The sequence below is a fragment of the Phasianus colchicus genome, chromosome 10, assembly GCF_987193195.1.
Source record: "Phasianus colchicus chromosome 10, bPhaCol1.hap1.1, whole genome shotgun sequence".
In the NCBI taxonomy this organism is placed as follows: Eukaryota; Metazoa; Chordata; class Aves; order Galliformes; family Phasianidae; genus Phasianus; species Phasianus colchicus.
In genome coordinates this window covers 1,919,432-2,494,232 of record NC_143445.1, presented here as the reverse complement: position 1 = coordinate 2,494,232, position 574,801 = coordinate 1,919,432, and the positions used below count along the sequence as shown (strand labels likewise).

General features: G+C 45.4%; 12 protein-coding genes and 3 long non-coding RNA genes across 32 annotated transcripts; 5 read left to right on the top strand and 10 right to left on the bottom strand.

Annotated features, from left to right (window-relative positions):
* Positions 1 to 3,165: 3,165 nt before the first annotated feature.
* On the bottom strand, positions 3,166 to 205,450 carry ARHGEF4 (Rho guanine nucleotide exchange factor 4). 2 transcript variants are annotated; one of them, XM_090146959.1, is made up of 15 exons: positions 205,010 to 205,450; positions 191,685 to 191,720; positions 108,061 to 112,449; positions 104,058 to 104,384; positions 98,981 to 99,110; positions 38,994 to 39,133; positions 15,487 to 15,666; positions 12,996 to 13,190; positions 11,834 to 12,013; positions 10,951 to 11,183; positions 9,598 to 9,727; positions 8,254 to 8,385; positions 7,115 to 7,358; positions 5,918 to 5,995; positions 3,166 to 4,790 (listed from the first exon to the last, which is right to left on the bottom strand). In XM_090146959.1, exons 1-15 carry the CDS (start codon positions 205,217 to 205,219, stop codon positions 4,633 to 4,635), a joined length of 6,762 nt encoding a protein of 2,253 aa, XP_090003085.1. In that variant the 5' UTR covers positions 205,220 to 205,450; the 3' UTR covers positions 3,166 to 4,632. The 2 variants fall into 2 exon arrangements, with proteins under 2 accessions (XP_090003085.1, XP_090003086.1); XM_090146960.1 differs by lacking the exons at positions 38,994 to 39,133; positions 98,981 to 99,110; positions 104,058 to 104,384; ... (1 more) ...; positions 191,685 to 191,720; positions 205,010 to 205,450 and adding an exon at positions 28,246 to 28,385.
* Positions 205,451 to 206,890: 1,440 nt separating this feature from the next.
* LOC149916516 (uncharacterized) lies at positions 206,891 to 208,235 on the bottom strand. The gene is made up of 3 exons (XR_016469527.1): positions 208,198 to 208,235; positions 208,023 to 208,119; positions 206,891 to 207,137 (listed from the first exon to the last, which is right to left on the bottom strand). It is a non-coding gene; the product is annotated as an uncharacterized LOC149916516 (long non-coding RNA).
* A 7,735-nt stretch (positions 208,236 to 215,970) lies between these two features.
* On the bottom strand, positions 215,971 to 250,464 carry AMER3 (APC membrane recruitment protein 3). Of its 2 annotated transcripts, none has more exons than XM_090146970.1 (3): positions 244,687 to 244,781; positions 241,617 to 244,603; positions 215,971 to 217,312 (listed from the first exon to the last, which is right to left on the bottom strand). In XM_090146970.1, the coding sequence occupies exon 2, from the start codon at positions 244,577 to 244,579 to the stop codon at positions 241,634 to 241,636; it is 2,946 nt and encodes a 981-aa protein (XP_090003096.1). In that variant the 5' UTR covers positions 244,580 to 244,603; positions 244,687 to 244,781; the 3' UTR covers positions 215,971 to 217,312; positions 241,617 to 241,633. The 2 variants fall into 2 exon arrangements, with proteins under 2 accessions (XP_090003096.1, XP_090003094.1); XM_090146968.1 differs by lacking the exon at positions 244,687 to 244,781 and adding an exon at positions 250,333 to 250,464 and having other exon boundaries at positions 215,972 to 217,312.
* Positions 250,465 to 267,761: 17,297 nt separating this feature from the next.
* On the top strand, positions 267,762 to 268,802 carry GPR148 (G protein-coupled receptor 148). The gene has a single exon (XM_031604960.2). The coding sequence runs from the start codon at positions 267,762 to 267,764 to the stop codon at positions 268,800 to 268,802; it is 1,041 nt and encodes a 346-aa protein (XP_031460820.2).
* Positions 268,803 to 272,896: 4,094 nt separating this feature from the next.
* KLHL6 (kelch like family member 6) lies at positions 272,897 to 291,812 on the bottom strand. The gene is made up of 7 exons (XM_031605012.2): positions 291,437 to 291,812; positions 287,393 to 287,558; positions 283,365 to 283,814; positions 280,949 to 281,186; positions 276,851 to 277,053; positions 275,774 to 275,987; positions 272,897 to 273,869 (listed from the first exon to the last, which is right to left on the bottom strand). The coding sequence occupies exons 1-7, from the start codon at positions 291,694 to 291,696 to the stop codon at positions 273,568 to 273,570; spliced, it is 1,833 nt and encodes a 610-aa protein (XP_031460872.1). The 5' UTR covers positions 291,697 to 291,812; the 3' UTR covers positions 272,897 to 273,567.
* Positions 291,813 to 297,981: 6,169 nt separating this feature from the next.
* Positions 297,982 to 320,587, top strand: KLHL24 (kelch like family member 24). Of its 3 annotated transcripts, none has more exons than XM_090146971.1 (7): positions 297,982 to 298,487; positions 306,891 to 307,878; positions 311,742 to 311,926; positions 312,510 to 312,628; positions 313,666 to 313,854; positions 314,256 to 314,444; positions 315,568 to 320,587. In XM_090146971.1, the coding sequence occupies exons 2-7, from the start codon at positions 306,959 to 306,961 to the stop codon at positions 315,766 to 315,768; spliced, it is 1,803 nt and encodes a 600-aa protein (XP_090003097.1). In that variant the 5' UTR covers positions 297,982 to 298,487; positions 306,891 to 306,958; the 3' UTR covers positions 315,769 to 320,587. The 3 variants fall into 3 exon arrangements, with proteins under 3 accessions (XP_090003097.1, XP_031460873.1, XP_031460874.1); XM_031605013.2 differs by lacking the exon at positions 297,982 to 298,487 and adding an exon at positions 301,955 to 302,133; XM_031605014.2 differs by lacking the exon at positions 297,982 to 298,487 and adding an exon at positions 302,776 to 303,044.
* Positions 320,588 to 320,764: 177 nt separating this feature from the next.
* Positions 320,765 to 364,937, top strand: YEATS2 (YEATS domain containing 2). 9 transcript variants are annotated; one of them, XM_090146964.1, is made up of 31 exons: positions 321,435 to 321,873; positions 321,977 to 322,029; positions 322,744 to 322,841; positions 322,942 to 323,034; positions 325,340 to 325,582; positions 327,272 to 327,387; positions 328,514 to 328,675; positions 330,334 to 330,445; positions 331,448 to 331,492; positions 332,471 to 332,657; positions 334,237 to 334,476; positions 336,290 to 336,448; positions 338,685 to 338,788; positions 341,015 to 341,122; positions 342,228 to 342,401; positions 343,550 to 343,808; positions 344,590 to 344,751; positions 346,258 to 346,370; positions 347,539 to 347,694; positions 348,345 to 348,518; positions 350,254 to 350,452; positions 352,732 to 352,863; positions 353,082 to 353,180; positions 354,162 to 354,273; positions 355,218 to 355,291; positions 356,047 to 356,126; positions 357,020 to 357,221; positions 358,361 to 358,587; positions 359,736 to 359,810; positions 361,209 to 361,282; positions 362,074 to 364,937. In XM_090146964.1, the coding sequence occupies exons 1-31, from the start codon at positions 321,824 to 321,826 to the stop codon at positions 362,180 to 362,182; spliced, it is 4,191 nt and encodes a 1,396-aa protein (XP_090003090.1). In that variant the 5' UTR covers positions 321,435 to 321,823; the 3' UTR covers positions 362,183 to 364,937. The 9 variants fall into 9 exon arrangements, 8 of the variants coding, with proteins under 8 accessions (XP_031460875.1, XP_090003089.1, XP_090003088.1 ...); XM_031605015.2 differs by lacking the exons at positions 321,435 to 321,873; positions 321,977 to 322,029 and adding an exon at positions 320,765 to 321,083; XM_090146963.1 differs by having other exon boundaries at positions 321,434 to 322,029; positions 342,243 to 342,401.
* Positions 364,938 to 367,455: 2,518 nt separating this feature from the next.
* On the bottom strand, positions 367,456 to 373,011 carry MAP6D1 (MAP6 domain containing 1). Of its 2 annotated transcripts, none has more exons than XM_031605019.2 (3): positions 372,542 to 373,011; positions 370,125 to 370,242; positions 367,456 to 368,360 (listed from the first exon to the last, which is right to left on the bottom strand). In XM_031605019.2, exons 1-3 carry the CDS (start codon positions 372,967 to 372,969, stop codon positions 368,280 to 368,282), a joined length of 627 nt encoding a protein of 208 aa, XP_031460879.2. In that variant the 5' UTR covers positions 372,970 to 373,011; the 3' UTR covers positions 367,456 to 368,279. The 2 variants fall into 2 exon arrangements, with proteins under 2 accessions (XP_031460879.2, XP_090003102.1); XM_090146976.1 differs by having other exon boundaries at positions 367,456 to 368,357.
* Positions 373,012 to 374,725: 1,714 nt separating this feature from the next.
* PARL (presenilin associated rhomboid like) lies at positions 374,726 to 385,729 on the bottom strand. Its single transcript, XM_031605020.2, has 10 exons — positions 385,639 to 385,729; positions 385,371 to 385,569; positions 385,170 to 385,310; positions 383,500 to 383,548; positions 381,759 to 381,854; positions 380,438 to 380,587; positions 379,948 to 380,018; positions 378,696 to 378,797; positions 377,129 to 377,226; positions 374,726 to 375,119 (listed from the first exon to the last, which is right to left on the bottom strand). Exons 1-10 carry the CDS (start codon positions 385,683 to 385,685, stop codon positions 375,005 to 375,007), a joined length of 1,068 nt encoding a protein of 355 aa, XP_031460880.1. The 5' UTR covers positions 385,686 to 385,729; the 3' UTR covers positions 374,726 to 375,004.
* Positions 385,730 to 385,781: 52 nt separating this feature from the next.
* Positions 385,782 to 403,962, top strand: LOC116236398 (claudin-15-like). Of its 3 annotated transcripts, XM_090146974.1 has the most exons (7): positions 385,782 to 386,131; positions 386,264 to 387,146; positions 387,544 to 387,819; positions 397,153 to 397,317; positions 397,460 to 397,541; positions 401,084 to 401,194; positions 402,493 to 403,962. In XM_090146974.1, exons 3-7 carry the CDS (start codon positions 387,600 to 387,602, stop codon positions 402,584 to 402,586), a joined length of 672 nt encoding a protein of 223 aa, XP_090003100.1. In that variant the 5' UTR covers positions 385,782 to 386,131; positions 386,264 to 387,146; positions 387,544 to 387,599; the 3' UTR covers positions 402,587 to 403,962. The 3 variants fall into 3 exon arrangements, with proteins under 3 accessions (XP_090003100.1, XP_090003099.1, XP_090003101.1); XM_090146973.1 differs by having other exon boundaries at positions 385,782 to 387,146; XM_090146975.1 differs by lacking the exons at positions 385,782 to 386,131; positions 386,264 to 387,146; positions 387,544 to 387,819 and adding an exon at positions 393,754 to 394,522.
* Positions 403,963 to 404,937: 975 nt separating this feature from the next.
* On the bottom strand, positions 404,938 to 406,748 carry DUSP28 (dual specificity phosphatase 28). Its single transcript, XM_031605025.2, has 2 exons — positions 406,138 to 406,748; positions 404,938 to 405,077 (listed from the first exon to the last, which is right to left on the bottom strand). The coding sequence occupies exons 1-2, from the start codon at positions 406,546 to 406,548 to the stop codon at positions 404,949 to 404,951; spliced, it is 540 nt and encodes a 179-aa protein (XP_031460885.1). The 5' UTR covers positions 406,549 to 406,748; the 3' UTR covers positions 404,938 to 404,948.
* Positions 406,749 to 407,368: 620 nt separating this feature from the next.
* On the bottom strand, positions 407,369 to 410,236 carry LOC116236400 (coiled-coil domain-containing protein 81-like). Its single transcript, XM_031605024.2, has 8 exons — positions 409,957 to 410,236; positions 409,660 to 409,721; positions 409,249 to 409,402; positions 408,621 to 408,877; positions 408,296 to 408,381; positions 407,896 to 407,987; positions 407,663 to 407,781; positions 407,369 to 407,548 (listed from the first exon to the last, which is right to left on the bottom strand). The coding sequence occupies exons 1-8, from the start codon at positions 410,120 to 410,122 to the stop codon at positions 407,468 to 407,470; spliced, it is 1,017 nt and encodes a 338-aa protein (XP_031460884.1). The 5' UTR covers positions 410,123 to 410,236; the 3' UTR covers positions 407,369 to 407,467.
* LOC116236403 (uncharacterized) lies at positions 410,198 to 411,846 on the top strand. Of its 3 annotated transcripts, XR_016469526.1 has the most exons (4): positions 410,198 to 410,306; positions 411,072 to 411,256; positions 411,542 to 411,591; positions 411,758 to 411,828. It is a non-coding gene; the product is annotated as an uncharacterized LOC116236403 (long non-coding RNA). The 3 variants fall into 3 exon arrangements; XR_016469525.1 differs by lacking the exon at positions 411,542 to 411,591 and having other exon boundaries at positions 410,211 to 410,306; positions 411,758 to 411,846; XR_004168540.2 differs by lacking the exon at positions 411,542 to 411,591 and having other exon boundaries at positions 410,223 to 410,306; positions 411,107 to 411,256; positions 411,758 to 411,846.
* On the bottom strand, positions 411,603 to 574,510 carry GPC1 (glypican 1). Its single transcript, XM_031605023.2, has 9 exons — positions 574,019 to 574,510; positions 493,407 to 493,565; positions 433,292 to 433,683; positions 422,379 to 422,544; positions 418,470 to 418,600; positions 416,116 to 416,235; positions 415,441 to 415,574; positions 414,558 to 414,733; positions 411,603 to 414,097 (listed from the first exon to the last, which is right to left on the bottom strand). Exons 1-9 carry the CDS (start codon positions 574,173 to 574,175, stop codon positions 413,880 to 413,882), a joined length of 1,653 nt encoding a protein of 550 aa, XP_031460883.1. The 5' UTR covers positions 574,176 to 574,510; the 3' UTR covers positions 411,603 to 413,879.
* LOC149916515 (uncharacterized) lies at positions 524,947 to 549,046 on the bottom strand. The gene is made up of 4 exons (XR_016469523.1): positions 548,976 to 549,046; positions 541,049 to 543,684; positions 537,931 to 538,057; positions 524,947 to 526,489 (listed from the first exon to the last, which is right to left on the bottom strand). It is a non-coding gene; the product is annotated as an uncharacterized LOC149916515 (long non-coding RNA).
* Positions 574,511 to 574,801: the final 291 nt, after the last annotated feature.

Here is a 574,801-nt window from a genome sequence, read left to right as displayed (position 1 = left end):
TTTTTTTTGCATGAAAATGTATTTTTCTGGTCACGTAGAGGGTTCATCTCCAAAGGAGGGGAGGTGAGTATTGCAGTTTTGTCTCTCTGCTTGGTCATGCTTCAGGTGGACTTCTCTGGTGAACCTGAGACGGTTCTATCTGGTATGCTCAGAAAGCTTGACAGAAGCTGTACTTAACCTGGTGCTCGTATGTCAGTAAAAACCCCTTTATGATGAGTATGGGAAGGTCCACAAGGTCATCACCTAACGTTCACACGCAGAAAGCTTGTAAAGCTTGTGTCCTTTGCATGCATTCTCTCTGACAAATCTACTTGACAGTACAGTGCTGAACGCCTCCGTTGAAAATCCGGATGAAAGATGAGGAGGGCAATGCAGTATCAGTTACTCTGTATAGCACATCTTTATAGCACGTGTACACTTTACCATTTATTCAGCAAGAATTTAGGAGGTGAGATGGCTTGAGTGCATGATCATTTGAAATCAGTGGAGGTAACACGAGATTGGACACACGGTTCAGGAAATAAGAGGTTTTGTGGTGGTGAAGTTGGTACTGGGTAGGAAATAAGGATGTCATTTCTTGATGAAATCCCGTGCAGATGCACAAATGGATGGACAGATGTGGGGGTGTGGTTAAGCTGAGCAAAGCCAGTTGGATTCTTACCTGTTAATTAGTGCTGTAACTCCACCTGCTATGTTACAAGGTTGCCACTCCTTCCGTGTGCTCAACTTTTATACCTGATTTCAGTCTTGCATAGGGAATCAGATCCTCTCTCCAATTGTTCCTTACAAGAGCAGGATCCCAACTGAAGCCACTTTATTAAGAATGTTACTGATAGGCAGTCTCAGGGAGAACGTATTTCTCTCTGCTGTAAATAAACAACTTTTCTTTCACCAGGATGATGTTTGGCTAGAGAAGTCAGTTTTGGCACTTACAAATATTTCTATATTTCTATAAAGTCTCTTTATATAAATTTTGTGTGCACTGATGAGATATGAAACAAGTTCTGGAAAAGATGGCAAGTCTGGCAACTTCAGTGGCTTGATGCATGTGTACTGTTGTAAGTATTGCTAAAAGATGCTAGTAGCCAGCTCTTAGCTGTGTGTTGGTGTGGGGATGTCTTTTAGTGCACCGAGAACCTGCAGAGCATTGGGTGCTGTGTAGTTTCTGTGCCGTTCTCACCCCATTTCATTCAGTAGAACAGATGGGAATTCGTACTGGAGTGACTTCAGTGTAGATTTAAAAGTGTCGTGTAGTACAAAATACACATAAAAAACAGGTATCAGAAGGTGCAAACAGGCCCTCACATGGGTTGCAGTAACTTTTTTCAGAATATGGCTGGTCCTTTGCTCAAGGACCCAGAGTTTCTGGAGAACCTTCATCCTTGAGCACGCTGGCAGCAGCCTGACAAGACTGTGAGCAATGTGCCTCTGAGGCTTATTCCAGGACGTGGTGTTGGGATTGCACCACATCAACTCCCAAAGCCCCTTCTGGCCTGGGTCAGGCTGCTTTAATCCAGCATTCCTTCCCCTCCCTCAGAGCTCCTAACCTCGGAAAATGGATCAATCCCATGCCAATGCATTTTTCTTCCTGGCCAATCAAAACAGACATGGAAGAGGAAAGGAGAGGTGCAGACATTCAGGATAAACACAAAAGTTAACGATTGCCTTCTGTTATTTCTGCATGCTTTCTGCAAAGCTGACCCTGTTGTGGTGGGTGCAGTGCACTGAGGGTAACAGCATTCTGGGTGCTGTGAAGTCCAACAGGAATATTTCTGTGCTCAGCACTTCAGAGGATGAAACTGTCTCATGCAAGCTCAGTAGTAGTGGCCTGTTCCCCAGAAAAACAAGTGTGCACGTGCGAAGAATGAATGTGAAATGGCACTGTGCTCACACTGGGCAATGGTGTATCTGCAGCCTGGGGTTGTAGGTCACGTCCCCATGGCTGGGAGCACGGTTCTGGAAGGCCTCAGCCCAACTGGGTGGGCAGCAGCATTACAGGCCCACGCTGTGGACAGGCCTGTCAGCCCAGGAGGCAGCTCAGGGCATGGGAGGTGGCACTTTGAATTTTGCTATTTGTTGAGGAGGAAATAGTGGGGCTTTACTGCAGTGCCTTCTTACGGAGTCAGATTTCTCCCACCACGCACCCCCAAAGTCCTGAAACCTCTTTCCTTCTGGTGATCAAGACTTTTGTTTCTTATTTCAGGCAGCACAGCCCAACTGCTGCTTCTGTGCTGGCTGCTGTCAGCTCTGACTGCACGGTGCTCCAGGCCATGGGGAGCACAGAGAGGGGACAGAGAAGGTGTGTGGGCTGAAGGAGCAGGAGGTGCTGAGCACCGTGAGGTTAGCAGTGCAGATTTTCCTGTTTTTTCCCTGTCTGTGTTTACTGAACTTGGTTATGCAGTGTTTAAAGGCCGTCCCTGTAAATGCCCCAGTGCCTTGTTTTCCTGACTGCTGTGTGCCACCACAGATGCATTTTTGGCAATGCCAGAACAGATCTGCAAATGATTATGCTGGTTCAAGTTACTGCGAGGCAGGCAGAAAGCAGCTCAAGAATGTGTCCTGCTTGGTAAGCCCTGTTTTCCTGTTGCTTGGAGAAATGTGGAGGGGGAGGGAGAGCGCTGCACCTTTACGAGGCAGGCAGCTTTGAGAGTGGAAGGGTTTTCTCATGTGGTTTCTTATCACCATCCTCTGGAGGACTACATCAAGTGGTGATGCTGTATCTGGTTCTGCCTTGGAGAAGAGCATGGAGTTATGCGTTCTCCTGGAAACAGTGACAGCAGGCTGCAGGTGGGCAGGGCCCATAAGGAACAGCTGTGTTCTTTTCCAAGCTTCAGCTTGCTGATCCTCTCTAATTCCCCATTACTCAGAGTGAACTTGCTTATCCCCCACAGTTTTATTGATGTTTCCTCATCATTTTTAACTAGCAGGAGGCTGGGAGTTAGATGCTGCTGACTTGCTAACCTTAGTCTGTGTTCTGAGTGATGGGTGGGTGCATCTCTTGTACCACATCTCACTTCTTCCACCTGCCTGCCCTCTGTGGTTGGCTTCACTGAGGCCTTCTAGCACGGTTCTGCTGCTGAGCAGCACATTCTTGGTTATGAGAGGAACAATGATTTTGAAAAGAAACAATTTTACATGGATAAGACACGTCAGACACAAACAGAGTCACTTTTAGAGGTTTCTTTATGAAATTAAATGTAGCCCCTGGTCTGGGGAGAAGATATAGTGCAAGAATGACTTTGTACATGCTACTAAGTTCAGATGTCCCTGGATGACCAAACTTCAGTCAGCTACAACATCAAACACCAGACCTGGGAGCTCAGCAGGCAGTTAGTGCTCATTTACAATAGCATCACGTTGGAACAAAGGAGTGCCTACTTTCTGCTGTCACAAGGTGTCTCTAAGCTAGGGAATTAGGTCAGTATGGCTTCTAACTCTCACTAAGGTAAGGCAAATCTTTCCTTTTGCTAACCAAGGTACAGATGAGTTTCTCTTGGCCACCATTTGAAACTTGGGTACCTAAAGTGAGGCTTTTAGTGCCAAAACTTGGCCAGCTGCAAGCAGCTTTAGGATGTCTGTTTGTAAAGGTATCAAAACCCTCTAATAATTTGAGTCTGTAGAAGTTTGCATAACGATTGTGGTTTCAGTCTTTCTTTCACCATTGAACTGCAGACTCTGACTTCTGGGAGCAGTTTGCAAATATTGATCTTTTGTTATTTAAAAAATAAAAATAAAACAGACAAAACAGGCATTGAGTTAACAACTGACAAGAACAATTACAGACTTACAAAATACACAGTTCTGGTTTATACCATAAATAAACACATTACGAACAATGAGCATTTTCATTGGCCAGGAAATATGGCAGAACAATAGAAGAGAATCTAAGGAATTGAGTACAGTATTAATTTAGGCACATTTTTCTCTAACTTATGTAACGAACCCAACTAGAGCAATTCCTGAATGTTACTCATGCTGCAGGTTGGTTGGCACCGTATAACAAACTATGTTGTTCATCAGTGTTGTTGAATTAAAGGGAAGAAAAGGGTCACAGTGCAATACTCACTGTTGTCTCGTCTGAGTGCCAGCAGGGGCTAACTGAGTTAGTTAGAAGGGTGTAGGAGGGTCGTGTCCTTGAGGTGAAAGGTGGGGAACGGGGTGGGCAGGGAACACAAGGGTTTGCTCCTCCCTGCAAAACGTACGATGTCAGCAACACTGAGCTGTTGTTCTGAGCATGTCAGTGTGGGACAGAGCTGGTAGGCTGAGCAGCTGCCAGACAGCAGCGGTGTTCACAGCAGAATGGAATGATTCAAAGTACAGCTGACAGGCAAAACCTTTTCAGATGAAACAGATCAGGCTCCATTCTCATCTCTTCCTGGAAGTTCGTCTCTTGAGTGCTGTGCAAGGCTGGCTCACTGGGACCCTGCACAGATGCACACGTGTGCAAGCACGCATGCAGCGTCTCACCTCAGAGCCAGGGGGTCAGTTGGTCTGCAAGATAAATAGAGAAGGCAGGAGCACACGTGCCATCCTCTGTAAACAAAGGATTGGAAGAACCTGGGCTCCACCTCCTAGGACTGGTGGATAAAGTGCTTTCTCAGAAGGGGTTCAGGCACAAACGCGGGGCTGTCCTTATTTCCGGAAGGGTGTCAGCCTGCTGATGTTCTGCCAGAAGTTCGAGGGTTTGCGCTTGGGCTCTGCCAGCATGAAGACCTGCTGCTGTGGGAGCGTGGTAGGCAGGGTGGGATGCTTCTGTCGCATCAGGAAGTCATAGTAGGGCCTGGTGACAGCTGTGACAGCAAGGAGACAGCAAAGCACGTGAGCTGAGCACACAAACCCTCCCCATACCCATTAAAGCTGCAGGACAGTGAATTTGATTTGCCTCAGCATTACTCTTAATTTCATCAATGCCCTTCAGTGCTGGTATTATGGAAGTCCCAGAAATGCCAAGCATAACTGACAGATGTTCTGTCAACAATAAGATGCAGCTGAACAGCTGTAGCTCATTGCTAGTGACAAACTGATGAGCTGATACTCATGTGCCTTTATTTGTTTATGACATCCTGCACTGGTAAAAGCATAGGGAATCCACAGCAGTGGAGTTTTAGCAAGCAGAATTGCTCTACTGAACCTGAAGAGCCATGTCTGAGCATCATCCATACAGTTCAAAAAAAACCAAAAAACAGACTTTTTCTGGGTACTGGATGAAGTGCTTCTTTCTGATGCTGGTCCCCAGGTAATGCTATGAATTCTTAGTTTGAACGCAGTAGAAGAGAGCTGTAGCAGCCACAGCAAGAGAGGTAACCAACTGAATCTAATCGAGGCTCATGGCTACCAGGCGTTGGTAGAGACAGGACTGTGGAGTCCTGTCTGGAGACAATATTCCTTTGAAGACAGCTGAAGGGACAGTGCTGGTATAAATGATGGAATGTTTGGAACTTACTAGACAGAGCAAGAGTGATTTGCAATACAGAAAATTAAATGGCAGGATGATTCTGAAAACAACTGTGGAGAGATTTCAGAGTGATCTGATCATATATCATGCAGTTCTCAGATACTTAATATTCATCAGTGCATGGCCTTCACTCTCCTTGATGGATTGTGCTGGTAAATGTAAGATGCCTTGTTTACAGTTCTTCATTCTTAGATGAGAATGATTTTAGTTTTTCTATCGATCTGCAAGCTGAGAGTGACTGCTTCAATTCTTCCCTACCTGTTTCACAACTCTGTGACCATGAGAACCCAAACTCAAGCACTGTAACACAGCAGCTTGAGTCACTACCTTAAGTCTTTAAAATATATATTAAAAAAAAAAAAGCAAAGCCCTCAAAGGATATAGATTAAACAGCAGCAGTGTAAAACAGAAATGCCACCACCACCAGAGCTTGCAGCATTTCTGTGTTCAGGACTGACTCACCCTTTGGCTTCCCAGTGTGGTGCTGCTTACTGGCATTTAGCATTGCTTGCTTCTTCTGCATCTCTGTGATTGAAAAACCTTGAAGATAAAAAGAGGGGCTGTCAGCAGCAGCTCATCATGTTGTACCTCATGGGAGCATGCTTTCATAGGCAGTAAGAAAAATAGGTTGGAATGTGCCTGAGGTGGGAGGTCATTAGTCAAAATTCCTCCCAGAAGTGCACAGCTCCCCTTACCTGTGCTGCAAGGCTCCCTGCCTGCCTGCACCCCTCCCTGCTGGCTGACAGAACCAGGCCAGAGCAGTTGCAGCTCAGATCTCATTGGAGTCCATGTCTGAACTAAGCACTATTTGGACAAAAACTTGAAAATCCCCTTGCACCATTGAATGTATTCTGCACAGATGCTGCTATATCAAGCTGTTTCACTTTCAGCTGGGATAGAACTGGTCTTCTTCATCATACCAGTGCCTGGTATGATGCTGCTTTGGCTCTATGAGGGAAACAGCACTAATAACACACCAATGTTTACAGCTGCTGCTAAGCAGTGTTGTACAGAGCCAAGCCTGTTCTCAACAAAGGGTCCAAGGAGCTGGGAGGGAACAGAGTGAGGGCAGCTGACTTAACCTGGCCAAAGGTTGAGTAACACATGGCAACATGTGGAAGGGATTTTGAATGGGGTTCATCTCTCTCTCTCTCTCTCTTCCACTGGTTGGGAACAATTGCTTGTGCATCACTTGTTACGTACATTCATATTATATACACACACATATAGCCATAACAACTATCCTCCTCCTTTTCTCTTTCTTAGAACAGTTTTATTTCAACCCAAGAGCTAATTTTTTTCTCCCCCGTTCTCCATGCCCCCCACCCTTCTGGGAAGGGGATCAGTGTGCAAAGGGCTGCGTGGTGCTGAGCTGCCTGCTGGGTGAAACCACAACACAAGCTCACGTTATACCACAAAATAATCGAGGTTTTGTTTGACTGCATTGAGTATTTTGCCAGTCCTGCCTGAACTCATTAGACATTGAGCTCCGTGAGCACTGTGGTTTGTACCTTATTCAACTGCATAAATTCATTCAGCATGTTACAGTCAGCAGTCCAGAGCATGAATTACACCTCCGTGGCCCCAGAACTCCTGTGTGCTGGTCAGTATTCAAAAAAACACATCGAACCCACTGAATCACAGCACTGCTTTTTGTACCTGTCTCCTGGTCGAGCTGAACCTGTCTCCTTTCATTCTCAAAGGCCTTCAGCCAGCGCTGTTTCTGCTCGGGCTTTTTTGCACAGAATAAGTGGACCTCCTCAGTGTCACGGCAGTGTAATTTAAATGCATTTTTCACACTGATACTGAAGTCCTTGTCCTTTCCATCTTCTATATCCAGGATTTCCATATCATCCATGTTGATTCGACTTTTATAATACAAGATGTCCCGGCGCAGAAGGTCCTGTAAGAGATCACACAATTACACAGATTTGTGTTTCGTGTCCTCTCTGTGCCATAAGCATTCATTTTCTTCTTTGAGATGCTGGAGTGCTTAATCTTTTTGTTGGGCACTATAATGCTGTAAGAAAAGATGATGCTGGATTTGAATCTCTGGAACTGCGGAGTGCTAAGCTCCTATTGTTAGCATTGACTGGAATCATTTGGTTTCTTCTATTGGTGGGGTCAGGATAACAGGCTGGCATCTCCTTTTTTGGGACGCCATCAGCTACATTGAAGCACTCTGGATGTGATCTCAAATCCCCATAAAGCTGCTGTTAGAAAGTAGTATTTGCATGCTGCTTTCCATGTCAGCAAAAAAGAAATCCTAATTAGTTTTTATTTTTCACGTTGTCAATTAAATGTGTTTAGAGCATGAAAATTGTCAACAGCAGTGATAAAATGGTTCCTGAGTTACCAGGAGCTACCAGCTTGCCATAGATTATGGAAAAAAATGGCGTGTTCAGTTCTGAAATTCCAATGGAAGATGGATTACTCAATACTTCCAATCCAACTTCCAAAGGAAGATACCTTGCTCAACCAAAGAATATTTCTTTTGTTGTTTAAATAGGTGCACACATACACGCACCTGCACTGTGCGTGTGAACAACAGCAATGTGGTGCTTCTGTCTCCTGCTATAAGGACTTGGCCAGCAGTTAGTGTATTGTTCTGCTCAGGTGCACCTGGCTCTGGGGCACCAGAGGAAAGACAACACTGAATGCACATCAATCTGTGCAAGAAGCACATAAGCAGAATTAAGTATTATGGATTTAGATAGAGAACAACTGGAAATGAACAGTGGAAGTGGACTCAAATATTCAGCATTGTAATAGTGTTTGTATTTGACCATCCAAGTTACCTTCTTGCAGCAGACAAGCTGGTGATCAAAGAGGAAGAACATCCTCTGTTGGCTCTTGGCTTGAGGGTGGGAGACTTTGGTTAGTTCTCCAGAATAGATGAGTTCTGAGCTTCTAACGAGAACATCTTCACCCTGAGAGCAGCACAAAGAAGAGCCTGGTGACTGGTCTGTGCCATCCCAGAACAATGGAGAAGACATAAGCCCATAATCTCACAAGGCAATGTCAGTGTGGTTACGCAGCCTAACTACAGGTTATACACCCTGCTAGTGAAAAGCTGTTCCGGGAGTGAGAAGGGGCCACTGTGCTGGAGAAAAGGCCTTGTTATGTCAAGACAGTTGCTGTACTCTCGATACCCAGTGAATGGAAACTGAATTTGACTTGCTTTCTGGCACAACCTGCTCTAGGGAAGCTGTTTTAGCAGAGCGTTGGACTTGAGGGATCTCCAGAGGTCCCCTCCAACCCCTAAGGATCTGTGATGCTGTTGATTAGAGCAATATGTTAAATGAAAACTCTCCTTTTCAACAGAAAAGCCCTAAGCAGCTGATCCATCGCTGGCATTAAAGAAACCACATAAGAAGATAGCTGATAATTTAGCCTGATATTTTGGATAGAGAAGGGATAGTTTTATTGAATTTAGACTTCAAAAAAAATGAGAAGACTGGGGTCTCTTGGGGCTGGGAAGTTTTTCTACACAGAGGCTGATGAGGCAGTGGAACAGGTTGCCCAAGGAGGTTGTGGATGCCCCATCCTTGGAGGGATTCAGGGCCAGGCTGGATGTGGCTCTGGGCAGCCTGGTCTGCTGGTTGGCAATCCCACACACAGTAGGGGGTTGAAACTAGATGATCATTGTGGTCCTTTTTAACCCAGGCCACTCTATGATTCTATGATTTTTTTTTCCTTTAAATCATTTTTATGTTGAGACTACAGGAATTTTATTCTTCCCTTGGAGCTATGTTGGAGCTTGCCTATTCTGAAGAATAATGTGCCTTATTAAGCACTAAGGGGTGATTCTGTCCACACTGACCATTTTGACCTCAGTAAAATGGGAGAGAAAAAGAGAAAAATATGATTTCATCAGACCACCCTCCGATTTTATTTCAGAAGGAAAATGGGGTAACAAAGAATCCCAAGGATCAGGGAGAAGGTGGCTGGTCTAGATGGGGTATGTGATAGACCTTTTCGTTTGCACTGAAAGATGACACCTTTGAAACAATAAAACATCAGAAAAGCAATTCTCAGAGTAGCAGAACTGAGCGAAATCCTCACAGAGCTCTTACAGCAGGCAGCTGAGAGGGAAATAAACACAATGCATTCAGTTCCTAGGAAAAGTAAGTCTGCCTTACCTCCCAGTCTTCTATGGAGCTTTGCCACTGAGCAATTTTGTCGATGTTCTCCAGTCTCCGCTTTCTCTCGTTGATGAGCCGAGCAACGTTCTTCATGGCATTTAAGGCAGCTTCAACATCTTTAAAATCCCTAGATTTTAAACAGAGTGTGTGTGTGAGGGATGCGTTGCTGCAGGCAGTTTTCAGAAGCATGCTGCTTTGGACACGCAGATTTATATATCTGTTACAAATTCAGGAGCAGTGTGTGGAAGGGAAGGATGCGAGTAACAGCATTCAGCTGCAGAGGTGTAAGTACTGATGGCTGAATCAATCTCCAAGGCTTTGCTTCTTACCCATCATGGTACAACAGAGTCATAACACCACTCCTTTCGTACAAGGACTGGTTCTGTCACATACAGTGACAGATAAGACAGCTCAGATTTGGCTTGATTTCAAATGTGAGCTGTTGGTGTTTGTGGGAGGGTAGGGCAGAAGCCAATCCACTCCCCATACACCACCCCCAGCCACCAGCTACTGCTTGAACTGGAGCAGCTGGGAAGGAGCTGTTCTGCACAACACAGCTTAATGCGATTTTCAGACATCCAGGTGCTGCATTAAGGAGTTGTCTCTTATGAGATCAACATCAGAACAGGATGTTTATAGATTTAATAACTTACACATAAAGCAGTTCTAAGAAATAGCAGTGCTGTAAATCAGGTGTTAAAATTAAGTAAGTTGTCACAGTGAGCCATTAGCAACACTCTCCTTAATACAGTTTTTCATGCTTTATTTCTGTGGCTCATTACTTTTCTTACACAATTAATTGAGCCAAAAGCAATGCCTTCACCCTGAAATGGAGCTCTGGGTTTGCGGGCTTCTGAGCTAGGGCAAGAATTCACTGAGTGCACCTGGCCTGATGTTGTAAGGCCATGATTTCCCTCAGGGAAAGCACCAAAAAAAATTCGTGACTGCCTCTCAGCCTTTACATGCTGTACACGTGTGGGTACATGGATGTTCTGGGCTATAATAACCAGTGCTTTTGGAGACAAAGCTGTCAATAATATCACCCCAGGAACCAACTCCAAAGTCTGTATGTGCTGGTATCTCAGATATGTGGACCAAGGAAACCAGAAAAGCACCACAATGAAAGGAACTTAGTAACATCAGGTCTCTAACAGACAGAGAAGCCCAGTGCTACTGTAATTGAAAGTTATGTATTTGATTGAAAATACTTTTTTTTCCTGGTTCCTACAAGATAACAGCAGAATCACAGCACTGGCTGCACTCAGCAAGCTGCCCTCAGCATGCAATTCTGCGTCAGCCTGTTTCCATGAGACAGGTGTTGCCATTCTGCTTCCCACCACGCTGACCTACCTGTGCTGAGGGTTGGTGTATTTGAGCAGTTCAGCCAGCTGCAGCGGGTACTTGCAGATTTTCTGCACTGGTGTCAGCAGAAACCCATCCAGAGAGATGTCAATCATCTTTTGCAGCAAGCGGCAGGCTTCGAAGAAGTAGACATACTTGTTAACTTTGGTGAGGCGGGACAGCTCCATGCAGGCGTTGGGGTGGTTGTTGCAGTACTCAGAGTATATCTGAAACTCCGTTTGCTGTGAAAAATCAGAGTCACAGAATGTCCTGGGTTGAAAAGGCCCACAGTGCTCATCCAGTTCCAACCCCCTGCTATGTGCAGGTCACCAACCAGCAGCCCAGGCTGCCCAGAGCCACATCCAGCCTGGCCTTGAATGCCTGCAGGGATGGGGCATCCACAGCCTCCTTGGGCAACCTGTTCCAGTGCCTCACCACCCTCTGGGTGGAAAACTTCCTCCTAATATCAACCTAAACCTCCCCAGTCTCACTTTAAAACCATTCCCCCTTGTCCTATCACCATCCACCCTCATAAACAGCCATTTCCCCTCCTGTTCATACGCTCCCTTTGAGTATTGGAAGGAAATGAGATTTACTGTCCATGTTTCTCTGAGTGATGACCTGGCTCTGAATCTCTCGCAGCAGGCTGTGGGATAAACGGTGCGCTCCCCTGGCATTCTGAAGCTGTGAGACGTGAGGTTGGTGGTTAGCAGTGTGCTTGTGCATCTTACCTGAGAGAGGGCTCAACCTGCAGCCAGGAGAACGAGGGGATACTTGGCTGGGGGGGAGGTTCGACTTACATAATTATTTTTAATTTAAACAGAACCTGTCAGATCAATTTCCTCTGTCCTAATCCCTCAGCTACCCCTTTCCATAAGTCAAATTTACTTACATATTCCAAGAAACAGGAGCCAACCTCACTTAAATGTGGGTGGTCTTTGTTGAATTTCTTCTCCAGCGCTTTAACAAATTTCTTCTGGCATCTGTAGATGTCTTCAATATTCCCAAAGATTGTCTTCAGCTGTTCTTCTGTAAACATGTCGGCTCTTTTGCGGCACTGCTTAATGTAACCCTAAGAGGAAACCAAAGCTCAGAGGTGCTTGGATATCAGGAGAAAACCCCAGTATTGCAGTCAGCTGTGCATCAGGTACCCCTTCCTCATAGTGCATCCATGCCTTAAGCTATTATTTCTTCCAATGCCACCCAAAATATGGTAGAAATAGAAATCAGCCCACAGTCATATCACTGCCTGAAACGATGCTGTAACCCACACTTGAAGGATCCCAGAGCTGCTTTCTCTCCTGTGGAAAACATCTTTGTCTGCAGGCTATGGGGCTGTGCTGGCCACTGCACTGACAACTAAATCCAGCTGAGGATCTGGTTTGGATGCTTACGTTTGCAAAGGCCTGGCTGATTCAAGGGAGAAAGAGGTGACAAAGGACACGAGGGAATTCTGGACTCACCAGGAGGAAAGGGGTTTGGTGTGTGCTGCTTTTCCCCAGCTGGCTCTCCTGGAGGGCACAGTTTGGTGTCACTGTAGTGAAAAATCTATGTTCCTTCAAACTCCTTTCTCAATTACCATAATTTGCCCCAGTGTATCTGACAGCGTGTCACTTCTGGAGGAGGTGTCAGAATACTCAGCATATTTGAAAGTGAAAGATCTTATTGGCTGAATGTCCCCCAGTTGTTTCGATCTGAGCATAACTTGCCCAAAGGCTGGAGTTGCTGACTGGATTACCTCAGAACATGTATTAAGGAGGACAGCAGTGCTAGACATTTACTTTTCTCTGTCTTGGGAAATGCAATTAATTCTGCTTAATCAGAGCCCAACTGGATGCTCCCAATAAGAGGCAGTTGGGATATTGCTGTAATGAATCGGCTTCTGTTTTCTGAGCATGCAGTGTGATTTAGCAGAGCAGACACTGATGGAAATACCATTATGTATTCAGAGGAGGAAAGTTACCTATTAGGAACCCTCCACCTGGGCACAAACAGAACAGCCTATAGTTTCCTTTACAGAAGTCCTTACATTCACTTTCCCCTTATTCCTTTACCTCACAAATGTCCTTCAGATGTTTGATGTAGTCTCTTTCTGTGCTTATGATCTCATTGATAACATTGGTCCTCATCTGGTCTTTGGTGGTCTGCCCCATCCCAAAGCGCCGGGTACCACTGCTGGAGTCGTCGTCTTTGCCACCCTCCACCTTTACAGGGTAATCTTCCATGGGTTCATCCTGGTTCACTCGGAGCTGGACGGGACACACAACACGTTTGCTATTCACACTGCTAAATACAGCTCATCCAAAGAAAGGAGAGCTGACTGAATGGTGGACAAGGATTGAGCTGGGATAGGGAGTGAAGGGGAATGCTGTGTAATACTGAGGTAATATTACCTATAAACATATTTTCCCATGATAAGCAATATGTAAACGTATTTCCCCAGAATGTAAGGCCAGACAGATGAAGTTCTGTTTACACTACATACAAAATCAGGACAGGAAATGGCTTATCAAGAGAAATCTGCTTGGGTACTCATGAGGGGGCTCTTAGGGAACAAGTAAATATTTGCTTTTTTTTGGAACAGTTTTATTGTTATTCCCATACTATAAATAACAGAGGCCCTCTCAGTACCTGCTTCCCCAAGATTATTTACAGATAACTTGTTTTTAATTTTAAAACAAATACAGATGCCAGTGAGCATACAGTGCAGTGCAGAATGGCATTACATTACAGAGCTGTGTGTGTAACTCGTGGTTCCTTCACATTGCCCATGAGATGGCAGCACAGTGTGAGCAGAGCCAAACACCAGCAATTTGTAGACCTGCTGCTCTGCAGAATCTGTTTTGTTAGCAGAACCAAAGTACCTTAAATTAATAGTGAGAAATTTATTTGTGCATTCCACTTGCAAGCTTCATTTCCATAGAAGCATTGCTGCTGCATATTCAGTAGCTCTCAGATCGCCCATGGGAATATTTTGTACACAAATCATCAATCTCAGCACAAAGAACAAATGAAAAACTCTGAGGCAGCAACATGTGTAAATAAAAGCAGTTTTGGTACAGTAACAGATCTGCTTTAAGCTTTTAATGTAGCTTCTTCTAGGATTATTTACCTCTCTGTGTACACATATCTCTATAAAAGATGCATGCCCATCCCTCGCCAACACAGGCATAGATTGCATTGACCCACTGCTTACAGTGGGTGAAACCCTCCAGATGTGCAGTCCGGCCTTTCTTTCACTGTGAGTGGAACAACATTGGCTGGTCGCAAGCTCAGACTTCAGCCTAAAACTTGTTTGGAGTAACTGAGAGCCCTGCAGGTTTACCCAAGCCCCAAAATACACTGCCCAGCAGTAAGCTTGAGACCTGATGATAATTAGCAGGAAATCTTCAGTTGGTTGCTAGAGTAAGTGGTGTAATTGCTCTGCTAAAATAACTAGTTATTCTGCATCCCTACAGGCTAGCACCACTCTGATTTCCCCTGGAATACTGCTAGAGGTTTTCACCAGCCAGGACAACAGCTTGTCAGTAACATGAAAATAAAAAAGGAGCGTGTTTTGACTGTGAAAAAGCAGTTGTGTCCCCACTACTGCTGAGAATTTGGTCCTAGCAATCTTACTTGCAAAACTATGCACTGTTTGTAACAGTTATCCAGCTGAGGCAGTTTCTCAGAAGCTATACCAAGTGTTTCACAGCTTCTAGAGCACAACCTGCTCTGCTTCTCCAAGTACCTTTGCTACAGACACCAGATTACTTCCTTTCATGCTTCACCTGATTTTGGGTCACTTATGATCTAAAGTGACCCAGATTAGAAGCTGAGCTGCTAAGAATCTCTCTGCCCTTAGGCACCTAATCGCCTGTGCAGCGCTCACACCCTCACACAGTGAATGCATTCAGACATCCTCACCACCAGGCAAAGCCTGAACAAAGTACAATAGTCTTTCTCCTTGCAGAAGGAAAGGCGTGCCCAGGCTCTAATTTTACCTCCCAAACTTGTACAGAGAATTCAGACATATTTCAGAATGCCCTGCTGGAAATGGATCCAGCCTCTGCTCTATGTAAGCTGAGGCTGTCTGGATTGCTCTATACAGCTGTCTCTATATAGGCACCTTCTGTACTGTCTGAAGTGATCCCTAGAGCAAAGACCTGTCAGCTGTGTGTGGGACTCCTCTAAGAGCATTTGTTGCTTGCTCCTAAAGGTGATGCTGGGTGCTTAGATGCAAACCAGCCAAGTTTACACCCTGGGTAAGGAGCCCAGGGTGTCAAACCACCATGCTGGGCAGCTCCTCAGCTGGCACAGCTCAGCTTAGCTCCAGAGCCTACAACTAAACTGCCTTTGCTCTGATTTACTGCAAAGAGGGAATTCTCCACACTGATGGCAGCTCATCTGGGCGGGCTAAATGTAGCACTGCACAGAGGAACAGTGACAAACACATGTTGAACAACTACCCCAGAAGTCACAGTGCTCAGCACTCAACTCATAATCTGGGGAAAAAGAACACCCAGTGGTAATGAAGAGGTATGGAAAAAACCATCAAACTCTTACCCGTACAAAGCTGGCTGGAAACCAGCCTTCGCTGTCCAGAATCCTTCCCCACCACCACTCCTTGTTGGTAGCATCCATTACTTCAATGACGTCACCAGCCTTGAACCCCAGCTCTTGGTCGTCCATCGTGACATGGTCCCAGAGGGCTTCTGCATACACCACACTGCCATCACTGATGAGCTGTGGACAGAGCAGGTGAGGCTGTTAGCTCCCCAACAACAGCAGTGCAATCAGAGCGGCCGCAGCTCTGGCACAATCACTGCTGAGCCAGACCAGATGAGCACTGCCTTCTGCTCGCTCGCCATGACACATGTGAGAAAGAGCTGGTGCCAGTCTGGCACGTGCCTTGGCTGACCTTTCTGTCAATAGATTCGTTCCCAATCCCTCAGACGCAAGTGTAAATTTGATATTCTGGAATTAGTGCCTCCATGAGCAAACAGGGCTCTGCAGTAGCACATTGCCAGTGGAGGATGCCCTTGTGCTGCTAGCACAGCCCTGCTATGAAAAGCCTTGAAATAAAAGCTTGAGTGTCAATATTTTTAGAGACGTACTTCAGAGCAGAAAGTATTCTGAGGCCTCAGAGCTGGCCTAGGACAGAGAGAGCTTTAAATCTTTAGATTGGTTAAACATAGCACTTAAGCTGCTTAAAGTAAGTCTCCTGGAGAGTTCAAGTAATTATGCTGAGGTCCAGTGGTTATTTACAACACATCTCATAGAGGGCCTATTCTAGAAAAAAGGAATCCTCAGCAATTAAATACATAATCCAAACCAAAGTGTCGACATGACTGGGAGGGAGCTCTTGAATGCAGTGATGACAGGTATGTGATGCCATTCCCAGCCATCTATCTTAGCTGTGTGCAGTTGGTTGTAATCTGGTGCTGCTGCTCTGAGACAGACCTGCCCAGTACCCACGGTTTACCATGTGAGAGCCTCTGCTGAACTGCAACTACAGGGCACACACCGACCTCAGAGCCTGGGCAAAATGAGGCTCCAAACACCAACGTTTGCCCCAAAAAGCAGCACGTACCACTAGAAAAGGGACTTGGTTGTTCTGCAGTGGCTGCAAAGTGCTGTGTTTCTAAGAAAAAATAAATGGTACACTGATAAATTCTGGGAAGATAATGGAAAGAGAAGTGTAGGAGGCATTAGGAAGAGAAAAACCACTGTTTGTGACTATATACCACATTGCAGCGGTGTCACCCCTGCTACGTATTGCAGGCATAATCCATGATGTGCATCTTAGGTTAGCTCCCTCATAGTTACCTGCTGCTGTAGGTTACTGTTCCTCTCAGCTATGAAAATATGCATGTTATAAAAGAATGTCAGGACAATCACGGTACAGCGAATCAGGAGACAGTTAACTGGAGGCATATGGGGAAAAAAAAAATCAAATACAGCCTGCCTTTGGATAGCAAATGCCCCTTCACTGAACCAGAAGCAGCTTAATGCAGTGCATCCATTTTCACAAAAATAACATCAGGGTGATGGGGAAGGGGAGGGTGGGTGGTTCCAGCTGCCCACACTGCCCACTTTCTGCTGCCTGTAGGACAAGCAGTCACTGAGGTGTGGTCCCTCCAGCAAGGAAAGCAGAGCTGTGCTCCTACAACCCAGCCAGCAACACAGCAGGACCAAACTGCATGCCTTGAAGCAACCTAAGCTGCAATGGCAGAGGATAGCCCTGGCAAACCAAACAGCTGCAGGTGGGCATAAATGTAGCTTCTGTCACAGGAACAGCGGCTGAGCTGCAGAGTGGACAACAGGGGAGCAGAAGCTCAGCAAAGGCTGTGCTCCCATGGGCAGGGGCTGTGGGTCTGTGAGCGCCCACACCAGTGCATAAATCCCTGCAGAGAACAGTGTTAGCAAGCTCTGCAACACACAAACCCTGACCAGTGCAGAAAGAATACGTCTCTTTCCAAGATAAAGTACCTTTGCTGCGCACTGCGTAAGCGTGGGGCAGCAGCTGGCACATGTGCCATACCTGTGGCCAGAGGGAGATCAAACAGAAGTCCTCTGCAGCGCTGTGATGATCGCACAGCAGAGCATCAGTGGTGGGATGATATCAATACCTGTGGTACCAGCCTGCTGGGACTCAGCACCTCAGTGAGAGGAGGAGCCCAAGGCTGCTCCTGTCCTATATTTTTTGTGTTCAAGAACATACTGTGAATATGTTTGCCAAATACAGAAAGGCAGGACTGACCTACCATCACCTGGCCAAATACTACAGGCAAGCAGATCAGATGAGCAGCTCTCATCCAAAGGAAAGTCTGAAACAACACCCGAGAGGCAGGGTAGGGGCTAACAGACAGCAAACGCTGTGTTTGTAGGGAGGAATGATCAATAGAGAGTAAAGCAAGAAATAAAGAAAAAACGTTGTATATACTTTGGATTATCTTACTGAGTTTATCCAAATAGCACTTCAAACAGACATGCCTGCAGGCTGTCTCCTCCCTCTATTGCTCCATCTGGGGTCACACACCGGGGTGCTGGAGCAGCAGAGCAGGCACAGGAGCAATGTAAAGCATTTAATGATCACCACAGTCACTGCTTGTTTTACTATTAGCCCTCAGCCTGTACAAATCTGTGTCTCACACTATTTCTTGCAGCTGTACCCAAGTGCAGTTCCTGGGCTCGTACAGAAACACCAGACACACTCAATGTGACTGTCCCTTTCCCAGAGTGATTACTGTGGGGCAGCCCTGGGCATCCATGTCACTGTGCAGCACTGCAAGCAGCTGCAGCATCCCCAGTGAGGAGCATCCTGTTAATGGGGAAAAAAGGTCTGCAGCTCTTATTCCCTATCCCTGGATTACATATGCCATCAGAAAAAAGATTTTCTGCAAGATGTGTTAGAGCACAGCACAATCATCTGGCTATATTTGAAGAGCTGTTCATCTTCCAGAGGAGCATGTGTTAAAGGGAACATTCCTCATTTCTAGGCACAGCAGCTCCTAGGCCCAAGATGGCTCATCTTACCACTGGTTTTGATCTTTGCAATTAAAGCAAGGTTTGAAAAACAACTATTCTGTCCGTATAAAATAACATCTATGTGTTGGCTCTGTAATACCAAGAACAATTCAGTGCACATTCTTGAAGAGCCACCATCTCCTGCCCCGAACCAGACCCTAGAAGAGAAGTATTAGAATATGAAAAACAGAAACCCAGCCACCTTCAGCTGCTGGAACTACTACAGCTGGCAGCACAACAAACAGACAAGTTTCCCTTTGTTTATGGCAAGTTTGCAGGCAGCACTGTTTGCAACCCAGAGGCAGTGCTAATGCAGATGTTCTGAAAATCAACTAGAGCTCTAACACTGCATTAGCACTGCTGTGCATCTACAGCTGCTTTCTTTACAGCCCATGCAGCTGCAGCCTTGCTGCTCATTTGCAGACAACTGATGCTAAGGGCAGGCACCAGGAAAGTGCTGTGCAGGTAACTCCAGCTAGCATGGCAAGAGGGTGTGAGGTGGAGGAATTGCTGTACTGCTACTCCAAGCCATGCCAAAGAGGAGATGCACTTGGGGCTGTTGCAAATAGCCGTAAATGAAGTCCAGGACATGAAATGGAGCTGGCACTCCACGGCCCTTGTCTTCTTGTGTGTTCAATGCCAGCTGCTCAGCCTCTTTGTCTCAGGCTGAACACCTCAATGCAATTCCCTGTTCTGACAGGAGCTCCAGGCAATCCATGCAGAGATAAAAGATCTAGACAGCTTACAGAAGGAGGGATGGAGACCGCTTTAAGAAGCATGCATCTTTGAGCTACTTGGCTCTATTTGAATAAAATTTGAATAGCTTTCTTTTGATGTTAATTACACTGTACTACACAGAGCAAAAAAAGGAGTGCAAGTCCACATCAGAAGGGAGTAGGAGCAGGATAGCTCAGGAGCAGGGTGCCAATGAAATGGAATGTTCTGTGACACCAAACCAGGCTCCTTTCATGATGAGCAGAGTGCTGCTGGAGTGCTTCCTGGGGAGCTGAATGGGTACCAAGAGGGCTGCATTCCCCAAGGAATGGCTAAGCCAAGTCAGCACACACAGCTCTGCCACCTGCAGCAGCCCTGGCCCTGCAGTACAGACCCCAACACTGCTGCTCTGCTCCCAGAGTCCCTTTCCCACATACTCTCATGCAAAGTGCAGCAGAGGAGTCAGAAAAAAAAAATTCTTCTTTCCTCTTGTCTCATGGTAGAGCTTCATGCACACAGATGGCTGCTTTTCTGAGCATGTAGAGAAGTCAGCCAGCCTCGCCCTTGAGCCAAACCCAATGGGATAGTCCTCAAATCACCCTGACAGCTCACTCTTGTCTCCTCTCAAAACCTGTAGGTTTGTTGTTTAATGGTGGACAAGGGCTATTTATCTCACAGGCCCTTGTAGGCCTACGGTGGGCGTTGAGTTACCATGTCAGCGTGTGCAGAGAACCATTTATTTGGTAAGAACAGCTTTCCACAAAGCCATTCAGACTAGAACCAAGTATATTGTTCCCTTCTGTTTATACCATCTGAGGGCAGGCTCCCGCTCAGAAGTGCTTTAAGCAGATGAGGAGAGGTGAAGGTCCCCACACAGTGGCCAGGAGAAGCCTCAGACCATTGCAGGAGGGCAGCAGCCTGGCAGAAGACCAGAGACAGTGCTGTGCTCCAGGCATTGAGGGCACAGCACGGGGGCTCCCAGCTGTGAACCAAGGCACATATGGTTTTTCAAGGACCAAAGCGATGCAAGAAGTTCCCAATTCCTCACCTAAGGTACAGCAGCTGATTATTTTAATGCAAAGCAAATAGACAGGAATTGCTTTAGATCATTTTACTTTCAGCTGAAATAGGCTAGGAAGCCTCCAATGAAAGCATGGGTCAGTCACCTGCAGCCAGGGATGCTGTTTGCTCAGCTTGGTCCTTTGGTGCTCCCGGTACCCTGAGCATCACTTTCCCATGACCTGTACATTAAAAGCCTACTAATCTGTGGAACTAACATCCTTAAGCTTTGGCACTGAGGAAACAAGAGCTGAGTCCTTATCAAACTTGATAGCACTCTGCAAAAGGTTATCTTCACATCACATCTAGTGGTTAAATGTTCATTACTTTCAGCAGTTGCTGGTAGTGTTTAGAGTAAATAAAGCTGTTAAACAGCTTCCATTTAAATCTTTCATGCACATTTCTAAAGGATGGTTATTTAAACTTAAGATGCTTATTTTCTGGAATACGAAAGTCTGTTTCACTTATACTTTTCAAACAAACAGATACAATGCTGACTGAGTTGAGTGATAAAATAGCAAATGAAATTCTGTGCTGACAAATGTAGCACAAGCTGCATCTGACACAGACGACTGATTCTAAATGAGCTGCTCCTCAGGAATGTCTCTGCAGACAGATTTAGGAAACCATCAGCCTGGAGCATCAGGGTCAGAGAGTCTGAATGTCAGGGATGACTCAAAAGAAAGAGGCAGAGAACTATAAAAGGCACAAAGAGCAACATTAATCCAAAGACTGGAAGGGCTTCCGGGCCAGCACAAGCTCAGCAGACTTTGAAGCTGCAACAGAGTAAGGTTAGCAGAGGCTGAGCACAAGATGAAGGTTTGTGAAAGGAGGGGCCAGCTCCTAATGCAAGGCCTGTGGTGCCCAGTGACATCACCAGGCAAGAAGTTCAATATAAAAGTAGCACTTCTTCCTGTGGTGCATGATGAAGCTGTACAGGATGCCATACAGCCAAATACAGATAGCTTGACACAGAGATTAAGCAAGGCCACTTTGTCTCTGGATACAACCTCTAGCACATCCAGGATCTTAAACACAAGGGAAGGAAACAAGCCATACTTAGGCGTTTTCCTGAGCAGTTACCCCAGATTATAACTGAAAGTGTTCCTGACCAGCCCTACAGAACAGATCTTATAGAATTAAGTTAGTAACAAACACTGAAGAAAGCCAACATATTATCTTTCATTTTGACTATTTGTATTACCCGCTTCTTGAAAAGGTGAGTCCTAAAAGTTAATTTGACACAGACAGATAAGTTCCCTGGGGTACAGAAACACTCTCGTTCAGCTGGAAAATTAGCAATTGCTAACACAGTAATTACAAGGACATTAAGATGTCCTCTGGGCAGGGCTGCCATCTTCCTGCCACGGCTTCTTAGGCAGAAGTGAGCTTAGCACTTGCAGTGCTATAATGGGATGGAAAGTACCACAGTGATAGCAGGGTAGCAAAGTTTTGGCTACAGCAAATGAGCAGCCACAGATACAGACGCGAAAGAAGAGAGCTGCTCACCTTCAGAAGGCCTCAGGTAGGCAGGGATTTCCAGCAAGAGATGTCCTTATTCTGAAATGAGGTCTGGGAAGGGGTGGATCCTGGTTCCAGCCCTTCCAGTCACTCAGGTACAATGCATATACCTGAGCTCCCCTGGGTTGGCCCTGCCTTCCCACCAGGTGCTCAAACACTGCTGCAGGCCTTGATTTAGCACTACAGCACTCCATGCAGCTCAGAGCAGATCCCACACAGCGCCGCTCGCCAGGCACACAAAGCAAGGCCACATCTTGCTCCTTGACCAGTCACTGGTCTTCAACCCCTGGCTGCTTTTTTTCCTGCCCAAATGAGAAAAAGTGGAGGGAAATAAAGGTGGACCGAAGTGTAGCCAAGGATCTACATCCTGGGATGCACTCAGAGAGCAGTCCCTGAGCACAGGCTACAGGAGTGGGCAGGTGCTGCATCCCCACTGAGGGGTGCTCAAGAAGGCCTCTACAATTAAGAGCCTGAAGGACCTAAAAACCTCCTTTAGCTCACAAAAGGAACTTAAGTCATTCTAAAGCTCTAAATCAGCTTAAACAGCTTAAACTCATCTAAGGCCTTAAAGTGTTTTAAGCATTTTAAACCCATCTAAAGCCTTTAAATGGCTTAAGGAGCTTTAAACGCTCTAAGGCTTAAAAGTGATTTAAGTATCTCCAACTTCGGGCTAACCCACTTCTCACACCTCTCCCACACACAGCACCTGTGGCTCCAGGTTCAGGCCATCCCACGTACCCAATGCACAGCTATGGCAGCACCTCTCTTCCTAGTCCCACTGATAGGTGCTTTGGGGAATGCTGCAACCCCTCTGCAGCTGCTCACCTGATAGCAGCAGGGCCAGGCAGGAAATTGGCCACGCTTTCCTCCCTTATTTTCTTTGGTTTCAAAAACGGGGAAGGAGTGAGGCTGGGACTGAGTGCTCAGATTTGAACAGGACCCATTCTGGGGCACGCACAGAACTACGAGGTGTCAATTCCAGTCTGACTGTAGGTGAGGACAGCAGACCTACTGACTCCCTCTTAAACTCATCAGCAGTTCTGAAGTCTGCATTCACTGCGGGATAGGAACCAAATACCCAGTCAGCACAATTCCTACATTTTCTGATGCCTTAATTTTAACGAGGATTGGAAACAGAAACTTTTTTATTTAGAAAAGATGACAGGATATTAACATGACTTTGTCACTTAAGTGACAAACTTTCCCCATTCTCCTCTCCCCACTATCTGTAGGATTACCATCCCATTGTGTGCTCCCACTCACTTTCCCATCACTTTCCCTCTACAGGACAGCTCCCACTTGCACCGTGTCTCCCATGACTGTGACTTAAAGCCAAGATTCTTGGCCTTCTGCTTCTTTTCCCTGCTGTCCCTATGACAGGGGCCTTTGAACACCACCACCGGGCCCAGTGCATCCAATCCGGGGTTCAGCAAGCACAAGTGTGGCACCCCACTCTTTGCAGAAGGCAAGGAGAGGGAACCATGCAGGGCCCAGAGCCTCACGCCCTCTGATGATTGCTGCTACATGATCAGTTATAGCTTGAAGAGAAATTAATCTAAATTTGCTTTACAAATAAGGTTAAAGAAAACATTTTAAAGCTGATACAAACTGCATTGCTAGCAAACTGCTCTGAATTATCAAAAGCTCAGCGTCGCTTTGAGCTCACAGCAGGCAGTAAGCCAGACACTCAGGGCACGGCTCTGCTCTCTGTGTGCATGCACCATTTAATTTTAATGGAACACGCAGCAAAGAACAGGATAAAATGACTTTTATTGCTGCTGTGTCCTGTGAAAATATCTTTGGATTAACAGTGTTGTGCCAAAGTCTGCCTAACACCAGTAGGTGCTGGCAGACACCAAGGCCAACTGAGATCACTTAGCAGTTTCCAGACCTGGCTCTCAGTAATGTTCGCCCTGCCCTAAAAGAACCATGCAGAATTAATTGTCTGTTTCCTTTCCTCACCTTTCCCAGGTGAAAAGCCTCACAGGCTTTTGGTGACCCAAAACTTGAGGTTTTTTTATTTTGTCTTTTCCCAGCCATCTCCTTCCCAATGCAAAGTGTTTTAGATCTTTTCTTCACTAAACCAAGGACCACTGTCCGTACTTTGCTTTGAAAACAGCACAGAGAAAAATCTGAACATCAGCAGCACTGATACAGAAGGCAAAGAACAAAAATCTTTGATGTTTTGTGACTGCTGGGCAAAGGAAGCTGCCCAGCATTTGTTTCTGGTTGATATCTGTGAACATAAAAATTAGTCATTTCTTTTGTAGTTCTGCAGATGGTTCTTCAAGCTAATTACGCTCTCAGAACACCAAACCACCAAATATCCCATGTTAAGTAAAGAAGACCCATTCAAGCAGCAGCAGATTTCTGGGATCTTCTGAAATGCCAGTACTACTTTTGAGCATTTCCATTTTCTTCACTTTTCTCAAGATCTGGATGAAGAGAGCTAATGGCTTCAGCAGAGCCAGAGCCTCAAGCCAGAGCCATGCTCCCATTTCCAAGCCCACGCTACAAAATAAGCCCCTCTCTACGGGAGAATGCAGCAGATGCAGTTCCTCCTACAGAACATGGCACCTTCCCATTGGTGCCTAGTGCAAATTTCCTCACTACCCAACTAAAATATCAGGTCACAACTCATCAGCCCAGCATTTCTTAGTCTCCTGGTGTAGCTATCTTGCTTGATGAGGTGAGGAAACCTATGTGAAGTTGCTGACGAGAGCATGTGGTACAGCTCTTCAGGTTCACATGTGATCCCTACTGATGGTATTTGTATTTCCATACAATTTTTCCCCAGCTCTGCAGACACCCAGTTAGCAGCAGTCAAACCCAGCTCTGCTGTGCTGCTCTCAGCTGCCTTAGCATCAAGGCTATAGAAACTGAGCCTGTAACATTCACATATCCCCTGAAGGATGCTCGCTACAACTGCCAGGTAAGAGACACCATGCTGGTTCTATTCTTGTATCGATATGCTGGATGGATGCAAAACTGAACAAGCACAAGATCTCTAAGCGCAGACACCATGCTGGCTTGCTCCCTGCCACTTGCCTGGCCCAGCAGCTGGAGGCAGCTCCATCCCCCAGACTTGCTGGCTCTGCCACTGTTCCTACAGCAGGGATCTAGGTGCCTGATGAGAGTTGGTAATCTCTGAAGGGAAAGTGTGCTGGGTGGGATGAGCTGGGGTCAGAGGCCCTCGGGCAGACAGTTTCCCTCTGGCACTGCCAGCACATCAGAGCCGCCTTGCACTGCGTGCCACAACACAGAACCCTGCAGCAGTGCAATGGGACAGAGAGCATCACACTGGGCCACCAGCAGCTGCACGTCCCAGTTCAACCAGCCTGGGAGCACTGTGAGCCTCAGCCATGTCTGCCGTGGCCATCCCAGACAGAGAGCAGGTCCAGGGACACAAGGACAGCATCATTTTATTATACAGTTCCCAGCACATTCTGCAGTTAACCAGCCCAATATATATGTATAAACCAGCCCAATATATATGTATAAACAAGCACTCCCTCTTTTTAAAACATGTTTTTAAGCTGTGTAATGGAACTTTTTTTTTTTCCTAGTCAAAACACTGGAAGCATTAATTAAAAATAATTGTTGATGGTATCATTCTAAATGCTTACTGTGTTTCTTATCTGACCAACTCATGCCTTAGATTCCACGAATAAATCACAAAGACAACAGATATCACATATCACCACAGAAATGAGCTTAGCCTGAGAGAACAAATTAAGGGGAAAGATAGAATCTAAAGCCCCCAGCTCCCTCTGGAAACGAGGTGCTGCTCACACTCCTGTTCAGAGGCTGCCGTTTCCAGGCCTGGCTTTCAGTGATGCTCTCCTTGTCCTAAAAGAGCCATGCAAAATTTGCTATCTGGTGATCAGGTGTATGTGTCTGCCATGAGGTCAAGGAGGGAGGTAAACAAGGGGCTCACCATAACCGTATGCACACAGTATGTCAGAATTAATTATCCAGTACCCAGCTAGGCGGTGGGAAGAGAAAATGAGAAGTAATCTAACATGAAATGTTAGGAGGAAGATCATTCTCGTGCCCTTAGCAACCAAAAAGTATTGCCACCTGCGGCAGGCAGCACTGTAACATACATTCCAATCAGTACTCTGTGATCTTGCAGTTTGCCTCACCATTTTTAAATGCAAGAATGCTTCTACCTTTTTTTAGTTTCTCTCAGGGTATTTGGGTGCCCATAATCTGGTGAAATTGCCCCATATGAGGAAGGGGAAGGTACTTTCGCTGGGGCTGCACTTTAAGGGATGTGTTTTAGTGGGAAAATATTGGTGGTGGGCTGACAGCTGGACTGGATGAGCTCAGAGATCTCTTCCAACCTTGTGATTCTGTGATTCTTCCAGGTAGTCCCTGCTTCCAGCCCTTGCAGACAACAGGGCCAATCTGGGACGCTGAGCAGTGGCTGACAGTACACCCCTCCATGGCTTCCACAAGAGCTTTGCTGTGTCAAAGAAGCAAAGGGAAGCAGCTGGGCAGAGCACAGGTGGATTTTTGGAAATGAGGACACTGCCCCAGGTACAGCGAGAGCTGTTAGAGTGGGCTAGAAAGAGAGGAGGGAGCAGGTCGACCTGTGCCTGCTCACAGCTTGTGATTCCCAGCAGCACGGGGTTATTTTCCTCATTGTGCAACATCAACCTCAGCTGCCTCAGTTCTGTGCCAGGATGAAGGAGGAATTCCTGCAGAGCCTCTCTGCAGCACCCCACCTCCAGGCACAGCACAGCAGGCAGCAATAGCCCTGTTTGGCATCAAAAGCCACCTGAGGAGCAGCGCAGCAACGTGATGCTTGGCTAGCATGGATTGCTGTGCATCCCAGCTCAGCTCTTGGTCAGAATGCTGTGCTCAGCTCCCCAGCTTCCCGCACCACCCTGTGTGAGCCAAACACTGGGGCTGTGAGCAGAACTGACCTACCTAGCACTCCAGAGCTGCGTGTGTGTGTGCAGACCCCGTGCACTCCTGCAGTTCTCACCCAGTTCATCTTTGAGCTGTTCAAGCTTCAGAGCAGTAACTGGCAGTTCTAACACTCAGGGGCTGCGAGGAGCTGAGACCTCTCGCTTCTCCTGACAGCAAAATGCTGCTGGAATGCTGCAATGTTCTGAGCCTGCTCCAGCCCTGCCTGCAGCTCTGCCTTTGCAGCTGCTCCCCAAAGTGTTCTCCATCCCCGAGCCCAGTGGCACACCTGGGGTCTGCCATGTGAGGACTGAGCTGCGCTTTCATACTGACACAGAACTTGTCCTCTCCATTAAGCGCTCTTATTTTTTTTTACCTCATGCCTGTGCCATGCCCACCACCTTCCTGGGCAGAGCCTAGCTAGAATTAATAGAATTAACATTTAGAATTAATAGTCAAGTCAGATATCTTTAATAATTCCAAGTCTCCCTGTACACGAGGGATTCCCAGCAAGGTGAGGAGCCAAGGCTGGTGCTGCCCATGCCCAGCACCACGCTGCCCTCCACACAGCCCACGCTCTGGTGGAGCAGAACAGCACTTAGCCCATACACACTGCATTTCTTCGTGCTAAGCCAACGTGGCCGCTCGACGTTAGCGCATGACACACAGTCACACAGAGAGGTGGTACAGAGAACATCGCCACGAGACAACAGACAGCATCACCACCCCCTGGAGCCGTCAGCACTCGGCTCTGTGCACTGAGCCTGCAGTGACCCCGGCCATCGGTACAGGAACGCGCTGCCCTGGTGAAGGCTGAGCTCCAGCTGAGCTTTGCCCAGTGGGTGGGATGGAGGATGCTGATTTCAGCTCCCAGCACCAACATGAGCAGCACGCAGTGGTTTTCTCAGGCCGCCCTCCTGCAGGCCCCATTCCTGTTGGTGATGTCTGGCAGTGCGGGCCCTGTGCCCGGCCCAGCAGAGCTGTCAGACTGCAGGCAGGCAGTCAGCGAGATGGGGGGCTCTCCCTCCCACAGCTCCACAGGAGCACTCCTTGCATCACTCCCTCCAGGTACAAACGCTGCCGGCCTGGAGAAGGCAGTCTGCAGCTCCGTGCACGTACACACAGCACTAAGCTCTGAGGTATAACAAAGGGAAGAGGATAAACACCAGTGCAATGCTTCTTCCACGCTGCTGCAGCGTTTGCTGGCCCCGGCTCACCGTGCACGCCGACCATCGATCACTTCTGCTAATGGAGCACCACTCGCAGGGCCGGGAGCACTGCAGGCTCAGCTTCTGCAGTGGTGCATGGGCTGTGGGTGCAGGGCTCCGTGCGGGACGGCCATCTCTCGTCAGACGGGCAGCAGCACGCAGGGAACAACCCGGCCGGTGAGGCAGCGGGCAACCCTGTGCTGTCATCGGGGGGCTGAGGCCGCTGGCTTGGCACAGCCCCGGGCTGTCCCCTCTCCGGCTCAGAGCGCAAGGCACAGGCGGTGACGGGAGGGGAGCGGGGAGGGAGCGAGGGCTCACGAGACAGGGATGCTCCGAGACACAGGGTGACAGCAGACGGGGCACAGAGCCACATGCTGACCTGCTGGGGGGCCCCGCGCCCGCAGCCGGCGGCCGGCAGCCCTCAATGGAACGCCAGGAGGAACATGAGCACCACGTTGACGACGATGAGGAAAAGCAGGATGACAAAGACCACCACCCGCTGGGTCTCCGGGTTCATGTTGCAGCGGAGGAAGGTGTGAAGCGCGCTCCACTTGTGCCTGCTGCGCTCGGGGACCTTTGCCATGGCTTCAGCCCAGGGACAAAATTAAAATAAAAATAAAAATAGAAAAATAATAATAATAAAAAAGCGCCCTTCTCAGAGGAGCGCTGGGGCAGAGCGCTGCGAGCAGCGGCGCAGCTCTCAGGGGCTCGGCCCGGCCATGGCACCCGCGGGCGGGACCCCGCAGCACCCCGCCTGCCGCGGCCCCGGAGCGGTGCGGATCCCTCCCGCGAGGAGCGGCGCTGCGTTCCGGCCGCGGCGATTTGCTGCGCCGTCTCCAAGATACGCGCGGGCCTTGGCAACGCGGCGCGGGGAGCGGCACGAGCGGGCGGCGGAGCCCTCGGCACCGCGCCGCGCCGGAGGAGCGGCCGGAGGAGCGCGGCGCGGGGACGGACGGATCTCGGAGCCGGGGGGCGCGGCTGCCTCCGCCGGCCCCGACCCTCCGCAGCCGGGAGCCTCCCGCAGGCAGCTGTGCGGAGCTGAACGGCGCGCTGCCGGGCGGGGAAGTCGGCCGGGCGGCGAAGCGCTGGGGGCAGACCCGCGGGCAACGGCGGCAGCGCGGCGCCCGAGCGGCACCCACAGGCGCTGCCGAGAGCGGCGGAACCGCGGGCGGGGCCACGCCGGGCGCGATGAGGGGCGGCCGGCGCCGGGGAATTGCCGCGGCCGCACCTGCGCGCTCCAGGAGCTCGGCGGCCCTCGGCGGGACCTCGACGGGTGCACGGTACGAAGAGGATGACTCGGCACTTCAACCCATCCTTCGGCCGTGCGCAAAGCGATTTGGGCGTCGGTTTGGGCAGCTGCCCCTCGGGCGGGGTGCTGAGCACAGCCACCCAAAGCGGGGCAGGGCAGCAGGCGCGAGCAGAGCCCTCTCCCTGTGTGACCGCCCGCAGAAGCGGCGCAGCGCTCTCAGGTGTTGGCACCAAGGCCTGCAGCACCACTGCGTGTATCCTGGTGCACGGCAGCTGAGAGATCCAGAAGGATACAGGCTTCAGTTACAGCCTAGCTGGCTGCTTCCTTTCGTTTCAGTTTCTCCCAGACTGTACCAGTTTCAGCTGAGGTTATGCAGAAAGTGCAAAACCAACAATGTCACCCTGTGCTTATGGAACAATTAAAATGTGATCATAAGGTGTCATAAAACAAAAACCAAGCCCACGCAGTAGACTTAGGCTAGATATGAAGAAAAAGTCTTTCACAGTGAGGGTGGTGAGGCACTGGCACAGGTTGCCCAGAGATGTGGTGGATGCCCCATCCATGGAGACTTTCAAGGCCAGGCTGATCAGGCCCTGGGCAACCTGATCCAGCTGTGGTGTCCCTGTGCAGTGCAGGGCAGTTGGACCACGTGGCCTTTAAAGATCCCTTCCAGCTCTAAGGATTCTATGATCCTATGATCAGTGTGCCGTTTTCTGAGCTTAAAGATCCTGCACATCCTATCTCTAGCCTACTTATAGAACAAAGGACACCAGGCAGGATGAAGCTGTGCTCCCGTTGTGGCCCAGGCCCTGCACCTTCCACACCGAGCGCATGGACCTGCAGGCTGCCTGAGCTCCTGGGCATTCCTGAGCTTTTTCCCTGCGTTTCCTTAAGAGCTTTGAAAAAACAGCTCCCTCCCATACGTTCTACAGGCCAATGCTGGCTCCCTGAGCTTGTGGGCTTCCACTTAATGAAAGTTCTTCAAGGTTAGAGTTGATTCATGGTATTGTTCAGCTCTTGGGCATTCTGTAAGTCTTGTCTGTCTGACAGCAGACAGAATTTGGGCATAAGCCACTGAGCAGTGTTTTGGGGATGGGGGCTTTAGGAGAAGGCACTCCAAGTGAACAGGAAGCATGGCCACATATGCTGTGCTTAAAGCAGCAGCTTGCATCTCCTCCAGCCTCTTGGTGCTGCTGATCAGAAGCAGAACCTAGCAACTCACCAAGACACACAGCAGAGGGGTAGGCTGGCCGCTACCCTGCTGGTGCCACACAATTTTGGGCCACTTGTGAAATCCACTTCTGATAATGCGGTCATTCTGCAGTCACCTGCTGAAGTCCTGGCAGCTCATGAACACATTTAAGTATTTGAAGGCAAAAGCACAGGAAGTTTGACTGAACACCTGAGAAGCTATCTGAGAGGAGAAAGTAGGTTCCTTCTTGGGTGCTACATTCAGACCTCTTGGAAGGAGCCAGCTGCAACCTGGCTTCTGTCACCAATCCCATGCACTGAATTCCCCTTGCAGTGTTTGTGCATGAGGGTATTCCCATGATAATGCACAGTGTCACAAAGCACAACTCCTGCCACGTGCTGCGGAATGCCATGCAGCACTCTCCCCTACACAAATAAAGTCTCAATCCTCCTCCTCACTGATCAGACATCCTTCTGTAATAGGTGGCCATAAGATGAGGAAGGTTTTATCTCGTAGTTTGTTGGAAAGTAGGATTTAGTTTGTATAATGATTGCACAGTCTTCACTGGAATCTGATTTGCAATCATGTACTTCCAAGCCTTCCTCTAAGAGCTCTCCTCAGTCAGATAAGAACAGAAGCACTCTGAGGGAATGATGCTGTCACTCAAACAGTGCCAGTGGCGAAGGCAGAGCAGCTTGAGGCCCAACAGCGCACACAGCCCACAGCAGCTGGAGTCTAATATAAGTACAGAAGCATCCTTTCCTTTACTATTCACCAAAATAGCAGCAGTTATTTGTCCAGCCCCGAGCTGCCACCTTGCTTGCAAGTGGAACAAACAAGGCTTAGGCTGTCTGAGTTTTTGGCTTTACAAGGCCAGGAGCATTTGGACAATCCTGCCTGTCTGATGAATGGAGTGTGCTAATACTGTCACAGCTGAGATGGGAACTGAAAGTTTTATGTACAAAAATGTGAAAAATTAATAACTGTAATAAACAGAGCAGGTACTTCAGCAGAATACCAGTAAGTAACAGCAGATATGAGCAGGGAAGTGCTATCTACACCCTGGCTCCCCTATCTCACAGTGGGCCTGCACAGCACGACTGCATAGCACAGCTCTGTGTGGTGCATCAGCTGCCATGGACTTCAATGCATCTTGCAAATAAAAGAAATCAAGCTTTGGTTGCATGTTCAATGGATGGATCTCTATCATAGTTCAGCAAAAGAAAACAAGGACTGTGAATGGAATGGAGGAGGAGAAAGCGTTGCTACCTGAAAAACACATCTGCCCAAAGAATTTATGTAACCTCAAAATATCCCACTACTACACTTTGCCAGCATCCAAACAAAGTAACTATCCATTTCTGCATTGAATTAACCCTTGGCAACAACTGCAGCTCCCAACTGAATGGAAACCACTGCTGAGCCACCACCTAAAAGCATCAGAACAAGTACAGCTTCTTAAACTGCATGTGACCATTCTAAAATGGAAAACCAACTGTCAAAGGTCCACAATTTGCTCGGAATTTCAAAATGTGTAATGCTATAAGTCCTCTGTGTTACTACGAGCATGGTTACTGCCACTCCGCATCCCCAGACAGCACGTCCCTGTGCTCTGTGCTCATGTCATGCTGCCCAAGGCAGCAGAACAACAGGCCCTGTAGAACAGCTCTCAATGGGCTGTTCTCCGGGAGCTGCCCCATCAGCAGGGAAGTAAATACAGTCTAACAGTGGCTTTCAAAATGATCAACAAAGTGAAAATGCAAAATGGATTGCCCCAGCACTGTCCTTCAGTGCTAACGCACAAGGCGCTCTCTGCTCTCCTCACTGAGCATCTGCTAGAGAAACGAGCATGAGGAGATGGGCTGTTCAGTCTGTTGTTCGAGCAGACTGCTCTTCTCTTCGACAAAGCCTGCTAACATGAAGACCCGCCAGCAGCAAGATGTCCAGACATCCTCCCACAGATGATGAAGCATTAAAAAAGAGCTCCCATCAAGATCTTCTTGGGTTGCTCCTCTCTTCAATCACACCTGCCCTCAGCCCAAAAGCTCAGAGAACCTGCATGTGGCATCCAACAGCTGTGAAGCAGCACAACCTTACAGCTGTCACAAGGCCCTGAGCGCTCCCCACGGCGCTGTGCAGGCCCTGCTGGCAGGCACATGCTGTGCAGGGATCACCAGCCTGCCCCATGCAGCTGGAGACAAGGGCTGCTGTGTTTGCCATCAGTGGGTCATGTGTGCTGTGTGTGGGAGCAGTGGGGTTACTGCCAGTGACATTTCCTTGCTCTGTCAGGAGCAGGCATAGAACCAACCCAAATGGGACACGCCGAGGGCACTGAGTGTCCCAGGGGATGGAACATTTCCCAAGAGAAGCAGGGCTGGCATGCCCGGTTCTCACAGACATTTCTTCTTCCAACAGCTCCCACAGTTCTGCAGCTATTATCAAAGCAGGAAAACGCAGCTGCAAACATGCTCCTTCTTTAAAACATGGCTGAATTTGCTGCTCGCTCTGCTCCCTCCCCAGCCGGGGTAGGACCAGGGCCCTCGGTCAGCAGACAGGGTTGAAGCTGAAGAAAGGATCTTTGGAGGGATTAGCAGTGCTTCCTGAAGGGCCAGAAGAGTCAGGAGGGACTTTATTTTTCCACCACAGGATTCAAATGCATTCTGGAGATTAGGGGGAAAAAGGAGAGCTTGCAGAGAGGAGCTGCTCTAAGTCAGGATTTGGAGAGAGGAGAACAAATACAAGAAGTTTTTAATGTCAAAAGGCATGCTGAGAGGAACCTGAGGCATGGTATAAAACCAGTTCGTTCCAGATACGCTCACCCCTCTCTCTGCAAGCACTTAAACCTGGAATAACCTCTACACTAAGCTTTACCCAGCATTCCTGCTCCATCACATTCCTCCTTTATCCCCTTCTCTCAGCAGACCTTTGTACTCTGACATCCACTTTGTTATTGTACAGTTATCTGATGCAAGCGTTTCTTGAACTGGCAAACTGAGTGCAGACATCCCTAACTATTTTAAAAATAAAGACATTGGCTGGCGGAGTGAATTGTAAGAGCAAGATTTTGCACAACAGGCTTGCTCTACTTGCTCTTCACACCATCATGCTACAATTTCTAGAGTTTATAAACTGCAGTTTAACTTACACTCCAAATGCAAATATCACTGTGCTGCTAACACACGTCCTGTCATGGGACAGGGAGTGAGGTGCCACCACAGACCCTGAAAATCAAGAAGCAAGTTCCCAAAGTTCCCAAAGTAGGTGAGTGACACAGAGAGCAGGGCAAGTCTTGCACTGTATCAGGCAGGGCACAACTGAAAGCCAGGCCTCACTTATGAATGGTGCCATCCCTCTCCTTCACTCACTTTCAGGTCAGCACTGGCTGTCCTTGTGCAGAGCCGACTGAGCATCAGCACTCTAGGAAGCACTGCTGGAAGCACATGGATCACAGAGCCTGTCATAGTTGCAGTTGAGAGCCCTGTGCAGGTAGCACCGCCAGGCCTGCCTGCCACACCACCTCCAGTGCTGCACAGCAAGGACTGATGATCCCTGGGCACTGAGGTGGATGGCCTTGTGTGCAGAGAGCAGCTGGGATGGAGCCACGGCCTCCTCCCAATGTAACCCTTAGCCATAGGGAGCACTGTGCCACCAGAGCTTTTTGTAAGGCGCTGCCAAAACACTTGAAGATGGTTGGAGCCTTCACCATAAAGAGACAACTTGTTACTAGCATCAGCAGTCATGCTGTGTTTTCTGTAAGTGGTGAGGAGAATCGGGCAGAGTGCTAGCAACCTATGGATATGCTGAAAAAAACACAGGCAGGCTTGGAGACGGTCTGGCAGAAGTAACTTCAGGAGCTAAATGTTGGATCATGTCTTCTTCAAAAGGAAAGCTGTTTGTGGAGCCAGGCCTGACTCCACAGGCCGGTAACTAGGAGTACATTTAATGATGTCTGCTGTTTGCTGGCATTACAAGTCCCCAGTACACACAGCATCATTAACAAGTGTGAACAGAGCAGAAGCTGTTAGTCTTTGCAATTAAACAGCTGGCAGGGCTGACGTAAGAACTCCAAAGCCATCACGCAGCCTCCAGTTATTACCTTTGAGTGACATATTTAGGTCTGTTTTACAGCCACAGAGAAAAGTCTGGGCAGTGCCACCCCCTCTTTCAGCATGTCTGTCCATGTTGGAGCGCACACAGCACAGAGAGGCAAGACACAGCGGCTCCCTTCTCAGTTCTGCTCATAGAAGGCAGCGGCTGTCCCCTCAAAGCAGGCATTTCCTTGTGCATGAGCAAAGCCCCTTCTGTAACACTTCAGCATTTTCCCAGAAGGGTGACAGATCCCCTGAGTGCTATTCTTGCCCCAAGAATTTTCTGTTGTTTTGTTTCTATTAAGTGTCTATTAAGTAGGGCTATTTCAGAGAAAGTCTGGTGTAGTCCAGCAAAAAAAAATTATGTGTTGTAGAAAGACTTCTGTGTGTATTTAACGTGTGTTGGCAGCCTCTATACATACTCCTGCCTCAGCGATGTCCTGATGGTAGGGAAGGGGAAAGCAGCTCAGGACAGCTGCAGCTGCTCATAGCAAAAAGGGAATGTGATTCTAGTGACCCCCAGCAGCACTTAGCTCCTGATCCTGGCCTTTGGGGAGACAACAATTGCTATACAGTGCTTGGATATACCGATTTCATCCAATTTCATTGCTTAAAGCCCTCTGCAATGACATCAGAAGTTTCAGATCTGAGGACTGTAAAAACTAAACTCACAAGGTATCAAAAACTGCTGCCAATTCTGCCCTGAACACTCTCATACACAAAGAATGGAAGCTCATAAGACCAGAAACTCAGATCTTATAAAGATTCACGTCCATCAGGGAAAAGATTAATTCTTGTTCTCGACAGCAAGGTGCTGACTACAATGCTCCTCAAATAAATCATAATTGCTGCTTCTGAACCACAGTTGTCAACCTTGGTTGCAGAAGTATGCAAGACACAAAAGTAGGAATGAAGGATGCAGAAGAATAAAAAGGGGAAGGGTATTTGTTAACTCATTTCTATTTACCATTTAGTACCAGCTGGGAGAACAATACACATTAAGACAGAAAAGTGATAACAAGTCCCCTCTCCCAGATTACGCTGGAATGCTCATTGGAAGATCAATAATTCTGCTTTCTGCCTGGAAATTATTAGGAGAATTTGTCATCCAAAACAGCACAAGAAGTTTTAATGAATACAGATAGATAATGTCCAAACTGCCATGAAGGAGGTTTTTTGTATTTGACGAAGTTGAAACGCTTTGTTCTGATCTGCATGAACGTGTCTTTGGTATTTTAAAACTGCATTTATTTATTAAATATTATTTTCAGTGGATCCCCTTACAGTTTACGTATCTTACTTGTTACACTTGGGTGTGCCTGGGTGAGCTCTGGGTTATTCCAGAAGGATAAATTCTCAGTGAGATGAGAATTTAGCACAAGAAAAATGCTGTATAGCCTCGTCAGCCACAGTTGCATGTTGCTTGGCAAGACAAGATAGGATTGTTAGAACATTTGCTGCCTTTGGTAAATGGGAGATTATTTTTGTTTGCGCCATTTCCTGAACATTTTTCTATATGCATTACTTTGTTAAATCAGGAATATGTACATTAGACTAATCAGCTTAATTGCATCCTGTCAACAAGCACTGGTAAAAAACACGAACATATGTAACATATTGCAATGCTCTCATTTTAAAACATAAGGCAACAATGTTATACCTCTTAGATAAAATCATAAAACCCTGAACTGCTGATTCCAGTGGGTCCCTGCATTTCCTCAGGAACAAGACTTCACATACCAAATTCCAAGCTTATCAAAAGTAGAGCCAGAAGAGATAAGGAAAATAGAGGGAGTCTCGCTACTGTTTTCCAAACATTTATTGCTTTGCTTTCATAAGATGGAGATAATACTACTCACCTAGGGCTGAAAGAAGGCAAATACTCCACCTCTGTGCTGAATTGCAACAGCATTTTTCCCAAAGCCCATAGCTGCAAGGAACCCCTTGCACAGCACCAGGGTCAAACAGACTCTTGGTGCCTATCAGAAACGTCCGAGCAAACACGCCTAAGACCATTTGCAAAGGCCAACTATTTGATAAACAGCATTTTTCCTCATTATCTCTGGCATCACTTGAGAGCTCAGCAGGCAGGCTTTTACATGCTTAATTCATCAACTCCTCCGCTTCAGCCTACAGGTACCATATTTCATGCTGCCTTACACTGTGCCTACCCTGTGCATAGTATTCCGTACTGCAAAGTCAGAACCACAATGCATTTAGAACACAGACTTTCTCTTGCCACATTTTACCAACTTATGGTGCAGAAGAAAAGGATAGAGCTTTACCTAAAGCAACCACTAAGTAAACTCCACCGAGGACAATCAAAAAACAAAAGTCTCTTTTCATGAAGATCTACACCTGAAAGAGCATCAGACAGACTTCTCCAGAAAATTGCTTCCCTTGCCTCTTTTCCCATCCCAAACCCTTTTTATTACTTTTTGACTGATTTTTCTTGGCTCCTACACTGACTCATGCTGATCTTCCTAGGTGGGCTCTGTACAACCTTCCCAGCTCTTTTATTCCTCTTGTCTTCCTGCCAACAAATTACTTGAGTTTTATGAAAGGCTTCTTTTTTATTCCATAACCATTTTCTCTTGATCCAAAATGAACTTAAACTCAGTGGTTGCTTTATTTTTTTTTAAATGCAACATTTGTACTGCCAAATGCCTTAAAAATGTATTTTAGCCTTCTCTGTTTATCTGAAAGCTGTTCCTTCTGAGAGGTTTGAGAATAATGTGGTTACCATAGTTTCCTTATCCACGACCAATAAAATACAATTTGGAATACAATGCTACTGCTCAGCAGACTTGACTAAACAACTGGCCATCAGTGTCTTCACTCAAGATCGCTCCTAGTGTTAGTACTGGAAGTAGTTAGGATTAATCTATACCCAGATTCTGGTCTAGCAGTCAAACTGAAGGCTCCTGCTTTTCTGATTCTTAACTATTGGAGATAGTTGCAGCACTTAAGATTTCTCTTCATGTAAAATCCATACCTCACAAATTTAGTATTTCAACTCAGAGATTTTATGTCACTGCACTCTTTTGTTCCAGGAAGTAATTGCATAAGGAAGCACTGTGCTAAGGCTCAGCAAAGGTAAGTGATGGATTCATTACCCCTAGAAATCTGTTGACAAAGTAAATCATGTACTGCCTGTTCTTACAGCTTTGTTGGCCCCCGAACAGGCAAGCTTCTAGGAAATGTGCCAGAGATAAACTAGTCTCTTCCAGTCAACCAGCCAACAAACCCACACATACTTCAAAGAGGATACAAATGATACCTGCTTTGGACACATCCACTTGTTTTCCTTATTAGGAGCTATATGATGGGATTTTACTCCAGTAAAATGAACTAATAAAAAAAGAAAACCAGATGTCCTCAATAACAGAGAACGATGAAGAGAAAAGCACAACGTATATGATGGCTATAGAGATATACTGCCAAGTTAAATAATTTTTCTGATTTTAAAGAGCTGTGAAGATTTCCTTTAAAAATAAAGTGCAAATAAAAGGAAAGAAGTAAAATATTTTGCATTCTCCTTTAAAAAAAAAAAAAAAAGTCCACAGGATGCTCATGTTTCATGAGCCACAACGAAGAGAGTTGCCAAGTCGAAAACCTGAATGGCAGGAAAGCCAAATTCTCCCTGACAATTTCAGCACACAGTATGGGATTGTATTCTGTGGTGCCTGGGCCTCTCTCAAGAACATATCAGGTTAATGGGAGAGAATGCAACTCAACAAAGGTAAGTTGCATTTCCTTTAAGTGTAACACACTGGGTGCAGGAAATGAAGAAAAATTAAAAAATTACTGAAGTTAAACTTCTGTTTAGAGCAAAACCAGTCAAAACTCTTGAGGTTTAACCTTTAAGCAAAAGCTCTGGCCATGGTTTGACAATCGCTGCATGTAAACAACACAGGAAGAAAATACAGCAAGTCTATTCCTTACCCCAACTCCCAGGGCTGTAGTCATGAATTCTGAGCACAAGCAGCAGGAAAACTGCTCAAAGAACATTTGCTGTTGTTTTGAAGAAAAGCTGTTATCCTCACTATGCAGTTCACTGGTAGCTTTTAGAGACCTCAGGCCATGACCACTGTGTACATCTGACATACAGGCACTGAGCTTCAGTCAACATCATCTCAGTTATAGCTCAGCCACAAGAAAACGTAACAAATATCTTATCCCTGCCTTGTCATTCAGTGAGGGTCATGTAAAGGTACCAATGTATGGGGAAAAGGAGAACGTCTGTGTATGCATGAGCATAAGACACATGCTTCACTCTTCCAGCAGAAAAGCTTATTAATTCACCCCACTGAAAAAGCACTCTGTGTTAACAGGATGCCAGTTCTATTAGACAATACCATTATACTTTTGCAGAAAAAAAAAAATCCTAAATCCTATTATTATGTTGCTCATTGTCCTCCACTCCTAGGGAGAGTGCCTTTAAGGAAAGCTCAGACCCCACCATTAACCAGCTGTAAGTGACATTTGAAAACTCATCCTCTTTGCCAGGACCAGTATGGTCCTGATCCATCTTACAGTTCAGACCAAGGACTGGCATCGTTCCTCCCCCTGCCCACCAGAAGCTGCCAGCACAGTACCTCGTTGATGGCGAGCTGCTCTCCGCCTCCCCCAGGGTGGCCATAGCGGTGGTTGGAGCTGCGGAAGTCCTCATACAGATCCTCCTCGCTTCCCACATCGTCTGTCAGAGCTGTCTTGTCCAGGGCCCCATCAGCAATCACTGCAACAGCAAAAAGAACTCATTGGTTACACACCACAAGGTCTTCAGGAGTGCTGCACCAATAATATGAGCTTGGTAGGGTAAGGGAGGCAATAACAGCGTAGAGAAGAGACAAGGAAACTAGACATGCCCATGACAAAGAACACAAATGTGATTTTACAGAAAAAATGGCAAGGTAAAAGGCTTGTGTCTGCCAATTCAGGCCAAGGAAACTCTGAGCCTTTGGAAAACGTTCACCTTCCTCCTTGTCCACCCGTTCAGTTTGAGAACCCCCTTTGTTCCCTAAAAGAGTGCTTGCTATATTAGTATCCTCTAGCACCACCAGCACAGAAGGGCACATGAAGTAATATGGAATAAGCTGCAGGTAGCTGAGGCTCAGCAGTCTGCAGAGAGCACCTGCACTGAAGTCTCAAGACACAAACATGACACTGAAAAAATGATATCCACACTTGTTGCATGGAAGAAAATGGCAATTCCTCTCTTTCACGGGCAGGAACCTTTTTCTAAGCTCTCCTCAAGATCTTAGAAAAAGAAAGAAATACAAAAGAGAGCAAATACACTTCAGAGCAAGTCGATGATTCATCCCATACCTGCCTAGGCAAGAGTTCTCGAAATCTGTGAAAAATGCTAATGATTAAAGAAAACATTTGAAGTCATATTCTACTGGAATAGCAACTGCTAGAAAAATGGTTTCCATGACAAAGAGGTGGGCTTCACAGAAAATTCCTATGCATGAAATAAGCAGTAACAGAAAGACACACATGATGCAGAGGACAGCAGCTGATGTAAATAATAATTTGAGTTTAACAGATTTAACATGGCTTCTCTACGGGGACTGAGCGAAGTGAAAATACAGACACTGCTATCATTACTCCTGTCAAAGTTATGCTTCATGTCATACTTAAAACTTTTGCAGAACAAGTGAAATAAAAGCATTTAACTTGATCTTGTACAGCTTGGAGAGGGAAAGCATTGGTTGGACTGGTTTTTGAGCTCTCACTTCATTCCATGTGTAGCAAGACCTGCAAACATCATCCTTCCCACTGCCTTCATTACATGTGAAGTTGTTCATTATACATTAAGGCTGCATCAGAAATATGCCTAATAGGAGCCAGGTGTAAATTCACTCTAGCATCGGTCAGTACAGTGCAGTTACTTAACTTCTATATGACTAGTTTAAGAGCTGCTTTTGAACTAAATATTTATTGGGTTCAAAATATAAACAAATAAATACAGCACAGCAAAGATACTCATCACCTAAACCTAGAAACTCATCCAAGACTAATGGAAGCTCAGGACACAGAGGTGAACAAGAGCTTATAGTGAAAGCAGAGCTTTCCAGGTCAGATAGAAAAGAAGCAAGAATGATACAAAAGTTTTTGAAGACAAGTTAGGAAGAAAATACTGCAGAGAAAGAGGAAGAACAGAGAAAGCATGAACCACTTCTCCTTCACTCAGAATAATCATCTTTCTTAGTCTAGGAAAACATTTTAGCTTCTCTCAAGTTAGAAAATGATGTCCTTAACCCTTTGTTCTCAACAAGGAACTTAATGCTACCTAGCTTGTGGCTTTGATCAGATAGCATTCTTTTCAATTCTTGCTGAGCCATGATCTCACAGCTCATAACACAGTTCCAGTCTCTATGCCTTGATTTGGCCTGCCTCTCAGAAAAGAGTCAAGTTCCTTTTTCTACTCCTCTTAAAAAAAAAGTCCACATGGACATACTCCACCAAAAAATGAAGTCCGTAATCACTCAGAAGTTCTCAGTCCTTTAAGACAGAATGGTCCAAGATAGTCATTAGACTTCCCTGTGTTCCAGGGAAGAACTGAAAAAAGACCAGAATTTGCTCTGAAGCAGCTTACATGGGAGAAAAGATGACAAACAAATAAATAAAACTACAGTCTGAAACGGTGACCCATTGCACTAGAAATCCATCAGGGAAGTGGGAGAACGAAGACTTTCAATGTAGGTAATGACTCAACATGCACAGTATAAACTAGGTCAAGTAGAAAAGAAGCAAGAACTGTACAAAAGTCTTGGAAGACAAGTTAGCTGAAATGGCTAAAACAGTCTATCAGCTTCTCAGCTGCACAGTACCAGTAGGACAGACAAGGATTTTACTGTGCAGGAGTTGGTCTGGATGCCCTGCTTCCCCTCCCCACCAAATGCTCATCTCCGTGTCACACTGCAATCCACTGATGCGGCCACAGCTGGCTTCTGTGTCCTCCCGAAGCCATGGATCTGACCTGGCACTGGCAATCAGACAGCAGAGAGTAACACTTTGTTAAAAATAACACTGAGATCCAAGTTACATCCAATTAACTCAAGCAGATTTCTCCACATTTCATATGGCTGTCATGCTAGATTCTGTTAAATATGGCAACAAATCCCATACAGAGGAACATAGGGAGGGGGTGTCACAAACAGTAGTATGACATTCTTCTCTGCAAGCATTACAACTCCGTATTCTCCTGTTGTTAATCCAAGAGTAAGCTCAGAATTCATGTTACAGGAGCACAAAAGCTGATGGATAACGCTTCCAATATCAACTGAAAAGAGTGTGCACAAACCCTTTTCTTTGTATTTGAACAGAGAGTAAGGTGTCTGCACAAGGAATAACCTTAAGGACACAGAGCAGCGAGAGCATCCTGGAGAAGAGCGTGGGGAAAGCTTGATCAAAATGGAGGAATGAGGTACATGAATGAATCACACTGCTCCACATGCCCTGCAGCTTGGGGCTTCCCTCAAAAGGACACTGCTCACAATGGGATGGGTTCCTCCTGCGTGGCCCTGCCAGCCCAGCCTGCTGGCTGCACCCTGCCTGTAGGGTCACTGCCTGCCCCTGGGCCATGGGGAATGGCATGCTTGCTGTCCACAGGGACCTGCCTGCAAGTAGGGTGCTTGCTTGCTCCTGGGAGTCATCAGCTGACTTGAGCCTGGAGAGCAACTGAGCCTAACGGAGAGTGGTGAGGAGGAAAAGAGGAGTGGGGCCTTGTGATGTTCATCTTACAGATGGGCAGCCAGAAGTTGCTGGCTGATATCTGCTGAAGGGCTGAATGGCACTGAGTGATGAGAAAGAGCAAACATATTCCAGAGACTCAACGAGAGATGAATTTGTTCACCATGTCCTAGCTCCTCTCCAAAAGCAAGGACCTGCTTTACACATTCTAGGTGCAAAGAATTAGTGAACACATGACTAGTCATGAGACATGAATAGGTAGATAGCCCAAAAACCCAAAAACCTAGCACCACCAAAACAGATTCCCACCCTCCCTGGAGAAAACAGGATATATCTCCAGCACAGCTTCTGCAGAGCAGCTGGGCCCCAGGCACAGCCCACCTCATACCAGAGAGCTCTGTGCCTCCAGAGTTACAGCTCAGCAGGACTGAACCCTATGGCTGCCTGCTGGCTGGGAGCTCCTGCCATGGTCTGGCTCAGAGCCCTGAGCAGTAACCCAGAACTGATGGAAAATAGGTCACAGGCAGCTCCCCCCAAAGCCAGCCAGCCTGCAGCTTTCGGGGTGAGGACAGGGCAGGAAACAAGGGATGGCTGCAGCCAGCTTTGGAAGCCAACAGCATCCACAGTTTATTAAAAGTACATATTAATGACAAACTGTGTACTGGAAATACCTCTCTTCAAGTATGTTCTTCCAGCATCGCATCCACACATTTGTCTCTACGTGGCATTTAAAATAATTCACTGGAATAACAGTAGGAGCCTGATTTACACTCACAGAGCAAATTAATTCAGAGCTAACAACATCATTCCCACCGCCTCACTGAGCAGAGAAGGCTGCAGTTATGTGCACCCGCGGGGAGCTGCAGCTGGAGGAGGGGAGCTCAGGAGATACAACACACCAAGCAGACAGAAGGGGTGTGTGAGGTGGGAAACAAACCTGGGAGCCCCTGCACAGGTGAAGACAGCCCTCCACCTTCCTCTCTTTGCCACAGCTGCCACTGCTGTGCTGCATCACCCACCCATCCCACTCTGAATGGCGTGCATCATTTATCAGCTGCTTGATCTACACAGGTCCCTGTGCAGCTGCCACAGTGAAATCCATCAGTGATGTCATCCCACTTCTGCCCCAGCGGTGCCATTCTGCAGCTCTTTGCTGTGCTGAGGGATCCTCAGCATCGTTGTGCTTATGGCTGTGGGCTGGCTTAACAGGAAGAGGGAAGGACAGGGGGGATTTAGCAAAAAGCTGACAATGAACCATTAGTATGAACTTCATAATGGGAAAGAAACCAACAAAAAGCAACACCACAAACCATGCAGATGGGCCTGCAAAGCCAAGCCTTACAGAACTAAGACCTTTGTGATTACAGGTAATGAAAGTGAATCTGCAGGGGGGAAAGAAAAGTAAAAAGAGAGCATAAGGAAGAGAGGCAGAAAATATTTAAGAGGAGAAAGTAAGCGTCATCTTCCCGTAATAAAGAAAAATTAATAAAGGAAAGTGCTCAGCATATCAAAACAAAATCAGCAGTTTGGTACAATGCCGCTAATGGAATTCCTGTTGTGAATGAAACCAGTTCCCAATTAGCCAAAGCAATGAATGAGTCCACAACTGAAACCAAAAGGAGACAGCTCTTCAACTCTGCAGGTCACCCATGGTAACTCTCACCACCAATAATGTGCTAAGTCACCCACCCGGGGTTTTTCAATCCCACTTAGGAACTAAATGACTTGCAGTGAGGATTAAGGAAGAGCTCTCGGCTCTCTTGGTCAGCAGAGATAACTATGTGGAAGAGGGATGGCTCTACAGCTCTGCCTCCCATGGTACCCCTTACTCCGTGCCCACCATGCCCATGTGCAGCACACCTCGCTCACTGAGCTACATTACAGGTGGGAGGGATGGGGGGAGCGGTGTAATGGTGAAATTGTGAAAATGATGGGAAAATCAGATAGGAGATAACATAAACCCATGGTCCTGACACAAAGCCTGCTCCTTTGTTGGAAAGCACCTCTGCTGAACAAACAGCTAATTCACTGGCTGTGCTCCAGTCACAGCCACTGATGTGGAAAGAAGCGGGCATGTCCTCCTACTCTATTTGTTGTTTATTTGCTCAGGTCTGATTACTCATCCATACAGTCCTGTTTGCATTCATTTTTTTCAGACAGGTGTCTTTGGAAATGCTATTTACTTTACATCTGGACAGTGCTGAATGTGGTGGGAGCCAACTCCAGTTTAGTCCCTTAAAGCTTAGCACAATCTAAGCATGAAATCAACTGCAGCCATCAAAACTCGCAGTCAAATCCATTCTAGAATCCAGGCACGTTCATCACTGTATCCTCAGTAGGAGGTAATGGTTGGGAAGTCTGGTACGTCATTTACTGTTCATGCTGCTGTCCTCAAATATATTTGAGGCTGCATAGTATAGTAAAGTCAACTCAGATTAGCAGTAACCTCAAGCAAGCTTTCAATTCAACTGCAGAGATGAAACTACCATGTTCATCTCTCTACACCTATGTATTCTTATCCAGATGTGTCACAACCAAGGAAATTTGAACAAACAAACCAGGAAATGAGTACAATAGTTATTTATTGTGGACAACATCTAACTTAGCAAATCTAGAAGGCACAAGCAACATCAAAGAGTGTTAGTGCAGCTGACAGGCCTAACAGATGTGAATCTGAAAGGTCTTTTCGATAAGACTTCATCTGTTTGTATTTGCTTTTAGGAGTGCATCTGCTCTCGCTGTTCAACACAGACATCCGTAGTTAGCACTGTTTAGACATAGCCAGTGATCGGAAAATCACCATCAGTTCTCAAACGAGAACCTTGAATTGAAAAAATTCCTCCCATGCCCTCTCAGAAAGTGTTATTCCTCCCACTTCTGCAGCTACTCTCCAGGCACTTGGAGTTTCTTAATGCAGGTGCTGATGTTAGCTCCCAAGTCTCACGCTGCCCTTGTCTGCTTTAATTAAATTGATCCAGCTGTGACATTGGCTTCACCTCTAAAACAACTACCTAAGAAAATTCACAGTACTGTATCAGAAAACCAAGCTATCACAGGCTCCTACACTGCTTTTGAAGAAAGGAAAGAATGTAAACATGCTCTAAGAACCTCCAGTTGATTTACATTCCCAAAATCTCAGTGCTTTTACATCTCTGTATCTCAGTACACCCCTCAGAAGACTGAGAGCTTGGAAGCGAAGCTGCCAAAAAGCACGGAGCTTTCTTCCAGTCACAGTCTGGAAAAAAAGAAAATTGCACCATGCACCAAACTTTCCCTACCAGCCTGGGAAAGACCACTTTGTAAAGAGCAGCTACAGTCATCTTCATGAAGAATACTCAATAGGAAGTAAAATAATTCACATCAGAGATGACTTCCAAATGCTGCACCCACTCAGGCCAACTTCCTTACAGTACTTTCACAACAGTCAAACTTGCAGCAGAAAGAAAGAGGCATGGGAGCTCCTTATGATGGACTAATTTATGTTATAAATTTAATGACAAAGAATGAACAATTATTTTGATAATGGTTTAAATGCAGGCACCTTCAGTTAAGATAAAACTATTTGAGAATAGAACTTGAAACAAGGCCCACCTCCTACAGCTATGGCTTCTCAATGCAATGCACACAGGCTCACTGGGCACACACCACTGCCAGCAAAGCCAGCACAAAGAGCCTCTGCCTGGCACTTCTGAAAAGCAGGTTGCTTATATAAGTGTCTGAAGACAGATTTAACAGGCTAACTTTGAAGACTTACATTTGAAAAATGTGACCTTTCTTTCTTTCCCAGAATTCTGCATAATGCTATAAATCTAGTCTTTATCTTTCTGAAGCTATCCAGGCTGACGAGTGGCTTATATCTATGACCTTGTACCACAGAAGTAATTAAAAATGAATGCCATGAGAAGGCTTTCAATTGCTCTGGTGCATTTATCAAGGGTAAGTCTCAAGAGGCAGTAAGATTGTTTCGTTGACATTATTTCGAATGACCAGCCTTCATGCAACATGCAACAGATCTGGTTTCATACCAGGGCTACAGTCTTCTCATTAACAATACTGGCAAAAATGTTTCACCTTTCAGAAATCCCTCTGCCCCTATTTTACTTTAATCTCAGTTCTAAGAAAATCCCTGAGATCAAGCTAGCAAATATTTCCAAAGGGAGAACAGGAAATCAAGGATTTACGTTATTTAACTGCAATTGCCATGACAGCTTGGGGATCAAGCTTTTTGTAGTGCACATCTTTGGGTCATACAACGCTGCGCAAACAAAGGAGGCAGAACTCAGCACTGAGTGGTCATGGTGATCCCTCCTTCGTGTTAATTAGAACAGATCTGAGAGAGCAGCTCCAAACAAACTACAGGAGAGATGCCTGACGTGGCCAAGCGTAATTCCATCTTTCTGTTCTGAGTGAACAAAGGCATGAGAGCATCTCCACTGGTAGACAGGAGCAGGATAGCCACAGTAATTCAGTTTAGAGGGACCTTATGGAGGGAAATAGGATGGAAAATGTAAAATTCACTAAGATATTGGATATTTACATTTCTGGGAGTGCAGACATCACTGTAATAGTCCAAGACCGATTGGTTTTGCTAATACTGATAGTCACACGTATAGAAGACCAGCTCTACAAACAGATGAGTGAAGAAAGCTGGAGCATAGAGACCCAGAGGAGAAGACTGTACCTCCTGGTACGGCTGGATTGTGTTCCCTCCAGCCACAGCCACAGTCCCTGCATGGTCAGCCTACACTACCTGTTATATGTGAAAATGCAAGAGACTGCACCAAAATTTCAAACTGTAGGTGGACAGCAATATTCTTAGGAAATATATTTAAGAAGTCAAGGACAAGTCTAACAGCCTTACGCAATCAATACTGTTCATGCTGTAGTAGGAAGAGAGCTGCCTGTCATCAGCTACCTGCTCCCTGGGAATCCCATGATGCAGAATAAATTACTGCAGGCAATTAGAATTAACCTTAGATGCTGAACTTGTTGATTGATGTATCTCAACAAGTTTTCAAATATCATGAAAGAAACAGACTTCCCATTCAACAGTTTTAAGTTTCCCAGAAAACTGGTGTAAGGTACATTATTAGAAGAGACCTCATAACATTCAGCTTCAGGTCTGAATTAGAGCTGAACACGTCAGATGTAACCTTATGCTACAGCAAGAAAACTCTTCCAAGGGAAACAGTAGTCCTCTTGGAATAATTCCTTCCGAAGCCATAATTAATCATCTCCTTTAAAAGAAGAAAGCATTCTGGCAAGGTCACGTTGGTCAGTGCTCCTCTAATCATTAAATTAATTACTTAAAATGTTTACTGGAAGCTGCAACACAGAAATAAGAACAGCAAAATTGGTAAGATCAGCAGTTCAGCAAAATCACAAGTTTGAGATGCTGTGTGCGTTCTGAACTGTGAATTCAAAATGACACGTTAGCACCTGCAAATCACTGGACAGAAATAATCTTTTGGATACTCTGGAGATGTACATAAAAGCTAACCTCAACTGAAGATGGCAAAATTAAGAGACAGGTGAATATTAACACAGGCAGCAACATAATCTCAATAGTCTCAATTATAAGAAGAAAATCACTGCTGATTAGCAGCAACTAAACTGAGCAAGATCCCTTAAAAAGGTAAGAGAGGGGTAAAGCAGGTGAAGCTGTTCCCACCCTTACATGATGTACAGCCAAACACAGCTCTACCTAAGGCACATGTCAGAAAAGGGACATTCTTCTGGAAGGAGATGGGTGAAGCAGTCAAAACAATATCTGGAAACTTGACATGAATGTGCAGCTTTGCAAACCCAAAGCTGATACAAGGACAGTGCCTTCCAGAGCAAGTCAGATCGCATGTCCCAGTGTTCAGCTGGTCAATAAACCTGAAGTTCTTTATCAATTGTTTGAGCTTACAAAACAAACGTAATAAGGCAAAGATGACAAATCTGACCTTTCCTGTGATTACCCCCCAAAATAAAACATTTAATTCTGCAGTGCTGTTGTTCTTGTTTCCATTTAAGAAATGATTCTTATTTAAGTTCTATATGCCAATATAATGAGAAGAGGAAAATGCTTTGTTTCTGTTATTAAATGAAATTGCAAAATTCAGAATGAAAACAAAACTGATGGAAAGCTGGGCTAACAAACCAAAGTCAGCACACCAATCACCCATGCTGAAGAAGCAGTTGATTAAAAGCAGTTTTTGCCCTTTGGTAAATTCACATGTCTTTAATCTACTGCACAGAATTGGATGTTTATGAGTTTCCAAACCTTAGCCTTTCCAAAGCAGACAGAGGAGTTGTCTCGTCCAGAAAGGATTAAAAAAACAAAACCAAAACAAAGACTCCAATCCAGGCTCACAATTCCAGAAATACGTCAGGATGGAGATCAGTGATGAGTGGTGTCCCCCCGGGGTCAGTGCTGGGACTGATACTCTTGAATATCAATGCCATTGACAGTGAGATTAAGTGCACCCTCATCAGTTTGCAGATGACACCAAGCTGTGGGGTGTGGTCAACATGCCTGAGGGATGAGATGCCATCCAGACAGATTTAGACAGGCTGAGCAGTGGGTCCAGGTGAACCTCATGAGGTTCAGCAAATCCTACTGCAAGGTCTGCTCCCTAGATCATGGTTAGCCCCACTACCAGCTTGAAGACAAAAATATAGAACACAGCCCTGACAAAAAGGACCTGGGGGTACTGGTGGATGGCAGCTGGACATGAGTCAGCACTGTGCCCTTGCAGCCCAGAAAGCCAACCGCATCCTGGGCTGCATCAAAAGAAGAGCAAGCAGCAGGTCAGGGAGATGGTCCTGCCCCTCTACTCTGTGCTGAGGCCTCACCTGGAGCACTGCATCCAGATGTGGAGTCCTCAGCACAGGAGAGACATGGAGCTGTTGGAGCACGTCCAGAGGAGGGCCACAAAAAGATCCCAGGGATGGAACACCTCTCCTACAGGACAGGCTGAGAGCTGGGGCTGTGCAGATGGAGAAGAGAAGGCTGCGGGGAGAGCTGAGGGCAGCTGTCAGTATCTAAAGGGGAGTGACAGGAAAGAAGGGGACAGACTCTTTAGCAGGGCCTGTGGTGACAGGACAAGAGGAAATGGTTTCAAAACTAAAAGAAGGGAGACTTAGGTTGGGTCTAAGGAAAAAGTCTTTCACAGTGAGGATGGTGAGGCACTGGCACAGGTTGCCCAGAGATGTGGAGAATGCCCCATCCCTGCACACACCCAAGGTCAGGCAGGATGGGGCTCTGAGCAGTAATGGAGCTGTAGGTGTCCCTGTTCATTGCAGTGGAGTTGGACCAGATGTTTTTGTAAGAGTCCCTTCCAACTCTAAGGATTCCATGATTCTATGTTCTGGCTTTCCAACTTCTCTCCAGCCACACTGGTCATCTGCCTGACAGATGGAGGAAGAAGAAACAAAAAACCCCACACCACCTACAAAAGGTACTCAACATATAAAATATACCTCTATCCTCAGATATACTCTGTGATTTATTACTTACACAATGATTTGCTCCTTCAGTGCCTAAAGTCACTTTTTCAGAACTAAAGTAAATGGCAAAGGATTTCTTCCAGGAGCATCATGCCAAGTGAAATTAAATTTAAATTAACCTTGTTTTCCAAAAGTCTTAAACATGACGCATGTTCATGTAGAATGATAAATTTAAGTGTTCAGTTTCTTCTGTTCAGCTTCTCCTGTGTTTAGTTACAGCAGAGCAGACACTGCTGGAAGCACTATACCCTGTGCCTGTTCTTACAAATTTCCCTTAGAAGTCTGCTCCTGCTGGTAATGCTGAATTTTAAAATGCCTTTCTGAATGTCAGTGCTTAAAGTTACATATCAGCATCACCCACATTGCATATTCCTCCAAGGCTGCTCTGTGTGCACTCTGAGCATGGATGAGGCAGTACATACTGTATTCCCAGCACCCATGGCCAGGAAGTAGTTTCTGAGATGGGAACAGCAACTTTGCTGAACTTCAGCTGTACCACTGACACCAAATATTGCCACGTGCCAATAGATGGCACTTTTACCATAAAATACAACCTATGTTCTGGACTTTGTGAGTGCACATGGAAGTCTTATACAATTAATGCTGGGGTTTGCTTTCCTTATTTCATACTACAGACTGTCAGCTAAGCATTTGAGGTAGATTCAGCTTTTTATATACTCATGAAGGTTATACTAGTATTATTTGTATTTGTTTTTAAACAGAGCAGAATAATGAACCCCCCCGACAAGTGGGGACACTGTTTTACAAGTACTGCATTTTACAAAATGAGATCTCACTGCTGCACAGCTAACTACAGTAACTCTATGTGCTTTTCCATACACTTCCCTTAGTGATAAAAACCACAGCTGCATACCAAAACCAACTCTTTGGCAAGCCAAACAAGCCTCTCAAATACACCTTGTACTCCCAAGGTCTGAATCTCAGATGGGACAAAAGCACAAGCAACGTGCCTCTCGCATAGGCTACCAGCAAGGAAGAAAACAATTGCTATTTAGTTGTGAAGAATAGAGAACAAAAGTTCCAAGTTTGAAAATGAGAAAAACAATGGTGAATGCACCTACACAAGACCAGTAGGGAAAGAACTTGAACATGTGTAGAAGGGGCCTGACCTCTTTTCATTCCCCACCTTCCCATACCAGAGATCTCAACAGCTAAGCAGAGCCTCCTGCTGCTGGATGAATCCAAACCGGTATATCTTGTATGGAAGCATCTGTTGCTATAATGTGCAGATGATATGCAGAGAGTCATTGTTCAATTTTTCTTTGCTAGAAACTTTTTCTTTTGTATGATCCTTCTGAGTTCCTTCCTGACACTGCATGTGAGACAGAGTGCAGTGCTAACAGGTCGGAGGAAGATGCTGGCAGCAGAGCTTCAGTTGAAATACAGATTTGAAAAGAACAGTGAGGTGTAGAGAACTGGAGCCAAAAGTTTAATTTCCATATAATACAATGCAAGAACTCAAGTCAGCTAAATGTTAACATTCAAAAATCTTAGATGATCATAGAGGCAGACAGAGCTTGAAGATCTGCCACGACACCTTGGACAGACCCATAGCATTTGGCATAGCTATTCCTCAAAATATGCTAGATTTATCTTTTAAGGATACTGAATCAAATCATAAAAGTGCAGCTTTACTCTCAGATATCAAAATCTTTTGAGAAAAGCAACAGACTCTCCTGGCTCAAATCCTATGGGCTGATAATCTTAGTATTCTAATTGCATATTTCAAAATGAGGTGCCAAGGGAAACAAAACCAATCCCCCTTATTCTCAAACAAATTTTCTTCTGAAAGAAAGCTGCTACAAAAGCAGGATACAGTTCAGGCATATTTAAAAAAATTATGCAACAACAGGAATACTTGTAAGTATCTGTGTATTTTAAGTTGGCTGATGACATAACCTGGATGAAGTGTAAACACAAAATCCGTCCGTTCAGATTGTATTTCCGTGAAATCAAGCTGCTGCCTTGTTTTCATATTCAACTGAATGGTTCTGTGCAGTCGCATCTTCCTCTAAATGAAGGCATAGCTGTTGTCCCTGTCTTGTAGATTTAATACATGGCATTCCTCTACACCAGAAGCCCAACTTCATTTCTGCGTGACAGACCATGCAATGCGGGGTTATTAACTCAAAGGACAACGCTGAGGTATCAATAAAGGAAAGAGTCCCTCAGGAGATTACTGTCAAAAGAAATAAATTCCTTCCTCCAATAGGAAAAACAATCCCTAAAACAAATCCCCAGAAGGTGTCCGTCCCGCCCGGAAAGCCATTTATCCCAGCTGTGGCACTGACCAATGCTCTCAGCATCTCAAACATTTGTTTTATTTGACACGTACAGAGTATGTAAAGAGAGACAAGAGGAGGAAGAGAAGCAGCAAGGCTGGGCATGTCCTGCTTGCAGCACTGCTGTGCACACCAAGCCAGCTCTGCAGCAGCTCTCCTTAATTCCTGCAGATTTTCCCCAGAAGAGGGGATGGGAGATTCTGGCCTACTGATATATATAATTTTTTTTAACAAAACCCAGAACTTAGGGACATAAGAGAATAGTTAGAGTATTGCTGCTGTATTCTAAAGGAGCTTTAGCCGAGGATTATTCTAGTGATTAAAGCAGTGAGTGAGGCATGTAGTGGGGATCATGGAGGTTTATCGTGCTGTAAAATGCATGAAAAAAAAAATCAGGATACATTTTAAGTCCACAAAGCTGTGTGAATGCAGCACACATATACTTGATATTTGACATGCTGCATTCACAGCATGCAGTTAAATCAGCACATATTATCAGCCTGACTTAGGTGGCAGTGCTACAGCCTAGAAAAGCAAAATGATTAACAGACCTCAGCCCTTGGACTTGATGGAAACAGACATCCCTGCCAGCAATGCTTTTCAGGGCAACGGCACACACGCAAAGAAAAGACACCTCAGGCCATTCAGTTTGTGCTTTCTACTGACAAAATATCCCAAGGTGCACTGGAAAACCTTTACAAATCACCAATTTGTTGAGATAAACAAACGGTGCTGAACTCTGCTATCCCCCTCCTTCTCCAGATTCCGCAGTGCTCACAATAAGACCTGACGATGAGAACAGAGACCAGCATCACACCAAGCTGCATCCTCCCGATCTTCACTGCCTCAGTTTTGCTGAGCTCCAGACTACAGACAGTCATGGAGGCTGTCACACAGCTGAGTTTGAGCCATTAGACAAGCAAATGATGCATATGAATCCCTTTACAATCCTGTTTCCTCCCACCTTGATTAATTACATTTCTGTCTGCCTCCTTTCCTTTCAAGCCCGAATGCAAGGCACAAACTCTGAAAGTGGGACGCTTTTCCTCTCTGAACACAGCAGGTGCAGCTCTACAGAAGGCAGGAAACCCTACCATTCCTAGACTATGTTCCTGGCGCCTGCTTATCTTTCCTGCTGAAAACCTAACGGATGTCAAAGTGTATCAGAACTTACACAATCCCCTTGACTTCAGTGTCCTTTGCTTGTGAATGCAGTCTGAGCTTGTTTGAACTGGAAATTGTTCTTGGGAGTAATTGCTCTGTACACAGCACTGTCTCAAATTGATTCCAGGACATTTTTCAAGCCGTTTGAGTTTTCACTGCTAACCTCACAGCAATCTTAAAAAAATTGAACCAGTTCTCATCACCAAATTGCACAGATCCTTGGTTGTGTAATTTCACAATTGTGTAATGTCAATGGCAAGGCCAATTGAAGCAAGCACAACTGTGCTCGCCTGGGTTCAGCACAGCATGGCATTTCCAGTCTCATACAGGTCAGAAATTCCTTTCAGGGATGAAGGAAAAGTGCTCTCCCTGTACACATCTCTTAGTGGTGAACAGATTGAAGTTAGGTGGGAAGGATGAAGACAGATACACAACTAGACAAGGTATTAGCAGAGAAATCATGAAAAACAGCCTGACACACAAATGCATACACTATGATCATCAGTACTCCCACTCCAAGAACACATTACAGCCTCCCCTGAGGTTAGCCTTCCTGTTTTTCACCTGAGGTGACAGCAATGTTATAGGCAAAATACGTGAGTTTTTCCTTGTACTCGTCATTGTTCATCACATTCTGCAGTGGCTGGGATCACCAGAGGTACAATTTGTCATTCAGGCTTGTATGCAGACACCTGGAATCCAGCAATGTTTGGCACTCAGATGCTAAGGTCCCAAGGAATCCCAATTCCAAAGACTCCACCACTCAATCTACAACTTCATTGTTGAAACAACTCTGTTTCAATCCAGCCTTTAGGAAGCAGAGGAGTTTATTATCAGTATGTTATCCCCAGCAATGTGTTTTCAGACTGGTAGAAGAGATTGAGGAAGAAGTCAGTACATTTTTTCCAGCTCCAAAATTATGTCAGCTGAAGGATTAGCCTGGAAATTACAAGAAGGCTTCTATGCTCCCCAGTGGCAATTCTGTAGCAGAGCTATTGCACAAAACACTGGATATTCCGGGCTGTCACACACCTGCTCATTCCCCAGCAATTGCTAGAACATGTGAAAAGCTGATCAACAAAATCACAGTCCCAAGTGATGGTCTGCATGAAGTAGCTTCTATTGCTATTATTATTTTCGCATTCCTCTGGGTGAATAGAAATAGTAAGAACTCCACCTTACTGTAATTGATGCTGTTTGCTCAATTGAGCATCTATCTTCTTCCTTACAATAATAACAATTAGATCTGTCTTTTGAAAGCAGATTGAAATACAACTGCAGGAAGATAGAGTTGCTGTAGGATTTCACGCTTGTATCTAAGTCAGCTTTCTGTCAGTATTTTCCTAGGCACAAAAAGCTGCATCTTTGGCACTGTGACAGTCAGAATTAATTATCTAGAAATAGGAGTTTTAGGCAGAACAAAGTCCTTGTGTTAAAATCTCTGCTATCTCCTCGATCCAGAAAACAATGAAAGCCCAGATGATATGGTGTGCATAGAGATTCCAAAGCAGACACTATCCCTAAGCCACCACTGAGGCAAAATGCCACCAGGAGTCAGTAGCAAGATAAGCAAGCATGTAGAACTGCTTGGCAGACTCACAGATGACCTCTTTTTCTTCTACTCGAAAACAGACAGCAACAACTTTATGTAATATTAAAAAGTAAAGGGGAGCATGCCCCAAAAGGGCCCACAGCATAAAACATCCCCTTCCCACCCCCTCAATTATTCATTTTCAGTGAGAGAAGCTGTTACCATACTCAAGTAAATTCTTGCTTTCCTCAGTGGGATGTGGAAAAAAGCAAAGTAAGGCCAAACATACTGTTGAACAGTAGAAGAGGCAGAGTACAAAGCATCACACTACTGTGTTACTCCAAGTGACATCATTGTCTTCTCTTTTACTAAAGCACATCTACAAACAGAAAATTATTTTCTGCTTTTAAGAAAGAGACTAAAAATTTGTACTCAGCCTAAATCCCCTTCCGTCCATCTCCATAATACCTCCATAAGTCAGAGTGGTCTCTTTCTGTGATGAGGCAGGATCCACATCCTCCAGATACCGGGTTGGGGGAGCAGAGTATTTTCTAACACATCCCAGCACACTGCAGTGACAGAGTAGGCCTACCACAGTATGCCTCTCTTTGTTCTTCTACTACTTTAATTCATTTTTCTAAGAAAAAAAAAATGTAAGAATCGTTCCCTAAACCTACAAATGCTATGGTATCTGAACTTAAGAGACTCTACAATTCCTCCTTATCCAGCATCTTTCCTCCTAGGGATTAATGGGTAAGGGACTGATGCAGCGAAGAGAGGCTCTTTGACCAAATCAGCACACTCCCTACCCCTGTCTCAGACACAGGCTTTTGCAAACTGATGCCAGCAAGATGTTCTGTTTGTTTTCCTACTCCTATCCCAGGAAAGGAGCACGGCTCCCCACTCACACCCACAGCATGCTGTAGATGGGGCAGCTTCCCTCCTGCTGCTACCTAGCTGAATATAATCCCCAGCAATCTTCACTGTAGTGCAAGTATTTGATTCGAGCCTTGTAAGCAAGACATGAAGCCATATAAATAGGTTTCAGAAACCAGTATGAAACAACTCAAGAACTGGAACAAGCCCCTTTACTCTCTGACCAATGGATGGCATTTATCCAGTGGTGAGAAGCATATAAACTCTGACTTGAGAGTCCAACTTTAAAATCCTGTTCCTAGGCCCTGTGATCTAGTGGTCCCAGTGGGAAGGATGCTGACAGCTGGCTTCAGTTTTCTGTTGGTCCAGAGATCAATTTTCATTTCCTTCCATCTTTCCTAGTTATCTCCCTGTTGCAAGATGACCAAGTCTGCAGCTGTATGCAGGGACTTAGAAATACACAATACATGGAAACAGCCTCTGAAGCTTCAGAGGAGAATCTGGAACCCCCATACCCCCTGGGCACACAATACCACTTTTAGTGGCCGTTGACCTGTGTTAGAGGAAGAACGGGATCAGGAAGGCAAGAAAACACAGACACAGCACAGCGCTGCTGGAAGACAAGCCACCAAAATCTGCATGTCCCATTAACCACTAAGCAGCACCCTGCTGCTGAAACATTCCCTGATAGCACTTGGCATCTGGATTCTGTATCACACACTACAAATTGATGATGTCAGTAAAAAGATTAAATGCTGTTATATCTAAATTAGTCATGAGCGATGCGTTTTGTTACTTTATGGAACAGTAGGAAGGCTCTCCACAGATAAGTTCCCCAAGACTGAGTATTAAATCTCCTAGAACCCCACACAATTTAGGACTTGCTCCCTGCATGACTCACATAGTTTGAATATCTGTGAGACCATCCAGAAAACCAACTGAGTTCTCCACTAGTCACAAATCAAACATCTACAAATGTCACTGGATGTGGAAAGGAAAGAGGCTGTAAAGTCATCTTTAACATTTAGAAATACATAAAATATCTTTAAATATATAAGAAACGAGCGGAAATAGCTTTAAGCCATAGCAATTGTCTCCTAACTCTGCAGAAAGGATTTTATAGACGTTTTTCTAGACTAAAGAACTTCGGAATGCAACTAAAGTTATCTACTGTAAAGTAATAAAGCAAAAAGATCAATTTAGTAAATTCCTTAACTGTATCTAAAAGTTCATTCTGACCTTGCCTACAAGAGCCAGGGCTGAAATGAAACCTCAGTGTCTTCTTGCCCTTTAGTTTATTACAAAGCTCTATCAACTGCCATAGTAATTTTTGGGAAAGATTTATCCAACCTCCAGAGAGACCTCATGGTGGCCTTCTAACATTTGAAGGGAGCTTATAAACAGGAGGGGGAACAACTGTTTACGAGGGTGGATAGTGATAGGATAAGGGGGAATGGTTTTATACTGAGACAGGGAGGTTTTAGGTTGGATATTAGGAGGAAGTTTTTCACTCAGAAGGTGGTGACACACTGGAACAGGTTGCCCAAGGAGACAACCTGTTGCCCCATCCCTGCAGGCATTCAACGCCAAGCTGGATGTGGCTCTGGGCAGCCTGGTCTGCTGGTTGGTGACCTGCACATAGCAGGGGGTTGGAACGAGATGAGCATTGCGGTCCTTTTCAACCCAGGCCATCCTGTAATTCTATGAACCTATTTCTCAAGACCTTCACCAAGAATTCATCATCTGTCCAGTATTTTTTCAGTGGTAATCCTAATGTCCAATCTGTGCTTTCTTCACTACAGATTTCCCTGCCTCTTTCACTCCTCCTACCCCTCCTTCCTTTGCAATGCTTTTTTTTGGTTAGTTTGGTGTTTTTTTGTGGGGGGAGGTGGAAGGGGGTATTTCAAGATTCACATCTTTCCCCATTTTCCTCTACTGCACTCTTAAATCATCCAAATATCTCCCATAGATCAAATTCCTCAGATTACTCTCATTACTTACTACTGGAACCTCTCCAGTTCATTCCACAGCATTTTTAACTGTGGTACTAAAAGATAAGCACTACATATCCTTTAAACAATGACGCATACGCTGAACAAATCAGCCCACACACTATTTCATACCTAGTCACTGTATTTCATGCTTCAAGCTATGTATATTCAAATGGTAACGCTATGAGTTCATGCTCGCATTATTTAAAATGATAGAGAAGATTATGTAGTGCATTTTAGACTAGCCTCGTCAACAAGAATATGCTCACCATGAACTCAGCCAAATTCACTTAAATTAAGGGCACTGTATTTTGGGCACCAGTAGGCATTGCTCACTTCATGGAAAGTCAGCACAATTCACTTGGAAAGGCGCCTGACACCTGCTCAAAGCCCAGCACAGCGTGTTCAACAATCCTGCTCTCTGCTTTGGAAGTGCTCTTACTGCACCTCCCTCCATATCTGCACTCAGAACACCACGTGCAGTGGTGGCATGCACTGGGGCCCGATCTTCCCATGCACTCAGAGCTCTGCTGAACCCAGTGTCTCCCATCATCCCTTACTGACTGTGGCTCGCACGGGCCCTGGAAAGAGCCCTGTCAGTTCTTGTTGCATGCAGCTCAGTACCCTTCAGGAGGCACTCTTACTGATGAGCTTTCCTGTCGCTTTTTTAGAATCAAAGATCAGAGTAAAAAGGCACAGCACAAAGTTCCCTGCCTTGCAGGGAGTCCCACAGCTTGATGATCTGCTTGCCCTAATGCAAAAGGGCAGACAGCATTCCTTTCCCTTTTTCCTACCCAGTTAGCTTGACTATAAATACAGTAACTCCGATAAACATCCACAGCAAGAGATCGTTTGCCCAAGCTAATTAACTGCCGCCACCAACTCACCATGTCACATTTTCACTAGAGAAGTGCGGCCAGCACCGCTGTGTGACATTTTGCTTTTAATTACACCCAGTCACCGGCAAAAAAGCATTCAGATGCTATTACTGGTGTGTCGGTTCAAGCATCCCCCAGATACAACACCTGCCCCCAGATATCCACCATGGGGGCACTGGCAGGCCGTGCTGAAGAGCTGCTGCTTGCCCCCTGCAAAGCCCAGGCCACGCAGCTCTTCCCAGTGGAGTCCAGGCCATGGAGGCCTCAAGCAGACCATGCTCACCCCCAGGCTGCTCCGGCCCCCAGAGGGAAGCAGCCATGGGAAGCAGGATGAGCACAGCCTGGTGCTGCACAGCAGGTCAAGCAGCCAGCGGGGCACAGCGGGGAGGGAGGGAGGAATGCTCATGAGGCCCAGCTTCGCCTGCAGCCACGGGGAGCAGCTGCTGGAGGGAGCCGAGCAGCGCCCACACAGCGCTCAGCCCTCATCAGGTTTGGCCAGCAAGGTCTGTGCTGTGCTGTTTGCCTGTGTGAGCTGTGATGGAACAGCTGTGCTTGGTAATGCCGCCCTGTTCCAGTTAGCCCAGAGCTGCGCACGACGCCGCTGCCCTGAGAACAGCGGTCTGCAGTTGGAGCACTCCTAGCCTCGTTCCAAGCACCATTAAGAAATGGCTCTGGCCAAGCTGCAGCTCGCATTTTTTTCTCTCTCAGTAAATACGCAGAGATTTTGCTTACATGTGGGATCGTGCCTGTGCTGCAGGGAACGGAGAACACGAGGGCTTGAAGCCACTGCACAACAAAAGGCACCTGGCTGATGCTGAGAGCTGATAGATCTTGGAGCCAGCCAACAATTCATTCAGACTCTCATCTACATTTTTCCAAGCCCAAGGACGGGCAGCAAACACCACAGCTTTGCCAGATGTATTGCACCTGATACCTTGCGGTCAACCAGCACGGCTGTGCCAGGGTCAGGAATGAGGCTGTTAGTTTAAGGCAGCGCCTCAGCTTACAGTCACAGCATTCTGGAAGCATAAATTGATTTTAAAGTTTTTAAATTAAAACTGGAAGGAGCAATACTCAAGCCAGCCCACAGTGACCTTGCTCCTGGACCATAGATCCAGCAATTCACTGTTTCAGACAGGTTAATTAGCCAGGTTGTTAATCACTGCCCCTGGCACAACCCAGCTACTAAGATCTAACTCACAGAGACATATCTGCTCATGCAGAACTACCTTGGAAGTCTTCAACAGTGCTCTGCTTTGACAGGTGGAAGCTAACTTTCAAGACTTCTATCCACAGATCTTTCCAGGAAGGAAATACTGATTTCCATGTGAATTTCCAGAGAAATACAGCCTACAACAACCGCAAATTTAGCATCCAAGGCTAAACTGTGGGCTCTATGCTCACATTGCTACCTCAACGCTGTCTGCAGTTGCATTTCACTCAGCAGACCGATACGTGTGCTGTGCTGTCTGAGGCAGCACCCAGCTCTGGGTGCTGAAAACCTGACCTCAGCTGTCCTCTTCAGCTGTTATCCTGTTCTCAAATTGAGGTGCACAGCACTGCTCCTGTACTTGATGCAGCCTTGCAGTCATACCTAGCCAGAGGGGACCATGAGCCCAGAAGACCTTGTAGCTTACAGTTTTCTGATCTTGCTTAAGCAACCCATGTTTTGAAAGCAACATTCTTTCCCTTGTTTGGATGATACAGGCCATACCTGCAGCCAAGTACTCTTCCATTTAGCCCTCAGTGAAGAGACAAGTGATCAACAGCACGAGAACTCAGATGCTTCCTGAAATTGCTGGGGTTTAATGCAGACACATAAAATCCAGGCACCACAGAGCTTTTTGCAATATAATCCCAAAGCTGCTTACAGGCCAACTAGGAATAAAATTGTTATTGTGCCTCTCTGGTTACAGTGAATGCACAATAACCTCTCAGACGCCAGTGCCAATGCAGATGAATTTGCTTCAATTTATAAAATGCATTTTACACACAGCAACACACTGTCATTAAACAAAGCTCTGCAGAAGTCACTTCTTAGTCATGGTCTATAATGTCCCTGTGGAAACCAATCTGCTGCCCATTGACTCCAAGCATACAATTAGCCTTTCCAGCACAAGGAGTGTGCTCAGGCAGCCTATTCCAGAACCATAACAGGAATTCTTTTCCAAAAAGCTTTGAAGAGCTCCTTGTACTACTCCAAAGAAACTTCAGAGTGTATCCCAACACACTCTCCAGGGCAATTTAAGGACTGCAAGGTGGGAGTACAGAAGAGAATAAGCTGTGATATGACACCGACAGTAAAAGCAGATGAAGCAATTTGCTCCTAACAGTGGTGAAACTGAAGCAAGATCTCATCACTCTTACTTCTCTAAGTTTTGCTGTGCCATCATCTCATGCATGTCAGTACCTGCAACCATGCCCACAGACAGAACTAGGAGTAATTTCTGCCCGCTGCCCCACTGCACCCCCCAGTCAATCAAACCCTGGAGCTCTTAGCACTGAGAGAGACTCACCAAGTCAGGGCTCTTGTAAACAGGCCTGAAAGCAGACTTGTTTTTGTCTTATCCAATGGCGATCAGCCATGACAGCATCTTTTCAGATCATAATGTCCTGTGACATGCAGACAGAAAAGACTCGCCTAAGGTTACTCTTCTAGCACATGTAAAAATATTAATAAAAGTACCTAAGTAAGTACTTGATGTTATTGGTAGAGGTTAAACAAAAAGGCTACTTTTCAAGAAGTCTGGCCAGCGGGATTCCAGTTTTATTGACCCAGTTATTGCCTGATCAGGTCAGCAGCAGGACTCTTTTGTACTGCACTGGAAAACCACCCTCCCTAGAACAGCCTCATCCCCAAGGGCTGCTTGTACCATGGAGACTGGAATGAGGCTGCAACTTGGAGGGGACTTCTCTGCTACTGCACTGCAATGTTTTCAGTAGACTAAAACTTGCTAATTTGTCTGCACAAGGTGGAAGAATGGTCACACATCTAGTCTGCCCAAAGGAAAAAGTGCAGCAAGTACCCAATTGTTGGTTTGCAATATGGGAAGCCAAAGCTGAGGCTTGTAGCATTTATTGGTTCTGCCACTGCTATGCATGCCTCAACCTTGCTTTCTCTTTCAGTAGAAGCAAACACCCAGGATGCCTCCCTGCTTCCTTGCAAAAAGGTATGACATCAAAGCTAGCAAGCTGCGTCACACACCTAGAAGTAATGACAGTATATAAAAAAAAAAAAAAAAAAAAAACAGTAGGGAAGAGAACAACATCCAGAACCAGTGGTGTGATGCCAGAACCATACACTTTTGGGTTTCAAAACACCCACGGAATCAGCTCTCTGCAATTCAGCCGGCACATTATCCCTTTGGTCTATACTCAAGCCAGGATATTCCTGCGACTTTGCTTGGGAATACAAGTGCCTTGCCAGCAGTCACGTTCGGGATGTGCATCACAAGCTTCCTAATGCACACATGCATGCTGTTTCACTAGCAGCAGGCCAGGATGTTATTGTTCTCATGGACTCATGCTGGCATGAAATCTCCCAATACTCCCAAACTCACAAAGGACTCTAAGTTAAAAGCTCTTACTTCCCAGTGTTCAAAAATGCCTCTATCCCAAACACATCACAGATGCTGAACGAGTATCAGACGTACACAAATTACCACACAGCACTCTGTGGCCTGGTGGTCCTCTGCTTAGCTACAGCTTGGGTTGGAATTCAAAAGGCTTTCAGCAGCCTTAGAAAGGCACAAGGAGCCTTTATCACAAAAAACCCCACAAAAGACAGAGGTGGAGAGGAAATAGGTAGGAAATAACCCAGTACTAACAGCCTAACTTGGTAAAGATGATTCTCAGCCAGTGTTTTCTATTTTTCTGATGTTGCTTCACATTTTTTGTACCTTATCTATGTGAACGTTCCTCCTTGAGTGGCTGGGAAGTGAGAATAGAGACACAGATTTCCTTCAACAGCATACATACAATTAAGGAAATTCAAAGAAAGGGAGCTCAAGTTCTATACATTTATGGAGTCTACAACACTTATATCACAGGTAATAAATACAGATGTAAAAGACCTTTAACTTTCAGTTGTACATTAAATATAGCTAAAATCCAAAGCTGATTATTAAACAGAAAGTCACAGTTTGTCTCAGTCTGAGAGAAATCCCTCTACATTACCCTGTAAATAGCTGGATACAAATGCAAATCCATCAGCCAATCATTAGTCCAACCTCTCATTCTTCCAGATGTTGATATCTTGCTTTTAAGGAAGATAAACAAATGATTTTTTATGATATCAAAGCAAAGATTATATTCAAGTGTCTAAGAAAATCACCTAAACACGATGGCTGATAGAACAGCAATATCTTGAAAACAGAGTGAGAATTACTTGTTTAGACTGATGAGGAAAAGCCCTATGTGATTCTCTAGAAAGGAAGAAAGCAAGAAAGCAAGAAAGCAATATAGAAGTATATAGAAAAAAAAATATAGAAGTATATAGAAAGAATGATATAAATGAAAGAAAGAAAGAAAGGAAGGAAGAAAGGAAGAAAGAAGTATAAGCCAACCAAATACACACCAGGAAGGCTGGAGTTCACTTTTCCCCCAGGCTGGAGTTCACTTTTCCCCCACACAGCTTAAATTAACATATCATCTTCTCCATCAACATAAGCAAATCTCGAGGAACACAAAGAATTCAACAGGGCCATTAATGCAGAGCCTAGGAGGTCCAAATCTTTAACTCAGCATTAGCTCTAACTGTCAGAGAAGCATGCAAGATAGAAGCTGCCAGAAGCAACAACCCAAACATCTTATTTGTTCACAGTGTTTCTGGAAGAAATTTATATTTATTATGCAAATGCAATGGTAAGAGTCTCTTCAGTGCAGAAGGACCATTAACTGATGGCAGTTAATTACTGCTCAACTGCGACACCCACAAATCCCCAGCACTCTAACCTCTTCTGCTCAGAAACATCTGGCTTGTGGGTTACCTGAGGATTCTCTTTGAGACCATGAAAACTAATAGGAGTATGAAGATGGGGATTTTTATTTAAGGACCTGTTCTGTGAGGAGAGTCACAGTCCATCAGTCAGAGGAAGTTGAGGTTCTTTTCAACCGTTGGCATAAAATTCCTAAATCACAGAAATGCCCTTGTTTGAGGAAACAATCCTTAAGCACAAAGCCCAGTTCTCCTGGCATGAACAATGCCCCATGATCAGCAGAGTAACAGGGGCTTCTTGGAAGAGGAATGCCCATGTAACTCTGAGGTGACAAAAGAAGCTACTTAACTGTAAGAACTACCGGGCACAAGGACAATCATGCAAGGGAATTTAAGACTGTGAAGACATTTTGATTGCAGAAGGTTTATACTTCTGAGCAGAAAGGTCACGGAACAACCTTCTAAACAGCAGCCATGAGGACAGGACAACCTACTGGGCTTTGAGATATCGCTGAAAAGTAAGTTATGGAGGCAGCCTAGATCAGTTTGCTACAACAGAAAAAGGTTACTTTAGATTATTTAATAAGCCCCTGGCTGACTTGAGACTTATTGGTAAGACCCTGATGGTCCTGTATTTTCTTCTATGCAAACTGGAGATGACAAATACTGGACCAGTCACCACTGGGAAAAAAACACATGAAGCAACCCAAGTCAGATGCTTGTGCCTGACACTACTGCCTGTAAGGAGGTGGGTTCTGCTCTGCTGCATTTCACGAACATTACAAATACCTGCCAAGATGTCAGCTTCACATCTACAGTAAAAAGCACAGGGAGCCAAATATACAGGCAGGAGTGCTCTAACAGGCACCCTGTGCTCAGCTGTAATTTGGGCCATCCTTCTGAACTGTCTGAAGACATTCAAATCCCTGCGTTGGCACCTCAGAGAGCATGCACATAATATCCCTTCACAATCAAGTTTGATAGGATGCTGTACAGGAAAAGTTCATGAGATTAAGGGAATGTGGATGCTTTAACATACTAGGGTCGGGCTCCCATTTCTTTCAAACTAGTAGTTCTAACTACTTTGCATACAATGTTAAAACAATAAAATGCTATGATGACATACATGCCCTAAAGAAACGTGCATTAGGATTTAATACAGCTGAAAGAAATAAGATCCTATCATCGTTTTATGACTCCAGACTAAATTGAATTGATCATATTTTCTTTCTGTGGATCTCTTCAAGCCCTTATGGATGAGTTACAGGAAGGGATATTACTCTTCCTTGTACAACTCTGTCCTTTACAATTCTCAGGGTGCAGTATTTCTGGCTGACTGAAGTCTTTTTCAGAGTTCTATGCAGGTCTGTGAAACACTGCTTGTGCTACAAAATTTGCCCTGGATGGTTTTACCACAGCCATTTCCTGGTTTGATTCAAACCTAGAAGTTCTTTCTTGCTTCCTTCAAAGATCAGTTCCATCACTCTTCCACCTCACGAAGGATGAAGGCAGAAGGGGAAAGAGCTGCAATCTTCCATGCATCTCTGTCCCATTTCCATTGCCTTGTTCCTAGTGCTAGGCTTTCCCAGCTTTACCATGAACACTTCTGGTTGAGGTGTCTTCTTTTTGACAGATAGTCTTTAGCTGTAAGGCTCCTGACTGAAGGTCAGAGCCTATCCTTGTGCACAGAACGGAAGGCAGAAAAACAGACTTTCCCCAGGCCACATAGCAGGGATTGTTTGCTGCCTTGCCACATCTCCAGGCTCTGGGCAGGAGGCACTGGCTAACAGAAGCATGTGTGGGCTGCTGCAGGACTCCATTTCTGGGCTGAAGCAATGCTGTGCAGGCGAAGAAACAAATGAGATCTGATGACTGCAGCCATGCAACTGAAACAAGGACTCAAGTTTGAAAGCGTGACTGATAAGCAGCTAGATAACAGACTGATGAACAAACCATCTGTAGTCTGTCAAAGAGCTAGCCAAGCCTGAACCAAATACACCCGATGCTGTATGTGCTGGTTAAAGCCTGTCCAAATATGGTATGGGGAATGTACAGCACAAACAGAACAGTTACAGCTGGAGCTTCACATATCCACAAAGTAAGCCATTCACAAGTGCAAAACAGAAGGGAGAAACACAAACATTAGGTAGGGAGCTGATAATATAGAGAAACAAAGCTTAGATTTGGTCTACTGTGTTATGCAGTCTGACCTGTTTGGCCTGACCTTTCTATCCACCATGCTGTCTTGTGCAAGATACTGTGTTATGCTGAGTTCTGGAGCTGCACATAGCTGAACAAACCATGGACCCCAGGCTTGGAAGTGGCCAGCTGCAGCCAGCAGGCAACAGTCAGCACTCCTGCCACTCCAGCAACAAGCAGTAATGTAAAGAGGTTCTTGAGGCAAGAATTCTTTCTGTAGTCCAGAGCAAAAATGACAATTTCCCAGTAAAAACCACATTGGAAATACCCATTTTTTCAATGGATCTGAGCCTTCTCTGTTTGAAGAGCCCCCACTGAGTTCTCCACAGGAGTTAGAAGAAACCAAAACAAAATTTTGCCCTAAAAAACACCTTGAAACCTGTTTGAAATTAACTACATGCTACTTCCTTTAGGTATATTATAAAGTCCTGATTAATTGGTGCTTTTATTTGCAGTGGGTCTTTTTGTTCAAAATCTGCACTCAAGTTCAGGGTTTTTTAGGTTGGGAATTCTGTATTTATTGAATGAAGAATCTCCTTCAGCCAGCTCACTCTTTGTTTCTATGTGCACATGGTTGACCTTGGGATCTCAGCATAGCATACTCACTGAAAGTATACATTTTCCTAAATGCAAGTGCGTCATCCTCTTGTGCTAAATGTTTTAAGACCATTTAGTTTAACACAGTATTTTTAATCCAAACTAACATCTAGTTTTGGTGGGACATCGTAGGTGTTTTCCTATCACAGTAACTCTTCTAACAGAAACACTTGAATTAGAGTGTTGTGACCATTGCCTTATCCTATGAAGATGTCAAAGTAAAGAGCTGTGCAACAGGATGCAAGTCACAGCTTGGTATGCATTAGCTGGCTTCCTTCATCGAGATGACACAAAAAATACACTTTTGCTACTATTGTCTCCTTCAGCATCCTTTCATCATCAGGAAATCACAGAGTGAAGATAGAGAACGCTCAGCTTCCATCATTGAGCTACTTGAGCTACGAGAGGAAAACAAATCCCATGATACAACGAAGAAAGAAATACCTTTTCCCAGCGAGGTCGGAGAAATTAGGCACAGTCTGACCAGAGCAAAGCACTGTGAAGCACTCAGAGCTTAAGGGAGTCTCACAAGAGAAGATGGTCGGAGTTCAGAGTTCAACACATTTATAGAACTGGGACAGTATTTACAATTACAGAGGAGTTACTAGTGGCAACTTCTTGTCCTTGCCTTGAGTTTCTACAGCCAACACCACCTTCAGAACAGAATGAATCACAGAGTTGACTGCTTGAAAGCCCTTAAACCAAGTCAAAAAGGCACTGTCAAGCTGAACTCTCGCCTCGAAAAAAGATTAGATAAACAATTCTAAAATTACAGAAAAGAAGGGAGAAAAATCACAGTAACAGACAAGCAGTCAAATGAAGTGTGACATGGCATCCCTAGAGGAAGGGAAACTGGCAAACTGGTTGGCTTTTCCTTGTGACATCCCCAGGATATGAGACTATGTCGGCAGAGAATACAAAGAGGTACAATACTTGTCTGTATCAGTGCAGCCCAATTTAATTAGCAGTCTGCTAAAGAGCTAAATTTCATAATTAATAGTGATGCAAGGAGGCCAGCAGCACAACAGAACAGAATTGTTAGTGTTTTTCCAGAGCTAGCTGACTAATCCACTTTGGGGATTGTTTTAATGAACATTTCCAATGAACATTTTTGGCTTCCAATCAGTTTTCAAAAATAAGGGTGGCAGCAAGAAAATTATTTCATATTCATTCCCACTTGCTGACCAACCTGCTCTTTCAGTTTGTGTACTTGCTATCAGATCAGGCATTTTATTTGCACAAAATGCTCGTATCAATTACAGATGAATTACCAAATTGTTCCCTCTGGACATTTTAGATACCACTATCTAGAAGAAGATGAAATAAAATTGATTCAACAAATGATTCATAGTGATAAGCATTTATCTCTACGCTAACAATTGCGCTGTTATTAACCTATAGGAGATGCTCTTGTAGGGCTTTATCCTACCCTTGCTGAAGTTAACACGTTGCAAATTGATTTGTAATTCAGGAAGCAAAGGCATGAGAAAAGAAGGCTGCAGGGTGACCTCATTGCAGCCTTTCAGTACCTAAAGGGAGCCTACAAACAGGAGGAGAATCAACTCTTTGAAAGGGTAGATAACAGCAGGACAAGGGGAAATGGTTTGAAGTTGAAGGAGGGAAGATTCAGTTTGGATGTCAGAGGGAAATTCTTTACTGTGAGAGTGGTGAGGTGCTGGAACAGCTGCCCAGAGAGGCTGTGGATGCCCCGTCCATCCCTGGAGGTGTTCAAGGTCAAGTTGGCTGGGGCCCTGGTCTAGTATTAAATGTGGAGGTTGGTGGCCCTGCATTGGCAGGGGGTTGGAGATTCATGATCTTTGAGGTCCCTTCCAACCCTGGCCATTCTGTCATTCTGTGATGTCATTATTAGACAGCAAAGCAAAGCCTGGCTTGCTTGTACAGCATAGAAATTCTTGATTAGTTTAAGAAGAAATAGAATCCAGCTGTCAAATTCAGATCATGTCTAGGGAGCTTTTCAGAGGATGAATTCCAGGGCAAGGAAAAGGAGTTGTTGACAGTATTAAGACTGAATTCAGTGCCTGCCATTCACATTCACATGATGGTGGTTATCTTCACATTATGGTCTGCTCCTCTTGACCACTATCTACTTGTATCTTTTTCAAACAAATAAAACCTAACCAACCACTTTTGTTTGGTTTAAAAGTTCAGGCAGATAGAGGGAAAAGCTCTTAAGAGTCATCATAGCTGTTCTCACGAGACAAGAATGTGCATTGTTTTGATGAGTTCAATATCTCTTATTTTAATGTCTTTAAAATATAAAATATGGTTTTAAAAAGATAACAGGTTACTAGCAAATGCTAGTAACGAGTTTTCAGATTCAGAGAACTAGCAAAGTTTCTGACATAAAATAAAACAATCAACACATGGGTATTTTCAAACAGGAGAGAACTAGTTTCTCCCCTTCCTCTGTTCTGCAGCCTTTTCAAGAGATTCTGGGTCATACACTGCAGGAGTATCACAAAGAAACGCCACAAAGCCAGCAAAGGCAATGATGCAGAACTCCTAACAGTGAGTTTTTCATACTCATGCATCACCTGGCAAAAGAGATCATCCTGGAGTAGCATTTCTCACTCCAAGTGAACAGTCACCAATTACTGAAGAGGCCTGTTGGTGTGCTGCAGGGAAAGGCATGGGAGAGCTGCCAGAAGGAAACTTACTTGAAGCTTGAGCTAACTTTTAACCTCAGTGGCAGGCCAAAACTGCCTCCAAGACACAGCAGGACCATAGACTCAGGACTGATGTGTGGGAATGAGCTGTGTGAGTTGGTCTGTTCTCTAGGGGAGAGAGAACATTCTGACTTCTGACCTTCCCCATCTTTTGGCCCGCATAGACAGAACAACATTTTCCATCCCCACTTGTTAACATGTGGTAGAGGCTCAGATACTGCGTTCAACAGATTGGATTTTTCAGCACAGAGCACAGGCATCACCGCTAACAGTGTCACTGCAGCCATTTGCACAAGCAGCGTTTCTCTTTACAAATACTACTAAACAATGGAAAAGATGGTCTTTACCAAGTGAAGAAAACAACACGCCAGCCTACTTCTAAAGTCTCCTTCTGAACGGTTCCCCATAGACTTCCCTTTTCTGCGGTGCTAATTAGCACTCTCAGCCTGAAGGTCTGTCCCAAAGGAAGCTCATACTCCACAAATTCCCTGTAGCATCCGACAGGCAAACAAGGGACGTGCAGTCAGCTATCTGGAACCACATCATTAGTGATGTGTGCAGGAAAAGCACTTGACATACTGGCTTACAATGGTTCTGCTGGGAACAGAGAGGGCTATATATATACACATACTTTACTAAAAAGCATCACTAAATCTGCCCGTTCAGAATTCAGACTCCGAGAGGAACTGCAACCAGCATTTGAGACAACGGTGAGTGAAAATGCTCACACCACTAGAAGGATGACCTTGCTGAGAGATGGATAACAGACCCCAGCTTGGTTCTGCAGAATAGGTCCTCTGGAAAACTGTGTGCTGTTTCAACAGAGACTAAAATATCAAGCACTCAAATTTCACAAACACCTGGAGAGATCTGAAGGTGAGTTCTGGTCTTCCCAGTTCAAAAAAGACAGGGCTCTCCTAGAAGAGTCCAACAGAGGGCCACAGAGATGATTAGGGGCCTGAAGCATCTCCCAGATTAGGAAAGGCTGAGAGTCCTGGGACTCCTGAGTTGGAGAAGAAGAGGTGGAGAGGGAGTCTCACAATTGTTTATATATCTGTAAAGCGTAGGAGTCAGCTTGATGGGGCTGGATTCTTACCAGTGGCAAGAAACATGTAAAATAAGGGGCAATGGGCAGAAATTGGAGCACGGAGTTCCATACTGACACAAGGAAAAACTTCTTTCCTGTCGCAGTGACAGAGCACTGGCACGGGCTGCACGGAGAGGTTGTGGAGTCTCTTTTTCCAGAGATATTCAAGACCCATCTGGGAGCTTTCTTGTGTGACCTACAGGAGGGTTTAGCAGGAGGGCTGGACTTGATGATCTCTTGAGGTCCCTTCTAACCCTTAAGATTCTGTGTGATTCTGTGAAATCACACCCACATCATTTACCACTGAAAACCTAATGTGTGCTTCAATCTCTCTTTCTGTCTAGGAAGGGAGAATTTGCAAGGGTTGCTCTTGCTTTACCGGAGGCTATGACATTAGTGGCTATTTCACCAAGACTTGGTGATTAAGTGGTGTGAAACCAGTTTCAATTACTCAAAAACTTCACTCTGATCAACAGCCTAATCAATGTGACTAGGTCTGCAGATAGACTTACACAGTAGTTCTGACTAAATACAGTAAGAGCTATTGAAATGATGCATCATTTTAATAGACCTTAATCTAGCAAAAGTCAGCAATGCCATTTAATAAAGAGGTCTGCCATCACAACAGAAACAAACCATTAGAAAACTATAGCAGAGACTCCAAAATTACTCCTCCATTTGTTTTAAATTCAAATGTAAGGCACACTAGAAGTTTATACTTAAGATGACACAGACCTCCACCAATCTTTACTACTGTTTTTGCTCAAGACAAAGACACCAGAATCACATAAGATATTTCTGTGCATCCTTCTAGACGGTGCTATGTGGAACGGAGCTGTCATCCCTGCATTTTATAGCACTTGGCAGCAGACCCACATTCCTTGTGCATCACAGACTTCCCCTGAGGCCATCCAGTCTGTTGGATAGGAGCAGCACTGGGTAAAGTCTTCCAATTATAAACTTAGACCTACTCATGCTTTCAGGGGATGAGATGCAGATTCCATGATGGCATGTATACTAAATGTATACAGGATGTATAAGCTCCACATACATTAAGTATCAGGAGACCCTTGGTGTTTCAGTAAGAACTTTGACCCACTTTTCCCTGTGAAATTATGACCTACATTCTACAAGCAGTTTTCATGGAGTAATAAAAATACCCCAACAACCTTGATATCAGTCTTTACGAGACAAACTTTCATACGTTGCAGAGTCACCCCGTGGTAAATCCAAAGGAAAGCATTCTAAGCAGCAACACAAATTTGCATGGTATTTGCTGACCATCTTGGAGCAGAAGGCAAAGAAGCTGCATTGCTGAACCTGAGTTCAAATGCATTTCTCTCAGGAAACTCTCTAGAACTCCCACCTGTCACCTCAAACAGAATGAAGAGCGTTCTGCCTGCAGATCAACACTGGATGCAGGTTGCAGTAGTGCAAGAAAAGAGCCCAAAGCATGTATTAAATAATGAGTGACTCAGGAGAAGTTATAATCTCACAGAAAACACTACAGTAAAAGGCTGCTCCCCAAGCTTAATGGCACTGCTAAATAACACGCTTACTAAGCAAGAACAGGTCACATAAGGTAATTTTCTTCAGTGCGTCTTAAATGTGTTAATGAATTGGTCTTGGCAATTGGGCTCAAACACGATCAGCTAACTACTGTTCCTTGGGGGGAAAAAAACAGCAAAAAGCAAACTGTTGTTCTGATGGTACAAAACAGCCTAATTCAGCATTTACAGAATGCTTATAAAATAAGATATGGCTCTAAATACTGTATTTTTATTCCTCCCTGTTTTTTGCTTCTCCGGATTTAAAGAGTGGAGTAAAGGTTGCAGGTAAGGGATCCCAACATAGCTCTAACATTTTTCTCTTCTCCTTTATTTAAAGAAATCAGGTGTAATTCCCAAAGGCAGTGCAGGAGGTTAGCACAGGAATCAGAATCCAGACCACCAGGTCTTTTGTTCAAGACACAAATTCTAGCACAGTTATGAATATTTAAAAAACAAACAAAAAAGAACATCCAGAAAAAGAGGAATTCTGCAGCTATGGTGCACAGACATACAGAGCTATGGGAGATTTCATGGCTCCCAATTCTATCCCAGAATTGCAGTAAAACAGCCATAAATTTGAGAATATCCTGGTTATCCATTACTTCTGCCCTCTAAGTATTACTGCATACCAAAGGACTTCGGTATTGTCAGACATTTATACCTCATCTTCCAGCTCTAGTCAACCTGACATCTGTTTGACATGTACTCTCTTACCCTAAAGTTCCCCAGATGTCTTTTTCCCAGCACTAATCCAGAAATAGCAAGTATTTGCTAGGTGGCCAGAGAATGAAAGGGACAAAGAACTGTAGGAATTTCAGATAGCACTTGTCTCTGGCTATTAGACAGTGAAAGAAGCTGAGAAGCCAAAAAGAGGTCAGCTAAAAAAAGAGGTATTCCTCACTCCATTGTGCAAACTGAATTTATTCAAGTAGAAAAATCTCTGAAAAAATACTTTGCTAGCAGGGCTGCTGCTGTTGTCTAAAAGCAACTCCTCTGGCTCTGATCTCTGACCACTGGGAATTTCATTCTGCTTCGCAGTAAAGCCACAAATAGTTTGTGTCACTGAATAGCCTGTTCTCCTTCAGCAAACATTCATGCTACGAAATACTTCACTTTATCTTCTTTTGTAAAAGGATGGTCATGCCTACCTCTTTCATCAGAAACTCTTTTTCTTCCCTTTCAGAAATCAAAACCTAAATATCTAAAAATAAGAGCCAGTGAATCCAGATGAAAGAGAAAAAAGATGAGATGGAAAGAAAAGCCAACAATCTTCTGCCTAGCTGTGGACAGAGGAAGGCATGGAGAACACTTAGAAGTAAAAGGAATTCATTCATTTTCTTGTTGTGATCATTTCAAGGTTAGCAAGGGCACGTCTCCAGGCAGTACCTTCAGCTCTGATGGGAAGTAAGCACTTGAGAAAAATGAGTATAGTGCCAAACCACTTAACATGTTCATCATCTGTGTGCAGAGCAGGTGGAGCAGAGGCCGTCTGAGCTGCGTGCAGGAGCTCACAGATCCTCAGTCCTATTTAGGAACGAACCTACTGGGATGATGTGATGAATTAATGCCTGCTTCAGTGCACGACAAGAAATGTCCGTTTCCATTTACCATGATTGTTTAGTCTGGAGAAGAGGAGGCTCAAGGGAGGCCTCACTGCTCTCTACAGCTCCCTGAAAGGAGGTTGTGGTCAGCGTCTCCTGTCTTACTAGCAATAGGACGAGAGGGGATGGCCTCAACTTGCACCAGGGGAGGTCCGGGTTTGATGTCAGGAAAATTTTCTCCTCCTAAAGAGTGGTCAAGTACTGGAACAGGCTGCCCAGGGAGGTGGTTGTGTCACCATCCCTGGAGGTGTTCAAGAAACCTTTAGGTGTTGTACTGAGGGACGTGGTTTAGTGAGGAAATATTGGTGGCAGGTGAACACAGTTGGACTGGATGATGGAGGTCTTTTCCAACTTTGATGATTCTGTGATTCTATGTGGATACTTGTTCCTGGGGATAGGGCTATTTTGTACAGCACAGCTAAATGAAGTTCTCATCTACCTATGTTACAATCAGAAAGGTCCACACAGTAGAGGGGCGATACAGGAGCATAACAGCAAAGGAACTAGCATAACTGGAATAGTGTTACAAAGGAAAAGGAAAGTGCTCACCTGCCTCTGAACATCTAGATTTGCAGGGAAAAAGAGTGGAAAGATGATCTTAAAGTAGGAATCCTTATCGAAAGGTGTGGTGAGCACATTTGATAAGACCTATCTATTTTAATTAAAAGATGATATTCTCCTTTCCTTGTTAGTTTTACAGACCTAACACAGCCATAAGAATGTGGTATTTTGCTGACTCATGCCTATTACATATGGACAAATCTACTATTCTCTTTTTCAACCAATGATCATGTTCCAAGTCTTTACTGAAACCTCAAATTTTGGCACTGCCTTTTTTAATCATAGAATGGCTTGGGTTGGGAGGGACCCCAAATACAGGCTGCCAGCTGCTAGATAAAGCACTAGATCTGATTTCCCAGGGCACCATCCAGTCTGGCCCTAATTACCCTCAGGGATGGGGCATCCTCAGCCTCTCTGGGCAGCCTGTGCCAGGACCTCACCACTCTCAGTAAAGACCTTCCCCCTAATGTGTAACCTGAATCTCCTTTCATTTAGTCTAAAGCCATTCCCCCATGTCCTATCACTGTCTACCCAGTTGATTTCCCTCATCAAGCTTTGAAATCTTTCCTTGAAACCAGTTACAAACACTGAATTCTTACAATCTTAATTTAGGTCAAGTTTCTGCTAATTTTGGTCACTTGTAATGTTGAAGAATCTGACCTATCAGATGTTTTACAGTTATGCTCTTCAACTGTATAAATGCAATCAACTTGTCTTCGTGCATTCACCTATAATCAGCTATAATACTTTCTTTTCCTCCCAGGTGTTTGTTGATCCTGACAACGACAGCTAGTTGATGACTGACTCAAGACAGAGATATTGTCTTCCATCCTGAAACCACTAGAAGGTATCTGAAATGTGGAGGCAGAGACTATAATGTAAAATAGACATATAATGTAAAACAGAAGAATCTTATCTTTTCTGGAAATATATTTCATTTTTGAACTCAATCTTCACCTCATTCTTATGATGTGTTCAGCATAACTGGGACAGAAATGCACGTTTTACAGCTGCCAGTGAAGCCAACCAGAGCCAAGAACATTCAGAAGCAGGACAGAGTTCTGAACAAATTTTGTGCAATCCAAGCAATCCTACCAAATAACCAAGAATGCAGGAGAAGTTTACACAGCTTGTCCAGTTTCTAAATTTAAAGCAACTCCTTCTGTAATGTAAAAACTGGGTCTTCAAATTCTCATGTTCTTGTTCCCTTGCTCTTCACAGGTCACAGTACAATAACAAAGAAAAAGTTGTGCTTTTATAGCAGATTTTCTTTAGAAAAGTGCAGGAAACAGAAATGGTATTTGCCACCTTGGCCTATGTAGCTTTTGTATACAGTAGTGAACATTTGTTCAAAGGAAGAGCCTTGGATTGATAGCCCACCTCCTGAAGTCTTAGAACAATTTATTTGATCTGCAGCATTTTTCATTTAGGGCTCGCTCATTATTTTTCACTTCATTACAGTTATTTCCTCCCAGATATGCTTTGCATAAAGATTCCCAGGCTTCTCATTTTTTCAGAGCCAAATAGTAAATTAGCTTCCCAGGTTCCAAAGTGATTAACTCTGTTTTGTGCAGTAGTCGCAGCCAAAGTCTGGAGTTCTGTCTGCCATCATATCTGGGCAAAAAGAATCTCATAGTTTCCTTATGTAACTGAAAACCAGAATGATGACATTTCTCACTGTGTTTCCTCCTTCCATAAATTATGACCGTTTCCAGATCAACCTCCTGGATTTTTCCTTCACTGTTAGTACAACCAAATTCCATAGCACTAAGGAAAACATCACGGGTGAGCTCAGAACATAAATTAGTCTCAGAAAGTGAATAAACTTGAGCAAGTACATCTTAGTTTCTAAAGACAACAGTAATAAAATAAAAAACAATAATGTGCTGTCACACTGGCTCCAGAGGCTAACACTTTTGGTTCTTCTGTCTCTGCTGTGGATGATAGCCCTATCATGTATTCCATTTTTGGTGTCAAGCTAAGATTTCAGAGATGCTCTCAACTCAGTTCCTCAGGTAATAAGGATATAATTAAAAACTCTATTGCTCTGCAAGAGAAACTGCACAGAATCATTCAAGAGTTCAACTAGCAGCTAAAAAAACACATCGGCAACAACAACAAAACCAAAATGCAACAGAGGTTCTGGTGCCCATTCAGTAATGACAAGCTGCAGGGTGTTTCCAGCTCTCCTTCTCTCATCCCACAGCCAAGCCTGAGCGATCCATCGGATCAAACAGGAAGTGTGACCACAGGCAGGTGATCCTTTGTCTCCCAGAAAACATATCCATCTATGGTGAGTATCATTCAGATGGCAAAGCATCGCATCTATTCTTAGTCAAAGAAGAAACAGACTTTACTCCAAACTGTCTCCGCTAAGCAATTACAGTCCTGCTTCTGTTCATGGTGCTACAAGGAAGGCAACATGTCCCACCAACCCAGGGATTTGACTAAATCCAACCAGATCCACCAGCATCTCAGGGAAAAGAGATCCTTTTGGTTGTAGCTGTCCTGGCAGCACAGAACTTCTGAAAGTCAATGCAGAAAATATACATTCCAGTGCCTCCAATTTTTCAGCTTTAGCACCCAAGAGCTCCGCCTTAGCATGCAGACTAACCAGTACCACAAAACCCCAGTGAGAACGGAGAGGGAAATGGGGATTAGTGCTCAGATTCATACAACTTCACTCTTCTCAAGCTCCTGTGCTTCAGGTGCCTGCACTAGCTGCCTCAGGGCCTTGACAAAGAGCCAGCTGCCTGTAAAGACCAGAGGATGTTCCATGGTGAATGGTGCTTCGTGATCCAGTTGAAGCACATGTGAGACATCCATTCACTGGCCCACGGCTCTGAGGGCTGGAAGATATTCTTCCTCTGGCAGGCGCTCACATATAACAACCTACTTCCTTGATTTATAAAGGCAGATTGGAAACACTGGGGAAATGACATTAAACCTGAGGTTAAAAGCTTTCGTTGTGCAGCCAAAGAAAAGTCCCAGCACAAAAATCAGTATTTCTTACTACCTCACAGTCTGCTCCTGCTAGAGAGAGAATGCACAGAATTCAGAAGTCCAGCACAGAAACATGTGGGTAGAACTGAGTTCCCGAGATACCAATCTCTTTCCTGCCATCACTTCAACAGTCCCATCCAGTAATAGGTGCTTCATTTTAGAAATGAGTTACAATCTTCATCTGAGATAGAAATAAAAAAGCATCAATAGAAATAACATAAACCGTTCCTCATTAACTTAGAGCACTGTATGCTAGCTTCTGTATTTACTGCCACCTCAAGTGTGAAAGTGTATCTGAGATGGATACTGACCACTCCTTGAATTCCTTTCCACTTGAGCGATGCCAGAGGTTAAATGCTTCTGACTGCAGTCTGCAGGAAGGGCTGCAGCCAGCTATGCCAGCCTGACAGTAAGCTTATCAACTCCAAACCAGAGGCACGAGATATGCACCAGAAAGGCTGGAATACTTCTCTATCAGTGGACCTTACTCATAAAACCTGCACTGTACCGCACAAATCTCATGCTTTCCTTGTGTTGTCCTTATTTAATCCAGTCTCCCAAGCAACATCTGACACAAAGCAGAGAAATGATTGTTCTAAATCATAAATTAGCATTAAGTGCAAATAACCTGACTGGCCATCGTGTCTATTTATTACAGAAATCTGCAGTGCATGCAGACCAGAACTATGCTTAAGGCACAGTCTAATTAGTAGTGTACTTTTCTCTCTAGTACTGAGTGCTCTACTTGAAACGTTCCATCTGCATGTCTGCCTCTTTTTTATGTCTCAATTAAGAGCTTCCCCCACAGTAACCACTTAATTCATGCCTATTGCCATTATAATAATGGTGAGAAGCTGCCCACTGTAAGCCATTGATATTTTCTGTTGATATCACAGAAAGTCTCCACTTCCATGTGCTCAGTGCAGCTAATTCATTTCTCTGACACAAAGTGCTAATTGCTTTTTCACTGCTCGAGTCACCAATTTCAAATTCATTCCCCTGAAGGCCCATTATATGAGACCCCTACATCAGACAGTTGAGTGGGTTTTTACTTTATGTGGTTACTTCAGTCCACGCAGCTCTTTGTAAGGGCAAAGCCATTAAAATTAGATTCAAAGCACACAGTTTCATGCAAAATTCTCCTGCATGGCGAAGAAAGTGAAGACGGGCAGAAGACACTCGTAAGTTATGTCTTATGTATTACATTTGCTGCATATCTACAACTGCATTCAGCTGTTGAAGAAGGTGATGTGATTTAATCAATTAATCACAAAATTACTTTCCAGAGCACAAGGATGTCAGAATGGGAATGAGAACCTAATGGGAAAAAAAATCTCTATTTTGGATTTTGATTTTAAGTGTTAAACTGAGCAAGATTTAGTGAGTCAGAGCTAACTTCTCAGGCAAGTTAGCTCTTAGTTTTCCTTGTCACCTTACACCATGCAATTGTTTTGGAAACTTTCTCTTTCCATAAGATAGCATCTTCTCACATGCATCAGCACATCTACTATTCTTTCCTGCAGAAGCTGACTTCAGTTCATAGCAATAGAAGCAATATAAGACCTATTGAAAAGCGTAATTGTAATTCCAGGCACACTTCCAAGATTCGCTTTTGGAAAAATAAAAGCCAGCTAAAGTCAGCTAGCAATATGCTTACAGGCTACCCCGAGCATTGTAAAACACAGGATCCACTTGAGCACCCAGCACTCCTGAGCTTAGAAAGCTCTAGTGCTTTCCAGCTAGCAAAATCTCAGTTGTGCCCTCTTTATAGTTTATCTGGACTTGAAACTGAAGGAAGCTTGGCACATGTAACAGCAGAGGGGACAGGCTAGCACTGCTTACAGCAGAGGCCAGCAGCACACAGTGAGACGAGTCCAACTCCTGCAACAAAGCCACAGCTTTATTGCAAGACGAGCAGCCATGAGATGAAGGTGCCTCCAATAGAGGAATGCAGTTATGCCATAGGGATAGGTCTCCAAGGCTGCAGGGAACAGAGTTTTCGTGAAGCCCAAGTAAAATCGAAGGGTCTTTTCCTATTTACTCTTACCTAATCACATCCAAATGACAGGTTGTATAGAAGTGAGATCGGCGTTCTGCAGTGGGAAAGTGATGATGGAGGAAGTTCGGGAGGGAAAGAGAGGGGAGAGAAGTTGGCCCTAGAGGGACGACAGGAATTGGAAATCAGCATGTCTGAGGAGAAAATGACAGCAGTCACAGCACCCACTCAGGGCAGCTGGGGGCAAATGAAACAAGCCACTTCACAGGTTCACCCATAAGTAGTCGCCTATGTGAATCTGACCACAAAGTTTAACCTTGCTCCTCCTGATAAGGCCTCCCAGCCCTTAAAATCTGGCTGATTCAAGTGTTTCTGAGCTCCTCAAAGACAACATCTACCACGCTTGCAGCCACCACTACACACAGACTGGATCCACCAAGGAACAGAAGGAGAAAGCACTGCTTGTTTGAAACTGGGGAGAACTGCAATGCCTAACTGAACAAGTTTTGGCCAGGTTAACTTACTTGTGCATCAAGTGCTCCACACTGTAAAGTAATGGAGCTGGACTTTCTGCATTGGCCAACTTGGCATCCTGCAGCATGAATGAGGGCATTTTTGCATTTGGTATTTTCTGCTTCTGCGCCCTGTAAGAATTTCCACTGCAGCATCAGGAGAGATTTCTATCTGCTCCTGCTGAAAGAAGACAGTAAAGGACAGCAGTTCCACACCTTTTCTACGTGTTTAAAATGGTTAGTTTGCAAAATGTCTTCTTTTACCACCAAGGTCAACATACAGCTCATCAGGATGCATAAGTTCCTGAGGTTTCTTCCAGCTTTTCCACCAGGCTATGTAAACAGCACAGTTAATATTCATTTGGCATTTGCCTCAAAGGTAGTCACATAAATATATGTATAGATATAGGTTCTACATTGCCATTGCAAGATAGAAAAGAAAAAGTTCCCCAGATAAGTGAACTGAAAGCAGCCAACTGGCCATGCTTTCCTAAGGGATGGGATTTCTTTAATTTGATCTGGAAAGATTACTTCACAGGTTAGAAGACCCTTTGCTCCAAGAAACTGGAAAAGATATAAGGAAGTCACTTTTTTAGGGAAAACATTTCATCTCAATGTCTTCCCTGTTTCTAACATGAAAAACAAGCTGCCTGGGGACTTTTTCCAATTAGATTTCCTTTTCTATTTTGTTCATTCTGTTTTTCAGCTATAACCATATCCTGCAGACAGAAGCAATCCAAAGCTCTTGCCCAGGGCAGCCATACAGATATGCTGCCTCTGCCGCTGATAGAAAACTATCTTACTAGAAATACGAAGGAGAAATTAATCTGCACTTTATCCTTGGATTATGAAGCCAAAGCAATGACCATCTTTCATTTCATTTGCCGTGACAAGGGTCAGGTTTACAGAATATTTTTCAGTGTTAGGTTTTACCAAAGATAAACAAGTTCCAGGTTGTGTTGATGTTCCTTGGTCGAACACAAGCAATATAATGGGTTCTATAACCTTAATCTGTCCATGTTTACAGAATGGCCAGCTCACAATAGGCCCACAGAAACCCAAAGGAAGCAGAAACTTCCTAAGACAGAGCAGCTGTCATAGATAGAAGTAACTACAAAATTGCAGTGTTTCCCTTAACCTTGCAAATTTCTACACAAACGTAAAATCCAGTCTAGTTCCCTTTATGCACAGAGGAGAATGAAATCACCAGGAAAGAGGCTGTCTGCATTAAAACCTTCAGCAAAACATCAAAGATCTTTTTTTTTTTTTTTCCTTCTTTTCTACATCAAATATGTACTTTCCATTCAGAAATGGGTGCAGCACAGTCTTTGAACACTTAAGTTTTGAGGAATTGAAGCACAACTACCTTTTACCCATCTGATTACTACAGATAATTCATGAGAGTCCAAGAATTCCAATTCCTGGGAATTCAGGTAACAAACATTCCTGCAACTGGAAAGGATGGAAGCCGCTAAAGCACTTGGAAGTGGTTGGGAGCATGGCAGGATTAGGGTCTAGCTTCTTACGGCTGCCCATGCCACGCTGTCATACAGGGCTAGGAATTACCTTTACTTGCATTCTATCAAATCAGCTGGGTCGTTATGAAAAATGAAGATTTTTGACATGGAACCAGAAAAGGGCATTCTTATCTACAGCGTGGATGTAATGATTTGTGGGCTCTGGCACACCTGCGGAGTATCTGGGTTACAACAAATAGACACCCAACTGCAAGAGAAACAGCACGGCTTTTACTAAGCATGTACCAGCCTCTATTTGTGTGCTTAACAGAAAATAATAATAATGCAACGGAACTCTCCCCACAGATCCAGGCACTGAAGAACAGCCCCCTGCAGAGCCCAGTCCTGAAACACAGGATGCAGCTTCTCTCGCTGCTTCTGAAGTTTCCTATCTCCCAATTCTCCTTGGCATGAAGCTCCCAGTAGCAACAGGTTGTGAAAATACTCTGACACGTGGCAAATCCATTCAATGTCCATTCTTCAATTCCTTCCCCTTTTCACTATTGACCTTCTGTCCTATAGGAAGCACGGGGTGACCTGGCAGCTGCAGGAAGCGCATTAGGCATGAAATCTGGCTGCCAAAAGTCCTGTAAGTTTACCTTCACTTATGACTCTTTTCCATTTGCTAAGGGAGAAAAATCTGATATTCCCTGAAGTTTCCAGTTACAATATTTAAGTGAGGAGCACAGAGAATGAGATAAAAGGGGACTGCCAGGAGCATTCTCTCATTGTAAGAGCATGCAATATCTCATCAAAGCTAAAATACAAGGTAAAAGGACTAAGTAGGGATGTTGCTGTGCTGCAGTGGCGTGAACACGAGTTAGGAGGAAGTAGCTGCTGTAACTGGGGTTGAGTATATCGAGTATAATGTTCAGTAATGCTCTACAGAATTCTTTCAGTATTGGCTCAAACCTAATCTAGCAGCCACATGCTTCCTTCCAATTGGAGCTAAGAAGCTGAAGAACAGACATCACAAACGCTAAGATGTTTAGAGCAGGCCTCTTCCTTTCTCACCCATCATCCTTCTGATCCTTTTGTACCCAGCAGATCTGCTCTGCTATGGATGTGTCAATACAACCATTTCCATGACAACAGTCTGGGATGTGCCAAATATAGATATTTGCCTTCAACAAACAGAGAAGGAAGAGACATGACTAGAGGGTGTTCTGCTGCATTTAAACTCAATTCCTTCCTTATGGCCAAAGAAGAGAAGAATCAGTGACGGCCCTTTGAGATACTGATGCTCTGTGGTTGTCCATCACCACATTTCTGCCACCCATCAGTCACACACTGTCCTGCTGCAGGAAGGAAGGAAACACCGCTGAGCTTCACCTCACTTCTCCAATACACGGCCAAAGAAGCATAAACTGCTGATGAAAGGTTTAACTTGTTTCCCATTCTCATTAGGTAGAAAACGAGCAGAAGCTAAGAACTGACATCTTCAGATCCAACAGCAGGGTTTGCCAGAGCTTTCCTCCTCCTCCTCCTCGCAGCTGAGCAAGGTTCACCACGACTGGGTACACACAGATAGTGTTTGACAGCCCACTAGGATGCTCCCAGACACGTGGCTCTGAGCTCCTGCTTCGGTGCTGCGTGCAGAGCCAGCAAATTCCAACCTGCATCAGAGTCAGAGCTCTGCGATGGCCCTAGTAGGGCACTTGTAGCAATGTTTTTGGTCTGTGGCCCAGCTCTGTTTTCCTTCTGATTATCTTACAGACAGTGCCTAGCAACCCACACCAGCCTGTCCCTTATTTGTAGGCATCCTAGGAGAGGAAAAGAGCACGAATGAAGATAACATGCCTGCTTGCCATGGGTGGAGCACTCAAAGCCAGCAATTACCAACCCCCTTTTCCTCCAGCATTCTTTTTTACTTCCCAAACCTTTCCTCAGAGCCTCCTAAAATCCTAAGACAAGGAGCAAACAGTCTGGATCAGTGCTTACAGGAGAGTCCTATTTAATTGTTCCTTTAGCAATACTTTTAATCATGTCAGAGCCATTGCTAGGTCACCTGTGTACTTGCCACGGGCTGGGCAACAAGGGATGACATTCACAGGCAAGGGATGCTGTGTTTAAACTGGGTTATTCATGGTGCTTACTCATAAATGCTCATTCTAACAAGCACACTAACCTCTAACATAGGTTTCTGGGATTAATAATTAGAACACTGCAGCAGTGAAACAATATGCTGTTGTGTCCAGCGTGCTAAGTCCCTTCTGTGCAATGACTTGTTACTTCTTGAGTGCTATAAATGGAGAGGCTGAATGAGTCTCAGTGTATATAGCACAGAAACCACATGCAAGACGTGATGGAAGAGCACATTGCCTCAGTGCTTTCTGGAGACACTTCACACACGTCCTCACCTCTGCATAAACTGTTTGTGCAGACAGATCCTTTTCACAGGCACCCCATGCCTGAGTCTGTGATACAGCAAGTACCCTGCATTACTCCAAAAAAGCAGGAGCAGCCCTGGCCAGCTGGTAGCTCTCAGTTTACATCGGCATGCTTAGCAAGTGCAGAACTGTGCAGTAAGAAGCCACAAAAAACAAGCAAACAGAAACAACAACAACAAAAAATCCACCCCCAGCATGCAAATCACAGACTACAGAACCAAAGGCTGTTTTATCGAAGCTTTAGGCACCAAACACTGTCTGTACAGGCACATGTCACCAACGAGCCATCAGCTACAAGGTCTGCTGCAACTAAACAACTCCATCTTGACTTCACAAAGCTTCTTCTCTGCTACGTCCTCATCTGATAAAATAGGATGCAAGTTGGGAGGCCTTCAGTGGCAGCAGATCAGCAAACTCTGATCCTCAGGACTGTGACAGAAAAGATTTGCTTCTGCTTTGTTTTCAGAAAATTCAATCTACCTCCCCTCTCTGCCAAAGAAAGCACTTACCAGATAAAGCCTCAGATGTGGTACCAGTTGCTCTGCTACCCACAAGGAGATAAATGATCATTAAGGTGGCCAGGACACAAAAAAAGAGCATATTAAACTCAGCCAGGAGTCAGCTGACAACCGATGCCAATGGGACTGCAAGGAAAATAGGAACGCACTGGAGTGGATCCAGCAAATGGTCACAGGGATGATTACGGCACTTGACATACAAGGAGAGGCTGAGTGAACTAAGACTGCTCAGCTTAGAAAAGAGAAGGCTCAGGCAGATGTTAATTTGTATAAATATCTGCTAGGAGTGAGGGCAAAGAAGGCAAAACCAGGCTGCTTGGTGGTGGCAACAACTTACTGAAATACATTACATTCTATTTAAACATAAAACTTTACAGTAATGGTGGTGACAGCCTGAAACAAGTTGCCCAGAGAAAACTATGGAGTTTCTATGGATATTCAAAGCACAGCTGGCTACACCTGAGCAGCACACTGTATGTGATCCCACTCGGAGCAGGGCACCTGGCCCAGCTGGTCTCCAGAGATGCCCTAAACCATTCAGAGATTTGAGGTGGGGAAAGACCTGCTTTAAAAGCCCATGAGCAAAACTGGAACACACTGTGGGAGGTAATGGAGCAGCTGAAGCAGAAGATGCTTCAGTTCTCCAAGAGCAAGAGTACGACTAAAGAAAGTTAGTACCCATCAGATCAAGCCAACCAGCTAACCTCACCAAGTACAACAGGAAGGAGGTGGGAGAAGCTTCCATCTCCCCACTGCTGCCTGGTCAGGAAAAAGGATCAATACTTCACCCAACACAGTGAACCACACAAGTGAAAAGCCTAGGGCATATGTAAAGGCTGGAAATTAACCAGATGAAACTGCTTCTGCCCTCATCTGCACACAACTTGCTCCTAGCCAGGACGCACTGAGAAACTCATGAACTGACCCTTCTTTGCTTGGTATGGAAGAGGAACTGGGTCACATCCAGTCACAAGGGTAAAGCACTGGTGGTACTGCCCATCAGTGAATGCCCTAACAGAAGTGTAAAGCATAACAATAGCTGACAAGCCCTCTGACAAGTGGAAGAAGGGCTCTCCTCTTCCCTGCATTGGCTGTATATCCCCATAAAAATCAAACATATAAATAAAGTTACCCTCAACTTTTATTTTTATTACAGCTGGAAAACATTTGGATTCAGGATGCCTTTCTCAAAAACAAGAACTGAGAAAAGGAAAGGCAGAGCCTGGGAGGAAAGCAGAGTACCAGGCCACAGTCCCCATCTTTAATTGCAAAACACTCTTTATGTGGCCAAGCAGAGTCTCAGGAGCTGACCCAGCAGTGCTCAACTCATCTGTGTTTGTGATTCCAGAGCTATCAGGAATAATTAACTCAAAACTAACAACTAACAACTGCCGCTACTAATTCAGTGGCTTTTTAAATAATTCTGTTCTAGGGTCAAGTCTCAAGTCTTTTTTTTCCCTTGGAAGCATATTGTTTTACTGGGAAGGCTAAGCTGTCCAGAGAGAGCAGTTATCTACAGCTGACCATCAGAGGTGAGAGCCTTCAGGATGCCTAAGTTGTCCTGCATAGAGTAACTTTGAAGAACTCCAACGCCCATGAGATGATGGACAAGGAGAATTTGGGGGCCAAGTGGAAGTCTCAGCTGTCCTGTGTGCATGCTTTCATGCAAGCCAGGAAAGGCAGCATGAACACAGGTGAGCATTATACCAACAGCGTTGGCTATCGGTGCATAGGAGAATGCCTGACCAACTCCCTGAATTCTATGGAATTCACCAACGTTAAACCATCATGGCAGAACTGGAATTAGATAAAGGCCTCCCTAAAAATTATTTTACTCTCTGCAAAGAGAGCAGATCCAGCCAGCAAACTTCAATACAGATGGTTTCTGCATATTTTTAAGTTATTCATGCTTTTAAGGCTAACTGTTAACATATTTCAAAACCACTGTTTTTGGTATATTACTAACTCTGTTCATAATAAACTCTCTTAAAAGGTTTACTGCCAAAGCTTCTTTCAGTCCAGTGAGGGCACTCACTGCATGCATTCTTCCTTTGCTTTTTTGAAGCAGTTCATGAACTGCATTTTCTAAATGCCAAGTGTGTCTTTCTGTGTGTGCATCACAGCAGTGACCTTGGTTCATACTTAGCTGAGCGCTTTTAATACCTGGCATGGAAAGATTTCATTGGCAGGGGAAGAGCATAAACAGCTTAATTCTACCCATTTAAACTGATCACTTGGTGTTAATACATCATTATCACATCACATCAACATACTCCTATCACATCACCTTTTGCCTACCTCTACAAGGAGGCACTTCAATAAAAGAGAGGCTAATGCAGAACTATCTCACAGAAACTATTTCTATGAGCCAAAAGGGAAACTCCTGCTATTTCACTCCCACCTAGAAACACATCTCTACCAGCTGTTAGGAAAACACAGGCAGCCTTATCTTCATTTATTCTCACCACAATGCATTACTGTGATAATATCAAGGGTTTGCATCTTTCTAGTTCAACTGAAAAAAGTCTTCTTTAAGTTATTTAACAAACACTTACACATAAGCTTACCTTCCAATACAAGAGGGTGATACCAAACACATTAATAGAAATCTGCTCCCATACAGGGCTGATGCACTGGAGCTTCCACACACACAGAAGCTGGTTGCTTGGGATACACATGAGTTCAGGAGCACTGCGTTACTCTTGCAAAATTGCAGACTGTCTGTACTCCCTGGCAAACAATGTTGTGCTGTTTTGGGCCAGTCTTTCAGTCCAGGGAATCTCCTGCTCCTGGATTAGAGGGAATTGAAGCTGCTCTATACCTGCTATACCCCATGGTATATTTGTACTGACAGCTGACAACACTTGTGTGTTCACACAACACGATCAAAGGCAGCTCACCGGGAGAAAGCCATGGCCACATCAGCTAATGTCTTGCTTTCATGTACATATACACCACCTTTACCTGGGCTCTGTGGCCAGCCACCTAAGGCATTCAGCATTCCCCCTTACAAAGACAGCTGTGAGTTTGCTCAGAAGAACCCCATGCACTTCAGCACACCCAACTCATCACTAATGCTTTTAGGCAAACGACTGAACTAGTTGGTTGGCTTAAACAAACCTCAGACTACAAAGGATTCTGAGAGAAGGCAAGATTTTAATTAAAGCAGAAATCTTCACAGGTGAGTACTGACCTTCAGAAGAGGGCTGTGTTTCTCTGATCCTTCAAAAGTATTTATTGTGTCTCAAATGAATTGGAGAACAAAACCTTACTGGGGAAGAACCTTACTTACAGACATGTTTGAAGAGTTGAAGGGTATATCCCCATGGCAAAGTAAAGAAACGATTCTCTATAACATTTATTCTAATTGCTAAGCCACAGTAGTGAATGTTCATCATTTATAGGCAATTACATACATTCTTCATGGCATTTCAGTGTATATGCTATTTGCAAGCACTGCTTTTTTACTGCTTTTGTTACCAGCATGATGCAGGTGCAGATGAAGCAGCACTTGCAGCAGTTCCTCCAAGCTTCTGCCCATCAGGTAGGCTTCACACCTCACTCCCCTTTCCATTTACTCTCTTGGACCAAGTGAGTTTCCTGCTTCAAGAGCTGAGATGCTGGCAGTCCCCAAATTGAGTGACTTACAGCCATCTTAAAATATAAGAGCAACAGAAGCATGGATGACCCTGAAAGGAAGTGCTGATCTCAGTGGCTGCTTTAAATGAATCTCTGAGGAATCTTTGAGGAAATACGGATGTAGAGGATGTTGTATTCCTCAGAAAAACGAATTTTACTCACCATCCCAACGTTCTTCATGGGAGTTGTTTTGAGAGCAGATAAAGGAATGGAAAAACGAACATAAGAAGATCAAGGTGATGTGCTCCCATGGAAGCTTCACACAGTTTGTCAGAGGTTTACCATCACGCATTAGCAAAATGGGGACATCTATATCCCTGTTAGGCACAGGTTGCAATCTGCACCTCACTGGGATGCAGTGAGAATAAGCATTTGCTCCTTTAAAACAAAGCAAAAAATCTCAAGGGAAAGTCAACTGAAAAAAGAAACCACTCAGTATATTAAAGCATAATTAGAACAACGAAATAATGGCACTGACATAAGGCAGTTCTGTTGCACACAGAGGAACAGAAATGTGATTTTCTTCCCGCATTAACACTATCTGAATAAGTTTATTTTCTATCTTGAAGCTGGAAAGTATTTTGCTCTGAAAAATATACTTCTGTAAGTGTACTGAATGTGTTAGGTAGCCATGTTTACAGACAGCATTTACTGAGTTTGCATCCACTGGACTAAACTCAAGCACTATGATGGTGGTTAGATGCCCTCATATTTGACCAGTCACAGCCTGGCAATACAACACGTCATTTGAAAGCAGCATTTTTCAAATAAGAAAATTCTACTTAATCCTTAGGTTGGCTCAATAGTTCAGCCAAGGAACTTTAATATTGCAATTCTTCCTCTAAATAATCACAGAATCATGGAATCACAGAATGGCCTGGGTTGGAAGGGATCTCAAGGACCATGAATCTCCAACTCCCCTGCCACAGGCAGGGCCACCAACCTCCACATTTAATACTAGATCAGGCTGCCCATTCACCATCTACCTGAGGTTTACCTAACTGCATTAGTTGCCATTAGAAATGAATCACCATACTTTAAAAAAAAAAAAAAAATCACTGATGAATTGTTCAGAAGATGAGTGGAAATTGTTTGTGCAGGTGATAGCAGAAATATATTGGGTGGGGTGGAACACATTGGTCATGCTAAAACAATCCATGAACCCAGCTGTACCTCCGAGGTGAAATACAACATCACCGTGCTACAGTGCATTCTTTCAGCTCCTGCTGTCTAGGTGACTTTGGAGAAAAACAAGGCAGTGAATTATGCACCACAGCCCATGGACACAGCTGCAGGCATCAGTGCCCGAATGCAGGGCTAGGGGAAGGACAAGGGGAAAAAAAGCGAGCTCAAAAGAAAAACTCTTTCCAAATAATGAGAAACTTGCAAACCATTTGCCACAGCTCTGTTGCTGACTCCCTCATAAGCAATAATAATGAAATGTATGCCTTAAAAACACTTATTTGCAGGAGACTTATGTTTGGTTATGTTTAGGTTCCATATGAAAACATGACTCCCTGCCCATACTTTGTTTTCTTGTGGTTTAAAGGCCGTATTCCCAAGAGCAGCAGATGAGCACATCCGCCTTTAGGGAGATAAAACGGAGCAGAGGAGCACTGAAGCACAGTCCATACAACTGCTGCATATGCACAAAGACACGGAAACGTCAGCCACCACCAGCTTACCAGTTGTGATCCCCCTCTGTCCCCACCTTTCTATGCTCTTCCAGTTCTTCTCAGCTTGGACAAGCAAAATAATAAACAGACTATTAATGATGTTGGAATTGGACTAGGAACAAAGGAGCTGGAAAAACAGAGATGTTCTCACAAGCTTGATTCTGGAAATAGTCTAAAGGAAACCAAGTTTTCAGCAGGACTGTACAACAGGACTGAGTGGGATGTGTGCAGCGTGAGCCTGGGATACCAAGTGTGCACTGGGATTTGGTGTCTGGCCTTGGAAACAGAGTCGAGTGCCCAGAGTGGCACTGAATCACTTGCTGGAGCACTGTCACCACTGACCTTTGATCCGGGTGACTCTTTGGAACTGCTGAGCAACCAGAGCTCCCACTCATTTTCTCACTGGAGCACTGCGTGGGCTGAGCACTGGGAAACTGCCCACAAGTATTTAAAGGCAGGTATTTAAACAGCAAGGCTACTATCCCAAGTGATAAATGATCCATACCTCTTCTACTCTAAATCAAACTCCAGAAGCCTCTTGGGCCTTATGTAAGGGTTATTAACTTTGATGAAGTCCTCTGGCATCCTCAAATGGAGAGTTCAGGAGAACTGCAAAGCGTCCCCTCTTTTCATGATTATATTTAGCTGCAGGGAGAAGGACTCTCCCATGTAATGTAACATACATTGACATTTAGACCAAAAATGCCACTGACTGGCATTAAAAAGAAAAGGACTCACTTCATACAAGAGTCTTTTTTTTTTTTTGCTCTTTTTTTTTCTTCCAAATGGCATTTGAGTTACATCAACAGATCTTTCTTTCTCATTTCTTTGTCACATATAACTCACTTTCTTGATCAATGTGTTACAAAAAAGTCCATTTCAAAGCAAAAGAAATTGTACTCCATTACTGACTGCAGAGGAAGACTGAACAAAAACTGCATTTTCACCCCTTGTGAATTTGGGAGAACACTACTCATCTTTTCTGTGCAGGAGATGCCAGCTCGTATTTCTAAGGACTTACATTCTCAAATACATTTCTGTGTAAACACACATATTCTGTCTTTTCACTCTTGAAATGTAAATTATGCAAAAGAAACTCAGACTCCTGTGTTCCAGTTGTACTGAAGACCTCCTCCCTCCCTTTCACCTCCGCGTTCCAACTGCTCAGTTTCTTCCTCTGAAGCATCAGAGAAGAATAATCTCAGTATGAAGATCCCTCTAGACAAGTTTGTGTTCACACTGGGGGAGAAATCACCACCAAGCACCCTGCCAGCCTCAGGGCACTCCTGAAAATGCAGAACCTGTTAGAAATAAATTGAAAAAAGGGACCGACTCATCTCACAGCTTTATAAAAGACAGCACTGGGCAATGTGTGATGTCTGCAGACGCTTCAGACCTTCTCCCTGAATTCCTGATGCCACACGTACTGGGAGGCTGAAGACTCCTGTGCTTCCCTGGTTCAGGTGAGGAGACATCTTGGAGAGTGCCACGCATTTTGGCTACTGCTGTCAGTTCTTCTGGGAGATGCACTGCTCTTAAGGTTTAACCCTAATTCTGACACAAATATTATCCATACCTAAAGACAACCCACATCATTCACATGTGAGAAGATGCTCACAGCCGTAGTATTTTTGAGGTAGCAAGGAGTCTGTAGTAATTTTTTTAATGTATTGATTTATCAATGTTGTTACTATGAAACTTGATTTGGTTTCTCCCTGCCTTCAGCCTGTTTTCATATCCTTCCCTATTCTATCTCCTCTTATCTCTACATTACGTGCTAAATGCATGCAGCATCACAACATGACTCCGTGCCCCACATCTTTGGGAACAAGAAGGCTGTAGAAACAGGAGGTCTTTTAGAAAAAGCAGCTCAGCTGCAAAGTTTGCTTTTGTTATCAGCCTCACATCATTTTTATCACTGTACATCATTTATAGCAACTGACCTGATTAAGCCCAAAAGTGCATCCGTGGAGGACAGCTGGCAGCAAATCCTCTAAGACAGAGGTAACTGAAGCTAAAGCTATTGCCCTATATGCAATTCTCAAACACTTTTAAAAGGCTCCAGCGCCATGGCTACTTTATGCCAATGTCAGAACTATGCTGGGAGTTATTTACATTCCCAGGTACAGGAGAAAATGAGCCAGCAGATGCTGCCAAGACTCAGAGATGCATCATTTGCATTCCCAGAACAGATCTTTCCCCAAAACACAGAGCCAATGGTCTGATCTCACCCTGCTGACCTTTTTTTCCTGGCCTTGGTTTCTCAGGACAACACCACAGGTGTTTGGAGTTTCTTGAGCACCTGGAAGCTCTGGTGTGGGGTTAGGAAGTCAGGCCAGCTGCCCTGCTGCAGTTACTTGCACTTCAGCTGAGGACTCCAAAGCAGCAATGGAATTTGTATTAAACAGTCTAAATGTGCAGTAGTAGGTGCAGCTATAACAGCTTTCATTAATTAGAAGAATGTGCAGCTATGGTGGATTACACTGAACTACACCTAAAACCCTTACTAAGCCTTGCCTCTAGCTGGAAGCATCCAGTATTTATATGAAGGAAGTGGCACACACTGGTGGCCTTGAAGGCACTCGTCTGAATTTATCTGAGAGAGAAACTAATTTATCACAGATCAGCTTAAGTTGGAGGGGACCTTGTACCCCTCCAACCCTCTGCCATGGGCAGGCTTGCCAACCCCTAAATCAGGCTGCCCATAATTCCATCCAGCCTGACCCCGTGCACCACCAGGGATGGGGCACCCACAGCTCCGGACAGCAGTGCCAGGACCTCATCCTCTCTGAGTAAAAAAATTTCTCCTAACATCTAACCTAAATCTTCCCTCTTTCAGTGTAGAGCCATTCCCTGTTGTCCTATCACAATCAGACCACGTATTTATTTAATTTAATGCAGCTCTGCTAAAAATCTCTCTGAACTGCAATGAGCAAGCAACAAACTGAACAGCTCAGTGATCGCTGGCCACTAAATCATTGCCAGGCTCCTCTGCCAGTGTCAGCTGGGAATGAGAAAGCTTCTTTCCCATGCTTGGGGTTCTAGCACCCACACCCTAAGAATGCACATCAGTTACTAAGAACTTGGATGTTGGGTGCAGACAACATTCGCGGGCTGTGTGGACGTACCTCCAAAATCCCTGGTGCAAAAATGATTTAAACCAAGGACAGGAAAATACAAACAGAACTAGAACAGCTGGCTCAGGGAACCTCCTTTGCTTCCCTCTGCACGCAGCAGTGCAAATGCCCTCAGCCCTCCTGTGCTGCACAGCACCTCGCTTGGACACGTTCTGAAGGCAGCAATACTCTCTGCTAGCACTCACACAGAAGTGCCAGCTCTGATGCCAGGCTCTATAATTTTAAGCTGAAATATGAAATGCTGCTAAAGCTTTTATCAGGTAGAAGCCTAAACACTATTTCCAAAGCCACGAAGAAAATGTTTCTTGCCTTCTGACCTAAGAAGTATTTCAGTGTTGCTGTGCTTCAGTTGTAAGTCTGCAGGGGGGTCAGCTAGCAAACAACTTTATTTTTTTAATTTCTCATGACTCAGAGACTGCATTTCCCAATGCTCTTTTCCAGAAGGCTTCATTTGGTTTCTCAAGGTCAGTGCAATAGCATTAAAAGCAAAAAAAGGAAGCAGTTCTTACCTGTGGCAGAGTGAAGACTCTCCAAGCTCCAATACCTGGACAGGACACCTCTCATCCCACCACCACCGCACACCACCCCACTGCTGTCCGAATCCGAACCTGGAGAGAGCCCAGAGCTTCCACTGCTGCTGCAGTTTTCTCCACTGTGTGCCCCGCTGGACTCACTGGGGCACTGCTGGGTCCTCATGCAGGCAGGTAGCAGGGAGAGCCGGGGGCTCTGCTGTGCTGGGAGGAAACGGGCTGAGCGCTCTGTAGCTGCTGGCAGGGCAGTGGTACCTGGTAGCGCTGTCTGAGGACTGAGCTGGATTCCTATCCTCCTCTCCGCTCATCTCGATGCATCCTGACATCATAGGGGTCCACTAAGGAGGCTCCGGCTGTGGCAGCTCAGCTGCTCTCAGCTGCAGCTTCCAGCAGATGATTTTTATTAAAGCCGATTTCAAGACGTGAAAAAAGGCGAGGGTGGGACAGAAATCTTTGTTCTTAACTTAGTGGGATTGTCAGATTAAAAATAAATAAGTGGGAATTGTAGAATTTCATGCATTTAAAAAAAAAGCCCAAGTGAGAGAGACCTTGTGTTGTCTGCTTCCCCTGAGAACTCAGAAAGGACTTAACATATAAACTAATCATGTTTAGAGCTGGCTGTGGCTGCTGCTGCTATTAAAAAACTATTTTTATAAGTCCTCAGAAAAAGAATTCAAAATGAAATCAAAGCCGGAAAAACACAAATTGAGATCTGGGGAGGCTGCAGCTGCAAGCTTTGAACGATTCAATACCCACTCCTGAACTGTAGCCTTGGGATGGGCTCTGTTTCAGCATGCAATCTTTGTCAGAGCTCAGCATCAAGTACAGAGGCAGCATCACTGGTTGTGATGCTGATTCAGTTCAGAGGTCTGATGTCCTCACTGATGTCCTCATGTGATGAAACATGTCCCTATAAAATGAAGCCTGAAAGAATACAGAAGCACCTGCCCTGTGCCTGCGGTAGGTAATTCTCTCTGAAGAAAGCCAGAATGTGGCCATCACAGCCTGCTCCATCAGAGACCCCCACCATTCTGTGCGATAGCAGGGAGTACTTTAGGTCATTATGTTTCTTATTAAATACTTAATGAAAGAAATGTCCTTTGCTCGCCATCACTGAGAGCATCCAAACACACCGAGACAACTTCTGAGTCCTTAGCATTCTAACTGTTCCTTACAAGAAACACATCTGCAGTAACAGGAAAAAAGCACAACATCTCTCCAGTAGCCTGTTAACAAAAAATTCCTCCAATGGTCTTCTGAATGTCGCTGCTTGGACCAAAATACCTTCCCCTAATGACTCCCAGCACAGAAAAGGAAATTTGGTGTCCGGTGCCTGCAATAGAACCACACCTCTCTATTGATCTGAACCTTTCAGGTCCTCATAGAACTGTCTGCACTAAGGTACAAATTGAAAAGAACACTGCTTGACCATAGGAAGGTAAGTTAAAACCACAGAGCTGAGCACAGCTGTCTGCTGGACTTGGAGCACAGTGCACCAAGAAGGGGAAGGGATGGGGCAGCTCTTGAAGACAAGAGAAGCAATAAGAGGCTACAATTCAGCCCCAGCTGCACTTCTCGCTCCTTCAAATCCATGCTTGGGTCACACGAAGGAAGAAAACTCAAAGTGCCTTCATCAGTTTTTGCTTGTGGTACCGAACCAGACAGCACTCAGAGGCCCCGCAGCTCTGCACTCTCCATGCAGATCTCTGCCCCCAGCCTGCTCAGGACACTCCATCTGTTCTTCCACTACCCCTCCCACGCTCTGGCCTAAATGCTCTTGGCAAACACCAAAAGATATTTATTCAGTGGCAGCGCTGTAATCCTAGCCGAAGGTGCTGCTGCAGCACGCACAGCGTGTGTGTGCACTGCAAAGGCCTGCTGGAGTGCAATGGGAAGGCAGGGAAAATGCTTCAAAGCTAGACTTTGGAAATCAGTGGAAACCACGATCTTAGAGTTTAACAACTGCTGTCACAGAGGTGTTCCACCTTCACACAGACCTCGTGGCTTATTTTTTCTCAGTGCACATTGATGTTCTGTGACATTTGATAGAGATGAGAGGTACTGTTAAGTTGCCAAAGCAGCAGCTGTCTCCAGTTACAGCTTAGGGCTGGCACCGTGCAGCATGGTCAAGCTAGGGGAGCCAGCCTGGGCAGCTGAGCTGGGATACCTGCTTCAGTCTCCGGTGGATTCTGCTGGAGTTCCCATACCTTTAACCAGCAGAATCACTCGGGGTTTGATAGGATCTTCTTTTCTACACTTCACCCCCACAGAAAGTTTTTATGGACATACTGAGTCTTTTACCCCAATAGCTGATGTACACAATCCCACCCAACCAGCTACAACAAAACGTTCAGGAGCTCAGCCATGACTTGGCCCAGCTTTTAATGCTGGATGAAAATCTGAGCAAACACACGCCGTCAGAGACTGCACAGAGCTGGGATCAAACAAGGCCTGATAATCCTTGCTGTGATGCACAGGTAGAGTGAAAATACAGTAGGTAATGAGACTACTTCTTAGCCACTTGAATTCGACAGTACTTCCATGCGTTGATCAGAATGGAATTGACATTTCTTGCTATAGCTACAGTGATGCACTACTGAGGATTTGCACATCGCTTTTTTTCTGTGTCCCTTCAAGAACTAAATTGACGAGAATGGGAATAAATAGCTCTGCTATTCTGCTGAACTACAGAACTGCTAAATATTTATAGGACATAACAAAGTCTTGTTACTAAAGCTAATATTTTCCCTCTTGAATAGATTCTCCAGTGGCTGTCAAACATCTTCGCATTAACTGTTGCCAAGTGTGAGCTTAACAGCCCATCTATAGCTGGGAAAAGAAGATGAAAGTTGGCCACATGATGTTGAGTAAACAAACAGTCTCTGCTTCTGATAAAAACTTTCCATTATACCAATGAGGACAGAAGATAACTCAGAATTATTAAGTGGTCACTGTTTTCCATGCTCTCCACTAAAGACTCAGATGTTGAGAATTTGGTTTGCTTACCCTCATTGCTCATGCAGGATTTCCGAGGCCCCCCAGTACATTCACCATCAGAACAGATCTGCCAGAACGACCTCGTGCTTTTTTGGCTGGTATAACCAACATCAGCACAGCCATAGATACCAGGGCATCTCCTGTAGACAGCACAGCAGGAAAGCTAAAGATCTGTGGCTATTTAAATCTGACAAGACATGGGGAAAATCGCTGGGAAGATCCTGCATCTAAATGATTATTTTTGATAATACAGGTTTTGGTTCTGGTTTAGCACAGTGATATGAGATGAACCAGATCTTGCAACACGCTAGTTTCTCTCTTTACGGGGAGATGACAGACCTCAAAAGTTTAAGGTCATATATATTTTACCCTACCTAAAAATTCCACAGATTCTCTGCAAAACAGCATGGGTGAAACATCTGTGAGAAGATACCAAAGTCAGGTAAGAAACCAGAAAATTCTCTAGCTGTAAAGTACAGAGAGCAGTGAGAGAATGGACTTCTAGGAAACACACATCCAACTCTCACACAGTTGCCCACGTCTGTCATTGGGTCACCTTGTGTCTGCCTCCTGTTGGTGGGTCCCTGTGGAGAAGTTCACAGATGGCAGCACCTCTCTGCTCAAGACCTGTGGGCTGGAAGCTTCCAAGCTCAGAACTGCCCATTCCCTAACCAGGGCTCAGGCTCAGCTACATCCTCACAGATGCATTCACCATCCATCAAACAGCTTCCCAGCAATGCAACCCAACTGTAGGCATTATCTTCAGTTGCAAATAAGAAGGTACTGGGCTGAGCAGAGAGATGGGGAATGCAAATGAACAGGTATCATGCTCAGCACAGAGACACGGAAGAAAAGCATACATAAAAGAGGCAGAAGAAAATGCTGGTCCATTGCTTTAAAACCCAAAGCCCTGTTATCTTATCATTGCTCTCTCCTTAAGTTTTGGGCCCCCTCTGTCAGCTATTTTCTCTTCCTAAGATTTTAGAAGCTGCCCAGAAGCAAGAAAAGCATTCCTGTATCTACACTGGGAAGTGGTTTGTGTCCCAGACCAATATTTCACCGTAGCTCAGCTTATTCAAGCAGTGTGGTAAGCCAGGCAATAAAGGACAGATCTCTACCACAAGATGCAAACTGAAGACACGGGTACAACAATACAACTGCAGGGTCTGAAAGACTTGATATTCATCGGTAGTGCCTGCTGAAGCATATGATAAAGCCAAGTCGGTCCTTCCAAATTATTTAAACATTCCTGACCGAGCAGAGTCAACTTTTTGGCTAACCTTGGGGCCAGGGGCTGCTAACCTCTATACTTCTCTAGAAGAGTATCAAGACTCAGTCATCTTCACTGAGTAGAGATTAGCACCACCTCAGCTGCTCTTTATTTCACAGATGTTAGAGCCATCTACTGGCTTGTTAAAGTTTTCTCAAATGGCTGCTCTGTACAGAAAAGGTGACAGAAGGCAGTATGCAAAACTTGATCAAAGCTCCACAGTATGGCTGAATCCAAGCCTTGGAATATGATAAGTTTGAGTTTGTCTCATTTGTCCCGGTTTGACATATAGACAGAGAGAACAATGTCTCAATGCTCTAAGGCCAGTATCTGGTCATAAGCAGCTAGTAAGCACAACAGATAACAGAAACATCAAGCCCTTCTCCCAGCAGTCATGATATAGTTGGGAACAGGTCTAAAACAGGTGAGTCTGCACCCAGCTGTGCTCTTGTCCTCACTTAAATAGCCAAATGCATGACAAGTTCCATAGCAGTGCATGCTACCTTTCTGGCTGGGATACTGTCAAAATAAAACTAGAAAAACTAAAGAAGACTCCGTACCCAATAGCCACTGCAGCATTCCCTTAAAAAGCTGACCAACTGAATAAGCAAATCTGGGGAAAGAGTATTTTGCTCGTATTTTCAACACGGAAGTATATATAACAGCTTTATACTTCATAGCACTTTTATATCCAGTGTCTTTTATGGTTAAAGAACATGCTGGGATCATTAATGCAAGTAGTTGCAACTTCAGAGTTAAGAACCTTAAAATTAGATTAAATGTACTAGTTAATCACTTCATTTTACCTCTGCTTGACATTATTCACAAGCTTATGAAAAGCAACATTTATCACAACAAAGCTGTGCAAGAATCACGTACAGCATGTTTTGGTGCACTGACACTAAATTATTGAAGTCACAATGTGAAACTCACTTGTTTCTTGAGAATACTGTATGAACTGTAGGTGATTCAGGTTTTGTGTTTCATTTCTAGATGGCTTATAAACAACTAGAAGACTACCAATGGATCTATCTACATTTACATTTTCCCTTCTTCCTCCCCATATATGTATGAATTTGGGTGCCTCAGATTTAGTTCCCAACTGGGACCTAAGGGAGTTATCATTAAATTTCTATCAGCTGTGACTCACAATTTACTTCTATGGCAGTGGCACTTAGGGATTCTAGCTTAAGTCAGATCCACTGACATCTTGACAGTGGCAGGTTTCCACCTGGGATTTCCAAGAGCTGAAGCTGAATTCAGCCAGGGAGCTGGTCATAAGTGTTGGGGCAATGCCAGATGCGTGTGACAGCCAATGATCAAAGCCCTCAGTGCTGAGAGCAGAGACTGGGCTCCTGACACCACAATAACAAGCAGTCTGTTTACTTACTTCCAGGTGGAACTTTGTGATTCTGTGCACAAGTCTTACAAAACGTTGGAAAGCAAAATAGTTTGACTAGACAGGATATTCTGTCCATTCAGTTCTGATGTAATTAGACAGAGGTATGGACCCTTAATTTAAGCCTAGTAGTGTTTAATCAGTGGTACAAAGAGACTTTCTGAGGCAGAAATGGCAGGTTGGCATCCAACTGAACTTCCTACCTACCAAACAACTCTTCTGCAACGTTTCTCTTACCCCACCCCAAAGTTCTATGACAAAGATTGCTGCAGTGTTTGGGTCAGCACCGCCCAATGGAGAATTTAAAAACCTAGCAAAAATGCATCTTACTGTTTAACAATCTGTGACTTACATTAAAAACAGCCTGTGACTGAAAATGAAGCAGGCAGCAAATCTCACATACAGTTCTTGTGAAAATACGGTATGCTTGTTAAGATTATTTGTTTTAAGTACAGGAAATTCTACCTCCAGAGGCTCGTTCAGTTACTTTAGTTCCTAATTAGCAACTTGAGAAGAGCCTCACCATACCTACCGTAAGCACTCTCCAGCAGATGTACAGCAGGGAGTCTGTAGAAACCTAATTCAAGAGAGTGATACGGATGACATCATCCCAAGTAAGATGCGGTTCTTAGAGACGACAGAAGTGTTTCTGCATCAAGCACACTATCAGTGCCATCAGTGACCTTTCCTTTACTATAAACGGTTGAATTTAAGCAGACTTCTACTCAGACGCGGATGGAACGTTCAGCAAAAATAAGTTAGAGCGCTTACGATTGAGTTGCCATACTCACTAAAGCAGAGTTTACTCCTCCAACAGTTCACACTGAAGTGAGACACAGTGTACACACCTGGGAAGGTGAGGCGTCGTTTCCAGCCCATGCAGTCCAGGCCTGTCGGAGTACTCTGGGAAAACGGATGCAGTTTCAGTGGTAGGATGTCAAGAGCAATGGTAGATGTGATGGATGGACTTCTTCCAGCCTTCAACAAGAAAGGGAAAACAAAACCAATGTATATGACACAGATACGCCTTGCTGAACAAAACACAGCATTGCTCACAGAGCACCTCTTTTCCCCTCTCATGCCTTGTCGTGCAAGTAGTCTGTTAGTAGACACATGGGTGGCTGGAGAAGACAGAAAACAGTGAGAAGGCAAAGAAAGCTGCAAGGTAATAACAGGAGAAGAGGATAACCAGGTACTGGATTTACAGTTAGCACAGTACCATGCATGTCTGCACTCACGGAAAGTTACACTCTTTCCTTTGAAGTCCATAGTGTGGGAGAAGGAAGCATACCACAAGAAGTCATCCTCTCACCTACAGAACTAAGTCTTCTTTCCTATAACTTCGTGGCATAATTTCTGTTCTGGCATTTAAGGAGTAAATAAGATCTGTTAGGAACAGTACCTAGGCATACAGGACACATCTAACACTACATCCTTCCTTTCAGTTATAAATAGGATCCCCTCTGCCTGGTTGGTTAGTTTTTATAAAACTTTGAGAACTTTATGAAAATCGAAAACGCTAAACCATTGACTTATCTCGCTGAATTTGTAACTTTATAACTTCTGCTGCTTTGAGAGGGAAACAACATGGGTAGACAGCATGCATACAGACAGCTCAATTTATCTACTGCTAAAGTAGGTCAGGCTTAATATAAACAAAAATGAGACGCTTTTTTTTGTATGTTTGTTTTAAAGAAATCATACAAACCACTGCCATTAAGCCACCCAGACTAACCTACTTTCTCATCAGATATCCAAAATTGAGCAAGACCCTACAACATCACAGAACATCTGACAATCACAGACCCATAGAACTGGTTGAGATGGAAGGGACCTTTAAAGGCCATCTGGTCCAACCCCCTGCAATGGACAGGGACAGCAGCAGGTAGATGAGGGTGCTCACGGCCTGGTCAGGACAAGTGATGCAGATTGTAATGAAAGTCACTGAAACCTGCAGTCCTTAATGCATGATGCAGATCTGCTTGTATGAACATATTCTTTCCTCTATTTTCTCCATCTCGTGCCCATCACGGCTGGCACACACAGAAAATATCAGTGACCACAGGTGACTGGGAGACCACCTGGAAGGCAGCAGGTCAGTAAGCACTGTCCCCATGGGCACAGCCATCTTGCAGCTCTGCGTGCCTACAGCCCTGTCCTTCTGCTGCAGTGACCCACTGCTCTCTGCTCAGTTTAACTCTTCCTGGAGTTTCTGTACTAAAACAAATAGGATACCATCAGAGGAGAAGCAAGAGCTCTGCTCAATTAACCTCAGCTGTACCTGTCTAGAAAAGCACACCAGAGCCCCTGTGGGAACACCTGCCATTCCAGAGACAGCAACATCAACAAAGACAGACAACATACTGAGCTATAGCTCAGTACATATATATGTGTGTGTTTGTCTATCCTGCCTCCTAGTTTTAAGCAGAACAATGTTTTCTATCACATACAGTATATCAAAGCCTAGATTATTTATGTTAAATGTAATAGGAAGCATTACTGTACTGCACCAGGGCTATTGCAGCAACAAAAGCAGGGTTTATGCTTACTGCCTCCCAGGACATCAGAGCAGGTCTCAGGTACAGGCAGTGTTTCCTTTGTGCAGCAGAGGCAGGTTTGTACGGCCCAAAGCCAGGAAGGGAAGTGCTTGCAGGGATGTTAGTAAAAGCAGGCAGGGTTCTCCCCACCCTACAGGGGAGGGGAAAGGAGGGACAGGAACTGAGTAAAGATCCTCTCTTCTACATTCTCTGCTTTGGATTAAGACCGTGCTCTTTTGCACAGTCTGGGTGAGGCATTTACCTCTGTTGTGTGCCCATACCTTGTCAATGGGAAGACATCTCCTTCATGAGTCCCCTCTCCAAAAGGGGATTCATTGCCCCCTTGAAGTGTATCTGAGGTGCCCACAGAGCTCACAGTTATGGCAGTGCATGGCAAAGCTTTGTTTCCTTATTTCAGATGGGGTAAAGAATTAGGTTTTCAGGTGCCCTATTCAGGGCAATAAGCTAAAAAGCTCTTTTTAAATGCTTCTCATTTGTCCGTTGAAATAAAAGATAGAGCTTCTACTGCACTATACCCCAATGGCTTTTTAGGAATGTCCCCAATGAGCCTTTTAGGAATCTCTCTAATTTGGCAGTGCAGAAACTGTGCTTTAAAAAATGCGACCACATCTCTGCTTCTATTGCTGTGTGCTAGAGAAGCATCAGGCTTAAACAGTCAGGTTCCACCATTTTATTACAACAGGAAGGAAAAGGACGGGAGCAGACGAGCAGGCAGCTGGAAGATACCACTAAAACAACTCTTGCAAAAATAAATCTCAAAACAGAGTCTGTCACCATTACATACAGCAGTGTTTTGGGGCACTGTGTGTGTTCCAGCCAGAGAATTCATACTGCATTAAAAAAAGTTCCTCTTGTTCCACCTTGGAGAAACTACCTTCAAAGGTTTGCCACAACCAGCTAAATGCTAACATCTTGAGGTAAAAGATCAGAAGCTGCTCAGCTTGTTAGTGCTAGTATTTTCTTATAAGGGACAGCTGGGTCAAGCTTTGAGTTTGGCTCTAGGGATTTCCACAGGCTGTTCCCACCTGAGGCAGATCAGCAACCTCCTGGGCCTCAGCAGAACAAAGCCTGGCACACAGAACTGTTTCCAACTGGCATTTCTTATCTAAAAACTACTCTCTTGTTCCCCTCCCTCTGAATCCCAATCGCCAGCTTTCAGAATAGCTTTGTGTAGCCACTGCACTCATTTGTCTGTACTCATCTCAATGATATACTGTAAGAAATCACCGTTCAGGTTAAGAATTCGTCTTTTGTTCCTCCCTCTCCTGCTCTGTTCTGTTGTTTCCCCAATATTGCAGCATTACATCACCTTGTACGCTGACCTGAGCTTGACTTGGCACAGTGTGACTTATCATAGCTGAAGCCACGCGTCCCCAAGCAGCCATGTGGCAGGAAACATCAGACTTGCATTTTCAGATCTCCAAAGCTCCTTGTATTTGCCTTGTTTCAATTGCAAAAGCACAGCAATGAAAAACCTTACAAAGCTTCTTTTGTGGTAGTTTATTTCGTTCTCCTTATTAGAAGGATTTTTGGCATCCTTCTAAAGCTGCACCCAAACACTGCAGCTTGTGACAGCACTCCCACTACATCTGAGGGCATGGATAAGCTGGCACTATTACATGAATAGAGCACTGCACAAAACAGAACACAACAGGAAGAATAAACTACACAAGGACTGCTATGAATAAAAAGTACAGACCAAGGAATGCATTCATATTGGCAGACTGGAAAGAGCCCTCAAATCTCCACACTTGTTCTGATGAAATTTGGCCTGCTCACAAAGATAAAAAGGATCAATAACACTAAAATCAAGAGAAACAGTAAAAAACAAAACCAAACCAATTTAACTACACACTGCTAGGCATCTTCTCCTCTGAAGCTCGCTCTGTTTTTACTCACCTCTGCTACCCAAAGGAGAATAAACCAGAAAAGCCACTCAGCCCTCCAGGCATGTGTTGTTAAGTGAGGGGAGCTCAATGGGAGCAGGGCAGCGCTGCCCATTACACAGCTCATCACCACTGAGAGCTAAGCTTGCACCAGGAAAGGAGGCTGGAAATGCTTAAGGAAGAGGCTGTTTTCTGGCAGTATCAAAATGTGTGGTCAATCAGCATAGCAGGCAGCTTGCAAGCTGCATAATCTGATGGCTCCAGGGATGCTATTGAGGTAACTGCTTGTTCCTCTCAGAGGCTCTTATGGTCTCTGTGCTGGTGAGCATGCCCTGCAGCATGGGCTGTATTTCCATCACTATCCATGCTCGTTGAGCAATTGTAAGGAATATTTTTAGCTTATTCTACTGGCTTCTGTTCACTAGTGAGCCTAACTAGCCCAGCGATGCATCTTCCCGTCAGCACAGAGCTTGGAAGTCTGAGCAAGGCAGAAAAGTAACTAAATTTCTATTTTTAAGAAATCAGAATATATGCTTTTGCCTCAGGAGCATTATTCTTTATCTTCAGCACATAGGCATGAAAGCACCCTCACTGAACAGAGCAGACAAACATTCCAGAACGTACCTGGCACTCACCCAAGCCTCAACTGACAACATTTTCTTTTGAAGAACCCTATAAGCACAGAGTAGCACAGACTCAGGCCCTTGTCTTGAGGAGAAGACTACCAGCCAATGTCTGGCGTTCTCAGAAGCTTTTTCAATATTATCAGCAGAAGCTGCATGAGGTGTCCCTCTGATCTCATTTTTTTTCCCCATAAATTCTAAATTTGGCTCCTGGGTACAGAATCCTGGCTCTCCCCAAAGGGAACAGACCTTAGCTCTGGATCCAAGAGTAACAGATGTCATCAGTGTGAGTCATAACAGCCACAAAGTTTGTCATGAGAAATCATAATGCTGACCTAGAAGTGTTCCCCAGTGGACAGGAGATTACCCATTGCTAAAACTCCAAGCACAGTACTGTCTCAGGCACTTCATAGTGGGAACTTGCCCCAGTAAGATGTGTGGAGTTGGCCTCCAAGGGAAATCTGATTTTAAAGCCTCTTTTTGAAGTTATTCAGCACTACCACAGGGCACTGAAAGAGATTTCAAGTTTTATTTACACCGATTTAAGGCAACTGTGATGTTGGCCCTGTTCTCCCTATCTTGCAGCCCACAGGATAATCCCGTTGTCCAACAGGGCTCAGGGCAGGAGCTGCTCGCTTGCAGTGACTACAAAACCCACCTCCTCCAGAGATGGGAAAGTTCAGTGTTTAAATAACCACTCTCCACCCATAGCTGCCAGACCCAAAGAGAAGCAGCGAGAACTGGTACCAGACAAAGCAGAAGGACATGAACATGATTAATGGTAGAAAACAGCCAGAGCAGAGAGAGGAAGACAGTGCCAGGGGAGGAGGAGGAGGAGGACAGTGTGTGGGTTCTTACTTTTAACTGGTCCTCTGGGAAGTGTTGCAATTGAGTCCCTCTCTCTGGCTGTGTCTCCTTCTCTAGCTTCCTTTTTTGGTTCCTCTGCATCCAAATATCATCGAAGCTGAAGCACTTATAGAGGGATTTAGGTCTCTTCCTCCTCCTCTCCGGAATCTCCTTGGCTTTTTCATGTGGAGCAAGGAAGGAAAGCCTCCAGGCTTTGTTCTCAAGGGTGGAGAAAGGGCGTGGGGATGTTGGAACCTGGGGGGACCTCCTTTTGCGATGGGGAATCCCTTTTTCATTTGGCCTCTTTTCAGGTGGTGTTGGACATTGCTGTTTAGAATCCTGTTTTACAAACAGCAGTGAAAACACACAGTTTGTTCACAGGAAATTCTGTCCGCTTCAAGTCAGGTTGAACAGAAGAAGGCAACACTCAGTTGTGTAGCCCCAGAAGCATTCAGAGGAAAATGCTTCCCCAGAAGTATGGCTGAAACCACCCTCAGCATCCTCCATAGGCTCAGGGGTACCCACCCTGAAACAGCAGCTCTGCTGCCCTTTGAGACAGCTAACACACCCTCCCTCTGCACAGCACAATGCCCTTCTCACCCTCATTCTAGATGGCACGTTACAATAACATTACTGGGATTTAGGTCACTCTGCATATTATTTACACAGACAGCATCTCTGAAAATATCATAAGGCCCAGACCTGTTGTTCATCTGTGCTTTTCCCACTTCAGTTATACAAAGTGAAAACGCTTCCCTGATGCCTGCAGGTCTGATATATTAATCCCTGTGCTTTCTGATGGTGCTCTTTTACCATCCCTTATATTTACTTGATGTTGGCCCGAGATAAGGGAATTGCACAGTTTCCTCTTTCATTCCCATTTGCTTTTATTGCATGCTTGCACAAAACTACAGCTTTTATACTGGAACTGGTGGGAGATAAGAGTATTAGGGAATGAGTGGAGTCTCCTTTTCTGCCAAGAAAATGCTGTATCCTGACAACATTGCTAGTTTCTCACAGTTTATTTGAAGAACCCAAACAATGAGGCTCCTAAACCACTGCAGACACTTCCCTTTTCAATCAGTCAACAATCCCAGATCAATTTTTTATTGCCACTGGCAAGAGATGCCATAGTCTAGGAAGGCTTTTTATCTATTAGATGCTATGCAGAAATGAAAGTGTATCCTGCTGGCTTTCTGTGCCTAGAAAAGCAAGAAGACCTTGCACAGACTCCAAACATCAAACATAACACAACAGTTTGCTCTTGCCTCCTGAGTGAAATCACGTTGCAAACATGAACTTAAGGCCCTGCCATGTGGGCAAATGGTAATTCTGTAGAGTTCTTCTGTCCTAAAGTTTCCAGCACAAAATCTTTGTCCTGGTTACAGCATGAACAATGCTAACCACCATTAGTATGTAATGACAGAGGGGATGTCCTGTGCTCCATCAGGCTGAGAAGGGTTACTTACCAGTGTGTTAGGTCTCAGGAGGGAGCTGAGCTATTGCAGTCTGATACAGTACTGTAACACAGATAAAGCCTCAAGAACGTTCACACCTGCTCCCTCATCTAGCAATAACGCCTTTACTGATGTGGAACAGAAAGGGATTTCTCTAATTTCACCATTAAACTTAATTTTATGACTTTTTCACTTATCCACATACATAAGAAAGACCATCAGGATGCAGTTTTACTTCTTTTCACAGTGTCATGAAAATAGAAACAAGCAAAAGCAAAATACACTCACAGATGAGATGATGTGTCCTGAAAGCTGGGACATTTGCTTTAATTCAAGGTGCTATCTACATTTATCCAGCCTGAGATCCCTTTCTGCAGCCTCCAGAAGTATCAGTACAATTAAACTGGTTTTATATGAGTTAGACACCATGTACATTTTTTGCAGTTCTAATTATTTCATCTGACAATCCATTTAACTGATTATTTATTTGCTTCTAATGGTCACATCCCAGAATCATAGAATGGTTTGGGTTGGGCTTGTAGTTGGGCTTGCCTTTTGAAATCTTGATACACGCCTCATCCTTCTACTCTTTTCTAAATGTTCTTTTTGGTTATAACTTACAGGTCAATTATTTATTCATCTTCTGATTATTCATTATATTATTCATCTTCTGACAGGCCTCATCTGTTGGCAATATTTTAAGAGTACTTTCCACAGGCTGAGTACCTTGCATTTCCCTAGGCTGCTGTAACACTGCAGGTGTCTTGCTCAGAAGGTGGTATTAAGTTTGTAAGTTAAGTTGATGCCCATGAAAACAAAAGATTTTCAAGCAGATTCTCTTCCCCTTCTGCCCACAGCAATTCCAGAAGTACGGCCCTCACTGCCCTTACTGCCACCCACAGGCTTCTTTGGATTCCAGACAGCATTAAACACACACACACAAAAAAAGAAAAAAAAAGAAAAAAAAAGAAAAAAAAAGAAAAAAAAAGAAAAACAAAAAACACCACACAAACAATCAAAAACTATTCACTGGAAATATATGAGGAGAAATTGAGGGAACTGGGTTTATTCAAGGTGAAAAAAATAGCACTAAGGGCAATGTGAGAGCAGTCCAAAAGAAATTTGTAGTTATATGGATGATGAACCTGAATTCTTTTATGATGCCAGACTGTAGCCAGAAGTAACCAGGAACTGTAGTTTGGAAAGTCCTGGTTGGGCACTAGGAAAAGAATTTCTTCAGGAACGTTTCCCAGAGAGATGGTGAAATCTCAAGCATGAGAGGTTTTCAAGACTTGATTAAACAAGTCATGGGTTTGTCTGCCCTGTGTTGCCACTAGTCCTACCAGAAGAAGTACATGGAATTAGGTGACCTCCCATGGTCTGTTCCAACCAATCAATTCTCTTTATTCTTCCTTTTTTTTTTTTTAAAGGTAATATACCAGCAGGGGTAAGCATAGGCTATGATCATTTTGAAGGGTTAAATTTCTAATACAGCCTGGGATGTGACAAACGAAAGGCAGCACCAACTGTAAAAGCTGTGCAGGAGCACACGCGAGCTGCGCACAACCAGCCCTCGGCTGCAGAACTGATCGAGCAGCTCCAGCTTCATGAAGAAGCGCCTGGTTGGGGAGAGGCAACCGGCAGAGAATCCCAAATGACGTTTTTGAAAATTTGCTCAACAAAATACTGCTGCCAACTTGATAGTGTCAAAAGGCATCGGCAGCAATACTAGAAAAGCCAGGTCCTGGGATCTCAGTCACTCTGGTGGGTTGTGTTTAGCCACTGAAAGAGGTTCCTAAGCTCATGGCCACTTATGATTTGGGAAGTTGTCTCTGGGATTAAAAGCCTCCAGAAATAGGAAGTCTCTGCTTTTAAAGGGCTCAACCAGTTGAGAGACCCCTACTAAAGATATATTCTTTTCATTGAGATCTGAGCTATCAAGGGGAAATTAATTTGTGACCAGGATTAGAATGTAATGCAGTAACACAAGGAGAGCCAGAGAGAGTCCATGTTTTTTTTTTCCCATTTGCTGCAGAAAAGGCAGAACACAATTCCTAATGGCACCCCAAGGATAGTTATGGTGACTTCAGAAGACTGGTGGTACTTTGAAAAACAGCTGCTTGCTGTCTAAAGAAATGAAGGTTTTTCTTTATAATAAGTAACTGCAAGAATTGATTTCTGTATTATTTTTCACTTTGAGAAACTTATTTAGTATATAACAGTTACAGTGCTCGATTCCTCCTTTCCTTTCCATCAATAGCCTGGGGTCACAGGCTGATTTCTATGTAGCCTGTCAGAGGTGTACCCTGCATTAGCAGTGCTGTGATGAAATCATTTAGATAACTGTGGTAAGCCCTCCCTTAAATAAAACATCAGCCCCTATAGTCTTTAACAGACTAAGTAGGGCCACCTACTATAGACAAAGAGGAATATTTATGCACCAATCTAACCATTGTGTTCACTTAGCCATTAAAGAATTTAACTGGAATTCATAAACCACATTGAAACAAAAGATTCTGCAAACAAAAGCACCACCTTATCATTTGCAGACAACTCACCTCATCTCTGAGCACGTCACTAACGGAAGAAGCTGTGTTTAAGCTGATCTGGGATTGACTGCTTATCCCACTGTCATCCCTCTGGTATTCGTTGTCCAACGAGTGTACAGAAAGCAAGAGACTACCTCTGGGTTTCAGTGTCTTTGGTCTCTCGGGAGCCTCCAAACCACAGTCAACTGCAGAGCTGTTCCCAAGAGAGATCATCGACGTGGCACATATTCTTCCAGGATAACGGAAGCTCTTGCGTTGGGATGCAGATCTTGGACTCTGTGGTTTGGGACTCATGGGCCTGCAAGGCATATCTTTACCTTCAGAATTTGAAAGCTGGGGACACGATGGACTCGACTGATTAAACGGTAACTGCACATCAGAGGGGCTAAATGGAGATTTCATCCAGCATTCCTCTAGAGAAGCATTAAAACTGCTGCCCAGAGCTTCTTGCATTTCATCACAGTCTGAACTCTGTGAGTATCTGATGCCCAAGTCATGGGACAACAATCGTTTTCTCCACATACCTGCAGGTGAAGAGACATCCACAGGCTCCACGGAGCTGTCAAAATAGTTGCTGTCTAGTGAAGAACCGTTCGCCGTTTCTGTTTTCAAAACCGCATGTGCATCAGAACCATCCTGTTGCTCTGCTGAGGCTGTTCTCATCAGATGGCCTCTAGTTGTGCTGATGCTCTCCTGCGTTGGTGACAAATTTGCCAAGATAGGTCTTTTTAGTCCATCTGTCTCTTTGCTCTTTAGAAAAGCTTTCCAGGTGCTCTGGCGAAGTTTGGCTTTCTCCTTTTCATTTTTCAGTGATGTTTTCGAGCTTTGCTCAGTGTTTTCCTTGTCTGGAGACTTGGATTCAAATAAACTTGAGAGGGATTTGTGTGCCAAGGCCAACCTTGTTCTGAACTTCTTGCCCTCGGGGTTTTTATTTCTTTTATATTCATTTTCAGGAAAGGATTTTCTAATCCCAGTGTATTCCACAGGTTCACTGCTTTCAGATGAACCTGGAATGAGTCCGTCTGCATATCTGACAGCGGGCAGTATGGGAGAAATTGAATTTGTGTCTGTATCTTCCATCAGTATTCGACCAGAGCCAGAAGCCTTCCTCAGGCTCATTCTACTGAATAATCCTGCAGGCCTCTCATAGAATAAATCATCGTCGTCTGAATACTCAGAGGCATAGCTTTCCTTCCTGTGGAAAGCAGAACCAGACGAACAACTTTTGAAAGACTGTAAACTTTCAGTGTCTTCATCTTCTTTTCCTCCTTCCAGTTCTTCTGTCTTAGCCCCGCTGCCAAAGATGCTGCTGCTTCCCTGATTTTCAGCTGTGACAGGCTTAGTTTTCCTGAAAGATGTCATTTTTGAGAAAACGAAAAACCTGGAAGCTTTCCCACTATTCCCATTCTTTGTTGGCTTTTGCACAGCTTTATGGAGGCTGCTGTTACTTCCCAGGACGTGGAATGCATTCTCATCCATTTCCTCACTGTTAGTGCTGCAGGTGCTTATGTTATCCAGGCCCATACAGCAAGCACTGTGGGCCTCCCTTTTCACGGAATAGTTGAAGACATCACACACGTCTAGATTCCATGCACTGTCTTTTCTAGAGCTAGCTGTGTTTTCTGCAGGAGAGGCCTCCATTCCTCCCCTAGGAGGAGGTTCTTCACAAAAACCTCTTGGTTCATTTGAACCACTGCAGCCTTCATCTCCTACCACTTGTTCAGAGGTGCTGCTGGGCCCCTGAAGGTCCTCATAAGCACCATCTCCCTCATTCAGACTGCTTACACTGCATGTTTCCAGCACTACCGCTCTCGTTACACATCCATCTTCCTCTCTGCCTTGATGTGCTTGGAATTCCTCTTCCTTAGTCACCTGGTCATCCTTTGTTTCAGCCCATGGCTTTCTGAACTGTTCTGTCTCTAATTCCAAATCAGTCTTTGCTCCGTGTGGCTCTGTCTCAAGGATCATAACACCGCTTCTGCTGCCAGATTTTAGCAGCACTTCCTCACACTTATCTGCAGGATTTTCTGCAATAAGCGCGTCGTTGCTCAATGGAGCAGTGACACTGCTGAATTCTACCTTTCCACTTGTTATCGTGGAATTACTAGAGGTGAGTGCAAAGGAGGAAACTGCTTTCTTGCTCTGCTCTTGTGAAATGTCTGTTTTTCCTTCAGCTGTATCCCCATCATGGAGTGGTTCTGCATTACCAGTAGAGGTGGCCAAGACTGATTCCTCACAGCTACAGAACTCACTCAGAACTCTCTCTGGCTCAAGATGAGCTTTGCTGACAATATGAGGATCCACCAAATCCTTTCTCACTACATTTCTCAATGTTCCAGATACCGTTTCAGTACAAGGGTCATCATTCAGTGTCTTGGACTGTAATCCTTTCTGTTCCACAGATATTATAATCAGGGCAGGCTTTAACTCTGATAGATTCATTAAGTGCCTTCCCTGGTTCACACTATCTAATGTGGGAGTCATTTCCACAGCAAAGACACTGTCTCCATCTTTTCCTGGATGAGTAGGATATTCATTTGCTACTGGTTCAGAGGGAGTCCTTAAGGCACCAGTCTGGCAACTTGTATTTTGCTGTGTTGTATCTGTGTTCTCTCTCTCAGTGTTACTGACACCTGGTTGCAATGTGGTTTCCAGGACTTTCCAACAGAAGTCAAGATTAGAAGGATCATCTGCCTTTTTTCCCCCTATCATGACCTTGATTTGTGACAGTTCTGATTCCAGAACATTTTCCTTTGAACATTTCTGCTGTGTTCTACCAGTGCCAACACAGTTTACAGCCCAATTACAATCTCCATTTTCCACAACAGCAGGAAAACCTACATGACAAGTTGCTATGTTCTCCGTGTCATCAGTGCCAAATTCAACATTAATTTCACAAGGGAATCTGTCTGCTTTCAGATCTCTTTCAACTTGATTATTTTTTGAAAGTTCTTGAGCATTTATAATCACTGGTTCACAGCCCAGGGTAGATGAAGTCTCCTTTTGTTTCTGGTTACATTCACACTCATCGGTCTGGGTGGATGAGGATCTACCTGTACACGTATCTGCTTCTTCTGGACTAAGGCCACTACCCTCTTGTTCAGAGTGCAAATAAAGATCAGGGCACTGGAAGGTGCCTGATGGTTGAGAAAGCTGGTCCTCATTTGAGTCTATGTTAGTTTCAAGAAGGAATCTTTCAATGCCCAATTTGCCCTCTACTCTGACTGCCTTTTCAGAGCTGACAGAGCTGACCCTTCCTAAGTTTTTCCAAGTGTATTCAAAATCGAGTCCTTGAAGATGTACTCTGGAACAAGACCATCTAAATTTATCTTTCGGATGAGGACAGTTCACCAAATATTCTGCCTCGCTTTGAGTGCTGATATTTTCAGGTACACTGTGCCATGTTTTACTTCCTATAATCTCTGAACTCTTGTCTTCACAAGTTGAAGGTTTTGATTTGAAGTGGTGCTGGTAAAAAAACGAACGTGACGACAGCATGGCCTCTGTACTGCCATGTCTTATCCTCTCACTTGTAGTTTCCTCACTGTCAGCGGAGCTCCTCCTGTTGCAATTTACACTAGACATGGACTCTAGTTCACATTTATAGTTGGATGTCTCAGTGGAACCTTTATGGTAAGGTCCATTTGTTTCAAAATGGAGATTAGGCAAACTACAGCTTGATGCTACATCTGATCGGGAGGAAAGTTGCTGTACCTCAGGTAAAATCAAACAACTTTCTGAGTTAGTTCTGAAAAAAGCAATGCTTAATACTGCAGGACAATCCTTCTGTCTTGTAACAGCATCTTTGGTAGATACTGAACTGGTACAGGACTGTGTTTTACTGATGTCAAACTCCGTTTTATTTTGCAACCCTACTATGAACTTCCTATCTGTCTGTGATATAACGCACTCTTCACCCACTTGGTTCTCTGTGTTGGAAGTACTGCTGGTTAATGCTAGATCTTCAACACCCGCTTCGCATTCTGACTTTGCAGTGTGTGTGCAAAAGTCATTCTTGCTTGGTGCTGCTTTTATTTTGGAAGACAAGTCTAACTGCACCTGCTGGCTGAGTTCTGCTTGTCTTGAGCACTTAAGTTCACACAGGGCTGTAGGAACACTACAGGACACATTTGTTTTTTCTGCAAAAAGGCAGTTTGAATCCAAGCAAGTCTCTCCTGTTACATCACTGGCAACAGATTCTGTCTCTGATGCACTCTCATAAAGCTCAGTTTTTACATCTGACAAAGATCCACTCTGATGGGACAGGGTCTCAAAATAGTCTTCATCGGTGTCTTGGCTGGATCCACGTATCTCCAGCTCTATTGTACTTGGAGCAGAAGAACTCAGATCATCTTCTAACTCTCCTTCACTGACATAGTTGTCAGCTGGCTCTGGGCTCTATGAATAAACAGCAAAGAATTATTTATCAGTGATTTATAGAAAGGAGACTTAGAAAAAAAAACAATAAATAAAAAGACTTCAGGACTATCAATAAGCAAAATGTCAAGTATAACCTTCAAAGGTATCAGCGTGTATTAAATCCACTGTGTACATTTCTTAACGTTTCTTAATTCAAAAAAGCCAAATGGAAACCATCCCTTGCATGAAGATCTAAAAATCCATCTTCATATCTGAGGAGGCAGTTTCTGCCATAAACCAGAGCAGCTGTTACTGTCCAGATGACACAGATGTACATACATATATATACACACCCAGGTGCAAAGCTCTTCTAACTGGATACCACCCGTACCAAAGCCTGAACCAAAGCTGAAAGAAATCTTTGATTTCATTTACCAGAAGGCTTAAGCATTACATCGCACATACAAATCATTTACTGAGAGCAAAAAGATGAAAACCACACTGTCAACATCAGGAAACGTCTTTGTCCCATCCTGAGGGAGCGTTGACCTTCTGTTCTTTAACCATCAGAAAGAAGCCTGAGTATTGCTTACGTTTAAAGTAGACAATGAAATCACAGCATTTCCTCAGGTAAAAGTAGCATTTGCTGTCTGTCAGCTTTAGGCACAGCTCTTGTGGAAGCTCAACAGATGGACCACACTAAGATACTGAGCTGACTCTAGCCACAGTCCAGAAATAAGCAGAATGAGAAGTTATATTATCAGTAGCCTTTGAACCCTAATGCTGGAGGCCTCTTTCACCAGTTTGTGATTCTAGTCATCACTAGAATGGTCAGCGTGTTTCAAAATCCATAAATAGATGAAATAATGAGCAGTGACAGATATTTAAAAACAAACAAACAAACAACAACACAGAAAGAAAGAAAACAAAAGAAAACAACCCATCAAGAACAAGACACAAATAAGCAGCAGCCGTAAGTTAGAACACGAGGTCCCTTGGCCTCGGTTGCATGTCACCTCCATCAGGATGCTTCATCCCAGAGATCTGAGTCCTCACACTTACAGGAAGTCAAATTACAAATCATACCAGAGGATATATCACAGAATTTATGATTTTAGACTCCAAAACGGAGACGGTAAATTGGAAAAGGGAATGCACTAGGAAAATAGGGTTACCTCCAAAGGGAGTTGTGATAAGCTGAGGAAACAGAATAGGTTTGAAACAGATAAAAAGCTGGAGAGAGAAAGGAGGTCTCTGACAGCACTGAGAGCCTTTCATGAGAGTGCTTTTACCCTTTTTCTCTCTTGCAGTTCTGAACATTCAAGGCATCTCTGTCAAGACTCAATGAAAAGACTGGTATTTTCTCTTTACAAACAAAGAAAAATATGAACTGAATGGAGGAGGGAGAGGAGGATTCAGTGCTTCACAGATAAACTTGGCCAAAATGCAGTATAACTGCAGCCTGAGTCACGTCGTCAGTAGAGCAAGGTGTCCTTTACTGCATGCTATCAGCAATCCGTGTAGCTGAGGTCCTTCAAGAACGTCAAATCCCACTGCCATCAGGGAACCAGCATCAAGGCAGCAAAGAGCAGCGTTTCCCATGATGAGTGAGCAGCACAAACTGTGAGCAGTTGGCTCACCCAGCAGTGAGCACCGCAGCAGCTGTTCCACGGTGACAGCACTGCCTCTCCAACAGCGTTCTGTGCACAGATTTACAGATGGCGGTGAACTAAGATAAAAACTGTTCAGGCAAGCAGGAACAAAGTAATGAAGACGTCCAACTGTCCCCAAGGATAATTATGAATTAAATTATAAAAAAAAAAAATAAATAAGGCAGAGATCTCTTGCAGTCTAGCTATCATTCCAAACTGAGCTATGCTGGGATATTCAGGCTGTGACCACCCCGACATCAAATTCATTATTTGTTTTTTTTTTTTATGGGTATTTTGAAAATTTATGTAATCAAAAGGGAGAGGAGAAATCTAGTTCTAGCTATGAAGGACAGCAGTTAATAACATCAGCCATCATCCCTGAGACAGACCAGCCCTGAACATGGGCCATCCTGACTTTCATCTATTGTCTCTCACTTCTCAGTGCCTCTTGGAGGACAGACCTTTGCTCCAACCAGCTGTCATACAGTTTGTTCTTCTCCTGACTGGCAATGTGTGTACACTGATAGGATTTGTGGAATGGAGACAGCTCCTCTGATGTAGCCCTGTCCTCTCCTTACAATCATAGGCCTGAGATATGAGTAGACATGTGGTAGTGATTCTCTGCTACGACGCTGATCAGCCTTTAATTTGCATGAAGTTGCAATTAGAAAGCCAGAAGCTTCAAAATATCCACCAAGTATCCACACAAAGTCTGCTATGTGTAAGGATGGCATTGATTCCCTGGATGGGTGTGCAGGTACACAGTAAGAATATCTCAGATTGCTACAGTTCACCTACAAACAGTATGTACAACTGAGCCAGGCAAGGGAAATCCTCTTCAAACTGAAAAAAAAGGACTGTTCGCCAGGTTTGACAAGTCAAAAGCAGAGCTACAGAAGTGATTTAAAGGTCTGCACCTCCAATGTACATGTTGAATCCTGGAACACCAATCACAGTCTTGGCAGCGCTCTCCATCAAAGCCAGATCAGAATTGCTAATTCAGTTCTGAGTTGCAACAGGTCTTTTAATTGCATTCGTTCTCCCTGAAACTTTGTTCTGATTTGAGCAAGCTGATCTACAGGAAGTGACTTTTATATAACACAAGGTTTTTCCACTTTACAATGACAAGCCAAAGCAAACTGAGGGCTGGCAATGCTGCCATGTGACATTTGCTCCCATTGGAGCAGCAGGAAGTGTTTTATTTGGTGGGGAAGTCTTGTGTCATTGTTTATTGAGACCAGATTCTGTATTTGCATTATTTGCATCTTTTGCTGCAGGACATTTCATTCATAAGCCATTGCACGTTTATATATGGACCATACATATATAGAGCCAATACAACAACGTATCTCACTCTTTTGCAAGAGACAGGTGACCTTGCTGCTGTTCCCAAACAGTACTGTTGCTTTTTGCTGAACCAGAAGATCTCAAAGCCAGTTCTGTTGATCTGTGAGAGCCTGCACTACACCAGCAGCTACTGGCAGGAGGAAACAACACACACATGTCCTCTGTGTGTTGTGCTCTAGCTGTACTTTGTGCCTTCACCGGAAATCCTCCCAGTGGGTAAGCAATTCCAAAATTAGCAGCAATATGCCAGGAATTGCACAAGGCTGTGGCAGCTACTCGAGATGGTAGTGCCAATGAAGGCAAGAGAGAGAAGGGGTTGCAACCAAAGGTGAAAAGAAACAGAATCACAGAATGGCCAGGATTGAAAGGGACCTCAAGGATCATGAATCTCCAACCCCGCTGCCATATGCAGGGCCACCAACCTCCTCCTTTAATGCTAGACCAGGCTGCCTATTCACATTATTTCGCCATCTCATCAACAAACAATGTCTACGTGAAGAATAAAAATGAACTCCTCCTCTCTGTGAATCTAAAGCAAGACTGAAAATGTCAAATTTCAAGGCTACACTTTCTCTCTATCACAATTCTGAATGCAGCAATAGATTTCCAATCACCTTAACTCCCAGTAAGGACTGTGTGAATCCGGATTTTGCTCTGCTTTGTCATACCTTCCTCCTCTACACGGACACCAACAGCCCTACGTGGGGAGAAGGATATTTCTAAACAGGAGTTTGGCTGCCAGAATCCGACCTTGGGTGTTTGGCTAGAAAGTAACCCATCTGGGAACGTCTTGGACATACAGTAAGCTTGGAAGATAATTTCTTAGAGCAGGTTGTAATAGTCACAGCTTACCCTGTGATATTTATCTACATCTAAACACCACTTGAACATTTCCCAGCCTCACCAATTTTTGTATTAAGAGAAGCCACCTGGATTTTATTTATTTGTTTTTTTTACTCTCCTTGGAAATCAAGAGACATATAACTGCCACATACACGTGTAAGAAACGTGCAGAATCAGTGAAGTACCTGAGTACTGCGAGAGCAGCTGAGAAAAACACAGCGCACGCTGCCTTCTCATCAGCTCGAGTGGCAGCACGGCATTTCTGCCCAGTGGGTGCTTCTGCATTACAGCCAGGCTGCCGGCCCCGGAGGTAAACCTGCCCCACGCAGTGCTGCCTCCCTGACCTCGGATCGCGCAGGACTCGGTCAGCAGAGCACTGCCACAGGCAGGTGGGCTGCTGCACTTCACACTGCTGCTGCTCTGATTTCTTTCAGCAAGCCAATCCAACACGAAAACATTGCTCTAGCTCAGAGCCAAAGCCATTACCTCCCTCTTTTGACATTAACACTTCCACGCGGACAGCTTAGCAGGAATTCTGGCCAAGATCAAACACGCTGGCCAACACGTTGTGTCTTTGTAGGCTGGCTGCCATCTAGAGGCCGGCCGATCAGACTCAGCATGCACAGAGAAGCACATAACTCCCTTCAATAAATGCAAACCGCGTTCCAGTCTCTCACTGCGCTGCAGGTCTGAGCTCAACAAGAAATTAGCTTTAGCTTCAGCCACAGGAGGACTGCCCAGCAGACGAAGAGATGAGGCACTGAAGAGGGCTAAAGATTCACTGTGTTAAGTAGAGGAGAAAAACGCAAGCAGTGCTGTTTGCAGAGCAGTACGTGTTTATCAGTGCAGCAATATCAGATGTATCACACCACATTACATCACAGCAGTGTTGTGGCAGTCTTTGTAGATTTATTCTCACAACCAAAACCGACAGCATGAAAACAAATCCTGGATTTCAGCAAAAGCACAAACAGCATTGGCTCGTTCTCAAAATGTAAAATACTAAACCGCATCAATTATTAATACTGTAACGGTTCTAAAATATAAAACTATAATTTCTTCATTTAAAAAAACAACAACAACAACAATATACGATGGTGAATAAAATCTGGAACCCGAATAACGAAAAATAAAGACTCAAGCATCTTCATCGCACTTTGAAACTCTGCTTTTGTTGCATGGCAATACTCCCTCTGCTGGCCGATTTGAAGCGGAGCACATTGCTGTGCTGTACTGGCATCGACACACGCAAGGACTGTGTTGCTGGATTTTATTTCCTTTTCATGAAAATAGGAATATTTTTTGCTTGCCTTACAAGTTAATATTCTACCACCCTCGCTGCATTTCAAACAGATAACAGCTTGGAAGTACTTCAGAAGAAAAAGGTGTCCCTCAGAAGTTGCTATCATCACATTATATCACAGTGATACATGATCACAGTATATAGTGAGAAGAGATGGGTAGCTCCCAGGAAACAGGAAAATAAGCCTCACTGAAAACAATTTCTGCCAACACAGAAATGCAACAGTTACAGAAGCAAATGTACATTTGCTTTTCTATAATTTTATTCTTCATTCTCTAAGGTAGACACACTTATGTGAGGCTTAAGCTCTCTGCCAGAAGCAAGTCAGCTCTGTACAGACCAAAGATCCTGCACAAGGACTCTGTGAATCCTTCTGGAAAGACAGGGCGCACACTGAACTCTTGAGCTATGCTGATACACAGCTAGAAGTACTGACAGCCTTCTACCAAAGGAAATGATATTGGTCCTGCTCGATGAACGCAACACGGTTACTTTTATATCAGGAGTATCTAAGGACATGCACGGGTAATTTGCTGAGTGGGAACCTGTAAGATTGTTGCTAGAAGTGGAAAGCTCTGGTGCAGCAGAACATGCCATGTATCAAGTATTTCTTAACTTCTGTCTTTCCATAAACTTGCTGCAATCCTTTTTTTTTTTTTTTTAAGTACACTTTAGCACAAACGTATTTACTTTATTTAAATCTACTGAGAAATTATACTAGGGATGCTGAATTTGAGGAGCAGGAAGGCAGTAAATACTCTACAGACAGGACAATTTCATCTGAAGAAGAAAGCTGCTGAATAAAAAACTTCATTAAAGATAAGAAGATTTCCTGTGTGCAACCATAGCCACAAGAAATGAGCTGATGCTCCCCCAGTGCCCAGCTATTCAGTGTCCAAGCAGTGAAGTTGGAGGTCAGGTGAAAAGGGTTGAGATACATGGCTTGTTTGTTCTATACAGTAATCCAGTCACTCACTCAGTTTTGAGAGCCATAAGTTTTCTTTGTTTAATCAAGAAGATCAGTCCGTAGATACTTTAACTCAGACTTAATTAAAAGAGCACTTTGACGGAAAGGGTCTCGGTGAAGCCTGGGAGACACAAGGCTGTGTCTGATAGTGCATTTCTTGATCTCCTCATGTGTCTTGACCTTGGAAGCACCATCACACATTGCCCATTATGCTCAGCCACGACATCTCCCTCTCGATTAAGCTGTTTGTTTTTGAACTATTATCTCTGTGGTCATGCCACTCCTTTAGATCAGGCCAGTCGCAATATAATAACCCCAAACACTCTTTTGCTGACACATTTTGCTGCTGGGTTCCTGGATGCTATGAAGCCTATGACCTAATTGTGCTCGATAAACATGGCGAGAGCCTTTGCCCCAAAGTGTTTACAATGTAAGATAAAGGGAGGGGAATAGGGAGAGGGAGGAAGTAATCCCTTCATTTTACATATTCATAAATGACTCTCGCAAGACATACAAGGGCATCTGCAGCTGAGCCCATTTCAGCTCGTTATTTTTGTCCCTTCATTTCTCAGTTGAATCTAATGTCTCTCCGAGGGCTGAGGCCTCCTCACACAGATTGCTATGTAAACACAGAAAAAACTTCAAGGGCAGCAAGGAAAGAGACATAACTGAAAGGTATGTATGTATGTATGTCAGCCAGGGACTCACAGGGGTGAAGAAAAGAAATGCACCTGTTTCTTAACTGCATTCTAAGAAAGAATGGGCCCAAAAAAGCAGATAAGAGATGGGCATCAATTGGAATAAAGTATATAGACCGAAAGAGAATATTACACTTTTTCTCCACATTTGTCATTTTGTTATCAGTTGGGATGAGTTCAGTGAGACTCGGTGGGATGCTGTACAACCCGTACCCTGTCACGAGTTGTCAGCATTGTTCTTTCATATGTCTCAGTCTGACTTACCATCACTAATTGCATGTTCCTGATAGCTTTATGTAATAGCTTGCTAATAAGGTCAGCTTGCCTTTTGACAGTCAGATGAAGTTTTTCCTTCCTTTTCTTGTCACTGCCCTTCACCTTCAGGTTAACTCCTGGTCCACATATGCATAAAACTCCTGAGGACTTCTCCTCATCATCCTCCCTGATGACCTTTAGTAGCTGCCACTTACATGCTTGCCCTGAAGAGTATAATCTGTCTTCTGGGCTCTTGTTAATACTGCATGCACAGAAATTGAGTTTACAGGCTTTGCAGCCAGAGACAGCTCTTACAGACAGACTGCATCACATCTGGTGTCAGCAGACCATGGGAAGGATGAGTTTCTGACGTGAGACTAAAGTTCTCTTCCTCCTGAGTCCAGGAAGTGACTCGAATCCAGCACAACTTTGCATCCTCACACCTTATTTGAGCTTAGCCTAGTGTGAGATCTTCCAGGGCCTACAGTGTGCTTGCTCCCTTCTTCCTCTCTACACAGTGGCTGAGAAAAATCTCCTCAAGTTCTCAAAGGCAGAACAGACCAAGTAATGTGCTGGTTTGCACAGGGTCACAACCTTCAACAAAAACTTAGCTTGCAAGGCTGTTGCAAGACACAGACTCAGCTGCATGAAGTTGTTCCAACTGAAAAAAGTTCTTTTGCTCACTGTTTTCACTGCTCTTCCCACGTGACAGGAAGAAGAAGGGCTATTTACAGGTATTTTAAACTCCATCACTGGAGGCAAGAGAACTGCATCAGCTCTAGGCCTGATCTGTGGCTGAAACGTAATCAGGCAGCACTGCTGTTACTCAGGCTCAAACTCTTTCAGTGTTTATGTGGCACACTGTGAGGATCAAAGCAAGCCTTTGCTACTGAATGCTTGCCAGGGCTTCAGATCTGGACTGAAGATGAGGGGTACTGCACACTGTGACCTGTGGGCACAAGTCCTTTAGCTCCTGGGGCTTAGAAAATGATTCCATTATCTTTTTTGGAATAGTTGCTCAGTATGCAACAGAATGCTTTGCTTCTGCTCTGAGTATCTGATTTCACCTGTATAAAAAATGGTACCCTGCCTCAGAGCTATGCTGTAAATACAAGTTTAAGTGACTGGGCAGAGGAGAATGAAATCCTGACTCCTGAAATCATGACTCCTGACTCATGAGATGAATCGAGGCCCTGCCTTACACTTCAAGACGCACAAGGGATGTGATTCTGCATGACCAAAAAGCCGTTCCCACAAAATCCTGTGGGATTCTGCCTATCCTTAGGAACTTTTTATCCCATCGATGAATTCATTTGATGATGTCACACAATTTGACTTGAATCATTTATACTCACTCACTATGGAGGTGAATTAGTGTAACTACCAGACGAGCTTTTCCCACGAGACTCCTGCCTCATTCGTGTCAGTGGCTCCAAAGGATTTTCTGACATTCCCAACTGCACACACATGGCTTAAACAACAGATATAGGAGTGACAGTGGCATGAGAAACTTGCACTGGGCAAGGCCTCAGCTGGAATTGTTCAAGGAAGCTTGATATGTAACCTACATCAGGGTACAAGAAGCAACTGACAATACCCAAAAGAACAAGAATGAACCAAGGTGAATAAACTGTGGCAAAGAACAGTGGTAATCTAGAGAGAGAAATCAATGTGAAAAGACTTTAACTGCTGCTACACAGTTGTGGTCTCTTTGAATGGATAACACAAGAAGGGTAAATAAAGAACCTAAAATTGAAGTGGATTATTGCTAGATAAAAGTTAGAACAAGACAAAATATGGGGATGGATTGTCTAGGGGCTATTATGGAGAAGCCAGCACTTTCAGTCTTTAAGCACAGATGAGCCTACAAACAGGAGGGGAATCAACTCTTTGAAAGGGTTGATAACTGCAGAATGAGGGGAAATGGTTTTAAGTTGAGGGAGGGGAGATTTAGGTTGGATGTCAGGAGGAAGTTCTTTGCTATGAGAGTGGTGAGGTGCTGGAACAGCTGCCCAGAGAGGCTGTGGATGCCCCGTCCATCCCTGGAGGTGTTCAAGTACAGGTTGGATGGGGCCCTGGGCAGCCTGGGCTGGTATTAAATGGGGAGGTTGGTGGCCCTGCCTATGGCAGGGGGGTTGGAGATTCATGATCCTTGAGGTCCCTTCCAACCCTGGCCATTCTGTGATTCTGTGATTAGATACCCATCTGATAGGAATGACATTGGTAGAGCTGACCTCCAGTGGAAAGATGGATGAGAAGGCTCCTTCTGGCTCCTTGTAGCCCTCTAATTCAATAATTATTAACTTGCAGATGATTATTCGCTTGCTTTACTGTGGAACTCAGGCCCAGAGGAATATGTCATTGTAACACAGAGGTGACAAGGAAGAACAATCATTAGCAAAGAACTCCTTCAGCAGTTCAGATCTACGAGTAACCTGGGCTGCCCTGCAAATGTAGGTAACCATGTATTAGTAGCAGAGCTCAGAAAGAGCCCAAGAATATCTGAAAAGACAGGTATAGAAAGAATAACATATGAAGAAAGACTGAAAGAACCACTCCACTTCTTAGTCCAGAAAGGATCTCACTGTAAAATAGCAGTGTTTATTTTGGTTTCCCTAAATTTTACCAAACAAAGTACTAGTTTTTGAGTGGTTTGGTTGGTTGGTTGGTTGGTTGATTCTTACAGATAGAATAAAAACTGAATAGAAATTGCTGCCCCTGAAAGGTGTTGTCCTGATGACCACCTCACTCATTAGCTCAGTGGCAAGGAATTTGGTGTTTAGTATTGTAAGGCTGGGGATGGGATGGGAGGAGGTGAGACAAACTGCAGTAACTCATCCCACTCAACTTCTCCAACTTGACAATGTGTAGAAAAGAGGAAAAGGTCTTTCAGAAGAAAATCCAGTGCAATAGATCTGCGAGCAAAAGGCAGGGCTGGGAGCAGTCACACCAAGGTATTTGTTCTTCACCTCTTCTTAGGCTCACAGATGCCCTGCATATCTACCTGGGGATCAGCAAACAGCCATTCCAAGAGCTAGGGAACACACAGCCAGAGGCGATTGAGTTCCAGCCACTCAATCCATTCCACAGTGCCTCACTTCAGCTAACCTGAACACATAGAAAGACTTGGAAGCTTACCAGTTCAACCTTGGAGATGTGCTGTGTATGCCCAAAGCCTGCTTTCAGCCCTGAAGAATCACAAATACAGCAGTGACAGCCTCCCACCAGGTGATTTTACTTAGCACAGCACTAATTCCAAATCATCACCTGGCCAAAAGAATGCCATGCAGAAGTTGTGTCTCATCTGATACCATTTTCAAGGCCATTTCAAGAAAAATGGCACACAGACCTCATCCAAAAAGCTGTGAGCTTCACTTAACAAAGCAGACCTCAACATTGGTCTTAACCACAAAGTTCAACCGACATTTGAAAGGAAACAAAAAGATGCAAATCACACATGTTGAAGTCTTTGAATATCCCGGCTGGCGTTGCTCTGGGTCAGAGCACTCCTCAGTGCAGCTCATTTCTCTGCAGTCAGCCTTTTTGCTTCTTTCACTGCTGACTATGCAATGTACATCAGTCATTTTAAACCTCAGTATTTTTTTCCTTACCTGTCTGGAACAATAGGCATTATTATATCATGGTCATGTTAGAGGTACAGTATTGTTCAAGCCAGTCTAAACATTTAATTGCAATATGGTAGCTTCTCACAGATAATTGCCCTGGGGAAGACAGGGCAGCTGCAAGGAGATGCAGCTTGCCTGTTTGGCTCACAGCATGGAATTCAGTAATAACAAAGGAAGCAGTGCAGTGACATACCTCTTAAAACCACACAGAAACCCTATTTCCTCTTAGGATATTAGAGAGAGAACACTTCAGGTTGCTTCTGTGCAGCCCACTGATGATCACTTTGTTTAAAAAGTGCCCAATTCCACACAGACTGTGCTTTGGCCTCTCTTCTTTTATTTTCACTTCTACAAACAACTGTTCTATTCTGAGATCTGGGTCCATAAAGTTTCCTTTAGAAGTATTATCACTTTCTTCCCAACTCTTTGATTTTATTACACAAATGGCTATTTCTACTTAGCTGACAGAGAGAAACCAAGCAAAGAGTGGTTGTTAGAATCACATCATTTTTAATTAAAAAAAAGTTTAAAAAGAGAGGCAGAAGGAGGAACTGATGCTCCTGTCTTCTGCTAAAAGTAGAGAAGAATACTGTGAACAGATATACACTGCAGCAGAACTTCTATGACTAGAATAAGTGCAAGGTCTTGCTCCTGGGTTGTGGCACCTCCCACTATCAGTACACGCTGGAGGATGTAAGGATAGAGAGCAGCCCTGCTGAAAAAGACCTGGGGGTACTGGTGGATGGCAGCTGGACGTGAGCCAGCACTGTGCTCTCACACTCCACAAATCCAACCATATCCTGGGCTGCACCAAAAGAAGCATGGCCAGCAGGTCAGGGCGGTGATCCTGCCCTTCTGCTCTGGGCTGTGAGGCCTCACCTGGAGCACTGTGTCCAGGTGTGGATGAAGGAGAGACATGGAGCTGTTGGAGCACGTCCAGAGGAGGGCCACAAAAATGATCCCAGGGATGGAACACCTCTCCTACAGGACAGGCTGAGAGCTGGGGCTGTGCAGATGGAGAAGAGAAGGCTGCGGGGAGAGCTGAGGGCAGCTGTCAGTATCTAAAGGGGAGTGACAGGAAAGAAGGGGACAGACTCTTTAGCAGGGCCTGTGGTGATGGAACAAGGGGAAATCATTTCAGATTAAAAGAGGGAAGATTCAGATTGGATATAAGGAAAAAGTTTTTTACAATAAGGGCAGTGAGACATTGGCACAGGTTGTCCAGAGATGTGGTGGATGCCCCATCTTTGGAGGCATTCAAGCTCAGGCTGGATGGGGCTCTGAGCTCCTGATCCAGCTGCAGATATCCCTGTTCATTCCACGGGAGTTGGACTAGATGACATTAAGGGTCCCTTCCAACTCAAACAATTCTATGATTCCAAGATTCTATGATCTTATTTCACAGGTACCTCAGTTAGATACAAACTCAAATCTGTGATGTTCATTGACCTGTCCCTTCCTTATATGTTATTAATTATGCTCTTCATTTACAAATATCTGTATAAATCTGATGCTTCATCACACAGCCATTATATTCCAAAGCACACTGGCCATAAAGTGATGGAGGTTTCTACAAATCTTAGCTCTTATAGAAGTGAATTCTGTTCCTACAGGCTACAAATATTTTCCAAAGACAGCAGACAGCTTTGGCTAGTATAAATCCAACACTCCATGAATAGCAATATTTCTCTGACAGCTTCTTGTAGAAGCCTCCAGCCAATGCAGCAGTGCACCACAAGTGCAGACACTGCTTTCACAATTGTCGAGACCTCACCTAAAGCCTTTACACAAAGTTTAACTCTTACAAATGACAAAAAGCAAAAGCATGGAATGTAATGTCACACAGATAATAACCTAATTCTAGAGAGGAAAGGTTTTCATGCAAGTGTTCAAGTAGTTGAGTATAAGCTAGGACTATAACATGGTCTAGAGTCGGTGTTGTATAAAAGCATCAGACCCACAGTTTCCACTGTCCGGTCCCACGTGCCCTCGTCCTGTTTTCTATCACTCCTTTCCAGTCCCTCTGCAACCACCTGCCTACCTTGCAGTTCCCAGCTCCCCTGTGTGTTGTATTTGAAGAGGCAGGACTCAGTTGGCGGCCCAAGTGCTGCATCCCCATAACTGCTGCAGATGCCACTGGGCTGTGATAAGACGGGATGAATTGGCTTTGCTTCTCTTGGTGATGCTTTGTTGTGAGGGCTGGGAATCTTTTCTGTTCCCAGCAGTACGACAGTTTACAGCAATGACCAGGTCTTATCTTCCAGATTTTACTCCTGTCACTCCAGTCCTCCCACTGCTTTGTCAGTGCAGAAATAAGCCTTGGGTAGGTTTTCTGCAACATTCTCTCCATTTGTGATCCCAGCTCCACTGCCCGGGCCAGAGTCAAGCTGTCAAGTTCCATCAAGAGCTTCTCCCGAATTCGCCAGTCTGCTGCTTTGTCAATTAGCTGCTCCAGGATCAGCTCCTCCTGCCAACAGCCGAAAGCACAGGCTGATGCCAATTCTTGCAATGCCAAAGCAAAGGTCATAAAAGTCTCACCTGGCTGTTGTGCCCGCTGCCTGAACTGAAACCTCTGCAACACCACGCTCTGTCTGGGCTTCACGTGTCCTGAAAACTTCTTCATTGTTTCTTCAAAGGAGGCAGCTGAAAGCAGGCTTGTAAAAATCTCTAACCTTTCATATCCGAAGGTGTGAGAATAGTTCTTAAGGAATCTTCAGTTTTCATTCATCATTTCCTGTATCAGCCAAAACTCCTGACACTGGGACCCAAGAGACCTTACAGTTCCAGCAACTCCTGCAACATAAACCAGCAGCAAGATGCAACTGGAGCTCCCCAGTCTTCACTGCCACCACCATACAGGTCCAAGGTGTTCCCACCACCACTGAGCAAGAACACAGAGGCACATCACATCACAACTGCCACAAGGAAGCTATTGCTTGTCATGTAAGACTCCTGACTCCCAGTGCAAGCTGTCTGGCCAGGCAGGAAATGCAGTGCTCCTCCCACACAGGCAGTCAGGGTGGGGGAAGGCGAGCACAAGAGGAGAAAATTCAAGAGGCATGGGAAGGAAAAAAGATGAAATGGAAAGGATCAGTTTTTGTTGCATTCCACAACATCCTATAGCAAAGCCTGTCAAAAGCTTACGGGGAATTGGACACAAAATCCATGTTTAATGGTACACAAAATATTGCTCGTGGCCACTGAGCACAACCTTCATCAGCAAAACAGCCCCACACACCACTGAGGTGTAGTGAGAAAGCGAGCAAGGCTGAAGTGGAAATGAGATTGCGCTTACAGTCAGGGCTGCCATATATTTGCCCACATAGATGCAGACTGATGCTTCTTTATGTTTTCATGTCTAAAAATAATGCTTAAGAAAGTCTTCTTCCTGGACAAAGCCAGCTAACCCAAGCAAGAGCAGCGCTGTTTCACAAGGCGTTTGCAGAGGCTGCAGTCTTACAGTCCCAGTGTCACATCAGAGTAGCAGAACTGCAGCAAGATCTCCATCCAGGCCTTTCCTCTTCCCAGAGCTGCAGTCAGTCGCTGCTCCCATTCCGAGTTTGTTCAGTGATCACATACAGGTACAACTGGAAACACAGCACCTCCAAAATGCATGTTGTAGAAAAGATAATGAGAAGGAAGGAAGGAGTCTTGCTTGCCCTGCACGTTTGTGAATGTGTTACTAAGAAGCACTCTGTAGATCTTATTTACATTTTGGTACGTGTCTGCTGTGTATCAGAGACCTGAGGGCTCTGCACTTCCCATCCCTGCATTCAAATAGCTCAGGGAGAGTTAAGATGTTCTCTCCAGCAAACCTCTATACAGGTTCTTCTCAATGAAATGCTGTAGTAGCCACTGCCATTTGTTCAGAATTGATCAACTGTTTTAATAAGATAAAACTGGTTTTTTGGTTTGGTTTTTTTTTTTGGCTAAACAAAAATCCTAAAGGAAACTGAAGAAGCTCAGCTGAAGAATTAACTTGGGTAGGATATGGGTGCCTTACATACTAGAATATGGGTTTCAATTATCCATCACCTCCCTGTGTTCTGATTTACTTCCTTACTTCTTAATGCATTGAGCACTAATTAAAAGGTGAATGCTATCAAATGCTAGCAAACAAAAAAGACATAAGAAGAGGTGGGGGTGGATTGTAATTAACATAATAAAAAAAGTGTTAGTCATCTCAATCAGTACACAGACAGACAAAAAAAAAGAATAAATGTGATTGCAATGCCTTTTGCCTAAATTTCTATCAGGTTAAAATTCTTAACAGTTCTTTATTTGAGCTGGAAAATATGTGAAATATGCCAATGTGAAATATGCCAATGATATCAGAAAACACTGAAAGATTGTGAAGTTTCAGCAGCATAAGTAACTTTTAGATCATGTATTTTGCTTAAGTGCAAGCTGCTATTCAGACACTTCTGGGTATATGAAGAATTATTTCCTTTCCTAAAAAATTAGATGAACTAGAACAATAATTGCAGAAAGAATGGAGGAAGGTGGACTCTGAATCTCAGTATTCCAAATTTAGGGGCTGCTTTGAGAGTAATGCTTCCTGCTTTATGATACTGGCCAATGATATCTGAAGCAGATGTTGGTGGGATGGCAGTAGAGCCTGAATCTTCCCACCAAGCAATGCTTTGGACACAATGGCAGCAATGTTGGAATATCACAAACCAGGTGGGTCACATGAATGGTCACACAGGAACAGAAGGAACGCTGTCTGCAAGTTTGTCAGGACAAATTAAAGCAATATGAGGCTGAAGGTGACAGTTTCCTGCATTGCATCATTACCAGTGACAGGATGTGGTGACACCACAATGAGCTGGAGAGAAAATGGCAATCCACAGCATGGTGAGATGTGAATTCCACACTGAAGAAAAAGTTGAAGACACAGCTATCAGAAAGTCAAGTGATGTGCGGGATAGGAAAGGAACGAGCCTTCTGAATTTCCTGGAACCTGAACAAACCATCAGCTCTGAATGCTACATCATGACACTGACTAAGCCAAAGAATCAGGCCAGAGAAGAAGATAACCTTTATTTTGCAAAACAGGAATACCAGACTGTCAGTCTTGGCTGGACTGTCCCACCATGCCCACCATGTAGTCTAGATTTGGTGCCTTCTGACTTTTATCTACTTAGGCCAATGAAAGATGGACTGCATGGGAATGTTTTCCTTGCAACGATGCCATCATAGCAGCAGTGGGTCACCTCCACTAGTGCCAATTTTTATGAGCACGACATGCAGGCCCTTGTTCATCGCTGGCAAAAATGCATTGTTGTTGCATCTATGTTGAAAAAGAGTTTTATAGCTGAGAATTTGCTCTATCAAATAGTGATATTGTGCTCCCTGTATCTGCTGTCATTTCGTGGAGACAGAGAAGGAAGTACTTTCTTAGTGACCTATGTATTTCTAGACCGAATGAGACATCCTTTAACATATGAACCCTTTCCACAGCACGCTTTGTGCCATCCCCTACTTGCCCTGCCACACAGAGAAAGGAGGCTTAGAGACGTTCTTAGTTTTGGTCTTGACAATAAATAAGACAAAGCTAGGAGAAGCAGTTCAGGCTTCAGTATCTCAGTCCCCTCAGTTCAGCAGCTCATTAAGCCTGTGTTCCCCCTGCAGCTCTACTTCTGAAAGCATTGTGCGAGCAGTCAAAAATTGTTGATAATATCTGTTGCAGCTCTTGATAATATCTGAACCTATTTAAAGACAGTCATATTTAAAGAGACTTCTCTGACTGAAGACCCTGAGCTACAAACTGTTGGCAGCTGACAGCACACTCTTCACTAGCTTCACTAAATGTTTGTAGTACTCTTAGAGCCATTCCTGGACATCTTTTGACTGCTGAGAGATGCAGGATGCTGGGCTAAACAGATCCACCTGGCCACTGTAGCAATTCTAATCCCCACTTTTCACAGAAAAGAAAATAAGTTCAAACAGGATGATTCCAAAAAAGTGACCCTCTTCATGGTATTGCAAGATGGATTTTTAAACAGAGATATGATTCTTGATGCCTCCCTTGGAAAATCTGCCTATAAAAATCAGTATTGAAAGCCTTTTGCTGTGTAGTGTGGAAAATTAAATAAAGTAATCAGATTGAGTTAAGCATAGATATGCTACAAAGTGGTTTTGTTGTGTTCAGGGCCATGCTGGATGGGGCAGCCTGATACATTGCCTGATTTAGTGGCTGACAACTCCACCTGTGGCAGAAATGTTGGAACTAGATAATCTTTGAGGTTCCTTCCAATCCAAGCCATTCTATGGTTCTATTACTTCAATGAAAGTTAAAACATCTTTCAAATGAAGAGGTCTTGACCTCTACAATGTAGTGTGTCAAACACACACCGTCTGACCTCAGTCTAATGTGACACAAATAACTGGACTTAGGGAGAGATGGCCAGAAAGACTATCCTGCACACAGAGCAAGTGGTGCTCATTAACCATGGCTGAGTTACCCTTCAAGAGATCCTGGTGAGGAATGAGTCATTTGACAACAATATTGACTTGGCCATCTCCATCTACTCTTTCTTCTGAGCTGGAGAAGCTGCTTTTGTGAAAGCAGTTTGCCATGCACGTTCCAGGAACCATCAGGTGAATCCCATTACAGGAGGGCCAGAAACCTGCCTGGGAACAGAATGGACAGCTGCTGTGACAAATGGGTCCCATATGAATGGACCTGGTGGGTTAGATACAGATTCCAGCTGTACTCAGACACCTAATTTAAACTTCTAGTGCTTTTTTGTTGCTACTGTTCCTTTGCCTTAATTATGAAACGTTCTCAAATGAAAGAATTTACCCTGATTAACTATAAGGTGTTCACAAATCCACCTAGTAGAACATTTCATTACTAGTTAGCTGTTCAGAAGTTTGCTCCTCTTGGAGGTGTTAATTATCTTCCTGAGAGTTCTGCATTCAAAGTCTGCAGGAATGTCAAGATAATTGCTGAGGAAAAGCTGAGTGCCTCACCTGCTATCTAACTCAAGAGAAACCAGATTTGCTGGTGTTTCTGTGTCTTCTTTAGAGACAGAAATTCAGCAAGGAGGAGCAGCTGACCAAGCAGGCAAAGGGGACGCTTCTGGGAGTTTCAAAGCAGTGTTTGCTCTGGAGATTTAAGATTTACAAGGGAAGAGAAGGTTAATCCAGCCACACTACAGAGAGCTCCTTCAGGGAATCATCTTTCCAAGAGTCCTGCCTGTACAGGATAGGCATAAAGGGCTGTCATAAGGCACAGACACACATGCACTTTCTGCTCCACATCACAGAGCACACGAGTGGCAGCAGGAAGGAAAGCTGTGCGTTCAGTGCCTAGTGTGTGGCAGGATGCCATCAACTCAAGAGGCAGCAGTCCTCACAGGTCACCCAGCCACATCACTGCCAGCAGCTCTGTCAGTGGCAGGAGCACTGCAGAACCTAAGCAATGGTGTGAGTGTTCAGGACACCGACAGAGACTCTGATCTTCAGCAGCGCAGCACTGACAAAAAGCTGTGTGCATCTTGAGCTTCCATTTACTTTGGCTTCACTGTTAAGACATGATTAAGCCACGTTGTGCCCTAGAAAGATAAGAACACCAGTGGGGCATAAATATGCAAATAAAATGTGCATAAGGTTTAAAACGATGCATAAATATAATTCTGAAGTATCACCTAAACCTTCTCGTCTACAAAGATTACAGCACAGGACAAACCAGAGAAGGAAGATTAGATGTTTCTGCTTTCTATCATACTTGAAACTGCTGACTTGGGAATATAAACAACTCGATTACACTATAAAGAAGAAGAACAACAGCTTCAGTGGAAAACATGATGTTTGAAACAAGTCCTTCCTTTTTGTAACTACTACTTTGCTCCACTTTAGTGTGACTGAACATCAGTTTTCAACAGTAATTACAGCTGCTTTGCATCAGAGGCATTTTCCCTGCCATTGCCCACCCACTGCTGTGCTGCTGTTCTGAGGAGTGATGCACACCTGTGCACGTATCAGTAGACATCATCCTGGAACTTGAAATACGAGAAACATGGAACGGTGCGCTACCCTGAATATTCGCTGTCACTGAATTAAATGAAGGGCACAGCTGTTTCTTTTGCATTCCTTGTAAATAAAGCATTCTGATTTTCTAAGTTTGTGATGGACAATTGAGGAACAAAACCTCTTCTTCGAAAAAGACATACTTCTATGGTATCTGGCCACCGAAAATAAGGCCCATGAGTACAACAGAACAGAAAAGGGCAAGCTATATAGATTGTCTCTGTAAGTCCTATTGGCTGAAAACCAATAGGTAAAACTAGCCTATATACCTACATGACTTTGTGGACAGCAAAATATTAAGATGATACATTTATCATTGCAAGCTTTGCTAATGAATCTACACATCTCTTTAGATCAGTGGAGTCTCCCATCATTCATCATTCTCTTTCTTTTCCTCATCTTTCCCATTTCAGCAGACTTGTTATCACAGATTGCACCCTCAGTACCTGTGTTTGTAATCTGCATGTTTCCATGGGCTGCAACCAGCATTTCTGCAGCCCCATCCCAGTGCTCCCAGGTGTGTGGTGCAGCCTTACCACTGTGGAAGCCAGTTCTTTGGGCAGTTTTCCTGTGAAGCATGCTCTTCTCCTTGATGGCTATGAAAGACCATTTGGAGCTCGATGACTTTGCAATACAACATTGAAAAAATCCTGAGCACATCTCTTGGCCTTCTGTTTTCTGCAGGATGGCACCAAGACACCAGAATTTCTGAGACAGAGCCCATTTTCGCCCACCACATTAACTACTCAGCAATTAGAGAAGCCCATGTATGGGTTTCACAGTGGCTGAACGTGTTTGAAAGAAATGTCTCTGCCCCTCTGCACTCAGCAGTGTGCAGCCTCACAGAAGATGGATTCAGTACCAAAAGACATTGCATCAAGCACTCATATGCTCACAAGCAATGGAGAACAAGGTGATGCTCTCCTGTCCAGGGCACAGAGCAAGAGTAGCATTTGCAAGCCCACTGCTTTTAGGCTCTATTTCCAATCTAAAACATTAATGTCATGCACCCCTGCTCTGAACAGGCACTTAGAAGATCTCCCTGTGAGCAGTGTCAGGATTTCACATTACTTAGAACAGCATCAGAGGTTTTTCAGTCAGAAAGTTTCACAACTAAAATTCTGGTTTGCTGCGAAGCCAAATTCCACTTCTATGGAACACCAGCTGTAAGAATTACCACTCTGCTGCTAATTGTGGCTTCCAGCCATCTTGCAGATGGTACAGAACTGTGCAGTCTATTGTTTCAGTTTATCCCAGGATCTACATTTAGACATTCCATCAGTGCAGCTTTGAGGTCAGTTATACTTCAGTAAGAACGAAACAAAGAGATCTGCACAGCCAGAAGGTTGTTTTTGCATTGACAGCTTTTATAGCCTGACAAAAATCTCCATTCTATTCATAGAATGCACAAAAACACAAGAGGCTTTTCTTAAATGCCATGCCAATATTACTACAAATAGTCCCCTGTTTCAGATTTAAGATTTAAGCCTTCTTTGCTGTTAAAGAACTATACAGTATGTACTATATACCAACTAATAGCAAGGTTTTCGTCATTTTGAAAAGCAAAAAAAGATCTCTGGATGCTCATGACATGACTAACAATGACTGCTTTTTCTGCTCACTGCTTGCCATGCTTTGAGAACACCACTTTTATCCAGTCCCATCAGGGTTAATGATGAGGTTACCCATCAGGGTTAATCATGGGCTACCTGTGCTGGTCAAGTCACAGACCTGCCCACGCTTCCCTAGGAAGGTTCGACCCCCAGTGGCTAGGAACCCTGAACCATCAGCATTACTGGAACATAAACAAGAGAAAACAACTACCTAAAGCCGAGGAAGCTCACATTACTCAGATGAAATGGACAAAACCAAAGGGGTTGTAAATGCAGATTCCTACGCCCCTTGTCCTGGAAGGAGAACTCCTCTCTTAGGGCATCTTCTGAGTCCAGAAACCTGCAATTGCTGCCAGGATAAATTCACTAAAAGCTTTTCTTTTAGAAACCACCATGGTTTTTCTAGCAACTCTTGGGCCCAGTAGTTTGTCTGCTAGTCGCTCTCACAGTCCATGCCACGCCACTGATTGTACCTCTATCTTTGCATTCCACTATTCTCCTCATTTCTCAACTGCACAAATGCAGTTATTCTCCTGTATTCTTCAACACAGTCTCCCCAACCCAAAAGGAAGAGCTCCTCTCCTCCTTCTCAGCCACCGACTTCTAATGGAAGAGAGGAGCACATATCAATACCATGCAACACCAAATTGACAAGCCAGGTGTCAGAGAGCCCTTCCCAGGGAAGGTTTTTGCAACCATGAGTTCACATGCTAACAGCACCTTGGTTGAAACTACTTGGAAATGGACACTGAAAAGCATGAAGTTAGTGCAACATGATGGCAAAAAGGTGTCTGGGCACAGAAAGGAGCTGCTGGAACACCTCAGCCACAGCACAGCTCTGCTCCTGCTGCAGCAGGGGCATGGCTGGACCCAGTGAGAAGGAGGGTAAGGGACAGAGGCAACAGCAGGATGAATTCTGACCTGATCTCCAGCGCTTGTCTCCCTCAATAAACAAATGCTGAGATTTTGAAGAAAGGAGGAGATGCCTGGATTAAACAGAAAGGAAGTTCATCTGGGCCCATGTGGAGCAGGAAGCAAGTATCCACAAGTATGCAGTAAATAAGAAACTTCTTCCCCTAGCAACAGATGTTTATCCTACTACACAACCTGGACTTTGCTTCACAGAGAGGGGTATGAAAAGACATTCTGACATAATTTCATTCAGAAGTTCATTCAAATGAATGTCACAAACACTGCAATGCAGCTTGATTTGCCCTCTGTGCATGCACCATGCATAAAGGTAAAGGAAAATGATACTGCAAACACCCTGTAGTACTGAGACAGGTCCTACAGGATGAGCTGACAGGGATTCATTTGTGATCAGAAACCTCATCAAGCATCAACAGCAGGAAATGCAGAAAAATTGCAAGGGGTATTTTCCCCAGCACAGGCAAACGTGCTATTAGAGCTTTTACTGCAGAACCACATCAACACTGGTGTGTAATAATGAGTTTAAAAATAAATTTAGGTTTGAATAAAATTAACAGGATCAGGATTGGTAGAAGGCTGGCATTAAATCTGGATCTTTGTATACAAAAGGAGATATGACAGCACTTTGCAAGCTCATGAAGTCCGACTTCCCAGTTGGCATTTCACAGATTCCTTGCACTGGTGATTACAGCTCACTAGGGGCAAAACACTACTGAAAGCAGTGGTGTTCAAAAAAGAAGTCAATGTCAGGACTGACAGCAATATACAGAGTGACTAACATATATAGTAGCACGTATATTTATATTTCCCAGTTAAAAGCATAGAGCATCCAAGGAAAGCTGTGAACCCCAGGGTTACATGACAAACAGGATGACTGCAATATTCAGTAAAGAAGCAATAACCCCAAGAATCATAGAATCACAGAATCACCAAGGTTGGAAAAAAACCTCCAAACCATCCAGTCCAACTGTCCATGTGCCACCAGTATTTCCCAACTAAACCATGTCCCTCAGTACCACATCCATATGTCTTTTGGATGCCTACAGGGACGGTGACTCCACCACCTCCCTGGGCAGTCTATTCCAGCACCTGACCACCCTCTTGGAGAATAAATTGTTCCTAACGCCCAACCTGAATATCCATTGGCACAACTTGAGGCACTCAAGATGCATTTCTTTGGTCCCAAAGAGCTTTTCATATCATATGACCTGAATCTCCTGGGAAAAACACCACTCTCCATACTGACAGCACAAAAGAAGGTCAATTCTGTTTTACTCCTGCATAACTGTGAATCCAGGGGCTCCTACATTACCTATAAGCTCAGTAGTCTGAGCTCAAAACCTGTACCAATTATTTTACAATTACGCAGATTCCATCAGCTTCAAGACTGTAAATCTGCGGTGCTGAACCCCACGAACATTATATTGCCATGAAGACCATATCTGTGAAGTGGTTCATCTACTTCATGGGTGTATGGCATCACTGCATCAAACGAAGGCAGCAGCAACAAGCTTGCACCAGGAGCACATCCCTTAGTGAGGATAAGGAATGAATGGGTCGGGCCCAAGGAGTGTGAGGGCTCGTGTCAGCAGCTGCAGCTCAGGAAGAGCTGTGTTAATTCCATTCCTACTTACCTCTGTAGGTAGAGATCATGGATCCAGTTCTTCAGTGGCTGCTGGACCCCGTGTGCCAAGTGATCATTCAACACCTCAGAGATGGACATGGCATGGCAGGCTCGATGCAAATGGCTGCCCCAGCAAAACATTACTCTTCACCAGCTGCATTTCACTGAACTATCACAACAAACATGCTGCTCCCCAGCACAGCTCTCTGATGAGGCAGACGGAGCGTGGCTCCAACAGCCTCGCCTAGAAGCTTTTAGACAATCCTTCATTACTCACCAGGCACTGCACTGGTTCTGAATGGTGACTTCCTACAAAAAGTGTGATTCAGCAGAACCAGGAATAGCTGAAAGACCTCCTGGGTTGGGTGAGAAGCCTCTTCTGTTACTACTTTACAGAGAAAAAGCAGAATTGTGAGGGGATTGCTTGGACTCAGTGAACCATGTCCAATTTTAAGGATATGTCAAATTTAAACACTTATGATGTCAGGAATCATAAGGACCACTTATCTTCAGCAGGGCAAACGTTCAGGTTTGTTGCTGTGCAGAAGAGCTCACACAAAGTTTGCAGCACTGGATTTGGTATAAGTGAAGACTTGCACTGCAAAATGCAGAGTGCCTGTTCCTGTGTCCTAACTGCCCCTTGCACCCCTGCCCTCTGGCTTCTTTCCAAGGTGGAATTCTTCATGTCTCGAGTGTGTCTACCAAACTGAGATAAATAGTGTTCTAACTTAATCCAGACAGTTTAAAGAAGTTAATTCAGTAGGGTTTTGCTGAACTTCCAGCATTGCCTTGGCTTGCTTCGTGTTGTGCCATAACGCTTCTGTCTGTAGCATGAACACAGTGAGAGTTTGAATCAGTGTAACAGCAGTTAAACTGCACAAGATGATGAGTTTCATATTCACATCAAGATTATCAAGATCAGCATCAAAATTAAAGCCCAGACCATAGCTGGTCTCTAACACAGGACCAATTCTGATACCTCTGTGATCAAGTATACCTGGAGCTCTCACTTGCAACTTAAGACATGCAGGATTTGCACTGTTAACTTTGTCTGCTGTAGTTTAAAACAAATATGGGGAAATAAGATAAAATATTTTTCATCAGATGTTGGACTTTGGAAGGAGGCTGGGCTCTCACTTTCTTCCTAGAGCTCCCAGAAGACGAGATGAGCAACATTTCTTTCCTGCAACGTTTCTTTCCAGAGCTCCTATCTCTGAAGCTTCACATAACTGAAATGTATTGTGGTTTTATTTGCTTTTCTCTTTCTTACATTTGAGGAAATAACTGTACATCAAGCCAACTAACTGACAGGCAACACATACTGCATGTAATGCACCCACTGTTGTTATTCCCAATGCAGCAGGGGTCAGAGGCCAAAGGTAACTGGCAGGCTTGCAGAAGGCTGATGAGCAGTGTGGGGATCTTCATCAGCAAAGTGATCCATGGATCAATACTTTCTTTTTCATCTTCATGAAAAATGGTCTCAGAGCCCCTGAGAACCAGGAATGTGAGAGCCTTCCCACCTCTGTGAGCAACCGCGTAACTACTCTTAGTTTATTCTCTCAGGAAAAAACAAAAGCATTACTCTATGCAGAGCGCCTGAAGCATGTGCTGACTTGGCGTTTAGCTGTGTCATCCACATTTTAAGCCACAACAATGCAAACACGGGAGAGGTTTGGATAATGTTCAGCAACAGCAGGGAGTACTGCCAAATCAATTAGTGCTCCCATAATGATTAATTGGGACAGCTCAGTGAGGGAAGCGGGTCTTATTTATAGAACACTTGGGTAATAATCCAACACGAATTACCACACTGAATCCACGAGACTAACTAAATACAACATGTATTTTATAAATCATGCTATAGATGTGCTTAAATCAACTTGAGAATGGGTTCACAGAACTATTGCTTTTTGGCACTGCACAATGCTCACCCATTCTCAAAAGTAATATATACCAAGCAGGGTGCTCACATGTAAACCCTCGTCTGAAAAGGAGACAGTTCTGAAGCATAAGGCGATGTTATGGCTCCCACTGGATTGTTCCTGAGTGAAGGTGTTACTCACCAGTCTGTGATTTGTGGAATACAGCTTCCCATTTTGATAGCATCACCAAACAATGAACACTGAATGCATTTTTTATATCTTCATTTCTGTTTTCCCAGAATAGCAGCCTACCCTTACTCCACCAGCTGCAACACACCTGCTTTTTGAGGACCTTCAGAGACAACATCAAGTTGTCACATAGAAATATGTTTCAAGAACAGCCAGCCAAAAATCCATTTCTTAGCACAAATGAGAAGGTGTGCACTGTGCCAGTTTGGGGAGCAATGCTACTCTCAGTTTCTCCCACATCCTTGCTGTCACTGCTTCAAATAAAGGCACATTAGAGCATACTTTTTGCTGCTTCAAATGAGCACAGCTTCTGTGAAACGCTAAAGGTCCAAAGCTGGGATGTGTCCTCATCACCTCTCAGTAGTTTTATTACATGGCATATGCAAACCCATCTGTTTAACACAAATGTGTGGCTTCTGCAACCCTTCTTCCAGCATCTCTGCCTCCAAACTACTGATGCAAGTAGACCTGAAGCACAGGAAGGGCCCTTCAGGAGTTTCAGCCTGCAATTTTCAATCAAAAATTTGGATTGGGGATTCACTGTAGGAGGGCTCATGGTTAATGGAAGATTTTATGCTAATAGAAAATCCTGCTTCATGTTTACATGCAAAGGGTTGCCCCACAGAGATCTTGAAGCTCCTACAAGATTTACTGGGTGTGGTTTTTCAGTGACAGCACTATGCAATCTGCACTGGAAAATTAAGGGAGTTTCTCACAAGGGAATCCTTCAGAGGACACAAGGAGGGAAGTGATACAAGCAGATACAGCATAGAAATCAGCAGAAATCAGCAGCTGGATAAGATTGGACAAGAACATGAGCAGATGCAGCTCAAGAGCAATCAGAAAGGAAAACAGACTGGAAGGAGCAGTCCTTGAGAGCAGCCCTGTGGAGAAGGACCTGGGGGTCTTGATAGAAGAAAAACTTAATATGAGCCAGCAGTGTGCCCTTGTGGCTCGGAAGGCAAATGGGATCCTGGGCTCCATCAGAAGAGGGGTGGCCAGCAGGGACAGGGAGGTGATTGTTCCCCTCTACTCTGCTCTTGTGAGGCCCCATCTGCAATACTGCATCCAGGTCTGGAGCCCCCAGTACAAGAAAGACAGGGAGCTGTTGGAGAGGGTCCAGAGGAGGGCCACAAAGATGATCAGGGGACTGGAGCACCTCCCCTATGAGGACAGGCTGAGGGAGCTGGGCTTGTTCAGCCTGGAGAAAAGAAGGCTGCGGGGTGACCTCATTGCAGCCTTTCAGTACCTAAAGGGAGCCTACAAACAGGAGGGGAATCAACTCTTTGAAAGGGTAGATAACTGTAGGACAAGCTGAGGGAGGGGAGATTTAGGTTGGATGTCAGGGGGAAGTTCTTTACAGAGAGAGTGGTGAGGTGCTGGAACAGCTGCCCAGAGAGGTTGTGGATGCTCCATCCCTGGAGGTGTTCAAAGCCAGGTTGGATGGGGCCCTGGGCAGCCTGGGCTGGTATGAAATGTGGAGGTTGGTGGCCCTGCATGTGGCAGGGGGTTGGAGATTCATGATCCTTGAGGTCCCTTCCAACCCGGGCCATTCTGTGATTCTGTGTTTCTGTGATATTTTGTACTCCTCAAATTGAGATTTTGCTGTGGAGGAATATCTCCATCCTGCACCAGAAAGCAGTGACAGATCAGAGGAAACTGCCCAGACACAGACTCATACTTGGCCCACGGCAGAGCTGACATGCTCTGAACTCACCTCTAATTTACAGCACAGGGCCCAGCAGCATGCACACACCCTTAGTAAATGCACATGGGATCTCCTCCTCCCTCAGAAACACAGCCTGTTCCTATTCCCTACCCTGGAGGACCTTACCCCCAGACTGGATTTACATCAGCCCAAAACAAGTAAGGCTAATATTCTTACATAGTTTGATTTAGCCATGCTTGATATGCATATCAGAAACAGAAGAGCCATCTACTTTGTTTAAATAATCAACTTCCATGGAAAGCTTGTCTTCTAACGGGGCTCAAGGTTAGCATAAAGTACAGCACCCTGCTGTCCATATGTAAGAGGACTACTCATGTTGTTATTGTTTTCTCTTGACCACCTTCATGTTTGGAACTGGAATCGTAGAATCATAGAATCACAGAATGGTTTGGGTTGGAAGGGACCTTTCAGATCACCTGGTTCCAACCCCCTGCTATAGGCAGGGACACTTTTCATAGCCCAGGTTGCTCACAGCCCCATCCAGCCTGGCCTGGAGTGCTTTCAGAGAGGGAGCATCCACAGCCTCACTGGGCAACCTGTTCCAGTGTCTCACCACCCTCACAAGAAAGAATTTCTTCCTAATATCTATTCTAAATCTACCCTCTTCCAGTTCAAAGCCATTTCCCCTCATTCTCTCGCTACCTGCCCTTATAAAAAGTCCCTTCCCAGCTTTCCTGTAGGTCCCCTGCTGTAAGGTCTGCTTGCAGTCTTCACTTCTCTGGACTGAAGAGCTCCAGCTCTCTCAGCCTGTCCTCGTGGTGAGGTGCTCCAGCCCTCTGATCAACTTCATGCCCTCCTCTGGAGCTGCTCCAACAGCTCCAACTCTTTCTTGAGTTGGGGGCCCCAGAACTGGATGCAGTGCTCCAGGTGGGGTCTCACAAGAGCAAAGCAGAGGGACAGAATCACCTCCTACAACCTGCTGGGCACACTTCTCATGATGCAACTCAGTATACATATACATAGAATAAAAGCCAAATGCAGGAGCCACCCTTCATCTCTCATTCTTACAGCCCCCCAGAGCTGTTCATCTCTCTCTGAGACAGCTGTGGCTTTACTCTGGGGCTGTGGTGATGCCCAGGTTGGTGCGTGCAGTCTGCACATCTCCCTTACTATTGGCACCAAGGAGTGCGGCTCTTCAGGGCTCTTCTCCGAAGCTGTTTTAGTTCTAATAATCAAGATGGTCACTTTGCTTTGAATGTGGGCAATTTCAGAGCCAGGTTGGGTTCCTCTAACCAAGCAATGACACACATATCAGGTAATGAACTAAAAGAAGCTCTGCCTCAGACTCATCAAATGAGCTATTGCTTCATATCTTCAAGATTTTGCATGGACTGCAAAAAAACAAAAAAACGAGTTTCAGGCTATTGCATTTCCTTTCCCCTACATCCAACAGAAGGGAGATCACACCTGATCAGACCACCCAGTCCAGTGCCTTATCTCCAGCAGTTGATAGAAGATTTCATAAAGAGGAGAAAAAGGACAGGACAAGCAGATGGCAACATTGCCTTACTGCTCTCTTTCAGACTCCATCCTTAAATACTGTGGTCAGCATTAAACCAATAGCAAAGGTGTTTCCTGTTGTGGTTTCTGCTTTTATTAAAGCATCATCTTTTGCCCTTACAACACACAAATGCATTCACAGTGGGGAAGGAATTGAATAATCTCGTTTTATTCTGGCTAGAAAAGAAAATCAGACTTTTTAATTTATTTTTTTTTTCCAAGCACATAATTTGACCCAGCAAAAAGTAATCATTTTCCTTACAAATTCCTTGTCCCATATCCTTACATCCTTACAAATTCTCCACCTTTTAAGAGCTTTGTGGTGATAGTTTTATGGCTTACATGTTGCCATCATGTGATGAAATGCAGAGCTTCCCATAGCCACAGAGAAATGACAGAAATGCTATGCCTCCTCTGTGACTCCTAACACAACCCCTCCATGCCTTTGTCATTCTGCTCGTGGGGTCCATCCTAGGTGCAGGCACAGGCACTTATCCCTTGGAGAGGATAACATTTAAAGGAAAAATTATTTAGGATCACAGCATGATGGTGCAAAGGTGCCAAAACCAGGTTGAATCAGAAATATCAGATTCGTGGCTGTCATATTTTGCTGCATGGTTCTGCAGCTCAAGCACTGACACAAATGGAAACACGTTCAGCAGTACACAGAGCCCAAGTCACTGCCAAGCCCTTCTGTTCTGCCTCAAAAGCTCTTGCTGTCCTAGGTAAGTCACTAGGTATAAGGTATGTACCCACAGGTGTTTGACTAGAGCTTTGGAAACTTCAAAAGCTTGAGATTACATGCCATAACCAGAATATGTTGTGATTTCTGCAATTAATTACTGCAGAGTTGTTGGTTACGTAACTTCTGTACGCAGAGCCAGATTTCTAAAAGTTAGGTTTCCTTAGGGGAAAAAATTACACTGGCAGCATCTCCAATTTCATAGAGCTTTACTGGTCAAAAGGACAAAAAGTAATCCCAGTCTGAACTACAGTCTGTTAAAAATAATAATCACAAATTGTCCATAGTTAGCTCTCAGGGAAGAACAACAACCTTGGTAAGCCACTTGGATTTGAAATACTTGATCAGATCGGGGAATATAAAATAAATGCTACTGATCAAAGCTGAGAAGTGGAAATGAATGTTGAGTGAAGCAGGAAAGAAAACTGATTTACTTTGTTGTGCAATTGTTTGATCAGCTGCACCGCCGCTCCCAGAGTCCTCGTGACACTTGGGAAGAGGGCAAGGGACAGGATTATCTGTCTCATACTTCAGAAAGCAGCAAAAATAAAAATGAGCTGGCCACAGAAAGTAGTAAGAGAACAAGATGATTAATGGCTTTTCATTATGCTTCTCAAATTCTAATTCTCAAAATTGGACTGTGCTATGGGGCTGGTACAAAAAACCAGGAAAAACAGACACTCATTCTTAAAGATCACAAGTCCCCATCATTGATGGACATGTCCTGCCTTCTCCCCTCTGCATTTCTTCTATTTACCCTGTTGCAGGGGTGGCTCCTGCTTGAAAACAATGAGGACACCGCACACTTCAGAGGTCAATGCATTAACTTCTCCTTTGTTAAGAGCTGGATTTGAAGCCCAAGTCTGCCTCAAGGAAAGTAAGTGTGGGCATTTCATCCTGTTCACCAGGAGCCATCAATAAAGTAACCCACATCTGCACTGAAGCAGAAATCCCTGTCCAAACAAGTCCTAAAACTGGAAAAGCAAGTGTGGGTGCGTGGAAAATATGTCAGCCCTGAGCAGCAAATGGGCAGCCCAGCCAGCACCTCCGATATGTACAGCACAGTCTGCTACTACTTGCTGTTCTGCTTATGATTAAAAGCAAAATGCAGTGCAGTAAGCACAACTGATAGAGGGAGGAGAAAATTGAACTGTGTAAGCTGCCGCTTTGTGGTCTGAAGCAGTGCTGAGTGTATCACACAGCTTGCTCAGCTTCCAGACACCCGCAGTCCAGCCTCAGTCATGGCTCTCTATTCTGAAATGCAAGAAAAACTGGTAACAAACTGAAGTGGAAACTTTATCACATGTGAAGAGGCACAAAGCCTGCACTGTAAAGTGAGCAGCAGATGCCAACTCACCGTGTTCCCTCAGAAAGCATTCAGCACAGCAGCACGAGAAACCACCAGCATTCACATCACCGCACAGGTGAGAGCCAAGAGAAATTTGCAACCTGGGGCAGGAAGGATACAATTTTCCTTTTGGGAAGTGCTGTAAGTTTTGCACAAGGGAGCAGACACGAGCTGTGGCAGCAGGGGGAGCCCGGCCACAGCGCTCTGCTCAGCGTGCCGGCTGCACCACGTCCTTCTTGGAGGAGTTTTCCTGACACAGAAAAGCTGTACTTAATTCTCCCAGAGCTGTGTAGTACAGGGGAAAAAAAACAAAAACAAAAACAAAAACAACAACAACAAAAAAAACCAACCATCTTGCTACCTCACCCTCAATTTTTCAAGCATCGATATTCGTAACCTTTTCAAAATTCCTTTCCTGGATATTCTGAGGAGAAGCAGAGAGATGAGCACTGAGCACACTGCTCACAGATCCTTGGCTCCCACGTTGATGCAGAGGTACACCAGAAACTCACTCCCATGTTCAGCCATTCTGCAAAGCCTCTGGCCCAGCAATGTACACCTGTGAGGCTCTGGTCGCTGAGCCACACAGTTCCCAGCATCAAGGTAGCCACTGGGAATCTGCAGAAGTAGAATTGAAGCCTTTGGCAAACCTGTCAGGTGTAGTGATACAGACAGGTTTAGCAGTAGGGATCAATATATTAGCTCAAGGACCAATATATTGTTTGGCAAAAGGAATTAATGTGTGCTCATTCTAAAACTTTCCAGTTTAGCGGTATAGTTTAGTACGTGAACAGCCCTGAATGATCCTTGCTCCCCAGAAGCACTGCAGTCACCACAGAATACCTTTGTCTTGGCATCCACCAGGTGCAAGGACTTTTTCTTGGGTTTCATATGTATTGGTATGAGTTACAGTGCACCAGGACAGAAAGTTGCTCATTATGGCACAACAAGTCATGGAAATTTAACATGCTGGGGGAGAAACAGCTAGAGGTTGGCAAAAGGGCATCGTGATGAAGAGGAAGATGAAATGAAGGGTAGGATGTAGATGGTCTACAATCACCATAGCCCCCTATCACACATGCTCAGAGGGACTTTAGCATATATTAGAGAGCTCTTGGAAAACAATGAATATGTATGCCCATGTATTACACATATATGTTTTAACTGTTCAAATTTAGAACCTGAACTCCAGGAGTACACACTTGGTCTGTCTAGTTGCCTAATACGTACTGTAAAAATGAAAAACCAGCTTTTTAACACCACACTGGGGTTACAGAGTTTTCTTCCTGCCTTTTTCTGATGATACTAGCACAATGCATCTTGCATTCTCCCCCAGACTGCACTCCTCATCCCTTCCTGAGCTTCACAGCACAAACTGCAACGCAGCAGTTAATGTGGAAAGTACTTCAGCTCAGACCTTGCCCAGCCCTTCTGCCACCTGCTGCTCCCTGCGAGCAGGCTGCACTGCTGACACGGGGGCACAGGGAGAGCTGGGCAGGAGGGAAACAGCATTGGAGCAGATCGGCACAAGTCACAAGTGCTCTGCCAGAATTCCACTTGCTCCAACATTCAACTTCAGGTGAAGTGCATCAAAATTGAAGTTCAACACTGGGTAATAATCCTCTAAAGTACAATGTAATCAGAACACGGCGTGTAAAAACGTGCAAGGTTATGCAACGGTACTCCAGAACACGCTTCCTCCATATCTCTGATGGTTCAGTTATTCAGTGGGTCTCTGCAGCTCTCCTGAATACTCTGTATAGCCCTTAGTCTCTAAACGTTTCTCTGCAGGAGGAGTACGGCTGTGTGTGGCAGGAATAAGTCATAAAGGAACAAAAACACTTCTTTGGGAATCCTGAGGGAGTCAAGAGCTCCAACACAAACTGTGTAGCCACAAGGGAGGTGGAACTCCTCTTTTATCCACCATTTTTCTTATTGCTGTCCCTTTTCTTGCACAGGTAATTAAAAGTTCAAACAAGTATCTGGTTTTACAATAGTTACCAAAGTAGAAAGGCAGTATCTGCTTGTCTTCTCAACTGGATATTTAAAAGAAAAGCCTAAACACTCCCATAGGATTACATATGGATTCTATAATACACGTCAGTAAACCTATACTCAGTTTTCCTACACATGCCTGCAAAACATTTTCATTGGGCATCTCCTCCTCCTGCAAGCAAAGACCATGATGTCTCAGATACTGCAGTCTGCAGACAACTCCAATACACCCTGGCACCTTCCCTCTTAGAGTCACTGTGCTGCTCTTTGGAGCAACACTAGCTCTCATTTCCCCATCCAATATTTACTGCTGTGCCAATACTGAAACTGATACATTTTGTTGTGACCAGTCATTTCACCACCAGCTAAATTCCCGTTATACTGAATCATGAGACCACTCTTCCATCCTCATGCCCCAGCCAGAATGGGAATCCAGAGCTGGCTGCAACAACACCTTGCTGTAAAGCTCCTACAGCTCTGATACCCTGTACTAAAAGACCTCCTGACAATGAGAACAGAGCAAGGAGGAGGGCTGCAAAGGATAAAGATAACAATTCTCTGCACACTTAATCAGCTGAGACCCTCAAACTTGCCTTCACCTCCTGCAGATTGTTTCCCTCTTGCAGCCAGGCTGCAACTGTCTTGTTTTTGACTGTAAAATCCAAACAGTTTAAGGAGTAATTGCAAAAATGGCAATTCAAACCTCACCTTATTCTACTGTTGTCTTCAAAGTGGAGGAAAGAGGGATTTCAGATGAGCTCTATTATGAGTGCTTCCTGTTAGTTTAAAGTCTTGGCACCAAGCACACAAGCTAGTTCATATCTATACGAACTATGGGTGGGAGCAGAAAGCTGTGCACAGTGCTATCTGTACGAGTCAGGACATACTAACTCAGATAGTTTTATGATATTGTGGCTGTGAAGATTCTCTGATGAATAAGGGCCACATGCCTCCAGCTCAGAGATCCAGAAAATTGGGCTCAAGGTTGTCTGTATAACTCTGAGAAGCACAATCAAGACATCCAAACTGGCATATCAAAGTCAGCGCATGCACACTGTAAGGTCCTATCTCTAAGTGAATTGGACTAGGAGCTGTTCATTTAATACACTGCTCTCGGAAGAACTAACAGAGGCTCAGAAAGTCAAAGGAGGAGCCCAACATTTATTTTCAAGAGAACAAAAGACACTGGCAGATATCAAAGCTTCTCACCTGGGGCAATTATCTAGACATAAAACAAGACAAGTGCCGCATTCTGAGAACCCTTTAGAAGCCCTACTGTGTTTTAGGCCAGGAGACTTCACGTAAATGAAGATGCATTACTAGCGTCTGCTTTGGGGAAATGGCTAAAAACAAGCAGCAGGCAAAATATGTGTTTGGTATAAATCTGTGTTTGGCCATGCAGAGAGAAGAGGAAGCAGTTCTAAAAACCATGCACCTGAAGATTATGGTCTGCTACTGAAACATGCAGTTTAGGAAACACCTGCTCTTAGAGTCTTATTCTCTGGAGACAACAGGTAGATTCAGTAACCCCTCAGAACGTGGCAGGCTAATTCAATTCACACCATTTTGGGCAGACTCACTGCAAGTTCTTTGTTGGCTGGAGAACATGCAGAGGCAGAATAGTTCTAGAGTGGCACGATGAGCTCTGGGTCATTGTCCTCACCCCTATGGCAGATTTCAAATTCCCCAGACACAGACTGGGAGTACCGTACTGCTGTGACAAGAAATTCTGAAAGATGATTTCCAGTCATGAATACTGAGTGGAATGAATACAAGTGTCCACCTGGATCTGTTGTTTGAGAACAGGGAAGGCCTTGTGGAGAGGTGATGGTAGGTGGCTGAACACAGTGAACATGGACTGGTCGAGTTCAAAACTGTTGGTGGAAGGAGAAAAAGGGTCAGCAGAGTTTGCTACCCTGGACATTGAGCTTCTCAGGGAGCTAGTTAGCAGTGTTCCATGGGAATCAGCGCTAGAAAGTCTTCCACAATATCTTCCACAATAGATGGAAGAACCACATGTTAAAAGTCCAGCAGCAGGCAATCCTACTGTGCCACAAGTAAAGCAAGCAGAGCAAAATACAGGCCTGGCTGAACTGTGAACTCCACCAGCAGAGTTCCCCGGGGCTCTGTTCTACGTCCAGTTCTGTTCAGTGTTTTTACCACTGATCTGGATGCAGGAGCAGAGTGCATCCTCAGCACATTTGCCAATGACACTAAATTGGGAGGTGCTGTTGGCTGGCTGTGCGAAACTGGGAGGAGCTGTTGACTGCTTGCAAGGATAAGAGGAATCCAGACACATCAGAGCACCGGACAACTGGCTGATAAGAGGGCAGGAAGGTGTGTGCTGTGAGGGGAAGCTAAGGGCACTTGGGCTATCCAGTCTGGATGAAAGGATACCGAGAGGTGACCTCACTGCTCCCTGCCACCTCAAGAAGCACAGAGGGAAGTGCTGTCTCTGCTCCTACGAACAGCCAGCAGGACACACAGGAGCAGCACAGAGTTCTTCAGGCTTCCTAGGGTGAAGCTTGGTGCCCCATGCATGTCAGTGTTCAAGAGGCATTTGGCTACTGCCCTCAACAGCTTAAACTATTGGTTATCCCTGATCTGGTCAGGCAGCTGGACTTGAAAAACTTTGACAGTCCCTTCCAACTGAACTATTCTGTTCTATTCTAGCTTGCTGTTTGTAAGGGCATTCCCAACATCTTTTCTCCCTTTGGAGTTACCAAGGAGACAGAGTTATTGAAAGAGAGCGAACTCATTCAGTTCATGTTTGCAAGCATAAACTGAAAACCCCAAAGGAGCAAAGTACCAACACCACCATTTGCTTTCTGTCTTGGGGCGACTTCTGCCTCTGGGGAAGACAGACACCAATAAACCAGACAACAAAGCAGTACAAGGTACACAACCCAGCACAAGGAAACATACTGTTCTGTCTAACGTTAAGCAGTTGCATGCAAATTTCACATTCTTCCCATAGATTATTACAGTTTTGAAGTTTTCTTTTCCAGGTCTGGGGCTTTGTTCACCAAGAGCATGGTAAAAAGAACACCCCTAGCATCAGCTTAAATTTACAATGTCCACATTGTACAACATGCAAGCTGTATAACAAGCCCTAAACATTTAGAAATAATTTTAAAATAATGTTATACCTCTATATCAAAGACTGAGAGTGACTAATAGCATGATCTGAAAAGGTTCACTTATCTCCAAGGCTGAATTCTTGCTTCAGTGGGGTTTCATAGTACCCTGCTCACAAGAATACAGCCTTGTGTTCTGTTCCACTTATTTGGGGGCAAAAAAGATCCCTATTGATACAGAAGTAAAAGTCTTATTTCTTCTCTCTTGAAAGCTTCATTTATGAGACTGGAATAGGATGAATGCTGTTCTCAGTGAGCAAAGGTTATTCCACTTCCACGATTAAAGGTTCCTTTCAGGAAAATACACTGAGACAGAGAATCTTTGTTGCCTATGGAAAACTTCCACAAATATTACCTATGAAAACCTGCAAAAATCAGATCAAGAAATCACATTTTTTGTTGTTTTTCTTTCTTTCTTTTTTTTTTTTTTTTTTTTTTTTTTAGCAGTGCTGTGTGTGCATGGATAATAAGAAGAGGATTATCTCTGAATAGCCTTACAGCCTTTTGCCCAGCAGTTCCTGCTCATCACCCCCTGTTCTCTGCCCCCACTCTGAGGCTGCTCACAGCACAGTACTGGCAAAGGCCTCCGCCCCTTGCTGCTCCCTGTCCTCAGGCAGGAGGTGTTACCTGAGGATTCTGGTGTCCTGAGGACTTGTTTTCAAGCACAAGTTATTCTGAAAGATGAGATGGTATCTGAGGTGCCAGATGTACGCAGCAATCATTCATGCTGATACAGAATGTTCAGCAGTTATTCGTTTTCCTATTGTGACACAGCTAATGCCGTAGTTTTTGAGTTGTAACTAATTTCTAGACTGTTCATAAATACAAGCTGAGAGTTAATCAAGCATAGAAATACAGACTGTTAACTGAACTCCCCGAGTTAACAACGTGGGGAAAGATTGTTCTTAAAACAGCATAGGTGTGTCAAAATGGAAGCAAGAGAACGAGAAGAGCCAGAGGATGGTCCCATGCAGCAAAAACAGACTTTGTATATTTTTGAGTGGCACCGTACAATGAGCCCAGTTCCAGTCCCAGAAACCCAGAACTGATGTGATTCATTGGCATAGACCCATATGCTGCTAATTGCAGCAGAATTCCACAAGCATGATTTCAGACAAATGAATTTAGTCCTCTCCAGGACGATTGTGTTCTATCTTGACATCTCATTCTTCTGGCAAGGCACGTGAACACTGAAGATTTTAGCATGCTAGATAGGGATGCTGGAGGTATTGCTCAGGCAACAAGAGCACGACAAGGACGAAACGAGCTTTGGAACACAATTCACCCAAGCTGCAGATGGTTACTCAAAGCGCCTGTCAGAATTTGGTAAAAGTCAGACCAGTGTATTACAGTGAACAACATGATTCCCCACAGACTTCTGACAGTCCAATTCATTACTGCCTTTCAGTTTCCACATTATTGCCCATTCTCACTTCTGCCCAATGCCTGCTGCCATGATGCTACATGCAGCATCAGTACGTTTTCAGGTTGCAAGTGCCTGATTCCTTCTGGCTGTGGGTGGTCTTGGCTTGTGTCACAGCTTTCAGGGGCTCAGTCATCATTTCCAGGGCACTTGGCACCATTCATGCAAGTGGAAGCAGCACTGAATGACTACAGAGAGACCTTGACAAAAATTGTTTTGTCAATCAAGCTCATTGCATGCAAGCTTAGCGAGAGAAGCTGCTGTACTAATGGAAAGATGAAAGAAATCTATTCAGGAGATATTTTTCAAGTTCTTCTGAAGACTACCTTTTTATAAGAAGGCCTGAGAGACCAAGTGGAGCTCAGTCAAGTGACAACACATCTAGCACCTGGTGGCTAGCTGAAGAACCACCAAAGCCTATTAAAAAAGTCAGCAGTAAGAAGGGCATCACTTGCAAAAATGCTTTGCACATCAAGAAGGAACAAAAGTCAAGGCAAAACAAAGCATTTTGCTAAAGTGTAATTCCAAAGCAGAAAATAGACTGCTACCACTCTTATGCAGCTCTAAACTGTTAGCACTGGGAGAATTTTCTCATAGCTTAAGATGGGACTGAGGTAACTTCAAGAACTGCCAGGCACTACATCACTGATTCAAAAGAGAAGGGCACAGATAGCAAGGGAGATCAGAAGCAAAACTTGAAACAGGCTGCCATGCTTATTTTTAATGCATTTTGATACTGAATGACAAGAAATGCATGGATGTAAGGCTTATATTCTCAGGCTGTAAAAAGCCACCACCTTTGATTTCATCTAAAAGCGCTTTCACTTAAAATCCATTGTTTTAGCAAACAAAATGAGTTCTAGGTTGGTCAGATATTTAAGTAAAATCAAACATAAACTGATTTTTCCTGGCTTACCCTTACATAAAAATAAATAGACTCTTGCTCATACAAGTGCCACCCAAGTGTGGCTGAAACATACAGCAGATGTTACCCAAGTACAGTTGATAGTAAAAGTTCACGAGAGAGTTTTCATGCTTGTGCCTTCCCTTTTTCCACAAATAGAAAATGACAGCACTGTTAGCCACTTCGCAGTTGAGAAAATGCTAATTATAAAAAAAGCAAATATTTGTTTCTTAGTGCAGACTATAATTCGGCAGGACCAGAGCCCAGTTTGTTTTAGAGGTTCCAGTGACACTTTTTTAATGCCTTTCACCTACATGTCTGTTTTAGCAAAACGTGGATGACTGAAGACCTAGTGTATGATCTGGCTAATTGTAATGGTAGCAAAAGTTGAGTGTGGTTTCCTTCTATGTGCTTCAAACCTAAAGGAGCTGAGAAACTGTTATGTACTAAGGTACACAGGTAAATGAGCAAGCGAGTGTTAGGACTGGGAAGAAAAAAGCTATCAGAAAGGCCCAATGGCCTCCCAAGTCTGGCTGTAAATCGGAACAGACTGCCTGTGACACCTGTCTGCACAGCCTCCAAAAACAGAGGAGAGATTATCTACATCACAAAACAAGATGTACTCCAGTCTTACGCTCCACAAGAAAAGTTAATCTTCATTAATTAGTTGCCATAGAAACTTCCAGCCTTGGGAAAGCTATGAATGGTACACCAAGATCAAATACAAATTACTTGGAGCAAATGCCCTCATCATGACTTGGAGAAACAAACAGAAAGGCTAAAGTTTTCCTATTCCATTAAGTTTTACGGAAGAACAAACGTCACAACGGTTCAAAATGGAAAAAAAAAAAAAAAATTAATTAGAAAAAAAACACATTGCAAATCACAGTTATAGCAATTCCTTCAGGCTTTCTGGCAAAGACCTGTGAGGTGGACACCTAATGATGAACAACCTGAACAGCAAACTAGCAGTAGCAGGAACGAAACAGCAGCCCAGGAAGCAGGTGTGAAGGCCGCGCTCTTACCGCCTGCTGCATGTGAGGCCAGGTGTGACGGCAGAACACCAGGGATCTGAGCACACTGCTAAATTATTTCGTCACACGGAGGAGAAGTTCTGGGAGTAATTATTCACGCTGACTTTGGCTTCTGTTCCTCCTTTCAGAACTGTCTGTGTAGCCTATGCTTTTCCAGGAGTTCAAACCTGTCTCCCCAGAGAAAAAACAGCCCACGAGCCTGCTTTCCGCCAGCACTGAGACGCGCCTGTCTCATCGGCACAGCGGGGCTGAACAAAACACTGACAGCGTCCTGCTGAACCTGCCGAGCCGGCAGAATGCGATGGGCAGAGCTGAGCAAGATGAAAACAGCTGAGGAAGCAGATCTGCTTTTGTTTCATGCGGGGCTGATTTGCCTATGTTCTGTTGTTTGGGAGAAGGAACGGAGAGAACGCAGAGCGGCACACGATTTTTAGGCTTCCAGCTGATACTTTGTGCAGGGTGCAGTCAGTTGTATTGCAGTAGGAGCATGCTCAGAAACCAGACGACCAGCTGTGGAGTGCACTGTGACCATAGCTGCATGCCTCTGCATAGCACTCCTCTGCTCTTGTACTGCTGCACACCTCTGGCTTTCCTACTCAAAGATATTATAGGGAACGTCCTCTGAACTCTCTTTTGCTGAAATGGTGGATTACAGCAATGTAAGATGTGTACTGTTTATATTATGCATATACACACTTGATTATATGTATATATAACATGCATATATATCATAGAATCATAGAATTATAGAACAGGTTAGATTGAAAAGGACCACAAAGATCACCCAGTTCCACCCCCTGCTATGTGCAGGGTCACCAACCAGCAGCCCAGGCTGCCCAGAGCCACATCCAGCCTGGCCCTGAATGCCTCCAGGGATGGGGCATCCACAACCTCCTTGGGCAACCTGTTCAGTGCCTCACCACCCTCTGAAATGGTGTATATACAGCAGTGTAAAATAGCTATCTTTGAGATGAATTTTGGAGGTAACAAGGTGTTACCACTAGGATCACTAAAATGTCCTGTTCCAGATCAGAAAAACATTTCATGTGTGACAGGTGATCAAAAAGCTTGATTCTTCCAAAGATGGCCAAAACCAGCGTAAGGTAGTATTCACGCTTTTCCTCAAGTAAATCAGCCAAGTTTTCCAGAAAAAACAACAACAACACATACACAAAATCAACAAAAAAAGAGAATACCCTTACACCTAACTTGGGATATGTGCCCTCTGTGTATGGCAGCAGTGGTTCTGTGCAAGCTCCAGATTTGCTTGTTTGCCCAGACATCCGAGCAGATTTTGCTGTGACATCAATCCCCTTATTGCCCCATATTATTTCACTGTCAGCACACAAGCTAGCTGGGGTGTTACAGCTTGGTCTGCAACTCCTGAATAGCCATTTCCTCTGATGAAAAATATTGCCTTCGTTGTAACTGTTGATAAATATCTAAATCTGTCTCGAAACAGTCTCTTGAAGCTGGGATGAGCCATTACCAGGGGATGTAATCTTAAGATTCAATCATCAGGGCTTCATGACCTGCTTAGCTGAAATATAGAATGAACAAAAATCTATCTGTGTTGACAGGGAGGCATTACGTGCTGTGTATGAAGGTTTATGAACCTGCATAGAAAGAGAGTTTTAAAGTTGCCTTCATGTCTTACTACCATCACCAGCCAGCTCAAGCACTAAAGTAACCACGTGTGCTCTAGAATAATCTTGTGCATGATGGAAGTACAGTATAAAAGTTAACTGTCCTACCTACCTGCTCAGGATTGCTTCTACCCATTGGTGCTTGCAAATGCATCCAGATTCTCACTGTTTGAAAGCTCTCTGTGTGCTGAATGTCAGCATTAGATCTAGCTACCCAGAGCAGACTGCTCTGAGCAGGATCCAGCAGTGTTCAAGCCCAGTGTCAGCAGAAGACAGAGGGGTCAGATTTAGTGAAGAGTGGCTTTCAAAAGATCTGATCTCTCTCACAGCTAATTCAAACTATCCCACAGCCACCTTCGCACCAATTCTTACCTTTTCTAGACTTTCCTCTCATGCATGTCAATTCTCATCAAAAAACAGAGTATATCTCGTATACCATGTAATGACATATGTATGTCATTTATATTTCAGTCACTAAACATCGGAACATATAAACTAGAATTTGAGATAGGCAATAATCTACTCCTTACGTAAAGTGTGTAATTGTATCTCAATTAATAAGGACACAGTATAAGCACAGTCTAAAGAAGATATTTTTCCCCTCCCAGAACTGCAGAAATACCAATTCTTAACCCAGTCTCACTTTGCTTATCTTGCTCAGCTGACAGTGTATGATTTTTTTTGTTGCTTTTCAAAAACTTCTGCTCCTTCATAGAGCTGGTTATTTGCATCTCAAATTATTACACTCAACCTCTTAAAAAACTCATGGAATACAAAGGGTTTGATGCTCACCTGCTGTCAACAGATTTGTTGAGGTATTTAAGACTGAATAGGTGAGACTGTAAACTTGCTCAGAGATGTCCATTCAAAATATTAAGCTCAGCCAATAGAGAGAGCCAGGCTCTACAAACAAGGCTTACCCAAGGCCCTGCATGACCACATTACTGTTTTGTCTTGTTTTAAAATTAGTAACAGAAGTAAAAATGTTTATGGAACTGCAGTGAAGTGGAAAAACACTTGTCTTGCTTTTTTTCAGAAAGGAGATATATATATGTATATATATATATCTGATATATATATATATATCTGATGAGGTAGCATTTCACTCGAACATGAATGCTGTCATCCATTTGTCAGTGTAGGTATGAATCAGTAGCAAGCCTACCATGGGTGATTTCCAAGAGTAACAGCTTGCTCATTACTTTCCACCTACTTAGCATCATTTTAGAAAATTGGCTCACAGGAGGGGAGTTGAGATGCAGAAGTATTACAATCAGGAGTCATCCGCTGCCAGAACAAGCATTGCGTGAACTCCTACCTGTCAATTTGGCAAGAGCCACCCACTGAAGACCACATCAACATTTCACCTTTATTTTTGTGTGATATGAAAGATGCCGTTTCAGCGAGATGTGTAAAAAGCCTCTACAGACTCCAGCCCCACATCACTGAAGTGCCTGGAACAAGGCAGTCCTGTGCCAGGAGTGCTTCTATGTTGCAAGAAAGTCTGAATTATTTTAATCTTCTTCTTACATATTAAACCACAACATTTTTGCCATTGACAATTAATCTCATGCAAACTTGTCTTGACTCCTAGGAGTTTTAATCAGGCAACAATTCTTGTGGGTTCAAAAGTTGAACCTAAGGCTATGTGTAGGTCTTGGTAATTTTTAACTGCGGTGTGGTTTAATCACACAGATTTTCATTCTTCATTTGTCTGTTGCATACCAGGTGAAACTCTTTTCTTAAGGAACATTGGTTAAGTGCTACAAGATCACAATCATATTAATTGAAATCTTACTTATCTGGGTAGTTAAATGCTCATCTGCATGACCTCAATAATGTTACTGAAAGTTTCTCAGCACCAAGAGCTATTCTTGCTGCACAAGATTCCATCTCTCAAAAGGAAACTGTGACTCCTAAGCAGCTTCACTGCTTTGCAGCACAGCCAACAAAGGGATGATTCTGGTGATATGACAGTCTGCTGATGAGCTACCAATGATCACTCTGCAGGAAATCTTGATCTCCATACAACATGAGCTCTGATTAAACAAAAACTAATTAAGACCTTTGAGAATTTCCCCCGTTTCTCATAAACACACCATTCCTCATCCTCGGATGTCACCCTTCCACATGCATTCTCCTAATTTGCCAAGTTTTCTTTTCTAAGACATAAATTACTGCTTTTATTGGAACTGCTTTAGCTACAAACAATTAATGTTGTTAGATATCATATACGGAAATGATATTTATCACACATGTCAATGATTTGAACACAGAATTTGCTTACACCCTCCATGACTGATAATAGCACTCTTGCACTGAAGACCACGATGACTGTTGCAGAAGTATTTCAGATGATGTATGCATTTCTATCATCCCTGCTAATCTATATACATACAGGCAGGTCAATCAGGAATTACCTGGCTGCCATTAGTTTCAGTTTCCATTACTGTCAAAGATTCACTAACTCTTCAGAGACTTTGTCTTCTAATTATTCAGATACTATGTATATTAAGCAGTTCTACCTTTCCCTTTATATCTCATTAAGACTCTTCCCAGCATATTGCACCCCCATCCTTCACTCAGAAATGGTGAGAGTTCATTTACCACGTTCCTTCCTTAGTGTATCTTCACTGACAAAACAGCTATTAATGACCCAAACCCCATTTCATTTTTCAGTTGATAGTGTTTTCAGGCTAATTCTTTAAACTGATCTGTGAACTAGCCCAGCTTAATCCCTGTAGTTGATTTGCTTCTGGTACAGGAAAGTATAGGCTGCATACTCTCAGCTGGTATCATGTCCCTGCATGGACAAAAAGCTCCACATAAGCCAGCAGTGTGCTCTTGCAGCCCAGAAGACCAAATGCACCCTGGGCTGCATTTGCCATACATTCTGTGGCTTAATGCACTATCAAGAAACAAATGATGGAAGCCATTGCAGAAATAAAATATATAAATTCCACCCTTCCTTAGTATCCAAGCTATTATTAAAAAATTTAATTCTGGCCATCATACGCATTGTTTCAGTGGAAAATGCCCTCCGACCAATGCATTTTACACCCAGTGGTTAAAATTAAGAGACTGTAGTTAACTCAAGTTGAAAAGCATTCATCTATTTGGTTCTGCTGAAAGAAGTATGTTCTCAGAGGCACTTAGTTTTGTTTTTAAAACCACTTAAAAACACAAGTCATTTATATATATTTTTTTCCAAAAAAAGCATTCACTAAGTATGATATTCATTCTACAGGTACGTATAACCCGCGGGTTCTTACAACCATACATGTAATCCTACAAATTTGTTGCTTTGCACATTAAATGAGACATCAGCAGCCCTCTTTGTAAGTTTGTAATGAAGAGATGCTTATACTGGTATTACCTGTAGAGTTACTCAAGCACTGTGAGTTGCCATAGATGTTCCTACAAGATCTAAGCTGACATTGTCATTCTAGCTCCAGCTTTATAGTGGCTTGGTTTAATTTATACTACAAGCAGTTCATTAGCTAAACAATGACAGTCTTCTTCAGCCTGTTTTACAAGAAGGCAGTTCTCACCCAATGCTGAGATGGAGTTTTTGACTGTTCTTTATAGTTTCAGTTGCTATTTAGGAAGCTGGAGCATTAGTGCACAGAAAACCCCGCATACAGGATCACATTAATATCTAGAAGATTAAAACCCAAGGTTGCACACACTCGCCGGATGCCAAATGTTAATACACCATTAGGATATCTACACCATATCTGCTTGCCTAACAGTTGAGCGTGCCCTAAGATCACAGCAGTGATCACCACACCATTTAGATTAGATGGTAAACAACTGATAAACATGTTTCTAAGACAGCTGCGTGTAAGAATCATTCCTTAGTTTTAGATATGGAAAAATCCAGAGTCATTTTTCAGCTAAATTTGGTACAGTCAAGACATGGCCTCATTTAACAGCCATGTTACAGCTGCCTACAGCTGAACCAGCACTTGTGTGGATGACAAGGTACATTTTCGTATTCTGACTTCTCCAAGGGAATGTCCACTCAGCAGGGTCTCTGCCTCTATGGAAATGTCTGGCACTGGCAGAGAAAAAGGGGCACCCTCAGAACACAATAGCCAGGCACTGTTTTAATGTCCATTTTGCAGGTATCATAGAGGTGCCAATGCTGAGGCTAGCAAAGGTATAGGATTGATGGGTATAGGCTACCCAGGTATAGGATTGATGGTCATAAAAAAAAAAAAAAAAAGAACTGAAACAAAAAGTTGAGGCAGAAAACTAACATTTAAAGAGGCTGTTTAATGAAATAGATGTGAGACCTAAAACTACTACACCTATGATGTGTTATTTCTTAAATCACGTATGTATTGTCCACGAATATTGTGGATAAATTCTTTAGTCTAACTAATGTAAATCTGATCTTTACATATTCTTCAAAGAGAGAACCAGCAAAGTTGGGTTCAGATCCAATGTCTAAGCTGGATAGACTGCAAAAACTAGCCAGGAAGAAGACACACAGATTTCTGAGCAGAATTAAAGATGTGGTCAATGAGAAGGAGAAATATTTGAACACTGAATCTGACTGAATTTGATTTGGGATGTTCTGCAGCTGTGCAAGACTGCTTCCTGGAGATCATCATGTGCTGTGTTCAGATACTCCAGTTCTAACTAAACAAGTTGTTTTAAAAGCAAACCTACTTCTGTACAGGTGGAACAGAGTTAGGTAATAGTTCAGAGAGATGCACAAGAGCTGCAATCTCAAACCGTGTTTACATTTCTCTGGTAAATGATCTTCTACTTAAGCATTGCTGCAACAGAACCTTGCTATCCTTTCCAAATAGACCAGCAAATCTTTTACTGCAATAACAGGGCTTCAAGGAACGAACAACAGCAAGGTGCTCCTCCGCCTGCTCCAATACAGCACTCTACAGTCTGATGAGGCACGTTCACACGCCATGGATCTCCACCAGCACCATCCCTATTCATCCCCAGGCCTGCCCAAAACGCACTACCTGAGAAAACAGCACGCTGCCACAACCTTGCCGTTGTCTCTGCACAGAGCAGAAATGCCAGAGCAGTGCTCTGATGGCTCTCAGGAGAGCAGCAGGGCTCCCTGCAGCCCTGCCCATGCCTGGCGAGGCAGCGATCACTGCTCAGGCAGACACAGGCCTTTCCAAGTGGCCAGGGATTGTTTAGCTGGTATTAGTGGCCTGGAGCTTTGCTCTACAGAGAACAATAGGCGTACTATTTTAGAGGCATTAAAGGTATTAGTGGCAGATCTGCATCCGTGCCTTGTTTACCGCTGTACGGGTGGTATTAGATGAGAATTGAAAATAACTGCAACAGGCTGCTTGTTTTGAAATGCTCCGTGCCATCTGTGAAAGCATGCTGATTATTATGACTGTCACAAAACACAGCAGTACTAATCAGCATCTTCTGGTTTTGCAGTTCAGGAAAACAATAATACACTTCTGCAAACTTTGCTGCTGCACCTCACAAAAACTGATCAAATACAGATCATCTGAGAGTTCTGAGTTTTCATTTAATTGGAAGTTACATTTTGATATTTTCTATGAAAATTTCGTATTTTCAAACCAAGGCAAGAGTACAGATATGCGGAATACTTTAATGGAAAGATTATTTAAATTAGCAGAAAAAAAACCAGCTGCTGAAGCCAATGCAGTTGTGTGTCTGTATCAATTTCAATATCTTTTTCCATTTCTCTTGGCAGAACCAAAAATAAACATATTAAGCCCTTAAATGGATTCTTATGGGAGATAAAAATCTTGATTGGCCAAGATAGACCAGCATGCCAGTGCCAACACAGTTCCAGAAGATCAGATGTGCGTGCAACTTTGTGTTTGCTCTGAGCAGGCAGTGAGAGAGCTGTGATGCTATCACAGCATGACCTGGTAAAATCCCATCCCTGTGAACCTATTGCAGGCCTGACAGAAACACAAGCACTGCGTGCTTTTAACATTGTGCTGGTGCCTGTGTATTTAAGGAACAATTCAGTTAACCTGGGATAGCAAACTTGGGGCAGAGCTGGATGGCCTGTAGCTCTGTTTGCACAGCTTCCCATGCCTTCCAGGCACAGCTTTAAGTATTTCTCCTCTAGAAAGGGCAGGAATGAAAAGTCAGGACTGGGTGTTAGGCTAACAGCTAATGGTGGTGTCACATCAGAGTTCGACCTTTTGCTGGTCCCCAGCTCCTCTGAAGAAGCCATGCCAGGAGGCTGCTCCAACAAGCAGATGAATACTCCGCAGTGCTTTAGAGCGTTAGCAAGGAAACCTCCCAGCTGAGCCCAGCAAGGGCAGCCTGGGGGGCAACCCCTCCTACAGCTGCAGCTGCAGGTTTGTGCTCTTCCCACCTCCTCCTGCTTCTTCTACCAGCAGCAGCACCTGATGCAGCCCAGACGAGGACCGGTGTCACCACAGTGAGCCTTCCTATTTATCCCAAAGCCAAGGCCAGGCTATTGGCTGTTTGGCCTAAGCTATTTTTTCCTTCCAGTCAGGAGGAGGTGGTACCTCTCGAGTTCCTGGCAATCTTAGGAATCTTAGGAGATTAAATCATATTAAGGAATATGGCAAAGACATCAAAACTGCATTTCAAGCTATTTGGGGGCATTTTAACAAATTACAGGAATGTCAGAGCGCAGTGTGGTGCACAGCACAAGTAGAACACAGCAATATATGTGTCTTGGTCAGCTTCAGTTACAGGTTCTCTATTCCATAAAAACTTCACAGAAAAAGTAGAAGAAGGAGAAGAAGAAGATGCAGGAGAAGAAGAAGAAGAAGGAGAAAAAACTGCAATTAAAATAGGCTTAATTTGACTTCCATTCTGGAAAAAGTCTTACAGACTTAGCTGGCACATTTAAGTCAATGAACACAAAATGAAACCTGTACATATACACTGACCTGTGTCAGTCTCAAACTGAAACCAACAGAGGCAGTACAAGGCTGTTGCTAAAAGATCATCTTCAGAATGGGTCCAGCAACCAACATAACAGAGATGACACTTACTCTGTGTTAGTCAGCCCTGTTTTTTAAAGCTCTAGTGTATCATCTATAGTCTCATCTATACGCAAATAAGTAAATAAATAACAACAAAGTCTCTTTCAAGTACTAACGTACAAAGAAGTATACACTCTCTCACCTTAAAGTCATTTACGTACACTTTAGCAGCAAGTTTTATGCTGAAGTTTTTCAAAGCCAAAGTGTGATAAAACAGCACTAGCAGTACGAGTCAATAGCTGCAGCCCAGTAATGGAGAAAAACTTGCCCATTGTATTTTTTTTGTCCCTCATTTCCGCCTCTCCAAGAATGCAGCACTTGGAATACCGAAGTAATTGAGGAAAAGCTAAGTGGATATTTCCAATGCAACCGTTACTTTCAATGCTATTTTCAATGCAATTTTGAAGATCAGCTCCTCACAGTCCCTTACTGAAGGCTGCCAAAAATACGGCCCACTATTTGGCTTAGAAGAGTCACTGTTTTTTTGTAATGAACCTGGTACAATTAGCAGGTGTTGACTGTAGCTTTTCTTACCAAAGGGCAATTGGTTTCCACAGAGAAACTCTGGGCTGAGGTTCCCTGCTGACTTTGCAGCAGTGGCTGCAGTCCTGCAGCATACTTTACCAAGAATTAGCTTAGCATGAAAATTTGTAAATGACAGCGTAATGGTAGGTGGGAAATTCAGCTGATTGTAATTATTCCATTCCTTAAGTATTTTCCCTCTAAGTCAGCACAATGTCTGCTGCACTTAAAATTCTAATATTGCAGATGGCAGAATAATCCAATATTTGCTAATCCAATTAAACTTTCAGCTCCTTTGATCCACACTTCTCCAGATCATCTGGGCATGTCATTCCCGGTGCACACTGCAGTGAGAGCTGCCACGCGCTCACAGCCCTGCTGAGCCATAATGGTGAGCGGGGCGGCAGCCACCGCCGTGCCCACAGCTCAGCCAACCACCTTGGACTGACAGCAGGCAGAGGCAGGTCCCTGAGCTGCAGAATTTATTGCATTCACAGGAAAGGAAACTGGCTCACGGAGTTGCACTGAAGCTGAGATTTTTGATCGGGATGTTTTAATGTGAAGCATGTATTTATAGTTCTCTGCAACGTCCTGTAATTTATTTTCTACCTTAAATGTTTGCAACGATAGTAGCATTCAATTGCTTGATTTGGCATGCTTAAAATACTACAAACGCTTCAGGAAAACATAATAAAAGTGAATCACAACATGCATCTGTTTCTACTAACAACTCCCTGCTTACTGATGTTGCTTACTCCCTACGTTTCATAGGTTTCATCATGCAACAATCTCCCAACATAAAGCCAGAACAAGGGTTTCCCTTTAATTCTAGCAGAAAGTAACCGCTTTCTACAAAACAGATGTGAACACAGCAGGCAAATGGCAAACCTGGTGAGTGCATTCTCTTAGTGGGCACCGGAAAGCTTTTCTCAGGAAAACTGCTTTCTACATTCCCATACAAAGACTTCGTATCTAAGTTTCTCTCCTGCCAAAACAAAACTAAGCCAAACAAACTCCCACACTTAGGAAAAGTTTGAAATTGCTTACCTTGAAGAAGCTCCGAAGAAAATACATAATGCTTAGCATTTTGGAAAGTTTAAAATGAGAAACTGTTCAATCTTTAGAACATTGAAGGCCTGGGTGAATTCCTACACTCCTGCTATGTCTTTAGTTACATGCTTTCTTGTTGCTATTTTGGACGGTCTTAGTACAAGAGAAGCATATGAGCCATGCCAGGAGCTTATGCTAAGGAGTTGCATAACAATTAGGGCTTATCTGTGCCGCGCCGTACAGTACAGCAATGCAAACAGGTTTGTTCACAGTTTACTAGCCCCAGAACACTTCTACTAGGCATGCCCAGAATGATGCCATTGTATTTGCTAAAGAAACTAAAGCTATTTGTGAGTGCTTCTAAAAGAACTGGAACTACAAAGGACAGCACATGTTCCCGTACATCCCCCCCAGCTTTTGATTTGCCAACTGCAAGTTCAGTCAGCGAGCATTATGCGTGCTGCAGCATTTAAAAGCAAAGGCTCCCACAGCATGAGCTTTCTGGGTTCTGTCTTTAAGGTGAGGGCAAACAGCACAGAACTCTTTTGAATAGTGGAAGAGTAAAGAAAATGCCCGTTTCTTCTTTCTCACTAAACATTAAAGTCCCTTAAAGATTAACATTTAGCAAGACAAAGATGCAATTTATGCCACGTAGCAAAGAACCTATCAATACCTGGCCAGGACAGAGGCTTACAGGTAGACTGCTCACAGAATTCAAGACAGCAACCCTGGAGTGCACACATCACCAGCAGTCAGGCACAGCCTGCAGTACTGCGGTACTGCAAACCTCCCTGCAGCTTCCAGCAGCCCTTCTTGCCAGCCCATTTCAAATGGAAATACTATTGTTTTGGTAGTATGTACAAATCAGACACCTATGCATAAATCAAACACTCCAGAGGAGGAAGTTGTATTTTAACACGCACAGACCTTTCTGCTGTTGTGGGAACAGCATCAGTTAGATATACACAGCCATGAGGAAGGGTACACCTGACTTGTTTTAAGCCAGGCCAATAATTCTTAAATTGCAACATAAGGCTGCAAATGCAATGTTGTCTGTGGTTTGATCTGCCCATCAGCAGTATTGCTTCGGTGAAATTCAGTCCTGCTGTTTTCACAGGATTTCATGGGTAAAAACATGTTAAATCCTTAAATCTACGTTTAAAAAAATATGTATATACATCAATATTACAGATATAAATACGTAATATATAGTCTATAAAATACTATACATATATTTATAATATTTTTATAAATGTTATATGAGGGGAATGGGCCTGGCTTGAGAGCTTGCAATGCTTTTATTTGTTAACTCTGAAGTTCAGGTTATTTTTAAGGATGACTGACTGCCATTACAGCCTTCCCTGCACATCGCACATCCCAAGCAGTCCTGCTGTCCTGCTCCCTGCTGCAGCAAGCACTGGGCAGGGTGGCCCTACCAGAGTCTGGCTGGGGCAGAGGGAAGTGCCACTGGGGTGGTCCAGCCCTGAACTGCTTTGGCATTTATTTTTTACAGAGGAAAATAAAGCCTATTCACATCTGAGAGAAGGCTTTTTAGTAAGAACCAACCTATGCATGTCAAAGGCCAGATTTGTATCTGCTGTCCTTCTGTTTCTGCAGAACTGCCTGTGTTGCAAACAGCACACTGGGAGCATATCATTCCCACTGCCCAGGGGGAGCCCCAAGAGCTTGAATCCTCTTTCAGTTTCTGAAATTATGGTTAAAACTGGAGACAAACGCTGCCCAGCTCTCATGCTGTCCTTCCACGCTTCACGTGTCTGTGGCTGGGAATAGGACATTTGACCTTTTCACCAGATTCCTGTAAATCAGCTCAGAGCTGTTTCTCAACACTGTTACATTTCTTGGACTGGTTTATTTCAACCTGCTTCACCAAGCAGGACATGCAAACTGTATGTATTCCTGTAATCCTGCAATGCTTTAACGACAACAGTACAATTACAGGGAGTCCCAGGCACAGAGACACTGCCTTCAGCAGAGCTGGCAATGTGGTGTGGCTGACCCTGACTGAAGTTAGGTACCAAAACCCTGCAGAGCACTGAGGCCAGGATTCTCTAAAGGCAGACAAACAGCACTGGAACACCACTGATGTACTATTAGAAGGTTTTCCTTCCCATGATCCCAACTTCCTTGACTGGTGCATGTACCATTCTCAATGGTTAGCTCAATATAACTGGGTATTATCATGTTGGCTTCCAAAACAACAAAATGTTAGAAAACTAGCTGATATCGTTCCAGCTTTATGGCTGCATTGCTCAGAGGTAAGAAGCCCCGTACGCATGGTCAGCATGAGATGGGGATGGGGACTGGGCCTGCCCTCCTGCCTTTTCTGCGAGCATCACATGGTTTTGTAAGGCTCCTCCAAGGAGCAACACTTTCAAGGAAGGGAATTGTGGTTCATTGTGTTGATTATTTATGCAATGACTTTTTTTTTGTCCTATGTTGTTACAAAGTTTAGAGATTTCATTGTTTTCATTCCAGAAAAGAGATAAATGTCCACTATTAAATGTGGCATTTAATATGGTTTAGTGAAATCATAGTTTATGGTTTAGTGAAATCATGTTCTGAAATGCTGCAATTGGAAACAACAAGCTCCATCAGTGCAGACTTCAAGCTGTCACCCTGAGGTGGGCAGTAAGGGACATGGTGCAGGCAGCCATCACTAACTTCCTGAACAAGATGGCTCATGTGACCAAACAGGTCTTCTGATTTCTGAATGATCATGTCAGACACTTTCATCTACTGTGTAATTGCTTATCTGCCCTTAGGCAGTTCATTTGATTGCCATTATTCTAAAAAGATACCTCTTGATTCATCCTAACATGTTGGTTCAAGTACTCTTTGAATCCTCTTGAATTTCCCTCTTGTGATGTGAGTATTCTGTCTTTATAGAAGGTTAAAGGTACTGGGTTTATAATGAGAAATCACACTTTTAGGAGCTGAAATGGTTGTTTCTGTGCTTTACTGCAGCCTTAGCTGTACTAAGCCAGAAACCTCCATGCACTAACACTGGCCACCATTGCCTGACACAATTCTATTTCTTACTCACCTTAGCACACAGCAACAAAGTTAGAATTTGTCAAGTCTGCTTTACACAATAGGGCAGTTCAAGAGGTTGCTTTAATTATGAGACTGTAAAGAAGCATCATAAAGTGTGAGCATTAAAAGCCATGATCTAACTACGAAGGGAAGTTACAAATGCTTAAAGGCACGCATGCTGATCTCTCTCACTCTACACTGGGAGCTGCTGGTGCTGTCATGGGCAGCAGGAAGGTCACTGCTGTCACCACGTGCTCAGTCCCATACCCATAGGCTGATCAAGATATTTTTGCTCAAGTTTGACACCTCGATCCAATGTGCCCAGACTGTGAGATACAGCATCCTAGCAAAGTTAATTCAGAGCTGGTTAAATCTCCAAGATACTCTTCTAAACTGGAGCCAGAAGTAATACGGAGTTAGATGGCTGGTAACTTAGTTCAGCAGAGAGCTATTGCTGTGGTTTAAAACATACCTCACTCATATTCACTTAAAAATCCTACAGAGCAAAGAACTAACAATCACTGGGAAGTAGTTACTTTTGACTGTAACAAAGCCTTGTGAGATTAATTCCAAACAGAATTTCTGGAAAAAAAAAAATCACTTGTTCCTGAGAAAGTCTGGAGCAAAGAAAGTACTGAAGCCCCAGAGTACAACTCCACGTTCAGATATGCTCAGTACAGCAGAAATAAATGGAAATTGCAGAGCAAAAGTAACTTTCTATGAATTTTTCCTTTGCCTTGAGAGAAGTCCTGCTGGTATTATGTAAGCTAGATTTGAGACTGACTTCTCCTATGATTCCCCGTAGTCTCCTGGACAGCTGGATGGCAAAGCGGAGGCATCACAGGCAGATGAGATCTGATAAGACAGAGGATAGGACAACACTTATTAACTGAGTGATGGATTCCAGTTAGGACAATGATACTACTTCAAAGGCTCATGACATTCGGATTTCTAATCCAGTACATCTATTGCAAGTGATAGAGGCAGGGTACTTTATGGAGAGGTGTGTCTGGAGCAAAAGCTCTCAGGAAACCATTCCAGGAATAAATAGTGCACACACAACAGAGAAGCTTCCACAAATTACTGTCTCTTTCTCTGATCCCACAGCTAATCAGTGGGGAGTGAGAAAGTCTAGAGCTTTCTTCCCAAGCAGGTAATGTCATGAGTTTGGTTATCTGAGATAGGATTTGTTCTTCATTCAAGAATAACATCAAAACTGATTAAAAAACAAAGTACTTGTACCCTTTGTACAATTACACCTTTGATTAACATCCAAATGTTATTCTTGATAACAGGAATGTTTTCAGCCAAGGTGTTGTTAGCACAGTACATTTTCACTTGTAGCAGAAACAATTAGATTGTATGTACATAGACAGTGGCAACATGATACACAATAGCTTGTGCAACCCCAAATTATGTCATTATTTCATATATTGCTGCACTTTACAGTGACAAATATTAAATCCAGGTCAACTCCTCAAATCTATAAGCACACAGGTAGAAGCACTGTATATACAGGCATAAGAAAGAACATTTCTGTGCATTTAAAATAAAAAAATCCTGACTAATTTGCTTTCCTTCTTACTTACTGTTGGTCTGACAGCATTCCTTCTCCCAGGAAATCATGGCATACATATTCTATACTATCTCAAACATCCATTCACTATGTCTGTCCTCCTGTATGTGTTTTTCCTGCAGTATTGTATCATGTCCATGATTTCCTTGTTTTTTGTTTTTACTTCTCCATGCTAGAGTTGGCTCTTTTGAGTAGGAACTCTTTCATAAATATCTTTGAACACTCAGAGAAACCTCCTTCTAATCATCAGTAAAAGGAAGAAGGACATAGAAAAGAAGAATATTGAAGGGAAGTGCAGTTCAGGAAAGAATGGGAAATGTTCAAATTGGGACAAAGTCAGTGCATCCCAATCTCTATGTGTATGCCCAACATTAGTAATCAGACTGAAAGACAGTTTGATCATCCGTGATTTCACAGTCTATCAGAGCAGGACATGAACCATTTTTCTGAGTCATTCAAGGTTAGCTACTAGTTTAACAGGTTACCAGATGCTCTCTTTGGTTCTCCACAAAATGTGTTCTTTCCTACATAGTATGATACACTGTAAAAAGGTTCTAGCAAAACACTCATGTGCTTGCTGAAAATCCCAAATCAGAAGACCATGGTTTGCTCAGGCTGTCAGCTGTTGGTGTACCAAACTGTGCTCGAAATTGCCCTCCCCTGACAGGACAGGCATTCCTTCTGCCCTTTCAGTCCTTGCAGTTTAATCACTGGGTTTCAAATCATATGCACTAAAGCTCAGGTGAGTCACCAACAAGAAAAACAAGATTAAGCCTGTCATATCCCATCTGCCCCGTGCACACAAAACTAGTTGCACAGCTCCAAGACAGTGAAACTCACAGACAGTCAGAAGAACCTCCCATTTGCCATACTTTCCATTTGCCATCATCTCTTCAGAGCAATGTTTATGTTCACAGTATTTTATTGCTTTTTTCCCTATGTGCTGTTTTTTGGGGGGAAAATCCCAACAAGCTCTTCTACGAGCAGAAGGTTACCTGAGTTTATTGTTCCTGAGACAATAGATACTTTAGGAAAGCAGCACGCCACTTCATGTATTGCCAATACTATCTCAATTCTTTAAGTTTGTTTCACTGAAGTAATTCTTTAAAATTCTTCTAACCAGCCATCATGCTGAACTACTGCACAGCAGAAAAGAAACGCTTTCATATAATTTGCCTTTCTCGTTCAGGAGTAAAAGAATTCTAAATGCATCCATTTCAAACTCAGAAATCTGATTCTGGTTTGAAAATTGATCAAGGTCACACAACCACCTACAAAAACAGCTGTGTTATCTAACTGTCATTAAATTAATTACCTTCCAATCATCTAATGCTAGGATATCTTCCTCAGCTAAGCAAATCCATTTTAGCTGTGGACAGCTTTTCCTTGTTCTAACTCTACTAACGGGTTTGAAAACTTCAAGCAATTGTATCTCCACCTAGATGGTATCCCCAGGTAACTCAGTACGCCTTTTCTCTAATGAAGGCAACACTAGAGCAGCAGGAAGGCTGTCTGTATTACACCTCTCTATACCACAACACAGCTTTCTCTAAGGCCTTTTGTTTTCCTACCATTAGTTCAAGCCACATAGAAGACTGATTTACCTTCATTTTAACTCTGTGCAAGCCTTCTCTCAAGCACGTGGACTTGCAGTTCTACTTCCAGGGATCCTATGTTCTGTAATTAATATCCACTTGAAAAACCATTGGGATAAGAGTATAGAAAAACAATCTCATTTCCTCCACATCCTCTTCTGTATCACATGAGCCTATGTGGAACATCTCATACTTAGCAGCAGCTATTGCTGAAGCCCATGCCTGCAGTTTCCTGCAAGTGAGTGAAAGGTATATCCAGATAACTTACATGGTTTCATATAAATTTCTCAGATAATAAGCATTACCTCAGTATAATTTTCTTGTTAGGGAGCTCTGCATATTAAAGAATAGCTTCCATATAACCCTTAACTTTGGTAAGCCATGGTAGGTTCAAATTAATACCTAATGTCTTCTTGCAAGAAGATGAATTTCTAGAGACATTTAAATATCAGAAAAAAATTTCAAATATGAATACTAAGAGGCCTATCATTTCAGCTTCATTTCACAGTTTGTTTATAGTATCCTATTTTTGAATTGGGGCCAGGATTCATAGAATGTTTAGAATTAAAATACGACATGCAGCTTTTAGCAGGAACACTACATCCTTTGGATATCAGAAGTATCATTTGATCTCAAGGGATTCTCAATACTGTTTGCAAGACCTGAACTTGCTTGTAAGTCAGGCACTGATCAGGTGAAGGAAGTGAGCTGCAGTTATTCACTGTTGGAAGCACTGTGGTCTACATCTTTCCAAATACTTGCTAGGCCTTTCCAATAGGAAAGAATCATTGGCTTCCATGATATAAGCAAGTAGAAAAGACTTAATTACATGAAAAATATCACACTTTAAGTGCTCCTCATAAGCAGGCAACTCATTTTCAGCTGTAAGTATTCTACAACAGGTTTCATGTACTGTTCGACTTGTTTTACTACTTAATTTTCTAGGGAGCAAGCACAGAGATTTAATATTCAGTATGTTTGATGAATGGTATTTTCTCAGAGAAGAACTCTATGAAACCAGTTTTACCATTCTGTCTGTTCAAAAGCAAACATGTACAGGGTGCTGTCTGATGTTCTTGTCAGGAGAACACAGAGAATGGGATATATTTATGCATTCACAGCACTAAATTACAGAGTTTTGCAGGGTATTTCACACATAATTAATCGCTACATGCTGTTTAAATTACACATAAATTAAGACACTGCATACCAATCACTTTATACTGGTACCTCCTAGGAGAGAACACAAGCTGCAGACAGGCCAATGATAGCCATGGCTAGCAAGCTTTCCTCTTAACCTTACTTGGAATTGAGCAAAGGAGTATATTTTTCATTTTTAACTGTGTTTGAAATGACTTCTTCTCAACTCATGCCTCCTCAAGACTGCCACATAGTACCCAACACAAGCACACAGAACGATTTGCCTCACATGGTGAGACTGTTTTAGTTATGGAAGAAAAATGTGCAACAAAATGAGGTGTAAATTCCTCCATGTACAGATAGCAGCAGGAAGGTAACTTAACAGAAAGAAGTTTCACTTAGCTAAGTGCTAAGTGCTTTCACAGTCACTTCCATTGCCAATCTTACTGCAATTTGGTTTGCTATAAATTTCACTTATTACAAATTAGAACAACAATATAATAGGATGTCCTTGCATGTTGTTTTATATCTAGGAAGTTTGGCTCGTATGGAACACTTTTGGCAGCAGGTAGACAAAAGTCAGGTGGAACTGAGGTGCTTCATGTCTTTGGAAAGAATGGAAATGTAGTAAAAAAGAAACAGAAGACACAAGACAGGAGACACCAGAATGCACTTCTGAGTTAGAAAGTGAAACGATTGAGCAGACACAAGCTGTGCTGCAGCTGTCCCAAGTCCATACAACCTCCACTCTCAGGGTGCTAACAACTGAAGAGTAATGTTCTACTTTGTTCTTTCTCACTTCAGTTGATCTGTTATTGCAATATGTAGAGCAGAAGAGTTTCAGTGGGACTGCAGAAGAATACTCCCACCACAAAATAATTCAACACATCACTGAGATATGAGGGGCAAGAGTATTCTTCCAAAGAGTTAGAAACACAGGTTTTAGCCCTCAGATGGAGGAAATAAATGAAAGGAAATAAATTCTTGAGTTGAATTCTTCAGCTCAAGAATCTGGTCATGTCTCTTCACCAGACTTTGATAAAACCTCTCTTACGAGGGATAAATGTCCTTTGCTTCTCCATCACGTCTTACTCATATCATCACTTTTTGGCAGCATGCACATCTGTCAAGCTGTCAAGGATGAAGTACAGGAAGAGTAAAATTTCATCTGAAATCTCTGAAGAGCTCAGTCAAAAATTTAATTACTGCCACTGAACCAGACCAATGTATTAGTTTCACAAAGTCAATCATGCCACTAGTTTTATGTTTTTGTTGCTCTTTTTTTTTAATGTTTTAATAAAAAGTATTAAAAATTTTAGTTTGGTTACTTATATACTATTTTGTATCTTTTACAAGGGCTGCTCTGAGAGTAATGCCTCCTTTTTGTTTTGGCCTGTGACATCGGAGGCAAATGGTGGTGGTGTGATAGTAGTGGTTGAACCTTCCCACCCATATCCTCTTACATTCTGTTGCCATGTGGCAGATGGCAGCAGAGGGACATTCTGACAGAACGGCAGCTGACATGGAACTGTGGATGGTGCAAAGGTAAGGAATTGAATTTTTCCATGCAGAAAAAATTGCACCCACTGACATCCACTGACACTTACTGAACAGTTTTTGGAGACCAACCAGTGGATGTCAGAAGAGTGAGGCAGTGTGCGTTGCATTTCAGCAGCGTTCACAGCTCACCTCTGCTGGTACAGGTTCTGACAAGCACGGCATGCAGGCTCTTGCTCATCACTGGCAAAAATGCAGAGCTAATGGTGATGCCTTTGTTGAAAATAGAGTTTTGTAGCTGAGAATTTTCTCTATCAAAGAGTGTTATTGTGTTCTTTGTATCTGTTACAGTTTCCAAGTAAATAAATAGGAGGCAGGAGCATTACTTTTGGAACACCCTATGTATATGTGGTCCAAGACAATTCCTCTTCACTCTGTGCAGCCCAGGCAAGACAGAAGGTTGGACACCCATGGACTTGGATGTTTATTCCTACCTCAGGCCTTCCTGGATACAGCATTTTATACTGTGCTCCCAATTCCTTAGGATAACTGTGCTTCCCTAAATTGCTACAATGGAACAACAAACAGAGAATGCATGGTACTCAAAGCCCTGACAGTGTGCAAACATGGGAGGGCTCTGAGAGCATTATTAACCTACAAAAAAACAGGTCTATGTTTTTTTTTAAAAAAAAGACAAATTACAGAAATAAAATAATAAAACTAGCATCAAGCAAGGCTCTAGCTAAAAGGTCTAAAATACTGAGTTTAATTTGAAAATGGATTCAGTTCTGGAAACTATAGTTTGACAGAATCAAACAATAATCAAATCTTCACAGCTCACAATTAAGCAAAAAAATTTGCTCTGTTATTTGAGCTCTTTAGCTGTAGTTTTTGTACATAAGTGAGCCATAATCAAAGACAAGGCTGAATACTGTTAGCTTGCAGTGTCTTCAAGTGAATCATTCAATTGTATTCTGTTATACAAATATAACAGAATATATATATCATATACATCATATATGATATTTAGTGTAGTGTCACAGAAATAAAAATTTATCACAATTTAATATTATAATGCATAAGAGGGACAAGTTAACTTAAAATTGTATACTTGTATTGTCTGAGCTTGGCAGAATGGTTATGCTACTAAAGTAGTTTTGCATTAAGAGATGTTCCTGAAATCTCTTTAAACAGTCATAAGAGCTACAAGACGGCACCTGCTATAGTGTTGAAATGGATGTTTTTTTCTGTCAGTGCTCAAAAAATTCCCCTTAAAGGAAGCTGTATTTTGTTTTAAACTGGTAGAACAGAGACTGCAGATTGTTACAGAGTCCCTCTGACTATACCGTGAGTGAAAGCATGTTTCCAGCTCAAATATACCAAATAAGCGTGCACCTGGTTATAGAGCTTCCTCCTCTCAGAAAGACTCTTCTGTTTCTCCAGCAGTTGTTCTTACAGCTCTCCCATGGTTCTATGCAGAGATATTGGGATAGAAAAAGTCAGCTGGCGTTTCACCTTTGGGGAACAAGGAGCTGTTACCACTACTGCTTTTCAATTCACTCGTCTGTGAGGAAAAAAAGCTTTCTCAAGTGAAAGGATGAAGGAGGGTTAAAGGAAGATTACCAGTTGCAAAACCAAACTTTCAAGCATTAAGAACCACCAGAATTAAGATTACCGGTGTGACTCTGAAGCAGTTCCCTTCAGTATTACAGTACAGTCTTTAATTATGCAACGTAAAGTGTTTTCCACAAGTTCCAATGTTCATTCAGCACAGGAATGAACAATATTCACTTAGTTCAGGCTTTACTTAGCTTTATTATCACTGTTCAGTGTACAAAGTAGGGGAAGAAGTAACAATGCTAGGCACCAAAGTGTCTCCATTGTGTTGCATGTTATAGAGAACTGCAGGCATGCTGGCAGGGAAAGAAAACACAGCCCTTGCTCTCATGTCAGCAGTCACCATTGCGTAAGTTGTGGCTTCATTATGATAGTATTGAGAGTTTCCAGAATTAGAAACGTTTCTGTTGTTTACAGCTCTGGTGACTGACAGGAACTCACTTTTGCACTAGTGCAGGAACTCTCCTGCATGCCTTAGAGGTTAACTGGTCATTCTCCTACCTTCTCATCCCCCATTCATCCCATATCCCATTCGTTCTCAGACTGTAGTCATTTAGAGATAATGGTGCTGTCCACTGTCTTCTGCAATTCTGCTGATGGCCTGACACTAGCCACACACAAAATGTGTGTAAGTGGCTCTATACCATTCATAAAGGGAGGAGATGGAGTGCTGAGCTATGTCAATAGCTGACAACTTTCTCTACCCTTCCCTCCTTAGACTGCAGAAAGTGTGCCAGATCTGCAAAGGATGGAGCTCAGGGACACGCTGACTGCACATTCATCTTTCTGATGCATTACTGGATGTTTAAAGCCTCATCTTCAATTAAGGATGAGGATGGATCTTGTGGGGAAATGGGAAAAAACACTGCCTTCACTTTCGTTGTGGGAAGTATTCCTTAAGCTTAATGCCATAGATGGTGGCTAAAGGGAGGAAATTATGAGCAGAAGAACAGGACCCAAATTCTTTGCTGTCTCACTTTGAGCCAGGCCAGCCCATCACACTCCTTTTGACAGATGCCCTCTGGTGGAAGGAGGTTCTGCAGATCAGCCCCATGCAGGGAATTGTACCGGGCAGAGGCCAAGTGAAGGCCACAGGCAACCTCCACATTTCTGCCTCACCTCACTTGTTTACAGATGGACCACTTGTGAGTAAGCCTGCAGGGAGTAAATGAGGAGGAACTAACCCTGAGTAGACATTGCCTACCAGGAGTAGGGGAGCTTTGCCAGGCTGAGATTGGGTGGCTGAGGACTTGAGGCTAAATGAGAACCACAGATTCTAATCCTGGAGCTGATTCTGACCAGGAGCTGCCCTTCCACTTATAGATGCCACACTTATACCACTTCTTTGTACAGGAAATGCAAGATATTAAATCTTCTCATTGCTTCCTGGTAGCAGAGGAAGTTATTTAATCCATGCAATACAACTTCAACTCCAGTTTGCCTGAAGAATCTATGTCAAAAATAATGACTCACTAGAGGAAATGAGAGATAACGTAAGTATTTAGGGACCTGAGTATTAGACAACATAATAATGATCAATACTGACTACGATGTCTGTGATTTTTTCCCATATCAGGACTGAGATAATAGAATTCAAAGGTATAAAAATTTAGATTTTTCAAATATACAAAAATTAAAATCCGAAAAGATTCAAGAGCAAGAAGTAGTCAGTTCTGTAGTCTAGACATGGGGGGAGATTCAAAGTTAAAATATTTAATTTTTCAACAGACTACAGCTCTTCCATTGAAGCATAGTTAGAAGTATGAAGAAACCTCAATATGATTTGAATTCCCTACTGAGAATACCTCTAACTACAACTGACAAAAAAGGAAGACAGTGAGAAAGAATAATTACTCCAGTAAGACATAGTAAGTTAGAGGCTACATGAGAATGTGCAAGAAGTTTGCCACAAAAAATGATCCAAAAGATGGAAGACGTTCCTGGTGAGGTCAGGCTGAGAGAGCTGGGATGCACAGCCTTGAGAAGAGAAGGTGAGACCTGAGAGCAGCCCGTCAGCAGGGTCTTTTAGCAACTCTTCAGCAGAATCTGCTGTGACAGGACAAGGGGAAATGGCTTCAAACTAAAAGAGGGGTGATTTAGATTGGATATAAGGAAGAAGTTTTAATAAGAGTGGTTAGACACTGGCACAGGTTGCCCAGAGTTGTGGTGGATGCCCCATCCTTGTGATATTCAAGCTCAGGCTGCACCAGGCATCTGATTGAGTTGCAGGCATCCCTGTTCAGTGCAGGGGAGTTGGACTAGATGACCATTGAGGGCCCCTTCCAACTCAAACAACTCTATGAAGTTACTGTGACAGATGAGGGAAAGATGAGAACTTTTATTACACAGGTAATAAAAACTGCAAAAGAAAAAGCTACTATTTTAATAAAAGGAAACTGGTTAAATTAGCAGCTGAGAAATGGCAAAGACTGAAAGTTTTGTTTCAACAATAGAAAGTAATCATTAATATGAAGTTAAGACAGCCTTATAAGTAGCTATTACAAAGAACTGGCATAGAAATTGAGAGGAAGTCATCTAAAGATTTGCTGGCTCAATTCCATTTATAGATGGATACTGCAAGTTAATAAGATAACTTCAGTGTAATCACAAGTATTTTTGAAAAGACATGGGAAATTACTAGATCATGGAGAGAGCCTATACAGTATTGAGTACATAAGCCTGACATTCATCTTAAGTAGAATAATGGAGTAAAGAAAGACAAGGGAAATGCCTAAACCATAAAACCACAAGCAAAGCACGTTTACAAAGAAGACTATAAAGATAATGAGTATATTCACATGATTGCAAAATTAACATATGAAAAGGAAAGGCATTTGTGATCACATTTATATGCTACTTACTGTATGACTTCATGAAACCCACCATTATTAACCAAAGATCCAATGCACAAATAGATGAGATCAAGACACAGCAAAATAAGGTTTGTAATACAGAACAAATAGATATCTTGAGAAGACTTCTACACTTGCATCAAAATTTCCTCTGTGTGTTCTAAAATTTAAATTATGATAATAGAATAAGACTCTAAAATATAAAAAAACAAAAACAACATCAATAAATGGGGAATAATTTTCAAAATCTTTTCTGCATGTATCATGATCATGATCATGATGAATCAGTATCGTGATCATGAATTCGGTTTAATGGTTAAGCCCTAATTATTGTCCTTAGGACTGAAGCTTTCCTTCACTGTTACCTTAGAAATTATACATCATTTTCAGATGTAAACAGGCTTTGGTTGAAAGAATGCCACTATATTTGATGAAATACCATATATCCTTCTAGTAGATACAAGGGGACAACTTGTCTAGCCACACTGCAAGCATTAGTTGTAAATACAGCTGTGTCTGCCTGGTTGGAAATGTTGTCAAAAAAGAAAAAATAAATTATTTCACATACACAGCAATTCAGGAATTTTCACACTGTTTTTACTCAATGAGATTAATGCTATCTACCAGCAGTTTCCACTTTGCTGTTTATTTATAGATGCAATAGAGGAATGCCATATAGTAGGTTAAGATCATAAGTATTTCATCCAGTATGATCAATGCAAAGCCAGAGGTCAAATTACTTGACACGAGAGGTCAAACACTCAACATTTGGAAACTGGTGTTTAGTTTGGCTGTGGAGTCTGAAAAGCAAGAGTGTAACCGCTCAGTACTCTGTGTTCCTGCCAGGGGTTAATAAGCAGTGTTATCACTAGATGACAAGGCTGTAATAACCACATTGAAGGGGCCTGTGCCTCCCACAGTGTTCACAAGTTTTGTTCAAATGTGGCAATTTAAAATGGAATTCAGGTTGCCATCAAACAAGGTACTGTGTATCTGGAGAAAGAAACTACATGATAGCAGTAAGACAGTGTGGGAAGAGGAACACTTAAACAGGCCAGTAGGAAAATGGGACTTCATACCGGCTTCCAGCAGGAAGATCTGGGCTTCTGACTTGAAGAGAGCTTGGAAAAAAGTTGTAGTAGCAGTGACAGCACAGCTATATCCACAGGTGGAAATATGGGAGGGATGTGAGGACAGGCAGTGACTTTACTGATTGATCAGAGAGCTTGGGGGAAAAAGGAAAATCTGGGAGTATGCAAACAGATTTTTGTTCCTTTCTTTTGCTTGCCTTTTAATCTTAAAGTTAAAAAAAGACTCTATTTGGAAGAATTACTCTCTGTTACATTATGTCATAACAAAGCTCTCATCTGATACCAGGAGGAGGTGTCAGCATATACTGCTTTATACAGATGATGTGATCACAATATGACCAGGATTTCCTCAGAAGATATGTGTCTGGTTTCAAACAAGAAAGCCTAGGTGGTTTGTGCCAGATTACTGGCTTGTGCCAGGAATCTAAAGAGAAGATTCTGATATGGCTCAGCATTGAAATACATGAACATTGCAGAAACGTTCCCACAAAACATCTTGGGGCACAGACTGTGCAGTCTAAATAAATACATCACACTCCCAGCAACTGCAACAATGCTTCTGTGCTTTCAGCAGTCACATTTAACTGGTGAATTAATATTCCTGTTAGTCCTATGTGCGGAAGGATGGCACTATCTATACCCATTGATGATGGAGGTGCTATGTCCGAGTACAGCTTGAAAGAGAAAGGCATTTTTTCCTTCAGTATTAGGAAAGTTTCCGTGCTACTGTTCTGTGTCCATAAGTTCATCTACAGCTGTACAGTAACAGTTCTCAGTCCTTTTGCAAGGTCCCTTATCACTGTACGTTGACTATGAGCCCAGGCCTGAGCCCAGGACCTGGCAGCAGGGGTAAGGTCTTTTGGCAGAGCTTTTCCCATGGCAGAGCAAGGAGCTGGGGGCTGGGGTAGAGAGCAAACTGCTGCCAACTATGACAAAAATTGTTCTCAGAGATGCTGAAAGCCTCAGAACTTCCCGTTTCCAAGGGAACACCATCACACTGAGAACCATTAGACAGCTACTATCTTATTTCAATTACAAATCAGACTCTGGCTGCTGCCTAAGCAGCACTGGTAAACCAGGAAAACACAACTGTTTATGTAAAGTGCTTGGAGCTCTTCGCAGATGAAGAATAAGTTATGAGGCTGAATAAGACTGTGTAGGGATCTGGAACTACAAAGCTGAAGATTAGCTGGCATCTTGTGCAGATTTCAGTGGGTATTAATGCTGGGCGTACAGTGAAAGACATCTCCACAGACTTTCCTGTAGCACAATACATTTGTTCCGAAAATCATTCATGAAAGGAAACACACTTCTGCAGTGCTACAAGCAACAGAGTACGTCATGGGGAACAGAGGCCTCTCATACATTTATACCAAGAGATAATTATTCTGCTTTTGCTTTTCCTAAATCAAAATCTTCTTTGGCCTGATAGTGTATTTGAGATTTCTAACACGGGATCTGATCAGAATTATGTTTCAGTTTTATTTTTGAAACTTTAGAATTAAGCAGGCTTTAACTCTAGATCAAGCATCTTATCTAGAACTAACTTCTTCTGGCCTGACTTTGTGTAAAAGATGGTCCTTAATAGATAGCAAAGGCCAATGGTAAGAGGGAAAACTCACATATGAAATAAAAATGTATTTACCAGGTAACATTTAAACACAGAAAGTTCAGCACAGATTTTAGGGAGTTGACATTACTGGGAGCATACAAATCCAAATTTGATGTTTTTCTGGTTTTAGCCACACATTTTTGAGCAAAATGTTATGTTACAAAAGGAGTACAACTAAATAATTAAAATGGTTTTCAGAGCCACTCATCTAAAATATCTTTGACAAGCAAAATTATATTTATGTGAAAGTTAACAAGATCTAAGATATTTCAATATGTACACACTGCATCCCTAGGCACCTCAGGAAAGCTGCAATATGAAAAAGAAAAACAGGGCAGCAGGGAGGTATGCTGGGCAAACACACTGCAGCCAACTATATTTGGTTGCCCATTGCTTTCCCGAAAGAAAACTGGTATGATGCATGGTACAAGACCAGGAAAGGTACCAAAGATGTGAGTTATCTGTACAGCAATTTGCCAGGGGGTGGAAGCAAACCTTCATGATGCCTGGCACTGCACAGGTCCTGAGTGGAGCTATGCCCAGCCCTGGGAGCCAGGTGCCCCAAGGCATCCCCTGGGCTGTCAGCAGTCCTACAGCACACCCAGAGTGAGCTGGCAGCCCCCACACAGCCCACCCAATGCAGTGCAATGCACCCCATGCAACCCAGAGGTAGGAACACACTTACTGTGACAATTACTATGAATGGCCAGTTCACACAGCTTCCATTATATGGCGTGGGAATGGATGTAAATCAGCTCTTTCATCCCAAACACTTCCATATTGACCTCAACATCCTCTGTTTCCCCACTAACGCAGAGGAAGGCTCGATTACATTCAGAAGTCCCTGTCTATGCTAGGAACCAGCTACAGAACAACACAGAGACCATCAGTCCCACGGGATCTCTGTCCATCACCTTTCAACTTAATAGCAACACAGTGACAGGAAAAACACATAAATCTGATGCCGATGCCTCTGCTAAATAGTCTCAGCAATGAGCACTGATTCATGTGCAGAGGCTTGCTGAACAGTTGTGTGTGTCCAGACTCCATAATTAGACATTCATACAGACACTTGCTCCTCTCAGACACTGCCTCTTCCCATACATCAAGCATGAATGACCACAGAACACAGCTGCAACGTAGGCACTCTGGCAGCAGACGTGCACGTGCACTGACTTACATTTTTGTCTGCATCAGTTCCTCTGGGTCATTGTGATCTGCTGCAGTTCCTTCACTAGGATTCAGAGGTGCTTTTTGGCTGACCATAGCCAGCCCTTTTTCTGCCCATTGTATCCCATCTGTGCTCTGATGTAGGGCAATCGTGATTCTGCCCGCGTCTATAAGAAAGCATTACGACAAGCAGTTGGATACATCCCAAGGTCACTGAGTTTGTGAAGCAATGAGCAAAACAAATCCACAAATGAGTAGGTTGTTTAACTGACTCAATATCTTCACGAGCTTTGAATATTTTGTATGTTTTGGTGGGTTGCTTTTTTTGTTTGTTTTATTTTGTTTTTCCCCCACAGGAAATAACCAAATAATCGAATCTTTTTACAGTGTTACAGCTTGGCACTGCAATTATTTTTCCCTTTGTATATAACTAATGGGTTGGGAGCATTAGTGAAAGAGATTTATTACTGAGACAAAAGAATCCTGCTTGACGTCACAGACTGATTTTCAACTCTATTTATTCATTATTTAAGATTTACTGAAATATTTTTCATAGAAAATGGGTTGTGTTCTAGCACATCGCTTTGATAAAAAAAAAACTAAAACAAAAACATCAGTAACCAAAGTTTAAATCTCTTGGGTTTTAAAACAAATATGGAACTCTATCATTGAAGAAATAAATCCTAAACTTGCCTGCCACATCTTCCACCTGACTGCAGGGTGAGACGAGGATGTCCATGCTTGGCTCCATCAAGAGCTGTACAGCTGCGTTATGAACTGAAGCTGGCACCCATGTTCTTTCAGTTCTTATGTTGCTATCAAAAGGAAATGTTTCAAATAAGCTGTTCCCAGTCCTCAGCACAACACTTTCTAAGCCTTCTTTCTAAGGCTCCTGTTGACATTCATTGGGCCTGTCGAGGCCCCTCTGGATAGCAGCCCTGCCCTCAAGCACATCAGCCAACTGTCACCTCTCCCAGTTCACTTTGTCATCTCCTCCATATTGGTGATAAAGTTGTTGAACAGGACCAGTGCTGGAGCAGATCTTAGTCTTGGTCTCCAGGCAGAGTGTTGCTAACTAATCACCGCTCTCTGAACCTGTCCAGTCAACTAATTTTTACCCCTGGATTGTTCAGTCATCCAGACCATTACGTATTCACTTGGATACAAAAATATTTTGAGAGATGGCATCGAAACCCTTGCTAATGTAAATGAGAAAATCATTTGTAGGGCTACAAATCCTTTCATTTTAATCACAAGAAGGCAATCAGATGAGCAGATATCATTTACCTATGGCAAACCCATGCTGACAGCTTCCTGTCATCATAAATGCACTTCCAGGAGAGTTGGTCCATGATTTTCACCCGAACGTGGAGAACACTGATGAGCTAGCAGATCTGTGAATTGGTGGAGGTTTTTTCTGGCTTCTTTATGCGTTCCACATTCCCTTTCTTCTAGTTGACAGGGCACTCCACTGATCCCAATGGACTGAGAGGTATGAAGAGAGGGGACTTGCAAGGACATGAGCACTTCTGGTACAGCCCAGTCCATGGACATGTATGGCTATGTCCTCTCAAGTAGCTTCTGGGTCATCTCAGGTTGGATACTGGGAAAAAATTCTTCTTAGAAAGAGTGGTCAAATATTGGCACAGACTGCTCAGGGAAGTGGTGGAATCACCGTCCCTAGAGGTGTCCAGGATACACGCAGATGTGGTACCAAAGGACAAGGTTTATTGGGCATGGTAGGGATGAGTCGATGGTTGATCTTAGTGGTCTTTTCCAACCTTACTGATTCTGCAATTCTGTAAAGTGTTTAGACCATAAACTCAGCAAGAATACTGAGAAAGGAATGCAAATTTTTAAAAAATGTTTTTGGCAGAGCCAAAGAGTGTGACTCAGTTTCCCTTCAGTCTTCTTGGGAGCTAACAAACCCTGGCTTGAAATCTGAGCAATAAAATGGACTCGAGTCCCACACTCACAGCACCACCACAAAGAGCCCTTCATTAGCCAGCGCTTCCGCAGACTATTAAAGGAGAGGAGGGTTTACCAAACAGCTAATCCTCAGTAATGAAAGGTTTCCAACAAAGCCCTCCTTCCAGGGAGTCTGGGCACTTTCACATTAGCACCAAGTGAATAGATGGAGTGGTTCAGGAAACCTGCCAAACAGTAGCTCATGCCCTGGAAACAAAGACCTGCAGTCTTTAGGGAGCTAAAGAAAAAACAGTAGTGTTTTGGGTTATTTCTTGTCATCATAGTTACTTTCTTCTTCACTTTCTTTCATGCTATTTCCTGAGCAGTCTTCCATCTATGAAATGTATGCATGTTTGTCCTTTAAATTTCATTCACACCTATAAATCAGTTTTTGCACTGCCTTATCCCATTATCCACATGAGACAGAGGTTTCCTCTCTGCCCAGGCTATGTTCCCCCTGGACATATGCCATGTTTATTACTATCAGCCCCCAAGGAACAGTGAGACCACTGACCACTACACATTCATTTCCCTGGGGCTTTGCTTTGCTTTGGTGTTTAACAGGCTGACAACTGGATCTTTTCCATTTGGGGTTTATTTTAAGAAGGCTTTGTTTAGTCAGAAACATTTAAGATCCAAGGGTTTTTTTTTGGTTTGTTTTGTTTTGGTTTGGTTTTTTTGTTTGTTTGTTTGTTTTTTGTTCTATTTTGTTGTGGTTTTTTTTTAAGGTTTGTAAAGGCAATACATGTTCTTCAGAACTGAGTAGAGAACGTCAGAATTAACATCAAAACATAGATGATCCTCGTGGAAGCTATGCTAAGACATGTGGAAGATAGGAAGACAATACGGGAGAACAGCATGGCTTCACCAAGGGCAAAGACCAACATAGTGGCCTCTGAATCAATGGACAAGAGAAGAGCCACTGATATCATCTGTCTCTGTCTCAACTTCAGTACAAGCTTTACCACAGTACCCCACAGCATCCTTCTCTCCAAACCGGAAAGATAAGGATTCGATGGGTGGACTGTTCAATGAATGAAGAACTGGCTGCAGGATTGAGTTCAGATGGTGGTGGTCAATGGCTCAGTGTCTGGACAGAGATCAGTGATGAGTGGTGCCCCCAGGGTGCTGGGACTGATACTCTTTAATATCTTCATCAGTGGCATTGACAGTGGGGTCAAGTGTACCCTCAACAAGTTTGCTGATGACACCAAGCTGCAGGGTGCATTTGACACACCAGAGGGATGGGACACCATCCAAAGGAACATAGACAAGCTGAGCAGTGGATCCAGGTGAACATCATGAGATTCAACAAATCCAAATGCACCTGGGTTGAGGCAACCCTCGCTACCAATAGAAGCTGAGGATTGAGCGCAGCCCTGCCAAAGACGACCTGAGTTGCACTGGTGGATGGAGGCTGGACGTAAGCCAGTAATGTGCCCTCACAGCCCAGAAAGCCAACTGTATTCTGGACTGCACCAAAAAAAGTGTGGCTAGCAGGTCAGGGAGATGGCCCTGCCCCTCTCTTCTGTACTGTGAGGCCTCACCTGGAGCACTGCATCCAGATGTGGAGTCCTCAGCACAGGAGAGACATGGAGCTGTTGGAGCACATCTAGAGGAGGGCCCCAGAAAATATCCCAGGGATGGAACACCTCTCCTACAGGACAGGCTGAGAGCTGGGGCTGTGCAGATGGAGAAGAGAAGGCTGCGGGGAGAGCTGAGGGCAGCTGTCAGTATCTAAAGGGGAGTGACAGGAAAGAAGGGGACAGACTCTTTAGCAGGGCCTGTGGTGACAGAACAAGGGAAATGGCTTCAAGCTCAAAGAGGGGAGATCTAGGTTGGGTATAGGGAAAAAGCCTTTCACACTGTGGGTGGTGAGGCACTGGCACAGGTTGCCCAGAGATGTGGTGGATGCCCCATCCATGGAGACTTTCAAGGCCAGGCTGATCTGGGCTCTGAGCACCTGATGGAGCTGTGGGTGTCCCTGATCATTGCAGAAGAGCTGGACTAGATGACCTTTAAATGCCTCTTCCAACTCTAAGGATCCTATGATCCTATAGCAAATAACGGTCCCAGCTCTCGGTCCTGTCTCTGGCAGGCAGATGAAGGCAGCCTGTGGGAGGACGACGGGCATAACGCAGTACGGATAGCAGAGCAAGGCTGACACCTGATGGCTCCAGCCTGCGAGGACGGCGCTCGCGTTGCTCTGCGGACAGAACCGCCGCCCGAGCCGCTGAGGGACGCGGCCGCCAGGAGGCAGCGCCCGCCGTTCCGTCCCGTGGCTCCGGGCGGGAGCGGGGCAGGGCGGGGCTGTTCCAGCGTACGGGTACCGTTGTCTGGGGGACAAAACGCGTGTCAAACCTCCTCCTTTGTCATAACTTCGCACTAAGGCACAGCGGCTTGCAGTTAAAGGGCAGCGATAAAATGTGCTCGAAACCCCGGGCCCTGAAGGCCTGTGAGCTCGCACGAGGCCCCGGGGGTTTCGTGCCCAGCCAGCGAGCGCAGAGCAGTGCTGGCACTGAGGAGGTCATGGCGGGAACCGCCGCCAGCCTGGGAGGACACCACTGGTGACAGCCTGCTTCTGTGGCAGTCTGTCGGCTCCTGGGCTGAACCTGACCCATCACCTTGTTGCACAGTGCCCACCGGTCAAGCTGGATGTTTGCTGCATCCCCTCCTTGGTTATTTCACAGAAGGATGGGGTCTGCTTGGTTGGAAAGGAGCTTCAGGATTCATCAAGCCCAACCGTGCCGCAACAACGTGTCTCTTACCACCTCCTGCAATGGGGATTCCACCACTCCCCTGGGCAGCCAGTTTCAATGCTTGAGACTTCTTGATTGTGCCTTAGCACAGGACGTTGCAGGGAGCAGCAAAGTGCTTCCCCTGCCCCCTCTCCTCCAGACTGAACCATCTGGTTCCCTCACCTTGCTCAGAAGCTTTCTGTTCTGGCCCTTTCACCAGCTGCGCTGCTTTTCTCCATACACACTCAAGCATTCTTGAAGTGAGCAGCCCAAAACTGAACACAGCATTCAGTACACAGTCTCAGCAGATTTCCCTCATCTGACTAAATCACGCAAATGTAAAAACCCCCAGAACAAACAGAAACCCGCACATTCCTAGCGTGCTCTGTTGCTGCCCTCTTCCCCACAAATGTGAAACAAGATGGCTCCACTGTGAAGTTGCTCCTGTCACAAAAAGTTACCCTCTAAGTAAAATTCAAGACTAGAGACTTCTGCCAGTCAAATTAGTGCATCTTAATCACAGAATCACAGAATTGCCAGGGTTGGAAGGGACCTCAAGGATCATGAATCTCCAACCCCCCTGCCACACACAGGGCCACCAACCATCCCACCTAATGCGACAGACTGACAAGTGTGGACAGTAAATCATCTTGTAAACCTGGAGAGTAAAACAAGAAAAAGGGAGCTTAGATTTACTTGCTGAGATTTCATAATTAGCCTCCAAAAATTGTCACAATAAACTAACTGAACCAAAGAAATGATATCATTTTCTCTTTTGGACTAAATGTACAGATAATCCTCCAATGAACAAATCCTGCACTTGGCAGGCTGGCACAGTGCATTCTCCAGTCTTGACAGATATTATAGATAACGGTCTCTTTTTTTTGCTCAGCTCCACTGTCGTAATATTGAAAGAGTCTTAACACTTTTATCTTTTAGTAGCAATATAAAGCTCAACTGTAACAGAGTCTTTGCATCAAAGAAGGATCTCTATCCTCTGCCAAATAACAGCCCTTTCCCCAAAAGCTAGAACTGATAATTTCCTACGGATATTTGTCCCTCAGTACACCCTCAAATTCACCACATTAGCCATGTTTTCCTCTACAGTACTGTAACACTGTAAAAAAAAAAAAAAAGCAGAGATAGTATTTGACTGCAAGCATTACATGAAATATATGTTTTAATGCTTCATCTTCCAAAGTTTCAGCTCAGTCTTTCATTATTATAATTTGAAGTATCTCAAATACTTTCACATATATGTTATGTTGAGTCCAAAGACTCACAGAACGTCCCCTCAAGAAAGTATGCTAAAGATAATGATCTAATAGCTATGTTTTTTCCTAAAAAAAAAAAAAACCAACAGATAATCGGCAGAACAAAAATCTTAATTATGATCATGAATCTGTGCTATGAGTCTACAGGGGAAATTGCAAATGAATATGAAAGCATTCATCAATTTCACCTGGGAGATTTCAAATATTCCATTTTTCACTGCTTCTATTTCTCTGAACATAAATAATATGCCAATTTTAGTTTTATTTTAAAGGGAGACTGAAGCTAATAATCTTGAGTCACTTGAGTAACAAGTAGATCAGCCTGGGTTTGAGTAGATACAAAAATCATAGGAAATAATGGTGTGGACTGCTTTCAGACTTCATTCATTCCTAAGTAAAGGAGGTTATCAGCATTCTGTGCCCTGCACCATCTCAGGCTTTCTAAATGACTGTAAGCAAATTATTTTCTGTATCCACCCCTCATTCTCCTTTTGCTATATCACGGATACACTGGAAGACTGAATCCATGGAGAAGGTACTCAAACACCCTGGTGACAACTCTGTACAAAGAATGGGAAAAGTCTGTACAAAAAAAAAAAAAAAAGGAAAGGATAACTAATTGTGTCCTGACTCTATGTAAACCATGTCTTCTCCTCACAGCTCTTCCTCTCTAAGCTCTTTTGGTTTCATTCTTTACCATTAAAAAAAAAAATCTTATTTTCCTTCTCTTTTCTTTCATTTCAAAGGACATAGTGATTATAAGTGCTTCCTTATGTTAACACAAGTTACCAGAAAGCTAATGATGAGAGCAAGTGTTTGGGAAGATTAATTATTGCATGGAACAGATTCAGCTGTCATGTACTAACAAACCTATCACAGTGTACTCTTCCTAAAACCACCTTGGAAGGTACCAGAATGCAAGCAAGTTCTAACTGCAGACAAATTAATCCAGATTCTGTCTGCTTTCAAAGCCTGCACTGACAGCAAACAGAATAGCCAGCATTCCACTTCATCTGCTCAGGGGAAAATACTTGGCACAGTTTCAGCATGGAAAGCAGCAGAGAACTGTAGCACGTTTATTGTCATAATTTAGGTATTAAACACACAAGGCAGATTACTTAGCAGGTCTTTTTACTTGCGTTTAATTGGACTGAAAAAACACTAGAATATGCTACTTAATTGCGCAGAGTAGGAGCTCACTTCTGTGTAATAAAGTCTGCTTTGTTTGCAGTGTGAAATGCTGATTTTTGCACAAAGAGCTCACGAGCCCTCTGCCTGGGGACAAGGATCACTGAAGGTATTTTCTGGACAGTTAATTTAATGGTAAGTACACAGCAGTGTCTGAACTTGTATACCTGATGCTGAAGTCTGCATAGCCTGCCATACAGTTCTGGATGCTGGAGTTTTATTTCTTCCAGACAATGTTATATTCTGATCATGGAGTTCCCTAATAAAGCACAGTCCACAAGTGTTCAGTGACCGCTGCCATCTCCTATTTGAACAGACTCACTAGTTCAGGCCAAAGTAGCCTGAGAAGTCTATAGATGTTATCGACATAAAGTAGTTCTAAGAATCTGCATAGCCCCCAAAATGGGCTGCTGCTTCTCATCTGTGTCACAGAATCACAGAATCGTAGGGGTTGGAAGGGACCTCCAGAGATCACCGAGTCCAACCCCCTGCCAAAGCAGGATCCCTACACCAGGTCGCACAGGTAGGCGTCCAGGCAGGTCTTGAATATCTCCAGAGAAGGAGACTCCACAACCTCCCTGGGCAGCCTGTTCCAGTGCTCCGTCACCTCACCTGAAGAAGTTCTTGTGTGCATTTGTGCGGAACTTCCTATGCTGCAGTTTCTGTCTGTTTCCCCTTGTCCTGTCTCCGCACACTGCTGAAAACAGTCTGGCCTCGCCACTTTGCCCCCCACACCTTAGATATTTATAGACCTGGATCAGGTGCCCTCTCAGTTTTCTCAAGGCTAAACACAGACCCAGCTCACCCAGCCTTTCCTCATAGGAGAGATGCTCCAGGCCCTTCACCATCTTTGTGGCTCTCCGCTGGACTCTTTCCAAGAGATCCCTGTCTTTTTTGTACCGGGGAGCCCAGAACTGGACACAGTACTCCAGATGAGGCCTTACCAGGGCAGAGTAGAGGGGGAGGATCACCTCCCTCGACCTGCTGGCCACGCTCTTTTTAATGCACCCCAGAATGCCATTGGCCTTTTTGGCCACAAGGGCACACTGCTGGCTCATGGCCAACCTGTCATCCACCAGGACACCCAGGTCCCTCTCCGCAGAGCTCCTCTCCAGCAGCTCATCCCCCAACCTGTACCGGTGCATGCAATTATTCCTCCCCAGATGCAAGACTCTACACTTGCTTTTGTTAAACCTCATCTGGTTTCTTTCTGCCCAGCTTTCCAGCCTGTCCAGGTCTCGCTGAATGGCAGCACAGCCTTCGGGTGTGTCAGCCAATCCTCCCAACTTCGTATCATCAGCAAACTTGCTGAGGGTGGCCACTACCCCCTCATCAAGGTCATTGATGGAGATGTTGAACAGGACCGGTCCCAGCACCGACCCCTGGGGAACACCGCTGGTTACAGGTCTCCAACCAGACTCTGCACCGCCAACAACGACCCTCTGTGCTCTGCCAGTCAGCCAGTTCTCAACCCACCTCACTGTCCACTCATCTATCCACACTTCCTCAGCTTTGTTACAACGATGTTGTGGGAGACAGTATCAAATGCCTTGCTGTCCCTTAAGGGATTTTTAAAGGTACAGGAATAAAACTCTCAACAAAAGCCTTGATCTTTTAAAACTTTATTCTACACTCATGAATTCCAAAGGACATTTCTTTTGCCATATTTGCACATATAAGAACATTGACATATCACTTGTGGAAATCAATCCACAATGGCTATTTTGACTGAATGACAACACCGACACATGATTTTACAAAAAAAGCCATTATACAGATTATTTCTGTAACCTCCTCTTCACATTTGCTGCCAAGCCAGGAACACGTAATCTTTCTCCACTAGAAAACATCCTCAAATTTGATGCAGACTCCTCATAATCAATATAACACACACTCAGAACATCTTTCAGTCTCACATGCATAAAGTTCAGTTTTTGGTTGGTTTTTTTTTTACACTTCTTTATTCAAATTCTATGTAGCTATTGACATGTCCAGAGCCCTGCCTTTTTCCTGTAACATAAAACATGGCAGTAGTTTAGTTTTACCTGAAGGAGACTATCTGGAGCATACTGAAGTAAGGTTAGCCAGCAATTTTAACTAGATAAGACTTAGGTTTACTAAGTATTAGTGAAAGTAAAGCTAGCTAAGTGAAATGCACTACTGACAGTTAGATGGTCTCTCTTTAAGAGAAACATAGCTTAAAATTCAGAGTTCTTCTTGCTAATTAGGTCTAATGAATGCACTTAATGTATGATGCAAATTCCATCACTAGATCATAAACAGAATCAATGGTGCTGAATACTTTGTTTCATTCACTGAACATTAGGACAGTCTACAGCTGAAACTGTGTGTTTGCCTTGTTCTATGAACTACAGTATATTTAATGTATTATTCATATGAAATCTTTCTTTTCGGTTACTTTAAATGTCATTTTGCAGCTAGAAGGCATAATCTGCATAATAAAAATCTCGATGGAAAAATGTCTACTCCGGTTAGATTTCACTTGCCAAACACACACGATGGCTTTGGAGGCATTTCACGTCTCTTAGGAGGTTTCTCGTACAGTATTTCACAAAGAGCTTGCTGCTTTTTAGCCCACTGGCTGTCACTGCACCCCTGAGAGCATCTGTATCCCTAACACCCAACCACATCCCAAAGCACGACACCCTGGCAGACTGCATCAGTTTGTCTGCATCAGATAGATTTGTTAGTAAATGATGTGAACTGTTGGGGTTCAGCATGTTAACTTCCTTTACTCCATGTGCTGCATTAGCAAGAAACATTCAATTCAGTGTTTCCCTCTAGGACTTTTCATTGATGTGATACAGGCTAATGTCAGTAAAAATGGGCCAGGAAGAATTCCACCTAATAGAGGAAAGGGAATGTTATGCTATTCATTAAGATATACTTAATACACTGGTAATGTTCTCTGGCCAAGGCATAATATCAGTCTTTCTCCTCATCCTCTGAATATATCTCAGGTATATTAAAGACAGCTGAAAGCCAAACTGGATATATAAGAAAGATCAGAATGATATCTGTTCCAACCTTATTACACAACTGTATCTCAGGGATACTGTCTCACAAATAGCAACACAGCCTCCTTGCTGAAAATAACCAGAAACATTAGTGCCCATGGGCTAACAACTGAAACCAGAAAGAAAACACTTCCTGACAAACAGGAAGGCATTTGGAGCCACTCTTCTGCCGTGCCAGGGACAGCTCCCTCTCCGTCAGAGGAGAAATCGACTCTCCATTGTCCACTTCTACTTTAACTCCTGATTTAGGCTTCACCACACTGCACTGGCAGTCAGATCACACATGCCTCTGTCAGGAAGGCAGGGAGCTGACAGGAAAGCTCCTCGAAACAAATCCCAGTTTGCGATTTTCCTGTCATCATCTCTCAGATATATGCTAATCACCGGACAAGATCAGATTGCTGGCAGTGGTCACAGAGCTGGCTTTCAACCAGTCCCTGGAGACCAGGGCTAAACCACCAGTACCTGACAAGGCACAGACCTCTCTGCGACACGTACCAAGGCACAGCAGTGCCAGGTGCTAACCAGGTCTGACCTATGTTTGTTCTAGAGTGAATGTTACCATCCTCCACAGGAGACATAAAATCATAGCATGGCTTGGGTTAGAAGGGATCTCAAAGGTCATCAAGCTCCAACCCCCCTGATGCATGCAGGGCCACCAACCTCCATACTTAATACTAGGTCACCCTGTCCCCACCCAGGGTCCCATCCAACCTGGCCTTGAACACCTCCAGGGACGGGGCATCCACAACCTCTCCAGGCAGCCCGTTCCAGCACCTCATCACTTTCTTGGAAAAGCCCCACAGCAAGAACATATTTCTGGCTTTCAGTTCCCTGGAACTTTTCTAGTTCCCTAGTGCTTTGCACAAAACTAGGCAGCAAGTCTGCTTGTCCTTGGAGATCCTCACCCAGTGGTAAGGGCAGTAGAAAAGGTATCCACTTTCAGTGCAGCAATTACTTCAGTTTCAAGCCAAGAGACAAGCAGGGTAAAGACTGGGAGCTACTGCCTTTCAGCTTCCTTATTACAGACAGAATGTTAGGTACTCAATTAGTACCAACCAAAACAGGCTCAGTTCTTCCACTGAAGGAGTCACTCCATACCTCTATTCACAGCACAGCATAGTTTCTACTCTTTGCAGAGGTACTACCTCAAACTGACTAGTTTAGTGGAGATGAGCATTGTGTGCTTTACCAACCACCTTTCTTTTACACACACCTCTTAGTTCCAGTTGTCTCTTCCACACTCGAGACTTAAATCTTGCATTTTTCACATGTAATCTGTGCTGTGATTGTTAATGCTGGATTTACAATGAAGTATGGAACTCAAACTAACCAAATCAGTTGTTCAAGTAGGTCTTTTGTATCCATCCACATATTGGGCGTCTATTCTACCACTGGGAATAAATGCATGTTTATCCAACAGTTCTCTGTTGACTTAGTACAGTACTGGTGACTTAGTATGCCCCTAAGTGCACTTTCGCATTTAAAAGCAGATAGGTGGTTAGCTATGATTTTTGCCAGACTGACTGCAGGGTGATGGGCAGGTATTGTTCCATGCAAACCAGCTCACTGGCCTGTATTAGAGAAAGGGAATTTACTGTGCAGTGCATGTGGGTATAATCTGAGTGTAGCGTGTCAGATGAGGGCTTGCACCATGTTTTCATTTCCCCATGAGCCTCCTGGTCCATTTGCATGTGAATGGCATGGAACATAAAGCCACAGCTCTCCTCTGCTGTGCCGGAGGTCAGAAAGGTCAGCTGCAGCTGTGTAAAAGATGTGGGTTTTCCCTCTTGCCACAGGAGACCAAATCTCAATGTAATTAATACAACCTGCTTAAGTCAACTACAACGAATACCATAAGGGCCACGATTTACAGTCATTAGGAAAGTCACTGAAATTAGAAGTACAACGTTGATACACACAATAACCTGGCAGTGGAGAAATAACCTACTTTCCAAGCACTTTTGACATCTGAAGACAAACTATTCACATTCTGAAATGGAACCTCATTTCCATCCCAGTACTCTCTCCTCATGGGAGCTTGGGGGAAGGGAACTAAAGGGAAAAGACTGAAAAATGACACTCACACAGGAAGAGCAACCTTCCAGAGATAATCAATGGCTCTGTAATGAGCAGAGGACTCTGCTGAATATTGATTAGCTGGTGCTGGCAAGACTCTGCTCTGGGGTGTCAACCCTTTGCCAGCTGCCTTGCATGAACACAAAGGAGGCCTCAGCAAAAGGCAAATTGTAAATGGCAGGTTTTATATGAGAGGCTCTATTCAGGCCCTCAGTAAAGGAAAAAAACAAGTATAGCCACAGCACTAGCAAGCACAAAGCATCAGCAGTCCTGGTAGCTTCTGCTATTAAAGCAGTTCTATGAGCTGCCATCCCAGGTATGCCTTAATAAACTTGTTTTAAAGATTTCCAGTTCCAAATATGGCTGATTCTATGAGTTGTCACCAGTTCCTCTTCTCTAAAGTTTCCAGAAAATAGGGTGTTTCACAGACATCCACACACAGCAGCCTTGTCTAAAGTTGCACCTCAGAACATACAGGGTATATTTACACATTTCAAGTAATACTGTATGCTGATGCCTAGGCCAGCTCTAAGCAGATTTCATACACCTAAAGCATTGCAGCTGTGTGTTAGTACATTGTCAGTGCTTTCCATTGTTCCTGACTCATCCATAAGTTAGATTTTAGGATTTCGGTATCTTTTTTTTTCCTGTAAGTGGTTAGATATTAAGTTTTTGATTACAGGCATCTGTAGAGAAGCACAGAACTGCTTACTGCTGAGGAAATTAGCCATTAGTGACTAAAAAGTTATCCTACCTTTTCGGAAGCAGAGAGTCTTTTCTCACAGGCTTTCTGTGGAAAGAGAAATTGTGATAGTCAGGGGAAAGAGGTCTGGCAACCAAATTCTTTAAAAAGAAGGAGAAAAAGAAGGAAAGAAAGAAGTTCCAGTTCCTGCCTGGTGTAACTCATCTGACTTCAACGGGGCTGTCCCAGGATAGACTCGTCCCTCTGTCTTTGCCAAAAAGAGAACAACAGGAGCCAGCCAAAGGCATCTGCTTTTGCATTTCCTCACTGAATCTGTTCATTATGCTCTCATGATAGAGAAGCTGTAAATAAAGGCGCTTCATGATGTTGCATTGTGCTATCCATAATTACACTGTATGCGCTTCATCAGTATACATGCTTCAGGGCACATTGCAAAAGCTTTTTATGTATTCAGGACTCTCTCTGGGAGGGTGGGTTAAAGAAGAGGGGGGAAAGCCAGCAGTTAGAAAAATGGAGTCTAGCAGTTACCTAGAAAGGAGCTCAGCATTAAGAGGGAGGGAGGAGAGGAGGCTTTGCAGATCACACTGCAAAAAGGCAACACTAGCAGCACCCTAGTTAGACTGCATGCTCAAATCCCTTCACTTACCCTTGCTCTTTAAGGTTACCAGCTCTCTAAAAGAATAATCATGTTTATATGGTTCTATCACATTGAAACTTCAATCTGGATATGGGAACCAAAGAACTTTTCTAACGCAAGACTTTCAGTTTGGAAGCTCTCTGAGGCTAACTTTATATAGCCATCAAGTCCACAGTTCTCCAGCAATTCATTCAGGAAGATCCCAGAATGTCCTGACTTGTGCCTTGACTTCAGAGTGATGCAAGTCAGGCATAACTCCCTTTCTTGGAATTAACATTAGAAAAAGCTAGGGTGAGATGAGAAGCAAATCCTGAATTCTGTAACGCTTAGAAGATAAACTTGCAGTGATTGGCAGAGTGTGGTGCAATTTGTTGTGCTTCCATGAAGAAATTCTGTTTATCCTGCAAACATTTATTGCTCCCAATAATACTCTCAGTTTGGATGTAATAAAGCCCTGTGGGAATATAGCCCTTCTGGTGAGAGCTTTGCTTTCACAGGTTCAGAACATGCCAACAGATTCACGTGTGTAACCTACATCTTGTAGAGATGTATTTGTGTTTGAAAAGAACATGGAACAAATCCCTAGGTGTGGGCTGGGGAAGGAAGCATTGGAGAGCTGAAAGAGGAAACTGGTCTGAGAAGAGAAGCACTGGCAGAAGCAGCAAACAAGGATGAAGACAGGAACTGGTGGGAAAAGAGGTTTGTGGCAAATTTTCCCCTCATATTAGCTGCATGCACACATAACTAACTCTGCTACAAAAATCACACACCTAGGTTGTCTGTTTTTTTATAAGAAGCAATTCTCAGGATTACACAGCCCAAGTAAAAGGACTATTCAAAGCGATTACATTATGTGATCTGTATCAAAATACACTAAAAAAAAGGCACTGACCAATATTAAATTGTTTGAAGTGTTAGATTTTGCTGTGGACTGCAGAAAAAGTGTGTGCATCAAGTCAGCATTCGGATAGTTTAACAGCATCTGGAAGATTTCTTATCTGTGCAATTGCACTTAAAATAATAATAACAAAAAATATCCACAAACCGAGTTGTCTCTTATTGTTACCATCTTTAGCAGAGAAGTATTGACAAGTGGAACAATTCAGACTGGTTTCATAGAAGTAGGTGCTGACAGGCTTGTGTTACTTGAGAAGTGTTTGCAGATCAGTCCTTACATGTGAACAGTGCTGCTCATTCCACTAAGAAAAACTGGATGTTTCCTAATTCACTGCCCAAATGACAATAGACATGAGATACTGGGGAGCAGTCAGTGGCAACAGTACTGAAGTGATAAGAAAAGGAACTTCTCCATTTCATACCAGAAAACCAGTGCTAAAAGCTGCCCTAACTGGGCCCCAGGGCTTAGCATCTAACACAGCATTTCTCAGGAATATCCAACCAGAAGCTGGCTGGGAAGAAAGCAATTACATGCCATCCCTTTAAGTTTTGAAGGGCAAAAGTGTACAGGAGGGCTGGATATTCTCCAAGAAGGAAATCTTCAGGATCTGGACTGCAATGAAGGTTGAAATATAAAGCTGCATGCAGATGAAAGTGCTGTGATTCAAGTGGCTTGGGATCAAACCCAACCCGATTTGCACCCAAAACCACATACCATTGTTTGAAACTTGGCCAACTGTTGCTGAAAGGTTCACAAACTTCACTGCACTTGCCCTGAACTTTGCATTGGAAATGAAAGAGTAAAATAAAACTCTAATGTTGAAAGCTTTGCCCTTTTTTTGGTATTTTGCCTACTCTGATGCCTTACAGAAAAATAACGGTACATTGCTCTGTCTGAGCAGTGATCCCAAACCCCTTTCCTTATGTGCATTCTCCCAGATATCTTTTCCTGGATGTCTGAGGACTTCCCTCACTCATCAGCCTCACAGAATCTATGATCTTTAAGATGAGGAAGATCTCCTGCTACAGAAACACTGTAGGTTATGTGCACTTTTTTCACTCACAGGAGGGAAATTCTCCTATTCCCAAAGCTTACTTAACTAATTAAAGATAATGTAGTCTTAAAATTCTTCTAAAAACAAATGAAAAATTTTATAAAAAAAAGTTATTATATAGAAGAACTTTGCATATTGATGATGGTCCTGTCAGTGGCACTATTCCCAAGATTGGATTCATGGATTCTACTGGGTGTATTTATTTATTGCTTTATATAGATACATATATATACACCCCTTTGCAATTCAGCATAAGTCATGACTTTGAATAACAAGTACCCACTGTTTTTCTGTAAGAATTCCTGTTCTTCCTGATGCAGTACCTCCCTTCCATTGTTAGAACTATTTTTGAAATAATCACTTAACACCTCTGTGTTCAAATTAACACTGCAGACCTGGGGAACTTTAAGACAAATTGTAAAGCATTTTGTTAAGAGTAGAAGAGAAGGAACCATTTGTCACCATATGCAACTCCTGAAACTCAAACTATTTAGCTAAACAGCATTCATTTTAAAGTAAAATCAATTTATCCTTGCCAGTGAAGCTTACTACTACTTCTAGAGTATCCTTCAACACTGTCCATTTTGATCCCTGCTCATTTTTCCCTGTTCTAATTGTGGGCTCTTTTTTGATATACCTCCCTATTTATTTATTTATTTTACAAAGATTACCATTTCTGTAGAGACAGAATTAAATCATCTCGAAGATCCATTTGTCATCCGAAATGCAGGAAGAAAACTCTTAGAAAGTTAGAAAGTGGCATTCCTTTATTCCTCACAATGCACACCAGGTAACTCGACAAGCAAGTGCGCGCTCTCAGAGTTCAGGTTCTACATTTATACAGGTAAGACATACACAGGCAGTACTTTGGCATAGATATTCACTCTTTTTCAGTGTCTCATAGATATGTGCTAATGGTCCTTTGGGCAGGCTCAGTGGTATTCAGGGTATCCAGTGCTTTCCTACTTTCCCTTTTTTCACCATCAGCTTCCTCACCGAACCCTTTGACTCACGCTCATTCACTTTTCCCCAGTTTGAAAGATCCCTATTGCTTGTTAGGCCATAATGAACCACTTTTTAAAAACAATGTATGTGGAACCTGAGGAAGATGTCCTTGCATGTTTTGAGGCAAAAAATAAAAGTATTCTACTGTGACTCCAGTACTTCTCATTAGGCAAAATCATTGAGGAAGAAGATAAAAGTATTCTATTATGTCCCCAGTGCAAAATTACTGAGGAAAAACAAGACTGAAATGGAAAGTTTTAGAACTATCACTTATGGACTCCTTTTGCTAAATTAATATATTGGTTCTTAAACTAATGTACTAATTAATCCCTATTGCTAAGCAAACCAACCTATATCACATTTACAGGGACCTCACTGATAGTGTGAAAATGAAAAAACATTAAAAGCCAAAGAGTTGTGAAAGCTTCTCAGCAATGAACTACCATTTTTCAGGTTTATTTTAGAACTGTAGAAAGTGTTCTTTAAATTTTCAGTGCTTTTTAACATACAAATTGTAGGTGTCATTCTGTTGTGGTTTGACCTGGCAGGCAGCTGCTCACCACACCCTTCTCCCAGTGGGATTGGGGAGAGAGTTGGGAAAAAACCCAACAAAGTAGAACTCATGGTGGGTTGAAATCAAAAACTATTTGCTGCAACTGGAAAGAAAGAGAGAAGGAGAACAGAAATGATAAAAACATATCTATAGTATTACAGCACCTACACACAAGCTGCTCAAAAGTAATGCCTCCTATTTATGATTCTGGCCCATGACATCAGAGGCAGATGTTGGTGGGATGACAGTAGAGGCTGAACCTTAACTCCAATATCCCATTATATTTTGTTGGTGTGTGACAGATGGCAGCAGAGGGGCAGTCTGACAGAATGGTGTCTGACCTGGAAACGCACATGGAGCAAAGGTGTGGGATTTGATTCCCACCAACATACAAAATGATTCCCAAGCAATTGCTCACCACTCACCAAATGTTGCCCTGCCAATCCCAGCAGTGGCAGCTTCCCAGTTTCATAGTTTTTCTACATGCCACCATACAGTATGGAATATCCCTGAGGTCAGCTTAGGGCAGCTGTCCCAGCTCTGTCCACCCCCAGCTCCTCACTGGCAGGGCAGCACATGAAGCTGAAAATCAAAGTGTCCTCAGCTCTGTGCAGCACTGCTCAGCACCAACTAAACATTGCTGTGTTACCCACATTGTTTTTCTCCTAAAGCTACAACATGGCATCATACCAGACATTATGAACTAAAAATCAACTTTGTCCCAGACTAAACCAGGACATATTCAAATTTCAGTCTTCCTTTCCCACTTCATCTTCTGTTTGTCCATTTTGCAGAGATAGCTAAAGGCTACCTCACAAATCAGAGGCTTGTTATACAGAGCACATAGACACATGCCTTCTCAACAAAGCTGTGTACTTCGTGGTGGGGATAGGCCAGTATTCCCTGTAAAATGAACAAAAGACACAGAGATGGAGAGTTTTTCCAAGGCCCTATAGGAAGCTTCAAGAAGAAACATGGGTGAACAAAGATCACCAGTGTTTTCACACAGAGCGGTGCAAATTTCTCAGTCTGGAAAGGATTAAATCTGCTGTATTGGAACTGTACACTGGTTTGAGCACATACAGTAAGACTGTGTGTGGACCAACAGTACAGAGCTCTGGAGAGCAGAGCTTGCATGAGCTCTAGCTCCAACCAGGCTTCTGTGTCCCAGCAGACCCAGGTCAGCAGTACCCTGACGGAAGCAAACAGCACTGCAAGCCGTGTGGCAGCCAAGTCAGAGGTGCTATCTTCCAGAGCCAACATATCCAAAAGAATGCAGAGTGAAATTGAGCACGTCTACAAAAACCAAGATGTACACAGAGCCTTAGTTCCAGCGTGTTTGGAATACCATGAGATCTCATCTTTATTGTTATCATCACTCTTAACTCTCTGATAAACTGATATTCAGACAAGGACATTTTCTGAAGTGCTGTGATGGGCTTCAAGGAAAAGTACCAATTTAATAGGCAATGTAATGGCTGTCCCCTCCCCAGGAGAGGGGTGGATCCAGGACTTCTAGAAGAAACGTCCCACACTGAAGTTTCCAGAATGCCTTTAGTGCAGGTTTGCTCTAGGAGCCTTTGTCTGTTTCCAGCAGCTTACATGCTATTTCATTTCTTTTTAGGAAGCCTTTTCATGCTTCCAACACATTTTGCTGATGTCAGTCCCCCTACACTCTCTGCTGGTTACCCTGGCTCATTATTAACGTGGGATGAGAAATGAAAGGCTGCACTTCCCAAATGAACACTGCTGTGGTTACACCATTTAGAATTTTGATCTGGACTAAGGAAAGCACGTAAGTCAGTAGCTGTTACAATCAGTACCCGACACAAACTGATCCGAGCTCTTAAGAAATGATTTGAAAACAATTGACAATTCCAGGTGTGAAATATTCATAGTTTAATACCTTTACATTGGAAACTATGATTTCAGATTCAACACCTGAAAGCTATCTTTGTTTTTAAGTGATGTCCTTGTTCAGTCATTTGCTTCCAGGAGCTGGGACTTGCAGAGGAAAAAAAATGTAATCTTTTATTGCCAACTTGATGAAATCTGTTTTCTCCTGAGCATCGACATTAATGTTTCTCTCACATTTTAGTTCATCTCCCCCACGCTTCTCACCACACCTTAAGGGCTGGGTCTCTTTTTAGGCAGGGAGAGACTAGCTACCAAGCTGCACTAGGGTTATCTGTTTTGCTAGTAGGATTACAGCAAATAATACCCCTCCAAAAACATTTATTCATATGGAAACAGCATTAATCCTTCCTGCTTGCCCCACCCCATAACTTTGTCTGAACACAAAAACTGTCTGCATTGGCAGCAAAAAAACTTTTTTGGATGTTTCTAAATACTAGGAGGTTTTTGTTGTTTTTTTTCTGCTTTTCAGTTGAGCTCTGCAGAAAAACACAGCCTTCGCTCTACTTTTTGTCTGTCACATTCTCTCCCAGGTAAGTAATACAGGGCATTTATATTATTCTCCAGAAATCAGTATTGTACATAATTTTGAGGAAAAGGTAAAGAAGTACAGAAGGATGCTGCTAGCTGTGTGTCTCAAATAAAGCCACCACAGAGCATGACTAGCCAACACAGAAGATTTTAATAACTAACGCCACAACACAACATACTGCCCCATTTTCCCAGATGAAGTCCCAGGGATAGATTTGTGTCACCTGTATAAAATAGAGGACATATGTACTACGGACTTGTTTCACTTGGAGGGTGTCACATCGACACAGAGTCAGCTGTAATGGTTAAAGTGAGCAGCAATGCTGAAAGCTGTGCTCCAGGGGCAGAGTCACATCTTCCTGTGGCAGCAGCAGTACCTCTGGCTGAGGGTCAGTAGGAGAATTTGGAGTGGCAAACCTAGGCAGGTACCCTGAAAATCTGCCCGGGTACCCATGCTGTACCCAGAGTTTGCACCTGAACCAAAGGAAATGTTTCTGTCCTAACTCCTCTGTTACCAAGAGGTTCTCTGAACACCAATGCTACAAGCTGGCATACTACATAAGGATAAGCTTTATCTCACCATTTTCTTCTATCTAGAATCAAAATGATGGTCCATATGTGATTATAATCAGAATTACACTACTTTCTCTAATCTATGAATAAATCCACCAGTGCCATCCAAAAACAAAGCTGAGACTTAATAAAGGAGAGAAAAACCTCCTTTCAACCAAGGAAAAAGTAGGATATATCTACTAAAATTAAAAGTAATAGGACAGCTTTTTTATTAAACATTATTTCATATCACTTTTACAGGAAATGGGATGGTATGGTTAAAGGTCAGATGGCTCCAAAAGATTAGTTTTTCCCACACGCTTCTGAGTGCAAACACCAGTTTCCAAACAAATTGGAGTTGTGTGTGGAAAGGATACATTTGCTGATATTTAGAAGTTCAAATTTGATTTTATTCCCTGTTCCAGAATGGCAGAGTGATGTAGCTAGCTTTTAATGCTGTCCTGCCCAAGCATTTTTGTGGCTTTCTGGATGCTGTGCTACCTGGCAACATATTATTGCTTTTATTATGCATCTGTCACACCTCAAATTCTGCAATATGTGCTAATTCTCATCCATTTTGTAAATAATCACGCTTGGAGCACTGTAATTTTTTTCTGTCCATCACCAGCTCCACTGTTATTCCAGCAGATAGAACCACGAACAGACAGAAAACAACACCTCCTTAGATGTTTGCAATCATGAGAAACTTTCTAGGAAGAATATCAAGTATTCCAGCACTCACAGGAAGAAATAATTTGTTCTCAGCCATCTATTTGCAGGTTCTCAGCCCACCCTGTTACTCTACTAGTCACATAGGATTTCAGACCATCAATTTTTTTTTTAAGCAATTATGAAGTAATAATTCAGCAAGAAAGCCTTCCCTTTGCATATGAGCTCCAGTGCTGCAGCAGTCTGCATGGGCAGGTTCATTTCAGGAACCAGGCTCAAAATAATCACATAAAGAAGATGATTCAGCTTTGATTGATAGCACAGTTTGATAACTACGATAACTGGGGAAAGACTGTCATACAGACAAGTAGCTCCCAAACACAGGCATACAAATGAAGATGTGATAATGCTAAAAGAATGAGCTGTAAAAGAGAGGCATGCTGGTTTTCCAGGGATCATTCCCCAGGTTTATTATAAAGGATGTTTCAGCATTGCTGTGCATACCAGCCTTTCACAGCATGCCCTCTCTGAACACACTGGGTGTCACTCAGAGCTGGATCCAGGAGATGGCCTGATGAGTACTAAACATATTGGAAAAATACTGCTCTTGGCTTATTTGGAGTGGGCAAAGGAGGAACATACACTGAATGATTTACACTACTCAAAAAGAGCCAAATCACTGCCCAGAATGAAGAACCAGTCTGAATGAAGCTCTGTCAGGTTCAATACTCTGCAGTTTTCCCATTTCATTGCCTTGTGACTATGGTTATCATATGGTGGTCCTACCCAGCACTCTAAATACCATGTCATGATAAGACAGGCTGCTTTCTTATTTCTAGTCCAAATGAATCCAGAAAATTTGGGCATAAATGAAAGAAAATGAATCAAATAGTCAGAAATATTTATCTTGAACAAAATAGGCCTCACAACTCCAAAAACATTGTGAGCAGATCTGAGTGTGTATCTAACCAGGCCATTCACCCTAACAGCTTGTGACCCCAAATTAAAGATCAGCAGTTTTGATGAAATAAGCAAAGGGAGATTGAATATCCTCACTGGTACAGATTCCAGCATTCCAAGGGGCAGAGAGAATGCTTAGGGCTTCCTGAAAGACATCCCTCTTAAGCTATCTCGAGTTGCACTTCTTAAAAATCTTGGCTTTCCCTCTGAGGTCTGAAGGCTAACAGTAAGCTTCAGTGGAGCTCCATTAACAGCCAAATAAAAAACACTTCACTGAGAAAACACGTATTTCTGCAAGCAGCTGAACCAACAGTCTTGGATCCATAGTCAACCAGACTTGGTTTCCTATGGATCTACAGTTCTCCAGAGTGGAGATGGAAATATTTGGCACTGCATATGATGTTTGATAATGGACAAATGTATGCAGAAGCATTTCCCTTGGGAAGGGCATGAGTTCAGTCCGTCTCCACTCCCTGACTTCTGCCTCCCTCATATGAACTCTGCAGCTTCTGCCTTTCTCAAGTTTTGCTGAAATTGGCAAGTGTTCAGAAGATAGAGGAGTTACAGACACAGCAAGATCATGTAAGCCTATGGAATAACTATAAAAACCATACTTTGGTTTCCAACCAACACTTATGTTAAGGCATTTGCAAAATAACTCTGAAGGGAGTCAGCCAGTTCCCACTGCAGTATTTTCATTTTCCAGCCTGCCACCTACCAGCACAGAATAAGCAGCACGGGCTAAGCTTGTCTCACACTGTAGATCAAGATTCTGCTCCTTGTTGTGCCAAATGCTTTTTGTGACCATAGTAAGTTAGGCTGGGACCAAATTAAAAAAGTAAAAGAGAAACAGAGAGTGGAACCTCAAAATGTGGGCTTCCTAACCGTAATGTTCTGCTGCTTAAAAAATATATAGGTAAAGCGTTCTCAGCAGAGTACACTGACAATGTTAAAAATAGGGTAACAGCAGGCAATAATTATACCAATACACAGTTGCTATAAAATAATGATACACCTAAGGCATCTTTCATCCCTTTAATAGACTGCTTTCTCAGAAGCTGCCATTTGGGATCCACAGAGGGATTGCTCTCCAGAAGAAATTGCCCTCATCTTTAACATCCAGCCTGCTGTGTATAGATGCTGGAATGAGAAATAAGGCATAGAATACAATAGTGGTAACTCCAAAAGGGGCTGTGCTTCCACTGAGGAAGTTTTAGAAGCCAGCAATAAGGAAAGACTGAAATTCGCCTATCAGCATCCTTTGTTCCTCAGTTGGGTGACATACAAAGCAATTATTTCCTCCACGCTTCCTTGTGGACAAAGCCAAATGCTTAGAGAATTCCTTCACAATATAGGAGAACCAGGCTGTGCACTCCCCTCAGAGGGGCTTTATCTACCTTTACCACTGCCACATACACTGAAATAATCCAGTCCTACAGTGTTCTGAAGTAGAAACCCGGCTAAAAAATATTAAAAATGGAGATGGTCCAGAAGAGGCTGTGTTAATTTAATCATTTGTTTCTAAAACTTGACTGATGTTTCTGGAGTTGTTTACTTCTTTGTGAAGTAGCAGCTCTGGACACAATACATTGAGCAGGCAACAACTGGAAAATTAAGGGATTATCTGTGATGGAAAGAGCCACTAACAGAATGCAGAGAGATTGGTGCCTCACCAACTAAGCACAATTGGTGTACACTTTTATGCAGTTTGACACAAGAAAATAGCTACAAAATAATAGAAGTCCAACTGCCTTCAACAGCAACACCCAAGTGTGAGACTGGGCGCTAGACTGGCTCCCACCAAGAACTTTTAGCTCAAGTGGAGAATCTCACCATTTCATAAGGCATCTGGATAGCAACTACTTCAGATTGGAGCTGGAAGACTAGAAAAGCTCCTCCGACTGACAAGCTGTACCATCTAGCCAAATGCATCTCTGCATAGATGCGCTCAAGGCCAGGCTGGATGTGGCTCTGGACAGCCTGGTCTGGTGGTTGGTGACCCTGCCCATAGCAGGGGGATTGAAACTAGGTGATCTTTGAGGTCCTTTTCAACCCAGGCCATTCTATAATTCTCTGCAAGAAGCTTTACCTGTCCACAGGCACCCATGAAAGAGAGACTAACCATTCTTTCTTTATAACTATCAAGTGTTCCTAAGTGGGGCTTGGAAAGGAGAACCAGCTGAAAGGATGAAAGGATTGTCTTTCTGCATGTGGAATATTTGGGAAGGTCCCAAGTCTCTTTTCTCCCCCACAAGTTGCAGTGATCCCTAAAACCTAGAGACTACTTTCAGACACATAACAGAGGTTTCCCAGAGGGCAGCCTGCAGAAGACCATGGGCTGTGTGCATCTCACTCCACCACTTGCACTCAAAGAAAGCCACTCAGCTCTATTCCCCTCTGGGCAGGGGTGATGAGGAGTCACAGGCAGCCTCTGACATTCCACAAGCACCCAAACTATGGTGAGGAACTGAACTGGTTTTGCCGCACAGGTTGCAAAAAAAAGGATGCCTGTGTTACACTGCAGCATCACTTCCAGCTGCTGGTTGTCCTGCTGGGCAGCCCCACCGATTCTGCCAGGACCTGAGGAAGAGAAACACTGTCCTGCTTTTTCATCTTGTGAGTCTGAAGGAGAATAAAAACAGTGCTCTTTCAATGGATTAGCACGTGGAAGAGGCTGAAATCATGGAAGAGAAATAAGAAAACCTAGTCTCAAATCTTAACAGTTTTTAAGAAAGCACAGCAAGAAAGCAGGATTAATAACTGGATGTCACTGCAATAAAAAAAAAAAAGTTTGGTTATCCTCTCAGCTTAGCCAGAACACTGTAAGATTCTCAGAGAGCTTTCTAAAGTCTGCAGGTTTAACAGAAGCTGTTCTATTTCTCCTTGTCCCTTCATTTCTCAGAGGTCTTGTATGCAATGTGCAAATATAGTGCTGTACACAAGCGGATACAGACAGGAGCGTCTCTCCTAACTTGTGTGTTTTAATAACACTGCCTGTTATTTACAAAACACTCTCCACTCAAAAATGGAGTGATCATAAATTACTCCAGTCACAAGCTATGCAAAGTACTGAATGATACTGTGTAATTTGCAGTTCAGTCCACATGGAGAACTTTGTATGGCAATGGACTTATGTGAGGAAGAGAGCTGAATGGATGCTGGGCCTCCTGTGTTCCACTCTGCCAGCTCCTGCTCCCCTGCATGGTAGTGACATCTCATGCTTTTCCTTCCATCAAGCACTACCTTCTTCCCAGCAGTCCAACCTTACACATTATTTGCCACTCGTCAGGTGCAGATACAACTGTTTGTTCTAAAATACAGCATGTGTGCACAAAAATACTGTGTGCCACTTAATGTTTCCTGCACTTGTCGTGTCCCAGAAATGTACGCATTGGCAACAAGTCCAAGATACTGAAACTGCTGGACAGTTTCACCCAGACTGACCACTGGATATCTGCCTCTGGCTTATCCTATAACAGAGGTATGGCTCTTAAAACCTATGAATTCGTGTTCAGTTGCAAACGAGTCAAACCACAGCAAGAACAACCAAATCAATTAGAAACTTTTCTGAAAAGGAGCAGCCAACACACATAGAGATGCTCGTAGGAGAGGGTTTTCTTGCTGCTGAGGCACCAGCTGGTCCCACATCCGTGGTCTGCACCACATCACTATGTATTTCCTACCTATCACATACTTCTGAAAAAAAAAAAAAAAACAAACACCCAGGAAATATTTCTTTGATGTTTGCTTTGGCCTATCTGGTGATTTACCCATCAGGTAAATACCTACAACAGCAGAGCTTGTATTGTTGCATTCAGAGACAGAGGAAGACATAGTACGGATTCCAGGTTTATTCCTACAGCAACATTATACGTAAAACATCGCTATTTTGAGCTCACGTCTCAGTCCTTCTCTGCTTCAACTTAAACCTTAAAATTATCACATGAGTAGGACTGAACGTTTCATTATTTAAGTCTGAAAATAAAAGCAGTTTTCTGCAAAGTGAAATTGAATGAAGACAGCATTTACAACTGGCCCAGTACCTTGCTTTTTCCGCTACAGAGTAACACAATAAGCAAAAGTATTTCCATTAGATGTGATCAGCTCACATTTAAGCCAAGTCCCACTGCAGCCTGTACACTGTTTCGCCACTATTGCTGACAATATATTCCAAAATCTCAATTTTATACTTTTGTTTACATTTTCCAAACTGAAATACATTCTGTTGTTCATCCAACACAAGAGACAAACGTAAGCCAATAAAAAGCACCGTAAGGAATTTCACTTAGAACAAAATCCAAAGTAATCACAAATATCTTGAAATGAAGTAATAGTGTATAAACTGGCTAGCAATTACTCGTGTAGTGCCCTGTATTCCACTCTAGCAGTAGCCCCTGTAAGTGTTCACCCGATGGATCACCTACATCTGGTACAGTGTCAGTGTCTGCAGTGCCCCTTTTACAGCAAATAGTAAAGACAATTGCCTGGTACATATTAATAAACTATCAAATACATCAGCAGGCACTGCTTAATTAGCCTTTTAAGTAATTTGCTTTTAGGCAGCTAACTAAAAATCTCACATATTTGCACTGAAATCTCTTACCTTGCAGAGTTCCAGCAATAACCAGCACATCAGGTACGCTGCCAAGGTGAATTTTGCTTTCACATATCTTTCAGGCAAAAAGGTAAGGTACATTTGTACCAAATCCAGTTCTTCGCTGCCAACGCTACTGCCAACATTACTGATATCATCTCTCCCACCCTCCCGTCTTCTTTCTTCATCTTCTGCACCCAAACATCTATTGAGCTCCATTTAAAAAAAAAAAAGCGTTTCCCCTTCTCCACAAAGCCCTGATCTTTCCAGTGACAACTGGGGAAAACTTTTATCTCATCTTGGTAAGGATATTCATCACTCCTCTGAAACTATGTAGCCTTGTCTTTAAGCCAGCCCAAACAGTCGGATTATGGGAGAACTTTCTTTAAAGTGCGTTGGCTCTTTGCCTTTCTCGTATTGAATGACCTCTTGCAACCGTGCATGGAGCTACAAGATAAATATAGCACCAGCTAGCCTTGTCACACAACACAAGAATACTCCTGCTGTTGCCAAGAGAAAGGAGAAAGATGCCATTTATTTAAAGAGCAAGCCCCAGCACCAGTACTCCCTCGTTTACTTGAGGAGGGAGCGGGGAAAGATGAAAATCTGTTTTCTTTGACTTTTTGTTTTGCCAACTGTGCTTCCCCAGAACAAATCCCAGTTCTGTAAAAATAAATAAAGAAATAAAGAAATTATGGTCTTGTGGAGGAGGGTTTTCTCATTCCAGAGACTTCTAGCCACAGTAATTCATTGTCTGGGATGTTGAAGATGCCAAGCTTCTGAAGGCTATGCATTTCTAAAGGATAAATGAAGTCTTGCAGATGAACTAGGGCCAAAATATTTTGAAATAACAAATAGCCCTTCCAAAGGCAAAAATATGAAGAAAATATGCAAGAGATCAGCTAAGCAATCAACTAAGCAATTTTTTAGCCAAACATTAAGCAGCTCATTTGTGCCTTGCGGCAGCTCAGATTTGCTACTTTTGGTTACAGAAAGCAAAGATCTAAAGGTTTCAGTTTAATGGTACCAATTCTGAGAGTTCAACAGCATCAACAACTAAATACTTCATTTTCATCAACAAAGTCAATTTTCCTGATGTAGCAAAGTTAGACTTTTTTTTTTTCTTTTCTTTTTTTTTTTTTTTTTTGGCACAGTGTTGAGATATTCAAGGAAAAAATCACTATGGCTTGCAGAAAAAAATTGATCACAAGCTCTGATACCTTGGAACAGCCCTTTCTAATATACAAAGGATCTTCTGATACCTAAAGCTTCCATCACCTCAAAACCCTTAAGGATCAGATACAGCAGTTATTAACAAGTGACATCTAATTATATAGACTTTAATCATGTTAAGTACCACCTCAATCTAATCTCAGTGATTTTTATAGGACTACTTGAGAGTTACATGTTGTCTTATAGTTAGAACGAGTGTTTCAGAAAATAAAAGGTAAACAAGTAAAAAAAGGGTTACTACACAACCCAGCACAGTCTGGCCATAACAAATGAAATGCAAAGAAATTCCCACATTTGTTTTATCTGACAAGGTATCCAGCTCACCTGGTTCCACTGATGGGTTCAGCTGCCACTCTCCTTTCATATTCTCACTAATCTGAGAAAGAGAAAATACAATGAAATACAGAGCCAAACCTTTCTGTGAGTGCTTGCTGCAATGATGAGGAGCAGCATTTCTACTCCTGCAAGCAAGCCCGAGTACAGATGTTGAACTCAAATTGTCTCTTGCAACTGCAGAGTGGTTGGATAGCATCCCAGTGTTCACTCCTCCTAGCCTTATCCCTATGCTGCCAACAACATGTGCCTTCAGTTCCCATATGATTCTCACTCAGAACACAACTTTTGAGTAATCAGCCCCTATCTTCTCCTACCTGCAGCTGTTTGATGCACTGCTTGTGGAGCCGTAAGTGTCAGCAGGCAACAACCTGCAGTAGTCTTTTCTGCACAGTAGCAAGCACTTCTCACTCTTGATTGCAAGAGCAAGCCACTTCATGAGCAAGAAAACTTCACAATTTTGCCTGCTTTCCTTTCCTGTCTAGAGAGGTGAGTCTTTGAAAGCAATCGTGGCCGTGCCAAAAGCCTGTATCAACGCTGCTGCTGTTTTTAAAATGTAGTTAAGGCAGACCTGACAGAAGATGACAAAAGGAGAAGTCAAACAAAAGAAATGTCAAGAAGGAAGTAGTTAAGCTGGCTTTAATTTCAGCTCTCTGTCAGCTGAGTTTGAAATTACAGTAATGGATGCAGGTGTAATGTGCTATCTGATATTGCTAAGGCACTTTCTCTTAGTTGGTTCCCAGAAGAACATGGCATTTTCATATACTGGCAAAGTCATTATTTCTGTCCTTCCATTCCTTCCTGATTCTTTTACCACTAAGTTTCCATATGAGATATTTTTACCCCTAATATGTCTTCTCTGATCCCTGCCATTCATGATATGAACAACTACATACAAACCAACAAAGAGAAGGCTGCCTAAGTTACTTTCTACCCCTGTAAATGCAAATGAAATAGCATTTAAAATACGTCCCCCTTGTACTCTTCTGATCATCAATATTCCCAACATTTCTATCCTGAACAAAAAACATGACAGAAAGTCTCACTAGTTTTAGGAAAGTAACTCAGACTTAAAGCCCTAAAGCTCCTTAATTTGGAGTTCTTATACTTTGCCATGGTTCATATAGTCATTTTCAATTCTTCCAGATAAGTGCATGGCTGCATTGAGATTTATATCAAAAGAATCAAGCCCTGCATTACTAAACTGTGTATGCTTAATCTTCAACTTCACACAAGTAGAAGTGTATTAGCATTTATCTTCAGCATAGGTCAGGTCTATAGAACAAGAAGTCATACACCACTGAACAACTGCCATTCCCCAGTTGACTTACTGTTTTTGTATTTTTCCCTACAAATCAGCACCTGAGTAATAACCCCCAAACTAAATCATAAACTTTAGTGATAGGAGGAATGCTGCTGTTTAAATTATAGTGTATAGTACTGCAACAAAACCCACCTTGACCACAAGGGTACACAAGCAGTTCACTGGAACAGTGTAATGCTATGATGTGATGGAAAGCACAGCAATGACAGCAGGGTAGCAACCTGCAAAGCTGCAGCAAGTGAGAATAAGCCCAAGTGCAGCAGTCATAGAAACTGGAGGAAAAGGGGAGGGGGGGGGAACTGCTGACCCTTGCTAACCCCAAAAAGGCAGAGATCTCCAGCAAGATACTCTTGCCCCCACTGCCACTTTATTGAGGTCTGGGAATGGGTGCATCCTGTCTCCACCCCTTCTAGTCACTCACTGCACTGTATGCATCTGAGCTCCTCTGGGTTGGTCCTGCACTTCCACCAGGTGCTCATGAAGCAATCATGAAGCAATGATTACTGCTTCAGGCTGTGACTGAGCATTTCCACTACAAACAGCTACATCCTCCTGCCTGTGGAGCAGGAGCCTTAAAGGTGCAGACAGCTCCAGATGACTTTAGGATACCCCAGGATGTAGAGAAACTAAAGGTTTTAGATTTATACCATGGAGATCACCCTGTAAAAATGAACCGTGGGCCTTCTGATTAGGAAGATAACTCCAGTGGATCATTCTATATGTTATTACAAAGTGTATCTTACTCCCAGGCTGAATTTGCCTCACTTTTACCTCCTGGACTCGTAATTTCTGTGCATATCTTTTCTTCCTTTTTCTTTTTTTTTTCCTTTTTTGACTGTTAGCAATGTCTTCTCCCTGAAATAACAACTTATGAAGTTATCAAACAGACTTCATTTGTCTTAAATGAATGAAATAAAGTTCATTTCGTTTCTCACTTGAGTACCTTTCTCAACTTTCAGATTCTTCCCTTCACATTTTCCTGAATCAGTCCCAGTTTTTCAGCATCCTTTGGGAAGTATAAAATTCCTTTACTCCTCAGAATTTCCTGTAATTTATAAAAATAATAATAATAAATAGTTATTTTTTGTTATAATTGGATGAAATCTACGCAACTGTGAAGAATTAATTTCAGTGCTCATGGTCCCTTCCAAACATGATAGGCAATTTTCTTTCCACAGCCTGCAGTTGCAAGTCCAACATTTGTGTTGTGTTGAATTGTTGATTCATATTTGCAGACAGCTTTTCTTGCCAGATAGGATTAGTGTGCACGCCTCCAGCTTCTTCAGCACAAAATGTACTGCAGAAGAATGGGTCCTTTTGTTTTGTTTTGTTTTTAAAGTTAAAAATGATTCATAGCAGAAACATGATGTTACAGAAGGTTACATGTAAGCTCCTGGTAGGCCATATCCAGCTCCCAGTTCCCTGCTCAGTTCTGCCCACACTGAAGAACAGCCGCTCACAAGAGCTTGGGATAGGAGCATGCTTCCTGATCCCAACATTTAATAACTAAAAGAATATTTTTATTTCACTTACCCTTGTCTCCACCTTATCATCCATGGGTTTCTAACCATATTGTAAGAAAGGTTTCTGTAAACTGTATTGAGAAAGTAACTGATAATCTTCAAGCCAGTGTTTTTGCTGGCATCCTTAGACAGCCCATCCCTGACCTATTAACACCATTAAGTATCTCTGAAGTATTTTAAGAAATCAATGATATTTGAATCATAGAATCATAGAATTATTAAAATTGGAAAGACCAATAAGACCATCCAGTCCAACCATCAACCCATGCCTACAACCACCCCAGACCATATCACTCGGTGACATCTACTCTTTTCTTGAAAATCTCTGGGCACGGTGACTCCATCACATCCCTGGGCAGCCTGTTACAATGCCTCACCAATGCCTCAGTGACAGAATAATTTTTTCCTAATATGCAACTTGAATCTCCCCTTGCACAGCATAAGGCCAGCAACTCTTGTCCTATTGCTAGTTACACGGGAGAAGAGGCCAACTGCCACCTTTCAGGGAGTTACCAAGGTCAATAAGGAAGGTCTCCGCTAAGCTTCCTCTTCTCCAAACTGAACAATCCCAGTTCCATCAGCCAATCCTCACGTGACTTGTGCTCCAGACCCCTCGCCAGCTTTGTTGCCCTTCTCTGGACATGCTCCAGGGCCTCAATGTCTTTTTTGTAGTAAGAAGCCCAAAACTGAACACAGTATTCAAGGTGCGGCCTCACCAAGCTGAGTACAGAGGACAATCACTTCCCTGCTCCTGCTGGCAACACTATTTCTGATACAAGCCAGGTTGCCATTGGCCTGCTTGGCCACCTGAGCACACTGCTACATTTGTATGGTTGTCCACTAGCACCCAAGATCCTTTTCCTCCATGCAGCTTGCTAGCTTTGCCCTGAGCCTGAAGCATCGCCTGGGGCTGTTGTGACCAAAATGCAGGACCCAGCACTTGGTCTTGGCTCATATAATTGGTCTTAGCCCATCAATCTAGACTGTCTTGATCCCTCTATAGGATCTTTCTAGCCCGGAGCAGATCAACATCTCCTCCCAACTTGTTGCCAGCAACAAAGGATGCACTCAATTCTCTCATCCAGTAGAGATACTGAACAGGATGGGTTCCAGTATCAGGCCTGGGGAACGCTACTCATGACTGGCCACCAGCTGGATTTAACTCCATTCACCACAACTCTCTGGGCCTGGCCCTCCTGCCATTTCTTTACCCAGCAAAGAGTGTACCAGTCCAAGCCAAAGACTGCTAGCTTCTCCAGGAGAATACTATGGGAGACAGCCTTTTTCTCATCCACCAGATGGTCACCTGGTCATAGAAGGAAGTCAAATTAGTAAAGCAGGACCCACCTTTCATGATCCCATGCTGTCTACGCCTTATCTCCCAGCCTTATCTCCCACACATGCTGTGATGTGCTCTCAAGACAGTCTGCTCCATGACCCTTCCCAACGCTGAGGTCAGGCTGACAGGCCTGTAGTTCCTTGAATCCTCCTTCTCCTCGTTCTTGTAGATGGACATCGCACTGACGAGTCTCCAGTCATCTGGCACCTCCCCATCTGACCAGGACTGTTGCTAAATGATGGAAAGCAGCTTGGCAATCACCTCCACCATCTCCCTCAGTATCCTCGGGTGGGTCCCATCAGCCCCACGGACTTGTGACAATCCGGGTGGAGTAGTGTGCTGTGAGCTTTTTCCTTCTGAATTTTGGGGGGTTTATTCTGCTTCCCATCCCCATATTCCAGCTCAGAGGGCTGTGTTCCCTGAAGATAACTGATCTGACCACCAAAGAAAGAAGCAAAGAAGGCATCAAATACCTCAGCCTTTTCCTCACCTTTGTCAGTAATGTTCCCCACAGCATTTAATAAAGGACAGAGATGCTCCTTGGCCCTTCTTCTGTTGTTAGTGTATTTATAAAAACATTTTTGTTGTATTTTACAGTGCTGGCCTGATTAAGTTTTAGCTGGACTTTCTAATTTTTTCTCTTTATATTCTAACAACATTCCTGTACTCTTCCCAGGTTGCCTGACCCTTCTTCCAAAGGTGGTAAACTCTCTTTTTTTCCCTGAGTTTCCCTCAGTTTCCCTGAGTCAGCTCTCTGCTAAGCCCCACCTCTCTTCTTCCCTGCAATCTCAATATTTGATACCAAACACTGTTGCAAATCTGTGCTCAAAAGTAACAAGAGGCTCTATAGAGAAGAGATTTCAGAAAAAAAGGAGTTTTATAGAGAGGAGTTAGCAGAGGACCTGACTACATGAGCCTTGATTAAGGTCCGTGCTGTAGCACATGTGCCTCTGACTTTGACCAGCCGTGAGCCTTGACAGAGTCAGAAGAAAGAGAGTTGCACGAGTGCAAAAGAAAGAAGTTGTGGTTAAGGCTGGATAAGAAGTTGCCTGTTGTCAACCAATCAGAGTGGGCTTGGGTGCATTGTCACTGCATGTTAACCAATCAGCTGCAGAAGTGTTACACGTGCTTTAGGCTGCAACCAATCAGAGGATGCTATGCACTATATCAGAGTTGTGCTTTATCCAACAGAGGGCCTCTGCTATCACTGTCATTAAGTGTCTGAGTCTGTTCAATTCTCCTGACAGAATTTGTGAAGGGCAAGCTGCTAAGGGTGATGACTTTGAAACATATGGTATCCATAATTTGAAGAGATGAGGTGTCAAGATGTAAAAATGCTGCAAAGTTGTTCCAGTTATGATGGACAGATCAGTAACGTGACTGCTATGATTTAAGTTAGGTGGAAGGATAAAGTAACCTCACACAATGAATGAACTGAGTTCATTTCAATCCCATCATGACTGGTTATTCCTTTTAGCACTTAGTTCTAGCAGTGACAATACTGAACAGATACTTGTATGCTGGCATTGATATCAGTGCTTTCTAGAATGTTTGCAAAAAATAGCTACTTAAATCATACTCTCTATCATTTCACGTTATTCCATCATAGCACAATGGTGATTTTTCTACTTTTTTTTTTTTTTTTTTTTTTTTTAGTTTATTCATTTTTAACTAGAAGAAGCTTAGGAGCTTTCACTTTAATTGTTACGATAGATAAAAAAAGACAGGAGTAAATCCTTCCAGGATGAGACAGCTCAGGGTCTGAAGCAGAATGCAAACATGTTTCCTTCTGAGGGAGATTTCACAATTGCTACTAACCACCAGAGTTTTCTGCTCTTTCCCATTTGGACCTAGTGACCAACTCTGAATACTTCCCCACTCCCCACCTACGATCAGAAGGGATTTTCTTGCATTAGAACAGAGTGTTGTTTGGAGATGTAGGATTTTTATCATGAGTGAGCAACACTGCTCCTTCACAATTCTTCCAGTATTTCTGCAGCTAAGGAGTAATATCCCATGACTCTTAAGAGGTTCTGAGGCCAGCCTCTTCCATTCTTGCCCTAACCCCCTCTACATTTTCATTACAGAAGCTTAACAAACTTAAAGAAGAAGGATGATGCTAACCTACTGGAAAGCTACTGTGTTCCTTGCCTCTGTCACTGTATCTTGCAAAATAGGTTGCTGTTTTGCTTTACTGCATTTGTCTTACCAAAAATTCTCATGATTCTAGCCCTACAAACAGCATCTTGGCTACCAGAGACTCTAGAAGGAGCAAACAGAATTCTTGACTGAGCAATCCCCCCCCAACAGAGTAGGCCATGTGATATTTGTGATTATTTTGAACCCGCTGGCAATCTTGCATTAGTGCTTAGAGATTTACCCAACACCTAAGAACACAGGAAAGCCTCCCTAATCTGCAGTGACCAAGGAATGCTCTGAAAGCAAACTGGAATTTGTTGGATTGTGTCCGTCTGGCTGGGCTATTTCCCAGCAGTTTGCTTTGAGCTTTGTAACACTTCATACTTATTCACAAATGCACAGCGGTATTTAGAGTATTTTTTTGCCCAAGTGAGTCACTGCTGGACTGCCTTCCATTAAAGCCTCCCCTAGGTTACATACAACACTCAGATATTTGCATTGAAGCTGAACATGTGACTACAGCACACGTAAACTCTCCCAAACTGGGTACTGGTTTCTGCACACGTTGTAAGAAAAACACAGAGGAGCTCTGGAATTTGTTTGGTAGCCAGAGTTCATGCAGTGAACTCAGTACCAGTGAAGGAAACACCAGGATGAGCAGATCTTCTGAGGAAGCGCAGCCCTTGTGATTGATAAAGCAGCATTGGATGACATGGAAAATACGAGGCTTTTCCAAATAAAGGCCTAGATTTGAAAGGATTCAGCGCTTTGGTTTAGCTAAATGTAGGAGTTTTTGGACCACAGGAGCCTCAGGAAAAGGAAAAAAAAGAAGGAAAAATCTTTTGTAGCAAAGTAATAATGTTTGAAGTGCACTCTGATGCTGCTTGCTGCTCGTGACAGGGTGAGCAGTGTCCTAGCAGTGGCACTCACTGTGCTGCAGTACATCTGGTTCTCAGCAAGCCTGAGAGGTGTGAAAATGAAAACGCTGTTTCCAAAGGAAGTTCAGCTCAGGTTTCAGCCAGAGGGTTGTGGTTTGGTCTCACAGCTCGCAGCAGGATGCAACCACCCTGCCTGCGTGTCACTCTTCAGGAGACCCCTGGCCACCTGCTCGAGCATCCATCTTTGCTCCCAGCTCGTTAGAAGCACCCTGGGATTTGCTGTGGAGGAGCAGCAGTCAATGCGTGCTTTGTTCTTTCTCTGTTCTTGAAATCTTCACAATATCCTAGGAGAAAGAGGGAAGGCATGCAGGTTTCCCCACACACCGCTGAGGCCCTGGCCAGATTTACCTCCCCTGGCCTGCACCTCACAGCACTCCCACCCCAGCCCTGGGCTCATGGGAGCAGGGCCCTGAGTTCTGCCCTTGGCAGCCCTCTTGGAACAGCCATGTCCTGCACACACTGCCCAGGCACCCGCTGCTCCGCTCTGCACAGGAGCACACCCTGGCCCTGGGCTTCGGTCTTCAGCCTGCTCTCCCTTATGCCAGATTTAACCCTCGTTGTTTCCCTTGTTTCATCACACAGTTACAAGTAATGAAGATGAAACACTTAAAGATGCGCCTGGAATTGAATACTTCCTTCAAGGAGCCGACTTGCTCATTTGGGAAGCACATCATACAAGGTAAGGGAGAGCTTTGGTCAAGAGCTAGGTCAGGATTGATGCCTCAGAGAGGCCAGAACTTCCCTTCCTCTTAACATGGCCCTTCTCAAAGCAGTGAGTGCCTACATTTAGAACTTAATCCACTTTCCAAATGGCATATGCTTGATAATCTACTAACTTCCTCAGGATAAAATTAGAGTACATAGCGTTCTGATCTCAGTATTCTGATTCTCCCAATGCTAATTGGCTGATGTACCAGGTTATTCTGTAGAGGAAAAGAATTAGGGGATAGTGCCTGTATAAGCTTCTGATGTAGGCTGGGGATTTAAAAAAAATACATAAGCTCTTCCTAAGCAGTAGATTTTTTCATTGAATGATAAATTTTCAGTGCTGGATAATAGTGATCCATTAGCATCTTATAAAACAATAAAATGATGTTGATTAGAGGCCAAACATAACATAGAATCCAAGTGACTTTAATACATAAGGTAACCAAATTACACATGGTAACTAAAATATAATACATAAAGCATATATACATCAAATATGATATATGAAAAATAGTTAACAAAATATGTTAAACATAGCATATGTATCATAATTACATATTCATATATGCATGGTAAATTCTATTAATCTGCTACTCAGATTTTTCTAAACAATACATACTTCCCATTTCTTCCCTATTCTTGACTTTGACAAGTATGTATGAACCCTCTTTTTAGGTGCATATACACAGGGTGTACACATGTATATTTTATCCTCCAAAAGTCCCACTGCTCTATACGCTTGCCATTATGTAAAAGTCAGAATATGTATCATTGTTCTCTCTTAAATATCCCTGTCACGCATCCTGTGCATTTCCTGCACACCATAAGGATTTACAATATCTTGCCACCAAGCACTCCAACCGACTTAAAACAATTCTACATTTTAAGTGAAACAAAAGAATTGCTGCAAACTTTTTGCTAAGTTCATGTCACTCATCTTTGTCTGGTGTACCCAAAGGAGTACCCAAACTCCATGTCATACTCTGCTTTGGAAGGAACAAAAGATCCTGGCGTGCACGTATGTGGGATATTTCTTCCTACATTTTTCCCAAACATTTTTGCTGGTATGAGATGATTTACACTCTGGTTCCTTAAAGCAGTAAGTGTTCTGTTCACTCGCAGGCAGTAAGTGGGGTTTCATTAAGAATAATACATTACCTGATACTTCACATCTGAAGTTTACATCTGAGTGCTGGGAGTTCCAAAAACCTCTGAAACTTGAGTGAACTCTGCATTGAAGAAGCAATGTCAAGGCTTTAGCAGAAAATTGCATTTTAAAAATAATCCTTCTCAGGACATTCTAGTACATTTCAGTAAACCACGAGAGGGAAAAACCCTCTTTTCCTCTTTCAAATTTGTCTTTAGTACATAGTTATTTTCTGTTTTTAATTGTTATTCTGATGTTACGTGTGGACATAACTGGTCACCGCTTCCGTTCTTGTAAAAACAGGACAGGAAATAGATAAGAAATTTCATAGAAACGGATCTGAAATTTTGTAGTTACAGATGTCTGTGTGATTTTTTTCATCGTTTATTTTAATTTTCTGTATTACTTTCTGTATTATCATCTGTAAGAAAGAAGAGAGTTGGTGAGCAAAGTTAATGACGGTACAGAAGTTAGCATTGTAATTCCAAAAGGAAAGGGGTCACCTGCGTAGGGACAGCGTTCTGTGCAGGCTACTTGTGCACTTATGTTCCAGGATAAGGCAGCCAAGATCAGATTAGACTTGGGGTATGAAAATAACTGTCCTATTAAACTGACTCCAACCACATCTTTACCAAAAAAAAAAAAAAGAAAATTGTGTTTATAATGTATCTTACCCAGTTCTTTCTGGTTTATCACTTGGAAAAAGAAGGCAGCTGTTTTCTGGGACGTAAACAGAGTTTTTTCTCTCCTTTAAAACAAAGTCAACTAAGTTCTGTTTTAATCCACCTATTTTTAGTATATTTACCATTTCTGCTACATGATAAATGCATGTGTCTGGACAGTATAGGACACACTGCAACAGGTTGCCCAAGGAGGCTGTGGATGCCCCATCCCTGCAGGCATTCAAGGCCAGGCTGGATGTGGCTCTGGGCAGCCTGGTCTGCTGGTTGGTGACCTGCACACAGCAGGGGGTTGGAACTAGATGGTCATTGTGGTCCTTTTCAACCCCTGCCATTCTGTGATTCTGTGACTCTATGATACCAAATTATGCTTACTGATATTTTGTTTGGGTATTTTCAGAATATCTTTTTCCAAGGAGTAATGTAAAGTACCATCTACAACCCTGTTGCTCTAAGGTGATTAAACTGTTGCCATAAAATATACAAAGCATTTCTGTAAAATTCAAGAAAAATTATGGCAATGAAAAATAATTATACTTCCTCAAAATGACTTCACAGGTGAATGATCATTCTGCATATATCTGTGTATTAAAATATAGTGATGTTTTCTGTTGTCATGTGGCAAAATATGACAAAAATACACTGTTTTTCTTAAACCTTCTAGTCATGGCACAACTTCCTCCAAAATCCTACTTTTTTTTTTTTTTTTTTAAAGAAGATGATTAGTTAACATCCATCTGCAAACATGGTTTCAAGGGCATGAAGTTGTCAGGAAGCACTGCTGAGACAGGCTGGCATCACCAACTGCTGTGACACCGCTGGTGGGATTTCTAGAGAAAAGTCCTGTTGAGTTTGATGTAGTTGCAACGTCCTTGTTACTTCGCCATGCAATATAATATGTAGAGGTGGGCTGCATCCATATCTACAAGTGGGTTCTTCAGCAATCACCTGCAATACAAGCAAAAACATCCTAAGTGTTTGCATATTTGTCATAGTATCGTAGAGTCATAGAATCCTTAGAGCTGGAAGGGACCTTTAAAGGCCACGTGGTCCAACTGCCCTGCACTTCACAGGGACACCACAGCTGGATCAGGTTGCCCAGGGCCTGATCAGCCTGGCCTTGAAAGTCTCCATGGATGGGGCATCCACCACATCTCTGGGCAACCTGTGCCAGTGCCTCACCACCCTCACTGTGAAAGACTTTTTCCCTATACCCAACCTAGATCTCCCCTCTTTGAGCTTGAAGCCATTTCCCCTTGTTCTATCAGGCCCTGCTAAAGAATCTGTCCCCTTCTTTCTCGTAGCTCCTCTTTGAATACTGACCAATTATTTCCGATATTTTATTTAACAACATACTGTTGAAAGAATGAAGAAGGGAAAATGAATGAAGATAAGATCAGATACTGGCTACCACTAGAGTGCTACTTTGTTGATTCAAAGTAGATAGTATTTCAGCAACATAAAACAGCAGAATTTAGTACAAAAACTCTTCCTGGACACAGGTAAATATTTTATTAGCATCGAGATACCAACTGCTGTAACATTCATTGAGAATTTTCTAACAGAGCAGAGTGCAGTGCTGTGAGGCATCCTGTTCCCTTCCTGTCACATGTGTGTCTGCTACCTGCTTTGACAGCAGTGATGTAGAAACAAAGCAAATAGGTATGGAGGGAATACATCTGTTCTTCTCTGGAGTCTGTAATGTGTGCTCTTCCAGGAATCTCTGCCCAGCAGAGTCCGTTGCAAGGGCTGCTCAGTGACTGCTTCACGGGTAGAAAGAAGCCCAGGGTTTGGTGTGGCAGGAGGGATTCAAGAGGGCCACTATAGCTGTACTCCAAATAACATCTAAAAAGCTCCTACGTTTCAGTATGCCAGAGGCAGCCATCATTGCTTATTTGTTATTTTTCAGAAGTATCTAAGACGGGTCCTTAGCAGGAATTGTCTGTGGGAGGAATAGGCTCATCCTTTCCTTAATTGCCTCATGCATAGAGTCCTCTGTGTGCCACCACCCTGCCAGCCCTCCTAGGCAGCAGCATAACCAGCTCCTGGAGTGATGGCACATCCCAGTGCCTGGGAGCAGCCACGGCCCTGCCTGCCTCAGGAACACTTCCCAACCTGGACAGACTCCTAATCCTCTGAGAATCTCAAACACATACATTGCAGCACTATTTGGCTGGCCAGCACAGCAATCCTTGATCTGATAGCTGATTTTCCATGGGTTAAAAGGATCACTGAACCCATTTCTTACCCAGCCCTGTTCAGTGAGCCTGGAAACAGCAGAAGCATTGCCAGCTATTGTCGTGGAGGTGCAGGATGCCACAAGACACAAAGAGCTGGCAGAACTCTGACACCAAGTGGCTGCTCGCTCAGCTTCCAGACCCTGCAGTGCAACCTCTGCACATCTCTGCTATAGAGGCCTCCAGCAGGGGGGCCTCATTGCATGATTTTTACATAATTGATATGTTTAAGTCACTGGGCTTCATGTGCCTAGAGTGATGAAGCCAGACCAGCTGAGGGTATCCCCTCAAGTTCTGTCACTCCTAAGATTTTTGCCAACAAGTACATTTTCTTTTCCATGCTCCTGTTATTCAGAATGCTTGTCAAGAATGAGAGTTTTGGCACCTGAAAATCCTCACATAACTGGAATTCTGCCATTCCCTGAAGAAACACGGATGCTTAGCATGTGTCGGGAAAAATGATCTGAAAGCTGCTAAGTGCAAAGGCATTCTCATCTGCTGGAATCGCTGTGATTTCTTTCCAAGTACTCTGCTTTGCTCCCAGTGTGTGTCCTGCCTTCAGGAAGGTATTTTTCTATCTACTCATAAAATAGAAAAGTTTGAAGATCTCTAAAGCATCATCTGCTCTGGAAAATCTCACCAGAGCCCTGTTGCTCTGGTGAAACAATCTCTTTACAGTGAGGTAAGTAAGATTCAGGGTGGTGATGTGCTTCTTCAAAATACTACAGGTCACCATCAGAGTTGCTAATGGGATAACGTGTGTGTGCTGCTTCTCAGAAGCCCAGAAGGAAAGGCCAGGAGGTCATGCAAAGTGTGAGAGATGTCCACCATGCAGGTTTTACCTGATGATATGAATTGCTCTGAAATCAATACTTCGCCAGTGATCACTGAAAAAATCTGACAACACCTGTGAATACCTTGACCTTCATGAGAATACAAAAAGGATTCTGAGAGTACAGCATTCCGATACACGCGTGTCCTTTTTCTAGCTGTATCATATGGGGTAGACTGGCTTTGCAGCATTACTGACTCAGTTGAAGCAGGAATGACTGCCCTGCACGGAGCAGTGCATTATCAGCCCGTGAGCACAAGGTGGCACAGCAGAGTAGGACTACAGATGGACGAGAAAGGAATTTGGAAGATGCGGTTTATGTTGCAGTTTTTGTCATATCTCAGCTGTCTCCGCAGATTGAAACTGTGGGATATTCTCAATGACATCCCAGCTCTCAGTCCTTCCTTTTACAACCACATTTGAAGATTTATCTTGTTTCTGTTCTGTTCGTTGCTGGAATTTCTAAGTCTCGCTGTACATCCTTGGAATTTCCTCATTTGTTTTACTTTTTGATTCATCTAGTTCTTCCAGAGGTTGCCTAAGAAACATAACACGATCTAATCTTTTGTTTGCTGCAGTGGAATACTGGCTCTTTAAGGCCATAAGGGATGTTTTGCAAGATCAGTTGCTCATCTGCCTAAGGGAATCTGTTTAAAACATTTGATGTAGTCTCTGCTAGAAAGAGGAGCGTCTTGGGAGCTATTAACCTCAGAGGCAAGCTAAAATGGAGGGCCACAGATCTCTTTAAGGGCATAGAGTGAAGAATCTTGTAGTGGGACAACAGAAGGTTTCTCTTTCTCTCATCTGAGACAAAAAATCATAGAATTGCCTGGGTTGAAAAGGACCACAGTGACCATGTAGTTTCAACTCCCCAGCTATGTGCAGGTCACCAACCAGCAGACCAGGCTGCCCAGAGCCACATCCAGCCTGGCCTTGAATGCCTGCAGGGAGGGGGAATCCATAACAAAGAACAGAGGTATGTTAGTGTTCTGAACCTCAGAACTCAGAGTGATGAGATGAGTGAAGAGTTAACCAGGTATGTGAAGGAGGACTGAGCTAATGTGTGCTCTGCAAGATAGGAGAAAAACCTGCTGATGCAGCTGAAGGGAAGCAGGGATTGACATTCGAAATCAAGGCAGTCAGTACTGGAAAGGGGAATCGAGGCAGGCTCTTTGCAGGCGATATTTCTACCATGTAGGAATGCTGTGAAGCATTCTTCATCTAGCCTGGGCATTTGGATTGCTGTAACCTTGATGTCAAGGTTATTTAATAGCTCTGCTACAGCATTATCACGCAGAGCTGATTGTTCTAGCTGGTTATGTAGACTGGAAGTTAGCTGGGAATTTTTTCTTGTAATGACTTGCAGATGGACAATAAACAGCTTTTCAAAACTTGTGAATGCTATGAGAATTCACTTTTACTGGAGCAAGAAAAAAAAAAGTATCCAGAAAAATAGGAAAAATGCATGGTTTCCTAGATTGCATCACTTGCCCATTAATAGTACAGAATTGATCAGAAGCATGAGGCACAAAATAGATAATCTATTTCAGCAGTCTGCCATGGAGTTATTCAGAAACTCCCATGAAAGAAAACATTTTTAAAATACCATCATCACTAATTGGCCCATTTTTAAAGCAGCAAAATATTTTGCAGGAAAGATTTTCATTTCCCAGTCAGCTCAGTTTCTCAGAGCACGTGTCATTTCTGAATGTGCCCTGAGCACACTACTGCCCGCTAACAAGGTAAGTGCTGTGACTGCTGTTTAGAAGCACGTTTTGTAGGAAGCTTCCCATAATACTGGCAGTACGAGGTTGGATTGCAGTCCTGCTGAAGACTGACCATCCAAAAAGAAAGTGTGCAGCTATGCTGGTGACCATGAGTTATGGGTAATTCTGCATAAGGTTCTAGGGCCCTTGATGGTGTAAATTAATCCTTTGTGTAATATTCTAACTATGAACACAGTGTGTTTTTGCTTGTAAGCCTCACGTTGAGTTGTAATGAGTTTTAAAACGGGAAATAAATGCAATGCCAACTCTACTCCTTGACTTTCTCCAGCCTTTGTATGCTACTCCAGAGATCTTAAACCAGTATTTTCTAAGCAGAAGAGAGAAACAGCCATAGCACAAAGGGTACGACTGTAGTACTGAATGTTCCATGACCCAGCTGGGCACTGATCACGCTGCGTTGTGACCTGACAGCGACGTTGCCAGAAGCCACCTGTGTAAGAAAGACAATCTGCCACTCTCAGGGAATCAAGAAGCTGTACTGTAAAAACATTTTCTGCTGTTATAAGCTACATCTGCCAGAGAACGCTGTGCCAGCGTAATATCCTGCGTATCGTAAAACATAATACCTGTGCTGACAAAGCACTGTCCCAGCCTAAGCTGCTAGCTCTTCCTTTCCTCTTGCTACACAATAGAAAAGGCACAGAAAGAAAGAAAAAAGACAGAGCCTCCTGAACTGCCTCTTTGCTGGAGAATCGCAGTCATGCAGCCATAATGGGGTCCCTGTTTGTACTGCTGGGAACCAGATCTGTTTTTATTTGTCCCCATAATTCATTGACAAATAACAAATGTTCCCTGCCTCTCTTAACTGCATCTCATATCGTTCACCTGAGACAAGTAGGTTTTTCTATCTTCATGACTGCATTCCTTCTCTAAATCTTTTCTTTCTGCAGACACATCCTAAAAAATTTCAGATCAGAAGGAGAGTTAGTAGAAGTATTTTATGAGCATGTAAGCAAATAGGATTATCACAATGTGATAATATAACTGATATATTAGATAGAATCTTCCCCTGCTCCATCCCAGCCCGTCTTTAACACCAACTCACTTGAACAACATCATTCCAATGTGTTTCTCCTGGAAGAAATAGTGTCTGAGCTTTGTTGTGCTTTCATAGGTACCCAGCTGTCGCTGTAAGTTACAACATCATCACATATTCAGTGCACATGATTACATGGGCAGGATCAGGCTGTCAGAATTTGTATCTGTAATCTCTGGTTCCAAATGAAGTTTGCTGTTTTGCTGTTTGCAGCTTGTTCCCACCCTCATTGTGCGCTTCACAGCTCACATTCATCCTCTGAGTCAAGGTCACAGACGGTCTGAAAATCAATTTCCCATGCCTCCGTTCTGCCATCCTCAACCTTAACTCTTATCTCTACGAAAGAGCTGCCAGCACAGACCTAATATCTGATGCACTGAAACAAGTTCACATATGCAAAATCTTTGCCAAATAGGAGGCCTGTAATTAAACAGTCTGTAAATAATCTCTTCTTCTAGCTATCACGAGCATTTCAGATTATTTTTATTGGATACTCATTCAAATCTTGCCAGTGCTGCATTTTGCTGATGTTGATTGAAATGGTAATGAAGGCAGTAAGGCCTCTCAAATTCTTCAGTTTGTCACAAAGATGCAATTTACAGGCAGTTAGCAGTGTCACAATTGCATCTGGCTCCTCAGCTGCGAAGGCCCAGCTCGTTGTGTCTGCAGGGCACGGCCGGCTTGGGTTGCAGCGAATGCTGCCTTATCCTTGTGTGGCACGTTTGCAGTATGTTTGTTGACTTGCTAAAGTTGGGGTCAGCAAAAAAGACCCTAATAATCATTTTAGCAGATAACAGATTTGTATAAGCACGTTTGCAATTATTTTTCCTAAGCTGGCTCTTTTTCTTTTGCTAAGCAAAGCCCAGTGTTCTGCCAGTCTCTGCAGTGCTCTTCCTTAACATTCTTTCAATATTTTCACATCCAGACCATGCCTGCATCTGGCTTGCTTTGTGCATAAAATCATTTTATCCACATGACTTATACTCTAATTCATGTTCTGTTCATTTTACTTCCAGATATCAAAACTGTCCTTTCCCCTGGCTTTGGAAAGCACAATATTGCCTGTTGTATCCACTCAGAATGTTGTCACAGAGCTAGTATTTTTCTCTCTATTATGCTAGCCCAAAAGTCTGTTGTTTTGCATGCATCCCTTGACCTCTTTTATTCTGTAACAACAGCATTTTGTGGTTAACCTCCCTTCCAAGGCTTCTGATGGCCAATCTCTGCCCTGTCAACTGTCTCCTAGTCTACCTAGATATTGATTCCCATTTATGATTAACCAACAGTACTACTCTTCATTTGCTCCTTGTTACTGTTCCAATGAAATGAGTAATATTTTGTCCTGTGCAGACTGCTCTGGTTGGAAATCCACCCTCCAAGTCAGACAGCACTAGCTGGCACTTCAGTTTCTGATGGTTGAACTGGTAGTGTCTCATTGTTCCCATGTACTCACACAACTTTCAGTGTCCATCCATGGATGTTTGCTATTATCCCTTCTAGACTCCATTTCTAGTTCTTTGGGACGGAGACCCCTAAACTGATGTTTGTTTTCCCCTTAGCACAGGGAGAGAAGAAGGGCAAGGGGAAAGAAAATCAGACATCCAGGTGTGGAATATGTGGGCACAGTGACAACAGAAACATTTACAAGATTATCACTCTCTGATTTTGCAAAACTAAAATTGAAATTGAGTCTTGCTGGAATATTGTCTATGGTCAACTAACCTCGATGTTGTAGCATACCAAGTCCTGCTCATTTTCACCTCCTTACTCTATTTGTTGTGATATTTCTTTGGCAGTAAAGAGGCCTGCTGTTAGATCTATAATGAAATGGGCTTTTAATAAATGTCATGAAGCAGTAATGTGACACACAGATAAAGCAGCATGGAACAATTTCAAATTTAAATAAAGTGAATGCTTACATTCTCAGGAACAAATGAATTTCATTCGCTCTTACTGAAGAAAGTCAGAAAGAAAGAGAGCTAGAAAGAAATTACCAGGTGTTGCATAAGATGTCAATGGTTCCATTTTGAGTGATGATGAAATAGGACAAATCCACCACTGCTTCTATCTGAAAAGTGTCAGGTCACCTAGTTTTCAAAGATGAGAATATAAAGTGGAATCTTTTCCAACTCAGAACTGAAGTGAAGTTGCAGAACATTCAGCAGAGGAATGAGACTTCTTGGGGCAGCCTCTTACACTGACAGAGGAAAGTTTTCTTCCAGGAACCCACGGAAAGGTCTTGCATACCAGAACCCTCCTGTCTCACAGAATGGTGAGGCATGCAAAAATAATAGCAGCTCCTCAATGCCAGGCTCATGTGTGCTGCTTCATGGCAGAGGTCTGAAAGCTCACTGATGTCTCTGATGTAAATTCAGGAGCTTTCTGCGCCACCCTCAGAAAGAGATAGTGCCTGTCTGAGCTCTAAAGCTGTGCAGCCCTTATGAAGAGATCTTAGGACACACTAATCTTTTTTACAGAAGATAAATGCTTTATCAGGGAAAATTACACCCTCAGAAGGGCTTATCAGCTGATGAAACTTCTTGTTTTGCTAACAGCTATCTGATTTGTGTGTTATAGAACACTTAGACTGAGGAATCCATCTGCATCTCTGAGGCTTTAAAAACTCTTGTGGTGTTTAAAGAGCAGTAGTCTAGAGATGCCCTAAAATCATAAAGCTGAAGAGACCAGGGAAGCTGCTGAGATGCTGAGATTCAGCCTGGGCAGTCCAGGTCTCAGGTCTTCTGATAGGTGTTCACATGACAGCAGCATCCAATCCAGTAAGAATGTGGTTGTTAGGGAAGCACTGCTCTTATCACTGTGTTCAGAGCTTCGCTGGGACTGCAGTTCCGCTTCTGTTACCAGCAGGGCTGTTGGGGCAGCTGGGGCAGCTGTGTGAGGATTCTCAGAACTTTGTGTCTTCAGGCACTGAGGATCCTACCATGTGGTTTTCCTTTCTGATCCTGCCAGCTAATTTGTTCCATTGGCAACAGGAATATTGTCTCTAGATGACCTTCCCGCACCTGGTGACTGTGTTTCTAATCATAATTCACACATTTGACCTTCTAACAAGCAGCTTAAGCATTAAAAATGTATGAGCCCTTGGTAAGGGGGGGACAGCTAAATGGCTGCAGTAACACTAAAGCTGTGGTGGACCTGAATTATTGATAGAAAGGGTGGTGTTCCTTTCCTTTTAGCTACTGAATAATACATTGAAAGCTGCACAATAAGATTATTTTCATTACTCACATAAATGACTTGTTCAGTATCAAAGAGTGAGGAGAACAAATGAAAAGTGCCCTGGAGTGGCAAACATATTACACTTCAAAAATTCAACTTCTAGTATATTTATTCACTTTGGATCTATTTTCCAACAAATGTTTTGTTTTAAAAGACATATTAGGGAACATTTCCCATAATTTAGGGACTGTGAAGTTAGTTTTGAATTCCTTGCATATAACTGATGCTGCCAATGAAGTTTATCAGTAGAGAAAAACTGATGTGTTCTTTATTATTGCTGCCCAGAGAGGCTGTGGATGCCCCATCCCTGGAGGTGTTCAAGGCCAGGTTGGATGGGGCCTGGGCAGCCTGGTCTGGTATTAAATGTGGAGGTTGGTGGCCCTGCATGTGGCAGGGGGTTGGAGATTTGTGATCCTTGAGGTCCCTTCCAACCCTGGCCATTCTGTGATTCTGTGTGATAATTAGTGGGTGCACATGCTAACCTAAATAAAAAATTGCATTTAGGAGTTAAAGTTACCAGGCAGATTGATTTCTTCATATCCTGTCCTTACAGTTGTTCTGTTTTTGAATCCCTCATTATTCCTCCATGCCGTACGCAGCACTGAGACGTCTCCATCTGCGTAGCATTATGGAGGTTTGAGTTTGTTCAATTTTGCTTTTCCTATTTAGCCTGATTGCGGTAAAAATAACCCTTACATAAGTGTTTGCAGGAATTAATAGTCTGTTTGGCTTTCGACGCTGCCTGGGGCTATTAGATCTCCTGGCTGGTTATTAATGTACCCAGCAAGAGTCCTGTTGCAGATTTGTGTTAATCAGCAGCATTCTTACTGCAGGCAATAGACCATGGCTGCCCTGAATGGTGAGTAGAGAGCTGCTTCTACGTTTCCCCTTGTGCTGCTCTGCCTCAGGGCTGTGTGTTGTTGCCTTTGAACTGGACGGCTCCTTTTCTACCAGCTTCCAACTTCAGCACAGACTCAGCAATATCTGTTAGGCTGCCTGGGCAGCTTTCTATTTATATCCCTTTTGAAAAGAGAAAGTTTCTTTAAACTGAAATTATTCAAATTCATTTGTTACAAGCACTGTGGAAAAGTGACACTTCCAAAATAGTGTGTTTCCTTTTTTCTGTTCATATTTTCCTAGTAAAAGAGCTAAGAATAGCACAGCTATGAGTATTGCCTCAGATAAGTATCATCAAATGCTATCTTTTAGTCATATATTGATTCAGAACCCACTCAAATGATCTCCATGGATTTTAGACAGTCTTTAGAATATCTGCTTTTGGGAGACTTTACATTTAATACTGCAAATTCCATAGAATCATAGAATGGCCTGGGTTGCACAGGCCCACAATGCTCATCTCGTTCCAACCCCCTGCTGTGTGCAGGGTCACCAACCAGCAGACCAGGCTGCCCAGAGCCACATCCAGCCTGGCCTTGAATGCCTGCAGGGATGGGGCATCCACAGCTCCTTGGGCAACCTGTTCAGTGCCTCACCACCCTCTGGGTGAAAAACTTCCTCCTAATATCCAACCTAAACCTCCCCTGTCTCACTTTAAAACCTTAGAACTTTTTAGCAGCCTCACAGACTGTTCCCTTACACACCTTCAGCTGATGCAAATTAAACAACATCAACGCACTTCTCAACACAACTTTCTGCACTGCTCAGCCTTCTAACTATCCAGCTTCAATCCCCGTGTGCGTTCAGATCACAAGTTCTCAGCAGGACTGTCAAGATTTGATAAATGCTGTGTTGCTGGAGTCTGTCTGGTGAGAGGAGCTGCTCTGAGCTCAGTGTAGTAGCCTGCAAAGTGACTATCCATGAGTAGAACAGAAACATGTACCACTGACCTACTTAGCATTGAAAGTCTCCATATTCCATTATTAATGAGCTGTTCTGCTTAAAGCCCTCCTTGTTGTGCACACTTAGTTCAGTGTCGGGGAGATTCCAGCAGTTCTTTCATTTCTAGACTAATGCAAATAGAATCTCTCTGCTTTATTGTCCGACATCTTCATCCAATGGGACACGTACAGATGAAGTATGTGGACTGAGTCAGAATTTGGTATTGACATTGCATGTTTCTTTCTTAAAGACAAGGCACTGCAATAGGGCATGCTTTTCTTCTCAGTCGACTCTGATGAGCTAAAAAGGCAGGAGAAGGAAGTCCTCCTGGGCTATGCTTAGCAGTGTCTGTGACATACAGACAGCAGTATGTCTGCACTGAGAGAAGTTATTTAAGTATTGCAATTTTGTTATTTAGGAACTGACTGCATGGCTGTACGGGTTTAACTTAATAGCAGTCTCTTAGAAAAACAGGAAGGCCAGACGGTGAGTCAGTCCAGGATACATCCTGGTAAACACTTCAGGGTAGGCAAAGGACAAATGCTTAAACTGTTCCTTTGAGCTTCGTAACGTCTAGGTTCCTGCCAAGGTGAATAGCTGGCATTGCCAGTGATGGGGTACAACAGGTCACCAGTGTTGTGAAGTACTAAGCAGATTTTATGCTGTGACATGAGGGAGATCTGTTGAAGGAAAATGACTGCCTGCTGCAGGCTCCAGCAGAGCACTAAGCTGAGCCATCCCTAGGTTTTCTGCTAGGTGAAAACCTCCACAATGAGTTAGATATTCTGCAAAAACTGCAGTGTTTTGTGTTTTTTTTTTTTCTTATGCTCAATATTAAACACACTACTCCTGAGTGAAGACTTTTTCTTAACAGTTATCACCATGAGCCTGGTATGCATCCAGGCAGATCTGCTCAGGCAGTGATGGCCATCAGGCCAGGCACTTCTTGTGCTGCTGGGCTACTCTAAAAGCAGCCACAACCCAGAGGTAAATGCACACACACAAACACAAATGCAGATGCATTGTGCATTGTATCCTACAGTAGCACATGAGCTGTACCCAGCACTGCACTGAATGGGAGAGAGAGGAGTTCTGTGACATTTTTTCTTCTGTTTCAGTCATCAGTGCAGGCTGCTGTAAGGCTTTCCTGTTTCAGATCTTACAGAGTTGCTCTGCCAACTGGAGATCAGCCAGCATCAATGTGCAACCCTGAAATGTTGCAGTTCTTTGATAATGCTGTTGCATGAATGTTTTTCTCAGCCTAGGAAAGGTACTCCCTTTTCACAAAGGCAGTTTTTGGAGAGACGATCCAGGATTTCCAGTCTTTAATCACACCTAAGAATCTGATCCACCGTCCTCTTGATCCCCATTACAGCTGCTCATCCACCACTTTTTCAAAGAATGTTGAGCTGCTGACCTGCTTTCATCCCATAACCACAGCGCAGATGTTCTGTTGCCCCTCCCCACAATTGTCCATAAATTAGGACACAGTCTATTGTAAACTTTCATGTCTTTTAAATGATATGAATATAGAATGGGTTGGACTATCCAGGAAATGAACTCCAAGGGTTCCCTACCACAATAAGACCAGCTGAATACATTTTTTTTTTTTTGCTCCTCCTGGGGAAGGGAAGCACTATTGATAAAAGTAGATGAGTAACAGTTAGCATTTGTTTGGTAAGCATTTGTATTCTTGCAGATGAATCAATTGAGAGGTCATTACATTTTAAAAGCATTATCTACAGAGTAAATGGGAATTCTGTTTTATTTAAAAAATGAAAAGTCACCACTTAGCAATCATAAATGAATGATCTTTTATGTTTTCAAGTTCTCATTTTCATCCCCTAAAGAAACTCACTTAGCAGATCAGCAGGGCACAGTAGGCAGGATTTTTTTTTTTAGTATTTTGTCACAATAAAACCACGTGAAAACAATCTATGAATGATGCACAAATGGTGAAAAGGGAACGATTTGTTATGTCATAAAACACAGGGCATAACAAGCTCCCAGACATTGATCAGGCAGTTGATGTAAAGTAGAATTCAATAGCACAAAATGTCACAGAGGTCAAAACTATGTATTGGTTCAAAATGAGATTAAATAGATAATGGAAAATATACCTGTTTCTTATGTCCAGTGGCATTGATATTACTTGCCTTTAGCTTAGATATCTTACTACCACTGAATGCCAAAGGATGAGAAACTCAAGAGTATTTGGTTTGTTTTTATTTGTCCCACTTCTATTTTCTTTCATAAGCATTCTGTCCTAGTCACTGCTGGGGAGTGAATGGGGCTTTCATCTGATCTGATATGGATGCTTTGCATATTCATAGAAATGCAGCTGTTCAGTGTGTCGAACTGTCACTGTGTCTTTTCTCTCATTCATAAGAACAGAATTCCTCAGAAATACACTTGTATTATGGAAGGTGTGAGTCCAGCTTTGTGAAAGGCAGCAAAGAAGTTTCCAAATATTACTGTGTGCAGTGCAGTGTTTTTTAACAAACTAACCTGAAGCCTTCATGCCTTACTCATCTGTAATAAATATTGAAGTGAACCTCACTGAAACCACAGTTGGGCTGAGCAGACTTTTTCCAGATTTGCCATTTTGGTAAAAGCACACAGATTTTTAAGAATTTTCAGTTATCTCCCAGGTCATAAAAGGCCCAGACTTCCAGAAACCAGTGAAAGATATCATTTATTGCACTTTGTGTTCTTAGGTATTCATGCCCACGGAAATACGATTATGAAACTGCACTAAGTTATAAGTTAATGGAGAGTTCAGAGTTGCATCTTTAAAAGGTATTTGGTGGTGGTGTACCAAAGAGAAGGACGTAATCCCTGCCAGTGATCCCTTCCCATCTTCAGAAGTTGTGTTGGAAAAAAAGTCTTCAGCCCTTCAAGCAAAATCAGCTCCATTGCTACCAAGCTGTGGTTGCTGGATATTCTTCCCTAACTTCTAAGCTATTTCCTACAAAATGTCAGGAATCTCCTGCCAGAAAGCATAGCAAAGAAAGGTGTTTAACATTAGCATCACTTTGATAGTAATCAGACCCTTAGTTGACATATAGATGGTCTTCCTGTATGCTAGAGAAATCTCCCTTTGTGATGGGATATGTTTTCCACTGCAAGAAGTTCTGTTCTGGGCTATTATTCATAGTTCTGTTGTGCCCACTTTAAATTGTTATGCCTTCATTTGATTCTAGTACTAAAGTGGTTTGCTGGCTGATATGATGAGAGATACGTGTTTTTAAATGAAGTTTATTGATTTATATTCTGCATATGATTGCCTTATTAGATGAAAACACTTTTACAGATTTCCTGGAATGATGACATTGAGTGACTACTGAAAAAACATCACATGCCCTTAGGTCACCTTGAGAGTGAGTTGCTCTCTCTGCTTTGGACAAAAAGAAGATCTGGAAGTCCCCTTCTGGAAGTCCTGCAGCTTTGTGTCCAAACGACATACAAGGAAATGCAAAGGAAGGTGGATAAGGAACTGCTCTCTCTGCAACCTCTTTCCTGAGGCTAGACATGAAGTTAATGCTGCTTCTAGTAATGTTATCTTCAGATCTGCATCTCTTCCCTTCCTGCAGAAGAGAATCAGTGCTAAGAAGGGTAAAAGAGGCAGAACAAACAGGGCAACAGTGGGGAACTCTGACGGGTTTGGGTCAGAAGATTAGAAATAAGGAAATTTCCCCATCCTAATGGAGAATGCTCAGGGTATACAATTGCCAAGGAGCAGTTTTCCTACAAAAGGATTGTTTTTGCTGAACTGTTCTGTTGTTGCTTTGTTGTTGTTGCTGTTGTTTGTTTGTTTGTTCGCAGACCAGTGGGAAAGCCATTCTAGAAGTTGATTAGGAATCCTGTCTATTCTCTGAACAATGAATAGCTTGGTGGACAGAACTGTAAACAAACTCATCTGTTCTAAATGCTCTCCCAATTTAAAATACAGCATTTAAAATATAGCATTTTTCAAAAGCTTCATGAATAATTAAAAATAAACTAATAAGAGAAGGTCAGTGGTAATTTATTAAGCCAGTAATTCTTGTAACTCAACATTAAGAGGTGGCAGTTCATTGCAAACAATGCTACTGTTGTCTGAGTCCTTCTAGGCAAAAAAACAGAAAACATTTCCAAGCTAATTGGAATCTGCGTGAAGCATTCATTGTTTCAACACATGCAGCATCCCATCAGAAATCAGTGACTAACAGTGCATTTATTGATAGAACCAGCCCAAAAGACTGAGAAGTCAGCTCTGCGGTTCTTGAGCCATGGTGCTCGTTCTGTCCCACATGTATGAAGAAACTTCACAATGTCTGGGCTGCGAAGGAGATTGTGAAAAGGGATGTGGAAGGATGGTATGTGACCTGTGCACTGGAGTGAGCAGTGATTTTTGGTAAATCTCTGCATGAAGTCGGGGCAGATTTGTGACCGCTGTCAGTGCTCCACGATCCCTGATGGGTGTTCACTCACACTGCTGATTAAGCAGGCTGTGCATGCAGGGCTGCCTTGTGGGGCAGCGCGTGGAACAGTGCTGTGCCTGGTGTGCTATCCCAGAATGTAGCTTCTTCTGGGTTTCTGAGCTCCTGCAGCACATCAGGCCAAATGGAAGCTGTTCCATGTGAAATAAACTTCGGTCCCACTGCAGTGCACTCCTGAGAGCCCATATTACCTATATTATTCCACTATCCAAGTCTTCCCAGCCCATTAAAAAGTCCAAAGAATGGAGAGCTGCAGCATCTGGAAGGAGCATATGCAGGGAAGAGGTACATGTCTTTAAAAGTAAAACCAAATGCCTATGGGATAGCTAAACTGTGCAGCTTAGGTTGCTTTTTTTTAAGACTATAGAGATTAAAACATCCCTTTGTCTTCCTCCCTCATTGCTGGCTCAGCTACACCAATGTTCACACAGTGAAAGTGGCCTGGACACCACTTCCATTTTGGAACTGTATCAGCAGCTTCCTGAGTTCCCAAAAAAGGCCATTGGGTTCACAGCATTCATCCTGCCCCAGCCACGTGGCACTGGTTTGCAGGTGTCTCTGTTACTGGTTTGCTTGGTGCAGGGGATGAGTAACCCAACTGTTCTGTCGTGGTCATCTGTTATTATTCTGTAAGTCTTTTCTGGGTGGTGATAGAAAAATAAGTGGCTCTATAGGGTGTTCCTCCAAGAAATTGGTTATACCTCTCAAGAAATTGTCTCTAGAGCTTAAAATACGTTACCAGGATACTTGTCATGATGTATTGTTTACTATTGACTTTCAGCATAAATATTTGAATGCTTGCCACGCGAAAAGTCCTAATTGTCTACATCCAGCCTGGTGAGTTCATTTGAAATGTTTTGTTTTCTGTTCCTTTTTGTAGAATGTAAGGTACAATACTAGCTGAAGAAATTGAGAAATTGTTTGTTTCTTCATTTGTTTTTGCCAGCACTGTCTCACAGAAATACAATCATCTGCCTACTCAAAGAGAAGCCAAAAAGGTCTGAGGTCCCACTGCTAGTCAGGACTGAGTCAGTAACTGTTACTATCCAATACTTATAATCTTTTTTTGTTATTTCCTTAGCTAGTAAAGGAAGATAGCATAATTCCTGACATACTACAATCCAGCTTAGGGAAGAATCCTGCCCTACTGAGCATACATGTGATGAGGATTGGTGACATTGATTTCTGAGGAAAATCCTCCAGGTCTTAGGAGTAGTTTCCTGTCAATTCACTGTTTGCTAGACTGGAAATGAACTACAGGACTTGGCCCCACAAAAATACAGCTTTCCTAACAAACAATTAAGGCACTGACAGAAAGAGCAGGAATGGGAAAGGTGTTAGGGTACAAAATAGTGGCTGATGAATACTAGAACTATTCTAGATGGAAGAAGGTAACAAGAAAGGTGGACATGCCCTTCTTTGGTTGTGACTTCTAGAGTTTTTGTAGGGCTCAGAAGAGAGCTCTTCAACTTGTGTTCTGGGGCTGCTACCAGTCCCTAAAATATTACAGCATCACTGGTAGAAGACCTGAGAAAATAAAGTAGAAAACATTTATTTTTCCAATGAAACAAACAAGAAGAAAGAAAATAGAAGTAATGAATGAACAGTCAATATTTAGAATAAATCCTATTGAGATAAATGAAAGTTGCCTGGTTTTAGGTCTTCTTTTAAAAGGCTGCTTCATCAATGGATTTTTTTAATATTCAGTGGCTATGTGGCCTTTTAATTAAGTAAGTTTGAGACATGCTGCAATAGACACTAGTTTTACTTGAGAAGCTCTAAGTTACTCAAGCATTTTATGTTCCTGTATAACCTGACGACTATTTGATTGAATTACTGTGGGTCACGGGCATTACAATTTCAACATACACTGATGAGAGCACTGTCTTTACCTTTTATAATGTAAAAATATAAGCTCCAGTGGTCAAGGGAGCAAAGGACAGAATGTGGGTTATAAAAAAGTGCAGTAGGCAGTGGGGTTGGCTATTAGATCCTTTCTCCTTCTTGTTACTTGATAAGAGCTGGCACTAATCCAGCCTTACCTGAATTTCTACCTTGATTTTAGACTTCAGTCCTACCAAAGAAGTACTATAGAAATAACTCCTAAGGGCACTAGGCTACATAAAATACTGTTAGGAATGTTAGAATACTTCTCATTTGACAGAGTTTTCAAAATGGGTTCATTTAATTGAGGATGCTTTATCACTGCTTCAAAGAGATTTGCCTAGAACTTTCTGGAGGGAGAAGGAAGAGCAAAGGAGTGCAGTGGGACACCTACATTCCTACAATTCCTTCTGAACTTCAAAATCACAGACCTAAAATCCAACACTGAGGTCTCTCTGTGGATGCATTTTAGCCTGGATTAAGTCAGAATGTGGAACCAACACTTTTTGAATGTAAATGCTGTATTTCAGAAGAAAGGTTATGTATCAGGATATTCATTTCATTCGTATGTTTTCTTTGTTTTTAAATGTCTGCACATATGCATATCTTTATAAAAATTCATAACATAAACCCCTCACATTTCTGTCATTCTCAGCATACAACTCTCAACCTGCAACAACTGTCATTTTTAAATGGATCTCATCCATGCTTAATTTGTGTTTCAAAGATACCACTCAACCGTACAGTCTAGCCACCAATCCCTTTTAATAAACCAAGGAAATCTAACCTACCTTTCCCTAACGGATGTTTTTTATTAGCTTTATTGTGTGTTTTTAAGTCAAACAGCTTTTGAACTGCGAAAAAATCTAAGGACATCTTTACATTTCTTAATATGATTCATCAGATGTTCCAAATTTTTACAAATTATAGTTGAAGAGCCCTCATGAGAGCTGAGATGATTCAAGCACTGTCTTGTTACTAATTGTAGCTTTAAGAAAGTAGCAAAAAAATATCCCTAAATTGCAAGCCTGCTGCTTCCTGCTTTTTGCTGAATTACTTAGCAAGCTACTTCCAGATCCTTAACCTCTCCTGCAAACTAACCTAACCAGACGAAACTCACTCTGAAAACGTTCGGGAAGATGTAAAATTTTGGGTTTGATGGTGGGTTTTTTTGCAAAATGTATTCTGTAGGTGGTTAGAACAGCATCTTAATTATAACCAGGTCTGAGGGAGTTGGTCGCTATAGCAACAGTCTATTTAGTGCGTTTTAAGAGGAAAACCCAACTCGCCTGAATGTTTGAGGGAAGACAGAATGAAAGAGGAAGGGAGGTTGAGCTTTTCTCTAAGTCACAAACTGCAGCATCCTCTGTTTAAAGCAGGCATGCGGGGGAGCAGCTTCCATTTCCTCAATGGTTCTCATGCTGCTGACAGGCTCCTTGGCTGTCTGTATAAAATACAACCTTCCTTGATTTCAGAAATGCAACTGCACCGGGGCTAATTAAGGATAACACCTCACTGAATATTTCCCAAATGTGCAGGTGGAAACAGGAGGCACGATCTCCCTAAAAAAGCTGGAGCTGAGAAAATGTGTGATGCAATGTCTGGTCCAGCATGTGTCCTGCTATACAGAAGGCTCCACTTCTGTCCTTACTGAAGTGAGAGGGAATTTGGTGTCAGCTGCTTCCTCTGCAAGCATCTCCTGGGTTGCGTATCTGCCTTTGATTCAATGGTATGGAATTGTTTTCTTCAGAGTGCCTGGTATGGTGCTCTGCTTTGGTGCTAGGAGAAAAACAATGTTGATAACACACTGATGTTTATAGCTGCTGCTAAGCAGTGTTGTACGGAACCAGGCTGCTCTCAGCAAAGGGCCCAAGGAGCTGGGAAGGAACAGTGAGGACAGCTGACTTACACTGGCCAAAGGGATATTCCATGGCATGTGACATCATGGAGTTTTGAAGGGGATGGGAGTTCACCTTGTGCTCTGCCACTGCTCTGGGTCTCGTTGGGCATCAGTCAGAGGGTGGTGATCAATTGTTTGTGCATCATTTGTTCTATACATACATATATATTTATATATACATATAGTCATAACTATTATCTTTTTCCTTTTCTCTATCATAGCAAATAGATTTATCTCAACTTAGGAGCTTTACTTCATTTTTTTTCCAGTTCTCTCTCCCATCCCACTGGGAAGGGAGGAGTAAGCGAACGACTGTGTGCTCCTGAGCCACCTGCTGGGTTAAACCACAACAGTATCACAGATCCAAAGCCACTGAGGTTTGTTTCCCCTCTCGTGGCTTAAGATGGAAAAATATACCAAGGGGACAAAAATCCTTACTCCTGCCAAATCTTAGGTTGTGATGCTTCCCTCCCCATCGCTGTCAGTGACTGCCCATACCTTGGGCAGTGTTACCTAAGCACTGACCCAAGGCTTAATTTTGAGGCTGCAGCTGGAGTAATCAGAGCTTTTGTGAGCATAGTACTGCGGGTGCTGTGCAAGCCTGCATGTTTTGACAGCATGCTGAACACTCGATTTTCATTTTGTGCATAATGATTTACAACTTGCTGGGATTCTGTAGGCTCAGCACATCTCCTTTGCAGAAGCAGAGAGGAAAGAGTTGCCCTGGCTTGTGCAGCCTTGCTGGAGCAAAGGGCCAGTTCTAAATCATGGCTTTGCTTCCACTGTGACACAGCTCTCCCCACTGTCCCCACCCCATTGAAACAGCCACTGAGGTGGGGATGCAGAGATCTTCTTTGCATGGGGAGGAGGGTTTGTCCCCTTGAGTGGGGTTTTGTGTTCCTGAGGATGCAGAGAATTGTTGGGGAGGAATAATGATGTTGAGGATGTGCCAACTCCGCAGGTGTGTTGGAAAGGGTTTTCGTGGTAGGTTGGCCCACCAGGAGGGAGCAATGGGAGGTACAGCATGTGGTGGGAAAGAGTTGAATCTGTGTGGAGCAGCTTGTGAGGAATTTTTTTGTGAAGGGAAAATGAGTAAATCTGGAGAGGAAGATAGCACAGTTAGTTGTGGTTCTGGAGAGGGTGCAGACCAATAAAATCTGCATTCTCATGCCTTGTGTTCTTTGTGAAAGGAGAATCAGTCAATCAGAGATAAGGATAAAGAGGGCCTTTCCTTTTCTTGGACTCCAGTAATCTCTGTTCCTTGACCCACTCTCTCAGGTTTTCCCCTTGGATGTCAGAATCACCTTGAAGGAAGAGGAGAACTTGCTGGCTGCAATCTCATGGTGTCATTTGTGCAATTGTCACCACTGCTGCCACTACTGCTAAGTGCCATGGGATCTTTTAAGCTTTACCTCAATGGGCCTCCCATGGAGCTTGAAGAGGGAGGGTTAGATTTGGTGGCATAGTCAGCAGGAAGAATCGAACACACAGCACTTCTTCAGTCCTCCCTCTGGTGAGCTGTGCTCCTGTCCAAGAACTGGGAACTACTTTCTCACCTCCAAATGTTGTAAATGAGATGCAGTGCCCCTGATTCTAATTCCATAAAAAAGTGCCACACCAGATGCACACAGCCTAGCATTCCTTGAAGAAATGAGGAGGAGAATGCTCAAACCAAAAGAGCCTTCCTCTGATGGGAAAAGCGCTCGTTTGGGGTACTTCCTGAAAAAAGTCTGGTCAGAGAAGTGTGGCTCCCTGTGCAGCTCCCTGTGCTACTTTTCCTTAGCACTATCCTACAACAGCAGAGCTTTACGCCTTTCACTGTGACAGCCAATATTTTGCTCTTTTCTGTACCCTTACTTCTTCCTGCACATTGCAGCAAAATGGAAGGGAAGCAAATTTTCTTCAGAATGACACAATTTGACTCATTCATTGAAACAAGTGGGATGATATTTGGCCAAATTTCAAGCAGATATTATAAGGTCAAAAACTACTGCAGCCAAAACCTGACTCACATTTTTGCAGTTGTGTCACTCCCCAAACAAGCAGTTATGTGTTTGCATTCTGCCTCGTCTTCTCCCCATTTCTCACACAGACATGCTGGCTGTTTCTTTCCTATGCCCCATCCCTCACCCATGTGCTCAAAGAAATGCTCTCCTTTTCTTTACCCTCCATCACCATCCCCCTCTCAATGTGAGGCTGAAGGAGACAGGGAGCCAAATTCTGCTCTCAGTGTTAAATCTGGGAATCATTCCCCTGGCTTCACATTTATGCTAATGCAAAAAAGATGAGAATTTAGCTTTCCGTACTGTTGTCAACAGGGGAAAAATAAAGTCCCTATAAGACTGTATCCATAGAAACCATCCTACTGCAATAGCAAGTAAAGCAGCAAATCAATCTCTTCAGTTTTAAAATGAAACCCATTTAACAACATTACAGTGCATCTGCTGTTAACGAGATCATCTGTGCTGATAACTCTGTTGAAAAACCCTTCTGTACCATATAAGCTGGCATGAATAATTCTTCAGCCTGATACAATTCAGATTTTGGGTAGAGTAAGCATTGATGAGAAAGACCCGTGAAGACAGGACAATGAGACAGAGCCAAGTCCAGCAGCAACAGTGTTTAATGAGAGAGAAAATTGTTCAATTTAGCATTTAGCCTAAGTATCTGGGCACATGGTGCCTAACACTCCAGTGTGTCAGCAGAGGCAATGACCTGTCCCCTCTGCCTCCCTGCTCTTTGGTTATGTGGGACCATATGTGACAAAGACTACATTTTTACTTTGCAATGCATCTGTCTGAATGGGAGTGCATATATATGTGTGTGTGTGTGTGGCTGGTGGACTGTCAGATGAGATTTCAATAGCTGCCTCACTGAAAGACAATCCAGGCAGACCACATTAGAAAGGTGTATGTTTCGGAGCCAGGGGCGCTGCCAACGCAGCGCATGTGCTTCCTGTCTCTGCATTTTATTGTTTTTACATTTCATTCTGTCAGACTCAGGAGAGGGCCTCTCTTCTGTGCCACGGAGAATGCACAGGAAGATATAGATGTACTACTCCAGGCTGTGGACGCGGTACTGTGCGCCGAGGGATCTCGCGTTCATTTTTTCTCCAATTGAAAAACCTCTGTGGACATTTTGAGAAATATTACTGTTGTTTATCAGACAATTGCCCATCCATAGATGAGGCACAGTTCTGCATTGCCTTTGCACTGAGCCTAATTCCTGCAGTCTCCGCCTTTCCTATGCTTTGCAGATAGAGGATATCTGTCTGGCAGAAATGCAGCCTTATTTTAGACAAAGGGGATAAAATTGAACAGGGGACAATTAAAAAGCATTACAGAAATTCCCTTGGCTGTGAGTAGCCCTTTTGTTGGTGAGGATCGGATACACATTCCTGTGTCACTTTGCAGTGTCGCTTCTGAATCTCAGTCCCTTGATAACAGCAATCACACACGCCGTCTCCTTTCATCTACAGCTGCCCTATATATTATGGCAATCCCTCTTTGATGGAAAGTTATCTATTCTTTTCTGACCTGAGGGCAAGGTTATTCCAATACACTCCATTTAGTGCTATCATTGAGACACATCCAAAAGCATCAACCAGTGCATAATGGTGCTGCTCAGCATCTGAATGAAATGAGAGCACATACCAAGTGGAGCACACGTGCTTTTTGCTGCTCTGCCATTTCTACCAGTGACTGGAGGATGCATTTCTCACCACCTTGTGTGGTAGAAATGGCCCTGTGTTCTGAAAGGCTGAGATTTTTACAGTCAGGAAAAGAGATCCCAACACACTGCTTTAGGACAGGGTTCCATTGTTGAGACAGAAGAGTTTCCTACTAGAAAGCAAACTATCTGAAAAGCACAGATTGCAACTTGGTTTCCATGGCCAATAATTGTACAAATCCAAGAATTCTACCCACATTCAGGGGAAAACCGCATTTATTTCCTAAGTCCCAGCCTTTCTATATTGAAGAATGATATTTCTGCCATTCATTGAACTTTTTACTGGTAATTTCCAATGTCTACTTAACCCTTTCCTATCCCCATATAACAATGCTATTTACCATCAGAGTTCAAATTCCTGGTCAGATCAAACACGACTCCTTTGCAAATTTCTGTCTAAAAAAAGAAGCAGAAGAAGAGCTCAGACTGGCACTTCTCATACTGTTGTTTGTCAAGGGGAGCAGCTCAGAGGACCAGGCATGGCTCAGGGAAACCCTGCACACCAGTTGGAGCAGAGAGAGTGGGTGTTTGTTCCTCTAGGTGCAAAAACATGTGGAGAGTGACAATACCCAGAGATTTGGATGGCTTTTGACATCAGCCTTTCCTCTATCTGTGATAGATGGCAAGAGAGTTGACCTTCCCTACCATGAGAGTCCATGGGAGGAGCGGTGCTGGAGCTGCTTATGCAGCATTTGCTCAGAGGGCCAAAGCAGGGTGCTGCTCTGGCTCTGCCTCTGCAAAGCAGTGAACCTCAGAGCATTTTTCATGCATAGGCTCCTGAGGTTTGCACAGTCATGTCCAGAGTAGGAGGCATCTTGATGATGCCTGTCTCCATGGATTCAGAGTTGATTCCATGTCTGCGTGCTGCCCGTTGTACACCACCACCCCCATGGATATGGCAAAGACCCTGAGTCACCTTCTGAAAATAAACAAGATTTCCAGCAGACCTGTAAGCCATCTGGTAGTGGAGGCAGGCGAGAAGACACTGGGCTGGAAAACTCAGTCATGTGGCAGTGTTTCTATCTGTCACCACAGCCATTTCTTTTGACAACGTTAAATGCCGTTTTAATTACTGTGTAAACACATTTTCTGTAAGAAATCTGTAACAAACAGCAGTAGTAAAATGTCTCCTTGGGATGAGACCTTTTCTCAAAGTCACTTTACAAATACACAAATCCCATCTATATTTAAAAATGCCATTCGTTTTACCACTGGAGAGACCTCTACCACAAACCAGCATACCTCTTTTGAGCAAAACAATTATCTTCTCTCCTGACTCTGGTGACAGCAGCCGAGCTGTGTGCCATTCCTGACACAGTGAGCTTTGTGCTTTCCATCCAGCTGCTGCCACGCTGCAGCACCCCATGCACTGATGCAACAGACTGCAGCTATTGGGCCTATATGCAGTACCAGCTGTGACCACCAGCTGCTGAACACGTAACTGGATTATGCCTCAGGGAAGGGTACTGAAGACTGACAATCTGCAGAGAGACTCCTAAAACCCTTCTCCCGTGTCTTGGGAGATCTGAGTGCTGAGGGGCAGTTTCATGAAGATGTATGAAGCAAAGTGTGTGGCTGTGTCCCTAGGTTTGAAACTGAAAGGCTGCTTTGGGCTCATGCAGAGAGAAACACTGTTCTTCTTGCTTTCTGCTGCTTGAGAAGCCTTTGGAGATGTCAGGGAGCAGTCACAGTGCTGGTGAGCCAGGGCCAGTGGTGTTCCCTAGGTCCTCCTCTGCTGTTTCTTACTGCTGCCCCAGCCCTCCCCAATCTCCACTTCCTCCAAAGGCACCTTTTCAGCATGCAGCTGGTTGGTCAGATTGGTCTCCATGCTATGGAAGTGTGGCCTGGTTTTTAAGTTACCATTAGGTAGCAATAGCACTTTGTGACTTGGTGGTGAGAGTTCACGCCGAGTGCTTTCTGCACTCTGTGGCCAGGCAACCACAACCCTGGTTTTGTTTAAACACAACAGATCCAGGAGAAGGAAAAGGATAAGTTTTCATTGCTTCAATTTGTTGTAAAGACTACTGCATCGGGCAGAATGTTGAGCTCCAGCTTTTGCATGGGATTCGTAAGGCTCAGTGAAGGTGATGCTGCTGTACAGGTTCCCTGGTTTGGGAACAGTGATGTTTACATTCTAAACACTCTTACCTGCCTCACTGAAGTGAAAGCTAAGAGCAACTGGAAAACTGTAAGAACCCCGAGCACACGTCAGACCATGCAGCCATAGGTGCCCCTCGGTAAGAAGAGGACAGATGCAACCTGCTGCTTCCCGACCCCCGTGAGCACTCACCTTCTCAGCACGGTGTGCTATGGGTGGCTGCTCCCCATCACAGCGCTGTCTGGGGCTGCTGCCTCCGGGCGGGGGCACAGGGCAGCCCCTCCTGCCATGCAGCCCCAGGGCCCCGGGCTGTGCTGCTCAGCCCCCCAGGGCTGCGGGGCGATGGGCAGGCTGTGCGTGGCTGGTGAGGCAGCGGGAGCACCGGGGAGAGGTAGGAATGTGGGCCTGCTGAGAGCTGTGGGAACTGGATCGCCCGCACTGAGCTCAAACGTGAAGTCTTTTAAATAGGAGAGTGCTTTGTTATTTAGCTGGGCATATTCGAAATTGATCTTGCCTCTAGTGACTTCATCTAGGATTTTTGCTCTGCTTTTCTGCTCTTCAGAGCAATTTTTTTCCCCGTTTTGCTTCAAATGATACAGACTGCTGGCTTGGAAGCCCGTTTCATAATTGTATTGATTTGTGCAGGGAATATTGCAATATTCTGGCTTTTGGTCGGTGCAGTTGCATTCATTTTGCAACAACAGCTTGTTTTTGTATTGAGACATCTTACAGATAATACTGTTCATGTCATTTCCAATACAGTTGTCTTCCAGGTGCTTGTTGTCGTAGCTGATTTTTAACGATGCCACTTGTGTCATGCAGTGCTCCAAGAGCTGCACTATGCCAGCACTGCTCTCCTGCGGTGTGGAGCTGATGTAGCCTTGGAAATGTCCGAGCCCAAGAGGCTGCAGCAGCTCATCGCAGATGGACAGGGAGTGGTACATCACTTCACTTCTGTCCTCCCTCTCCAGAGGGTCCGGGGGTGAGGTGGCAGCAGTCTTGTAGGAATAACAAGACTCTACGTCATGATTGTCATTTAGCAAAGGGTTTTCAGAGCTCTGTGAGACACTGTGTCTGCTCAAACTTTCTGTCAGCGGGTTTTCACCTCCTGATATCTGGCATCCCTCTGACATTGTCACCTTCTCATCCTCAGTTGAAGATGACTGTGTGTCATCCCCATTAGCCTGTGACTGTGGTGCACAGTTCGATGCTCCGGTGGTTTCTACAGTGCCAGGCACTGCAGGTGAGTCCTGGTGTTGGCTCCCTGTCCTTCCTTGGAAGGCCACATTGGCTGTGTGAGTGCAAGACTCTCTTTCAGCAACATTTTCTGAAGAGGTCTGGGTTGCAGCCTTGCCTTCATCCAAAAACACCCTTAGGTGAGATGATTTAGATTCCTCCTGGCTCTTTTCCTCCTGCTGAGCTTCTGTGCTAACTTTCTGCTCTGGACTGGGACTGCGAGTGATCAGTGAGCCATTACACTTTTCTGTCTGTGATCTGGGACTCTGCAGAGAGTCTGGGGAAGAAACAAGTCCCGCGTGTTTCCGCAGCCAGTTTATTATCCCCATTGTTAGTGAAAGCTCAGTATCACAGAGCTTTAGCAAGCATTCTTTGCCTTTCCAAGTGCTGTGGAAAAATCCTTGGCTGATAATGTCTATACCTGGCTGGGAAGCCATGTTTTCTTCAGCTCCAACATGAAAGCTGTAGATGGACAAGGGGATTTCAATGGCTTGTTCTGAAATGCTTTCGGATGTACACAAGTCATCATCCATGACCGGGTTTATTTTGACTTCGTTTGGGTCATAGAAGAGTTCATAAAGGGCATCTCCACTGTAGCTGTCTCTTGGAAACCTGCCTGGGACCCCAGGGGTCTGAGCTTCCTTCGCTTCGTCATCTTGTCCAGGAGAGAATGAATCATAGTAGCCTTCATCGCTTGTGGATATGGATTCCTGGTTGTCGCTTTTTGGTGTTCCAGTTTCTGTGGAGCTCTCTTTGGAATTGTCCCCATCTTTATCAGGCGGTGTCTGGGGGCTTGCGGCAGGTGCAGCAACCTGGCCTCCAGCTTTTCCCCTTTCAGAACCGGGAACCTTCAGTACCTTCTTATCAAACAGTGTGCTCTGATGCAGCCTCACTGATTTGTTAATGTTGTCCCAAAACTTTGCAAATTCAACGGCCTCGTTCTGGCCGGGGGAGGCCAGCTGCTCCACACCGCCCTGGAAGGAGCCCATGGCGGGGCTCTCCTTGTGCTTGCTCCGTCTCACCAGGACTTCTTTGCTGCTCTCCAGCTCCAGGTGAGCAGAGCTCTCGTCAGCAAAGATTTCCCCACAGCCGGTGAGGGAGTCAAAGCTCTTCAGCGATGCGACATCTTCACACAGAGCGTTGCAGCAGTCGTACGAAGAGTCAGACTGCAGCTCGTTGTCGGAGCAGTCTTGGGACAAGCAGTCTGCTGCAAATGTTTCTCCAGTTTTGAAAAAGGACTTTGTGAGATGCCCGGGCACCTCACCCTTGCAGCCTGGAGAGGACAGATTCTTGTCCTTCTCAACCAGGAACGTGAGGCTCTCTGGTTTACTTTTCTTTATGTGAAATATATCTCTGAGCCCCTTCTTCGATCTCTTGAGGGATATCCTCTTCCTGGGAATAGTTTTTGCAACAGCCGGTACAAAAGGCATCTGTGGCACAAAGTTCCTGTAATCAATCATCTGGCTGCTGCAGGCGGGCGGGCTGGAGTTGACCACACACTCTTTCTTACTGGTGGAACTGGACACCCCCGAAAAGCTGACGCTATTGACGAGCCTCCCCTTGCCCTTTGCAGCAAATCCTTCCTCACAAGCCCTGCTGCTGGGGCCGCACCGCTCGCTTCTGTCAGCCTCACTAACGCAGTCGTGGGTTTTACTCTTCCTCACGAGTTTGTAGGAGGTCCCAGAAGGCTTCTCCAGGCTGTTCTCACCAGCCCCGCTCCTTGCTGCTCTGCTGGAGAATCTGTAGTTCTTGTGCGTGGCCAAACACGCCAGCTGGACTTGGGCTACGCTTTGATTTCCCTCCAGAGCCCTTTTGTCCTTGCCCACATCATCTCTGTTTGTAGGAGCGGTGTGTGCTGGTGGCACTTTCTCGTGTTGCACACTGCATTTTATGAAGGTCTTTCCTCTCTTGAGCTCCATGCTGCTGCTTCCTCACATCTGTTTCTGTAAAGAAAGCAGCAGAACACAGCTACTGTTAGAGGAGGGCTGGCGGCGAGCAGTCAGCTAATGTTCTCCAAAGAGCCCACCTGGAGCAGGAGCTCAGCTGCTCCAACCTGCAGCCCCAGCAGCGCTTGTAAACCACAAGAAACTGCAGCTGGGAGCAACATCAGAGCACGGTGTGACTTGCTTTGTTTGTCACCTGTGATTTCCATTATTGAGTCACAGCACTGCACGAGAAGCAGATTAGTGAAACAGAAGGTGTGTGTATGAAGGTGGCAGACCCAGGCACAGTGTTGGTAACTGAGGCTCTGAGAACATTCTGTTAGTAAGAATGGAGCGGTGCTTGGGTTAAGTATGAGGACTGTGAGCACACTGAATCTGCACTGCATGTTGCTTAGCTATTTCTAAACGCACTCTGATACCTGTATCGATGTCAACTTTGGTCTATGCCTATATGTTCAGGATTGAACTGGTTTATGTTTTCATATATATAATTACTTATTATGTCGGCTGTGCTCCTTTCAGTTTTCCAGCAGTTATTTCGTAGACACATCTGACTCTTCCCTGCCTTATGTCAACTTGAATTGTAAGTCAATGGAATTGTATAAAGACAGGTCAGGGAAGAAGGAGGCACTTCCTGAAAGCTGTCAGAGAAACCATTCTTTTAGCTGATAGAAAGCAGAACAAAAACTCTTAAGTCCTGCTGTTGACAGAGCATGCTTTCCTTAATGAAATCTCATTAAATATTTGTCTTGTTTTGAGTTGTTTATACATAACTAAAACCACTTACAGCCATGGAACTCTGGAAAGCATACAAACAATGCAGTGCTGTATCTAGCTCTCCTTGACAAACCACATCTAGCAGCTCTGATGAAATGAAAATTACTCATCCTAATACTCCCTAGAGAGCGATGTCAGATCAGATCCCTGGATCAGACCAGTAGCCAGTACAAAGTCAGCAAGGGTGACTTGAAATGCAGCACCAGGATAAGCCTTTGCATCTGCCTGGAGTCACAGTCAGAGCAGAGCTTCCTTGCACCACGACAGCTGTCTGCAGCCCGCTGAGCCAACCAGTTGCCAGGGCTGGAACAGCAGTACTTAGCAGCATCTCATAAGGCACAGATCAGCTGCCCCAGCAGGTAGATCAGGACAGCTCATTGCCCAAAGAAGCTGCAAACTGGCAGTTGGCTGGCAGAATTTACAACTAAATGTAGGTCAGAGACAACGGGTAGAAAACATAAGGGGACAGCATGAGCATTCTGCACCAGGAGAATGGATGCAGTGGAAAACGTGGCAGGTGGTGATAGGTGGGGGTCTGGCAGTACGATTGTGATGGCGGCATGTTTATTTGCATTGGGGGCTGCACGTGTGTAGTGCAGAGCATCCTTAATGAAAGCTAGTAAACATTTTACTACACTGTCAGATAGCTGCATTTCACTGATGCTGCAGAAAGCCTGTTTTGCATATTTAGAAATAGGTCACTGGGACACGACTGCACTCCTCTGCTGAAAAGCAAGGTGTGATTGAGAAGAAATTCGGTGCTCAGGACTCCAACAGAGTTGTGAAACCAACCATAAACAGCTGATGCTAGGCTGGGTACTGATGTCCCACAAATGTTGTGTCTGACATCCCAGTCCCTGACAGCACATGTAGGTGCTGTGTCCCAGTGGCAGCCCTGCTGCTGGGAAGCTCCACAGGGCTCTGTGCCCTCTCAGATTTTAGCAGGTGAGCAATGCTGTGCTTAATGCTGGGGCTGCTTCTACCCCTTCTGAGTGTTAAACAAGGGTTATTTTGGTAGGAAACGGCGTATTTCAGAAGGAATACATTTCTGTTGCTGCATCATTATCCTGTTTGAACAATGGCACAACTTTGGGAATCTTAAAACCATTATTATTAACCATGAGCTCCAGGACAGGAGTGCCAAATACTTGAGCCTGCTGAATTGTTTTTATTTTTTTTTCCCTTTTTTGGGGGGGAGAACTTGACCCCCTTTTTATCTTCATGATAGAAATTATCAGTGTATTTATTTCTTTTCAAATATAGAACAAAAATAATTAAGCAATGCTGCTCTTTTTCTTTACTTTCCGATGCTTTCAGCCCTTCTGCTTGCAGTGGCCCATACTGGGATGTTGAGTTTTTATGCCCACAGGGACACAAGGCACATCTCTAACGCTAGAAGCTGTACCAGAGCAGTTAGAAGAGATGCACGGGAAAGTTTTCCTCCAGCATTTATGTAAAACTGATCAAACTTATGTGAAAAACTACTCTGGACACTTTAAAATTGTGCATCTGTGGGATTTCTTGACCCGTGCGCGCAGCTGCAGGTCTGTAGCTGCTCCTGTGAATTACTCTCCTCTTGGACATAACTTGCATTACCTTTCTTCTTCACATGGCTCAAGAGGAAGCAAAGGGCTGATTTCCACCTTGGCAAAGGAAATACATTTTGCAATTAAAAATCACTACACAGAACAGAAACGTGCAGAAACCAGCAGACCAAGGTTAGTTTGTCCCGTTTCCAACAAACTATGGATGCTTTCTTCATTTGTGTCACTTCACCTCTGTTTTGCCATTACTCGTGGAGCCCTCATTCAGACAGAACACATCCCTGAATCTCCTACAGCTGCAGCTGATTGTCATTTACAGTTGTGCTGGGCTTCCCAGCTGCAGTTAACAGTGCTTTTCTCTCTCTTGGTCACACCAGCTGCTTGCTGCTGGGGTTTCACAAGCTTCTAAGTAGACAATCAGATCTGTAGGTTGAGTTTGTATGGGAATGAGGGTGGGGGCTAAATATGGGTAACGTTTCTCAAAAAATGGAGTTACTTCGTGTTCAAGCTTATGCCATCTGTGCAGGGCGTCTGACAGCCTTCTTGTAAACACAGGAGGGTTTCTGCTGTGTCTGTGATTCATCTGCAAGTGAATTAATGTTTTGGAATGGGAAGGTGAGCACGTGTGTGGGCTGGGGAGATTTGGTTTTAGGTCAGCCAAAGAAATTCCTTACAGTCCCGTGTTATGAGGAATGGATGGAATTAGGTGAGCGTTCTGCTTAATGCAACTCATTTTCAGATGGCCTAAATTCTACCTCAACACAGCTCAATAGCCAGGGGGAGTGGAGAGGAGCGTGCAGCCCTGGGCTGGATGTTCAGCAGGAGGGAGGTGGGTGCAGGAGGGACTCGGGCTGTCTGCACAGTGCCTCCAAGTGTGGGTCAGAGAAGGGGCAGGCCGCTTTTGCCTCCATACATTCATGGATCTCGAGGTGAGAAATGGGAATTTTCTGGGGTCATCTCTCTATGGAGGAATGGAGGAAGACTTGTTTTGACTTCTGGGCTTATGATAATAATATTATTATCTTATATATTACTAGCTTATCTCTCATGGCAAAGGATAGGTTCCACATCGTTTACTTCTAAGAAAAATTAAAATAGATTGCTCTTTAATGTTTCAGTACCTAAAATACCAGTCCTTCCTCATGAAACTTCAGGAAAATCAGCCTGCTGGGAAAGAAGGGGTATTTGCTTCAACAAGTGCATAGATGGAAATAATAGGGTTATGAACAGAGAGTTTTCATGAACTCTTTACCTTCAGCAAATTTGGTTTAATTAATAAGCAAAATTACTTTTCCTAAGCGGGAAAAAGTATAATTAATGTTCATCTACCCCCAAATCTTATCAGCTGTCTGGCTTGGACACTCTCTCTTGCTTGTTTGATGTGTGATTTATAACTAACTGTCTTTCCTAGAGAGTAGAAGTTAGCAGAATTCAGAACACAAAGTTGTATTTCAGGGCAGCTAAGAGAGCCCTTTCCCCTTTTTCACATTTAGTCTATTTATAAAACTGGCATGCTGAGGAGCTGGGCTGCTCTGCCTTGCTAAGCTTTATAAACCTGGCATAGTTCTCAAGTTCATTAAATTTAAAAAGGGGGAAATTGTATTTGCACTGCTTTTGTGTTCTAGCGTACAGCTCTGGAATTAATCCAAAATCCCTTTTCCACAAGTGGCTTCATACCAATGAGACTTCTGATCCTGAGCATCGATTACCTTTGAGAACGTGAGCCCTGCGTTCCAAAAGGAAATGGTAGCATCACTACATTTCTTGACAGTATGTACCTGGCTGGGGCATCTGAGCACGTGTAACCCTTTAAATGGGCACACTTTCAAACAAAGCATGTTTTGGAGCATCTCTTGACAAATAGTACAACGGGAGAGGGAAAGAGCTGAGCGCTGAGCCGTCTGGATCCCCACCTCCAATGGTGAGTTACCCTTGGGTGGGTTTTGCTGTGCGCTGGCCGAAAGCCCTAAAGTGCATCAGCAGACAAGAGTGAGGAGCTGAGAGGCTCCGCTACTTGGAACATCAGTGGATGCTGCTCATTAATAATGCTTAGGATCCAATCAATTAGCAATGCGTAAAGAAGAGCTTGTGCTCCCAGTGAAGTGGAGGTTATTCTGGGAATAGGACCATTTATTTACCGTCAAAACCCTTCACGTCCTTAGAAGATGAGTGGTAATAATAGAAACGTTTACTAAAAACCCTGAGTATACATTGCATTCAATGCCTGCTGATGGGTGGTGAGATCCTGCTCACACCACTGTAACACTATTTCTAGTAACCAAATAAGCACAATAGTTCTTATGAGGAAAAACCAAAGAGGATTTTAAAGCTCAGCTTCTCACTTCCTCTGGGTAGTACTCATCTCTATCAGAAAACAGAAAAGAGCAGGGGGAAGAGGATGGAGGGCGTAGCCAGGGGCAGTCGTGGCTCACAATGCAGGAGGATGCTTCTTTCCAAAGGAAGCCTTGTGGCACACAGACCTGCACTGACACCGCTCCTCTCAGCGCTGCTGGTGGCTGTATGTCATCACTCCCCCCAACCACCCGTCCCTCTGGGTAACCCGGGATGCCCAATTTTTCACATAGACATTTAGGTCAGGCAATGGCTTTCTCTCTAAAAAACACTTCAGTTTTTTTTTTGTTTGTTTGTTTTTTCTTATATCTTATTTCCACCAAGCAGACAAAATAAAACCTCATATTCCCAGCAGAATACTAGAAGGATGCGTAGTTAAATGCTTAATCTTCTTAGCTATGTGCTGTAGAGAAGCCTGAGCCTTCCTTTAAGCCCTGCCAACTGCTCTGTGTAGCTCTGGCTTTTCCATAGTAAAATTAAGCACGTTCCTACTCACAGCATCCCGACAGGAGGGGTCCCAGGGGCAGAGGCAGAGCCCAGGGCAGCCCAACCTGGTGTGAGACCGTGACAAAAGGAGGCTCTTCTCCAACAAACCCTCCGCTCCCTTCACCCAGTTTTCTTCTGAGCCTGAAAGAAGCATAACTGCTTGAAATGTTCTTGTGCCGCGTGAAAGGCAGCATCAACTCCTGCACAGGGAGCTGCCGAAGCAGCAGGCTGCTGCTAGCAGGGAGGCAGCTGAGCAGAATCCCCTGCTGCGTACCTGAAAGAGAAGCAGGGCATCTTTTCTCGCCCTGGCCATCAGCCTGTTGTGCGTTAACCCTGACAGCTTTGGCTGTTTTCAGTAGTTTATTGCTTTAAGAGGAGATTGGATGTGCGTTTATGTAAACGCAGGCGTGATCTCGTCCTATGGATGGAAAAATAAGTCAAAAACAAAGCTTTGAAAAGAAGCAGTCACCCCAAAATAACAGACCCTTGCAGTCTCTGTGAGTGTGAGAGCACAGGGCTTGACATTGCACCAGAGCAAACAAGAAGGCAGATGACAAAAATCCTACTCACCGCGCTTAGCACTGAGCAGAAATCCTCTCTCCTAGCCCTGCTATGAGGCTGGTCTTTATCCTGAGGCTCCGGTGATGCTTTTCAGATTCAGAGGGGCTGGACCACTGCTGCTCTCCAGTGCTACTCTCCACCCCCTGTCTTTTCCTCCTCCTTCTTTCATCCCCACCCCCTCATTCCTCCTGCTTGCAGCTTTCCATACCTTACATAGATTCTGGGCTTCCACATGTAGCTTGATTTAGGAAAGATGAATATTTCAGCCATCTGCTTGGTATCACGGAAATGCCTTCTTTGCTGAGGAATAAGAGCCCAGGAGGGAAGCCTGGGAGTCCTGAGCCAGCATTTCACTTCCCCTGTACACCACAGCTTATTACACAGGGAGGAACACATCCGAATCAACATCATTTCTCACGTGGATTTTTGTTTCTGACTAGGATTCGGGAAAAGCAGTCATAGCGTGTTCGCAGGTGAGAGAGATGATGAAGATGGTGCTTCGTGAGGCTTCTGTTTGTGCTAAACTTAGAGAGGATTACGTGAGCAAAGTGGTGAAGGGGTGTGTGTGAATAGCTCAGCTGCCCAAAACTGGAGCCTCACACTGCTGCCACCAAATGTGATCTACTGATATCCCCTTAGAGCCAGCCTAACTTCTGCTTTGGTGTGCAGTGATGTCAACATCTGATGTTACATCATCCTTCAGTACGGAGATGAATTTATTATCGTCACAAACACCGGAGGTTTAATTGCACACTGGCATAACACTGACTTCCTTGCCCCAGCCCTTTCCCCATGAAGACCTTCCAATCTGATCATATGTCCATTGACCCTTCCAGATCCCCTGCCTTCCCTTTCCTGCGTTTTAAAATACATTTCTAGGCCTCCTAAATCCAAAGCATGTGTTGTGAAGCAGTGGCTTAATCCACTGCAGCAGTTCACCATGCACTGTAGTTTCCCAGTACTGACCTATACAGAGCCAGCATCACTGCTCTGGCACAACAAGCAGGCTGCTCTCAGGCAATGGAGTGAAGCAGAGAACATTCAGACAGATCAATTCTGTGCAAGCATAGCACATCCTCCAGCTCTCTAAGAGTCAGATGGGTGTTTGCTGAGAAAATGGTGCATCAGACAGTGAGTGCTGATATCTTCTCTCTCCCACATGGCAGCAGAAAGGGAACAAAAGCCAAATGCTTCTCCTTGTTCTCATCTCCCTTTTCAGTGTGCTTTAGATGTATCTTGGAGACAAGGCAGGGAAGGAGCTTAAACTTTTGTGCTGTGTAAGATTCCAGAACTACAATGTCAGCCAGTTAGCACTGCAGGAGGCAGAGATGAGTGCCCCTGCTCAGAATGGCAGCCAGAAAGCCTTGCTGTCCTTGGTGGCAGAGAGTGGGAAGTTGCATCTTGAAAAACATCTGCAGTCCAGTCCAGTGTGCAACAGGCAGAAAGCCCTTCCGTTACCTACAAAGGCTAGAGGAGGAAGGAACGAGTAGCAGGTGAATCCTTGTAGTTCTGGCAAGCAGATTAAGGGCAATCATGAGAAAAAGTGTGTTAAATATGAGTTGATTTGATGGCTTTTATTCTGCATGAAATATTTGTTCTAATATAAGAAGCAGCCTTTCTTCATAAGTGGTGTATGGTTTCAGATGGTAAATCAGCCACAGGTTTCAGATGGTAAATCCTTGCTCTGCAGTGATGTTGCCTTTGAGAGCCTCCAGTTGGTGCACTCTGTTTTGAAAACAGGGGACTTTAAAACTTCAAAGTCCTTCTTTGTACAAAGTGATGCCAAGGCCTGCTGGAAATGCTGGCAGATGTGAGATTCAACCAAAGGAATTCTGTGCCGATTCAGGGCTGAGGGCTGGTGTTGATATTGTCCAAGAAAACCTGGAAAAAAACATGGTTTCAGAATTTGGACCTGAAAATCATGCATGCACATTATGTCTGTGTTGAATTTCTGAACTCCAAAGTGTACATAAGAAAAGGTGTACCCAAGTTTGCCACGTGGAGAGAGAAACAAACAACTGCAAGTACCTAAAATTTGCCTGTAAAGCCTACTTTATGTTCAACTCAAGTTCAGTAGAACAATCCTTAATGATACAGACAAGTGCATCTGGTCAGGAAGGAGCTCCTAGCTCCTGTAGCATTTCAAGTGGTTCCTGTAGAAGCTCTCTCTCTCAGACAGAGTGTCACTGCTCCTCAGGGATGGGGGCAGCTGTCATACAAGTCTTCCTGTCCCACAGATGGTGCCCAGTGCTGTTTGCTGGAGCCATTAGAGGAGATTGTACTAGTCCTGATTAGATATCTAAATCTGTTCATAATCATTCAGATAAAACAGCTCCTGTGATGAGAGAACCCCAGGTATTAGGGTGTTTGTTTATTTTAGAACATCCACTTGGAAAAACATTTCCAATTTCAGGGCCTTTTGTTCCTTCCTACAAGGAAGTGGCCTAAATCCATCGCTAAGGCAGTACATAGTTGTAGCTGTCCATGGCCATAGCCATCCATAGCCTTAGTTTTCATGGGAGTACATCACAGTCCCATTCCATGCACCAGTAAATATGCAGTACATTGAGTAGCAGCTCACCCATGGTACCTTTATGCATTGCAGGGGAACTTTTTTCCTACCCCAATACTTCTCAACTTATAGTTCCCTGAACTGTGCTTCTCTGCTATTCCTTCATTTCAGGCTATTTCTCTGTGGCTGTCGATCAGGTTCAGAAGGTTACCTCCTGGAATACCTCATCATCCTCTCTGATTAATTCAGTCTGTCCAGAATTGTTTCAAACATTGGTGGATATGAAAGAGATGGGAAATCAGAAAACTGCAAATGAGTGCAAATGAGGGGCATGTGGAACAGCTGCCATCTGTTCAGCAGAAGCACACTGCCCTTGGCATGGGGAAGGCAGAAGAGGACCCTCGAGAGGAGAGGAATGAGATTTGATGGTGTGGCATGAGGGCAGCAGGGATTCCTGGTGTACAGCAAGGAGGACTGGGGGAAGGAGGAGGGCAACCCATGTGGGGGCTGGTATGGAAACACAGAGAGGGATGAGCAAACCCAGCCTGCCAGAGATGGGAAGGCTGCATCTCCCCAGTGTGGGCAGCAAATGTTGGCATCGGGTGAATGAAGGCAACTTTTAGCAGGAGAAACTCACAGAACGCTGTGCTGTTTTATCATCTCTCCTGAAAAAAAAAAATGTAACCAACTCTTTGAGCCCACAGAGACTCGGAAAAAACTGTTTGCTGAGGCAGCAGTATTTGTTTCTGGGAATGACTCTCAGAATGAATTTGACCCAGGCTTTTTCCTGCCAGTGAACGAACCAGTGGAGAGTCTAACAACTTTGATCTGGTAGAGTTTTCTGCTAGTATCAGCTTAAATTTAATAATTGATGGATCCGTATCGGTATTTCTTGCTTTTGCAGGCTGCAGAGGATGGGTAATGGGATACAGAGGATTTTCTTTCCAGACGTCTGGCAGATGACGCCGCCAGGTTGAAGTGAACAATCTTTGCTACTTATCTGACTGTTTTCCACGGCCTGCATTAAGTTAATTGCTACTCTGTTCTCATCTACTTGGGGAGCAGCAGAATTTAGGATTGTTACTAATAACAGTGCTTAGCACAGAAATAGAAGGGAAGGACATGACGCCTTGAGAACCCAACTGCAGAAATGTTAAAATACATATATCCAAGTCACATATTCAAAAGTTTCTCCATTCCAGATATTGTAGAATATAAGAATAGGGGGAAATTCATTACTGTGAGGGCGTGAGGCCCTGGCACTGCTGTGCAGAGCTGTGGGTCCCCATCCCTGGGGGTGCTCAGGGCCGGGCTGGGGGTCCCTGGGCATCCTGAGCTGGAGGTGTCCCTGCCCATGGCAGGGGTGGGACTGGTGGGCTTTAAGACCCCTCCCAACCCAAAGCAGCTTATTGAACTGCTGCTGCCATTAAAAGATTTTCACCGTCTCAAATGCGAAATTATCATTCAGCAACATTTTCTCTGATTCTGCTGGAGGAGATGCTTGTGTGATGACTTGAGGGAATGCTATAGGAAATCTTTAATGACTGTTTTGTGTGACTTCATTTCCCTGCTTAATTTTGGATTGTTCTTTGTCAGAGATCATAATTAATCCCTCTGAAGGCTTTGTTAAAGGCTCAGCCAGGAAACCAAAAATGGAAATACAGGTGAAGTGGCCATAGATACACAGCTTCAAATAACAGGCTGGCCAGCAGTGAGGGAGCAGCTATTTCAGTGGCTCTGATGTAATAATCTTTCAGGTGCTGAAGTGGGGATCCATGAAGGGCTAAAATTAAAAAAGCCACCTCAGTACAAGATAAATGAGATGCTGGATAATGTTACCGGGGCAAAATGCAAAAGCACAGCAGGCTGAGATCCACATACACAGGCAGGGATGCTAAACATTGAGCAGGACAGGCTGCTGCTCCTGCCTCTGCCCTGCACTGTTGGCATGCTTTTATGTTGTATCTGTAAGAAAAAACAAATTGCCACACAGACTCTGGCACGGTCACACTGCAGATAAGAGTCTTGTCACAGGATCTCACAAATGAGTCCTCATGGGCAACACAAAGCACATCGCAAATCCTGCCCACAAGAAAGAATCCTCTTGGCTGTGGGACCTCAAGGAAAAAGAGCACCGTGTCCAAGATGCCAGGTGCGACAGGTGCACCCTGACATACAGTCCACTGTCTGCCAGTCCGTATTCCAAAACAGGCAAACAAAAGGGAATTTCAGAGACAAAAAATGAAGGCTCTGCAATCACCAGTGGTGCCCTTGGTAACGGTGCCATTGCAAATGCTCATGGCTGACATACCCGATCAGACATTTTGGAAACAAATCTGCATGTTGGATCTGTATTGGTGGTGGCAAGTAGCATGCCAAAACCAAGTGTCATTTTAAAGTGGCGAGATGCATGTCTTAGAATAATGCACTGGCTCTTAACAGCAGCTTGCTAGCAGACCTAGAGGTGCTGTTTGATGGTGTGTGTGTGCTTTGCTTTCTCACCTCCTGTGTGCTCAGTGGCAGTGGCCAACACCAGCAGCTTGCTGCCTGCTACTGCCTGAGTGGTCCACCCAGCTGGAAGGTAAAACTTCTGAACATGCACCTTGAATTCTCTTAACGATGTCTGTAGTAAAAATACAGCATTACACGTAAGTCTCTTCTGATAGTGAAGCATGAGCATTAATATATTTCTTCAGTTGCAGCGGAAAGAAGAGTAACACTGGATGAACCCCTGACAGAATGCTTCATTAATGTATGATGAGTACTGACAGTGCCAAGGTCATCATTTGGTTTGCAGCTACACTAATTACCAGAAGGTTTTAAAATAAGGGGTTTTTTTATAGGTCTTCTAGCTGCCAGGGCATTGTGAGCGGGGTGATTTGTCAGGTGCTATTCTTTGAGTTTTATGCTCTCATGGCATTGGCACTTCCATTGCTCTGGAACAGAACAATCTCTCCCTGGCTGTTTGCTTTTTTCACAGAGGGGTTATTAAAGTTTCCAAGCCAGCTGATGCACCTAGATAGCACTCAAACACAAAGCTGTTACATTTTTCTCTGCCCAATGGACAGCAGTCCCTTTTCAACCAGCAGCGTCGTGTCAGCAGAAGCCAAGCGCAGTGCTGGGGGCCAGGAGCAGCTCATCCATGGCCAGGAGCCTGGAACCATGGCACTGAACTGCAGCAGAGTGATCTCCTATGTTCCTATGTGCTGGCACAGCTGGCAAACATGTGAAATAGGACACAAGCAAGGGTAAGAAGAAGGAAAGAGGCTGAGTGCTCCATCACAGCTCTGGCAGAGCTGCACAGTCAGTCATCTGGAGATGGGCAATGTTCAGAGAGCCTGGCTCATCCCTGCACACCAGAGTGGGCAAAAGCCAGCCACAGAGTGGCTTCTTCCTTTTGCCTGTTAATGAGTTCCAGCCAAGCAGGAAGTCTGGGCTGACACATAGGTATGTGTGTCGTCACAGAAACTGCACGAGTGGCAGAACGATGGGGACCATGATTTCCTCATTTGTTGCTCCATCCCTATGCTCTGAGTACCAGAAATGTCACTGTGCCTTGTCATGCTGCAGGTCTTCATGACCGAAACGTGACTTTGAAGTTGTGTGTTGTTTTGCCTGATGTGTGCTGCTGTTCCACCCAAAATGGTGCTCTGATGGCAGTAAGGAGATGGAGACCAGGCTCTGCACAGCCCAGCACTCAGCTACCTTCAGTGCCCCAGGGCTGTGGCAGGAGACAAGAAGAAAGACAAAAAGGATCACTGGAGACAGATAAGGGTAGTAGATACCAAAAGCAGTCAATCAGTAACAGGTTACAACGTCCCAGTGCTTCGTGACAGTACTTCAGCTATCAATCAGTACATCATGGGGAAAAGCAAACAAACAGAAACATCCTCTGTTAAAGGGGCAGTGGTTCATAAGCTTTAATGCAGTGGTAACTAAAGTTTGAGAAAATGGTAAAAACCTAAATTTTTGTCCAGACTTACTGAAATTCTAGCTGTTTTCCAGCTATGTGATGGGATTCCTAGGTAATCTTGCAGCTGCTGCAGGACCCAGCTGCAAGCATGAACCCGAACCTCTCTGAAATGGCTCAATGGCCCCAACGTTTTCTATATTATCACTGTTCTTTGACCAGAGAATCTGGCTCAGAACACCTAGTATCTCTGCAGAAGGTACTGAGTAGCTACCCGATGCATTCAGCCACACAGCAGGCATTCAGCACTAAAAAGATGCTCTTGCATTTCCGCACCATCCCAGTGCCGTCCAGTAGTTGCACTGTGCCTTTTTTGAATGTGAATTAGAGAGAACAAAAATTGAAACCAGGTTATTTGGTTCTTTTTTTGGCTTGTTTGTCTCAAGGAAAACTTCCTAAAGTGATCAGGCAAAGGAAATGAACTGTAGGAAATACACTTTTGTAGGAAATGATCCTGCAGCAAGCAGGGTTGACTGTTCCAAAGGCGCATGAGTGGATGCTGAGCGACCAAGCAGGAGCCTTCTGACTGGAACGGGCAGCTCAAAAAGCACATTTCCTGGAGTGCTAAAAGGAAGAACGCCTTTGCTAGGAGGTGGTGCGAAGACAAAGAGACTTTCCACTAGATGGCCCTCCACATCAAAGCTTGAGCACAGCCTGTAGATGGTGGACAGTTTTCTTGGCTCTGAATTTCATTTTAAGCTTGTCAACAGCAAGAGATTCAAAGAGTCCCAACCTTTCTGTTCTGTGATTCATGCAGACAAACTCCAGGCCTGAAACCAGGCAGTGCCATTCCTGCAACTCTATACTGATATTAAAATACCTTGTGCTTTTTACTATCAACCCGTACTCAGAATATGTATACTTCAAATCCTCGCAGAGTGCATCTAGGAGGTTCTCTGCCCACAGCCAGCCAGCGGGAGGCCTTTTTGGAGGTTATTCCTTAGAGTAGATCAGAGAATGCTTCCTTACATTTGTTGCTCTGGGGCACCTCTGGTTGTCCAAACACCACCTTCCTGTCTTTCTTATGCTCTGCTGATGCTGCCTGCTGTTTAATTGCAGGATGCTTGACACAAGTCTCATCTTCCTGCCATGAGATCCTTGCACACACAGCCCTTCCAGCGCTGCTTCTTCCCAAGGGAGGGCTCACAGCACAGGAGTACAGAGCTTCAGAGCTTTGTAAATGAGCCTGGTCGGCATGTAACAGTGACTGCATTCAGTCCTGCTAATCTACAGGTGCTGACAAAGGGAGTTTCATCAGGGAGCTGGCCAGAATTTAATGCAAAACAGATCACTGCTGCTACCTGGATGACTTGTGCACAAACAGCTGCTCAGTGCACCTGCAGGCACCACTCATCACTTTAAGAGATGGAAACGCACATGGGGAAGTGTGAGACCAAGGGTAAGAAGTCACTGAGGTTGGGCTTCCTAATGTTTGGGGTAAGGAAGGGTTTGAGGACTAGGTTTATGGGTCAGAGGTGGCACTGGAAAGATTCAACAGAACAGTTTTGCATCCTGCCTCAGCGCAGCATGCACAGCCCAGAGCTGGGAGCTCTCACTGCCTTCAGTCACTGCTGCTAACAGTGGAAGCTGGGTAAGCAAGTTTAGGAAAGTCTGTGCTAATACAAAAGCAAATGTCTTCCTTCTCATTTTGTGAAGTGACATGTGGGCTTTGGGCCTTAGGCTCAGTACAATTTGAAATTAGTTGTTTGGCTGGAAAAGGGCAAACAATGGTACTAACTGCTGCCACTGAATTCAAGCTTTCACTAATAGGGTGTAATGTAAGTACAGAGCAGTCATCAAGCAATGCACGGATGGATTAAGAAGTTGATACTAAGTGCTTACAAAGAATAACAAAATAAGGAAATGCATTTTGAAATGTATTTTTGTGAGTAGGCAAGAACTAGAGTATTTCCTGGGGAGGAAATGCAGCCACTTCACAAGAGAGCAGCTGAGTGTCAGTGTGGGCCCTGCTGAGTTCTCTTTGTCTCGCTGTGCTGCCTTCAAGGGGCTGGGATCAGTTTCTTTTGCTGAGAAGGGTGGTGTTGCTAAATGGTATTATGATAACATAATGAGAAATCAGAGGAGCTAAGTCTTGACAAGGCATCCAGCTCCAGTTAATTAAAATAGAGAAGTCCTACCATGGTGCCAAGGGAAATCACAGAAGCACAGATGGGGAGATTTGATTGCTTACCGGGGATTAGCATGGTTAGTGCAGAGGTCTTAAACAGACAAAGGGACAATCTGGACAACTTCAAGGCTGGAACAAGCAGAATCAGCAGCTGGGAAGAGGTGTAGATGTGGATTGTATGTAAGGCAATCGCTGACAGCATGGATTTACAAAAGAAAAGGCAGGCCACAGTGTTAGCCCAACGTCATATTTATGGGAGTAAAGCCTGGAAAAAAGGGTATTTATACCTGGTCGTGACTCTTCATGGTAAAGGCAATTCTGTATGTGTAGCAGAGCCAGGTCCAGGCCAGCCCTGTGTAACAAACCACCCTGAGCCAAACTGTTCCCAGTCTTTGCAGGATGGCTCATTCTTTTCCATGTTACAAGGCTGAGTGGTCAGAGCACATCTCAGCACAGCCATGAGAGTCATGGAGTTGCCTGTCACAGCTCTTCTGGGCTCTGGCAGCAGTAGCCAGCCTGCCCTACATGGCAGGGGAACGTGTACATCACACGGGATGAGGCTGCAAGTGGTATTTACTGCTCAAAGCAGCCAAAATCCTCTTGTCTCCAGTCTCACAAGAGACTTTAGTGCAAAAACGTAAGTGGATCATAGAAAGGCATCTTCCATACTCTGCTTGGTCTGACAGCCAGGAGCCAGGTACATAACAAAGAGAACCACGGGGAATGGACAAGGGGGCTTGGGAATGGTGCTGTGCGTGTGGCCCACACTGGACCCCTGCTGGCTGTGCCTCTCACTCAGCACACGCTGGCAGTAATCTCACTGCCATATGGTGGCTGTGCCAGGCACCTGCTCCACTGTGTGAGCTAAGGTCAGCATCTCTCCGCAGGCACAGGAATTTCAGAGACCTGGTGCTGCTTCAGCTCCTGTGTTACCCAGCTCCTGTGCCCTGGAGCTGGAGGGGCCCCTTGGCCTCCACAAGGACTCCTTCCCCAGATGGGCACTGGGCCTTGCACTGAGCACAGCGGGCACCACTCCTTACAGCCCACCATCAAAGGCATGAGCAGGAAGAGAGAATGCACATATCTTCTTTCACACTGCCTTTCTCCTCCCACTCCTGCTTCTGCTCCAACTCTACCAGTCATGAGTGTGTTCCCTAGTGGTTGGTATTGGGGTCTGTCCTGTGCAATGTGTTTATTGATTACCTGGAGGAAGATATTGAGTGCACCCTCAGCAAGTTTGCAGGTGACGCTAAGATGGGAGGAGGTGTTGATTTTTCTGGGGGTAGGAAGGCCCTGCGGATGGATCTGGGCAGGCTGGATTGCTGGGCTGAGGCCAATGGGATGAAGTTCAACAAGTCCAAGTGGCAGGTCCTGCACTTTGGCCACAACAACCCCAGGCAATGCTACAGGCTTGGAGCAGAGTGGCTGGAAGACTGTGTGGAGGAAACGGACCTGTTGGTCATTGCTGAGCTGAACATGAGGCAGCAGTGTGACCAGGTGGCCAAGAAGGCCAATGGCTTGTATCAGAAGCAGTGCAGCCAGCAGGAGCAGGAGGTGGTTTTCCCCTGTACTGCGCTGCTGAGGTTGCACTTGAGTACCATGTTCAGTTTTGGTCCCCGCACTGCAAGAAAGTCGCTGAGGCCCTGGGCATGTCCAGAGAAGGGCAACAAAGCTGTGCAGGATCTGGAGCACAGGTCTGATGGAGAACGGCTGAAGGAACTGGTATTGTTCAGTCTGGAGAAGGGGAGGCTCAGGAGAGACCTTATAGCTCTCTACAGCTGCATGAAAGGAGGCTAAGGTGAGGACTGGCCTCCTTTTCTGTATAACTAGTGGCAGGACAAGAGGATGGCCTCAAGCTGCACCAGGGGAAATTCAGGTTAGATGTTAGGAAAATTTTCTTCTCTGAAAGAGTGGTCAGGTGCTGGAATGGGCTTCCCAGGGAGGTGATGGAGTCACTGTTCCCAGAGATGTTCAAGAAATGTTTAGATGTTGTACTGAGGGTAAAACATGGTTTAGGAGGGAAATATCGGTGGTAGGTGGACGGTTGTAGTAGATGATCTTGGAAGTCTTTCCAACCTTGGTGATTCTATGATTCTACCATGTTTCCTTCCATGTTACTTCCTATGTTTTCTTTGTCTCCTGTCTTGCACAGGGCCTGCACACCCTCTCCAGGTGCAAGGGAGGAGTGGGACTGCAGAGCTGTGTCTGGGGTCCTCCTGGCTGATGAATGGCCATGGCAGCACTCACTTGCCTACCTCTATGTTCAGACTGTCTCTACTACCCTTTCTTCTCCCATCTTTCTTCTGGCATTTCTTGCGCTCTCTGCTCTCCAGCCGTCTGTCTCCTTTTTCATCAAACCACACTGTAAAGTATTTCCTTTATTCTCCTGTGCACTGCATGGCTTTTTACATGAAAGAAAACACATTAGGACAGGGACACAGCCGGAATACTTCTGCTTTTGCCTGCCTATGGCATTCTTTTGCTAGTGATGCTGGAGATCAGTACTGGCAGTGGGTGAAGCAGAGACAGAAGAATTTAGGTGCCAGCCATGGCCTGAGCAGTAGGAAGGCTGGTGCTCTTTGAAGGTTGGTGGATATGTTTGGCTTTCCTTTTTGAGAAGCTTTTTCTCAGAAGGAGCTTTCTCCCTGACCTGGATGAGGAGTCAAGGAGCCACAAATTCAGACATGTATTTCTAGTTCTGCTCATAACTCCATGTGATCTTGAACGTGGAGTTTATCTGATAGCTGATAAATCCTCAGGTTAGAGAACTGTGGTAACTTTTTTTACTTAAGGTCTTATGTTTATGTAAGTAACTCCCATTTTCATCAATGTTGTATACAGTTTGAAATTCTTCTAGAATTATTAGACTGGTGAAAGTTCCTCTCTGTGAATTAAACAACCTTTAAGAAAGACTGGTATTTTAAAAACAGACCTTATTAAGAAAGCCATTGATGCTGTTTTGTAAATATGTGGCTGAAAAAAGGCACACAGGAGAGATCCTTCAATCTCGCAATCTGTGCAGGATGCTTCTCTCCTGGGGGAGAGCAGGTGGCACCTGGGACTTCATGGCATTTCTTTTTCTCAGGTTGTATAATTTATTTAGCTTTTTATTGACACATCGGTCATACATTCCAAAATCCTGTTCTTTTGACACCCAGCTTAATTCTCGGTATTGCACCTGAAAAGCTTGTTTGGTACAAACTTTGTCTTTTGGCTTTGTGATCACCAAGGTGATGGTATTTGGAATCAGAGAAAGTGATTTAGCCTCAGTGATTGAGTTTTCTCAGTCTCTCAATGCCCCCTGTTTTCTTTGGGAAACTCATTAAAATTCTTCAAAGCCCTTTCTAATCCCTATTTTCTTCTCCTGTTTTGTCTTTCATTTGACCTTTAAAATCACTGTAATCTGATTTTAGTTCTCACACTTGTTTCTTTACTTCCTTACCTCTATTAAGTGACAAGCTCGATTTGTGAACTTTGTGCAGTTCCAAGGGCAGTGTGTGTGCATCTTATCTATAGCAAATACCAGGCAAGGCATGGAATGGCTTTCAATAATTCTGGAGACAAATTGCTGAGGCACGGAGATAGCTGGAAATAAATTTGGGGCAGTCAGGCTGTACGGCTCCAGCTGTACAGCTTCTATCCAAGTCTTCTATCTGAGATAGAAGACTTGCAGAAAAGCTAACAGGAAATATTGGAGGTTTATAAAAAAGTTGTCTTTTGACTGACTTCCTATTAGAATGAGGAGAAAATTAAAAAACCCATTCAGAAATACAGTATAGGTAATCTATTCTGACTCCTTGCTTGGTGCTGGCAGCTGCTCATTTCCTCACACAGAGAATATGGACATGGACAGACACAATTACAGCTGGTAGTCCCTTCCCGCTGGCAGGAGCTGGGCTGCTCATGGCATTCAGCTCTTCACAGCACAGAGAGCTTCTCCAGCCCTCACTAAGCCCAGAATGGGGGAATTTAGGGAAGGAAACCAAAGGAACTGGTGCAGCACTGGAAATATCACCATGAAACAGCAAAGCAGTGAAAATGTTGATTTAGTTGGATGAAACCAAGGCTGACCAAAGGCCTTTCTGTGCTGCTGTCCCTGGGCTTGCAGCCAGGCAGATCGGTCACTGGGGCAGACACAAAGCATGGCATCGTTTCTCAGGCCAGGACCCAGCACATGATGCTGGAGCCAGCAGCCTCGTCAGCACCCAGCCTAGTGCTGAGCTGGATACCTGGCGGCACCCAGGAATCCCAGAGGCAAACACGAGCGTGCAATGTGGTCACACAGTTCCTCTCATAAGACAGTCTCCTGGGATGCAGGGCTGGGGAAACCCTGGCATTGCTGTGGTCAGCTTCCCATTCCTGCACAAGTATGGCCATGGCAGCAGTAGGGTTTCAGTCCGGGTGAATTGGTTAAACTGAATTCTGCATTAAATAGGAAGCTTTCCTGTGTGTGCACAGTGAAGCCCATAGCAGTTACTATAAAGACAGCAATAGTTCTGACCTTTTTTGTTCAATTTAACAGTATCTGTTTATACTCAGTATCAGACTATGATAAAGCACAGTCCTTGCTGGATTTACAGCGTTCAGTATGACTGAATGAATGCCTTCTTAGATCTCCCAAACTCAGCAGATAAGAGAGCTAAGCTTTCACTGGGATACTGGCTGAAGCAGAAATGAGTAAAGTGATTAAAAGCATATTATTGTTTGAAAATCAATACAGACTGTAAAGTAAGAGCCAGAAGAGAGGTTGCTAATACGATAGGTCTGAATCAGCAAGATACGTAGAAAGTGCATCCACCTAACAAGTTTACCAGAGAACATTAAAAAAAAATAATCAATAACTAGAGCATTAAGGGCAGATTTACAGGAAATTGCAGGAGAACCACCCGCTTTGGTACCACAAAACACTGAGCACAACAACAGTGAGGCAGCTGTCTAAATTCAATATGCTCTGCAGTGATCTTCAGATTCACCATCTCCTTGCAAGTAATCCCTTGCCATCGTTAGGCTGTGGTGGGCGAGTGCTGAGTGCAGGATAAGCAAGGCTTTGAAGCTGGGCTGTCCCACAGGCGCTGCAGCACTCCCTACATGAAGACTAAGTGGGAGCCCTGAGCTATTTCCCATTTGCCACATGCAAACCTGCTTCCAACCACTGCAGGACAACTGGCAAGCTCATTCCTTTGCTTACACTTTGCATCATATACCTGCTTACTCTTTCACAGCTGCAGAACTGGATTCTTCAAAGTGATAAAGAATTACTTGTTTGGTAAAATTCTCCCATTTCAGTATTATAACTGTAGCAGAACTGAAGTTCTCTGCAGAATAGTGCTGTAACAGATTGTCCTGCAGCCATTGCTCTGCAAGGGGATCAGTGGAGAACAGGTGAAGCTTTGTCAGAGCTGCCTCTTTTGCTTTGAACCTCGTGGTAGAGAGGATGTCAGTGTTCACTACCCTCCCAGTATAGCTGGAACACCAGACCTGTGATAAGTAGCTCTTTTATCCCAGAGGAAGGAGTGACTCTGCTATAAGGAGGTTTTCAGGCCTCGGGAAAAACATTTTTAGATTGAAAATGGTTCCTACTTGCTAGCTCAAAAACTCTGAGCAAACAAGTCCTTGAGGTATACATCTATAGAACTACAGTGATGTTACACAGCAATGCTTGACTGCATTAGCCCTGCTGAGTATTGCTGATTTTTGTTTTTGCATTTATTTTTCCGTCATCCAAAAGCGTGCAGTTGATATGACAGTGAGTTTCTTCACATTGAATCCTAACCAGCGGCTGGAAAATATATCTGTGATTTCACCCAGGATCTTCCCGTTCAGATGGCACCTTTAGAACACCAGGAGCTGGGTGGCAGGGTATACTTCTCCTGTTAAAAGAGGTCTGAAATTTCAGTGGGAGGTGATTTGTTCATGCTTAGCTTTCTTGGGTTTTCTCCTCTCCATTTTGCAAGAACAGTATAATTCAACAGTTTGGGTGCTAGAGTGCTGCTTCCTCCTTAAGGTATTAACCGTGCTGTGGCTTGTTGATAGATACAGGTCAGGATCCTGAAGCCAAATATATCATCACATCAGTACTGTATAAAAGCATACTTCTCAGTGGAGGTAGGACTGAGGCAGGGAAGAGTCCCCTTCTGTTTCGCCTACCCAAGCACCACAGCCACTGAAATGCTGCTCTTAAAATGATGGTTGTTCTTCCTTCTATCCCTTTGTTCCATATGGTGCAGCCAGTCGAACTGTCCTAACATACGGCTCCATGGATGCCAGCTATCAGCGTGCAGAGAGATGAAATGTGCACAAGGCTTATGACAGATACTGAATTTCACAAGCTGTCTGCTGTGTGCTTTGGCACGCTCTGAGGCAGCATGTCCACGGCACAGCACGTCCTTCTGCGAGGTGAGATGGCACCACCTCCCATGGACAGAGCCAGGCTGAATTGCTGTGTGCCAGCAGTGTTCATGCATGCTGGTAGTGCTGGGGAAACAATGAATACAGTGATGCCATTGTAAGGAGCGAGCTGCGTTCCCACGGCTCCTGCAGCAACAGTAGGATCCATATTGGTTGAGAGGAGGAGGAAAGTCATAGCTGGAAAAAGAGTTGGATTTGACAGCGCTGAGTCTGGGAGGTTCTGGTGGGCTTGTCAGGACTATCAGAAGGGTCTTCTGAACTTAGATACCTTTATTTTTAAAGATAACTTCAAAGCAGTTGGGCAGGCAGCAGATTTCAATGGCTACATTTTGACTGCTATCTTGGTGTGCATGAGCTCTATGTTTCAAATACGGAGAGAAATCCTTTGGTGTTCACCATTGCTTAAAAAGCTTCAGGACAGCCCTGCAGAGCTGGCGAGAAGAGCACCTCGAGCAGGGAGGTGACAAACCTCTACTCTGTAATGGGATGTTGTAGCAGCAGCGCTGCTTGGTGTGGTTTTCAAGCGGGAAGTGACTGCAGGAGGTGTGGGTCGTGAAAGAAAGCAATGCTGCTATGGCAAAGAAGACTTTAAACCACAGCAGAGCAGTGTTGAAGCAGCCTGGTCAGGTGACAGTCATGTTTCCTTCCTCCTTGCCCTGCCTGCACCGCCATGTGCTCGTTTGAGACTGTTAAGTGCTTGCCAGCACAGGAATTGCATCTTCAGCACAGTGCATGCATCAGTCATCCCTCACAGACATGACGAGCAACAAGACAGCAAGTGGGATTTCTATATCCATAACAAGGAGGTGTACTGCAGGCAGCCTGGTGCTGCTCCTGTTCTGCCTCTGGCAGAGCCTGGGAGGAGGAGGGAGGAGAGTCTGTTTGTCCTGAAGCACAGTGGCCATTTCTCCCCTCCCTGCTCAGGAAAGTTCTTTGTTTATCCCAGGGATGTGGCCACCCAGAGAAGTCAAATCTCGTGCTGTTCTTTCAACTGCTTTGAAAAAATGACCCAAGACTGTGTCCTTCTCTGTTTGTTTCCTGACAATACACAGACTCTGCACTACTATCAGAGAGGTGAAGGCCTTATTCTTGTTTAAGGCATGCACTACAGTTCATTGCATACCAACAGCCCTAGCAAAGAACTCAGAATGAGCACTTTATCATACACCTTTATTGGGAAAGTTCTTCTTTCTCTGTGTCCATCTTAATCATTGCAAATTTTTCGTCGTGCAGCCTAGAGCATCTTCCTCACCCCTGGTTTTGTCCCTCTCAGATCCAGCTCATTGCCTGCATGCTCTGTAGTTTTCCTAATTTGAGATGCAGCCAGTCCCTGTCTAACTTTTTATAATCTACTTCAAATCCACCACTCTTTTCTGTATAACATGCAGTACCAACACATAAACTCTTGTCATTTGCTCTACAAACTCAAGCAATGTTGCTTACTTTGCATCATACAATGACTGTATTAATAATCTTTTTTGACTGACTAAAATGTTACTAGCCAATGCTGAGCCTATGAAAAAGAACAACTTTGCTTCTGATCAGATCACTTCTGGGAGAACATAAAGAGTTCTCTTTCCACAACCCAGATCCTTCACATTCTCTTGCTGCATCCCAAGCTCTGAGATCTGGTGGTAAAAGCAGTGCAGCACAGCAGAAGTGTGCTGGTCAGCAAGTCAAGCATTGGTCTCAAAAGACCAATGGAAAGCCAGGTGTGCTTCAGGCATGTTACTGCTCGTGTCACTCATCCCCACGAGCTACAGATTGTAAGTCAACTAGCGAAGAGAATTCAGTATTTGTATGCATTAATAGGACAGGGAAAGCTTGTTGTCTATAAATAAGATGCTTTGATTCACTCCTCCATAAATAGAATCAATTAATTCATGAGAGCCATTCTGATACAATTTTACAACAGGATTGAAAGCCATCTCTATTGATCTCTTCAAATCGATTGTGCTGTTCAACATGAATTGGTGCAAAGCATCATTTGGTCATCTTTATGACTCTCCTACATTGGTACACTCGTTCTGTATCATTTCACATCTGCTGAATTGAGCTAATATCCCATCTGCCTCAATGGAGTGATAATGTTATGAGCTCAAACTCAGATTATGGTAATGAACAACCCACTCATTTCTGATCAGAGAGCTACTGAGGGATTAGATTATTTTTTAAAGCTTACAAAGGTTCATTCTCTACTAAACATCAGGTTTTGCAGAAAGAAAAGTAATTCTTCGCTTCAGGCAAAATCATTTTTTGGCACCGCAGAATTTGCTTACAAGGCTCCACTTGCTGTTCTTGAGAAGAGCCGACAGAATTGGCTGGGAAGTCTTTTTGCTTCCACAGGCATCTGCCCATCTAAGGACTCAGCACATAAGATCTTGCTGTTCTCCAAGTCAGTCATATAAAATCCTAAGAAAATGAGCATCTTCTGTACGTCAGTCATAAGGATGAATGCGTCCCTCCAGAGACAGTCCAACATCTCCTCAGATTTGGAAGTTTCTTCATATTATTTGCTGGAGGAATGGACTCTCAACACACCAGACACAAACGTGAAGATGTTTTTAATCCCTCCCATCGTCTGCCTCGTGGCAGGCGTCCTCATCATTCCTTCCATCTTGTTTGTGATCTTCTCTAGGTTCAACATCCGCCAGGAGACGAGGTACATGCTGCTGGGGAACGCTCTGCTGTGCGACCTGCTCTACCTTTTGCTCTACACCCTGTCAGCTGCTCTCAGTACAGCACATGTAAGCCTCCCAAAGGAAGCCTGCGTTCTCCAGTTGTTTTCACTGGCCGTGGCTTACTGCGGAGGATTGTTCACAGCTGCTGTGATGGTTTTGGACACGTACATAGCTATTCTGTTTCCTCTGCGCTACGTTGCTATTCTGCCTTCTTCACGAACGAGGAAAGTGATTGTATTGCTGTGGGTCTGTTCTGGGGTTCTCCCCGGGGTTTTCTTCCTGGTGCTATCCAGCACTCACAGCTTTGTGCCCTGCGTCCTGGAGATGTGCGCCATTCCAGTCATAATATTGCTAACTCTGAGCGGGACCAGTGCAGTGAAACTCAGTTTCTGGCTGTCTGTGATGGTTATCTTTCTCTTCCTGTCCCTAATATTCTGCTGCTACGGCGTTCTTTATTTTAAAACCAGGCGATCAGGTATATGGGAGAACATCTGCTCCAGAGCCAGCGTGACATTCTTAATGCACAACACTGTGTTCTTCTTTTATTTCTCTCCGCTCTTGGTTCTGTTCGTGGAATCATTCTTGTACGTTAACATTGTCATTGGACTGCAGACATCAATTTGGATCTCCCTGACGATCTGTAACGTCCTGATGATTCTGCCTAAAGTTTTGTTCCCCTTTCTGTATGGGCTTCGGTACAGAGAGATCTCAGCATCTCTCAGATCCCTTGTCAGAATTAAGCGTCTTCACCTGGTGTCACCTGCTCCATCTCCATCCTGAGGCAGCACAGCAGACAGCCGCATCCTTGCCTCATCAGTGTGTAAGCCTGTGGCAATCACTCAGCTTCTGTCAGAAGGCCACGGGTCTTTCATCACATCACAGCTGGGATTGCAGCAGATGCTGCCCCGTGAAGCTCCAACCTTCGTTCTGGTGTTGGAGGAGATAGTGAGTCAAAGTCATTTCCACCCACCTGTGGCAGATGCCCTTCCAGAAAATAGAAAATGAAAAACTAGGTGGTGTGAAGCAGAGGGGTGCAAAGCAAAGAGGGTAGCTAGGGCTCTTGACAGACCACCTACACGAGCAAGATCCTTGAACAAGTGTGCTGGGAGCAGAACCACTGTTTTTTTCCCTGACAATGTATTCTTGCAAGGTTGGTAACTGACATCCTATTCTATAAAGCATCTGAAGGAAGGTGCCTCTGCAAAGCGCAGCGCCGCGCAGCACCGCATGCTGTGCGTTATCCTGTGTCTGCCTCACCGGCTCTGCCCGACCGTCTGCCAAACAACGTGCTCCCATGGGGCTGGGCTCTGCGCAGCCTCGGGGGGCAATGAGGGGCACTGGGTGCCCGCCTCACTGGCTGAAGCAACTGCTCGTGGAGTTGCAGGCTAAAAATATCCCTTCAAAGAGATGTGATGTTGTTTTCAGTCTAACAGTGATTACCCCAGAGATCTGTTCTGTAGCATGTCCTGCAAACTGCCGTGTCAGCACAGCTGGGGGGATACATTTTGTTGTGGAGGTGGGAATGAGCAGGGATGTGATGGGGCCGTTCTGTGAAGGGACCTCCTTGTGTGAGAGCATCTTGAAGCTGAAGTTGTTGCAAGTGAATAAACCATCTTTCATGTTTGTTTCACTCGCGGCTCTGTGCTTCCCATGTGTTTATCTGAAGGAAAGTTAAATCACTGAGTAACCATTTTGTTTTCTGGGAAGAAAAAAACCCTCTTCTCAATAAAACCCTCTTTTCAATAAAAAAGTAGGACCTCACAGCCGCTTTGATATTCTACCCAGATGAAGGTACTGCAGACACGGCCCACACCAGCTGTGTTTGTGTAAGGACTTTGGTTGCAGCTTATGAGGGTCTCCCATAACACAGGTAAGGGTGGGAACAACACCTGTGTGCTTGGTCAGGTGCTTTCAGCACATGATCAGGGCTGGAAGGCGTGAGGATGCACCCTGCAAGGCTCGGTCCTGGACCACATTGGTACACCTCTGCCTGGTGGCCAGAGTGCCAGTAACGTACGGGATGTTCTCCATGGAATATCCTTTCAAGCTTTATTGCAGGAAGCTTGCCTATTTTGTAAATGCTCACACTAAGTAGTGAAGAAACTTGTGTGAATAGCATGGAGCAAGGCAGGGCCATAGCTGACTTGGTGTAGCTGCAGGTTAGCAGTGTTCAGTCTTCCTGCTAACCTCTGTTAATCACAAGGCTAACTTCCAGCACAGACTCAGACCACGCTGCGATGCCAGTTCTGTACCGCTGCCTCATGGATGTATTTAGAGGCTGCTGGAAGTTTGGCATCACACAGAAGGACACTGAATGCAGGAGGAAGTGAACGAGTGATAATGGCAACTTTATGTATGTACCAAGCCTGTATATCATAAAGACCAAGAAAACAAAGCGCTGCTCTGTGGAAATGGCCCTTTGAGAAAGGTGAATACAGTCATCTTGTACATCTCCTTGGACTTGTTGCCTAGAATGGGGGTTTGCCCCATTATTTATTAATATATATTAACTAAAATAATTTAGTTGAGCTGCAATTAATTGGTTTGAACAGGAATCCAGACAAGGCATCCCCATAGAGAGCCAGTGCTATCTTCTTAATCCTTTTGAATGTAGTTCGACACTGGACAGGCAGGGTTTTCTAAGTGACAAGCTATATATTAGCTCCTACATGGGCTGCTGCAGTGCTGTTTGATGCAGAAGCAGTATGTTACTGCATGCACGGGAGGAGCACATGGTGCACCCAAACCATTTACTTCCCACAGCTGCCCGCACAGACTGGAGGGGTCACAAGGGCAGGGTCACCAGCACGACGTTCCTATAATTCTTCATTCTCATAAATGTCTTGAGTTTCATCCTAAATATAGTAAGGCTTCCCCACTTACAGTGATCAGCAGCCTTGTAAGGATGTCTCCAGAGAGCTCTGGGAGTTCAGGTGGAGGCTATTTACCACAGCCCTGCCACTGACCTCCTTGAGGTCATCAAAGTGTACTTCTTGGATGTCAGTCTGTCTGCCCAGCTCATTAAGTGAAACAGAGAGCGGTCAACTCTTAAATGTGATTTGGCAGCTGGGAGCAGTAACTCCTGAACAAATTGCAGTAGCATAAGTGCTGCACTTTAAGGTGTATGCTGGACTCTAAGGTGTACCCCAGATGTATTCTCAGTTCATTTTTCTCAGCTTTTCTCATGCTGATGTCATCACTAAGCTCACCACTACCATCCCTCTCTCAGCTGGGTTCACAGCCCACAGGCTGGGCTGGGAGCTGGGAGCTGAGAGATGGGAGCTGGGAGATAGAACATGGGAGCTGGGAGCTGGGCAGCACTGGTGGAAAGCTCCATCTGTGATTCATGTGTGATCATTGCCCTGGGAGGTAGGTGTGTGTGATAGTTGGGGAAAGCCAGTGACAGGAAAAGGATTGCAGGGTTGCTTGAAACAAGGGCTCTGCTGCATGCAGCTCTGCCCTGTCTCTGGGGGCACAGAGCTGCAGTCCTGGCAGTTTGTCCACAAACCTTGTGATTTTGGCATCTTTGTGAAACCACTGGTGCTGAATGCTTTTGTTTTTCCAGTAGTCCTTTGGATTGCGACATGAGAGAGGTGCAATCTGAACGGAAGGAACAAATCTGAAGGACAGAAAACCACAACCCTGTGTGAGCTGCTACAAAAGCATCAGAGCTTCCAGCAGAGCTTGGTGCACTGCAGGAGGAGGAGGCCTGGTGCTGGGCATCACGGGTGCCTGGAGCCACATGAATGACACCAGGGGCTCTGATCTGTCTCTGCTAAAGGAGAGCAACAGATTGTGCATTCTGAAGTGATCCTTCTCAAGCAAAAAAAATACATGCTTTGCTGCTGGTGTTGCAGGGTGAAAATCAGTGAGCCTGGGCAGGCCAGATTGGTCCGTCCTCGTGAAAACACACTGCAGTGGTTTATGTAAGGGACATTTCCTCGTGTCTCTGGGAGGCAGAGCTGGATGGGACAGCCTGGAACAGTGCAATCAGGAGAAGTGCGGCCCCTGCAGAGTGAAGGGCGTGAGGGAAGAGGATCAAGGACAGCAGAGCTGCAGGTGGAAGGTCTGTAGGAAGAATTAGAACACAAAAATGTCAGTCTGAGCTAAGATTACAGAAGTGATCTCTGAGGCATGGGGTACACTGAGGCAGGATTTCTATCGAGCTTTGTGGGGAAGGACATGAGGGGACCTCTGGGGGCACCCACTGCCACAGCTGTCACACAGTGCAGCCCTGTGCAGCTCTGAGCCCCTCCACAGCCTGAGTGCTCTGCACCTGGGGTGCAGAAACCCCCCACTTTTGTCTCAGACCAATATGAGAGATTCTGCTTTTAGTACTGTATCGGGCAAAAGGAGAGAGGAGGAGAGAGGCCGGAGGGAGTCAGTGCTCTCTGCTTGCACAGATTTGTTTTGTGCAGTGTTTTCTGTTTTTGATTTCATGGTGAGTGCTCTTTCCAGCAGTTAGGCAGGGGAGGAGGGATTAGAGTATGTTCCCAGCCTTTGGCCAAGAGTTTCCCAGAGTGTCCCAGGCATGACCTCTTCCATGTTTATTTTCCCTTCTCTACAACTGACCCAGATGCCGAGACTTGAGCCTGCTGGCATGTTGCACATTTGCCCCTTTTGGTACAGCATGTGACAGTCCCAGGGATCAGGTCGGCTGTAGTACCAGGAACTGTTTTTCTTTCCAGCAGACTGTTCTGTCCGCTGGCGTTCCAGGAAGCCCAAATCCAATAGAAAAAGCCTGGTGGAGCACTGCCATCCAGCGGGGACGGAGCGGGGCTGGGGCAGATCAGGACATGCTTATGTGCAGCAGAGGGAGGAGAGAGCCCCGCGGACACAGCGGTAACCAGCCCAGAATAGAACAGAAGGGAAGCCAACTTTTGGTCTGCTTTATTAGAAAACAACCACAATGAACGTTTAGTGGAACAAGATTAGAGTTCATTTATATTTGCAGCCAGTCTCTTCCTTGGGACTGACAGCAAAACTTGCAAATCGAGATGGAATTTTTTCATCACACAGAGCTGAAAATCTTACAAAGTGTCTTCAAGCAAGCAAACAAACAAACCAGTTTTAACTTAAGCTAATGTGCTGATCACTGAGAAACAGCACAGCTTGGGAGGAAACAACATTACATTTCACCACAGTTATAAAACTTTAATTCCAAAAGTATCTTCTCTTTTTCACTAGTAGGTGCTGCAAGTCCGACTGATCACAATAAATAGCTGAACACACTTCAGGAAAGGCTGAGCCGCTTCAGGCAGATTTAGCAGGGAGCTGAGTTTCCTACCTACCTATCACATGTCTTTGTCTGACCTGAGTCTTGGCAGGAGAAAACTACAGCTGGTGCCTTTTTTGACTGGAGGGAAGGAATTAAGATAATTTAAGGACGTACTGTACAGAGAAAACACAAGGGCTGAGCATATATACACATACTCCCCAGGTGGCCCTGGTGGCAGCACTGCCGTGCATCGCTGCCTGCACAGCATCCCTGCAGACTGTGCCACCGGGGCACCGAGGTATTGAGTTTCTGTGCAGTTTCCTGCGGTCAGACAGAAACTGCCCCAGGCACAATCCTGCGGATGTGTGTGTAGGACTTCCTGAGGGTAACGCTCCCATGGTGAGACACTCCCCGCGGCAGGACGCACTCTTCTGTCAGCTTCTGGGTCTCAGGGTCCCAGCACAGCACTGTCGCAATCACTTCGTTCTTTTCATCTCGGCCGCCGGTGATGAACAGCTTGTTGTTGCAAGGAGAGATCCCACAGCTGGCCCTCTCGTGGGTGAACTGAGTCACGAGGCACCACGTATCTTCTTGGGGGCTGTACGAGTAGAGAGCTTTCATCGCCCCACCTGCAGAGGAAGTGGAGATCAGCCTTCAGCAGTTCCTTGCAGAGCTTCTAATAGAACAACCCTTGAGCAAGGCTCCTTAATGACTTTTGTAAGAATGATTTATGACCCAAAGCCAAAGAAAAACAAGGTCACGGGATGCTTTATTGTTTTGAAAGCCAGAGCCACAGAAAGTCACTTACTGTTCACAAGGAACTTAAGGCCAGAACAGACCGTTGTGGTCATGCAGCATGAGCGCAGTGCACCCAGGGGTGGACCTTGCTCATATCTGCTGCTTCAGCAGAAGACACAAGCTTAGGAAAACACAGATTTGTTTAAAAGCTCAGCCCACGAAAGCCGATCTATATGTGGTAAGCTGTCACAAATAGAAATGGGCACATGAGTTCTGCACTAACTCCTCTAACTTCAGTTCCCACCTTGCCATTATAGCACCTTCTGCCTGAATGTAGCTGTTTTCAAAAGCCCTATTCTTCTTTAAGAGCTTATAAACTGAACTTTTAATCTTCTTATGGATAAGCTAAGGAGACTGACCTTCATTTTTTCCATGTTCCTCAAATCTGCAGTCATTCTGGAAACTGTGCACCTTGTCTAGTTTTGCAAGGTCCTTTTCATTTGAAAAATGGTCAATGCCTCAGTACCCAAGAAAAGCTCTGGAAATATATTTCCTCCTGAGAGTAATAATAGCTAAGTTGTTCTTTACTATGAGGGTGGTAAGGTGCTGGAACAAGCTGCCCAGAGAGGCTGTGGATGCCCCATCCCTGGAGGTGTTCAAGGCCAGATTGGATGGGGCCTTGGCAGCCTGATCTAGTATTAGATATGGAGGTCGGAGGTTCTGCCTGTGGCAGAGGGTTGAACCTTGATGATCCTTGAGGTCCCTTCCAACCCAAGCCATTCTATGATTCTATGATTCTGATCTGAGATCTGCAGGGACCAGGTGTGTTTTCTACAGCATCTATATCAATCAAGTAGGGCCAAGGAAATCTTGAAACCTTGATCTTCTTGATGAGTTGCTACACAGCCTGGGATTCTACCTGTGGCCAAAGTGAGCATTTATCTATAGTAGTTGTACTAAAAGTTGCTTTTGGCAATGCTTGTCCAGTGCTTGAAGGACGGTCAAACCACTGTAAGGTGACATGGATAATCACAGCAGCCTAAATCATACATGCTTGGTGACAGTGACTCATTTGGCTGTGGATAACTCGTCAGCCTGTGTGATTTCATTTGTTTGGATGCCATAACCAGAGGCTTTTTTTTTATCTTTTAATGCTCAGGTTCAATCCAAATGGAACTACATTTGTTTCTCACATAAGAACACAATAGTCTTACCAGTGGATGTTCTTGTCTGAAAGACTGCGTGACTTTACTTGGAGCATCATGCCAAACTGGATCAAGAGTTGTAACATCTACCCCTAAGTCAGACAGCACCAGCTGGAGATGTACACAGGCTCCCTGCTCCACAGTTCAGCTCGCCACCACTAAGCTCCTGTTCTTCTCTCTTTGCCTTTTGTTCTGGTAGCTGACAGAATCAGCCCCAGGCATTAGGCAGCAATGGCTCTGCCATAGCACCCATTTCCCTACATAAATCCTGCATGCAGTGGCTGCATAACACTGGGGAGCAGAGGAGAACATGAGGTAGCCCACAAGTTCATGTGTCCTTGCCACTGTGCACCCACCTTTGGGTATCTTTAAGTTCTCCAGCCTTCCAAGATACCTATCATGGTAACAGGGAGGCTGACTTGGTGACTCATCACCACTCTTGCTAAGAGTATGGATTCCCATCCTCATAGGCTTAGTGGAAAGAGTTATCTGAGCATTTAATTATACTCCACAGAGTTTGTGGTAAAGTTAACAGGCAGAAACAAGCCCTGGTGTGTCTGAACAAGAAGGAATATTAATGCTTCACCTACCCACAACATAAATGTGATCACGGAAACTTGCAGCATTGATACATTTGGCTTCAACTGGCATGGGAGCTTTCAGGCTCCACGTGTTGGCTGCAGGGTCGTAGCACTGTGTCTTGTCTGTCGCCAGCTTCCCGTTGGGCCCTCCTCCAATCACATAGAGCTTCTTCCTGTAGCTCGCTGCTGCAAAGGAGCTGACATTCACCATCAGGGGAGCCGCCTGTAAAACATCATCAGTAACCGTTCTGATTTCAGGCAGTCAGGCTGATACCTGCAGGGTGGGAGGTGTCAGACATCGTTTCGAAGGCGATCAGTGGGATACAGAGCATGGTAAATGTCTAAGGACAGGAGAGAAGTGTTTCTTTTTTTTTTCTTCAAGACTGTAAACCCCTTAATAAAAAGATGCAAAGCTGGTATTAAAATTACATTGTTGGCAATTCAAAAGCTAGGACATGGCTCTGATCTCTTTTACGTATTTATGGATGTTGAAAAATAAAGCACAGGAAACTTGTTCATAGTGATCCTTCTACTCATAGCCATGATTGTTAGATTCCTCTGCACTGTTCTGTGTCATCTGAAAACTGGGGTTTCTATCTGCCATTGTGGTGCCTAATCTCATTAATTTCATGGATTAACACTGTCTAACACTCTCAGTATTTGAAGCAGTTAACAGAACTGCTTTTTTCTATCCTGTTTACCTTGACATCTGCGCTTCTACCCTAACTGTGCAGCCCACTGCAAATACAGTGTACGTACTGGTGTACAAATTTTGTTGTACATAATCAGAACAGTAGTTTTCAGCCCATGCTCTGGTTCACATATACTCTTACTTGGCACTTTATGGACTACTAGCTCTAAAAGCCAACAAAGGAAAGGAAAGTCAGGCGTCAGGTGTCTCACATAATTTGGCTGGCAATCCTATGTCTTCTAGTTTCTGCAGGACATGCATTTAGAGAGAGAAAATGCCTGGGCTGTTCACAGACCAGAAGAACTGTGTGAGATCCTGTCTTCCCCATTTTTGTGCTTTAATGCCATAATATTTTCTTACTCAAATGTCCCAAGTAAAATGATGCGGGGTCTCACCTCTGACCAGCAGTTATGAAAGGGGTCATATGCCTCCATGCTGTTGATTCTCTGCATGCCATCAAAGCCCCCAATGACGTACACTTTGCCACCCAGCACAGCCATTTTGTGTCTCCATCGCCCGATGTTCAGGTACTCGATTTGTATCCACTTGTTGATGGAGGCATTGTATTTCCAGACATCGTGCTGTGTTTCTTTGCCACCTGCAGTGTACATGACATGAGTAAATATGACACCATAGTTTCTAGTTCCACAAAATTTCCAATATATCTAACTTGTGACAGGCTTGCTCACAGTACAGAAGAAACTACTGATGCTTTTTGTTAGCTCCTTCAGTTTACCTGTAACAGTGGCCTGGCCCCATTAAACAAGAAGAATATTTCAGCATTTAGTTTCATGCTAGTGAAGGAAACATTGAACAATTTCTGCAGCAAACATTCAGTAAACGTAGATCACTGTTTCTCACATCAAACCACAGTCTTTTTTTGCCACTTCAGCACATTCACTGAGCAAATGTGCACACAGAGCACAGTACATGGCAGACCTCTGTGCAGGCTTTGCAGAATGCTGGCAGCCAACGAACAAACAGACATGCCTTAAGTAAGATGGGAGGGTGAGCAGCCAGTGGGACCAGTGCCTGGAAGGCAAGTCTGCACTGGGATCTGCCACTGCACGGGGCAGATGGAGCCAGCCAGGCTGGTGCTGTGTGAGGTATAAAAAGAGCTGGGAGCTCCTAGCTGACAGCAGTCCTGACTGGCATGTTGCAAGTGCTGCCTGTCCAGAATCTCATTTTTATACGTCTCTTTCTGGTATCTTTCTCTACTGATCTGAGTTTGCTTCACACTTAGACACTGAAGGTCAGAACTGGTCACTGTAAACTCATTCCAGAGCGGACTTGCAAGAAAATCTTTCCTTGTTCTAAAGCAGAGGGTAATGTTTTAGCCAGTACTTTTGTTTGCATGTCATTTGTGGTGGAGATGGAATACGAACGGACATAGCTAAGCCTGAAACCCTCTGCACGGATGGAGTGGCTGACTGCTTGTCATCTGCAACCTGATTAAACATTGGCTTCGCTGGTGGATGTACTGAAAAGGGAATTCATATTCCATTGAGAAAGTGTCTGCCCTTGTTGGTATTCTGTACCACAGCCAGATCACTGCAAACTGATGGAGCTCATCTCTGGGCCAAATAGCAGATTGAATAGGAGATAATTAGCATGCTAGAAAGAGCTGTTTGTAATGCTTTTGTCTAAGTGCTTTTCATATGTGTGTGTTGAATTTTATTTGCACTGAAATGGCTGAAGTGACAGAAAGGAGCCTTCAGGGCTACAGTGGGGCTGAGAGGCCGCAGGTGTTCCCCTCGCTCTCCCTTGCAGTCCCCATGCCCAGGCTTTGTGCCTCCCGCTGCAGGCTGACAGCTCAGCCAGGAGCTGGGCCTGCACATCACAGGGTGGGGAGAGAGCTCTGAGAGAACTGGAGGGTTGTTTCATTTCTGTTCTTTCTCTAGACCACAGTTCTTTCTAATTTCAGGAAAAATCAGAAATGCATTAGTAAAAGCAGCAGAATGATGAGCCATAATGGTGGCATTTTAAGTTGCGCTTGAAGTGTTTCTATCCATCCAAAGCAATTCTGCTGTTTGTGATCTAGAATCAATGTGCTACAAAGGCCTTTCCTGTTGTTCAGAAGCTAGCAGAGCAGAGAAGACTCCAAACTATAGCAAGATGACGAAAGAAATGGGCACTGGCACGGGAGACAAGTCAGGAAAGATGCAGGTCAATGTTGAAAAGAACACAGGAGCTACAAGTGAAAAAATAGAGTTGAAGGGCACACCAGGTGTTTAATAGGGAATGAACCATGAAACATTTGGATTAGCTGGAAGTTAACAACTAATGTCTGTGGACCATTCAGCCCTTTATTTGGGTGGAAAGAGTGAAAAGCAGAGAGAAGAAAGACCAGAGGGAATGGAGGGAGGGAGTCAAAGATACGAAATGATGCAGGGAAGGAAGAGAGAGGAGCTATGCAGCAAGAGGAAAGCCAGTGGATACTATCATAGGGATGTGTTAGCCTGGCATGGAGGCAGCCTGAATAGATCAGAAAGGAAAAGTAGAGAAGAGGCATCAGAAAATATGACAAGAGTAGGAGGGAGCAATAAAGCTTATGACCTTGAGAAAGAGGAAAGGACAAGAGATTAAAAGCAAATGAAAAGAGACCTCACCACTCAATGGTGTGAAGGTGTGAGAGATGTTTGCTAGTCAGGGTATTTGACTTGGGTTCTCCTCTGCAGCTGACCTCTAACAGGGGGTCTACTGCCAAGTAAAGAGAAACCTCCTATGGCTGGCTGGAAAGAGAAATCTCCCTTATTTCTACTAAGGATAGAAGAATCTAACTCTTACATCTGGATAAAGATTGAATAAACTTTAAATTGGAATAAAGTAATAAAAATCTGAATTCCCAAAAAGGAAAATGCAATAGAAGATATTTGAATGAAGACAAATTATATGTAAGCCAAGCATTTATACCCCCTTCTCTTTTCTCACACGCTTTCTACTCTCCTGTTTTCAGTAAGAGTAGAATCTCGTGGATGATATTGCAGGAAATTCTTCCTACCCATGGAGGCACTGTTCTGTATCATGGTCATAAGGTGACAGTAATTACTGTCTTATTTTGCTGTCTCTTTTCTTCTGTGAAGTGGAAGGAGGCCATCAAATTTGTTTTGGACAGAACAGCAATCCAGCTGTTAAACTGTAATACTAGCAAGCTTGAGTTTAATGCTCCTAATTGTCAAGGTGAAATCTCTGCAGCTCCAAGATTTACCTTCTACATGGAGCTCAACTGTATTTGTGTGGGCAGGTAAATATACCTCCTGAAGCTCTCAGGAAACCTGCACATGCTATGTTCAGGACGTCCTGATATATGTTGTGTGTCTGGACCACTAGGTTTCCTCTGTAAGTTACAGTGCCTTTGACAGATGGACACTTGCAGAGTCCTGTCTGACATGCTGTTGCAGCGCTCCTGAAAGTGCAGATTTCAGGTAGCAGCCTAACACTGGTGACACTTCCTTGCAGGCTGTTGACTGATTCTTGCTGAATTAGTCAGATTCTGGCAGGTTATTGCTTATGCAGGCAGAGCTGCAAGTAGACATATTATAAGTCCATATATATGTCCTTGCAGCTCAGAAAGCCAACCGTATCCTGGGCAGCACCAAAAGAAGCATGGCCAGCAGGTCAGGGAGGTGATCCTGCCCCTCTGCTCTGTGCTGTGAGGCCTCATCTGGAGCACTGTGTCCAGATGTGGAGTCCTCAGCACAGGAGAGACATGGAGCTGTTGGAGCACATCCAGAGGAGGGCCACAGAAATGATCCCAGGGATGGAACACCTCTCCTACAGGACAGGCTGAGAGCTGGGGCTGTGCAGATGGAGAAGAGAAGGCTGCGGGGAGAGCTGAGGGCAGCTGTCAGTATCTAAAGGGGAGTGACAGGAAAGAAGGGGACAGACTCTTTAGCAGGGCCTGTGGTGACAGGACAAGGGAAATGGCTTCAAGCTTAAAGAGATTTAGGTTAGATATAAGGAAGAAGTCTTTTACAGTGAGGCACTGGCACAGGTTGCCCAGAGATGTGGTGGATGCCCCATCCCTGGAGACTTTCAAGGCCAGGCTGATCAGGCCCTGGGCAACCTGATCCAGCTGTGGTGTCCCTGTGCAGTGCAGGGTAGCTGGATTACATGGCCTTTTCAGGTCCTTTCCAGCTCTAAAGATCCTGTGATTCTATGATTCAATGAAGAAGCTGGAGCAAGTATTCTTCATTTTATGTTTGCTAAACTGTGCTCAGAGGCCTTTCTGTGATTATGGTCCTGCACACAAGAAGCCATGCATATAGAAGAACGTTGTTTGAAGAGAAACTTGTGCCTAAACTCCTGCCAGGGCCAGGCAGTGTCCTCACGTGTCCAGCACTTCTCTGGAGCCCACCGAAAGCCAAAGCGTTGGGAATGCCCGCAGTGCTCCGTTCTTAGGAAGCAGCTGTGAGTGTGCTCTCAATAAAAGCTGAAACTTATCATGAGAACCATGTGTGCCCCTCAACCACTCCCCATATCTTGTTCCTTACCCGATATGTAGACTTCATTTTTTAGCGTAATGCATGCAAACTCCACCCATTTTTTATTCTCATTCTCCGTCTCCTGCTCTGTGATTGGTAATTTTGCTACTTCCAGGCGGCTTCGCCTCAGCGGATCCAGGCAAGTCACTTCTGCTACAAATTTCTCATCTTTAGTACAGCCCCCTATGATCATAAACACCTCAGACTGGAACTCGTGCATCCTGGGCTTGGTTCTCTCTGTAATAATCTAAATGCAAGCAAGACAGAGTGAGTATGCAGGGCACTTACACCTACAATTACAGAAAGGTCTGGCGACCTATTTTTTGATTACCTATCTTGCAAATCACAGCTGGCTTACGATCAGCTGAAACAATTATCACATGCTCTATAAGTTAAAAGCCTAGAAAGCATCCTGGAAGCATTGCTGTAGAGGTTGCGTAGATCCTTTTGGATCCCAGCCTCTGTAGGAGCTCCCAGGCTGGTACCAAGAGCCATCAAAAGGAGGACACAGTGATGAGACTGGGTGCGTGTGGGCAGCTGAAGAGCACAGGTTTTGTTGGGGCTAGCAGAGTGAGGGCAAGGTGGAAGGGCCACAAGGCAGGGTTTGTGCCTGCCTTGGGGAGCCTGGAGAGAACAAGACTGCAATTAGTGCTAGCAGATATTATTTGTCCTGAAGACGTACGCTGAAGTGTCAAAACAATAGCAGTCCTCTACTGTGTTTTCCTTTTATTTGTTTCTTTGTTTGTAAGCTTTAATTGAAAGCCAAAGCTAGAATACTTAAAGCCAGTATGAGACTCTGAAATGTAGTTAGCTCTGATTTACTGCCTGTTGGCTCATTACATCAACCAAGGACACTGGATAAAGCCTCTTCCTAGGTATAGGTTCACCAGGAGCAAAGAATGCAGGGGGTGCTTGGAAGTTTCTGCTCTGCTTGAAGGGAATACTTGCAGGCAAGTGCAAATGAGTGCATTACTGTGACCCAAGGCATGCCAGCTCTGTGCTAAAGGACAGAAGGAATAACCTTCTTCATTGCCTTCAATTATTCATCGTATAAGAAATGTGGTCTAGATGGTAACAGGAATGTATAAAGTTATTCCTCTGCTTCTGCTGTGTCCCAGGACATCTGCCAATTTGTGGACTCTTGAAGTATGCTGGGAGAGCTCTGCACCCCCTGCAGTAACCCTACTTGTCCGAAGAAGCAGAATGGCAGCCTCCAGGTTAAATGCTACGGCAGCAGGCAGCCTGCTTACAGTTTGAAACTGTTTTTAATATGCTTCTATAAATTCACATAATTTATTTCTATTTTAAAAGATTGTTTACACAGATGCCATGTTTTTTATTTTCCCTATGTTTAACAAATCATTAGGCAAGGTTTTTTCATCATCAGAAGGCTTTCAGACTTCTGTTTTCGTCTGTCACTTCTGGCAGGGCCGCCTCTGACGGCTGCCCTTTGAAGGCGAGTGCAATGAGTGTACAGCCCTGAGCAATGCTCCCTTTATATTCCCGCACCAACCTGGGGAACAAGGCCAGCCTGCAGGCTGTGGGGCAAGCCTTCCTTGTGGAGTTCCACCAGAGCGGCTGCTGCTGCCCCAGGTGGCTGGGACCTGACCCACCCAGCCACCAGCACAAAGAGCTGATCGTCCTCCCCTCCAGTGACTCACATCCACGGTCAGCTATGGATCCTCAGCACGTTCCTGAGGCCTCCCACCTTCCTCTGCCTCCCTGACCCTGGAGGCACCTACCTGTCCTCACACACTCCTGTTTTGCTCCTGTTTGGAAATCTGACCTCCAGCTGCTCTCCTCTCTCACCCACATGTGAGCCCAGGAGATGTGACTGATAGCTAATTTTCCAGGCGAGGAACTGGAGATCCACAGCAGCCTGATTCAAGCAGGCAGGACAGGCCCTGACCAGGTGCCCAGATGAGCCTCTCTTTTTGGGTACGGAGACCCAGAAGATGAGGAGGATAGGCACATCACTCCTCTGGGGAGAGGTTGTCGTCTTCCCTGTAAGCTCTTTCTGAAAGATATCTCCCCACAGACTGTGATAGAGTTTAGTGTAGAAATTATTCTTCCTTGCTTGGGCTTGAAATACTAAGGCCATGAGGTGCGGGGAGTAATGCAATTTGCTTTGCCTTTTTACTGGGGAAGTCATCCGGGGTCTTTGTTTAGCTGCTCATATGAGTCTGCATCTGAGGGTTTGAGCCCACGTGTTCATAAACAGGAAGCTGGGAGCTTTGATTTTAAAACACATTACTAAAAGCTTCCGTGCCTTCTAAATCAGCAGGATAGCTGGTGAAGCCAACCTTGACTTTTTAGTAGCGCTAATTAGTGACACCTCTTCTTCCGCCTCAGAGCAGTGCTCCTTCCCATGGGATTTTTGAGCAGAGGCGTTAAGGAGAAGCAACCTCCTTGCATTTTTACTCACCTCATTGCCTGACAGATGGTACATTCTTGCTTCCTGGAGCAAAGGAAAGACATCCGGGCACTGTCTAATGAGCTGATCGGCTTCAACAGTCTCTACGAAATACCAAGGGTCCAACAGGGGCAGACGGACATTCTCCAGCACACTTGGCAAGAGAGGAAACCTTTCCGACTCCTTGTAACGGACCCAGTTCATGACGGTTTCGAACACCTGTGCTTCTTCCGTCACGTAGAGATCATCGCTCTTCAGCGTGCTGCAGAGAACATCGGCCGGGAGCTCCAGGAACTCCTCGTAGCTCAGGACCTGGGTGAAGTTCTGGATAATGTAGTTCTGCACCTGCTGCTTCAGGCTGTGCAGGGAGTGAGCATCAGCCAGCCGCAGGATGCCAACGCAGTTGTCTGGCTGAAGGGCTTCGGTGAGAAAACTGGCACAAGCGTCTACCATGCGCAGAAACTGTGGGCAGAAAAAAAATATACATAGCACAGAGTGGTTCATTGTATGACAAAACACAGGAGAGCTTATAAGCTTGGGGTCGGCCCTAGCCGGCCAGAAGCTGGGAGAGACAAGAAATCAATCACATGAGGACAGGTATCTCCCAGAATGTTGTGATCTGGAAGGCGAGGACTAAAGTGCTGCCCTGCCCTGCATGCACAGCTGTGCCATCCTGTTCTGGAGATGTGGCAGGAAGAGAAGGACCACCTGTACATTTCTCAGCTGCTGAACAGTGAGGGCTGCCTATCTACTGTGTGCTGTGGAGATCTTTGGAGGTCTTAGTACCTCTGTTTTACTTCACAAAACATACATGTGCCTTTCGCACACAGTCTTCATCAAAGAATTTCCCATGTTTATGTTGGTAGGGCATCACAACTACTGCCATTAATCTCCTTTGCCCAACAGCCCCGTCAATCTCCCTCAACCTGTTCCTGGACCACAGATATCTCTGGTCCCAGCTCCTGGACCACAGATATCTGTGGGGCATCTGCATGTGCTACAATGTGAGCTGGGTTGCTGGTGATTACTCAGAGCAGAAATCATAGAATTGCCAACCACCAAGGTTGGAAAAGACCTCCAAGATCATTCAATCCAACCATCCACCTATCATTAATATTTCCCCACTAACCATGTCCCATTTCTTGAACACAAATGATAGGTTACAATACTTTGTGCTGAGCTTTCCTTCTCCTCTGTGATTTCAGATGTAGGAGGACGTAAGTGCTTTGTATCAGTTGTCAGTGAGTGATGCAATACTGACATACAGAAAGATGGGCCAGGACAGATGCTGTGCATTTTTGTCCATGCCTTCTGGGTCCTTTTTCCAGCCAATGCAGCAAGCAGATCATTTTAACTTGTTCTGTCCCAGAGGGGAAAGTTGCATAACAGTAATTTAGGGGCAAAGAGGAAGTGAAACAAATAAAAGACGTTTTTTAACACAATAGAATTTAGATTTGTCTCATTAATCATAATAGAATCTTTTAGACCCCTTGGTTTTGTGTTGACACATTTAGAACGTATAGCAGAGCTGGCCGATGGCAGACGCTGGGTACATACTACCTGCTTCCTGTTTTACTTTAGATGTGGTCAGGACTTTAGAGAAACACAGCGGCCTGGTGCACCAGGCTACACGTGGCCTCCGGACACGTTGCTGCGTGTGACATCAGTCTGCCAGCAGTTGTGGGGCCGCGCCACTGCAAGGCTCACACTGTGACCACACTGCGCATCTCCTGAGGGCCTGAAAGGACTTTGCCAGCACCAGCAGCGCCTGGGGCAGGTTACATATTAACCCTACCAAAGTTGGCGGCACTGAAGTGCAAGAATCGGTGGGATATGCCATGGTCACAAAGCCGTTCACAAGACTGGAAGCTGACCCCAGCACAGTGCTCTCCGCAGCTCCGCGCGGTGCCCTCACTGCACACACACTTGCTCAGAACAAAGCCACCAGCAGCACCGGCGGTGTAACGGCCGCGCAGTGCCGGGCTGCCCCTGTGCAGCCAAATGCGGAACCGCGAGGCGTGGGTGTGAGAAGCAGCGCTGCCGAGGCTGAGCCAGAGACGGGCTGCCCGGAGCACGGCACGCCAGGACTTCCCCGCTCTGCTGCTCCTCAGCCCTGCTGCCTGGCTCCCACCCTGCCTTCAGCTACAGGCAAAACTCCCTCAGACTCCCCAGACCTTGCTGGGCGCACCCTTGTCATCCCCACAGGGGCAGGTGAGACAGGAGGCAGACACCACAGGTCTCTGGTTCCTCCTCTCCCATTGTCCTTCAGGCATCTTTCGTTTCTGTGAGGATCCCTCCTCATGCCGCCCTGGGCATTTTGAAAGCCCTGCTCCCTGTGAACATCCTCCCCTGTAGTTGGGTCCTTCTCATAACCCCTCAAATTCATGTTCTTACTTGCTAGAGGCACCCTGTTTGCTTGCTTGGCCCCCACTCGGCCTTCTCTCTGAATATAATAAAGCCCTTTTCCCCCAGTGTGAGTCCTTGCTTGTCCCAGCTTTGACCCAGGCCACGCTCTGCCAATTATTTACTTTCTGGTCCCCGGTCAAATCGGAGAGGTTGAAGAGAGGCGCTGCCAAAAATTGTTGCTGGTTGGATGAAAAAAAAAAAAAAAGTACTGTTTGGAAATTGGTTATTTCACATCGTTAAGTGGAAAGGAAAAAAATGCCCCAAGAAAAATATTACAACAAATTGAAGCATTCATCTTCTTAGCTGTAAATATATTGAAATTAAACATCAGTCTCTTTCAAATGTTTCTTTTTGTTCTCCAGCGCGCGTAGCAGAGGCAAACTGGCAGAACGCTCATAGTTACTAAATCTTTTTTACACAAAACATATCTTCAGCCAAAAACCTCACCCGTGTATAATGTGAGGCTTTCAGGCCTTATAAATCTTGAGGGCGTCCAAGACAGCTGCAGCAAGGCCTGGGATCACTGCTTCTCATAGAACATTCCTAGTTTTCTAGGTTTTTGCATTTTACTACTCTTGCTCATGGCACCCTCCTGCCCTTACCAATACTCTCGCAGCGTTTGACAGTTTTCCTTAAAGCACCAGCTATGGGAATCAAGTTGAATCTGAATTTTCATGAAAAATAGGGAAAAGAGAGGAAAATAACCTAAATTCATGCTCTTGATGGTTTCAGGAAAAAAAAAAAATGGAGGAAAAAAGCTTCAGAAGAAAACAAACAAAAAGTCTCAGGAACGTGCCCTGAAAAATCAACCCAGAGCAACCTTTGAGTGCTATCTGCTGCAGTACTGGTCTGCTGAAAACATCAGCAAGCTGCACACAGCCCCTGGCACCTTCCCCGAGCAACCCTATGGAAAGGGGTAACTTCCCTGCTCTCCCCACAGCAAGCACCAGCTGCCCTCAGCACAAGGCACCAGGCTGCTGTCACAGCAACACACAACGCGTTCGTTAAGATTCAGGAATCTTTAGTTCATCATGAACGGTGGTGCTTGGGGAGTCAGGTGTCCTCACCTCCCTGAATGAACAGACCTGGACACACACACAGTTGGCACTTGGCAGGTTATGCTGGTTGCAATTTGTTAGGGATTTGCAGCTCAGTGCCAGGACCTGCAATTTGCTAGACCTCACAGGTGATTTCCAGGACACGTGAATACTTGATGGACCAAAGGCTGAGTAACGCTGCTCAGTCTGACTGCCTCAGTCGTGACTAAAATCTTTCCATCAGGACCCGTGCAAAGGCAGGTGCAGGCTGTGTGGTGAGCCTCCATCTCCAAGCGATGGGAGGCGGAGATGAAGTTACTGTGCTGCTGGGCAGGCAGAGGTGGGGCAGGGCTGTCACACGTCGCCCAGGGCCTGCAGCCTGGCAGGAGCTCTGGGAGGCAGAGCCCTGCTGTTTGCCTGCCGGGACAGCACAGAGTGCAGAAGCGTTTCAGCCCGTGGCTGCTGTGGCCAATTTTTACCGCAATGTAAATACAAACAAAGCCAAGTGCCCCTGGAAGCCATGAAATCAAAGTATGCAGTACTATCACCGGGGTAGAGCAGACTGTAGCTGGACCTGTGCATTTGAGCTATCTGTACCTGAAAGAGGCTGGCGGCTTCCAAAACTTTCTGCACATTTTGCTTTGTGATGAGCATCTTGCTGGTGTAAGTATAGTCCAAAAGTATATTCATGGTTTCTGCATCAACTCCTTTAAGTATAATCTTCTCTTCATATTTCTCTCTTAGATCGTTGCAGAACATGGCCCTGAAAAGAAAGATGTTTATCTTTTATTGCATCCCAGCCAGGATGAGACATTCTGAAAACATTTGGTCATATAGATTTCAAAACAAAATACTTGGATTGCCTCATATTTTATGCAATTAGCCCTGTAGCAAAGTAATAAGGAGTATGCTTTTGTTGTTTTCATGCCTCTTTACTCAACTGATAAGGAAGACACTTAGAAATAATACCTCAGAGCTGGACTTGCAGCAGACCTGGAACTCTGTAGCAACAAAAGGCAGCCCTGAGAAGTCAGTGCTTCTGTGCTTCAGAGCTGCAGACTGCTACTTAGACTGAGCCCTGAGGCTCCAAAATGGCTTTGGTCCCACTGGCACCAAGAGTGGGCCAGGAGAGAATGTATTTTCCTCTGCTGAGTTCTGGTAGCACTACAGAGTTACTGCCTCTGGGCCAGAGAAGTGTCTGCGTAACCAGGAATTGAGCTGTTGTTAACCTAAACATACAGTGTTTTCACCCATATTGGTACAGCTCTCCTTTTGGTGGATGGTACTGCATTTGAAAAGCAATAGTCACACATAACTTTGGTACTGGTCAAGTTTTTCATGTTGGATATGAAAAAGAGATTTCTCTAAGAGCTATTTTAATGCACTTTGCATTGCAGTAGATGCAAGGCAAACACTGTCTGCATTTTCAGACCGTAGTTACAAGTATTTCATACAACGCTTCTGATTTTATGTAGAAGGTTGATCAGTCTGGCCTTGCTTACTGCATTTGAGGTGAGAATTCGTGTCACTCAGAGTCTGACACAACAGAATAGAAGCACGAGTCCACTTGTGCCTGCACTGATGAAAAACGTGCTGCTCTAATGTGTCATTAGGGGTTCTCTGCTGTGTACACCAAGCCCTTCTTTATTAGTCACATAAAATGTTGACAGGACATTGCAACTTGGGAAGTGCCTAGGGGTCAAAAGGCTTCTTGGAAAAGACAGCAAGAAAGCTGTCAGATTGACGCAGCTCACAGGAGTAAAGATGTTCAGAGGTTAGGCAGAGTTATTGGCAGAGTTATTGGCAAATGGGTGGAAGGTATCAGCTGCTCCTTGCTCTGGTTGCTGCCTGCTCCTTCTCTCAGCGGAGGTTTTATAGCCAGAGAGAGCTTATATTAGCTGCCTTGTGTACAAGGCTGCATTTCAGGAAAAAGTCCTAACTTTAAAGCAGGAAAATTGGGCAGAGAAGTTGTAGGAAATAGTGTTCATATGAAGCTCTCTTCGTCCTTTCATTCATCTCAGCTCATGAGAGGTTTTTTAAGCACTGCTCTGCTCCAGTTGCTGCTGCCCTAGAAATCAGTGCATTCAAAAGGCATAGAGATGCCTTCTGAATGCTCCTTAATCTAGTGGGCAAATGGTGAACCGTCCCTTGCTTCCCTCACTGCCGATGCTGTTGGCTGTGAGTAAACCAGGGGCACGCAGGCAGGTGGCCATCTGAAAAAAGCAATGCCCACTTGTCCACGGACTGAGATTTCAATGCGAAGCAAGGTTTGCACAAAACCGCTGTTTCAGTTGCACGGAATTGATAGGAGCCAAATGCTCCACCTGAGTGAGAAATAGGCTGCTGTAGGGTGCAGGTGTTGTCTGCTCTTGTTCCTTTTCTCTCTTACACTGGTGGCTCCAGTCTTGTATTGAATCTTCCCTGTCTGGAGCAGAGGCAAACTTTCACTTCCATCCTGCGGAGCGGGAGCATTCTACAGCACTCAGGTAGCCAGCATCCATCAGAAGAGTGGCTGCTGTGTCCTTCTGCTCTGCTTGTGATGGCTTTCTCTGGGGCTCTAAGCCCTGCAGATATGCCCATCAATTTTGTTTCTTTGTTTCTTGTCCCTGTGTAATTCTAATTTGATTTTCTAATTCTTTGAACCAATATTTATTTTAATAAATGCACTTCTGAAGTGAGGGGCCCAGGGCCAAAATATGGATGTCTAAACATGGGTGAGTTAACAAAAATCAGGGAGAAATCTCAATGAAACAAATGCAGTTTGTGAAGCACTTTTTAAGTACCCACCCACGCTGGAATGCTTATGCTCAGCAATATTGACTTCAAACAACTGCGCTGGAGTTCAAGGATACTCTGGAAAATACTGGTTCACCCCTCTCCCTGTTCTCCCACCATCTCAGGCAATGCAGTGAGGGACTGCTGCACCACCTTGACCTCTGCTCTTGTACCTTCATGTGGGAGGAGGGAGAACATTAATTCCACTTTGGCCACAGGTGTAGGGCATGTCAGAAGCACTGGGCTATCTACTCTCAAGCAGATGCCGAAGGAAAGGCATGGAGCAATAGCTTTGTTCAGCTGTGCTTACAGCAGCTGCCATGAACTGGTTGTGCTTCCAGTTATCAGGAAGGGCCTTGGAGGCCCTGCAATCACAGAATCATAGAATGATGGAATGGTTTGTGTTGGAAGGGACCTTTAAGATCACATAGTTTCCCCCCCTGCTGCAGGTAGGGACACCTCCCAGTAGCCCATGTTGCTCACATCGCATGGCAAGTGTTTACAGGAATGGTGTGGTTGAAAAATTTCTTCCAGCCCCTGTAGCTCCTGGTGAGTGATGGCAAGATGAAATAAGCAGAACTAGTGAAGCCCAGCTCCCTGCAGACTTATGTCTTCCTTTCCTCCCTCGCAGGAACCTCACCTTCCCTCCTCAGACCCTGTGCTCTGTCTCACTGCTCCTCTCACACACTCCCCGTCTCTCAGGACGCAGCTCCATGTGCCTCCACGTCTGGCCGAGTACAGCAGAGCATGCTTTGGCTCCCTCAGCGCAGATGAGGCGGTGGGGACCTGCTCCCAGCCCCTCTCCTCCTCCCAGCTGCCCGTTTCCTTCAGACTTGTGGGTGCTTCACAGTTTTGAGATTTCTGTCTTTCTGCCAAGCTTGACTGAAACTAACACGAAGAGTTTGGGCATCTCTGCTTGTAGCTGCGTATTTTCACATACACTATCTCTGTACTGTACCTGCAGGAGTAATAACCCATCTCTGTATATTCAACATCTGTGCAATAAGACAATAAAACCAGAACTGTGCTTTCAGGCACTGCCAGCAAAGCTTACAAAACCCATTAAAATTAGCTTTCTACTTATGTCACAAGTGGTCACAGGTTCTTTCTTTCTCATGTTTCCTCTGTAGCTATTCAGTCATCTGACCACTACAGCAGTAAAAAAAGAAAGAAAAAAAAATCCCAGCCATGCAAATGTGATTGTCTAAACGATAGTGGAAAATCTGTGTTAAAACCAATACCAAGTTCCTCTATGTGTCTAAAATTTGTCCTTGCTGGCCTGTAGTCTCAGATACCTACTGCAGTGCTGAAAGAATGCAGAATTCAAGATGCAAGTGAAATGGTAAGTTGCTTTCAAGTTGGTAATTCCTGTTACAGTTGATTTTCAGTAACCCTAGGAAAAATGAAAACTTCCTTCTCTTTCCTCCTCGACGATTTTACGCAATATATATTTTTAACACAGAATGGTAATGAGAACAATGACCAAATTGTGCAAATCCACTCCCATCCCAATAAAAATATCCTGTGATCCAAATGAATCTTCCTCTTTGCTTGAATCCCAAAGGAATAATACAGGAGGCTATAGTTCCGGACACTTGGTAAAAATCCTCTTCCCACTTGCTGGCCGCCCATTCTGCTTTTCTCTGCTTGCCCCCAGCAGGTTTGTTGGGTGCTGGTAACAGAATTCTGGCGAATCCACAGCTTTGCACCTGCCTTATTTAAGTCTTTGACTTGAAAAAGAGCTGAAAGTCACAGACTCACCGCAAAGTTGCAGAGTTTACCACCCACTTTACTCTCCTTGGAGATCTATGGCTCAAGACTAAGACGCAACTTGAGTTCCTTGGTTTGTTTCTTAGCGCGCCTTACCTGAAATAATTGCTGGCTGCAGCGAGGACCACTCGGTGACAGGAGAATTCCCTGCTATCCACACACAGGATGACATCCGTAAGGGAATTTTCAAGCCGAAGGTTCTCCAGGCCGTTCTGGAGCACCAGAGAGAGTCCCGTATCATCAAACTTGATCTTTTCACCGCTGGAGACCTCCACCAGCTCCCCCATTTTTGTCGAGCACTCATTGTCCAAGGAGAACTCAGCATCCTCAGAGCTCTTCTCCAGCGTGTCCCCCATGTTCTGGCCAGCACTGTCTCATTCTGTTGGTGCCTCGATCTAAAAGAGTTCCTAAGCCTCAGACGAGTCACACTGCAGAAGTTGGGCGGATTTCCTGTCCAGAGCTCCTCTCCGCTTATCTGTAGCTGTCACACACACATAACAGGAAGCCTTGCACTTTCTCATCCTGTTAACACAAACAAAGACTTTTTTTTTTACTTTTTTTTTTTTTTTTTCCTGGTGAATTTCAGGCAGCATCAACGTGTTTAGAAAGGAGTTAAGATGCCTCTGTGTGTGAGAAGATTACAAGTGAGAGGAAGGCCTGCTTCCCACCCCTGACCAGCCCTGCTCTGTTGCCCAGACCTGCTGGCCCCGCCGATAGGCACACTGCAGGCTGGCTGGGCTGCTCCTGCTTTCCCCTACTCCATGTAATGGGCTTTTTTTTACTATTTTTCACAATCTATGTATAGCTTTGGCTTTTTTTCTTTCCCAACTGATGTCAATGCATTCCTGCTGCCCTTTGTGCTAACTTCTGGTGATGAACACCTTCTATTTTAAGCCACTCCAATCCCTCTACCAAATATCGCTCCAGGAATACAGTCAGACTGAAAAATATCAGGTGTGGTTCTGAAATGGCAATATTTTAATCCTGTCTTGGGCTAGGTTCTCTTTGTTTATCATCATGACTTTTGACCTTAGGAAATTCACCTTATCAGGCCATTCTCTGGTGGTGAGAAGCTTCGTATTTTCTTTATCTGTTTAAGTGAAAGCTGAGATTCAGCAGTGATCACTCAGCTCCCATTGCTTTAAGGAAAGAATTAAAAGTTGCAGAAGTTGAAGACTGTTGGCTGTGAGCGCTGGGAACGGAAACCCCACAGTAACGAGGTTGGTTGGTAGCTGTGGCCATGTCAGCACGCCGCTCAGAAGCTGCTCGCTAGGAAGGACTGCGGTAGTTTAAGCAAGTGTTGGCCAGTATTAGCACTGATTGCTATCTGCAGTCTGTCTCCTTCTGTGCTGTCAACCAAGTGATGTATTTTTAACCCTTAAAATCCAGTTTCTTTTCCTGCCAAGCACCTCTTCTGCTGTCTTTTTCTCTTTGCTTATATAGGACTGCATAGTGTTTAGAGAATCCCTTGCCCGGGGATTAATCTACAAATGCAGTAGCTAGTTTCATTATTTGGACACGCACCAGGGCAGCGCTGAGGTGAATGTTGTTTTTGCAAAGGGAACACAACGTCAGGGAGTTGCTTGCTGAGCTGCCCTGTCTCGAGATTGCAGCAGCAACACATTCTTTAGTTCTAGGGCAAATCCAGTTATTTACTTTTTGGTAGCAGCTTCCAAAAACATTCTTCCTTTTGGCCTTCAGAAACTTGTTCTGGCTGCACTGCTACTGTTTTCATTAAATAATTACTTGCTAGCTAAATGAACTAATGATGTGGTGAGAGCTGAAGGCTTGTCTGTTCTTGAGGTGTTTGTTTATTGTCTTTAGTTTCCACATATTGGATTGACCTGTGCTGCTTCTGTACCAGCCCGAGGTAACAGGTTGACGTTACTGCTAGTTAATGCATATTCACCACTTCTGTCACACCGTAAGCTTACAGAGCTAACATCACAGATCACTGCTGGTACGTATGTCTCTCTGTTCTGTATGTTTGGCCAGAAGTGTGCAGAAGCTTAGGACCCCACCTCGATCTTCTTCACTTTGCATCCTCTGTTGCCAATAGATCGTGCTTCTTGCTTAGATGTTAACCTAGAACCAGCACCAGATTGTGTTCAGCTGTCTGTTCCTGAAAGCAGCATCTCATCCCTGTGGCATTTTGGTACTGTGCGGCTGGATTACACCAGTGTATCTGCCCAGGATCCTGGTTCTTGTCTTGGAAAGATGCAAGGAGTCCCTGGGAAGAGGCATTTAATTACAGATGGACATGGGGTCATGATTAAGAAGAGGGCCAGAAGAAAACACAGCAAGGACATCTCCCACCAATGGATCAAGAGCCAAGAGCTGAGGCACCTCTAAAACAAAGAAATGGAGAAACAGATTCCTGACAGTTCTTGTTACTTGTTTTGCTTCTTTTCTGTTTGAACAGAGCCCTGATGAGCCTCATGAGTCCAAGAGGAACCAGGAAAGGAAAATGGGAGTGTGCAGCTGCCTCAAGGAGGAGGCCAGATGAGGACAGGCAGGAAGTTTTCCAGGCTGAGAAAGAAGACATGGAGACAACCTGGTATTGCACTGGGATCTGGAAACTTCACGCATATTACAGAACAACACCCTTAAACAGCACTGTTGCAGGTATTTATGACCCATGACCATGTGGCTGGTGCTGACAACTTGTCCTTATCCTTCTCCTGTGATACTGCTAAAATCACCACCAGAGCTGCCCTCAGAGCCCAATCCCCCCAGCAACATACTGACAGCTACACCTTCCGATATACTTCCTAATGCTTGTAGGACGGAGCACTCATTTGTCTGAGGTTGCCTCAGGTTTCCAGGTACCAGCATCCAACAGGAAAAGGATACGACAGCAGAAGAGGAAGTTTGAGAGTTCTACCTGAAGTCTCAACACTGCAATCACTTCCACTGTGCTACCTGATGCTGGAGAAAAAAGAAGACCCTGCTGGGAGCCACTGGCAACACTGACTGCTTAATGCAGACAGTCCCTGATTTGAGGAGTGCACACATATCAGGGCTCATCAAATCAGGACCCATTTTCTTGCGCAGTGCAAAGTAAGATCACTGAGACCTGAGATAACCTTGCCAACCCTGGGAAGTTTCTAGATTCCTTGTCCGTGTTTTCAGTACCTCAGTACTAATGTTCACTAGCTTAAAATAGCATGCCCTTATTTTAGCTGCAGGGAAACTGGATTTTTGCTTTTGAAAATATATTCAGAATTTGTGAACCCAGTATTCTACAAACTGCAAGCTGGCATCTTTGTATCATCACATTCATACTCCCTCTTCTGCACCAGTGTCACCTTCCATTTCAAAACCCACTCCTTGAGCTTTCCCACATCCCTACTTCTGGGCAGGTGCAGTTGTTCAGAGTTAGCAAATCAGCCTTCATTTGGGGTCACTGCCTGCCCAACGGGAGGTAAAAAGCACCTCCTAGTTCAAGCTTATTGCAATGTTATTCTGCTAGCACTGCATTTATTGTATCTCCAACTTTCGCTCTCAGGCTGGTTTGCTGGGATGTTTCTGCAATAACTGCTGCCCCCATTTATTGTTTTCTTCGGTACTATGTGGTAGATATGCGTTGTGCTAAGGCTGAGTGACTCCAAACCAAGCTTTCACCTTATGTGGAAGAGAGGTGCCAGCAGATCAAAGAGTAAATGCCAGTTTATATGGGTGTAGTAGCCAAAGTCTGGCTGTTGTCCTAATCATATTGTTCCCCTGTGCTGTTGGCTGTAGAGGTCAGGATGGTTAACCCTCACGTGTCGATGGGCCAGTTAAACTTGAGAAATCTTTTATCCCCTTCTCACAGGCTTTTGAGGGAGTGGTGGAAGGAGTCTACTATTTAAATAAAGTGCTTATTCTACTTGAAGAAGTTGAATTGCAGTCTGGGGGTGCACTACAGCCACTCCCAAAGCTGCAGGCACAACAAGCTGAGGCATCACTTAACACTGTATTTTAAGACCTCGTAGCCCAAGATGAGATGCACCCAAATGAAACTGGAAGGACTGGAGACTGGGGATGGGGCGAAAGGTAAGACTCATAAGAAATGCAGTAGGTCTGGGCTGTGGTTGCTGGTGAGTGCCATAACCATCCTTCCCCATTCACAGTCGTCTTTTCCTTCTCTCTGGAAGAAGGACCTTCTTTCCTCAACAAGTAGCTTACACTACTGCAGGTTTTTAGTGAGATCAGGCAAGAGCTTCCTCTTTTCACTCTCAGGATACCCAGCCTTTGAAACAGAATTGCAGCTGTTATTTCCAGTCCCTGTAGTTTCTCTTGAAAAATAAGTGTCCCATATTCTTATAACTTAGTCCTGTATTTATCTCAAAAATGCTCTGCCAGTGTTACTCACAAAGAGGTTTTGTCATCAGCATCAGACTCCCTCGTGCTTTAGTTTATGTAAGTAGCAAGATGCTTGGGACACTTGCCTATTGCTGCCTGCTATGCTGCCCATTGGAATTTAAGAGCATCTTCTCTGTGTTATTAGTTAATGGCCATTTATGCACAAATAATTCTCCCTCTAAGTAAATTGCACCTTTGATCTCTGCAAGAGGACAAAAGAAACTGTGGTCACACTAGAAGAAGTAGAAGCCTGCTGTCTTTAGTGATATTTTGATCTTGTATTTCTTGATGCCCTCCATCTGCTGCTGCAGACAGGCCCTGATGTCCAGAGTGCCAAGGTAAGAACCGGCCCCCAAACAAAGCAACTGTGCTGTAGTTCAGGATCTTGTGTTACAGCTTGATAAAAACACATCCACCAAAGTAGCACTTGAAATGAAGGAGAGCAGTCCCGCATAGGAAGGGCTGGGAAATGTAGGAAACTGTTATTTATAGTGAATTATATGGAGCTCTGTGATACAGTGTGTGCTTGATGCTATAATGGGTGGGAAGGACATCGGTGGGACCGAAACTTCAGTTCTTGGATCCATTCAGACAGTATGTTAAGCGGCCCTGTGAAATGGTGACAGCACGGTCACAAAGCAAGGAAAACAAGTCCAGTTTCAGGTTTTATTGAAGTGTAAAGCAGTGCTGACTTTTATTTTTCATGAAGGCTTGTCGATCTCAGCCTCTTCTGTGCACACATACCTAACTGATGAGCTCACACTGTGAGCGAAGCTCCAGAACTGTGACTGAATTTTGCTTTGAGTGTTGGACTGCCCGAAGCTTAGAAACCCTGGCCCCACAGTCAGCGTGGTCCTTACATTCCTTGGGACGATTTTTGCTGGTTTGTAACATGGATTTCCTCCTCAGGCTGTAAAAGCCGTCGGTGTGCTGTGTGGGAAGGCCTAAAGAAGAAAAGCCAGCGCAGTGATCTGTGTGCTCTGCAGGCTCAGAACTGCAGCCTGCACTTCTGGCCACGTCCAGCCCAGCCTCGGGCTCCTTCTGCACCCCTGGCAGGGCCAGGAGTGTCAGACTGGAATCCCCCATGGACACAAAGCAAAAAACAATGTACAGGTGAAGCCAAATCTAAACATGATGAAGCCAAATGAGATTTCTCACCACAGACAACGACAGGGGAAGGGAGCTGCTAGCTGACAAGGGCCAAAAATAAGGATGCCGTTCCCAATTATTACTACTGTTGGCACACAAGTGCTTTTCACTGGAGAAACAAAATTTGTGTAATTAATCATCGGGTCTCCTTCTCTTACATAATCACTCTGGCATAATCACTCCACTGCCTGTCAGCCACCTGCTGAAGGAAGCAGAAATTTACATATTTTCAGTAAGTAAATATGTAATCTTCTGTCAAAGTTCAACGTAGTACAGCCCACACGTGCTCTCCTGTATAAGGCAGAATATACATCTGTCTCGTTTCCAGTTATGATTTTCCCCCAGAGCAGTTCCGTTCAGCTTTCAGCTGTGGTTTAAGCTTTCAGCCTGATGGTGAGGAGAATGGTGAATGCCTGATGAACTCTCATATTCATATAAAAATATTAATTATAATGCTCTGCCTGTTCTGCATCGTAGTTACAGCAGTTGAAGCTTCATGCTCATTTTGAGTTGTTTTTTTTTGTTTGTTTTGTTTGTTTTTTTTTCAGTTTTTCATCAGGATGTCTTCACCGTCTCTTCTGCAAGAAATCTCAGCTTATGTGATATTGTCCTTTAGGTTGCTGGGCAGCTTTCAGCACCAGTTACACAAGGAGGGGTCTCAGCCATAGCTGTGCATGGTGTAAGCAGAGCTCAGGAGCACGGCTGTGCCTTGCTTCACTGCTTCCTGCTGCCTGCACGGGGATTGAGGTGTTTGGTTGCTAGCAAAGTAGTCAAGGGATGGAAAAATTACCACTTTGAGCGCAACTTATGTTATGGAAATGCACATCTTCCTAATTATTACCAGTAGTAAAAACTGTTACTGCATTTTAATTAATTGAATTATGAATGACCTAAATTTAGAAGTGGTGAAGGTGAATTGTTCATGGCCTTATGCAAATAAAGACACTGCACGAAGTGCAGTGATGTGAAAAATAAAAAGTGGAAGTGCTGAAAGAGCTGCAGTGTTTCCTGGGGAGGGCAGGAAATTATCCAAGCCCGCTTCAGCTGCCTGCAGAATGGATCTGAAGGCATACACTTAGGAGCACGGTTGTGGCTAGATTTTGAAGCTGGTGAGAGCAGTCTCGGCATAACAGAGCTATGCTTTCTGCCTGTGAGTGCAGCAGGTTCCTAGCAGCAGAATGCTCCCAGCCCCTGCCCTGCAGCTGGGCATCCTGCTGCTGCGCACTGTGGTGGCCGGAGCACCACGGCTGGGCCTTTCTGAGCCAACCCAACCTCACAGGACAGCCCGTGCAGGCTGAGGATCACAGTGGCAGCCCGAGGCCTGCAGCCCTGCCATGCCCAGAGCCCGGCACGCTGTGTTGCAGGCCTGCCAGGAGCCGTGGGGCTGCTGCAAAAGCTCCTCGAGAGCTGTCAGGTCGGGGCTGTGCGATGCATCAGGGCAGCTGTCTGGAATGTAGGGCATTGGGACAGCAGCGCGAGGCTGGGCGAGCAACAACGCTTCAGGTTTGGAAATAGTGACAGGTCCTCGGGCAGGCTGGTGCAGGGCCAGGAGGAGGAGCCGGGCAGAGCTGCGAGCAGCAGGAGCGAGTGGCAGCGGGCGAGGGGCTGCGGGCAGGGCGACGGGCAGCCGGCTGCCTGGGGCTGCGGAGAACAGGTAACGGAGCGTTTGTGGCTGCTAACTGTACCGCTTCGGCCTTGGGAATGCTACTGTGGGTGGTTTGTTTGTTTGTTTGTCTGTCTCTGCCAATCAATAATTACTTGTGAAAAATGTGATTTTCCCATCAAAAAGAAAAATGGAGAATTCTCGTTATGCATTTTTTCTGTGCATTCTGTGATTCCTGTCCCAGGGAAAGACAGAACCAGAGGAGCTCGTATTCTTGTCAGTGGGCTTCGGTGCTAGAGGAAAGATGGACGTTAGGTTTGTTGTAGGAAAAAATACATAAATAGCATGAATATAACAAGCCTCTAAAGAAAAGAGACGTATTTGCCTTTTTATTGCTTCCTGTCTACCATAACGACCTGTTCCTCATTTAACTTCTCCTCCCCTTTTTAAAACACAAAATAGCATCTCCTACATAAAAGTGTTAAATCCAGAAGGCTCAGAAGGCATTCGTACCACATGGGACCACAGTGGTAGTTTACACCTTCCACTCTTCCTTCAAGATTCAGCAGCATGTTGGCCCCATAACGTGACCGAGCAATGTTTATTATTGGCAGCTCCCCACCTGACCGATCTGAGTTTTATGGTCATTTCTGTCTAATGATCCTGCTCACAAATAGGTGTGTAGGGAAGGCTCGGGATCAAAGCATAAGCCACAGATTTCACAACATTTTCTTGGCAAAACAAGGTGTTGATTTAGCTGCTGGCTGGAATCTGCACACCTTCATTAAGGTGTTCTCCTGGGATGACTCTGATAGCATCTTCCCTCCTGTCTCCATGGGACAGCCCTCAGTCCAGCAGCATGGCCTCGGCTGGCACAGCGCTGTGAGCAGGTGGGAGCCATGGCGGAGCGGCACATGGCCGTCTCCTTTAGGGGTATCTCAGGCCCAGCAGCAGCCCTATTTTTGGCCTCAGAACAGGTGCCCAGAGCCTTGTTTACAAAGGACAGGCGGGCAGGCGTCGATCTGGGGGAGATTTCACGTGCCATTCTGTAGCAGCTGCATCCACACGGCAGCTGTTTCCACATCCCCCTGTCCATCCCAGACTGGGCACGCAGGCCTCCAAAATCATGTGTGCTTGAGGCCTGCCTTACCTTCTGCTTCACTGGCAGACAAAGCTTTTTGCAGTTACCTGGACTGGAGAAGGGACTTATTTAACTTGTGAAGTGCCTGAAGGACTCAGAGATGTAGAGGTGCCCTGCCTATTAACTGGTCCTGGTATTGGCAAATGGTTTAAAAGAGAGCAGCTAAGTGTGGCTGGAGGGCAGAGCTGGAGCTCTGCTGCTGGTGTCTGCAGCAGCACGGCACGAGGAAAGGCGTGTGGTGCAGAAATGAGTGCAAAAGAACAGCTGGCCTTGGTGGGGGTGTGAGGGCTGTGGTCAGGCCCTGGTGGTCCAGCAGGCACTGCAGCACCACCATGTGAGCTCAGGCACTGTGCTGCAGGTACCACCTCGTGCCTGTGCTCTGTTGGTGGTTATAGGTGCTATCTGTCTGTCTGTTCTGCAACAACAGCCCCTCAGGTTTTTCCCTGTGTGGCTAGAAAGAGCTCTGTTTCTTTGCTTCTCCCTAAAGAGAATCTTCAGACAAACCCCAGCAAGTCCCTGTCTTGCGGGTAAGGCATTGTTTTCATGCTCTCTTGGTGCTGTAATGGCTGTAAAAAGGAAATAGTTCAGTGTTTATAACAGCAGTGATGCAATGCTTGTTCTTTTCAGCTTCGGGATTCCACTCCCATAGCCTTCTCCCAGGCCTGGGAGATGGGAGATACTGGGTGGAAAAAGCAGACACCTGCTTTCTGCCTGGGAAGACTGTTCCCATGGGCCTTGTTTTGAGGCTCTTAGAAGGGGTGAGTGGCTGCTGGGAGGAGAGGTAAAGCAGGGCTGGCGTGGGCCAGGAGTCTTCAGCTTTCCTGTCTGCCTTCACTCCTCATTCCCATAGAACCCCAGGCTGCATGTGGGCTCTCTGATGCCCGCTGCTGCCCGCTGTCCTTGGGCAGACAGCTCCCTCAGCCCTGCCTGCTCCCAGGTCACAGCCTTCCTCAGGCTGCCCGTGTAGACAGCTGTCCCTCACAGCCAATACTGACCAAAAGTGGATGGATTTTCCTTGGTCTTTGCATGCATTTGGTTCCGTGTGCATTAATCACCTGAGAGTTGTCTGGGCTTTGCTTAATTTTCTGAATACCTGGTATGGAGCAAAGCCACTCGCACAGCAGCGGAAAATTCTCAGGGCCATGCCGGCACATGGCTTCTTAAAATAGTGAACGCCTTCAGCGGGAGGAATGCGCTGACCCGTTTAGGTGGCATTGCTGAGCTGTGTGTGAGAGCGCCTGGCGATGCTGGGGCTCAGACTCAGCACCACCAGAAAAACACAGGGATGCTGCTGGGCGTGCGCTTCTAATTTTAGCTGAGAGCCTTCCGATGGCCGGCTGGAGACTGCAACATCTCTGACCTCTTCTGAAAACACTGAATGCTGAACAACCGATTTACACTGCTAAGAAAGTATTAACAGAGCTTTACAGAAATGAGCCATCTTTAATAATTGGCTTCAGCCTCCCTGCGGCACACTGCTGTGCCTGGAGCAGCCCTGTGGGTGACCCACACAGCACAGCCCCCTGCCCTCCATCCCTGCTGGTGCCGGCCCTAGGGGCTGGAAGCGCTCAGGCGCATTATGAGCGAGTTATGAAGCCACCGATTGCCCAACCAAGGTTTTTAATTATTATTTTCATTCTAAGCGCTCCATTTGCCCTTTTCACACGCGGTACCCTTGCCACGTGCAGCTCCTTGGGCCATCCCGGGGCACCTGCTCCTCCCTGCCCACCACTGTCCCTTAATCTCTCCTGTTTCTGAGCTGAGCCCGGCAGGGCCGGCCCAGTCCCAGCAGTCAGAAGGGCACACCAGGCAGGAGGGTCTATTTTAAGCAAAACATTTGCTTCAGGCCATGTGCTTTTCAGAGCCACATTTTTCCTTAGGCCATATGCTTTTAAGATCTGATGTCGCCTTTGTAATAAGAACTTTAGCTTGTTACTGTTTATATCTTTGGTTACGGTGGTGCACCTGGACGGGGGGGGAGGCGGGGTGGCAGCGTCCGCCGATTCTGTTTTGCTGCTGATGCGGTCCCAGCGTCCCGGCAGCAGGCAGCACTGCTGGGTGGGAGCAGCACGCAGCCTTCGAGGAAGCAGCGACTGGCCGCATCGCTCCTGGCGTCGCACAGGGCCTCGCTCGGTGCCCGATAATGAGCTTAATTTAGCTCCGCACGTCCCCGCCTTCGCCTCACCGCCGGGCGCCGCGGCTTTGCGAGAGTTCTTTCGCTGAAGGGCAGAGCAGAAATAGCGCGCATCCCGCAGACGGCCGGGCCGCGGGGCGTTGAGGGCCCGGGCGGCTGAGCGGCGCTGCGGGGCACAGCGCGCCTCCGTGCGGGGAGCGGCCGCTCCGAGCGCCGCGCCGAACTACAGCTCCCAGCGCCGCCGTCACGTGCCGCGCGTCACGTGCCCGCCCGGCCCCTTTGTTTTGAGCGGCGCTGGCAGCGGCCGGCGGCACCCGAGAGCTCCGCACCGAGCCGGGCAGCGGACGGAGACACCGCGGCGCGCGGAGATCCCGGCCCGACCCGGCACCTGCTCGGCTGCGGGTGGCACCGAAATCCGGACGGTGAGGACAGCGGAGAGCGGCGGGAGGGCGCGCGGCGGGCCGGGGGCGGGCGGGACCACGCGGGACCGCGGAGCGGCGGGGAAGCGCGCGGTGGAGCTCCGCCGCCGAGGAGCTTCGTGCCCCCGCTACGCCTGCGGGCGGCGGGGCGGCCGGCCACTCGCAGCGCTCCGGGGTCGCCGCCACCGTTTCGTAACCCCGCGTCTCCCCGCGCCTCTCCGTGCCCCCGGGCGGCGGCGCGTTGGAGCCCCGCGGCGCGGATTGGGCTGCGGGCGGGGGGGCGGGGCCGTGCGGCGCGGGGTGAAGGTGAGCTGGAGGGCGCGCGTGCGCGCGGCGGCCTCGGGACGGGGTGGCGGCGGCGCGCGTGCGGCTGGGGGCGGCCGAGGGGCGCGCGTCCCCGCCTCCCGCCCGGCTCGGCCCCGCGGCGCTCGGGCTCTGCAGTTACGGCCCCGCGCGGGGACGCAGGGCGGCTGCTCGGCCGTGTAAACAGGAAGGTGGCGGCGTGCGCGGGGAGCGGCCCGCGCTTCCGGGCCTGTTCGTGCCCGCGCTCCCTGCGCGCTCCCCGGCCGCGGGCGCCGCGTGCCCGCGTCGGCGCCGCTACGCGCGGTCCGTCCGCAGCCGGCCGGGCTGAGCTCGCCCCGCGCGGGGCGCGCCCGAACGCTGTGCTCGTGCTGAAGGGTTTTGTTGTTATTTCTGCCGCTCGGTTTGGGGTATTTCGGGCCTCAATTAATCGTGAGTCTCATGTCCGAATCAGTTCCTGTTTTTGCCGGGTGATTTTTGAGGGCGCTCGGGCGCGCTATGTGTCACAGCTTTGTTTATTGCCGAATCTTGGCCTCGCTGACACTTGTAACAAAGGAGTTCTGCAGTGCCGCTAACCGTGCCTCGTCAGTCAGCTCTGGATCCTTATTGCCAAGGTATTGCTATTTATCAGGCGGCTTCCATCGTTCTGACGCTCCTCCTATTAAACCAACCACAAACGCTCCCTTAAAACGAACAGCTTTATTTTGCTGTGTCGTGAAGAAGGAAGAAAAGACGCTGTGTTTGGTATTGGTGGAAGGAAAGCTTGTGCCTCTTCCTCCACCCTGCTCTGTGGTTGGGCGGCGTGCCATCCCTCCGTGCCTCCCGGCCCTGCCTGTGCAGGCGGCTGTGTCCCAGCCGTGCCAAGGGACCCGGCGTGGAGGTGAAGGCGTGGGGTGGGAGCTGCCTCCGTGTGCAGCAGCACTCGGCCTCAGCAGCCCCCAGGACTGCACCCTGTGGGAGCACGGTGCTGCTGCTGCTGGGAGCCTTGCTGCTAGCTGGCTGCACGGAGCTGCTGCTGCTCTCCATCCCCTCTGATGGAGCCACTTTTCTCTGTGAGAAAAGAAAACCCTAACCTGCCAGCAAACTGCAGTTGTTAGAGCTGGGGGTAAAAGGGGGCATAATGGTTCCAAGGCTGGTGAGGCACTGGAACAGGTTGCCCAAGGAGGCTGTGGATGCCCCATCCCTGGAGGCATTCAGGGCCAGGCTGGATGTGGCTCTGGGCAGCCTGGGCTGCTGGTTGGTCACCCTGCACATAGTTGGAACTACGTGGTCACTGTGGTCCTTTTCAACCCAGGCCATTGTGTGATTCTATGGTAATGCAGCAGGGCAAGGAGTTCAGTGCGATGTGAAGTTGTTTGTACAGGAGCCTCACTGATACAAGGTGTCAGGGCAGAGGTTCTATGGACCTTAGGGCTTCAGCTAGGGGATGTTTCTGAGGGACCTCTGGTGCAGCTGAGCCTCCAGGCAGCACTGGATGTGGGGAGGCAGAGGAACTGCCTGTTGGTGAACCAGCTGAACTTGGAGATGTGTGTGGGAGCATCCGTGTCAGAGGCAGTTAGTTTGAATGTTTCTGTGGTTTGTGTAAGGTCCTTCCTTGCTGCCCCTTACTGAGGCAAGCAGTCCAGTGCATTTTGTCCATTTAAGACATATAGAGCAAGGAGTGCAAGAAAAGCATACGTGTGTCTGATGGAGCTCCACAAATGACAGTGTTGCAGAGTTATAGAATGGCTTAGGTCGGAAGGGATGTTAAAGATCATGTAGTTTAAACCCCCCTGCCATGGGCAGGAACACCTCCCACCAGCTCAGGCTGCTTTGGGCACCACCTGACCTGGCCCCGAGCACCTCTGGGGATGGGACATCTACAAAACTTCTCTGCACAGCAGTGCCAGCACATCAGTGCCCTCTGGATCAGGAATGAATTCTTAACATCTAACCTTAAATTTCCCATCTTTTTTTCAAAGCCATTTGTCTTTGTCCTGTCATAATTGGGCTGTGTAAAAAGTCATTCTGCTTTCTGCTCATAAGCTCCCTACATATAAGTACTGGTGATGGTCTTATGTAAATATTTGCTTCAGCAGATGTACAGAAGTGACTGGACAGAAATTTAAATCTTATATTCAAAGCAGTAATTTCTTCATTGGAGTTTAATTATTTTTTTTCTTTGTTCTGTCTTGTTTGTGACGTTACAGTATTTATCCCCTGGAGTAGGTTTTGCTCTGTGGATTTTTCTTTAGTCTCCCATTTCTTTAAACCGTGAGGGCATTTAAAAAAAAAAAAAATACATTTGGTGACCAATAATTTGGTGCTATTCCTAGTTTCAAGTATAAGGAAGGCAGCACTTCCTCCAGTGAGCTGTCTTAGCCCAGAGGCCTTATTTTCATTTGTTGGTGATTGCATCATGCAGTATCTTTGTAAGTCTTTAACTCCTCACAGAAGAAAAAGCCCAACTCTTGTTTAACAGTCATAGTTTCCTCTCATGCAGCCTGCTGGTGTCCCAGTTCTAACTAAAGACCTGCTTTGTTTTGGAGACTCTCCATTAACTTGAACGAAGCAGTGATTTAAAGCCGTGCCACCAGAATCAATCTTTTAGGGGTTTATATTTAGATTTTCTTTGTTACGTTTCCCTTTCCTGCTGCAAATGCTTCGCTTCTGCCCACGTTCCCGTGCTGAGTAGTATGGAATTGGCTGCAGACAAAGCTGGGTGCTGGCAGCACGGCCGTGGAGGTGGTGATGGCGGTGGCAGAGGCTGTTGTTGTTCTTGGTTTTTATGTGGGCTGCGTCATTCCGGGCAGAATGGTTGGGAAATAAATTCCTCGGACAGAATATCTGTTACAGATCAGGCTGCCTTAATGATGCCTCGTTAGCTGGTTGCTTCAGAGAGATTTTGCTAGATGTGCTCATTGCAGCAGTGCTTTTCAGACAGTGCAGTGACAACTGAGCCCGTTTTAATTCGGACCAAATGAACTATTCTGTAGGATAAAGGAGCCCAACCGAGAATCCGCCTTGTAAATGTGTGTGAAAGAGTTTATATGGAAGGCTTAGAAACATCTTTTCTCAATGAGTAGATAGATGTATAGCACACCTCCCTGGTCCTTGTGGAGATGGTGCCTTTTAAAGGTGCTGTGTTTACTTAAGGTAAGAAAGAGTGGCTGGTTGTGTTCTGCATTAAGCAGCGGTGCAGGCAGGTTTGGATGGGGTAACTGCAGCTCTGAACATGCTAACGTGTCAGGAGATCTAATCTGTGTTAGGAACTGATGATTACTCCCTCTCTACATTGGGAACAAGGGAAACCAAAGCACCTCCTCAATTATTTGCAGGAAAAAAAAATCCGTGAGTTTTAAAATGATTCAGGGCGTATCATCCTAGACATGCACATAGGAAGTACCTGCGTGTGGAATGGTGTCTGTGTGAAGCCTCGGGCTGCTCTGCCCAGCCCTCTGCTGGCCTGGAGTTCTGCTGTACAGCCACCCAGTTCACTTCTAAGTTCAGGAGTGCTGGTGAGCCGTATTGCTGCCAGATCCGCTGACCACATCGTTTCTGATATCCAGGATCTGCACAGTCTGTTGTGTTTTCTTCACCTAAAAATTTTAGTTTTGGTGTTTACTAGCATTTGAGTATTTTTTGCTACTGCAGCACTTTGATAATCTGCACTGGGAGGGACGTTGTGCACTGTGTACTTAAAACTGAAAAGCAAGCAATGTTTTTGCTGGTAATTGTAGTTCTTTGGAGAACTGAAAATTTCTTTCCTCAGTAAACTTCCCTTGATTTTTAGGTTCAGTAGCTTTATACAAATGTTCTGTTTTGCGCGTTAACTGTTTATATTCATTATTAATTCCAGCTTAGGTTATTAGTAAACTAATTTCTCGATATGGGGAGTGGAAAAGCGAAAACAGTGGTCAAGACTGTTCACTGAGATAACTGATGGCTGTTAACCACTGGCAGTGTAAGTGTTATGGTATTTGCGACTACGGGTGGAGGACTGATTTATTTCAACTCAATTTGTATATTGCAATTTTTTTTTTTTTCCCCCAACCTTTTGGTTAGTTAAATTACAGTGTTACACAAAGGCTCCAAAAGCCAGACGAGCCCAAGCTCTGGAGCTTTGTGCAGGAGAGCCCTTGGTTTGTGTCAGTAAGGCAACCTGCTGAAGCTGAGGTCCCGTTTCACTTGTGCTGAGCTCTAATCCTATGCTAGCAATGCTGGGATGTTCAGAATTTGTCAGCCCTGACACCTGTTCTATGTATAGTATACACATAGTATACGGAGTACGGTTTGTGTTTAACATGTAACAGATGGTGCTGCCTTGCCCTGCACAAGGTCACTTGCTGTGAGATACTGGGCCAGCCCTGCTAAAGGTGGGAAGCTGTACTGACTGTGTGCCCGCATGGGTGTCTCGCTGTTTATCGTGGTGAAGCGAAGAACGTATCAGACTGACTGCTGAAGTGTTTTTAATTTTTCAGACCGTAGCACTGCGGAGAAGAAACTCGGCCAACTTTTCTCAATGACTCTATAGCCAACTGATGTAACAATGGTACTAATATTGGGACGCAGACTGAATAGAGAGGATAGTGGGATACGAGATTCCCCTGCAACCAAGCGGAAAGTTTTTGAAATGGACCCAAAGTCGTTGTCAGGCCCTGAGTTTTTTGACTTCTCCTCGGGATCATCGCACGCTGAAAGCATTCTGCAGATCTTCAATGAGTTCCGAGACAGCCGGCTGTTCACGGATGTCATCATCTGCGTGGAGGGCCGGGAGTTTCCCTGCCACCGCGCGGTGCTCTCAGCCTGCAGCAGCTACTTCAGAGCCATGTTTTGCAACGATCACCGAGAAAGCAGGGAGATGCTAGTGGAGATCAATGGCATTTTAGCTGAAGCTATGGATTGCTTCTTGCAGTACGTGTACACTGGCAAGGTGAAAATCACTACGGAGAACGTGCAGTATCTCTTTGAAACATCAAGCCTCTTTCAGATCAGCGTTCTGCGCGACGCCTGTGCCAAGTTCCTGGAAGAACAGCTGGACCCTTGCAACTGCCTGGGCATCCAGCGCTTTGCAGACACGCACTCGCTCAAGACACTGTTCACCAAGTGCAGGAATTTTGCACTGCAGACGTTTGAGGACGTGTCCCAGCACGAAGAATTCCTCGAGCTGGGCAAAGATGAGCTTATTGACTACATCTGCAGCGATGAACTGGTGATCACGAAGGAAGAGATGGTGTTCGAGGCTGTCATGCGCTGGGTGTACCGGGCAGTTGAGCTGCGAAGGCCGGTGTTACACGAGCTGCTGACACACGTCAGGCTCCCGCTGTTGCACCCCAACTACTTCGTTCAGACTGTGGAAGTGGACCAGCTGATACAGAATTCCCCAGAGTGCTACCAGCTGCTGCACGAGGCCAGGAGGTACCATATCCTTGGCAATGAGATGATGTCTCCCAGGACTCGGCCACGCAGGTGAGGGGATAGTTTATTTTTTATGATTTGTTACAGTCTCCTAGAAAAGAGTTATTTGCATTTGACCTTGGTTTGCATTCCAGAGCACTGCATTTATACCTGTGTACTTCCCCACATGTGCCTAGAAAATAGAAATAAGGCAAGGTTTTTTTACAGATAAATGAAGGTATTCTACGTTGCAAGTGAAATATTTTTCAAAGGTTAAGGTTTGCTTGATGTTGTCTTATTTCATGCAGTGGCAACATCTTGGAATCAACTTGCTGTGCTACAACATGTAAACAATTCCATTTTCTGACATCCTTTCCTTTTTTGCAACAGTCACATAAGTGCGCATTGTGTTGCAAACAATATGGATGGGGATACATATACAGAGGATTTATTTGCTACGCTGTAAAATGCTTTAAAAAATTGCAGTAGACAACAGAATAACAGCTTGTTAACTATAAAAAAAAATCTTTCATTTTTAAAGAATTATGAAACAGTTCCTGAAATATTTCATGCTTATTCCATGACGTTTTAATACTCCGGAATTGCTGCTACTTAATGATATGCTACAAAAATACAAACGGTGACTGAATTTGCGAGAGGAACGCAATTAGTGGCTGATGGTGGTTATGATCTTTCCCCCCCACCCCAACTATTTTCCCAGTAAAAGCCTTACCTCTACACATAGTTGACACGATGGTTTGTCATTACCTCCAGCTGATTTAAACTGCAGTTTTAAAGTCAGGTGCTCTGTGAAGGTGATGTTCTTTATGAGCTCCTTGCAGCCCCGCTGTCGGCTTCTTAAAGCTGTGCAGTGCCGTGGAGGGTCTGGGAGCTTTTGGATTGCTGAAGTTCAGGAGCTGGGAATGCTGGTTGGTGAGGAGTCCCCCGAGTTGGGTCTGAGGGAGCTGTGGCAGTGTCTTTGTAGCATTCCAGTTTGTAAATGCCATACCTTGCCTAATACAGGTGATTTCAGGCTGCCTCATGTTTCTTCCTGCTAGGCCTAATAAGCAGCAGCATGAATCTGAGTAGGCAGGAGTGAGAGAAGTCATTAAAAGAGAAAAAGCTGGCTGGCTTCCCAGCAGGAATTATTTCCCCTTTTCTAGATTACATTTGTGGAATAGTTCTTTGTCATTTGTTTCTGCCTATTTGTTTGCCTATTTGTTTTGGTTGCCTATAGCAAAAAGAGGTGATGTTTTAAAACAGTTACCAGGTCTCCCCTTGCCCATGTTTTCATCACAGCTTTTCTGGGCATTTCTTCAAGGTTTGGGGAGCGGAGGATATTGGAGAGATCTTTTCTTTCTTGGCTTCTTCCAATTCCTTTTTTAATATGAACTCTTTCTAAAAGGAAATAGGCAGTAGCATCAGAATCTCCCAAGCAAGTGTTTTGTCTGAAACTTATGGAAACGGCGTACGATTCCTTGTATGGACATGTATGCAGTTAAGGTGTGGTCTACTCATTTTTAAAAAAAAAAAAACAGCATGGACTTTTTTTCACAGTTTTTTTTTTTCTTTTGATCTTTTTTTTTGGAGGCTAGTGAGGAGGTACCTGAGGCACGCAGTGTAAAACGGGGTGACCAGCTCGCTGTTTCAGTGCTGTGTGCCTCCATACACCGCTGACAGATGCTGGAGGTCCTGTGCAGTTGTGTACCTGCAGTGACACAGTGACTTGTTAAGGTGGATTTCTCTTGTCCCCTGCTGGCTGTGTTGCACAGCAGGTCTGTGAGCACTGCTCACAGTAAGCAGTAGCAAATTTCCATATGCAAAAAACAAAACAAAACAAAAAAAGCTACCAACCGGACTCTTGCTGTTCTGTGGTTCAAATTATCTTTAGATTTTTGAGTTCCCATGAATTCTTTTATCACTCAGTTCCTCTAAAGCTGTCTGATAACTGAATATTCTCTTTAACTGGTAGGAAGTTGCTCCAGTTACAAACATTTTGACACATCTTTTTTGGCTACTTATAGAAATGTGTTCAAAGAAGGTGGGCAGCTCAAAAGAGGTGACTTTTGATTTCACTTGACATTTCTGTCTTGCTGTTCACTGCACAAGTCAGTACCCAGGAGAAGCTATACTTACAGGAGTCATGTAATCTCCTAGACCTAAGATGGTTTTGAATGGAATCTCTTCGAATTACTGGAGGCTCTTTAGTGCAGCTGACATGGTGGTGCTTGGCATTGTCCCCTGGGCAAAGGGCTGCGTGCAGCTCGGGACCCCTTGGAAAGCTGCTTTAGAAGTGCTCTGGATGATGTGATGCTGTCAGCTGTCTCCCATTCCCCTTCGTTCATTCTCTCACCTCTTCACAACTGGAGGGTCTCCCCTGGAACTTCCAGTTCACCTCCGTTCCTCTGCTCATGCTGTTTCCTTTGAGGGCTGTCAGGAGGACCCCCTGTGCCCCTGCCTCACGTCCTATGTGGGAGCTGCAGCTTCTTCTAACCTCCATCTGCAGATATCATTAGTTCATTTGGAACTAACTTTAAAACCTCTACAGTGCAAGACTTGTTCAAGGAAATGGAGCAGAGTAAATATTTCTTAATTGAAGAAAGCGTATGGCTACGTAGGCACTAAACCTACATAGGATATTTATTTTTCTTTGGATTTAAAACGTTGTACTAAACTAATATCCCCTTTAAGGAGCACAGCTCTCATAACAAGCCGTCTTCAATCCAAGATTTTTTGTTCAGCTGATTTGAAAGTAAACGTTGACACTTCAGTACAGTAAGCTTTTCAGTAAATAGAGGGCTTGGTCCTAATCTAAAAAGTAATCTGCGGACAAACACTTTTTCAGCATGCAGTTCGTTGATACCTAGGCTTGCCTCTGGGCAGGATGTGAGATTACTTCCTCTCAAGAAAACTGTTCTTTCCGTGGGTACTGCCTTAGAGGTGCAGAGGGTTTTCCTCTCCTACCTTTTGAGAGATTCCTTTCAGAGCTGTTTCTCTTAAAAATGAATACTTCAAATAAATACACAGAAACCAAGAATCAACATCACTTCAAAGCTGAGCAGCAGAAAAGAGTGTTCTCCTGTCTAGTTCAGGTGTGTAAAGTGCCTCCACAGATACAAATCTTCACTGTATAATCCTTCTTACAGTGCCTTTTCAGTACCTTTGTGTTTGTAGAAGATAGTAGGGTATATTTTATGTATGGTATGGTGACGAGGTAGAAGAGCTAAGTGGTTTTGTTCGTGATGCTTCAAAGCAGGGAAATTGTCATCAGGATTTATAAGCTAATATCCCTATGCTTGAGTTCAAATATTAGGAAATCTGGGTGCAGATCGTACGAGTTTTAGCTCAAATGCAGTCATAAAGCAGGGTGGCTTTTTTTGTTTTGAGACAGTGGGATACTCAGCAGTGTTATGAATGGGATCTCTCTACTCATGAATAGGATCAAAGTTAAAGCAAAAACAACAACAAGGCTTACTAAAAGTAAATCTTACATTATTTCAAGGTCTGCTGTGCAGTAATCAAATAACTGTATCAGTGCAAAATTCTTTTTAAAAAACCCTGAAAAGAAAGGAACGTTCCTCAAAATCCTAATTATACATTGGAGAGAAGGGATGAAACTCATTCCTAATTTGATATGCTTGTAGAAGGTGGTTGATTCTCTGCATTCAAACGTGGATTGAAATACAGCGGATTTTTCTACTACTGTGAACACAGAGTACATACAATGCAGAAGTGTCAGGTCAGAAGGAGAATGAGGGTGGAACAATATGAAAGCTTTGCAGACTCTCTTATGCTTACTTTCAGAGTTCTTGATTTCTTTTTTGGCTTGAATTTTCTGACTTTTTTTTTCCAAACAGTGTTTTGAAGGCGTCGTTATTTGGCCTCATATACTGATAAGCACCTCTGACATCTGAGTTTTGTTTTCCCTTTTTTAGGTCGACTGGTTATTCTGAGGTGATAGTTGTTGTTGGAGGCTGTGAAAGAGTTGGAGGCTTTAACCTGCCATACACCGAGTGCTACGATCCTGTAACAGGAGAATGGAAATCACTGGCCAAACTTCCAGAGTTTACCAAGTCTGAGTATGCAGTGTGTGCCCTACGGAATGATATCCTTGTTTCAGGTGAATAAACCTTGCAGTTCCTTCCAATTTGAGCATCTGAGTTGGTGATCCACTTATGCCAGCCCTTTGCAGTATTTTTTAGATACCCCTCACTTAGTCCTTCTAGGAAGGATTGATCATATAGTACAGCACATGTTAGTTTAAGCAAAGAATCTGTCTCCTCAGGTTTGTGGTACCTTTGTCATTTGAACAACATGTAAAAAGCAGGAGATGGTGCATGGATCAAAGAGAGGGGAGCGGCTCGTGTCAGCAATGTTCCCCAAGGCACAGCAGCAGTTAAGATTCCCGTTTTGAGTGTCTTGTCCGGGTAGTTGCACATGAGGAAGTCTGAAGAGCATGGGCAAAAGCCATTAAGCATTCTGATCTCAAGAAATAATCTGATGTGATAACAGCATGTTGCTGAGAGGTTTGCAGAAGTAAAACAACTTATCTATGTTTTCATGTTTTGAAATCCTCTGAAACTGACTTCAGTTGAGTATGTAAAGAGTATAATTCCAGTGCCCCTGTAGAGGGGCATGACAGTAGCTGACATTTCTCATTCTGGCATTAATTTATTCAGACTGGCATATCTTTGTTTTTAAAGGTGGAAGAATCAATAGTCGGGATGTATGGATTTATAACTCTCAGCTTAATATTTGGATCAGAGTTGCCTCCTTAAATAAAGGCAGATGGCGTCATAAAATGGCTGTTCTTCTTGGTAAAGTAAGAGAAGTACATTTATAATTCCTTCAGCTGGGATGTTTCATATGTGTAAGAAAGTAGTGAAGAAGACATACGTACATGTTTAGTATTACCTTGTTGCATGTCCCATTAAATCGTATTTCATATATTCAAATAAGGGAATATTTAAAATAATTGTGCTCTTGATCAGTCAATCACTGTCCATGGAACTGAAAATCCTCAAAGTTTTTTTTGTGAGCTGTCATCAAAATGTCTTAGCTCCACGTTTTGGGGGATTTTTTTGCAGGCAAAGATGTATCAGAATTCGCTCTCAAAATATAAATGATTTATGCTGTTTTTAAGAAAAAGCAGTACTGCTTTGTCTTCTCTCCGTTCTTTTATTTAGTGTTTTATAGTGAAATTAACCTGCTATGTTACTGTAAGGAAATGGAGATTTATTTGTGCCTTAATGTGAAACTAGTAGTTGGGATCAGCTGACTCCATTAATGAAAGTTAGGGAAGGGCTCTGTGTGGGGTCCCTTGCAGTAAGTTTTAGAGATGCAGCAAGCAGAAGAAGCAGGGTGGGCACAATTAATAATAAGATCTGCTTCTTAAGTATGAGAGATGCCACAGGAAAGGACAGAGGAATTTACAGACTGAGAGGATGTACTTCTGTAAGCAAGTAGAAAAAAGTAAAACAGAGAAGCACAGGTGTGTTCAGGTGCACTTCTGCAGTTGCTCCTGCTGAATGTGGCCTTTCAATGCAAAATGCTGAGAAATGCCTTCTTTCGTAAGTGCCATTCAAATAGCAGAGTTCTGTTTCTGTTTTATTATAGCGTGTTTTCAATGTCTGTTTCCGTTGTCTTTCTGTGTGTGACTCAATGGAAACTCTCCTGGAACTATTAGGCCACATTCTTCTTCCATATAATATACATAATTTTTTTATGGAAGTATCCCTTCAAGCGAAAATCTAAAAATACAGAAATAAAAAATCAGCATTTCTGCAGCAGCATTATTTTCATATTGGAATGCAATAAGGACTGTAAGGAAGTGATGGTCGTTCTCACCATTTTGCCTAGGTGTATGTCGTTGGAGGATATGATGGGCAAAACCGCCTCAGCAGCGTGGAGTGCTACGATTCATTTTCCAATCGATGGACAGAGGTGGCTCCCCTCAAAGAAGCTGTGAGCTCTCCTGCAGTCACCAGCTGTGTTGGCAAACTGTTTGTGATCGGCGGCGGTCCTGATGACAACACGTGTTCTGACAAGGTCACTTAACTGCTCGCATCTCTTGTATCCATAGTAAAGAGAAATGCTGCTTTGAAAATGATCCGTTTTAATTGGCTTTGGATGGAGCATGGGATTGGAAAATTACAAAAATACATAGCAGGAAACAGGAACTTATTAGTATGCTGTTACTTTGGTTTCTGTCGTGGACGTTGAATGTGCTGTGTGAGGCTTAAACCAAACTGTTTGGACAAAGGTGTTGAATATAGGCTATACAAAAAGACTGTTCATATGCATGCCTGTATTTATATGGACTTAGTTTTCTTGGTGAGGCACTGCCCACCAGGCATTGCTTCCTTCTCTGTCCACATTACAAACTGTGGGTGTGCCACACTATAATTTCGGGTGGGCTTTTAATCTCAAATGCATGTGTTTGTTTTCAGGTTCAGTCTTATGATCCCGACACTAATTCTTGGCTGCTCCGTGCAACTATCCCTATTGCAAAAAGATGCATTACAGCTGTGTCTTTAAACAATCTGATCTATGTTGCTGGTGGGCTCACCAAGGCAATATACTGCTATGATCCAGTTGAGGACTACTGGATGCACGTACAGAACACGTTCAGCAGACAGGTAATTAAACACAACAAGGCCTGTAAACGTCTGAAGGGTATTGATTGACATGAATATCTTGGGAGGAAATTAATAGAAGCTTATTTAAATCTCTTAAAATTGCATCTCTTGATTCCATCCTTGCTTTACTTCTTCACCTATATAATAGGCAACCTCAGAGAAGAGACTAAACTAATGGGTTTTAAGCTGAGAGCCAGTGTTAGCCAGCCCAGTCTTTGAGAGAAGTTACTGTTGGACAACAGGGTAACAGTAGAGTGGATAACATTTCAAGTGTCTAGAAATTGATCTCTGTCAAGCCATGTTATATTTTTTTATATAAATTGAAGACAGTAATTTTCTTATAATTGATTCTAGACATCATCAACATTTTTTGTTGCATTGAAAAGCTTTGAAGTGTGGATAGGAATATTGTACAGCACAGAAAGTATCTGACTTGAGCAGTGAGAGCCATGTCACTTCAGTATGTGGAACACAGCATGTGTCCCCCTCACTAATAAAGTGCATTTCTGTGTTTTATCCTTTTCCCTGTGTTTTTTTTTTTTTTTTTTTTAATATCTGTTAATCACACCCTCATCTGAGATTTGTACTTTTTCTAGTCCTTCCCTATTTTCTCACTACTTTCTGTTCTGGTCCCTATTTTACTTTCTTTGTTGCAAGTAAGGCAGAGTGTTGTCATTTCTCTATTTTCTTAGTGATGACCTGCTTTTTCCTTCTCCCTTGTTTATTTCTCCAAAGTGCTTCTACTTGTTTCTTTTCTTTTTTTTTTTTTTTCCCCTTCCTACTGCAGTCCTTCTGAAATCCTCTGCTTCCCTCCTGCCTTTCCTGACCTCATATCTGTAAATGGTCATCTCTGAGTACAATATTCAGCTGTACTCCACTGCATCCTTTGTGCAAGCTATGCAAAGTAAAGGCTTGGACCTGAAAAAGCCCTTTCTGTAGGATTGTGTCACTGCTTTCTTCACACCCTGTGCTTTCTGCATTGGCCCTTTGAGAAGGGAATGGTATAGACCAGTCTGTTTACAAACAGTAGCCACAATGCTGTCCTTTTACTGGGGTGGACGTGCGTGAATTGAAATTTCTCTTTTTCAAATAATCACGTATTCCTTTGTGTATTTTGAAACAGGAGAATTGTGGCATGTCTGTGTGTAATGGAAAAATCTATATCCTTGGTGGAAGACGAGAAAACGGTGAAGCCACAGACACTATTCTTTGCTATGATCCTGCAACGGGCATTATCACAGGAGTAGCAGCCATGCCCAGGCCAGTATCATATCACGGCTGTGTGACCATTCATAGGTATAATGAAAAGGGCTTTAAACTGTAATTTTTTTGGAGAAGAAGAAAAGGAGAAGATGATGGCATGAATGAATCCAGTAGTCTGCTGCAAGACTGATATATAAATCCAAAAGTGGGAAAGTGCCCTTTCCCTATCTAAGTGTCATAAAAAATTGTATCCTGTGCCTTTTTGGGGAGAGAAAAAAAAAAAAAAAGCAAGGAGGGTTAATTTAAGTTAAACTAGTCTCTTGTCTACAAATCTAGCTAGTAACCAGACTGTGCTGTACTAGTGATCAGATGGTTGTCCTATGTGTGTTTAGTAATTAAATCTTGGAAGCTTTGTAGGGAAAGTGCCTTCACAAGCACTTGTGCCTGTGTCCTAAGTAGGGGTATCTACAAGGTGTTTCAGATTCTGCTAATTGGAAAAGTACATAGGCAAGTAAATCTCAAAGAATTATCCAGGATAATTACCTTCAATTAAGAAAAAAAAGCAAAACCCCAACTTGTATGATTACAATTCATATGCAATTCATTCTCACAAGCAGATTACATGGCTTAACCAAATAGATTTTATTTCAGATCATGCATGGTTTGAGATTTAAAGAAAAAGCAAAAACATACAAAAAAAAAAAGAGAGACTATTTAAGCTCCATAGGACAAATAGTAGATAAATGTTTTTCTCTGAAGAACAGCAACATCTTGGTTGTTTAGTGAGCCACTGCAACGTCTTGCAGCGAGGACTGTGTACCTTAACGCTATGGACCTCATTCGTAGTGTTGTTAAATGCCTACCAGAAGTGCACGGCTACATAACATGGAAACTAGTGACTACTGGGGCGTAGGTATGCTCTGTGAAACAAACTTGGAATCCTGGTTTTTAAATTCCTGAATAGTATAGATGAAGCCTGAAGGTTGCTGGGTTCACTCCCTGCTCGCTGTGAAGTGTCTCTAAATTACTCAAGGGATAAAGAAGAACGAACTCTGGATTCCGCTGCTGTTCACAATGGCGCCATGAATGACCTGGTACTGGAGGTGGGACTCAGTCTGTATCCTACAGCAAACAGATGGCTCTACAAGATCCGTCATCTGAAGAGATGATTCAGTTACCCACCGAGTATTGGTCTGTCTTCAGACAATCACATCAGCACAATTCAACTAGTGCAAAAGCTGCTTGGCCACAGATCAGGAGTTCCGAAGGTCCTTCATGTCACTAGGAAAATAGCCGTGGAGATGTCCATGTAGCCATGAGAGGGTAGCTCCCACATAACATGTTTTGGCTCATTTTGTAGCCAGCAAAGCACGTGTATTTCAACCCGGATTTCCTTAGTAAAGGTATTTCTTCTAAGTCCTCTTTATATTTCTGCACTTGGTCTCCTTATTCCCATTATGCAGCTATACAGCTGAGGCACAAGTTTGTGAAAACTGAAATAGTACTTGAGAGCTGGAAAATGAGTAGGATCTTCTATCTTCTGATTTCCTGTTAGTCACCAGAAAACTTGGGAACTCCCTTTCAAAGGAATTCTGACAGCAGCCAGTAGGGAAGTTGGTCAGTGCCAGGGCAGAGAAAAGCATACGGTTTGTGCAGAGGTGAGCTGGCTTCAGCATTCTGGTGTCCATGCTTACTCAGGAGGGTAAAACAAGCACCATCTCTGGAACGCCGTTTGCTCTGCTGGACTTTCTTCACCATCTTTGTTTCTTCACGAGATGGAAATTCTGACCCTCAGTGAAGCTGTGCCAAATTGGGAGTCATCGTTTTCAGTACCATGCGGTCGTGACTTTTAAAGAGCACTGGGAGCTGCACTTTGTGATGCATTAACTTGCAACCTCAGGAAAGGACACTTTTCAGTTTCTGGCTGAATACCAAACACTGTTTTGTATATGTAAAGAATATTGATACAATACGAAATTCTGCATATCAATGATGTAATTAGGAAATGAGCCCCGTGTACATTCACATTGCCCTAAATAGGAAGCCATTTGGTAACCTAAGACAGAACTTAGATATAAATGGAATCCTTTTCTAAGTTTCTTGTGTGTCTGCTCGCTGAGTGTTGTTCAAAAAGGTTATTTTAGTACCTGTGAATAAGGTCCACTGATAGCAATGGTAATTGCCCAGTAACTGATACGATATACTAACACTGTATATAACTTGTGCCATCGTTGTAAATGAAAATGTAAAAAAACAATAGGAGCACTTCATTAGAGATGCAGTTTGAAAAATATTCTTCCTTCCTCTGACAACCTTCATGTTTATATTAAGATTTGTGATGTTGATTGTCATGCTAAACTGTTTCTAAGCATTCTTGATTCAGTGTCATTTATGTATAGGTATCCTTTAGTCTGTTTACAATACTGCACTACCCTGTAAATAGTGAAATACTGCTTTTTATGGTTTTGAAAATTCAGTTTAGAGTTGCATTGTATTTTCTTAACAAATTATGTACTGTTACCTAATATTTTTAAAACTGCAAGAGTTGAATGAACTAGTAAATGCAGAAATGTAGATGTAGAAGAAAACTTCTAGTTGCAGTTCTTGGGAACCTGTATGCAAAGCCAGGCAGTTAGGTGTGGAGCATTGCTAGAATGGTAGTTATTCATGTAGTTATTTCCTTAGAGCAAGCAGACACTTTCTTCTTGCTTTTTGAGTCTAATTTGCACTTAAGAGCTGCTCTCATAGAAATGTATTTTTAAATGTGGTAGAAGAGAACGATTGAACCGTGTTTGCAGAAGGATACGTTATTTAGGAGGCTGCCTTCCTGAGGCACCTGTTCTCTGATGTGTTTCACCTGAGTGTAGATGGAGTCAAAGCTTAAACCTCTCTGCGCTCTGGCTGACTGCAGTTTGTGGTTGAGCCGGTTGATTTTTTGTTTGTTCGTTTTTCCTCCCTCAGCCAGGGGAGAAAGTTTTGAATGTCTTCCACCATAATGGAAAGATTTGCATCATAAATGGTAATAGGTTTAGCATCTCCAAAGCAAAGCAGTGCTGTCAGCCTAACTCTGTGCAGGCACAGGGATCAGGTCTCCCAAAGTGCAAATAGGTGCAAATATTAAGAGCTGTCTAAAATCTCCCTCCGTTAAACAATTAATTATCCATTCTGTATTCCACACTTAGAAATTAGAGTAAATATTTTCCTTCTGTATTTTGATATCCACTACATCCTGTTCCCAAGTTCATGAGATACGTCCTTCCATTCTTAGCAATGTGATGTAAACTCAGAAGAAACTTAATATTTTTTCATCCTGGCTTTGGGCAGGTTCTGTGCGGAAAACGTGAGTGCAGCTGGTGCCTTTCTGCTTGTAGCGAGCCTGTGTGCCCTGTTGTTCCTCAGCTGTCAAGCATACAGCGTGGCCTGGTAGTCAGTCAGTTTGCTGTAGGCTCCCTTCTTGTTTGTGCCTATATAGGCATCATTTGTGGATTCTCTCCTGTTTGTACCATTAGACAGCTCATTTCCCAGAGTGGGCCTGGTACCTTTTGTGAATTAAGCTCTGTGCTTTCTTATTTATAGCACCGTAAGTCCTGAGTTGTACTGATTTATTTTTTAATTGGCACCCGTGCAGCTCTCACTAAAGACTGCTTATTTCCACTGTGAAGCACAGATATGTTTAATGTGAATGATGCTGATATGGATCCCCTTGATAATTGACTCAAGCTTTTTAAACAGGATTTGTAACCCTGCAGTGTCTGAGAGGCCGATGGTACAGGAACAGGAGGTGCTCACTTTGACAGGGAAGTCGGGCAGGACCACACTGGCTGCTCCAGCTTCTCAAGTAGTTGAGCTCCGGTATGATAGCAGCTACGGTTGCAGTCTCCAGTTTCCTTCTGCAAGCACCTTCCAAGCACCGCTTGGAGCTCCCCCTCATGAGTAGGTGAAGCTGTGAGCTCGGCCCCACAGAGAGACCAGATTGAAGCTTCTGGGCTGAGGGACGGCAGGAGGAAGGGCAGGGCTGTGCCTTACACTGGCCTTGCTGAATGCAGGCTGTTCTGCACGGCCATAGTTTGCAATTCCTGAAACTCAGTTGGTAAAAATGTTTTGTGCTTGTCAGCTTCCCTAACTTGGAAGGGTGCATGCTTGGGTGAGGAAAGGCAAAGATTTGTTTTTCTGAACCTTTTATGCCAGCAATGAGGATGGCAAAAGCGGCTTTGAGAGCATTTAGGGCTCTATCACAGTGAGGTGACGTCAATGTTTTCATCTGAATGTGGGCCCACCGTCAAGAAAGAGCAAATAAAGCAGTCAGTGAACGCATGCCCTGTGCGTGCTGCTGGCTGTCCCCACCTGCACGGCCCTGAGCGCCGCACTGCCCACACCGCAACGGGTCTTCTTTCTGCTCTGCGTGCCCGCCTATGTGTGAGCGGCCTGATGCTTTTACCGTGACACCCTTACGAGTGATGCAGTACAGTACTGTAATTATGGCTTCCTTCGTACTGAGTTCCAAAGAAAGCGTTAATTTTGAAAATCTCCGTGCCTTGAATTCATGTCTGTTTGTCTGTCATGGAGAAGAGTTCGTGTCGCTCCTCCTGGCCTCGCTCAGGGCCAGCTGCTGCTGTTCTTCTGAGAGAGAAACGCTGCCGCCACCAGCACGAAGCGCAGCACGGCCTGTGTTTGGAGCGCAGGCAAAAGCTGCTTCCGCAGCACGGCAGCGCTGTGGCGGGTGGAACCGCGGGACGGCGGCGTTGTTCCTCTGCCGCCCGCTTCGGCGCTCAGCGCGCGGGGCTCTCCCGGTTGCGCTGACAGCGGGAAGGCGGTTCTGTAGCGTAGCACCATTGCAATAATATTTACCTATTGCATTTAAGCGTATTTCTTGCATAAGTCTTTTTCTTTTTTTTTTTTAAAGTTCGATGTACCTAATAAACATTTGCCTTTGGAACGGCTGCCTGTGCCGCGTTGGGGCTGCGGGGGAAGGGCGCTGAGGGCGGGGTTGGAGGCGCGGCGTCTCCGCTCCGTGTCCGCCTGCGCGGGCTCCTCCCCCTGCGACGCGGCGCGCGGTGATGGCGGCGCTGCGGCGGGCGGCGGGACGGGGCGCGGGGCGGCGCTGAGTGCGGGGCGGGGCGGGGCGGGTGAGGGAGCGGGAGGAAGGCGCGAAGGAGCGCGGCGGCCGCTTTGTGCGCGCGGCGGGGGGAGGGGAGCGGCGTGCATGTGGGCTCCGCACCGCCCCGCACCGCCCCGCACCGCCCGCAGCCTGAGGGGAGCGGCGGCGCCCGGAGCTCCGCGCGAGGCGGAAGAAAGACCGCGCCCCTCCGCGGGGCGGCGCCGCCACCAGCGGCACCATGTCCGGCGTGAGGAGAGCCCTCGCCGAGAAGGACCCCGACTACGAGGAGATCGCGGTGGCGCCGCCCAGCAAACGGCACCGCGCCGCCGAGCAGTCAGGTGCGGGGCGGGGCTGCGGGGACGGGGCTGCGGGGACGGGGCTGCCTCGCGGCCCGCAGCGCGCCCTGCGTCTGCACGCACGCGTGTGCGGGGCTGCATGGCTGTATCCTGATTACGTCTCCTGATTTCTCTCTCTCTCTCGGGTCCCCTCGGGCTGCGCTGCTCGTTGCGGGCACCTGGGGCTGTGCCGGGTTTGGGTTTCTCGTTTCTTCGCTCTTCTCCTTGCTGGGGCATCGCAAGCCCCCGTGCAGGCACGTGCCGCTCCGCCGGGCGGGGCCTCGGCCCGAAGCTCTGCAGGAGGACGGGCGGAGCCGGGCGGAGCGGCGCGGGCAGAACTGGGGGCGGCCCGGCTGTGCCTGGAGGGCTGTAAGGAAGGAGGGGACAGAGTCGGTAGCTGGGTCTGTGGCGGTTGATAGGACGAGGGGAAATGGCTTCAAACTAAAAGAGAGAAGATTTAGATTGGATGTGGAAGGACTGTTTTTACGAAATGTAACCTCACCACTGGCACAGGTTGCCCAGAGATGCGGTGGGTGCCCCAGCCCTGCAGACACTGGGGTCAGGCTGGACGGGGCTCTGAGCACTGTGGTGTCACTGTGCGTTGCGGGGGAGTTGGACAGAATGACCTTTGTAGGTCCCTTCCAACTCCAACAGTTCCATGACTGAGTTCAGAACAAGCCCTGAGCGCTGCTGCCTCCTGCTCTGCTCAGAGGCAGCCTGGATGTGACAGGGATGTGACAGGGATGTGGCTGTTCCCGGCCTGCCCTGTGGTGCATGGCTGTGCTGCCAGAAGGTCAGACGGCTGTCCCCAGAAGCCCCTCAGACAGCAGCACTGCTCTTCCAGGCCTTGCCTGGGCCAACAGGCTTGGGTGTCTTGAGTCCCCCTTGTTCAGCAGGAGGGTCTGCACGAGGCTGCCAGCAGCAGGCTTTCCTCTGTGGCCTGTAAGAGGTATGCGGTCATTTGCCTCGTGCCGATGCTAAGCTCAGTAAGTAAGTGTGCATTACTGCTGCTGTGTGATGTGGTGTAAACTTCCTGGGTATGAACTGGGCTGGAGGCAGCGTGCACAGCACTCCCAGACGCACAGCTGAATGGTACCTGCATGTGGTGACAACACACCGGGCTTTTCCTTTTGCTGCTCACAGCTTTAGTGAGACAAAAGTAAACAAACCTGTCCTCTTCTGCCCGCCTCAGGCCTGGAGAGAGACAATCTGCTTTCTACACAGGCCAGCTGGTAGAGATGCATATGCTTCTTAAGAAGACAGATTACATTTTTTTTGCACAAAAAAAAGATCTTTAATGTTGTTTTACAGAGAGAGTGGTGAGGAGCTGGAACAGCTGCCCAGAGAGGTTGTGGATGCCCCGTCCATCCCTGGAGGTGTTCAGGGCCAGGTTGGATGGAGCCCTGGGCAGCCTGGTCTAGTATGAAATGAGGATGTTGATGGCCCTGCATGTGGCGGGGGGGTTGGAGATTCATGATCCTTGAGGTCCCTTCCAACCCTGGCCATTCTGTGGTTCTGTGATTTTGGTGCTGAAGCTATCACTCCATTTTCTGCTCAGTGACAATTTATGTGTGGTTTTTTTGTTTTTTTGTTTTTTTTTTCAAGTGAAACCTCAGAAATAGAACAATTTCCTTCTTTTTTTTCCATGTGTGGCCTCATGCAGCTCGAGATATTGCTGTGCAGAAGATCGAGACGATTATAAAAGAACAGTTTGCCGTGGAAATGAAGAATAAAGAACATGAAATTGAAGTTATAGATCAGGTACAAAGGATTTGTCTTACAAAGTAGTTACAAAGCGCTGGGCTTTTGGAGGTTGGTGCAGCAGGCACTCCACATCGTGTGTTCTCTCTTCTTTCCACAGCGCCTGATCGAAGCGAGGCGGATGATGGACAAGCTGCGTGCCTGCATTGTGGCCAACTACTACGCATCTGCTGGGCTTCTGAAACCTGGAGAGGTAAACACCACGTGGGGAGCAAAAAGACTTTGGGCATATTTGCAAAGACTGATATGTGGTCTGCTGGTTATGCAACCGATGTTGGGTTTTAAGGTGCAGTTCATGTTCCACTACTTCAGAAAACTGCAGCTGGGATGTCAGTGGGAGGGGCAAGCAGTGTCCCTGGCTGCCCCCAGGTACTTGGCCAGCACAGGTTTCCCTAATGGCCAAGGTGTCTGCTAGCTGCTTCCTGAAATGCTCCATGTGCTTTGTGGGTTGTGGCAGGAGAGCACCATGGTTCTTCTGTGCCTCACAGCTCATCCTTGCTCATCACCCTGCAGGGATCTGCAAGCTTTCTCTTCTCACCAAAGGAGTGTGGAAGTTGATGGATTTGGAACTTGTCAGGGAAAAAAAAATAAAATTCTGGAGTCACGAGCAGTGCCATGAAAGCATCCTCCCTGTTCCCAGGCAACCGTTCTAGTAATGGTGTGGTTAACAGCCTGAAAGCAGCAGTAAGACAGGAGTGAACCAAGCAGCTATCGTAAAAAGATAACAGCTGCATTAAGAAATACAGCAACAAAACTCCTCCTGGTTAACTCTCTGGTTAATAGCTGGAGCACCTCTCCTACGAAGACAGGCTGAAGGAGCTGAGCTTGTTCAGCCTGCAAAAGAGAAGGCTGTGAGGAGGCCTCATTGCAGCCTTCCAGTATTTAAAGGGAGTTTATAAACATGAAGGAAATCAGTTTTTTATACAGGTAGATATTGACAGGACAATGGAGAGCGGTTTTAAACCAATAGAGGGTTTTTTTTTTTTTAAGGAAAGCCTGAAACTCAGTAAGGAAAGAGACAAACACCCAGCATGGCAGAGCAAGCAAGGAACAGGGGGCTCTTGCTGACATGTGATGACACTGGATATAAGTACTTCAAAAGAGCAGAACCTAGATCAAATTCTTCAGCCACCCACACAGAAACCAAAGGCAGAGGACGGATGCCTGAGCTGCCCAGCACTGCTGCAAACTCAGCTGAAACTCAGAGCTTTTGTCTGGTAGAGAAATTTTCAAGGCACTCAAGCGAAACCTGAGTTTTCAGCACACGTCTCTGTTTTTAACTTGTTACTAGCTTCTTTGTGTGTGGCTTTTAATGTGGCATTAACTTCTTTTTGACTCTGTTGGCTATGAAAGGTTATTTCTGCCTTTGGGAATCTTTGCAATTTAACTCTGTGTGGTTGTCACGTAAATACTTTGCAGATCATCTTCTCACAAGCTTCCAGTTTCTGATCTGTTTTCCTAAATATGAGCAGTTCCTCAGCCTGGTGCAGCTGTGTGCTGGGGTGTATGGTTCATTATGATTACAGTGGTTGGGTTTTTACTGCAAATTAGTGAACGAGGCATTGGTCAGTTCACTGGATGAAACAAGAGCAAAGTGGGTTGCTTAATGATTTATTTTGCACGTGCCTGGGAAACTGATAGGATTTCTGTTCTCCACGCTGCAAAGCCCATGTTCTGGTTTCAGAACTGCTAAGTTCTGAAGTTGTCTAAGTTCTGGTTGCTCATGCCCTGTTCCTGATGGGCACCTGGGAGGATGGCTCTCTGATGAACACCAAAGCAGGCAGTCCTGCTCAGGGCTGGTGTCTGTCTGCATGCCACCTCCCATCAAGGTGGCAGAAGTTGGATCTGGGACTGTTAGGGATTAAAAATAATCCTACAAAGAGGGAAAAAAAAGAGATCGAGCCAAGTCCTTTATTTTTTGTTTTTTTCTTTTCCCTCTGTTTGTGACCAGCCCCCAGTGTTGAGCTGGGCTGTGCAGGCAGGGAAGAAGAGAACTTGTCCTGGCCAGGGCTGCAGGGAGAGCTACCAGTACATCCATTGCGACAGCCTTTGGCTTCATGGGCTGAGTCTGGTGGCAGAGGGCTGCCCCTGCTCACTTCATTGGTTCTGCATCAAGTAGAGGCGACAGGGGAGTAGCTGGCTGCTATGAGCGCAGGGGGAGTTGTGCAGCTGTGTGGAGCAGGGCTGTTGGTGCCACGGAGGAGAGAAGCTGTTATGTCCTGGGCACACTGCAAGTGTTCAGGTGGCTGCAGCCCTTCTTGCTGCCACCAAGTGCGTTTCTGGGAGCAGAAGGTCTGCAGGAATAGATTCAATCTGGGGTCCTGTTTCTGAAGAGCTGCTGTAAGCTGTTCTCTTCCGTTACACGCTTTTTTTCCTGCAAGGCAGGTGATGAGGTTGTTGCTGTTTATGTGTACGTTGACTTTTTTCTTTTTAGCTTAGCCTTGTTTGATTTGGGCTGCAGGCAAATAATGACTGGATGTGCCTGGCCTCTGTTGCAGGGGACCAGGTCATGTGATGCCACCATTCTTAATCACCCTTCCATCAAGAAGTTTCTGGAGTCACCCTCTCGCTCATCATCCCCTGCTCACCAGGGCTCGGACGCACCGTCAGCCAACCACTCTGAGAGCGACTCTCTCTCACAGCACAACGACTTCTTCCTGGACAAGGACAACGGCAGCCTGGATGCAGATGAGCGGCTGGCAAACAGCCTGGACCAGAGGCAGAGCAGAAGTGCTGGCCGGGTAAAGTAAAGTGCGAGTGGTGGTCATGTTATTGTAGGGCCTTCTGGACTCGATGCTGGCACCAGAAGCTGCTCATGTTTTTACCTGCCTTGCTGAACATTTGTGTCTTACCCCCTCCAACTGCTAGCTCCCACTTCAGCTTGCTCTTGCTGTAAAGCTCACCCAAGTGCATGTGTCTGGGCTAACCTTACACAGCAGGAAGGTTGAATGGGCAGCAGGTCAGCATTGGTGTTGGTGCTGCTGCCTGCTGCAGCCCTGGGGCAGGAGGTATTGTGCAGCTCAAGCCAAGGGCTTTATGCAGCTTGAAGTCAGACTGGGAGGGGCAGAGCTCTCAGAAAAGAGCAAGACATGTCATTTCCTGCAGTATTCTTAAGAATCTGGTGTGGCTGCATGCAGTGGTGCTGTTGCTTGTTCCTGGAGGGACAGAGTGGCTGTATCCCTGGTAACTGGGTTGGGACTGCTCAGTGCTGTGTAGAGAAATCACACTGCCACAAATGGGCTAGCATTTCTACAACTGAATGTGTTGCAATAATGTGGCAGAAAAATAATTGACTCTGCATCCAGCGAGCAGTGTGTGACACCTTGCAAACAGAGCAGCAGCCTGCTGAAGCCCTTCGTAGGGTTCATAGCAGAAAGTGGATACATGCTATGTGGACCCACCTGCATCATGAGCTTCCAGACCAGCGTAGGTTGTTTCTACACGGGGGGCTTTGGTGAAATAGTTGTGTTGTGTGGGTGTAGTGTGGCATTGCATCTTTGATGGACACAGCACAGAAGTAGCCAAGGGGTGATGAGGAGCAGAAGCCATGTTAGGCTTCCATCCTGCTCTTGCTCCAGTTGGGGGCATCGTCAATGTAATGAGGTATAGTCATCCCTCTCAAATCCTTTGTTTCCCATATCATGCCTGTGCTTAGGGCAAGACACTGCTCTGAGCTGTGTAGGGCAGCAATCCTTGGTCTTTAGAAGCTGCTTTATCCAGCAGGTACGGAAAAACCTCTCCTTTTCATGCTGACAGCTATGCAGGTGGTCATGGCATCACATCAGGCAGTTCCAAGCACTGCTTAAGAACTGAGATTGTGCTGCAAGGTTGCTGAGGCTAGTTTTATGATGCCCAGGTGTTGGGGTGGATCTGTAGGCTCTTTTGGGTATCAGTGACATATTACAGTTGGTTCCATGTTTATTTATGTGGAGCTGATTCTTTTCCCAAACTCAGCCTTGATTCTTCACTGTGGAGCAGTGCTGAAGGCCCTCAAGGCAGTAGAAGCTGGGAATTGGGAAGGTTCAGGTTTTCAGCAGCTGCCTGTGGGAGACTGACTTCATTTCTGATGAAAGACACAAATGATGATGCCTTGGCAATGCTTGATTTGATTTGTCAGGTAACGGTGCATGATTTTTCAGACAGTGCAGAGGTGTTGCTTTGAAAGCCAGACTGGAGTCATAGTTCAGATCCACGGCACTTTGCATAATTTGCACCAGACTAGGCCATGCAGCATCCACGTTGCTGGACACATTGTCCTTGTTGTGTGCTGAATTGCTTAAACGTGCCTGGAGAGCAGTGTAAGTGCAATTTAGGAATGACTCATGGTTGGCCTCTCATCTACAAAATTTAACAAAATCTTACTTTTCTGGTGCCAAACAGAATGTTTAAGAGGAACATGTGTTTGCCTTATTCTTTTCTTCTACCCCCAGGACAGTTTGTGTGTTTCTAGCTCCCAAAAACCAGGACAACGAAATGCTGGGCTATCAAATGATGAGACGTCACGGCTCTACGTGAAGAAAACAATTGTGGTGGGCAACGTCTCCAAGTTAGTATTCGGAGGCTTTGTGGTGGCCTTCGTTTCAGGATCAGAGTAATAGGTTAAAACTAGGTACAAGTAGAGTAATAGGTTAAAACTAGGAGACAAATAAATTGTTGGGCTGTGGCAGTGTGAGGTGTTGCCCTGCGATGGCTGTACCCAAGGTTGCCTTCCCTGAGCTGTTTGGCTGGGGAGAGAGGTGTTCTAGTAGTACAGATGAACAGAGATGTTAGGGTCTGTTTCTTTCAAGGGGAGTCTTTCAGCTTTGCTATCCAGTTAAAAAATCTCATGTTTTCCCATGAAAATTTTGAAGAACTGGTTGCCTTAATTGCTGTTTCAATGTGTCCATAGGGATAATGTATGTAACAAAAACAAAAGGAACAAAACCAACCTCCTTCCACCCCCCAAAAAATCCAACTCAAACTCACAAAACTATCAGAATGAGAAAAATTTTATGAACATATAATGTAGTTTGGAGAAATAATTTTGTTTTTATTTATTTCTCCCCAAAATTTAAGACGAGTAAACATACAGTTAAAAAAGGCATTGATTTCTAGGAAGCTGAAGGCAGGTCAAGGTTTTAACTCTCTGTCCTTGCACTGCTGATCAGTCTCTCCAGTTGCGCAGCAATTAGCAAATGTTGGCTGATGAGACTTACTGTTAGGATTTTGTCTTGAAAAATCTACCTAATCCTGGGACTGTAGTCAAGTATGGATCAAATGCTTAATAATAATATTTTAATATTTATGATAGCAGAGTTGCTGATGTTCTGGACCAGTTTAACTTCTCGATACCTCACAAAAGGGATTTAATGGTGATACAGTATTAAAATTAAGCTTTTCTAATTAAGAAGCACGTTTTTAAACAGATGAATTTCATATGACAGTTGTGCACTATAGAAGTGAGGAGAAATATTGAAAGTATGGAGTAAATTGTGAGGGGTTTCTCTTTTTTTTTTTTCCTGAAGGAGTTCTCTCTGCAGAATCTGAATAGTCAGAATATAGAATAAGAAGCAGAGGTGTACAGGGGCAAGGAACACATAGGCATTTTACCTTTCCTATTTTTTTTTTGCCTGATCTTTGCCAAAATACTTCTGTCCATTTGAGATTTTTGTATTGTTTGTTTGCTTTGCCAGGTACATTCCCCCTGACAAGAGAGAAGAAAACGATCAGTCGACCCATAAGTGGATGGTGTACGTTCGAGGCTCTCGGAGAGAACCCAGCATAAATCATTTTGTCAAGAAAGTTTGGTTCTTCCTACATCCCAGTTACAAACCCAATGACCTGGTGGAAGTGAGGTAATAAGGAGTTCTTTCTGTTGTTACTCTAGCCTTCATGTTTGCCAGGCTTATGTTACCATGTTTCTTAGATTGAACTTTCCCTTCTTTTCCTGATTTTCTCTTGCAAATCTTACTTGGGCGTCCAGCTTGTCTTGATTTGCTCTTAGCATAACAGTAAAAATAAATCAGTTTTTGTGTAAAATATACTAAGCACTTGCTGGATTTCCCTAGTGCCAGAAGCAGTTATCAGTTTCATTGCACGTTCTCCCTGTGAGGTGGTGTATCTATGCATTGGGCTGTCTGCTGTGCAGGTTGTGCTTGTCAAAGAGGCGTTCTTTGCCTGCCTCCCAGCGCAGTGTGGGAGAGAAAGAGAAGTCTCAGGAAGCTGTCTGACCGGTGGCTTTTGTGCCAAACATACATAGATCATGAAGTTTTGTCCTTTTCCCAAGTATTTCTCTTCCATACTGAGATCCGTGGTGTTGACTTCATGGTTTGAGGAACCAATGTCCCATCAGTATAAAGGTATTGGTGCTGCAGAGACAGGGCAGCTTCTCTGTCCTTTCCCAAGCTATAGTCAGAATTGTGATCTGTTGAGATCAGTGAGCTCGATTCTGTGTCCACTGATGCAGAAAAATGCCCTGTCTGTTCTTCATTCTTGTTGCTTTGGACAAGACAGTGGGAGAATACTTTCAGACTACTTTGTATTATTCTGAAGAAATTATTCTCTGAAGGATGGTCAGCTGCCTGTCTGGAGGAAAGTGGGCAGACAGATAGCATTGCTACAGGATGGCAGCTTAATGCTGGCAGAATAAAGAGCTGCCTTTCAGTCAGCTTCAGAGACATGGCTGAGCTGAGAAGTGTTGGAAAAGCTCTGCAATGATTCTGAGGAGGCGATGCTGAGCAGCATGAAAAAAATCTCTTGTATATTTCTGGTATAACGCACTAAATGACACTTGGCTGCTGTCTTTTTGTGACTTTCTCAGTTCCCAGTATCTAATGTCAGTGCAGTTTCTCTTCTATTTTAGTCTCCTCTAGTGGATTGATTTCTTCTTGTCACATAGTCCCACTCATTTCAATGAACATTCATGTTCTGGACTAAAAATAGCATTTAAACCTCTTGTGCATTAAACCTTCATTGCAAAGATGCATTTGCAATTTACAAAAGCAAATATATTTTTTAAAAAGTCATGGTGAAATCCCTTTCTTTTCAGATTGGAGAATGACCCTGGTGGAGCTAGCTTTTCCTTGCAATACATGTATTATTTTGTTGGCTTTAGATCTTTTTCCTGCCAGATAGGGAACAGCAAGAAGAGACTGCAAAATGTTGCACTGAAAACTCAGCTTGCAGCAGTGTCTTAGGAGCTGACTTTGGTTGTTTTGTTTGTTTCTGAAATAAATATTTTTTACTTGTCATTACACAGCTTTTTTTAATGTTTGTGTTCAATATTCTCTCATTCACCCATTACAGCATCTTCTCTGTCCCGTTGTGCAAAATAGAAGTAGGTTTTCAGCTGTCCACAGACATGAGAATTTGTGGTTGGATTGCATTCTCTGTGGCAAATATCAGGCCTGAAGATAGCTTTAGCTGTCAATTAGCCAAGCAGTCTTGGCTTTCTGAGAAAGAGGCTTTTGGAGGCTGAACACTGTGCATGCATCATGTGAATCGTTGTTTGCAGGGAACCTCCATTCCACCTGACCAGGAGAGGCTGGGGAGAATTCCCTGTGAGAGTCCAGATACACTTCAAGGATAGCCAGAACAAGAGGATTGATATCATACACAATTTGAAGGTATTTGACCTGAATGCTTCAGAGAAAGGCAATTAAGTGAGCTCCTGCATAATCTAGAGTGTTTGCTGGTGTGCATGTTCATGCTTCTGCCTCTCTGTGTTTGTCCTGCTGTTCTTTTGCATATGAATGGTTGTACAGGAGAATCAGAAGAGGTCCAGGAAAGCCTCTCTCCGTGCCTGTATTAGAGGCTATGCTGTAGCCAAGAATCCAAGCTTTGCAGACAGACACTTACCTCTTGATTCCCTCCAATATGAGATTTTTAGCATACTCTCACTGGCTTTAGCCTGACAGGTTGTTGCAGGGTCATCTATCTTTGGTAAAGTAACTGCTGTGTCCTTTCTGTTCCTTCTGCACTTGCGTGTATCAGCCACAGATTCTGTCTGTTGGTAGAGTAGGGTAGAGAGGGGCAGGGATTCCTGTCCATTCCTTGTCTCGTCATTCACCTGTCCTGTGACATTCAGTAGCATTTGGAGTGTGCAGCAGTCCTGGAAAACTAGGCCATTGCTTTTGTTTTACTTGTAATTAGCAGTGCCTGGCATTAGAGGCATTAAGTCCTGAGCTTGTTTATTTTGACGTGAGCTGCATGATTAGTTTCATTTAAACCCTACTTGCAATAATGAATTTTCTGCTGCTGTAAGTTCCTTGTTCTGGCCATGTGTTTGAGTATCTTTTCTTATTTTTTACTCATATTTACCTCAGAAATGAAAAAGGGTGTCCTCGAATGCTACCCTTAGTTTAAAAGGGTTGTTTCCCAACAGATGCCGTTTCCCTCAGCTTTTCTGCTCCCTCCTATGTCAGTGCAGGCCCTGGGTTGTGGTTGGCTGCTTTGTAGAAGAGGGTCCTTAGCAGCACATGCATTTCTGACTCTGTGGTTTAAAAAAATAATATATTTCTGCTCAACTGCTGTAGTTCCAATTTCTTTTCTAGCTGTTTTGCTGTAATTTACAGTGCGGAGCATTGTTTTGTCCTTGTTAATCTGAGCTTCTTGCATTGTTTCCCCAGTTGGACAGGACTTACACTGGCCTGCAGACACTGGGCGCAGAAACGGTGAGCCAGCAGGCGGTGGGATGGGTGGGATGGGTGTGATAGCTGGTTCCATTAAGGGTGTTTAAAAAGAAATAAGATGCAGAGGACTAAGCACCGAGTCCAACTCATCTGTTTTCACAACTTCTGGAATGAAGATTTTGATCTGTTGTTATATGAAATGCCTGCGACCCCCTGTACAACATGACAGCAGCCATTTTTCCATTTCTAGTTCAGGGAAAAGAATTTAACATGTACTTCACTTTGAGATCTTGTTTCTTTGCAGGCCATCTGATACCAGATGTCTCACTTTCCTTTCTGATGTGCTACAGGTCTTGTACATCAGGATTTAAACTTAAGATTTTGCCTAGCTGTCCTGCTGACAGCTTGCAGTAGCTTGAGTAGAGCTTCTGCCTGTGCCATCTTTCAGTACCTTTGTGAAAGAACAACTCTTAAGGCTGTAAATAAAATAAATGAATAACTCAGTCTGTTATATCCGTAAAGTTCTCCTGTTATTTTTCCCCTGTACTGCAGTAAATGGAAAATTTTTATTGTGGAACTACATTGTTTCAGCTTTTCAGTCTGGAGACAGCAGTAATGTGAGATGACCATATTACTCTTCAAAACTGTTTTTAGATTTGACAATGTAGTAGTGGTGTTACCAAAAAGGAAGAAGGCAAACTGAGCTCTGCGCCGGCCCTAAGGGATTGCCTGGGGATGGGCTCTGTGCTCTCATAGTTGTTTGCTGCTCAGATTTCTCCATGGATGCTGTTTTACCAGAGCACTGTAGTGATATGGGATTCTTGTCCTGCACCAGGTGCTCCTGAACCTCTGGGAAGCCTTACTGAGATGAATGGGAGTTTTGTGCAGAGCTGGGGGGAGGAAGAGATAGGATTCCAGCCATTATAAAGTAATTGCAGTGAAAATGAAAGGCATAGCTGTTTTTGCTCTCTTTACCTGACTCCAAATACTAATGTCACTGATTTCACCTGTTTCTGGAAGGTTGTGGATGTGGAGCTGCACAGGCATTCCCTTGGTGAGGAGTATCTCTTCTCCCAGTCTTCAGAATCGGACCTTTCTGATGCTCCAGCATCTTTACCCCTGCCATTGAGCATCCCAGCACCAGTTAAAGCTTCTTCACCAATTAAACAGTTGCGGGACTCCAGCCCAGATGCTTCTGTTGACAAAGGTAAAGCAAATGGGGACTGGTGAGATTTGAGTCCTTGGAACGTTGTCTCTTCTGGGTACCTTCTCCTAGTTCTTTTCTTGGCTTTCTTTAGGGCATTCCCTGCTCCTTGCTTGCCCCAGGTTGTTATTTTATTAGTGCACAAAGAAACATAATTCAGAAATTGTAACCGTTTGTTCTCATTTTGTTTTTCAACTTGTAGTTTGCATAGTGGGCTGTTTTTCTAAAATTAGTGAATGTAGGCATGTGTGCAGCACATGCAGTTGGACGAAGGCTGTTCAATAGAACTTGTACTTTTGCATACTGTTTTCAGAGAGCTGCTAGGTTTCTGAATGTTCTGCAGACAGTGTTATGTTTGATAGTCTAGTGGTGTGTTCAGTTATTTATGTTTATTCCTAACATGAGATGAGCTTGAAAAAAAATCTTCTAATGTAACCGAGGTGTTGAAAGGACAGAGCAAAAAGATGTTGTGTACATTTGCCTGAAGGATGGCATCTGTGTATCAGTCTGGTTCTCACCTTCCCCTGTAAGGTCTGGCAGTGCAGTGCCCCTGCAGTGTGCCAGCAGTTGATGCTGCAGCATCATGTGAATTGCAAGCTAGGTGCTGACCAGCTGGATGCACTGTTCTGTTAGGAAAAACTGCATCTCTGTTAGCATTTAACTTATTTTTCTGGAACTGTTGAGATAGGCTTCAGTTCTCCGGGCTGGGAAAAAAGACTTTGACGGTTCACATGTTTTGATATGAGAAATTTGCTGGAAACAGCAACTTTTGTATTTCTAAATATGATCAGATAATATGACTATGTTCCTTTAGTAATCTATCCTGATTCCCATATTAGAGGAATGACTGCAGTGCTAATGTTTTGCATGATGCATTCTGCCAGGGGCATTGTCATGGCTAAGCAAGAACATCTGTTGTTTAAGTGCAGTGTTTTCTCATGGTGGCACAGCCAAAAAAAAAAAAAAAAAGAAACAAGGGGAAAAAGGAAACAAATGTTAAATTTTGGTGGCACAGCATTTTATCAAAGCATGGAGATAGCTGTAGAGGAGGGAGGAAGTAAACTTGCTTCTTATGCTGACTGACATAGCTTCTCTCATCAGGTTAATTGATCTCCTTTTACCTCAGGTAAGACAGATTCTTTAACCCAGGTCAAAGACAGTAGTTGGTCTCCTTGTACTTTTTCCAACAGATGTACTGAGGGATTTCCTGTGAAGGAAATTTTTGCCTTAGCTGTGTGGAGCCCCAACTGTGGTCATGGAACTACCAGCAGCTTTTGGTCAGAGGAGGGGCCTTTTCATAAAACACGTGCACACTGGCTGATGACCTACCGAAGCTGAACAGGCTGTATATAATAGCATTTTATTCTTTGGTTCAGGGACAGATCCACCAGGCTTGCTTAGGAGGAAATCCCTTATCACCCTTTCTCCCTTTTCAGCACCTCCCACCAGCTGCTGTCTCCTTCTTTCCTTCCTTTGAGGAGGTATTTGTTGAATCCTAGTTATGTTTATGTAGAGAATCACAGCAAGGCATTAGGCCTCTCAACCTAAGAATTATTTTTCTTCTTTTCCCTGTTTTAATCAGGATTCTCTGGGAATGCTGAAACTGAAAGACATGCCACGTTTTATTCTCTGCCATCTTCGATAGAACGGACTCCCACCAAATTAGCCACACAGAAAGTTTCCTTTGGCTCTCATGGAAATTCAGCCTTTCAGCCCATTGCAGCTAGCTGTAAAATAGTGCCTCAAGGTCAGATTCCAAGCCCTGCAGAGTCACCAGGAAAATCCTTCCAGCCTATCACCATGAGTTGCAAGATTGTATCAGGTGAATGTTAGTTTACATATCTGAGTGCTTCACTCTGCAAAACCAGAGATTGAACCAGTTGGACTTGTTTTGTGTCCTTTCCCTGCCTGCCTGTGTTTAAACACCAGGCAGTAGGAAACTAGAATGAGGAGCTAAACACACTTAGTAAGTGTGAAATGCTTCACATCAGATCAAAAAAGGAATGAGAACTTTTCTTTCCCTGATAATGGATGATTTTAGGTATGAAGATCATAGTCTTTAACTGGACTGCTACCCACAGAATGGTCTAGGCAAGGATGCTTCTTCCATATGTGCTGTTTGTATGTGGGAAGAAGCCATTCTTCTCGCTCCCTCTTCCAGACAACAGGGATTGATTGAAAAGAACTTAGTTCTGATTATTGGGCGAAGAATTTTCAACCTTGTTCGCTCAAATGGTCCATCTTGTATTTGTGATGTCTCCTCAAATGGAGCGACTTTGGTCTTCCTCTTCCAGAAGCGCACCCAGCTCGCTGCAGTGAGTAATAGGGTGCTCTTTGGATAACTTCTCAACCAGTGGTGGCCAAGGTGCTGTTCATTCACTTAGCTTATAGAGCTTTCCCTGCCTGGGCATGATGCCATCCACTGGAAGATACTTTGCATCAGAAAGTTTTTACGTGCAGCTCAGTGTGTCACGTGTGAAGGTGAGAGATGACCTGCTACGTTCCTTCATCCTCTCTAATCTGAATGTCAGAAAATGAAGCACCAGCTATCACTGTGTGTTTTCTGATCTGCTCCCACATAATTTTTCTCAAGGATCAGGATGGGTTTTTGTTTGTTTTTAAATTTCAATATTTTTCTGTGACATCTTTTAAGTAGTAGTGATTTGTATTTGAACCTGTGCCTTGTGCTTTCTTCTTTCTCAATAAACTTCTACTAATCTTCTAATAAGCTCTGCTGCTAATCTTCACTCTACTAATTCTTCTTTTTCCAAGCCTGTCCACAAAGCAAGAAGCATAGTGCATTCTGTCTTTCTTAATATCCTTGGATTATTCTCTGTTGGTTTTTGCTATTTAAATGTTTCTCTAAGCATTTCTCCAAGACTGGTGTCTGCTGAGAAGCATCACCCTTCCAGGTTCCACCAGCAGCTTATAAGACATAGGGGTTATTTATGCTCCATTTTAATAGTCAATCGCTGCCAAGAAAGCAGATTAACAAGCAGCTGAAGTTTAGTGTACTTGCTGCCATCTTATCACTTTCTTGCCTGTCCTTTTCTCCGCGTTTCTCATTTACCCCCTTGTGCATTTTTTTTGTTCTGTTTTTCTCTCTCTCCTGGTCCTCTTACCCCAAAGTTGCACATTTGCCTTCAAGGGCATCTGCTGTCATGAGAGCAGTGAAGAGACAAGATTGGCTTGGCCTGCCTGCTGGCTGCTGTTTCGCGCAGCCTTTTGACATGAACTGGATGCCTGCATTATGGGCTCCTTGAGGGAAAGAGAGTGCATATCAAAGAGCTCAGCTCTCTTCCTTTATTTTCTTGGCTGGTCTGGACTTAACAGTGAGAGTGATTTTAACCCACCTCAATTCAAGGATGGACTAGGTCACTTTCTAAGATCCCTTTGAATCCTGTTTGGCTTGATGGATAAGGAATGCCCAGGGTAGGTACGAGCTCTTGTGCTTTACGCTCCTTTAACTTTCATTTTATTCTCTCTCTTCTCCAAGCTCTGTGATCTGGCTTACTCTTGGAAATGCATCCTCAAAGATATTCCTTCTCTAATCATTTGTTAACGCACTACTACTGCTGTATTTTTGTGTTCTTACAACATTGATGAGATAGAAGCATTGGACTTTTTTTCTGAAGGTTCTCCAATATCGACCCCTAGTCCATCTCCGCTACCTCGTACCCCAACCTCCACTCCGGTGCACATGAAGCAAGGCTCTGCTAGCTCAGTCATTAATAATCCATATGTTATTGTGGACAAGCCTGGACAGATGGTTGGAGCAGCAGCCACAAGTACAGGTGTGTAGTGTGACCCCAGGAGGCAGAGGGACTTAGTCTTACACATTCTAGTTTACTGTCCCTTTCAGATGACTAGTGCAATCGTGGTATTTCGGTCTGGAAAGTTGGAACAGTACTCAGCAAAGAGAGAATGTTGCTTTGCTTAAGTGTTCTGTATGGCTGAGAGTATGTCAGAGTTGACTGTGATTTTATTTTGGAAACAGCACATAGTGTAAAAGTTCTTAACAACCATGAAGGAAAGGAGAAAAAGTAATACAGACTGTGTGGTGAGTAGAGATTTAAACACAGTGCACGGGTGGTTGGGTAAGGACTGTATCTTGGGTACAGGCAAAGAACACGGGGAGTATTGCAGCAGCTTACAGATGTGGTTCTGAGTCCAACGCAGGAGATGGACCGATAGCTCTGCGTTACCAGAGCAGCTGTTGTGACCAGCGGTCAGGAACTGCTGTGTTTCAAAGCATGCTTGTTTGTATAGGTTTGTGTACTTACTGGCATCTCAGGATAGTTCTTAGAACCAGGTGTTGAACTGCAGTGTCCACGTAACGCTAACTGTTCTTTGGACATGGCTGGAAAACGCCAAAAAATCCCTTAACAGTGCTGATAACACAGCTGTCACATTGTGTCCAGTTTCCTCACAGAAGGAACTAGTATGGAAAACGTGGTAGTAGCTGAATGTTTTCAGTATATTTGGGGGCTTTCCTGATACGTTGGTTTCGCCAATAGGGTTTTTGTTTTTCTTTTGCTGTTTTTTTCTGTTTCTTCCTTACCTCCAGCCTGACCCTGTTCTGCTTACATGGTTTGTTGTGGCTTGGTGACTGTCGTGTTCTCCTAGTAGGGAATTTTACATGGAGAATAGGATCTGTAGAAGCACCAGAGGGTATGAATATTCAAGTCCAAATGCCACTGAAGGTGCAGTTTCCCACTACATCAGAGTGATGTAAGTGCAGACTGGCCTGAAAAAACTGCCTGCTGCCTCTCTCTTCCCTTGTGTTCCTGTCACTTCGCCCTGTCCTACACAAACCAAATCAGAGGGGTGTCAGAGCAGAAAATTAGTGCCCTCCCCTCCTCTTAATTTTTGTTGTTGGACACAGGCCCTGTAGAACAAGAGGAGCGTGGAACTGGCTTTCTGGCAGCAGCAGCTAGATAGGGTTGAGTAGAAAGTGATATTACAGACAAAATAGTTATTTTCTATAAAACTTTTGATCATATTTAAGAGGATAACAACTGAAACTTCATGTTTTGTGGAAGCCAGCCTTTATGTATCCCATTGTTTTGAGAAATGGCTGCACAGTTTACTTTTAAATGTAGGTGCAGGTTGTAACGCAATCATGTGAGAGACTATGAACTTGTTTTTACTGTGGTTTTGGCCACGGTAAAACAAAAGATGCTACAAAACCAGGCTAGTAGCAGTAACTGAATTGCTGCAGGGCAGCAGCTGTGGGTTGTATACAATGCTGGTAATACAGGGCAACTTTGTCACTGGCTTTTACACTCAGACCCTCACCCACATAAGGCAGCAGGTGGGTACTATGGCACACCTTTTCAGGAGCAGACCCAGGAACCTGTCTTCATCTCTCACTTTCAGTTCTACTTCTTCCCTCCCTTCCTCTCATTACTCCTCACCCAGTGTGTCCCTTTTTTTCTGACCTTCCTCTTTCCTTCCATGCCATCTTCTTCCATATCCTTCTCAGTGCCATGTCTAAGACTAGAGCAAGTTCAGAGGGTTTCAGGGCAGTAGAGGGAGCTACATTTGTGGCAGCAAATTCTAACTTGGGAGCTTGTTTACTGTTCTAATTTCTTATAATTCACCTGTAACCAATACGGGCAGTCATCTAGGAGCTATCTTCCAATTTGCAACAGACAGCTTTGAGTGAAGAGAGAGCTGTCTGGGCTGCAGACCCTCCACATGGAAGCCGTGCTGGCCTCCTGGAGCTGCAGAACCATGTGGGGTTTGGGGTCCAACTGGAGGAAAATAGAAATGGGAGACTTCCAGTATTGAAAAATAGTCTCCTTTTTCATTCCGTACAGGTGATGGAGACGAGGACCTAGTGTATTTGTAATGAAAAGTAGTTTGTTTTGTGCCCATGCCAACATCCACTGATGTCCCTCATTATGTGCACTTCATGGACAATAGAGAGTTGAGATGAAGTGCCTCCTTTCTGGTTAGAAGGGTGTCACGTTAAGTGGCACTGCTCCCTGCCCTGCCCTGAAGTCTGCCTTGTTTCCCAACACACAGGGAGCCCTACCAGCAAGCTGAGCAGTGTTTGTCAGGCCTCTCATGGGGCCGGGTCTCCTGTACCGAAGAGCCACGGGAGCGGCTTCGTGACCTCAGCTGTCAAGGTAATGTGCTTCCCATTAAGGGCACAGCTTTCAAAATGTCTCATCTGTCAAAAGAGCTCTTTTTTTAGCAGACTAGGATCTATTTTGCTCTGTTAATGACAATATATAATTAAACCAGATGTGCCTACTTCAAAACCTCTACTTGGTTTATTATTTTATGCTGCAACTGTTCCTAACGGTCTGAAAATAGGTAATTTCCTGACTGCCTACATTTAGAAAATTAATCATGCAAATAGTGGAGTAACTGAGCCTGTAACCAGTGATGAATAGGGTTCACATTCTGATCTGCAAAGCTCAAATGGTACAGAGCTGATCTATCAGATAAAATCCTTCCCTGCACAAGGCGTGGGAGAGGTATTTCTGACGGGCAAGCAGCACCAGTGAGGCTCTGTCTGAAAGCAGCTGCTGCTCATGGGAGCTATTCCCCATCTTCATGACTCAGGAACCTTAATGTTGGTTGTGGAGGGGAAGGTTTTACAGTCAGCTTGCAGAAAGCAGATTGTTTCACATTTGGAACTGAAGTGGTTCCCACATCTGTTAAGAAAAATGTGTTGAAGATTGCTCTCTGAAGAGATTAGTTTGGAGCACTTTAAATGTCAGGTGCTGGCTGGCTGTTCCGCTTCCAAGAGCCTGTCTGCCAGCTGGGTTTTACTTAACTGTTAAAAGTCACTTGTTTTATACTGGTTTGGGGCTTTTTTGTAAGGTTTTAAATGAGTCAGAAAGGGCATGTGTCATTGTAACAGTTGAATTCTGTTGGATTCAGATAAAATCTGAAGGTATTTAAAACAAAAGAAATCTCAACTCTGTAAGCAGATGCATTTATGTCCATATGTCTTCTGGTTAGTGAGAAGTTGTAATTTTGTGGTTTCTTTAAGGGGGGGATGTCTGGTAGTTCAGTGTGTTGTTATGGGTGGTGTTTCACTTCATGCTTTTTGTCTCTTCGCTGCATGCTAGTTTCCTCTGTATTTTTTTTTTAATGACTTAAACCTGCATTTCTTCAGTCACTTTAAAATGATCAGTGTGCATGGTGCTCTTGAAAGGGCTGGCCATGCCTCTAACCTTGTCTTTACACCTCCTGTTTGCTGGCAGTGGTTTGCTCTTGCTCACCACGTGGCTACACTGCTGATCTGGTTGAAAGCTCATCTGTTTTCACCTGTATGACTGGCACAAGAAAGGCAGGAGTATTGTGATTTAGTGTCTTGAGGATTTTTTGGTTGTGTTCCAACCCAGGGATGGACTAAGCAATCATGAAACCACAGCCATACATTTCACACTGATAATAAAATAGTACAATTATTTTAATTAAACAAAATATAACCATGCCATAATTTCTCAAGCACATTCGACTCTCTACAGCCACAGATTCAAGAGTGAAAGATGCACCATTTTGCAGGTGTGAAAATGGGGTTTATTCCATTAGATAACCTCACCGTTATTGCCAGTTCATGACTGGGAAGACTGTGCTGTCATCATCTGAGATGATTTTGCTTGCAGATTTGAATTGAACTTTATTTTCTCCCTTCATGACCTGTTTCTTCTTGGGTACTCATCTCTGAGGTTGCACATGGAACTGTACAGTAGCTGAGTTTGGCAGGGTCCTCTGGAGATTGTCTGCCCAACTCTCTTGCCCAGGTTGCTCAGGAACATGTCCAGTTGGATGCTGAGTATCTCCAGTGTTGAAGAATCCATAGCCTCTGTAGGCAACCTGTTCCAGAATTCAATTGCTACTTTAAAAAAAAAAAACAAAACTTATGTTTAAACCAAATGTATTTTAGTTTGTGCCCATTGATTCTTGTCCTTTCACTGCATACTATTGAACATTGTCTGACTCAGTCGTATTCTCACCCTCCCATCAGGTATTTGTGTCCATTGATAAGATGCTCACTCAGACTTGACTTTAACATATGCCAGCTGTTAGCCTGCCTCAGTGTTACAGCTCAGAAATGCTTTGTATAAGAAGCTGGTGGGGGGCCTGTCTGTTTCTTTCATTTGTGTATGATGTGGTAAGAAACTGTTACTGCTGTTGGAGGTGTAAACTGACAATTTGCTTCATATGTTGTATTAAGTATGTTACATTTCTGTGTTGCTTGATTTTTGGAAATGGTTTATTTGTACAGGTAATTCAGAATTGCCCAGGTTGTCCACGCCACCACTATTAGTAATCTCTTGTTTTGTTGCTTTTTTGGACATTTCACCAATCTTTGTGCCACATCTTTCTATTTGCAGCAGGAGGATTCCCTGTTTGCCACCATGCCACCTCTTTGTCCCATTGGGAGTCATTCCAAGGTGCAAAGCCCCAAATCAGTCACTGGAGGACTTGGAGCTTTTACAAAGGTATTCCTCTTGGCCAAGGACAAGGAGCCTAGTATTATCATTTCATGCTGACATGTGCCACAAACCGTGTAACTTCCAGTGCATGTGAGCTTACTGGAACCAGTGTCTTGCTGCCAAGAGCTCTCTAGCCCCTCTCTAAAGATGAATCTTAATTTCTTTTCCTGTGGCTGTGCTGTTCCTGTGATCTTTCCTTTCATTATCTCTTTCATCCTTTCTTGTTCTCCTTTGAGTCACTGTTGTATTGTAGCTGATATTTTTAAAGGCTTTATTTGGTGAGATACAATATAAGTAAACAATAGTACATCTATCTACTCTTACATTTTGTAACAGTTTCTTACAAAATGCTGTGGTGATTTCTGAGTATCAGATGTTGCCATTTGTGAGTAAGTTTCCTTAGAAGTTACCATCTTGAATTTGTTCCCAGTAATACTGGGTGATCCAACTGAAAGGTGGAGGAGTGTTTCCTACCAGTTACAGAACCCACAGCAATCTGGTGGGGGAAAAAAACACCTGCCAAACCAACAGCCTTTCTTAAGTTGCTGATCTCGATGATTAGATTTATGGCTTGTCCCAGATAAAATCCTAACGGGTTGAAATGTACACAGGAGAATAATATACTCTATAGCCAGTTATAGTATCTATATCTGGTTACAATATCTACAGCTATAATATCAATTATAATTTTGCAAGATAGGAAAAAAAAGGACGTTTTGGGCAGAGAGATTCTTAGGTATTCAAAATCTTACTCGAAATCTTACAGTGTTCTGTCTCCTTTCTGAGATGCAGGATAGCATTAGTAGGACTAGTGGTTTTAATACTACTAGTAATGTCTGTGATTCCTTAATTTCTGTGAGCATCTTTTGAAATGAGAACGATGGCTTAAGTACAGGGCCCCTCACACACTTGTGTGTTGGGAGTAGGCCTCACAGTAGGCTTGGGGGATGAGTTAGAGTGTTGTGTGAGAACCGTGTCTGAGTTACCAACTGCTGTGTGCCTGTTCCTGCAGGCAGGCTGTTCCAGAAATGGTTCCCAGTGACTTAGTTGTTTGCTTTTTGCTTTTTGTTTGGTTTTTGTTTTGTGTCAACTTTATTATGTTACTTAAAAGGTGATAATAAAACAGGAGCCAGGAGAGCTGCCCCAGCAACCCCAGGTGTCGGCAGCAGGGCCGACCACGCAGACCTCTGTGCAGCAGTATGTCACAGTAAAAGGAAGCCACATGTTGGCCTTGTCACCGCAGAAGCCAGCTGTGAGCACGAGCGAGGGGACAGCACAGTCCAAGGTATGAGGCACTTAGGCATCTTTGGTTGGCTGTCAGCCTTCTGTCTTGCCTTGTAACACATCGTGTTTCTCCTGTGGCTGTGGGGTTGGTTGTGCCTCAGGCACAGGCAGCAGTACCCTGGGTAGCCAGTTTCCCATGCGCAGAGTTAGCTGCTCATAGTGTGCTTACCTCTTGCCCTTGTGAAGGGAGCAGTATACACAGACACTACTGCGTTTTGTTGCTTACAGAAAACATTTCCTACTCCTCTCTAGCCCTTTGCAGCAGTGAGGAGGAGGCTTGTTTTGAACTGGATCCTGACAACCCAGAAAGTTGGCTGCCATTATCAGCTTTTGCTGAAGCTCATCCAGGTCTCTCCATAAAAGGAAGTAAATTCTTTCCTTGGACAGCAGGCCTGCAGCAAAAAAAAAAAGAGCAGGACAAACAGGGAGTAGGGGTGAAGGCTGGTCCAGAGCTAGCATAAGGTTTAAGTGGTGCTATGCAAGTGGTTACAGAACTGATTTGGCAGGGATGATGCAGCTTCTTGGGAGACATAGTAAATGTGCACTGGCAAGATGACAGGCGTGTCAGAATTTCTCTCCTTTCTTGCCTGTTTCCATTGTGGAGATTGTGAAATTGTGTGCTGACCACAATATGGAGGGTTGAATTTTTTGTAAGTAAGTACATATCTGCATTGCCCTTTTTACTGCCTTATTTGCCTGTTTGAGCAGGTATGCAAACTCTGTGTTTGCCTGTGGATATATCAACACACAAAATTAAAGCACTCTGCAGATTCTAATTTGAGGCCATGGTTTTCCCAGAGAGTCTGTTCCCATGAATGAGTTGAAATTAAGTCTATGGATTTCCACCAAGGCAAGCTTTAACCTTAGCTGGAATTAATCCATTATTGTATATCAGAGAAAAATGAAGTTGCCTTGTGATTTGAATGTATTTAATCTTTGTGGGTACTCTGAAATCCTGGCGGTGTTTAATAACTTATTGCTCTTTACCTGGGGTTGGCCTCTTGCCAGTCCAATTTTGTTTCAAGATAAAGAACCTTATACACAAGTAAACCTATACAAATTATCCTGAAATACCTAGAGGTGAAGGCAGCGTACCAGTTAGAACTTGAGTGGTTGAGTGGCACATCATGCAGTACTTCTTTGTTGCAGGTTGTTGGTGTTCCAGTTGGTTCTGCTTTACAGTCAACAGTGAAGCAGGCAGTGGCTATCAGCGGCGGCCAGATACTTGTGGCAAAGTCTGGTTCTTCAGTGGCAAAGGCTGTTGGCCCAAAACAGGTTGTGACTCAAGGTGTAGCCAAAGCCATCGTGAGTGGAGGTGGAGGAACAATTGTAGCTCAGCCTGTGCAGACTATAACAAAGGCACAAGTTACTTCCACAGGTGCTCAGAAAAGTACATCACAAGGATCAGGTAGAGTAATTTCACACCTTGTTAATGGCTACTGTGGTTCTGTAATGATTCCTTCACATCTAAAATAACTGTGTAATGGAAGAACTTGAAAATGAATAGAAAGATCTGTAGTGTCGTTTATCTGCAAGAGGGAAGAATGCACAATTACATTACAGTATGCTCTCTTCAAGGAGCAGAGTACTTGTTTCTGTGAGACCTGCAGTTACATGGGCAGTGGGTGTTTGGGGTGCCCTGGGATGTGGAGATCAGCAGGATGTGCTGGGGAATGGGCTAGAGACCCGATGAACTCTCACAGAGCCAGGTCTTTTACTCCTGTCCTGCCCAGCACTCCGGTCCTTAGCTGCTCAGGGGGCTCCATATGAACCCTGCCAACAAAAGCCCAGCTGTTCTTACTACATCTCCCATCTTGCTTAGTGCCTGCAGTTATGGGAATTTGGGCAGGAGCATCCAGCCTGCTTCTGCATGCAGCTGGTTTTAGCTGAGCATGTTAGCTCAGACTCTGGGCTGTTTGAAATGTGCTCTGTGGCCTGTAAACTTAAGCCTGCAGATCCCACCACTGTATTTCTTTGGCCTGTGACCTGCAGAGGTTTCACTTATTTTCTTTTCCTAGACCTATTCAAAGTGTCTGTGCATCACTGGTGAATTTTATCTGCTGTTACAGCAGCTAAACATGGTTTATTGAAGGCTAGATATGTGCAACTTCCAGTGCTTTCATTCTGTGCAGATTTCAATGCATGCTGGCCTCTTCAAGGAGTAATTTTGTTTTATTCCTTCTTTCTAGTGATGGCTACACTGCAGTTACCAGCCACCAACCTGGCAAACTTGGCAAATTTACCACCGGGCACCAAACTGTACCTCACCACCAACAGCAAGAATCCTTCTGGCAAAGGAAAACTGCTTCTCATACCCCAAGGAGCCATACTGCGAGCCACAAATAATGCTAGTTAGTCTTGCAGGGAAATCTAATGAGTTAAATAATGTAATCACTGCATAATTAATGTTTGCTGTTCTTGCTATAGCGCGTCCTCTTACTGTGAAAGCAGTAACGGAAGGAAGTTTCTTTGTTCACAACAACACAGTACATGGAGCTTTTTAAGCCTGGATTGTCAAAAGTGCCTTCTGTTTTAGGTGGTACTGCTTTACACGTAGATCTCCCACTGTTTGTCTTTCTGTGCTGAAAGTAGTGCAGTTTTTCTCAGAGCTCAAGATTGCCTTTCACTCTACTTTGATATATAGGGAGAGATGCCTGCATTTTTATAATGTAGAACTGATGCTGATTTGAATGCAGTTTTGAAAGCTATTAGTAAGTAATGGAATGAGACCCCGGAAAACAAGAAACATAAACTAGCTCTGAGAAGGACAAGATAACTATATCTGGAATAAGAGAAAGAAATAGATTTCAATATTGATAAAAGGTTTGACTTCAAGCTGTTGACACCAGCAGAAATAATTTGTTGTTAATAGAGTGAAAGCAGGTTTCATTCAGAACAAGTTTCATGCTTGCAGGTATTGTGAAATACCTGGAGAACAGCATTGCTAAAATTGTCCTGAGGGCTGATACTTTTTTTTCTTATAGCGTGCTGTTGCTATAGGAAATGTTTTATGAGCCTTCTCTAGAATGCTCATCTTTGAGGCTGGGTAGATGGACTGGGTGCCGAGTGTTTACTTGCTAGTCTCCATCTCTAATGTGAGAGATAATCAGCTTATGTAGGAAGGTGAGCACCAGCAGCATAGTAGCAGAGCGTCACTGAAAACTGTTGAGTGCTGTTGATGATATTCTGGGCTGTAGAACTCACGATGGGAGCCTCTTTGCTTAAGATTTAGATGGCAGTTCAATCTTGACAAGTAAATGCTCTCTCAAGTCTTGAGGAGGAGCAAATAGTTGTGATTTAGGACAGAGCCATAGTGTTTTTCAACCTTTGTTTCCTAATGGGAGACTACAACATGTCTGTGTCCATTCTCTTCCTCCTGGAGGCAGAGCAATATCAAAATGTGTTTCACTACCAGTTAGAGTCCATGATCCAATACTCTGTGTTAACAAAGCTGCATTGGAACAGCAAGCAAAAGTAAAATTAAGAAACCGATGGGATTTATTGTGTTTTCAGGGCTTTTGCTGTAGATTCAGAAACACTGTATATCTGTTGTACAGCATTTTTTTTAATAGAAACTTTATAACAGCCCTGAATGAGCTTTCTGTGTCCAGTAGTCCTCATTCTCCTCATGTCTCTCTTTATTCATTGCATTTGCTGAGCTTTCAGAGAGCACAGCAGCACATCTGAACTGTGCTGTACTGAGCAATTATGGCATTTATGCGTGTGTGTATTCAGCTACATAACATGCTGCAGCAAGCAACTTGCAGGCTGTTTTCTGGTACTTGTATGTACAGGAGTACTTCAGCAACTGACATTGTCTGATTGCTGAAGAGCCAAGCCTTCTGTTCTGGTTGCAGGTCTCCAATCTGGTGGTTCTACAAATAGTGGAGGAGGAGGAACCCAAAGTACAAGCAGTAACTTGTCACAGCACCTCACCTATACATCCTACATCCTGAAGCAGACACCACAGGTCAGTGACACAAGCACTCTAGCTGGAGCAGATGGACATTTCAGGCTGCTCTCTAGCAAGCTGTGCTGTTTTCTCCTCTGTCAGGCACAAGTTACTATTGCTACTTGTGCATCTCTGCCCCTTGCCTCCCCTTACAGAGTAGCACCCCTCATCGCTCAGTCCTTGCAGACTGAGAAAGTAGCATGGAATGCTTTTTCATGGCAAGCAGTGGCTGGTGTTGAGAGAGGAATAAAGAGCCTGTGGTGGCAGGGGAGCAAGGGTCTCCAAAATAACAGAGGTGACTGGACAAAGATAATATAGAAGAGATATCTTAAATAGTAGGTTGTGTAGGAGTTGTAGAAAAGCTGTGCAGACAGGAGAATAAAGGGTGAGAAAGGAAGAGAAGTGACTAAAGAGAAGATCATATGAAGGGATCTGTGCATGACAGTGAGTGAATGAAGGCTTTGAAGAAGAGATACTAAATAATAATGTGAAACAGGAGAGGAGGCAAGGCCTCAGATTGTTAGGAGTGTGTGCCTCCAGTTCTAGCTGTGATTTCTGCATGCTGAGTTCTGAATGTGTAGTGCCTATGGCAGAAGTAAATACATTTTGAAGTGAGAAGATAACGCTGTTTTGATTTCTGCTTTTTGCCTAACCCAACAGTAGTCTTTCTGATCTTGCAAGTTAAGCGGCGTTTGTCACAAAGAATAAACCTGAAGAGCATGAAGTGTGTTAAATTATGGTGCTATGTAGCTGCCTCTGAGGATAGCTTTTTCACCCTTATCCTTTTCATCAGAAAGTGTTCTGCACTGGGAAGGCTATGCCCAGGTCTGGTTGCAGAATCCTCCATTGCAATTAACAGTGCAACAAAAAAAATGCTTTGTGGCAATGGAGTGCTTCCTGACTTTGGAAGTGGAGACTCTGTTTCAGACCACTTGTGGGGTCAGCAAAGATACCAGGATACCAAACTTCTTCTTTAATTCCAAGTATTTGTGTAGAGAAAGAATGTCAATAACCTTCTGCTTCAAGTAGTATTTTTGCATCACAGAGCACTTGCAGACGTTGCTGTTCTGCTTAAGCTACAGGCTTGTAGCTGTATTGATGGTCTGTATTGACACTCCTAACTTATCCTGTATTGACTCTTAACTGTGGTTTCCAAGTGCTGACTTGTGACTTATTTCTGGAACAGGGCACGTTTCTGGTTGGTCAGCCTTCTCCTCAAAGCTCTGGGAAGCAGCTCACTCCAGCATCGGTTGTTCAGGGCAATGTAGGAGTTGGAGCATCTTCAACACAAGGACAAGCATTAAAAGTAATAACTGGGCAGAAAACTGCTTTATTTACACAGGTAACCTGCAAATGATGTGTTTTTCTTGCCAGATAGCATTTTATTGGTTAAAGGGTAGAAATCACAATTGCACAATATGAGAGCTTTATCTTTTGTAGCCCTTTGGTTTTTCTCTGTACAGTTATGATGGTGGCTGTGGTACAAAAGCACATGAAGGTGTTCTTGTAAGTGAAGGTGTTAGACCGTGCTTTGTCAGCTTTGCAGGTGTTCTCAAAGTGGGTCATGTCTTAGGTTCCTGGCTTCTAAACATGCTCTAGGATTTTGTAATGATATGGTATTAGAAGAGTGAATATGGCAGGTGGAACAATGTGCTTAAATATTTGAATCTAGAAATGGGTCCTCTGCTTAATCTCTTAGATATATTTTACCTTGGTCATTTTCAGATTCCTCGAAGGCTCTTATTTTAAAAAAGGACTCAGTCTCACCAGGAGTGCCCGAGATTGACCGTCCAACATTCAAAAACAGTAGTCACCTGTTGGGTTTTTTTAAGACAACACTTTGATAAAGTTGAATCTGAATTAGTAATTTTGTTGCAGTTATTCTTGTCACAGAAAAGTATAAAAAAATATTTTCCATTGTTTGAAAAACAAACAAAACCCAACAGAAACAGTATTGCAGCTTTTTACCTTGTGCTGAACTTCTTTTCAAAGGCTACAGCCAGTGGACAGACGTCACTGATGAAAATATCAGACGGGTCTCTGAAGTCAGTGTCTGCCTCATCCCAGCTCTCCAAACCTGGCACCACGGTACTGAGAGTATCAGGTGGTGTTATCACCACAGCTGCTGCTCCTGCTGTGGCCCTTCCCACGAATGGGGTGGCCCAGGTGAGAAACAGTATTGCCAGTGTGTTGTAATACAGCATCTACACCTCTTAGTTTATGGGTATTCTTCTTTCTAGCACTGTTGGTTGATCTGCCATATAACTGTGTTCCAGTGCAGTATGTAGAAACTGCTTGTTCAACTGCTTGCTGTTTTGCCTAAAATACCTGTGAAGGAACAAGGATAGCTTAAAGCTTGTGCTGCTTTTAATGCTGTTAAAATTCTGGTAGGCAGGAAATGCTTTATCTGAAACACCTTTTGCAATATTAGAGATTTTTTTGGCCCTTTAAACTCCGAATCTGTCACTGACAGGAGAATGTAAAATGCACAATCTGCCTCCAAGTAAGGCAGTAAAAGCCAGCAGTAATCAGACTGCCATCTTAGAGTAGGCCACTACTCTGAGATCAGGCTTCCCACAGTGCTTAAAGCCCAGTCTGTCGTGAACACGTTTCACAGTGACCAAGGTTCACTGTCCTTTTGGTTCTCACTGCATTCAGGGGATATTGCTCCTCTCTGCCCTGGGAAGTTATACAATCCACAAAGGAAAGGAGATGCTTTGCCCTGGAGTGAGGTTGAAAGTAAAACATTTGTGTTCCTAGGGTGAGTGGGGATACAACCATTTGGTGCAGGTTGCCCACCTGGAGGGGAGATGGAGTTCATGAGGTGGGGAGGAGACAGCATAGAGAAAAGTGTAGTTCACAAGAAGGGTTTCCCAGAAGCTTCCTGCTTCTCCTGTGTGGAGAGCAAAGATTAACCAAGCTGCTGGTTGAGACCATGGTGCCTTGGAGAACTGAACCCCTGGCATCTATCAGGGTTATATTGGTTATATTAGCGTATATCACTTTAAAGGCTGAAATTTGCTTTAAATGCTACTTACTGTTCTTACAGCTGTCAGTGAAGCTGCAAAGACTGGAATTTTCATCCACTTTCTTTATCTCAGGCTCCCCTCCCCTCCTGGTAGTAACAACTGCTACTGTTGTTAGTACCACTGATCAGCCCACCTGTCCCTGCATGCGTCACAGAGCAGCCAGGACACCAGGATCTGCTTGAGGACTGGATTCTGAGTGTCCAAGAGCCTTTCCAGCTCTGGTGAGCAGATGTGGGAAGGTCTCACATCTGTCTAACCAAAATAATAACATTTCATGTGTCAGCCATACTCATCCAGATTAGTTTTGTTAACTGAAGAGCAGAAGAGCTGTAGTCTCTGTGAAGTTAAGGTGTTTTACTTGCCAGTAAATGGCAAAAACAGTGGCAGTGCGTAACGTGCAAATTATCTTAAAGATCAATGTTATTCTTGTTCAAACTTCTTTCAGTGAAAGGAAGTATATAATGGATTTAGATAGTGTCTAACATTGTAACAAAGTGTGACTTCTTGTGTGAGTCAGTGGAGACATCTGCATTAACAGGTTAGCTCCATTTCTCTCCTGGACTTCCGAGCAGTGGGGAAATATTCCTGGGCCAGATTTCTCATTTGGAGATTTACCTGCTTGCTGTTAAGGGGGCTGGCTCCAGGTACATCAAAGCAGTTGTAGAAGCAGTTCTGGGGTGCACAACATAATGTTATTTGTTTCTATTCTACACTTACCATCGTTACATACAGACTTTTGGATAGGTGCTTGTGAATTTATTTCTTAATGATGAAGGCTTTTGCCTTTGCTGTTTCTAGACATTCCTCCTTCTTCCTATTGTTGAATCATCTATGAGATGAGAAGGAACATTACTGCTTTCTTTCTTATGCAGCAAATAGATAATGCAGGTTCCAGTTCATCATCTTCTGGAGCTCCTGCAGCAAAGACGTCCGGACAGCAACACCAAGTCTGTATAAACCAGACCCAGTCTGCTGCATCAGTAGCGAGCAAGACTGCTACTTCTGCTGTTGTAAGTGTTGCTTCTCTGGTGACTACATCAACGCCTGTGACTGGAAAAGCTGCAGTATCAGGTATTAAGCTCCATTTGTGCCTTGCCTTTATAAAGTTAGAATTGAGTACAAGTTCTTCAGGTGTCTACAGTGTAAAAAGGAGTATGTAGAGGCATCTGCATTTGTGAATGGGTGAAACTAGAGCCACGCTTTCTAAGCTGTCTCTTAGTAGGGTAACTCTTGGCTTAGCCAAAGAGTTGGCATCCTAATACGGTACACTGCATCTGATGCAAATAGCAGTGCAAGATGCCTGTTAGTGTTAGAGACAAATTTTAGCTTTCATTCCAAATCCTCTGTAGATGGTGCCTTCCATTTGTTCAACAATATAGTGTACCATGATGCTGAAACTATCTGGGTATCAGAGATGCTACAGTCTCAATTCAGGTTGTGAAAGTGGACCTCCACTGAAGCTGAAGGAGCTGCTTAAGAGAACTTGGCTCTGAGGCTTTGCATCTGCCCTGTTTGGCTTGAAAAGGAGAGAGTTCTTTAATAAAAGGGGATGTGAATATTTTAAAGGCAAAATCTGTTGACTCAATGAGGTAGATTTGAGCTGGAATGTTTCAAATTAATAAAAATGAGGCAATAAAGATGGACTGCGTGTCGTAAGGTGTTGTTTTCCTTTAGTTTTATTGGCTTGCAGTATCTTCTGCATTATGGAGAGCAAATATAGCAAATTAAATTTTGATAATCACGAGTTAAAATCAGAACATTTTACCTTCTGATTTACCTCCTGGAGTGTTATGTTCCTTCAAAGTTGCTTCTTACTGAGGGGGAAGAGAATAAATAGAAAAAAAGGGAGAGGCCCTTCACGTCACTTACTGTGTGACAGTGTCTTTAAAGCAGCCCTTCTCATTTCCTTTGTACACAGGCTTCCAAACTCATCCTTTCTTTCATCACTCTGTTTTCCAAAGCTTGGAAATAAAACGGAAGCTGCAATTCTGCAACAAGCAGTTGAACATTTTCCTTTTTCCAAACAAAGTAGAAGGGCTTTTTTTTGGAAATGTGCCATTCTAAATAACTTTCAGATTAAGGCTGCTGTATAGGTCCAAGAGTGTATCATCTGGATTCCCATCTGTCAGAGGCAGAAGAGGTTTTGCCAAAATGCGCAGCGTTATATATTTCATTCTAAAAACATGGGCTTGTATTTAAGTGAGTCTTAGGATGGACTATAACGTTGAAAACTGAATTGGCAGTGCTAGGTTAGCCCAGTGTTCAAAAGTCTCAACTATGTATCTTTCAAAACCAACGGATGTCTGCTAACTGGAATGCAGTTACACTTCTTAAACAATAGTGAGATATTAAAAGGGAAATAGAAACTTTCTTGAAACAATTTATGAGTATAAATTACTACCATGAAATGTGGTGTTCACAGTTTTCTAAAATAATAGCCTGTTAAATGCCCATAATCTGAATAGAAGTTTAATTAATGAGAACATTAAATAAAATTGTATGGAAAACAGCTAGTTTAGTAGTGGAAATGATGGATTTAGGCCCATACACAATAGTAGTGTGGAGGAGAGAGCTAGGGAGCAGGAGGTGAGTGCTCTTCACTTGTTGCCCTGTGGTGCAGTCTGGAGCCATGCTGGTTTCCACCAAGGTGATGGGATGCTGGTGATACCAGAATGTCCTGCCTGTTGTTTTAGCCCTGGCTAAGGTCAGTGCTTTATTCACTCCTCCCCTTGCTACACTTCATAACTTGGTCAGCCATCTGTACAGATGTATTCAGTGCCCATAGCAAAGGCATGGGATGCTCAGTTCAGGTATGTTCTTCATCAGGCCCTCTGCACAGGCTTGGGTTCATCATTTCATGGAAGTATGGTTGGTTGTGCTCCACTAACTGCAGCTGAACTGCAGAGGTGTATGTGGCACTGGCAAAGCACAGCAAGGGGCTTAGTATAGCAGAGCTGTTGGTCACTGGCTCATCAAACACTTGAGCACATGGAAAGGAGAGGAGAGCTGCAAGTCATGCTCTAACTAATTTTGTCTTGTTCTGATAAGAGCATTCAGCTCTGTGCTGAGCCTGCTTTGTTCACAAAGTTTGTGTTACATCAGCATTTGTTTAAGATTGCTTCAGTAATGAGGAAACTGCCTTCACAAATATCAGTGCTGTGCAGCATATAAGGCAACCCAGCGCTTCAGCAGTCATCCATGTCAGCAGAAATTTGTCAGACAGACAGTTCACTGAACTGTGGCTTATTAATTGAGTGCCATCCTAGTTCAGGCAGAAAGGGAGAGAAATAACTGGAGATCAACAAAATGGTGTGTTTTATTTAACATTTTGTCTTCCATTCTTCTTACAGGGTTGCTAAAAATCCACTCAAATCAGTCTAGTCCACAGCAGGCTGTTCTGACAGTTCCCAGCCAGCTTAAACAGCTCGGTGTTAACACAGCTTCTGGAGGTGTTCAGACAATACTCATGCCTATGAACAAAGGTAAAGGGCAGAGGAGGATGACAGATGGTGTATGAAAATCCCCTTTGACACAGAGTAGCTCTTGGTCACTGTTGGCCAAAGTGGTCCAAGGTTACAGATAGAAGAAAACGTAGCAAGGAGGCTCATCCCTAAAATTTGCATTGCAAATATTTTGTTGATTGTCAGAGCTTCCTTTTTTTCTTCCTTTATTGTCCTAACTGTTTCCTGTTCCTCTCCAGTGATACAGTCACTTTCTACCAGCAAAGTTTCAGCTGTGACAGCTGTCACATCAGCAAGTACGGCTGTCTCTAGTCCCTCTGTGGCATCCATCACTAAAGGTAACACAGAGTTTCTCAGTAAGATAAGCAGTGGAAATATTCACCACTGCTTTGTGCGGGTGGCCTGGCTCTGAAAGCAGCCCCTGTGACTGTGGTTTCTTCTATTTCTGTTGTTAGCAGGGTTTAAATGAAGTGTAAAATGGCATCTGCGGACTGGGAAATTAACAGTTACTTCCTCCTTGACAAAACCCATAGTGTAGGCAGATACAGGAAGGAAAGATGATGTTCTGTAAGGCTACTGTGAGTGCAGTAGACATTCATTCTTTCAATCCATCACTGCAGAAATGCACTGAGCAAACACGTACTTTATTCTGAGGACAGCAGTGACTGTAATAGTGACTGTGCTCAAACTTACTGGAGAATGTAAACAGCAGTTCTATTTCTGCCTCGTGCCAATGCATTGGGCTGAGTGGACAGTCACATCCACACACCTGCAGAACGTTCCAGGATCATGCATTGCCAGAGCTAAAAGTCCACTTACTGCAGAACTGTTGTGCATCTGTCCCATCCCAGGTGAATACCAGGCTGTCTGGCTGTTCTGAACATCTCTCTCCTGCTGCTCCTGAGTTCTGTTGTAGATGTAAGAAAATTCTCTGGTGCCACTTGGAAGTGCCACTTCTTGCTATAACCATTAATAGATTTCTGTCAGCTATTTGCTTTCCAGAAGACTGGCATACATCTGTAAGCAGTTCAGTTCAGGCAGTTGTGTGCGAAACATCAGTGACTTATTGTGCACATACATGTATTCTAAAAGGGATGAGAAAATATTGAGATTTGGAGGGGGAGCTGGTCCTGCTGTGGTGGTTTTCTGTGAGCACAGCTGAAGGGTATATATTCTTCATGTGTAGCAAGTAGAATGCAAACAAGAAATGAAGTGATGTTACTTAATATAAGACATCGAGTATTATTGAGTCTCTCTCAACACATCTATTAAGCTGATGGCTGCTTTTGTCTTCTGAAATGTGTTCTGTTTCTTTGAAGTTAAGATGGAGCCTGATTCAACGGGACAAAACTGCACTTCTGTGGGTACTCAGGAAGGGCAAGCAGCAGTGAAAACTGAAGAGAATTCAGAACTCGGGAACTACGTTATCAAGTAATTGTTTGTCTTATCAAGTAATTGTTTGTCTGCATGGATTTCTGATCTTAGAAATTCCAGGGGAGATAGAGGTGTCCCTAGGAATTCATGCAGCATTGTTAGAAGTTTGACACAAATGTGAAATCTTCTGTCCCATGTGCTGTTTTATCGGTACTAATCCTGTTGGCCAGCATTTGTTTCAGAGAGTTGAAATAATTTCTTTGTTAGTGGATTTGTATTCAGGGCTTCTGGAAAGGGAAAAAAATACAATTAAAGATTTGCCGTTCTTTTGGGGTTTGCTAAATCTCAAGCTGCTAAAACCTCTTTTATCATCCCCTGCTTATACAATTCCCATTGCTGTTCTGCGCTCTGACTGAGGTCAAACTGTGCTCGGTAAAATGCAGATTAACAAGGGAGCAGCTGAAATAAGTAGAACTGTGTCTCTTCTTGCTGCTCAAGTCTTGATAAGGTCATATATTTCTGTAATTACCTAGTATGACAGCTGCCTCGGTTCAGAATTGGAATTAGATAAATATAATGGGAGTATTTTGTTTCACTGATGAAATCCAATGCCGTATTTGTGGAAGTACTCCTGAGTGGTCTTTCAGTACAAAGCAGCATCTCATGCACTATCCCACATTCCTCCTGGGACAGCTTGTACTAATAGCTGCTGCTTATCCCTCAGAATAGTGCTGCATCTTACGAGATGCAGGGATTTCTTCCAAGCCTGCCCAAAAAAGGCTGTCTTAAGTTTCTCCAGCTTGACAAATGAAGCTGCAATTGTGGATACTTAAGAAAGAGGAAGGGCTGCTTGAAATACCCTCTTCAAACATAAGTTTACCCTCATGTTAGTACTGTTCAATGCCTTGGGGCCATGGACTTGCAGTGATTTTGGAACATTTTGTGTATGTTTCATTTCTTCCAGCAGTGTTCTTCATTGTGATTCTTTTTATCCCTTGCAGCATAGAATACTTGGAGAACACCCAGCAGCTTTTAACAGCCATAGTGAAGAAGGTTCCATTAATTGCTGAAAAAAGTAAGCGGTGGATGAGAAGGCTTTGCTTTTTCTTTTCAGAGGGTTTTTTTTTATTGCCAAGGTTTCAGAAATACTTTCAAATATGGCAACAGCTCAAAATTCAACACTGGAATTTATTTATTTTATGGTTTTTCTTTTTTTTTTAACAAAAGGTGATAGCTTACATTGAAACATTCAGTGTTTATAACTGTATTCCTCTTCCTCACATACGTAACTGAAAAGCACCTTCTTTCCTGGTAACTAAGGCATTTGAACAGTGTTCCTGGACCTCAGGTAGTGCAGACCCTCTGGAGATGAGTGCAGTCAGCAAAGCAGAAGCAGGCAGTGCAGTGTGGCTTTCATGGGGATTTGAACCCCATCCTTTTCTATTTACCATGAAATGTTTTAAATGTTTCATGTTTATTGTAAATTGTTGGCAAATAGATATCTGTATATCTTCCAATGGAATAGAGTCTGACCAATAAGATTACAGGTCTATATCGTTACATCTTGGGGGGAGTAGAAAAGAAGATTAACCAGCCCATAGCCACAGATATCTGTGTATTCTGACCAAGAATTATGCTGTTTCTACATCCAGAGAACTGTGTGTGCATCCAGAGAACATCTGTGCAGGTCTCAGCACAGCATTTGTAAGCTAGTCCTTGGTCTGGAAAGCAGAGTCATGCTCCTTCTTGCCACTAAACAGCACCGAAAGTAGAACTTATTTTGTTGAACTTACTAAAACCTAATTCTGTTTTTGTTTTTGTGTTTCCTAGGTGAAGATGTAAGCTCTTATTGTGCCGGTTCAGTGGAACAGTATTACAGCTGGAATATTGGGAAGAGGAGGGCAGCCGAGGTAATCCTCTTCTCTGTTGTTTTGTAAGCAGTCATTAGTGAAACGAGAGGGATTTCTGAATTACAGAACCTTCTATATTGCTGGCTGTCCTTGTTTTCTGAAGCAGTCTGTTGCGTTTGGAGTGGATGCACTCCTTACTGACCTTTGGGTAGTGCTCCAGTTTGTTGTTCAGAGCCTTCCTCAGGCAGAAGAGACTCTGAAGGTCAACTTCCAGTTAATTCAAAGTTAGACGTTTATGAAATATTTTAAAAAACAGAATTTTTGCAAATTATTTTGTTGCTACTTTACCCTCATCATTCCTTCGTGGCACGTTACGGTCATGGGAGTTTTCCACAATGTAATTTGTCCACCTTCTTGTGAGACCGTGGCTGCTTTCCATCAGAAGAGAACTTGAGATACTAGTGCTAAAATGCTTTGTCACAGATTGTTCAACAGCAGTAAATAGTGAATCTGGATCCTTCTGTATTCTGGTTGTTTCCTCCTGTTTTGTAGTAGTTTTATCCTTTTGCTCTGGACTTACAAGGAAGGTGGTAAAACTGGTAAGATCATCTGCTGTAGCAAATAAGTAAACAAAGTTAAACCAAAATTTTGGGAAGCATTGTTTGCTCCAGTGGATTGCTTTCACTGTGCATCTTAAAATATTATTTAGGAGAGGAGACAATTCAAGTCAAGGCAAGTATGTCTGGGCCCCTGTAAATGTATGTGTCACTCTTCGGGTTTTGGTTGGATGAGAATTTCAATGACCTGCCCAGAACTGGCAAAGATTAGGACAGTCTCTTGCATCTGTTTTTGATCTTTCCTCGTCACCCTTACTTTCGAGAAAATCATGTTTTAGGTCATAATCCAGCCATACGCGTTTCAGCTAGTGTAAGTTTCCCCTTGGTTTGTCACAGTGGCAACGAGCAATGACTGTGAGAAAGATCCTGCAGGAAATCATAGAGAAGCACCCCAGGTTTCACAGCGTTACGCCCCTGAAAACAAAGCATGTGGTGCAGTGGTGTCGATGCCATGGCTACACTCCTCCTGACCCCGAGACCTTGCGGAACGATGAGGACTCCATTGAAGATGTGCTGACACAGATAGACAGCGAGCCAGGTGAGCATGCAGGGACAGAGAACTCCTTTTTGCCAGAGGCACTGTTGATTAAATTGGCTCAATAATGGGTGTGCTCACCTATAGGCTACCTTTTCAGGAGAAGAGATTTCTTACTTTGCGTTTGATTTTTTTGTTGTTGTTTTTGTTTTGTGTTTCTGGGGCTTTTTTTTTCTTAATTCACTCTGGAATAACATAAGTTGGAGGTTGAAACGGCAAGCAAGCGTGTAACTGAAGCTGTCCCTTGTGCCTACCAAACCTTATGTTCTGTAGAGCCTCTTCTGGGTTTCACTGTGCTTTGGGTGCCCTTTGAGGCCCGATGTGCAGAAAAACATTGAGAGATGATTCCAGAGCTGCAGTGTAATCATTTGTACGTTATTGGCAAGTGGCCTCTGTTCAAAGACTTGCTGTGCAAACTGTGTATTAGGTACAAAAGATTGTCTGACAGCAGCAGTGTGGAGCACAGTGGGGGTTAGTCTAACTCCAGAAGTGTGGTGAATTGGCCTGTGTGAGGCTTCGCATGATGCTGCTACAGCCTGTGTAGCTCTATAGCTATAGCTCTATAGCTCTGGGATCTCAGTACTCCGTTGTAGTGTGTGTTAAACATACATCTGTAGTTTCAGCCATTCTCTCAGTGAAGCTTCCTTGTTTCACCTGCAGGTAATCCCTTTCCCAAAGCTGGGTGTTGTTAACCTTCTGTAATTTCATTGGGAATCTGACTTCTAACTTATCTTCAAACAAAAATGCATATATATGACTGTGCTTGTCATGGTGTAAAAGGCGATGTAGTGCTATGTGGTGCCTACATTGTACAAGTGCAGTTCTCTGAGCAGGTTGAAGAGCATCAGACTGTTTGGACAGCTGTCAGAAAGCTTCTTTGAGAATGTTTCAGGCGTTGTCTTGCTTGAAGTGCAGCCTTCTTGATTGGTGTGGTGCAGATGAGAGGGAGCACCGAGAGTGTAATGAGGGCATAATGAGAAAGTTCTCAGTGGCAGTTTGCTTTTTGTTCATCTGTATGTTTGGCAGGAATTACAAAAATAACTCCTAATTACCAGAATTTCTTATCATACTTTGCATGTGCATTTGTTTGTAAGCAGCTTTCCATAGTATATCATTTGTCTAATTGATTGCTTCTTTTTCAGAATACCCTTCATCTTACAGCAGTGGTGAGGATCTGTGCCGAAAACTAGAGGAGCTGCAGCAGTTTCTGAAACAAGAACCCGAGCATGAAGAGGAAGTGGATGTTCTCAACTTCAGTGAGCCTTTAAAAATAAACATTAAAAAAGAACAGGAGGAGAAACAAGAGGAGATGAAGTTCTATTTGGCTTCCTTGCCTGCATCAGAGTTTGTGAGAGACACAGCAGAGAAGGTAATAAGTGAATCCTAAAGCTAATGAGGAACTGCTGCTCAACTAGTTGTGGCCTTACGTTTATTATTTAGTTGGCTTGCATTCATCTGTAAGGGCCTCTGGATCCTTTATCAGGGCTTTTTAAAGGCTTTGTTAGATCTGTCTGTCTGGTTTCCAACACTGCTGGGCAGTGCTGGCAGAAAGTGAAGCGTGCTGGTTGGGAGATCACTTCAGAGTAGCCATACTGCAAGGCTTAGTGCTGGAAAGGTGAGCCTGGAAGCAAGAGGTAATGAGGGAAGAGGTGCACTAGTATAGAATACCTCCTGCCCCATCTTGTGAAATCTTTTGGCCTGAACCCCTGCTGCTCCTAGGAAAGGTTGCAGTAAAGATCACAGCAAAAACTTCTCTACAGTTCAATTTTCCTCCCCACTTCCCTCATTCAAATTAGAGCAAAAGCGGGAGAGGGTGGGCTTATCTCACAGCAGGATGCGAAGGGGGGAGGTGGTTTATGTAGCTTGTAGGAAGGGTTGCTCTCTGCTGGGAGATGAGGAGAGTTTCCTTGCAGCAGCTGTGGAGAGAAAAAAGGAAACACTCCACCTCAAATGCTGACACCAAGGGACAAAGCCTTGGTGAGCAGCAGCCCATCATCTAGGCAAAAGGGTGTCCAGGGTGCGGGCATGCTGGGAGCCCAGCTGGGCAGTGAGGCTCAGTGGTGAAACTCTTCTGATGCACAACTATTATTTTGCCAGGAGTACTGTTTAGAGCTGTTACAGTTGTCATAATTATATATGGGAAAGCTTCTGAATACATGGACTGAATATACATACAGTTTTAAAGTAGAACTTTATTAGCGGTCCAAAGGTGCCAAGTATAATTGATTTTCTATGTGGATTTCCTGCAACAAATGTAAAAATCTGCTTCTGTTTTTCCTGTGTTTGTTTCCTCTATTTTTGCAGGCTGCTCTAGTGGTCAAGCTTCACTTTCTCCAGACTTTTTTTTTTTTTTTAATTAAATGAGGTGATACTACTGGAAAGCAGTGGGGAGCCTGCTTGCTTTGGGCTTTAAATACCCTTTATCATAGATTTTCTGTTATATCATTGTCATCGGTTCTGTAGGAAAATGTGAGTTGTGTTATTTGATGTGCTCTCTTTTTTTCTTCTGTCTTATAGATAGGAATTTCCTTTCAGCCTGCTGAGGTACAAAGGAATGTTTATGCATCAGTAATAGAGGATATGATTTTAAAGGTAAGAAGTTACTTCACAATGAAATTTTCTATGACTGCATTAACCTAGCAGCGTAGGAAGAAAAATGGACTGTCCAAAGTAATATGCAGAAGAGATGCAGAGTCTGATGTCAGTGTGTGTGTGCATTTATAGAAAGATATGTAGCTGGACAAAGAGAGAATTGTATATTTCTGTGTATGTGTTTCCAGATTCCTAACTGATCTATTGACTTGGATACAAGATAGTGATTTGCAGATTCTGACCTTCAGTAAGATACTGGCTTCTCTTTAACTTTGGAAGTATCTCCTTCTTCGTCCTACCTTTCAGAACATTAAGGGGAAAAATATGCCAGCGTTATTTAAGACTTGTTTATTGTATAAGAGAATTAGCTGTTTTTTCCTAAGTACTGTTGAGGTTTGTTTTGCCTCTGTTGTCTCTACTGGGAGACCACTGAATGCCTGAAGTCAGCAGCAATTCTCCCTTGTATGAGCCCGTCATACTCAATTTCAGAAAAACATTCTGTTCAAAGTTTTGGTAAGAAACAGTCTCTGGAGTTAGAGTTCTCAGGGTTGGGCTGAAGGCTAATGCAGATTATTTTTAGAAGTGCTCTGTTGTATTTCAAGCCTAAAATGACTTTTGATGTTTATGCAGACTGTTGCTTATCAGCAGATTGGTTTTCTAAAGGCTAACTGATTCTGGGTTACCATGTATGTATGTATGCACGCTTCTACTGGCGCTGTCTCTTATTACAGTTGAAGTCAGTTATGGATGTATCTGGGTTTAGACACAGCTTTAACCATCAGAATGCTCCAGTGTAATCGTTGAGTTATACTCCAGCTTTTCTGCATGAAAAATCCCAGAAACTTCTGCGTTGGTCTTGGGAGAGGCTCAGAAAAGCCAGTAGCTCAGATTAATGTTGCCAGAGCCAAGTATGCAGTGCATACACTTGCTGTGTGTCTGCAGTCCAGGGTGGGAAGATCTTGTGTAAGTGTCCTGAAGCAAACCTGGTGGGCAAAGGGAAGAGCTCACAAGCATATGCTAAGTCCTGGGAGATCATCTGCTATTCTCCGTGTATGGAGAAGCTTTGGTGTGTGAATGGCCTTTGAAATGCAGACGAGATCTGGCATTCATGCATCCTGCTGTGCACAGCTGCTCTGTGGTACAGAGAGGAACCAGGCTGGGCCATCGCAGTCATGAGCCGCGTGCGGCTGTAGGCCTCTTTCTGTTGAATACATACCCAGTCCTTGGTGCTGTGCTAATGAAAGCCGCCTGGGTGTCCTGGCCTGCTCCCTGCTGACTTCAAGCAGGACTGAAGGGAGCCACGTCTTCAGATGTTTGGTTATACTGTTGCTCTAGCAAAAAAGCGTGTTGCTTTCTTCTTTGCCTAATGCTGTCGCCTAACGTTGCCTTTTGTCACAGGCCACTGAACAGCTGATGAGTGACATTCTGCGGCAGGCCCTGGCAGTGGCGTACCAGACAGCTCCTCACAACAGGTACAGCACTTGAGCCACTTATGCCAGCACAAAACATGGGACTGTGTGAGGAATTGGGTCAGATTTTGTATGGCTCAGACCACACAAGTGAGGGATTTCCGTGCTGTGGGACGGTGTGTGTGTGTGAGCTGCGTTCTGGGAAGATGCAGGCCTTAGGAGGGGTTTGGGTGTCATCAAGTTCCATAGTGGCGAAGGAGTAGACGTTGAAAACTGAGGCAGGATTCTCTGGTCTTGCCACGCTCAGAAGCAGGTAATTTGTTTTAGCTGAGCCATGATGGAAGGATCGTCCTTCATCCAGTTGAGGTTACCATGAACTTTCCCGTGACCTGCTAGGACTTTAACCAGATCCTGTTGATCTTGATGAAAAAACACTCTAGAGTGTATTTCATGGATACGCTCTTCTGTGGCTCAGATACTGATTTTTATGGTAACCATTGGATTGCATTTGACTCATGTTTGGCAACATGTAATTAGAAGAATTAGGTCAGTGAGAAAGTGCTTAGTTTAACTATCGCCTCTACAGAATATAAAAACTTATTAATATGTGCTTCAATATATATAATGTAAATTGGCACTTCATTTTGCTGTGCCAGTGCCCAAGATGTTTCCCACAGCCACTTGGGAGTGGTTCTTCTGTGCCATGAGATTTTAATGGCTCATTTTGGTCTGTTCCTCTGGCACCTGATTTGCATTGTTTCTGATTTGCATTTTTTTCTTCCCCATTAGTACCTTTAGTGACTTGCTGCTTTATGTCTTTGTGTTACAAAAAAATTGTGATGCATTCCCTGCAGGACTCCAAGAGAGATCACAGTGATGAATATTCACAAAGCCATCTGTAATATTCCCTTTCTTGACTTCCTCACAAACAAACACATGAAGATACTAAATGAGGAACAATGAAACAGAGCAGAGAAGATGCTACGGGAAAGGTGAATTCATGACCGAAGCTGGGATAACAAATCCAGTAGGACACTTGTATACATTTATAGCATCGGGCTCCTATCTTTTACCTCCGATTAAAGATGCACCTTAATGCAACAAAATGATGCTCTGTTCCAAATCAAGTTGTTAAATGTCAGTGTTTACTTGGTAAGTGTACGTTCAGTGGCTGAACAAACATTATCAGTCTGCATCAAGTTGCTAGCTATGAGTGGCTCCACAGTCCTGGGCCCTCTGACAAGAGCTGTACTGATGAGATTAAACTTTTTTTTTTTTTTTTCCAAGAGAAATTATGCTTTTTGATGCATACTACATGCCAGTTGGTTCCCCATGCAGTGGGCAGAGCAGTTGCTCTGTCACTTGGAATGTGAGAGAATTCCAGGTCAGCTTTTAAAGGTGGGTCATTTGAGCAAGTGGATGAATTGGTTGCTTAGGGTTGAGGTGGGGGAAGGCTGATGGTCCCACCAAGTTCTGCCAGTCCTCCTTGAGCATCGTGTGTGTGACTGGGAATACAGCTGGGTGGGCTTGTTGTCTGCTAACTCAGCTGGGTGTAACCTAAGCAGGTAACGCCAAGCCTCTTCAGAGGAGGTGTCCCATCTGACTGTTCTCAGTCACCTCAGAGAGGAGGGTGGACTGGCACATGCTCAGTCAATATGAATGAACCGTGGTTGGGCTTGATAAGATGGGTATGGCTGCCTCTGCATGAGAAAGGTGAAGAGTATTTACGGTATTCAGTGTCTGTGAGCTTGGACGGGCTGAAAGCTTTGTTTGCCCAGCGAGTGCCTCCCCAGGCTGCTGTGAATTTTGGAAGACACGTGCCCAGCTTAGCCTTGCTGTTCTGACAGCATTCACTAAGAGCCAGCTTGGATTCTTAAGTGTCACTGACTGAAGTTCTGAATTCACAGAAGCCTGGTAAGGTCAGAGAAATCAGAGGTTTAGTGCTTGTGGGGACCTCCTCTGATAGCCCTACTGCGAGGAAGTTCTGCAACTCGTGCTAGGACTTCTCTGTCTCAGGAATGTCACTGCTGCAGGAGATGTGTCTGCAGGCTGGCTTGTGACACCTTTCTCAAGGAAGCTTTGATGACAACACCCAGACTGCTCTCCCCCACTGCCCCTGTGTCCAGCCCCTGGTACTTGCTTATAGTGTGAGTAAGCCATTGCAAGTTGGTGGGACTCCTGTTGGACCATCATGCTCTCAGATGCGTGAGGCAGCATTGACAGGTGGGTGGAGCATGGGTCGAGCAGCCCGAGCCTCCAGTGCTCTGATCTCAGCTGGGTCACTGGTCTGCTGCATGGCCTTTGGTTTAATCACTCCGTGCCTCAGTTTCCCCATCTCTGAGCATGGGGAGCAGGATAACCTACCTCACTCTAGGGGATGTACTGAGGCCTCTCGCTCCTATTGGTGCTGTGCTTTGACAGCACAAAGCCTTTTGTAAACATTAAACTGCAGTTATCTTTTCTGGCCTGGAGTGGGAACATAAATCTTCAAAATGTTACCTTTTGGTGCTTTTTTGGGACTAGAAGTTGTGGTAATGCCAGCTGTGTGCAGGATCTGTGGAAGATGGGTGGTGATCTCAGGCTGCCAGGAGAGCTGACAGCTGGGTGCAGGTCTTGATCTGCAGAAGGTGCTGTGTGCCTCAGATGAGATGCTGCGTGTTTTCTCCAACCTGGATAAAGCCAAGGTCTGTAGACAGGCCCCTTCCTAGTTCATGAGAGCTGATGTGGCAGTCGAGTCTGCTTGAATACAAGTGGCAGAGCCTGGCCCTTGAATCTAGGAAACTGATGGATGAAATCCAAAAAGCGTTCAAAGGAGGATTTGGGTTCCCCTGGAAATGCTATTTTTGGATGCTCTGGATTCAGAAGACAATCCTGGCTTGCTGGGGTGAGCCCAGCACAGGAAGTGCACAGCTTAGCCCTGATGTTGGTTTTTTGCAGGGATCAGTGTGAAGGGGCTGAGCAGTGGTGATTATGTCTGAGCTGTGCAGGGGGAAGTGCAGGGAGCTGGGGCTGCTGGCCCTGTGTTGTTTGTAGGATGTTGTGAGCTCCAAGTCCATGCTGCGCCCAGCCTCCTTGGATACGACTTCTCCAAAAGGGTGTTTTGGAGCTATCTGTCACTATTGCTGCGATGGGGTGTGTAGGAAACACAGCCTTTGGGCAAATGCAGCCATGCTAGGATCTGCTGCAATGACGCATGCGTTCCCAGCCCCCGGCTCCTGTGGGCTTTGCTCTGAGATTTCAGTGCCCAGAGCAGCGCTTGAGAAGCCTCAGTGTGGGCATGTTTGCAAATCATGCTGTCCTCGCCCATGTCCTGCTGTTCTGCAAAGAACAGGATCAGTGTGGGAGGCGTGGGGCAGCCCTGCAGCAGAGTGCTGCTGCCGCAGATGGCTGCTGAGGCGTTTCAGATGGCTATTCTGCTGCATTAATAATAGATAGCATTTGCTGAAGAGAAATAAAATCTGTTAGAAAATAACACGTTTGTCGTAGTGCTTCGGATGTAGATGTTTGCAGTATGTCTTTTGAAAAGTGGTGGGAGGAAAATCTTGTCGGCGAGAAGTGCCTGTGCGAATGGCTTGGGATGGGGGCACAAGTGAGAGACCTCTCTACAAACGTGACCCCTTTGTAATGCTGAGTGTTTGAATCCTTCATGTTATCTGTATTATACTGTATAATTGTGTAAGATACATATGTTTACAATAAATTCTTTTATTAGCTGTGATGGGTTTGTCCGTCTGCCACCTGTCACTCTAACTACGTTGCTCTACGTCCACAGAATAAGGGGTTTTGTAATGCCCTGCCCTCATGTTCATAAACGTATCTGCAGCAAAAGGGCAGCCTGGTGGAGGTGGTGGAAATGTGATGATGATGGTGAGCTCTACCCACTGGCACACGCTTCTCCTGCTTTCCTTATGCTCCCTTATAGCCATCCCTTCTGGCAAGAAGGGCCTCTGCCGACAGCTGCCAGCTGGCTCCTATCTGTGGGCATATCTGTGTCCTGCTCTGCTCCTTCCCTGTTAGCAAGGGCCTGGAAGCATCGGGCTGAGCTGGAATGCATGCCTGGGAGACACTGGGCCATCTGCCTGGGGAGGTGAAGTCCTTGGCACTCAGAGGGTCCCTGCGTGCTGCCCTGGTGATGCGAGAGGCCTGCGCTGCGCTGACTGCACTGAGAGCTCAGCTCGGGGCTGAGCAGCTGCAGCCTTCTGCCGTGCACCGGGCTGCTCCTTGGCCTTGTATGGTGCTCTGGTGGCCAGAAAAGGGCAAGTCAGTATGAATAAGGCAGAGGTAGGAAGCTTGCAGCTTCCAAGAAATTTGTGTAAAGAGAAATGCACAGTTTTATAAAGGGAAATGTGGAGTGGGACCAGAGGAGGGCCACAAAGGTGCTCTGAGGGCTGGAGCACCTCTCCTATGAAGAAAGGCTGAGGGAGCTGTGCTTGTACACTTGGAGAAGGCTCTGGGGAGACCTCATTGCAGCCTTCCCATGTTTTAAAGGAGCTTATAACCAGGAGAGGAACCGACTTCTTTCAGAGGCTGATAGTGACAGGACACGGGGTGATGGCTTCAAACTAAAAGAGGGGAAATTTAGGTTGGGGGGTAGGAAGACGTTTTTTACTCAGAGTGGGCAAGGTGCTGCTGGCACTGCTGCCCAGAGCTGTGGGTGCCCCATACCTTGAGGAGCTTAGGGCCAGGCTGGGTGGGACCCTGTGCAGCCTGAGCTGGGGGGGAGTAGTGGGGGGTGGCACTGGATGATGTCTGAGGTCCTCCAACCTAAGATGCTCTGTGTTACACACAGACCAGTCATTAGTGTGCTGCCTGTGACCTTTCCAAGCTCATGCAATGAGTGCTGTTCTGAGGCATAGCAGAGCTTCACCCCAGCACACAGCCATGCAGGAGTTCTGACCTCACAGCAGCTGTCCCTGCACAGCAGCATGAAACCAGAAAGCACGGTCCAGAGGTGGTAAATTACGGAGCTCCAGGTATAAAACTTCCCCTTTAAATAACATCTCTCCATGCATCAGATAACCAACCGTTGCCTGAAGTGTAACTCGCAGTTGAAGAACTCTGCTGGATGTGAATATGAACCCAGAGCAGTTGGGAAGTGCTGCAGGTGGGGGGATGCAGGGCCACACTGTCCTGCTGAGGCTGAGTGCTCGTGTTTTATGGTGTAAAGAAGCATGGGGAAAGAGCCAGTAGCCAAAATATGTCTTAATTTATTAAATTAAATCCGGTCCCTTTGATAAAATACAAGCTCATTATATTCTCAGTTTGTTTACAAGCAAGTTGATGTTTTTAGAAATAGGGTGAATTAACAAGACAGGATAGACAATGCTTTTTTTTTTTTTTTTTTTTTTTTTTTTTTTTTTTTTTTTTTTCCCCACTTTTTCTGATAATAAAATCCAGGATTGAAATGAACCAAAATTGAACAAAACAGTTAAAAACGTTACAAAGAGATTAATCGAGCAGATTCATTTCTTCTTAGAAACGCGTGCCATGCAAAACCTTTAGCAGAGTTTGAATGTTTTGAGTGCAATTTCTTGAAAAATGAGTCTCCTGAAAAATGTTTTTGGCAAGCACTGCTGTTACCGTACATCCTGGGGCCCAAAAACAAGGGCTAGAGGCCAACACCAACCTTTTCCCCTTCCCCACCCCCCTGTCCACTGCTGCCAGGAGTGCCAGATTCTCACCTAATGCACTGAGAAGATGCTTTCTGCATGAATCCTGTGTAACATCCATACTCTCGTGCTTCCAGCTCTCTTCTTATCAGTTACCAGCACCAGTTGCATGTTTGCAGAATCCTCAGAGCTCGTTAAATCTGCCACTGGCCTCAGCTGGGGGAAGGTGAAGAGAGAATCCCTGTAATGAGCCCGTGTCATCTCAGATTAATGCCTTTCTCATCATTCAGTCTGAGGCGTTGCCTTTCATTTTAGCCAACGTATTGATATCTTCTGAATGTAGAAAGGAAAAGTTTTTGCATCCTTTTCTCCAAAATAATCAGTAGAAACAGGAAATAAGGAGCAGATTCATCATATTGCAGTAAGTCTCTGAGATAGCAACTGTAAAACCATGGGGGTCTAAAAGGAGGCTAAGAAGGATGGTTTCTTAAAACACACCTCCAATATCTCAGCAAAAGCTAAATCAGCACCGACCTAAAAAAATGAGCTTTAGAGCAATGCCACTGAAAATGGCTTATCTTAGCAATGAGGGATGTCATACATTCTATGCTAACGTTTTTCTTTAAGAAGAGTTTCTAAGTAACATTCACTTCTGGTTGCTCCTAGCGCTAACATTAACATCACCAGTAGGCAGGCAGAAACGTAGGCATTTCAAGGCAAAACTTTCTACCTCGCATATGCAAAGAGTTAACATTTATTAAAAGTAGAAGCACGTCCTCTTCCTTAAAGGATCACAAACTGCTTTAGGTAAAATCCAGGTGCAATATTTACATCCAATCCACAAGTATTCTACACCCACCGAAGCTCGGTGTGCGCTCCCTGCCCTGCACACACAGCTGCCCTGCACACACAGCTGCCCTGCACACAGCCCCCCAGCGCAGCCACTGCGGAGCTGCCAGCGGCTCCAGCATCCCTGTGGCTTCAGAGCAGCCCTCCCGTGCTGGGCTCTGGTGCTGAGAGGTGCAGGAGGCAGCTCTACAAGCTGAGAAGTCAGGCAGGTGCTCCCTGCCCCGCGCCGCTCTGGGGGTTTGGTTTTAGTTCTCGCTCCTGTTTGTGATTTCTCCGTCCCGCTGCCCGCAGCAGAGCTGAGGGTTGCTGCGTGCCTCGCCGGCTGTGCCGCCCTGTCAGCCTCCCAGCGTGCCGCCGGCTGGCACGGCGAGGAACTCGCTCCCTAAGGAACCGGGTCACGCCTCGCCGCGTGCTTTGCCGGCTCTGAATGGAGCGCTTCACAATCTGTGCGCTCACAGAAGGAGAGTGCCCAGCCCCAGTCGCCGGAGCCGCTCCCGCTGCCGTCGGTTCTCTGATCCCAGCGCTCCTCGTGAAAATTGCATAGAGACGCATCCAGTCGGAAGCACCGCTGTGCCGCTGCCTGGTGCGAGGAAGGCACAGCGTCACACGTCGAGGATCCGCGACGGCGCCTGGAAAACAGCAGAAGGATTGGGGGAGAACCTGGTCTTCACCTCCGGGATCTGCTGAGATGAGAGGAGAGCAGCATTAGAGCAATGCAAGGTGCAGCTTTCCGCACGGCTCGGGGGCTCTGAGCATCCTGCCAACCTCTGCCCCCTCCCCACAGATCCCCACAGGCAAACACCATGCCGTGCCACTTCAGGACCGGTGCTGGATGGAGGCAGGGAGCTGAGCAGCCCTCAGGGGAAGGCTGTCAGGGCTCTCAGTGCCCCAAAACAGAGCTGTGCCGAACGCTGGCTGTGCCAGCTATGGACCTGCAAGGACTCTCGCGGGCTATGAGCACCTCAGTTCTGGGAGCACGCAGAGATAATGGAAGTGATCAAAACTCTCATGTCTCTGGAGTCAAAATTTCACCCAGTGTGCACCTGTTGCATTAAGAATGAAGGACAGCCGGGTGCTCCGTGTCTGCATTAGAACCCAAAGGATTTGAGACAGGAGCAGTCGTAGCTGTGCGCTCAGCCCAGGACTGGGGGCATCTGCCCATAAAGAATAAAAGCCCTGCTGGCTGCTGAGGATTCTGACAGCACCACCCAGCCAAAGGATGAGGCCATGGGGAAAAACCTATTGATCTGTTTGTGGTTGTTGAGCTGCTCTGTGTTTTCCATTCCTCCGGGGATGTATCTGATGTGCTCAGGAGCAGAAGTGGCATCCCAGCCACCTGTCCTCTGCTCAGCAGCAGGGCAGCCAGCGCTCCGAGTCCTGCAGGCAGGTTGTCAGCAAAGCCAACCTGATCAGCAAAGCCATGGGCTTCAGGCAAGAGGGAAAGTCCGAAAGGAGTCCCGCTGTCTCACTCCTGTCGGAAATGGCAGTTCCTTGTCACCTACTCAATTTTGTATGCCCCTCCTTAGCTGTCTGTGCCAAGATGCTGCAGGGATCTCCAGCTCCGGCACGTGGGGTCTTTACACAGCCTGTAGCATAGTGCCCTAGGTGGCACGTGTTTCCATCTGAGATTTCACTTTTCTCTCTCCCTTCCTTAAGAAGTGGGAGAAACTGTGGGGTTCCTCTGGGACCCCCTCTTTGGGATCCTGTCAGTAGGCTGCAAGCACAGGAGGGCTGCATGCCTTAGAATCACAGAATCACCAAGGTTGGAAAAGACCTTCACAATCATCCGGTCCCACCATCCACCTACCACCAGTATCTCCTACTAAAATATGTTTTGCTGCCCAATTCCTGACTTCATCAAGAATAAAGAACTGCCATTTCACGGTGGCTCTGCCCAGGACTGCTGCCAGCCTCCACATCTTCCACCAGTCCTTCTCTGTTCGTAACCAGCAGGGCAGCCCTGCTGGCTGTCTTGCAGCTGCCTGCTGCACAGTACCACACTGCAGCACAGCACAGAGATGCTCCTCCACAGGCAGTGCCCCTGCAGCCCCCGCTGCCAACACCCCCTCAGCCCAGCTCAGAGCACAGAGCACAGGGGAAGCATCGGTGAGGTTTGCAAATGCTCTCTTTTGCCTGAGGTAAGTGTCCCACTTTCCGTGGGTATCGCTGCACATACCCATCCTCTGCGGAGGCTGTACTTTGCCATCTGCTGATTAAACATTTCTTCCTCGTGTTCTCCAAGGCAAAGATTTGCTTTATGCACGCCTCGCTCTCAGGCTGGGTGCAGCGGGCTGCAGGCTGTCCCTCCTGGAAGCCAGGGCTGGGCACCCAGCAGTGGGGCACGGCTTCATTCTGCACACCTCGCTCCCGTAACAGATGAGACATTCCAGATGTGCATTTTTGGGCTTTACCCACACTGACTTTGGGATTAAAAACGTGTTAATTACCTTATAGTCTGCCTTGTAACTTGTCTCCTGAACAAAATGGTCATCTGGGATAATGAAGCCTTGCTTCGTCTTTATGGGCTTGGATGGTTTCGCTCCAGTCCAAGGGCGATATTCTTGCCTGAAACAGGATGGTCGAGACAAAAGAGCCCATAAAACACAACAGATTCACTGACTGCCTCTGCTCAGAGCTGCTGCAAAGCCAGAAGGCAGATTAGTTATTGCTCACAGTGCTGAGCTTATCTAAACAGGGAATAAAAGAATGGAGCCTAGAGGCCTGAAGCTCAAAAAGCCCGGAGATGCGTGGGGCTGATGGGCTGCCCCGACTTCTCTGTTATTCCTGGCTCACTGCCTGGCCTACACTTCATTCCTAAGCACAGTTCCAGTCTCACAGTTCTGCTGAATCCTTGGCTGATTCATAGCTGTGCAGTACAGCCTCGGGGTGCACCTCACCTGGGGACAGATCAGCAAATCAACTAAATTATTGCTAGAAGATGAAGTTAGCATCTCTGCAGGAGGAGCTCCGGGCCGAGCAGTGCCCTGGGAGCACAGCCTTTCTGCAAGGAGCACCTGGCAGCACACCTGGGGTGCTCAGAGCAGCAGCAGGGTGACTCCTGCCACGCTGGGCATTGCAGAGTGACAGTGTGTGCTGTGAAGCCCTTTGCTCTGTGCTGGCCTGCCTCCATGCCCTGCAGCCCAGCACTTACAACACTCCTCCATCACAGTCGGCATTTCAGTACCTCATCTCTATGGCACGGTTTATTTGCCCAATTAGTAACCAGTGGCGGTCTGAGCCACTGCGTTATGGTCCCATTCCTCATTAAGAAACAGAGAAGACAGCTCAGCTAGCAGAGCAGGGGTAGCTCCGTGAGCCGGCCTTTCCTCCTCCACCGCACTCCTCTGCTGACAGCTGGCACACCAGAGAGAGCTCAGCAGCTCTGAACATTTCTCACCTTTTCTCCCTTCAGACTCAAAGCTGTGTGTACAGCCCGGGATCCCTGCCAGCAGGGCACTGAGCTGCAGGATCCTGCTGGGTGAGAGCCGGGGTGGGAGTGGGAAGGGAAGGGAAGAGAGGGGGTGGGAGAGATGGAGCCGGAGGGTACGACCCGCATGTGGGAGTGAGGAGGAGGAAAGCTGAAGAGGTGGCTGCTTCTGTCTCAGCCATCGCCATAGTGATGTCAGGCAGTGCTGGGAGCTGCTCACGCCTCAGGAAAAGGTGGCTCCAGGAGGTGGTTCTCCCATCTTTCCTTCCTTCCCTTTTTCCTCAAATGTAGGTTTGGGTACCTCCTCACTTAATGCAGCAGCCCATGCTGGCACTGCCTCTTCCCGCTGTCCTCACATGGCTCTGCCTCATTCCCCTGACTGAGCCCTGCAGTGTGTAGTCAGCCCAGCACCCAGCCCTACAGCCTGCCCTACAGCCAGCCCAGCTCCTGCACTCCCCAAACAGCATGACAGGCCAGGGTCTGCAGGACCAACTTTCCCAGGCAGCAAGACACCTAAGGGCATAAAGAAAACACTGAGCCTTGGTTAGAAGAGCTTTACTTCTGTTATTCGGGATAGGTGTGTTTCAGTATCTTGCTGGATCAGGGATGAAGCTGATGATGAACCACACTGCACTGTGCAGCCCCATCCCTCTGCCTATCCTGTGTGCCCCAGCTCCCCTTGCAGAGCACTGACTCATTTTGAGCCTGTAGAGCTCCATGCAAAAAGCCAGGGATGCAGGGAATGCCCTGAAGAGCAGGCTGCCACACTGTCCTTCCACCCTTCGGGCAGATTATTCGTTCGTAATTAAAAATATCCACTTTTACCTTTCTTTTGGCTCTGGGAAGACTCCCACAAAAGTCCCAAGAATGGCTATTGGGGTGTTTGCCTTCTGCTAAGTGCCCTGTAAGCCTGGTGGCTCAGCCCAATGTGTCAGCACGATGGGGCAGTGTGGTGGGCCAGCCCAGCGGGTGCGACGGGTTGCTGTGATGTGTTAGCACAGTGTCTGCACCGCGTAAAGGAAACACACAGGTCTGCGTGGCTCAGCCTCCTCCCGTTCTGGACAAGGAGCGCAGAGCGAGCTGCAGCAGGACTTGCATAGCGAAGTCTCACCGACGCACCGCTGCAGCCCGAACGGCACGGGGCTGCACCGCCGTAGCCGCGCGCCCCACCAGAGCTTTCCTTTCCCGCAGGATCCCGCTCTGCCACGAAGGGGGAACCGCGGCCGCAGCCAACCGACACGGCGAGCCGGCGGGCGGCGCGGAGCGGAGCGGTTTCTCCCCGCGCCCCTCCGAGCGCACCGCGGCCCCGGCCCGACCGCCGCGGTGACGCCGCCCCGGGCTCCGGCAGCTCCCGGGGCGCCGCCACGGCCGCTTCCCCGGCGCGGTGCCCGCCCGCAGCGCCCGCGCTCCGCCCCGCCGCCCCCGCGGTGCCGGTACCTGTAGGACGTGGTGGGGCCGCCGTCCGCCCGCGGGCGCCGCTCCGGGCGGCCGATGCCGGGCAGGGCGCGGACGGCGCGGGTCGGGGCGGGCGGAGGCGCCGTGGCTCGGTGGCCGCCGCTGCCGGCGCTGACCCAGGGGCGGGCGGCGCGGCGCGGGAGGGGCCAGGCGCGGAAGTCCCGGCGGTACTGCGTCTCGGCCGCGAAGGGCTCGGGCGGGGAGCCGCGCGCGGGGCCGGGCCGCGGGCGGGGGGCAGCGGCGGGCGGGCGCGGCGGTGGCGGCGGCGGCGGCGGCGGGGCGGGCGCGTCCTCCTGCTCCTCGATGTCCGAGTAGTTGCGGATGGTGAGCGGCACGGCCAGGTCCGACCTGTCCAGCTGGCTCCAGAAGCGCGCCAGGCAGCACACGCGGCTGATGCACGGCCAGGCCATGGCCGCCCGCGGCCGCCCCTCCTCCCGCCGCCCCCTCCCCGCTCCGCCGCCCCCGCGCCGGGATCGCGGCCGCACACGTGACCCCGGGGGGTGCCGGTCCGGGGGGGGCGTTTGAGCAGCGCTCGGGGCCGCGGCGGGACGGCCGGGGGGACGGGCGGTGCGGCGGGACGCGCTGCTGCCCGGCTCCCCCTCCAGCCCGCACGGAGCTGCCCCGGGCACCGCGCCGCCCCGCAGCCCGCCTGCATGCGCGGAAGGCGAACAATTGCGGCTTTTCACGCTGAGCCGTGACTCGACGCTGTTGTTTTTCCCCCCGCACAAACGCTGCCTGCCGTCTCTGCCGAGCAGCTGCGCGATTACCGCGTTGTGTTTCTCATCGCAACAACGAGCTCTTTGAAGAAGAGGGAAGAAAGCCTTCCCCGCACCGTGAGCCTCTCCCCTCCTACCCGCCCGCTGCTTACCGCCCGTTCCCGTTCCCGTGCCCCGCCATCCCGTGCCGGGCTGCCCCACCGCACCCTCCAGCACCCACCTTCCCCTCGCAGTCTGACAGCTGCGGAGCAGAGAAGGCTGCCGGGCTTTGGCGGACAACGCCGCGTAAAGGCTCAGCTACAAAATGACACCAAACTCCGCTCGGCAGTAGGAGCGCCTTTATAGCGTCCCGCAAGCGCTACGTGCTCCTGCACCGCCAGCACAGAAAACTCAGACGCTGAACAGCCTCTAAAAGGGGAACGGCGGCATCGCGAGCCACGGCTTTTTAGCGCTGCGCCCTCCCGCACCGCCCGCCCGGTGCCATCTGCTGCTGCCGGCGCTGAGCATCGAGCTGTGCCGGCTCACAGCCCTGCAAAGCAGCGTGCCCAGTCCTCGGGGTCACAGGGAGGTAGGACAGGAGGGAGAAGCAAAGGATCAGAGCTCACTCACTGCTGTTTAGCAGAGTTTATCCACATAAGAGTGTTCTAGTGTAAAAAAAGATGCAATGGCCTGCAGTTGGAGATGCAGCGTGCTGCAGGTCAGCACACCTGGCAGGATGGTGCAGCCTAGGGAAGGCCTGGCCCCCACCTGCTCCTATCCAAGCAGGCTTTTGCCCCTTGCAAACATACCCCAAATCCAATTTTTGCTTTCATTTGTATTTGGGGAACATTGCCCACAAACCATTCTCCTCAGGCAGTTGCTTTTGCTTATAGCAGTACTGATCTTGTGCTCCTCCATTTTTGCTGAAGCTTAACAGCAGATTCTGAATCAAATATTACTCCTCCAAAGTTTTTACAGGAAACGAGCAGGAGTTAAAACAGACAAAGCAGTGCAGTGAAAGCTCATGGTGAAATATCTAAAACCATACTGTAAGTCATTTTTCCACTGTATCTAATTATGAAAGAGATAAAAGATTCTTTGTCAGTGAAGTCTAGCAATATACAGCAGCATCTTGGAAGCAGACAAATTAAGACAAACTGAATGAGCCGAGGAATAAACCAGCACGGAGGCCTTGCTACCTGTACAAACCATTCAGTATTGCTTCCACGACCTCAGGTTCAGCCCAGAGGAGACCACTGGCTTATCTCACCCAGCAGGCAATATTTCAGCAATAAAGGCCACGGAAGTTCAGCACTTAGCCTTACTGCGAGTCCTGCCATGCCATGTCTAACCCACACCTTCTAGAAAAGCCAGCAATGGGCAGCAGGGGATGATCTGTCAGGGATGATCCCTCAGATTTGCAAACATTTATCTTCCCAAGTATTAAGCAACTGTACAAACATCAAAAGTCTTTTTGTCAGAACTTTCAGCCACTTTATTGGACAGCTTTTTCATTGCTTTTTCATTGCTCCTTAAAAAAAAGTAAGACAGACTGCTGGCTCAGAGAAATAGGCTAAAAAACTTTATTGTTCCACCTTTGTCAGAGTTCCTTTTCTAGCGATAGGCATTTCTATAACTGAAGTTAATGTCGGGCCTCTAAGAAGCTGAGGTTTCTAATGTGGAGTAGCAAAAAAACCCTCCCAAACCAATCTCATCCCTTCAGTATGGCAGTCGCACAGTGGGATTAGGGTCAGTTAGATCTTCCACCTCCTTTTCCTGCATTCCTTGTCCTCATTTCGTGCCAGGCTTTCACCAGTGGCTCTCTGTTCTTCCATATGAGCTCGTGGCCGTAAGTCACGTACCACCTGAGAAAGAAATGCCAGTCAGCACTAATTGCAACTTCTCTCTGCAGCCGAGGAACAGAACTACGGCTAAAGGCAAATAACTGCTTGCAATAGCACACAAGATAAACCAAGGCAGAAGTAGCATTTTTGGAAAGTGGCAATGTTAGCTAAGCCACTTGTCCTCTTGACTCCAAGAAAACTTCCTAACATTCTTGTGTATCACAGTCTTCAACATAAATGGCTTTCATGCCTTTAATTTCAAGCCTTAGTGACATAATTTAAAGAGATACAAAAAAATACTTTCATGTAACACTTAAATGTAAAGTTACTTGTGTTAATCCTAAGTAAACACTAAGTAAAAGGTATTCTTGTACATAAGCACAATGCAAACTCCCTCACTATAACTGCTCACACTCCATTCAAATAGCTTTTTCTGCAATGAAATAAAGAATTGATCTACTGGAGCACTCTGGATTGATTTATACTCATGCTGATACTGATGTGGATTTGTGTAAGTGATTACACAAGGGAGGTTATGGAGGAGAGGATGGGGGAGAGGTGGAACCACGTAACAAAATAATCACTGAATAGAACATATACATAAGAGAGAAGGAAAGATGCTTGTAAAACTTGAGTGCAACTGCTACTCTGAAAAAAGCATCAATTTTTTGGTATATTTATGACTGCATTTTTGGGTGACATAAATACATTACCTGCAAATTTTCAAAGCAATGTACAGAGTTGCAACAGTTATTCATCTCAAGGAAAAATCTGATCACATCTCTTTACCAGACTCTTCTAAGACCTCCCCTTACCAGAGAGGAATATGAAAAAGAATGTTTTGTAGCTGAGAATCTGCTCCATCAAATAGCATTACTGTGCTTTGTATCTGTTGTAGTTTCCATGGAAACGAAGAGGATGTATGACTTTTGGAGTGACCTACTTATAAGCAGCCCAAGGCAGTTCCTCATCCCTCAGTGCCACCCAGGCAAGCCAAAAGGTTGGACAGCCACGAGTAAGTGAATCTGTATTACTGTGAGAAACTGAGAAGGGGAGGAAAGCAGGATGTGCAGAGTGAAACTTTCTGCCGAGCAGAAGCAAAGGCAAACCTGCCTGGAGACCAAAGTAAGCATCCTCCAACCAGACTACAGCTTTCAGGTGCACTGTGAGAACAAACATTTAGTAATCACTGTGCTCTCTGACCTCAGGGAAAGTGAGGGAACGTTCTACACATTTCCACAGGATCCCAGGTTCCCTGATAACCTAAGGAATGCTGCAGAATAAACCCACTGGACACACTTCACACAACAAGCTATAAACTCATTCTTTATCTGGTCTACTTAGACATCAGGTAGGCTTTTAGCCTGTGTTTAAAAACACTCTTAGCAATGTGTGTGCAAGTTAAGACAACAGTGAGTGCAAGAAGGGGAAAAACTCATTAGCTAATGTGGTTCAAACATGGAACAATGCAGAACTGTTTGCTACAAACTCATTTCTAGTAGTCCTTCACAATTAGGTTGCAGACAAATACAAAAGCAGCAACACTGAAACACAGCATTAGGGGCTGCTTGAAGAATGCTGCCTCAGTTCATATTCATTCAACTCTAAATTGGTAATCAGAAATAAACATTTCAGACACAAGAATTTTCTCAACTGTTCAACTCCAGAAGCATTTTAATTTGTTATACCATGTTTTGTGAGAATCTGTTCTGCCCCGTGACTCCTCAGTGTGCTGGGGAGAGCAGGACAGAGAAACAGAAAGCCAGCCCACCTTACAGCGACAGGACAGTCAGACATCTAACCAAGGACAGCTCAGCTCAACTTCCTTCAGTTCTAAGAATCTGATAACAGTACTTTTCCACACAATTTTAAGACATTCTAAGAATAACACTGACTCCTCTTCAGTGCTATCCAAGACAACTTACAAAAATAAATAAATAACAATAATCCCCAAACTTCAGAGATAAGGGGTGTGTGTGTGGGGCGGGGGGGTGAAAATTGCCTAGGAGGGATTTAAATGTGACACTTACATTCCGAATAGAGCTCCCCCTAGATGTGCTGCATGGTCAAAAAATCTCCAGCCCAGAGCAAGGCCTGCAGTGTCAAATGCGATTATGGCTTTTAAAGCCTGCAAAGGAAGAGAACATGGAACAGACAGGATCAGACACAGTATGTAATGGCCACTGTAAAGCTTCACATTCTAGCAGAGACTAAAGATCTGGATTAAAAAGCATCCCATAACCTTCATATCAAAGCAATCACTGTAAAAATATGTTAGTCTTCCCAAATAATGGCTCATTCCAAGAGACCAACGGGAAGAAAATGAATGTTAGGACAATGCATTCTTTAATTAGAATTTCTTTCCTTGATGCCATGTGACACGTTAGAACAGCAGCTATGTTGCTGTATCAGCTTTGTTATTTTAAAAGCCTGTTACAACACCATGAGTTAGGCTACAAGAGCACTTGAAATTTAGAAATTAAATGGTAGAAGTTCTTAGTAAAGGCTGAATCAGAAAGTGTTCTGTAGTTTACACCATAACAGCTGGTGCTGTTCTTGTTTTACTGCTGTAATGTGTACTTCCTCATGGCAGTGCTGGCTGTGGCTCTGTCAGCATTTCTACCCTGGTGATCTTTTTCAGGAAAGATGCAATTAAAGTCTAGCATGCAAAAAATAAAAACAAGAAAAAAAAAAAAACAACCCACATCCACCCAAACAGAAGCGCAAGAAAAACACACAGGCTACATTTATCATCATAAACACAGCTGATAGAGTTCAACAAAATATTACAATCACAAATCTTGAAATGACAAAGCTTAACTGCTCTAAGTACCATAAGAAAACAACTTTAAGTAGTGGACTACAGAGGATTAACTTATTCTCCCTGTTCACTGCAGGGCAGTTGGACCAGATGGCCTTTAAAAGGTCCCTTCCAACTCAAATTATTCCATAATTCTGTGATTCAAGCAAGTCAAACAGACACAAAAAGCTTTTCCTAAATGGTGCAGTGGCTGTGTCTAAAAGTATTTAATCAAAGAAGATCCATCACTGAAGGAAAGCCCCAGTAGTTAATTTCTAATCCCCAAAGTGTTCTTTTAAGTATCAATAGGAAGTGTGCAAACAAGGAGGCAGGCATTCCCAGACAAGAGTGTTATTGCCCTCGAAGTGAAACTCTGCCTTCCCAATCTTGAAGAATTTTTCTCCAAAAACAGAGACTAGATATTAAATTAACCTTGTTAACTCTGTTAACAAGTGCTGCCACACAAAGTACCACCCACCAGAGAGACATCAGAACAGTATGTGTGCACACATCTCTCTGACAGATACACCTGAGTCCTTCTTAGCTTCCTTCACCTCTGAGTATCTGACTTAAAATAAATCCATGGAGGATGGAACCCAGGATAACTCTGAACTGACTGCACACGTGTATGTGACTGCTAGGCTGCATTCACTCAGAACCAGCCTCCAGGACTTCCATGAGTTTGTAGCCTTTTTCAAAGCCAATTTAACATCTTAGAGATACGAATGAAGAAGATGCTTTGAGGTGAAGGGCAGTTAGAGGAAAAATATTTTTCTTTGAGGTTCAAAGGTACTTACGTTTCCTGCTGTAAACGTGAACATGGGAAGAAATATGATGGCTAATTTTGCTTCTGGCATCTTTGTACATACAGCTGCAAGGACAGTCATTATAGCTCCCGACTGTAAATACATTAAAACACATGGGAGTAAGCTGAGATGTGACATGTGGGAAAAAAAAGAATTCTGCACCTGAATCTTTTTCCTTTTGGCTTTAGTTTTTCTAAATGCTACACCATATAGTACCACAGAAAATCTGAGAACAAAAATAAGAGTATTTAAAGACAACTAACATTAGTGTGCTTTTAGCAGGAAACTCCAGAAATCTGTATACACGTTAATCAGACACAGACATCTTAGATAATGGAAAACAAAGCAAGGAAAGTAACAGAGGGAGAGGAACAAGAAATCTTTTGTCAATGAAACAAATCTCTGGTCTGTACTAAACCAACTGCAGGCTTTTGTATCCATGGAAATGTTCAAAGCAAAAGATGTGAATACCACAAACTGATGCGATGTTGCAATTTCAATTAGCTCAGATTAATAAACCTAATAGAAATTGTTCCAGATATAATTTATTCACAAGATAAAGGGAAAATACACAGCACTAACAAAAATTCTAATTTAGAAACTGCTCATTAAATTACTCCTTCCCATTGAAAGCAAGAACCCAACTTCTATCTGTTTTTCAAAATTTAGGAAAATAAGTGGAGAAGTCTGTAAAACTCAGCAAAGGGCTGAGTTTCAACATTATAGTTCGGTAAGTGTTTTAAAATACTACACTACTGAAAACACCTGTACAAAACAGACAACCACGTCACCTCAGCCTACCTCATACCTTTCAAACTCTGAGACTTCTGCCCAGAAGGCTGCTCTTTCTGCACTGTATTCCCCAGAGGTTGCACTAGCAGCACATGCCAATTCTGAATACATGATCTCTTTCAAAAGTATTGTTTTTCAATTAGAGAAGATCATGACACACAACTATGTAATAACACACGTTACAGAACTGAACTATCTGCTCAGTGCCAAGACCTGCTGTCAGGTTCTCATTTACAATCCGCTATGATTACTGCTAGTTCTGGGTTGTCACTGCAAGAGATCTTAAATAACTGAAGAATATCCAAGCTCCTACCTGGTTACTTGGGCTCTGGTAACCCTTCCTAGTTAGTTTTCATGATCCAGAATATATTCTTTTAAGCAGATTAAAGAATATAACAGGCCACATAGCTTCACGGGGTACATAAGGTCTCTTATATTCTGAGATACTCACAGCTCCAAGAGATGGTTCAAACTTTCCTGTAGCCATTTTAGCAACATAACTGACAAAAGTGGAGATAACCCCTAGAAAGGAAAAATGCCCATTAGAAACAACATCACCAATGCTGACAAGAATCAGAAAGCTCAACAATGTTCTCTCTAAGTTTTGCTAAAGAAAGTAATGTACGGCTTTCTGTTTTGTTTTTGAACTTGAATAAACCCATGTAAACCCCATGAGTCCACACTACCAGCTATTTTGGTTTGGTAACCAAGATAATTGAAAAAAGAGAAACTTGTATTCTCATACAGAACAGTAGAAGCCCAATACCTTACAGTCATCAGGCTTTTGTGTGACAGAAAGTAAGCAGTGTAGTTAGTACAGAGCAATGCATGGCTCTGCACAGTTGCCATCTGTCACCACACACTTATTAACCCGGCACACTTTACTTGCACAAATGTATTTCTGTTTTCAAAATGTTGCAAACGTCTGTATTTCACATTACCAGCAGAAAGATACACTGCAATGAACTGCTCACATCCCAGAAGAGAGACAACACTGCTGGAAAAGCTCCATAAAACATACATATTTGCTGCCATGTGGAAAAGAGAGAAGTGACTAAACGTAGAGAGCAGCATGGGAGAACACAGGGCTTCTACAAAAGAGAAAAACAATTAATGAAAAACAAAGTTAGTGTTCTTATTTGTTTCAGCATGCAGGTCACACAGACTAAGAATTTATCAAGAGACACTACAGGTTAATTGTACTTTGAATCCTCCAACACAAACTATGTAATAAACCCACAAATGTACCAAGTTTCAAATTCCAAGACCTCCTGAAAAGCAGAACATATGCCTGAGATATGCAAGCTGTACCAACAGCTACTTTAGGTACCTGCTAGGGAACGTTTCACATAAAACTTCAATCTTTTGTGTGCTTTGGAAAGATTTATATATACACACATAATAGTGAGAGATTATTAGTATCTTAAGATGAACACTTATATGAAATTATTTTGCTAGGGAAATTGATTCCTAAGAGGTACCAGCTCTTCTCACTGCAACAATAGCCCTGAAAACATAAAAAGGCCAAACAGCAGGTTTAAAGATCAGCACTGTTTCAAATGGAGTGTCTGGAGTGACTGATGTGGATTAAAGCTGTCTTTGGTGCTAGAGACTATGCAGGGAATTCACTGAGTTTCCACCTCAGTAAAAATTATGGGGACAGCAGAAACTACTTTCCCAATGCATATTTGTTTCATCCTTTCAATTATTTTCTCTACAGTGAAAAAGAAAGCTAATTGTTGTGTTAGTTAATACTAGTAGCTTCTTTTCCTAAGCTCAAAACATTTCACACAAAGTAGAAGCTGAGGGTGTTTGTTTAGTTTATGTGGTTGGTTGTTTTTGTGATCCAAAGCCCAGCTTCGAAATGAGGAGAGTGTAGATAACATACAGAATAATGTCTGTATGAATACTGGGATGATCAGCATTCTGTGCAGTGAAGCAGTAGGGCTTGGTGTCACTAACTTCAGTATCTCTTCACCTTTAGAAAGGCAGGAACTTCAGCCCACTGAATGCAGGAGAAGGCCAGACATCAGACAACTATTCTGACACTACAATACTTAGAAAAGCACCAGTGGTGGGGTTTATTTTTGACTAAAATAAAAAATCAGATCAATCTAGACAACACGATGTGTTTGGGTATGACTGAGCTTATTTGCAGCTCCATCACCAACAAGCACAGCGTCATCCCAAGCTTTTATAGTATGTTCAAAGGCCCTGATACACACCAATACAGAAGAGTCACTCAAATTGGTGTTTACTTACTGGAGGATGGATCTGAGGTGAAATATGTAAACATAATCCGTCGCATACCAGGCAGCCTCCATAGACAGAATATGAAGACATTTGCAGCTATAATACCTAGTAAGAAGACAAACAGTATGGAAACAGATTATGAATATAACATGCTGTAATACTGTAATCAAAAGTAGGCTCCTAGTAACCATATTTCTCCCCTCACTATTTCTTACTTTTAGAAAAAGCAGCAAGAAATACAGAAAGTTCTACTTACAAACCTTGTAAACAGAACACACAACTTCAGCTGGCTTATATTAACATAGAGTTTAACAAATGCAATGATGCAGAAAATCTGTAATGAAGACACTCACTCAGCACACCTCCATTGCGCTGTAGAATCAATGAATGAAGAACCAGCTGTTTCTTGCCTCTCTAGCTACTTCTTTCCAAATACCACCAACAGGCTGACAGATGCATTCAACCATGCATGGAGAGAAGGCTACAGGAACCATATCGATAATGCATGGTAACTGTTGAGTCATAGCCTGAACCACTGATTGAGCACCTGGGGAAAGGACCCAGAAAGCCCTGGGGAGCACAGGTGAAGGCAATGCAGCTGTGGGACAGGAAGGGGGGGGGGGGTGCCTGGCTGCACCTCTCTTAGACCTCATTTAAGGGCTGACCCCCATTGGGGGAAGATCCCTCGTTATATGTTCCTCTCTTGTAGAGACCTTCCTCTGAGCCTAGATGTTCAAAGACAGGTGAACACTTTTCATTTTCCTTTGAAACACCATTCCATCTGCACTAGTTCCTTTGCTGTTATACTCATTTTGCTGCATTAATCTTTCCAATTGTAACAAACGTGCAGTACATGTTCTTTCCACTTCATAGGGGCATATGATTTTGAAGGAATTGTAATGATATGGTTAGGCATCAGGTTTAAAAAGTTGACTTGGTATTGCTAAGGTACAGTCATCTTTGTGAGATAGCAAACGTACAACTTTTTACTTCTCAGATGTTTACTGTGATCTTATTTAAGAACATGAATGATTAAAAACAATAATGAAGCAAACTTATTGTTTCTTATTTAGCGTACTTTCTCTATTACTATTGAAGCACATTGGCTTTACTGTTCTGAAATTGTTGATAGTTCTGTAACATCCCCATGCGGCATACAAGGAATTGTGTTTCCTCTAGTAAGAAAGCCTGTCTTGCTACAGCAAATACCTAAATGGCTGACCAGCTAGAACATAACATGTCAGACTAAGTGATGATACATCCACTGATGAAATAATAAAACAAATACACGGTATTCCTCTTTGTGGTGGCAAACAGTTATGTTACTTAACAGACTACGTAACTCCAGCCAACTTCAGTTGGATGAGAAAGCCCCACAGTTTAGGGGCATCTTATGTCTACCTAGTATTCAAAATAACACAGAATTGCACAAAGAAAGAGAAAAGCACAGAATTAGCTCATACTCCTAAAAGTATTTGCTGTTTCTCACAGTTTCTTAGAGAAACACTGCGGGGGAGGATTCTAGCTAACTCTTCATAATTTACTCACAGAGATGCAATATTTTTATGCACATAAAATATATTGTGAGAAGGAACTGTAGCAGAAATAGTGTAAGTGCAAGCGTAAGTTCACACATGCTTGGTGCCTAACAACCTAAATGCAGTGAGAAAGCCATCTGTTTCAACATACTGTACCTGTTTGCCATATTTCTCTTCCTGTCAATGTCTAATACTTGTAAGCTAACACAAACCTGTCACAGTCCGCTGACCCTCAGTCAGGTTATTCCACCAGCTGTTAACCTGAAACAGAGTTGGCATTTATCAGTGTTGCTGCAGAGCATTTGCAATTTCAAAAACAGCCACACAAGTTTATGAATGGAAGGTATATGTTTGAAAGTTGTCTAGTAAATCAGTTGCAGATTTCTGGACTTCTTACTGGTTCAGCTATTCAAGTTGGCATTTCCTTACTAAAGTGTCGTTACCTATCCTTCCTGACAAATCTACAGGTAGATTAAGAATCTTTTCAAAAAAGAGAACAGGGTAATTCACTTTGCACAACTCCACAGGTTACCTCTGCCTGTACTGAAGGAGGATCTAGTCCATAATGCTTGCTTTAGCAGATGAGCCAAAGTTAGCATAAATCCAGCCCTAAGCCTCACTCTAATGCTAACAACACACCACCCACCTTTCAGAGATTCCACTTTTGTGCCAGGGTCACTTTTGCAGAGGTGGCTCACAAGATGTGGATACCATTCCCCCTTGTGTCCAGCTCACCCAGCCCTCCTTCAAGTTTAAAACCCCTGAAAAAGTTTATTTTGAGTGCAGTCAGGCCACACACAAATTCCACCCCCTTTTCCCTTTTTGAGCTTTCAGAATGACTTTGGACAAATATTTAACTGCTCAATGACTTCCCGACTGTATTAATGAGTACATAGTCAGATAAATCAGCTACAGGCTGGGAAGCAGGTGCAATAATGCTATTAAACTATTTTCTATCTGATACCAGAGTTACAGCATTGTGGTTTTGGTGTAATGCTCTGGCCCAGGACACAGATGACACTAGTACATCCAACCAACTCCTCTGGTTTGAAGACACTAGACTAACATCACTCTGTTATAATAGTAGAAGTAGAATGCACTCGGAATTTATTGGGAGAACCCAAATCTTTGATAGTAGAAGTCACCTACTGAGGAGAGGGGTTGGGAATTCAAACCTATGAATAGGGTAGTTTTGTTTTACTTCTAGAAAGCTAATTAGCAGGTCTTCCCCCCCTGATTTTGAAGGAAAACAAAAGCATAAAGCTGAAATGATTTAAGACAAAGGTGTATGCGCTGAGCAGACTGTCCCCAGTGGGTGCTTTTCACTGTGCACCACAACATGCACAGTGCATGTGGCAAAACTGGCACTGCTAAATGCCATCCAGGAGCCTGTGCTGCTCCAGCACACGCAGCCCTGCCTCCCACAGAAAGGAGAATGAGTGAGCAGGCGTGGGCTGCCAGCAGCCACAGCAGGGACCTCAGCACATACTGGTGTTATTTTAGATTTAACTGCACCTAACTGAAAATAAAAGGGGCTGGTAACTTTTGGGATGCATGAGTATTGCACTACTTATGCTGCTGTTTACAGCCCAATTCCAAAGTGATGCACGTGGAAGAGTAAGCTTTCTTTACAAACACCTCCTCCTTGTAGAGTAGCATTAAGAATATCAATGCAATTCAGGAGCCAGAAGATTAAACAACTCATGTTTAAGGTTCAGAACGTGAGCCAGCTCTGTCATCTTCGGGAGCTGACGCCTGAATGCTTAGGAATGACAGCTGTTACGGGTTTCCAGCGCCGAAGAAGCAGAATGTACCTACGTTAGGTATTTACAAGCTACTACCGCGGCTCTCTTCTCCCTTTGCCGGCCCCGCGGCCCCGCACCTGCTTCCTGAAGCTCCCCCTCTTCTGCGGCCGAATCTTATCCAGCCAGTCGGCCCGCGCCTCCTCGAAGTAGCTCTGGACCCGGGACTTGAGCGCCTCGTACTGCCAGATGGCCGCCGTGCCGAAGGCCGTGCCTGTGAACTGTGCCAGCAGTCAGCGAGCGGGGCCCCGCGCCCGGTCCCTCCCCCGGCCGCCACTCACCCCCACCGCGAAGAGCAACGGCTTCACCAGGCGGCGCGGCGAGGGGCGGCCCCCGCGGGCGGGCGGCGGCGGGCACAGGCTGCGGCGGGGCGGCGGCGGCGCGGGCCGCGCCTCGGCGCTGCCGGCGGGGGTCTGGGGCTCCTCGCTCCGCGGCCGCACCCGCCGGAAGCCCCGCCGCTGCTCCAGCAGCACCGTCAGCCTGCGGGGAGAGAGCGGACAGTCACCGGACCGCCCCGCCGCCGCCGCCGCCCGCCCCGCCCGGCCGTACCTATGCGCCCGCGGGTCCCAGGCGCGGGCCCAGCACCGCCACGCCATGTCGGGCGCCTCCCCGCGCCGAGCGCTTCCGGGGCGGCCGCCGCCATCTTGGGGGCGTGGCGCCCGGCCCGCCCCGCCGCCATGTTGGGAAGGTCGGCCCCGGCCGCCATGATGGGTGCGGCGGCCCCTCCCGGCGTGCCCGGGCGCTACGGTCTGTGCACGTGGCGTCCGCGCTCCGTTTTTCTAACAAAATCTCTCTTTTTTTTAAATTTAAAGTTTGTTTTAGCTTTGCGATTCAGAGTATTTCATTACTTTTTTTTTGCTCCAGAGACCTTATCAGGAGCGCGCTGTGGCTGTCACGCCCCTCTGTTAGCGCCGCCCCGCTCAGTCCGTCTGTAGCCCGGCGGTGTGAGGCGCGCCGCCGCTTCCCGCCCGCGCAGCGTGGCTGTGCTTGTGCTGGCGGGTTTTCTCTCGTGCCTGAGGAGAACAGGCACAGAAAATACGCAGTAGGTCTGCCACGCTTCCAGGGGTTGTCTGCCATCGTGTTCTTTTCTTGTCGGGGTCACTTTCGCACAGTGATCCTGTATTTTTTTTTACCCCTGGTTTTTTTTTGTTTTTTGTTTTTGTCTTGTGGACAGGGAGGTGATTGTTCCCCTCTGCTCTGCTCTTGTGAGGCCCCAGCTGCAGTACTGCGTCCAGGTCTGGAGCCCCCAGTACAAGAAAGACAGGGAGCTGTTGGAGAGGGTCCAGAGGAGGGCCACGAAGATGATCAGGGGACTGGAGCACCTCCCCTACGAGGACAGGCTGAGGGAGCTGGGCTTGTTCAGCCTGGAGAAAAGAAGGCTGCGGGGTGAATCATTGCTGCCTTTCAGTACCTAAAGGGAGCCTACAAAGAGGAGGGGAATCAACTCTTTGAAAGGGTAGATAACAGCAGGACAAGGGGAAATGGTTTGAAGTTGAGGGAGGGGAGATTTAGGTTGGACATCAGGGGGAAATTCTTCACAGAGAGAGTGGTGAGGTGCTGGAACAGCTGCCCAGAGAGGCTGTGGATGCCCCGTCCCTGGAGGTGTTCAAGGCCAGGTTGGATGGGGCCCTGGGCAGCCTGGTCTGGTATTAAATGGGGAGGTTGGTGGCCCTGCATGTCATCATGGAAATTGTAATAATATTTTTCTTGGAGACTGTTGATGCATGGGCAGCTCAGTGGCACTGACAAAGCAAATTTTATGCCAGTGATTGCCTGTTTAATCTGGGCACCTTTGATGGCAACTCTCATGATTTTGTTACGATTTTCTTAGTTGAGTTGTCCATTTCACTGAGACGTTGTAGCAAAAAGGTGCATCTGGGCTTTTGTGCAACAGTTGGGCAATGCTTCCGCTGCAGGTCCTTGATTTTTAGAATGGGGGGAAAGGTCCCAAAGAGTACAAAACTTACCTTTCTGTTTGATCAAGCTGATCCACACTGAGTGCTGACATTACTGTCTAGTAGGAAGGTAAATGTGGAGATTAGAAGCATATCATAAACGTAAGTATCAAAATTCATTTCACTTTGAATTTGTATTGATAGGCGTTGTAATCAGGAGACAATTTATGAAAGCATTTGATATCTTTAATTTTAAAAGAAGTTTGAGTTAGCAAACAAGTGAAGAACTGATGACGCATTGCAAATGTGAAATAGAGAATTCCTCATTTTGATCTTCTGGTTTTGTTTTGGTGGTATTTTGTGAAATATGCATGTATGGTAATAAAAGTTTTCCTAAGAAAATACTCAGATGCCATAGAATATTTGACTATCCCAGTTATTTCATGAGATTTAGATATCAGTTCTACATTTTTCTTATACAGTAAATTAGTTGTACGTACATCTTTCTGATGTTTTCCTAAAGGAAAGGTAAATCCATCTTCTGTATGTGTTTCAACAGGTTTATAATACCAGAAATTGTGGGAGGCTTCTTTAAAAACAGCTTCTGTCAGAAGAATGGCTTCATCTTCTCTACAAATATGTTCACTGCTGCTGGCTTTGGCCGGATTCACCGTTTTACTTCTCGCTACCATGTCCAACAGATGGAAAATTTCTGGCACCACAGCAGTGCTGGTCCCTTCAGAGTGGATTTCCGAAGGTCTTTGGATGGACTGTGGAGTCACTGATTTTGGAGCAATACAGTGCATGAAGTTTCTTCACATGTTGAGTTCAGAGAGTAAGTGTGTATACGTATATAAAATCCAGAGATGCATTTTTGTTCTTTCTTTTTGTGCAGCATATTAGTGCAGTTGGACAGCACATACTTAAGGTTGTCACGGAGGTTCTAGTATGGAGAGGATTTGTCCTTCAGCACTTTCAGACAGGCTGAAGGACCCTAGAGAAATCCATATGCTTTGCCCCACCATTCAGCCCAGTATCTGCTGTGCCTTTGTTGCCATATCTGTTTTGGTTTTACTTGTTTTACTTGGTCTCATTCTTAACTGCAGACAGACAGTATGTCAGTGAGTGCTTTAGTGTGAGACAGGACTTGGATATTACACAACTAATTTGACTTTGTGCTAAATCTGTGTGTTCTAGAAATTTTTAGAGGTGGCTAGCTTCAATAAAATATGTCCGTGTGAGTAGCGCTTTTGCGTTTTCTGAGCTAGAATGTGCTGGTGTGGTTTGCAAACAGAATTGTTTTCTTAGGAACTGAAAACGGTTGGTTTGGGATATTCTGGATTTTTAAAATATTTTTCTACAGACACCCTTTTTATGGTAAAAGATTAGGAAGGATTGACAGCCTTCCCCAGAAAACGGAGGTTGGGAATAGTTACGGTATAACCTTGGACAACTGGTGCCTTGGTAAGATTTCTGTCTTGAGCAGAACTTTCCATTTATTTGTTTTCAGCTTTCAGTACTTTGTCACTTATATTACTGAATCATTTCTTAACACGTTCCCTGTTTTGTGGATCCCTAATTATTGCCATCACTGTTTTTCTGGATTCTTTCCAGCTCATCTGTTCTCAATGCACAATGCCCAAACTGGAAGCAGGTCTTACAGATAGCACAGACTATGAAAACTTGCCTTTCCTAACACAGATATGGACTCCACCACAATCAGAACTGCCTAGCAGTGTAAGGCAGATCTCAAAAACGTGGCTGCCTGGAAACTGTCAAAATTCAGGACTTTTGTGATTCTTCCTCAGGCCCCTGAGTACAGTGACCTCATTTGCATTCTTAGTGATAGTTCCAGTTTAAGTATTTAGTGTGTTATATTGAGGCCTGAATTTGTAGCCTCAAAGGAAAGGAAATCATATCCTAAGGATTTAAAAAACTGCTCATTGAGTCAGAGACAATGTCAGCTTTTCCTGCCTTTCTGCTACCCATAGTCAGAGTATTCCTCTCCAAGACTTCCTCTGTGTAGATATCAGTTTGCCCAAAATTCATCTGGAAACTGAGATGTGTTTTCTGGAAAACAGAATGATGGGATGGGAGCAATGGTTCTTCTGCCCCCACGTGGGTAGCAAGCTGTAACAGATGCTTATGACAACATCTCAGTTTTGCCTCGCCTAACAAGCAAGAACAGATGTCTCAGCCCTGTTAGAGAGGCAGGCAGAGTCTATATCAGACAGTCTCTTTGTTTTTATTTTAATGCAGTTTAATTATACTCAAGATGGAAAGAAAATATTCACCAGGAACAGACAGCTTCCTGGTGGATTAAGCAGCCACCTGCCCTGGGGCATGTCTTCCCTCCTCCCTCCCAGAACTTTAGGAGAGGAGTCCTGGCTGGCAGGGCTCAGGGATCACCTTCAGCTGTCACCTAAAAACAGCACAGGGTTCCTCATGCCAGCTGACAGATGTGTTGTGTGGCTGTCTGGAAGAATTACTGCTGTTTGTCACAGGACAGTTTCTCTTCTTACAGTCAGTGGGTAAGTCAGCATTCCTAGCTCTTGAAACAAATATACAGAAGTGATCAAAAAGGTACAAGCTACTGTTGATCAAACATTTAAGGCGTTAATATTTTCAGTTTTTTGTTTTCTTTTTCTGTACTGGTTGATCTGATATTAAAAAAAAAAAAAGACAATTTCTGCCTGTAGATGCTATCTCAATCATATTGCATGCTAATGTGCCCTGTTATAAGAACGTTGTATACTGCCTATATCTTGGTACGACTGTTAGCATTTTATTTGCAACAAGTGTATACTATTGTAATGAACTTTCCACTTATTTCCATTTGCTGCACTTGGTTTTCATTGTAGAATGGTTTTGGAGAGCACAAAAATAATGTAGCAACCCAGATGCCTGCCCAGAAACACGGCTGTTCAAGTCTCTAGCTGCAGAAAATGCCTGAGTGTGTTGCTGCAATGGGAGAGTGGCAGATACTACTGCGTGAGATGTGAGCAGGTGGATGATCTGCTCAGCCTGATGGCATAGCTCAAGGAGAAGGTGGAGAGATTAAGGAGCATCAGGGAGTGGTGAGCAGGAGGTAGACTGGTGGAGCAACTCCCTGCCTTACCTACAAGAACGGCACTGGGGTGATACACCCCAAGTAGTGGTGGACCTCCTGCCTTGTCACCGTCAGGCAAAGGAAGGGGCCTAAGAGATGGGGAGGAATGGAAGCAGGTCTCAGCGTGGCATCGCAGGCAAACTCCCTCCCTGCCTATCCTGCCTTTCCAGATGCCCCTATGTAATAGGTTTGAGGCTTTGGAACTCGAGGGACAGGTAAATGAGGAAGCAGTGGAAGGTCCACCCCAGATGTTGTGTAGGAAGAGGCAATCCACTCCATGCCTCAAGACTGCCTCCACCGAGAAGGAAAGAATGGTAACTGCTGTAGGTGGCACCTTTCTGAGGGGAATGGAGGGCCCCATGTGTAGGTCAGAGCCTACTGTAGGGCAGTGTGCTGCTTCCCTGGGGCCTGGGTCAGAGACCTTACCAGAAAACTTCCTGGTCTGGTTTGCCCCTCTAGTTATTACCCTTTTCTGATAGTTCACACTGGCAGCAATGAAATCACTGAAGCTGTCAGAAGGAGCTTCAGTGAATTAGGATGGTTAGTGGGTGGAGTGGGAGTACGGGTGGTGTCTCCTCTATCCCGTTACGTGGCAGGCTAACTATGACTTGGTTGCCTTTACTGAAGCATGGTGGGATCATTGCCACAACTGGAGTGCTGCAGTGAATGGCTGTAAGCTCTTCAGAAGGGATAGGCAAGGAACGAGGGTGGCTGTCTTTGTTGGAGAATGTTTCAGTGTTGTTGAGCTTGCAGCTGGCAATGATAAGGTTGAGTCCCTATGGGCAAGGATCAAGGAGAAGGCAAATAGGAATGACATCCTGGTGGGGATCTGTTACAGACGACCAGGATGAAGAGACAGACAAGGCGTTCTCTGGGCAGCTGGCAGAAGTGCAATCATCAGCCCTTGTTCTCGTGGGGGACTTCAACTTCCCTGACAGATGCTGGAAATTTAATAGAGCCCAGAGGAAGCAGGCTAGAAGGTTTGTGGAGTCTGTGGAAGATACAGTTTCCTGATGTAGCTGGTATGTGTGTTTACTAGAGCAGGTTCATGACCAGCAGGTCATGAACAGAGAAGGACTGGTGGGAGATGTGGAGGTCAGGAGCTGTTGGGCAGAGCCACCATGAAATGGCAGACTTCTCTATTCGTGGTGAAGTTGGGGGACCCGACTGGTGAAACTGCTACTCTGGACTTCTGGAGGGTGGACTTTGAACTATTCAGGACACTGGTAGGGAAAGCCCCTTGGAAGTTCATCCTGGACGGTAAATGAGTCCAGGAAGGCTGTACGCTCCTCAGGAAGGAAGTCGTACAGGTGCAGGAGCAGGCTGTCCCCCTGTGCTGTAAGATGACTCAGAGGAGAAGTCTGGCATGGATGAACGGGGAGCTTTAGGTGAGACTCTGGGAAAATAGGAGAGTTTCTCCTGTGGCAACTCAGGGAGAGTACAGAGAAGTTGCTAGCTTATGCAGGGGACTGAGAGAGCTGATGGAGGTGATTGTCAAGCCTCTTCGCAATCTGTCAGTGCTCAACCAGAGAAGTCTCAGATAACTGAAGACTTGCTAATGTGATGTGCATCTGTAAGTAGGATCATAAGGAGGATCTGGAGACTACAGTCCTGTCAGGTCGACCTCATAACCAGGAAGGTTATGGAACAGATCATCTTGAGGGCGATCATGTGGCATGTATAGGATGACCAGGGGATTACACCCAGCCAGCATGGGTTCATGAAAGGTAAAGAAGAGACTCAGGGGAGACTTTATAGCTCTCTACAACTCCCTGAAAGAAGATTGTGATGAGGTAGGGGTGAACCTCTTCTCCCAGGTAACAGCAGTAATTCAAGAAGGAACAGCCTCAAGTGGCACCAGGGGAGGTTCAGATTGGATAATAAGAATAATTTTTTCTCTGAAAGAGTGGTTAAGCATTGGAACAGGCTGCCCAGGCAAGTGATGGAGTCAGTGTCCATGGAGGTGTCTGTGGAAGGGGTTGTGTAGTACTTAGGGACACAGTTTAGGGGGAACATTGGTGGTAGGTGGTGGATGGACTAGATGATCTTTTCCAATCTTAATGATTCTGTGATTCCTCATGGATGAAATGAGCAGGGAAATGTGCTCCAGGAATGCACCTTATGACTTCAAGCCATTGAAGGCATTCAGTTCATCCAGCCAGCTGAACCTAGTCTGAAGTAAAACTCCTGTCCTGGATGGTGTAGATGTGAAGCTATCCATGCCAGTTCTTCTACTGTGCTGATGCACGTGCTACAGCACTGTGCCATTGGTAAGCTCACTGCTAGCCACTGGAATTTAGTGAACAACAATCCTGTATTCTACAGCACTTCTCTTTTCTTTAGAGAACAGTCACTTCCTTAAGGGAATGATTAAAATGCCTGGTGCCATGTATGAAAAACTTGTGCATTCTAAATCTGCACTTCAATCTGTTCCTCTTATATGTGTGCTTTACAAGTGCATGTCAAAATCGCCTTTTTAATAGCCACTAGGAAGAAATAACTTCTTTAATGATTTTTTAATTATTATTTTTTAATTCTTGACAACAGTATGAAATTGGAGGGATACTTGATTCAAATTCTTAACTAAATTCAGCTTTGGAAGTCGTATGAGTAGAAATGATTGCGGAGGTCACCAGAATATCTTCTGTTTGTGAATAAATTAATCTGAAACTCTTTGAAGGGTATTTAACAGGATGCAGATATTCCAATATACTGGCACAATGCATTCATTTTAATATGCTATCATTTTCAAATTGCAATGATTTAGCAGAAATAGGGGATTTTGGAAAAACCTCCTGAAAAGATCAATTCTCAACACATCGCCATCTGCTTTCTTTGAAAGATTGCAAGCTGCTCAGGGTCATTCTGGCTGTGCTGCCAAATCTGTTCTTATTTAAAATAATGGCAAAGATGTTTTTGGCTGCCGAGGAAGGAGAATTATCACAGTGGCACAGTAGTATCCTTTTGCAGCCAAACCTGCTGACCTACAACACCAGCTCTAAGTGACCACTGAATTTTGGAAAAATAGGTATATTTGCTTTAGGCAGGTTGTGGCTCTCTCAACAGCAAATTCTTTTGGGAGTCTTTGTTAATACCGTGACTTTGTTACCACGCTGTGTCATAGCAAAGTGGTTTTATGAATAAACTGTGACTCCATTTCCTGGAGATAAGAGCAGGTTATCGCTGCAAGAAATGGTTAACCCTACTTGGATGCACGAACAATTTAAGTTATAAGCATTAGTGGGTGATGTTAATTGAGTCTAGAAGTTTGTCTGATCCAGAGCAGAAGCAAATAAACCAAGTTTAACATACTTTCCTTTGTTAGAATAGATTTTTAATACTTTACACAGAATCACACGTTCGTAGGGGTTGGAAGGGACCTCCAGAGATCATCGAGTCCAACCCCCCTGCCAAAGCAGGCAAATGTTCTGTAAATGTTTAATGTTCTGACAGATGCAATTAACTGGTATGTATTATTCTCATATAGCTATTTTCCTTCATCATGTTACTCCTTTTGAAGTAGGTCTGTCACAGTGGTACATCCTTATATTTAATTTCCATGGACTGTACATTATCACTGTTTTATTCCAGTGTAAGCGGGTCTATTTAAACTGTATAGTTTAACTACAGATCAATAAATTGTGAAATATTAATGAAAATCAATCAACCACAGTCTTAACATTCCTGAAAGAAGCTGGCAGGATAGTTGCAGTTGCTCACTATGACCATAATTCCAAAAATATGCTAAATTCTCTAGCATCAGAAATAAGTTCATGTTTTCAAGCTCTCTGTCATGAAGAAAATAACACAAGAAGACTTTTCTTTAAATCTGAGGTCATTAAGCAAATTAAATTACAATCAATTTTAGTCATATGTACACCATAGTTTATGGCAGAGAAGGAGAAAGAGACTTTCTTAAAATACTCTCTAGAAATAATGGCTGGAATTTCTAGGCTGGGACTAAGACTAGTCTTTATCACTTCCTTTAAGAAAATTGATATTTTTAGTAGTTTTTTAATGTTAATATCTTTATCATGAACAACTCCCAGTTACTGTCGTAGACTGCAAGCCTTATCTCTGGGGTTGAGCAAAGAGCAAAGGTAGTCTCATTTTGGAGTGAAACCCAGAGATGAAACAGAAAGGAGGCTTCTGAAATGCTTCACTTGATGCTGATCTAATTATAAGGATATTCAACTGTTAGTACTCACAAGCATGTCTGCTGCGCTGGAAATTGTTGGTTTCCTTTTGTGTTTGGTTGGATGGGCCTTTATTGGAGGTACCTTGCCACACAGTTACTGGAGAGTCTCCAGTTTACACGGCAGTGTAATCACAGCATCTACGTTGTATGAAAACCTGTGGAAGAGCTGCGCAGAAGACAGCACTGGAGTATCCAACTGCAAGCAGTTTGGCTCTCTGTTAGCTCTGCCTGGTATGTGACTTTGCATGGTCTTGTTACGCTGCTTAAGAATTGCTGGGAAAAAGTAGCAAGATTTTTGTTTTGGTAATCTGGTTGTAATGGAAAATAACGCTGACTTCCTAACAGAACAGATTTTGCGGGTTAAAGCAATACAAAGCTTTGAGTGGCACTGTATATGGAACGCATAAGGAAAGGCTGTAAAAAAAAGGCAGGCACATATCTGACAGCTTCATATCTATGTGGAATTACTGCATGGGCATGCTTTTGCAACAGTCAATAGCCAATGTTATCTGGAGGTTTTTTTCATAAAGTAGCTGTCAATACCAGTTTTTTTTTATCCAGAGAGAGGGTAGTGGTTTTTCCCTGCTGAGATTGAAAACTGTGTACAATGGAACAAGTACAGCAAGTATATTGTTTAAATTAACTTACATGTTAGAAATTAGTAACTACTTGTTGGATGTGATTCTAAATATCAGGAAATTCAGGTCTGCTGTCTTTGTACTGCCTATCAGCCTGCAGCAGAATTGTAGCACGTCCTCAGGTGTTGAATTAAGGCACTATCTGCAGATAGTGAGCATGCTTATAGACAGTGAAGTTAGTTGTTACCCATCTTGAATACTTCAGATTTATCCCAGATAAAAATGTCTTCCTAACTAGTTGAATCTACGCTGCGAGGAGGGTAAACGAAATAGAAAGGAAGATACTCCTGATCTGACAGATGTGGAACATGGGACCAGTGGGAATAAGGCACTGAACTTTTTTCTCAGTCTGAAATTATTGACCAATTCTGAAACAAGCATAGCAGTCCTGTGAAGCTGTCTGTGCCCATTTTAGGGGATTTTCTGTTATTCTTATAATTCTAATAGCTACCTAACAATCCTTCTAACAAGTTGTTATCTGACAGTTGGCTTTAAAATGCACGTGTATATTAAGAGGAATGTAACATCCTACATAACTCGTTAGAATCACCAGTAGCAGAATAGCCTTCCTCAGCAGAATGCTTATGTGAGTTGTGTGCTTGGTTCATTTATAACCCTCTTAAAGGGCTGGTTCTTAACTTACTGTCCCTGAGTCTGTACAGCATCTCATCATGGATGTATTTACACGTGTTGTTGTCTCTCTGTAGAGCTGCCTTGTGTGGATGTGGGCAGCAGGGCCACATCAGGTCAGGATCTCGGAGCTGCTGATGACAAAGTAGGTTTTAAAGCCATCTGAGGGAAGCAGAAAAGAGCAGAAAAGAGTGTTGTGAGTGCTAAAGCCAAAGAGAAGGAAAGGAAGAAAGCTCTTGGAGAGTTACTAAGAACAACGTGGTGTAAGCAAGAGGGAAAACAGGGTGAGATGGAAAGTAAATTAATAGGCCAGACTCTGCAAATGAGGTTGTGAAGATCAGATTTGATCCACTGAAGAGATCAGTTACTCAGTTGAGCAGATGACGATATACTTGAGGGGTAACTATGGGAAGAGGGAAGAGACAAAGCAGCTTGCAGAACTGAGAAAAACTGAGAAGAAAAGCTTTAAGGAGAGGATAACTGAAAAAGAAACAAGTTAGAAGCCACAGAATGGGAGAAAAAGATGAGAGGACAGTTGGGCAAAGAAAATGGGAGTGTCAGTAAGGGCAAATAGTGGGACCTTCAAGAAAGGCTTGTAGCCCTCATGGGTATGAGCCAGAGCATGGTTAGTTTAGGTGTGTATGAGAAACTTATGCAGTTCAGACCCTAATTATGCACTGTTAGAGCCAAGCCCATCAGACTTGTGACACCTGGCACGTTTATCTCATTTAAAAGGTGCTAAAGTGTCATTTGAACCAGAACCTACTAAATTCAGGCTGCCATTTCAAAGAGCCTGAAGTCCCTGTCTGACCTTCCTTGATAGGCTGGTTAATAACTGGTCCCAGTTATTGAGTGATTGATACCTAAGTGCAAAAACTGGGAGCTTAAATGATGCAAAGTTGTCAGCAGAAACAGAAAGAAAGCTTTGAATATGTTTCAGTAGCTGATCACAGACTCTCTAACATACTCTCACCAGCTAAACTCTCTGCAAAAAAATATCTTCAGCAGGAGAGGAGAGCTGCAGATCTTGGACCAGCTCATCCTCTGCTCATTACCCATTCAATTTAAAGCATCAGAAAGTATACTGCTAACCCCAGCACCTGCTTTTTCCATCTCTGGCTGGAAGTAGCAAAGTAGTCTCTGTCCAGGATATTTTCCCAGTCTTGGTTGGGATCTGGAGTTCAGAGGTGTCCTGTGCATTCGGGTCTGTAGGTAAAAGGAAATCATCAGAACCAACAGGCTGGAGATGTGTACCTGCACCTGCAAGTGATCTTGTCTACTGCAACATGTTTTCACAGGACTGAAGGATGTGAGCTGTGAAGTGTTTGCTATGCTTTTGGGGTTTACTCAAGCTCCTAAGAGGATTTACTGAGCCGTAAAGTGTAAGCGTAGTTCAGCTCTGAATTCTGATTGACTGTATACAGCCATCTACGTTTTTGATATTTCTCAGAACTGAATGACAAGGTTGGACAAGATTCATTCATTACTACTTCTATTAATTTTGTCACCGTCTCTGATCTGTTACATTTTGCCAGTGTAGGGTTAATTTCTGTATAGTTCCTTATTTGTTCTCTCTTTATCTGTCTCGCTCAGTCCACGTTCAGGCATGCCGTGCCTTGATGATCATTTCCATCCTTCTGGGATTCATAGCTGCCGTGGTCTCACTGCTTGGTTTAAAGTGCACGAACGTTGGGCTGAGTGATGAGGATGAAAAAATGAAGGTTGCTGTCACGGGAGGATTCCTTTTTATTTTAGGAGGTAATGCTGAGGCTGAAAGAAAAATGCTGTCAGTACTTTGTATTGCTGTCAAATGAGACTAAATGAATTGAACACTACTGCTGGATTAAAGACGTTGAAGGACTCACTCAGCTGAGTGCTTTTTAATATTTTTTTCTGGCAGGTCTCTGTTCGATGGTGGCCGTTTCTTGGTATGCTGCAATGATTACTGCTCAGTTCTTTAACCCGTTATATACTGGAACCAAGTAAGTTAATAAATACGTCACACCAGACTCCAGTATGTGTTGGATGGCAGGATTAGCCTCAGCTGCTCCAGGGTTTCAAAACCTGGATGGATCCCAGTGCGCAGCCCTACAGAAGGGAAAAATTGTCTTCAGGGGAATTTCTCACCTCAGAGATGTTTGCTCTTGATGGGAAGGGTGGAAAGGTCTCCTCTGGAAGGTTTAGTGAATGTGTGGGGTCTGTCAACCCCAGATTTGCCTTGGATTATTGCCACAGAGTATTCTCTCTTGCTGGCAACTCGTGACATTCAATTTGCAAAATACAGAACTGAAGTTAATAATACTGCAGTTCCTAACAAGAAGTGTCTTTTATTTACTTGAGCCAAAATTATTCCTTTCTTCTTGTATCTTTGTCTGCACCCCTGTCTGTCCCCCTGATGATCTGTTTCCTCTGCACATGTACTCTGATGTTACAAAGAAAATTCAAACTTGGATTTAGTGAACAGTGGTAGATTTGCTATCATTTTCAAAGGCCTTCTTACACCTGTACGAAATCTCTTTTTTCTTTTTTTTTTCACAATCCCACCTGTTGAAAAAAACCCACAAAACTATCCTTAGTCCTCAGGTTTTGCATTTAATCCACCTTGCAAAACATAAATCTCTTGTCATCAATGCATGCAGCATCACAGTTCTGTCATATTGGCCCATGGTCTTGGACCTCATCAAGGTTTGTGGCACTGTCATCCCAGGTTGCACACAAACAGCTTCTGAGGTATAAAAACCCTTGGTCTGTTAGAAGCAACAACTTTCAAAACTAAATGTCTGAGGATAACTTACCTTGTTCAAAACTAAGCATCCACTGAGGAAGGCTTATCTTGGTAAATAGACTTATCAATGAAGAGCAAGTGTGGGGTTGGTGACTGGGCATCTCCTTTGGGGAGAGAGAGAAAAAGGGAGAGCAAAACAAATAATAGATTGCCTGAGGAACATGAGAGAGCTGCTTTGAGGAAGAATCATAGAAACCTTAGAGTTGGGAGGGACCTTTAAAGGCCACGTGGTCCAACTGCCCTGCACTGCACAGGGACACCACAGCTGGATCAGGTTGCCCAGGGCCTGATCAGCCTGGCCTTGAAAGTCTCCATGGATGGGGCATCCACCACATCTCTGGGCAACCTGTGCCAGTGCCTCACCACTCTCACTGTGCTTCCTTATATCTAACCTAAATCTCCCCTCTTGGAGCTTGAAGAGGAGAAATTTATTATTTGCTAGCACCTCTACAAAGTATGTCATGTTTAGATCAGTAAACTATAAACCATTAATTCCTAGGATAATATTTGAAGTGCTTCATAGCTTTTCCTCTTGAGGATCAGTTCAGGGATGTAGGATGCAAAGTGCTTCCTAGTGAATCACAGTACCTGAAGCAATTGCTCTCCTTATGTTTCCAAACAAGCACTTCCAAAGAAATCACACTTGTAAGATTTTTTTGCTTTATGTGCCCTTGAGAGCATTATCTGAAAAGTAATAAATATGTGTGAGGACCAAAAAAAAAAAAAAAAAAAAAAAAAGGAATGGTTAGGAATTGCAAAACAATTTGCAGAACAATTTGTAGAACAGCCATCAAGTTTCGTAGTTACGTTATAGTTGTTATAGTTGCTGGGCTTCAACATCAGTTTGTGTTAATCAGTTACCAGATTGTTTGCATTTGGTAGCTGAATATTTTTTTGTATCTAAACTTCCTATTTAAGACTATCAGTTTACTGAAGAGTTCTAAGGGAATTAACTTTGATTGTTGGTAAAGCTCTGTTTACCCATGCTCTGTTCTCTTCAGGAAGTTCATCCTCCTTGGGCTGCGTGAAAGGGGTTTAATTTCAACTACAGGGCAGTATTAATCTTCAGTCTTAAGAAGGTGGAAAATCTGCTCTTTGGATTGCTTTTTTTTGGTCTGACTTCAGCCAGTTAGTAAAATTAACCTCTACTAATTCTTAGAGGAATTTCTCATATAGATGTGAAAGGAAACCTGAATCATCACCTGGATACATCCTATATATGCTTTCCTTTGTATGATGTGTGCAACATTCCTGGTTTCAGACAGCTAGTGATCAGAGACCATTGCTTGCACAAGTCAGCACTCTTCTATTCTTCCTTAGTATTCCAGCTTCCCCCCCAACCTTTTGTTTGTTTGCTTGTTTCGAGATGATGATCATCTCTCTCTTCTGTTGCATAATCTCTGAAACACTGCAGACCAGAGCACTGCTTGGGGTTCCAGTGTGCAATGGGAACACCCCAGAACTTCCTGGTTCTGGAGTCAGAAACAAACACTTTTAAATAATGATTTGATATTTACAAACAGAAAGGATATCCACATATCTGGTTTCAGTATACCTTCTGTTTGGTCCATGACAGTTATTTTGCCCTTATACTGGCCATGCCACTGACATTACTTTGCCATTGCTATCTATCATAAGTAGCAGCTAACCAGAGAAATCAGTTTTCTATGGACATAACACTGGACCACCTGTAAGCAGCTGTTTGTATAGAATTTGTTCTTCTTTTTTAGTAGGACAGCTGGAAAAAGGCTATGGTTTATTAGGCAGTCTCATAACAAACTTACATGTCCTAAAGAATATTCAGCACTCTCTGTGGTTCTGTGTGTCTGAACTACATTTAGGAACAGTCCCAGAATGAAAAAGGGTAGCTCTCCATTTTACTGTACAGAAAGAGACTCTTCAGAAAATCCCTCCATCCAGCCCTGGAAATTCATGGATAAAGAGTTTGACTCAAAGACTAGGTGTGTCTGAGCCTGGGAAAGGCAGTCAGGAGTTTCCCTATGAAAGAAGTGTTTATAACACAGTGCACAACACATTGGTACCTCTGTCATCTGAGATCACAGAATGATGGAGTGGTTTGGGTTTGAAGGGACCTTTAAGATCACCTAGTTCAAGTCCCCTGCTATAGGCAGGGACACTTCTCTCTAGATGCTTGATATATATGACAGAATTCCTTTCTTGGCTACTTCTGTCACATTTGTGCACTCCACCCAAATACTGGCTAGGGGGTAATTCTTAGTGTTCTTCAGTATTTGGGCACCTTCATCCAGGTGGAGACTGAAGAGGAGGGTCTGATGGAGAAAGCTGGTGAGTCACATGAATGACCAGACCACCGATATAGAATTCAGCATACATAAAGGAGCATGCATGTAACTTTCCTTTTTCCCTTTCTATCTCAAATTCTTCGTACCCATTGCTCTATTGGATTCAGTGTTAAAATTCATCATCTCTCTATTATCAGCAACTTATTAAATGTTTGCAACTATTTATTGCTACTTATTATGTTGCTTAGTGCTTTTTGTTGTGCACTGATTGACAGAGCACTTGAATATGCTCATAAGAGTTCTACTGAGCAGACACAAAAATAGATCTGTTCTCCCCTGTAATCTACCAAGGTACCTTTCAGATAGCTGACATCTATCCAGAATGGAATTTGTTTGGATGATTTGTGTGCTTTATAGCTCATTCTAAAGTAATGGCTTTGTGATCTTGTTATATGCATAAAATCTTTCGTTTCAGATATGAACTAGGAGATGCTCTGTACTTAGGCTGGGCTGGATCTGTTCTTTGTATGCTTGGTGGGATCTTCCTAACCTGTTCATGCAAAGGGAAGGAAAAACAGAAATACAGGTAATCTTGAACATGGCAGTTCAAATAGTAACTGTCTGTTATGTATCATTTTCTGTTCTCTCTTTCACCTTGGTTTGAATCTGCAGCAAAATAAACAGGAAACTCTACCTATTGAATCAGTGCTCTGGAATGTCACAGACTTGTGATGGGTGGTGATGCTGTACCAGGCACTGATGTCTCCCAATACTGAATTTGTTGGTAATTGGCTGCAGTCAGCAGTCACCTATAACTAGGCTTCGGTAATTCTGATGGTGCTTCTGAGATCAGTGTAACGACAGTGTGCAGTGAAAGAGCAAACTATGTTTTGCCAAAAGAAAAGTGTGTACTGTAATTAAGATCTTCTGTAATATTCACCACTATTAAAATGCTCAAACCCCATTTATTATGAAGAAAATGTAGTGGCATTTTCTTCCCCAAATTGACTGCTAGAAGCATGTGATGTTTCCTTGTTTCTTGTGGAACATTTTACAACCAATATGTTGAGTGTGCATCAAAACAAAAAAATCAAAGTTCCTGGCCTCCATATTTAACCTTGCCTGCATTTCTCCCTAGTCTTTAATTTTTTACACATACCAAAGGTCCCTTTCTCAAGGAGAGGGATCGGATTGCCAGAAATAGCAGAAGTCCTTGTCTACATAGAAGATCCCAAACAGCTTCAAGGAAAGCTACTGTCAGGCTTGAGAGGATTGTAGGACAGAAGAGAGAAGCATGCTGAATTCACTCTTAGGAAAGTTATGTCAAAACATCTAGTAATTGAGAGTTCTTCTGATATTCCCTTGCTTAATCTGAAGCCACTGACCTTTTATGGCAATATTTTATCAGCCAAGTTGGACTTTAGATTTGACTTTGTATCTTACTGACACAAAGTACCACATATCCTGAAATATCCCGAAAAATCAGGAAAAACTGATGGAGGCAAGAGAAGTTCAACGTGATGGACGACAGCTGAAGGGGTTAGGCTGAAAATGGTTCTGTTTTCTTGTAATTCTGATTCCTGTATTAAAAACTGCAACTTGCACGAAGGCATTAAAATGTATATACTGTTGTGCTTTAGATGCTTGACCTAAGTGCCTCCAGGAAAGGCACAGGTGAGTAAGGAACTCAGAGCTGGTTCCTGGCTAAGAGAAAGGTGGTTGTGCCACCTGGTGAGAACAATAGGCCTTTAATAGCTGCACCCCTGGGAAGCACATGCTATCAGTGCATTGGATACAGACCTAAATGAGTAATGTCCTAATTGCCTGAAGCTATGGCTGTGTGTGTAATGCCTATTTTTTAAATCTTTTTTTCTTAATTTACAGTGCCAACAAATACAGATATTCAGCAGGCCAGGCATCTGGTCAGCAGCAAATTTACACCACAAATGCTGAGCCAAGTTCCAAGGAGTATGTCTAAACTTACATTTTCACATCACTTGTAACGTTACGAGGTTTTGAACTTACATTTAAAAAAAAAAGAAAAAAAAAAGGTCTCCTTCCAGGGATTCATTCTATGTTGCAATCTTTCATCTTAATTCGGAGATGATCTACATCTGGATGCCTCCTTCTGGAAATGGCTTTGAAGTAGAAATAGGTTTCTGCAGATGGGATGTGAAATCCTGCAGCATGACGGCTGTCTGCGTGCTGAGAAGTCCGGTAAAATTTAAGCACAGAGCATGGGATACCCTGATAACTGAGACCATCTTTTTCTATTTCAGCTAACTAAACAATGTGGAACTGGTATGCTGTAGCTGCCTGTGGGCTAATACAGCTCACTGTTAGAAATGGTTTTACTTTCATTCGTGTTGGGAACTTCAGCTTGTAACAGTAAATAAGCTTTATTCTGCTGACTGACTAGAACAGACTTTCTGATGCATAGTATCCTGGCCATTAATGAAGACATAGTCTATATACTGGGGGTTTGAAATCCAGGTCTCATGGTGTACTGAAATACATATTATGTATGTAGTCAAGATTTGTAAAAGCTTCAGAAGTCCCGTAAAAACAATCCCTCACTGCGTATCCATGGATGTGCAACAAGTTCCTTGTTGGTTTGGTTGTAGCTATGAAAATTAAATGCTACAGAACAAACCAAACACAGCTGGGAGCAAGGAAAGCAATTGGTCAGACTATGCCTCGAGGTAACTAGAAGATAGCACCAGTTTTTATTTTTTCTTTCTATCTTTCCAGCTTCTAAAATAATTGTATTTTAATTTTTGGCAGTCTTTTACTTCTGGAGCATCTATTGCATCTGAATTGCCTAATTCAAGTAATTCCGCAGTGGCTTTGTTCTCTGTCATGGTTCCAGCATTAGAATTAATGCCATAAACTGCTCCACTACTGGGAGCATATGTTACCTTATGTAAGCACTTAAGACACTGAATATGAGCTAATTTTTCTTAATATTGATGTCTTGAGCAACGTGAAATAGAATTTCACTCTGCAGGTTCACAGTTCTTTGTCATTAAATTATGAATTTGTTAATTCATAATTTAATAAACAAAATACTTTGGTATTTCTATACTTTGTTGTGTCAAACCATGACTGTAGCCTGAATGAGAAACCTCATGCATCTTCCTTAGCTTGTCCTTCCTTGTCTATCCAGACAGATGCATTCATTGGGGCAATCTGCAAATGCTCGGAGCAGTTTAGTCACTTTGTTTCCATGATACTGCAGATACTGTTGACTTGTAAAGTGACACTTCAAGGAATTAATTTGGCCACTGACAGATCTTAATAAACTTAATAAATTAAATCAAAAGGAGTGACAGTGGCTTTTAGGTTGCCACTGTCATCTTTGTTCCTCAATAACCAAGTCTTTCTCATAAAATCACAGAATCACAGAATCACACGGGTTGGAAGGGACCTCAAGGATCATGAATCTCCAACCCCCTGCCACATGCAGGGCCACCAACCTCCACATTTAATGCCAGACCAGGCTGCCCAGGGCCCCATCCAACCTGGCCTTGAACACCTCCAGGGATGGGGCATCCACAGCCTCTCTGGGCAGCTGTTCCAGCACCTCACCACTCTCTCTGTGAAGAACTTCCCCCTGACATCCAACCTAAATCTCCCTTCCCTCAGCTTAAAACCATTTCCCCTTGTCCTGCAGTTATCTACCCTTTCAAAGAGTTAATTCCCCTCCTGTCTGTAGGCTCCCTTTAGCTATTGAAATGCTGCGATGAGCTCACCCCACAGCCTTCTTTTCTCCAGGCTGAACAAGCCCAAAATCACCCCTTTGGAATATTAGAGAATAATTTCAGAAGCAGAGGAGCCATTTAGCTTGCATGGTGGGAGCTGAGCTCTTTATAATCACCTGAATGTTCTGTGCTGTGTCTTTTTCTGTAAACCTGTGCTGGTTTCTTGGTCTAGTTGAAAGTAAGAACAATTCAGAATTTATGCAGAGCAGTTGGTGTGTCAGAACTCAGAGCTTCCATGGTCTTGCATCAGCTCTTCCAGCAACATCACTGGGAAACCAAGTGTAAAATCCCTTGTTTGTTCATTCAGTGCATCATTGCCACAGTCAGCGTTACTGAGGGGATACAAATGCTATTACCTGTTCGTTTGTGTCCTTCTGACAATTGGATGTTTCTACTGTTTTTCCCTGATTATCTGCTCCTTTCCCGAGCACCATCATCAGCCATCTTCTCAATGAATGTAAGGAGCCATCCACTCAGTGTAGCAAGTAAGCCATTTTATATAGGCGATATATACTGTCATTTTTTTTTTCTACTTCAGCTATAGCAAGCTGCTTAAATACACCAATGTGTGGAGGTGTTTTAAAGTGAGTTCAGTTCTCTGCTTAGCAGATCAGACTGCTTTGGTATTTTCAGATCTTCTTCGTATCTCTGTAGCTGAGACCAAAACCCTGTGTTGGGTTCTGCTACTGGTCTGGCAGCCTTCACCGCCTAGGAAAAAAGGAGAGATGTTACAGAAGCAATGGAAGTTATCATGCAAACTGATTTCTTCTTCTTAGGCTTTTGAGAAGATTTATTTTGGTTTTGATTTTGTTACGGAATAATAAATGGATGTTTTTGATGACCTCACTCTGTGCTTGCATATGTTCCTTGTTATGCAATGGATTCGTGGACAAGACATGAAAAGGAGATGTTGGGTTTGCTGGAAATGTGGATGTCTCTTACAAAGACGGTGAAACTCGGTCACATGTCTGAAAGCAGAGCAGTTATCTGTATTACAGACATCACAGTGTGTGTACATATACCAAATGGGTGAAGGCTGAAAGATTGTGAAGCATCTGTTTATTTGTCCTATTTATTAGACAAGCATCCTAATGAAGGTGAGATGCTATTATTTGTAGCTAGCTAGCCTCTAGCTGTTTAGCAGGCCTAACAGATGGTGTTTCTTTGCTACATTAGGCTGTCACACAGATGATATGCACGCAACAGCTTTAGAGCAAATCCTGCAACATGACTTCTGCAAATGCTCCTTTTATTTTCACTGATCTGCTTCACATCTCTGTCTTTAGCTCCATTTCTCATGAATAAGCAAGTGGTAGGGGAAATGTTCATAAACAACCCTGAATGCATCTGTTGCTACCAGTGCTTAAAACCTATTTGGATCTGTAAGTCTGTTTGTCCCCTAAAGCCGATATTGCAGATTTATTTTTCCAAGTGGGGGGTGAAAAAAAAAGTATGGTTGAAATTTATTCAAATATCGAGTGTCTAAATAATTGATCATAAACAGGGGAGAGCACCAAGGCACCTGCGAGATGTGAGAAATCCTAGAATCACTGAGGTTGGAAAAGACCTGTAAGATCACCAAGTCCAACAGCTGACCCCAGTGCCACATCCGCACAGATCGTAACACCCCAGGAATGGTGACTCCGCCACCTCCCCACGCCGATGCCTGCCCGTTCTTTATCCTGACCTCCACCCTGAGCCACTGCTCCTGTAAGCATCGCATGCAGTGCCCAAAAACTGAGCGTCACTGTGGGTGTAAATGCAGTACCTCGAAGGCGTCCTTGAGCGGGAGGTTTCTGTGTCTCATCAGGTACGCGGTGCAGATAGCGGCGGATCTGCTGCGGCCGTTCTTGCAGTACACCAGGCACTTCCCGCCGCTCCTGACAGCTTCTTCTATGGCGTCGCTGCACCGCTCAAAATAGCGGTACAGGTCCTCAGCCGGGTCGTCGAACACAGGCACGCGCATGCCTCGGGCCTGCTGGAAGCTGGGGAAGGGCTGCTGCCTGGTGACATTCACACAGAACGTGACCCCCTCTCGCGCGAGCAGCTCCGCGTTGCAGGCCGTCCTGGCGTTGCTGATGAGCAGCGAGGCGGTCACTTTGCCCACTGCAGTGCTGCTGGCCGAGGGCGCGGTGTGCCCGGCACCCGCAGCGCTCTGCCTGCCGCCTCCCAGCAGCATGGACGGCTTCAGCCCGCAGCCCTGCTGTGCTATATTTAGTCCCTCCGTGCAGGCTCAGGGTGAGGGATGCAGGCGGGTCCTAGTGCCTGCTGTGCTGCGAGAGCTGCGTTCCTACGAAGCTAAAACCCCGGCGTCAGGTTGAGTTCAAAACAATTGGATGCGTGCGGCCCCTATTCCTGTAACAGTTCCTTACAAAAAGGTAAGAGTCCTCCTAGCAGGGAACGCTGCTGCCACCAGCGGTGCCTTGTGGGGCTGAGACCAGCATCCCTTGGCCCTCACCGGCACCACACTCCTCTGAGCACCCAAACTGCCCCAGGTGCAGCTGGATGCAGCAGCACAGCCCTTGCTGCACATCAGCACAGGTGTGGCTGTGGAGCTGTGGAGGTGTTACCTCCTGGTGGAGGTGATGTTACCTCCTGGTGGCGGTGATGTTACCCCCCATGGAGGCGTATGTTACCCCCCAGTGGAGGCATTGCCTCCCGGTGCAGGGTCAGGGCTTCCGTGCACGGCCAAGCACTGATGGGCACAGGAGGTGCCAGGGTTGATCTGCCCCCGTGTCCCCACACTGAGCATTGCCTTGCCTTGTGAGCACACCCCTGCCTAGTGGTGAGGCAGCCAGGAGCCCGAGGCTGAAATCTGCTGATGGCACAAAGATGAGCCTGGATCATGGCAGTGGGATGACATGGGCTGGTAGAACTAGCATGAAGTAGAAAACCAGAAAGTAAGACTGCATGGCTGCATGCATGGTGCAAAGGCATATTTTTATTTCATAGCAGAGAGCTAAGAAGCCAACCTGCACACACGTGCCATCACACAGCCAACAGCAGCATGCCAGTGACCCCAGCCCCACTGTGAGGGCAGCAGCTGGCACGGGCACAGGGCCGAGCATCCCACCCGCCTGCTGGATCGCCTCATCCTGTCACTGCCTTCGTCCCAGGCTCTGGGTGCCTGGCTGCAGGAAGGCCCTCGTGGCAAGGGAGGTGCCTTTCAGCCTGGGGGCCTGGGTTGGAAAGGAGAAAATGTGTCAGGGGAATGCAGCCATGACACTGCCCAGCCCAGTGACAGCTGAGAGAGCCATAGTGCTGCCCAGACATCCCAGGCACACAGCACCCACCTGGCAGTCAGCAATGCCCCCCGGGACTGTGCTCCTGGCTGCGCCATGCTGAGCTGGAGGAGGCTCTGCTGCTTGAGGGCGCCTCCCTGCAGGCCTCTGGCCCTGCTTCCAGGCACACCCTGTGCACAGCGCGTTGGTTAGGAGCCTTCGTGTGAACACTGCCAGGGCTCTACTTATCAGATGTGAACAGGTTGGTTCCCCCCAGCATGGAAGGGCGCTGGCTGCTACATTACCGTCCTTGTCCCGCGCTGCCTTCTCTTGCCTGCCTTTCATGGGTTTCCTTGTGCCCCCGAGTGCCATGTGATGAACACACTGCACTTCAAACCTGCATGCAAGAAGGCACTGGTGTGACGTGAAGTAGCACAGGTCCTGTCCAGAACTCATTTGCTCCCAGTGCCACTTCAGCCATCCATCAAGCAGCCCCAGGGCCACCCTGGGCCTGGCAGCACACAGCAGCACAGCCAGCAGCCCTGCATGTGTACAATGAGCTCTGCCCCAGCGGAGGCTGCGTGCCAGGGGTGTGTGAAGCAGCCCCCTCCCACAGCCTAGTGTTAAGTGGGCACTGGGAGCAGCGCCTTCCAATGAAGCTGCCCCGAGCAGGGTCAGAACAGGGCTGTGGGCACCCACACTCACTCTGGAAAGACGATGACGCAGCCTGAGCGTGTCAGGGAAGCAGGAGCTGCTGAGTGAGGGATCGCTGAGCTCGGCACCCCTGGGACCTGCAAGAAAGGCACAGAGCTGGGGGGCGGCAGGGCTGGAGAGGGGAGCTCTGTGGTGAGCTCCTGTCCACATCAGCCCATCCTAATGAGTGGGCGCTGTGTGAGCACGGAGTGGTGTTTGCTGAGCTGGAGCCCAGCCTGAGGGGCTGCCCAGGTCAGGGCTGGCCAAAAACAAGGGCTGGTTGCAGATGCTGGCCTGCAAAGGGAGTGGCACCACTGTGGAGAACCTGAACACTTACTCTCAACAGAACTTCTTTCAAGGTGTCTTCCCCTGCCATCACTTCCAGGAAGTCACAGTAGAATTTCATTTGCACTTGGGCACCTTCGATGAGGAGCATACCAATATCCTTCAGGATGAGTGCGACGTTCCTTCCCTGCGCGATGCAGCGAGAGAAGAGGGACATGGTGGCCTGGATGCACCCCACCACTCTTTTTGGAGACACGAAGGTGGCTGCGGCTATCTGAGTGTACTGCAGCGGCTGCAGTACTTTGTTGCCTGGAAAACCACACAGAAGGGATGGGGCAGCTCCACAGCCACTCGTCAGCAGGCTGCAGCCATGCTGCAGCCCCCGGGCCCTGAGGATGCCTCGCTGCAGCAGGCACAGGGCTGAGCAGCATCTGGAGCCAGCGGTCCTGCAGGTCCCGGGACCTGATCTCTCTGGGCACGTTTGCAGGGGTGCTGGCTGCTGCTGGTGTGGCACACAAAGCCCACTGTGGGACCTGCTCTGCAGTGAGCAGCTTGGTTGTGAGCAGCATCAGTTACTCTCCAACCTGGGAGAGGAAAGTGAGAGGTCTGCTTGCCCAGCCACGCGGTGGGGAATGTGCACCACCCAGCACTGCAAGGAACACGTCCAGAGGACAGCTCACCTGGCACGTATGCCTTGTCATCCTTCAGGTGGTGACCTTCAGCGAGGTTCCAGGCCAGGTGGAAGACAGGTCTCTGCACAGCCAGGTGGCCATCTCCAACCTGCACCCGCTCGAGGATGGTGTCAAAGGAACCAAGGGTGGGAATACGGATGCCCTATGGGCAGATGAGACCAACAGAGCAGCGAGGTGAGGACAGAGGCTGCCCTGTTGGAAGTGGGGGGGCAAGGAGCTGCCAAGTCCCTTGCTTCCCATGGGATGCCACGGGACTCGGCATCCAAAGGGGTTTCCAACAGCTTGGAGATGTGGCCACACTTGCATAAGGCTTTATTCTCCCTTGGTCGGGTCTCCTGGGCTGAGGACCCTGTTGGCAGGGGCAGATCCTGGTTGGGGGAGAGAAGGGTGCAAGCCCACCTTGTGCTGCAGGAGCTGCTGGCGAACATGGGCAGCCACGGTGTTCCAGACGGCGGCTCTCACTGGGCAGCAAGTGAAGGCCAGGTCACGATCTGCACCCGCAGCCCTGCAGCCCACCCTGGCCATGTGCAGGGACACGGCCGTCCCTCACAAAGAGACATCCCAGTGCGGGGTGCAGCACTGAGTCATGCCCTTGTGGCACTGGGCTGCGTGGGAAGTCTGCCGGGAGCCTGGCATGGCAACACAGCACCAGCAGGTTACAGACATGCTCTTGCAGGTGCCTGCAGAGAGCCTTACCTGCGGCAGTGAAGGGCGGCACCATAGGGCCCCCCCAGCCAGCGTCCCAAAAGACTTTCCGTGGCCATGTTCCCCTGGCATGGTGTTTGCCCACAGGGAGAGACAGCGGGGAGCGCACTCGGGAACCACAGCAGTAGCACCCTGCCTCCCTGTGTCCGCTCCCCATAGTGCAGTGCTGTGCCGTCAGGGGCTGCCCGGGTTGGTGCGGAAGCCGTGACACAACAGGGCCCCTTGTTGCCTTGGCAGGGCCCGGTCCCCTTCCATCTGGGGGCACCACACGTCCCCCGCCCTGTGCCTGTCTGGTGGGAGCGGTGAGCCTGTGATGGCTGCTGCTGGACGTGGGGACCCAGGTACAGAGCAGCCCGGTGCTGTGCCCCACAGCTCACAGAGCTTCTGCAGCTCTTGTGCTGCTGCAGGGTTTTCTTCCCACTCTTCCCACCTTTCCCACTGAGCTGTGGCTGCTCGGTACCAAAGCTGTGACCTTTCCTTGAGGGCTAAGAACTCTCCACCAAGCCAATGGCAGCAGCAGCCTGGTGGTTGCTCTGTGTTTGTGGGGCTGACAGTGCAGGGCTGGGACCGCTCACTTCAGCATTAGCAGATGGCACGGCTCCTGCACTGGGGTACCTCACTGTGGGGCTGCGGATGGTCAGCGGGGCTCCAGGGGATGGTATCTGCAGGCAGTTGCCCTGCAGTGGGTCTGTCATGGCAGGAGTGCTATCCCTTCCCACTGCACACTTCGCAATGTTGTAGAGTTAGTTTGGAGGTGTATGGTGTGCAGTGTATTTACAGACCAACAGAGGTGTTTGCAGATGGTTTTAATCCACGCAGAGCTGCAAGTCACTGTTATTTAAAGTTATCATCAGGCACAGAGGAGGCAGAGGACATGATTGCTCTGCAAATAACTCCAGCAGAAGAGCACTATCTCCACATTTGCCCATACTTATAAAATCTGTGCACGTGGCACCTAGACAGCTGTAACTGCAGGACACTGAGCTGAATAAATACCTACTCAGTTAGAGGGATCACTCATTGTATTAGATGAAAGTGATATTTGCATCTAGGCAGGTAAATTTTGTAGTTTCCAGTTACGAAGTCTCGCTCTGACACTTCAATAGCTGCTTCTGATATGTTGCCTTGACCCTGCATCCAGCCACTTCTAGGAGGGGAAGGTGCAGAGCAGAAGCACAGATCTTTCTGCTAAATCATTCAGACTCCAGCACTCGCTTGGGACGGCACATCCACATCCCTGCGGCGGCCCTGCGTTCAGCTCCACTTCTGTGCTCTGCCAACGGCTGCACTGGTACATGGCCACTGTAGATAATGAGCCCAACACTTGGCTGTGACACACCAAGGGCATTTCTGATTCTGTGTTGTTATGCAGTGACTTTTTGTGCCTTTCTATGAGAATGTTCAGAATACCTGCTTTGGTGACCTGCAGTCACTATGTCTGGTTTGCACATACACTGCACCCATAAAACCCTAGCTCTTGTTTTACCAAGTTACATGGCATTGCTGGTGAGGGAAACCCATGACTGAGGGTCATCCCTCAGGACTACTGAACTGGCCTTTACCTCTGCCTTAAAAGGGAGGAAGAAACCAAACTCAGCAGAAATGGAGAAGTAATCAAAGTGCCCCGTAAGTACAGATTTGTCTCCAGCCTTTTTATTTATACAAGGATTCAAAGAACATGTTTTAACTTTTTAGATAAACAGTGCAAGAGAGTTACAAGTACCTTGGTAACAGAAAGAAATAGGTAACTGTCCAGCTATGCCAGTAAGTGAAATAATTCTGTCTCCTGCAGATAGAAATGCATCTGTTTTAAAGCAAAGGTGGCCGTGAGATATTTGCTCTGCCTTAGCCCCTCCCAACCCACTGGAAAAAACAGGCAGTTTGTCATCTGCAAATGGTGAGCAGCTGCACTCAGCCCGTGGGGACCTCACCCTAAGTTAGAACGTAACATACGTGTTATGGCACAGAAAAGCAGGCTGAAGGACACAGACCTTTGGGAATCTGCTATTTCTGGTTCTCCCTTTTACAAAGACAGGAGACTTCATTGATACACCTCTATAGACCACAGCTCCGCACCCTGAGGACGAGGCCCTTCCAAACAGACCCAACACCACTCTCACCCTCAAAGGGTTAACTGCTCCTGCTATGTTATTGTTGTACCAGAGCTGAGAGTGTGGACTATCTAACTGTTAAAGCATTAATGGGACACGCTGAACTCTTGGTTAAAGTGTGCTCCTCTCAGAGCCCAGAGGGAGCTGGTTAGTGTGAGAGGCTGACAGCAAACACTCACTTCATGGAGCTGGAAATGATGAAGACTCCTTCCGAAGCTCTACTACACAAAGCACGGATCCTCAGCACTTGTTTTTAAAGCTCCAACACAACCCTTCTTTGAAGCGGCTGCAATGTTTTAGTGCCTTTTCCCCTTTTGCTTTGCTTTGAAACTTTCTGCAGTTGTGGAAATCTACGTAACTGAAGGCTACATTTGTGTTGGCAATTCTAGTTAAAGGAAAAAAAAAAACGACAGGAGCTCTTCTGCACTTCCAGAGCTAAGTAAACCTGTGTAAGCCCATGGCTATTGTTTATCCATGGCTGTACACGGCTGAGCCTCACAGCACTGCCAGGAGCACTGGGCAGGAAGGGCACAGCAGCCCACACCCCCACACTGCCACCCAGCACCAGGCACCCCCTGCCCAGCCCCGGACCTGCAGCTCTGCCTGCAAAGGGACGAGCTCTGCACCAGCTGTTAGCACTGCCTTGCTTATGTTCCGATCCTCTCTTTACAAACTGCTACATGTTAAAAACAAGTTTTGGGCACAGCCAACTGCCACAGGCTGACTGCCAGCAGAGCGCGGCCCTAAGGTAGGGGGTGATGCTGCGTGTGCCCGTGTGAGCTCTCACAAGCAGTCACAGTGCTCTCATCAGTACACAGCCCCTGGTCTTTCTAATAATAAAAAGAAAAAAAAAAAAAAAGGCATTCATACCCATGGCTGGAGCCAGACGAGGCAGAGGCAGCACAACTATCTGTCCAGTAAGAAATCCTACTGTGCATACTTTCATCTCTCTGTTACCTTTTATGGTACTGCACTGCAGGTAGAAATTGGACCATTATTACTTGGGTAAAAAATGGCTTTCCAACTAGCATGCAAAGAAAAAATACCCCAAACCCAACCCCTAACACTCATTCCCAGTCACTTAGATGTAGGAGCCCTACATTTAAAAACGTCATCAGCTACGAGCTCTAGTCAAGAAACCCATTTGTGACCTTTCCAAAGAAAAAGGGAGTTCTACATTTTTGGGTCCAACAGTCACTGCCAAATCGTTTCAGTTCAACCCACCACATCTGCTCACACTCCCGTGCACACAGATGGAAGTGAAGGGCCACCTCTGCCTGGTTCAGCAGTACAGAGGGAAACCTTGGAGGAGCCCCTGAATGCAGTGCCTGCACAGTGCAGGCGCGCTCGGTCTCCCCACGTTGCTCTCAGCCCAGCAGCAGCACGTTATGCAGCGCTCTGGCCGGCGGCTGGGTAACAAGATCAGGGGAATTGCATATTCCGCTGCAGGCGGTACGAGAGCTGCCCCTGGAGGGGCTGCCAGGAAGCCTCTCTGCGAGGGCTCAGTTCAGCCCTACAAGCCAGTTTTGTGGCAATAACAAAAGTAAAACAATGAGGTATGGAAAGAAGGGCCCAGCATTGGGGAAGAGACCAAGAAAGAAGAAAACAGCTCGAGCACTGCCAGAAATAGCGAACAACCGAAACCTTTATCTCCTCCCTCTATTTTTTTTTTTTCCTTTTCCCTTTTTTTTTCTTTTTTTTCTTTTTTTTTTTGCCAAGGTGAAGTACGTCTGTCCTTTTGTTGGTTGGTTTTGGCAAAGTGAAGCCCTCGGCCGCAGTCTCTTTCCTGGCTGTCCTGCTGAGTTACCGCCACAAGTGCTGCGCGGCAATGGAAGCCCCCGAAAGGAAGAGGAGGAAGGCAGAAGGCAAAGATCTGCTGCTGGCCCCAATGACGCCGCGTCCGGACTGCTTTGGGATAGCATGCGTTTCTGGCTGTCTGGTGCTGGGGCTCTTAGAAAGTCTTTTGCCACAGACGTCGTCAGGACAGCTGTCACCACTGCCTGAGCCGCTCATGTCGTCACCTGTGCAGAGACAAGAGGGGTGAGCACAGCCTGCCTTGGGGTGCCCACCCTGCCTTCCTGTTGTTCCCTGGCAGGGACAGAGGATGCGCCTGCTGAGAGCAGACAGTTATTGATTCATTTGGACTCCCCAGCCGCAATCCTGCAGAGCCTGGCCACCAGCTATGTCCCCCACTATGGGAATGCAAGCCAGGAGCTGATCCCCAACAAACTCAACCACCTGCTGCTGCAGCAGCCATAGGAACATAGGAACAGCTGCCCCATCAGCCAGGCTGGGCTGGAGCTGGGGAAAGCACCTGAGTTTTCAGCTCTAGGCCAAAAGCAGAGCAGCCCCTGAGCATCCTGCAGCAGGTTGGGTGCACCTGAACAGAGCCTCTGCAGCCTGTAGGCAAAAACCAGGTGACCACCACCCCACTGTGCTGCAAGGCCAAATGCACAGCCCCAGCCCAGCTCTGCTACTCACTCGCATCTTGGAAATCCACATCATTCCCGATGTTGGCGTTGCCCAGCCGGTTTGTCATGATCTTCAGCTGCATGATTTGCTGGCGAATGGTCATATCTGGCTTGGTGATGTCCACCTCCACCTCTGGGTTGTTAATCTGATTAGCTAAGCCATCCCCCATCACTTCAGGCAGGTAACTGTGAAGGAAGGTGACAGGCTTACACAACTACCCCCAGCTAAGCTCAGCTCTCCCCAGTACAGATACCAGTGACAGTGCAGCCTCTCTGAAGCGCAGAGAAGCATGGTCAGTGGTGTTGGGTTGTTGAATAGCCCCAGGCAGGGAAAGAGTGCCTGTGCCTGCAAGATGCCGAGCAGCAGGGGCTCTGCAGATGGCCACACCAAGGATGCAGGGGGCACAGCCTGTGCAGGAAGGCTCTTGTATTGACATAGGTGGCTCTAGGGATGGCCAAGCTCTGCTGTCACGGTCAGAATCAGAGTCTGGGGCTCATCCTCAGGCCACCTCAGCTTCTGGGAGGTGCAGCATCACTAGCCCAGTGTGGGAAGAGGTTTGCTGCTCTAGGGCCATGTGCAAGGCTGAGAGATTTCTCTCAGGCTGGTACCCATAGAGCTACAGCGATGTTCCACTCACTGTGGAAAAACTCTGTCCATACAGGATGCTGAGGAGCACCTACTGCTGTTACTGCTGCAGCAGAACAACAACAGGATTGAAATTCCCAGGCACCGGTTTCAGAGGAAAAGCAGCGTTTCTCTGAACAGGGGCAGACCGTTCCCCTCAGTCTGAGTGAGCAGAGGTGGCTGATGAAGCGTAACTGCCTTTTATTAAGCCCTACCACTCCCACCACCCTACAGCAGTGCTCTCCTGGCACCATGACCCTCTCCATACCTGCCCTTGGTCATCCCATTCCAACACTTGTCATCCGCTGCTGAGCTGGCCATTACTTTTTTGCTGCACAGGACTCCGGGCAGGGTGACCCAGTAAGACTTGAGAGCTGTCAGATTCCCTTTGGCATCCAAAACCTATGAACAAAGATGATGCTCAGGGCCAGAACAGCTCTGGGTCATCCCAGGGCTGTGGAAAGGACTCTGACTTTTTCCTCTTACCATCATACAGTCTGAATTTATGCAGAAAGGAAGTGTCACCAACTTTCCCCTGAAGACCAACCCTCAACCCAAGCTCTCAGGGCTGAAGAATACATGCTAATGATTGTTCTGGTACTGTGGGGATGACAAGGAGAAGATCCTTTACTGGAAGATAAGGGCAATGCTGGGAAGCAACCTCAGTGGGAACCAGCAGAGGTCTGTTAGGGTGGGACAGAGGACTGTAGGGCCTCTGAAATGCCAGGCCATGAGCACATCATGCAGTCCATCATCTACAGAGTCCAAAACCTCCACAGAGGAACACGTGCTCATGGAACAACAAAGTCTCAGGTGCCAGGAACACAGAGATTGCCCACCCCAGAGACAGGGACCTCACGTCCCACTGCCCTGGCTGGATGCACTGTGCACACATGGCCAGCCTGGTGCACCAGCAGCAGAGCAGCTGTGGAGGCAAACTCACCAGCATCTCCAGTGACACTGCAGAGTATTTGGCTTCTAATGTGACCTTCCCCCGCCTCTTCTTGTCCTCACTGCTGGAGCCTTTTGTGCTGATTTTGGGATTTCCACAGCCTTGGAAAACCTGAAAAACAAACCAAATTCTCTATGCCATGCTTTGATACTATTTCCTTAATTCATTTGGACTCCACAAGTTATTTTTTTCTTAATATGTGTATCTTTCCCAATTGCAAGATCTCCCAGAGTCTGGTTTAGTTTCTGGTCAGGTTACTCTTGTTCCAAGACTCGTTTTCAACATACTGTAACTGTTTTTGATTACTGCTACCATGCAAAATGCTCAGCACAAACACAAAATTAGAATGTTTTTGGATGAGTCACTAATGTTGATATTAAATTACAGCTAGCAATTTTATCTGCCCCTATTATGATTTAAAAATAAAATTCTGGGAAGTCTGAGAAGAATAAGATGGGAATTGCTCACAGTCACTACATCAGTGATGGGGGCTTTGTAACTACAGCTTCCCTGATAAGAACAATAAACAGAGGGGGGACTACCCCAATGACTCCCATGATGGGCAAACACACTCCAGCAAATGATTACCCTCCGACCAGGAGAGCACTAAGTGAGTGGATATCTCAAGAGCTGTCAGGTTGGATGTTTCAAGGCCAAATGAGGATGCTAGGCAGATTTATCTTCTAACTTTGGGTATTTCCTGTTCCTGTCACCTACCTACCAGCCAGGCAGCCTTTGTAGCTGAGGGAAGGCAGCAGACTGGACTAGGCCTGGGCTTCAAGGATATGCCCTACGAGGAGCTACTAAAGGAACTGGGGCTGTTTAGTCTGGGGAAGAGGAGGCTGAGGGGAGACCTTATTGCTCTCTTCAAATACCTGAAAGGTGATTGCAGCAAGAGGGATTGGTCTCTTCTCACTGGTGACACGTGACAGGACGAGGGGAAATGGCCTTAAGTTGTGCCAGGGGAGGTTTAGTTTGGATATCAGGAAAAACTTCTTTACAGAAAGGGTTGTTAAGCACTGGAATAGGCTCCCCAGGGAGGTGGTTGAGTCACCATCCCTGGATGTGTTTAAAAACCGTCTGGATGTGGTGCTAAGGGACGTGATTTAGCAGAGGGCTGTTAGAGTTAGGGTAGTGTGGTCAGATTGCAGTTGGACTTGATGATCTTTAAGGTCTTTTCCAACCTGAGCAGTTCTATGATTCTGTGATTCATCTGACAGTGATACTCCACCACATCACTGTGCTGCGCTCAAACCAGAGCTTGCAGCTGCAGTAATATGCAGCTCCAAACATCCGCTACCAGTGCCACATTCTCCTGGCCACTAGATCTTACTGAGAACTTTATCAAGTAAGTTTTGTTTTTCCAGTCAAACACTGGAAAAACAACACTAGACTATACTAGACTATTTAATCTCTTTTGATTTTACCAGACATTCTATATGTCCCTTGGAAACATCCTTCTTTTCAGATGATGCCATCATGGACTTACTTTTATGCGTACAATTTCTTCCAACCTAACACTGAGAGAAAGAATATAGTCTTTCATGTTAGAAAATAAACCTAAAAGAGTACTTGGATACACACTCCCATTAGTGCTGTGACTTGTGCTAGTGAATTCCTGCTTGGTTAAGCAATACTTTTCTTCCTTCTCCTCTCCAAGATCCAGTTAGGGCCTGCCACACACCTTTCATCTGCATCTTAGCCCTAACTGCGGGATAGCTGCAGGGCTCAGGGAACGCCTGGGCAGAATCAGAAACCCTGGAGGCTCTCTCACCTGCAGCTATAGAAGTGATTGTGATTAATTGGATAAATACAGAAAAACATAGAAGACCACCAGAAAAAAAAATATTCATAATACATTTCTTGAAAGACAGGTGGACATCAGGAGAGCCCCTCCAGATGGACTGCTAAACTGCAGCTCTGTCCCACAGACAGCCTGATAGAATGGTGTTTCTATCACAGATCATCATCCCAAGGCAGGCTGAAGCAGCTGCCTTCTGTTGCTACTGTAAGAAGGACTGTGCACTTCCTCTAAATGCCCCAGCTCAGTCAGAATAGTTCAAGGCTCTTCAGAGACACCTGACAGCAAATACACCCTGTCGCCCACAATCATTGCACATGCAGTCCCACCCGCGTGTCTCTACCTAAGGAAAGCTGGCTGTGGCAGAAGAGCATTTGGAAATACCTGAGAAGGTTTTTGTCTGCCTAAGACAGTGCTTTCCTATCATTAAAAGAGTGTGCATCATCTCTCTTCTTTCATCTCCTTTACTCAATTCAACAACAAAAAACATTTGATCTAGGCAATTACACATGGTGTATCCTCAGGCCCAGGCACATGCTCTTACCTTGGCTGTGATTGAATCTTTGTTTTCTTGTAAGTTAGAAATAGCTTCAGAGATCCTCATGTGAATAGTCCCTATTACTGTGTCTACATTGTACGGTCCGTCAATCCGATCAGCCACAGCAACCAGGGCATCTGGTAAAATAACAGAGACATCCTTTCATCAGACAAAGCTTGTTAAAGCTCTGCTCATGCTGGGTGGGATACACAGTTGGCCTCTTGGAAGACTTGCTGGAGGATCTCTCTCCATTTTCACTGCTGTTCAAACTATGCTCATTTTCCTCCAGAATGGCACAGCTGTCTAAAGGGTGGATGGAGTGCCGAAGGATGGGAGCAACAGCTTCTGTGGCAGTGAAAGAGCAAGAAAAAGGAAATACCATGTACTAAAGGCAAAAGAGCAGGCTGTGAAGCCCACAATTAAACTGCTCAGTGGGACTGAGTGTGACTGAGGGCATGCCTGTTGCTCTCAGTTCCCCTTATCTTGAAAAGCTCTGTTCTCCAAGTGCTCCTGCCTGACCTGGAGGTGCCTGCCAGCATGGGTGTTTTGGGTCTGTGCTTGGCTTACCAAAAAAATAGCCTCTGCCTATGGAGAAGATTTTCAGCACTCTGTGGGTCTGAAGCAAAGACAGACTGTCTGCACACAGGTCATGGGGCACTGGAAAATGCTACACAGAGGAAGGCTTGGTGTCCAGCCAGAGTTAAGCAGGAGCTTTGGACAGGTCTCAAACGCCTAAATTAGGATTGTAACTAGGGCTGACTTGTCAGTCAAAAAAGCTACTGCTGAGCTGCTGCTGCCTCAGTTTTCTATCATTTCTGTTCCAGTATCCTGAAAGCCAGGCCATGTGTAAGCCTCATCAGAATTTAAGGACTTGGCAGCTTCTTGAGACCTCAGATGGCTCCCGTGTGGTCTTGCATTCCCCAGGACACACCAAATGCTTCCTGGCAGGACAAGAGATGTGGCAGAGAGCAGGGGTGGCCCTCACTCATCTAGAACAGAAAGTACTTCATGTCTCTGCAGCTTCTCCATATGGAAGAAAACACCTGTGATGGCTTCATGTTGATTTTCCTTCTCTGCACAGAGGGTCAAATCCCAGGGTCTAGGCTGAAAAACCACATCTTTCGTAAATGAACTCATTCTTTAGCAGTGATTTTTATCCTAGATCTTAATACCTTCTCCATCAGGCTGGCAGGAGACTGTCACAGCAGATGGTGTGATGTTGCAGAAAGCTTATTCAGCACACGTTCATTCTGCTGATATTCATAAGCAAGGAAACCACCAAGAGAGTTGTGCCCAGCAGTTCAACAGGGCATCAGTAGAACACGTCCTTCTTCCTACACCATCCCATAGCATGTAGTGCCACCTGTGATACTGCTTTAAAGCACTAAGCTGCACAGAGGCAGGGGCACAAATGGGGACCACCATCACTTCAAACATGCATTCAATCCCTTGTCTGAGTAAAGCAGTAGGACTCGGCAGGAAGGCCCCAAATGTTTTCCACGAGGTCCTGTAGATGTTGTGCAGAGGCACTATGTCCACAGTGGAAGCATTATGTTAACAAGGATGGCCTGATCCTGAGCCCACTGCTGTTAATGCATGCACAGCCCTCAAAAATATGTTCTCTTTGCTACTGCATGGTTAATGTTCAGGTCCTGACTGCTTCCACAGAATGACCAACCTGGAAAAGTACTAGAAGGGGATAGCACAAATCCACAGAAGATACCAGATCATGTTCACACAGCTCACAGCCTGTGCTCTGGTCTGTACTATAGGATTTAACAGTGTGCACAGTCACAGCCTGGAAATGTTATGTATTTACTTTCAGCACTTAAAAAAATATAAAGGTTTTGCTCATTAGCTTGAGCAAGAATGGAAACAGGGGCTGCATTTCTGAGTTCATGTGCTCTTTTTTCCCGCAGTCCTGATTTAATACCATTAAAAAGTGCTACTGGGCAGGCTAACAGAGAGTTAGCACTGATTTCTAAAGCTAAACATGCCATATGAGTCGATAATGTTTTTGTTTTCTGGGAAATAACATCTCCTGTAACATCAGAGAGCTTGCAGTTCATCTTTGCTGCCACTGAGGGGTTGCAGTGTCATCTACAAGACTACATTTTCAGGCAATTATAGCCTGCAGATGCACAAATGTTGAGATGGAGATATTTAGATCAAAGTCTGCATCCCCAAATTAGTGATAAGTTATATTTGACCACTTTCTATAAATATCTTTAGTTTGACTTACTCTGATTTGTCAAACTGAAAGAGAAACTCTGTTGTCACCAAGTCCTCTCCAGCTACATGGAAGGGCTTAAAGGTAAAGCATGGACAATGCCAGGGAACTTCTGCCTCTTCCTGCATGTTTTGCTCCAGCCCTTGATCAAACGATGACCTCTGGCAGTAAAACATACAGCCACAATTTAAAGAAAGCTCCAGTTTCCTCCCAGCCAACACCTCCTGACAAGATCAGTGTCTCTTGGCCAAGAGGAACCCTCAATAACTGCAGAATGCAATCCTGTCAAGCCGTGGGAGCAGCGTGCTGACCTTTCAGGAGCTGGGCAGTCACCCTGCCAGGAGAGCAGTGACAGCTAACAGTTGGCTTGCTGTGGTCAGAGAGGACAAAGCTTCATCAAAACCCTGGTGTAAACCCTTGGGGAAGGGAATATTCCCCCCCCTCTTCTGTAGCAGGCTGCCAATGGCAAGTACATCCAATTAGCCACAGCACACCGCCACTCGGTTCGTTAGCTCCTGGCAAGAGGCAGGCAGCTGGCCAATGCACTCTCTGAGCACCAGCCTCTGAGTGCAGCACTGAGATCCTTATTTGGCAGTGCCCCCTGAGAGGGAGGCTACACTGCAGTGGGGTTTTTGATGTTAGCACTCCAACCAAAATGTACAACCTGGGAGAGAAACAGGAGCTTTCTGGGCATCCAAAGAGAAGTGGAGAGCTTTCCTAATGCAAGCAGCCTCGCCTGACAGACTGCAGCAGGGGAGAGGCTAAGCTGTAACACCCTCACACTATTTTCCAAATGCTGGCCCTAACCAGCCTTACACCACACTCTCAGTCACACTGCAAGCCACTCTCAGCAGCTGTTCACATTCCAACCAGTGGCCACAGCCTCTGGAGAAACAGCGGAATGATACACGACGTCCTACAAGAGATGCCCAGGTCTGACTGGGCGATGCAGAACTGCCTACAGAACTGCCTGGTAGAAGCTCTCTGCTCTGCGTTGCACAGGGTAGCAGACCATATCACTGCAGTGATACTTCTGGCTTTCAGCTCAAGGAAATGGACACCTCTACACACATACAGCCCACTTTAAGAAGTACCCACCGTCTTAGCTGAGTGAAAAAATGAAAATGTGAAATGAGTGAAAAAGTGAGATGAGCTCTCTTCTCAGTTTAAATACAAGCCTAATTTTCCCATTCCTCATGTGACCTGTAACCTCTCCCTCCCATGTATTTGCTTTCCATTCAGAAGTATGCAATTCTGATCCCTTTGCTCTCCACCCATGGAAAAAGTTTATGGCTTCATGTTTCTAGACCATGTTCCAGGGAGGGCTGCCAGGGATTCCCATGTGCTCACACATGCTGCAGTGTGGATGAAGCAGCAGAACCTGTCCCTAAGCCTCAGCCCTTGGGAGGAGAGGACAGATGACACAAATGCAATGTGTGGGCAGCACCAGGTGAGGATGGGGAAGATGGAAACACCCGAACCCTCTGTTAGCCTGCCCAGTAGCACTTTCTAATGGTATTAAAGCCCAGAAGAACATCCTGCAATAGATTCTAGACTTCGGATCGCAGGCAGAGAAATAGTGGTGTTAAAGAGCCTCTTTCAGCTCTTCCAGTGGTCCCTTCTGTACTCTCCAAAGGACTCAGAGAGTTCGCAAGGTGCCATGAGGCAGTGAGGAGCCACCTTACCCATCAGGTACTTCCACTCGGTGTTCAGGTCAGCTTGGTTGGCCAGGCAGCCCTTCACCACGTTCAGGCAGTAGTTGCTGCACGGCCTCACGCTGGCCATGCCCCGGCAGTGCGGGCAGTACATCAGCTTCATGACAGCGCGGGTGCATTCGTGGCTGAGGGACACCTGGGGAGACAGAGTCAGAAACACGGGCAGTTGAGTGGGTCTGGCCCCTCGGCATGCCCTGAAAGGCAGGTGGCTGTGCCACCTTAAACCAAACCATCCCATGAGGCAGAGCGCAGGGATGCCATGCAGGGCCCCAGCCTCTGCAGCACAGAGGTCCCCATGGAGGTGCTGATGGAGCTCACTGCTCCCCTCTCTTGTCACTAAGTGCATCCTCCCCTCTCCTTCTTTGCTTGCATCCATTTCCAATTCTCTAATCATTCTTTCAAAATCATTTACAAAAAGAAATATCAAGTGTCTGGATGTAAGCCTTGGCTAGTACCACGCAGTTGTCACTGCTCCAGAGGGAAACAAACCGAAAATGCCTGACCCTCCAGCTGCTGCTGCAGCCCTGAGACTTGCCCCTCATCTCTTCACTGATAGTGAAAAATACCTTGAATACAGTCTTGTACATTTCTTCTGAAGGAAGAAGAAATTCTGAAAAGAAAGATTCACTTCTGGCCTTAAGACAACAAATCCCTCAGACACAGCTATGCACACCCCTGGCCTGGTGACTGGTGGCACTGTGTGGCCTTTTGGAGTGCTGGAAGCCGGGCTACTTTGCTTTGAAAGCAGGAGCATGGAGTTGCCATAATGCCACTCTGTCACTCTTGCAGGTGGCTCTCCCTGCAGGCGGACAGCCATGGGATGCTCAGTGCCCAGTGAGGTGGCAATCACTGCTTGCTCACGCCCTGCAGCCTGCCCTTGGACCTGCAGTTGGCATCTCCATGCACCAACCTGAGCCTGGCAGGGGCCAAGCATTCAGTCTCCTACCAGAGAGAATATTGATTTTCTCTAAGGAAGAGAGTAGGCTCCTCTCCTTTTCTCCAAGGAATTATCCACACCACCCGTTTGCAGCAGTGCTCCCTTTGCACAGGCAGACTGCAGAGATGAGCAGAAAGCAGAGGAACAAGAGGGCGAAGGAGCAATGTCACAGAGCGTTCTATGCCCATTTCACTTGGCAGAGCTCAGCTCCCCACTGTCCCACCCAGCCTGGCTCTGGGCTTCTGCACAGAGCAGAGGGAAGGCCCCCAGAGCTCCTCCCTGCAGGGCACTGATCCTGCACTGTCCTGCTGGCGGTCTGGGAGCACATGCAGGAACAGAGTCCTTCCAACACCTCCTTAGTCCTTGCTGAAGCAAACACTTCACGCTTACCAAGCATCGCACAGCTTGGAACACAGGTACCAGAGCTCACCTTACAGAGATGCAATTTTCAGCTGCATCGGCTGTGTAATGCCCTTGATTCCCCATGCTGACATGGAGACTTGACTTTAGCTTTAATGGCACCTATAGTCCTGCCTTAGCTCAGTGACATAGAAACTGCATAAAGATGTCAAGAAGAAATGCACGATGCATTGGAGAAGCCGTTTACCCAGGACCCAAAAAAAGAATATTACTGAGAGATGTGGCTCAGAGCCAAGGCACTCCTCATTCAGCTTCCAGGGGTATAAATAAACATGCCAAACAAAGCCAAGCCCAACCTAAAAATACTTTATTTCTATGTCACTGCTCAGTTAAAATCTGCATACTCTGTTCTGATCCCAGCGACATCAGTGGGAGCTGTCCTTGAAAGTGCAAATCCAGTGATGAAGCGATAAGGAAAAAATGTTATCTTCTAAAAAATACCCCAAGTGGGGGACAACTTGGTCTTGAGCAATGAATCATTTTAATTAAAGCTACTCTACAGCTGGAGATGCAGTAGCTGATTGGAGCAGCAATGAGCTAATGTAACGGGAACAGGTGGCTGCGGCACACAAAGCCCCGTGCCACCACCAGCACTGACACTGCAAGGAGGCTGTCGTCAGGTATTATCCCGTGACTGCGCCTTGCATCAGCAGCCGAGCTCTGTGCTTTTCCATGGCTGCTTTCCAAAGCCTGATGTGCCCATGCACGGCTGATGGAGCCACCCAGCCAGCTGCCAATTGCTGGAGGCAAGCACTTGGCCAGAGCAGAAAACAGCCTCCTGTGTGCGTGTCGGGAGCGGGAGGGGAGCTGACGGGTCTGCAGGGCTCAGGGCAGCGCAGTGCAGCTGGGACTGACCGCGTGCTGTGAGACACCAGCGCCCGCAGAGGGGCCAGCGGGGAATGAGCACACGTGGAGATAATACGAGGGAGAACTGAGAGCACACGTAGTTCTCGGCATTCAGACCGGTATTTGTTTCCCTCAATTTTCCCCCCTCCTGAGCAATGTTTAAATCAATTACAGTAAAATTAATGACTTTTGCAAGCGATTTGCTGAGAGGATGGGCTGGGGGATTAGTCCCAAGCTGGGTTCCTTGCAACCACCCCAGACAATTTAGAAAACATTCAGCCTACAAGGCTTCTAACCAAGAAGGCTCCTGCCAAGCAGCTCATTAATATGCTTCCAAAGCAAAGACTCACAGAAATGCAGGAGTTGAAGGATAAACAGTCACCCATTCCATCTGCCTGCATTAAGACATGTGCAGGGAGAACAAAGCTATCTGATTATCTAAAGCATGAGTTCAGAATGAACTTCTAAAATGAAGACATGGGGGAGGCAGAGCATGGAATGGGAAGAGCAGCTCAGGCACACGAGGCTGTCCTGCCCAGGCATGTGGGAACTGAAGGCACCTGAGTGTGGACATGCCGTGGGCTCCAGTCTCCATAGTGCAAGCCAATTATTTTTGACAGAATTGTCTGGAAAGTCCAAAGAACTAAGTTTGGGATGCAAAGAGCACGGTTGTGGGGACTAGTGACGAAGAGGCGCCGGTAACTGCGATAAGCTCTGCATTGTAACATCCAGGGGGTTGAGGGCATCTTTGATGACCCTCCTCCCCTGCCCAGCTCTGGAGGAAGGCTGAGCTGTAGGAAGCCACAGGCATCTGGCAGAGCAGCACCGAACTCCTATGGGACAGTGTGTGCAGCAGGTCTGGCCCCACAGCACAGATGTGTGTGCCTGCTCAGAGGTCCCTGGCTGCTCTGCACCCACACCCTGCAGCCAAGCTACAGATGCTGCCTTTGAAATGTTGGCTTAGATCAAGGGAAAGGAAAAAAACAAAAACCACTCCACCCAAATCCTTTCTCCTTTTGAAGCCTCCCTTGAAAGCAAATGAGAACCTACAGCCTAGCTGCAATGTGATGGGGCTCCTTGGCGTTCGGGGGCCTTTAAGTGCATCTGAAAGGCATTTAACACCAACAGAACAAGTGGAGCTCTCGCTGCTCTGTTCCTATCCCTGCTCCTCCTGCACGTTCATCCCCAGGCTGCTGTGAGCCATCTGTGCTTTGCGCCCCTGGGAGCCAGGGGAGGTGCAGGGAGGGCTCTGGGAACAGGAGGCCAGCTGAGGAAGGGAAAGGCCAGGCCAGTCCGTAAGGCCTGGCCGAGGCACTGCAGTTCTGCGGGCTGTCTCTGCTCTGGAGTTCCCCAAGAGCTCCCTGCTCGGAGCAGCTCAGGCCCTGCCTCCTGCCTGCCCCTCCAGTTGGCGCAAGGACAGCAGGGCACTGCAGGACCTGACAGCGCGCGGGGATCCCTGAGATGAGGACAAAATGCCTGTGTCAAATGTACATCAGATTGGGCCTGCATATATTCACAGGTATATTTTTCCGCTCTGAACGTCTTACTGTCTGGATGGCCGTTTTAAGCCCCAGCATCACCAGTTAAACCAGCACTGTCACACAGCTCACATTTCCGAGCCAAGTGATGCTTTCTTAAAGCCTGCAGGTCAGGGCAGCTCTTTGCACCGCCGCTGTGAGAAAACACAGCAGATCTGCAGTTTGCTGCTATCCTTGTGCACCTTTTATTTTCACGTTTCATCTTCACGGTCTCTCCGAGGAAGGATCCTCAAAGCACTGTGATCATAGGAACAGGGGGGGCTGTGATTTCCAACCCCAGGTGTGAACTGCACATCACGGCCCTGGCTTCGAGCACGGACAGGGCTGTGAGCACCCGGAGCGTGTGGCCAGCAGCTGCCTTGTGCACATTTGTGCCAGTCCTGCTGCAATTAGCACCTTGGTGTGTGTTAAACAAACCAAGACTTCCCATCTTTCCAAGTAAAACTCTAAAAGAAACAGCTGCGGGGCTGATGGAAATGCGATGCTTTCAAAGTCTAATGAATTGTATAATCACTGCAGTCATTATTTTGCATATTCCTTATAGAAATGCATGGCAGTGAGTTCATGGAGCACAGTGGGTTCTAAGCCTCACCAAGCCCATCATTTAAGATGCATCAGTCATGTTTCCAAAACCTCTTTTGAGGGACCTGAAAACAAGCCATGGCTTTTGGATGCAGCGGTAGGCACAGACGACCTGCAGCCAGCAGCCCTCCTGCTTCTTCCTCACTGCGCTCAGCTCAGTGCAGGGTGATGTACAGAGGACAAAGGCTGGTGCCAAAGATGTGTCCTTCGTGCTCCAGTGGTCCAGAGTCGGTGCTAAGCCTGAGGACAGACAGACTGCCTGGCTCCATCCCTGCCTGGGACAGATGCGAAGCCAGCCCGGCGGCCAAATGAGCATTGCAGGCTCAGAAAAAAAAATAAAAGAAATAAATGAAAGCTGGTGCACTCCTACCAACCTCAGGCAGCACAGTGGGCAGCAGCGACAGCCCGGCAGCCAGCAGCACAGTGCCTGCAGCGGGCAGTGCCAATGTCAGAGGCAGCACAGCCTGCAGGGATAGCAGAGGACAGGGCCTTGGGAGGTCATGGGACTTTGTGTCCTTGTTCAGTGCCACCTGCCTCCAGATGATAAAGGAAGGCTGACGTATGGATGTATAGATGGGTAGCCCTCATGCTGCTCTCCCTCTGTGGGGAGATGTTGCCAGACACCACTGTCCCTCCTCTGTTCATCTGATGCACTGATTTCCAGCTGGCACAATTTTCAGTCCCTTGAAAACCTGATTCAATTGCCTTTTAACCAGCAGGTAAATAAATAAGTATCTATTTGCATGCGCTATTTATATTATATTCTGAATACTTACAGGCTTTTTGCGGACAGAAATACTAGAAAGAAATACCTGAAAAAAAAACCATAAAGAGCCATACAGCTCACTCTGAATCCGTCCGAACAAACTCAGACCCCACTGCCTAACTCTGCCCAGCTTTACTCGGTGCTGTAAAGGAGCAGAGGGCTCCAAGAGGTGTCCACAGGGGACACAGCAACAGCTGGGCTGGGTGCTGACTAGAGCAGCCACTCTCTGCTCAGCCCTGGAAAACAGCTCTGGGAAAGGGACATCAGAATGCTGGGTCTGAGGAGGGAATCAGGCTGACTGCAACTTCCATTTGAAACATTTCCAGCCACGCAATTCCAGGTCTGATCTGCACAGGGACAGCTCTCTAAGAGAACAGGAGACATCACCAAAGGCAGCCCTGACCTCGCAGCCTGACCTGGTGGAAGTGTCCCTGCCCATGGCAGGCAGTTGGGGCTGAGTGGGATTTATGTTCCCTTCCAACCCAAGCCACTGTATGATTCTGTGATTCTGATTCTATGGTATTTAGGGAGAGGCTGAGTCTGAGGCTGATCTTCTGGATGAATGTTCTCTTATCAAAACCTGCAGAGCTGTCTCTAGGTGAAAGTGCTTCTGCCTGAGCTGGGGGGCTTGTTGAGCCCCAGAGGAGCACACAGATGATCTCTCTGAAGGAAATGCTGCCTCTTGGTGAGCACAGGTGCCAGGGGAGAGCTTCTGACCCTGTGAAGCAGCACGTCAACTCAAGAGAGATTTTACTTCAGCATCTTTACAGCTCCCTGGGGCTAAGGCAGTCTCTGCAGAACAGTGTCCTGCTGTCAAGTGCTGTAGCACAGAAACACACCTCTGTCAAGCTGTGAAAAGCCCCAGAGTGAAAGCTAGGCATTCAGGGAAAAGGAAATTATAAATGCTACTGCTTGCCAGTGCTCCTCCATGGAGCAACATTCTCACTGCATTTATTTACGAACATGAAGCCAACTGGACTTCACTGACACTTCAGGATCAAGGAGAGGGCAATTTTTATCAGTATAAAACTTCATTACAAAAGTGAAAGTCTTTAGGTGAAATAAAATGTATTTTATGGTTGCGTGCACTTGCTACTGATGCTCTGAATAAAGATAATACTCTAAGAGGATGGAGATGTGTCACATGTGAACACAGGACAGGAATTCATTGCGCTTGAGCTACTTAACAAAGTGATTTCCTAACTGTGAGAAAAGAGACTATATTCTTCACTTCATTTTATTCAATCAATTTTACAGATAATTCACCCAGGACAGAAGTCAGCTGTACATCCTTCCAAGTTATGAAAAACCCTGGGGAATGAGCAACAGCCACAGCTTTAAGAAAGATGAGGGCTGGGGATGATCATAATGTCTTTGTTAAATTCTTGTCTTGCTGGAAATGTGAATCATGCTAAGATAATCATTATTTTCCATATGTATCCAGCATGTTCATTTAACTACTAAAAACACTGCTACAAATACTATTTTGGGGCCTTTTTAATTGGAATTCAGTTTCAATCCAAATGTTGCTTGACCTACCATGTGTTTAAAAATTACTCATATGCTATATGGCAGAAAAGCTGCCATTTACCTTATCCTAACTGAGAGGTATAAAAAAGAAGACTGAAATGTATTGTAAGAGACAGTATTGCTTAAATTCAAATGTACTGGTAGATGACCTTCATCAATAAAACGAAACAGAGAGTTTAGTGAAAAGGCTTATAATTAGTAATGAAAATCACCATATTTTGTTTCAGCCTTGAAAGACAACCAGTCTTCTTTGAGAACATCTTCTTAGAAAAAGAAACGCACACAACTATTAAAATTGATGATTTAAATAAGTGTTTCTTGCTCACGAAGCTGCTGCTGATCCACACTGATCCCTACCATTGTGGGGAAACAGAATTCTGGAGCAAGCAGTAGCAGAGATGCAGCAAAAGAAAGACTGTTCCAATCACTCACTTTCTGCCAGAGGACCAGAACCTATTTGACACACCCTCTGCCTTTAGAAATGGAGCATCACTTCTTCACTTTTTCCGTGCCCTCACTGGGATTTGCAGGTTGTGCAGTCCTGGGGAAAGCAGAGGGCTCTGAATCCAGCCTTGTGGGCAGCCCCCCTCCCACCCATCAGCTCAGCCAGCTCCACACTGGGATGCAGGAGGCAGCAGCGTTGGACCGTGTGGTCTCACTGCAGCTTGGGGTACCCTGGTGCAGCCAAGATCGCCTCTGCTGCCAGCCCCTTTGTATTAAAGTTCCAACTAACACTTGGATACCTGAGCTGAATCGTAATGAGAGGGAGAAAGAAGAAAAGCAGTCAGGATGTTCCTGTTGATCATGTTGCATCTCTAATGAAGACTTTCTTCCCTTTTTATAAGGGGTTATCCCTCAACACTGCCATCCTTGCCATCTCAGTTTTCTTTCCCATCCCACAGCACCTCAACCCAACCACACCACAGGGGCACCTTCCTGCCCTCTCCACTGAACACAGTGATTGCTCAGGCCCCACGTGGGGCCCTGAGCAGCAGCTGGAAGCTAGCAAGCCCCCAGCACAGGCCTTCACCTGTTCAGATGAAGCTCTGAGTCGCAGCAAATGCTATTTTTGGGCAGCTGCCAACTGCATGGGAAAGCAAAAGAATCCTAAACAGCCAGCACGGCTTCACCAAGGGGTGGCAGCAGGGAGAGGGAGGGGACTGTCCCCTTCTGCTCTGCACTGTGCGGCCCCACCTGCACTACTGCACCCAGGACTGGGCCTCCAGCACAGGAGGGATGCAGAGCTGCTGGAGCGGGTCCAAAGAAGGGCCGTGCTGATGGTCAGAGGCTGCAGCACCTCTCCTGTGAGGAAAGGCTGAGGCAGCTGTGCTTGTTCAGCTTGGAGAACCCCTCAGGGAGACCTCATTGCGGCCTTCTAGCGCTTGAAGGGAGCTTACATGCAGGAGTGGGATCGACTTTTTACACAGGCTGACAGTGACAGGACTAGGGGGAACGGCTTTATACTAAAAGAGTGGAGATTTAGGTTAGATCTTAGAGAGAACTTTTTTTTACTTAGAGGGTGGTGAGGCACTGGAGCCCACAGAAGCTGCGGGTGCCCCATCCCTCCCTGGAGTCTTTCAAGGCCAGGTCAGATGGGTTCTTGAACAGCTTGATCTAGTGGCTGGCAATTAGCCCATGACAGGGAGTTGGAGCCTGATGATCTTAACGTACTGTCCAAGCTATCTATGATTCCATGATTCTAACCAAAATGGGAATATTTTGTCTGCTGCCCTGCATGCAGTGAGAGGTGTGTGTCACTGGGGGATCCCCTCGCTCTGCGTGCCCTGGAGTGCAGCAGGGTGACTTTGCCTGAAGAGCTAGGACAGCAGCAAAGGTGAAATATTCTTGCCATTTCTCTCCTGCTGCCCTCCATCTCTTTGTCCCTTTATGCCTGCTCCCTTTGCCCCGTCCCTGTGCAGCTGGCCACACACCAGTGATGCCAGTGAACAGAAATGACGAGCTCTTCTGTGATTTGCAGCTATATACGCATATAAAAACAAATTAATCTAATTTTTCAGAAGCTCAAGCCTAAATAATTTATTTCTGTATGCTGTCTTCAGTGGGCTGTCCCCACACTTCCTGATCAAAACACCACTGCTCTGTGAGCAATTTCAGCTCCAAGAATTACTTTTGGATAACGCTATCAGCTGCCAGGAAAGTCTGATCCCAGCCTCTGATCTTAATAAAGTCTTTCAAGCTTTTTCCTAATGTCATAAATATAAAACAAGATGAGAAGTGAATGGCACCAAAGCTGCAGTCGTGAACCCTGTCCAGATGAGGAGGAAGCTCCGTGGATGTTCTGGCAGGCTGTGGGCCAGGATAGCCTCTCCATTTAGTGAGAAAAGAGCTACTATTGGCTGGGCAGCGGCTGTCAAGAGGGCAATGAGACAAACAGCCCTGGGGTAGAACTTGGAACTTGTCAGCAGGACACATAGGAGGAATATTCATACCTGCTCACCGATAAAGGCTTTTGCTGAAAATCCCTCAGAAGACAATACTTGGCTTTTCCTGCTCCTGACCACACGCTCCGTAATGCTCTGCATCACGTGCATTCACAGTCACCTGCATGTCAGTGAGAGCACTTCATGTGACACCAGGTGTAACTGAATAAACCAGGCTTTTTATTTTGGATATGGCTGAGGGCTACCAGGGCATCCACAAAACACATCCAGCATTCCTATACTCTTTGCTTTAAGCAAACCCACTCGTGATGATGGGGAAAATGGGCTGGTTTTGGTCTTCGTTTCAAAATGAGCTCTCACGGAGGGCTGGCTGAGCTGTTCTGACTCAGCTTCTGCAGGCTGTGTGACAATAGCAGCAAGCCAGTCTAACTGTGAGCCAATGGAGTGCTGGGGGAGAGGAGCATCTGAGGACATGGGGTGGGATGGATGCCTCAGAGAGTGGGAAGGCAGAGGGCAGAGGAGTACCTGCCCTGTGCTCCAAATCCAGAGACAGGTCACTTTTCCTGATGTGCTGTGCAATAAGCAACCAAGAGTAAGGAGCATTCAGGAAAGGGGAACCAGAACTGAAATCCCACAGGAGGAAGCCCACGTGAAGGAATACTGCACGTCAGTATCTCAGGTCCTCTCCCACTGACAACAGGACTGTAGCTGTCCCACCAGTCTGATTCACCCACCACACTTGGCAGAAGGTAGAACCATGGCATGCTGGCACGCTCTGCCAGTCAAAGAAGTTATGAAAAATGTTTTCCTTTCATCTGCTTGAAAATACACCATTCTCTTCTTTTATCTGTCTTAAGTGCCAGAAGAGCGTGATGTTAATGAGATGTACAAAGCCTTTTGGGTAGCGGAACAGTTTTATGGCCCCACATCGATAAATTAAGGCATTTGTCACTGTTACCACATTAATGTTTCTTCCTGAGATCAAAGTCTGAATTTGCTGTCTCAAATAGTACCATCCTCTGCTACACATTACTTTCCAAGGAAATGAACTGTGATTCCATATTTTACATTCAGTTTAATCACACCCTGATTCTCATGCCTGATGATTGCCATCTCCACATGCAGTGTGCAAGCCATATTTTAGCAGGGATTTTCTCTTTACTACCTGTGTGAAATGCCTGATTATCTTGTTTCACCACCTCCTTGCTTTGAAAGGCTGCTTCTTCATAAAGAATATAGACAGTTTCCTTCCTCCTGAATCCCTGGATTCAGCCACATTAATTTAGGTTTATATAGCACCTTTCATCCCTGAAGACCCCAACACACTCTTCAAACTCACCTTCCTGTACACAGAAGTGGTACAAATACACACAGCTACAGAAACAGATGCAGGAATCCTTTCAGCAACCACCAAAATGCATCTCTCTGCATTCCTGGCCAGCCAGTCCTGCCTACCCTACATCCTATCTCCATCAAGTAGGAAACCAAGGCAGCATGACTTAGAGGTATGTCATTTCCCTGCCAGAGAAATGTGAGGAATCTGGGCAAACTACAAAACAGCTTTGCAGCCCGGGTAACAGACATCTCCTTGGCACTCTGCCACGCAGGTTGAAATGAGGTAAGGTCTGATTTGTGGTGAATAATGCCTTGCTTCTCTGGCAGGGACTCCCAAAGCTTGCAAAAGTCCATGCTTGCTGCTCCCTTCTACTGATGGGTTACCCTCAAGCAGTTTGCTTTACAAAACGTAAAATGCCTCCCTGCTTTGTCATGAAAACTCAAGGGCAAATAGATCTTCCTGACCAAAAGTAGTTGACTGGCTCTGGCCAACGGGGGGCTGAGAGGAAGGGGGAACCCTCACATACCTGAGAAACCTTTTTGACCACATCGCTGCCCACGAGGAAGCCCTGTGCATAGGAGCGTGCCACGATGAAGGCTCGTGTTGCCTTCACCTTCAGGTCCCTGGGAACCTCCCCGAAGGGCTTGTGCTGCTCTGCATGTTTCACCATGCAATCCAGGTACTCATCAGTGATGTGGTACTGGGCATTCATCAGCTTGAAGAGTCGTTCCAGCAAGCGTGTCCAGAATTCATTCAGGGCCTCTTCCAAGTTGATGTTGGAGCCCCTGTAGTAGCGGCGTAGCTCACTGTACAAGTCCTTGAAGACTTTTGCATTCTGAGTGTATAGTTCTCCATACAGGCTTGGAAAAGTATCATAAAGGGCTTTTTCTGACTTGTTCAACAAATCCTGGAAATAATCTGAAGAGAGAGGAAAAAAGAGGTCAGTTGCACAAGGAGGAACCTAGCGGGCTGTGCCTTCCAGCAGCACAACTGCCCTGACATGAACAGACTCTAACAGAGCTTTTCCTCTATCTAGCCTTACCCAGCTGCTCAGCTTCTAGCTTCGGATGAGAAGAGTAAAGGAGAAACCCCAATGCAGCCCCAGAGCATCACGGCCTGATCCCATCCATCTCCCCAGAGGCCACAACTAAGGATACTCTCCTAGCATGCTCACCAAGGACTCCTGCCCTGCTGTAGCAGCAAAAGGCCCCGCTGCTTCCCCAGTCAGTCTGCAGCCAGGCACCACACCAGCCAAAGCTCACAGCCAGGGGCATTGTGTAGGCATGCCTAGTGCAGCCTGCAGAAATCTAACAGCAGCTGTGCATTGTCATCATCTGTGCCATTCTGTAGCCTGATTTCTGCCTGGCTAACCTTGCCAAGCCTCATCTGTAAACTGCCATGAGAGTCATTCTGATACAGACTTGTCAGCACAGCAGGTGCTAAACGCTGTTCTTCTGCACCCCAGGGCACAGAGAGCTCACATGCACAAGGTAGCAGAGAATAGCCAGGGGCAGAACTCTGGCACATAGCAGGTGAGCAAACAACTCCTGAGCTTGAATCTCTGCCCATTAGAGAGGTCCAAGACAACTACTTGATTCAGCATAAAATCCACAGAAGAATCGTGCTCATGTTCACCAGGAGCAGCCATGCAGGTGCCACACTGAAAAGCACCCAACTGCACAGACTCCCACTGCTCATCACACCAGCAATTTTCAGGCAAGCGCACAAAACTCCAACTATTCAGTGAAGACAAGAACTCAGTGTCACTCATCTGAGGAATTGCTTATATAGCTGAGGAGAAAAAGGAATGTGCTATACCGTTACTTCCACATTTTCCTTTCGAAATGCATCAGCTGGCACTGCAGGAGGTGCTCAGCCTGAAGCAGGAATTGGATGCACCCAGATGCTTTGGGAGAGAGATGCTGTGTTTGAGGTTCTCATCCCATTTGCTAATTTGCACCACACTTTTATTTAGGTACAAGCAGTGAGGTGGTTCCACGCCCTGGGCTCCATGGGCACAGCTGTGACAGAAGTGTGACTGCAGAGCAGGGAGATGACACCCTGTGCTCTCCCCACAGCACCTGTGCGTGCTCCCATTCCCATCCTGCTGGCTCCTTCAGGCTGCACCGCAGGGAACTCACAGCAGCACAGACCCAATTTAATTTATTGATTGACATCAGAAACTTGAGCCATCATTCAAGTCAGTGAGAGGAGAAAAATGATTTGAATGATAACTTTCACTTCAATTACGTTCATACCTTTTAAGGCCTTTTTGAAGCAAGCCTTATTATACTATTCTTTAAATCTAAGCTTTTTTTTTTGGTGATGTATGATAAGCTCTAGATGAAGGGAAACCATTATTCAATTAAAATGCACTAACAGTCAAACAGCGTGCGTTTAAGGTATATAAATGAAGTTCACTGTGCCAAAGCATAGAAGCAAAGAGAGAAAAGCTTCTGAAAAATGCATAGTGCAGATACAAAGTTTTTAGACAAAGTATTTTTTGAGGGAACACCACTGACTATAAACAGCTCTGAAATTGTGTAGCCAGTAAAGGCTCATTTCTACCAGCCTGATTTCTGGGGCAGTCTTTCCTATACTACAATTTCCAACTCCATTTCTCAGATTTGAATGAAGCCAGAACTCAACGAGAGGACAGAACAAACGAGAACAACCTGCCCATGGCTGCTAATGCAGGAACTCCTGCTATGTGAGCAAACTGCTTCCAACGACCAGCAGCCTCACTCCTCCAGCCACATCACCTACTGCTTAATAGTTCACATTTTCCTTTAAGTACTTTTGATGGTTTGTAAGCAAAATATGTCTTAGCACAAAGAAAACAAAAATGTGTTGATCAAAATTAAAACACTGAATAAAAACTGGCTTTCAGATTTAGTTCTTGAAGCAATCCACTCTCACTGGATCTGACCCGGGTGGCAGTGCATAGCTGTGCTGGGATCCCTCCCTTCCCTGGAGGACTGATTTGTATTTGTTTGCTCATCTTCCTGTTTAAAGCTCATGGCTTGGCACTCACCATCAGGAGGAAGAAAACACCAGCAAACTCAACAGCTCCATTTGTCTGTTTAAGGCAAAATGACTTTTTCTGTTGCATGGAAACAGCAGAAACAGGATGTATACCTTTCTGTCAAAAAATTAGAAATTGCTCTCAAACAATCCAGCCTAATTAAGAGTTGATGAACTATTACTTCTCACCTAAGTGAGAGAACGCCAATTACAATCAATTCATTTGAGGCTGGTTCTCAGAAAGTTCTTCTAGATTTCACACAGCGAGAAAAAATATATCTACATCATCCAGGGAAAATTAATTAGCAATTAAACCTAAATGTGCTTGTGATGAACAGCTGATCTGGCAGGGAATTGAGATGCACTCCTGGCAGCACTGGCAGGCACTCGGAAGAGGGCTGTGCCAAGAGGGCTGCACGGAGCTCCACAGCTCGGCACAAGCTCAGCCTGCATCTGAGGGCCCCGCAGCCCCTGCAACCTGCACTGCATCGGTGCCCCTGCTCTGTCTTTAGCTGCGTGGCACGGATGATGGCTGTGCACGGCATCAAGGCTAAACAAGCAGCTGGAGCACACCTCGGAACACCGTCCTGACTGACGTTGGGATGGTTCAGCCCAGGTGACAGCCCACTGCCTGCACCCTGAGGTGGGAAGCTGTCGTAATGAGCGCTCACAGCACTTGTACAAGAGGTGAAAGATAGCCCTATGGGCCCTTCTGGGCTCCTTCACTCTCACTGGATTCACCACTTCTGGGTCTGCCCAGGCTCCTAAGGGACAACATGGCAAGCAGGGCACGGGCACACAGACATTACCCCGGGCTCCATCCGAGGACACATCCTCACCACATCCCTGCCATACCCCACCATCCCAAGGCCCTGAGCTCTGCCACCACCACCACGTCCTCCCGACCAGCAGCAGTGCTCTCACACTGCGATTCCTGCATGCCCTGCAGCTTGCACCTTCCCTGCATCACCACTGCTCCCCCTGGGAACGGCCCCAGCCAGCGGGGTGACTGTACAGCCAGCTGCTCTGGAAGTGATGCGCCCGCTTCTGCTTTGTGACTCAAGGAAGTAGGGATAGATTGTCTAGATCCATGTTGGAAAAAAGCAGACTTTCCTAGCTTCTGGCAGTCTTAGAAATTTTGCAACAGAGGCACAGAAAGCAGAGATCCCTTCCTGAGAGGCACCCGCCAAAGCCTGGCTGGGCTCCTGCTCCTCCAGGAGCACGCATTGCCAGAAGTCAGGCGGGTCCTTCCTGGTGCTGCTTTGAGGTTTGGAGCACACACATCCCAGCAGCCGCTTTTGGAAAGGCGGCCATTGGGCCACACCAACCACAACTCCCCCCGGGGCAAAGAAAGGCACAGCTCCTTGGTCAAGGCTGTTCTCCTGTGAAACATCCCCTTTCACATGCCAGTTGCAGAACTAACCAAACGAAAAACCACAGCACAGCACTGTGTTGTTACTGTTATTATTATTATTTCTTCTTACTTCCAGGTTCAGAAAGAGGACAACCAGTTTCACTCAAATTAAGTTTGCCTTTTGGCAGTGGCTAGGTCTGAAAAACTCTCTGAAATTCAAAGATGCCAGAAAGCTCTGAGCAAAGAAACAGAAGGGTTTTACAAGGGATGCAACTCTGCAGCTCTGGCCACTGTTTCTCCTTCTGTGGTAGTGACAAAAAATTGCTTACAGAGGATTAAGTTTTCAACCAGAATCTATTAGCTTCGCATTTGGGAGCAATCGGAAATCCCCACCCTTTCCACTTCACAGCTTCCCAGTGTTCACAGCCCATATTTTCACAGTTTTCACATTTTCACAACTCTGGATTCAAACTGGGAAGCTGTGAGGGGTGAAGCAGAGACCGGCCGTTCCCTTTGTGGAGATGGCAAATTCTGAGCTCCCCTCCTCACCACAAAGTGCTTTTTCCAAGCTCTTTGATACCATTTGATCACTCCACAGCTGGAGCACACTGGAGTCTCTTCAACCAATGCGATGACGGAGTGGGAATGAACGCAGGGGGAAACAAAGAGGCCATGAAGGGCATCCAAATGCTCTGTGGGCATGCATCACATTTGTCTTTCTTCAAAACTCATACCATTTTAGAGGTCAGACTAGGAAAAAAATAAGAAAATTGGAGAAAGGTGACCGAATTAATTTCAATCTGAATATTATTAAAGCTTTAAGCAGAAAACCAAAGAACAAAAGCTCATCTGCACAGGTGGAAAGAGTACATCCAGATTGGAAGAGATGAGGAAAGAAAACGCGTTGCTCAGACGATGACATTATGCCAAGTTTCAAGGAGAAGCCCTTCCTGAAGGCAGTGGATGACTGGATTTGGTCAAGACCAAGTGACAACCCCCAGGTACTGCCACTCAGTCCTGCAGGGTTGGGGAACCCCACTGCCAGCAACACCTCCACTGCTTCGCCTCCCCTGGCAGCCCCACACTCTCCTGTTTCCTCCTTTCTCAAGACAAGAGCAAACTGCTCCAGGACTGCAAGATTCAGTTTTGCTTATGTTTCTGAAAAGCACTGAGTAGTTCCTGCAAGAGCTCCCAACAACATCCACTGAAAACACGTGGTGCAGCAGTGCTGTATGGCAGCAGAAATGCTAGCTCCGTGCAAATACTATGGAAGCTCTGGCACAGCAAAGCAAGCTCTCCTAGTTTGATAGTTTTGAATGGCAAGCTAGGCTTGCAGTCAGAAGAGGAAGAGGCATCAAAAACCATGCTGTGATTCCTCATGTTTGAGCAAATATGCGAGTCTGTGAAGGCCTTCACAGGGGCCAAGGAAGGGTGGCTGAAGGAAATATGCACACCATTAACACTGCTATCATGTTTCAAAAAGAAGAGAAAAGAAATAAGCTGACTCTGAGACATCCTCCACATCAGCAAAAGCAGGGAAGAAAAAGCCTGGAGACTCTTACTGGAGCAGACCTCCCGCTCTGAGCTAGCCATGCTATTTTCTTGGGCTAACTTCCCATTTAATATACTGCTGCACATCCCAATGCCAATTTACTCTTCCATTTAGTTTTAATGCTGTCCTTGAAATCAAACTAATATTAGAAGAGAATAATTTAGCAACAGATTTAAGCCATTAAAATCCAAATCTAATGCATTCATATCTGTTCTGTTCACTTCAGCTAGGATGGTAATCTTTTATTCATAACATTGTTATTACTCATTATTAATTGAAGTACTACCCAGGCGGCTGATACTGGTACACCAGCACTGACATGCTCTGCCTTGTACCTTAGCTGAGTGCTGTCAAATGAGGGAACAACAGGGAGGCCAAGAGGCTTGGTTTCCGTGTGTGGAAAGCTGTAGCAACACCAATGGCATTTTCCTTGGGGTCACCTCTTCCCTCACCATCTCACACTCCTGTGAAGCAGCTGCTCTCGTGCTGCCATTTTCCCAGTCCCCAGCCACTCTGGGAAACACAGTCCTGCCCTGCATCACTCCTCCCTACAGTGTCCCCTCCTGTTTGGTGGCTGAGACACAAGAGGGATAATAGCAAATCAAGACTGCAAAAAGCCCGAACAAATGGAGGTAAAATTGGCTTCTATCTACAAGCCAGAGGATTAACAGAACGAACAAGTGTTTCAGGATGCATACATTTTGATACCTGTAGGTAAAACAAATGCTAACTTTCAGGATTCTCTCCAAAGAGCCTCTTCACATTTAATGAGAAGACACCTGGGGGAGGTAGGGCAGAGCAGGAACACAGGACTGCAGAGATGCTGTGGGTCAGTGGGCAGTCATCCTGCTTAGTCCAAACCCAGTCTTTCTGCAGCAGCCCTGCTGCTTCACCACACAGCTTCTGTTTCCTCTTCACATTCTGCACGCCCTGCAGTCCTCTGACCGTTCTCATCACCTCTGCTCGGTGGCATTAGCTTTCCCTAGCTGTGGGTTATCAGAACTACAAAGAACACCATCTCCTTTTCTCCACGAGAAATGGCACTGTGAATACTGCAGGAAAGGTGTGTAGCTTTTTTAGGAGCGCATCACATTAGCATTTCACAGCCTTCCTGCCACAGACTCGTATGTACCCAACCCACTCCTTTGCTCTTTCTAACCAATTAGCCCCCAGCTTCACACTTGCACAGGAATAATGAATATCGTCTGATTTCTACTATTTTAGCCTATGCACTGCCTTTTTTCCAGCGATGACATTTTCGGAACTGTGTCATGAAGGAATTCCATGAGCACATTTCTCATAATTCGTTCCAGTCTTTCCCTGGGCTGTCTTTGAGAACAGCCCCAGTCAAATAGTGAGACTAAGATCTCACTCCAGCACAAGAGCTCTTCTTTCAACACACCTTGCTGTCTGCCCTTTAGCTAGGTCTTCACTTGTTAGTTCCTCTACTAATTTCCATCTTCTGCAGCTTAATGAACTAGTCAGGCACAGATGTAAATGCCTTTGAAGCCTCCTAATATGAGAGTAATTGATGGAACAGACATCATATGGCAAAAAGCATTATACAGGATAGATTCCTGGCTTTTGGTAAAGACTAAAGATGGCCTAGCTTAAACTGGTCTTAGAGTGGCATACACAGCAGACAGCTGGTTTCTCTTGTTAGGGAATGAATGAGCTTTTTAGGAAAACAAACCTTTTAAAAAGAAAAAAAGTGCTGTGGCATGAAAATCCATTTTGGAACATGGCTCTCCTAGTGACAGCACAGGGAATAAGCACCTCCAGTTACTTCAAAGAGAAAGTGCTGTCTTTCTGACAACTCTTGGATAACACTTCCACACTTTACAGTGCACGTCTCATGCCCATTTGGTACTTTCTGAATGGCAGTCAGAGAGAGGTAATTACCTGCACCAATTTTTAATTCCACATTTCCCCCATCCTCTGTTGTTGCAACTTGCTGAGACAGTGTGTGTGTACCCATGGCCGGGCAGACATGGGTCCCAGCACTGAAGAAAGGAGCCCACTGGCTAGGAGGTTCCTGGAGGAAGAGGTGGTGGTCACTGGAGGACAGCAGCAGGCAGGGGCTCTGCTCATCCCACCAGTCGGTGCCCCATAACTCCTGGGGACCAAGGAAAGCATCTGCAGTGACAGCAACATGCTGTCACCAGCACAGGCTGCCCAGCCTCACTTCTCCCAAAGCCTGCCAGGGAAGGAAATCACTTCATGGACATTGCTGATCCTAATGGATCCAGCAAACACCTTCCTGATGCACCTTTGTGCAAATCTTAAGGCTTCCCCAGACTCAAGTTCACGTGACCACACTGAGAAGACAAGAATCACTTGAGGTGAAGACTAATGAGCCCATATGAGCAGCAGGGCATGAAAGCAAAGCAGAATGGACAGGACGAGCATCCCCACAGGGCAGCATTCCCTTCTGTCTGGAGGAGCAATAGCCCAGAGGGAGCAGCAGTGCAAGCTGCACACACCTGCTCAGACAGCGATCCCCAGTTCCACACAGCACACTCACACCCCATGGGATAGGAAATGCTGTGAAACATAATGCAGTTGACACCCACAGCATCTGCCAGGAATGCTCCTCCATTGTGTGGGCCTGAAATCTCCATTTTAGGAAATGTGCTGTGATGCAGGAGGCAGGGGCTGCAGCGTGCACACTCACAGCTGGAAGTGCTCAGGTTGCACCGGCTGTGGTGTGTGCGTGAGGTGGTAGGACGAACCACCCGTGTCCTGGATTTCTCCCATGATTTCCACATTGAATTTCCACCTTGTGCATCTCTCTAACCCTCTTTTGCGTGAAGCTTCCAATCCAGTGCAGCGCAATGTGCCACAGAAGCTTGTGCCCTCTCTGGGTACGCTGAATATTTATGGGAAGCACCAAACATGGCAAGGGGGCCTGCCCCTCAGAACCTGCTCATCAGGCCATGTCCTTGGATATCTGACATCTTGAGTATCTGACATGGGTTTTCCCAAAAGAACAAGGAGGACAGAAATTGCCAGCTGTGGGGATTATATTCTGGGTGGACAAAGTTGCCATGTTATTGCTGCAGGATTTCATCTAAGTCTATGTAAAGCACGGAATCTTTAGATTTCCTCCTTTCAGTGCTGTCAGAAAGGAACCCCCTTAGCTCTTTGGAAAAATAATTTCCTTATGACATTCCTACCCATGGAACTTGTACGAAAAGGAGAAATTGGTAAAGATGAAAGAAGACAGCTACTGCTTGCAGCCAAACCAAAATATGCAAATATCTACACATATCTGACATCTGAAAGTACAAAAGTTGTGTACATACACAAAAACATGCAAGGCCGTTATGTGAATAATTACTGTCACTTGGTATCTTGCTATAGCTGAAACAAAAGCCTTACGAAGAGGACCAGGTCACACCTTGAAGGACACAAAACACTAAGCCACAAGCTCGGGCACTGAGGTGTCGAGATACCAGTGCTGCTGCTTCCATGGCACAGCATGGAGATTCACAGAAGTCAGATACCCTGTCCAGAATATAGACCCTTTCCAACTACATCTGAATATATTTTCTAATACAGGCACAAATGGGTATAATACATACTTCTCCTTGTTTGTGGCTACACGTTACATTACTACTGCTTTGGTTTATTGCTTGTGTATAAATCTTTAAAGTGAAACCCCACCAAGATTGTAACCAGCATGGAAAGCCTGCCACAAAATCTATTTGCTTTGGAAAATCATACAGTGGAGAAAGCTGCCACTCAATCCTAGCTCCAGCCTGAGAAACCATTAGCTACAATGAACACAGCACAATCCTTATTTAGGGGCCACAGCAAAGCACAGCAGGAAGCAATCCCTGCTCGGCGTGTGCCCCCTCCCAGGCAGTGTGCTCCCCTGACCAGGGAGGGCTGGCAGCCTCCAGCCTCCTCCACGCCATCTGCAGCCGCTGACACCTCAATGGACCTCATCTGGAGGAAACAGAACTTTAAGAATTGGGAAAGAGTCTGAGAGAAATTGAGAAATGTCTCAGGTCTCCCAGACTCAGTAATTCCATTCTATGATATATATATATAATACATGTTTCTATAATAATCAAATTAAAATTGCCCTAGAGTTTGAAGTCATCACAGAACCTTGGAAGTCGACCTGCTTGGATACATTGTGCCATCAGGACTATCAGCTGGATACAACAGTCACTAAAAACATCTGCATCCACCCTAGGCTGTCATCGTGTTCACACAACAGAGATCAAAAATGCCTGCTAAAGAAAATATTAGCTGAGAATGCTAACCACAGTCTGACTGCAGTTATGCTTAACAAAAAGAAAAAAACAAAGAGGAAACGACATGTGCTCCTTTTAAAAAATTCATTTAGGACAACCAAAGAAAAGCACTGGCTGCCCCCAGACGCTGGCAATATCCTCCTGCTGGCGTTAGGGTTTCTGCTGCCTTTGAAGCATCTCTGGCTCATGCCCAAGTCTGAGGGATGCGAGAAGCTGAGCCTTTTTGAAAGCACGTGCTTGTTCCACTTTACCCAACTTACAGCTCTTTTTTTATCCCCCCCCTTTTTTTTTTCCCAGATTTTATCTCAAGTACACTGCACCAATGAACTGTACATGAGCAATCAGTTCTGACCTCTTTTAAATGTTCTCCCACAAACTTAGGATGAAATCTTCATTAAGCCACTAGATAAACTAATGCATTTAGCATTCAAGCTCAATAAAGAGAGAGAGGGAGGTGGTGATGATGAGCAACAGTCATTCATCTTTCCTCTTAGCACAGGACCTTGGGGACAACCAGAGAAATCTCAGATCCGACAGAAGATTTAAAACAGACAAAAGGAAATCCGACGCCAAACGGATGGATTACGGACCCTGTTCTTGCAAGAAAATATCCTGGATACTGGAGGCTAAAATGAATTCAAAAGATGATCAAATCAGAGCAAGGGAAAACCCCATGGGCTGACATGAACAGAATAAAGAATGCATGCAAGGTGGCAGAGAGCCACACAATCTTTGTGGGGCAGAAGGCACATTAAACACGTCTGGTCCTTGCTCCCTAGCCAGAGCATACCTTAGCAATCGCCTGGTTACCCAGTGGTTACCCTACCTACCTTGCGATGCTGTCAGCATTGAGACAAAGAAACCACATGAGTTTGATTCCCTTAGGATGCTCCATCTGTTCAGTTCATTGGCCCACTCAGCTCTTCAGCTGCTTTTAACAGGAGGACCATGTAACAGTCATACACTTTTGGTATGTTCAGGTGGCCTACTGATATACATTCTCCAACAAATTTGAGTAATTTGTGTCCAGATCAGGCAATTTTGGGTCATGTTCTGTGAGATTTCCAAAGAGCCACTTAATACATTTCTGCATAGTTTAGATCTGGACAAAGTGAAGCAAAGACCATTCCTGATTTGGAAGGAGCTGAAAATCCCCTTCCAGGACTGAAGCATGGATGTGGGTGCTGCTGGCTGCAGGGGCCCTACAGGACGGGGTCACATTCTCACCACCCCTTCCTCCTAAATCCCTGCTTGCACCATCTAACGGCTGCACACTGCCGTCAGCCTCCATGGCAGGCTTCCTATCTCAGCTGCATGCTTGGTTGCTTGCTGTTTTCATGGCTCCATCATATTTAAACAGGGAAAAGCAGCTCAACTCTGCTAACTATTTAGAGCTTTATTTAGAGCTTTCATGCAGACAAGAATAAGGACTACAAGGAATGGGTAGCATGTGTGTTCCACTACCAGTTAGTTAAAGAGAAAAAAAGCAAACCTTCAGTCTTTGAAGCCCTTGATGGTGCTGTCTTGATCTTGAGGTGTTATTTTCTCTCCCTTAATGAACAAAAGGATTGCTCTGCACATTCCCTATCTCCCCAGGCCCTCCTCTAGCACTCAAGCAGCTTTGCCAGCAGCAGACATCCCTTTCCACTGACTCTGGGGGAAGTTCAGGCAGTTGCTTAGATAAGACACCTGGAGGCCTCAGCCAAGGTGCAATGTAACTCACCCTCAGTGCTCAGACTCCTAGCCAATCAATTAAATTAATGTGCTGTATTCCTGGGGACCAGCTTGCTGCCCTTCATTATAAATGTCTCAGGAAGGAAAACCTTGGCATTTGCAAGCCTATTCCTGCTTCACTTTCTTCAATCAGCATCTTACAATGGGAGAACACTGCTCTTTTTGGTGCTGACAAAATGGGTTAGGCCATTTAAGATCTTTGCAGCTGTTTGATTTTTAACACAGGCTTTGCTTCCTATTTGTGAGGTTTCTTTGTGCAATCCTGTGTAGCTGACAGCATGCAATGTGTCTTCAGCGTCTCTCAAACAAGGTGAAGTGTCACACAAGCCTGCATATGCACATGGAAATCACTGCACATGGGCAGAACAAGTAGAAGCAGGATGGGTCTGTCCTCTAGGATGGAGCTGGGGTTCACTGGCAGACTGCAATCAGTGGATAGGAGTGAGTTTGGGTGGTAATGCAGCCCCCACCAGGTTTCTGACTGAGCAACCGGGAGGAGGAGGACCCTCAGCACAGGTATGGGAGCAGCCAGCACACATTCTCAGGGCAGGGACACTTCCCTGGGTCCTGCACCTTCTCTGACATACAAGTCAATGGTGTTTGAAACACAAACCCCTCGACATAAAGACCTCATTAATTCTAATGCTCATGGAACTACTTGCACAATACATTAAAAAATAACAGAAAAACCAGTCATAAAATATTGACAGAATGGACCCACGTGTCCAGAAGCTAAAATGAACCAGAACAAGAAAGAGAAGCTTATTTATTAGGGATCTACAGAGTAAATGGCCCTGGGAACTCCTGTACCAATTCATCCTCAATAAATGAGAGCAAAAGTTCCTTAAAGAACTGCCTTACACTCAAATAACTGGCAGGAATATTAAATGAGAGCATATTTGTGATCATGATTATTTTTCAATTATGCAGTACAACTTCAAGTCTAACAATGAACCCACATGGCTGGGCAGGAGCTGTTACAATCTTAGTGACGTACTTTTAATTCAGCAAACTGCTTAGGAAAGCACTGCAAGCTGAATGTAAGCAGCTAGCAATAAAACTCAGCTGTGCGCTCCTGGATGCACACTAAGGTGGCACGAGGAGCAGCTGTGGTGCAGCAGGATCCTGTCAGACCACTGGCACAACTCTGCTCCAACTGCTGGGTGCTGAGCACCCTCCTGCCCCAGCAGCCCCACATGAGCCCATCCAGTGCTGTACAGGGCTAACCTGCGGGCAGATGCTTGGCTGGGCAGTGGGTGAGGTAGGTGAGGCTGCCAGCAGAAGGCAACTGACTTTCAGCTGCACTTCTGAAATCTTTAACCAAGTCTAATTAATGTTTTTAGCCCGTGGCATATCTATCACTTGGTTTGATCTAACAGCACTCCTTTTTCTAATCCTTTTTGCATAGGCTGTTTAAAAGCTTTACTCAAGCTGATGCTTAGAGCATGCTGAAGTATTGTTATTACTAGCAAAGCTATTTAGTGCTCATTAGCAGGATGACAATTAGCTTGAAAACTTTCTTTTCCCTCCCCAGCCCACCACAATTTTATTTTCCTGCTGCGGCTTTGAATGGGTCTGAAGAACTTTTGCTGTCCGGCAAATACCCCAGAATAGGACCCTGAACCAACGCCAGATTTATTTTTGCCTGTTTGTGTGTGCTATGTGAGGTTTGAATGGGTTTCTAAAATATCGTCACGGTAGTAGACATTGGGAGTAATGATACCAATTTTCGTCTTCTACCAGCTGTCTTCTCAAATATAATCAAGCTACTGTATTCTTTTTCACCCCCACAGTGAGCACAATTGGTTTGTACTTGAACATTTCTGTCTTTGAGAACATGTTTACCACTGCATCCGTGAAGGACATTGGATCTCGTACACTTGGATCTCCTCTGCTCTGTTCTTGTTGAGAAGAAAAGCCCATTATGTTCATGTGATGCTATAAAAATCCATAATCATAAAGCTAAAAATAAAATCCCCCATCAGCTGAATACACTGAATAGCTTTCTAAAGTGGTGGTGTTTGGTTCCGCCCTGCGCTTTTATGTTTGACTTCAATTAAACCCGTTTTCCTTAGCAATTCAGAGGTCTTTAAATAACCGCATGTCACTGGATGTAAAATTGCAGTGTATTCAGTGCATAAACAGGAGCACACAACCCTACAAGCCCTTCCCCAGCTCAGACCTGCCCTGCACCTCACAGCCCAACGCCTGCAGCCCCGCAGTGGCTACTGGCCTTGCTGGGACTTGCCCTGGGGCCCGTATGGGTGGGGGATTGCTGCTGCCCGCACTGCTTTCTGCCTATTTAGCCTACAAAACCCATGATACTGAGGAAGCATTTGGCAGATAAAAGGAATGGACAAAGAGCACGCAGTAGAATTCTTTGTCCAGAGAATTTATTGCAAGCTCAAGCCATCAGCTGCTGCGGCGAGGTTGGTTCTCCAGTAATGTCACACTATATAAAAATCGAATCGGTGATAATTTAGGTGGGGCTTCAAGCACTGCTGATCTCGTCCATAAACAAAGCAAAACCAGTAATTGCTCTTACTTAGAGTTATGTGTGGTTTTAACAGTGGTGTGTCCCAGAGGAGGGAGAGGAGGATTGGAGAGAGTTGGTTTTGTCAGACATGAAATTTCACAAATAGCAGCAAAATCAGATGACACTGAATTTCTACACACAGAAGCAAATGAAAACTCTGTAACACCATTTACTTCAACTTAATGCAATCAGCTTTTAGGATTTGGTAAGAAGAGCATCAATTCATGGTAGTAGTGAATTCTCCAATTACTCTGTTGTCTGTTAGTTTAGTTTTGTTTGTTTGTTTGTTTTAATAAGAAAAAGCTATGGATTAAATCAATGCATAGACAACCATGGCTTTCAAAGCCAGCATTTGCACTCTCCTTAAAGGTTTTCCTTTCAGTCAGCTGTTAACTGTTGGAGCTCAACAGCACAGAACCAAAATCCACGCCCAAGTAGCAGCCCTGGGCCACATCTGTATGTGTGTATGATGCCATGACCACCCAATGGGCACAAGCTCTGAGTGCAGCCCCTGGCAGACACTGTGCTTAGGGCACAAAACAATCATTTATGGCTACCAGAACAAATGTGCAGCCCTGCAGCTCGCAAGCTTCTGGCAATGCAAAATACAGTACGAAGGCTTGTGACTTCTGAAAGCACAGGAGTCACCTGCAGAGGACTCTGTTCTATTTAAAGACCTTAAATCTTTTTAAAGCATGAAACTTCTCTTCATGTACCACCATAGTTCTACTCCTCCTTTGCTGTTCCATAGTATCAAAAGGCTGAGCTGGGTGCTGTTTGTGCCCAAGACAATTTCAGGGCTATCATGCAGATTATCTACTTGTACATTTTGGATGTTGCTGCCAACTGGAGAAGGAAGCCCAGGGCTGCAGAGTGCACTGAGCCCTCACACCGAACACAAAGGGAGGGACAAGGCAGCAGTGACAGTGTGCATCCTCGGGCACACTGCGGGAATACTGCAGGTGGGAGCTCAGCTCCACCCCACTGCATTAGGTAGCCATTATCCTCCCTTGGTACACAGATAGCTCTTCTTCAATTAACACAGATCCCATTTTCTACAGAAATTATTATTTGTTTCTCAAATACATATTTTCAGGAATGGCACCTGTGACTGCTCACCTGAGGCATGCTGGCTGTGTACGGCAGGCAGTGGGACAGGCCACCTCAGTCACACAGCTGGGAGATCTGCGCTCCATAGGATTGGGCCTTGACTTGTAGCTTGCTTTTGTTCTCCCACTGCCTGCCAGTGAGAAACACTCACTGCACTCCTCTCCTGCTGCCTTGGGCTGACCCCATGCCCCGTCCCACCCTGCAGCCACCTGGCAGGGTACCGCACCTCTGTGCATCCACACTCATTGGCAGGCATTAACGAACCATGTCTGCAGCAGTTAATTGCTGCGTGGCTTTGACCAACACGGATAGAAGGTTTTCCACTGAAAGTACAGAAGAGATCTCCAATCACTGAAAGGGTACACTGCTGCTTTCATACAGCAAATAACAACGTGTTTCCAGGAATATACACTATACGCGTAAGATCAGCAGATTTTACAAACCATTCTTCCCTCCTTTTTCAATATTCTCCCCACTCATAATCTATAATTTCACGTCTGGTATGGATCTGATGGATTGGGGCACTGTTGATATACTGCAATAACAAATAAGCAGTTATTATTAATGGCACTATAAATCTAATGATCGAACCAGCTAAGTGCTGTCATTTGCATTCCACTTGTGGCACTGCTGTGACTGCAGCTGAAAGCAGCACTTGCTGCTCTACCCAGCCACGTATTCAAAGTGGTTGCTGCCTGGGCAGGAGCAAAGGGGAGCCTGGTGCAGCACGATGGCTGCGTGAAATAGGATTCTGACGTAAGATGAATCTATATGGGTTTTCACCTCTGGAGTGCTTATGATGTGCATGGAAAGCTGATGCTGAGACAGTATGCCAGGGCACTCCCATTTCTCATTGTGGCAGGTGCTCACGCTGCACCAGGGACAGTGCCCACTGCAGCTCCTCAGACACTAGTCCCAGCACTTGGCTGCAGCTGCAGGCTGCCAGCCCCAGCAGTGAGCAGCTCCAGTGGTTCTCATCTTGCCTTCACTTTGCACACCCTTTGATACTTGCCGTCAGCTCTTTACTGGGTTTTCACTCAGGATATCAAGATCTTTAGGCATCCCTTGGGCACTCGCTCTAACAAGCAGCAGGGCTGTTATTTTTATGCGTTTGCCAGATGGGTCAGACATTACACTCTAAAAGCCAGTGAACTCTGTGTTTCTGAAAAATAACTGGAATCTTTTTCTGCCAGCTCTGGTGCCATGGCTGCATGCAGTCCCCATGTACCTGCAGTGCCTGGGCTGGCAGGGACAGCTGGTTGATCCTGCAGCACCATGCTGGCCTACTCTCAGCCTGTTTCCCCACTGTTCTGCAAGGAGAAAGGCACTGTGCTCCCTCACCACCCCCTTCTGTTGCCCTCCATTAACTAGCTGAAAGGAATGGGTGCAGAACACCAGGTGCCACCTGTCGTCCCCCCCTCACCTGCTGGCAGCAATGCCTTATTTCCATGAAAAATCCAGCTTGCCTCGCCTTTTGGCCTGAGGCAACATGTGAGCTGTATCCCTTCACTTTTAATTTCTTCACATCACTGCATGATGCAAAAAATCCCTTTGTCATTGTGAGCAAGGGAAGAGGTTGGTGTGCTGGTGGCATCCTGCAGTGGAGTGGTTGCATGATGACATGCACCAGCACTGCACCACTGGGCAGCAGCATTTGTATGGGAGGACAGCGAGCAGATGAGCTGGCAGGAGATACTGGGTGGCACACAGCTGGAATGGGCCTGCGCTGGTAACAGAAACATAACTGCTCACTCACAAACTTGTTCTCATAAAAAGGAAGTAACAAGCACTTGTCAGCAGAAGAGGCAGAAGTGCCTCACAACACCTCTCAGACAGGAGCAGAGACACGACGAGATGCCATCCCACTGCTGCCTCAGCCCTGCCTGTGGCGAGGAACACTCCCAGCCTCCCTTCCAGGACATGGTCCCCGCTCAGAGCTGCTCCTCCCAGTGCTTAATGTGTTTTCGTGGCTGAAAGAATGCATCTGCTACCAGACTCCAGTTGACTTTTGGCGGTGCTTGGCTTGCCTCTTGACTTGGAAATGCACGGAATTAATTTGGGTTGAGCAAATACAGACAAGAAAACAGAGCACAGGGTTTACTCTGCATTATTCTGTCTAAAAGAAAACATAATGCTCGGCCATCTGAGGACACCTCCTGTCCCCAGGGGATGGTTTCCAAACAGCCCTAAGCATGGAAAAGGTCAGGCCAACATCCAGCAGAGATAAACATGGCCAGAGCCATCACACACAGCCGGCCTCCCCTGCCCAGGTGGGAGGTGCTCAGCACCCAGCTGCCGCTGCAGTGCTCCCTGCACCGCTCCTCTGCCCCTTCCAGCTGTGCCTGGCCAGGCACGAACCTTGCTTGTCCTGCTGGGCAGGAGACAGTGGGGCAGCAGGGATGATTTGTGGGAGCAGGAGAGTGGTGTGAGATGGGGCAGGCAGAAAGGAGAGTGGGGAGATGTGCACCGAGACTGGCTGAAGAGAAAGGCTGGAAGAAAGCAGGGCTGCGAGCAGGAAAATGGGAAGGAAACAGAAATGAAAGGGAGAAGTTGCTGGAATCATGACAGGTGTTTGCACTGCAGATGCACACTGTATGGAGACACTGCGTGTTCACCTGTCTGGGCAACTGTGCTGAGCAGCTGGTGGGAACATCAAGGAGGAGAAGGAAAGCACAGGCTGCAGTCAGGGATACGTACAGAAGGGGTTAAGAGCTCCCCTCGGCACAGCCGCACGTTCCCTGGCAGTAATCTCTTCTATTTTTAAGGGATTAAAAGCTAAGAAAGTACAGCGTCATCTGGCCCCTAAATTTGCAGAAATAACACATCAAATGCCTTAAAATTTGTAATTTGGTAGATTAAATTATCAAAGCCTGGCCTGTTGGTGTCCGCATCTGATAGCACTTTCATCTTGTTTATATCTTAGAAATCATTTGTGGACTAACTTTGTTGATTGCCTTCAAACCACAGCAGGTTTTGTTCCCTCAGCAGCACCCAGCAGCAGCACTCTCTTTGAAGTGCAGATGAGGAGCGGGGAAGGGAAGAAAGCAATGAGCAGTTTGAAGGAGCTGGTGGGTGTCAGGAGAGGTCAGGCCTTGGCTTTAGTTCTGTGCACAACGAGGTGCAGGAGCCATGCTCCCAGGGCTCCCTTCGGCCCTCCCCAGTTTCCATGGCACTCAGCAAGGCCTGCAGCACCCAGTGAGGCCTGCAGCACCCAGTGAGGCCTGCAGCACCCGGAGCGCCTGGCATCCTGAAGATTACGCCTTCACTTTAACAAGATTATTACAGTTTCCTAGGCAATCCAGTGCACACAAACAGTGGGACTAAGGAAACATTGTATGAAGATGAATTGCTTCAGTTCCCACACGCTGCAAAGTATTGCTTGCCCTGGGGAAACTCCATGGGGAAGATGAGAACATTTAAGAAGGTTATCCCTGAAGAAACAAGGTGGAAAGTTCAAATCTGAACACAAACGTGCTGGGTACTGCACATCTGCAGCACACCTCCAGCCTCACTGCGTAACGCCTTGGCCTCTGAGCCAAGAGTTTGCACAAACCACATGGAACCTTCCTGACAGACAGTACGGAGACAATTTACATGGAACTTGCTGATAGACAGTAGACAATTTACATGTGCGGGCCTTTATCTTAAGAAACGTGACTCTGCACCTGAGGCTGTGCTTTATGGCTTTTAAAGAAGCTTGACGTTAACTTTATTTCTGTTATTATGTGTGTTACTGTGCTTCAGCTTTCATCAGCAATTGCCTGAGCCAGCTTCAAACCAGCAGTCCCACAAGCACATGCAGAGGGTGGCACACCAGCTGCCAGCAGCAGGAGCTGTTCAGGAACGCAGTACGGGTGTGTCCAGAGTTGAAATTCCAAACAGCTTTACTTTTACACAAAGCTGAGACAACTCCATCGTCCCAGACTTCTCGTGAACAGGCCGAATGGATTAAAAATATCTGACTAGAGCTCTGCCAATCCCCACATGGCAAGCGTCCAATATGCTTGACCCTCTGCATCTTTTATTCAACCCGTGGCCAGCGCTCCCAGGGACAGCCTACAAGCTGGAGTCACTGTGTGGTAATGCAGCTCTGCAACAGAACCAGCAAAGCGTGGTCTGCAGCACGGCTTTCCAAACCTCCTCACTGTCTTTGGGTCAGTCAAGAAGATTCTTCTGCAGAAATACTTAAGTATACTCAAGAAATGCTCAAGTACTCAAGAAAATCTGAGTATACGTTGCTGAGACAGAAAACTCCTCATTATAGTACTAATCACCCATCAGCTCCTGGGAACTTTGGTCCACCTAATTTTTGAGATGCACCAAGCAATCTGGCTGGGTCACGGTCTGTCACAGAATGACAAACACAGCAAACAGCTGCAAACAAAACCAGAGGGCTCCTCCCTCAGAGACATGAATCTAGCCTGCAGAGCTCAGCCTACAGCTCCACAGAACTTGGGGCAGAACCAGCTCCAGCCTGAACTGCTCCTCTTGGAGCAAAGAGCCTGGGGCCCAGACACAGTGCCCACTGCTGCCTGCTGCACAGCTGCAAAACAACCTGAAGATTGTCCTGGTGAAGTCTTGATGGGGTGCACTCAATGCACACTTAGTGCCACCAGCTTGTTCATAAGTTGGTCATGAAGAATCCACATTGCTAGAGGAAACTGCTCATCAGTTTAATGACTTCACGCAAATTTTGTAATAAGCTTCAGGAGATAACTGCTTTCTTTAGCTGACCTAATCTATGGAGTCCCAGGCTAAGCACTAAGCTGATGGCAGCAATAAATTGCATTTCCTCAGCTGAAATGAATGCGTCATAGAAACACTGCAAACGCTGCTCTAAGAAGGAAAGCCTAAAAGGACACCTCATAGAAACCTAGCTCCACCGGTCTCAGTAGCTGTTGAAATGAGAAGCACCTGTTTTCCTCCTGGCCAGGTCTGCCTCCACGTGTTTCCTTTACATAGAAGCTGGCATGATAGTAGCTGAGGGTCCTAGGACGTATCTCATTAAGAGCATGGAGCTGTTAGTCAAGGCCAGCAGCCAGTCCTCTCCACTGCACTGGTAGTGTAGGTTTAAAGACTCCAGATTGTCTTGCTTCCAAAGCCGAAACACCAGCACTCTCAGAGCACTGTGCTGCCCTCAACACTATTCCCTGCTGGGAAATGCTCACTCAGGAGTACAGCAGGAAGCAGAGTTTCTCTGTCTTCAGGGCACAGGGGAACATTTCAGACACCAGGGACAGGGGAGAGCCATGACTGCACTCTGAACAAATCAGGAATCCATGACCAACTGTTGTAAGGCATAGTCTGCACAAACACATGGAATTCCTCTCGTGCATGAAAGAAGAGCTTTCTAAATCGTACAAACCTGCAAAAATACCAGTGATGCTGTGATAGCATCTGTCTGATAAGCATTTACACCCTGTTCCCCATGCATTTTCAATGGGGGCCATTAGGGCCAAGGACCATGTCTGTCCTTATTTACACAGTTCCTACCAAATCAGAACTGAAGCTTGAAAAGTGCGGCCTCTCTCTCTAGGCATGTATTCAGTGCTGTTACAGTATCTCCCAGCAACAGAATGGATGTTTGCTCTAGGATATTAATTGGGAGGATGCACTTATTTCTTTTAAACTGTGTGCTTGCAGTTCCACAGCAAACAGTGCCAAGGACTGGCCAAAATGCACTTCATCACCCTGCACCTCTCCAGCAGCACTTTGCTCCATAACAAGTCCTCTTCTTCAACAGGATCTGAGCATGGATGCCCATCACAGAACTGCTCGGGGTGTCCACAGGCTGGTGACAGCTCTGTGACCTAGGTACAACAGGACACACTGCCATGCTGAGCTTAGCTGCTTTGTGCTGGAGATCTCAGCATGGCATGCATGCTCACTGATGTAATCCTCCATGTTTTGTCTGAAAAGCATGGATTTTTGGCAAACTCTCCTGGAGCCCGATGAAAGAAGCCTGTGTTTTTCAGGCCCTCCCTGGTGAGCAGCGGCAGTTGTATGTAATTCAGAACTCAGCCCCATCCCAGGCGGCACACAGAGCAGTGCCCACAGAAAGCTGAATTCAACTGTAAGCAACTCCAATTGCTGCTTGGTTGCTTCAAAAAGAGAGGCAGCCATTTAGAAGCAAGAGGTTTGCAACCAAAACCAAGTCCCTCTAACTCTCAGTTGTTAGAGAATATTCATCACCTTGCAGTAACATGAAAAATTTAAATGCACCACACTGGAGAAAGCTGCCCCTGCTGTTTGCTGGGAAAGGCTGGCAGGCAGACTGCAACTGCATGGAGAGCACGGGGCCACCACCTCCAACACATGTTCTGTCAGACCCACCACCAACCTTCGCAATCTGCAGCTGTGGATCTTGTGCCCCTTTCATCCCACAGGCCCTGTAGTGCCCTAGGCCGTTGTTAGGTTTCTGTGCTATTCTGCCTGCAGGCAGGAGAGCAGCCAGAGCTGTTTATCCGGCTGTGCCTAGCCCTGCTCCACCTGTCAGGGTGAAAGCTTTTTAGGAAGAATTTGCTGCCATGGGCACTGCCAAGTTCTCAGTGTTTGCTGAGGAGCAGTGTCCAACCCTTGCATGGAGCAATAGCAGTGGCTTGGGACCATCTCATGGCTTCCCTGCATGGAAAAGGGGAGCAGAGGGCCTCACCTGTCATACTGGCAGAAGTATCAGTAACCAAGTCCTGAACAAGGTAGCAGGATTCTTTGTAATTAACTGCTACTGTATGCAGAACAGCAAACAAGCCACTTCATGTGTGAGGGCTGTGGGTGTCAGCACACTGAGGGGCATGGTGCATTTCAGCAGCAGTGACAGAAGCAGTGGGCACCTCTGCTGGTGCAGATTTTTATAAGCATGGCATGCAGACTCGTGTTCATTGCTGGTGAAAATACATGGCAAATGGTGGTGACTACGCTGAAAAACAGTGTTTTGTAGCTCTGAATTTTCTCTATCAAATAGTGTTACTATGCTCCTTGTATCTGTTGTAGTTTCCATGGAAATAAATAGGAGGCATTACTTTCAGAGCAACTGACAAATTTAGAGTTGGCTTTCTGGGCAACTGCACTGGAAATTTTTTATTCCTTTTCCCTACTTTTTAAAGGTACTTTTATACAATTTTAAAAGTCAGCTACAATTTTTCCACACAACATTGGATAACTGATGCAAATTCCCACCTTACTGATGCTGCATTACCAGCAATCAGCTCATAAATCACAGAGACTTAGCTTTTTCTTACCAGGTCATTCCTAGGGAAGCAGTTACAGAAGGCACATAGTGCAGCCTGTACCAAATGCTTTTTTAGGGCTGTCTTTAAGACCAAGCAAACAAAAGCAGGGTTATCAGTAGCTAAAGGCAGGTAGCAAACTTGCCCTGCTTCCTTCTCGCTCCAGGCAGATGACTGAAAATACAGCATATAGCACAGCCCTGTAATGGAGCCTCCCCTACATCTTGGCCACTGCTGCTGCAATGCTTCCCAGGCACTGCCCTTCCAGACCTGCTCACCCCACATCTCACACCTAGCCAAGAATGAAAGCTAAAAAAAAAAAGAACAGCTGAAAATGATCTCTGAAAAGAGTGAAATGCTAATGTAGCTATTGTTTTATGTATCGGCAGTAATTTATCCATGTCTGACGTATCTTTTAGGAGATCTTCAGCCTACCAGACTGTGGCCATGCATGTGTAATGTGTAACACATGTCGCACCACTGCCCACGTGCCTCCTTGACCCACCGAGCAGAGCTGGATGTTTTTGACAGGCCTATCGCAGCCAGCTATGCAGGGCAGAGACTGGTGAGACTGGAAGAAAAGCTGCTAGGTGAAGGGGAAAAAATGAGTGAGAACCTGCCAAAAAATCCCTTACATAAAAAGCTGCAAGTGTAGTCTGGCCAAGGTGAGTTATAGGGCGGAGGCAGGGGTGAAATTATAGCCTTGCTGATAATGCTCAGTAAGTTTTGTGCAAATACAGCACTGGAACATATTAGTAATACATTTTGAGTTTTATTTCCAAGAAAAACTTTCAGGATATATTTTATATTTGTGTTTTTGGTGGTGGTGGTTTGTTTTATTTCTAAACTACATATACACTGTGCTGTTTCATATACACATGCACAAAGATACAAAGAGATGATAATCATAGAATCATAGAATGGTTTGTGTTGGAAGGGACCTTTCAGATCACCTGGCTCCAACCCCCTGCTGTAGGCAGGGACACCTTTCATAGCCCAGGCTGCTCACAGCCCCATCCAGCCTGGCCTGCAGTGCTCCCAGGGAGGGGGCATCACAGCCTCACTGGGCAACCTGTTCCAGTGTCTCACCACCTTCACAAGAAAGAACTTCTTCCTGATATCTAGTCTAAAATAAAAATATTTGGGCTTTAACAACCAGGACTTGGAACCACTTTCATTATAATGTGAATGTTCACACAAGGCCACAACTAAAGCACTGTGATAACCTCATGGGGAGCCTCCAGGTGAAGCTGTCTAATTAAGGGGCTCACTAAGCCCAAAGCCACTGAGAAAACCAAAGTGGAGTACAAAAAAAGCCCTCTTGTACTTAAACCTGGTATTAGGCACCTGTTGTGGGGATTTACAGAAAGCCACTAAGATGAGTGATTCATAAGATGCAGGTAAGTGACTGACACAAGGAACAGAACAAAGTAAGCCGACACGAACCTCACACCAAGTACAAGCCCGCTGCCCTGACACACCTTCCACTTCTCCTCAAGCATGGCAAGACTCAAAAATCAGACTACAAAAACATGTTTCATAAGAAATAACGTATGATGGCACGTTGCCTACAGCAACATTTAATATTTTTTCTTCTTCAGCAGGAAATGTGGGATTTGCTGCTTTGCCAGATGAACAGTGTCCACACTGAAAGCCAAGGGCATGGAGGGCTCTGCGGTAGGGAATAACACTTCTTAGTTGTTTTCATTTCAATTATTTACTTTTCACAGTCCTTAATGTAACTCAGCTTGTGCATCAGATTTCTCTTCATAATGCCATCTCTGCACCCAGGTGAGAAAACTAATTATATCCAAATGTTTCAGGAGCTTCCTGGGAGTGAAACAGATGAGCCATGAGGTCTGAACCTTAGGAGCACTTCTGTGCACGTGGGTGCTGCCATGCTAGCTCAGATCTTTTAATTTTTTGGTGGCGTTCTGAGAGTTGAACCCGTACTTAAGTCAATATTTTCCATTCTGAACTGCTCAAAACATTTTTTTATAATTAAACCCATGTGATGCCACAGCAGGAACTGCATGGCTAATGAGCTGCTGCACAAGTCAGCCTGTTGGGATGGATCAGCTTGCTATATATCAGCTCAGAAGAATGAACTCTATTCATGGCAGAACCCATTTTTAAGTTAACAGCAGATAATGGACACTTCCCTTAGCACAATGCTCCTCAAGACACAGTTATATTTTTCAGCAAAATCTGACTATTGTGCAGGAAAAAGGAAAAAAAAAGCCAAAGAGAACTGCTTGGGCTGCCCTTAGAATGGAACAAATCCCACACCTAAATCCAAACGCCACTGTGCGTGTGGTGTCTGCTGAATGGGCTCTAATTGTACCTGTGCTGCACAGCGCTTTGCATAAAGGCAGTAGAAGAAAACTTTACCTGAATCATAAAGAAGGTACCTAAATGCACGCTGAGCAAAGAAGTGCAACAGATACAAACCCCAATGTATGCTGAGCTGAAGAAGCCACAGGCAGCTACTCAGCAGGTTTGGTGAGAAGGCAGGCAATGTTCACAGCTGGAGATCCCACTGCGAAGAGAAACGTCCCTGCTATGTTCAGCAGGATTTGGGGTCACATCCTGCAGATCCTGAACACCATCCATCACCACATGATGGACGTAAATATATACAATCATTAATATGTGGAACAGCACCTATAAAAACATTCTAAGTAGGAAAATATAGGAGAGAGAAACTGAAAGAGATAAGCAAGAGCAAATACTGAAGAAAAAAAAAATCAAGATTAAAAAACCGCAAAAGAAGTTCATTAACTCCTTTAAGACTCATTAGGTAATTTGGTGATGGGGAACCCAAATCATAAAGAGAGGAAAACAAGAAAATTCAACTATTGGCTTCCCAGTTTGCACACAAATCTGTTCAAGTCCGGGTTCAGAGAAATAAGCAGAAAATTCACTACTTATTCCTCATTTATCCAAATGCATCAGCATTGCTTTGCTTATGCTGCTTGTACTTGTCCTTCCTGCCTGCTCTACTTCCACATCCAGCTGTGGCAAACAGCCCCAGGCAACAGCCCTAAGAAGTGTGGTCTGATTTCTAACTCCCAAAATGTACTTTGTTTGGTTCAAGGGAGGATAGAGAACTTGGGCTGGATTCTGATTTTGTTCAAATTATGTTTCTTTTTTCTTACTTAAAGTTTTCTCTCAAGATTGCAAAGTGTTACATGCAGTTAGCTAATCAAATGCTTATTAAAACAGCTAATTAATGTAGCACTGAAAAATACAAGATTTTTATTCACTACCTTTAGGATTAAGGTCTTCTGAGGGGAAAACAAAAGTTGAATTGAGCCAGAACTGACGGAGAGAAATGACAGAAAATCACAGCTTCTAACAGAGTCTCAATGCTGCCATTAATGCACCAGAATTAAAACATCTTCTGTGGTCAGCAGCAGATGTTACTGCACAGCATCAAAGCTAAACACTAGGTACAGAAGAAAATAAATATTCTTCTGTACTAAGAAAGGGATTAGCACATCACAGCTCAGTCTGCAAAATAGATGTCTAACTTCTAATTGTAGCTCTCAGCGCTGTAATCACTTATTTGCTCACCACACACGCTCACCCCTTTGCTGAACACTGTGAGGTGGGTCTGTGCTCACTGAGCTGCTCCACACACAGTGGGTAACCTCATGGCATGTGCACTGCTCCCAGCTCCCAGCAGGACAGCGGAGGGCAGAGATGCTTACAGAACGTTTGGTTCTCACTGCAGATGGGTGGGATGGGCAGACACACACCCAATCCTTACTTAAAAATTTAAAAAGAATGCAGAGCTTTGACCTCGGTGTATATGATAAGACTTATTCCGTCAGACATTTTTCAACATCATTTGAGAATAAGTGCTTTTACAAAACTGCAGAGACTGCATTTATGATCTGATAAAAAAATAACACATGACGTTAAGTTATGATAATGAAGAACTTGTTTGATGGGGTTACATTCATCATTTTAAGTGATTTACATCCTATAAATCACTTCTTTGGGGATTCACTTTAATTTTCCTTTGGCTGGCAGTGCTACTCATTCTGTTACTGCTGCTCTGGAGATGAAAGTTTGGAACATCTCACATTTGTAAAAGGCATAAATACTATCACGCAGGCTTAGAAAAGCTTTCTTGTTTGTTGAGTGCCTTTGGCTAAAGGAAATGTGGAGCTTCCTGCACCATCTGTGTCTGCACCACATGCACTCAGCGTATCCACATCAGTGGAGCCCCAGAGCTGGGCACCCTCACTGCAGCCTGGCAGGTGTCGGCATCGCAGGGTGCACCCTGCCTGGTGAGCATTCCAGGTCTTATGCCTGCAACACGTCTGTAACTTTATTCAGAAGGTGCAGTACTGGAAGAAGAATCACAGAGATATGAAGACAGTTCACTGCTGTGTCAATGGAGGAAAAGAAATACGCTAGATAAAGGTCAACCTGGAGCAGAGCAAAGATGGATTTCACGTGCCATGAGCCTCCTTCCTGCAGAACCAGAGAGGGGAAATCCAGGCTGGACTTGAAGTCAGGGGAAATCCAGGCTGGACTTGAAGTCAGGGAGAAGCATGACAAGGGTCAAGTTTGATTTACAACCAGGCTAAAAGGAGAAAAGTACCCTTAAAGTCTGGATAAACACAGTTTGATGTGATGTAGAAAGTGGAATCAAAGTCATGTGCAAAATACTAACAAGTAAATGCCTGGAAATGGAATGGAAGGAAAGGCAAAACACCATCACGGAGCTGACGGCTTCATGCAGATCTGTAATTAAAGCTTGTCTCTGATTGAGGTAATCTTTGGTCTACAGAGCCCAGTGGGAAGATATGAATGAGTGAAAACTACTGAATGTGTGGAAAGCTGTGAGGCTGAGTCGAGCTGTGGAATCATGCCGTGAAAGCTACAAGAGAACCACACTGCTCAGCAGCTCCAGGCTGCTCTGTGCTTCTTACCAGGAATAAGAACTGACCTGCATTTGGATTCTTGCTAAAGGCTTTGCCTTGCCCTCACCCCTTTCACCGTGTTTTGGATTTCAGTAAAACTTTCATGCAACCAGATGCAAAGGCAGGATTTCAAGTGGTATCTCTATTCTGCTCCTGAAACTCTCTCCCTGTCCTCAGTGATACAAAACAGACTATTAGCCAATTTGGACGCAAAGAGTGATATAACTGTATCAACACAGCATGTTAGAAAAGGTATAGTCACACTTTGAAATGAAAAACTTCAGAGGCAAATACTGCAGGTATGGGAGCTGGTACTAAGCTCTGAGGAAGTTTAGCCTTGCCATTAGCCCTTTGGGAACCATAAGGATGAAGCAGGATCAAGCTGAAGGGGTACTGCACTATTTCAGCCTGAGATGATCAAGGCAGGCTTGCAAAAGCCCCTGGGCCCTGTGTGCCAGGTCAGGTCTGGATGGGAAGCTGAAACAACAGTAAAGGTTCTAGATAACATCCCGACCTACTCCCCATAAAGACTGCAGCCGTACCGACTCACCACATCACAAATCGTGCCACGAGCAGCATCTAGAAAAGATCTCCAGAACTTTATTCTTTCTTTCTTTTTCTTTTTTTTTTTCTCTGCTTTTTTTGGCTCAGGAGAGCCAGCAATAATACCGTGCCTCCAAAAATTGCTCACCTCAGCAGGGGTTTGGAGGCCAGGCACACAATGAGCCCTGTGTGCAGCCATTTTTAACAAGGCAGTCCTGCCACCCGGTGATGCTCTGAGCTCCTGGTGGTGGCAGCGGGAGCCACAGGCAGCCCAGGCATCCCGCAGCAGCAGCACTGGACCACAGGGCTCCTGGGGGAGCACTGCTGTCCCTGTGTCTGTCCTTCCCCAGGGGCTGCAGCCACTCCTCTCCTCCTGCTGCAGGAGCAGTGGGACGTAACGTGCCAAAGGGAAAAAAACACCACCCAGAAAAAATAAAGGTCACTGAGCGAGACTATTTCTATGCTAGGAAGTGTTACCAATCCAAATCAGGATCTTAAGGAGTAATGATTTAATCATTGAAATATCTTTCAAATGTGTAATTTTTCCCTCTGACGGATAGGCTGGTGACCAGCAGTCCTGTAGGGAAGGGAATGCCTGTGTGGTTTTTATGTTCCACTCCCTTCCTTTCCCCTCCCTATTAAACAACTTTCCTCTGCTCCACAAGCACTTATTTTGTTCCTCAGACCTCCTCACATACAAGCAGCTCTTTTCTAAAGACAGGCACACTGCATGTGGCAGGAGCAGGGCCCTGTGGGGCTGTGATCTGGTGCTGTGACCTGGGGCTGTGACTTGGGGCTGTGACTTGGGATCCTGACAGGTTCCACGACCTTGCACCCTCTGGTCCCCAATGGTCTCATGCCCCATCATCGCACCCCTGCTCGACCCACTGGTACTGTGCCACCTCCAGCTGTCCACAGCAGTTTTTTCTGGTGCAATAATAGCCAAGAATGCCCTCCATGATGGGAAAGAACAGTTGGCCACCAAATACAACCAGCTCTTAAGCCACAAGGCTGACAAGATCTGGTCTTGTTTCAAGGGGGCTGCATTACTCCCTTCTAAAAAACCTGAAGCCGAGGCTTATTTTGGGAAGTTTACTCTTAAAATGAACAATCAGCCCTATATCTCTCTGGAAATGTGTGCTGTTATCTCTAGCAAAAAAAATTATGAGCGGTTGCCGTACAGGGAGAAGTTCCTTGCAGGCCATGCTGCTCCTTCCAGCCACAGGCTGCACACTGAGCAATGCTTTACTGATGTGGAAGCTGCCCAGGAACAGTCTCAGTGCCTTCTGTGCACAGTGCTTGGGACCACGCTTGTCCTTGCTCATGCTCAGCCTTCCCTCTGCACACCGTACTGGTTGTGCTCCTGCAAGTTTCCAACTTCCTGCCTTGTAAACCAAGCCAAAGGAACCAAATTCAGCTCCTGACGATGCCACCTCAGCCACATGAGCTCTGACAGGGAACAGCATGATGGGGACCCACCTGATGGCCCTGTGTGATCTGTTGTAGGAATTAGCTTCCCTTTCAATGAGCAAGGGCAGTATAAATCTTCTTCTGTCAAACCTAGACTTGTCAGAATCCACTGCAAACTCTTTTGAATTATTTTCTGGATGTGTTGCTTTTATTTGCATAAACATGCCTGCTCCATCTGCTTAGCTTCAGGCACATTGCTGATGCGGTGGCAGCCTGAACAGCCTCCACTGCCTGCACAAAGAGCAATGTGACTGCAGGGATGAGGCTTCTGCAGGGAGTGCTGCCAGAAGGGGAAATGAGGAGTTCCCCAGCGCTGCGGTGTGAGCTAAAGCACTACCTGGTAGTGAAATGGTACCAAGGAGGCATCAAAGAGAGCCCCCACCTCTGGAAATAAAGGCTTCAGGCAACACAGCAGGAGCAGTTGCTAACGTGGCAGTTTGCCAACTGAAGTTCTGAAAGTATAAATGAAAGTAGGATGAGAAAGACAGAAGGTTACAGGGACAAATGCCTCAAACTTGGGATCCTGAAACTATAAATGAAGGTGAAGTATGCATCCCAAACCAAATGCTTATATTGCCATTGTTTGTTATCGTGCCCATAATAAATACTTAGGAGCCCCTTGGGGCTCACAGTGCTGCCGGACAACTTCCATGGATGGCCAGCGCTCGCTTGCTGGGATCACACTGACACAAATGGTCCCAGTCTTCTGCTGACCCTTTGAGAGTCCATCTTCTGAGGATGGGCCCATAGGAGTATACACTGAAGGACGCTCATCCTCTGCACCCTCTGAGCAGCATGCCAGAAGCAGGAGGCACTCTGCCAAGGGCACCACAGCTAATGCTGCTCTGAGCACCTGGGCAACAGTAAAGGCTCTTGGGTGACCATCTGGAGTACTGTGTCCAGGTCTAGAGTCCCCAGTACAAGAAAGACCCTCTGGAGAGGGTCCAGAGGAGCCACAAAGATCAACAGGGGACTGGAGCACCTCCCCTATAAAGACAGGCTGAGGGAGCTGGGCTTGTTTAGCCTGGAGAAGAGAAGGCTGCGGGGTGACCTCATTGCAGCCTTTCAGTACCTAAAGGGAGCCTACAAACAGGAGGGGACTCAACTCTTTGAAAGGGTAGATAACTGCAGGACAAGGGGAAATGGTTTGAAGTTGAGGGAGGGAAGATTTAGGTTGGATGTCAGGGGGAAATTCTCTACAGAGAGAGTGGTGAGGTGCTGGAACAGCTGCCCAGAGAGGCTGTGGATGCCCCGTCCATCCCTGGAGGTGTTCAAGGCCAGGTTGGATGGGGCCCTGGGCAGTCTGGTCTAGCATTAGGTGGAATGGTTGGTGGCCCTGCATGTGGCAGGGGGGTTGGAGATTCATGATCCTTGAGGTCCCTTCCAACCCATGTGATTCTGTGATTCTGTGACCATGGGAGAGAAAGAACAGAAATATGCCCACGGTATCTCTGGCTGGCCAAAGCTTCCTTGCTTTATTGTTGCATCATCATTTAACCTTCCTCGTTTTGAGAAAGTTGGAGCAAAATCAGTGTAGCTGGACAAGTCTAAAAATATACCTTTTCATCTATAGTTGGAGCAGATATTTTTGCAGCTGTATAGAACCCCTTAGAACAGAGGGTCACAGCTTCAGATAGCTTAGCTGATGTTCAGCACCTCTGCCATCATACCCCAGCTATAGGGTTGGTAAAACACAGGTCAGACTGCTGAAATCCACAGTAAAATCCTACGAAGTCAACACAAATACACCAAAACAAATCAGCAAAAGCAACAGAAATACCATATATTGGATTGACTTCTCCTTTATTTGCACTAAAAACAAAGCAAGGCATTTGACATAGTCCACCGCCACATTCTTATCTCTAAATTCAAGAGATACGGATTTCAAAGGTGGACTGTCCAATGCAGGAAGAATTGGTTGGATGGTCACAGCCAGAAGGTTGTGGTCGATGGCTCTACGGCCAGTCATGACTGTCTTGGGACCGGTGCTTTTCAACATATTTATCAGTGACGTAGTGGGATTGAGTGCACCCTCACTGATGACACCAAGCTGAGCAGTGCAATTGACACAATAGAAGAAAGGGACACCATCCAGAGGGACCTGGACATGCTCAGAATGTGGGCACAAGAGAACCTGATGTGGTTTAACAAGGTCAGGTACAAGGTGTTAAAGTTGGGTTGCGGCAATTCCCGATATGAGTACAGACTGGAGAAAAACTCATTCAGAGCAGCCCTGCTGAGAAGGACCTGGGGGTCCTGATGGACAAAAAAAAGCTGATCATGAGGCAGCAGTGTGCTCTTGGAGCCTGGAAGTATTCTGGGCTGCATCAACAGAGGGGTGGCAGCAGGGAGAGGGAGGGGTCTGCCCCCTTCTGCTCTGCACTGTGCGGCCCCACCTGCACTACTGCACCCAGGACTGGGCCTCCAGCACAGGAGGGATGCAGAGCTGCTGGAGCGGGTCCAAAGAAGGGCCGTGCTGATGGTCAGAGGCTGCAGCACCTCTCCTGTGAGGAAAGGCTGAGGCAGCTGTGCTTGTTCAGCTTGGAGAACCCCTCAGGGAGACCTCATTGCGGCCTTCTAGCGCTTGAAGGGAGCTTACATGCAGGAGTGGGATCGACTTTTTACACAGGCTGACAGTGACAGGACTAGGGGGAACGGCTTTATACTAAAAGAGTGGAGATTTAGGTTAGATGTTAGGAAGAAACATCTGGGCACTGGAACAGGCTGCCCAGAGAAGCTGTGGTGCCCCATCCCTGGAGGCATTCAAATGGGTTCCTGGGCAGCCTGATTTAGTGGGGGCAACTCTGCCCATGGCAGGGGGCTGGAACTGGATGATCGATAAGGTCCCTCCAAACTGAGCCATTGTATGGTTCAATCATTACTGATTGATGACTCTTGCAGTGCACTGCTAAAGACATTGCTACCAAAGACATTAATTAAAAAGCCTGAATGCCCAAATGCTTTCACTGTCTACCAAGAAGTGGTTTAAAAAGACAAGTCTTTGTTGTTGCAGCAGCCTTACAGTAAGATCACAACCTTCTTTTTTGAAGGAGTTTAAGCCTGTAACAGCCAAACCTTCATCACATTCCAGTACCAAACAGGCATACTGGCCTAATTACCACCTCTTATACCTGAAATAGACAAGTACATACATAAAACATTAAGAAAACTGACAGTCTTAAGGTTTCCTCTGTGTGTTTCTAGGCTTACTTTTACTGTTAAATTGCCCATGTTTGAATTCCTCTCCTGAATTCTGGTTGCAACACTGCAAGAAGGGCCATACTAGCTGGGAATATGCATTTTCAATAGCAGTAGCTATGGGAAGAGGTTGAGGTCCAAGTGACTGAACAGAATATAGCCTTGGGAATACAAAGCCTAAGCCTGGCTGTGGTAAGCAGCAGTCTGAATGCTTTGATGGAAGTGTATTACTGGTGGCTGCCTCAGTGCTCCCAGCCAGACAGCACAAAGAGAAATCAGGAACAGCAGAATTACAGCATGTGCTCGGACTGAAAGAAGAGGAAAAATGCAACAAAGAAAGCTTAGTACGGAGGAAGAAATAAAGACAAGCAGGCCAACAAGTAGGAGGGTACAGAAGGCAGAAGTGCTGCCAGCACTAATATAGGAGGAGATGATGGAGAAGACACGGAAGGCTTTTTGTGGTGAAAGGTAGGACTTTAATATCACATTTCTGGCACATTCCTGAAGATTTCTGAGGGCACAAGTTCCAAAAAGAACTAAATGTAGAACACATTCAAAGCCGTTTGTGTCCTGATTGCTGCCCAGCTGCTGAAACCAAGTTTTCCACTCCCTGCACTCAGCTCCTGTTTGCTGCTTGACCCTGTTTGCTGGGTTTCAGACAGCAAGCACGCTCCCCACAAACCGACATGCTTGTCACCTACAGCACAGGGTGGTGCCACCTACAGCACAGCATGGCAGCTCCCTTCGGGAGCCCCGCAGCACCAAGTGGCAACCTGTGTTCCCAGCTCCTCTGGCACAGATGTGCATGGCGGAGAAGTTGGTGCTACTCATCTAAAAAGTCCTCCAGAACACCACTGGTTGCTGAGGTCCCAGTGGATTCATAAGAAATTCCTTCTGCCCTTCCCTACTGCTGCTAAAATAGAACAAAATCAGGCATGAAGCCTGAGAGAGAGAGAGCAAACCCTTACAACAACAGCCTCAAACATCAGGCAGGTGTTCTTACGGCCTTCTGTGCTGTGATGATAAAGCAGTGTCTCTCTGTGCAGACGATGCTGCAGGCAGACGCTGCGCGCTGCTCAGCCCTGAGCTGTGCCATCACAACGTGAGCTCCAGGCCGCTTCGGGTGCTACGCGCAGCTGCCGGCCAAGCTCCAGGCCCCAAACAAACGTCAGTTAAAAATGAAACAAATCACCGCTCTGTTATCTACAGGTACCACAGCAGCAGCACTTCTGCACAGCCTCCCAGAAGCCCCGAGGATCCAACATGGGAGGGGAACCCAGGAGACAAAGCTGGCCGTGGCCCGCAGGCTGTGGCTGGGCACTGACACAGTGCCATGGGCTTCCACACTTGGACTGTTCTCCTGTAAATATTGAGTCCGTTGCTAAGGGATTTCACCGGACAGCAAGCTATCACTCTGTTATTGCACCAGTGATTATGTATCATCCCTTGAGATCAGAACAGCCTTGTATAAACCACAAATTCATTTACTGTCAGTACAGCTGTGGTGGGAAAGTCTCAAGAATTCACTCTGTGAGCCAGGTCCCTTCAGCCCACCCATGGCACGGCCTGCAGCAGGAACACACCACCTCCCTGCTGCCATGGGAGATCCCACAACAGCCTGGACACCAACAGATTCCCATCAGCAAACACAAGATGCCTCCACGCAAATAAACCAAAGCTGCTGGCAAAAGGCGTGTTGTAATAAAGCATCCCCTCCCAAGAACCGGAGCACGTTCCCAGGAAAAACTAAAAAATGGGTTTTATTTCCATGATGTGCCTGCAGACTCCTCCTCACATTTCTGGTGCTGGGCAGGATGGCCTGGGAGGAGCAGCTTACAAGCATGGATATGGCAGGGCACAGATGAAGGATACGTAATTAGTGATAAATAACTTTCTAACTTGACTGGCACATTTGTTCTTAATTAGCCTCTGTTCACATGAAGTAAATTGATGTTACTGCTGTTATTAAAAATCTTTGCAGAGGACAATCAATATGAAGTTATGACAGCAGAATGCTAACAGGCAATGAGTTATACACGGATGCGTTTTGATCGTCTCCATGCAGTGTGAAAATGACCTTCAAACTGTAGGAAAACAATATTTACAATATAGTCTCTCTTCCCGGCAGAATGGATTTCAGTGTATGTTTGGGCAGATCCCTCCTCAGCACTCCTCCCTCTAAATTATTTAATGGGATGGAGATGCTCAGGATCACTAATTGGCTCTGCTAGCTATGATTTATTTTGTCATCATCCTAACGAAACAAAACAGCACAGACCAACCCCAAGCAAACCCTGACACAGCGCTTCAGGCCAGGAGTTCTTAGGCAAACCAAGCCAACTAAATAGCATCTTCCTTTCTGACGTGCCAAGGGCAGCACAGCAGAATACAGGTGGGCGCAGAGAAGTAATGTGCATAAACTGGCTCAAAAAAAATCAATAAAAATTTAATCACGGAAGAATAAAAGCGCCGTATATCTAATCCACAGAGACTTTCACAGGGGAATTTCAGTTTCAGCAATAAACCAAACTCATTTCAAGTTAAACTAATATGGACATCTTGAATTTATTAGTGAAAATGAAAGCTTTAAGTTTCTAAAAGCAAAAAGACATTTAAGAAAATTTCTCTTTTTGTGATGGGAATAAGAGAAAATTCAGTAACCCATGCAATTCTGGTAAGTTATGGATTATTACTTACAACACGTTTTAGCATGGTTTTATCTTAATATTCCGTAATGATTTGCTGTCACAAGTGAATTTTTTCTTATTGTTAATCATTGAATGAAACAAAGAAAAATTATTTAGTTTATAACTTAGAGAATACAGCTACTAAAAGCAGACTGTGGGTCCGCTGCCTGGGGCTGCCACGACCACTGCTTTCCGTAAAGCAACCAGGACGAATTACCTTCCTGTGCCAGCTGTATTAAAACAGGAAATGACTGTAAAATTTTTCTGTAGAAATTTGTGCTGATGGAAGAATGTTTTTGATAAAGGCATTTTGCAGACATTGGCTTTTGCCCAGGAAGGTGGCAAAGCAGGGCCGGGTCAGCAGGACGGCGGTGAGAGGGGCTGCAGCTCAGCCTGTCCTGCCTCGAGGCAGCAGGGACAGCAGGGGAGCTGCCTGCACCTCCTGGCACTGCTTCCAAGCAGCAGCGCTCCGGGGTTTGGCCCAAATGTTTAACATTTGGAATGTTCAATTTGCAGCTGAAAACACAAGTATGTTTGCAGAAAACTCCGATGTGGTTTTTTTCCCCTGGGTTCATCAAAACATTACATAAATTCAGGCCTGCTGACAAATGGTCTCTAGAAAGCAGTGCTTAGCTTAGGCTCTGATCTGCTTGCTTCTGCATGGGGGCAGCTCCCTCCTGACACCCAGCCGTATGCTGTGCTCACAGGCAGATGTGAGGCTTCACCAAGCTGCTTACAGCCAGCTGATGGCGGCCAGGGTTGCCACAGCTAGCCAGGAGGACTGCAGCATGGCATCAGCACAAAATTCCACAGGGAGTAACTACTTGGACTTTTAAACTTGCCAGCTGTATGGTAACACCACACCTGTTTGCTTCGAGTCACAGCACAGCCCCAAGATGGGGCTGGGATGGTGCTGGAGTGCATCACTGCAGGGCAGGGAGCTGCAGGGCAGTGCTGAAGGGCAGATCCTGCAGGGAAGGTGTTGCAGGGCAGGTTCTGCAGGGCAAGCACTGCAGGGTGTTTGCTGCAGCCTGTGATGTGTCAGTGTATGTATGGCAGGGTGTTGTGCCAGCCATCCTGGCCTCTGCCCCTGGTTCAGGGCTGCTCTGTCCCTGCCTCCAAGGCCCACTGCTGCCCCAAAGACACCCACTGTCCCACAGAGCCAGCCTTTCCAGGCCTTGTACCCAAGTTGTTTTCTCAGTCTTACTCAGACCACATCTTTATCCTTTAGTGAAAATAACAAGAAACCTAAAAAGAACAAAAGGCCATGAAAAACCATCTTTTCTTTGTCTCCCAGAAGAGCCTGGTGTGAGCAGGACCACCAGCCATGCACGCAGCAGGCTGCACACCTGGCTCTCCCCCTTGAGCACACAGACCACGCTTTGCAATGGAGGAAGCCAAGTGAGGGCTTTTTCTCAGCCCCTTCTGATCTCCTCTCTCCTCCTGTATATCCGGCACTGCCTGGAGGCAGCTCTGAAATCCCTGCAGAAGGCATAAGGTAAATCCTCAGATCTGTGCTTGTTCCTCTCACAGCCGTCTGGCGCTTCTTCCTGCAACGCTCCCTTCCCCCTCCCTCTTCTCCCTATGCTCTGCAATTTATTTTGCCTCTTCAGAATCACGATCTCTGGTGCGTGCACAGCTGTGCAGAGCCCCGATTACCTGACAGCTGTTTTCCTGCTCTGCACCTCACACCGCCTGGCCTCCTGTGCTGCCAGGGGAGGCTGGATGCATCCCTTCCTTTCGTGCAGCACTGGCACACGGCTGGGGGCTGTGAGAAAGAAGTGCTCTTAAACACAACACAGCTGTGAGACAAACACAGTCCTGCAGCCTCATGTTCTCACCCACAGTGCCCCAGTACCTCGAGATGAACCACGCATGCGTGGCTGTGCTGCACTGCAGGAGTTGGATTTCCAGTGGTACTTCTGGGACGTTCTGGGGCTGTTCAGTCCCGGAGGCTTTGGCAGACTCTTGTCTTTTCTTCTGACACCAGGAGAGCAGCAAACCCTAAGGCAAGCAAGCTCCAAAGCAGCTCTGTCCCTCGTCCTGTGCCCTCAGCTGGCCCCATTGAGGCCGGCTGCAGCTCTGCTCCCCGGCTGTGCCTCTCTGCCAGGGCTGCAGCCTGCCTGCCCCGCAGCGCTGAGCTCTGTGGTCCCAGACCTCTGACAGGACAGACCTCAATGCTCCTGATCCAGTGCAGCAGCACCCCAGTGTAGGCAGACCGTAAGGAACCATTTCCTCCCGTTCTCCTGAAAGCTGGCAGCGAGAGGTCTCCTCACTTCTCTTTCCTGTGCAGCTGCCTACCACAAGCAATAATTACAGTGGACTTCAGAAGAATGAAAGCGTGACCTGAATGAAGCAGATGTCCCAAAGAAGCCTTTTGCCAGGCCTGCTGAGGAAGACTTTGGGGACTTTCATAGCCCCAGCTGGCTCATGCTCCAGTGCAGAGAAAAGCAAAGAGAAATCCACAGCCAGAAGCAAGAAGGATGAGGATCCTGAAAGGAGTCTTCACTATCAGATGTGATTGTGCAGAACGAGCACAATTACCAAGGCTACTGCAAAGGAGAGAGCAATTAAATTTGCTCCCTCTTTAGAAAAATTTCAGACGAGCGCATCGCTGTCATTGGATGATGACCAAATATTTCTCATTCCAGCAGTAAAGGTAAAACAGTAAAAACTGTAACGGCATGTTTTATAAAAACCCCAAACCTCCAGCTACCCAGTATCTTTGATGTCTAAAACTGCTGCAGCTTTTATCTTTTATGGTTACCGTCAGTAACCCGCATGGCTGCAAGCACTGCAGCAGAAAGCCGTGTTTGCTGAGGAGGCAGTGAGCAGCGGCCGCGGTGCTGTGGGTAAGGAGTGACAGGATGAACCTTGTGTGGAGCCCATGGGCAACCCAGTAGGGTTGGCTGCCTGCAGAAAGCCCTCTGCCAGAGGAAAGGGCTGTGGCTGTAGCCAGCGACTGGGAGGTGAGGTGAAGGAGCTTAAACCATGCATTAATTGTGAGGGTAAAAACCTGTACTTCTTTTTAAACCTAGATTTCATCCTAGAAAATTGCTCCCATTTCTTTGCAGACATGTTCTTGCCTGCCCACCTTGTTCATGCTGTTCCCAAAGGTTGATGGCATTGCTAATGAGTATGTATTACAAACAGGCAGGAATCGATGCCGTCTGCTGTCCACCTGGATCGATAGCATGAAATAAAAATGGATCCTGGACATATGCATACAAAAATATGTATGACAAAAAAAGAAACCAAAAAATCTTTAAAGAAACCCTTGAAATGAAAGGCAGAAGAAGCAGCACTGCCACCCCACATGTACCCACCTCACTCACAGCGCCTATTTTTGGGTTCAGCCACTGACCTGCTTTTACACAACGCTGTGGGTTTCGGTGGTTTTTCCTCCAACTGCCTGCGGAGGCGTTTGGTCAGATATAGTAACGAGCAGTCACTGCAGCAATTTTAATTAGCAAGCTCTAATAAATTTGCACATGTTGCAATACGCAGCTCTAAAAATACAGCACGTACCCCCAGGAGCGCGGCCAGACGTGGCTCCCACTGACCCAGCAGCACGGAGCCGGGCAGCCCAGGCACTGCGCTCCCACCGCCGCACCCACAGCTCCCTGCACAGACTGCACACAGCTCCTTTCGGGGTTCAGCAGCAGCAGGGCACACAGGAGCACCGACGAGCCCAGCCCAGGAGCAGGAGCTAAATGGGATGAGGCAAACCTAACCATGGCATGGCCATGAGAAGTTACACAGACCAGCTTTTCTGGGACAGCACTTCCAGCCTGAGCTTCTTGCAGCCAGGCCCTGCCACTGCACACTGCCGAAGCTGCAAGCTCACATAGGTGTCTGAGCCATCCGTAGGACATGGCGGCAGATCTGGCTGTGCTCCTGAGAAATATGCAGCCCTGAACGGGGCTGGAGCTGCAAATCTGACAGCTGGGGTGCAGCACACGCAGCAGGGGTGTGAGTGCCTCCCAGGAAACACATGTTGCTGAGGGAGAGGGGGGTTCTTCAGCAACACCTGTGCGGAATAAAGTTGCCTGTGATACGCAGATGGTCAGATGAGATCAGATAATGAAAGCATGCATGATCTCCGTGCATGTGGCACACAGACAGCTGGGCAGCGTGACACCCTGTGCTTTGCTGCGGCTTCTTTTGTTCAGAGAAGAGAAGAAGTAGTTGCAGGAGGATATTATTTCTTATATATACACCCCTCACATGACTGATATTTTAGAGACGGTACACATCAATTATTTTTTCTCCCTCAGTGACCTGCTTCTAATTTGATCAAAAACATGCAAAGAAAGTTATAACAGACTCATTACCTATCAGAAATATCCAGCTGTGTCATCACAATTAAGTATTTAGAAGAACTAAGCTATAAATGAGGGAGCATCAATACGTATGTAAGAGAAAGAGCAGAGCTGCTGCAGCTTGTGTGAATCTTTGGTGCTTTGGAGAACTCCAGTGAACTGTACCTTACAGACAGCAACACACTCACAAATGCTTCCTCAGCGCTGCACGTTGTGCCGGCATATGGGAACGCTGTGCCCATGCTGTCAGCCAGGACTCTTCCGACATGATGTAAAGCATCTAATAATTATACAGCAAATATGATGAGATGGAATTGAACCTGATCTCAATTAGCAACCAGAAGTATCCTTCCAACTGAGATTAATATTGATTAAACCATAACAAGACTAGTACTTGCCAATAAGAGCTCTATAAAATCAGGGAAAGGTGAGGCCAACCTCTAAGTTGGGAGCACTTTGTCATCAGCTGTAAAGACAAGCGATTCTCCTACGGCCTAATTTGTCCTTTTGGAAGTGGAAGTTTGGCTCTGGATAATTCAGGAAATTACAATCATTTCAGCAGACAGCGAGGCTGGCCAGGTGCCCAGAGAGGAGCAGCAGCCTTCGGGAGACGGTTCTGCTTTCCCTTCAGCTTGCCCTGTCCCTGGTATAGAACTCATCATGCCAAACCCTGTTTCTCAGCAGTGCAGCCTGATACCTGGCTCCTGTTATTGACATACTGCATGGCATAAATAGGTTTGGTTTTTTTAATTCCCCCCCAAGCACCAAATTAAGTTGGGTATTTCGGGACTGAACAAATATATTGGATTTATTGGCTCATTCCCCGAGTGAGGTGTAAGAGCTCTCCCAGTCCAATCTTCCATTTCCTTTACATGGAAATGATTGGATTTATTACTAGCCATTTTTAGATCATATTAAGTCAAACCACAACAACAAAGTACCTTCAGGGCTTGCTGCAGATTATGAAATGCTGCTTGACAAACAGACATGCAAGGGTATGAGAAGCAACAATGCAAAGCTTACAACAGATCTTATTTCCAAGATTCTCGATCCTATTTAAGCAACGTTTTACAGTTTTCAGGCCAACTTCGGAGAAATCTTATGCATCTCAGAAAGGACTGACTGCTAACATTCTTCAAAATGTAACAACAGACGCACACAAAGTTAATTGGCATGTACCTGTTAAAGCAAATGTCTTCTAATAAGCTTCTGTTAATACTTTTTTTGATAAAGAGCTACTTTCAAACAGAAAAGATCAAATGTGACGATTGATTTTCATAAAATGAGGGTAGGAAGCAAATAAAGCCTGGGGACCTCTATATGATGCTATCACATCTTGCCTTGAAGGGACCACCTCCAAACGTGAAGTGTGAAGAACTAATGCAGAGATACAGCACACCAATGAGCTATGGGTGCAGCCAATGACTATTATCTCCTCAACGAACTCTTTCGGACACCTGAAATTTCGCCTGCACACAAAATCGCAATCCATCACATCCAGGAGCAGGTAAAAATCAGCAAAACACAGTGAGTATAACAAAATATAATACAGTAGCTTATTAGGAAATAAGCAAGTCTGTCTCCAGTGGGTCATGGGAGAAGAGGATGAAAAAGCTGGCAACAACCAAGATGCTCTTTTCTCTTGGTCCAGCCACTGGGACTGCTGCAGGTGCCTTGGGAGAGCGGCACAATACCAGTACAGCAATACCCAAGTGCAGCAGGGTTGTAAGAGAACAGTAGCTGCTCAAGTATGCACTCAGGCTTGCTAAGCCTCTAATCCCAGCTTTGATTCCTTCTTCCTTCCATAATCAGTTCAAACACAGCTAGAATTAATCAGTGCTTGCATATTTAAAGCTTGCTTTTCTTCTCCCCTCTGCCCAGCTCTGCCTTAGGACATGCACAGGGCCAGGCTGGCTGCAGGGGATGAGCCGCAGGGGTGAGGATGGGGCCAGGACCTCTAAAGAGTCTGGTATTCCCCTGGCACGCCCTAACATCAGTAACAACCACAACTGTAGTAATGCTACAAGGACACAAATTGCAGCACCTACTCAGCGGTGACTGACCCAGGGGCTCCCTTCTCTTCTGCCCATTTCCCAGCTTTGTCCATGACCAGCCTCTTTCACCACCACCCCCTCTGCCCTCTGGGCTCTGCTCTATCACCTCTGCTGTCTGCTCTCACTCACCTCCTCTGCATTCTGATCAGCTTCCCCCAGCTACCTTTCTTACTCTCATTACCAGGTGTGATGTCTCCTCAAGGGGAGATCCTGGCCAGCTCACCATGTACCAGGACTGGACCTTCTCCTGAATGCTGGCCAACTTGATACTCCCATCAAGGTCCTCGTACCTTGCTTTGGAGTTCAGATGGACATTTTTGCAAGCACAACTGCAACTGGTTTTCAATTCAGGTCACCTTTGCAACAAAATAAGGAGCTGGCTTCAGTCATTAGGTCAGCCTGCACTAACAAGCCCTCTGCTACTCTTCTCAATGCTCTTACACTGCACGTGCCCTTGGATTATCCCAAATCATCTCATTTTCTGTTATCTTAGGAAGTCAAGAAACGTAACATGATCAGGGCTCCTAAAAATGAGATTTATGCCCAGCTGCACAGTGCAAGCAGAGTTATGGTGCAGGGAGTATCACCAGCAGTAAACAAATGTGTACAGAGATAAGGGATGTCTTTTAATATATATCTGCAAAGTGTTCTTTGGAATGCTTAATGAGAAACCAATTCTTGGTCCTCTAAAACCCCTTTAAGACTTGGTGTGCTCTGTGCTTAACTAGGGTTAGTGGGCCAGTAAACACTGTATTTTTCATTTCCACTTCAAAGGATTCCAGCAGAGGCAGATATTTTCAGACATCGCATATTGCTGCCATGAAGCCCCTAAGACAAACTAATTGCATCATCTCCTGTAGAAAAGCTCAGTGTCATTTGGTATGCTACTGGAAACGCAGAGTATGAAGGACAGGGAATGACAGGAAGCATGAGGAAGAGTAAGAGCTGAGGATGCAGCATCACACTCATTTCACAGCTAAACCACGTAACCAATAAACAATGGCATATTTAGGTTGAAGATGTGATCATGAGAAGCCTAAGGACTCCCAGTGTACCAAGAAAATGAGCTTGGAAAGGCAGTGGCCAGTTGCACCAGTACTTCATCAGCTTCCAGCTGCTGAGATTGTAAATAGTGGCACTTTGTAATCTTATAGGGAAAGCAGCTCCAATGCCATCTGGTCAAATATTTCTGGCCAAGACCATTTAACAGAGCCTGGAATGAAAAGTTGCACAACCTCCTGAAAATCGGAACCATGCCAGCTGTGCCCCAGTGCCACCTGTGTTTTCAGGGAAGGGACAGCTGTCCATCCCCTTCCTGAAGACAGAGGCAGCTGCCTTGCCTAAGAGACAGGATTTTCCTGGGACTGCCCAGCTGCATTACCTGCTCCAGGAAAAGAAGGGGTAAAGTCCTTATTAACATTTTTGGTTTTTGTTCTGCTGACACATACACACCTGGTCAAGCTACTGGGAAGAAAGCGAGGTCTGGGCCTTGACTTCAATCTGAACTGGAGCCAGTATGAAGAGAGCACAGGCTCCAAAACCCCAGCAGCCCTGCTTGGCAAAAACCAGCCTGAAGAAAGGTGCAGTTAAGCTCTTTGTCTTACCTCTCCTAAAAAATGAGACATTTCACATTTTACATATTACCTCAGCAATTTACTGCCAGTTTTAAATTGCTCTGTCATCTCAGATTAGCACTCATCATTCATGCTAATGTAAACTAAGCAATATCTCTCCTAAAATATGTGAAAAATAGATGGGGTTACAATGAGGGTTGGAGGGCATGGCATTTCTGTGAGCAACTAATTGTTGTAGGTACTTTTTGGTACTTCCATCCACTTGAGCCATCAATTCAAACCTGTAAACTTGCTATTTTGTTATATTAAGAGCAAACTTTGTTTGCCTTAAGCACACGACTACTCCCAGTGGCTCCAATGGACTATTTGCAAAAGCAAAGAGCAGGATATATAACCTCAGACCAACAGCAAAGGAGACAGCACCACCACACACCCGCTGAGCTCCATACAGAAACCTACACACCTGTGGGACATGGCTCAGAGTCCTTCCAAACCACAGCCTGTCTAGACCCCTCCACCTGCTCACAGAAGCAGTGGGGAGAATTATAGCCCAATACTCAGTGTGACAGGAAGGAAATAGCATTGGGAAATGCTTATTTTAATGACAGAAAAATATTTGCCAGGCTGAGGCTTAGCAGCGGTAGAACTGTTATTACTTTCCAACCTGGAAGTGGAAATATTTCAAGGACTATTTTTTGACACTTTCACTGTGGCTTGATTTCTGCATCTATTAAAAAAAAAAAAAAAGTCTATATAACTTGTGCTGTGGATGCTTTGCAAATCTTTGCATACAATTCCACTTTATAAGGCTATAGTGTGATAGAACTGCATATAATTTACTGCAGTTTGAACTGCTAAAAAATGTGAATGCAAATGAAAATATTAAGATCACCCCAGTGTTGTTTCCAGAATTAAAGCTCCTTCATTTTATTATTTCTCAGAGTATATGGAAACAAGACAGAAAAATGCCACATGAAGCACTGGTGCATTAAGAGACCTGACTGCACATGGTTTCCTTCCTAGCGCAGGCATTTGACAGCTCTTAACCCAAAACATCCTTAGAATGTAAAGAATACAGAAAGCTTTACTTCCTAGAGACTTTCAGTTTCATCTTCCCAGCATGCCTGAGTCGAGTGAAATCCATTTACAAATACCATCACTGCCAGCACTTCAAAGCTTAGGAAATGCCTTTTAATTGCAATTACTGTGCCTGCCTTGGGCCACCCCGAGCATCCCTTGGTGCACATGGTTCTGGCAGGCTGCAGAGCTCCAAACAGGGATGGTGCTGAGCACATGAGCTGTGCTACACGGCTCTGACGTGAGGCAGAGAAGCACTGAGCTGATCTTTCTGTGCTTTCCAGTGACCCAGGCAATGACAGACAGTGCAGTAAATGAACGGCTCTGAAGGATGAACATTTACAAATGTGGGACCATTTAGCTCTGGAAATTACCTCTCAGGGCAATGATGATGTACTTCAGCTTCTCCCTCATTATGTACAGGCAGGTTGTTAGCCTGATTTCTGGGTTCACAGCCTTCTGCAAGGAAACAGTCACTTCATTTTGGAATACAGAGAAATGAGAGACAAGAAAAATGAAGCAGAGGCATGTCTACAGCAACGCCTCTACGCGCTTTCTCCTGGCTGTTGCTTAATTCTCAATGGCCCCTTTTTAACAGAGCTAATCTCTATTTTTAACACATAATGTTATCCTTCCTCCATCCCACTTCTTCCGTGCATAATAAAGAGCACCTGAGGTTCTTATATAGCTGTTGTTCCTAACGGATGTGCGCTCTTTTTTAGTCTATCTGTCTTCATAATGCCTGTGGGAGCTGGGAAAGTCCTATTACAGTCTTGGGCTCAGAACATCAGGGATATTTAGGGACCTGCCAGTGAGATAAATGGGATTAGCTGCCCCATGACTTTTCTGGCACTGAGCCTGCACTGCGTCCCTAAAATCACAAAGGACATCTTCAATGAAGCAGGGAAGCAGTCCTGAGAGTCCCACGGCTGTGGTTTGGGGGCTCATTTCTGGACCACCTTTTCCCTTTTGATTTAGTCTCATGCTGCTCAAGGGTGAGGAAATGAGATAAGTTAAAAATCACATCCTCGTTCCCTTCTGTCTGCACAGCTCTGTCAGCAGCTTTCAGCTGCAGCTCCAGGATACAAGTCCTTCCTCCTGCTTTGCTTTAGCTCGGTTTACTCTCAAAAGGCTCTGCAAATGAATCGACCAAATCTCCATGCTCCTGATTGCTTTTCCTACAGAGCAGCAGATAGACTTCTGCCCTCTGCACCTCACTGAGCACCTGGCTGGGGCTGGGCAGCCGTGCTGTGCCACACACAGTGCCCACACCCACACAGCCTGTCTGCCATGGGAGGGAAAATTCCATCCTCCCTGGGGCTCTCCCAGCTCTCTGCCCAACCCTGACTACAGATGTGTCCACATGCCAGCCTCCTGCTCATGGAGCACCAGGAGCAGCGGGCTGCAGTCGTCTGCGCTCGGCATCTGTCTGAACACTGCCTACAAACAGCAACGTCTGTTTGGAACACCAAGCTTCCCAAAAGAAAACAGAGCCAGCCTGCCGTGAGGTAGCAGTACAGAATCACAGAATCACAGAATTGCCAGGGTTGGAAGGGACCTCAAGGATCATGAATCTCCAACCCCCCTGCCAATGCAGGGCCACCAACCATTCCACCTAATGCTAGACCAGGCTGCCCAGGGCCCCATCCAACCTGGCTTTGAACACCTCCAGGGACGGGGCATCCACAGCCTCTCTGAGCAGCTGTTCCAGCACCTCACCACTCTCTCCATAAAGAATTTCCCCCTGACGTCCAACCTAAATCTCCCTTCCCTCAGCTTAAAAACCATTTCCCCTTGTCCTGCTGTCACTCACCCTTTCAAAGAGTTGATTTCCCTCCTGTCTGTAGGCTCCCTTTAGGTACTGAAAGGCAGCAATGATTCACCCCGCAGCCTTCTTTTCTCCAGGCTGAACAAGCCCAGCTCCCTCAGCCTGTCCTCATAGGGGAGGTGCTCCAGTCCCCTGATCATCTTCGTGGCCCTCCTCTGGACCCTCTCCAACAGCTCCCTGTCTTTCTTGTACTGGGGGCTACAGACCTGGACGCAGTACTGCAGATGGGGCCTCACAAGAGCAGAGTAGAGGGGAACAATCACCTCCCTGTCCCTGCTGGCCACCCCTCTTTTGATGGAGCCCAGGATCCCATTTGCCTTCCGAGCCGCAAGGGCACACTGCTGGCTCATGTTAAGTTTTTCATCTATCAAGACCCCCAAGTCCTTCTCCACAGGGCTGCTCTCAAGGACCTCTCCTTCCAGTCTGTAGGGATGCCTGGGATTCCTCCAGCCCAAGTGCAAAACTCTGCACTTTGCCGTGTTGAACCTCATCAGGTTCACCCAGCCCACCTTTCTAGCCTCTCGAGGTCCCTCTGAATGGCATCCCGTCCTTCAACCATGTCAATCACACCACTCAGCTTGGTGTCGTCAGCAAACTTGCTGAGGGTGCACTGAATTCCGTCATCGATGTCATTGATAAAGATGTTACAGAGCACTGGTCCCAAGACAGACCCCTGGGGGACGCCGCTCGTTACCAGCCTCCACCTGGACATAGAGCCATTGATGACCACCCTCTGTCTGCAGCCTTTCAACCAGTTTCTTATCCATCGAGTGGTCCACCCATCAAATCCACATCCCTCCAGTGTGGAGATAAGGATGTGGTGGGGGACCATGTCAAAGGCCTTGCTCAGGTCCAGGTAAATGACATCGGTCGCCTTTCCTTTGTCCACCGATGCCATCACTCCATCATAGAAGGCCACCAGATTGGTCAAGCATGACCTTCCTCTGGTGAAGCCGTGCTGGCTGTCACGGATCACACGCCCTTTCCTCATGTGATCAGGCATGTCATCCAGGAGGATCTGTTCCATGATCTTCCCAGGCACAGAGGTGAGACTCACCAGCCTGTAGTTCCCGGGGTCCTCCTTGCTCCCTTTCTTGTAAATGGGAGTGACGTGACCCTTCCTCCAGTCATCCGGGACCTCGCCTGACAGCCACGACTTCTGAAATATGATGGAGAGCGGCTCGGCAACCACCTCAGCCAGCTCCTTCAGAACCCTGGGATGCACGCCATCCGGCCCCATTGTACACATTCAGTCTCATGAGGCGATGTCGGACCTGCTCTGTCCTCACAGCGGGAGGGCATTTACCACCCCAGTCCCCACCCAGAGGTGGAACTCAGGCAGAGAACTCATTCAGTACCTCGGCCTTCTCTCCGTCCGTTGAAACCCGTTCTCCTTTTACATTTACCAAAGGAGGTACACTCGCTTTGGCCTGTCTCTTTTGGCCAGTGTACCTATAGAAAGTCTTCCTGTTGTTTTTCACGTCCCTCACCAAGTTCAGTTCCACCTGCGCCTTGGCTTTCCTGATCCCACATCTACAGCACTTGCCCAAGAAACAACAGCTCACTTTCCCAACCCTGCCTGTGAGCCGGGCAGCTCGCCGCAGGCAGAGCAGCTGCTGACACCTGGCACCAGCAGCCGGGACGCTCCTCCTGCACCCAGGGTGAGATGAGAGCTTTTCCTGCAAGGCCACTGAAGAGCCCAGGGTAACCCCAAAATGGTATTCCACCCTATTAGCCCAGGCACACACTTTGGATGAAGAAGAGATGGTACTTTCCACTTCCTCAAAGCAATTACCTCTTAGGATATATGCATTAGTCCAGTCTTTACAGGATTTAAATTAAGCCAAGTATTATATCATCCAAAGCTAACTACCTGAACATTTTCAGTGCCTTTTCAACATCTTAAAACCAGACGGTCTTTGATGCTCGTCACTTAAAAGCCACATCATTTTGTCTGGGAATTGACCACTTAGCTTCCCTAAAGCAGGAGCTGAGAAAAAAAAAATCTATTTTCAGATTCAGATTAATATTTTATTATTTATTGCATATGTGAAATGTGCCTTGATCCTGTTAGGTGGATTTTTGTAGTGACTGGAGGTACTCCAGTTATTGATGTTAAAAACAGAAGTCTTACATCTGGTGTCCAAATTCAGCATCATGTTTCCATGCTGGCGGTGTGAGGGATGGAGCTGCCCGTGTGGGATCACATAGGTTGTCTGACCTTGCACTGTCCACTTTGTCTGCAACATCACTTTTCTGGTATGTCTGCAGTGAGGGGTCCTTGCAACATGAGCATGGCTCCTGCACATCAGATCTGCAATTATTGTACAGAAGAATTATTATATTTGTTCCTTAGATGTTAGTTTTGGTAATTTACAGTGTTGCAAAGTAATTTTGTTCTTAAAACAAAATTCAGAGTTCAAAGAGCAACTGCTTCCCCCTGAGTTGCCTGTTAGCAGCAATCTGAAATTGAGGTATTTTATCAGCTGAGCTTGACCCAGTGAATTCCTATTATCACTAGAAAAAGAACTTCCAGCATTTGATTTTAGGTTCCAGATTGTTTCATTTCATTGCAAATCTCTGAAAGTACGAAGAAAATATACTCTATTTCTAGTTTAATGCTGCTATGAAATACCCAAATCTGCAGCTCTAGAGATAAATGTCTGGGTTTACATACAAAACTTGAGTGAAATAATTAGAAAGATTTACTGCAGCATTTTGACTGCGGGGGAGACTGAAAAGATTGAAACGTGCTGTTGGTGGCTGCCGGCCTCCTGGGTGGCTCGGAAAGCTTTTGGTGCAGAACACACAAACATCAGACAGCCAATTACAGCAACGACAGCTCCACCGGCACGCTGCAACCCGGCACTCAGCCATGTGGTCTGCACGGACAGCTCTGCTATCAGGAACGCCTGTCCTTTCAGAATGCACTGCGCTGTAGAGACCTGCAAGTTCTATGGCAGCACAGACTCCAAACCCTTTTAAAGACTCCAAAGTCCTTTTAAAGAAAATTAATCACTGCACTTTATTTTAACGGAAACAGACCAAATCTAAACTATTTGGGGAGTTCTGGATATCACTCCTCTAAATATGCCTTTATGTTTACAAGAAATCTCTCTTTGCTCTCTTTGCCTCCATAATCTGGTCCCATGGATGCCCACGACTGCTGCTTACCATGTGGACTGCTGGCTGCCAATGTCTTCCCCCTGATGCCCAGGATTTTGCCTCTCAAGAGCTGGAATTGAGCATGTGCAAGTGTGATTGGCTATGGGCTGTTTATACATTCTCCTGGTGTTAAGCTAACCCTCATCTTCAAAGCACAGTAACCTTGCACAGAATCTGTAAACGAGAAGCCTGCAAAGCAGCAAAATTCCCAACCCTGATGCCCAGGAGGCATTGCCTGTTAACACTCTGCCCTTCCAGCTTCTTTACCACAAGTCTCAGGGTGGTTTTCCCCTTTCCCATGCTGTGCCCACTTCAGCAGCCAAGGGAGCATCCCTCAGCTATTTCAGAAGCCTGGGTACCAAATCCCTGCAATGTGCCCTGCTGACATCCCAGCAGAGAGGCTTTGACCTCTGTAGGAAGGGCTGTGGGCCCAGCAGCATGCCCGCTCATTTAGGAGCTGTTGGGAGGCCCAGCCAATTTGTTTCCAGAGCCTCTACTTGCGGTGCTGATTTCTGCCTACTGCAGGCAGTGCTTACCTCTGGAGTGACAGATATTGATTCCCACTGCCACATTTCAGCTGGAACTGGTCCCATCAGTGGGCTGGATGAGATACATCCTCAGGCTGGCTCTGCTCCCCTGGACACGCTCCTAAAACAGCAGGTTTATCCCAGGCACGGGGCCTGCTGCTCACGCCATGCCTTCAGAGACTCTGGGGAACCTCTCCCACCAACAGCCCAGCACAGGTGTCCTGAGGTGCCTCTGCTCTGCAGGCAAGAACTGGGCAGGAAATGACCCAGAGGAAGCCTTACAGTAGTGGTCAGAGCAACGAGAGCACTGCGAGCCCTGCGGACATGCTTTGAGCTCAGTAGTGATGGGCTCGGATAACAAGGATTGGTACCTTGTAAGGTTGACTCCCTGTGCTGTGATACACGTGTAGTGTTTTCCTCAGCCAGAAATAAACCAGAAATGCTTTGGACACAACATCTCTCCATTAGCATTTTTGTTTTGTTTTGTTGTCAGAAAATGGAAATAACAGTAGACTCCAAATCTCTCTCCTGCTCATAAAGATAATGTCCTGTGTAACTAAAGGTAGCTCTTGGATTCTAGCTTGGCATTTTCCACTCACCTTCTAGAGAAGAAAAAAAGTCCTGACAGTAGAAGTACTGAACTGTGAGTGCTCCTCCAGCACACCCAGTAGGTGCTTTTCTCTTGCGTTTAAGCCAGAGCAGTAAGTAATGCAGGCATTAAGCATAGAGAACAACTGCTTACTGCCGAGCAAAGGTAAGAAAGGTCAAACGTTTATTTCCTATGTTGTTCCTATGCTTGCAGTGCCCAGAATCTTTTAATTATATTTCATGGTACTCTGAACGTGCACAAGCACGTAACCTATATTTACAGCTCACTTAAACTCTTGGTAATGAAAGAGCCCTCCTACACAGGACCTCTGCTGATCAGCTGAAGAATTTCTGGGCATTAACTTTAAAAACACAAAAAAGCACTTCTTAATTCTCCAGCAAAAATACTTATCCAGTTGAAAGAGAACTATGAATAAAAGCTATTTTGGGGGCAGTAGTGGTTTGAGTCTGTATCAGCTCACCTGCGACATCTCAAGTACAAAAATACAATCCCACCAGCAAGGCACATTTGTTGTAACCATTATGATAGCGCTGGAAAATCTCAAGCACTCTGCCAAACACCAGAGGAACAAACAATAAAAACATCAGCCTCCTCCAAAGTTTTTTCTCTATAAATATGTCATTTTCTCTCTTTGAGATAACAACAATAAAGGGGTGATCAAATAAAGAGATCTTTAAAGATTCCACTTAACTCGTCCCACTTGACACAAATTTCCGACAAGCAGAGGGCAAAGCACCTGTAGGAACACAGCTACAGCAAACATCCCACGCACGTTCTGCACCAATCTTCCACCTGGGAGATCTGCTGAAAGCTGAATTTTGGGGGGAAGGACACAGCAAAACTTCTTAACCATCCTGAGGCTGAGAAGAAGCCAAGGATGGTGCTCTGCAGGATGGCACACTGGCCACCTGTGCTCTGCTCACCCCACAGCTGCAGGCACTGCCCCATGCTGCCTCCATACCTCATGGCAGAGCCTCTGTGATGGAGATATGTGGGGGAATGAGAATATCTGGGTTGCTCTCATACCCTTAATTCAGCTCCCTGATGTGTGTGCATTGTGATACAATCTTTAATTAGCCGATGAGGAAATTAATAATTATGTACTGAGTGCACGATTTGGCTGCTGTACAGTAAATAATGCAGCGTGCTACAAAACAACTGCTGATGATTCAGCAGGCACCATCTATCATATACCCTGCAAGAGGCCAGGGGACTAGGAAAAGAAGAGCCTCACATCATTAAAGAGGAGGCATCGCTGCACAGCGGTGCCAGAGCAGAAGGTGTGGGCTGAGGCTGCACAAGAAATCTTGTCTTTCGTCTTGTAGAGCTTTTGTGACGGACTGTGCAAACAGGGATCTACAGCAAACCAGGACAAACAGGAGGCTTCTGCCCTCAGATGTCACCAGTGCAGCACAAAGCAAGCAAATGTGCATCGCTGCGTGTTATTCTTGGGAATTTCCATGCAGGAAGGACAGGCTGCATGGGGACACGTGCACATGTGCAAATGCATTACTGCTGACCCACAGCTGCCCCGTCCAAGCTGGCAGCTCCTGCCCCTGCCCCCTGCCAGCCCGTGTTGACGTGGGGAGCGTTGCTGGCAGTGATCATCAGCTGGGAGCTCGTGGTCCCCTGCTGGCACAGGCAGCATGTGGTGGGACTGCTGCCCCCCAAGCCCACATGCTGCCCTACGATACTTCTATTGGCATTTGTTAGTCTTCGAGGACTTTTGTTCATTTTTAGCAGCATTAAATCAGAGGTTGCACTTCACAAGCAAATCGCTCCACTGCTGGGGCTGCAGGAAGCTGCTCAGTTACCCCAGAGTGTTAGCAGCAGAACCCTGACCCTGTGCCCACCCCAAGCATGGCTCCTGCAGCCCAGGTCAGCCAGGTGACCCGCTGAGCTGCTGACCACAGCCGGCTCCAGGCGAGGAGGAAGCTGGGGGTGCCTGCACTGAAGAGCAGAGGTGGTCTCCCCATGTTGCCTACTTACACATTACTTGCAAAACATCACCAGGAACAAAAAGCAGAAAGTCAAAGCCCCCAGTATTCAGAGCAAAACTGTTTAGGTCTATATCCAACTTCCCCTTCATTCAGAGCTTCATTTATGCTTAAAAACAGCTGGAGATTGCTATGCAGCATCCACATTTAACAAGAAACTTGTGGCACTCTCAAGCCAAGTGAACAAGCTGTTTACCTCTCAACATACAAGTATACTATCATATTCAGCTCCAGCAACACCTCTGTAGAATACAGCCCTTACCTTTGCATAAAAATGAAAATCCAAGCAAATTTCATGCTCTCTTTATGATCATTTTCCCTATTAATTTTGTTTCAGAGTATCATTTGGCAGCTCTTAGATGCTGATCCAAGGAAAGAGATTATAGCTGTTGTTTTAAGCAGCAGGTGTAGCAATCAATGCCAAAATGTATGCATCCCTCTTGGAGATGTAGATACGGCAAGCAGAGGCAACATTTCCAGAGCTACGTGAGAAAACAAAGTGAAGTAACTGATAAAAATGTGCTTCTGAGGAAGAAAAAGAATCCTTATTACTTTTTCCTACTAACCTGGCTAATTTCAGGAAACACAAGAATGGAATCAAAACGCTCTGGCGCAGCCTGGAAGGGAAGTGAGGCACTGGAAAAAAGCTCAGCACCCGTTAGAGCATGCAAACTGTGCTTTTCAAGCTGAGAAACGGCTGGACTGAAGGGAGGAAATTAAGTAAGAACAGAAAAGAGGGGAGAAGGGAAGCATTTGTAAGCAGCCACGGCAGATGTAGAGGTGGAATCCTTGTCAGTGAAGGCATCTAGTCTCTTTTTACCCCAAGGTGGGATTACCTCCAACTCTCCCTACATATAAATCAGTTCTCAGCCCAGTTTCCGTAGGCACAGAGCACATTCAAGCTCCCACCAGTACTGCCGTTAGCCATGCTCATCTCTAAAAGTCAGCTGAGCACCTCTAATCACACAGCATGCCACGTGCCAAAAATCTCTGTTACAGCCTTGCACCCATTTGCACAGGTTGGCTGCAGACTTCCCACAGGGTTTTGATCACTGCCTCCACTTTGGAAGGGGCGTTGCACAGAGCTTACTCCCACCAAGGAGCAAAGGAGCCTTCAGAGCCAGTGCCTGTTTCTTCTTAGAGAGAAGGTGCTGAGAACAAATGCATGGGAATATGAGGAACCCCTGTAAGAGTTGGGATGACTACATGTGTTTTGCTCTCTTACAAGAAGAGGATAACGGCTTTTAATGGACTAGAAGGACTGCTGGTACTCCAGAACCTCACCAGAAGTCATGGGGCTCAGGCTCTGTTCTCATCTCTGGTGCAAACCTATTGCACGATGCACGTTCTCCACAGTCCACTCACCTAAAATTTGATTTTTCTTTAAGCAAGTCATTGGCCCTCGTGTTGAGCCTTACAGAAACAAGAAGCTTCTTGGCTGTATCCATGTGTCAGTAACTAGCAAAGCAGAATCAACAATTTGCTCCCAGCATTTCTGGTTAAGAGAGAACAAAGTACTTCTATCAACTCAGATGAGAACAGATATCTTGCAGCACTCAAAATAGCACAACCTCCTGTGTCAGGACATGCCACATATTTCAGTGTTGTAGTTTTGAGCTTCTTGTGAGTGCTGATGTGTAAGCTGGGACAGCACCTTGCCTCTGCAGCCCTCGGTGCTCCCATAGTATCAGCAACAGAGAAGCGCACCACACCAAGCTGCAGGGAATCACCCTCAGCACCCACCTCCCCCCCCGGCCACCCCCAGCCCCTGTGGGACACTGCCTGATTGTGAGGGCCTCAGGCAGCACCTGCCATAAATGCTTGGCTGAATGACTGCTCACTGGGTGAAATCAGAGGTTTTCAGAGAGATTTGTGCATTGATTCATCAACGGTAAAAATAAACTCCGCCAACGATTTTTCTGGAATTCTACCTGGTCGTTGCTAATTTCTCACAAAATACATCTGTGTCATCCTGTATCTTGGAAGAGCAGGTGCTTTCTTTGATGTCCCCCCAGGGATGTGCATTTCCCTGTTTTCCATGCAGCAGCAGCTTTCTCTGGTGTGTTTGACAAAATACGGTGACAGCTGTTGAAACTGAGATGACTGATCTACCTTTTCTACTCTCTGGCTCGTGCAGGGACGAAAACAGCTCTTTGTGTTGTCGCTGCAGCAGGCAGCCCAGTGCTGCGCTCCTGTCCCAGCCAGCACCACGGGCTGGTGTTGTTCCTATCCTTTTTTAAAGGAGAATACTGTGCCTGTGCCATCTGTTAAGCAAAGTGCTGCACGTACTTTGCAATATGCCCTGCAGCACACGACGGAGCCTTGCAGATTAGATGTGAAGTGGCTGTAAGGGGAGAGAAAAGCCCAGGTGCTGGAGCTGCTACAGGTGAGCCTAAGTGTTTGCCTCCCCAAGGCACTGAGCTGTCAGGATTAATCTCACCGAGCCCAGGAATGTGCCTCGATAGACACCGCGCCCCATTCCAGCAAACCATAAATACCCAATGGGAGGCTCAGCACCACACATGAAAGCATCTTCCTTCTGTGGGTATGATGGCAGGACTACCACCCGTCCTGCCTCATGCTAGGGCTTTCTTAAGGTGGCTCCTTGATGGAAACAAAGGAGGAGGTAAATGTGGGCACCTGCTGCCTTCCTCCTAGGGAAGCAGCCAAGGGAACCCTCTCCATTCCTCCATCCTTGACCTACCTAAGGACCCCACTTTTTAATTTCCAGGTCAAGGAATATTCTCCTCACTTTCTCCCTCCTCCCCAAACCAGCCCTGGGGCCAGGAAGTTCAAGGGAGCCAAAGGGATCACCTTGTGTAGCCCCTTTTCCAAGTACTTTCAGTAAATCCTGCAGGGAAAGCTGGGGAGAACTGAGCTTCTGCAGACTGATGTTGCCCAAGCACCGCCCAGCAGTGGGAACAGAACAGCTACTGGTGCTCTGAGCTGGGCAGCTTTAGCAAACCCTGCACCCCAGGCTGTCAGCAAAATTCAGTGGTCAGCACGTACACAGCAGAGGTGAGGACTAGCTGCTGGCTCAGATGTTCAGCCACGAGGATGACAGCAGGCCAATGCAAGGCCTGTGTCTGGAATGACTGCTGGATGTCAGCAAATATTGCTGAGCTGCTGCCCATGGGGATGCCCAGCCACCTCCTGTCTGCTGGGGATGTGGGCACCGGCTGTCCTGCACAGCTGAGCCTGCACACACAAACCACAAAGGCAAGGCTCTGGCATGGGGAAGATACCACAAAAAGAGCAATTAGGGCTCTTCCAAAAAGAGCAATCTGGCTAATTATGGGCTTAAAAGTCAAAGGAAATGGAGTCCCAATTGTGGTTCCAGGGAACAGTGGTGCTGCTGTCAGGGGTGAGGGGGACATGGGTGGCTCCTTTGGGTGACAAATGCCAAGCCAGGCAGCGATGGAGGTGCAGAAAACACTTCCTGGAGTTACCTGATGCAAGCACTGTGGGTCCCTGTGGTCCAGCTGTGCACAGCTTCGATTGATTGTCACCCATTTCCTGAAAAGAGCAGTCCTGCATCTCTTGGATCTTTTGGTGTGCGAGCCATCAAATTCAGATGCCTTTACAATTTTGGGCTGGCAAGGTTTGGTTCTCATCAAGTGAGTAAAACATCCCCCCACATTCAGATTCCGGCCTGGATTCTGCAGGGCCGCTTTAGCAGCCAGCAGCAGGAGTCAGCTGCACATCCTCCCAGCCACTGCCCTCAAGCATTCCCAGTACTGATAAATAAATGTACCTTACAAACTCTGGCAAAGACACATTTAACTGAATTTGAAAAAAGAAACCTTCAGAAATCTCTAGGATTTTAGCCACCAGCACGTAACAGCCTCTAGGATGTTCCCCGCCGCGTTACATTTAAAACAATGATTTATTTTCAGAGGAAGAATGTAACCATCAAAAAGTAACTCTCAAGCCGTGTTAATTAGCTGCACAGCCTGCGCTTCAATGTAGGTGATTTCCAGCTACCAACCTTCAAAATGATGGAAGTTTCTATGTGATATCAGCATTCCAATGGGCACCTGCATATAAAATTCATACATTTTAATTTGTGACTGCTCGCTTCAGCTTAAAAATCTCAGGATTTATGACAAACAGCTTTTAGACTGTGCAATGCAGAAGAAAAGCAGAGATTTTTGGTTCAGCTTGTTGATATTTCCTAAAAATACGAAGCAGCTCCAAAAGGCGAGATTTCCTGGCTCGCAGCTGAAGGTCGGCGGTCACGCAGGGAGTGCTTCATGCACACCAAAATGAGGAAGAAGAAAAGACTGGCACAGTATCACAATATAATTAAAAAGTGACTTAAGTGGGGAAAAATGGAGAGGACAGAGACAGGCAAGGACTGCATTCCAACAGGAGAGCCTTCAGAGGGGGCAGAGAAACAACGCTGTTTCCTGCAGCCTGCAGCCCCTGTGCCACTGGAAAAAAGCTCACTTTCCTATGGAAGTTCTCCCAAAGCCTCTCGATGTTTGTAACTCTGGGCACAACACAAGATGTGATGGCACTGGAGAGGTGAGCTCTGTCTCTGCAGCCAGCAGAGGGGGCCCGGTGCACCTCCTGAAATCCCTGCCAGAGCAAAGCTGCTTGCCCAAGTAACATGCTTTGTAATATCACATGACGAAAGTTTCCAATATTGAGACTGACAGGGCTATGAAACATTTCCCAAACTCTGCCCCAAACCCACCTGCAGCCCCCTGCTGAGCCCCAGGACATCAGCACCAACAGAGCAGCCATGCACCTCGCCCTCCCAATGAATTGGCCTGCTCAGACCTCCATGTTTGCCCTAGCCCTTGCTCACAGAAAGCATATACCTGCAACACTTCGGATCTGTGGTTTTTTTCTTTTTTCTTCTTATTAAATTAAAAACAATTGGCTGTGGAGCAAAGCAGTGCTTTCAATTAAAAGGTTAACAGCAAGCCAATGACTGTACGCAGAGCTCAAATTGGATGCCCCAGATCCTGCTAACCAAACTAAAGCAAAACAACGCTCCGGTAAGCAGACAAGCAAAACTGTAGGCTGTTCAACTTTAAATTTAGCTCTGGCAGATCCTGGGGGAAGGGCAACCCAGCAGGCATCTGTCCTCTGCTATGGAGGGAGAGCAGTCAAACCAGAGATCTGTTTTACATGCATGTCTATACCTATCATCTGCATTTCATGTGTACAATTTCCTAAAAGTACTTTGTATGAGATAAAGGAGACCTCACTCTCAGACACAAAGTGGCTGTCCCAAAAGCAGCCAAAACTACAGATGATAATTGTGCAACAAAAATACAGCTCTGAAAAGAGACCTGCTGCTAACCCACCTGCAGGACGAATTATCTTCTGAAGCCACGTGCTGAACACCAGCACAGAGAACACTACTTCAGAAGCATACTGCTGTAGACTTGATATTTTGTTAGCTGGAGCTTCAGGGCAATTTGCAAGTAGAGACTATTGCCATGATCAGCAGTGAGATTACAAAAGTAAGATCTGCTCTGGTGAATCTGAAGATAGCTCCAGGCCTACAGTTCAGTGTGCCACACCTGCTAGCAAAGCATATATGTTAGCTGCACTCTCTCCTAAAAGGCCGAACACAGACATGGGGAAAGTGGAAAGGAAAAACCCTTTCTAGAGGACAACACACAAGCACTGTGAGAATCACATCAGCATCAGATTTAGGAATAAATCAAAAACAAAGGCAATGAAATGTCTCTGCTTTAATCACTTGGCCACAGAAGCTGCTGATAAGGAAATGCAACAAAACCTAGCGTCCAGGGCCGAGAAAGTCTACTTCAAGTCTAGAAAGACTAGAACTTGTGAGTTCAACATTAAAATAAATCCTCTACAGCTTTATACAGCACTACCGGCAAAACACCTCAGTCAAATATAAGGTTAACATCAGTTGGAAAATAGGTGGTTTCTACTATGTTGCTGCAGCAGTTACTGTGATTTCACTGACCCATCAGCAGAACCACCTTAATTTTAAACCACCTATCCAGCAGCTAAAAAACAAAACAAAACAAAAAAACCCATATAGATAAACTCATGCTTGAAACAAAGACACAGCACGATGAATGCTTTTTAAAAAATGGTGTCCTGCATAAATCATAAGCTTTGTATTGATTGCAAGCAAAGTTAATCAAACTGAAAAAGGTATAATGGGAGCAGAAAACATCTTCCTGGCCTTGAGGGCTCAAGTGAGGTTATTTCCACTGCAAAACACTAATGATCTGTGCATTATGGTCTGTTACAGCAATGCTTTGCTTATTGAACACTTACGTTGTTTGCTGCTTTAAAAAAAACAGAAACAAGAACAACACACTTGGCTATGCACCACAAGAATTAATGCCTGTTTTTCTAAAATGCTATTAATAAGGAAAGCTCTCACAGCTCTAATTGGGATTCAACATAGGCATTCCTCTCTGAGATGCTTCTTTTTCCATACCATTATTCATACTGCTGTTATTACTACTACATCCACCAAAGCGTCACACTGAAGTGTCTTCCAATAGATAACATAACCCTCAAAGCTTTCCATCAAGACTTATACCCTCTTTCATGGCTCAGGTAGAAGCCTGTTCTTTTGAATATTTGGGGCAAAAATAAAGAGCAGATGAACCAGCCAAAATTCACAAGAGGCAGAAAAGGGAGAGGACGCTGAAGCTGGTGGATTTTCTGCATTAACCTCTGCGAGAGGCTGGAGGGGCAAGTGTGCTCAGCAGGGACTCCCATTCAGCTGACAGCCTGAGCAACCATCACTGGAAGGCTCTTTTGAAAATCTTGGCTCTCAGTTTTTAAGGCAGGAGAAAATCAATTAATTTTGAGCTTTTAAAAGAATGCCTTTGCCGTGGTCAACCCTGGCCACACAGCTACAATGCATTTTGCAGAGATGCACTGCCTTTTCTTTCTATTCAGTGCAAAAGCACTTAATCTTGGTTATCAGCTCCCTGAAGGTCAGGTTTATTTCTTTGGATCTATTATGTGCTGTTTGAAATTTTCAGTTCCACCTTTCTGGCTATTATAGCTTCTTTCTCCAACTCCTATTCTTTTCATGGTAACTCCATATGATGACTGCTGATAAAGTTAGGAGGACCAGGATTTTAAATGCCTGACCTTCTTCAAAATCTGATAATGGATACAGTCTCTGAATCATAGGTCATCTCAATTTTGCTAATAAACCATTTATTTCCAGTGGCCTTGAAGGCCTTGAGGCTTTCTGCGCACTACAAAATGTATTCTTCAGGGAACAATAAAAGTAAGAGAGCCATCCTTTGCCATTGCTTAGAACACTACAGGGGATGCTGTGCTTTGGAGAGTGTGCCTGCCTACCACTACTTAAGTGCAATGGCACTTAAGTTCTTTGCTCCCATATACCATTTTCATATGTTTCTGCAAAACTTAAAGATAAAAACATCTAACAGGAACTGAACTCTTTAACTGCAATTTACATGGAGAAAATAAGAAAAATCCAAGCCTCCTTAGACCCTCCACATCTACTGAAGACTATCCAGCCACCTTTACTGTAGTCTGCATCTTCCCATGCCAAGTCTTACATCAGTATCTCCAACGTTATGCTGTTGTGGTAAGACCTGATTACGTTATGTTTGTAAAAGCTGCATCTGTGCCAAAGGACACAATTTGATGGCACAAGTGCCTGCCAGCCTCCTGCAATGGCCTCACTGAAACGGAGTTCTCAAAATGACTTGTTCTTTCAAGAACACAGCCTGAGGTATAATTGCTATTGAAGGTCAACACTTTGGACAAACTATAGAACAAGATGCAGAGGAATTCATATCGAACATGAATACTGCAGTGACTGGGACCTGAGTAGGAGGTGAACAGAGCAATTTTACTTACTGTCAAAGCTTCTGTACTGCGCCGTTAGGATCGTCTGCACAGAGCGGCCGGCCTCTTTCATCATGGCTTCAAATTCACTTCGGCTTTTGTTTGCAAAGTTCTCTTCCATCTCGCTGGTGCAGCAGGTGTAGCCTTGTGGACAGATTCGCAGGTGCTCCCCTACAGTGAGAGAAAGCACAGCTGAGTGGCCAGCTCTGGAAAGGGAAGGATTTCACCCCAGATGACCTCAGCATAAAAACATTCTGACTTCCTGATAACCTGGCCTGCATTATGCATCTACTTGCTAATTGCAGTTATCCTACATTAGTTTAGCAGTTGGTCTGAACGCAGGTAGAGGTTTTCTCATCCTGAACTGTGATGGAAGGAAAAGTGAAGGCAATAAAATCCATGCACTGGGAAGGAAATTAGAAATACAAGTATCTCCCACCCCCTCTGCCTTAGACAGAACCTAGAAGACACGAAAGTCTCTCATGAAATGACACACTAATTGTCCTCATTAGACTTCACACATCTCTTAGGACAGCTGTGTGAAACTACTTTGCCAAAAAACAAAACCCAAAAAACCAGAAGGAATAACCCCTCAAGTCCTGTCCCTATCATGAGAAGGGATTTCTAGAACCAGAGAGATAAGATTAGGGAGAAGTTTTCAAAATACAGAGGTGTGCTGAAAACCGGTGGAACCTGGTTGGCTAATTATCCTCCACACATTTTGAAATTTGCCCATTTACTCTTTTTACAATGAAAAATCTTATCTTCCAGAAAGAAACACAGCCACCCCCCAAAAAGAGTTGCTATGACAGGCACTGGTTAAATATACCCTTTATAAGGGTATAAGGAACTATCTAACTATAAAGAACTATAAAACTATAAGGAAGGACAGGAAAGGTAAAATGACACAGATGTTAAATTGAATATTCTTCAGAATGGAAGTTTCTTCTGACCCTCCTCAATCTCTTCACTCTGGAGAAGCAACCATTTCCACAGGCAGACTCAGCAATATTTTGAAAACAGTTGCAGAAGCTCTTGAGAGTCCTCACAAACAAAGAGAGTCCACCTGAAAACACACCTCACACTTCTCCTTGCCCAGCAACAAGTGTTCATTTGAACAAAATCAAACATCATGGTTATTTCTTTTAAAGAATATAAAAAAACTTTTTACATTACAACTTAAATTGAGATAAACCAATTGCAAAGAACAAAAATTTATTGGGACTGCCAGTGATTTTGCTGGCAGTTTTATAGGACTGCTGTCTTAATGTCATAGCTTAGACAAATACTTAAAATCATGTTCTACCTTATGTGCATCAACAGCTGAACCTGCAGAGTCCCAGAGTTTCCCACTGAAGTCCTGAGTTATTTCCAGCCCAGAGCCCTTAGCAAATGCATACCTCAGGTTAAAGGGTCTTTAAAATTGGGCATGTGCCCTCCCCTTGTCAATGCCACATAATTAGCAGCCCAGAAGTCATTCTGACAGGAGAGCTCTGTACCTAATGCATTTGAGGCAGAAGCCATTCAGCAGCTTGCACTGGCTGGCACTGGGTTCCCTGCTGGCAGACAGCTCTGGAACGACCTGCAAGCAGGTGAGGTGAGATGGCTCAGGAACACTGAGGTTCCAGAGGAATGGGAGCAGGACAGAACCTGCTCTGCCCAGCTGTGGGGGAGAGCAGTCCCCATGAAGCGCCCAGAGCCGCACTGCTGGGCTGCGCCGCCTGCGGGTCTCACGGGCTGCAGGCCCAGTGCCATTGCTGCAGCTCCACACGGGTCGAGCAGCCTCACGTAGGAACCAAGAGAAGAGGCAAACACCAGCAGCGTGTGCTGCTGGGCTCAGCCTTCCTCTCGTGTATTTCCTTCCAGACAGCTGGAATTGTTTTACAAGGTGCAGCTTTGTTTCACGTCACAGCAAATTAAAATCTTCTTGCCCAGCCTCTTCTGCCTGATTTCTGCTTCCACAGTATATCTGAGGAGAATCAACATTTTATTCGCTGTTGTTTTACTGCTGCAAACGTTCTCCCACACTCCCATTACCGTCCCAAGGATGAAACGATCCCTGTCAGTGACCGGCTCTGCCAGGCCTGCTGGCTGGCAGCACCAAGGCTGGAAGGCTCAGCCTCAGCACCAACAACCCCTTAAGGTTTGGCAAGCCAAGGCCAGGCGGTGGGAACGGCCCTCCTGAGAGCCCCTTCTCCTGACCTGCCGCCAGCACATTGCTCCCAGCCTCAGCAATGGCTTCCTGCCCCTCTTCTCCAGGCTGCAGCGAACTCCAGCAGGAGCATGGGGCACCCGGAGCAGAGCCCCGCTCAGAACTGCGCCCACCAAGCCTGGAACCGTGGGGAGCAAACACCGGGCTCCAGAAACAAAGGGAGAAAGCAGGAGGCCAGCAGCCTGGGGCCTCAACCTGGGGCTGCAGCCTGGGCAGAACCATGCCTGTCCTGGAGAAGGAGGCAGGTGCCCAAGGGGATGGGCACTGTGCTGCACCTTAGCTGCCCACCAGCAAGGAGGAGCAGCAAGATTTTGAGGTGTGCTAATTACAGCGTGACATGATTACAGTGCGACATGAGCAGACAAAATCCTCCCTGCTCCCACCCCAGCCTGAAGCGCTGGGTGTGTTTCGGCAGTGGCAGCGGTCCAGCACCGCTCTGCTAACAGAGCAGCACACAACCTGCGGCCAACGGGGAGCAGGGAAAGTGGGGGGAAAGGCAGAAAGGGAAAAGGCAAACTCGTAGCTAAAATTGCTTAATTTTACACAACTTAGGGAATCAAACTGATATATTTTTCCTTTTTTTAATGCTTAAATTCAGAGCAGCCTTAATTCCTTTTGATACAACATTCATATTAGCTTTCTACAGGAGGTATTTATAGGGTACTCAGCACCACAGCATTTTATCTCAGTGGGAAGCTAAGTTCTCCTCATTTGTCTTTGTACGCCTAACTTGGTGCGTACAAAAAAGTCTTACAGCTCTGCTAGAATGCTTCTCTTGCTTCGCTTTTTAACCTGACCCACCCTGGATTCGCTACTATTATTTCAACATTTCTTTAAATTGATTTCAAAATAAACATACTCTAGACTGTATTTTTGTTTTCCCTGTATATCAAAGTTCATTTGTTTGCTAACTCAACATTATGTCATTGCTGACAGTGCACTATAAATACCTCTGGGTTCACTTGGCTGGAGATTATCTGCAGGTATCTATGGAGAGCTGAGATGTTCTACAAGCAGTAAATCTGCAAGACACAGTGCACTCTTCCTCTCTACTGCTGCATCAGAGAAATTTCCTGCTGTCTGCAGCTGACATGCTGCTCACCATTTGCTCCATAGCATGTGCTCCCAGGTTGGGAAAAGCTTTGCAGAAAGCAAAAGAACACAGCAGAAGCCAAACTGGCAGCAAACAGAGGCTGGCAGAAATCTTGAAGATAATTGATATACTCCACATATACTCAGACCAACTTAGTCAGGGCATGAGTGCCTGTAACTTAAAACCCAGACTTCTCTCATGGCTCCAGCCTTCAAATCGTGGCCCACTGCTACACAGCATGGCACAGAGGCACCCAGCTTGCATTGGATGCCACAGCTCATACCAGCTCTGCTCTGCTTTACGTATTCCACATTTAAGATATGGCTGACTAAGTACAAGAAGAAGTACTTTGGGATGCCCAGCTTCTTCCTTGCAGAGCTATCTGTTTGCCCAAACCTTTAGCAACCAAAAATGTGTGGTTTAGTAAATGTCTCATGAATAGTGGGCTGCCAAACCAGGCTGGGATATAACCCATGGACTTCACTGTCTCCTTGAAACAGAGACAGGGCAGAGCATGCATGAAAACAACACCAAATTCCTCACTTACAATGAGCAGCCCTGGAGTGGAGTAGAAAGGAATAGGCAGGAGGCTGAGGACAAGAAAATATCACACTGCCTGGCTACAGGCTTTGATTGTCCTTCAGATACCCTCTCAGCTGGCAGTGTTAGCAGATCGCTTTGGCTATCAAATTCATGACTCTGCCTGAGAGTGCCAACTATCAAATCACTTCACCTCTTGTGCCAGAGCCCCCAGGAAGAGCCCTGCCACACACACCCCTGACTCAGTGGGGCGCAGCCCCAGGCAGGCTGCCCTGCAGGAAGAACAGCAGGCCCGGGGGACTAAAGGCAACACTGAGAGCTCTCAGCTCCCTTTAGCCATGGAAATAGTGCTATTTCTATTGCGCTCACATGATGCAGGAGATTGAATTTATCACAATTTTTGCAGAAGGTTGGGGGTTATTTGGATGTGTTAGAGTATCTAAATGCAAATTATTACGAAAATAAATTCTGGGAGGAATAATTTATTCCTGGCTGCGATAAATCCATCATGAGTCTTCCCTCTTATTTGTAATGCTCATCCCACCCATTCTCCAAACTGCTCCAGAAAACTCCTCTCACACTCCTAGACCCCTACTGCTCCATTCTGGTCCTCAGCACCTGCAGCCCAAAGCCCATTCTCAGAGGCTCCTTGGGGTCAGGTCGCAGACAGCTGGGCTTGCTGAAATCCCACACTGCTAAGAGCCCTCCTGCACACAGCCTGAGGAGGGCAGGGCACAGCCCTGGGGCTGGTGCAGCCAGGGAACACAGGAACACCTGGTAAGCTCCACTTCTCTCCTGCTGGCCTTGCTAGGCACCTAACAAACAGGCAGTGCAATGAAAGCAAATCCCTTCCTTGTGCCTCTCTGCTTCTCCTGCTTCAGGTGCTCCTGTCCTCACCTCTCTTCAAATACATGTGTTTGAAGAAAATACAATCCCCAGAGTGATTTAGAGCAAGCTGGTAAGTCACTGACAGCACAGCCTTTCACACTGGTACCATGAAACCCACTACCATGGTACCTTTGAAACCCAGTCTTGTGACATGTAACTCGCAGAGGAAAACCAGAGGAACCCAGAAACATGTGACGAGGACACAGCCTTGTGGCTGATCCTCCTAGGACAAGTTCCTCTTGCACTTCTCATTCCAGATATTCTGAGAAACATTAACTGCCAAGCTTCTTCCCAACACCTCTGCACCCAAGCACCTCTGTAAAGTGGAAGGGAGTAGCTGCTCTCACAGCAGCTGCCAGCATCAGGCTGAACTGAAACCCACACTGCTCTGTTAAGGGAGCACAACTCAGGATGTCTCCTGCTTTGCAGAGGCTGGTGTCTGCTCGGCGCCGTGCAGTCGTTTCCTTGCTGTGCAATTAGCTGTAGGCAAAATGGGAGATCTATTTTCTGGTTGTGTGCTAAGAGTATTGGTCTGTTTGGCTTCACTTTGTATGTAATGTCAGCGGAGTCATAGCAGGCCCAAATATGAAGTGTTGTATAGCAAGCCTTCCAAATCTGATCAAAAGGCACTGAGCCGTGTTCTGCCCTGCTCTGAGCAATAGCACTGGACAAGGATGAACCACTTTCATAATGCTTTACCATCCAATGGTTGATCACACAGCCTGTGCTACTTGACATGAACTCATGCTTTTGTGCCAGATAAAGAAAACATCAGCGGTAAAAACAGCCTTAAGACAACACAACAGCAAAACATGAATGCATGTTCACACAACCCATCATTCTGGCCAAGATTACACCCAGCAACTGAAAATGCAAGGACAGATAATCCATAAGATTTGCTCATTCCACTCTTTACCTTTCAACTCCTACCAAGATTTAATAAACTATCAAAACACTGTTAACCAAATAAGACAACTCCATCTGGCTGCTGCGGGGAGTTGGCTCCATACCAGGTCAGCACTGCTCCGTAACTGCATTACAATGAAGCTCTGACCCAGTGAAGAGATGCAGGTATTTCTGAGAAATACCACAGCTGGCATCCTCAGAACAAAGGACCCCAGGCAGGCAGATGCCCGCTCTGTCTTGCAGCCGCTCGGTCCAGGAGTGTGGCTTTCAGGGAGAGGTGTGGGTAAGACTGGGTGGGAATTTCCTCCTATCTGCTCTGTTCATGCATTTAAACTCTTCAGACTCCAAGCTGTCAGCTCAGTGTCATGCTCACACACTGAAAGTGTGGTATCAATTTGTTTAATCCCAGACCCCGATGTCAGAAGAATTTATAAGGCAGGCAAACATGGGCAAAAAAAAGTTAATTAACAGAGGAGAAAGAGCCACCTTCATGTCCTGGAAAAATATTAAGTACAGAGTAGATAAGCATGCCTTCAGAAATGACAGTTTGAGAATCCTAATGTCATCAGCGCATGTTTCTGTGGCAAACTGCCCAAAGGAAGGGAACAGAGAAAATGTCACAAACGCTGACAACAAGCTTGATTCTTACTGAAAAGCTCTGCACGAAAGCAGTTTACCCACTCACTGCTCCTTTGGGGCTGGGGAGCATCGCTCTGAATGAACAAACTGCTCCCGGTTTCTCATTCAGGGCCTGGATTGCCCTTCGCCACAGGGGCTTGGCTCTCCCTCCAACTCGCAGCCATGCACACGCAGCACAAATCAGTGCAGGGTGCAGTGATCCAAGCCTGTGTTTAAGGACAAAGTAGGAGAGGCCTTATAATTTGCAGTAGAAAATATCTTTTTTGGTGGTTGGAGAGAGGAATGAAAGAATGTGGCTCTAGGGCCAAATCCCCACGTACCACAAGTGAGGACCTCCGCATGGCTGCACTGACGGAGCACACCGCAACCCGGCGCTCCCTGAGCCTCACCCGGGCTCTGGAGCTGGCAGGAGCAGCCCTGCTGCAGGAGGGAGCTGATCCGCCCCAGAGGCTTCATCAGGGGAGCCACCAAGGGGCTGCAATTAGCACTCTCCAAATAAATCAGTCTTGAAAGAAGCTTTCAGTTCAGATCAGAACAGTTGCAGGGATCAGGGAGGAATGCACAGGGAGCCAACTGTTGCACTCTTTCCCTTTCTCTGAAAAGCAGGAAACCCTTTAAAAGAATCTCAGACAAGGAAAGAATTATCCTGTCTCTTCGCATAACGCTTGTGGGGATGAACTGAAGTTGTTTGTCATAATCCATCATTGACAACCTCTTTCAGAGCAGTCCTGAGCACATCAGCTTCTTGCCAGATGTTCTGCTTTATTTTTTTTTTTCTTCTTGAAACAAAGAGTCTTTTTATCCTCAGTTTGCTGCAAACTAAAATAAGATCAAACTGGAAACCTATTGCTCTTATCAGATGCAGTTTCATTCGTAACAATGTAGATATGTTAGAACATAAGAGGCAAAGCAATTCATTAACCAATGTTTTTCAATTTCCTCCCAGAAAACGTTCTGCTAGCTTTTCTCCCAGTTTGATGCAGGAGGAAGCAGGCCAGGAGAGCAATCTAAAAGGCACTAAACTAAGATTAAAGATGCAGTTCTTTAAGAGGTGATAGCTTTTGGCTTATTCCCGAGTAACCAAAAAAACCCAAACCCAGCAGCAACAGCTTTCAGGCCTTATAATCCAGGACAGGAACTTGAGAAAAGGTTTGGTCCAAAACGTAAGAGTTCTCCAGTCCCACTGCTGAAGGAAAATGGTGACACTGCACTTTGGGATAAGGAGGCAGGAGAGCTTCAGCATAGCTTTAGGGATGTTGCTCAAGAGTAGGGAGTGCTTGTGGCCAGTCCCTGTTATTTCAGTGGAAAGAAGAAAACCTGGATTCCTCTTTCATGCCAGTCAGCATTCAGAGAATGTGTCCCTCTTGCCCCAGCTGAGCTGTGTGAGCAGTAGGTGCTGGTGTGAAGACACTGGTAACAAAATCCCTGGGTTTCAGACCCGTGCTGAGTGCTGAGCTCCTGTGATGCACCCCTGTTTCTTAGCCCTGACACCTCTACGGGACACAGTGATGGGATGCACCTGAAGAGGAGGAGGATGGCACACCTGGGGCAGGCTGCCCAGCACTGCCTCCTTCCCACCACGCTGTGGGCAGCACGCTCTGCCCTGCAGGAAGGCTGCAGCCATGGGCACAGTGCTCCCAGCCCGCACCACTGTCTGCTAAAAGCACAAATCCGCTCGGTGAAAAGGGACAAATTAAAAACCCCAACCACTCTGTCTGCTGGTAGGAATGAAAATGACTTCCTACTGTGCAAAAAAACTTGCCTTTAAATAGTTATTAAACAAATGAAACTATTAGATCTAAACCTAATTTAGCTTCAATGAATTTGCAAAAACAAAATGCCTATGCCCAAAACCTAAAGAAATTAGGTTTAATGACAGTCAATCTTGAATTCCATAAATATGTGTCTTTTTAATTAAAAGGTGCGTGTAACGAATTGTCTGAACCACACAAATTCAGAATCATTCTTTTCAGATCTCTGTGGAAATCTGAGTTTTCCTATGCAGCTGTAGGTTTATGACATAAAAGAGGAGTGCTTATCTTTGCTTTACGTGTTGGTGGGGATGTAGGAAGGCGCAGGGTTGCAGGGGCAGTTCTGGTTGCTGTGGGCTTTTTCATGTTGCAACTCAGCTTTGTCAGGTCAGTTTCCCTCCAGGTATTGCTTTGTGTTCTGAAGGTTCTGACGGGCAGCAAAACGGCAGAGGCCTTTCCTACAATTTAAGCCACTGTGACAGGAAACACGAGCTACAGGGTCATCTCGTGGGAATATGAATTGTAGACTTCTGGTTGTACAAAAATCACACAGTTGATGCAGAACTTAGAAGAATGAGTCTGGAGCCTGCAGAAGCCTCTGGTCACTGTGTGCAAGAGATTTGCAGCAGAAGGAATTCACTATGCTGCCTTCCACCCCTGCGAAGGTGAAGCCTGTGTGCCATCGCTCTTCCTTTTGTGCCTCCATCCGATCCTTCCAGCTGCCAAGACACAGCAGATATCCCCATCTCCTCATCTATCCCCAGGGCTCATGCAGGGCTACTGACAACTGAGGGCTCAGTTTTGGCCCTGCTGCCATGTTGTGAGCATCCCCTGCTACTCCATGTAGTAACACAGGGACCGCGGTGAAACAGGCTCAGCACTGCAGTCCCAACACCCTGCTTGATCTCAACGTGGCTCATCCAAAATTTTACCAGAGAAATTTATTTTGGGCGACTCCTATTTGAAAACTTAATGGAAGTGTAGTTGTTCTCCCCTGAGCGCCAGGAACAGATGACTAAGAAATGTTGCCAGTATCTGTCTTTCAGCAAGATTAGTGCTGGGTTTGTGTGGTATCCTATTTATAACCTTGACAAACAGCTCACCCAATCATTTCATACTTAATCATAGCTGTCTGCCTGGCTCCCTTCAAAGAAACGCTTTTCAAAAAGCATCTGCCAACAACATAGGAACAAAAGGAAGCAGACCACAGTCAAAAAAAAAACCCCACTCCCCAAACCAGCAAACAGCACAGGCTCACAAGCAGTACAGAAACCAGGTCCTGGTAAATCACGAGGCATAATTATAGCTTCATGATTCGTGGTACTGCACAGCTACAGTTAGTCAGCGTTTCCACTGTAAATCCCTATTTTCAGAGAGTTTTGTAGCTCAGCTGCAAGAAATTAGTCCATGATGAAATTTGGCAGTAGAAATTCTAGAGTAAGGATTTTTATTTTCCTTAACCATTTAGAAATCACAGAATCACCAAGATTGGAAAAGACCTCTAAGACCATCCAGTCCAACCATTCACCTATCAGGACTTCACCACTAAACCACATCCCTTAGTACCACATCTACACATTTCTTGAACACCTCCAGGGACAGTGACCCTGGGCAGCCCATTCCAGCACTGACCACTCTTTCAGAGAAGTTTTTTTTTCCTAATATTCAATCAGAACCTCCCCTGCTGCAACTGAAGGCCATTCCCTCTTGTCCTATCACTGTTATGAGGGAGCAGAGGCCAATCCCATCTCACCACAGCCTTCTTTCCTTCTTTCAGGCTGTTGTAGAGAGCAATAAGGTCTCCCCCAAGTCTCCTCTTCTCCAGATTGACCCATCCCAGTTCCCTCAGCCGCTGTTTCCCCCACTTCCAAATCCCCCCTTATTTCTGAGGCTGTAGCAGTAGTCATTAAAAAAAAAAAAAAAAAAAAGAGAAGAACACTTCTTGGTGCTTTTTGGTGGCTGGTTTCTGCGTGTCTTTTTCTCCATGGATAATGAGACCAAAATGTAAATTTAGCTGGGATGTTCAGCTACAAAAGTCTTAAGAGTTTGAAGTTATGACTCCCAGAGTCAGAACTCAATTTTCCACTGGACACATTGGTGTTAGTATCCATGGAGTTGATTGCTATGCATTAAGGTGCCTTTACCCTCAGAGTAAATATGCCTATTTATCTAGTTTATCTAGTTTACACTTGATGGGATAGAGCTGTTAATTTGCATGTCTTTCTGTCTTTCTTTGAAACACCATTTTCCAGGAATTATCAGAGATTGCTTCCTGCTCTTACCTCCAAACCCTGCTCTACCCCTGCTGCTCTCCAAGCATCCAGCTCCCAGCAGGGCTCCCATTGGCAACACACAGGCATGGCTGCGACCACTGCGGAAGAAGTGTGATGAAGGGAAAGGAGCAATATCCTGGTGGGACAATATTAAATAGAGCCTTTCGCAATATTTTCACCTGCACAGAAATCCTGACTGCTGTTTGCACGCCTGGGAATGTCAGAAAAATACGTTTGCTCTTTTCCAAGTAGCTCTGGGCTCTGCCTCCTAAGAATTCAGTATTTGAGGTGGCAGTTAGGAATTAAGAGATAAATGAACTCAGTAAGATTACTCATGTGCCTTCAATCATTTACAGGACTGTCAGCCAGATCTCAGCTTCAGAAGATGGGATTGCAGCTCTTGCTGCAGCCATTACCCTGACACAGCACATCCGCAGAGGAACAGCTGATAGTAGTGCTGCAATGTCTCCACAGAGCATGGTGATGGTTAGGAATATCTCACAGAAACTGTCATCCATTCAGTACTCAGCTAAATGTGTAAGGAGGGGTGAAAGAAAAGCTCTGCAATTTCAGGCATTTATAACCTGAAAGGGACCCATTCTTGACATTTTGGTTCCTGGGTCTTTTTCACCTGAGTGTCATTAGGAAATGGCAGATTCAGTTAGAATGCAGACTGTACCATTTTCTTTTCTTTATCCCTCCTCCTCAGAACGCCAGCTTTCGATATTCTGCAGCTACCTTGAAAGACTTTAATAACAGTCAGTAGAAGATACCACTTTTAAAACATGAAATTAATTCTCTGACACTGTATACCCAAGTAGGTACATTATTCCCATTTGGGAAAATCTGTGTATCTTCTGCATCAGGTCCCAGGAACTTAAGGAGCTCTAAATCCAGGATCCCAGCAAAAGCCAGAAGCAATCCTAATCCCATGCTGTCTGAGCTCCCTGATATGCACTCTTCTTGTATGACCACATTCTTGTGCATCACGCCACAGTACCATCACCAATAAACCTGAAAGCAGGTTTATCAAGTCCACGCATTCAGTTAAACCAATGGGAAATGTTTTTGGCATTCTTAAAGATGCAGTACACCATCTCCACACATTCACCAGTCTGGCCTCTACTGCAATTCATGAGTGTAATTCAAAGGCACCTTCTCTTTTTGCAAGATCTCAGAAGTGTAATCCCAGTCCAACCAGTAAATGACAATACAGCTACCCTGCAGTCAGTATGTTTCTCAGAGCTACCCTGCAGAATTCCTTCTCTGGGCTTGTCCCAGAGCTACAAAACCAAATGTCTGCAGAGAAGCAAAGGCTCTGAGAGCAGCAGGCTGTCCTCTGCAGAGCACTCCTGCTTGTGTGCAGGTTGCCTGCCTCCCAGCAGCAAACTCTATGGCCTTTACTGACTGGAGAGCAAATCAGGCAGGATTTGCTTCTCTGAGCACCCACGTAAGTAAACACTAGCAATCCTCTTGGTTTGCTGTCAGTAAGCAAGTCATATTCCAGCCTTCAGGCTTCCCCAGAGTGCCGCTAAGGGACTGCTCCTCTCCTACCACACGTGGTCACACAGCTTGAATGCCAGTCAAGGTGAGCTGCAGCAAACCTGGGAGGGAGAAAATCCATGTGGAAATCTCATGGAAACAGATGCTGTCACTGGGGATGCTGGGCAAACAGCTCTAAATATTCTCTGCCGAGCAGCTCTGCATTTGCTGAGATACGTGGTCTCAGAGGACTCTCATCCTCCATTTCCCAAGATGTTATGACTTGTCCATCTCCTGGCTAGAGTGCCAGGCACAGGCAGACCATAAGGGACACTTCTACACCTGGGCTGGGAATGCAGACAGCAGATCCAGTGGATGCTGACACTCATCCAGCATTAGAAATAAGGGGTGCAATAAGATCTGCACCTTTAATTGCATCCTCATTGCTTGTGACAGCTGAAAAAGCCTTCATTAATTCACACACTATTCACACATTACTTCACACACTATTTTTGATCCAGCACAAACCCCAGTCATCAGCAGAACACAAACCTCTCATTCCCGTTTGTGATGTGCATCACCTGGGCAGTGGGTGCCCCCAGCTGGGGAGTACCCTTCCCCTCCAGAGCTGTGCCTCCCTGCCCCAGTGCTGGTACATGAACGTTTGTGAGCTCCTCAGCTCTGTAAGCCCATGCCTGGGACTTCCTAAAGCCCTCTCAGTGTGTGTTACTGTTGCCTGCCTTGTGGGGACATGGGGCAGACATCCCCACTTCCAGCATAAGCTCCCACCAACAACCAGCTGCTCCTCTGTTTCCTCAGCTCTGCAGCTGCCCCAGCAAGATGTTACTCAGGGTGCACAAACCACACAACCCACACAGTTAGCTGCCTTCCACTAGCTGAGACTCAGAGCTCCTGACTTCCAAGGCAGCACCTGACATGGGGAACAACTGGGAATGAATCAGATCAACTTACAGATAAGCTGCTATTAAAAACCCCGTGCCTTTTCAATGTGATGTAAAGCACTTGCTACAACTTCAGGCTGTTGCCCACCTGAAACCTGAAGCTCCTCCCATTTAAGTTGATGGCACAACTCCTCAAAGGTGGAGGGACTGGGCCCCCAGTGCTTCTTAACTCTTTTGTGACCCACTGGCGTGTTCAACAGCAGGTTAGCCAAAGGGGAAAGAGCCTTCATGTCCATCAACTGTTTTCTGAACAGCAGAGAGAGTTTTCAAAAACAAAGGGAGAGCCTTTTGCTCTATGGTTTTAATCACAGCTGTTGCACAGCAATTTGCCCTCATGCCTGGAGTGTGAGCAAAGTGCCACGTTTCAGAAGTGAAGTGTACTGCAAGTGAGATGCCCTATGAACACTGCTGGCCAAGCCCAACATTTCTTCCAAGATGGACTTGGCATTCCCTGTGTCAAACAGCTAACTTGTTCCTAGCTACAGCCCCTGTAATATAAGAAACTGGGAAAGATGAGTTTCTGCCACAAGTCCTGGATGTATTTTGATTTCATATTTTTGCCTGCCAAAAGACAGGGCTTTCTAGATGGATTTTAGATTATTTTCTCAGCCCGAAACATGATAGTTCAATAAAGTGATGCAAGACTCACAAGAACAAGTTATCATATACCTCCTCAGGCAGTTCAAAGCTACCAAGATTTCACGTGAAAGCAAAAATAGCAAAAAAAAAACAAAACCAAAAACAAAAACAAAAACGAAACAACAGCTTCAGGGCAGGAAAATAATCTCAAAGCCTTATCACTCCCTGACACTCAGTTTTCAATGTGTCTCTTTTCCACAAAGCAAACCAAAGACTAAGTCCGAAGATCGCCTGTCTGTCTGATCCCTGTGCTGTCAGCCCTGGCTCCCTATCCGTACCCGTCAGATTAGTCATTTCCCTAGCACCCTCTAAACAAGCCCTCATGCTGCCCATGGCAGTGGGTCCAGTTCCTTTCAAGCAGGAATTCTCTCCCTGCTCTGCTGTGTGGGGCTGAGAATGGATGCCAGCAGGGAGGATTTGCTTAAGCAAGGCTTTAATGCCTAGCAATCCCGTGGTTCAGACCATGCAGGAGGGCACCCCAAAGATCAGAGTCCCTTCAGGCTTTGCCACAAGAAACCAGCCCTTAGCTTACTTCTGGGACATTTCTGTATTATAGCACCTGCAGCACTCAGTCAGCCTTGCTTCTTTCTTCTTCTTTCTTTCCTTCCCTTGCACCTCTTCCTCCACTTTTACCCATTCCAACTTCTCTGCCATCAACTGTCCTTTTTCCTCATCTCATAAATACACAGCATGCCAAGGGCACTGGTAACTTCTATTACCTGAATGCAACACTGAGGTCATCTGCCTACTTGGAAGAAGTAAAATCCATCAGCTGCACTGCTATGAATTCATTGTCTCTGTGAGGCAGAATGGGCACTCCTGCAGTGCCTCCTGTTAAAAGAGAGCAAACTTCTTATAAGAAAGCTCTCAGCGTCTCAGGAAAGAAACACTGAATGGGGTGGCTGTGGATGGGGTGGATGAAAGTACATGTTGCACTGAGATTTACAGTTAAGTGGTTCATAGCAGTACACTGTGCTTATTTTCACACAAAAGGCAATGCAAAGGCACTATTTCCCTCTTTTGAGCTGTGACCTGAGGTGCCATCAGCGCTGGCAGACTCAGAGCAGCCCCCAAAGTGAATGGCTGCCTGCTGGCACCTGCCCACAGAGCATCTGTTTTGGGTGAAGTGTCTGATGCTGGTTAAGGTCTTAGATGCCACATCCATCTTGGAAGCGTGCAGCAAAATGGCTGAAAAAGATGCTCCAGGACTACGATGAGAACAAAACACGTCATCCTCTAAAACAGTTCACTTGTGGAAATCTGCCATTGATTTGGTCAGTGTGTCAGCACAGCAATCCATCCACATGCAATGCTCTTCTGCACACACACCCGTGTCATTGCTTTGTGCAACAATTCCCCAGCAGAAACAAGCCCAACAATTCCCATGTGAATGCCAGTCTGCTTACGTGAGGGGGCTGTGGGTGGCGAAGCTGGAGCATGCATAGCCCACCGCACTCTTGACATAATGAAGAAAATATCTTCCCATAAGAGGAGTGAAAATATTACTTCCCTAAGGGATGGGGTATTAAATTACCAGCCTAGGTGGTTTTAGCAATGTCGGCAAGGTTTATTTTGATCCTCACTTCCACACACATGTAAACCCCAACATCAGCTTTCCTTGGGAGCATTAAACATTACAGTGTCATTTAAGAAAACAGATACTGCCAACAGGCCATCAGAAAGATAAGAAAGAACCTGACTGTGCTACAGGCTGTAATTGTTTCAGGATTTAGCCATCGAAAATACACTTTTTGTACCCTGCTAGGGCCAGGAGATAGCATCTATTTTAATCATCATTGCTCAAGTCCCTCAGATGCTGCTTAACAGCTCTATTCAGACTCAGAAAGCACAATGCTGGGCTGGCTGTCACTCCTGCTTGCGATCACTATTTGTTTCCTACATGGCAGAGGGTTGCTGTCAGCTAGGCTGTATTTTTTCTTTATCCGAAAGTGACGAAAGTAAAGTTCTGGAAGGCCCTTAGCAGAGCCCACAACCTTCCTCTTCCAAGCAGCACAGCCAATGGTGCACTTTTGGTTCAGTTCCCTGACCAAGAGCCTCTGTGCCTAGAGTGATGTGGTGTTTCCATTTCCCACTGGTTAGTGATGTATTTCACCCACAGCCTTACTAACACCAAATGCAAGCCTAGCTCCAGAGTCTAGCCTTTTCAGCTCACGTGCTTATCCCTTATGTCTTCCGGTCTCTGCAGACACAGTTCAGTCAGCTGAAGTGGAAACAATACCAGAGCTGAAGCCAGGCAAAGCTATTGCACTCAGGCACCAAAGCTGAGGCAGCAGCTCAGCCCAGCCCAAGGATGCTGTGGGGACAGCACCTGGTCTCCCTCGCCTTGTCTGCTCTTCCTCCCTCTCCTGATGGAACTTGTGTTCCTTAGGCACTCCACACGGTCACTGCTGCAAGCCTGCACTGGGCTGGCCCGAAACATGTCCTGAGGTCAGGGTAGGTGACAAGTAAGGGAATCCCTCAGTAAGGATGTTTTCCTGTCATCTATTACAACCCTGAATACTTACCTGTTAAAATAATTTGATCAATATTTTCAAGTATGTTTTGTTATTTGGAGTGACCAACGTCGGGCATCTTAAAGAGGCCTTATTTTCAGGAAGTGCTGAAGTTTGCCTTCCAAAATTCAGTCTCCTTTGTTGCTTGGCATCTTCAGAAACCCAGTGGATACAAGCATACCTTCCTTGCTCACTTCAGGGCCCAGCAGCAAGCAGCCCTGCTGAGAAAGCAACACGAAGTTCTTGACGGAGGTAGAAAGGCAGCAGGCTGGGTGTGAGGAGGCCACAGGTGCTTACAGCCAGGCAGGTCGGCCATGGCTCCTCAGCACAGGCAGATCCATGCTGACAGGCATCAGCCCAGGCCGCAGGGCAGGGTGCAGCTCACTGGTGAGCAGGGCTTTGGGCCCAGATGGATTTAGAACAGCAGATGTTGCTTGGAGATGGGAGAGAAATCACTGTGTGAAGCCTTTTTGAAACACTGGGGAGCTAAGTGCTGTCTTTAAGGACAGCGGTAGGTTTATAAGGAATGCTGCTGAGCCCAGATCACACAGCTTGAGCTGCAGGATTAAAGGAAGCCATCACCCACCACACGGAGCCAAACCCAGCAGACAGAAGTATGATTCCCCCTCATCTGCCCTCCTCTCCCACCTCCCTAGACAGGCCCAGCCGAGCCAGCAGCAGGCTGCCTGCAGAGCTGTGTGAGTGATGCTGCTGCTAGATTGTCAAGCACCCAACCTTTGTCCTTGGCCTTCACTCAGCCCCTTCCCTACCGCGGTGCTGCAGGGCCAACATGAATGTTCCCTGCTGCAAGGCTGGCTTCCAGCCCTGCACAGAGCCCTGCTCCTAGGCTGCTCCACCTGAGTACCACCATGTCCCCAGCTGACATTCTCTGTTCCTTGGGGTACAAAAAATCCTGAGCACTTCTGGCCTCTACGGCCTGGGCCCAAACCCATCTATATATTCCGCTACCTACCTGCCCACGGGTGCTCGCTGCATGCACAGAGCTGAGGTGCTTTGTGGGGCTTGGCCTCAGGGACCTGAGTACAGCTCTCATGGCAGCACTAAGTGCACAAAGTGAGCAAGCAGCCATAACCAAAGAAGAGTGAGAGCAAAATCTTGCCAGTGAAGTGTCCCCAGCTTCACCATCCAACTTCCTTAATTCAGCTGAAATGGGTCTTCTTGTTCCAAGGAGCACTTCACAGAGATTTCCTGTGAGGTGTCAACTGAGTGTGAATGGCATGGGAAAGAAAGGTGCGAAGTCTAGATTTCTCAGATACTAATTTTATGCTGTTTAAAATATGTTAATGGATGATAGACCGATATCACCAACTACAGTAGGTAGGCATTACATCACCTTGCAGAGCGTGCATATGGTGTCCAGTGGCTGCCAGCTAGACCTGGATTGGTTAAAACAACTATAAAAGCTACACTGTTGACATTATAGTAGTAGACTGTTTCTTGAGCTGGGTTGTTTCTAAGGTATCATCCACCATCTGCAATAAAAAATACTAAAGTTTCCTTCTAAAGTATCTTTTGGGAAAATGTGCCCCAGGACACAGAAAGGCTAGTCTGCTCTGTGCTGTTTAGCAGCAGCTCTGAGAACAGACATCCACTTGGCCATAGGTTCTTGAGCTTGGCATGCAGCACTCCATACCAAAATGTTTTTATCAGCTCTTTGTTCAGGCTGTACAAAAACAGTGAATTCACATGAGATCACTTAAATCAGTAAATGGACTTTAAATATATCTGAAGCTTCAAAAATCCAAGAGAAACCTGCAGAAACCATAGAACCAAATGCAGTCCTCACATGCTTCATTTCTGTAGCCTGGTTCTGCCCCCAAACTCCTTCCCACGTGCCAACAGTACCTGCAATTCATTTCTCATTTCCTGTCCAAGCTCTGGACAGTGCTGGAAATATTTTGCTTGCAAGATTAGACAAAATCCCATGTATTCAGCCCAGCATGGGTACTGCAGATCAAATACACAACCCATTTCCAAAGCCATTGTCTCCCCCCCGTTTCTTTTTCCCCTGTGTCTCTTTTCACACTGCTATTGATAAGATTAAATCCTCTTCAGATGAGCTGCCCAGCAGCTCGCACACACCAAGAACCTTTTCAGAACGCCTTTCCAATTCCCTGCAATGACATGGCAGAAGTTTAAAACCCAGCGCTTCATCTCCTGCCTTCAGCACGCAGCCGACTGCCGCACGAGCAATGGCACAGCCCTGTTCAGTTCTCAGGGAGCTAAGCCTGAATGTCTTCATGTTTCATCCAAGTCACTCAAGTAGCAACAAGAGAAAAAACCCTCCTGCCAAATTCCCAGTGCCCCAGTGCCCCCCGGGCACCACAATGGCTGTCACTTACATTCTCCAATTCCCAAGAGCAGAGTTCATCCACGCTGAATGCATCCCTACGCTGTCTTCCTTTCAAGGCAAGGCTGATCAGGCCCTGGGCAACTTGATCCAGCTGTGGTGTCCTCGTGCATTGCAGGGGAGTTGGACTACATGGCCCTCAGAGGTCCCTTCCAACTCTAAGGATTCTATGATTCCGCCACTGCTGTCCTCAGCAGCAGCAGTTCCACCTGCAATGAATGTACTGTGGTCTGCAGCCTCCCCTCGTTGCATTTCAGTGATTTGTTTCACAGGCATGGCAGCTCACAAGCAGTCTGGGGCTCAGCCCCCTCCCCACCACAGCTGGCCCCACGGCTGCAGCAGGTTCAGGCACAGAGCACATACGTGTCTACGTGTGCATGAATGCAGGTGTTGGCATTTGCATTCCCTCCCTGACCAATCAGCTTGCAAACTGAAGAGTCCTAGGAGACAGCTTGAGATGTTTCTTCTCCTCCAGCACTCTCAATCAATTGCATTAATAGAATATAGTATAGAATATTATATTATTCTATAGAATATAAATATATAAATGAATAAGTAAAACGAATATGCAACAGGCTTAGTGCAGCTGTTCCCAGCTGACACTGGGTAAAACTTGTATTGAAGATGCAAGAAGAAGAAGCAAACATCTCATTCTCATAGCTGCAGAGGGCTTTGCACATAGCATATAAACAGTAACATTTGCTTATTTTACCTTCTGACTCTTTATGCAGCCTACCTGGACATCTATAATGTGCACAGCTGTTTCAAGATCAAAAGATTCTCTGAACTGCAACTTATCATTTATTTTTAAACTACATCATGTAAGAGCACCCTACAGAACACATGGGCAGTTACTCCAGGCCTACTGCAGACAAATGGTTTCAGCTCCACCAAGGCTTCAGGACCGTCGCACTAAATGATCTCCATGAACCTGCCTGAAGGCCCAATTCTTCCAAGTTTTCCAGAGGAAAAAGACCTTGTCAAAGAGCATTACAACCCAACAGCAGAGAAGGCACAGCAGGCAGGCTGCTAGCACAAGCTTAGACACAGAAGGGTAAATGTTTCCAATTTAAATTCAGTCTTATGAGCCCCACATCCACTGCTTTTTGCAAGCAGCAGTTCTAAAAGCACAGCTTGAAACTGGTGTATATCCTGTAGTCCCCAAGCACTGATGGTGATGATGAATTCTTGCTATGCTGCTGTTTCTTGCGAATTTATTGTTCCTCTTTCTATACAGCCTCTCCTGAAGGACCACAAAGGACACGTCCCCACTAAACTGCAGGTTTTGTGTTCTGTTTATTACCCCCTGAACGACAATGACAGCTGATATATGATTATGGTTACTCCTGACCATTAAACACTTCATTGGAAACCACCAAATGCTTCACCATTTGGAAAACAACATTTGAGAAGTTGATCTTTTTGTTTTTTGAAATTACTGGGTTACTTGCACTGTAACGTGACACGCAGCATAGGGAAACGCCAAGATTCGCAGTCCACTGCAAAGGGAATGGCATCCTCCTGCCTTCAGCAGCTTCTGTGTCCGACACTTCTTGGAAGACTTCAGTGTGCTTCGTGCAGGGCCTGACTCCTTTGCACGCACCTTCCAGCTAGAAGCAGCAGATCCATAGCTGGCACGTCAATGACACTATGGAAATCTCTCTTACTTCCAGGAGAAGTCTGATCTCTGCCACAGACTCCCAGCTGAGCTCTGCTTTCTGTTCACTCTTGGCAAGCAGACTTTCAGGCACTGGTTCCCATCACGACTTCCTGTCCCATGCCCACCTGCTCCATTCCTTTAAGCCAATGGAGGGCTGAAGGGGAAAAAATCTCAGCTCCTGCATGTACCCACAACCCACCTGCTCCAGGGATGTGGCAGGCTCACCTAGTGACCATCACGTGCGTGTTCTGGATGAGAAGTAAGCTCAGCACAGAGTTACTGGATCTGGGAAGTCCAGTCCCATTAGCATCGTTGCTTTAAAAATCCAGTCCTGTATACCCAGGTTGCGAAGATTTTTTTCTTTCTTCTTTTTTTCTTTTTAGAATAACCATCAAGGATGGCCAGGTGAGTTATGCTGGATGTCAGGCCAAAACCTGACCTTCACTTCAAGTGACAAAAGCAACAGCCCAATATTAATGGATAAAATTCTGACACAAGGAATTGGCTGGCCTAAGCCAGAGCAATTCAGTTGGCCTTCATTTGCCAATATCCAGCATCCATTAATTATTCTTATTGCCAAGGAGCGTGCATAAAGGCTGCTCAAACACACAGACTGCACTGCATCCTTTTCCACGGTCAGACTTCCATAGCAAGAGCTAATCCCAAGCAAATCTCCATGCAGCTGCCATGGAAGAGCTTTTGATCTCCCTGTACTGGAGAGAAAAGGGAAAGAGAAAAGATGGATTGGATGGAGCTGGCTGCTGTCTGGCCCTTGCCAGACTTTCTCCAAGGGAGCCTTGGGAATGGAAGTGATGGGGAAGAGCTTGCTCCTCACCAGCAACTATTTCACAACTGCCAGAAGCTACCAGCCTAAGATGGGCTCTGACTGGATGCTTGTGTCAACACACAGACATGACAGGAGAAGAACAGCTCTGCATAGAAGGGCTACTGACTTGCTCAAGTTTATGCAGAAATTCTGCAACAGAGCCAAAAACTGCACCTACTGCTCCTGCATCTTGTATCTGTCCTTTAACAGCCAGGCTGCTCTTCTTTGTGGGTGCCTGTGCTATGACTGACAGGTGTGTACCATCTGCACAAGCCAGGAAAATGCAGTATATTCAGCTCTAGAATCTCAGAACTCCATCTTTATACAGAATTTTTGTGATAGAAAAAGGTTCTCTGAATGTCAGCATTTCCATATTATCACGTCTGTATACTGATTGCCATGGCAGTGGGAATTCAAAAGATAAAAAAAAAAAAGCAATTTAAAGATTAAAAAACAGTTTAGAGTTGACAGTCGTGAGTAGTTTCAGTCTATTGAATCTCTCATCAGTTTACATTCATCTAATGTTTTATTTTAAATACATCCAACAAAATCAGATGCTCAGAAGGGAAGCACTGTACCAAAGAGTGCATTTCTGCACGTCCTCCAGTGGCACACCCAGCACAGGGGAAGGCTATCTCCTTTATGCAGCACTCACTGCTCTGCACTACAAGCCATAACCTGTACTTTAGCTTTCCATCCACTGCACTCAGCCAGGTGCAGCAGCCTTAGCAGATACAAGGGCTACACCAGCCAAATGCCAGCAAGCAGCAGCTGAGCCCTGCTGGCAGGGCACACCTTGTCTTGCAGGAGCAGAACATCCCAGACCAGCAGAGATGTACTCAAACTTTGAGTAAATTGACATCAGTAAAGGGGCAAGGACATGCTACCAAAAATGCTACATCCCTCCTTTATTGCCATTTTGTAGATTCAACCCACAAGAGCCTTTTTTAGTTTTTCATCTGCCAGCTCACAAAAAACAAAAGGCCAGGAATACAGCAAAGCAAGTAAAATGATCATAGTAGTTATGACAATAGCTGCCTTCATAAAACCATCTTACAGTACTTGATGATAAGATAAAGAACCAGAAATCTGAGAGCAGTGAGAGACTGATACTGTCCCTTGTCCAAGGAAAACACTGATTCCTGATATGCGGAAAGAAGAGCTGAAAGTTTAGCTTTTGAGACAGAAACAATCTTGTACCTTCAGTATGGCTCTCCTGGCACAAGCCAAAGTATTTCCTTGTTTGACTCACACTGAACTCTCAACTAAATTACAAACAAGACATAAGCAAAAGGCAGCCAGCACCAATACGCCTCCTGAAATAGCCTTTCCTGAGCTGTACTCGGAGCTGTAAGATCGATATTCTTGCTTTGTAAGAGGCTGTGTTTACCAGAAGCACTGTCGATTCCTAGTTCCAAGATTTTTTAGGGCTTGTTCATACCTGAGACAAACTGCTTCTTACATGCTTTCCTATGTGCTTTTAGGCAATCTTGAACATTTGAGAGGTGTTTCATTTGAGAAAATACCTGGCCATATTCTGAGATTTTGTCTCAGTCTTTGACAGAATTCACTTCTTGACTTCCAGCCTTCATTTCAAGGAATAAAATAAAAATAAAAGCAAACACATACCACACCCTCAAGTTGTGCACCCTGTAGCCTTTTGATGAGATGCCAAGAGAGAAATGGAATGGCCGTGAAGAGAAATCACTCTGTTTGTTGCGGTATCCACAATGTTGACAAACAAACCCAGAGCCCACCAAACACACAAGCCTTGCAGACTGTGAATCTCAGGGGTAAATCTCTGGAGGTTGGGAAATAAAGGACTTTTCATGGCTCATGTCAGAATTGAGATTTTACAGAAACTGCCACCTGTCTTGCACATCTGCCTCTTACATTTGAGGAAACTTCAATGAAATCCAGGTGTTGAAGTGAGAGAGGGAATCCACTTGGCCTCAAGCTTGAGTTGTTCAGTTTTGGGAAGGAGGTGGCAGGTTCCATTACTGCTGAGCATATTTCAGATTAAGTGAGCATAAATACCATATAAGGCTGTTCCCTACATTATAAAGTGGTATGTCATATTTCTATGCATACATGATGCATTAGTGAAAGGCAGTAGAAAGTTCACACTCCCAGTATATACCATGAGACAGACATTCATGGGTTTTAATTCAGGACAGACCCACTGCTGTGCAAATTTAAGCTATCCAAAAACCCTATGTTCCTGATTCAAAGAGGTGAAATGAGGAGCAGATATCGTATCTAGGTGCCTAACGATCAGAAATGAAGAGGTACAAGTAAGGAGAAATTGTAAAACAATGTCACTGAATAAAAAAGGGGAAAATTACTCACCATTTGTACCCCATCTGCCCTGAAATGCAATGGTGTTTTATTCCTTTTTGTACAGGAGGATTTGCATAAAACATAAGTGAAGACATACAAACCCTAGAGGTTTAATTTGATTCTAGTTTATCTTTTGATCAGCACATCAAACAATTGTGCAGTATTTTCTTCTCCCATCTCCTTCCCAGTTTCTAAATCTGCCCGAAATACCCGTTTGCTCTCTCACCAGTGAGCAGCCTTCAGGGTAATGCCATTAGATCTCAAGTGCAACCTCTGCCCCAACACCCCAGAGAGGACAGACCGAATGCCCGCATGGTCTGTCAAAAAGCCAATTAAACAAGCCTGTTGCTTTCTGAGCCTCTCTAACTCATGAGCAGACAGACTATTCCTAAATGGAAAAAGGGAGAAAGCGGCAGTTAGAAACTCACACAGTAACTGCAAGAGGCCAGCCTCCTACCACCTGCAACACTGGGACCTGTAGAGCCGGGGACAACCAGCTGTAAGCATCTGTGAGCGCCATGTGCAGCAGCCAAGGCCTGAACCCCATTTGAGAAAGGTAGCCGGCTCAACAGTGAGATCACAGCTCTTAGAAAACAGTGAGCCTGGCTCACTCTACATGTCCAGACAGACCTCACAGGTCACGAGAAAATAATGACAAAATCAGATTAGAGGATTACATTTTCTAACCCAGCCTATAAACTACATAGAGAAAACTAAGCTTTTCAAGGGATTCATAGAATCATAGAACGAGAGAACGGTTTGGGTTGGAAGGGACCTTTCAGATCATCTGGTTCCAACCTCCTGTTGTAGGCAGGGACACGTCCCATAGCTCCAGCTGCTCACAGCCCCATCCAGCCTGGCCTGCAGTGCTCCCAGGGAGGGGGCATCACAGCCTCACTGGGCAACCTGTGCCAGTGTCTCACCACCCTCACAGGAAAGAATGTCTTCCCGATATCTAGATCCTAATAGTTAGGATTCCTGAAGAAAACAAGCCTGGAAAAAAAAGAGATGTGAGTGAGCAGGAACAGCACTACCTCGCCTGGGGCAGCAGGATATACACCTGGTCAGCCCGTGCCGCAGCCGGAGCTAAGCACTAGTGCACACCAGGCTCCCATCGGTGGCTGCACTGAAGATACAGCTTTCTGACATGTAACGCCAAGCTGCTTCAAAACAGATCGCTTTGTGCAGAAACCCAGTGTATATGTTTCAGATTTTTTCTTGTTGCTAATTCATCTTCAGTTTACATTACCTCAGGAACGGCGTTACTGACATTCCTCACTCAGCTCAGAGACAGGCTGCACATGCACACCACTGTCAATGCTCTTCAGCTTTACCAATGATTTCTTAAAACACTCAATTCATAGTTAAGTCCCACAAGAGACATTAACGTTGCCAGCCCACAAACCAAAGCCCAGAGCCTTCTCTCACCTACAGTGTGTAAGTGGACACAATGAGTACTATCAGCTGTAGGATTCCCGATCTCAGAGCACGACAGCAGTCAACCCCTGGTTGCCTCTAACATGTCCTGCACTTTTACCACACGCCATGGGATGGATTTCCTCAGCCCCCTGAGCACAGTGCTGCAGTCCCACCAGAACAGATGGGGCCCAGGACACTGCTGGTACACACCGGCCTGGAGCCGTGGCACTCTGTGTGAGCTGTAGGGAAGCCCAGCTGCACAGAGGCCAGGCCACGAGCCTGCTGCTGGTGATGCTGTACACAGACCAGCAGGCCATGGTGCCCCGTGAGCACAGCAGCCTCCTGTCCCCGGGCTGAGCAGGCCTTGTGGCACCACACGCAGACCCACCTCACATGGGAGAGCAGCACAGCGATGCTGTGCCCTGCGAGGCATGGAGCCGTCTGCTGTGCTTTGTGTTGTAGGGGTCTGACAATGCATTACACCGATTTAGCTCTTGCGTGCTGAGGATGGGCTCATTTTAAGACGTGCTTTGTTTCCTGTTTTCATTCTCTTCGTCCTTCTCATAATCTGTACAAAACTCCAGGTTCTGCTTTCAGCGCCTTCCATAACTTGATATAAAAGAGAACAAAGAGCTCAGTGCGTATTTTACATTTGAGGATAATGGGGAAAAAAATTCAACATTTTTATGACCAGAAGGGGGCCACTGGATCATTTAATGTGACCACCTGTAAAGTGCTGTTTCCCTCTGCTGAGCCCAGTAACTGCCTTCAACTCAATTAGAGTTTGAAGCATTGACAGTGCCGGTATTCCATATAAAGATCAAGCACAATATAAAGCAACTTTAGAATAATAAAAAAGAAGTTCTGAAAACCTCCTGGGTGTTCCCCACAGGAACTTAAAAATCCCTTAACAGTCCTTGCAATGTTTTTTCATGCCCCAGTCAAAGCTTCTCTGAATAAAAGCAGGCATTCTTTATTGACCCAAATAAGTTCCTGTAATTGTTTAAATATATAGATAGATAGATAGATCATCCTTGTGCAGCTCACTGCTCCTGATATTTAAGGGATTTTCTTAGGTAAGTCACTTTTTAAACTTTTGTACATAAACATTCACATCCTCTTGTGTGCTTAATCGAAAGCTCTGAGAAATCACAAGCATTGCAAATTGGATAAACTGAAGAGTTATGCAGACAGAAGCAGAACTCCTATTTCTGCACTTAAATTTCAATGATGAACCCCCTCTGACGAGGCTACTCCTAACTCCCTTATATCAATTTCATTGTCTCTGGTCAGAAAAAATAATAATCACAGAACAGCTCAACAAAATGAGTGTGCTGAGGCAGGTGCCAGGCTGCACGCAGACTCTGCCCTCTCTGACAGCACCCAAACAAGCGTTGCTGACTCCTGGCCTGGTGTTTGCCCCAGTCAAGGCTGCTATGGGGAATGTGCTGACCCCTTCCTAGGTTCTCCAGACACTGGGCAGAGTATGTCCACGTGGGTACACTGTGGGGTCCCAGCAGCTAGGAACTTGCCTGGAAATTGTAAGAACACTGAATTAGAGAAGATTTACTTTCCAGGTGTCTACTCCACACAAATTGTAAATTATCTTTCAATAAATCCCTTTGTAAGTATCCAGTTCTCCCTTTCCTTCCTCTGCCACCAGAATCACTCTCTCCACTCTGCTTTTCCCTAGCCTGCTTGTCCCTGAAGCTCCAGGAGGAGAACAGGTGTGCCAGGACCTGTTGTGGGCTGACAGCAACCACTGCTCAGCCATGCTCACCTTCTGCAAACATTTCAAATATGAGACAAAAGCAGGGTTTGTTCCGCAACACTCTTCATCAATATCACTCTTCTGGAAAAAGCCATTGTTAAGTCTTTCCAGGTAAATTATCACCAAAAATTTATTTTGGTTTAGGACTATAAGTCATGCACTGCCCTGCTGCTATTTTAGCATCAGCTGGGCAAATTGGCATGCCTCAGTTCCACCTCTTGCAACAACAGCTGGGTACTACTTCTTTGCATGCTCACTTTGCATGCTCCTGCTCTTGCAGCTCCATCAGCCACCACAGGCATAGTTCCAAGCCCATCAGGGACAGGAATTGTTCCAGTGCCTCCAACTTCAGAGAGCCACAAAAGAAACTCTGAATACACACATAAACAAGAGCAGAAGGAGGTAGATGGTGGAGATTATAAACAAGGAAGTTAAAGTAAAGGGATTGTGGCCATAGTAGAAAGACATGGCTGAAATACACCCCAAAAACATAAGTCAGCCTGCTGTACTGAGATAACAGCTTGGCTTTCTATACATGCTCAAAGGAGTCAGCTACACAACACCGTGAGGCATGCAGCTCATAGTTTTAAACTGTTTGAAGGCTACCTACCTACAGAACTGCACAAATGTTAACAAAGAGCGGTTATACACACACAAGTCAGAAAATGCAAATATTTTCTTTGCATGTGGCTGTGACACGAGGAGGTGGCTTCAGGCACATTATGAAGCGCCCATGCTGTTCCAACAGCGAGCAGAAAGGACGGAGGAAAAGACGAAAAGCCCACAGTACTTTTCACTCACTGTCTGCCTCATTCGGCACAAGACACAGGGATCCCAGACTCTGAGACCTGTAATGCACTGTCACATGCACTTCAGACCTGCAGAAACCCCTTTTTTTTTCCTGCACTAGAGGAAATTCAAAGTAGGGAACCCCTCTCTTGTAGACTTCGAGATCTTTGCAGCAGAGGGGTCAGACCAAGCAATGCTCTAATTGCTAATCCCAGCTTTATGCAGAGAATAATACTAAGTTACCTTGATGAATAAAAAAGAAAGAAGTTATTCTTCATTTTATTGCAGCTACTAGGATGCACAGAATTATTTTCCTCCTAAAAACTGTATTTACCACAGGAAGTTTTAATCACAAACTTTCCTACCAGGACTAAAACATCCCAATATTCTGTGCTTGAAACCATACCATAAAGCAGCAGTCACCTCTGACCCTGCAATCATTTGGAAGAGTTAAACCGTGTTATAAATCCTAATTTATATGCCAGAAGAGTACAGCCATGGAGCATGCTATCAGATCTAGCACTCTCAAGCACAAGCCTATAAAAGTGGGGAAATGTGCCATTACCATTCACCTCATCAGCAGCAGGACCGGGCAGGGAAGTTAGGGGGGGACAACTCTAATTTCTCCAACATAGCCTGTGAATCTGGAGGAAGATACCAAGGCTAACACAACATTCTGAAAATAAAAATCTCTTTAAACACATGATGCTAATTTAGCTCTGCCTTGCTGAGGCCAATTAAAGGTCAAATATAGATTTGAAATCTTGTTTAAGCTTCTTACTGCCTTAATTTCCAACACTGGAAACCAGAGCGTTTTCTTAACAGTGAACTTGTTTTGAACATATTTTAATCAAACACATTATTTCCACTATCTTGATACATCAGTTATTAACTGGGAGGTAAATTTGCCTGCCATGACCACAAGTATGAAATTAAAACATATTCCACTGAGCAGGGCTCACAATGCCCTCTTAGCAGCCGGTCAGCAGAGTTAATGAAGTGAAGGAAAATAATTTATTGGGAAAAACTTTTGACACAATAATCAATTATGCATTTTATTTGCTTATTGTGATAGGAAAAGTGACTGCGTGCTGCTCACCCCAACTAGCAGAAACAGCACCTTTTGCGCTGCAGAGAAACACAGGGAAGTATGTTAATTGATACCCTGATTAAATTGTTTAATTAAGCAAAAAAAGCAGCAAGCATTGCTCAAACATGCACCCACCTGCAAGCGCAATGTTTGGCACGAGGGCAGGCAGCTCAGCAGCCCAGGAAGCAAGAGCTACATGTGCAGCACTGGTGGCAGTGGGAAGCTGCCCTGGCACTGTAAGCGCTTAGTGCTGCTGCCAGGGACCAGCAGCAGACAAAAGGCAGCCCTACAATACTCCTGAATTCAGGCACCTGCCTGAATTCCTCTGCCTGGAGACAGGTAAAGCTGTTCCTTGCTCTGCTGTTCCACACCAGGTTTCCATGCAGGAGCAGACCCAGGAGTTGGCAGCAGTGCCTGGCTTAGCACACCCCAGCCAACCTCAAAGGACACAGGGAATCCAGCAACTCGCTGAGAAATCCAGGAATGGAAACAACAGATCAAGTTTAAAGATAAAGGAGAAACCGTTCTGCTGGCTGCCGGCAGATTGTGACTTGCATACTGCATGTGTGACAGATTCAATTTGTACCAAACTGTGAGAATTGTTGGGGACAGTCAGATATCAATCTGACCAGATATTCAAGATACACAGTATTGTACAAGAGTGCCTGGGGAAGACTGGGTGATCCACTGGGTTAAGGCCACATCGCACGCTGCCTGCTTTCCAGAGATGGCTGAAAAGCAGAGAGCGCTGGAGGATCTAGATCTGCTCCTCTTCGTTGCTCGCCTTGCAATACAGAAGGGGTTTTGATATTCTAGTGGTGACCAAAGTAGACGCGACAGTGATGTAACTCTAGGGCCTCATAACCTCAAAAGGGTCAAAGGATGGCTAATACATTTTGCTTTTGACATCAATGGGCTGCAGTGACTTTCAGTGCAGGAAATGGTGGACATTACCTAAGTCATTAATTTTAATAGCAGTTGTACCCATTGAGTCCTGTGACCAGGATCACACCCATTCTTGGTTCTGGCTGTTCTGCAGCATAGTCAGAGAAACTGCAAGGATAAATGAGTGTAGAAAAAACAACCCCAGAAAGTTCTAAGTGACATAAATGCTTAGGGAGAGAAAAAGAGTATCTGGATATAAGCACAGATCCGAGAACTGCCTGGGATGCAACAGCCCATCCATTCAGGCATGTTGATGCAGGGGCCTCTGGTGCTGCAGTAAGAAGATGCAGTGCTGCTCTGGGGAGGCTGCAGAAGGCTCATGGAAGCACCCAGCAGCAGAAGGAAGCAAGTGGAACCCCAGCATGGCCCTCTTGCTATGCACAGGCTGCTCTGGAAGTGCCCATCTGTCATTCCTATCCATGTCAGCAGGGCATACCTTGACACCTGCCGAGGATCTCAAAGAAGAATACGTGTTTGTTTGCCTAACTTTATTTGGTCAGCAGTACCTTTTAATTATGTCTTTCCTTTATTATGCTGACAAATGGCTGGAGTGGCCAACCATAATTATTCATCCTTATTAAAATAGACCTTGCTTGATACCAACAAAACATAAACACGGGGTTTATTAGAGTCAGGAGGAATTGTCCATTGTATTAATTAGTCTCATTTCTCATTTAAAATTGTATTTTAGTAGTGGATAAAATTAAGTGAATTCTCTCAATTATATAAAGTGCATTCGGTGAGCTGAGCTCTATCATACAATTACACATAGCTTTGGGATTTAAGGAATTGCTCAGTACCACAAAACCTTCAGCAGAAAGAAGCCTGGGGGTGATATTAGTCAAATTGCTTATATAACCTGCTCTTTTATTAACATGAAAACACAGACTATGATTAAAAGCTGGAAGCCACAGAAAGAAACTATCTGGACCAGTTTAGTAGACTAATGCTGTTTATTAAATTCTTAAAATACTCCAGCACATGGGGGTTAAGAAAGGAGAAAATTTAGAAAATTCAGATGCACCATTTCCCTCCAGCAGCTGTCTAGGTTGTACCATCTGCACTGCACTTAGTATGCACTGTGCATGTTATTTGAAGTCAGATGGACACAATATTTGATTTTACTGCAATATTTTCATAAAAATAAAGATTTTAAAAGCTAGTATAGCAAAAATGGCAGTACATTAAAAGGTTGAAGACGACCTGGTGATCCCACCGTGCAGCTGAACCGAAAGAACAGGGCATGTGGCCACATAAATCAGATGGATGCATGGGACTGTGTTCTGGCCTCAGCATCACAAGCACCTTTCCAGCACCTCTCCTCCAGGATCATCATGCTTGCACAGCTGGGTACCTTGGCTTCGCTTGAAGCACACATGAGGGCAGGTGTCTGTCCTAATAAACCAGACGTTTCCCATCCACACGTAGGTTAACTAAATGATCTTCCGGAAGACACACGTGCTCAGAGGAGTGACCAGCTTTCTGTGCATTCACATTTGGAGCAGCTGGAATTTTCCAGCTAACTGCTCAGCACAGTAAACATCAGAGGACAGCCTTAGCCTCCTTAGCCTGCAGTTAATTTCCTTTAGCTTATACTGAAAGGTCTCCCTGTTTTTTCTCAGACTTTCCTTGTGAAATGGAAAGAGAATTTAACAGGGGTTTTGGAACAGATGTTTGAGGAATCTGATATTCAGTCTAAGACAACTGCTTTGTAAAACCATTCCTTATTTTTGTATAAGCCACTTTATGAACCCAAATAAATAAAACTCTGTTCCAAAGTTGCCCTTGTTTACTGCTGCTGCTGCACTGAACACTGCAACTTGAGCTTGCATTGAACCAAAAAAAGAACTTTCCACAGCGTTACCAAGCGGCACCATATAATTAGATCAAAATTATATCCACTGCGTTATTTGTCATCTACAAAGGCACTGAAGGTCAGCTGTTGACAGAGAAATGTGGTATAGATCAACATCCATTCTTTTTGCACAAAATCTCATATTGATAGTGAGCTACTTACAGCAACTAGCAAATACATTTGCTTACCTGATATCTTACCCAGTACTGATCTGCAGAACTACAAGCTTACTGACACCCAGAATCCAAACACAGAGATTTCCTTCAGCAGTATGAATTCAAAATTAACACCATTCATATTTTGGAACATGCTTCAGAGGACAGCTCTTCTGCCACAATGCAAAGTCCTCTGCTAACTCTGGAGATTTTGGAAATCCAAGCACTGATACAGAGCTCCAGTGTGAGCTCATGCTGTTAGAAATGTAGAAAGAGCAGGCAAAAGACTTGCAGAGGTTAACACAAAGTTAATTCCCCAAAGAACCTCATTGGAGTCCTCAAAGTTTCAGAAATAAACAACAAAAGCTTTGAGTGCAGAAGTCTAAAATCAGAGTCATACTGAAAGATATAAAGAATTCTGGAGCGTATTGAGTTGTCTGCCCTACTGAAATTGAGAGAAATAGCTCAAGTTAGGTCAAATGAGCCCAGTCTTCATTTCCACAGAATCACAGAATGGTTTGGGTTGGAAGGGAACTTAAAGCACATCCAAGTGTCAACTCCTGCCATCGGCAGGAACACCTCCCAGCCCATCAGGCTGCCCAGTCCCCACCCAGCCTGGCCCTGAGCGCCTCCAAGGATGGGGCATCCACAGCTTCTTTGGGCAGCAGTGCCAGGGCCTCACCACCTTTTTGAGTGAAGAACTTCCTCGTAATGTCTAACCTAAACAGCCTTTCAGTATCTAAGAAGGGACTGTAAGAAATAAGGGGACAGACTCTTTAGCACGGCCTGCTGTGACGGGATAAGGGAAAATGGTTTCAAACTGAAAGAGGGGAGATTTAGATTGGACATACGGAAGCCTTGTACAGTAAGAGCGATGAGGCACTGGCATAGGTTGCCCAGAAATGTGCTGGTGCCCCAGCCCTGGAGACATGCAAGGTCAGGCTGGACCTGGCTCTGAGCTCCCTGACCAAGCTGCAGATGTCCCTATCATTGCAGGGGAGTCGGACTAGATGACCTCTAGGGGTTCTTTCAACTCAAACAATTTTATGACTCTCTGTGATTCTAAATCTCCTCTCTTTTAGTTTAAAATCAACTTTGTACTTCTGACATAAGATCAGCAAACCACGCGTGCTTTAACCAGCCATAAGAACAAGCAGTTTGTCAGGTATGAACTTACACCCTTTACCTCACCAGAAAACAGGCAGCTCCCTATCCCATTTTCCCCTTGTAGAAAGACACCCCAGCCACCCACAGAGACTAAATCTCCCCTCCTGGGCAGCACAGCCCATGGTGAAAGCCTCACCTCCCCAGGGCAGCTGCGGCTGGGATCAGGGCTGGGGCCCCAAGCAGCACTGGAAGACAGCACAAGTGCCAGGCTCTAAGCCTCTAAGCTCAGGATCCAGAAATGTGGTGAGAAAGAAGCTTTCTGCTTTTATCTTCCGTCAGGCTTTTCAATTAATGTTTCTAAATGTGATTGCTTTTTTTATTTTTTTTTAAATCTCATAAAGAGGCAACACCACCTCTGACCAGTGATTGAAAGCATACTCTTCATTTCTTTAGCAAAGAACTTTAAGATATTCAAAAGGTTTTTTCAAGCATGGCAGATGCATTTATTTTCCACTTAAGTGCGACTTCAATCACATCTGGATGAACAAGGAAATTCATTAAAACACATTCTGATCTTGCTTCATGTTTTAACTGACTCTCCTACCACCCACTCCATCTCTCAATATCACATAGACAGGTTTATCAAACTGCTAAGGATCACAGATGAGTATCCTGTAGAAAACCCAACCATGAAAAGGAATCTTAATGCGTTCTAGGGTACAGGAACAACCCCTAAAGCCACTGGGTCACAGCAGAACGCAAAGGAGATGGCTTCTAACCATTTACAGCCCTGTCCAAACGTAACAGTTTTGTTCCAAACTGCCAGCTGCTTCACATGTCACATCTTGGAATTGGAAAGCACAGTGCATCTGCAGAAGAAACAAAATAAAGGCATCAACACAAAAAGATGCTGACTGCATTTTCAATGCTGGCGAAAGAAAAAAGGAATGAATAGTCCACATAGCCTCATGCTTCTATCAAAGGTGGATTGGCCCTCAATCTTCTAGAGGATAGAGCCAGAGGCACACTGGGGGAAACAGAATGCTGCAGGAACAAGGCTTTTTTTTTTTTTTTTTTTTTTTTTAAATGGAACAGTAATGAAAGCAGCAACAGGTAATCACAGAATCCCATAACTGCAGGGTTGGAAGTGACCTCTGGAGATCATCTGGTCCAACCCCACCTGCTAAAGCAGTTTCCCTAGAGTAGGTTACACAGGAAAGCATCCAGATGGTACAAATTCAGATACTTATAAGCATTGATAAGATTCCCTCTCAGCATTCTCTTCTCCAGACAGAACAGCCCCAGGTCTCTCAGCCCTTCCTCATAAGGGAGATGCCCCAAGCCCCAAACATCTTTGCAGCCCTTTGCTGGACTGTCTCCAACAGTTCCCTGTCTTTCCTGAACTGGGGAGCCCAGAACTGGACTCAGATGTGGCCTCACCAGAGCAGGGTAGAGGAGAAGGAGAACATCCCTTGACCTGCTGGCCAAGCTCTTTGTAATTCACTGCAGGACACCACTGGCCTTCTTGGCCACGAGGGCACACTGCTGGCTCGTGGCCAACCTGCTGTCCACCAGGACACCCATATCTTTCTCCTAAGAGTTCCTCTCCAGTAGGTCAGCTCCCAACCTGTGCTGAAACATGCAGTTATTCTTTCCCAGGTGCACGACCCTACACTTGCTCCTGTTGAATCTCATCAGGTTCCCCTCTGGCTCACCAGTCTGTCCAGATCTCATTAAATGGAAGCACAGCCTTCTGGTGTGTCAGCTACCCCTCTACCTCCTGATCACTGATTGAGATGTCCAACAAGACTGGACCCGGTACCAACCCCTGGGGAGCAGCTCCAGCTATGGGCTCAACCCAGATGTGCCACTGACCTGCTCTCTGAGCTCTGCCAGTCAGCCAGTTCTCAGGAAGAGAAGCCTGCCCCTTTCCCCCAGTAGGAGCCTAATCCTTCAGCTGTGCCCATCACTCTACCCAGCAGCTGATCTGGACACCAAATGAGCTGCCCCTCCCATGCCTGACAGCACATCCTAGCCTCTTAAAAATTTCTATTTTTTTATGGGCTATCTGTAAGAGAGCAGCAAAATACTGCGCCAACCTGAGGCTACAGGCAAGGGTAATAGAAGAGCGCATACACCACGCTTCCTGCACAGCACATAAAAGTATGTTTCACCTGGGAAATAATAAGCTCTCACATCCAGCTCATCCCTCTGCAGCCCAGGGTACCCAGCCACAGATCACAGCCACAGAAACAACCTAACTGAGCAGAAAGGCTCCCCAGCTTGGAAAGACACCCGCCACTTTCTCCAGAAAAAAACTCAAAGCCCTTCAGCTGGGGTTGTTTTTCAGCAAAGCCTCTGTAACAAAGCTGTGTGGGAGAAGGAAGGAATGAATGCCCCCGAGGCTGTTGTGAAGAGCACACTTAGAGCAGCTGCCCGCTCTCTTATCTAATCTCAACTTGAACTGAGGTTTCTCTTGCTTTGCCTGCAGTGCCCAGATCCCTCTGTTCCTGCCATAGGCAGGCACTGTGCCCGGGTGCTCCCCGCTTCACACACACACCGTGTGAGCTGTCCCTTAATGCCACCCCACCAAGACTGTCCCCACCATCCCTTCAGCCATTAAATGCCTATGAACTGCCAAATCCCTCAGGCATTTGAAATATTAACCGAAAAGGGTTAATACAATACACCCAGCATTAGAAACTGGGGTGAGGCTGACAGTCAAGGAGAGCCTGAACTGGAGTTAATTAATACATTCTCACTCAGATTTTTTTCCCTGTTTTGATAAAAGGCAATTTATAGTTGGCATAACTGTCAGAAGACCCCATGACCCCGAGTCTAATTATAAAATATAACGTGGAACCACAAACAGAGGATCCCAGAGAAGAAAATCCCTGACTTGTGCAGCTTGCACCTTTTCCCATTTCAGCTTTCCTTTCCTGGGGTGCAGCTGTGGCTCCAAGCGCATGACAAGCACCGAACATGAATGTGTGTTTATTTAGAGACACCTCTAATGTGTTTGTGTTGTGTGTTTCTAGAGCTACAGACCAAAACAGGCACGGCAGCCACCAGGAACCGCAGAGCAAATAAATCCCCAGAGGGGAAGATGAGAAGAGTTAGTTAGCTGCTGCATGCATCTTCATCAGGGAGAAGCTGGAGCCGTTTTAATTGTTCATCAATCAATTAACGGCACTCTCAAATGTCTAATTAAGCAGACAACTGGAATTAAGCAAAGGGCATCTTCAAAGTGCCAGCCCTCTTAGCTCAGGCACTTCTTACATTCAAGTGAGTGCTTGATTAAGGTGTGCTTGTGCAGAGAGACGTGCAGAGAAATCCTCAGCCATACGAGTGATTCATCTCTCCAGTGAGCCTATGAAAACCCAACTGCTTGGCAATGCAGTGTAACCTTCACAGCCAAGTGAGCACTCGAGATGGGCGGCACAGTGTGGAGCAGAAGGGCCTCAGCACACAGGACTGCAGTGCAGACACTGCAGTGCTTCCATAGGCATGCTGGGCCCTACTGGGGGGAGGTTGCAGGGACAAGGCTCACACCGCAGCAGCGGGAGCTGGGCTGCCTGGCAGGGCAGCAGGGCTCAGCTTTGGGCAGGTCCTCCTGCTGCAGACCTTGAGGTTTTCCCACTGTGGGAGGAGGCTGCTCCCGTTACCCAAAAAGCAGCCTAACCAAGGGAGAAGACAGCAACAGGATCCAACCCAAAACCAAACCCCAAAGCCATTCTTTGAAAAGAGGACAAAATATGCCAGAGGTCCCTTTGGCCTCACAGGCACATTTACCCGCACAAGGTCAGATGGACCTCAGGAACAACGCAGTGACACTGACAGAGCTATCCTCCAAATCTCTCCCCTGGGTTTAGTCCCGAAGCGTGATACTGTGATACCAGCTCTGACCTCGAGTTGAACTTACCAGCACACACACCAATCTGGGGAGATCATTTTTCTTTCATCCATGTCAGCTTTTTTCCTGCACTGGCAGATACTCCATCTTCTCTTCTGCTTCTCCACTTCATCCAGCAGCACAAATTACCACCAATACCTCAAGCTGCTTGCTTTCCAAACACATAAGCTGATAAGACAGCAACTGCCAGCTTTCCTCCACTTTGCGCAAGGAAACCGTGACACCAGAATTTGTATTTCTAAACAGATCTGGGCACTTCAAAACAAAACAGAACCACAACAAACAACACAAAAAGCCAGAAGCTATCCTCACTACCACCAGCTACCAGGTGCTCTTGCAATGGGCATCAAAGGGAAAGAACAAATGCCCAACATTTACAGCAGTGGAAATTATCTTAGTACAACAGTCTCTCACACATACAATCAGAGTGGAAAGGCCTGAAGTGTGAGCATATTTCTTGCTTTCCTTAAATATTTTCAGAGCATTCTGATAATCATTTATGCTGTTGTCTCTGTACTTAAGTACTCTTATGAGGGAAACAAAAAAGCCATACAGACAAGCAGTTACGACAGCACTTTCCTGGAGCTCTGCATCAGTGAACTAATATTGACATATTGCAATATTGATAGATTTTTAAGAAATTTCAGATTTCAAAACTTTTAGTAGAAAGAGTCTAGAGGGAACAAAACCAGACCTAAACAAGAAGAAATCAAGCAAGCTCTTCCACAAAGAAAATTGCTATCAGAATTGATGCTTCCTGCCATACTAAAATTCCAATAAGCATTTATCTCAGCAAATCCTCAGCAGTCTCTGACATTTCTATTATTGGGGCTGACTGGGCTCATCCTGCCCTTATGAGAATAAATAGCAGAACAGAGCCCGGGAAGGGAGCTGCCGCAGTAATGTGCCCATCAGTCATCAACTCAAAGCCCTTCCCCAGCAAGCGAGAAAGCTGCCTTCTCCCAGACGTGGAGCAGAAGGTCATGGGGCAGAGAGGGCAGACCAGCAGCTGGATCCCACATGGCATCTGGCAAGGTCGTGCTGGCAATGCCCAAGCCTGGGGCAGGCTGCAGTGAGCAGAAGAGCCTTTGGGAGCCTGGTCCCCTGCAGGGCTGACGGTGAAACCTCTGGGCTCCTGGCTGCTGTGGAACAACACTTCTTCCTGTAATACATCTTCAGGACCAGGTAACACAGCAGCTTTGCTCTGCCAGCAGAGAGGGAACACCCTCCTCCGTCCCACACCTTGAAGCTTCCTTGTCTACACTTAAATTTTTTTTTAAAAAGTAGTACCTTTTGTTCCCTTTTTCTCATCCTTCTCCTACCTGACAGAATGACAGACTCCTGGTCTCCCAGCTGTGTGCCCAAATGCCTGAAAAAAGGATGTAAGCTGGAGCCAGGCTCCTTCCAGAGGCACCCCACACCAGGACAACAGGCAGCTGGCATAGCTGAGACCTGAAGGCTCTGTCTGACAAGAACCACTTTTTTCCCCAGCATGAGTGTGACTAAGCACTGGTACAGGTTTCCCAGAAAGCTTGTGGAGGCTCCTTCCTTGCAGATGCCCTAACACTGGTCCTGATGCTGGCTCCTGGTGGCCTTGCTTGGGCAGGTGACCTCCTGAGGTCCCCTCCACCCTCAGATGAGCACTGATGGCCTGTCAGCAAACCTAGATTTTACAGCACAGCAATACTTTCAACATGAAAGCACAGATGTTGTTCTGCACACCAAAGTCAGCTCTAGTGTCAGCAAAGCCTACTACTATTCCACAGTACATTTTTTCACTATTCTAAGTGATAGAAAGGGAAAAAAGTGAAAGGGTTATTTTTAAGATATTTGCATACTTTGCAGACTGAGGCTGCTGAGGCTGCAGTCAGGAAGCAATTCCAGTGAGCTTGGGGAGCTGTTTGCCCCGCAGAGCCATGGCAGAGCACGAGCTCCAGCTGTACTGGATGGAGGTCAGCACCCAGCAGCGACGACAGAGCTGTTACCAGGATAACACCATACCTGCTGTACTTCCACTCTACAGCTCTCTACTATTTGGTAAGCCAGGTCCAAAGCTTTAACTATGCCAACACACTCCTTGACAAGGTTTGTTTTCAACTTCTGGCAGTGGAGTAAACTTGGGGTAATCTGGCAGTGGCAGATCCATGAGGAGCACCTCAGAAGCAGCAGGATTCGGGTGTCCCCTCCACCACCACTGCTTCAGGAGCAGGGATGGCTCCTTTCCCTCACCAAGCTGGAACAGCAAGGAATTCCTCTCTGCAAACTGACTTACTCAGTACACCTTTTTAACCTTCAGTGTTGAGGACACGTGTTCAGACATCTGCTCTGCCACATTTTATACAGAACTCCTATTTTTCTCCTATCACAGAATCTCAGCAAAAGGGGAAAATATATTCCTGTAACACACTGCCTTTACTTCTGCTTATCCGCTCTGATCCAACACCTCCAGGCTTCCCATATCTGTTTGAAGATGGTTTCAGAACTCAACAAGCCTGTACCCTTCTATTTTCACATTCATTTTTCTTCTTCACTGATACCACAAAGCAATCTGTAATTCACAATCACATCCGTGTCAGGTTCCCAATTTTAAGAAGAGCACCAGGCACTTTAATCTTCAAGCAGATTACACATTTCCTGTTAGGACTTGAAATCTAACTCTGTGCATGCGTGTGAGCGCCTGCACGTTTCTTAAAATTTGCTACAATAAATATATAGGTAAAAGAGAAGAACTAACAAAGAGTCGACAGATCTCGTTTGGGGGCCTGGAATTACTTTCACTAAGAACGAGAAAACAAAGCAGAAGGGCCCACTTTTCCCCCACTCTACTGCTGTGGGATCAGGGACACATCCTTACACCAGCCCCGTCCTCTGCTCCTCATGGACCCACCAGCCCCGGCCCCTCAGGGCACCTGCAGCGCCGTAATGACACAGAACACAGCCATGTCTGCAGTAAGGCAGGCTGCACAACACTGAAAAGCTAACCAGGAAGAAAAAGCAAAATGGCACCTATTTGACCGTGTAATACTCTACCACGGAGGGGCTGATAAAGTAAGCTTAGTTTCAGCAGGCTCTCTGTTGGAAGGAGCTGGAGCTCACAGGGCTGCAGAGCCACCAGCATCTGGCCAGGGGCTGGGAAGATAAAATCCCATCTCTCCTGGCAGGGTCTGCGGTGCAGGAAGGACCTAGAGATGAGATGTGACTCGGGTTACTGGAAAGCTGGTGTGAGCTCTGCCAAAGGAAAGTACAGAAAGATGAGCGATATCAGAATTACAACAGAAAGTTCTGAATGCTTTTAAAAATAGATTCCCTTTAAACTTATACTGGCAGCACATTACCAGCAGTTATTGATACACAGGATGCACATCTCATAGGCTACATCAAACCAGAGCCCTCTGCACTGCCCTGCTTTACCCTTGGCCTGAAGGGAATGCTGCCAGCACCCAGAAGGCTCCACTCCCTGGGCTCCTCCATCCCCTCAGCAGCATGCACCATGCAGGCACCCACCAGGCCCTGGGTAGGGTCACTCAGCGGAGCACACACTGGCTGCAGTCAAACACTGATCATCACCAAGAGTCTGCTTCCAGTTCAAACCAGAAACTCTAATTGTTGTACATAAGCAGCACTTTTACAGCCAAGCAATGGAATGACCAGCTTCTTCCATGTCAGACCAGAACAAAGCAGCTTTTAGTAAGGGAAGAAAGTACCTTATATTAGAATTTTGAGCACATATATATATTTTTTCCCCCCATACACCCATGGAAAAGAACAGGACAGACATCTCTGTTCTTTCCAGTGCTCTTTGCCAGGAGCCAAATACGTTTCCTACAGCCTCAGCAGTGCTGTGGGTTTCCCCAGCGTGACAGCAGGACTGTGCTGATGGCTGAAGAACACTGCCTCTTTCAGGGAAGGAGCAGAGGGCTGTCAAGGAAGGGAGCCTTTGACTGAAGCTGTGTGTGGCAGTGAGTCTGATGGGAAAAACTTGGTGGAATGTCAAGGCTAGCAGATACGGCATGCAACACTTCTGTACACAGTCATTTTCTGAACTGTGATAACCACAGAATGCCCTAAGCAGTTTGCTTTGCTGTACGTGAATGGGGGACAGAGGCCAGCAGTGTTCTGCAGTTAATCACACAGCACAACGCACAACAGTAGCCAGTGAGCTGCCCCCACCAGTACCAATGAAAGGAAATGCTGCAGAAGTGACAGTGCACACCCTCACTAGCTCAGCCCACCTCAGTGTGGCACTTGTGCCCCTAATGGCACCTGAACAGAACAGTCTCTTGTTAAGCCTCCAGCCCCAGCATCACGCCCAGCACGCGTCCAAAAGGGGCATGCAGAATCCTGGTGCGGAGCCTGCCTTGCCATGGCAGCTCCCAGAGGGAAACCAGGCTGCCCAACAGCTTGGGTGAGGTATTGGGTCTTCCCAGGAAGAAAAACATAAAGAGAACAACCAGTGGAAATGAATTCTGAATATCAGGGCAATGTAGTGCTGAGATACGTTAGAAAACACACTGGTGTCCCAAACATACTGCTAACAGACAGCCGGTTAGAAACGGGCTGGAAGACAACACAGCATTGCTCCAAACCAATATGCTCTGCAGGCTTTATTACATCTTTTCACCTTCTGAGGCCCACGAAATGTGTAATCACCTTGCTGTTTGCTCCCTGAGCTCTCCATCAGGCCAAGCACCATGACAGTGCAGGATGAGCTGTGCTCTCCTTTGCTTGGGGACAGCCCCCTGTTCCTCTATGCTGTTCCTCAAACATCTGCATTTGTAAGAGCAGAACGAGACACAGGAATTGCTCACAGAACCGGAGGTCAGAAGTTTGGAGGCTTTTTTCCATGCTTGCACACGGGCAGACATCCTGCGCTTGGCATAAACAGTCAAACGTGATCCAAACCCCAGTGTAACAACACACAGAACAGGCTAAGAGACTGCAGAGAAGAGCACTCTGAAGAGGGAACAGGACATGATGCCTAAGAGTTCTACGTGCTGACTCTCACCAACCAATACACAGAGAACCCCGTGAGCATCCAATGCTGCGCAGGGATGTGCCGCACTGCACCGCAGGCAGGGAGCAAGCTGCATGCAGCCACTACGCCTCTTGGGCTGGAACAGACTGACTCAGGCCCATCAGAAAGAAATGAACCAGTACTGTGTGATCTGACTTGCAATAAGCTTTTAGAAACGAAGTCAGGGTTGGACAGGAAATGAATTTGGCAGAGCTCGGACTCTCACACAGAGCACACCACATCGATCCCTCGCTTCTTATTCAGATTCTGGAAGAAAAAAAACCACCACACCAAAAAATATCCCCGCATATACAAAAAATACTATCAGTGATCTTCAAGGACTCGGAACCAAGCAGAACCAGAGCAATTCTCCACACAAAGATTCATAAATAATCAGGCATATTAGTGCCTCTCATCCCTTGCTCCACACCCACAGAAAGAAAAACAAGCCTTCATTCCAGAGAGTTTTTTTTACACAACAGCGTTATTTGTCAGCTTGTTTTCACACATGCATTTCCTAAGATAAGCCCATGTCAAACTGAAGAGCGGGCAGCAAGCCTGGAGATGTATCAGTACAGCAACTCTCAAAGTATGGAGCTCTTACTTGGAAAGAAAACATTCCTGCAAGGCACACATCGCTGCGACCTTTATCTGCTGCCACATCACAAATATTAATAAAATAGTTTTCCACTGTCCTAAATACCACTTTTATGCCATCTTCCCTCATCTAAGTCAGTATTAACCAAAAAGCTGGATTCGTCAGCATTGCTTTTGTTGGGTGTGAACTCTTTAGTAAGGAACTCACTCACGCAGCCCACAGCAGGGCCGCTGCTGAACCTCCATCACTCGAAAAGAGCGGATTTCTGGACTCAATATTACAGCTCCAATGAAAGATGACTCAATCCCTGGGGGGACCTCCCAAGACTGCAACCTAATTCATTGGGCTGTGAGCAAGTGCAGGGGCCATTCATGCTACATGTTCATTATTCAGTCCTATCTGATGCTTGGTGTGGAGCACCGTCCCTGAACTTACCTAGAGCAGGTCCTTGACTCTGCAACAGACAAAACCCATCTATTGTGCACTAATGCAGTGGTTTAATACCAAAGCGTCGTGCTCGGCACGCACAGGGTCCTCAGTCCTACCAAAATGAAGAGAAATCCAATACGTGTCTGCTCAAGTCCAGTTGCTCCATCCACATGAGCTAAGGAGAAGGGCAGCTCCCGGCACCAGAGGAGCGCTGTGCAGGACAGCGTGCTTTCAGCCCAGCATCCCACAGTGCTGAGTGCTGAACCAAGCGGAAGCATCCACCTCATTCCTCTTCAAGGACTTTACAGCTCTCCCCACAGCAGCCACAGCAACAGCTGGGTCAGAGCAGGGCGCTGAGATCTCCTTCCACAGCTCAGGGAGAAATCAGGCTGCTTTAAGTCAAGCAGATTTTGAGGCTGAAGGCCAGCCAGAAACCTATGGGTATTGAGGTTAGTCCTCACTCTTAACCTTTAGCGCTAAGCACTTTAAATAGGGAAAATACTCCAGTATTTCCATAACCACCCAAAGGCACTGGACTTACAGGAAAGGGCAGAGCATTACCGCTGCCCCTGAGAAAACAGGTGTTTGCTCTCCACATTTATTTTATTCCTTCAACCTTGCTGCAATCCATTAGGGTTTAAACAGAATTTACTGCTGCGTTACCAATGGTGTATGAGAGTTTCCCTGTTTCTGCTTCCACAGAGAGGAGGGACAGTGCAAATACGAAGGAAAATAAATAGAAAAAGCAAACAAGCAAGCTTTAAAACTAATACTGAGGGAAGGCTTAGCAAGTACAGTGACAAGAAGATTCACAGAGGTGCATAAGAGCATACTGCTCAAGATTATTGCACTACATTCACCAGAGACAATCTGAAAACAAGCTGATGCCTGATGAATACCCAACGAAACCAGCTATTTGGAAGACCTTTATTTCTTGTTATTCACCAATAACCAAAAACACTACCGTGATAAAACAGTACCACAAACTTACACTGACCTCTGATATCTGAACTTGGACAGAAGGCAGCACAGAGTCCAAGTGAATGGAGCCATTCATGGCAGCGCTCCCCGCGCGCAGCCGCTCCTAGCAGAGCAGCGCCCACCCCACACATCTGCAGTGCTCACAGAGCAGCAGCACTCACTGCGTGCCACCTTCTTTAATACACACATCCACAATGACTACTTTACTTTGCCTTCCCAACTCCTCCCCCCCAGAGGACAATTTGCACATCAGCTTTACAAAGCCATCTCCCACGATTTAGAGTGCTTGGCCTCGGCACTATGGTTGGGCAGCACACGGGTACCACAACTGCCACTGGTTAGTGCACTCAGAGGACGTGTGTGACAGCATTAACTTCAAAGATGAGGTACACAAGGTAAACTGACTCTGCGTTCCATCTGCACCAAAAAAAAACCCCACAGCAACATACAACCTACCTGTTGACCCTGGGCTTTCAACCAACTAATTTTTTCTGCAGGTACCCCATATGAACATGAAGGAGAAACTCTTCAAACGATTCTTAGGAGGACAACTTGTCTCATTTAAACTGAAGGTAAGAAGATCTCAAGAGGAGATATCAGTAAAACTCAGTTTCATATCTGATCACACTCATGTGTTGCAACAAGAGCCCTTGCTACAAATCTATTTGAAGTTTTAAGGAGGCTGCCAACTTCCTAGGAGCTGAACACCAAAAAGGCAGCCAGGGGAGATGCCCTGAGAAGAAGTTAACTGTAGGGGGAAATTAGAAAAGATCTTCTGAATACAAACCATAGAACATGAACCGTGCCAAAACATGCTCAGAGTTTTCCGTCATAGCCTTGTAAAACACAGGAGACAATTGTCAGGAACAAGACAATTCCTTCTTTTAAAAAGGAAATTTATTCCACTGTAATTCAAAATGCAAGCCTCGTTAAATTTATAAACTTCACATTTTCCTCTGTTGTAAAACCCTGGTCCTTATGTGCCAGACCTTGTCTGAGACCTCAGCCCACATCCCAGCACTGCCGCAGTGCCGGTGCTCTGCCAGAGGGAGCTGCAGACAGACACCACCGCACAGCAGCACCGGGTTCCTCCTGACCCACCGCGCACAACAAAAATGGGTCAAACTATTTCACAGCTTCCGTTAACACATTCCCTCAAGCAACTCAATTCCCTTGCAATCCTACCTACCTCTGCACTGGGAGAGGGCTCAGAAGCTGGCAGCCCCTCCTGCCCGCTGTTGGAGAGAAGCAGAGGTAGGCTGCAGTTCTGCAGCTGCCTGAAGCTCACTTCGAGCAAAACTGGATTGCTTGCCGACAAAGGTTCCCCAGGGAGCACAGTTTGTGAGACAGGCTGCCCGACATCCAGCTCACTTACCTCAAGGTCCTTTTCCCTGGAGCCAGTGGGAGTTTGATGCTATGTACGATGTCTGAAGGCACACACTAAGCTCTAGCATGCCGGCTGTAAGGGCAAGCTTTCTGAGCTGCTGAGCAACACCAGATGCCTGTAATGAACAGCACTGGAGATGAGGACGTACAACTCCTGGAAGTTTGTACAGTAACGCTGCTACGCACTTCACTAAATGCATAACAGCATTACATCAGATCTAATGGCCAGTGAAAATATGCATGTTAAAAAGAATGAGATAATCATCCAAACTGCTTTCCTTAAAGTCCAGAAAGCCTGTTTTCTGTGTCTTAATCAAGTTCATAAAACAGTGTTTGATCCAATCTGTTTATCCCAAAAGCCAGTTCTGCAACTGAGGGCAGGCAAACACAATTCTTTGAACCATGTTGTCACTCAAAAAACTGCACTGAAGCAGTTCATGTGCTTCTGCCACGCTGAAGAAGCCAAGACACCAGTCTCTCCCTGGATTAATGTTGCTGTGTCTTAGGAGACTGGAGAGAAAGACATGTCTTTCATTTTATTAGGGGCTGAATCTATTTGCTGCTTCTTGAAGGTGACACATGCTGAGGGTGGACATACAAATTCCACACACCTCCTTTGTGATCTGAGCAGTTCCTTGCAGATAATTCAGTTTTCAAGTCAATCTAATTATAATCCAAAGTTAGAGCAGCAAAGACTTTCAAGTACAAAGTGAGGAAAAAGGAGCAGGAGGGAAAGCCATTCATTAACAGAGCAGCACCGGAGCAGTGCCTCACGCCCTGGGGCTGCAATCCCCACCTCATTGCTCAGTCTTTATCTCACTGTTATGGGAATCAGATGGCAAATATTTCACTTTCTTTAAACTAGGAGGGTAACCCTTAAGTGATCGCAGAGACGCTTGTTTTTTGTACTGATTCCTTTTTTCAATCTCAGATGTTCCAGCATGAGACGCCGAAATAGTATTAACCCACACTGTGGGGACGATTTATTCAGAGATGGGAATGAGAGAGGCTGTTAGGGAGAAGAATTTCATCCCCCATAACACCTTTAATAAAAAACAATAATCCATTCAGTCCCCTCTACTTTCCATCATCTCCCCTGTATTTGAGGAAGCTACATCTGCCACATCAATTGCTGCTGGAATTCTACTTCTAAAACTTCAAGTAATTCAGATCACATGGTAATTCTCAGCCCAGCAGACAGAACCTCTTCACTTTGGGGTGTGATTTGGCACGGGGAAAAAAAATACTAGGAATCCACTCGCAGCTTGCAGGCACAAGTTCTGCCTTTTGCTTTGGGTTCCGCAACACGGAGAGAGATGCTCCCCCATTCCTGATTCAGTTACAACACGTCACCACCTCCACACCCACAGAGCAGCTCCAGGGCCCCACAGGGCTGTGCCAGGACCCCCTGGCACCTGACCTCACTCATTGGTCCTCTTAGTGTGCTGCCAGCTGCAATGAAGCACAAGGAGCTTCCACAGCCACAACCACAGGCAGGGTGCGTTCTGCCCAGGCTGTGGCCACTCATTTACGGCTGGTCAGAACCCAAATTAGGCTCATGGGATTGCAGCAGAGGTTCTTAGCACAGCCATAGCAGCAGCAGCAAGTGGTGCTGTGCAAGGCCGCACCGCTCCAGTGCAGCTCTGATCTGCAGGGCTGCAGCCTTTGCCATCTGCTCTCATTGCCATCGGCAGTGCTCCCAGCTGCCTGCCAGGGACTGACCCCCAGTGCCATGCACGGCCTTCCAACAGCCTGCAGGAGCAGCTCTGAAGATGGAGATGTCCTGAGCAAGGCACATACTGCAGAGGTGGTGTAATTGAGTGCAGAACCGAATGGAGACGGAGCAATCTGACACAGCACTTGTTGCTTGGTGAGCACAGGGCTGAGCTGCTGTTGCTCACAGCAGTTTGTTTAAGGTCTCTACATTTACTTATCATTCTGTGCTTACAGTGGAAGCCCTTCCTTTGTGCTCTATGCATGGACACGTGGAAGCAGAGCTCACTTCTGGGAGCTGCTCTTTAAATACATACATACATACATACATACATATATATATATATATATATATATATATATGCATATTACTCTCACCTGATTGCAATGATCAAAACCAGAAGAACACAACAAAAACGTATCTATTCGGCAAATTTGGTCAATCAGCAAGATACACCAAAGGGGAGCATTTTCTAAAGGCTTTTGAAAAGGAATCCAAAGTCATCCCACCCAGAGCAGGCCTTGCAGAGAACTAGAGATGAGCACAAAGAGAGAGGAGCACCCACCCATCATCCTGTAGGGCAAGACAATGGCAGTGTGCCTGAGTGTGCTGGCAGCACAGTGACTTCAGCATCATGTGCTGCACTGCAGAGCTGTGCTGGGGTGAGGGCACTGGCACCAACTTGAAGAGCATCAGGAAATCTCAACCGCAATACAAAGAAGTTACTCAAGGGAAGGGAAAAAAACCCACAAAAACAAAAAACAACCAAGTAAAAAAAAATAAAAATAAAAGCAGCACTGCATGGTTTATACTTCCCTTTTGTATGTGCCTTCTGGAGCTTAATGCTTTGGGTTATATCTTTCATCTCTTTATCATGAAGGGGCTGTTTACTATTGTATGAGGTTTTGCTTTTCTTAATTTGAGTCAAATTTCTCACAAAGGCCCGTTGTTGGCAACCAAACGCTCTCTATCATCAGGCTTGCGATAAAACCTCATGAATTATCAGTGCTGGGGTTTATGTACAGCAGCAAAGTGCAAATTCTCCCACTTGGCTGCGGCTGTGACAAGGCTATCTATCAGTCGCACAGCTAAGCACAAACGTAACACAAACCTGGCTGCTCTCGTATCTTGCACTGTTGCAGCCCCAGCACACAAGTACTCAGCCCAACAACTCCTCATCAGCACTCTTTGCTTTAACAAGCAGGTTCTCTTCCTTTGGAAAGACCAAAGGCAGAACACTTTGTGAACTCACAGCACCACGAGTGGCATCTGCTTAGCTGTCTGTGGATGCACCTAAGGAGATGTCTCCAAGATTGGAAGGTACAATTTCAGCTCCAAGGAGGGGATTTCCACCTCATAACAACAAGTCATTACAGATGAGGTGAGGTCTCACCAGAAGCACTGCATCCAGATGTGGAGTCCTCAGCACAGGAGAGACATGGAGCTGTTGGAGCACGTCCAGAGGAGGGCCACAAAATGATCCCAGGGATGGAACACCTCTCCTACAGGACAGGCTGAGAGCTGGGGCTGTGCAGATGGAGAAGAGAAGGCTGCGGGGAGAGCTGAGGGCAGCTGTCAGTATCTAAAGGGGAGTGACAGGAAAGAAGGGGACAGACTCTTTAGCAGGGCCTGTGGTGACAGGACAAGGGAAATGGCTTCAAGCTCAAAGAGGGGAGATTTAAATTGGATATAAGGAAAAAGTCTTTTACAGTGAGGGTGGTGAGGCACTGGCACAGGTTGCCCAGAAAGCACCACACATCCAGACCTCTCTATGTGACTAAGCATCATCTGCAGTCTTCAGAGGCCTTTTCATCATGGCCTGATGTAGTTCACAAACAGGCAGGACAGTCACTGCAGCAGACTGAAATTCAGCATCTTCGTGATCCTGCTTCTGGAGCTCTCCCTGGGTAAGCACTGAACTCGTGCTGGAACTAACCTGCCTCCAGAGAAAACCTACAATCTGTTTACACAGCTACACAGCCCAGAGAAAACACTCATGGCTTTGCATTATAACTGAGCCGTAAGTGAGCTTCTTATCACTACGATGCATCTGGCCATCATCATTAGCATTGTCCTTCCTTGCTTTGAGAGAAATGCAGCTGTGATGCAATTGCATCAAGGATCACACTCAATCTGTGTAACAACTGAGAGCTCAGAGATCTTTCTTAAAAGTCTAAAAGACGACAACTTACAACCTACCATAATGCAACAGTGAACAACAGAAGTAGGGGGACCTACACACACTGAAGACCTCTCTGTCAACTCAGACATCTGATTACAAGCATGCTTACAGAAGAATCAGGACTTCTGTTTCCCTGCAATCTTCTATTTCAACCTGCGTACTAACGAGGCAGCAAATTTTATCAGGAAGAAAATATTTCCCCCCCCCAAGTACCATCAATCTCAATACTGTATAACCATTTATCTTACTATTTAACCATTTATCTTAATGCTATAACAGTTAAAACATAACTTCACACTCTGTAATCTCCACGACTACAGGTTAAGGAAAGGCACTGCTCACCTGGCTGAGCAGAGTACACGTGCCTTTCTCTTTGGAAAAGCTCTCAACATTTGACTTTGAAAGCTGCTGGAGCCCCTGACTAAGGCAACACAAGCACACAGCTGAACTGAGGGATGTGCACAGGAAAAACAGCTTAAGTATTTTCAAGCACTCAGTTGCAGTTCGTTTTACAGCACTGTTTGCAAAATGAGGGAAGTACAATTCTACTAAAATTGATGAATAGGATAGGCTGCCTAACAAGTCCTTCAGAGATAAAAATTCATAGGCAGTTTCATCTCAATGAACTGTAACAAGCCCTCAGAAAAACGTGCAATTTCACATATCATGAACGCTGCCCAACGCAAGCACCTCAGCAGATCGGCTGTGGGGTGGTACAAAGTTTGGGAGCTGAACTGGAGAGGCACTGAGCACCCAATCCCTATTCTTAAAGGTAAGAGGGGTTGCAGGCACTCAGCACATCTTAGGATTAACCTTTAGGAATAGTAACTCCACAAGTGCACAGCAAAGACTGGCATTCTTGAGGCAACTGGTCACATCTGTAGCTCATTAAAATAAAATAATAATAAAAAAGATTAACTAGCAAAATATATCTAAAACAGTTTCATCCCCAAGGACCGGAAAGAAATTAAATGAGCCATACACTGGTCATATTGCTTAACGTGCAGTTGGAAGGTACTCAGAAACCACAGTGACAGCAATAGCAAAATCTGAACAGACCAGGAGAGACAGCTGAATGTCTCCAGGGAGCATTACAATACAGCTTATGCTCAATGTCAAAATAAGTAAGAAACATCTCCAGTGACTGCATGTATCAGAAATTGAATAAAAGATCAATTCTGCTTTCAAACAACAAAACTAGGAAGTCCCTTCATTCTGCAATTGACTTATTTAAGATACTGATTTGCTTGCACAGGTTGCCCTCATAAATGCTAGTGCCTGACCTCCTGATCACTTGAGCTACTTCAGGATTTCTGAAAGCCATAACCAATGGTTACAATCTAGGTAGTAGCTGTTGCATGGGATCTTCACTCTGATGTCAGCTCCTAGTGTTTTATTACATGAATTTTCCGTTCTCAGAAAGCGTAAGTTATGCTGACAGCTACCACTTCAGTGCCCACAGGCAGCAGTGTGAAGCACAGAAGCAGCTGGGTCAAACAGAGGCAGCTGAACATCCGTGCTGCTCAGTTCAGATGTCTGAAGAGAGACTCTTGACACCATCTGCAAAGTAAGAACCATCTGACCTGCCAGTTTGGCTTTATGGGAATCCTGAACTAAACCTCAGCCCTTAGACCTCACTTCCTGGGATGAGCAACTCCTTGATGATCACGATCATGACTCAATTCTCGCTGTGATGAAGTCTTCAGAAAATGCAATGTCAACCAGGTCTGGCTAGGAAAAGTCCAACAGGAAGAGCCTCAGCGGCATGGAGACAACATTACTTCTGTAGACAGCAGCATCCCATCAGTAATCTGACGTACTCCAGCAAGCATCTCACACAGAAGTTTCTAGGGAAGCCAACAAGAAGTGCATGAAGAAAAGCCATTGTGTTGCTCATAGGAGTTTAAATACAAATTAGATATCCATGCAAAATAACACAAAGGGCCACCATTTCTAAAGAATCTCAATCCATGCTACTGTGTGGAAAAAGTGAAATACAGATGCCAGATCCAAGTCCCAGCCTGACGTACAGCACTGAGGCTAAGAAACATCCAACAGAAACCAACACTCCTATAAAGGAAAGGAGGAAAGAGCACAAAAATGCCAAGAAACATCACTCATCTCCTCCTTTAAAAAGGAGGACTTACAAACACTGTCATACTCGGAACCAACACAGAAGATTGCAAAGATCAGTAACAATGGAAGAAAAGATAGCAGAGAAGCCTAAATCCAGCAGCGCATCTCTTCAGCCCAACAGAGCAGCGCAAGTTGAAACACTGCTACTGACAAGCAAGAACAACAGACAGAGCAGTCCTCAGCAGTATGGACCAGACCCAACCGTGACATGAGGGCTTGGCTGGTCAGGGCATCATGCACACAATGCAATGGAAAAAAGAAGGAAGCAGAACCGTCCCTTTAGCAGCCTGCTGCAGCTGGTTGGGCAGAACATGGAAGCACACTTACAGCCACCCTGCAGTCCTGCAGCACAAAGCACGTACTGTCAGGTGCAGCTGAACATGAATGACAACTACAAAGCAACACAGAGTGACAGGAGAAGCTCACAGCAGCTCCAGCAACTGCCTGAGGACACATCAGGAAATCCAGTGCATTAAAATAACGCTTTCCAATAATGGTCTAGTTAATTGATGTAAAATTATAGCTGAATGCCTGTAGAAGTACTTATGACATCTGCACTAGTACCATTTCAGTTCATCAGGATTAATATTATAACACACACCCGAGAAATTAACAAGCATTGGTACTATAAAGCCTTTAAAGTGGTGTTTTGAAATACTTTATCTTTCTTCTCCCTCCTCCCTGCCCTCACAAACACTCTTCTGCAAAATCTTATTAAAAATAGAGGTGTTTTCACAAATCTCATCCACTTGAATGACGATGACTTTCTTATTTCTGCACCTGAGGAACACTTCAGTTCTTGCTAACACCAGAAAAAGAGGCAGGCCTGGCACAAAAATTAGTGTGTTTGCTTAGCAAGGTCGTAAAAAAGAAAGAAAGAAAGAAAAAAAATAGAAGGTGGCAAAACCTCACCTCTCCACCCCCATAAACAAGAACAAAACTGGAAATACTAACTATTGAACAAGTTACAATCACAACAGTGGAAAATAACCTCAAAGCTTTACTCTGCCTTTCACATACCTCTGGGTTCAGGGCGTCCATCCTGCGCTGCTGAAGGGAACCTGGAACCAGAGGTCAGGCAGAGGAGCCGCTCCCTGCCATGCCCGGCTGATGCCCCTCGCAGAGCTGCTCCAGCTCCCCAGCCCCACGTTGCAGGTGCTAACTTGCTCTTATCAGTCTCAAGTGTTGCTCCTCAAGCAGTGACACACACAGAGCTCCCTCTCAAATCTCATTAAAATTTAACGGCATTTGGCGCCTTTAGCTTTCAGCTTCAGAAGTGAAGTTTCAACCTCAGACAGTCCCTGTTTTTATTTTCATACCTCGCCATGCTTCATGTGCTAGCAGAATAACTCAGAAGTTGACAGCCAGCCCTTCTTACCCTCCACCATTCATCACCTTTCATCAATTGCTAACAGCAGTTTCTTTCCCATCCTGTGTGTTTGCTTTCGTGTCAGGGTTCTCCTGTCCTCAGAGCCCACCTTCTCCTCCTGACGTGACTTGAAGTTTAACAAGAAGAGAAAAAAACAGCAATGATTGGAAAATGTTGACCTACAAGGGAGTATTTACGGTCCATCTGGCATTTCTTACAACTTTATTGTTCAGGGGAGCTGTGCGGGTAAGGGGGAATGGTTTTAAACTAAAAGAGGGGAGATGTAGGTTAGATGTGAGGAGGAAATTCTTCACTCAGAGGGCAGTGAGGTGCTGGCATTGCTGCCCAGAGACGTGTGGACGCCCCGGCCCTGGAGGTGCCCAAGGCCATGGATGGGGCCGGGCAGCTGTAAGGTCCTTCCAACCCACCTATTCCAGGATTCTGTGATTTGAGATTTGATAATAGCAAACTCATTATGGAAAGCCAGGAATCCTATTAACTCTGACAGGCTTGGGCTGAGACTGTAGAGACTGCAGCAACACCTAGGGGAATGTTACTATCTGAAGGAACCTATCTGCTAGATATTGAAGAACAAAACCAACCCCCCGCATATCAGCCACAAAACAACCACACACAGCTTGAACAAACGCACGCCCCAAGCTGTACGTACCAGGTTTAGTGTCCCTTCTGTCCACCAAAAGACACAGCAAGAACAGATAAAAACATCAGAATGGTGGCAAATGAGAAAAGCCTAGCAGGTGTCCAGCAATCAAAAACTATTCCATAGCCTCATAGTGGACAGAGCAGATCACCTCCTTCAGAACAAGGCCAGAAGAGATGCAGCTCTCCAGCAACACATCTGTCAGTAGGACTTTGTTTTACGGCCACACTTCAGCAGCCCACATCCCACCTGTCCCCACCAAACGTGTGACTGGGAGGAATCCTGCCTGTCTGCAGCTCCGCTTCCACTGACACGTTATGCTCCGACATAGCATTAATACAAACACTAACGCCTGTCCCGTGAATAACGTGCCTCCTTCTACAGCACAGGAGAAGAGAGAAAAACATTAAAAACAGATGACAACTATGTCACCAAATGGTGCAAACACAAAGAAAGGCACGAGGTGCTGAAGCACTGCAGCAACACCAGGGATAGCTGTAGCTCAGCAGTGCCTGTCCTGCCTGGAGGTCACATGCTGTTGTTGGTTTTATTCTTAAGAATGAAAAACCTCAATAGCTACTATCATCTCACCGCTTTCCTCCCCTCACTTGTTCTCCATATAGGCAGATGCATTTTATCTGCAAGGAAAAGAAAGGTTAAAAGCATTTTATGAAAAGCTAATAGATAAAACTGGGCCAAAAAATGCTTCAAATGAGTCCAACAGCATAACAAATTGCACAATGTGTGAGTGTGCTATAGAGATGGAAGGCAAGGTGATGCACTGCACTAAGGCTTAGGGTACTCATTATGTAGCAGTTACAAAGCATGACATCCAAGCACTACAACTGAGTCCCTTCCAGTTTATTCTCTGCAGGACAGTTTCAGCTACCCACCACCTTAGCAGCAGGGTGCCCTGAGCCAGCAGTCAGCAAGCTGACACGCTGCACCCCACAACGCTGCGGCTGTTCTGGCAGCAGGACACAAAGACAGGCACCCAGACTGAAGGACACTGCTGCCCCACCACCTGCAAGGAGATGCATCTCAGCGCCAGGAAAAGTTGGGCAGCGGCAAACACGGAAATCCAGGAAGCATGGACTTGATTCACAGTCCTGGTGGTTTCAGTGCTGCTGGCTCTCAGCAGACCAAAGGCTGAGCTCTGGGACTGAGCGCAAGCACGCAACACAGAAGACTGAGTATTAGGCTGGCAGGAGCGTAGCTCTTGTCAGCCTATCTGCTCTGCGAGCTAAATGCAGATCAAAGGAAATAACAAATACTGCTAAGCAAAACCTCACATTAATTAAGGGCTATAAGAAAAGAAAGCTTCAGAAAAGACCCTTTCCTTCCACCATAGGAGCCCTGCTATGTGTGTAAGGCTCACCCTGCTGCTGGGGAGCACAGCACCGCAGCCCCACACAAAGCACACAGCCCTGCTGGGCCCTGATGCACGTGGATGTAAAGTTTAGAAAACTTTAAAAAACTCAAATACAAAGTGGAATTTGTTTGTGATTAAAGGTGGGATTAAATGCTAAATCTGGGGCAATCAGTAGCGCTGCTAATGCTTGGGGCAAGACTTCCTGTTCCAGCCAACCCTCCTATGCTTTGCCTTGAGACCACCATCCTCACCAGAGGAAAGATGATGCTCTGGAGGTGACTTCTGTCTCCCCCCATTCCTCAGCAGTGCTGCACCAAGCACAGTGCCTTCCATGCCCCTGCCAACCAGCTGCCAAGCCCTGCAGGAAGCTCACATCCCACTGGCATCCCTCGGCTGTACCTTCTTTTCTCTGGAACAACAACAAAAAGTCACCCTTAGAAGCTCTGCAGCTGGAAGCCCATTTGTAGGACTCGGCCCCACTGGCCTGGCTTCAGCTTTGTTCTCCTCTTCCACAGGCAGTGCTGAATCTAAGCACCGTGTTTACAGCCGTGAGGTGTTGCTAACCCCAGTGCTATTTTTAACTTATAGTAATCCATAACAGCAGCAATTAGTTTCTGGTAAGCAAAAGATCTGCACGCTCACACTTCACAGGAACAGATTTTATTTCTTCTCTTCCGTTTAAGCATTTTTATTAGCCAGATGGATCATGAAATTATTACAAAACCTGGGATGTAAACTCTTTGAAAGCACCCAACTATGAATGCTGCCTTCTAAAGCAATTAATACTGATTTATAAACATTCAGGATTAGAGAAAAATACTTAATTCTCCCCTAATCCTTCAGCCAGCACTGCTCTGTATTCAACACACAGGAACACAGATTAACTGGATTGAAGTTAATAGCATTTGGAGGACGGTGCTGGTCAGCCACACGTAGCCCCATGATACGCAATATCTTCTGCCACAAATGCACTGTAACCTATGGGATTAAGACAAATCCAAGACTGCCATTTTCCTGCTCCATTTCCAGCCTCTGCTGTAACCTTACAAATATCAAGACTAAAGACACTGAATCTTTGAAGAGAACCAAAGCAAACACCTTGAACTATGAAACAGTGCACTACAATAGGACTAAGTCTAAAACTAGCACTTAATATGTACCTTACCCGTGTATTACACTTCCCTATGTATTATTTCTGTTGAGTCGTTGTGAGAGCTGGGATTTTTTCCCAGCCCAACTGATGACTGTCACTGCTGATGCCCTTCTGCTCCTGATAGCTTGGTGACAGCTTTAAAAACCAGCTGTCTGCTATGCAAACAAAAGTCTTACTTGCTTCAGTTGATTTTTTTTTTTTTTTCCAGATTAAAGCTGCTACTGATAGGAACAAAATTTGTCTGAAACCTGCTTTTGGACAAACCACATCAGAACTGCCTCCTGTTGCATTACATTCGAGAGATTATTACAAGAACAAATATGGCTAAAGCCAGCTGGACAGTCTGGCAAGGGGTAGGCTGCCAAGTGACTACATGTTGCAGCCAGGTACGAAGAACAAGAATAGAAGAAAAGTCACACAACAACACAGACCACACAGCACTCTTACCTGTTGCCTGCTGCAGTTCGTCTGAGAGCTGGCTGAGCTAGAAGCATTGGATGGAAAGAGCCTAAATCAACTGCTGCCCTCCTCCAGAGCAGCTGTGCACTGGCATTATCAAGAGCACATGCTTCAGTGAGCACAATCATCAGCTCAAGGATTTCAGGTGTGCCACAGCACAACCCGGACCCACAGAACTAACCTCAAGGTCTCCTGCTCCGCTCCCCTGGGAGCCCACTTTACCCTTGGGTGAGCAAGTGTTCCTCAGGGTTACTTTTCACATCATCTTCCCTCAAATAATCAGATCTCGCACTTACACTGCACTGAGATCTCAAAACCATCTCAGTGCTTTACAAACTTAACAAGATAGTATGCATTTCTCTTTCAGGGTCACTTCACCCAGCACTCAGATGCAGGCAGCCCAGGGATGAAATGCTGCTGCAGTTCAGTGTTTCACTGCAGATTTTATAGCAGAAGAAAACTACCCTGCTACACATCAGAAACATGCTCAAAACTGGCTTTTGTTCAATGCTCGCATGTCTCATACTGGAAAAGAAAGGACAGTTGTTCACTCTGCCAGACCTCAAATACTCTACAGACCTCTAAAACTATATAGGTTGCACCAAAAGTAACGCCTCTTACTTATTTCCATGGAAACTACAACAGATACAAAGAGCACAATAATCCCATGTGATAGAGCAAATTCTCATCTACACAATTCTATTTATTTCTCAATGTAGTCATCACCATTCTTTCTGCATGGGGGAATTCAATCCCACACCTCTGCTCCATCCGCACTTCCTTATCAGCTGCCATTCTGTCAGACTGCCCCTCTGCTGCCATCTGTCACACAGCAACAACACGCAGCGGTCTACTGGAGTTCAGGTTCAACCTCTGCTGCCATCTGCCAACATCTGCCACTGATGCCATGGGCCAGCATCATAAATAGGAGGCATTTTTTTGGAGCAGCCCTGGTATTTTGCGTGTGCTACCATCGCAGCTTCATACTGCTAACTGGTAAACAGTGGTGAAACTGCCCCTGAGCAAAGTCTACCACTACAGGCTCTCTGAAAGGCTACCAAACGTTCCCCATCCACATGGAGGTGCCTTGTTTGTTTGAAAGCAGCACAGTAAAGTGCTGCAGCTATCAGCACAGAGTAACACATTCTGCAGTGTTTTTCTCCCCATCTGACCTGAGAGTTAATGGCAGCCACAAACCAGCTCCTGGACACGTGCAGGAAGCTCCTATTTCTCAGCAGACATCTCCCCCAGAATGTGTATTTTAGACTGCTGATTGGAAGAACAGAGTTGCATTCAAAATAATGCTATTTTATTTATAAGCTGAGAACAGCAATTCCCAACTTTTTTTTTCCAAGAACTGAAAGAGAAACACTTCTCTGTTTCTTAGGCAGTTTCCATTAGTGAACATAACACACAACCAGTGAGGAGACTGCTCTGTTGCAAGGAGCTCATTTGGGCAGAAATGCCAGAACATTCGGTCCAATGGCCTCTGAGCCTGGTGAGGGGCTGAAGGCACTGCAGAGCACTCAGCAAAAGGAGTCCTCCTGTGTCATGTCAGGCAACGTGGGACTGAATGCCAAAGCTGTGCTTCTTTACCACAGTAAGTTTCTTTCTGGGAAACAGAATAAGGGTCTTTACAGGTCAGACTGGAGGTAAATAACTAACTTCTGTCTATGCTGTGACAAGGAGCCTCTGGGTAAACACCTCAAGGAACCTTCCCCAGACTGAGGAGTTTAGATTGCTAAGTGTGGTAGAAATGCTGTACTTTCAGGACTTCAAAAGCCAATATGCCTGGAAGACCAAATTTATGCTTGCTTTAAAATTACTGTGCAAGCCACATTACACACAACATATGCAGGGACTTAATGAAAAAGATTTCCATGTTACTTTTTTACCCGTGAGAATGAGGAGTAAGCTGAAGCAAAAACATTATAGAAAAGTGTAGGAAGGAGATCCTTGCATTATTTCCATAAGTACCTACCTGACAAATTTTCAGGCTCTATTTTAGGAGATTAATCTCTTTGTACAATCCATGGAAACAGAGCAGAACCAGGACAGCAAAAATATCCAACCACATGCTGGCCTGTGCAAAACACAGCAAGCTAGCCTTGTGATTCCCATTCTTTGCACTGTATGGCATTACACAGGAACTGTTTTAAGTCCCATCAGCTCTCCAAGGTCACACTGACCACCAGGACTACCCTGCAGATTCCCCCTCTCTGGTAAGGCAGAATTTCTCCATGCAGAACATTTTGGCCATCCACCTCTGGCGTTATAGGTAATCTTGTGAGCTATTTCAAGAATTCCCTATACAGAGCACACTATAATTTGCTTACATAGACAGTAACTTCCAAAGCACAACTTGCACAGGTGGAAAGAGCAGTGCACCACTTGGTAGTTCTCTGCAGCCTGGAAAGGCCAGCTCATCAGTCAGCACTTCACACTCAGACTCAGCTCAGGGCCCTGCCATGAAGCCCTGACAGACTTGGTGCTTATCACAGTCAGCAGCCCCTGGTAAACTATACTGAATGGGAGGGGAAGTTCCCATGCAAATTCAGTGCCCCTCATCTTCAGGTGAGTGACTTCCTTTTAATTGGTAATGAAGATGATGCTAACAAGTCTTGAAAGTACTGAGCGTTTAAAAAAATGCAAACTTGCAGATTCTGCTTAAGCAGCAAGGAAATTCATTGTAGAATTCCACAACATAATGGCAACAGAAAGCAGAGCCCAGGCACAAATCCCTGCAGTAACTCAGTGTCCCAGCCATTGGCTAGCCCATGGATAGAATGGGATGAGACAGGGATCAGGGCAGAGACACAGGGGGCCACAAAAGAAGGCAGAAAGTGCTGTCTGTGCAGTTACCTCAACACAGCCCAGACCAGCACTGTGGTACAGCTGCTGCCAGCCTGTGCAGCTGAAGGTGGGCACCTCGTACTGGTTCTGAGCTCCTGACAGACACGTGCTGCAAAGCACCTTGTTACGATCTAAGGAAAGGTGCCAGAAGAAATCAGAGTACTAACAGTGTCTTCTAAAATGAAGATCTGGAAAGCGTCCAGAGAGATCCATGCAAATGGTGTATTTTCAACCGCAGCATTTCTGTAACAGTTTTCTATTAATCATCAATCGCTGGTTTAAATCTTGTCTGCCTTTGCTATAAACAGAAACAGACCATGCAGCAGTCATTCCTGCTAAATACGTTGTGCCCCGAAGCTGCAGCTTACCTTACTCTTTAAACAACGCTATTTCTCCCTGTGCTTAATACAAAGAACAGTGCAAATATGGCAATGCTGTTATTTATTTGAAAGGAGAATGGAAAGGTTAAAGGCAAACACCATATAAACAGTTACCTATAGACAACAATGGTGTGCTTTCTGCAGTAGAAATGGAGAAGATGATATTGTCTCTTCCCTCGAGAGATTTCATTTTGACTGCAGCAGAAGCGACACAGAACAGCCATAAATGGCACATACAGCAAAGGAGCACACTTTGAGCTGCCCTTATTTCTACACGGTGATTATGCCCAGACTTCAAGGCACTCGTATTTTCTATCTGTGTCTGTGCACAGGGTTTTAGAGTTCAGAGCTGTATGAAGAAGCATATTTTACAAAGGCTGTGTACAACACCGTACCGCCAACACCAATAGGTGGTGCTTGAGGTGAAACAATGCTTGCAAAATCTAGCTCCTCCTTTAAGAACTGTTTCAAATTCCTGGCTTATGAAAACAAGCAAAGCATGCAGAAAGGACCAAGAGCAAGCTGCAGGAGTTAATGACTTGAAGCCCGTCTGTTCACGTCAGGCTGACAGGCAGCACGGGCAGGGCTAGGAGCATCTGCACAAGGTAACCTGTGCATTTTCCTTCTTTGCTTCTGAAAGATATGCATGTGGAGTAAAACAGCCAATTCAATAGCTAGCGGCTGAAGACGAGGATTTCCTCAGGTATGTCTTGAAGTTAGGTGCCACAATCCCACACTACGTGGTTGAAGCTGCAGGGATGCAATGTGGAACCACTTGCATTTGCAGAGCTATTCCTCTGAGCTTTGCGGATAAGCAGGTGGGCATTCAAATGCAACAGCTACCAGCTGCACAAAAGGGGACAACCGAAGTGTTTTCACAGCACAAATGTCTCTTCTGGCTTTGTTTTCAACTTAGGATAATTTTTGGCTTTATTAAATGCCAAATGAATAGCCTTGCACAGGTTTTGCTGTGTAGTCCTGTTGAGGTACAGAATTTTTATTGAGATTTGTCTGTGTTTTTGGATGTGTTCAAGCCTGCCCTATGACAAAAAGCACCTTAGCGCTAAAGCAATTGCACTGGTAATGAAAGGCACAAAAAGAGGCAAACCTCATGAGTAACAACCCCAAAACTATCCCAAGGCAGCACAGGACATTTACAAAAGACACAGTTGGGATCTGAGCACCTTGTTTGCAATAGCTCTGTATCATCCCCACAAACCCAGGCAATTCTGCCATTGCAAAAAGGGAAGAAGATGGTCTCCTCTGAGTACCACTGCTGCGGCACCAAAGCACTGCCACTTGTTGCAGCAGCTGGAAGAGAACTGCAGGTTCATCAACCTCTTCCCTTTTGTTGGTACAGAACGTTCACATCCAAAATAACCCAAGCAGCTTAAAAAACAGCAGGCAAATCTCATCCATCATTTCTCAACATGGGGATTCTAAAGGTGGCATGGGACCGCCAGGCTTTGCTGTCCAAAAGATGAATGGGATTAACACAAGGAACAAAAAAGCAATGCTCTGGCGGAGCCTCATATGCATCACTGCATCGAGCAGGTTTGACAGATGACCAAGTGCTCCCCATGGCTACCTTCTAGACACACTTGAGTATAGCAAGAAATCCAGGAGCTTTTCTAACCCACAGCACCAGCCGTGCAGTGCCTGGTGGCCTAGAGTGGGGGCAAAACACTCTTTTTGCCACCCTGCCCCAGCCCAGCATGGCACCCAGTTTTCTTCACTGTGTGCAACCACCCCCCTGGAAATGGGTGTATGGAGTGTAACTACCAGGAGGGATTCGGTGCATCACTGTTACTGGGCACCCCAGTGCACACCACTCGCAGGACAGACACAACTCCCTGCCCCAGGGTGTGCTCACGGCACAGCAGCTGGTGGAATGTTCCATTTTAGCTTCATGGTCCAAACTGACAGCACTGAGTTAAAGGCCACAGAACCAACCCTTTATTTTCTCTCTTTCCTGCCATTTGTGTTCACAACTGGTATTTAAACCCCAGATACATCTGCCCCAAACCAAGTGATTTCCTGCCATGCACAGGATTTAGTTGGAAGTCAAGCAAGCAAGCACACAAGCCCCACCAAATGGATTCACTGACAACAGCCATGTTCTGTGCCCCTCTATTCAGCTGCCCTGTGTTTAAATGAGAACACTAAAGCCAAACTTATGCACCCACCTCTGCCTTGGACTCAGTGTTCATTTACTGTAGGACATCTAACAGCTCTCCTGGGCTTGCTGAGAAAAAATGATTCCTTAGTCCCTTAATCTACAATCTATTTCATGTAAATTTTACACACAGAGCTATGCAGGGTCATTAAAAAAAAAGCAGAATTTATCAAAATTCCTGTAAGCTGGATTTGTTTCATGGCTTATCTGTCTTCATGAAACCCACTGATTGCTGAAACATCAGGTAACACTTTGAGATCAGCCCTTAAGCAAAAATGCACTTAGAACCACTTCACTCTATTGATTTTGATCTTATTTTCATGTTGACTCCCCATGCCCCTGCAGCACAGCACCCAGCAGCTCATCTGCAGCCTTGCTCCCCACTGGAAGCACTCCTACATTTCACATTTGTGTCACCAGGAGATTGGCCCATGTGTAAAAGCAGATATTTCCCACCAAGATGCCGCCCTGGAGATCCATTGCTAAGACACTGTAATGGATATATGTGAGTATGGAAACGTGCAGCTTTTTTTTTTTTGTTTTTAGGAGAGTTTCATAAAGCGTTGGTTCAGCAGCCAGAACCAGCTCAGTGACCAGGCTGCACAGAAGGGGATTTCCCATTAAGATACATGACAAATTGAGAATTTCTGTTGACATAAAATAGGCTTTTCTCACGCTGTGGGAAAAAAACAGTATATTATCTCTTTGTAAATTGGAGTAACTGAAAAGAGGATTATGTGATTCTGACATGGACCTTTCCTCCCTCCTTTCATTACAGGCTTACATGCAGTTCCCAACGCTCGGCTCCACAGCAGCTGCAGACCAGCAGGGGCATTTTGCACCCAAAACACTGCAGCCACGTGCCCGCACTGACCAGCTGGGCACGGCTCAGGCTCACAGGCTGCTTTGCTACTTGCACACTAGAAAGGACGTTGCTGGCAAAATGCTCGGGCTCTGCCTGATCCTGGCCAGTAGTGCAACCTAGTTTCCCATCTCACCATCAGTGAAAAATCATTGCATCTATTCATGGTCTGCACTGAGGGCCTGAAAAACAGAAAATAATTTCATGCTAAACTACGAATCATGCAAAACTTAATTCTCACTTAGCACCACCATAACTATAAAGTCTCAATTATTCAGCATTCCAGGATGTTCATTTGTAGCAGAGCACAGTTTTTAGCTTTTGAGGCTCCTTATGGCATCCCTGCACATTTTAATCTACCCAGCCTCTGCTGGCTCACCAGTTTAGGAACAGCTGGATCCAGTTGGCAGACTTCACCTTTCGGGTGTAGGACAACATAGCCCAAGACACAGCAGTGGGAAATGCAAGCCTAAATTTGACTGGCACAAGGGAAGAGTCCCATTTTATCCAAGTCCTTTTTAATCTCCAATTTCTCTCTTACCACCCTGCATCACCAGTTTGTATCTGCAGAAACTCACAAAGCTGAAGAACTCTGAAGAGTGAAACCATACTATGGAAAATGAAGGAAATTAGGAATTCTGAACACCAAGTTCTCAACACAACCTTGAGCAAATCATTTCATGTCGTAGCAACTTCATTTCCCAAACCACAAAACAGGCCAGCAAATAGCTCTGCTGTTAACTTTATTTGAACAGCTATTGTTAAGTCTCTCTGCATACGTGTCACAGATGGAAACTCAATGACGAGTTACATATATAAATAAATATATATAAATATATATGCATATATAAAGTATTTGAGTATCTCACTATGCCGATGCTCCAACATGGCAAAGAAGCAATCGTCAAATTAACATTTAATTCATGACAGTAGCTCTGAAGTGTAACACCATGAGTTCCCTAGGAATAATTAAAGCCCACAGCAAGTCAGGGTCTTATTTAACCAGCAGTGACCAGTCCAGCCTTAGTGCTGGTCACTGACAGTAGTCCCTTCCATTTTAGAGCCTAGAGGAAAAGGAGGAAACAATTATCACATAGAGGCAGAAGATAGCAAGATACTTCACAGTTGTAAACGACCTATGGGAATGCAGGTCCTAATAAGCCTGAAAAACATTGCATAAATGTCTTCAGCTAAATTTGTTAGCTCTGGATGGAGCACATTTCCTAAATGCTTAATTTTGAAATTACCTCCCAGAGGACTTTCTCCAGCCTTTCTTAAACTATTAAAGGCGGGCAGCCCAGGCCCACACAGGAACCCCCAGCGAGGAAATATTTCGTTAATTCAATTGCATAATAATGATGGATTTTGAAAGGGATGACATGTGGAGACTGCTGAGGAACAGCAAATAAAAGTGAGGGGCATGTCTTAACCAGAATTCCCTGGGCACCAGGAAGGTCAGGCCAGCAGTGCGCTGCAGCAGCTGTGCCAGCCAGGACAGCACGCAAGGGATGCTCTTGCTCAAGTGCTCATGAACATGTCTGCAAGGCCAATGGGTGTGCACACCCCAGCAGGCTGCTCACACCATGGGCAAGCTCAGCTGCCTGCACCACAGCCAGCTTGGCTCGTGCCACCACACAGCTGGTTTGGGCAGGCTAATAGACCACTAATAGAAATCAACATGCTGAAAGTCAGCAATGAAAATGAAAGCAATACTTCAGTACTGTTTGATAACATGGACACAAAGCAGATGATACTACCTAAAATACTTTGTAGAAGTATCACAGCTAAGGATCCTCCTAGAGGCAGAGCCCTGACAATCGCCTGCCCACCTATCTTACATCTTACAGTAGCGGACGCCCAGGGACCGCTTCAAACTAAATGAGCAATGGAAGTAATTAGAAAGGAAATTAATTCCAAGAAACTAGAGTCTCAACAGCAGAAAGAGAATGAAGAAACCATAATTGCAGGCAAAGGGGCAAAGTGACAACCTATCCATTTTCCTTATTAAAAAAAAACACAAATTGTAAAAAAAAAAAAAAAAAAATCCCACAGTTGGCATGGGGCAAAGATGCCCTGAAGAGCTGATCATTACTGCCCCTTATATCCCCCTATGGGCTGCAGAAGCCTCGCTTTTCACTTTCTCTGTAAGGAGGATGCCTGACATGATTCTGGAGGCGATGGCCAGGCCTGTTCCTGCCCTGCAGCGCCCAGCATTCCTGCCACAGATTTATCTCCTGCAATGAAATTCAAGGAGATCGAAAATTGAAGAAGAGCACGTGAACTGCACTGTGATGTCGCATGCCCGGTTTGACAAAATGGGATCCGATATTTTAGGTGGACAGACCTCTTCATTTACTTACTCTGTGACAGGATGAAAGAACTGGTGTGGTAATTCATGTGCTATATTTCTCTGTGCTGAGGAAGGAGAGAAAAGGTGCTTGAAACTTCCTACTACACTGAGCAGTGTTTACTGTGCAGTCCTGAAGGGAAAGGACAAAAAGGCTGTTTAACCCTGATGTACCGGTAGCCACAGATTCTTCAGTTTAGGAGAGCACTCCGGGGCAATCACGGTATTTCTACAGTAAACAATTACAATATTCTCCCCCTATTCCCTCACTCTTCCTCCAGAAGCTGTGTCAGCTACAAAGGCTGCTGAGCCATGCAGTGTTGGGGTGATGGGTATCCCTTCTCTCAGGCTTTCCTCCCACCACTGACATCTGGCTCTGTACATGCACAGTGAAGGCAAGCACTGAGTTCACTTTTAGCTCAGTTGTCAGCCTGCTGTCCCGATGCCAGGGCAGCTGTGTGCCTCAGAGCTGAGTGGCACAGGAAGGAAATATCCAGCAGCCCCACGTGGCCCTGCCAAGCTCACGGAGATGGCTCCATCCCAAGCAGCAGAGGAGTGTCTATGCAGCTGCTGGGCATCACAAAGGCTTGATCAGATGCAAGCCCTTATGGGTGGACATGTGTAGCCAGGCAGGACACTTTTGTTTTGCTTGATCACTGATGAACCAGGCAGAGGAAGCACACTTCAGAAGCACACAGAAACCCAAGCCACAGGAGGTTTGCTGGGGAAGAGTCTGGTCCTAACAGCAAGGTCTCTGGGATCAGAGGCTTCTGGGACATGTTTTATTGCCTTGAGCTACTGACAGCCTTCTGAGGCACAACACAGTTGAAATCCAGGCAGGCAGCTGCTGCCAGAGGAAGCAAAGGAATGGCCCCACAGGCTGAGTCCACCTGCACATGCATGCGCAGTAGCCCACTCCCCTCTCTTGAGGGGCAGACCCAAGTTCAGGGGCTGCCCTCTCCCTCTCTGCAGTCCAGGATGCTGTCCCAGGCAGGCAGCTTGAAAAGAGCAATTTTCGTTTGGTGAATCTTTCATTTCACTTTCTCTCAGCCCTCTCCTGCTCACTTCCCCTTACACAAGCACAAAGTGCTATCTTATCTCTTTCCAACACACCCCCATTAGAGAGAGAAGCCGTGAGCATGGGCAGATCCTACACACTTAATCTCGCACAGGTGCAGAACCTCAAGCAAGTGCCCACTGTGTCGCCATGATCAGCCCAGAGCCTATGAAGCTGCTCGTATCTACGGGCCATGCATGCAAAAGGACGTGGCAGAAGCACAAGGACTGACATTATGCTCTGCTCAAAGTTAGCAGGGAAATTGTAAACCCGTGGCTCAACTCTGTTGCAGAGATTTCTGCCTCCAGAACCATTAGTGCATATCCTAAACTCAGCAAAGCTCAAACACAGACTTTGTGTGTGACAAATCAGATTTTCACCTTATCAATCGTGGCAAAAGTGCTTCACAGCTGTGAACCACAGTCAGCCCTGGTGGGGTTGAAAGCAGAGAAGCCCAGCCAGCCAGTTGGTTGGGAAGCCCCATCCACTACCATCCAGACACGCACGAAGCAGCAGAACCCATTGGTCTAGACTTGTGGCTTCTTTGCATGAGATTGGTGTTTAGCCAGCAAAGTGACAGACAGCCCTGAGTGTCTGAGCAGAGGTTAGGATCTACGATCAGGTTGCATTTCAGAAGCACATTTTAAAAGGAACTCTTAACTCCCAGCCTGGAAAAGGTGGAGAGTTTTTCCTTATGAATTATAGATAAGCTCTCTGATGCAGCAAATGCCAAATATCCTCATAACCTGATGCTCAGCTAAATGCAAGGGAAGAGGTAGGAAAACCACGCAGAGACAACTCATTTTCCAATCTGATGTGAGTTGACAAAGATTGTTTAGAAGCCAAGGGCCAGACTTTCAAAAGTACTCCCACAAGAATCTTAACAAGTGGTTAGGCCTTCAGACAGCTCCGCTCTGATTCAGGCACATAAATGAGGTGGACAAATTAAAACAAAACAAAGCAAAATTCATGCTGAGACAACAGCAGCTGTCTGTGTCCACAAGCAGCTGAGCACGACAGCTGAGAGGGAAAGAGGGGCCGCTGGGGAATGCCTGGGCTGCGGTGCGTTTGTCAGAGCTGCCCGGCTCCATTGCTCCCACTTGCACAGCTCCAGTGACACTGCGGGGAGGCATCCCCCTCCTGCTGCGAGGTGCTGCTGCCAGGAGCTTGGCACAATCTGCCATGGGAACATAGCTGGAAGAAGGCACCTCGGACACAGCTCCAGAAAATACGGTATCGGGGCAGAAAGCTCAGATATCCAAGCAGCCTCGGGAATTAACCCCTGTTTTGGTGTGAAGGATGAAGAGCCTCATGAGATCTGACAGCTCAAACATTACACTGCTGCAAACAGACATCCCAGCTTCTGCAGATGTCCACAAAGGGCTGTCAAACAGCTGTTCCATGGAGGAATATGAGGAAGCTGCCCATAAGAAAATACTTAATTCATACCAAAAAGGCAAGAGTGAAAGAGCTTGGCAGATCTTCTGAGGGTAAAGCTACATACTCCGCTTATTGAATTTCCCAGACTTTCAGTGTGGTAGAGTTGAAAGGCCCTGTGCTGGCCTGCCAGAGCCCCGAACCAGCCAAGCTCAGCCCAGCTGCTGCTGCTACAGCAGCACCAGTGAGCAGCAAACTGTGAGAGAAACACAGCTTCCCTGGCACAGCACAGGCATTTGGGCAGTGCCTCACAGCTGTACAACACCAGTCAAGGAAAAATTATACTTCAGTATTTCATCTGAAAAAATAAAATGCCATTTAACAGCAATGTCAAGGATGGTGGTGTTGTAAAAGCTGTAAAAGCACAAGACAGAGAGAAAACCTCCCTGAGAGTGAACCAGTGTACCCTTCTGACCATGGAACACAGTGACAAGCTGCTAGAACTGCACAGCTGCTGTCTCACAAAGAAAGACCGGGGAGTTCTTCTCCCTGGTTTCATTTCTAATCTGTACCAGGACACCAGCAACACTTCTTATCTCATCTGTCAGTTCTTCTGTTTTGGCCTTTGCAGCATCTTATGGCTGGTGGTGTCTTGAGGACACGTGGATCAGTTTATCAAGTCTCTGTGCAGGAGGCTGAGTGGGATATTGCAGGACTGGTTTTCATGATCCAGCTGTCCTTTCCAACTCCATATCCTTATGAGGTAACCTGTCAGACCTAATTCTTCCTGTCTGAAGCACGAATGAGGTCAGTACGAACCGACCAACCATCAGCTACACTGCAGAAAACAAATTCAAAAGAAGCACAGCTACATGGAGAATTAGTTTCTGTGCACATTCAACTCAACAGGACAGCTCACTACTCTGCCTCTTGCCAGATGGATTTTACAAAACAACTTTCTGAGCTGCTCCAATCATGTTTCCTTATCAAGCAGCAGCCCTGCTTGTTTCTGCAAAGCCTACTCCATAGAGAGTCCTGAAAATAAGAGATAGGCCCTGAACATCTGTCACCTGGGAGGTTAGCTTAGATTGTTTTTAATAGTTTGTGGTACTCATAACTGGTTTTAAACTGACAAGGGAAAACGATAAAAAGAATGAGATCTGTGTTTCTGAGCTCACATCAAAGAGCAGCTTTAAAGAATGAGTAAAAAGGCTGTCAAAATAGGAAGGCTTTACCCAGCAGCCTAACAAAACAGGCTTCAAACAGGCAAGAAAGAGTGGTTCTAAACAAATTAACCAGATAGGGAAAGTGTTGGCTGAAAAGTAAATATTTAGCAGGGCCCATTTCTACTAAAAGAAAGCTCAAAAAAAAAAAAAAAAAAACAGATCACAAAGGAGATGTTTTTGCTGTAGAAAGGACAACCGTAGGATTTGGAAGTACTTACAGTTCTTTTCTGCACTACTGACTGCGTTAAAGTCATCAGCCTGAGATTGGCTCTCCATTACACTGCACAGCGTACAGCCTATTCACTCCGTGACACGAATTTCTCCTGCAAGGCTTCTTTAAACTTCCCTTTGTACCCCCAGCTTTTTAACTGCTATCACAAACCTTCAAGATTTAACCCCGGGGGACAAAGAAGCAGTCTCCCGATACAAAGATTAATGCCATTCCACAGAGAAGTGCAGACACATGAATTATCCCCGAGGCTTTCACTCTGCCGAGCCCTCGCCCCAGCACGGCACGGCAGGTACCTGCACACCCGGCCCGGGAGCAGAGCCGCCTGCTTGCTGCCCTCGACACCAGCAGTGCACACAGCAGTGGCAGTTTGGAGACCTTCTCCTCCTCCATGCTGAGCTACGTCAGAGCAGATGGTGCTCGGTGCTTCTATCTGGAGCAGTACTCAGCAAACCCAGAAATACTTTCTCTAACTTGTCTCTGACATTTCCTAGACTAGCTCAGCCTCACGCAGAAGCATCTCCTCAATCACTGTGCTTGAAAGGAGCCCACCAGAAGCAAAAAGCTGCTGACAGAGACCATTTCTGTGGCCAACCAACATCCCCCAGATCCCCCAGCTGCTCAGAGGAGCTCCATTTGTGTTTGTAAGCAGCACCATTACAGCCATCTGGTATCGTATCCTCCCCCTTGGGCATTTCTTTGGGGAAGGGAGGGTGTGAGCAGCTCCCCAAACCTTGAACTATCTCATGAGTACAGCTCCTTACCATTTAAGGCAGATGATCCAACTGCAGAAGAGTCGTGTATGCTTGCATTCTTTTTCAGTTTAAGACAGACAAAAGAAAGTGTTTCTTACATAGTGGGTGGTGCACTTCTGGAGCTCGCTGCTTTGGGCTTTATGGAAGCAGACAGTATGCAGCTGGTGGGACAACAGACCAGACAGGTCCATGGACAGCAGGTCTATTAATGGGTTAGGAAGGGATGTGCTTGCTGATGTTGGGAAGTACCAAGCGAGAGACCTCAGAAAGGTGCCATGATCACACTCCCTCCCTGATGATATCATGGTATCACTATGAGAGCTTGCACAGCTGGGCAGACTGAGCTGGGACCAATCACCATCCGAGCCCTGCTGCTGTACCAGCGTTAGGCAAAATCCATAGTCGAAAGCACAAGTAAGACCCTGAAGAAGAGCTAAATTAGCCTTCTTCATTGTGCCTGAGCATCTTGCACACCCACCGAAAAGCAATGCTTGTCTCAGCAGCAGGTCCAGGCACACACAAGATGGTCACACAAGCATATTAACGCACAACACAGGGGTGGGTGGGAAACAAATTGCCCCACGCAACCATTTTTAAGCCCAACTTGATGTGTTGCGTGCATGATTACTGCAGAAATCAACATGGGTAATTACGGCCATCTGTACCCATTACTGCCATTTGTATGTGTACTCATGGCAACTGCACGTTAGTTAGGCATGCCACTGCACAAACATATTAAATAGCTAATTAAAAAAACACAAACCTTCACTGCTTGGGAGGAGCCCATCACCAACTAATTACCAGAACACATTTTCTCCATCTGTCAGGCAGTTGCCCTCTCCCCAAGGTGACCAGGGAAGATGCGCCTGGCCGGCAGTCCCACGGCTCTGCTGTGGCTGGGAGCTTCTTGTGCTCGGGCCTTCCTTTGTGTGGCAGTGCTTTCAACCGTGGCTGCTTCTGAAAGCACAGCACTTCCACAGAACAGAGCAATGCTTTTGGATTACTGCAGGTGACCCCTGGATTAGCAACCCAACACATCCACACACAGCAGAGCCTAACTGCCTAATGGGACAGCAGAGTGAGCAACCCAAAAAGCGCCTCACCATGCTGGCTTCTCTTCTGGCTCTTTTTTCTACAACAAGCTACTAATGCAACAGCAGATTATAAATACACAGAGGACGGCTGTGCCCCAGTGCTTCACTGACATATGGTTCTGTCTTCAGTCAGAAGCTGTGGATTTAAATTTAGGAATGGAGCAGGAGGTTGGGTTTCAAAATTCCAAGATAAATCCTCACAGAGGAGGCAGTGAGACCAGAATTTCCTCCCTCTGGTCTAGCCTTAAAGCAGATGGGAGCACGGAGTCAGTGCTGTTAAGCAGACCGCAGCGCTTGTGCAGCTCTACGATGCCTTGCCCTGCTTTGCAGCTGCTTGGGAGCTCTGCAGCTATGGCCCTTGGTGCCAGGTGCTGCTTCCCTGGCACCCACACATCCAGGCTTTTACTGGAAGGGCAAAATTTATTGCAAGTCAATAGCTAGAGCAATTTCTTACATTACGGCAAAGGCTGCCAATACTCTCCCTTGGGTTGAATCAGCATTTTCATTAGCTGCCCCTTCCTTGTCAGAACGAGTGTTGGTGTGAAGGGACAATCAGCTACAGGCAGAACAGCATTGCTCATTTTTCAAGTCTTCTGACAATCCCTGACCAGCCCCTTGATTTCTGCAGCGTTAAACACATCCTCTACGCACAGACACACATTCCTTACGCTCTCCTCTAAGCACTGTTTACCACTGTGTAAAGCACTGGGTCCAGTACCTTCTAAACCAAGGAAGATGCCTTTAAAGAAGCTTAATTCAAATGTGTTCTGAGGAATGCTGTCTTCTCCCACTCCTCTGACCATGCTGGGCAGGCTGCAGGAGCTGCTCCTGGCCCCATTCTCCTCTCCAGCATTTTCCTCTCTTTGCACTGCTTGACCACCTCGGCCTTATTGAAACAATGGGAAAAAATAAAATAATAATCTAAACTAAACTCTCCATCCTCTGTCCTTCAATCATATGAGAGGCGGTAAATACACTGAATTAAGTGCAAAGCAAGCAGTATTTTTATTTGGTTAATTAGAATTGCTCATCAAATGAAAACAGAGGAGTGCTTGACTGCAGGACTGGTACAGGTAGTTGTTGCATAAGTACATTCCTGCATATTTGGCTACTTTAGGAGTATTTTTTAATTAACAGTTTCTCCTTGGCTAAAGCAAACCACAGAGAACAAGGAAAGAGGAGTTTCACACAAGGACACTGCCGGATCCCTCCACTGCCAGCTATTTTTTTCTTCAGGGAGGATTTTAAATTAAAAGCAGATTGCCTTCATTAGCGTTTCCAGAAGCTGTGTAACTGCCAAAGCTGACAGAAACACAACTGCGATCTGCAAATTTGGCAAGTGGCATTTTCTCTGTCTACAAATGGCGGGTAATGTCATCTGCATTAAGAGGGCCTGTGTGAGGGCCACGGCGCGAAGAGAACTCCTTCCCTAGGAGTGGGAGAGCATCTCCGCAGGAGCAGCTCAGCGAGGCGGGGAAGGCCTGGTAGTGCTTTTACCCTCCTTCAAACTGACAGAGCCACACACCTCCAGCCAGCCCGGGTGCAGAGCAGGCAGCAATTCCTACCTTGGCTTGCACGCTGCTGCACACACCCTGCAGAAGTACCAGCTCACACCAGCACCTGACTCTAACCTTGAGCTCAGCACTCGGGTACTCCACAGCACTGGCTCATATCCCCAGAAGAACTGCAGGACCCAGCTCTCGTTCTGCAGTCCGACTCGCTTCTACCTCATGGTGAACAGAATTCATTCTCCTTTGAACTAAGCACTAAGTGATGAGTTGACAATAATTAAACTGAAAGATAGAGATTAAAGGAATTTATTGTTACTTGATCTGCTAAGTAAATCGTTTAGAAACATGTAATCAATAAGTAATGATGAAGTAAAATTAAAAACAAGCTCTCTTCCTTCAAAAAAAAAAAAAAAGAAGCCAATGGGCTCATAAAAATCCATTCAGTGAGGCCCATACATCTTGTTAAGTTGAACAGCACAGCATTTTAATAAACGAAAAAAAAAAAAAAGACTATCCATAATGAGCATCGAAGGCAGAGTGTGGCCCTAAATTATGCTGCTCCTGTTTATCATTCACATACTGCAGGACTGATGAAGATTTATGGTCGCATTGTGCTAAGCACTGTATAGTGAAATATCGTGAAATGGTGAGATATAGTACTCCAAGAGTTTATAATTTAAAGACAAATTACAAAAGCAAGATATTATAGTCTGAAGACAGTAATGCACAGATGGGGATTGGAGATACAGAGAGATTGAGCAACTTGCCCAAGGTCATCTCAGATGCGTGCCAAAGCACAAAACTGAACTCAATCTCTGGAGTACCAGCACAGGTCTCATATAGGAGAACATTTCTCCTCCTCCTCAATTTCACTAGACGTCATATTTCATAAGCTAACAAGTAAATTCAAAAGTTGAAAAAGTCTTCACACTGATCAAATAAGAATTTCTCCAGCTCCAGTTTGTGCCAGCCACTTCCCATTCTGCCCCCATGCCTGGCTCCATTTGCTCTGTTCCAATATATTCAGCAGTTAGAAATTCGCAGCACGATTTCCCCCAGCCTTCTGTCTCCCAGCCTTCACTCCTGAATGCTCTACAGACCTGGCTCTCACCACTTCCCGTTGTACTTCACACACTCAATCTAGCACCCCAGCCATCTCAGTGGTCTCTGCTGAGCTTCCCCCTGTACAGCCACATCTTTCTTTTACGCATAGCCAAAACAAGTCCTTGTGCTCCAGATACCAGCCTTAGTGATGTGACATGCTCAAAGCAGTCAGTGATAGCAGGATAACACAAGACATTGTGTTGCTGGACATACACACATCAGCGGATATATTTAGGAATGCTAGTCCTAAACCCTGTCAAGTAGTGTATTGGTAACTGTGAAAAATAATTAATCTGTGACTGTGACAGGAGAAAATGCTTCAGTGCAACATGAACAGTAGTGGCAGAGCTACTTATTAAGGCATAACTCAAGCCCCCAGACAGCTGATCTGGGATACTGGGACAAACAATCCCGCAGTTAAACACAGTGGCTTTCTTTCTTGGCTTTCAATGGAAACGTGCCCAGTACCTGAAGGTATCTGCTCTCTATTCTAAGTAGGGCGCAGTCACAGAGTACTCTTGGCCAGCACCTGTGAAGATTTACTCGTTAACATTTCACCTTAATTTAGCCCTACAGAAGTGCTGTCATTTGTTGTTACTTGTCAATTTGTTTTAGGTTTCCTCTGGAAATGTCATCCCATGGAGCAGCAAACTCATCAGTGCAGTGATCCTGGCACGGACAAGTTTACCTAAACAAGGAATCTTCCAGTGAAACTCACCTCTCTCACACCGCAGCTAACCAAGTAGGATGCTCACCAGGCAGCCTGGAGGCCATTCACTCCCACACCCAATTCCAAGTCCCCATGCCTTTCACATACCGTCACCGAACTGAGCTCTAGCTCACAGAAGAATTTAAGCTGCACTTTCCACATCCAAACCCTTCCTGCCCCTGAGATCGGTGGGTAGCAGAGACAACTCAATCACTGCCACTATCAACAGATCAAATAAAATCAAATGCAGCTTCTCAAGACACAGCACGTCCAGCAGTCACTGGTCCCACAGAGCCTCCAAGGAGGACAAAGGCAGACGCTCACCCAGCTGTGGCACAGCCTGTGACCGCTGCCCTGGGAAGCAGCTCCATGGCAGTGCTGAGGAACAAGCAGCTTTCCCTGCTCCTGCTCCCTGTGCTAGCTGGGACCCTACTAGCTGATGCATTACAGAGATTCATGCATGTATTTATGTAACATCATGTTATCAATTTTGCTTATCTGGGCTTAATTGGCAGTATATGCTAGCAGCAGTTGAAAGGTCAAAGGCCAAGTGGAGCACTTCCCTGACCTCTGCAGCACGCCCTCTGCCCCACAGCACAGCAGCCACCCTCCCCTCAGCAGGACGGGGCACAAGCAGCCCCTGGGGGCTGCAGCTCTATCAGCGAGACTCCTACACACGGGTTCCCAGTATTGTGCAGCCCTTCCCCAAATTCACAGCAGATGGGACCGCAGGACAGCCAGGCCTCAGAGAGCCTCCCTACAGAAACACCCCTCCTCCCCTGACATCCGAGCCTCTGGGAGACCTCCCACAAATGAGAGGGGAGTGAGAGTTCTGCAGGACGGGTTTGGTATTCTGTCACAGAGCCAAGCAGATGTTTGAGAAATATAAACTGTTATACGACTATTTTAAGCTCATGCAGCTGTGCAGGACAAGGAGCTGCATCGCGAGACATCGCTGCTCTCCTGAGGTGCTCTCATACCTTGGGACCCCATCCACAGCTTAGCAAACCAAACTTCCCCAGTCATTCACACTATCACATCCCCTTAGAGAGTTTTTAGTAGAGGAAACCACTGGAAAGAACCGGAGGGGCTTTTCCAGGTTCTCACTGAAAACGTGCATCCAGATGGGGACCACCCCGCCATCCTCGCACCGCGCTGCACTGCTCAGCTCGGCTGCGAGGCAGCAGAAAGAGAGCAGACGAGGTGTGCAAAGCCCTGCCACCTGTGTGCCACCCTGCGTGCGCTCAGCCCTCGCCCTGGGCTCTCACTGTATGGCCAGATCTCTGCGGGCTTCACCGCAGCACCACGAGCACAGAGCAGAAGAGACTGGTGAAAGAGGCTTCTTTCTGATCCGTATAAAAAATAAAAGATTAATCTTAATTTCTTAAGGCACTTAACAACATTCTTATTTATGAACAAGAATTTACAACCAGTGGAATTTATGTAGCGTTATGTATTTCAGAAATAGGCTGGCCTGCACCAGCTGAGAGGTAAGACTTGGGTAACGCCGGTGGAAGCATGCCAACTAAATTACACCGCATGGTTTTACAGTCCCATAAAATACCAATCTTTTTGCAAGCCAAAACTGTTTGTCATAGAGAATTTCATTTTAGCCATATAAAAGATTGACTGAGTGTATAAGTACTATCGCATTGCTCTGAAAAACCACAGTAAAACTTGTTTTCTTTTTTTAATACTTCAGAAGAATGCATAGCAATTTTAACAAGTGCTTTACTCACGTTGCTAGCAGAGGAGTTCCTAACAGCTGAACAGCTCTGTACTTGTGATTCATGCTGCACCGCAGATGAAGAGGCACAATTACATTAGTTTTATAATCTCTATATGGTCAACACAGTTGTGATTAATGTATTTTCTAGAACACAGAGCTAGGGCATTGCGGGTAACTTTTATAGCACAGCCCACTTCTTCCAATTTTATGGGGAGAAAAGCTTCCCATGTCTGAAAAATGCCAAGTAAAAGAGGAGCCCGTTGCTGGACATGTCACTGACCCAGCTCACAGCCCTGGCATGTAGAAACAGGCATTTTAGGTGCCTGCAGTCTCAAGCTTTGCTATTTTTTGCAAAACAATCTGGAGTGGGGGTAACCCAATTCCCTGGGAATCAAGTGTTACCTCAAGATGGGTTTCACCTGCCAGGGATACAACGTTCTGGGCAATAGAACATCACAGTATGTAGGCAACACATCACAAGAGGGCATTCTGTCCTCCACGTGTGTAAAATTAAGATAAAAAAAAAAGGAAAGGAAAATCTTGGCTTGCACAGAATTTTGTATTTTATTTCTAACACAATGGCATCTAAGGAAACTTCTGCAAACTGCAAAGGACAGTGCAATAATCTTAATCCTCTGCTGCTTCCTGCAGCGTTTAGGGTCCCACTTCTCCAGGTCTTGTCCCATCACAGTGAGACAGACCTGCTCTCACGGCTGTCAGGAGGATGCTAACAATTCTCACTGAACAGACAGGAAAGCACAAATGCAACATTTTCCAGGAGGATTTGAGGACAATGAGTGTCAGCCCTGTCTCGTTCCATGCAATCACACAAGTGAAGGTGCATCTGCCCCCCAGGCTGCTACAAAACCACTCTTCCCTTCTTATACTGCAGTCAGGCAGTAAAAACATGGAGGAGAAGTGTTGAAAAACACAGCATAACGCTGACCTAACTTACTTATTACTTATTACTCCATCCTGCCTTCGCCTTCCGTACCAGACCTGATACAGTGTGATGCTCCCCTCCCCAGTCCAGCATGCAGCAACAGGCATGGTGCAGAGCCTGTGCCCAGCTGCTGCTGATGGGTAAGTGCTCCATGCCCCCTCCTTGCAGCACTGTGCTCTGCAAGGGAAATAAAACCTTTGGCTCTAAACACACATTTTTGATAATCAAGATAGCAGCTCCCTCCCTTGTTTAGTTAAGTCAAACCACACTTAATTATTGAAATTACCCAGTGGAATACATCTATCCTGTCCTCTCAATGTGAGACAATTGTACCGACAGCGACACAACATTAAACCAACAGCTTCACAAGCCCTGCCAGAAGCCACGCGTCTCCCCCCAAACGCAGCCGGCGCAGAGAGAACGACTGGCATCTGCTCTGCAAAGCCAGGCACCAACAGGGCAACAACAGGAAAGGCAGGGCCAAAGTGAGCACTGCAGCTTCACAGGTGCTGGTGTGTGGGCATCTCCAGCTATGCAGGCACACACATTTTCTGGGAAACATCAGTCTTCATCGTGTTCTGCTTCACCAACAAAAGAAGCTGCTGAAATAGTTTTGTCAGACAAGCTGATAAGGATAATTACGTGATGAGAGCTTAGTCATTCATATTGCCGTGACAGAGAAGCAGATTCTCTGAAAAATAACATCACCAACAGAAAACCTTGGTGATTCTATGATTCATCAATATCTGAGCACAAAGCTTTCCAAATTTCAAATGTAGCAGTGCTGAGGTGCGCCGGCACGTGCTGCTCCGAGGCACAACAAGCCACCAGAGGGAGCCCATTTTTCTCCATAAATCTGATTTTCATAAATTGTTTTGTATGCACACATTCTCAACTGACAAATTAACACAAAGTGTGTATGAATATGTATATTTTATTTTAAACTTGCATAAGTTATATGAAAAGGGAGTTGCACAGTTCAAGCAAAGCCTACTCCAACATTAACACCAACGTATTTGCCAAATGGAGGATTTCTCAAAATTGAGCATGCTTTGATTCACCAGGAATAATTTCCCAAGCACAGCAGGCTAAAGAGGCGACTCCGATCTGTCCTTAAATCCATGAGCGCACACAGGCTGGGACTGCACCCAGGGGCTCCCACACAGCAGCTGGCCTTGAGCCACTGTTCCTGCCCTGTGTGATTACAAACCAAGCCCAACCACAACCTCAGAGAGGCTCCCCTTCCAATCCTGTGGCACATACCCTTCCTTGGGAAAGGAGGAGCCCCGAATTTATTTTCTGTACCATAGGCACAGGTTTGTCCATCTTTGTATTTATGCCTTTCATACTGCAGCTGCCAGAATTTAAAATGCTACCAGTATTGGCTTCCATCACCACCTTCACATTCCAAAAGCCTTGTCAAGTCCAGCCTTGCAGCCAGACCTGTTCTTTACTCATCTAACATTCCTCCAAACAACTCCTTACACATGCACTTGACAATGTTTTCCTTACAAAACAGAATTATGCAGCCTAAAAGGACCGGAAGATGAAAACAAATTGTTTGACCTACTTTCAGCAAAGGAACTGGGGAAGCACAATCCTGAGATACATAACTGGATCAGCAGTGATGCTGCCTGGGTTTCTTCTGTGCCCTTCTTTTAGTGCATTACATTCATCCCTGCGTCAAGCACTTCAACCTCAGGGTAAGGCAGGCCCAAGGATTAATCACAGCAATGAACAAGTCAAAGCGAGGGCCAAGCACATCCACATCAAATCACAATTCTCAAGTATTCTCAACTGAGGTAGAACTACCTCAGCTTGAAACACTGCAGAGCATTATCCATCCTACGCCAACAATGCTAAGAACTCCGCAAGGCAGCAGTGACAGCTGGATGCTCTCCCCAAAGACAGAACTCTTGCAGGGACTCTCTCTCATCACAAACCTCACAACCAGCCCTCCAGCACGGGCCCGAATGGGTACGTCCAGTCCAGTCACAACTCAGGGGACCTGCGATAGCACACACGTAGCAAGAACGGGAAAGCAGAAATAGATGTTTGCCAGCGGAATCAAGACAAAACAGAAGAACTGATAGATCTTGAACCATTTTCATGTATTTTTCAGAAATCTTGGAAGGGGAGTGTGGGTCACCCAGCCAGTGGGCAGGAACAATACTGTGCACAGGAAAACTTAGCTCGAGTTAGTCTGGTGTAGGGAAGTGCATGGGGTAACTTTCCCAAACCCAACAGTAGGGAGCACTTCCCCAAGCACCAGAAACTTCCTCTTGCACAAATCTGCACCTGAGAATTGAGTGGATGCAGGCCTGTCAGGAATACTAATATGAGAAGATACTTCTTTCGTGTTTGGGAGTTTTGCCATGGACTTCAACGTAATGAGATATAGCATGTTCCCTAAACACACTTAAGAATGGTACCCAACACATTTAAAGCACTTAGATGTGTCACCATGTACAACATTAGCAGAAACACTAGCAGTGTTCCATGAGAAACGTGGTATGCCAAGAGCCTATCCCTGAACCAGATGTCCATCTGCTACCCAGCTAATAACCACATCATGGTACAACTGACCTGTACCACCTTCCGCTGAGCTGTGGGGACTTCGTGTTACTCATCATGCTCTTAAATCATAACAAAGAATACAGATTAGAAAGTGTAGAGTACATAAAGAAGCTAAAACCAACACAAACACGGCCATTTCAGCCTGCAACACACTAACCCCTGGGAAACCAAGTCTTGGAGCAGTGAGCAGCTGGGCTGGTAGGACAGCAGTGCGCGTGGTCCAGCTGAACGACAGATTCTGAACTGCACGATACCATACTTACATGTGGGGACACCACAGGAAGGGCTTGAGATTCTTCCTTTAGGAGACAGCAAAACCAGCGCTACCTCCTGCCCTACCTGCACAGCTGCTGCGAAGCACAGAGCTCACACAGCACTGTGCTCCAGTTCCGGCTTTAAGTGCACTGGGTGAGTACCACACCAACAGAAAAGGCCATTCCTGGATGTTTATCAGCGAGCAGGTACAGAAAATAATTACCTATGAAAATCATCAACTCCATTAGCAATTGTTAAGACTGGGCTAATAACAGAGACCTGCTGCTGTTGATATATGGAACCTTTTTCCCCGTAGGTACTTCTTCGTATTACTTACCAGGAACATTCCTCATTTTTTCACAGCATTTATCTCTAATTTCCCTGTAAAGCAACACTTAGAGATGTTCAGTTAGATGCTGCAATTTTACATACTATTCCTTAAGGTGTTCCAAGCCCTTCGGAAATAAAACTCCTGGTTCCTATAAATCTTGGTGCCCTTGGTCACCTTCTGAATGGCAGTGGTTGGAGGGGACACGGTGATCCACACACTGCTGACGTGGGACACCTGCAAGCACAGTGCTGGGACGCCTTGTGCCTGCCCTTGTGGTGCTGCTGCTGCACACAGTGTCACTGCCATCCCAGTCAGCCTTCCAAGGACTTCCCACGTGAAATGTGACTGTAATAATGAGATGCAAATTTATAAGAAGCCACTTTCTTGCTTAACGGAATTACTGTTCCATTAATAGTGATGCTCAAACGATTTTGAAATTGCCTGCTGTTTCACCTCAAGGACTGCTCATTTTGTTTTGGAAATTCAGTCTCGGTTTCTTGACAAAGAAAGTATTAATTTGTTCACATTTGTGAGATATTTATACGGTTCAGCCGTATCCATTCGCAGGTCGGATCCCTAATCTGTTCCCCTGGAAAACAATGCAATGAAACGCTCCACATAGGGCGTTCTGTAGCTTAAACGTGAGCTACAAACTGCAATCTTCCTGGGGTGTCCCTGTGGGTCGGCTTCAGCACGTACGCCTGCATGTTTTATGCTTTGTCTGTAGAAGGAAGCTCCCACAAGTGGGGGGAAAGCTCTCAGATATGGGTCACGTGTCAGTGTATCAAAACTTGTACGTGAATTAAAAAAGAAAAGCAACAAAGCCTCAGTATCTGCCCTGAGCTTATATTTTTGTCTCTCAGAGGAAGGGAAATGAACAGAAGAGTTGGGGGGAAAAAGTCCAACAAAAAAAGAAACAAACCAGCAACAAACCAGACTCAGAGTATTCTTCGCTAATTCACAGATCTTCTGTAAGGAAAAAGAAATCATCCAGGATTTCTCAAAGCAGCCACAAAACCAAACGCACACCGATGCAGGCTGCTCAGCCTTCCCTCCGCGCTGCACAAACTTGATACACGGTCGTCTTTCTCGCGTTTCATTTTTACTGACAAACGCCCTTTCTGGCTTTGCAGCCCATCCAAAAGACTAAGTCAAGCGATCCTCCTCTCCCATAACCCTGTGGTATTTCCCAGCTCCCAGTCCCATTTCTTTTTGACTATTCTGCTTTCTAAACCCAAATCCCGAAACCCTTTCAGCCGCGCTCAAAGCAGAAGAAAAGAGACAATGAAAGCGCCCCGCAGGCGCGGATCGCACGCTGCGCGCACCCCGTCCCCGCGCTCCGCCGCTGCAAACCCGCGCGCACCGCCCGACCCCCGTGCGGACAGAGGAGCACCGCAACGAGCTCGGCACGAACCGCTCGGCTCCGACTCGTCGCTCCAAACTCCGGCCCGCCCCGAGCCGTGCCGTCCCCCACCCCCAGCCCCGGCCGCGGCCCCCTCCGCCCCGCGGGACTCACCGGAGATCTCGGCCTGGGGCACGCCGTTGAGGCTGAAGCCCTTGGCCCCATACAGCTGCCGGACCTCGGCGCAGCTCCTCGCCTTGCTGCCGCTGTCACCGCGAGCCGGGGCGGAGGCGACACACAGCAGCCAAAATCCCCACGGGAAGAAACGCATCCTTCTCCGCTGGCCCCGCCACCTGCCGCGCGAAGGGCAAAGCCAAGGTCCGGCGGAGGGGGCCCCGGCGCCGGGCGGAGCGGGGTCCGGGCAGCCCCGGCGGGACGGCCGGCGGCCGGGGGGCGACGGTCTCTCGGGCGCTGCCCGCGGCGTGCGGGGAAGCTTCGGGCGGCTCGATCCGGACGCCGCGGAGAGTCCGAAGAGGGGGCAGCGATCCAAGTTTGCCCGGGCCGGGCCCCTTCCCCGCCGCGCTTCGAAACCCCGAAGCGTGACCGCGGAGAGGGCTTTTGTTCTTAGCGCGGCCGCATCCCCGGGCGGTCCCGCCGCGATGCTGCCGGCTGCGGCGGCCGCCGGGCCGAGCGGAGCGGGGCGCGCTGCCGGGCTGCTCCCGCGGCTGAGCCGAGCTGCGCCGGGCCGTGCCGGGCTGCGCCGCGCCGCTCCGTGCGCGCCGGCACCGCTCCACCTGCGCGCCGAGCCGGGCGGCGGGCGGGGAGGCTCCCGAGCGAGGCAGGGCTTCCCCCGCCGGACGTGGCATCACGCCGGGCCGCGCCAATCCCGCGCGGGGCGCTGCCCCGCCCCGGGCCCGCGCTCCGCCCCGCGCCACCGCCCCGCGCCCCCGCCGCAGG

Bases quoted from the DNA above. Each gene is read 5' to 3' on its own strand.
- ARHGEF4 (XM_090146959.1), bottom strand. From the start codon at position 205,219: ATGGAGCTCAATAGATGTTTGGGTGCAGAAGATGAAGAAAGAAGACGG. The intron at 191,721-205,009 runs GTAAGAGATTTC...CTCTTTCCACAG, and splicing joins TATTGCTGGAACTCTGCAAG to AAAGCCTGTGAGAAAAGACT. The intron at 104,385-108,060 runs GTGAGTTGTCTG...TTTGTAAAACAG, and splicing joins GTGACGTGCTCAGAGATGAG to GATTCTAAACAGCAATGTCC.
- AMER3 (XM_090146968.1), bottom strand. From the start codon at position 244,579: ATGGAGCTCAAGAGAGGAAAGACCTTCATAAAATGCAGTGTGCAACAC.
- GPR148 (XM_031604960.2), top strand. From the start codon at position 267,762: ATGAGCATCTTCTGTACGTCAGTCATAAGGATGAATGCGTCCCTCCAG.
- KLHL6 (XM_031605012.2), bottom strand. From the start codon at position 291,696: ATGGGGGACACGCTGGAGAAGAGCTCTGAGGATGCTGAGTTCTCCTTG. The intron at 277,054-280,948 runs GTAAGGAACAAG...TGTACACTGCAG, and splicing joins AAATGAAGTCTACATATCGG to GTGGCAAAGAAACACAGCAC. The intron at 275,988-276,850 runs GTGAGACCCCGC...GATGTTTTACAG, and splicing joins TTCATAACTGCTGGTCAGAG to GCGGCTCCCCTGATGGTGAA.
- KLHL24 (XM_090146971.1), top strand. From the start codon at position 306,959: ATGGTACTAATATTGGGACGCAGACTGAATAGAGAGGATAGTGGGATA. The intron at 312,629-313,665 runs GTAAGAGAAGTA...CATTTTGCCTAG, and splicing joins TGGCTGTTCTTCTTGGTAAA to GTGTATGTCGTTGGAGGATA. The intron at 313,855-314,255 runs GTCACTTAACTG...GTTTGTTTTCAG, and splicing joins ACAACACGTGTTCTGACAAG to GTTCAGTCTTATGATCCCGA.
- YEATS2 (XM_090146962.1), top strand. From the start codon at position 321,855: ATGGCTGTGCTGCCAGAAGGTCAGACGGCTGTCCCCAGAAGCCCCTCA. The intron at 342,402-343,549 runs GTATGAGGCACT...TCTTTGTTGCAG, and splicing joins AGGGGACAGCACAGTCCAAG to GTTGTTGGTGTTCCAGTTGG. The intron at 361,283-362,073 runs GTACAGCACTTG...CATTCCCTGCAG, and splicing joins CAGACAGCTCCTCACAACAG to GACTCCAAGAGAGATCACAG.
- MAP6D1 (XM_031605019.2), bottom strand. From the start codon at position 372,969: ATGGCCTGGCCGTGCATCAGCCGCGTGTGCTGCCTGGCGCGCTTCTGG. The intron at 370,243-372,541 runs GTACCGGCACCG...ATCCTGTTTCAG, and splicing joins GGCCCCACCACGTCCTACAG to GCAAGAATATCGCCCTTGGA. The intron at 368,361-370,124 runs GTAATTAACACG...CTCTCATCTCAG, and splicing joins GTTACAAGGCAGACTATAAG to CAGATCCCGGAGGTGAAGAC.
- PARL (XM_031605020.2), bottom strand. From the start codon at position 385,685: ATGGCGTGGCGGTGCTGGGCCCGCGCCTGGGACCCGCGGGCGCATAG. The intron at 378,798-379,947 runs GTGAGTATCTCA...ATGTATTTACAG, and splicing joins TTGAACCATCTCTTGGAGCT to TCGGGAGCTATAATGACTGT. The intron at 377,227-378,695 runs GTAAGTACCTTT...CTTCCTTTGCAG, and splicing joins TCACGTTTACAGCAGGAAAC to GCTTTAAAAGCCATAATCGC.
- LOC116236398 (XM_090146974.1), top strand. From the start codon at position 387,600: ATGGCTTCATCTTCTCTACAAATATGTTCACTGCTGCTGGCTTTGGCC. The intron at 387,820-397,152 runs GTAAGTGTGTAT...TGTCTCGCTCAG, and splicing joins TCACATGTTGAGTTCAGAGA to TCCACGTTCAGGCATGCCGT. The intron at 397,542-401,083 runs GTAAGTTAATAA...CTTTCGTTTCAG, and splicing joins CCGTTATATACTGGAACCAA to ATATGAACTAGGAGATGCTC.
- DUSP28 (XM_031605025.2), bottom strand. From the start codon at position 406,548: ATGCTGCTGGGAGGCGGCAGGCAGAGCGCTGCGGGTGCCGGGCACACC. The intron at 405,078-406,137 runs GTACTGCATTTA...CTTTTTTCCTAG, and splicing joins CGCTCAAGGACGCCTTCGAG to GCGGTGAAGGCTGCCAGACC.
- LOC116236400 (XM_031605024.2), bottom strand. From the start codon at position 410,122: ATGGGGAGCGGACACAGGGAGGCAGGGTGCTACTGCTGTGGTTCCCGA. The intron at 409,403-409,659 runs GTGGGCTTGCAC...ATCTGCCCATAG, and splicing joins AGCAGCTCCTGCAGCACAAG to GGCATCCGTATTCCCACCCT. The intron at 408,878-409,248 runs GTGAGCTGTCCT...GTGGTTTTCCAG, and splicing joins TGACAAGGCATACGTGCCAG to GCAACAAAGTACTGCAGCCG.
- GPC1 (XM_031605023.2), bottom strand. From the start codon at position 574,175: ATGCGTTTCTTCCCGTGGGGATTTTGGCTGCTGTGTGTCGCCTCCGCC. The intron at 418,601-422,378 runs GTAAGGTGGCTC...TTATTTTACCAG, and splicing joins CGAGTGGAAGTACCTGATGG to ATGCCCTGGTTGCTGTGGCT. The intron at 416,236-418,469 runs GTAAGAGCATGT...TTTGTTTTTCAG, and splicing joins AAGATTCAATCACAGCCAAG to GTTTTCCAAGGCTGTGGAAA.